The sequence below is a fragment of the Semicossyphus pulcher genome, unplaced genomic scaffold (genome assembly GCF_022749685.1).
Source record: "Semicossyphus pulcher isolate SPU_LCO1_2020_fin unplaced genomic scaffold, fSemPul1.0.p SCAF_21, whole genome shotgun sequence".
Taxonomy (NCBI): domain Eukaryota; kingdom Metazoa; phylum Chordata; class Actinopteri; order Labriformes; family Labridae; genus Semicossyphus; species Semicossyphus pulcher.
The window spans coordinates 6,730,528-7,307,243 of NW_027211695.1; the positions used below are offsets into that span (position 1 = coordinate 6,730,528).

Sequence of the window (576,716 nt, forward strand, 5' to 3'; positions counted from 1 at the left end):
AATTTGGAGGAGCTGCTGATAAGGAAAGCATGTGTTTAACAGTTTTTCTTACATGCAGGGTTACTAGCAAAAGCCAATTTAGCTGGAGGACAAGCAGATAAAAAAGGGTATAGCACATTAATGCAGATGTATTCAGCTTTAGGTTGAGCATTACAGGCAATATTACAGCTGTAAGTGAAATTATCTCCGGTTAGTGATTAAATTGAGAGTCCCACTGCCTTTCTAATACTATAGTACAAAAGCATTGTCTGTCATGGCACTATTTTCTTGGTGCTGTACTCAAGATAATTAGGCCTACTTTATGTAGTCATGTAATAGACACATCAGCTAGTGCACAGCAAAGATGCAAGTGAACCTGCAAGGATGACAATCATCCCTTTTAAGCGCAGTATCCGTGACAGGAGGAGAGCGGACACTCATTTAGCATTTCAAAGCCTTTCCACTGTTCACATCCGACTTTATACCTGTAATCGCCTCTCACAAATATATTTTTAGCCTCTTGGATTCTGCTGTCCCCACTGGCTGCTTCCCCAGGGAAATAACCATTCCCAGCGCTGACATCTGCGGTGTGTTCTCTATAGATCAAACAGGCCTGGTCCTGAATTGCCAAGGCCCTGAGGGTCCATGCTGCCAAACACATGAACCGTCTTTGTTAATGCCTGCTGGTCCACTATCAATACCTCCTGAAGGGGTTTTACTTATTCCCAAAGGACACGTACATCTGGAAGCATCACAAACTGGATGAAGTTACAAGATAAGAAGGAACTTGATCTCAAGGAAGAACGATGATTGGCTTTAAGATTCCCACTCCGCCTTTGTAGGAGATCAAATTTAGGTTCCTTCCTTCAGTTTTGAAGCTCTCCGTCTTCTTCCTTCCCACTCTCATCTTTTAAAAAACTCCAATTAGGAGGAAAGTATTTGTGTGTGGGCTTCTACTCAGTTCAAACAAAGACCTAATCAGAGAGCATCACTGGCATCGGGGAAAAAAAACAAAAAAACAGCACTTGGCAGCAGGGTAAAGCATTGGCCTGGATTCTGAGGGAAAGTTTGTTCCACTTTCTCTCCACTTTTCACTGGTCTCACAGAGCGGGTTGTGTTTGTTGCTCCAAAAAATCAGAGATCAGCACATTTGTTTAATGTGGAAATTAACTTTCATCCTGTCATGCTAAATTTAACATAGTACAAAGCAATCCTTTTTTGTTTGGGGAGGGCTGTGGGAGCTGCATGATGATGCTTCTCATTTTAGGCAACCTTCACAGAGAGAAAACAACAAAAAAAGAAGTCATATTAAATTCTCTTTTCCGGCAGCCATTTTTAGAAGTAATTTCTGCAGCAATGATCCATCAAGGAAGCTATCTGAAGACGCAGGAACGAGGAGAAGAGAAAGGTCTTTCATTCAGAAATAAGAGACCACTGAGTGGGTTTCCTATTATCAGCAGCTCTGTGGTAATTTCCATAAAAAGCCGCAAAATACTGAATATTTCATCTGTGCAGGAATGATTGTCATCAACACAGGCATGAACGGAACGATCTGATTATCGTGACTAATAATGCCACAATTTAGGGATTATAATGACACTAAACTTTCCCTTTATATACACATAAACGCAGATTATAAGAAGGCAGTTTAAGGCTTTATTGCCTGAGTGAAGAGACGCCAGTGTTTGCAGTGTGATCATTTCACACAGCTATGGCTTTATTCCCTTTAGCCATTCTGATCCCTCGGTAGACTCACAATCCTGTCCCATGGGTTTAATTATCCGTAAGTGTTGAGTGCGGTAGAAAGGGGGCAGGCTTTATGCTTTCTGACCGGTGTCAACGCAGTTTATAAACGGAGGAATTCATGTGTTAAAGTTTTCCCTTTCTTTCCCAGGCCTATAAATATAAATGATATTTGACTTATTTACTTATGAGGTTTCTTAAATGTCATATATAACACAACAAGGCAGAAAAAAAGTGTCTTTTCCCCTTCATCAATATTCACAGTCACAAATTTGTCAGCGTGCCCTTAATAAATGTGATAACATGCTTTCTTTACGGTCCCGTGTGAGATCCACATAAGATTACAATGAAAGATGAAACAGTGTTTGTATAACAACACCTTTATTATTCATATGTTTCATTTTGAAGTGGCCTCCTCATTAATCTGGGCTAATTATGGCAGCAACACTTTGGAGACTGGATAGCGGAAACATGCTTGGAGAGAGGAACGCTCTCTCAAAGACACTCAAAACAACTACTGAGGCTGTAATTTACTGCAAAGCTGGCCTAGATAACACTGAAGCTTGTTTGTGCTCATGCTGGGATCTTATATCGGACCGTTTACTTTGCACCTAGTTATGTCACTGCATTTAAAATGCAAAAAATGTATTTTTGAGAGTAAAAACAACTTTTTGGACTCTTCTTCAAGCCCCAGTAATTACATCCCTGACATGAGAGCACTAGAGACATGATTAAAACATCAAGCATCAAGAGGAAGTATTTGCTTCATTACGCTTTATGCACATCAGGGTGAATAATAACAATGAACTCAAGAGAAACGGTCTCCCATTAAGTTCTGAAGCAAGACAAAATTATGTTTAAATTACATTAAATATACTGTAGCATATGAGACATTAAAACAGCTGTTTTGTTTAGTATTAGCTGATGATCTACAGCAGTGGTTGGTACCCCAGGAGGTAGTCTACTTCTGCTGTTGCCAGGAGTAACATGAAAAGGTTGTAGATTAGCTCAAGTTATATAAACAATAGAACTAATTATGTTTTGTGAAGAAACATCAGCTGTAAGAAAGTTGTTAGCAAGCAAGCAGAGAGGTCTTAACAGTGAGCTAAAAGTAGGCTAACGGACTATGGTTGAATTAGCTAGCTAAAAGTAATTGATCAATGGTTGAACTAGTTAGCGAAAGTAGGTTCAAAAAGTTAGCTACAAGTAATAAATGGCAGAAATGGTTAGCTTAAAGTTACTGATAATGGTTGCAATAGCTACTAGCTTAATAGCTAAAAGCAACCGATAGCTTGTGAAATTGGAAAGCTTAATTAACAGGACAACTCCACAATAGCCTTTTAATTTAGCAATTTAGTCTTATTAACATACGAGTTAGCATATAAGAGTATTTGAAATGAGCTTCAATGAAACTTTCCTGATACTGGGTTTGAATGGGCAAAGTTAATGTAAGCTGAATCAGCTATAGCCTACAACCATGGCAGACATTTAGCTTTTAATACTTAGCATTAGCGTTGCCTTGGGTGATTATTGACAACTAAGGATGTTAAGTTCTATTATAATAAGGCGCTACCGCTACAGAGCTATCATTTAGCATTGCATTCATAGCTTTAAGAACAAATAGGTGCATCTTAGCTAACGTTGCATGTATATGCTAACTATGATATGAAAAGCAAAGCATTTTGTAACTCACTATTCAGTCACCAATCAAATTGAAGCATTTATAAATGGTTGGGCTTCTGCTTCTGACTGAAAACATTCTGTTTAGAGCTGCGCTTTGCGAACAGTCCCATGTGCAGTTGTCGTGCGCAAAGCAAGTGAGATGTCAATCAGAATGTGATCTTCCACGCCCACACAGTCCTTTGAATAAGTTATGAGCATATATTTTAACAGACTGTTTAATGAGCAGCTCAGCTTTGATTTCATACATGCATTTTGACTCATTCAAGCCAAATTTCCAGAGGCTTCAAGCTACAGCCAGCTGAAGTCCATAAAAATGAACACATTCGGAACATGATGGTTGGTATAGTAGATTATCCTTGAGGTCGCCTCACAGTGCTGTGGGTGTCAATGGACAATAAAGTTTCAGTCACTGCTCCAGCTGAGGGACCAGTTCTCTGTTTTTGTTGCGGTAGCTTTCACAAAGCTAAATTTAGCTTCAATGTATTTATGAATATGCAACTGCACTACTTGAACCATGAGGGTATAAGAGTACATTTTCTGACTTCTTTAGGTTAAACACATACTGAAGACTACACCGTCAATATCTGCGTTACTATAATTAGACTTGTTGGTAATTGTGCCAGCCTTGGAGTTCACCTCAGAGACAATATGTACTTCGCTAACTTCAGTAAAAACATTATATTCCCTGTGAGACCTGCTGGCAGACTGCTACTAGCTCTTTGAAAGTAAGTAAGAAAATTTAATCAGGTTGTTTGTGATCCAGTTTGCACGTTAACTATTGATATCCCGAGCCTTGCATGATTACATGGCATGGTAAGACTAATTACATTATATTATAATACTAATTACAGTCCTAAGGGTCGCATAAAATTGTTGGCTGTCATTTCCATACCAAACTAACATCCAGGGGGCAGGGTGTGCATAATTAGCCTTCAAAATACGATGTGTGCGTATTGGATTACACTGTACTTATCCCGTCTTTTTTTCTGCGCCTCTTTTATCATCTGCATTGATTGCAATAATGCGAGCTGACGCCTGTGTGTGTGCTCCTTAAATAAGCAGATCGCCCATCCGGAAAGATGTTTCGCTTGTTAATCTATAGAGCATAAACAGGGTACAGTTTGCTTTCACTGCCGGAGTGGAGGGGCCTTATTATTCTGGTTCTGCTGGATGACACTTCTGGGTTGTGTCCCAGTAGAGAACCTCGCTGAAACTGGGTCGAATGTTAAATCGGCTGTTGAATCAAGAACAGAGCAGGAAAGCCTCAAAAGGAGGCTTGATATTCTCAAAAAAGAATAAGAAAAAAAGGTGTGATGGCAGCAGCGTTTTCTTCTCTATAATGATAGTTTCATCATGTGGACTGATTTGACATTCAAAAGCAGATTTGTTAATGTGTAAATGAACATAAGTACGGCTTGTTCGTTAAGTATTAAATAATAAATTACAAATTTCGCCGTGTGATGCAATTAGTATGCCCTTTGAGCAGAACTCCCTGGAAAAGATCTTGTATCTCAGTTCTTCCCGGCTAAATAAAAGATGTTTAAAATCAATAAGGTAAAATGTTGTGAAGATATTTAATCATAATAGCACCATGGTGTCCTCTGGTGCTCTTTTGAAATGCTGGAACTACATATTAAATGCCAAAGACCTTTCTGCTTTTTTGTTCAGTTATTTGCATGTTCCCTGGATTTTCATGCTCTATGAGACCAGTACAGAATGAACTTGATAACATTCAAATATATGTGCGCATAATTTTAGAATGCTCCGTGCAAGTCACCTCCAGATGTAACACCTCTGAGGCTCCATCTTGACAGTGTCATGATGTAAATTGGTCCCCGATGCAGTGTCTCTCTTGCCTCCTGGTGCACGATATTCTCAGCTCTGATATGGGGCAAAAATGTGCGACTGAATATTTTTCACCCAAGAGTTACAAGGGATTTAAAGGTTTTGCATCCAAAGTGTTTCAGAGTTATTTTCGGTCTCTTATGAGGCAAAACATTGTAGTTTCTACTTGGACAATATGGAAGATTGACAAGTTTACTCATCAAAAGCAGCAGGGAACGCATTCATTAGAAAGCAGCTCTGGCAGGCTCCGGGATGTTCCAATGATGTAACAACAAGTTTCACTGAGTGTTATCCAGCTTACTTGAGCCCGTCGAACTTGTTTGTTAGAGTGTTATTACGGGGGCAGGTTGATTGGTCTGGTGACACATTCATTGGTGAATTGGAAAGTTTAGTTACGCAATACTTGCAAATTGGAATAAAGCACCGAGTACTCTTGCCTTGCCTTGCTCTATTGGAACAGAGAAAAAGTAGACCCCAAGGGTAGAACAATGTGGAAGAGTAGCTATTGTGCGCCTGAATGATTACAAAAGCATTTTGATTAAAGTTTGACCTTGGTTGAAGACTAAATGGTTTCTACTGAGGAAAGGTAGAACATTAGATGAAAGGTGCAAAAGTTGGAATGTTTAATCAAAAATTGAATACTCTTCAGTGAATCATGAAACTGGCATATTTCACAATATACTCATGTCTTATTCCTCTTGTAACAGGAGTGTATTTTCTATACTATTGACGTATCCAAAGTGGATGGTATTTTTCTTTAAAGCTGCATCTATCTATTTTTGGCCACTAGAGGGCGGAATCAAACCCATCTACTTGTTATACTACGTTAGTTGGTGTGGCAAACAGAGATTAGAGATTAAACATTTGCCTAATTACAGCAAACAGAATTAGAGTATGCATATGTTGGGTCCAATATTCACTCTACTTTTAGCTCTGCTTTGGTTTCAACCAATATTAACCTACTTTCTTCATGAGCTAGCTGCAAAGTGTGTCTGGGTGTTGTTTAGTCCTTGGCAAGTAGAAAACAGTTAGTTGATCAGACCTTGTTTGGCCTGATGGTGAAAGTAAGGTCGATAAGCGCGATGATTTGTACACTAAATATTTTGCAAAACCTCTTAGTAGATGAGGTTTGGTGTTTTATTTACAACATGATTTACCTTGCATCTTTTACCAACTAAAAAAATATTTTTACTCATTTGCATTTTTTGGGGATTTTTTTTTTGCTTTTTGCCTTCACTAGATAGGACAGCTGAAGATAGACAGGAAATATGGGGAGTAGACAGTGAGGGATGACATGCACCAAATGATTGGCAGGTCGGGTGTCAAACCTGCGATCAGTGTGTTGAGGACTGTGGCCTCTGTGCATGGGGTGCCTTGCTTACCAACTGAGCTCACCCAGCACCCCACAAAAATATTATTTTATTATCGTGCCATATTGTTCTAACTTCATTCAAGATTTTAAAATTAATCTTACAAACTTAGCCAAAGTTAAATATATACTTTTTTAAAGACCTAGCCAAATGTTCAAAGCATGATTGTAACAGTCATTCTGGACATTTTGAAAGAACTATGTTTTGTTGTTTACATGTTTGTGTATGTTGCTAAAAAGTTGCGCAAGGCTGCAGACTTGGATATTAAAGGTATAATAAGTAGGATTTTCCTGGAAAAATCAAATATAGACTTTTACAAATATAATATAATATAAATCATCACTTATGGGCCTCTATACATGTGTGTTGGTGAGTGTGTGTGCAGACCCTTGTGAGACCCTTCACTGCATCTATTCTGTTGTTTTGCTTTGCACGGGACGTTTTCAGTAGGGGCGCTGTTGTGGTTCCCTGAGCCAATCACAGCGTAGAGGTGAGTGTGGGAGTGGTTCAAATTAGCAGCTGGGCCCCATTCAGACCGGTGAACATGGCGAAAGAGCGATGCAGAGTTGGCCTTCTTTCTGTTAGACCGGTAGTTGCCTCAATCCGGGTAGGACAAGCTAACCAGAGGTTAGCATGCTTGTGTAAAGCTAACCGGTGGTTAGCATGCTAGCGCACTGGTAACCGCGGTAATTGATATTGGTAGATATTTCCTTTGAAATGGTGCAGCTTAGCGTCCCCCCAAAAATAAGTGAGTATCAACTATCTTGACATGGCAAGAAGACCCTTATGAGCCCAGTTATTGAATGGCCCATCTACCACTTGGCATCATGAGAGCAAACCTCGCTCTACATTAGGCTAAAGATAAGTGTGGGAAAGGTTGATAGTGTTCTACCACTGGTGATTAATTACAAAGAGAGCGATACTGAGCACCATCCAGGAGAGTACCCAGAACCACAGCCAGAGACAAACACAAGAGTCGGGTAATTCCAAGAAGTGACACAACAGACGTATTAACCAGTCCTTATCTTAGCAGGGAAAACTGGAAGCACAAATTGCTGCATGGTTACACTGAACTCAGGCACCAAACCAAACTGCAGAGACTGTATCTGATGAGGTTCTGAGGCAGAACAAGGAGGTTAGTCACACTGATCAGTCTCTCCGGGGACATTCATTTCAGAGGATAATGGTGTTGAAAATGTGACATGGCAAAAGCAGAAGTACATTTTCGAACGAGGGTTTTACTTGAATATTGGGACAAAAAAAATTCCCCCCTCTTGAGAGGAAGAAGAGCTTGTTATGAACATTGAATTCAGTGTCATCTCTTCAAAATGATAACTGAAGGAATATACTTATACACAGTTCTGCAAGTTTTGCTGGTGTTAATTATAAATCCTCCTGCATTCAAAGTTTATGAAACAAATATAGTCTTGACATCATTCTTCGTTTTGAGTGTTGAATAACACCAGTAGTTTCCAAAATAACAGTAATTAGGCCGTACACCTTGCGACGCAGAGTGCTGATATAATTTAATAATATGCAAATTCAGCTGAGAAATATATCAGCTTTCTTGCATTCATATATTTTGCACATCCACACGTCAAAGAAGAAAGTTGACTTCCAGAATCACACAGGCAAACTCTGAATTCTCACGCAGCAGTACGGGTGTTCGAAAATAAGAGCATGCACTTTTCATATTGTTACTTTTATCAATTCCACTTTGGAGACCGAGGTGGTTTGACACTTGCTTTCCATAAACAACAGTTGGGGGTAAAAAATAGCATTCTGCTCGTGTATCACAGAGGCTGATTCTCACATAAAGAAAACATGTCTTTAGTTGTCAAGCTGCTTTGTGAGAGGCTTCCGAAGGGGCTGCAGAGAAATATACTTCACAACGCGGAGAAAAAAACTACAGTGGGCTTTCACACAACCTTTATCTCTGCTTTTTTTCCCGCCCGAACAGTATGGACCTTTTTGTTCACTTCAGCTCAGATGCACCTTTATTATTTCTGCTCCTTCTCTTCCAATTGTGAGACTCAGAATTGTGGCCAGAATGAGAGGGGGCATGCGGCATGCAACAGTGTGCCATCTCCAAATCACCGACGGGCAAACAGACGGAAGGCATGCATCATTACTGTGAGTTAATGGAGCAGTAGTTAAGATTCTGCAAATACGCAGAATCATAGACTCTTTGTCCAAATTTTTTTCAGGCTTTGCATCCTGAATGGTAAGTGAGTGTATGCCTTTAAATATAAATAAAGGGTATTTGTATTAATAGAAATATGAAGGGAGGTGTATTTTTGGAGGAGTTGAGGAGATGTAGAGAATAGATAAGGGTAAAGCACAGGCTCTTACTACGAGCAAGAAGTCTAAAAACATCAAGGCTTGGATTATCTTGGAAAAGGCCACCAGCTGTTCCCGCTTGTCTTTAACAATGCATCAGCCTGATGGTAATTTCCACTCCATCATGGAGCTCAATTTCTAAAATGTGCTGCCAGACTATTTGATATTTATCGTGGAATTGGCAAGTACTGCTAGCTTCTGTTCTGAAACGAACCAGCAGCCAAGACCCTGCATTACTCATGCACCCGCAGTATGGTAAGCTTTGGCCTATTAATTTTGTTCCAGGATATGAGTAATGGCTCTGCCATTCTTTGTGTGGCCACAGGGGTATTTACCTTTGATTCCTTAATCATAAAGAAACTCAAAACTTCAAATAATTTAAGTCTGTGCTAACTATTCTGGTAGCATTAAATAAAAGTGAATATAAAATCTATGTTAATAAAGAATTTTAACTTAAGCAGTCAATTGGCTAGTGTCACCCTGCAGGCAATTTACTCATGACATGCTCAGAGTGGGGAGCTCATATCCTTGTTCAGCTACAATGTCTAATCCTTATCATTTCACTGCTTCTTGAAAATCCAGAGGAAAAATTTGGCTGCATTTCAATTTAAATAATAAGAGCCTATTAGCTATGGTCAGACAACGCCTACCATTAAAATTCAGCCACTAACAAGCTAACATTACAGTTAGCTCGGAAGTGGCCGAAAGATGATATTACCGTTTGGTAGTGTTACACGATACCAGAAATGCGATAATTCCTAGCATTATGCTAGGGATTAATTTTTTCTTCCTAGCTACCGTAATGCTAGCTTGGAATTTTCTTCCCAGCTAAGGCAATGCTAGCAAGGATTTAACTTCCTAGCTAATGTCTTTCTGGTTGAGAAATCTGGCCGCATTTCACGTTAAGTAATAAATATTTGAGAGTCCATTAGCTATGGGCAGACAAGACCTAGCATTAACATTCAGCCACTAACAAGCTAACATTACAGTTAGCTAAGAAGTGGCTGAAAGCTAATATTACTGTTTGGTATATTAGACAATACAATAAGTAATGTGTAAATTCAGCTAACATAATACCAGCAATTAATTTTCTTCCAAGCTACCGTAATGCTAGCAAAGATTTAACTTCCTAGCTAACATAATGTGTTTCCGCATGGTAGTCATACAAATGTTGGGTACAAATCATTACTAATTCACTGCTTCTTAATTGTACAGCATCTGAAAAGAAAATTAACAGTGAAAATCACAGGGAAATCTTACATCTGGCATTTTAAGTTAAATAATAAATATCTGAGATCCCATTACCTATGGGCAAACAACGGACATTAACATTCAGTCACTAAATAGCCAACATTACAGTTAGCTAGGATGTAACTGAAAGCTAATATTTCCATTTGGTTGTGTTACACAATACAATAAAACTGCAGAAAATTCCTAGCTAACATAATGCAACAATGAATTTTCTTCCACTCTTTCGTAATGCTGGCAAACAATTTCCTTCCTAGCTACCATAATGCTAGCTTATAATTTTCCTCCTAGCTAAGGCTATACCAGCAAGGATTTAACTTCCGAGCTAACGTAATGTGTTTCCGGTTGGTACTCATATGTAGAATATAAATTATTATTGTTAATACTCTTTTAAGAGCCCATAACCAAATGCAGACAATGGCGAACATTAACATTCTGCCACTAACTAGCAAACTTTACAGTCCGCTAGGAAGTATCTGAAAGCTTATATTACCGTTTGGTAGTGTTACATGATACAATAAGAAGAATAAGAAGTGTGAAATCCTAACATAATGCTTGCGATTAATTAGATTTCTAGCTAACATTTCTAGGAATTTATTTTCCGGTTAATGTAATGCTAGCAAAAAAATGACTTACAAGCTAATGTAATGCTAGCTAAAAATTTACTTTCTGGCTAAAGTAATGCTAGCTAGAAATTTACTTCCTAACGTAATGTTATCTAGGAAGTGGTCGAATGCTCACATTAGCTGTCGTCGAACCATAGATAATGTTTTCAAATATGTTGTCAGACACCATTCATTTATAAGACTTGTAACCTAAAATACACAGTATTTTTGTCGACTGAGGAACATGCCGCCGTTTGTATACGGTGAATTGACAAAACAGTGGTGTTTGGCTTCTCTCAAACCAAAAATTTAGCACATCTGTTATGGATGTATGTTATAAAGCGTTGTCCTCAGGTGGCTCTCCCTTAGTTCTGCTGTCCATCACTCTTTTTCCACCAAGCATTAGTCAAGCAAAGAAGGCTGCTCCCTCTCACTCTCTCTCTAGCTCTCTTGTCATTTAATCAATGCAAACCTACACCCACGGTCTTCCAGGGAGCAGACGACAAATGATTAGCGATCATTTTGTTTAGGCTGCTGCCGAGGGAAATCTAACTCTCAGGGTTAATGTTCTATATGACACGGGGTATGCTGAGGAGGAGGGATATCCTTGCTTATCTGCTCATCAGCATTTTGGGTTATCCCTCTATTGGTGATTTATATTAGGTAAGGTTCAGCCAAGGTGGGAGGTTCACTGTCATTGTAGGCAGATTATTTTGATAGTAAAGTTGCTCCCAGCTCTGATGCATATCAATGAGCCGACTGAGAGCTCCGCCTTATCAATCAGGGGAGAAAGTAAAATCGTTCCGGTTTGTCTTGTCAGGTTTCTGGCTACCTCAGAACATCATGAAAAGCAGGAAATAGTGCCCTGCTGGTGTCATGCAAGGCCAATTTCTGAATGAGTTTTTTGCTATTTAACCTTAGGTTATAAAACTAACAAAAGCTCACCAAAAGGCCCACTCAAAATCAAGAGAAAGTCGATAAAAAGAGACTTTCCAGATTCAAGGTTTTCACCCGATAGCCTTGATTTCTTTCCCACCACCTGCTGCGATTGGTGGTAAATTGGTCTTCACAATGAGTGAAGGGATAACAATCATCCTCTTGGGCAATCAAATAGGTCAGTTGAATCACTGGGCGTGTTTTGTGTTGAAGCAAACTGCTCTAAATATAGGTGACTCTTCCTATATTCTTAAAATGGCCTGGTTTTGGTTGTTTATGAAAGGAAACGCGGATATTTGTTGTCAAAAGGTCTTGGAAAACTTTATAGTTTAATTATAACTTACATTTCGTACCATACAAATAAACTCTATTGTTTTTGGGCTTCAGCTTCTGACACAAAAACCTCGCCAACCACAAAATTATTTATGCTTTGGTTTTCCAGATGCTGACCTGGCTTTAATTTAACGTAAAAAAAACAACACTGTATGAGACAAGTAAGGGAAAAAGTCAATAATTATAATGGAAAGCCCCTGAGAGTTTTTGGAGACCATTAATAATGGGTATAATTTCCCCACTGGCCACTCTATCGCGTGATGTGTGACGGATTATTTTCCCATGCCGAATGAAATGAAACAGCAGCGCGTACAGAATGGACACAACTGTTTTTACAGATGGGAAGAAGCAAAAGCTCACCATAAGGAAGTAACTGAGTTGTTTAAGAGTGACAAGTTTGGTTATTATCTTGTCGATTCTGTGTGACAGCTTCAAGGATCCTTGTGTCTTAAATTTGGAACTTTTTTCCAAAAACGTCTGGTTACAATCCAAGACAGATGAATGCAATTAAAGACAGTGTTGTTGTCAGGTTTCAGCAGACAGCAACAGGCCTTTCTAATGAACAACAACTTGAATAAGAAAAAGAAAAAGCTGTAGAACTTTTGAAAAGGTTAGCTTAAGATCTTTTTCCACACAGTCTTCTAGATAACAGAGGAAATAAAAAAAAAGCAGGTATGTCAGCAAGAAAAGGACCAACTCCGTAGAGTCCAGGTGGGAGCGACGGAGAGGAGGGGGCAGGTGCTAAGAAAAGAGATGGCGCTGGAAACTGTTAATGAATGGCTATTGGAAACTCTGTGCGGACGCTGCGTTGAAATGCTTACTCGCCCGTGATTAATGACTACTAGGCTGCCGTAATAGGTACCACTGGGACCTCAGACACCGGCACCTTTTTATAGAATAGCCCCAAAAGAAAAAAGATGAAGTCCCTATTACAGAGCTTCTTCAAGGAAAAAAAAAAAAGAAGCAAAGCCTCTCTGTGGCCTGTGGAGCTGTAGTTGTATCATAATGAAGCTTTTCCGCACACAGCAGAAGAGTTTTTGTCAAATCAACTGGAAGAATTAATCACGTGAAACACCTGAATTTTTCATTGCTCAGCAACGCGGAGCTGCAAAGTATGGACAGTAGCATTTTACCGACTGTTTGTGGGTGAAGAATGTAATGGTACGAGGTTTCATTTCCAAGGTTTCATACACTTTTATGGTTAAACAAATTGTTTTGTTTAAAGTCTATTTTTCTATAAAGTGGTGCCTTAACTGTGCTGCTCATGTAAGTGCTTGATGTTGCTTTAAAAACTGTCAGAGAGCATGTGTTATATAATAAACGTAAGTATAAGACAAGCAGCATGTGGGCGCAGGTTTAGCTCAGCGGCTTTATCGTGCGTCCCATTTACACAGGCTACAATCCTCAACGCAGCTGCCTAGGATTCGACTGCAACCCTCGGCCCTTTGCTGCATGCCATATCCACTTTCTCCTCCCTTATTTTTAAGTTTTATTTTAACTCCCTACATTTCAACAGAAATATCTTTACTTTCCGTGCTGACATTTTCAAATCAGGCTCATTACATCAGCTTAGATGCATTTGAGGGGAATTATCAAATTTTGCATCATTGCACACCACTTTCCCAACATCTTGACCAATTTCAACTTAAGTGGATCTGACAATAACACATATATAAGACCATTCCTAGGTGAATCCATCAATGCGGATCATGCACGAGACATCACGGAGAAACAAGCACGCTGCTACACCGGGGCTAGGGGGTGCTATAGACACATCGCAAAACTGCACAGCCCCAGTTAAGCCCCTCAGGTTGTTGATGACCTTTCAAAGACTCCTTTGTGAACATCTATAAACTTTTACGCATATCTGTCACACTGTCAGTAACCTCTGCGTCATGTGAGCGTAGTTTTTCCTGCATGAGGCTCGTAAAGACCTGAGAAACAGAATCGCAAACCCTTGACTCAGCAACTTTGCCTGCCTGTCCATTCATGCAGAAAGAACTAAGGCCCTGGATGTCGTGAAGATTATGGACCCATTTGCATTAAACAACAACAGACACATTGTCTATCTGTAAAAACAACACTTCATTGTTGTAACATTAATCTGTTAAATTTGACTACCAATGCACAGTATGATTCTGCAAGAATTGCACCTGTCATTTTGGATGTATTGTGCTGTTGTTGCTGGGAGCTGTCCGGTGCTGCCGGGTGCTGAAGTCTCTCACCTCTGAAACTTTTTCGTCCTTGCCTTTAGTCAGTAGTTTTAAGCTTTTAGCTATTTTGTTGAATAACCTTAGGCCAAATTCAACTCAGAATTAGATTTATATTGAATGGGCTTTCTACCAGAGCTGTTGTTATTGAAAAAAAAACTTGCTTATAAAGTAACTCTAATGTCATGAAAATCTATTATTTTCTTAGCACCCCTGCGTATTGGTCAAGCTCCCCCTGAGAGAAAAAATCCTGGCGCTGTGTTGCGAGACATGAATGAAAGTGAACCAGCCCAACACACAAGTGAATGTTGATCATTTTCAGTATATTGGCTTATTTTATTTGAAGTTAGGATGATTTAAGTTGAACAGTCTGCTGAATATGACACGAGGCTCAGTTAGGTGAGTGCATTTTAAAGCCTCTGTTTCTCACTTCAGTAGAGAAGTTTAATGAATACTTCTACATTTACATTTAGTCTTTTTATACAAGTGTTTGTACTTAAGTACTTGAGTAAAGAATGTGTGTCCTTTGCCACCTCTGCTGTTTTGCATGTTTCCAGTTTCACGCTGATTCGGAAACTAACACTTGCATGTGTATGACCGCAGCGCATGCTGTGGACAATAAATTATTCAGACCTCTTTTGTTCTACACATTACCAAATCCTCAGAGTGGACCAGAGTGCATCTCAGGTTCCTGTTACAATCCATTTGACTTTAAAACAACTTTGACTGTGTGTGTGTGTGTTTGTGCGTCTGTGTGTAGCACCAAACACCGATAGGGCCAGGGAGTAACATTAGATCTCGGCTGCTTCATCCAAATAAACATTCATCTTTTCACTCCAAAAGCCGTTTTGTGCAATTCATAAATTCGCTAAATTAATCTTGCTGTGTTCCACGCGGCAACTCAGAAATGAATTAATCACCCAAACACAATTGCCTTGTTTGCATTTTCCAAGGTTATTTCCAACTGATTACATGTAAGCAAGGTTGGTTAGGGAGAGAATGTTTGTTTTGAGTAACAAATAACCACAAGGGTTTGTTACTTTTATATTATTCAGGTGCCTGAACTGGAGCATTTTAAGGTGCATTTATTAGTTTGTAATACAGTCGGTAAAGATTCCAATTTAGTTTCAATTTGTCTCCTCTCCATGGCACTGCGGGTTACTGAAAAGGAATGCTCTGAATCTCTCTGCATGACGATGGATTTTCAAAGTAGCATTCGCTTTTAGCCAAACGCAAACGTATCAATATAATTATTTCGGGAGTTACGGCGCATGACAAGCAGATTCATTGTTAAAGTCAGAAAGAGTGGAGAGGGAGCATAAATTATAAAGGGCAAATGACATTTTGTGAACACAAGGCATGTGCATGCTTCTACAGTTATCCAATTTAAGTGTCAATTACCTGTATTACAACTATTTTGTCCTTGTGAACGTATAAAAAAATATGTTAATGTTGGTAATGTAGGATTGGCAGCTCTAAAATATGACACAATTTTTATAAAAGTGAGATGTGTTGGGAGATTTTCATCTGGTTTAACTTTTGTTGTTTGACATTTCAAAGGTTACTTGTTGAGATTTCTTGAAAGTGAGTTTTGTTTGCGTTCAGTGTTTGTAACTGTGCCCGTTTGTGCAATTTGGCTCTAAGACCAAAACACAAGCTCTTATATGAGCTCAGATAAACAAAACAGTTACCTAAGGTCATCCCAACCACTGTTTTTGGAGGTGAAACTGGGAACATTGAACAGGGAGCTGGTAAACAACTGCAGCAAGTATGGAGGGTTAAAGCTGAATCAGGAAGTGCTTCTGTCATTTGTGATGGATGTAAAAGATCGATCGCTCTGGTGGTAATTTTACTTTTTGCCCTTTTTTTATAAGCTCACCTTTTGAGCTCCCCAGATCTCAGCATTTAAAGGGACATTCTGGTACTTTTACCCATGTTAAAGAACATCCAATAAAAGTGCTTGTTTTTACAAATGAAAGGCCGGGTGTGACAACATTATAGAACGTTCCCCACAGCGAAATACTCTTCGTGCAAAAACGTACCTTTAACGAGATTTCAGAGTGAGACTCCTCCATTAGCGAGACTTCTGTTTCTGGTTAGAAGAAAGGGATCAAAGGAACAAAGACGCCTTCCTTTGTAGGGATCCTACAAAGACAACAACAGAAAAAGCACTTTCATTGGAGGTATGTCTGTGATGGCTCTCAGTCATCCAGGTTATGGTAATTCTAAGCTTAATCCAAAAGGCAACTGGACTGAAGTCCTTGAACACGTTGTTTCGCCTCTCATCCGAAAGGCTTATATTTCTAGCTCCGTCCACCAGTGAGGTTAGAACTGAAGAGGCCTTTCGGATTCAACCAAGAACTTCAACCAAGTCCTGTTGCCTTTTGGATTAAGCTGAGAATTGATTGGAGGTATGTCTTCCCCCAAGGATTTGGTTGCAGCCATTGCAGTCCATTTGGCGGGCAGTGGCTAAGGCCCTCTACTGTCCGAAAACCCCTAGAAAACACCCTTTTTAAATCAGGTAGGACAATATACTCGTAACAAATAGCTCCAATATAAGCAATAAAGTCGGCTTTATTGTATGCTTATTTATCTCCTGGACTTCGATGCCGCTATTTTTCACTTTATTAGTTTCCTGCCTGGCAGGTCCCTCTGTATCTTATTGTAAGGAATTGGATTGTTAGGGGGAAGAACAAATATTTGTCATAATGCAAATTAAGAGGGACCAGGCCTGCTCAGATTGTATAGAGAAACAAAAATGAATAGAATTTCCCGTTTTTTAAACTCTGCAGCCAAATAAATCAAAGTATATGCGCAACTAAATAATACTTTTGAACCATTTATTGAATTGACTCAGATTGACCTAAAGTGAAATGTAAAGAACATGCTGTGATTGCTGAGTCTATCAAGCGGCACATTTCGCCTCACACATGGCACCACATTATCAAGACATAATCGGAGTCACCCAGCTACATCTTCTCTTCCCCAGTTTACTCTATATGACATAATCCCTCTTTGTCCCCTTTCAACACGGGAAGCCAACCTGTTCACAAGCTTCTTTGAAAAAGTCTCTTTTCACAGGGTCCGTACAGGAGAGCATAAAAAGATTTGGCTCTGAGATTAATTGAAGAGGGACCTTTACAAGAAATGAGAGAGGGACAGTGTGATTGTCCCAAACCTTAGACAGATAATAGGGTCTTCGCTACAGGGATCCCTCCGGAGGTGTCTCTAAGCCTCATACAATGGAAGAAAAATAACCTTGCGGTGGCCCATGCTGACACCGGGCCCACCCAGCACAGATTGGTACCATTGTGCCACACGGGCAATCTTAATTAGTTTTGACATCACTGTCATGGCGATTGTATTGATCTAGGTCGGCGGTTTATCTCTTGAGATCACAATTTGTGAAGAGAACTTGCAGTTTGAGGTTTTCCGACCATGACCAATCAAGGTTTTCCGGGACTCCAACCTCTGCTGTAAATGCTTGAGCTGTGTGTAACACATCTGTGTCTCTGGTGGTCGAGGACAAAGCTAAATTGACGAATGAAATACCAGATCTCAGAAGAGTTCTTGAGAAATGCCCTAAAAAAGTCAAATTAAATGTTAATGAGTTCAAAGACAGCTGCAAACATTCAATATGCAAAACCAGCATTCAACTTGTGGGGGTGTTAAATGGAATCTGAACTTGCATGGCCTTCCTCCTTCAACTTTAATAACCACCACATCACCAAAATTTCGATCTATTTCGTGTTCATTCCAACAACTTCTCAAACATTGTCCGCACTCTGAGATTTCAAGGTGCTTGTGAAAGGAATCAAGGCCGTAAGTCAAGCTGCCATGCGCCGCCACACCTGCGTTATTCCATCTTCACCAGCCCCTACCGGCTCCACCGAAGCCATCCCTCACTGCTCTAAGGTCCTGTCATACATTCTTTATGATGGCCCGGTAACCAGGCCCAGGATTGGCCGAGGAATTCAGCTCGGAGGGGAAGAGAGGGGGGAGACAAATGCAATGCTGTCAATATATCATGGGAGACAGGGTACAGATTTGATGATCAAGGCCCGACTGAGACAGGTTTAAGAAGCAGCATCAGCAACCTGTTTGTGTCTGCCGTGATGCTGACGGATAAGCAATCTGCCTGCAACATCACCTCCACCCTGACAGAATGGGATGCAGCTTCAACGAGACAAGAAAAGATGTCTCTCTTGCAGCGGATTGGAAACGAGCAGAAATCAATTGAAAAGGCATGGTTAACTCTATCTATTGGAGCGTATCTCCAAAAGAAAATATCGTTTTGGTCAGCAATTTTGTACCTTATATCTTGTAATTCATACTCAAGTCTATTGTTAGGGTTTCATAAGAACAATATCAGTTATCAGGACAGGGAGAGGTTGCAGCAAAGGTCTCTGTGGACTGTAAGCGCCCTCCTTATGAACCCCCTGTCACGAGCTACTCCGACATACCATCTCTTCCTTTTAGCTAACGAAGGAAGGCGCCTGTAGCAGCTGCAGCCCCGCTAATGGCAGCTGTATGCTAATGTCCTCTTCTGAGTCAGCAAACCCAGCCAAGTTCATGGCCGACTGCCACAGCTTGCTATCTCCTGTGTCAGTGGTCCTCTCCAACAAGTCAAGGAAGAATCATCATGGAGGAGTGCTGAGGCGAAGAAGGATTTGTTTGAAGGAATTTTTGCACACGCTTGCAGGAGTGTTTGCTGCAAATTGACAGGAAGGATTGTCTGAACTGCAAGATATGGAAAGTTAAGAAGGAAATTCAATTGCTCCTCAGTTTCTAACTTTTAAAAGAAATACAAAATACGAGTATCACTGTATTTACAAGCAGCTTAGAGGTAATAACTGTGTTCTCTGTGACAAAGGTGTTTGTCACACCTTCTGGTAGCACCTTGACATGCAAATTCCAAGCAGTTTCTTCATGCTAGATCTATTATTGGATGTGTTAACAATTGATTAACACATCAAAGAAATGGGATCGAGAAATAAGAAAAAGTGCAGACTTGAGTATGTGGCTCATGATCCCTTCAAAAATCCTAGTACATAATGAAATAAAGCAAACTTTTAGCCACTTAACAAATTAAACAAGTTGGCCAGACAAGTTTAAATTAAATATCAATGCTACAACCCTACAGCTTGATTGGAGGGAAATCTAATGAGACTGAACAGCCTTCAGTTGGTTTCTTGCACTTAAAACAAGTCTAACCTATCACATAACTTTAAAAAACTGTGACCAAGATAAAGGTTATACTGATTCTTTTACAACAGATTTTCGCCTTGGGTGTATTATTTAAGACAACAGGCATGCCTCAGCTACATAATTAGGGTCACTTGAGACTTTGTACACCGCAGCTAGCCCAACTGCTAAACACACCTGCTCAAGTGCAAAAGGGCAGAGGATGCATAAAAACTGTTGTCCCAACTCAACCAGTCGAGAGAAAAACAGGAGTGCTGATGTTCTCTAAGTTGCACTCTTATAACATTGTGGGACCCATAGTGGGCAGTAAAAAATAATAAGTAAATTAATGGAGCCGAACCAGAGATTTTATTGTACGGATTCCTAAACCTGGCTTTACATTGATCACAATGTAACTCATTTTGTTTCTTGGGTGTGTTATGCTAATCACAGCTAATGTAGCTAAGAGCCTCTAGCCTCAAGCAGAGATATAGGAGTAAGATAGAGGTCTGGAAAGCTAACCTCTCTACAACTACCTCAAGTGACATCACTTGAAGCTATTTAAAGCAGCCCCCTCTGGAGCCACAAATGGCTTTTATATACAACTTTAATAGCTGTTTGACAAACAGTACAGCCCACTACACATTCACATGTACTCTACAAGACCTGTAAACAAACACTGTAAATCAGTGGACGCCTCTTCCGTGGATAAATTGGATTTACACCACTAATAAGCGGGTGTGAAGTTAATGATGGTAGCCCAAAGTTAGCATCTGAACTCCAGTAGCATTCATTGCTAGCTGTGACTGAGCAGCTGTTAGCTGGTAGTTTAGCGTAATACAGAGACTATAAGCTAGCTTCACTAAATAGCTGCAAGACAACAACTTTTACAATTTTTACAATGTTAACTTAATTCGCAGAAATCAACCACACTCACCAACTTGTAACTAGACAAGGGGACGAAGCTAGCTCTCAGCTCAGTCACAGAGGGTAAAGTTAGCATGACTTTTTTTCAGTGGACGGAGGGGCACTTGTTTATTATGCAGCTATTTTCTGTGTGTGTCAGAAGCAGCACCTTTCTGCCAGTTAACTGCGCCTGTCCCCTGTCCTCCTCTGTTCCGGTTAAGAACCAAGAATAACACTAAACATGTTTTTTTCTTTACATCAGCTCTCACACAAAATCACCAACTGAGGCATTTCTTATTCAAACAGTGACAGCTGTTGAGATAATAAATCAAACATTATTCATGGCCAAGACCTAATTGCTCACATTATGTGGTGAAATAGACTCTCACGTAGCAGAGGAAGAGATGAAGTGGCACTCATTCAAAGGATGAAATACGGTACCTGCATATACTATACTTCATGATCAAGGGTCTCATTTTCTATTATTCACTCACCCACTTATGTCTTTCCCTCACTCTGTCTGCCTCTGACAACCTCAGGCCTACACACACATCCTCCCCTTATACCTCATCATATAGTCTACACATTTGTGAAAACAAGGTGAAACTACTAAAGCATGGTAGGCTCATTAATCAACAGTTCACGAACATTATTTATCTGGTCCCTTGCACAGTCTGTGTGCTACATGCATCTACATGCGCACACATGCACACTGTGATATGTAAATGCGGACAGATGCTCTTGCATAACATTTGCAAGTCATTCCTTAAAATTAATAACTTTTGGAAAAGGGAGCACTCCTTTAAAGCAGGTGCACTGTTTGTTGATGCCTGGGATAGTTTTGTGGTAGCATGCTAAGGGAGGAAAAAGCATCTCTTAATGGTCTCGAGAAGTCACCAAAATAGTGAGTGAGGAACTGACAGATCTTTTTTTTTTTTTTTACCTGGTTTCTATTAAAAACACGAGTGCCTGCCGGCTCCCTGGCATTTCTCCGCAGGCGCCAAGCCGTCAGGGAATGCAACCCTTGAGCTTCATTCCTGTGCATGACAAGGAGATGACATCGTGTCAATCAAGAGATGCTGCAGAGATTTTTCTCTAAAGCGATCATGGCATAGTGGTGCAATCCACAAGGTGGCACAGCAATTCTTCACTATCTCAAGTCGCCTGAATGTGGTACTTTGTAGATCTGTTTGGTCTGTGAAGAGAGGCCTGCAAAAAGGAAATCATCTAACAGTATGAATCTTTGTCATTCTTTATACATTTGACAGTATTTCAGCCACTATCATAACATACAAGATTCAAGTATCCCTCATCCATATGGGCCCTTGCTTTTGTTAAACAATCCTCACACCCGACTGCAGCGAAGGGATGATGTGTCTTTAAACAAATGATTTACTCTGTCTTGTTTTGATGTGGGAATAAACCGATTAGTTCAGCAGAGATAATGTCATTGTTATTGATCTCCTTCGTGTTTATGCTAATAACAAATCCATAAATCTTTACAAACGGATTTAGCGAGTGATGGAATTAATTGTAAGCCATTCTGCTGCCTTTTTCCCTTCATTCCTCCTCAGGTCGGTTGATGTCTCATGGATTTAATGCTGTTAATGATGGATTCGGTTGGCAGAGTTCGCTGAAGTGATGCAGAGGAGAACTTTTTTGAGAAACTAAGTTGAATGTATCCATTTTTCATTATCGCTGACTCCCTGCAGTTGTTTTTTTTTGCATGTAAAAAAGGGTGCATTATTCAATCATGAAGCAGCTAAATATAAACAGATTAAATTTTGAATGTTTGTCAGAGCGGTTCACAGAGGGAACTGTCAGAGTAACCCAGTTTTAAATGTCTCTCTTGTGCAATCATTTCATCTCATTACACAATAGTGCTGTGATGAAAAGGGTCACAGACTATTCACTAAATCCTTTTATTTTGAGATTATCTCTACTTGACAGTGGAGTATTTAATATTGTGTGGCCTCTTTCACACATAATCAGCATACTAACAGGTCATGTAACCTACAGTACTATCAAACAATAGTAAAAAAAAAAAAAAGGACAATTCTTGTCAACAGGGTGAGGTAATGTGGCACATTTGAAGCTTGTTTGTTTGCAAATGGTAGGTTTATTTCACTTGTAAGCTTTTAATGCGCTAAATACACTGAGCATCAGGAGTAGTATCTAATCTCACCAGCTTCCTTTTCCTATTATAGGATATTACCTTATCTTAGATACATATGTATAATGTAATTACAATATAGAATGATGATCAATTCTTTTTCAATCTGTTTTAGACCATTCAACAGATGATAGAAATCCAATAATAGCAAACTGTTCTTTCCAGCAGATTGGTGTCTTTCCCCATTAAATGAAAAATGCTGCTATCAGATCTCATCTAAAATTAAAAAAAAAAGACAAGCCACGTCCCAAATGCACTCAGTAACTGTAGGCCAATTTCCAACCTCACCTTTTGAGTAAGATAATTAAGAAGGTTGTAAATCAGCAATTTATCTGCCATCTTGAAGATGAATTAACACGTCTAATAGCAATGAAAGTGCTCATTTAAAAGTTGTTGATGACTCAGGGGTCAACACAGCAATAAAAAAACACTCAGCCCTAATATTCTTAGACCTAAGCTCCACATTCGACACTATGAGTCAAGGGGATCTTGCTTGAAAGACAAAGAGACTGGGTGGGTCTGTGTGGCAAGGCTCTTCAGTGATGTGAATCCTAACCACACAATTTGAAACGTATCATCATGCTCGGGTATGACCATACAAACAGTGACAATTTAGTGTGTGGTGTTCCGCAGGGTTCTATTCTGGGTCCCCTTTTGTTCGACCTTTGTTTCCCCTTGGGTACATAATGAGCAAACATCACATCATCGACTTCATCCATGACACAAACTGACAACTTCCGCCAATAAATTTAATAGTCAACTTGGAGGAAGACATCAATGAGAGGTTTTGGGAACTAGAGCCATGGGACAAGTAGTCTGCAAGTCCCCAGAGTGCAGTTTTTAAACTCAAAAATAGCAACTAGGTAAAAAAAACAGGGACTAACAATGCAAAGTCCACTCAGCTTTAAAGATCAAATCAGTGGCATAAACAAGATTGCCCTTTTAAATAAATGAAAGGCTTTATATCTCAAAATGACTCAGAGAAACTCATTCATGCATTATCATGAGAAGGTTGTCTCGGTTTATGGGTCAACAATCCATTGATTGCAACTTTTACAGAACTAAGTTGCACGCAGCAAAAAAAAGATCACCGCTAATGTCCAGTCCTACATGACCGTCATTGGGTACCTGATGTTTTCAGTATACAATCAAAATCCTCCCTCTGGTTCCAAAGGATTTGCTCGTCTCGGTGCACTGCACATCTCAAACATGCATTCAGTTCATAACCTTAGCAGATCTCTCCGTTCAGGAGGTGGAAATATGGTTCATGTAACTAGAGCACTTTTAAAGTCTGATGAGATGACATTCAGTATTTATGCAGCTGAAGAATGGAACAGTCTCCCTGCTGATCATAGACTTGCTTCAACGCTGTGTTATTTTAAAACCAAACCAAATATCTTTCTTTTTACTCAAGCAATTCCTCAAATGAACCCACACTTATTGTACAGTATAATTGTCTTGATGTGTGTAAAGATATAATTATTTTATGGGTTAGTATGTATGGATGTCCATTTTTTAAATTAAATTTCCAATAACCAAATTGAAGGAATGCTTATTATGTGTTTATATGACAAGCCTTTATTATTGGCTTCGATCCAATCAGGTGCCGCTTTATGAAGCACTTGAAGCTAAAGCAGTTCAATACGATAGTCCTGCCATCAATTCTAACTTCATGAATTCTTTGTGAATGTTTTCAGAGGTTTTGATTGAACTGTTTGGTCATTTTGGATAATTCCCTTCGACTGACTGGTGGTTCTATTATAAGGGCCATCCCATTCAATGACGGTAAGGTTGAATGATCAGCACTTCAACATTAGAACTAAACGAGTCTATTCTATGTTCTCTCTATCAAGATGCATTGGTATGCCAGATGTATAAATTATACTTCATCTGTACCTTTGTAAGACTGTGTCTTCAAAGAATCCTATTCACTATCTAAAATGTCAGCAGTTGTGCATATTTATATGGACCATTAGTTCAAAGCCATTTCTACTTCATAACCCCCGAGAGGCTTATTTAAATGCAAAACAGGAAATCAAAAACTGAGACGACTGCATGTCCTCTTCTTAAAACAGAAGACCATTACGTTTGCCATGGTCAGCTCAGTGTCCCAAAGGGTGAACGCCTCACCAATGGGGAAGAAATAGCTGCTGTACATTTGAAAATGGAAAATATTACACCTTCCCCTCGCCTCAGTAATGGATTTTTCCTTGTAGCTCTGACAACTCTCCCGTGACCTTGACACTGAGCGGCTACTCCTGAGGGTCAATTTCTCCATCCTCCTCTCCGGGCCGTTGCTATATCAAGTAAATGTTAACGGTGAGGTTTGTTGTGACTGGTTTGTGGTGGGACTTGATATACGACAACCATGGATGCAGTGGTGAAAGAGGCTATATAATGGGCTGGCTAAATTATTCACTGTTGCTGACTCTATTTAATGTAGTGTCGACACAAAGCCTCAACTCAAGGATAAGCACAAAACAGCTGAGATTATTTCATCTTACATGAATAGGCTTTATTTTATGCAATATGACATTTTTGTTTCTTACTGGTTAATTTATGTAGACAGGTCATTGGCAGCCCTTGAAACTCAAGTATAATTACTTGTAATTACACCATAAAAAAAGCTGTATTTCAGAATAAAAGCTGCTGTCCTTGGCCCAAATATACCCCTGCTTCATATTTGTTACAGTAAGTCCAATGTATTTTTGAAGAGTGGTTACACAAGAGAGGGAGAATGGAAAAAAGGACAACTTACCCTGATCACAAAGTGGCTAAATTTGGCATCACAGCAACTGGGCGGTTTTAAGAAAGGTTTTCTGAAGTGGTAATAATATCTAATCTTCTACGTTTGAATGTTTGTTAGATAAGAGAAACCATAAAAAGACAAAAAAATCGATTTTTGTTCCAATAGATGCTAGTTGACAGCAACAACAACTCTAATCTCCATTTGCTCCTGTGCTAAATCCCCAGTTGGGATTGAATTCATCCAGCGCCACAGTGGGCTGTGGACTCATCTCGGCCTAACAATAGGGGGAGGACAAACAGCCTGATGACCTGACGTGTAAGAGAGCAGATTGTCAAAGACAAATGAGATCAGGATGGAGGGAGGATGATGGTGGCCCCCGCTCAGTCGACGAGGCCTTAGAAGGGTTAGAGGCGCAGCCATAAAGAGCAGACATAACGTAAGCTGTGAAGGCAACAGAGGGGAAAACACACATTATGACTCTTGGATGTATTCCACACAACCCATTAAAGGAAATGATAATTAAAAAGCAAATATGGTTGATTTTTTTTATACCGCTCTAAAGCCTCATTTTGGTTGGAACACCCGATAAAAAAGCAGCATGCACAGTCATAATCATGAGCCTGCAGTGTTCACCCTGGCTAAACAATTAGCCACGTCAAACATTACCCATGTATGTGTCTGTATTGCAATTCTGCTTTTGTGGCGCACTCCTTCATTGAATAAGCTCCGTTTCAGCATGCTTAATTCTGCCTTTCTGCAGCAGCGAACATGACAGTCTGACGGAATAATACCCAAAAGTCGTCCTAAACCCTGGCTAGAAGAGCATTCTGTGCCTGACGATACACAGACAGTAACAAGGACATGTCTGCCGGTTATGACAATGCAAGTTTTACAAGCCTCCACTAATGTGTCAATCATTAGCGGGGCAGCTGGGGGAAAAAATGACCAGGGCATCAGCAAAAATGCCAATACTCTCCTGAAATCTGTGACTGAGCAGGGAGTGTTATTCTCTCGCTCTTGTTAAAATGTGTCCCAGGATAGATTATAGTTAGATGTCTGTATTAGAGAGCAGTTTTATGGCCGTGTCGCTAAAAGCTACATGTACACATTTGATATTTTCTTTATCATATAATTATGTATATGCATACCATACTATTACAGAATATATTTTCAGATATGGAACACAGAATGAACATATGTGTATGTATTCTTCCACATATTGTAATAAACACCGATCAGCCATAACATTATGACCACCTGCCTAATATTGTGTAGTGCCCCCTGCCCTGACCCAACAAGGCATGGACTCCACTAGACCTCTGAAGGTGTGCTGAGGTATCTGGGACCAAGACTTTGGCAGCAGATCCTTTAAGTCCTATAGGTTGCGAGGTGGGGCTTCCATGGATCGGACTTGTTTGTCCAGCACATCCCAGAGATGCTCGATTGGATTGAGATCTGGGGAGTTTGGAGGCCAAGTCAACACCTCAAACTCGTCGTGTTCCTCAAACCATTCCTGAACCATGTTTGCAGTATGGCAGGGTGCCTCATCCTGCTGAAAGAGGCCACTGCCATTTGGGAATACCATGTCCATGATACTTGGTCTGCAACCATGTTTAGGTAGGTGGTACATGTCAAAGTAACATCCACATGAATGGCAGGACCCAAGGTTTCCCAGCAGAACATTGCCCAAAGCATCACACTGCCACCGCTGGCTTGCCTTTTTCCCATAGCGCATCTTGGTGCCATGTCTTCCCCAGGTAAGAGACACACGCAACCATCCACATGATGTAAAAGAAAACATGATTAATCAGACCAGGCCTCTTTCTTCCAGTGCTCTGTGGTCCAGTTCTGCTCTCGTGACCATTGTATGGGTCCCTTACTCTGACTCAAGCTGTTTTTACCTGTAAATTTTCCACAATGGGGGATCAGTAAAATTTATTTTATCTAAAAAAATATCTAACATTTTAACCCATTAGAAATAAGCTCATTTCTACACATCTATCTTACCTTATATATGTAAAACCGTAATATAGATAGTCGGTACAGAAACTCTCTCTTAAACCATTCGTCCTTGTCAACAGGCCTGATAAAAGTCACACACCACACAGAGATGTCCTGTGTGCTTCCAGATGGTATAGATAGACTATCAATATATTTACTGACCGCGTACAGCCGCTGCAAAACAGCACAAGTGCAATTTCAGCAGATTCTGCATCACATTTAATTAAGAGGACATTACGGTCAAAGCATGTTCGCTTACACATGTCGACGTATTGATTTGGTACCAAGGGGGCTAAAGCCTCACCATACACAAGTCACACCCCGCGTTGATACGGCAAGACATTTTCCATGCGGGACTTGGCTTTTTCCATTAGTGTCTCGTATGTAATGGTGGGGGAAGAAAAGCCCGGGTGCAAAATGGAAGAGCAATAAACTTTCCATTAGGTTGTTGCTCATAAAGCTGCTTGTTTTAGTGAGCAAAAAGGATATGTGTGGCATAATCAATGGTATGACAAAATTACTTCAGCTGCTATACATATGTGGCCTATTAGGTTCATTCTGCGTCATGATAAAATTGCTTGAATTAATCTTGCACCTTTATTAAGTCTGCAGGACAGGAACATAAAAATGCTGTCTCTTCTCTGTAATGTTTCTTTACTCGGATAACCTCACATCGAAGACTGAAACAGTCGCTTATGTATGAAATATTACGGCCTCTTTTCACCTCTCCGGCCACTGAGAAGTACAGCAAGCCACCTGTGACCAGTAATTCGTCTTAATCATCAGCCTTCTGTAACAGACAAACTGGAAGCATTGGTGTGGAGCCCGGCGCCAGGAAAGACCCAACAGCTAAGTATTATCATGCATTAAGATGGATCGTCAAATGACAGCAGGAACAAAAAGCAACATCTATCTCCTTATGAATAACCTTGCCTGCTTCAAATTGGTGGGAGCTCGGGGGACAGTTTGGAGGTATGTGTGTGTGTCAATGTACACACACAAATCCATCTGCAGTCAAAAGCATGTTCTTTTTTCTTCATAAGAGACGTTATCTTGACAAAGAGGTGGGAAGAACTGGATGACTTCAAATATCCATCCATCTGCAGGACAGTCTTTGTAAACCAACAGTCCCAAGCATAAGTGACTGAGATCAAGATTTGATTAAGATTATGTACTATCAGAGGCGGCAGAAGTACTTGTGTTACATTTGTGAGACTATTTAACTTAAATGATTCTAATCCAGTCACCCATTATCTATACCACTTGTCCTTCGAGGGTCGCGCAGGGCTTGAGCCGATTCCAGCTGTCATTGGGCGAGAGGGGGTTAGGGTACAGGTCACCGGGCAATTACAGGGCTGGAACACGGAAAGACTGTGGGAGGAAGCCGGAGTACCCGGAGGGAACCTACGCAAGCACGGGGTGAACATGCAAACTCCACAAAGAAAAGGCCTCTCAATGCTTCTTAAACACAGTGACAAAGCTTCCTTACTTTCCACCTTTGTGTACTTTGACTTTTTGTTAACCAAGGCCAGAGAATCCAGAGTTTGCAAAGCAGATAGAACTTGACAATCATCTTGCAAGTCCATGCAAACAAGATGGCAAGACCAAGACGCTGCACCATCGATATTTTCTTCTAACCTTCTGGCTGCTGGGGCTATCGGGGCGAATGCAGTGCACTGCTGTTATGGCAACTCATAGGCTTGTGAAATGCAAGGACATGACCTGTGACCCAGGACTGTCTGCCCCAACAAAGGTCTGCCACCTGCACAGTTGCTGAAACAAACAAGGAGTTAAACAGGCTGCGCATTGCAGAGAGCAAACCAAAAGAAAAGGCATAGCACTAAATTTGAATGGGCTTGTCAAGAAACTCTTCTGGTTTTCTCTGCAGCAGAACCACTGCTGGTAAATCAAATTAAGTGCCCTGCAGTCCACTCAGAAGTCAATTCTCAAGCATGCAGAGCATCAGAGTTGTGAGTTTAAACAGGGTGAAAGGTCACATCCATAAAGAAGATGATGTACCCATGCTTAAACATGGATAATCTACTTAGATGCTATTCTGTGCTTCATTTAATGAAAGAAAGTGGAGGCGAAGTTACAGTATGATCTCCATTTGTACTGCCAGTGATTGGTGGGGTTGGTAGGTCAACCTTGATTGGCGAAACCACTACAAGAAGACTTCAGCTCTTCTAAAAACAGCTTTCCAGCAACATTCACACTCTCGTTTTCTTGATTTCCACCCTCAATTTCCTTTCACCAAACCAAAATCATCCTGCCTCTGCGACCGAACAGCTCCACACATTCAGCTGATTCCACTGCCTTCCGCTGCGTCTCACCAGCCCCATTCATAACAGACTATCATAAATGTGATTACTGGAGAACAATATGAAGAAATTGATTGTCTGCTACGCGGCGCACAATGTTTCGGCTCCTTGTTTGCTAGCCTGGTGATGGAATCCTGGGTGTATTGAGTGGAGCCAATCCCCCTGTGTTGCCTGAGTGGATCAAGGGGTAAGCTCTTAATTACTCGGAGGGACAGTTCAGTGGCATTATGAGCTGTGTAAACACACACACGCACACACACACAAACACAGGAAATGGACTCACTGGGCTAAGAGGGTGACGATATATTCTGCACAGAATAAAGAGAATACATTTATTATTCATGGGAAAGATTTGGAGAAAATGCTTTGAAATGTCAAAGAATTAAAAAGTCAACATTAGTATGGAGATAAAAGGAGATAAAGAGGATAAAAAGTAAGACGGCATATCCTCCGTGTCTTTGTCTGCATCAACTAAAAGCGCTGAAAGTCAGATCAGTACATCCAGAAATTATTAAAACTAAAAGAACAAAGTATAAAAACACTGTGTTCTTCTTGTTTGACATCATTATTTATCTCTTTGTTGCACCTGAGTGTTCAACTCAACGGATGTTCAAGAAAAGAACATGTTGGCAAACCCAAAATTGGGCTGAATGAATAAAAACATGAACGGCAAGTACATTGAATTCTTTTTGTATTTTCAAGTGAACAGGTATCTTGTTATAACTAGTACTAAACTAACTCTTCTTTCAAACTAAACAATCACATAAAAATAGACACCAAGGCAGGCACAAACCCAACGGCCTCTCCAAGGTCACTAAATGTGAACTGAGCTCCTCGGGGGGGTTTCAAACTAGTGCTCTCCAGCTTCCTCTTTGGGTTCATTTCCCACCAACACAAAAGGCCGTGTCGATGGCCTTCACTCATCAGTGCCCTCAGAAATCTGCCACCGCCGTGCCGCATGGAACAGAGACAGTAAAATCAATAACATGTTTTTAAACCTCAGGAGAGGCGGGGGCTGGCGCTACATGTTTACTGCACTGCAATGACAACAAAATCCATCATTTGTTGGTTGAGCTGCCGTCTTGCTCTGTATTTGTCATTTTCTCTGTATTTAGGGGGGTTATTTCTTTGATAAAAAATTGCTTACAGGCGAGTTATAATATAGATATCCATAATTACATATAAATGCTAGTTAATATTCATATATAGACTTCCAAAATGTATATGATGTTGGTTATTTTGCTAATGTCAATGTACTTTCAGTCTGAAAATTAATAAATGAGTACACCATGTATAGGGATCACTTTGCTTCATTACACTGATGCATATGAATGAGGAACAACACAAAAGGTCATGTCGCAAGGGATTATATTGTGGTAGTGAATTCCATTGAGCTAATCCAGTAACTTAGCCACAATACCAAAATATAAATGGCAGTCTCTTTTTGCAGATATCTCTTTGTTGCATATGATGCCAGTCAACCCAATAGTCCCAATAGTCAGATGGTCCAAATCTCATTTTCCAAATTAGGCTTCAAGTAGAGGTCCTCATCGGAGCAGAAGTTTGAAAGGATCTTAAGCAAAGTCAACCAGAAAAGGCCCTGAAATAAAGAGAACAACACTGAAGCACCACCCATTAAGGAATGGCTGCAGTCAAACAGAGTAGCATACATGTCAAAGGTCTGTCAATCGTGGTTTAAAAAATAAGACAATATGCAGACGACGCAATAGTGTTAAGTCCTAAAAAGCAAATGGAAGGAATGATGGTGGCATCAAATGTTTCAAGAGGCCAGTGAAGTTCTTGCAGTTACTTGTTTGCTGTCTGTTCAGCAAGTTCACTAAACCAGTTGGATGAGATGAAAACATCTCAGGAAACTGCGCTCACGCCAAGCAAGGGCTAACAACCATACACATTGCTATTTAGTGAAATATTTACATGGAAATTTCTTTTTGCCAACTCCCTCCATGAGTTCTTCAAACTTGCTGAGAGTGTGCCAAAAGGAATTGAAAAGAGTTCCTAAAGAGGCATTCGCCTATTCCACAGTTGGACAGCCCTGAGCCCTTGTGGACTTATCTGAAACGAGCATCAAAGTGTGTGGGTCTGTGAGGGCGGACATTTGGATTAGACCCATCACTCACACTTATTCATACCTGCAGGCCATGTAAGGGATTCAATCCAACTTTTTTTATATACTTTCGGACTGCCAGGCTCACCAAGCACCTGGTATTTTAAGGAGGAAAAATCGATCTTTGAATTCTATCTTGACACTTACTCCATTCAGTTTTTCTGACTCGGAGTGCCAAATACTTCAGGAGTAAGAAGTACTGTTTTAATGCAATAACTGTGTGTACTGTACCGCACATACAAAATATATAAAGACATTGAGGTGTTTCCTAAAAGCAGGATGCCTTGTGTTGGACTGATCCACTATATGGTAATGATTCTCCAACCAGTTATCATTCCCAGTACGTCGAATTCCGATGCCCTGCAGTATGTTCTACTGAAAAGACACCCTTTAGTGTCTGTTTTCAGTCCTCTTCTGCCAGAAAGCTTCTGAATCCCGTGTTAACATTTAGGTAGAGTTGAATTTTAATCAGATTTAGGCAACAAAACGACTTGGTTAGGTTGAGGAAAAGATCACGGTTGGGGTTACAATGACACTGAGACAGGACGTTGTTGTCCTGGGTGAGAGTCCTGTGTTTGACCAATTCATCCATCCTGTCTACCTCCCATCCCAAACTGCCTTGCTCTTTTTATATTGCATTAGCCGATATCCAATGTGCTGGACAGCCAGAGCATCTGCAGCAACAATGGACGCTTGCCCTAGGCCGTCCACTATTGCTGCAGATGGGTTTACCTTTAAGTTAGCATGCATCTTTGACAGACACAAAGGGGTATCATGTGCGTCTGTATGAGTCGCTGACAGGAATGATGATGCGTTGGCTGTTGAAGGCTGAACAGTCAGGATACTCACGTTAACATGACATGTACCCCCATCCCGACTGTGTCCCATTTTAACCCTACACAAATGCAAAATGGTGATGTTCCCTTTTCTCAAAGTTTGTTAGTGAGCACTGTGGAGGAGTGAGTGTGGATGTGTCTGGGCAACACCCGACTCTCTTCTGAAACATATTTCCAGACGAAGATGCTCGAGATGTGGGGGAAGAAGAGAGGGGAGGTTGAAATATAAGGAGCTGACGCCGTGGCGCCACCGTGATCTGAGGGGTGCCATGGAGACGCCTGTCATAGGGGGGGTGAGTCCTGTGATGTTGACGTGTCTCTGTCTGCAAAGGCTGACAATCTGCTAAAGTCAAACTCTTCAGAAGAGTGTTTCCTGTGTGTGTGCGTGCAAACCTACGAATATGTGTGTACTCTATGTGTTTGTGTATGAGTTGTGCTCACCGCGTAGGTGTGCGTCGGCTCTTTGTAGGTGTATTTGAAAAGAAGGTTCCGCCTGCAGCACAGTGACAGGTTCAAAGACAAATCGACCTAATTAGGACCGGAAAATTGTATATTTCTCATCTGGAACCCACGAGAAGTAGATGCAGCTTCAGAATCCGAACACAAAAGCAAATTATTCTTGTAATGCTCGACTGACAGAAGACAAGAAGACTTGTATAATTCTACTTTATCGGCTTTGAATTAAAAAGTCGAACTCATTCGCCAAAGGATCCGAATCAATGATGCAGTCTGTCATTATAAATTGTTGGAGGATTTTCTGGACAATTTAAAAAGTACCCAAGGCACTTGTATATCTAAAGAGAGTAGTCAGAGCAAGGACTGCTTTGATCTCTTTGAAAAAGTGAATCAAACTTGTGATGAATTGGTTTTTCAATTCTTAAGAAGCCTGTGCAAACCGTGTCAGCCCATTATCCTTGACACCTCTATTTCATTCATGTTCTCACTCACATGGCCTCACTTGGAATGTAAAATTTTCCAGACTGTTTGCCTTGACCTTTTTAGTTAATTCAGCAGTTATTTTACCAATGCATCTGCAGGTTTGGTATGGATGAACTTGACTCATTGTGAAGAAGCGACAGTGTCTCATTATGCTTTGAAAAGACACGGCACTTGGACACCTGTTTAAATGCTAATTTTTAATGGAGTGTTAAAGCTTATTTGTCTGACCCTTCTCATATTTGTTCATGCCATCCGCAATATCTAGCTGGTTACAAAACCTTGTGTTTTCAGACATGATTCAATCTATTGCTACCTTTTCCTGAGTGTTCTCTGAACTCTTGATTTGTGGCGTGATGTACTGCGCGCTAACTCCCAGGCAATCTCGCCCATATTGCTTAATCAATACGTCCGCGGACGAATGTTCACCCTGACAGATTGTGGGTGACAAAATCAACTCAAACATTTGCAGAATGTCCATTTAACAATCCATTTGTATATGGAGGATGCGACGATTGGGGCCGGCCTTGGGGACGCTATCCCTATTTCAATTACAGGAGAACTCTGGTAAGGATGAGGTTGAGATACAGTTCACGTCGAGAGATACACAGCCTTCTCTTTCATGTAATTCGCTATTGGTTTGAAGGTTTGAATACATTACCAAACACTTTGGAATTTACAGACAGCATGATGATCACATGCAATTAAATATACTATGGATGCACGATATTATCGGTACGTTATCAGTATCTGCAGATACATTGCCTAAATGCTTGATGATTCCCTAAAAAAGCTTGACATAACGCTACGACATTAACTCGACGCGAGATTGCGCACGCACTGCCTGCGCAAAGTTATCAACGATATACAAATAGAATAAAAAGTCACAGAAACTCGAGCCAATGAATAGAAGTTAAAAATTTTCACAACTCTTAACTTGCTAACAGTTAGCTCACATTCTCATCATTTTACTTAACTTAACATCAAACACGGCGAAAATACACCTGAGACCAAAGCTGACGCCAACGCACATGACCAATGCACTTACATATTCATGGGCACACACATGATAAAAAGAGTCCGTCAGCGATCACTGATGTCTCCGTAGTACGTGCAGTAAACAAGCCCGGGCATGTCTTCCTCACTGCTGTGTTTCGGGGGGGATGCTGCATTCAGGTGCGCTCAGAAACGTGAGTGATCAGACACGTGACCTTATGTACAACGCAGTTTTTGGCCACTATAATAAAGGTAGGCATGATATCAATTCCACTGCAGGGGAGACTTGATGTTCTCTGCAGTTTGGTGGGAAAAAAAGTTGTCTAATATATCGCTATCGACATCGGCAATCGGCAAAAAGGGTTGGAAAATATCGGCATATCAGATGTCCAAAAAATCCAATCCTGCATCCCTAAAACATACTTAAAGTGGGTCAAAATTAGCTCCAAAATTACAGGCTACAACATTAAATTTTTGCTACCTGAAGTTCCTGTCAATGCTGAAGCCCTGTGTGCTTTGGTGCTGCGAGCTTTAGTTAAAAACTCTCAGTACTTTTTCCACCACTTCTTTTAGAAGTTAACTTATTCATGTGATGTAGAGGCGCTATGGGGACACACAAAAGAACAAACTGTGAGTGAGAATGTGTGAGAGTCAGCAGGGGGGAGGGCATTTTATTAGTGAGAAATTTTGTTATTTTTACATTTGTGACTCATCCCTATTTACCAGTACCTCTTTACCAGCATGAGAGTTGTCTTGTGTGACAAGAAGGAAAACATTTTAAGAAGTAGAAGTAGAGCTCCATACACACTTCCTTGGTCCCACACTGCAGTATATCAGGGCACAGTCTTAAATGTACCTAAAAATGGGGCAGCTACTAATGGCATATTTATGAATGTATGACTGCTTTGGTGATTGTAGCAGAAGATAGCTTTTGACAGTGCAGTTAAACACCAAGCATCTTGTTTGCGTCAGACATGTTGTCTCACTTCCTTTTGGCATGATAGCACAAGATAAAAAAGGGTACAAACTAAAAGCGTCTCTCTCTTGATGTCACTCATTGAGAGCAGAAATAGCTGTCTTACGCGACAATGGCATCATCCACGTCTTCAGGGAAACCGGCTAAATCTGTCTCTTTAGGTGGTCTCACAGCGTGCAGGGTAGCTCCTTAGCTGGCAAAAGGTATTAGACGCAAAAAGCAAGCAGACAAATCTGCCATGAGGACGTCTGGATGGCAAAGGCAGCCAAGTTCTCCAGTGGAGCATGAGCAATTCTCTAAATAAGCACATCTCTGTGTCTAGAGGGGGTCCAAACCAAAGTCCAATGTCCTCAAAAACTAAAGCAGCCGGCAGGCATGAACCCAGAAATTAGGCTGAAGAAGCAGATAGAAATGGAGAAAAATGGAGATGACTTAAGAAGTGGGCTGGGAAATAAATGCAGTCTGTATTTTTAGGTCCATACATCAAACATTTGTTTCTAGGCTGATAGGTGCAGACCTACTTCTGTTAGCACTTCCTGTTAAACTGCTGAGGCTATATTGTTTCCACAGAGATAATTATATTGAATAAGGACAACACAGTCTCATCAGATCCATTAGTTAGGCACACAGTCAGTGGCACTTTATTTAACAGTCCAGTGGTCACTTAATATTTACTTCTGATGGGAATTCTACATCGTTGAAGGCTGCTGAATCTTAAGGTTCTATCCGAGTCACTCTTTTCTCTCTTTTTTCTCTTCTCCTTGCTTTTCTGAGTTAAGCTCATCATTTTTAACACGTACTTTACGTCTTGTGCCTGGTTTTTACTGTCAATGTGAACTAAAGAGAGTCTATATTACCGCCACTAACTGGACTGACAGGAAACGTGGGGGGGGAGTGGATTGATGAGAGGCGGTGAATTTTGGCCAAAAAATTATTCACTTTATTGGTACCAAAGAAGTTTTGGATCATTTAACATGGCTAATCCTTAGAAAAATCTTGTGAAGATAGTTTAAGGAATTGAATTAGCTTGTGATTAGTCTGTATTGACTCAATACTGGGGATGTATGCATTATTAGCTCATACCATATTTGTTAAGGTTGACTACAATCGAAATGCCACACCATACTAGCAGTACGTAATGATTTGACCATAATGTAGTATGTAGTATGCAAACAAAAGCAAAATGTGCAGTAGCCTATGCCAAAAATACCCAGATGTCTCCAGGAAAAAATCTCCAGTATGCATCAGACCAGCCTACCTTGCCTACTGTATCCCACAATCCAAAGCACTTGAATGTCACAACAACCGTTAATATAGCGGACAGCAGCAGCATTCGAGCAGACGGGGGCGCTATAGCTAAAGAAGCAGATTTTGCTTTTGTCCGGCTATTGTTTACTTTCACTTTCCAAAACCGGAAACTGGCGCCTGGCGTAGCATACTGCAAAATACACTTGAACAGCTCCATACTACATACTACCACCGAACGCAGTATGCAGTATATGGTTATTATTTATTATTGTCTGTGAAGGTTGTCAGTCATCCAGGTCATGTTAATTCTAAGCTTAAACTGGACTTGGTTGAAACAACCATCTTAGGCTGCCGTGTTAGTATGCTACCCTTTGCTAATTAGCAAGAAAATAAAAAGTACAGCTGAGGGTGATGGGAGTGTCTAGATTCGTGGGGATCAACAGAGATAATACTTGGGCGACTGTGGCAAAGTGGTAGAGTCGGTCGTCTCTCAATTGGAAGGTTGGGGGTTCGATCCCTGACTGCTACAGTCGCATGTCGAAGTGTCCTTGGGCAAGACACTGAACCCCATAGTGCTCTGGGTGGCATAGCCATCAGTATGAATGGGCATAGATCTGATTAGAGATTGGCACTTAGGCCTTCACCATCAGTGTGTGAATGGGTGAATGTGACATGTAGTGTTAAAGCGCTTTGACTGGTCGGAAGAAAAGCGCTATACAATTACAGTCCATTTTACCGTATCCATTAACTACAATTCACCCGAAAGAGAACATCATGGTCCTAACTATGTATTCCATCCAAACTTTTATATATGAGTAAATAGAACATTGGTCCCAGAGTACAGGTCAGAAATCAGTAGAATAGATTGTTTGGGAACAATGACTGTATAAAGGTCTGTAATTCTTTTCCTATTAAACTATGAGATATTTTATTCTGACCTGTTGGTGATGCTTGCAACTCAAGGGAATTACTGCGGCGCCTTTCATGTGAGTCACAGTATAGTCTTTCTTTTTCACCTCTTTCTTTTAATCAACAAAGAAATTGGCTAAACCATTTAACAACTGACATCAGCAGACACCTTTATTATTAGTGTTTATGTTCAACCCTGCAATACTTAAGTATTACATCCACAAAACAAGACACACAGGTGCTTTCCAGCATCTCAATAAGCACTTGAACAATGATATCAATGCTAACTGCATGACAAACCTGCATGTTGGAGGGCAACCTGTAAGAGAGCAGTCCTGAACGACTCGCTGTCAGACACCCATCTGCATCTGTCACATTCTCTGTTTACAGGCCCCCCGGTCATGTCACAAAGACGTGTGAAAGTAGTTGTTGAGAGAAATTCGGAGTGGGAGAAGGAGGGAAAGGGGGCTGGGAGAGAGCGATGAAGCAATGATGAAATGAAAGGAAGTGGGATAAACAAGGGAGACAAATAAAGAGAGGAGGAAAGTGAAAGAAAGGTAGGAGGGGAGGAGGAAGCAAGTAAAGAAAACAACCAAATCATCTTGACAAGGGTTCGTGATAGCTGTGTTAGACAGCTGCCAATTTAGAGCAACTAAACTTTCCATCTTAAATGTTATTCAGACAGCTGTATAAAGGGTTTCTTGTATAACTCATGCTTAACTGTCCTGAAGCATATTTTTCTTCAATTAATTTCGAGCTTGTCAGGCCTTTTACATGCACAAGTGAGTTATGTTTAGGGTTTTCTTGGGCTAAGATTTGGTTTTGTAGCTGAAGCAAAGTCAGGCATTTTTATGAAATCACTGAAACTGCAGTTGTTCAGCCTCTTCTAAAAATAGCAACCTGGATCCTTCCATTTTTAAGAAATACAGACCTACCCCATTATATTCCATTCATTGGAAAAATCATTGAACAACACAGCTCTAATACAGCACTGATACTTAGGTTACTGATTCAGGCACAATGCCAGTGTTGGTGCTGCTTGATCTAAGGGCAGCCTTTGATTTGTGGGCCCATAAAGTAATTCTTTAAAGAGCGAGGAATTGGGATGTGGGGTCGGGGTGGGGTGGGCGGAATTATTAGACACAGTCATTAGTTGAGTTCAGATCATATTTCAAAGGAAGAGGATACGATGTTTCGACTGGTGACCATAAATATGAGCGGATCACCATGACGGGGTATCCCCCAGGGTTTGATTCTTGGGCCACTATAATTCAAGCTGTACATGCTCCCTCTAGGTCAAATCATACAAGACATTATTGCAGCTATATGGATGACACTTTGATTTACTTAGCTCTTTGACAGAGTGACTCTAGCCCCTTATAATCACTCAGTGTTTCCAATGTTGTTTGGATGCAATTCAATTCCCTTCAATTAAACCAAAACAAAAAAAGACATTTTTGGCAAAAAGGACAAAATGAAACTCTTTGCTGACTGTGATTCCAGAGCTATAAAGACAAAACCCAAGTTACAAATCTTGGTGTTTTGATCGACTCACATCTGAGTTTTAGCAGCCAAATCAAAGCAATAACTTAATCCGCATTTCATCATCTTAAAAAGATCAAGAATCAGATGATCCAAGTCCAAATAAGATTTAGACTCAGTCTTCAGTTGAGTTCAGATCATATTTCAAAGGCAGAGAACACAATGTTTCGACTGGCGAACATAAATATGAGCAGATCACCATGACATGTGGAGTCCCTCAAGGTTTGATTCTTGGGCCACTATAATTCAAGATGTACATGCAGCCTCAAGGTCAAATCATACAAGACATTAATGTTGCTTAACACAGCTACTCCTCATTCATGCCTTCATTTTCAGCAGGGAGGACTATTGTAATGGGCTCTATTCTGGGCTATCCAAATAGACCGCGAAACATCATTCAGATGGGTGCTGCCAGAGTTCTAAAATAAAAGAAAAGAGAACTGAGTCTTTTGTCTTTTGTTTTCAATCTTTACAACGGTTTCCCCTTACAGAATAGATTTTTAGGTGCGGCTACTGTTTAAAAATAAATCAATAATCTCATACCAAAGTACATATCTGATTTCTTTGTAGAAGACAAACCCAGTAGGGCCCATAGATCTTTAGGAGGCAACCAGCTGGAGGTTCCTCGAGTTAGAAGCAAACTCTGTGAAGTGTTTTTTTAGCTTGTTTACTGCAAACAGATGGAACCAACTTCCTGTTGATCTCAAATAAGTTTCAACCTTTGCAAATTTTAAAACTAAGATCAGAATTCTGTTGTTCTTAGAGTGCAGTAGTGAAAACGATCAATTTTCTTTGGTTCTTTAATCTGTAATGATTCATTTTATTATATCTTAATTGATATAATTGTGTCTTTTTATTGCTCATTGATTAATTAAGAAACTTTAAATTGCCTCTGGTTTTGAAATGTGTTAAATAAACTTCCCTTGCCTTATTTCTTGTCATACTGAAGTCAAGCAAAGTTGTAAAAGGGATTAGCTTTGAAATGACCTCAAAGAATGTATGTATTGATATTAACAACATATGTTTGCTGGTTATATAAAAAAAGGATGAGCGCATCCTCCGCCTGCAAGACCAAGAAGATAATTACAATTTGAAATATTTAAAACCTAAATCAGATGCAGTTAAGTGGTACCTGAAATCATAGAGCAGCCAAAGCTCTGACATCATATCGACACACCAATTAGAAGAGTCGTGTAACACCGCCGGTAATATCACCTAGACGTAATTGCAGAGCTAAAATAGAATGATAGCTGGATCAATACAAAAAACCTTAGAGGGAAAGAGTGTGTGTGAGAGTGTGAGTGTCTGTGTGTGTGTGTGTGTGAAAGCAAGGCCGTGCTTCATTGTGTAGAGGTCGATCCGAGGAAAGGAAAAAAAGGTGGGAGAGAGTGGTGGGAGGAGGGTTCCCAAAGGATACCACCATTTCATAGCACAGCGCCCGTTGGTACCTCCTGGGCTGGAACTAATTGGTGCGAGATTAACTTTCCAGTGGGATATAATGACCCCGAGCGCTCCCACACATCTTTGGATCAGTGACACTGGGAGAGGCCGGTTTCCAAGCCACACGCTCAAAGTGATTATTTGGTCCTGGACTGTCTGGCTGACCACTTCGGCCTGATGGGACTAAAATAGCAAAACACTTCCGGGGCAATGATATCTGTTTATGAGAGCGTGTGGAGCGTCTGAGAACTACTGTGTGGGTTTCACCTGCTGCAGGGTGGTTACATCCATATCAAACAGGACCACAACAAGGGAGGGAGATGCTCTGTTCAGAAGTTGCTGCTCCGTCGAACATTTTAATATAATGAGAGCCATGAATTACATCAGCGAGTTGTTTTTTTATGTCATCTGAAATAGCTATGGGAGAACGGTCAAAATAAATGGTTATGTTCTGGAGTTTGTGGAAAGTAGGCAAATGGCATCTCCCTGCAGAGCGAGAGTGAGGATAAATTGGGGTTCTTTCATAGCTGCGTACACACTTTCTTATTGTGCTTATGCTGCATTGTTTTAGGTTACGTTTGTCCCAGAACAGCTGCTTGCTTTTCTCAGCCCACACCAACTTTCATCACCTGATCTTGTCAACCTGAGGGCAGCATGGGTCAATTTCACTGTTGTACTATTGGTTGTTATCGGACGGGCGTTTTGTTGACATGCTGCGCTCCGCCACAAATCGATCCGGCCTCTGTTTGATTATTGGATGGCTGCTTGTTTTGGCAGGATTAGTACCCCAACGGACAACTTCACCCAGCTGTATCGTTGTTTGTTCTTTGCAAAGTTGGTGTTGATTCACATAACGTCACAGAGAAAATCAATGCCACTGTTGTTAGAGTTGTTTTTTTCTAATCCTGTCCAAAATGTTGCTTCAAGACTGCGACATATAAGGAGAAAAATGTTACCTTTCTAGGAAGCACCATGATCAATAACTTTACACTAATATACATCGATCAGCCATAACATTATGACATCCTGCCAAATATTTTCTAGGTCACCCTTTTGCCGCCAAAACAGCCCTGACCCATCAAGCCATGGACTCCACTAGACCTCTGAAGGTGTGCTGAGGTATCCGGCACCATGACGTTAGCAGCAGATCCTTCAAGTCCTGTAAGTTGCGAGGTGGGGCCTCCATGGATCGGACTTGTCTGTCCAGCACATCCCACAGACGCTCGATTGGATTGAGATCTGGGGAATTTCGAGGCCAAGTCAACACCTTGAACTCGTCGTGTTCCTTAAACCATTCCTGAAGCATTTTTGCAGTGTGGCAGGGCGCATGATCCTACTAAGCGAGGCCACTGCCATTAGGGAATACCGTTTCCATGAAGTGGTGAACTTGGTCTGCAACAATGTTTAGGTAGGTGGTACGTGTCACAGTAACACATGAATGGAAGGACCCAAGGTTTCCCAGCAGAACATTGCCCAAAGCATCACACTGCCAGCTTGCCTTCTTCCCATAGTGCATCCTGGGCCATGTCTTCCCCAGGGAAGCGACGCACACACACACCTGGCCATCAACATGATGTAAAAGAAACGTGATTCATCAGACCAGGCCACCTTCTTCCATTGCTCCGTGGTCCAGCTCTCATGCTCACGTGCCCATTGTAGGCCCTTTTAGCGGTGGACCGGGGTCAGCATGGGCACCCTGAATGGCAGCTACGCAGCTCCATACGCAAGAAACTTTGATGCAGTGTGTGTTCTGACACCCTTCTATCAGAACCAGCACCAACTTTTTCAGCAATTTGGGCTACAGTAGCTTTTCTGTTGGATCGGACCACACAGACCAGCCTTTGCTCCCCACACACATCAGTGAGCCTTGGTCGTCCAAGAACCTGTCGCCGCCACATTAGTTTTCCCTCCTTGGACCACTCTTGGTAGGTCCTGACCACTGCAGACTGGGAACACCCTACAAGAGCTGCAGTTTTGGAGATGATCTGATCCAATCATCTAGCCATCACAATTTGGCACTTTTCAAAGTTGCTCAGATCCTCACGCTTGCCCTTTTTTCCTGCTTCCAACGCAACAACTTTGAGAACAAAATGTTCACTTGCTGCCTCAGATATCCCACCCACTGACAGGTGCCGTTGTCACGAGATAATCAATGTTATTCACTTCAGCTGTCAGTGGTCATAATGTTATGGCTGATCGGTGTGTGTGTGTATTTATGCCTACTTCAACAGATCTTGGACCTTTCTTGCTCTTTCGAAGCACATTCGCAAATTTAAACCATGAAGATAATATTCCAGCTTTTGTTTTGAAGGAGCATTGCATTAAAATGGGATATACCTTCCTCTATCTGCCCTTTATGGCCGATCTTTTCATTTCTTTCCATTTCCAGCATGAACATGAAAGCAAACCCACACAAAAACATGCATAATTGCTGTCCCTCCTCTGCCATTCTCTTCTTTCACACCATCACTGCTCCTCTTCTGCATGTTCCCCGGAGACAAACAATTGTCAGTTTTACCCAAGATGCCTCATCGCATAATAGGCCTTTTGACGGAATGCATAGTGGGTGTAAAGAAAAAAAGTCATTCATCCGGGAAAGGAGCCGTCATCTGCTAACAGTTTGAATTTAAGTCAGATGTCCCAGTTATCACAGCACACTTGACAAGGTGCAGCTAGCACAAGTCATTTCACCTGTCAACAGCGGGGGTACTGACATGGAGGGGAGACGGCGTTTTCACGGGTGAGTGGCACACAGTGGTGGAAACCGTTTTGCAAGGTAACCAGAGTATTTGTGGGTCATATCCCCTTTCAGGATGTGTAGCGCGTTCTAACGCCTCGCCAGCTCCTGACTATCAGTGAAATTGTTGTGTTTGACTTCCAGCATGACATGCTATCTTTATTTCAGTGAAACCGCTATGTCGGGGCGGCATAGAAATCACTAAAACTGCAGTCAACTGTGAGAAATGAGCACATGGAAGGCGATGCTTTTCAGGACACGGAACAAGTTGGAAAGATTGGACTGTCTCTGATATCATTAAACTGCAATACCTTTTCAAGCACATGAAAAAACACCTTTATTTGCTTTGAAGGGTTTCCTGGGGTTCTAGTTTCTTAATATATTAATTCAGGTGATTAAAAACCAGACATGTTTGTTGTGCAAAGTAAAGTGGCTCCCCTCACACTGAAAAGATCACAACAGGATTTTACGATGAAATCAATGAATAACTAGAAGCATGGAGCTGCAGACCGGACTGTCGATTCTCAGTGGGATAAGCAGAGCGGGAAACTGTTTTATATAAAAGGGAAGCAGTTAATTCAGGGTTAACATTTTTTCATTATGTGTTTCCTGATATTTTTATGTAGGACATGGAGTAACTATGTTGTTTTTTATGCATTAATGAGTGTTACACACACCCGGCTATTTCCCTGGGAGAAACTAGTTATGTTGTAACAGCCACGCTGTGCCTAAGCCCCTAATTGTACCATTTGCACTGCATGGGGAAAAGGGTCTATGTTGGTGTATTCATTATAATTATGCACAAATAGAGCAATAATTCTAGAGTAAGTGAGAAAATACAGCACGGTAACAAACTCAGTTACTTGAAAAAGAAGGTGGCCATGCAGGTTAAGGAGCTTAAGAGACATGTGACTACTGAAAACAGATGCAACAACTGTGCTGTGATAATCACTGTAAGACAGTTTGTCTCAGGTTAATTCTCTCATCATCACTTGCAGAAGCTGCAGATGTTGTCACACTTTCATAAATACTGAAATAACTCAAGTACACCGCAGTTAGGTGTCGAAATGATTCCCCGTTTGCCCCAAATGCTCACCTCTTAAGCAGAGGAGGAAGTAAATTGGCGTCAAACGTCAATACAAAATCTGAATCCCATCCCTCACTGACAGATGTTTACTAACAGTATCTGATCTCAACTCAAGCCGAGCAGAAGACAGGTGACATACAGATATGAATGGGGCATAACACAACATGTCCAGCCTTTTTTAACAGCTGTCACACTCAGGTATACTAAATCTCTTCCAAGAACTGTTCAGGCGGTACCAGAAGCAACTTTATGGCCAGAAAACATGCAAAAGAAAAAAGCTGCAAATCTAGTTAACACAAGGGAAGTGCTCCAGGTCTATAGGGTGCGACAGCGAAGAGCAAGAGCTAATTGTTGCTTCTGTTAGGTACGGACCTAAGTTAGCCGTGCAGCTAGCGATACTATTAGCTGACACTGCCTGGTGTCAGGGCTCAGAGCACAGGGGTGTGTTACTGTTCACTCCTCAAACAAGCAAGGGAGCTTTTGACTGCCAGGCAGTGTCATCTAAAAGTACCACTAGCTGCACAGCTAACTGAGAGTCGTAGCTAACAGAAGCTACACTTAGCAGCGGTTACTTTAGCAAGGCTATCTGCTGTTCGGGAGCGATCTCTTAAAGGGATAGTTCAGATTTTCGGACTCCAAGTTGTATGAAATACTTGCTAGTAGTGTGGTGCATGCAAAGCTATTAGCTCACTCACTGAGTCCCGTGGTCGGAGTTCTGGCCGGTTTCGAACGTAGAATAAGTAGTTCTGGTGAGATGCCAGGGTCATGAAACCAAAATCACAAATCATCGTCCTAGGATTTCATATACTGCGCCGTCTTTTTTTTTTTGGCACTATTTTTTCTCGTGAACAATTAGGGTTAAACTTTTTGGTTTCATGACCCTGGCATCTCCCCGGAACTACTTATTCTACGGCCACAGGACTGAGTGAGCCAATAGCTTTATATCCTTCAGTATTTCAGTATTTCATACAACTTAGTGTCCAAAACTCCAAACTATCCCTTTCAAGTGTTTTTCTTTGGCATGTGGTTTCTGGGTTTGTGTGTTTTTAACTTTGTATTGTTCCATATTCGCGCCTTTGATGTAAATGCATTTATTTGGGCTTTTTGCTGCACGTTTTTTTCTTTTGCAGCTCATTTTTGTCGTTTTGGATTTTTCATTGTTTCTGAATTTGCTGCCTAAAACTTCCAATGGACATATTTAGCCTGTTGCAGCGCAGAACCCCTGGTGATTAAAGCCTCCTGGATCTTCATCAACACCCATTACAATCATTCGGTTCCTGTTTTAGTTAGGAACCACTTAAACTAAATGAGAATTTTGAATGAGGCTGCAGATACACACAGTTGTACCTGCAGAAATAAGCGGAGATCAAAACTGCGTGTGTGAGACAATGTTGACACACACAATGGGAGATCAAAATACATGCCCAGACTTGTAAATAATTCACAAGCTACCAGGCTGGGGATGTTAGGCCCTGCTTTGATTAGACCTCTCCAAACCAGAGAAGGAGGAGGAGCGGAAGGACGGACAATCCTGATTCAGCACAGCATGAGGCGGTTACTTTTTAAAGATATGTTGTCCACATTTCGGTTTGTATTAATGTCGTTTTTTACCACAAATTCCTGACACTCTTTCAATTGAATGAGCCAAGAATTGTACGTTTACCTCAGCTAGTCGTTCCCTGCTTGCCTCGAGAACACTGCTGCTAACTTAATGTCTTTGTCATTAGGTTGGGTCCCATTTATAAACTCATTAGTGATGTTATTTCAGGGGAAATGTAGTGAAAGCATATAGAGCATTTAAATGGCATCAGCTCAGTCCTGTGTTCACAGCAGCAAGCTCGCACAACAGCTGCTGACTGTTGACTGATTGAAGTTCGGAGAGCCACGTTATGTGCCTCTCTTGCATAACCACTGACTCACTGATCACTACTGCCTCGCCCCTCATACACATAAAGTACATCATATGCACTTCCCTTTACATTCTCTAGACTTTTCTAGAGCCATAATAACAGTATTAAGCTTGTTATTCCTCTTGTTCCTCCATTTGACTTCTATGACACAAAATCATTCAATAGTCACGCAAGATGCAGCCAACCCTACCCGTAACCCTAAACCCAGAAAACACAAGAAACGACTGTATTAGTTTTAGCTAAAGTAGTCAGTTCAGTGTATGCAAGTGGGGTTTTGCCTGAAATAAATCACTACATCCCATCCTTTATAATTTCCCTCACACCACTGTATGAGTCATACAATGGCGAGACAACAGATTTATGGCGGTGCAAATGTACAATGCTAACTCCTGGGCGCAAAAGGTCAAAAGGAGCCAGTAAAAGAGGTCACATCTCAACAATAAACCTAATCCAATTTCACATCCGAAGACAGCTAGACAGCTTGGATCCTGACCTAGGGATCAGCAAGGCCAAACAAGCTAGGATTTGATTACCACCATACAACATTCATCACATGCGCGTCAATACTTCCCATCTCCCTGACAGCTCTTTTAGTAAACCGATTAGTTTTACAGTGTTTCATTCCTCAATTATGTTGTTCCACATGATAAATGCTCGGAAAGAGCCAAAACCCCAAATATAATATCAACAATATATACATCTCTCCTGCATTTACCATATTGTTAAAAATCTTCTCCATACATCTGCTGCATGTATCATTTTTTTGTGCAGTAAGTATAGCCCAAAGCATTCAAAAACTTTGCAAAGCTACATAAGAAATGTGGCCTTAAAAGAATGCCTTGGTGGCCTTGTGGGAGAGACGCCAACAATGAACCAAAGAGGGACCTTTGTTGTATGTCTCATGTTGCAATTTTGACTGGTATCACTGTCAGACTTTTAAACTCTCAAATATCAATGTCAGTATTCGCTTCAAAAATCCCTGAACAGTCTGGCTGTGCTGACTATCCCAAAAACACATATCAAACTTTTCGCCATGTGGACAGAGTTTGGCTGAAAAACCAACAAGAAAAGCCAACAAACTGTGTCTGAGAAAGTAAAAAAAAAAATCGTCCATTGATAGCAGGGTTGGCAGTTTAATCCCCCACTCTGACTGCTCCCAGGTCAAAGAGTCTGAGCGAGAAGGCTGTTTTTGAATCTTGCTGTTTGCTGGGGATGCGAGCAGGTGGTCAAAAAAAAACACAGAAGCATTTTTTAGAGGAACAAAATTGTAAAATGTGTGTTTGACTCAATGCTTACATTGTCTTGATATATCATGAACAGATGGGAGAACCAGAACTTATGACTGAACCCAAGTGCATTCATTTGTGTTGCCAATGATACACTACAGTGTTATGTTTAAATGGAGGGTGTAATTAAGCTAGACTTTTATAGACATACACCAATCAGCCATAACATTATGACCACCTAAGACCTATGGCCTGCCTAATATTGTGTACGTCCCCCTTTTGCCACAAAAACAGCCCTGACCCGTCGAGGCATGGACTCCACTAGACCTCTGAAGGTGTGCTGAGGTATCTGGCACCAAGAGGTCAGCAGCAGATCCTTTAAGTCCTGCAAGTTGCGAGGTGGGGCCTCCATGTATCGGACTTGTTTGTCCAGCACATCCAACAGATGCTTGATTGGATTGAGATCTGAGGAATTTGGAGACCAAGTCAACGCCTTGAACTCGGGTCGTGTTCCTCAAACCATTCCTGAACGATTCCAGAGGCCACTGCCATTAGGGAATACTGTTTCCATGAAGGTGTGTACTGCAACAATGTTCAGGTAGGCGGTACGCGTCAAAGTAACATCCACATGAATGGCAGGAGCCAAGGTTTCCCAGCAGAACATTGCCCAAAGCATCACGCTGCCTCCGCCGGCTTGCCTTCCTCCCATAGTTCATCCTGGTGCCATGTCTTCCCCAGGTAAGCGACGCACAACCACCTGGCCATCCAGCTGATCCCGATGGCACCGTCGGAGGTGCAACAGGCAGCAATGCCCAGCAGGTAGCCTGTGCTTCCATATGAGAGTCGAGAGCAGCAGGTCGGAAGGAGTGGTCGAACCATCTATTCCAGGATTGGGCTTTAATTGTCAAAAATCCAGCAGGTGCAGGCCAGAGTGGGATAGAGCAACAGTCCCATGTCGGGCTCTAGTCTGAATCCCAAATTGCTCCGGTTGGTTTGGCCAGTGCTTTGCATGATAACCCACTCCCAATGCTGGTTGATGGATAAATAAGAGACAAATTGTGAAGCGCTTTGGGTGAAAGTGTTGAATAACGTCATCGGTTTTTCAAGTTCATCATGACAAATGTTCATCGCAAGCCATGTTATAGTTTCATTTTCAGCCAAATGTACCACTGATGTTTGGAATTTTAACATGATAACTAAATATGAATCTTTACAGTGCTAATTACGAGTGTAACTGATTCATTTTTGTTTCATAAAAAAGCAATTGATATACTATTAACCTGAGCACCAATGTGTTTGCATTTATATGTGCCTGCTAGGTACTCTAGAAGAGCAAATCTAAGGTAGAGGCAGTGTGCAGTTTCCATCTAACTTTATGCTGGCAGGGAGCTGCTGTTAAAAATAGCCACAAGCTGAACACACAAGTTTCCTCCTACTTACCTCACACCAAAACCACACCAGGGTGTACAACACAGAAATACATCCAGTACCTTTGTACAGACAAATCTCAACCTGCAGTGGTGGTGGTGCAGGATTGCTTCATGTGTTTGTCTTTGTGGTGTAGTACACCTGCTGTGTCTGGCTCCAATGTGAGGTTTGCTCTGCCTGGTTTTGGCACACATTTCAGAATAAATCCACAAACTGCAACAGGAAAGTATGCCAGTTTAGCCCAAGGCCATTCAGTGATTTTGACTCTTCATAAAATAGCCAGATCTTTCCCTTTACTTTGTTGCACCTCACGTCCGAAACTGTCAGAACAGAATGAAAGAAAAAAGGAAGAAAGAGAGTAAGGGAAATCCAAGGAACAGTCCATTTTTATCCAGAATGGCGTTACAGAAAGACTTTGGCAAGCATAAAACAGAAGACAAAGGGGGTGACATGAGGAGAGTAAGTAGTGAGGGCAGCAAAGGAAGGATGAAAACCAATTTGAGGTGCCAATCTACCAGAACAGAAGCAGAAATCACCACTGCTGTTAAAAGTTTGAGTCAAATTAGAGTCACAATGTGTCTGGGATTTATTTTACTTTTCTGCCAAGTGATAATGATGACGGCCGATCATGCAGGAAGTCGAGATAGCTCTGTCCTCAGGACACTTATAAGCCACTTCTGCAACTTCCCACATACTGTGCTTTGTGATGATAGAGTCTGACCTCAGTTTAGTGAGCACAAAATAGTGCCACATTAGATTCTCATAAAGCAGTGTTTACCACCAAAGGGTATCTTATACATATCTTAATGGGATCCCTCCATGCGTTACCAACCCTCGCTACAGCCCAAGACGATCCAGGGATTCAAAACACAGAACAAAGACTGTAACTTTGGACTTGATATTGCTAACTGAGGATGCTGACTCCTCATGCTAGCTTTTCCTACACTTAGAAATGTCTTTCTGAATCTTATTTTACATCTGTGTCTTGCTAGAAAGGGCTCTCTTAATGCCCAGTAATAAAGGGAGCAGGTATGATTACAGCAACTGATGATTTGCATACGATGGGCTTTTGAATATTATTCTGAGACACAGAAAAAATCTCTACGGATCCATTAACCAACCCACAAAAAAACATGAGGAAAATATAAAGTAGGGTTGCAGAAACAATTTCTGCGGATTGCATTAGGTCAAAACAGACAAAGGACCTATCCTAATCACCAAACAGGGTTCATATCAGAGTATTGCCATAAGGGACCCCAAATACACAATGGCCACAATACCTTAAACTACCATATAACAAGATGATAAGTCTACAGGCTTGCCGGTGGCTCTTTGAGGCTGTATTAAAGCGCAGAGGGGATTAAAGCTAAATGCTAACTTCTAAACCAAAGACGTTTCCCAATGGTGGAAGTAGGGGAAAAGTCGAAGGACAAACAAAGTTTACACCATTCATCCTCTGGGAACCACTGAGTCCTGCACCAATTTTTGGGCCAATCCATCTTGTAGATGCCAAGCTATCACTAAACAAGTGCCAGCTTCTACCTGCTATTGGCACAAGAGGCAAAGCCAGAAGATCTGAAAAGTCATTGCAATTTGTCCTCGTTTGGACCATAAAAATGTCACAGCAATCCATCACATTTTTATGTCACTCTGAGCCAAAAAAAAAAGTCAACCTCATGGTGGTGCAAGAACATAAGATTAAAGGATCATCAAAGTCAACAGGATTCATCATTTGGGGACCAGGCACATACGCAGAAATTTTAATAGCAATTCATCTCAAAGATGTGGAGTTTCTGGATTTATTCTGGACAGAAAGACAGCAACTGACCAAACGACAGTTAGCAACAGTTAGCTTAAAAATAGGAAGAGTACAAAGCTGCTCAAAAAGCTAGCATACAGGCTATGGTTGCTACATACAAATCTGCTGCATGCATTTTTCCATCTAATGTCTACTGTACTGTACAACAAACCATGCTATATCAGAAGCAGTAATATCATTTGCTTTAAACCCACTCTCAGCTATAGAATTCTAAAATATGTTTGCTTTTGCAGCTACGAATAAATTAGATTTAATTTTAGGGTGAAGAAGAAGAGCAGTACAACCAACCACTGCTTTTAAAATATAAAGTAGGAGAATAGAACATAAACAACAAGGTGAAAAAATGAATATAAAAAGCCGTATTAACAGAGAGAGATAGACAGGGGGAGGAGGGGTGTGAGGTGCACACAGGCAGATGGAACGCAAGACACAAAAAGTTGAGACACGGTGGAGAGCAAATACGCAGCAACACAACCCACACAGTCTAAACTGTCAGCACCTCGTCAGACGGCGATTAAGCAGATACCCATGTGATGCTCTCAGACACAGAAAATAACAACTGTTTACCTACGCTATCAGGAACTTCATCTCGATGGCACAGAAGAGGGCAACCTGATTCATCCTGATATGCAGCAACAGCGGATGCTCTACTTGAGAAAATTGCAGCTTTGTTTTTCACAAAAACAATGCGCTTGGTTTTCTGTCAGAGGTAATAAATACTGAGGTACACTAGGAAATACAAGTACTGGAAGAGTTGGCCTTTAAACATAACAAAATATGGTGCAACTGAAACATATGAGCAGATAAATATTGCAAATATACAAATGGGAAACTGAATCGGTCAGCTCTTACATTTAACAAAGTCAGATGGTGGATTGGCACGTCCAGATTTTAATCTGTATCCCTGAGAATTTATATTAAGGAATCGCAATCTGATGGAAACAATAAAGTTTTATGGAAAAAATTGGGCCCAGAGTTAACAAAACAAAACTTCCTACATATAGTAATGTTTTCTAAAACATGTGGTTTCCATTAGGGTCCAATTTAACCCATATGATGCAAGTTTTAAAAGTTCATAGTGCAAATAATCCATGATATCTTCTGGTGGAAACCATTACAATTTAGGGAGATAGAAGGTATCACAACTCTTCCAGATATGACTGGGGTAACCCCTAATCCTAGCTTTCAGGAACCAATTGTCTTTCAATATAATATTGAGAAACACTTTATCTTCCACCTCAGAATAAGGCGAGTGTGTACAGAATAAGAAGAAGATACTATTTTAAGTTGGTACTCCAAAAGAGTGTCAAACTGATCCCCTTAAAATAGATGCCTATATTGGTAACAAAGAATCTGTGATTGGGAGACATCTAAACTAGGACTTAGACTAGGATGCAGTATGGAAGAATGTTACTGGTGCTTTAAAAACCCAACTCATCAATATATACATCAGAAAATTTCTCATAGAGCATATATAAATCCTAGTATTAGACATCAAATATGGCTGCCAACTGGCCCATATTGTTCATTCTGCTCCCATTGGACCACTGGCTCTTTAAGGCATCTTGTATGGGAGTTTTTGAGGGTTTTTGGGAGATGGGTATTGGTACTGTTCCTAAAGTGACAGGAGTAGAATTACCAGTGGACTCAGCTGAAGATCAACTAAACGATTCACACCTTGTCATGGGAAATATGTGCAAACTTGGGTTGAAAGGCCTGTGTCAACAAAGTTTCAACCTGTCCAGCATTGGGAATCTCCCCAAGAGCTTCAGAGGTATCTCGGCCTTTCTTATTCAGAACTATCCCCAACAAGATTCGATGATGCGTGAGCAGCCACAATTCAAGTGTGTATAAATTTGGTATCTGACTTTTTGTATATAAATAAGGATTCTCTTAGCCTGTTGGTTGGTGGAGATCAGTGGATGGGATTAAGGGGTTTGTTGGTTCAATCAGTGGAAATGCATTCCGCGACACATTGTCTAATTTTTTGGTGTTGCATTTAAAAAGTGCTGAGAAGTACATGCTTTTGCTGTGCATGCAATAAAAGTTATTTCCATTTGCATATTTGTCTCGACATTCTAATTTGCATGCATACTGTACTGTATGCGCTCTGTTGTTCCTTCATGTCAGCAGTGAAAAGAGAGAGTCTCTTTTTCTTCTGCTTTACTTATGAATGCATGGTCCAGTCTTCAACTCTTCCCCCTGTACCTGACACTTAGGTCAAGTGGTGTTTTCAGTGAACATAGTAAGTGTGCTGCACTCGTGTACACAGCATTGAAGTGTTAGTTTAAATATGCTGTGTGTGTGTAACAGACAGAGAGAGAGAGAAAAAGAGACAGATGGGTGAGGAGATACCGCCACCTCCTCCCCCCTTCTTTCCTTTTAACCCACACACACCATACATCAAACCATGCATTTATGCCAAGCAATTGAATTCTTATTGGATATAAATCCAGGCAGTGACAAATGAGGCTTCGGTCTGCGTCTATGCCATATAAACTGACATACATCTCTCATGACTGATACCTTTAATTAGCACAGCAGTCTGAGAGGTCCATAGCTCTCCGTCCTTCACCTCCAGAGCCAACACTCACTTACAGAGTGGAGTCTCGGAGAAGAACCATTTTGTTGCCAAGTGAGCTGTAGCTTAAGGCTTTATCAGACCTTCATTTGAAGGCAATTTATGTAAAGTTTAAAGTCTGCATTACTTAAGAATAGGACACACAAAGTGAACATAAACCTGGATTCAAATTTGTATTTAATTTCCACTGATTCAAAAAGAAAACCCTTATAAATCAACACCAACTATTTTGGTCAAAACAGTTTGGATGTCTTTGTGGTGTTAGTTCTGTCTAGCTAGCAAGAACAACCTCACACTTGAGCAAACACTAGTTGAGTGAGTAACGTAAATGAATGGGCAATTAATTTTGTAGGCCATCAATAATTTTCTTCTTTTTTTTCAGAAACAAGTTTCTTTGAAATGTGGGAATTTGGTGCTTTTCTCTGTAATATGCTAACTGTAAACTGAGCATCTTTGGATGCTAGGGTATTGGTTGGATCAATTAAGCTATTTGAAGATGTCACCTTAAAGGGATAGTTCGGATTTTTGACACCAAGTTGAATGAAATACTTGCTTGGTGTGTAGTGGATGCAAAGCTATTAGCTTACACAGAGTTCTGTCCGGTTCTGAACGTAGAATAAGTAGTTCCGGTGAGATGCCAGGGTCATGAAAACAAAAAGTTTTACCCTACAAAAACAACACACAGGCAGTGGGGATCCATTTTCAACACAAAATCATCGTCCTAGGATTTCATTTCCGTTTTTAGGGCACTATTTTCTCACTTCAATCTAGTATCACTGGTTTCTCAGGTGACGCAATCCATCAGCTCCTTCTAAGAGAACACGCTGGAGTTGGTAACTTGGGAGACGACGTTTGTTGTCACAGAGGAAAATACATGTGCGAATATGTGATTTTCCTGGCTGTACTAATACAAATATTTCATTGTTTTCCTGACACGGATTGTGCCCTTAGAGAACTTTGGCTTGTTGCAGTCGGATTGAACATAGGTACCAAGGTGATGAGGGAAAGATTTTGTCCCTACACGTCCAGCACAGAAGAAAATGCATGTTTTGAAGCGCATGGCTGTGCCCGCACCCCAGGTAAGAGAGACTAGGTAATACTACTGTGTGTATGTGTGTGTGTGTCTTCTGCTTCCTGCTTCCTTTCTTTCTCTCTGCCCGTTCTATGTCCATCTGACGAAGTTCAGCATCAGTATATATTTAGGTTCATACAGATATCCCGTTGGATCCCTTCCCTTCTTCCTAATCACTTTCATAGCCTGACATGTTTACTTGAACTATGACACGAATCAGTCAGAATTAACATGAAACAGCTACTAGGTCCAACGGGACCTCTAAGGGCACGATCCGTGTCAGGAAAACGGTGGAATATTTTTATTACTACAGCAAGGAAAATCAAATTCTCACCATTTCGACATGTATTTTCCTCTGTGACAACAAACGTTGTCTCCCAAGTTACCAACTCCAGCGTGTTCTCTTAGAAGCAGCGGATGGATCACACCACCTGAGAAACCGGCCTGCCGCAGGCGTAGTGATACTGGATTGGTCAAGAGAGAAAATAGTGCCCAAAGAAAAGCGCAGTATATAAAATTGTAGGACGATGATTTTGTGTTGAAAATGGATCACCACTGCCTGTGTGTTGTTTTTGTAGGGTAAAACATTTTGGTTTCATGACCCTGGCATCTCACCGGAACTACTTATTCTACGTTCAGAACCGGCCAGAATTCCGACCTCGGGACTCGGTAAGTGAGCTAATAGCTTTGCATCCACTACACTACTAGGAAGTATTTCATACAACTTGGTGTCCAAAAATCAGAACTATCCCTTTAAGTTTTAAAATATTATGAGCATTTTTCAAGAGAATAAGAGAATAACCAGGAAATTATTCATAAAAATAATAATACAATAAAGTTACAGCTCTAAACGAAAAAGTCTGTTTTGAATGCGCAGGCTAACACTTTATCAAACAACAGTAGAATTAGTTTAGTGAAGTGAATCATTGGCAATTACTTTGGTGAGCCATTTATTCTTTCTCCCCCTTTGAATAATGCACACCGTTCTCTGGTTGCATCGACTTAAAATTATTGGATTTGTTGCTTGGGTGTTAGATTATTTGTGATGCACATTTTTCAATATTTTCTGGTGCAATAAAAATGGATACAATTTTGAGTTTCAGTCCTTTACAATAATGTGGGTTTTGATATGACACACTCGGATTAGCACATATGTAAAATTATGACATTTCTGATGGCTGAATTACATCTAGTTATAGATTCAGTGTACTGGTATTATGCAGTCAGGCTTACTTGCACACTGTCCTGGCTTCCTGGGAAACCTGAGTAGAACATAGCCATGCTGAGTGTTCTTGCACACCATTGCTTTTCAAGTTTGCAAGTTAAAATGTCTAAACTGTGAATACTAATTGGTGATCTGGGACTTCTAATGGTACTTTAGCGCAATTTGGAAAGACTACAGAAGAGGACCCTTGGGTGGACTAAGAGAAGTTTTAAGGGAACAATTTGGAGGCACATCAAACCGAAGCTTTTCAGAAACAGCTCGTTATTGGTGTCATTGATGGTAACAATAATTAAAAGGTGAAGGAAGTAGTAAACCCATCAGATATACCCACTAAACAGGCAGCAGAGTTGGAAGATTTGGGTTGGTTTCAGACATTCTCCATGGTTTAGTACACTGGGGAAGTCAGTAAGCTCCTCAAGGCCAAGGCATCACACCTGAAGGAGATTGTACCAGAGTTATTGAAGCCTTTGGATGCTTTTGAGCTGTGGAGTGATGCAGTCGGGATAAAAATTGGGGTTTACTTCCCAATCCAGATAAAAAGAGAGTCTTCCAGTGGGTACGTTTGGGTATCCTCAGATCTTTTCACAAGTGACGGTAAAAGGGATCGTAGGCTTGGCAGCCACTTAGGGGCATCCCAGACGCCACTGCAGTCATCGTATCTGACTGATGTGGAAAAGAGATAGCTGAGCTACAAGGGAAAGCTCTGGATCTGGCAGTCAGACTTTTTAACGATAGAAGATTGGGAAGTGACAGAAAGATTTAGATCACGGATACAAGCGATCAAGATGAGGTTATGCTTCTCCACTTAACATTGAGAAGAGGTAGTCAAGAGAGTTCGGGTCCCGAGCGAGGGTCCTCTTTATCTGCTTTGCAGTTTGGAGTGGATGTAGATGTCACATTATGGGAAGTGACCCTGAAGTAGACGCATGGAAGCCTAGAGAACCCTGTAAAGTGCAAAGGACAAATGGCTACAAAATACCGTTGCCTGCTCATGTTCGAAGATGCAGCTAAGTCAATATGTGATGTTATTGTTGTTGCAACAGGTTCAAATAGGACACAGAGGGATCCTCACAAAGTGCAGTTCATTGGTTTATAAGTTTTGAATTGGATTTTAGAGTTTTAGGCAGGATGTAGAGCTATATTTTAACCTGAAAAAGATGATTGCTCCCAACGAGGTTTAAGGCCATCAAATATGACAACCCCCATGTATCAAAAATATCGACAGAGAGCAAAGCAAGACCTTTCTGGCCAAATTGTGGACAAAGTGATCAGTCAGAGTACAATGAAACTACTTTGTTCCAAAATGTCAACCTCTAAGGAACAACAACAAAAGCTATTTGATTCGGGGTATTTTTGGGTGAGCCTAAAGACTGAAAAGAGTGGGACCAACACATATACAGTTTGTCTGAATGTAACAAGCTAAACAGAGAGGGAGTGAAACAGAAACAAAGATGGAGGGAGGTCTCATGAAACAGCTATATTCCTTGCTCAGTGAGTTTGTGTCACATCAACCTCGAGAATCCCATCCTCCTTCCCTTTTTTTATCTTATCCTCTCTCCCTAATCGTCCCCCCTCTTCCTCCCTGTCCCTACTCTCTTCCCACCTCCCGCTTTCTGCAACACGCAGGGATGTACACCAAGGCACTGCCGCTCCTTTCATTTACGCAGGCCTTCACAGGGCCAATCGCAGCCTGACATTTTGTCTCACAGTTCAGCGCATACTAATCCCAAAGGGATCTATTAAGTTATGGTACTCAGTGAGCCAGGGAAAAGGGAGCCATGGTGCAGAGTGGATTAGCTAATCAATAATATGGGGAAGCATTAAAATAAATGCATTTATAGGTTGATGAAGAACAGGGGCGGGAGTCTTCTAACTTTCACGGATCACAGAGGTATTGATCACAGCAAATCCACAGTGGGTGGATGCTTTTTCAAGTAATTGTTGAGCTTTGGTATTTGGCTATGCTACCTCAAATTCATTGCCACCTCTAATAGCAATACAAATAATGACGTGAAAGAGCCTGTTATTGTTGCATTACAGTTATTTCCGAGAGACTCTGAGGGCACAATGACCCCTGAGCGATTTTTCCTTTGTCCTATGCAAACGATACATTTCCTCAACTCTCAGGGGAGAAAAAAAGAGGAACTAGGCTCATTATCATGCAACTTTGCTGCATTACTGCACCACTGCACACCTTTTACCTCCGCTTACATCTAACTGAGCCTCTTCTGTTCACCTTGTTTCTGTACGAGATACTCCAGTCCCTAAAAATCCCCAAAGGGATGCTCGACAGCAGCTCGATTGAGACTTACAAAGAAAGCCAAGGATGATAAAATGATGTGTAACACAAGCAAGAAGCAACAGTAATCTCAAGCCTGGGGGCATTTTTCATTATGCAATTATATTTGATTGCCAAAGTGGACAAAAGGGCCTCGATCTGGGAGTTGTTGAAAACAGAGCATGGATAAAAAGGAGGAATAAAACATTACGACGTGGTAGGTGGTACCACGCTGGATACAGATTGAACTGTGTATAAATGCCAATTAAGCACGTAAGGATACTTTCAAATAGACTTCTGCAATCTGTCTTTAAGAGGTCTGGGATTTATGAGTTATATTCTTGAGAAAATATGTTGCATTATCAGAGTGACACACTTCTGAATGAGTTGAATAGTAATAGCCTTAACCTATGTGTGGTCAATGGAGTAGTACAGACAGTGTTTTTTACCTTGAATTCCCAATGGGTTATGTAATAATAACAAGGCTAAGCAGCAAAGTATGTGCCAATAAAAAGGACAGAAACACCTCCAGAATATTACAACATCAAAAGGGTCGCATTGGCTTCAGTGTTGTTCAAACTTTACAAGAACTAGCTCAAAGTGCAGTTCACAAAGATTAAAACTAGTTGTGTTAACAGCTCTTAATGTTAATTTCTTCCATTTATCTTAAATTAAAGATTGTTATTGTCAATCCCCAACACAATCACTTCTACTGCCTACTTCCCAAACCTTACGAGCACTTAGAGAAACGCAATTTAAGATGTTATTATCTTAGATGCAGAAACTTTGTGGTTGTTATCTCATGGTCACACCTACTGTAAAAGATATATATATCATTAGTGCGCAGATATTTCCCAGGACTAGTTCATTGCTTCTTCTCAATGTGTGGTCTCGCCAATGTGGTAGATGTTCGGAATGGTTCTGTCTAACCTGGTAGGGACAATTAGCATTAAAATGTGAGATATCTTTACACCCTTGGAATCACGTTTTGGCGTTGTATGCCTTTTTAAAGAGAGAAAGGACAGTGGATAGTGTGAGAAACAGGAGAAGAGAGAGTAGGGATGAGGGCGAGGGTGGGAGTCAAGCAGGGCCGCAACATCGAGGACTGTAGTCTCTGTATGGGACGCACGATTTAACGGCTGAGCTAAACCGGCGCCTCATTCCCTTGGTATCTGTACTGATTGGTTCATAAAAGTCTGACAAAAATCCATTTGAATTGGTTTTTGCAGTGCCTGTAACTTCACCTGTAATGCCAGTTTCACTAGCCATACCTGCAAAGGTACCATAAAGCAAACAACATAATTACTGTAAAATTTGGTGTATAAGACGCACTTTTAATACATTTCTTTCATGTAAAAAGTGGGTTGCGTCCTATATACCAGTGTGACCAATATACCAGTATATAATGCAGAGAGAGGTATGTTTTTGTGTTACGGTATTTTACCCAGATATTGGCGCTAAAATCTAGCTAAAGCTTCCTCACAGACGTGCGCCGTAACGGACATCGACGGCCAGTGCAGCCGCTTCCCTCACAACAATTAACGTTAACGTAGGCTGCCAGCTACCGCACCAGTTAGCAGGAGTGCAAACTCGACATTCCGAAAACGGATAGTAGGCTGTGATTTGAATGTGTGAATAAATTGAAATAATGTTGAAATAAGTTGTATACAGGTTTTTATTCATAAATAGCTACAGAAAACCTTTTGTCCCCTCTGGGATACCCCCCAAAACAGACTGCGTCTTGTATTCTGGTGCGACTTTTTTTCAGGTACATTAAATAATCTTGCTCTTTTATTATCCCTGATAGGCCTAACCCCTGCCAAATGGACAAAATGAGATGAGATTGTGTCAACTGCAGGGTAAGGGTTAGAGTTAGGGATACATAGTTGCGTATACATAGAGATGCAACTATGTATCTGTGTATGTTCTCCTTAATAACTATATAAGATGTTATTAATTAAATGTAGGAACATTTTTAAACTCCCTATTTCTTAAACAACTCAAAGACATGGAACACAAACACTCGCTAGGTAAGACTTCAAACTGCAGAGGACATACAACTTTCAAATGTGACTTCAGTTATTGATGAGCCATCGGTTACAAGATCATAGACGTACACAAGTGTCTTAAATCACTGAAGCAAAAGAAAAGAAGAAAAAAGACTCTAAACACCCAACAGGTTTCTAAAACGTTTTGAATCCTGAATTCCCTCAGTGCTTTTGTTCCTGCTCTGCCAGTTATTGATGCCAAAAAGCATTTTGAAAAAGGAAAACAAGCCCTTCTGTTTGAGTAAAAGTCCTTAAGAGGAGAGCAAAAGAAGAGCGGACATCAAAAGGAGACTTGAGGCTATTAGTCATTAAACTGTTAAAAATGAGAAAATCAAAACAGCAATTGAGTTTTTTTCCACCACAGCTGAATGCACACGGCATGGTATCACAACAAGATATTTCAAACACAACTAAAAATAGACCCTGATAGCACGAAGTGTTTCATCTATCAAAATCATCAACGGTAAACGTCAGGTTTTGGTGTCAGCCTTTTAGAATCAAAGAGAGGGAGCTTCTTCCAACACTCATCAGTTGGCATCACCATTCAGCAGCCGTACAGGGGAAAAAGGCTGAAATACTATTTCCTTCACTGAGAGTGGCTGCGGTGAAATGCAATGCCGTCACAGCTTGGGTTGTTTTGTAGAACATGAAACACAGAGCCCTCTGTGATGTGCTGTTTTGTACTTTGATCAAATGGGCACAGCACATCAGCCCATTCTCCATTCCCACTTTTCTACACTGGAAGTACGATTGGACTCTCCACCTGCATGAATACAGTGCAGAAAGATGCCTTTTTTTGGAGTTCGCAGGCGGCTGAAGACATGGATATCATTTCTGTTGTGTTACCGCCCCACATGTCGTGCCATAATCTCTCTCATCCCACCTGCTATCACACAATTCAATGGCCCGTTTTCAGATGTTATCACCACCATTAACATGCTTCAGACATCAGCAGGCCAAAAGATGAATGGTCGATTTGTTTTGCACAACTGGGTTGAACACTTGATTCTGATCAGTTAAAGCATTCTACGGTTATTTCTTTATAGCAGACCGCGTCTATGGAGAGCAGAATGTTGCTACTTATGCAGCCCTGACCACTGGTAGACTGGTACGTTTAACGTTAACACTTTACTGTGGCATAAAATGTAAGAAAGGAGAAAACATTTTGGTTAAAATACATTAAAGGCTGATTAATGGAAACGAAAATCTCTAGAGACTTCGACATTATCAGGTGCTGTTCCCGTTCACTTTGTCTCACTTCACCAATCGATGGAAATGTTTGGTTTAAAGTGAGTTATAACAGCTATGGAGGCAAATTTTGAAAAGGCCGTATAGTTTAATGTCGCTTTGGTTGCAGGTTGAACAGAAGAATTTTGGGGACTATTTTTTTCAGCGGAACAAACATAATCATTTCCCAATCAAATTGTTTTGTGTCAACTTGCTGGTTTCTTAAGTAAGTCATGTTCATGTGTTCTCTCAGCTATAACAGCCCTCTTTCTGTCGATTATTTCTAACAATGATTAACATGTTAAATTCTGATATTTTTGCACTTTGGTTAAGGAAACTAGAACATAAAGATTGGTTAAAATATGGTTCTTACGGGGTACTATCAAGGAGGAGGACCTAAAACTCGTGTCATAGGTTAAAAAAGTGTTTCTTTGACCCATGCACCCCAACTACCTTCTGATGTAGACTTTCTCTATGCTATATTCTCTCTATACTCCATACACAGTCACCTGACTTCTTCCTATGCTCCCATCATAGTTACTACAGCCAGTAAGTGTTGCATTCTTATTGTAAATATGTGTCATTCCATTTGACCAGTAGATGATAACGGCCTACTTAGTCCAAAATGAGTTACTTCGTATTCATGACGTCTGCTGATAATGACGTAATGTTTAAGGCATTGAAAAGATTAAAATGTTTGCTTTATCTACTTATTATCTACACGAAAGCACATTTACGCAAAGAGTCAAGTGTTCGCATGACATTTATATACGATATTCATGAAAGGTAATCTTGTACGAGAGAACTGCTAAAGGAAAAAGTTGTCCTTCTCTGAACTCATGCAGTATTTTATAAACTGTTCATCAGCTGCTAACCGCAGCTGGATTTTCTCTTTAAATTCCCCATTTGTCTGCAATGCTTTGTTTACTTTCTGTAAACAAGTGCTGATATTAATGTGTTTAAAATATGAAGATGCAGCACAATCACAATGTGAATGCAGATTGCTGCATTTTCAGGCTGATCAGACACCTGCATCTGTTCCTGGATGATTCTATATTTGTCATTTCTGTCACTTCTTCATCTCTTCCTTCTCTCTCTCTCTCCACCCTCTTTCTAAAGCCCCTTTGGAATCATCATTGTGCACTCTCAACCATATCATCTACAAATATTTGTATGCTAATGCTGTTTTGGAATGCTGCTCTAATTAAGGCTGCCGCTGTGACATAGGCTGGATAACAAGGCATAGAGTGTTCTCAGTGGGCCGGGGAAGGAGTAAAACAATCGGTAAACACTGCTGCTCAGTGTGGAAACGTTCTTGCCTTTTCCCAGTAGACTGCAAGCTGGTGTTAAACAAAGACCTTCCTGATTGGCTGCCATTGAATTGCCTTAAGCTGACCTCCCAGTGGGGATAGCAGGTAAGTTAATTAGAGCAGACACGGCCTCTGTTTGGACGGGAAACTTAGCAGCGTCGTCCCCTTGCACTGCGGTGGAAGTTTGTCGTACCTCAGCCTTTGGGAGCAGGCCGAAGCTGCGACCTCATGTTTGTACATTATAACCGAGCGAGGCTTGTATTATTTTTGCACTGAACCCAGAGGAAATGAGTGAAACTTTGTTACTGTCAAAACTCCCTTCATTTATCCTCTCAGAAAGTATGGCTTCTCCATCAGGCCCTTAGGCGATTGTATTTTTATTTACTTTTTCATTTGTGATAAAATATCCATGCTATTCACCAAAGGCCTACTGGCCTCAAGTTTAGATGAAATTAGAAATCTATAATTCAGTTCACACTTCAGAAAGTGTGCCCAGCAGAGTCAATGTTTGGTGAGAGAAAGGGAGAAACACATACAGAGGGAGAGAACAAGTAAAGCAGAGAGGGAATGAGGGGAAAAGGGAGATTTAATTTCCTTTGCCTCAGCCGATCACACTGCTTGTGGCGCAGTAAAGTCGCACACAACCTTGAATAATGAACCATACATGCATGACAATATATTCCTTTTTCATTTTGATATTCATATGAGAAAGGAAAGTGGGTTGCAGCAGGGAAAAAAATAAATAAAAGCACGGCTCTAAACAACAACAGGAATAAACTCTTAACATCAACAGTTGACAAGTCGTGGCACGGAGCCGAGAGAAGAGTTCAACGCTTGATCTTCTGACATGATACTTGACACATTTCTCTGATATAATTGCTCATAGAGGAAACTGTACGAGCCCTTCCGCATCAGTCAACTTTTTTTTTTTCCTCAAGCCTCCGCCGGTTGATATAGTCACTTCAAAGATCCGAACTTAGTGGGATGTTATTGAATTCTTGACGGGGGTGGAGGGCGCGCTGGAGAAGATATTGCTCAAGAGTTTTTTCGCCGACACTCAGACCAATATCATCAGATATTAAACACGGGGAGAAATCGCTCCCCTTTGAAGAGCGGTGTGAAGGGGGAGAATGAACAAAGGCAGGAAAACACAAGATCTATTACCTGGGTTGTTGACAGAAAAAAAAGTATACATCAAAAATGTCTCTGGGCGTTCGGCGTTTTAACCAGATTCAAACAAACACTTTACCTTTTTATCGCAGGCAGCGGGGGTGTTTTTTAGAGTTTGGTACACAAGCAGATGCGTCATTGCCTGACGCAAGTAAATAGAGGCTTGTTTTCATGTAAAATGTGAGATGAATAATAATAATGATTGTATTGTATAGCACTTTTTAAAACAGATTCAAAGTGCTTTACATAAAGGAGAAAATACAGGATAATTACAGTGGCTGATATGGGCAAATGGAGCTCAACAAAATATTCAGAGAAACAGCTGCAAATTCGGAAATGATGCAAATTCAGAGACTCGTACAAAAGTCCAAAACACCTGTAAAAAGCCGAAACTAATGCAAAAACACAGAAACCCATAACTACGCGACTATAAAAGAGCTCCAGGCCTGTAGAGGGCGCTAAGTTTTGACAGGAGAGAAAGAGACAAGCTGCTAAATAGATTATCAGACTATAATGTACGCCGCTGCAACTGGAACCATAGACTGTATAAAAAGATGGACGACATGACAGCTCCCTAAAAGTGAAGCCAAACCCTCTCTATTGCCCCCTGCTGACTGGCTGCAGTATAGGTCATAAAGCCTGCCTCCTCCATGTTAACAGATGGGACATGAGTCAAACTATAAAATCTAAATCCACGCCAAATCAATGTTTCTCAAACATGGTTCCTCTCATTATCGTTAGTTCTTATCATGCTGATTTACGTCCAAGTGTTCATCTTTCTGACAAGTTTAGTTTTAATTTTAGTTCAGTTATTTGCTGTAAAAAGGATGACTGACAGCTCTGTTGACAAATATGGCTCCTGCAGCCGATCTGTTGAGGAGGACCAGCGAGAAGAAATGTAACTAAAACAATCACTGCAGTCATTGGAGTTACGTCTGCTTCAGACCAACGCAAGAAGCTGTTCTGCTGTTAAATACTCTGACGTGTGTGACCTTTGTCATTTTGGTAAGGTAAGTGTGTGTTTTGGTCAGCGGAAGTGGCTACGGCGGCTCCAACGGGGGATCTCTACCGCACAACTCTGGCTCCAAATGACGTCACCATCGCAAGATGGCAGCAGCTGTCGCAGGGGTATTTTGGCTATAATGTTGTACAATGAGAGTAGATGGAGACGCGACGTCCATCTTTATATACAGTCATTGAAAAAACCTCATACAACTTAAGTCACCAAAATCAGAGACTATACACTTAGCGCCCTCTGCAGGCCTGGAGCAGTTCTGCTGTAATGACTGAATATTAAGCATTTTTTGTTGCTTTTGTTTTCTGGGTTTGTGAGCATGTTTGCTGCTGTTTTGTCTTCTTGTAATATGTTTTCTTTTAGTGCATGTATTTTAATTTGCATGATCTCTAAACACGCAGCTCATTTTTCCTTATGGAAATCAGTGGCTGCAGCATGTTTGCCCCTTTCGGCCACCGAGCATAACACAACTCTCGGATGGACCATTCTGAAATCTGGAGATACTCAGTGACGGCTCAATGGTGCGGCTAGCCTGTAAGGTAAGAAATCAATGTCAATATCAGTCATAGGGTGTTTCTGTGATGTTGGACAGCTGACCTTGAGCGAACGTTTGCAGGGCCTTGCTCTGAAAGAAAATAAGTGTAACCCAGTGTAGCAGAGTAATTGTGCGTCCACTGCAGCTCACTCTCTCATGCACCGAGGGCCGGGCGAGTGTTAACACACAAAGATGGCTATCGGGTTCACTCGAGTGACAGTGACATCACAAGGCCATATTTCACTCATAAACAAGGTTCGTATTCAATTTATTACATGTCTTTTTGCGGTCTGCCTACAGCTGCTGCTACGGTGCTATTTGAAACAACTTCTGGAATTTCACTGAGTAATAACCTTAATCCTTGTAATATCTGTCACGTATATTTTCAAATGCCTCCGGTTATTTTGACAGGGAGCATGAAAGGATCTTTTTCAGCAGCTTGTCATGTGTGAGACAGATGGATTTTTTCACCCGTCATGCTCTGATTCAAGACAAAGTAGGGAACACAGGGAGATGTGCCGGGGGTGGAGCGCTCTTTTGTATCGGCGGAGAAATTCATTCAAGACAGTTAACAAGTGTTAGAAAAACAGCAGAGGAATTAAGACACCAGAAATAAAATATGAACAGAATGATGAAATTTATCACTTGTATTCAGATTGATACATTCACTCAAGTAATGCTTGTATGTATGAGGTACTTGGACTGAACAGATGTTGTGCTTTTACTTTGAATCTGAATTTTTTTGATTAACTGAAGGAATTAGTTGTATTAGAATCCCACCCTGGGATTAGTTTAGAAATCCATTGTTACAAAGCTTAAACAGGACTGCTTTTCTGAGTTCAGGATAATTGACTTTTTTGGGATACATAGAGAAGAAGAGAATGGTCAGGATAGGATGCTTTGCTGTAGACGAACCCACCCAACTGAATATAAAGAAAGAATGAAAAATTACACCATTACAGTTATACCAAAAACATCATATACAATCATGGAACACTGACAGTGAACGCCTCTTCTTCCTTAGGAAACTCCGCAGACTTCAAGTCCACCAATCAGTCCTGACAGCGTTCTACAAATGTTTCATATCCTTCAATATAACAGCCTGGTTTGGGTCCCTATCTAACATCCATTGCAATCCACTGAACAAAGCCATAACAATGAGCAGTAAAATAATCGGACTTGAGCAGGAACCACCGAGGTAAAGAAATTCAAATAGCCTCGGACACCACACACGACACAGCCAACACAGTCACCTACCCTCCTGAGATACAGATCGCTCACCTCCCGGACTAAGAGAACCATGTCAAGATACAATCTCCAAGTTTTTCATTTAAATAAATGTTAAGTCACAATATGGACTGGGTGTCTGTGGCAACTTTTGCGGAAAAAAATCACAAGTGGCGCCCAGTTAGTGACGCGTTTTCCATCAGCCAGCAGTGGTTGGTCTGCCAGAGAGGGTAGGCGGAGCTAAGCGGCTGCTTTTCCGGTCAGTAATCTACTATGGCTGAACAAGGACAGCAACCGTCAGCGAGGAAAATCAAGAGTTACAACCGGAGCCAACCGAGGACATCACACATGCAACACTGTCTGGATATCTGGGAAGTGTGCTCCCGCAATTACCATTTATCGCCATAGATGCCGCCAAAGAGAACGAAACTGAGAGAGATTACAACTTTACGTTAGATTTATTATGTTTTAAAGCTTTGTTTACCACTGTTGATTGCTGTACATATGTTGTATTTGATATGTGTGTGTGGTATGTTGTTGGGTATGTGAACTGTATACACAGTGATACTTTTACACAAATGAAGGATAAACGGATAAATGAAGTTAGTTTTGAATGAAGTAGCATATTTACTGCTTTGACTTGAGTAAAGGATCTGAATACATCAAACACATGTGTATGATACTTAAATATATCATGAGTTACATTTTTAACTATCCAATTCGTGGTCCAGTCTTTCTTTTATCAGGCATTTCCATCTTTCAGTGTTCCAATTACTACATTTTTTTTATTCTACGCTCAAATAGACAAGGCAAAGCAATGTGTTTACTAAATGTAGTTTGAATAATGATGTATGGCTTTTCCCCTACATGTCAAAGTCTGTTATTCCCGAGCTCACGCATGCTATCCTCAACAATTGTCACCATGAGCTTCATCAAATCAATGCTGCAATTTGTTGGCTTGTTCCACAGCTCATGTCATTGTCCTTGGGTTCTGCCATTTCCTCATAATCACTCAATGAACTGTTTAGTTACAAGGACAATATGTTATCAGTCCATAATGGGATATGTTGTTGTGGATGGTTTCTTTGAATGAAAAATAACAAAGCAATAATTTCACTTAATTTCTAACGTTAAAACTTGTTGCACATTGTACATGTCATTGGGAGTTAACACATTCAGAACTATTAATCAATGCAACCTTGGGAAGCCCTGGCTTTTTTTTATCATGACTACTACAATTGAATGGCCCAATAGAGTAGACCATTTAGTCCACAATTTTCTTTGAAACAATGACATGAGTGTAATATTGATTCCACATCTGTTAAAGGTACCTTATAACATGCTTCCCAATGCTACATTGACAGAGGACTGCTTATTATCTATAAACAACAATTACTTGTTCCAGGAATCAAGGCTACATTTTCAACTGATCTGTGGAGGAGCTTTTGAATTATTCAGTCTTCAAAGTGTGCGCTATTATTGATATACAGATTCAATTATGTATTGTGTTTCACTGCCTTTCCTTTGAATTGATTTTTCCTCTAATACAGCCATCATCAGCACATTGTTCACGTTTTTCAAAAGGATTTGGTGATTATATATTTTGAAAATAAATGGGTCTTCCAAACTGGACATCTTGATCATTGTAATTTAGAGGTTTTGTGCTCCCAGGCGCACAACTGCAACGGCCAAACGCGATTATCTAACTGAAATGTGTCACCCAGCGAGGCAAGAAGCCGTTCTGTGAGCCTTGTAGGCCATCTGCCATGGCTCCACCAGAGAACCACATCTTTGACAGGTAATTAATAAGGGAGCCTCCAGCTGTGGTGGCCAACCTCTGTGGCATATGTTGCTCTGATGACACGGGTTTGTCTGGCATCTTCTTTATCAATTACTGGTGTTCAGCATTTTTGGTGCTGCATCCAAATGAATAAGTTTACTCAATAGATCCAAAATTATTTGGAAAGTGTTAAACACAGCCTCAGAAATATGATGTTGTTTGGCTATGGTTAATGTCATGCATTAGATTGCGACTGCAACACCTGATATCTAAAACTTTGGTTTTCTAGCTTGTACATGATAGTAGAATGTCTCATACGGTGGCCTACAAGGGCAAACGCTCTAGAACAGACCAAAAGCAAATGCAGAAACTTCAAAAACACTTAAAATGATCCAAAATAAATAAACAGAATCGTGCTGCAAAAAGCAGAAACAACAGCAAACGAGATGCCAATACATAAAGGATGCAAAGTCAAACCAGAACAGGAGTTTTGGACCACAGGTAGGTGGAAGTCAGCAGGGGATGTTGGCGGACTTTGACAACAGGGTGTAGCCGGGAGATTTATAATGTCCTTGACAAAGACTCTCTCACCAGGAAAGAAGTATCAGTGGATTGGACAACAAGTCAAAGGGATGTTGGGCAATGTTTTGTGCCTACCACTGGAGGCCTGAGCAGGGTTTTTGACTGGCTCAACTCCATCACTCCTAATTAAAATCTTTTGGGCCATTGAGCGCCTTATGCCCTGTCAGACACTGTTGGTTTAAGGTGGTCAAGTCAAGAATGAAGGTTCTCCATTGGCCTTAGTGCGGGACAACGGTTGGTGCATAGAGACCAGCTAAAGGGCTCACTTTGGCCTTCAGAATATCTTTTAACACTGACTAAGGTTGTGGTGACTCAGCTTGTTGTAACAGATGGTCCAGATGTTACACCAAGTCATAGCATTGGAGGGCCTAAGGGTCATATTCATTCATGATCTCCTTAGAGATTTTGCTCCTTGGTCGAGGTGGTATCAAGCTGCCATGTTGGCCCCGCAAATAGATGTTCAACAGTATTTATCTGGCTTTGGTTGTGTCCAAAAAGCATGACAGCAAAAAAAGCTAAGTATGATGTATATACAAGTTCACATTTTCTAGGAAACTGGTAAATGGATTGAGAGAACACGGCATTTATATTAGATTTATCCATGTGCCAGGTGTAAATGTCAGTGCTTGGTTATGGGCTGTAGGTGTTCTGAGAAATTCTCAAAGGTTCGGCAGGAAGAAGTCCATCAACTCGCAGGAGCACACTGGTCAGTAGCGAGAGAGTGATTATGCTGGAGAGATCCTGAGACAGGTCAGCTCTAAAGCTGGATGAATGCGCCCAACAGTTGGAGACACCAGCCATCAGTAATGGTGAGGTGTCGTGCTGAGCGGCTGCGAGAGTTTCGAAAAAGGTGAAGCTTGGCTGAGTTTATGTTGTGGTCTGACAGTGTCTAGGGGATACTTGCAACCCCGGCAGGACTGGGAATAATCTAGCTATCCACAGAGAGGTACCATCTTAGACAGTTTCCTTAACCTGTGCATAAAGATCCCCACTTCCCACTCTCTGTGCAAACAGAAGCATCATTCAAGGTTCTTCAAGGAGTTTGTGGGAGTAAGTGAGATAAAATACTCATAAGTACCAGTTTCCTGTACATAATAAAACCGCAGGCCAATTGAGTTGATGTGATGTTTTAAAAATGTTCCAAATATAAGAAGGCCATATCGCTAATATACTGTGTAAAACATTTCAATTCAATATGCCTCAAGGGTTGAAAGTGTACATTTAAGTGTAGTAGTAAGGCGAGGAAAGGTTTGCTAAGCAGCATCGACATGTCACAGTTAACTGATTGTTGGATCAAGGGTGAAGATTTTTGGAGCACTGAGAGTGAGAATTTATATGAGGCCGCCAGTCATCAGCAATGGGATGGAAGAGAGAGAAGGAAGACAGAGCATTCATTGATGGGAATTGGATTTAGCATGTGCTTGGTTAAGGGGAGTCGAGTTTACATGTAGGTGGAAAAGGATCATTACAATATAACTCATCCACAGAGCCAGCTCTGGTCGGACCCGTGCGTGAATAGGATTTGAAAATGAAATTTCCTTTGCTTGGACTTGACAGTCTGACATTTCTCCTCTACTCTTTCTGTTAGTTCACTCAGTGCTGGCTATCAGACGGCCCTGTTATAAGAGGTTAATGCTAGAGGAGCAGGGATGCAGTAAAGTTGCCAATCTGGCAGAAGGATCACATGAAACATTATATTCAGAATGATTTAGGCTTCAGCCAGCGCCTACTAGAATGTGACCTATGCTTTTACATTGGCCTTGTTCAACAAGAAGTTGCGCCAGAGTATAATCATCATCACTTCACACTCCTATTCATGCCAATACAATTCCAACAGATGATCAGCATTAAACTGGATTGTTCGCATAATATGGAAGCCATGTATTTGTATACCGAAGAGCAAAGCCAGGGTGTTAAATGGGCCCTTTCATGAAGTGATGGAGCATTTCTATTTCTGACCGTATTTATGGCAGAACAGACGCAATTTACAGAACATTTAAGAACCCTTTTTAGGCACATGAATGGGTATTTCTAAAGTTCACAGCCACCAGATTTTGCACATTGGTCTTTTTCCATGGTACTTGTAAAAATACATACAGTAACTGTGTTGAATTAAAACAGCAATACAGCTTTCTACCCGGACGTCATGAGAACATGGCGGCCATGTAAATGTGGGCCATTACAGTTAGATGAATGGGGCGGCTGTGGCTCAGTGGTAGAGTTGGACGTCTCTCAATCGGAAGGTTTGGGGTTTGATCCCAGACTGCTCCAGTCACACTTGGGCAAGACACTGAACCCCAAGGTGTATGAGTGTTTATAGATCCTGATTGGAGATGGCACATCAGTGTGTGAATGGATGAATGTAACATGCAGAGTAAAAGTGCTTTGAGTGGCAATGTAAGTACAGTCCCTTTACCATTTACAGATTTAGGGCTAAACTGCATTGATGAGCTTAATTGAAAAGTAATTATCTCGTTGTTATTTGTCTCCAAATGAGGTAACACAATGGTGAATGAGCCTGTGGCCCACTGATGAAAGCCTTTGCATTTGCAGTATTACAGACTGGGTGTTGGTGGCAACTTATGTGAAACAAAAATCATAAGCGTCGGCCAGTTAGCGACGCATTTTCTATCAGCCAGCAGTGGTTGGTCTGCCAGAGAGGGTAGGTGGAGCTAAGCGGCTGCTTTTCCGGTCTCTGCAAGTGTTGCGAGTAAAGAGTAATCTACTATGGCTGAACAAACAAAGAAAAGATCGGTGACTACAGATACAACTTCAAAAATCAGTGAAAATCCAAAGAAAAAGAAACAAATTCGACACCAAGATGAAGGCAAACAGTCTGAAAAGGAAAGTGACCGTCAGCGAGGAAAATCAAGAGTTACAACCGGAGCCAACCGTGGACGTCACACATGCAACACTGTCCGGATATCTGGGAAGTGTGCTCCCGCAATTACCATTTATTGCCTTAGGTGCCGCCAAAGAGAACAAAACCGAGATCTTAGAGATTAGCACTTTAAGCAGCTGTGGACAAAAGTAGCTTTTATATGAAATTGAGGCAAGACTGGCGAATAAAATTTGTATTTTTATATGTATGTATCAGTTGTTGGTTTGTCCTTGCAGCAGGTAAAGTTTGAGTCCAGGAACTTGAATGTTAGATATCTGTTTGCTATTTGTGCCCACTTGTGTCAATACCACGCACACGTAGTGGATCAATGCCTCCAAACATTATTGGCTATCTCGATACGCCCAATGTCCACGAACAACACGGCTGGTATTGATACAGTGAAGCACGAGCGCTACCAGTCTTAGCGCAGGGCCACACAGCTTGTCCACTGAATCCATAATGCCAGTGGAGCAGCAGTGTTCCTGCCCTGGGTGAAAATCGATGGTGAGCACACTGACAACATCTGGTGGGTGCAATGTGACTTTTTTTGTGAGGTGAATGGATAATTGCTTGAACAGTGCAGACAACACTTAACAACTGAACCTCAAAAACATAATTATGACTTAAGGTGCCAAAAAAGTTGTGCAGCCGGTGCCAAAATCGCTTGAAGAGGATGGCTCAGCCTGTCAGATGGAGCTATTATCGAAGCCCTAACACCATGCTATTATCAGTCCTGCAGCCATGTTATAAGCTTCCATCAAATTTTATGATGATGTGTTAAAGTGCTCTCTTTAATGTTGCAGGCGAGACAGCCAAACCATTTTCTACCCTTTTGGTTCATTTGTATTGTGAGTAATTTGTGCTTTAAATTGTCTGATGCATTTTTCAAGGCAAGGCCATATGTGAACTGAATGAGCATTTTCTTTGGTGATGTCTGCTTACAGTGATTATTAATTGTGGATCAGTAATCAAGATCTCCAATGAAATTGCTCTCCGTTGGGTGCCTAAGAAGACAAGCTTGAGCTATGGTATGCTAAATGGCATCACAGTTTTTACAGCTGCTAAATTGGCACTGGAAAAATAAAGCATGCCAAGCTCCTTCCATTTTTTTAAACCAGATTTCAACAGGTGAGCTGCCTGATAACTACCAGTTTCATGGAGGATAAAAAAGGTTTGAAGAGATTTAAAACGCAGATGTCCTTATCTCGCTCGAACACTTTAAGCACCAGGCTGAGCGGAGGAAAACAAAATCGCCTTCGCTCCTCAATAAAAGCAGGCACGAAGGGAGAGCTGGCTTTGAGCACATTGGGCCCACACTGCTGAGCTCGACCCCATTTGCATACCCGCAGATGACTGGCACGTGACGGTGAGCTTCTGGAGGTAAAGGAGGATTCCTAATGCAGCTCTCACTGCACAGGTGCTCATTTTGGATTCGCAGAACGCAGACTGAAAGCAGTTTTGACATCTCAGCATTTACTGTTAGTCATTATATTTTCAGACTGAGTGGACGGATAATGGATGGAGAACGACTTCCGTAAAATGTAGATGTTAAATAAGCTCAAGCTGCTGTTTAATTCTGTCTGAATCACTTGGGAGCAGACTGTGATACATGTTTTGAAATCTATGCCATTAACTATGAGTCACGAATCGTAGCTATCAGTGTGAATTTTTGGCTTTGCACTTACCTGAAATAGCAATTCTCAGAGCTCTATTAACATGACATCATCGCGTCTAGGAATATTGATTTGACTGATCCAAAGATTGTACCCTTTGAAGATTTTGACGTAGGCAACTGCCCTTGTAACTCCAATTGCGTCACTTGCTGCGTAAGGACAGTTGCCCTGACACAAGCCGTCTGAAGTCATGGTATCAAAGGATATAAAGTAAAGAATCCTCTTTTGCAGCGATAACAATGTTTATGCAATATAACCCACTATCTACACTCACAGAAAAAGCACAGTCGGGCCAAAAACAATGCCGTGTTGGTCTATTATTACAGGTACAAGCAAGAAGATAGAATACACTTCAGATTCAGTCGACTTTGAGTGACACATTAAAGAGTTTGAGGGATTATCAGATGCTTTGAGAAAGGATTCTGAACTCTAAAGTAGTGTTAACAGGTCAGCAATAGGCCCTTTCAAAGCCTAGGAATGTGCGATAGGATGCATTTGACTGGCCAATTCAAGCCCGTTGTGTGGCATTTAAAAGTTGCAAAAGTTAAGTAAGGCCAAACATTTTTTTTTGCTGGAGTACTTTGCGTTGGGAATCAAATCTGCTAACATGGTTTTTCTTACCTAAATAATTAAATAGGTGAGGTTATGCTCAGTAAACACTCATAGCTTTTTTGCGAAGGCTGTACACTGGATTCCAGAGCTACCAAACGCAGCAAGATGAATTTGTCCTTTATTTAAAATCATAATCATGCCAGAGTAAAGTAGAAGAAACACTGTTTAATTACTGCTTAATAATCAGATTGTAAAATGTTTTTTGTGCCTTGATGGGAGAGTGTGGAGTCATGCAGTTAGTCACACGGGTAGGCCCGCCATCTGGGTGTCACAAATGCTTGGTCAGCCTCTGCTGAATGAAGTCACGCTTTATCCATCAGTGGCCAGGGGATCCTTGTGAGTCAGCAATTTAGCCACAGCACCCCTTGGACCCTTATGGTTGAGCAGGATCAAGCTTTGGAGTCAGAGCAATCTGGCAACACTTTACGCAGAGGCATCCAATAAGTCAGAACACAGTTGACTGACGGTCCTTTGGGACACTGATATTGACTGCATCTTCTAACCAGCAGGGACCCACTGAAATATGAGTGCTTGTTGCCAGGAACCACTCTAACCTGGCATTTAAGGGCAGCTGTGCCTATTCGAATCTACCGGACATTGACAGTACCAAGACCACAGCAGGGCAACAGTTACACCTTTACACCACTAAAATGGTGCTGGTAATGGCGACAGGCAGCAGCAGCAGAGTACAAGAGTACACACCTTTGGAGATGGTATTATCTACCCCAGCAAGACATAAGAAGTCATTCTCTCTTGATACAGATGATCTATCAGGGGGTAGAACTGGGCTGCCAGGGGGTATACCTCATTTAGAGGCATGTCAAACCATCTCCTTGGCCGTGGGAGTGATTCTACACAAAGACCAGCTTGTATAACCAGATTTAAAGTGTACCGCCAAAGGACCATTCAGTGTAGAGAGTTGGGACTCCCCTGTAAGATTAAGGAGGAGCTTGGCATCTCCGAGGTTGAGAATGAGGCCATGGTGTTATATTTGGTGCTGAGAAAGATAGTCATCGCCCCATTCAGAGGAGTAAATGGCAGCAGTTTGCCTTGACAAGGACAAAGGTCTTTGAAGCAATGCCACGCAACTTTGTCTTCACAGTACGGTACCACCAGGGGAAAAATCTCTGGAAATAAAATCACTGCTACTGGCAGGGCAAGATAGTCAGCGTAGTCGAGAAGCCAACACTAGAGTGCCGGGTGCCAAAGCATATGATGCACTGCTGGTGCGGGTCCACAGAGGCATCCAAGGCAAGGCCAAAAAGAAAGACGATGGCAAGAGCTCTGCGATGAAGTCATCCGATGCTATGATGGTGGCTGGTGTCTCTGAAGAAAAGTAGAATGGTGAGGCTAACGCCTCTACGACTTGTTGTGGACATACATAAGAGGGTACACGATTTATAGAATCTGAAAACAAAGAATAACTCTGGTAATTAGTGGTTGAGAGGCTGAACCGTTTTGTCACTGGGTTTGGGAATTCCTTGCACAGTACAGCTTGGCTCAGATAACACAGCATGTAAACATTTTCTGGCAAGGCATTTGAGTGATCCGATCTCATTAAGCCACTGTTAACAAAGCTTGGTCAACTGTGATTTCTGAATGTGCAAATGAATGAGAAAATAACTGGGCTGGAAAACACTTTTCCTTTGTCAGCCCCCTCTCAAATGTGAGCTCGTATAGGAGGGGAACACGTGCTGTAAACGTGCATCAAGCAGTCCTTAATGAGTCAAGATGACAGATTGAAACTCTGCAGCGGGGAACAACCTGCAATATGTGACAGCAACCCAGACCCTGGTTATCTAATTGGTATAGATGTGTGCAGTCCTACAGTGGAACTTTGTTTCATTTGCAGTAAAACTGACAATGTCTTTAGGATGTCAATATCACTTGGTTCAACATAACTCGTACTGTGTTGGCTGAGAATATTTTTTACTGCAGAAGACTGTGCTGGAGAAGAACTTTCATCCATTAGGAATTTTGAGTTGACTGTTTCCTAAATACCAGTCCAATTAGAATCAATCACAGTCCTGACTCGCTCCTTTAGGATCCTATTGTGTAGGGCTCTCATTATTCCAAAGACCTCCGAGGCTTGACAAAGAAATGATGGCAATAAATGTAATTGATGAACCTCCATCGTCTCATATTTTCACCAATCCCAGTTGTGGATGCGTCTTTTCCAAAACAAAGAGAAGCTTTAACTTTAACAGACATTCCAACATTTGTCACAGTGCTCATAATAACAGAATTTCTAGACACAGAAGAATGCAGCTATGTTGATATTCTCAGAGAGCTTTTTAAAGGGGACCTGTTGTACTTGTTTCTAGCAATATATTTTAATTCTGGGACTCCTCTAGTGTAGCTTTGTATGATTTGCAGTTCAAAAATATCCAAACCTAACTCATAATGGCCTTTTTGAAGCCACTCAGTTCATGCTCTGCCTGAAACGAGTCGTTTTTTGCTACTGTCTCTTTAAGGTTACACTTTCTCAAAGCCCACTGTCTTCTGATTGGCCACTGCTTCTCTCGTCAGTGCTGTAAGCAAATTGAACACTTACTATGTAACACATTTCTCTTTCCCTTGATTGGAAATGGAACCTAATCAAATTCACGTGTGAGCCTGTATCATTACAAAATATGAGAATGGATAGAATGATCATTAAATGCTGACTTGAGTAGCAACTATTTCTGAGTACTGTCCCCAAATGACTGAATAGTATATATATCGTTATTTGCAATCATCTTGGATCTTTATATTTCATGTGATAGATTTTAAAAAGTTACCACACCAGCAGCAACATTGACGACACCAGCATGTACACGCCACGTCAACCCTAAGACAGCATTGCATGACTGAAAGTTATCAACTGCCAATCTAAGTCGTAAGGTTTCCCAGGGGCTGCGTAGTTCTTGTTCGGCCACCGTGAAGCTGATGTTAAAGCGGGGGGACTCAGGCCTTTGAATTATTTTGTCAATGTTCTCCATCACTTTCAGTGTGATCCTCAAGAGATATAATCTCAGAGGACAGGGGAACTTCAGCCCAATATAATAGTTTGTGACAGGCGAGTTCACATTGCTGCCTGCCCCTAAAACTAAGCTGTCAGTGTGAAATTTTTTGTTGGAATAAACATGTAGTTGGTGCAAAGACAACAACAGATGGATGTGTGTTATTGAAGCTTTAGCATGGCACGTAGCCAACTGATCTTTCAGTTTCTCTCTACAGTTTTACTTCAGGCTAGGCCAGAGTTAGCTTAGCTCTTTAATGTTAAGAGACCTTATGCAACATCAAAATCATCCCCAAACCTCCATCCTTTTTATTTTACATTGGCTCATCTACTTCATGTTTTCTTTCACACTGACAGATATTCAGTAAGTCAGAGCAGACAGCACATTGTTAGCGCTATATTGGACATGATCAAATGACTGTATGCAACAAGAAAAATATGCAAATGTGCTCCGTCCTATAATCTAGCAATGATCACAAGAGGTACTAAAGAGCCAGAGAGTCATGGAGCTGCGCCTGTTCGAACGGGTATGAGCAGGAGAGCGTTTCAAATAATTCCAGTCTCCCAGAATAATACAATGACTCATAAATATCACCTTACTTCTGTGTGAACCAAAGTGAATATCAGATACAAAGCACAGAGCATAGCTTCACCCACTCAACTTTTATTTATATTGCAAACTTGGCAGAATCCCAGCTATATATTTTTACCCAATCTAATACCGAGTCAAAATAAGGCATTAAAAGTAGAATCCAATTTAGGTTATTGTCAGTAGATTTCACGAGTATTGCAATTTCATGCCGAAGATGTTGTTTTGTCTGTCGTAATGCACATATTCAAATTGTATGGCCAGTAAATTACATGATGATTGAAATGGTGGAGATTTAACTTTAAACTCAAAATACCCTCTGCGCAAAATCCAAATAGAATTTTCAGATGTGTATAAAAAGGTGCACCAATGGCTTTCTATTTATCTAAAATAAAATATGTACTGATACTATTAGAAATGCAATATATAAGGAAACATTTATGTGGACATTGTAACAGCTAACATGCAAAGTGAGCTAACATGCAAAGTACTTAAAGAGGGGGTATGATACCGTTTTACATTTTAAGACACACACATATATATATATATGTTACAAAGTCGGATGTCCATACCAAACGTGGATGAAGTTTCAAATCTGGAGGTAAAAGAACGTTGGAGTAATCCAACTGTGGCTTCAGAGAGCTGGCCAATCAGAAGAAAGCGGGCTTATTTGGGGCGGGGTTTCTTAAAGGGACAGAGCTAACCGAGTCGTTTCAGGCAGATGCTGTATGCGGACCCTCACAGAGCACCAGTGTGAGAAAAATAATGAGTTTCTTAAACTGTAAATTATGCTTAGCTACTCCACAGATATCACAGAGTGACCCCTGGCAGTTCTAGTATACCTAAAACCGCCAACGGGTAAAATTTACCCGCTATTAAAGCGTATTGATTTTCAAGGTACGAGGTTTATTTATTTATCATTTTGCAACTCAGAGTATAATGAATGCTAGATGTGGTGTCTGACAAAATGACAACATGAAATATATATAACTTCATTTGCAAAGCACTTTGTGAACAAGGTGCTTGGCAGAAAACAAACCAAAGAACAGCATGTAGTCCAGAGACCATCAGACTCACCTTCACTCGAGGCACTGAGTCACTCTAATGCCTGATTTACATTCATGCATCTCTGCCTCTTAGCCGTGTTGAATTGGAGTTTATGACTTGCAGAGCAACTTGATGACACACAGTAGTAGAAAAAAAGGCGTTGCCATAGCAACATACAATGTATCAATGTAGACGCGCGAAATAAATAGCCCGAAAATGACAGCGTTCTATATATGGGTAAATTTGACCAGCTGGCGGTTGTAGGTATAAATGGCCATATTTAAAATCTGACTATACATTTTTGAACAATAGGGGGCGCTAACGAACACACTTTTAGGAATAGTCAAAGAGGTTTTCCTTGATACAGTATGATGTTTTAGAATATCTTATTCCCTTTCCTCCCCAATAATGGCCACCCACTTGAACAGGTCAAGACTAAAAATCACACAATCAATCAAGTGACCCAATGCCTCTTGGGAAGTTCAGGTAATGGAATGTTCACAAGTCACAACACATCCACAAAAGGTCACAACACTTTTTTTTTTATGCGGCTCTCCCACACAAAGAGCACAGCCGTGGACGTTGGAAACAAAGGTTACATCAACAGCCATAAGCCAACGGACGAGCTGACACTGCGGCAAGTGATAGATACAAGTCTCAGTGCAATATCCTACATTTGAACTTTGAGAAAATGTCCAAGAAATACCGTAACATATCCACTCCAGACAGAATGATTCTATTTCAGAGCTTTGTGGTGAGTACGATGAGGCAAGACAGAGCGATAATGATGTAATTCTAATGGTGTTTTCAAGATGAAAGTACTCCTTAACAGTGAGGCTTTTTTTTATTGTAGCCCCAAACCAACTCGCAGATATGCAAGCAGCCGTTACTTTATTCTCTGAAAGGAAAAACTACACGGTCAGTGGTTGTCTGACACAGGCCTTGCCTTGAACCGCTTTTAACCATCCTCTTTATCGTCTGTATTTCGCTCAGAGATTGCCTTCGAACGGCCAGACACCTTCAGTAAGTTTGACTCCAACATGCTGCTAAACTCAGATTAGTTTTCCTTTAGACACTCATTTAAAGGTTACTAACATCCTAACAGGGAGGACAGTGTGTAAGATTGGTCAGCACGGTGCTGTGAACTACCATCAATCAAAGGAGAGGCAATGTGGCAAGGTTTGTACTAAACCCTCGCACTGCAGCATCGACTCCATCACCAAACTGCTATCTCAAAGGCAGTACAGGTCACCTGCAACTAAGACTTCATGTCATTTCTGCGGCTTCTATCCTGAACCAGCCGATTCCACCTGCCTTAAAAAACACAACTACACCACTGGCAGGTATTTTCCTTTTACCAGGATTTCACAAAACTATTGTGTTGAATGTGAGTTGCATGACCTTGGGTGCTGGTCTTCAGATTGTCTTGTTACAACACTATTTTACATTTGATATCCAGAACCCAAAGAGTTTGTGCATATTCTATTCAGTGCTTCAGCTTTAGTACCCAATAATCTAAACTTTCACATCAACTTATATTAGTTAGTTTTGTAAGAAATAATGATTTTAGAACATCTCACATTTGCAGTCGCACCTGCACCCACAAATAAGACCAGGGGTCTCATTTATAAAAGAGTGTGTAGAATCCAGACTACACGTCTGTAGGGAGGAAACCCGGAAATAGCATGCGGCAAAAATAATTCAAGGCACATCCTATGCCTGTTTCACTTTATAAATTACACTCCACCTGGAACATGTGTGCACATGAATTAGCGTCTTATTCCGCCCTCTACACGCCCACATTACACCATAAATGGTCAATGCAAAACACCTTGTGAATGGAAAATGCATACAAATAAGCCGGGTGATCACAGGTGGTTGTTTATGGTGAATTACAGAAACAACAGAGAGGAAGACAAAGGTGATGAACTTTTTGACAGCTCAAGGTGCTTGTGACAGGGTCACACACAGTGAGTGACACCAAGGTGTTACTGCCTTCATGTAGTTAACCAGCAGCATTACGCAAGAGAGTCCCCACTGTATAAATATGTTTACATAAACCACATTAATGAGTTCACATTATGACTGAATGTTCTCCTCTGCGCCGGGATGTTATCTGACAGAAGTTTGATCACTGAAATGTGAGCTTTATAATTTGTGGTTTAGTTATGGTGAACTTTGCCTGCACTGTTTTTGGGGCCGATTAAAGGGATATGTAATGACTGTGAGAGTGACAATTTCCCCCGTCTCCAAAGTGTTCGCACGCATGGGTCAGAGATGGCGCAGAGGACCGTTGCGTTTATAAATGAGGCTCCTGCACTGTACAGCTTTCTGAAACAATACCTTGATCACTATTAGGATTAGGATGATTGAAGTGTCAATATAAAGCTCAATAAGGGCCTGTGTCCACTAACAGCATTTTTTGAGCAGGCAGCGCATTTTTTCTACACAAAACCAATGCAGTTCAGCGTTTTCAGCGCTCAGCGACCAAAGTGCAAAAATGCCCTCAGCTGCTGAGCTCACAGATTTCTCACTTGAAAGTAGTTCAACTTTTGGAACACCGCTGTGCTTGTCAATGTCACTTCTCCATCACCGACCTTTTTTTTATTGTAGCCCCAAACCAACTCGCAGATATGCAAGCAGCCGTTACTTTATTCTCTGAAAGGAAAAACTACACGGTCAGTGGTTGTCTGACACAGGCCTTGCCTTGAACCGCTTTTAACCATCCTCTTTATCGTCTGTATTTCGCTCAGAGATTGCCTCCGAACGGCCAGACACCTTCAGTAAGTTTGACTCCAACATGCTGCTAAACTCAGATTAGTTTTCCTTTAGACACTCATTTAAAGGTTACTAACATCCTAACAGGGAGGACAGTGTGTAAGATTGGTCAGCACAGTGCTGTGAACTACCATCAATCAAAGGAGAGGCAATGTGGCAAGGTTTGTACTAAACCCTCGCACTGCAGCATCGACTCCATCACCAAACTGCTATCTCAAAGGCAGTACAGGTCACCTGCAACTAAGACTTCATGTCATTTCTGCGGCTTCTATCCTGAACCAGCCGATTCCACCTGCCTTAATAAACACAACTACACCACTGGCAGGTATTTTCCTTTTACCAGGATTTCACAAAACTATTGTGTTGAATGTGAGTTGCATGACCTTGGGTGCTGGTCTTCAGATTGTCTTGTTACAACACTATTTTACATTTGTTTTGTAAGAAATAATGATTTTAGAACATCTCACATTTACAGTCGCACCTGCACCCACAAATAAGACCGGGGGTCTCATTTATAAAAGAGTGTGTAGAATCCAGACTACACGTCTGTAGGGAGGAAACCCGGAAATAACATGCGGCAAAAATAATTCAAGGCACATCCTATGCCTGTTTCACTTTATAAATCACACTCCACCTGGAACATGTGTGCACATGAATTAGCGTCTTATTCCGCCCTCTACACGCCCACATTACACCATAAATGGTCAATGCAAAACACCTTGTGAATGGAAAATGCATACAAATAAGCCGGGTGATCACAGGTGGTTGTTTATGGTGAATTACAGAAACAACAGAGAGGAAGACAAAGGTGATGAACTTTTTGACAGCTCAAGGTGCTTGTGACAGGGTCACACACAGTGAGTGACACCAAGGTGTTACTGCCTTCATGTAGTTAACCAGCAGCATTACGCAAGAGAGTCCCCACTGTATAAATATGTTTACATAAACCACATTAATGAGTTCACATTATGACTGAATGTTCTCCTCTGCGCCGGGATGTTATCTGATAGAAGTTTGATCACTGAAATGTGAGCTTTATAATTTGTGGTTTAGTTATGGTGAACTTTGCCTGCACTGTTTTTGGGGCCGATTAAAGGGATATGTAATGACTGTGAGAGTGACAATTTCCCCCGTCTCCAAAGTGTTCGCACGCATGGGTCAGAGATGGCGCAGAGGACCGTTGCGTTTATAAATGAGGCTCCTGCACTGTACAGCTTTCTGAAACAATACCTTGATCACTATTAGGATTAGGATGATTGAAGTGTCAATATAAAGCTCAATAAGGGCCTGTGTCCACTAACAGCATTTTTTGAGCAGGCAGCGCATTTTTTCTACACAAAACCAATGCAGTTCAGCGTTTTCAGCGCTCAGCGACCAAAGTGCAAAAATGCCCTCAGCTGCTGAGCTCACAGATTTCTCACTTGAAAGTAGTTCAACTTTTGGAACACCGCTGTGCTTGTCAATGTCACTTCTCCATCACCGACCTTTTTTTTATTGTAGCCCCAAACCAACTCGCAGATATGCAAGCAGCCGTTACTTTATTCTCTGAAAGGAAAAACTACACGGTCAGTGGTTGTCTGACACAGGCCTTGCCTTGAACCGCTTTTAACCATCCTCTTTATCGTCTGTATTTCGCTCAGAGATTGCCTCCGAACGGCCAGACACCTTCAGTAAGTTTGACTCCAACATGCTGCTAAACTCAGATTAGTTTTCCTTTAGACACTCATTTAAAGGTTACTAACATCCTAACAGGGAGGACAGTGTGTAAGATTGGTCAGCACGGTGCTGTGAACTACCATCAATCAAAGGAGAGGCAATGTGGCAAGGTTTGTACTAAACCCTCGCACTGCAGCATCGACTCCATCACCAAACTGCTATCTCAAAGGCAGTACAGGTCACCTGCAACTAAGACTTCATGTCATTTCTGCGGCTTCTATCCTGAACCAGCCGATTCCACCTGCCTTAATAAACACAACTACACCACTGGCAGGTATTTTCCTTTTACCAGGATTTCACAAAACTATTGTGTTGAATGTGAGTTGCATGACCTTGGGTGCTGGTCTTCAGATTGTCTTGTTACAACACTATTTTACATTTGTTTTGTAAGAAATAATGATTTTAGAACATCTCACATTTACAGTCGCACCTGCACCCACAAATAAGACCGGGGGTCTCATTTATAAAAGAGTGTGTAGAATCCAGACTACACGTCTGTAGGGAGGAAACCCGGAAATAACATGCGGCAAAAATAATTCAAGGCACATCCTATGCCTGTTTCACTTTATAAATCACACTCCACCTGGAACATGTGTGCACATGAATTAGCGTCTTATTCCGCCCTCTACACGCCCACATTACACCATAAATGGTCAATGCAAAACACCTTGTGAATGGAAAATGCATACAAATAAGCCGGGTGATCACAGGTGGTTGTTTATGGTGAATTACAGAAACAACAGAGAGGAAGACAAAGGTGATGAACTTTTTGACAGCTCAAGGTGCTTGTGACAGGGTCACACACAGTGAGTGACACCAAGGTGTTACTGCCTTCATGTAGTTAACCAGCAGCATTACGCAAGAGAGTCCCCACTGTATAAATATGTTTACATAAACCACATTAATGAGTTCACATTATGACTGAATGTTCTCCTCTGCGCCGGGATGTTATCTGATAGAAGTTTGATCACTGAAATGTGAGCTTTATAATTTGTGGTTTAGTTATGGTGAACTTTGCCTGCACTGTTTTTGGGGCCGATTAAAGGGATATGTAATGACTGTGAGAGTGACAATTTCCCCCGTCTCCAAAGTGTTCGCACGCATGGGTCAGAGATGGCGCAGAGGACCGTTGCGTTTATAAATGAGGCTCCTGCACTGTACAGCTTTCTGAAACAATACCTTGATCACTATTAGGATTAGGATGATTGAAGTGTCAATATAAAGCTCAATAAGGGCCTGTGTCCACTAACAGCATTTTTTGAGCAGGCAGCGCATTTTTTCTACACAAAACCAATGCAGTTCAGCGTTTTCAGCGCTCAGCGTCCAAAGTGCAAAAATGCCCTCAGCTGCTGAGCTCACAGATTTCTCACTTGAAAGTAGTTCAACTTTTGGAACACCGCTGTGCTTGTCAATGTCACTTCTCCATCACCGACCAATCAAAATCAAGAAGGCTCAGGACTTCTGACATCAACTTTGTCAACAACAAAGGCGGAGGAGAAGCTAATCCTTTCGTTTTTCTAGGGTACAATTTCCAGGCCTAGAGCTGCTGCTAATGCCAGGACACGATTTATTTCTGATTTCTTTGTGACTTTTCCTTGAATAAAAGAAAATATTAAGCATACAGAGCGATTTAAAACACACCTAATGGTCTAATGGGAAGCGGAAGTGTCGCCAGACAACTTTCGTAACCTAGCAACAGTAAGCGCCGGTGAGAAGCGCTCTGAAATTGAGGTCATGGGCACTGCCAGCGCAAAAAAAAACACAGGCCATAAAACTCCGCTACAGCTGCAGTCTTTCAATTGAATTAATTAATTGATTCGTTTAGCATCCAAATACATAAAAGGCATCCTTTTTTATTGACCGTCAAACAGTAAAACAATGGAAAGGAAGCTGAATACGTTCCGACCTACGATGGCTGCCGTCAGCAGGAACATCATTTCAGGGAGTTCAAACACCCTTCAGATGGTCAATAATGCCTTTTAATCATACCGGACTGTAGCTTTTCTGATTTTTATTGCAAGCTAGTGTTTTGCCGACATGAAATGGAAGAGTTTTGGAAGCGGGAGCGTTCCCTTTCCAAGCCTTACCAAAGTTATCTATCTTTACACACTGGTTCACAGGGGCAAGGCACAGATATTTCTGGTTTATTTCTGAAAGTGCCAAATCCCCTGACCCTTGGTCTCCAACAACAGGTGTACAGTCACAGAAAGTACCCACATAAACCAAAGCAAACTATAATAGTCCCTCTCTCCACATCAAAAACACAGTGAAGGCCACATTGGAAACTCCAATGGTGTCCACCAGAGCAAAGTCTGCTGAAAGGCCGATTTGAGACACCTTCAGGCATCTGTTCAGAACATGATGGATGGAGAATGTGTCAGGAAGTTCAGTCCAGCGACTTGGGAGTCATAGATTATCCCCAAGACCTTGTTTTATCTCAGAGATAAAACTTTGTGCCTCAAAGGGCAGCTGCTGCTGAGCTTAAGGGTTGCCCCGAACGACGCAATTATGGCTACAAATGGAGCTCTTTGGAACATTGATGGGGGCCCAAACTGGTTGCCCTGATCTACGGCGCTCACAGGAGTCAGCACCAACTCTTTCTCCAAACATACTGTTGTGACCTGGTCCAGACTTGAATCATGTATCCGGCAAAAAATGGTCAATTCGGATGAGGAAAGTTTTATCAGTCTACAATGTGACCCAGGCATAAGCCAGAGTAGAGGAAAGTCGGTGAAAATCCATGTGATCACTGCTGTAATGCTGTTTGGTAAAATAAGAAGACTTCCAAAGATCCTAATTAGGGCAGCAACTAACAAGAGTAACAGCCTTTCAACAAGTGGCTCTATGAGGCTACCTACCATCAACATTGCTGAATGGAAGAAAACTAAAGAGACTATTTCGCTATTCTTAGATACCCCCAGGAGTGCAAAATTGTAATTCTTGGTCTGGGGATGGTGCCAAAGTAAGCGCCATGTTATTACAAGAAAGTGATAGCTTGAAATTCTGGGAAATAAGCATATTTGCTTTCTTGAAAGATAGTGGAAGAGAAGATTGATGCTACTCTTGTATTCATCTGAATATGAAACTCCATTGAGGCGTTTGTTAGCTTAGCTTAGCATTAAATCTGTGTGTATGAAATGCACATGTGAGTTAATGGGTAGCATTTTAATTGCCTGTTCTGATAATCCCAACCTAACAGGTCTTCTACACAGCAGACATTCATTGTTGCAGGAGGAAAAAGCACAGGTGTAGTCTAGAAGGACATTACATATTTAAGTGCCTCAGTGTGATAGTAAACAAACATTCACAAGAGCAGGAATCCTGACACTGAAGCAGCAACATGGAATCCAGCCAATTTTTGAATTCACACCTGCACTTTCCTACTGTGTTGAAAAAACGTGCACCGTGAAAAAGGCAGATGCAGCATAAATTTACACCTCACGTGAACTCCCGAACCAAAGTCCTACTTTTTGTAATGTTTTTAAGCCAGTATCACAATGTAGGCCTGAAAGAATCCCACAGTATTAACAACAGCTCAAAAGTGACCAACACTTTTATGCAAAATACAACAAAAAAAGTAGTTAAACTAATGCAAACAACTAAGGTTGTAATGTTTTATTTCAGGGAAACAACATTTCTGTCTGACCTCCAGGATGTGCAATATACCACTTTCACTGCAGTCCTTTTAGCGTGTCACACACAGGTGTAATAAACAATATCAATGAGGGCTGCATGCCATTGGTTAGTGATTTGTAATACTATGACAAATGAATCAAAGCTTGTCAAGGTGTTGTCTATATCAGTGTTTTCCCGGCTCTTTTCCTTTCAGCATGGCTCGTCTGGTTAAGTTAATGTCAGCTAACATATTTTAGATGTCGTATGATTTCACTGTTGGAGGAAGTATTTTTAAACATGGGCCCTATTTTTACAAATTTGGGTGTCGAAATGACTCATGAACAAAAACTTTTGCAATCGGTCCAGTAGATGGCCTCCGCCGTAGCCGCGATACGGCTGCAATGGCTGCAACATAATCCCCTGGGGCAATTGCGCCCGATCAAAGTACGTCCACTAAAAGTGCTTGTTTTTACCACTGACAAGCTCAGATTGTTACTCCAGGTGTCCGACAACATTACATTATTAACATCCTTGTTGTGTAACCAGAAACAGAAGTCTCGCTCAAGGAGAAGTCTCGCTCTGAAATCTCGCTGGTGGTGAGATTGATTGCATGACATTTGAGTATATGGACAAAAGCTCAAAGAAATTGAAGAAAGAACAAGGAGACAGAGGGAGAGAGGGGCAACAGGCAGAGGAGGATAAAACAAATACACCAACACAACCACCTCTACCAAATCCTCTCTCCAACTCTAACTCACGTTTCCACCGACCTGTTCAGGTAACATCTCACCACCGGCGAGATTTCAGAGATTGACTTCTGTTTGTGGTTACAGAAAAAGGATGTTACTCTTAAAAAAAAAAGACGATGTTTGTAGGGATCATTGCTGTAATGTTGTCGGACACCTGGAGTAACAATCTGAACCTGTCAGAGACAAAAACAAGCACTTTTAGTGGACGTACTTTGACAGGGCGCAATTGCCCCAGGGGATTATGTTGCAGCCATTGTGGCCATATCGCGGCTGCCGGTGGAGGCCATCTACTGGACTGATTCTAAACGTTTTAGCTCCTATGAGTCAGTTTGACACTCAAATTTGTGCAAATAGGGTCCAGGTTTAAAAATACTGAACTTCTCCTTTAAGTTGTACTGCCGACCATTACGTGTAGTAAGGTCTGCAATTGATAACAAAACGTTTTTTTTGTTTTTTTTCAGAGACTTTTTATTTCCTTTTTGCCACTTTGAGCTGTATTTATAGGGGAAACGTGGCAGGAAATGTGTGGAAGACTGGCAGGGGATGACATGCAGCAAAGGGTGGTGATGGAATCAAACTGGCCTCCACTGGAGTTCCCCAACAAATGCAGTTAAATGCTCGTTAAAAGCACTTACCAATTATTCATAAAAAATGTCTCCATTAGTGTTTTACTATTAAATATCCTATTATTGAATTGATATTACTCATGCATTCATGTATTAGTGGCATTTCTCTTTTTTTGGGGGGTGAAATTTGAGATATTTAAATTTTATTTTTCATTGTTACTAATTGTATCTACCTTTGAGTCTTCCCCCTGATTAGCAGTGAAGAGGCATTAAGTAGCATCAAATAGAGTAACTAAAGTAAAGTTTCAGAACTGTAAATGCACACTTAAGTGTAGTTTAGTACTATACAAATATTAAGTTTCCTCCACCACTGTATGATTCAGGCTGTAGAGGCTTACACTGTAATTGACCCGCAATTCAGGGCTATTCATGTGCAGACAATAAATGATAACATGAGCAACTGTAGTGATATCAAATTGTATTTTTAAACATGAATATCCACATTGTTTAAAAAAAAACTTATAATGAGGTCACGGGCCTTTAGTACCTCATTAGAGGACAAATTGTCTGTTAATTCTGCAGGAGGGAAACATCCCATCATCAACTACTCCTCTCTGGCCACCAAGCGGCCGGACCCGGAAGTGCAGCTCAGAGCGCAGCATCCCTGCCGTCTCCGCTCTCTTCCTGTCCTCCCTCTCTCTCTCCAGCCGTCGCCGGGAGCAGCGTGAGAGTGTGTGCGCTGTGAGTGTGTGTGCTGGAATAATCTGACAGCACGCTGGGGCTGCGTTTCCTAAGAAAAGCTCAGCTCTCTCAGTTTTTCTGCCCGTCTTATTGCCGCTCTCATTGTCTTTGTCGACAGTGATAAAGAGAGCAGGTACCATCTGTCCATTCCGCCAATTTATAACGAGTTGCCTTTTTTTTTTAACAGATGTTATGTCAACACTTTTTGGGTGGTGGTGGAGGGGGGGGGGACTCCCGGTACTAATGGAATTTGTTGTGGCTCTTTTGGTCTCTTCTCTCTTTCAGTTGAACCGGGGGCCTGTTTTTGGAATAAGAAAAGCATTGCTGTTTTCTGACTTTGAGGGAAGAAAGAAGGGACTCCTCTGGAATTTCCTCAGGAATTTAATCGGACAGCCCCGGTAAGAGGACATGATCTCTAAAAGCGTATATATTAAGTATGCATGCAGCTGTTTACCATCCTGAGTTTATTATCATGAGAAATAAACTCGTATCCTTCATTATTTTTCTATTTAATTGCAGTTACCGGGGCTTTGCATTCTACCGCCTGGGTATATAGTAAGTAGATTAGACTTTTTCTGCATCTTCTAATCATGTGAATGGCAGTTGAAAGCAGCTCGTCATGTTTTAATGTGTGGAATTAAGTGTTGGCTCGCTGTCTACTCTAAGTTGCGTGTCGTGCCGCGCTGTGAGTAGGAGCCCAGGGCGCATATTTTTGCATATCTTGGAGCTGCGTTATGGATATTGTAAGGCGCAACGTGCACAGGTCTGCTGCTCGGCGTTGCGCTCCAAATCATGTCGGGGTGTTTATTATTTATCATCATTTATAAGCTGCACTGTGCTCAAATTACAAAGCGATCTTCTCGCCTCTAAATGACGCTTTCAAATGTGGAGGACGCACGGAGCACCCGGCCGCTGCACTCTGGAATATGTGGGATGATCTGTGTGGCAGTTGTCGGACGTGTTGAGAAAGTTTGGTTAAATGTTCGCTCCTGAAAGGTGGTTTTGTGTTTGAATGTGTGTGCGCGTGCTTGTGTGCCAGCGCGCGCAAAAGTGCTCCTGACTCAGGTGATGCAGACGGTGGGTGGGCTGTGACTCACCTAGTTTACCCTTTTTTTTGCTGCTGTTATCTGACAGGCTTTGATGTCAGATTTGACTGGTGATTGACAGCGGATCATGCGCAGTAGTGTGTCAGCAAAGGGCCGAGTCCCTCCCCCCCTTTCTCCATCCCCTGCCAGCTATATTTGGAAGTTACCACATTCCCTGCTTCATCCAACCTCTTCCTCTGTGTTAAAGAGTATTTGTCAGACTACTACAGATGAGTGATTCACATATAACCAATTACCCGTGATTTCCAGTCATACTTTAAAGCCTGAGGACGGAAAAAAAGAGTGGAAAGCCTCTAAAAGGCGAGATAATGAAGTGAAAAGTTTGTGCGCCTGTGTTTTTGTAGAAAGCAATCGCAAATGAGGAGCGAGGACGGCTCACGCAGGCGGAGAGATGTGTGTGCCCCGGCTAGTGTGGAGTGACAGAGGGCTAAGTGAGCATGACCATTGAGGAGAGGTAATAGCATTACGGTCTGCCAGTCATGAGGCGGTGCAAGAGATAGCATACTGTTGCATTTCAAAAAGGAAGTGCAGAGGAAGCACACAAAGGGCAGGAGACTGTGACATGAGTGCACTTTGAGTTTAACACCTAAGCACATGCTCACAGTTGTAGATAATACACTTGAGTGTGTTTTTTAATATTAAGTTGTTCTGTGCTTTGAAGTCAGCATTATTAGGATGTGGAAATCCTTTGTGCACTGTGATTAAGGCCGGATTTGGCGCACTAATGTCGCCCTGGGGTCAGAGATTTGCAGATTTGGCTCTGTTTTCTCTCCACCTATCTATCTTGCAGCCGACCTACCTATCTATTTATACTCTACAAACATTGTGGACATCATTTAAATCTGCCTGTGCATCTTTGATAAACAGTGAATATGACACTGCCAGCGCTAATGTGTAAATAAAGAAATCCAACAGGAGACAAACACACATCCCTCCTCCACAGCATGAAAATCTGTAGCATGACGAAACAGTGAAACACAGCAGTCCTTCAGGCTGGTTAACCCCCCCCCCCCCCGTGTGTAAAGGCAGTTCCAAACACAGAAGTGGATTTGAATCACTCGCTGTCAGTTGCGGTGATTTTCTGGCTTTCAAGGATTAGACCCAGGTAAGAATATCCCCCCGCCTTTGCCATCTTTTAGCCAGCAGCGCTCCCGTCTTCTTAACTGGCAACATCCTGCAATTTTCCCTCTGCCTTTTCTGTTGAGTGATGCTCCCAAAAACCGCTCGCCAGGCCCCGGCATCAATCACTGTTGGGATGGGATTTGAGGAGAAGTGAGCGAGGAGGACGGGTCTGCTCGCTCACAGTTGCGCATGCGACCCCGAGAGCGAGCTGCCAGTTAAGAGAGGCGCGTTTGTGCAAATCTCTTTCCTGCAATTAATTATGCTTTAACACAGGTTGCTGTAGTGCGACTGTGTTGACAACACACCCACTTTTCTTCTGCCGGCTGCACCTCCCAGGAGAGGAAGAGGAGTAAGCTGTAATTATGGTTCATAAACTTCATCCAGGTGACATAATCGGGGCACGGCTGCGATGGCGAGAGGTGGTGTGGACAGCTGCTAATAAATTAATACCTTGTTTAGTTTGTCGGTTTGAAGTTTACACATGATTTTTTCATACTTTTAACGACTGATGACGAATATAGGGATGTTCAGTATTAGGAGAGAGCAAATAATACACAATTCTCAGCAAAGAGGAAGGAACACCTTGACTGCGGTCCAAGTTTACTAGCCGCCTCCCAGGGGCCGCTTTATAATGAGGCTGTGCTGTCAGATAATTAGATACACCTGACGCAGGCGTTTTGAGGAAATTTTGATTCATCCCGAAATAAAATGTCTGTGCCTGCCAACATGAAGGCAAAAAACAAAAATACATCCCGCTGCCACCATGCCTCTCCTCCCCTCTCCTCTTATGGTGGCAATGTGTTATTTATTTATCCACATCCTAATGCTCTTGGACGAGGCCGGATTCATTTTGTGCGAGTGAGCTGCCAAAGTTCCGGATCTGGTTCCCGTCCAACGCAGCCGAGACTCGTTTGGCTGCAAGATGCCATCACTTTTCCCATTTGAAGACAGTGTTGTAAGCGGTCACGTGTCGCGGCGAGATGTGAGGAGCACAGGTGTGTAGAGGGGGATATTCATCTTACTGGAAGACTACGTGTGTGTTTCCTTTTTGTGCTTCCATAATAATGAAATGTTTGCAGATTTTGAATTTGATGGATGCTCATGCAACTCATCAGCCATCTTATGCACACACCGAACACAGCAAGTGATGAATGATTAATTGTTTCCACACACGTATGCAAGCAGACATATTCACACACAGGCCCATGCACACGACCTTAAATATATTCTTTATCTTTGGTGTTGATTAGAAAATGCTGCGTGAGATGAAACCTGCTCACCTGTGCTGTTTATTCATCAGGCTCCACTCATAAATCAGACACTCATTAAGTTGTAAAACAACAACTTCTGCCTTCTGCAGGAGACATTGATGCTATTAAGCCTGATGTATGTGAGACAATATGGTTGAAGTATTGCAGGCCGCTCATGTTATCTAATTAAGAGAGGTTGTATATCTCAATTCTTACTCATTCTTTATTTGTAAAGGCCACAGCTGAGACGAGGAGGTGACACATCGCGGAAATGTACTGCTGATATAGCCAAAGTTTGCCCACATCAGCTAACACAAGTTTCAAAAGTTATATAGTTTTTCTGCAAGTGAGTCAAGCGGTAACCTTAAAGGCTGAGAGATCAAGCCAACGCTAAAGTTCCAAAAACTGCAGTTCCTCAAGTGGCCACTGGAGGCTGCCTCCAAAAACGAGTCAATCCCCACTCGGCCATATATAAAAGTAATAATCGTAACACTTTTCATTTAAATAAATGTCTGTTAAGTCACTATCGCCTAATGAGGTAACACAATGGTGATTGAGCCTATGGCCCACTGATGAAAAGTCTTTGCATTTGCAGTATTACAGACTGGGAGTCTGTGGCGACTTTAGCGGAAAAAATCACAAGTTGCGGCCAGTTAGTGACGCGTTTTCCATCAGCCAGCAGTGGTTGGTCTGCCAGAGAGGGTAGGCGGAGCTAAGCGGCTGCTTTTCCGGTCTCTGCAAGTGTTGCGAGTAAACAGTAATCTACTATGGCTGAAGGAACAAAGAAAAGATCGATGACTACAGATACAACTTCAAAAATAAGTGAAAATCCAAAGAAAATTAAACAAATTTGACGCTCAAATGAAGGCAAATAGTCTAAAAAGGAAAGCGAGTTACAACCGGAGCCAACTGTGGACGTCACACATGCAACACTGTTTGGATATCAGGGTAATGTGCTCCCGCAATTACCATTTATTGCCATAGGAGCCGCCAAAGAGAACGAAACTGACATCTTCGAGATTACCACTTTAAAGTGTCCAACTTTACAGCAGAACTAAACATGATGAAAAGCCTCAACTCTAATTAACCCGTTTCTCATTTCATGACAGCTGTATGGTGCAATTAATTTTTATATACCTGACACTGACTTGTACCTCTCTGCTGCGTTTGTGTTGACCTTTCCTTTTTGGGTTAGGGTTATACATTTTATTGGTATATTAGCACTAATTACAGGTATCAATGTCTGCACTCACTGAAGCTCGTTTACTAATTTATTTGTTGCAACCAGTGCATAAGAGTCAGGATAGTTTTTGGCTTTTCCCTGCAGAGAGACCAGCTGGCCACAGTGATGAATACTGGTTCTTTTAAATTACCCCTAACGTGTCGCTGTGGTGAGTCTGCTTTGTTCAGAGAGCTTCCTGTCTGACAAACAAACAGCTGTGGTCAGCTGCCACCACAAAAAGAATCTGATTCTGTGGGAAATGCTACGGTTTACTAGCTCATTTGCCAGCTAATGAATTAGCTCCAGGCTAATTGGAAAAATGCTCAATTATGGCTTTGATAACTTGTTTCTGTCCAACCCCAGCCTCTTGTTTAAATACGGTCGCTTCTTGCTCCAGAAAACCAACATGGTGGCGCCCAAACCACAAAATCATTGCAATCTCACATTTAAAACATTTGTCTACTCTTCTTAAAGTAAGGCACGGTTAGACCTCAGTAGCCATGTTACAGCACATGTCTGCTAGGGAATCTGATGTCAGTTTGATCACATCATTCAATCTGGAGCATATTGTCTCCCCGTGAACACTCAACAAGGTTCCCTGGCTTTCCTGCATCACTGGTGAAGCGGTGATGGAAATTCAGCTCTGAGCAACTGTCACAACATTTCACGATTTGCCGATTGTTTGGCTTAAATTGCCATCGTTTTCTTACTCAAAGTAATACCGCAGGGCAAATGCAATAATATTTGACCTATACCATTCAATCCTGTAACATTTGAATATGCTGCAATGACATTTGAATGAATTATAGGATGCTGGTGTTCTGTGCAGTAGCCTGGTGTACTGAGTGTGCTGTACATTAGCATAGATGGAAGTTGAATCATGTTTTTCATTACCGCTTATATTTGGCCTTGGCCCTCTGTACATTGAGCCCAGGACGACCTGACCAACACAAATCCGTACTCTATAGTAGTGCATTATTTCCTACTGAGCTACTCTCTCACCGTAGCAGGAGTTCAAACCCAGGTTCAACCATGCATGATTTGAAATTCATCTCATCCGTGAAGACCGTGGCGGATGTTTCCCGTCTCTGCTCCACTTCCTGTATTCTTATCGCCTAAAGAAAGGCCGTGTGTCTGTACTGTGCGGTTGAACTTGGAAAGGAACAAAACAACAACAAAAAAAAAAAGGCAGCATTGCCTTCTGTCTGCTCGTACATGACAGGAACTCACAGAACTGATGGATACTGACAAAAGAGGAGGACGAGAGGAGGATTTTGCGGATGCGCTGCCCTGGGTCAGAATCATTGCCTGAAGTAATCAGTGTACACTCGGCTGGACAAAATAGCTGTTCTGTAACACCATCCACAAACAGACACATCAATAAAAGTTTAACACTTTATATAAAGTTGAAATATGGATATTAATAGGCTTACAGTCTAGCATGTTAGCGCAGATAAGCTCTTCTTTAGGTATGATCGGTGCTAGCTTAGCTAATGACTCTCCAAAGAGCTAATGCCAGCAGGATCTTACATCCTGACCTTTTTCCAACCACATATCTTCATACACGCTATCGCTGCAGCATTCCTCTACCATCTTGTGCCCAAACAGATTTGAGAGGGCACTGGTATGTTGAGTATTGGCATTATGGTCTTCTGGGACGTGGAGGCAAAGGAGAAAACAGAGAGGAATAATGCAGGCAAGCTGGAGCCAAGGTACTCTGCACAGCTCGATGCCGCTGCCTCTAACCGACAGGAACAAGAGAAATCAATTAGACCTACTCGGTTGCTATCCGAGGGACATCCACCATGGGAAAGGGTAGAGCGAATCAAAGTGTTGGCAACAAAAAAAAAAAGTAGCAGAAGAGGAGAGTGAACTCAAGTGGCAGTTTGTTGTGTTCTTTGTCAGACCAGGCGCCTCTGACCTCAAGATAACATTTCGTTCTCTCAGTTTTTATCCCAGACTTGGTGTATAATTCAACACACTTGGCTTTCTCTTTGCATAACAGAGATGCAAAGCGGTCTCTCTTACTGTCCTTCCAGGTCAGTAATGAGAAAAAAAAAAGAAAGGCTGGCGGAAACGTACCTTACAAGAATATCTTGATGAAGCCTCAGTTGCAATTTCTGTTTCCAGCAGCTTTAGATTCACTGTATTATGTTTAAATTCCTACCTTTAAGCCGTCCCTGAAGTCACTCGGAGGTCATTTTCTTTCCACTCCATTATTGGGCACCGCGTTTTTTTTTTTGCTGAGCGGAAAAGAGAAAACAAGTCAGACAGTGAGGGTATTATGCATTTTCAAAGTTGTATTCAAACACGGCTTAGGGTTTTAAAATCCCCTTATTTGGTTTAAAAAAAAAAAATCTCTAAGTCCCTCAAGATTAAAAAAAGATTCTTCACACTGAATATAAAATAGTCCAACTATTATGGTAGGATCAGAGAGGCTCGTATCCACAGCGTATCATTTATTAATAGTATTTTACAGCCAGCTAAAGCACAGTCTCGCTGTAATTTGGAAATATATGCTGCGCTACAGTTAATGTAGAAATCCTACTTGGAAAACAGACGTTTAAAATCAATACGTGGATTTCCCAAAGATCATGAGAAAATTATTGTGCTTCAGTGGCGGAGATGATCGAAAGAGATAAGCCAATTGATGCTTTATGCATATTTCATTGACCGCAGCCGAGCTCTGTTCTGTAAATACCGGGGTTGAGAGTGCGCAGCATGGATTTCACAGGACCCAGAGGCCTCATCGGCTTTGATCAGACGGAAAGAGGACACTTTTTGATCAAGCCCCACCTTGGACGTTTAAATCAAACCCCTGACAGGCTCGGCCGCTCTAAGGCCGGGAGATAGGATGTAATCTGTACACATAGGAGAAAGTGGACACCCCTGGAACGGTGCTAGAGTCTATTATATTGTACATTTTGAAATCCCCTCTCTCCCTCGCTTTCCCTTGATGAATATCTAGCAGTCCGTGTTAGGGGAGTGGAAATTCAATTTGACAAAGGAGACCTGTATCAGGGAGTCTTTTAAATGGGTATGATTGCATAAAGTCTGCAGTATAACCGGCTTGGATGGATTAATGAACAAGAATCCATAACTGTTATAATCTGGGCAGCTATTTGTGATAAATCTACAATGGAGGAAACTAATAACAGATATATGGGAAAGATTTCGGCCAGAAAAAAAAAGAAGAAAAATGCAACTTAAAGCTACCTTATGGATATTATGACAAGCAAAGTTTCTGTTCAGATTTAAACACTTAAACCTGGATTCCACAGGATCTGTGTCCGCCGCGTTCCGTGTGCCCCGCGGTTGTGGTCTGTTAGATGGCGTGCATCCTAGCGTTTCTGGTCCAGAGAGCTGGCCCAAGCAGCTGGATTCGCGAGATCACAAGAACTACGTTATCGCGTGGGAATTGCGAAATCACACGATAACATCAATGTTAAAACAGAGCAACACACAAACAACAGTTCAGTTTGCACCTCCGAGGTTGGTTGTCTGCTCATTTCATGAGTTTTGTGCTTCTACCATGGGTGAGTACACGGTGATAGGATACATGGTAACAGAATATAAAAATGGAGGTCTGTACATGGTGTGTTATTTTTAATTGACCGGATGCTCTATGTTGTTTTCGTGTATGACTTCCTGTTTGGAATGATCTGCTCTGTTCAGCTTGTCTTCTTCTTGACACATTGGCACCATCTTAGTTTGGTAGAAGACAGGGTACCTTTAATTTGATTCAGGACAGGGTGCCTTTAGTTTAATTCAGGACAGGGTACTTTTAATTTAATTCGAAATTTCCAAGCAAGTACCTTGTAAATTCAATTTGACAAAGACCTGTCTCTAAAATTGTCTTAATGGTTATGATTGCATTAAGTCTGCTGTGTAGCTGAACTGGAAGGATTCTATATCTTATATTTTGTCGGGCTTTTTACAATAAATCAGCCACCGAGGAAACTGACACGACAGAGTGGAATTTGATATGACAAAAAAAAGACGATCACGTGCCCATATAATAATAAAAATTCCAACAGCCGAAGCTTAGGAAGTTGTGTTCCATCTATAATCCTGTGTGTGCAGTTCGCTCAGTCCCCTGACAGAGCACACATGTAAACACAGCACCCCCACCTCCCACTCAGCCCTGCTGTAGGTTTGGCTGTGGGTGCTCAGCAGATCCCTCGGCATCATGAGAGAATAACAATGAGGGTTTTGGGAGGGATCAGTTCCCCAGCACAGAGCCATACTGGGTAGGGTTTATGTAAGACCCTGGCTTCCTGAGCTCTCTGCCAGTTTAAGATGACAAACAAATGGTACCGAGGAGTGTCGACTTGCCAAAGGAAGGGGGGGATTGCATCTCCGCTTCACACATAAACACCCTCCCTCTGTTCAAGCTTGGTTATGTGTCGCGGCTTGCGATATCAGGTCTCATGTGTACCCAAGCGAGTTGATGTGTGTTTTCACGCCATTTGTTGGCTCCGCAGCTCAGTTGCCCACTTTGAAGCCGCCCCCCTTCCCTTATATCCACCTCTTCCTTCCTTTGTTTTCTCCTTCAATATGTTCCAATGAAAGGAGGCTGAGATCTGTCAGAACTCATCCTTTCTTCTGTCTTGCTTGTCAACTTTTTTAAGGTGGGCTGCCACGGAAATTCACTCAGCCCTGACACCCCAGTGGTTCTTAAAATATCAGAACAGAAGCTGAAGCTTTTTTTTTTTTTCTCGATGATACAATTTTGGTGTAAACAACGGCCTTTTCTTCTTCTACATCGTGATGGAGTGTTTATAATGATCTGATTCACATCATAGCTATAGTGCAGCTTGTTGAAGGTCTCCATTATGTGTCATTAATTATTAATCATTATAAATAGAGCTAGTTCTTCTTAACCCATTTTGAATATCTGCATTTATTATCTTTTTCTGTAGTTATTACAGATTGCTGATTTTATTGTGTTTCAACCTGGGCCCTTTCATAAGTCCCAGTCCTACTCAGGTTTGGATTCCCTATTACATTAATACGATATGGTACGTTACAGTATGATATATGTATAATATGGTATGATAGGATACAATACGGTATCATATGGTAAGATATGATATGATCGGTACGATACAGTACAATACAATACGATACGGTACAATACAGTACGATACGATGCGGTACGGTACAATGCGATACAGTACAATACAGTACGATATAATGCGATACAGTACAATACAGTACGATACAATACTATACAGGACAATATAGTACGATACGGTACAATAAAGTACAATACAATACGATACGGTACAATACGATATAGCGGTATGGTACGATACAATACAGTGTGATACAATACTGTACGATACGATACGATACTGTACGATATGATACTCTTTATCGCTCCCATTGGGAAATTTACATTGGACTCCAATGCTGCACACAAAAACGGTCTCTAATGTAATTCTAACAAATAACTACTAAAAACAAAAAACAATGAAGAAGAACAAAAAGTCACACATACCAATCGCAATCACAAATTACACATGTTGCACACTACCCATATTGCACATGTTCCACATTAAATAAAACAAATACAAGAGATAAGAACACCATAAAGACATTGCACAATCCCTACTTCCAGAAGCATTACTTAAATTTTTGATTGAGGTAGGCACAAGTGAGTTTTTTTAACTTAAAGAATAGGCCTAGAATCCCTTGGCCAGCTGAATGCGTAGAAGTAAAGTAGTCTGACACATTGCGTGTGCTCTTTGTTTTTTTGTGACAAAAGGCGTCAAAGTTTGCCGTTTTAATCAAGTACTCGTGGAGCTAATTTGTTGCAAAATATTGTTTTCCACTGGTTCAGTAACCCAAAGATAATATTAGGAACATCCCAAGCGATTGAAAGACAAAAAAGCCAAGTACTGACAGCAAAAAAGGCACCTTCTCAATCATTTCCTCCCCCAGACATTACAATGAAGATGTATTACGTTCAGTATCTTCTGACATGCAGTAGTCCAGACCGAGGTCTCCCTGTATTCCTGCATAGCACAGAAATACACCATAGATAACATTAGGATCCACTGACTTGGGAGTAAGGGGGGAAAATCGATGTAGGGTGAAAATTAAATTTGGCCCAAAGAGCCTTTAGGCAAAGTGCAATTTGAAAACACATCTTTTATTTTCCCCTGGGCGTCTGATCGGGGCCGGCAGGAGATGGACGCTGGATCTAACCGTCATGGAAAAAAGGCAGAGGTATGCTGTGAGGGGAAAGGGAAACACCTCATCTCGCTACTAATGTGCCTCCCCTTTGATTGTCTAATTCGGTTAGGGCCGTGCGTCCGTTATCGGATCATATCAAAGGTCAGAGGCGTCCTGTAGACAAATCAATCTCCCCGTCTGAGGAGGCGCAGAGGAAGCATGGATTGAGGGAGAGCCGATCCATCTAGTGGGCCCGGAGTGAGGGTGGGTGAGGAGAATGAGAGGTGGGGGCAAGAAAAATAATGGCATCTGCTGCTAGGAGAGAAGTGGGCGAAGGAAGGTGAGATTGAACTGTTGACTTGGGGAATGCGATACGCTCGGAGAGAAAAAAAGAGTTTACATTATTGCTTGTGAGATAAGAGCAGATTTGTGAGAAGACCTGGCACATTATGGTTTACCAGATGGGCTGCACCAAACTGCTTTGGGGTTTTGGTCCAAAAACAATCGAAGTTTGAGTGTCAGACTCAAAATGGTGCCTTTTTCATTCTGTAATTCAAGTCTGTCTCATTAAAAAAACCCACAGCTCTCTGGTGGTCACTACTGCCTGACACTATTAGCTCTGTGTGCTAATAGGTGTGAAGATAATCCTGTGGCTGCACACCTCCTCATGCATGACTTCCCACATCTAATTTAATTTCATTCATACATTTACAGGAGGTTTACAGTGGATCAACGGCCTTGCTTCTTTTGCAATAAGGTGACTAAAACTATTAATTGATCAACTGAAACATCAATCAATAAATCCAGGGAAAATGTGTTGATATCATGGCTTCCTTCTAAAAGCTGTTTTCTTTTTACATTTTAAAGAGGGGGTATCATGCTGTTTCACATTTTAATAATGTTACACTGTAGGATGTCCAGACTAAACGTGGGTGAAGTTTCAAATCAGTAGGTAAAAGTATGTTGGAGTAATCCCCAAGCTTCTCAGCTCAGGCTGCTGTAAACGCCAGGTTTCACACAGTTTCAGTGGATAGATAGTTAGATAGATTGGCTTCGGAGAGCTGGCCAATCAGAAGAAAGTGAGCTGGTAGGGGCGGGGTTTCTTAAAGGGACAGAGCTGATCAAGCCGTTTCAGGCAGAGGCTGTGTGAGGGCCTGCACAGAGCACCAGTGTGAGAAAATTGATGAGTTTTTCTTTACTGTAAATTATGCTAAGCTACTCTACAAGTATCACATAGTAAAATATGAAGCTTGAAATTAGCATAATAACCCCGCCCCCCCTTTAAACTTGCATTGTTTACATCCATATTTCCTTGCTAGCAGTCGTCTTTGCGGCCATTGTTAGCATTTTGCTAAATTTCTTGTCACATTAGCGCCATCTGTCCATCTGTGGTGCTGTACAATTGTGTTAAACCACTTTCAGGAGTATGAATTGCATCACCTGTGTGATTGGATAGCTTTAATTTGACTGATATATTTAAGTATAATGATTGGTTTGACATGGGCGGTAGGCACCCTTTAACGACCAAGTATTAACATACAATATTAAATTGTACAAGCTGACATGAGTTGTGTAAGTGGCATTATAAAGTACTTTGCTGCTATTATAGTGTTGAGGTAAATGTCAGTTGTCCATTAATGTATATTTTATTAAAATTGTTGTCACGTCCTCGCTCTTTTTTTAAAGGTTTAAAACGAGCCTTTTGAAGTTGTAACTTTTGGCTCTGAAAAACTAGTGCCATATTTTTTATGATATCAAAGACTTAATGATTAATCAACTAAGATTGTCGGATTAATTAGTTATGAAAATGATCATTAATTGAGTCAAAGTCAAGTGCCATTAAAGGTTGTTCATACTGCGGTAGTGAAACCACTATTCATCATCCCTCGTCGCTCTGAATATATAAACCAATCCTCCAGATCTCTTCGAATTCCCATTAACAAATAGTCATAATTAAACCAACGGTGCAGAGACACAGTAGTAGTGGGCAGCAGTCCTGGGCAGAGTTTAAAGGTAAGTATAAATCATTCACAGTTTAATGCCAACGAGATGTTTAATTTGGTACCCCTGAGTGTGTAATTAGTTCAATTAGCCCAGAGAAACACATGCAGAATGGACCCAGGCCGCCCTGTGGTCCGCCTGCATTAAAAGCCAACAGTTTATTTCCTCCTGTAAGATTAAAACTCGCTGTGTAATAACTCACCGGAGCCTTCCCTCCAGACACCGTAGCGAAGGTTCAGTGTGAGATAATGTTTGCTCAAGCAACTCTCAATGAGATTCAGCGCTCCGGTGACACCATTACTCTAAGCTCATTGCCTAGTCAGGTTGGGTGGGTCTACCCTGCCTCAGAAAGTCGAAGCGTGCAGGCGCCAGAAGAGAGAAAGCACCTCTCGAGACAGATTACACGTCTGTGGACAAGCGAATGGGCTTGCACTTCACCTCTGCCTCAGACAAGCATGTTATTATCCTCTTTTTTTTTTTTGTACACGCTCTTGCCAGTCATGTAATGCATCCAGGACAAGATGCCGAGCAGGTGGACGACAAGGCAGCTTACACATTCTCGCTAATTGAGAGCAGTCAGCGAAACGTATCCGAAATGAAGATGATGGCACGAGCCGGCAGTGAAAGTCAAAGCAGCTGAGGCCCGAGCCAAAGTGTTTTAAATGGATTACACCAGTGTGTCATTGCGATTACACGCTCCTCGCAGGGACCGCGACAAGATGAATTGTATTTTATGGCTTTACGGCGGATCTTTTTTCTTTCTTTTCTCCTGCAACTTGAATGTATTTCTCCCTGTACTATGCAACGTGGCCTGAATGTGGGATGGCTTTTTTGCCTTTGAACTAACTCGCAAACAGGTCATCTGCTGCTTCTGCTCAAAGGGACATTTTCTGTTTATCTGAAAGAAGAGTTGCTGACTCGGAAAACACGTATACACATACATTTCCATGCTTTATAATTTATACTCTCAGACAAACACAAGAGATTGCCCTCAACTTGCACTGTGCATCAAAGCGTTTCACAACCTAGGCCTCAGAATATGATATAAACACACTCAGAAGTCTTTCTTCAAAACCCTGATATACTGCAGGTTCACTCACTTAAACCACGTTTAATACTAGCATCTTATCTTTCCCTTTCTTGTCAGTTCACATATCACAGCAGCCATGCCATTTACATGGCAGGGCATGTACACGCATTTATATGCGCTATGTACCATGTGTCATAAAGCTGACTGATAAAGCCTGATTTAATAACAGTGCATCAAGAGTGTCCTCCGATTCCAACGCCATCTCTACAGAACATCAGTAGATATGGTGGATGTTCGAGCGAGCAGGCAGAAATGGTTATGAAATATTATGTTAAAAAGAGAAGGAGGGAGGTTGTGTCATAAAGTAAGCTATTAAGTCGGGAAAGGTCAAGGGGTTTAACACTCAAGGGCTCTGCCACGACTCAGAGGAACATTCAAACACACGCAGGTCATAAGTCTGGAAGCATGTCACTAATCAACATCACGCTAACTTTTAATTGCATCCACTTTCTACTTCCTGTGATGCACACTCTCAGTGAGACTTGTTGAAACGCACTGTTTTCAGTCAGTGTGATGTGGGGGTGTATTACATCTGGTGCCGTGCTGGCGGAAGTAACCTCTCTGCGCAGGCACCAGGCAGAAACTGTGAGACTTGCGTGTGTGCATGTACTGCAGCTACTTGTAACAAAGGTGTGAAGTTGTACGCCGTCATACGGGGTGTTGGAAAGAGGGAGGAAAGTAGAGGTAAACAGGGATGCAATCTGCTTCAGAGTCATGTAAATATGTATCAGAATTGTATCTTGTTGCTACGGCTACATCCACAAGCATGTGAATTTGTATGCGTGTAGCTGTGTTGCTACTGTCAAGCTATTTCCTACTGCACCATTTCCACAGTGTATGTATGCGAAGGGTTTACACACAAATACCACGCAAAACATTCAAAAGAATACAAAAACAAGCCACATAACCTTACTCTGAACTATTTCATGCTAGAATTGACAGTTATGAGTTAGCTTGCTAACAGGGAACTGACCTTTCTCCATGAGTTGAATCCAAAAAGTCTTTATATTCCACAAAGCTCCCTTCTCGATTTTGTGTTAACAAAGAGCACACTGCTATAGTTTGGACAACAGCACATCCCATAGATCCGAGCGATGGCACATTATTATGACAACTAACCCCTACTGTACAAGGAATAGTTGGGTTTTACTCAGTGTTGAGAAAGTGTCAAAACCCCTCTGGTGTTCTGCTCTGTCTCTGCAGGTGCTCGTTAGGGTGCTCGTTAAGTTAACTGGCCACACCTGTGGGGGCCCAGGGAGTGACGAGAGTCCAGGCTGCATGTTAATAAATGCTTCTCATAGCTTCTCTCCCTTTTTACTGTGGCTACTTTAAGTGATAATCTTGAAGATTTTGTCTGTTAAGTCACTATCTATCACTGAATGAGGTAACACAATGGTGCTTGAGCCTATGGCTACGAAACTGAGATCTTCGAGATTACAACTTCAAGCCAAGTCATAACCGCAAGCGACTTGGAAAGTGTAGCTAGCTAAGCTACAGCAACATGACAAAAGTAACAAACTGCATCAAGCCTTTAACTTCTTTCATTCCAAGTCAATGCATTATTATTGAAGGCTATTTGTTTTATTAAGACCACCCTTTACTTGCGTTAGCATCCACTCCTATTGCTAATGTTAACAACAACAATTTTAAGCTTGTGAAAATTTGGTGTTTGCAGACAGTATTGAATTGTGATGGTTAGCTTGTTGGATTGTATTAGCTAGCTAGCCTGTATTGCCTTGCCACAGAGCCGTTGTAGGCATTAGCTAAAGAAGAGGTAGGCTCAGTGATGTCAGCGTCCTGTGTTTAGGTGGCATCACTTACTGATACTTAGCAGTTTTATTTGAGACCACAGCAGAAAGCTCCTCTGTTTGTGAGCTTTCAAAAAAATCAAGCATGTTCGAACGCTAACCAGCTACTTGATCACAAGAACGCTAAGCTACTGGAAAGCTATTTGATTAAAAAAACAACAACCATGCTACTAACTCGCTACTGAAAATTGCAGTTAAAATAGTAACATAGCTACTGTAAATATAGCTTTTACACTGGGAATGTTGGCACACCAGTTCATTCCTAACTGTTAGATGTAGATAAAGTTCTGATAAATGCTAAGCTAACCTTTGAGTTGCTATAAGAATATTGGGAGGCTCAATTTTACCCTTAAGCCCCATAAAGAAGTGGAACAACTTGGTGGTTGGTGTAAAAATACCTTCCAAAAATACAATTTTAAAAATCCATGCTTACATATCCACTGGTTAATCCTGTAATGGATTGCTATCAGGTAACGTACAATCTTCCACTTGGCTATCAGTCTAGTCCACCCTGTGCTTCTCAGAGATCTGCCTCTGCTGCCCTCGGCACTGAAACAATCCTTCACTCTCTCCTCCTCAAGTGCCTATCACACTTAATGCTCTTACTTGGGTTTTATATCAGAGAACACACTTACTCCTCAAGCTAATCACAGCTCTGCCGTCTACGAAATTTGATCTGTCTTAACAATGACCATTGTGCGCTGCTATTGAGCACCATACAAATTAGCCTCTGTACCGGTGGCCTGTGGGACAATGTATTCTGCTGGCTTTATCACATCTCGCACCGGCCTACTATTAATCTTGTGGACTGTATGGGATGAATTAATGCACCGGGGGATTTGTAAGGCTATGGATATGGATTACATTGTCTAACGGTATATTTGAATTGGTCTCTGGATGTAATTCTTGTGGACTGAGATTAAATTCAGGTGATAAGAGTCGGCTGTAACAAACCACATTATTATTGCCCTTGTCAGTCCGCTGTGCATGGTAAAATGAAGCAGTGCTCCCATAATCCTGTTCATCTACAAGAGGTCTGCATCTCTGATTGAATTTAAGGAGTACAGTTGGTGCGGTTTGGCTGGAAAGTGATTGCCATTTTCCTGTGCGGACTCACCTTCCAGCTCTTTTTTTACTCTCCTAACTGTACCTCCTTTTGGCTTGTGAGTGAACGACTCCCAACGTATGAACTATTCACCACTGTTTGTCCACGCTGAAAGGATAAAAGGCCATGAAGAATGTAACATCCTCCTCGCAAACAGACGACCCACAGGGATGCTCCCGTCCTCCCTCTCAGCTCTTCTACAGCATTACATCAGATTGCCGTATCATAGCACAATTTCTCTCAGAGCTCCCCGCACTGTACAACCATCACTACAGCCTGTTAATCCCAACCTTAAGTGATTTTTTTTAACTCCTCATAATTGAAAATTATGTTCCTAAATGGCTCGTTAAGCGTTGCACATTTTCTCCCACACACTAAAAGCACTTCTTTGTGTTTTTTTTTTGACAGTCACATTAAGAGAAGTTAATGTGTCGTGTGTACTCTAAGCATCTGCACACAGCGGCGTGCAATTTCACAAACAGTCGTAAGCCGGAGAATCCGCGCCCCCTGGCTACGCCCTGCAAACAACACTCACACCTACGCAATAATTGGGATACTTTATTTCTTTCCTTTCACCCATGGGTGGCACAGGGAGGCCAACTGCTCGTCGACTCTTGTGGGTTCTGGCAGGCTATTGTGCGCCGCCAGATAGGGTGCCAGGGAAGTGTTGAAAATAAATTAGCATTCAGCTCCAGGCTGTGCCACAATCATGGTGGAGCATCTCCAAAGAGAAGCCCAAGCATCCACATTTAAACTTGCATATTAATAAAATGTAGTAATGACTCATTAGCGACTCTTCCCTTCCCCCTTCCTTCTCGCACCACCTCTGCTCCCTCAACCCATTTAGTCAAACACATGACAAACGGGTGGTGTCATGGCTTGAGAGGGGAAAAAAGATCCAGCGTTTAAGCGTCCTGTACGCGCCAATGAGCCAATGAATTTTTTATAAACTGCCCCCAGAGATGCATAAACATTGAGAGAGGTAGCAAGAAAGACTGAGTGAGCAACAGCGACAGGTTTGGGGGGCAAATTGGGGTCCGAGCAAGCTGCTTTCTTACATCAAGCATTCACGGACACCTGCTGCGGCTGCACTTGCAGGGAGATAGCGGCACTCGCTTCATCGCAGCTGTAAACAAGACTGCATCACTGCGTGTTTTTGCAGCGCTTAGCGCTGACCCTGCCATCCATTTGGCCCTACTTTATGATTACCATAAATGCCTGGATTGCCTACATAAAAGTGTGGAGTGGAGACTACAGGGCCTCCGCTTCCATTAGTGGCCGCTTTTTACTGGAAGGGCCAAGTGTGTCTCTCGGGTAAGGCCAAAACTCTCAATGTCCTCTGCAGTCTGTCAAATAGACTCTGTAATCAAGGCCCGGGCTAAGTGGATGGCTGCACTGATGGCTATGTTGATAAAATGATTATTCACAGACAATACACTGAGTGTGTGTTACAGAGGTAATAGAGGGCAGGAGTGTCTCTGTATGAAGAGATCATCCTTGAAAAATTAAAGCTCAATCAGGGAAAAGCATTCGTGTTTGGCTGTATTCTTAAATAACCTCGAGCTTATGAGAGTTTCGAGCTCCAGCATGCTTGTATTAAATTGATTTTTAAAGAGATTAATGCTTTAATGATTGCCTTTAGGAAAGGAAAGGCAGGATAAAACATATTTAATACAATCGTCCAATGGGGTCAACCATTTAAAACATAATAGGGAAGATTATATTAAACAAATACCCTCCTGTTTCTTTAAATAATGGCAACTAATGGAAGCAATAACACGGAAGCAGGAAGCTGACAGCTATAGGTACACAGTGCGTCGTAATCCACGCCTCATATATTTTTCAGGTCATTTATTCATTTGGGAGTACGAGCCCGACTCAGTTTTAATATCAGCAACCGTGCAGAAATGTCCAGGCGCCGCATCGGGTTGTAAGGTCCTGCTGAGACAGTACATATAATAAAATTGCCTTGTCTTATTCGGGGATTTGAGTTTCAATTTGATCTCACGCTGTTTGTTTAGAGAGTGCAACTTTTTCCTGGAGATGTATCTCAGCTAGGAAGAAATATATGGAAATCCAACGTGTAATTTAAAAGGTTGTGCTGCATACTAACTAGAAGTACATTCACACAACACAGTACTGTAACTGTTTTGATTATCATCGCCTGTGCCTTTTCTTTAAGTGGAGAGATTAAAATGTGAAAGCAGCTCCCGTAGGACCTCACGGGAAAGCAGCAGAATAATATATGCAAGAGAGGCGAGGGGGGGGACTATTATGAGCGTGATGACAAGAGATCAATGTTGCCTCTTATTCCCAGTGACAGACTGAAACTAATATACTCATTAGCGCTAATGCCACCGTGATATAAATTGAACGGCCTTTATTTCTAATGGTGCTGCTTCTGTCTGTAGTTGGTAAAGAGTGGTATTCTCCCCGCCTGAATCTGTCATGTGTCCTTGGGCATCAGTGGCTAACAGTGGGGTTGAAATTGGATAGCGATTGTGAAAATTGTACAGGGAATTGTGCTGTATTGTGGACCTTAAAAATACCTTTATTTTGCACCGCTGTGTCCTTACTTTTGAAGTGCTGTAGGTGGACGGCAGAGAACAGGGAAGACAGTTTAACAAGCAAGATGAACAACGCATTTGGTGTGTGCAGACTTAGAAAGTTAAAGCTCGGTTATGTGTCAAATATGAAGATTAATTAAGTCTTACTTTTTAAGAATCACTCTTTGAGCGGTTTTTGGTAATGGTCAAAGTGTGCCTGTGGCTTTTTTGTCTGAGGTAACAAGTCTCTTAAAGGGCCAGTTCGCTGATTTTCAACCTCTGTCCTATCATGCTATTATGGGGAGCTAATGGTTATGGTAGACAAAAAATGCAATTTGACTCTGCCTTTGGAGGACACTATCCGCTTCTCCAATGGGCCCTGGAAAACCTCTGCCAGACTATGTGAAACGTGTCAGGCTAAACTACACTTCCACAATCTAGGACGCCCGCCTCCGTTGTCATGTCTCGTTCAAAATGGTGCTTTTGGGAGACTCCTGGTTTGCTCAGACAGAGGCACAGTTCGTGCTCAGGGAATTACCACGGATGCCACGAAATGTTGTCGCGGCCCTCTGCAGTTCAACAGCGGGCAGAGTGGTGAGCATCCTCAAGCTTCCCCCCGAAGTGGGACCATTAAGGTGCGTTGGGGGAGTGGCCCTCAACTTTTCCCCCATGCCACTGCAAGGCTCTGAAGACTTGCCTTTGTGGGGATGTATGTAGCAGGCCCTACAGGGCGTAATCCCCCAGACAATGTTTTATACAGACTGTTATGGGACTATGGGTGTTATGAGACTCACGCGATTCACAGTAAATTCTGACACGCTCCCTTTAAGGAGCCGTAGTGTAGCCATGGTAACGGCAGCGCCATCTTGTTTCAAAAGTAGATATTTTGACTGCGACAGTAAGAAGTGTAGTTTGGTGTGTGTGAATAAATGGCGACAGATGTGTGCAGCCAAAAAGAGAAGCTAACTGGTCTTGTTAATCCCAGTGACTCTCAGGTTTGAAAAGTAGACTGCAAACCCGAAGAGTTTTTAGACGATCCATCGGTATGTTCTCGTCGTATTTCAGATTCTGTACCGCTCTGAGCCATTGCCGGCGTCTCTCACTGGGCCGTTCCTTTTAGAGGTAGGGGCGCAATGCACGCTGGGTGTTGTAGGAATGTAGAATGGGCGAAACCACGAGCTGTTTGTACAACTTTCTCCACAGCTATGGCGCCAATTTCAAATATTATTGCTTCTATGGATTACAGAGAACACCAGCTTTGACAGGGGTGAATTGCTCCTCTAAACAAAGCTGTTGTCCCTTGAGAAAAAGCCCAATTACTGTATCTAACCTTCAAAAAACTTAAACCCCCTTTAGAAGAGCTTGTGGCATTAAGCTATACAGTATCATCTAGTTTGCCGTTACTTGCAGAATGCTAATGCGGCCAACCCTTTTGATGAAACATAACCAATTGTTCATTGTTACATTATCAATCATGTAAAACACAAGATGTTCTGGTCCAAGAGGAGTGTTGTGGGAGGACAGAAAATAAAAATGCTGGAAGGAAAAAGAGCTAAGCTGCCTCTGCTGGCTAACTGCAACAACAAAGCCAGGAGCTGGGATTAAAAACAAAGAAAAAAAACACGCCAGAAAGAAGTTTGAGGCACGTACTGGAGCTGACTTTTAATGAGTGAATGCAATTTCCTGCATTTTTGAGACATCTATAGCGGTCAGTAGATTGGATCATTAGTGAAAAGCTATCAGAACTGTGGCCAGTTCTGCACATCATTAGAAACTGATGTGATTTACTGTACAGTTCATTGGGAACATTTCTAATGAGTTTCCTGTCTCTCTACTCAGCAAGTTTAGTTTGAAATCGTGTGGCTTTCGGTTCATTTGATAGGCAACTAAAGCTACTTAAGCTTATAACTAGGAAAAAGAAACGCACAAGAAGGACGATTAATCATGGTTTTCAGTTAGAACACAAGTACAGAGGATTAAATATATAAAGCAAGGGCACAAGCATCACGTTTTTAGTCAGGATTTTTTGCTTGATTTGTGGGCATGACTATACAGCAATCTGACAAGACCATCCTTTCAGTGAACAATCACCAAACTGTCAAAGCCGCTTGTGATTATCAACAGCCATTGACGTCTATTGACAGCCACAGGTGTTGGGTGTTGACCGCAGTTGATGACGTTGGTGATCTATTTTCAGCGGCAGGTGCTGGCCGTCACCAGAGGTCCATAATGATATGGCGCTAGCTAACACTACAGAGCAATCATATAGTATTGCATTTATAGCTTTGAGCAAAAATAGGGGCATCTCAGATGTGTATACTAAATGCTATGGATAGCAAAGCAGTTTGTAACCCACCAATTGGTCTAGCCCAGCGAGTGTCAATCATAACGTGATTGGCCACGCCTACAGAGTCTTTCGAAATGGTCTGAACAGCAAAATGAGCTGATTTGACCGAGGTTTTCTTACATTTATAAACTATTATTACAATCACTTGGATTCCTCACTGGCTAATCTTTTACACCCAACATTAGCTTCATCTCCCAGTGGTAATACAGCCAAAGGTAATAATGTAGGGCCAAGGATGTTAAGTGTCAACTGTATTCATTTTGGGACTGTTTTGGGAGTTTAGTTTGGACGTTGGTGACCGTTTTTCGGAGTTGGGTGTTGGGCAACGCCAGGTGGAGTTTAGAATCATAGTAAGATGGCACTAGCTAACGCTACAGAGCAATCATTTAGCATTAGCGAACAAATAGGGGCATCTCAGCTAATGTTGCACGTGTATGCTAAATGCTAACTATGGCTAGCACAGCAGTAACTCACCATTTGTCGAGCCAAATGGTCTGAACAGATGTTTTTTAATAGTTTAAACAATAATTTCACTCATTATTTTACTCACTTTGATCCATCATTAGCGATTAGTCTTTTTTACAACTAACATGAGCTCCGTCCTCCAGTGGTCATACAGCCAAAGGTGATAATGTTGGGCTGTGGATGTTGAGTGTCAACTGTATTGACTATTGCCGTTTCAGGAGTTTAGCTTGGACGTTGGCGACTTATTTTCCGCACCGTGTGTTGGACGTTGCCAAAGGGAAGTTAGCTCTGTAGTAATAAGGCTCTCGCTAATGTTACAGAGCTATCACTTAGCTTTGCAATCATAGCTTTGAGAACAAATAGGGGTACGTAAGCAAGTTTTTATGCTAACTGCTAACTATGGCTAGCAGAGCTGTTTGTAACTCCTATTTAGTGACCAAGTGGAATTAATAACTTTCAGTAGGCAGGGCTTGTATAATGCTGACTGTAGCATGTGTCATTGAGCCAGGCAGCTGTCAATCAAATCGTGATTGGCCTCGCCCACACAGTCTGAAGAAATGGACTTAACCGCAAAATTAGCGCAAGGTTTTGTAACAGTAATGAACATATTTTTCCACTCAGATTTTGTGGATACTTAATGAGACTTTGACCTTTGACACAAATGCATTTTAACTCCTTTCAGAGGCTTAAAGCTTGACTCAAACAGACTACTCAAACGTCCCAAGAGTGCGAACGACCGCTCACGCCCGTAACCCTGGAGCTCTGTGTTGTGCCGAGCCAAAGACAAATAGTCTAGAGTCACACCTTCCGACAGAGAAAAAGCATGTCACTAGATTCCAGCGGCGGTTCGGTTACACAGGGCGGGCTTGCAGATCGATACGAGCCTGCCAATGACAATGTCTTTGTTAATGCCTCAGCCCAACGCTGCATTCTTCCTCACACAGCCGTCCTGCCAATCCCTCCCTCTAATTACATATGCACTCTTTGTTTTCCCGCTGTCCGTTCTCTGCAACGAGCGTATAAGACAAGCTAAAACGCATCCACAGCCAGTGGGTTGATTAAATATTCACTCGGTTATGCCAAGAATGCCAATGTCTGAGTTTGGAGTGCGAGCGCTAATACCGAAATGAAGGGTTGTGTAATTGTGTTCTTCCTGCCTGCATCATAATTGTGTGCTCGCGTCTGATTAATAGCGGTTGTGTCCAAGTCATCCACCATGCACCTGAGAGGGTGTTGGAGGGAGGTGGAGAAATCTTAGAACAAAAGAAAAGATGGAAGACGCACAAGGGGGGGGGGGGGGGAACGGGAACAAAGACGAGACAAGAAAGAGGAAGGAATATATTTCTGTGTGTATGAATTATTCAGACGTCTCCGAGAAGCAACCACATTATTGGTGCTGTTGTGCTCTAATATCTTCAATACTGACTTCTTTTTTTTTTCTCTTTCCCCTCCGATTTTGCACTCGGATTGCAAGATGAGTAAATCTTTTATGGACTGGTGATGTTTCATGACCTCAAAACAAGAAGTGAATGCGGAAAGTCTGTGAAGAAACTGAATAGGGGCAAGTTGTCGGGGTGGAAACTTCGACTTTTGATGAAGGGAGGGGATGGGAGTTGCCGTGAACTGTAGCAATAACTCAAAACTGATAATATAAATATAATAAGCTTTTTGATGCTTTTTAAAAATGCCTTTAATGTTAGTCTTGTCTGATGATTGACAGCTGAGGTCTTCACACTCTGCCCTTTGATCAGCGGCAGGTTGTCAACACACCTTGCTCATCCCGCTGTGATTTCTGAACCACTCTTTCAAAATAAACTTACATATTGTGTTCTTTCGTTACTATTCACACCTCTTTCTTTGGCATCGCTCTTACATTTTTATCAATAACCAAACCAGTAAGGAAGAAAGTAAAGAAAAATCTCTCCCACAAAGCCTTCAGCTCTCCTCTCTTGCATCTAGCAGGCTTTGTGTTCGCCACCTCAGCTGTGAGCCTGTGTTTGTCTAGCAGAGCTGTGCCAGCAGAGAGGAACTCTGCTTTAGAGGAGGCATTTTGTGCATGCCCATGTGTGTTTGAATATTCTCATTGAAATTCAGTTCACTTGGAGTTAAAGCCGGGGATATAAGGACGCTCAAATCGACCTTAAAGGCCCCTTTATTTATATCAGAGAAGCTAGCAGGACGCGAGAGTACGCACAGCGTGCATTTGGAAGTAATGAATGTTTTGTATGAGTATGAGGTACACACTCTCAGCAGGTGGAGTTTCAGTGAGCTTTAATATTGGCCAATCACTTCAGCTCCTGTCATCGGCATTAACAGCTGCAGACAGTTTGATAATGGGCCGAGAGGAGAGACCAGGGCGGCTTCTGCTGACATAAAAGTGACCTTGTCAGCGGGCAGACATGTACAAACTATAGATCATGGACTGAAGATTAATTGGCAACTATTTGGATGAACGATTAACCTTGAAAGACATTTATTTGAGAATTTAAAAAAGGCATATAAGGCGCTGTGGTTCCAGATTCTTCTCTGGCTGTATTATGAGGTAGTCTACTGAATATCTTTGGGGTTTGGACTGTTAGTTGGACTTGGTTTGTTTTGAAATGTTGGCCCAAATTTGACATGTTTAATACCAAACTATAAATCCACGGGAGTCAAACAACTCCATGTTTTGTTCAAGGTTTTGACTTGTCCTCCAAACTCCCCACATCTCAATCCAATCGAGCATCTGTGGGATGTGCTGGACAAACAAGTCTGATCCATGAGGCCCCACCTCACAACTTACAGGACTTAAAGGATCTACTGCCAACGTCTTGGTGCCAGATACCTCAGCACACCTTCAGAGGTCTAGTGGAATCCATGCCTCGACGGGTCAGGGCTGATCCACCGATGGAGCCAATGCAGGGGGCGCCACCTTCCTGCATGTTTTAGGTTTCTCCGAAATCTAAGACACCTGATTCAAATGATCGACACGTTATCAACCAACTGAAGCGTCTCAGGGGATTGATAATGAGCGTTCGAATCAGGTGTGTTAGAGTACGGAGAACACTCAGGAAGGTAGCTCTCCAGGAGCAGGGTTGGAGACCCCTGGAATAATGTTTAAGAAATTTAGCAAAATACCAACACAGGCCGCAAAGTTGACTGCTAGCAAGGAAACATGGATGTAAACAATGCAAGTTTAAAGGTGGGGTATTATGCTAATTTAAACCTTCATATATCACTCTGTGATACCTGTGGAGTAGCTTAGCATAATTTACAGTTAGAAGAAACTCACCATTTTTCTCACACTGCTGCTTTGTGCAGGCCCTCACTCAGCCTCTGCCTGAAATTACTCATTCGGCTCTGTTCCTTTAAGAAACCCCGCCCCTGCAACTCCGCTTTCTTCTGATTGGTCAACTTGACGAGCAGAGCGGTGTAGTGAAAGACATTTCTGAGCCAGACTGAGCTGCTGGGTGGACGTGTCCTTGAACTGTGCCAGGGGCAGAAAGTTCTGCTGTGTCTCGGGTAGATGCCCAAATACAGAGTTCCTCTATGTTGTGACATCACAAAGTGAAGCGTCTGGAGAAGTCTGTCTGAACCTGCCGTTCACAGCAGCAGAGACTTTTTTAGCAGGGGATTACTCCAACATACTTTCATTGACAGATTTGAAACTTCACCCACGTTTAGTTTTGACATCCAACATTGTGACATTATATATACGTCTTAAAATGTGGAGCAGCATAATATCCCCTCTTTAAAGGATCTGCTACAAGTGTCTTGGTGCCAGATACCCCAGCACACCTTCAGAGGTCTCGTGGAGTCCATGCCTTGACGGGTCAGGGCTGTTTAGGCGGCAGAAGGGGGTCCAATAGAATATTAGGCTATAAGTTACATAAGCTGTCACAATCATGTTCATTTTTTAAGCCTATATTTAGTTAAAAATATCCATTTCTGGTACATTTGCTTGAATTAATGCGATTTCTGCACACTCCAGTATCTCCTGCTTCTTGGCTTGCTCTTCATAAAAAATGGCGTTACACCTACATTTGTGCTTCTGCACCTGTGAGAGAAAATCCTTTCCTGCAAGCTTTCATCTCAGCCGAACCCAACCCTGCAAAATACGTTGATGGCTCCTGCCTGCTATATATCGCATAATGGCGTACAGGTGTGCTGCATGTTAATACTGTTTGGACTTCTGCGCAGGGGGGAGGAGGGGGGGTGAGCTCGTGTCTGGAGAGACGGGCAGAAGGAGCGGTGCTTAAAAAAGCAGCTGATTTCCCAGCTGAGAAAGTGGGCCAGCGGTTGTATAAAAAGAAGAAGGGGAGAGAGAGAGAGAGAGAGAGAGAGGGATCACAGACACACACACATAACGCTGCTTCAAAACAGCACTTTAATATTCACTATACAAAGCCGAGTTAATTTTACAGTCGGACTGTGCGTACCTGTGCTTCAGCATTAATGATGATGTTATGGCGGACTTTTTAGAGACTCCTAAAGATTAAAGACTTTCTTTGTAGCTCTGCAAAAACCTGTATACCACCTCCTGGCAATCTCTCCGCAAAGTTCATTTTTTGGGAGCTTCTCATTAAATTTATGAATGCTTGAAGGAAGCTGAATTTTCTATTCTCTCCATCTGTACTTTCTGTCCATATGGGACGGAGTGCTTAATAAGTTCTTTCCTCCCTCGTCTCTTCTTCTCCCTCATTTGTGTTGACGTCACTCCCCCGGCTCGGCTTTTTTTCTCCGCTTTGCTGAGAAAGCAACGCATGCACGCATCAGCTATCTAATCTATCTCTTCTGAATTTGTCAACACAGCGCGGCTCACTTGTGGGCATATTCTCACCTACTTTGCTCTATGTTCTTCACTTTCGGAGCAGATTTAGAGGGGGATAGAAGTCAGGGGAGGGTGCTGAAAAGGTCAACGCCACGCCATTAAAGATGCCAAGTGATAAATAAAGAAATAGATAAATAAAAATAGGGCCAGGGGTAGTTAGCGGCGTAATGAGACAGCTGCGCCCATCAGCAATCGATGAGCTCCTGAGACAGTAATCACTACAGCTTCCTTAACGCTGTTTTAATTGGATGTCAGTCATTTGCAATGCTGCTGCAACAACCCTCCTAAACTCGCTTGACGTGCCTGTGCTTGTGTGAGAGAGACGCTCTCAGGTGTTTTCATACGTATACGTATAATTATACAATGTGTCCTACGGTTTGTGTGTGGCAGCACTCACCGCTCATTAGCATTGATTTTTCCAGGAGGGGTCTCCGTCTCTCTCCCTCCCTCCTGTTGCTCTCTTGCGTGCAGATTGCTATAATTTCGCTCTCACGGTCTCGGTCCCTACGAGCCCCCCTCCCCGCCCCGCTCCCCGCCCTCCTACAGTGTGTGTAAAAGATGGCAGCCATCGATCGGGGCATCTGGACGCCTCCCCCCTCCCTTTTTCTGAAGAATCCCTCTGTCGATGGGAATCTCAGGTAAGTTACGAGCGAGCCTGCACCGCTTCCAATTAACTAACACACTCAATGCCAGCCACTAAATCCCAGCCTGCCAATGGATTTGGCAGCTGTTAGCATTAGCCACACTTAGCTTCTTCAGGCATTTTTAGAACCATCAGGAACAGACACACGACTTGTCGAGAGGCGTTTTCTTATGTATGTCACACGTTGACAGGATCTACTTTTCCATTCCCTCCAAAAAACACCTCTTTCACCTTGGACGGCGATTATCATTCACAACCACCACAACGGTATAATCATAAAAAATAATTGTCTGGCCTTTTTCTAAGGAAAAGCCGATCATAAATGCATTTTTTTTTTTTTGCTTCAGAGTTGATTGCTCGGGACACGTCACCTCGACGTGGGACTATTTCTTGCAAAGTCACAGGGTGGAAGGTTTAATAGTAAATGTGATTTTCCCCGCTGAGTACTAATCCCGGCGGCTGCTTCTGTAAAGTCATTATCCCGAGTCGGCGTTGATTAAATACTGAGAGACATGAGAGTATTGAAGAAGCTTCATTATGTTAGACGCCACCTCATGTGCAAGTGGAATCTTTTTCCGACATGCTCTGAACACACAAACGCCACCTCGGTCAACTAGCCAATCGCAACATTGGATTGGCTTATTAGCATGGCAAAGTTAATCTATCAGCATCCTCCTGGGGGGTTATTTGCATGTATGCATTTATATTTTGCATATTATAAAGAAAAAACGGCTTATAGAAAGAAAGGCACACTGCTAAGAAGACGTACACCCGAGCGAGCAAATGAGCAGAAAAATGAATAAAAAAGCGTCTCAGCTTTGTGCCACTGCAAACTGAAGCCCTGCCTGCTCCAGCTGCAATTAATATTCCAAGACCACGGCTCAACTGCCTCCGATTATTTCAAGTGCCATTGTTTTTTTCCCCACCACTGAAGGGGCTTAATCATCTTAATGTTTTAGCGAGAAGTAGTGAGAAGCCTGACATTTCGTTGTTTTTTATTTCACTCGCTGTAATAGGGCCGGAGATGTTTGCAAGCCCGAGCACATTAGGACCTGATTACTCCAATTTTCTTCCTTCTCCATATCCAATCCCACGTCTTCCCCTCCCTCCCTAAGTAAACCCAGAGAATCTGTCATTTTGCCAGGCAGCTGTTTTTTGGCAGGTTTTCTTCCTCTCCCTCCCTCCCTCTCTCTCACTCTCTCTCTCTCCGGCACTAAGCCCACTGGGCCCAGTGGGGAAGATCTAGCAATCCGAGTAATGTGAGCATAATAACACCAACAAAACATCTCATTCCACGTCTAATTCAGTGTAGCGGCCGGGCCTCCGTGTGTGGGATAGAAGACAATCCTTTTCTGCCTCTCTGCCTTTTCTCAATAGGTTTTCATCGCAAGAAATAGGATGAGGAGGAGTTCAAAACGCACCAAACCCCACTGTGTTTTTTGTAAATTTTAACAGCATCTGAACGGCGGTGTTTTAGTTTGTACGACTCTCCTCGCAGGAAACACGCCGTGAATATAAAATCTACCTGATTTCAGTGGCGTTTTGGGTTATTGCATTATGAGAAAAGCCAGTGGCGGTGTAATCAAAGGCTTTTTTTTTTTATGCCGTCTCTTTCTGAATTCCAGCCCATGGGGTCCAGATTTCACCAGCTATATTACAGCTCTCATTACCTCTGAAAAAAAGAAAAAAAACACACAGTGGCCCACATTTTAAGTCACTGCACTCTTTATGAGCTTCTTTGGCCCCGAGCGTTGATATCATCAGGGTTTTTTTCATTGCGTCTGTATCGTCCGTTTCCCCTTGTAGTCACATTATTTGAGTTGAGGCTTTTGTCTGACTGGAGCGTGCTTACTACAAAGCTCTGCGTGCATCGGGAGTGATGTCCTTTGTGTGCATAAATCAGTCATTTTTACCCTTGAATTATTCAATGCACTCTTAAATTACTCAATTTGATTCAAGAATTTAACAATTTCTGCTCATAAATCTTTCAAAATATCAATTAAGAAAAGCAAAAAGGTCATTTGGGAAGAGTGTGGTTGAAATGATGGGATTATTTCTTTAACTTTAAGTGTTAAAAACCCAGAGAGACGGGATTATTAATTGGAGGGAATCAAAAGTTAATGCACACAATATATTAACTTAAATGCTGTCAAAACTCTTATTCTTGCTGATGAGGCTCTGCAGATTTTACACAAGAGTGCTGAATACATCTAAAAATGTATGCAAGTGTACATATAAAAAATAGAACCCTCTGCTGTCACTGAAATTTTCTGAGGCTCTAATTAAATCTCAAACCCAAATCATCCCACAAAAGCATCTCCTTCCTTCACCTCCCGGAGGGCCACAGTCAATTCCCCCCGAAACCCAGACACCAACACAAACCAGCGAGACTCCACTTCCTGTCTCGTCCCCGTGTTGCCGTGTCTGAAAGGAGGCGTGTACCTGCTTTGCCCTCTGTGCAGCCGAGCGTAAACAAAGCCACTTAACATTATCAACACAGGTGACAATGACGTGTAAAGATCAGCCACTTAAGCGAGGCGCCCGAGGGTGGTTTATGTGTGCAGAGCTGTGCGACTGTCCAGCACATTTTGCTTCCTTACTACAGTATCCACCAAAGCTTTCTGTCTTTTTACAGAGATTTCTGGATGCTTCGAAAAAAAGTCAGCGTATGGTTGCTCAGAATTTTAACTCAAGGTCAGTTGGAAACATTGTGCTAGTCAAGCATGATATAATAAAACTGAATTTGAGAACGTTGCTCAATTTAAATTATTTATTTCCTACAAAAACCAACATTTTTGGAACCTACACTAACTACACAAGAAAAAGTGCGCTGTCCATGGTCCTGAAACTCTCTGAGCCCCCAGCACACAGCCAAGCTGAGTACATGCTGCTATATTTTGGTGGTGCATCTCATTTTTTCCTATTTTCTATCTGCTCCATCCTCACATGAAAATCGATTAGGTCCGTCATCATACGGGACATTTCAGTCTCTAATGAGGGCAGAGGGTAGAGAGGACTTCCTATAGGAGGCTTCAGTTATGATACGGTTTGAAAGCTTCTTGTACAAACATGATTGGACAAGGACAATAGTAGCACTCTCATATCTGTGTATGAGATATAAGGCTACATCCAACAGCTGGCTAGCTTAGCATTAAGCATTGGCTTGTGCCTTCAGGTTAGAAAACTGTCCTCCAATAAAAGTAAATGACAAATGGATAGAGCCAGGCAATGTTTCGCCTTGTTTTCAGCTAAGCTACGCTAACCACCTGCTTGTTATAGGCTTATATATTCAACGCAAAAATATGATTGTGGTTCATTTTCTCATCTAATTTGCCACAGGAAACCAATTGTGCCACTTTGTATTGCTCACAGTGAAATTCATGCATAGTTACCTAAGCCATAGTTTTATACTATTTAGATGCATATATGCATATAAGCCTCCCTGATTTTTTATTTTGAGCACAATTAACAGCTACACTACAATGCTGTGACACAGGCATCTGGAGGGAAGAGAGAGAAAAGCCTAAAGGGCTCCTTCAGATGCTGCATACTAATACAAATTCACTATTATCTCCTCTCAGTAGTCACTTTTTGTCCCTCTCACTGGACGCCATTTCCCCTCCTGATTCTATCCTCCTTTTAACATTTAAGGGTCTTTTTCTTCAGCGGTTCCCCACGGCCTTTCGGTATTATGATTTCCTTCTCCCTCCTAGTTTTCCCTCCTACAATAGGACTTGGATGTATGTTTTAAATAGGCCAATCACGCTTTCAAGTCTGTAAATAGCTTTTGACTAAAGCCAGTCGTACTTGCACATCAACGAGGCAATCAGAGACATTCAGAACAACTGCAAGCTGTCACAATTGGCAGTAACAATGACGTTAATATGACCGGCTATTTATGACTGGTACACAAATATGCACCAATTGTAGAGAGGCTCCAACGGAGCTTTGAAGCAAACTGGGTCAATAATGATTAGCATTACTCATATATTCTTTATACATTTCTCCTTGTAATATTCTTTCACATACAATTTGATGTATATATATGTAATATTGTTCATTATAATGTCTTTGAGTCTGAAAGTGCGCTGTCCAAGGTCCTGAAACTCCAGCTCCAGCTCACAGTTCAGCCGAATAAATGCTGTTTTGTTTTGCTCGCGCATCTTATTTATTCTATTCCACATCTGCTCCAACCTCACATGACCTTAAAATCGATTAGGTCTGTCATTATACAGGACATTCCGGTGTCTAATGAGGCGCGAGGGGCGACAAGGCTTCCTATAGGAGGCTTTAGTGAGGATAAAGCTTCCTGTACATTGCTGCTGCATTGCGTAAATCCGCTGATTTGCACAGGGAAAAACACTATTTTTGTCCTTCCATTGTGAAGTAGAAAAGTGGATTTAAGGCACATATCAGCCGTAAGGACGAAATAGACGATGACGAGACCTTTCCAGCGCTCCTACATGAAAAGGATTCCTCAATTCATGATCCTCTTCCTCTTAATTTGCTCTTTTCATGGAGGAAACACGCGCCAAAGTGAACTGAATTTTCCCCAAGCGCCGTTTTTATTACAGAGATTCACTGGTTTGTCTTTTGCAATGAAATAATTTCATTCTGCGCCGTTTGTATCGTTTATATTCAATGAAGAGATCCAGTCAATCACCGAACGTCGGAGGGAAACACCTGCTGTGTTCTGGGCTTTTTTCCCCTTTTTTCTTTTCATTCCTACAAAACAATGCTTAACAATTCCCGCAGATTATACACCCTCTTTCACGCACTCTGGATTAATAAATTAATAATTTGAAATAAATGAAAGCAGGTGCAAATTATGACAAAGGAAATGCTCTGCTGTTGCTACACATTGCTGGAGGCTACGTGGATTTATTCACCACTTAGTGTTTAAAGTATCACCTTAAAACACTCTTTTACAGTCATCTGAAACTGTAACATAGCCCTATAAACGTTTATGTGACAAGCTATTACTTTCTTTATTGTGTTCTTTTACATTATTCTCAGCTCATCCAGCTTTCTCTCACAGCACAGCAACTATCATGATATCACCAAGAACGGCGCGATAAAAGACGCCCATTAGAAGAGTCATTGATGCATACCAGGCGTGGGGTAAAACAACATAGTTTCCTTGTCTCAGCTGTCATAAGGAAAACACACATTTCTTGCTACAATTCATTCCAAAGGGCAACAAGCACGGGGCAATAATTTCCCCATCATTTGCGGGAGGACACCCTAAATAACCCCACGGTGGCTGCTTCACCTCATCCGCGCAAACATGAACTCCACGGCAACATGACGGCTAACGAGCAGTAACAAGCCCACTGACACGTACTCCGACTGCGCAGCCATCATCAGTAAGTGACGTCGCTTCAGATAGCGCTCGACTGGGAAGGACGTCTCATTTCACAGAGTACATGTTGTCTTTGCGTCTGTGTTCTCCTCGCGAGCCTTGTGTGTGTCTTCAGCGGAGGAAGATGTTAAGCGAGGGAGAGAATGAGCCGAGGGAAATGAAATGTGTTGAATTGCTTTCAATGTCCACTGTGCCAAGACTACGATTTCCCACTGAGTCGTACTGAGATAATACGCATTAGATAAACTACGACATGAAGCACTAGTAGCTGATTAAAGCACCCATCCGGGACTTTATTAGACTAAAGATACCACATGGGTCTTTATCTCTAAGAACACTGGAATTTGGGCTGCACATGACTCAAATCAGATTTTGCTGTCCAACACAAAGCCTCTACTATTCGTTCTTATTTCTTCAGGTCAGTGCTGCACCAAACTCCTAAACTACCCTTTACAAATCTAATCTTTCACCTTAAACACTTCTTTCACAGTGTTTCAAGTCACGTCACTGAACTGGATGAGCTAGATTAGGTCAACAAGGAAGCTTAATTTAGACCCCAAGCCCCCCTCAAAGCTTTGGAGGAAAATTTTTAGTCATCAGATGTGTTTCTGAGAACAGGAGATCTTTGCGGATAATACGGCGTCCGGGAAAAACCTTGTCGACGACATGTCGGTAAACATGTCGGGCGTTCCGGTTCAGTCAGCGTTTTCGGAGCGCGACTTCCTTTTCCGTGCGCTGCATTGTTTACAGTCCAGTTAGCAACTTGAGAAGCGAACGTGTGTTCAGATCAAAAGTGAAGCAAGTTTCACCCCTTCAGAAATGTCAGCAAAATAAACGTCGTCATTTCTTGGTTCATTAAATCCCACGGAGGAGCGCCCGTTCATTTGTTTGTCGTGAGTCTCAGTTTCACTGTAAATCGTACGAGGCTTCATGCTGGCTATAGCGATATGAACCTTTCATTAATGGGTCTTAAGTCTGCTGAAATAACATCATGATGCAGATTTTAAAGATAAAATGAAGCTTTATCAGGTTAGGGGGAAAAAACAACTTTTAAAATGCTTGTTCGTTAAACAGAGGCGGGATCGATCCTTTTTGTTGCATTTGAGGAAGTCGGGAAATCTGAACAGCTTTCCTACTGCTGATGGCAGCCGGGATGGTATTACGGCACATTACGTTTGCCCTCCACATGGACTGTTTTTTCCTGCATACACCAAAGCCTGCTCATTCGTGATTGGTCAATACAACTCGGAATACAAACGTACCACAAACGGAAACCAGAACACTTCCGAACTAAAATCTGGTCATGTGCCGACAGATTCTACATTTTTATGTAGGAAAGCAGTTTCCCTCATTGACCTTTTTACACAGCGACAGCTAAACACGTAAACTGACTCTTTGATTACTCAATGTCATCTTGCAAATGTCACACTACCAGGTGAAAGTAATTCCTCCTGCGTTCCAGAGTGCTCATGCTTTTACTATTACTCAGGGTCAGTACATGGCCCTACATATAATGCTGTCAGCTGTCGCCTGCCACTTGAGCTCTAAAAGTCCTGTGTGCTGGTTCAGATCAGCTTCCTCCACTGATATGGAAACCAAATGTGCAGCCACACGGCTCAAGGTCAAAGGTCGCCTCTCATTTTCAGAGCAGATTCATATCTCCGTGTTACCCCCCCCCTTGAGATCTCTCTGCTGTGTGGAACCTTTCTCAGAGGGACCCAGTCTCCACCGTTTGACCTCCTTTTCATTACGCACTGACTCCCAAATGTCTTCCTGTTAAGAGTGCAGACATCCAGGGGTGGAGCTCCACACCCCTGCCACGCGACCTCTTCACCCCATCACTCCCCCTTCATTAGCGGGGAGGATATACACAGCGAGACTGCTATCAGTGCAATAATACTGCGGACTTGCATGGAACCCATTGTTCAAAGACATCATTAATCGTGCACTGTTAGTTCTCCTGAGTTTCACTCGCGGCAATGTGCTGAATGGGCACTCAGCCTAACCCTATAATCCTCTTGCACTGCGGCGTGTACGGCTTCCTACAGTCCTCCATCCCCGCTCGAGTTTAATATCAAACAAGGCTTTATTTGTGTTACTGCAACACACTGCTACAATTCACATCAACCCGGCCTACTTATGTGAGGAGAAATATCCACCTTCATTATGCATAGGACTCTTGACAATCCCCTCCTAGGATTAGGTACGTGTGTGACAGTGAGGGTGCAAGCAGGCAGGAAGGCAGGCAGGGCTCAGCCGAAAATGGGAAACGGAGAAAAAAATATGCAAGGTGATACATTTTCCCCCCCTTTGGTCTGTCTTCATGCTCCCCCATCTAGCCCACATTGTGTTTTATACATTAAACTGTAAGTAATGACAGAGCTCAAGTATATTCCAGTCAGCGATAATAAGAAAGCCTCGGGGATTGTTTTAGAGATCTGCATGCACAAGCATATGAAAATGTAAACCCACAATGCAGCTCTTTCTTTCCTGTTTTATTCCTAGTAAAGAAGGTGTCATGGCATGGCATGTAGCGCTGTAATAAATATTCTGGGATGTTTTCGCCATCCAGGTACAAATGCAACACGGGTACAGCAGCTGCTCTTGGACATGATGCCTCATGGGAAAGGCCCAGTTATTTCCCCACAAAATAAATTTAGTTAGCATAATAAGTGCCAGTCACACACACGTTTTTATACTGAAGCATGGACTGAAGGCGAAAGGAAATATCACTATGCTAATGTGGATGCTTTATTCTTACTTTATTCCATTTTATATTAGAGTTAAGGCAGTTAGAAAGACTGATGATTCACCATATTCACATTATAGCCATTTTTCTCTGACCTAGCTTGGGGTGGGATGTTCAATGTTTGCATTCCAGGTTGTAAATCTTATAAAAGTGGTGAATCTGAAAAGTAATTGGAAAGACATGGCTAGTTAAAATCTGTAGCAACATCGGCCTTATTTCAAGGTGAAACAACATTTGATACCCTGTGAGCTAATGTCAGCTAAGTCACAACAGCTGACGTTAGAATTCAACAAATTCTTAGCAAACAGTAGCAAGATATGTTAGCTAGTTAACTTAACCTTTAGCCACCAAATGTTACCATTAGCTACAACATTGGCCATATTTCAAGGTGCAACAACATATTTGATAACATATTAGCTCACGTCAGCTAAGTTACAGCAGCTAACATTAGAATTCAACACATTTTTAGCAAACATTAGCAAGATATGTTAGCTAGTTAACTTAACCTTTAGCGCCCTAATGTTACCGTTAGCTAGAACGTCGGCATATGGCAACGTGCCATATTTCAAGGTCAAACAACATATTTGATAGTCAAAAGAGCTAACATTAAGATTAGACAAATTGTTAGCTAGTTCACTTAACCTTGAGCAACCTAACATTACCGTTAGCTACAACATCGGCATATGGCAACATCGGCCATATTTTAAGTTGAAAGAACATATTTGATAACCTATTAGCTAACGTTAGCTAAGTCATAACAGCTGACGTTAGAGTTCAACAAATTTCTAGCTAACATTAGTCAAAATTTGTTAGCTAGTTAACTCAACCTTTAGCGACCTAACATTACTGTTAGCTAGGAATTAAGGTCTTTCTTATCGTATCATGTAACACTAACAAACAGCAATGGTAGCTCGGAAGTGGTTGGATGCTAACGTTAGCTGCTGTCAAACTGTGGCTTGGAATTAATTATGTTGTTTTAAACTTAAAAAATTGCCATATACTTCTCCAAATTCTAACTATCCATTGTCTTTTTTGTTGCTGATTAACAATGAGCTAGTGAAATGAAAATGTATGTCATATTCTCTATGATTTTTACAACTCGCGAGCTGATATACAACATTATAAAAGCGTTTAAGCTTCCCACCCAGAGTGTGATGCCTGACGAAAATAGCCTCCGTGTGAAAATGGTGTAAGTACTTTTTTGACATGTATCAATCAGACTGGGGGAACCAGACTTGTAAAGGATTTACTTTGCACGAGCTGTGGGAACCTCACATGTTCTCTCTAAGTGAAAATGAAAATCTTCAACACCTTGTTAGGATTTTGCCTATAGATTAACATTTTCTCCCTCATTATCACCGCATAGATGTCGTCTCTCCTTCTGTCTTCACAGCTCCGAGCGTGAGAGATTTCATTAAAGTAGCTGCTTAATTATGTAGGTGTTGAAATTTAATTAATGAAAGGCTAGGGCGACTCCATTACTCTGACACATTTCTGACGCTTGCCGAGAAGAAAGAAAGAGAGTTCTCATTTTAGTAGAGCAATGTCCCTTGAAGATGTCTTTCTTTTTTTTTTCTCCCAAGCCCCTGTCTGGCCTATAGTACCTGTCTTTTTCGGTTGCTAAGCTTACACCTCGCCATCGATCATCCCAAGCAGTGTCAGAGGAGTTGACAGTAAGATTCTCCTATCCCCAAGCCTTACAGTCTTTTAAAGTGCAAAAAAAAAAATGGAGTAGAAGCAATTCTTTCTGCTGATGTACACTTTTAAAAAAAAATTCCATGGACTCTGCACTAAATTAAGGCTTTCTCACTGCTTTCTGTCTGCTCTCTGTACACATGTTGCCTTCATTAAACGAGATAAACAACCGCCACAACGTGTATTTGTGGTAAGAATCCAATTAGGAGTCCTTCCTGCCCAAAAACCCTCGACATGACACACGTTTGTCCTAATTCTAGGCAAATTCATTAAAGTGTTTGACCAACTTTCTGAATGTAGGATCTTCCTCACGCCTCGGTTAACATTTAGGAGAACTAAAGGGGTACACGAACCTGTTATGATTCATGTGGAGACATTCACACACATTCCGTGGGAGGACAAATGTTCAACGACGACAATGAGGTAAATAAAAGATAACATTTTGGCTACAAATGAATCATTTTTTATGACCGACTCTGTGTGGGATGCAAATGAGAGCACATGCTCTCCACTAAAACACATCCTCTAAACAAATGCAGCTGTGCAACGGTGATGAGTTGCGTCTAATACAACTGATCTTTCCGTCGTAATAAATCAAACTTTGATGCTTCTTGAAAACAGTGTTCTAATTTCTTCGAGATGTATGTAAAAGTGTGGTTTATTATTAAAGTTATGCTTTACACAGTGTGCGTACTGGACTGAGGGAATAACAAATCCTGGAGTTGTACTAAGATACTTTCTGTAATGTAATGCTTCCAACAGCCTCCTCTATCCCACATCTCATGTGCATACAGCCTTTCCCAGTAGCGCACACACACACACCAGAATCCGACCCCAGGTGCATTCTCATCTTCCCAGCAGGTGCCTGACTGGCCGGGTGCCCTGGCGCCTCCCTCAGAGAACCGCTGTGTCTCTCACAGTGCACTGAAGTGACCTCCCCTCCCTTAAGCCGGAAGCCTAGAACAATGTGAACCACATAGCTGCGGAACTTTGACATCTTTCGCACAGAAAGTACAACTTCTTTAAAGTTGGCCTTGAAAGAAATTCCAGTTCCTGCTGCAGCACACATATACTTTCTACCAAATAGGGTTAAACAGGTGATTTATCCCTCCGAAAGCTGGCGAATGGTGGACTCAGAAGCCCTGTTTTGTGTCGATTAGATAGAGCTTCAGGGCATCCATCCCTGCCCCTCAGCTTGCATGTCCAGCAAGTGGCTATTACACAATTTCTGGCACCCTGATCTATAAGAAACAGAAGCATGCTGTTGTGTCAGAGAGCGAGACAGTCAGATGGGAGATGACAAGACTAAAAACGAAAGAACAAAGTCGGTGGCTCTCCAGCTTCAACTCAGGATGTCAATACGGTATTAAACCATAGATGCCCCTAAGTGCAGCAGCTCCAGCCGACCGGCCAGCTCAGCTGAGGCCGTGCCACAGACTCCCTTTGATGTTTGGGGGGGGGAGGGAAGTAGATGGAGAGGGTGGTGAGGGTGGTAGACTGCAGCTGTTTTGGCCTCCCAACTGTCACAGCTGACACAGCGAGAGCCAACAATAATTCTTCTCTGTAGTTCAACCCTCGTCCACCCCCACGATCGCCACCTTCCCCAGCCTCCTTCCCGCCTCCTATTGGCACGGATGCCTGTCTGTCTATCTGCAAATTCAACGCATATAAAGTGAAGCAAAAAGAGACTAACTGAAGCATAAAAAGACTGGGTGTGTGATTGAATGTGATGCTATTCCGAGTCGTTCGGATACAAGTACATAAGCTGCCTGTGACAAAATGCAATCGCTGTAAAACAATGTAGGATAATGGCGTTGAAATTGAGGTTAGTTGAACTTTTGCATTCAACTCAATGCATGCTATTGAATGATGTGTAAGTGCTTATCACCCAGAAAGCACTTTGGCATTCAGCAGCAGCACTGAAGTGTCTTGTTAGCCTTATGTTGCATCACTTGTAGCTGGCATTAGACTTCACAGATTTCCAACCCCTTTTCACATGAAACAAACGTATGCTGAGCTGACGTCACTTGCTTCTAAGCATTGGTTGGTAAACTAATTTATACATCCTTGACTTATTTAGAATGGAATAGTTGTCTTAGCAAGAGTGCCATGAAAATCTAGCCGAAATGACTGTTTGACACTGCCTGTGAATGGTGATAAACCTCACAGCTTATTATTCATAATTAGGGCTAGCTTGCCTGTCAAGCCTAGGATTTTTCCAAATGTTAAAGGGGTTTCTATCGGGGCGTAAGTACACTCAGTAAAGAGCTGGAGCATGGTCTAGTAGTAATCCTTTAAGAACTAAAACCAGAAGAGAACTGTAACAGACTGATTTAAGCAAGTTTTCATCTGTTCTGACGTTAGCTAAACACGTTAGCTTGCCTTGGCCAAGGAGCACATTACTAACTAACATTACATGGGGTCACAGGTTATGTTGAAAAAGCCTAACACATACTTTGTTGTATTTCTACATAGTGTTGAAGCTTGTACTTGATGACGCTATGTATGAGTTAAGGCTAATATGAGCAGCTCTGTCCTGCCCAGATTTGAATTTGGTATCTAGCCGCTTAGCTACACACTCGTAAAAGTAAGTCAAACATGGTTATGGAATGGAAATATCTTTCTTGTATTTCCAGGTCTTCTACCAAGTAAAAATGGTGATGTTTCGGAATAAAGTAGCTTTATTCTCAATCTTTTAGCACAAGTCAGTCATCTAGCACATATTACTTTGTGTAAACAGATACCTGCAAATGAATGTAGGATCTGGTGGTGGGCAAAAGAGGCAGCATGCAGCTGCCATATTGCAATCCAGGAACCCATTGGGTATTGTCATCAGATAATACCCAATGGGCTCCTGAGATGCAGCGGCCATATTGCAATCCAAGTACCCATCGGGTATTGTCATCAGATAATACCCAATGGGCTCCTGAGATGCAGCGGCCATATTGCAATCCAAGTACCCATCGGGTATTGTCATCATATAATACCCAATGGTTTTCTGACAACTCTCTCTGCTTCTCAAGTCGAAGGAAGCGTTGGCCACCATATTTTAATCGCGTACCAAGATATCTGCTTGCTATACCAGAAGCCCAGATAAATTAGCCGTTGCCCACAGAGGCTATATCCTATGTGCATACTGAAGGTCCCTTTACAAAATAAGTTAGTTGGAATGATTCAGAATGTCAGGAGATAATGTTTTCAAATACATTATGGTGCTAGCATTACCTTAACTAGCCACATAAGCTAAGTTGATACAGCTGATAAAATCTGCAATGGACCCATTGATTAAAGACATATTTTGCGAACTGCCACACAGGGATTTGAGAAGGCTCAATTTGTAGGCATTAACATTCACAAGCAAAGGTTATTGGATTAAAACGTGAGTGAAGGTAAGGCTCCGTTGATTCGAGTAGCATTGGGGATAAGAGCTCATGTACTTTGGGAATTAATTGCAGGGTCTGTTTTGTAGCTTTAATTACACATTAGTAGAGTTGTGCTGTAGAAGGGTTTAGGACAAGCACCCCACTGATCTAATGTAAAACACCGCCAGAGATCGCTCTTGAAATATTTGTTCAGAGGTTAATTGTGGGCTTTTGTAATACATGCATGGAACTCTCAGTTACCTCTGTCAGCAGGAAAACTCTCTCCACTTCCAGTGACTCACATAAACCCTCTGATATCCAACCCCTACGCTTTCCTCCCTGCACTCAATTGGTGTCTGATTCATACTGTGCCGTGTGATTTTTTTTTTTAACCGTGTCTCTTTTTTTAGAAAAAAAAAGCCCACCTCTTTGAAGTTCATTTTTAGACGCCCCACGGATTACACTCTGTGCTCGGTGGAATAGGTTAAACATGTCCAGATGTGCTGTGAAGAGCTAAATGAACTGGAGACAATTTTCATTCTGATCCATAGATAATTCTCAACTTTTTAATGATGCCCCTTGGCTCCGCTGGAACACGATACACCTAGAGGCATTAGTACCGTTAGAACACAAAGGGAAAAGTCATCTTTGTAACAGTGAACGCGCATTTCCCACGGTGTTCAACGGTACCTTTACAAAAATAGCATGATGATTGGGATTTATGTCTTGCATGTCCCTGCCTTTGTCACAACGCAAAAACTTACAGAAGAATTAAGAGAATATCCATACAGCTCCTCAAGGGGTTTGGATCTTTGAATGGTGTTCTTTATTGTGAGCCCTTTATCAGCAATCATGCTTATGGGACCGCTGTGCTATATTTGAAGTACAATTCAGATGTTGCACACATTTTTGTGCTGTTGCCATTTAAAGATTATCTTCAATTGAGGACATTATTTAAATTAATAAACTCGAGCAAGCTTCCTAATTGGCTTAATAGTCTTGCAAATATTCAACATGACCTCGCTTGTCAAGCATGGCGGCTTGGTAAATGGCCCTAGGCTTCAAAATATGACAATGTGGGTTCCTTCTAGCGTCAGTTGTGAATTTGCAGGGCTCTGTGCTCAAGTTAGCAACAATATGCAATATCTGATTTGACTTTATAAATAAAGCTTGCTGAGAAACATTTTACATTTTATGACATGACTTTTTAGACGTGCAACTTCAATGAACATGTAGTCATGGTAACGGTAAACGGTAGTATTTTAGTAGGTTTACGAATAAAACCAACTTGGTTACGTTTTAAAAAGATCAGACACATTATCATGATGTCACATAACCAATGTGGCAAATTTATATAACCATATAAGTATGCGTGTTACATAACTAATGCATGTTAAGTAACCACAGACATTAAGTAACTGACATACGGTACACAACTAAAAAAACAAGCATCTTTCCAAAGACGAAAAATGGCAACTGGTTTCACACAGGAATCGAACCCTGGTCTCCTGGATGTTTCCCATCTCTTGTGTTTCTTTGACCCATCCGTCACCCCCCGAAAACGCCTTCCCCGGTAGACATTCAGCGTCCTGAAATCCTTCTAAAGGAGTACCCAAAGCGTCTTATCTCTACGAATTGGGCCTCCAATTTGCAGTATCTATGAAATACATGCAAACCGCCGTCTTATTCCCTGTTCTTTGTTCAGTTGATTGGACATGCCAGCGATTCAACCACAAAACGTGAGCAGAGCTCTTATATGATTACACGTTTGTTTATTGACTAAGCCTAACCAAAGAAAGCTGAAATGCTGTTTATTAATATTATGACATCATAATTTAGAACAAGATAGTAGTTTGTGTGTGTAATTTTGACTTATTGGCAACTTATCATTTAGTATGTTATTTCTGCCATTCGTGGCATTCATTGGGTTCCATACGTTGATGTATGATATCAAAATCCATTTGCAGAATAATGTGTTTTTGGAGTTGTGTAATCCATCATAATAAACATCAAGGCTCTATTTTTTCCTGGTTAAAGTTTCATTACTGTTATGAGGTCACATTAAGCAGACTTCTCAGATCAATCTGACATTTAACTGCATTGCAACAGGATTCTAATGTTGACAAGAATGAATGCAGACTTTATGTTAATTGTGATGTATTACACGACTCAAGCTACTTCAAAGGGTCGGCTTATTGATTTTTTTAATGTAGGAATGAATGGAAACCAATGGCTGCTTGGAATATTGGAAAAAAAGACATCAAAATGGCTAAATTTGCACACAAACAAAAATGTTGAGTTATTTGTTATGAGCATAAGCTTTGCGCAATGGTATGCCCCAATATACAGGCTAACAACAGTGGGATAAAGTTCACCATCCACTTGTTCTAGACCTGCCTGGTAGTGTCACCCATTTATCAAACACGACTTTAATGACTTACTTACGAATAATGGGGCAATTATTTTGTGTATTTTTTGGCTATCAAGCCAAATGTTTATGAGATCTAACTACTTTAAAGCCTGTCTGCCCGTCACAATAAAAGCAGTACCTGTCAGTGTAGTACCACCTTAAGATAGATTTAGTCTACACTTACTTCTTTATTCCCTCTAAGTGCTTCTCTGTACAGTGGGCGAGACCCTGCAATGCAACGTTGGTATTCCGGCCGAGTATCCCTTTGCTTTCCCAGGAGGAAGTTCATGCATAATGGATTAATTGTTGCACACATCCACATGTAAAGGGCCCACAGGTTAGTATTCCTGCAGTCTCACAGCGCTCAATAGGTCACCCAAATGGCCATGCCCAGCGATATCACTGCAAATCTATTGAAATAGTTCAATTAAGTCCACAAGTGCTCTACAGGCTCCAGTGAGAGACTGCTAAAGAGGCGTAATAGGCACCTTTCGAGTATTCCCCTTTGCTGATATGTTTAAAACTGACATATGCACTCTGGGCATTCGCACATAAACACGCAACCACATATGTGCAGGTCTGGGTCCCACCGGAGAAAGACTTTGTGAATGTCAATGCAATTCAGCGGTGACAGCAAGCCGTGTCAGCAGTGAAATGGGCCCGATGTCGAGCCGAATGTAATGACTCACAAGACAATTGGAGGCGAATATGGAATGCCTTCCACTTTGTTGTGACGTGCTGAGGACAGGTGACAGGAGGACTAGCGAGGGAGCGAGCGAGAGCCCTTCAAGGAGGGTATCCTCTCCTCGCCTCTTCTCTCTCCCCATGTGTGCGCGTTCCCTTGGAAATACATTTCCACTCCAGCCTTTTCTATTTATGCCAGCTCCCCTGTTGAATTCTCAGGGATATTGGTTCTGTCTGAAGCTGAGTGAAAGGTCCGGCTCTACTTTTCTCGTTGTACCTGCGCTCTTAGCATCTGGCATTTATCTGCAAAAAGACTCCGGCCCCGAGACAAAGCGGCACATTGGAGCATCTCGGAAGGATGATAGCGGCGTAAAAAGCCATGTTCAAACAACAGAGAGGATCTCTCACATCCAGACGGGCCTGAGGAATTGCTGGAAACTTGTGATAGAAAATTTTGTTTCTTCATAAAATCACTCACCTCTGGCAGCTCGGAAGCCTCTTTTTTTTTTTATGAAATACTGATTTGCAGCTTTGCAGAGAAGAATGGAAAATTTGAAATAAAGCATAACTGACAATCTCTCATATTTTATTACACTGCAAGAGATATATGTCGGCACCAAAGAAATCATTTGTTTCTGTCCTTGTTGACAAGCTAATCTGCAATAATATTACTTGAATCAAATCACCACATACAGTAAAGTATTCCGCTGTAGATGAGGAAATTGAGCTCTGCAAATATCATCTGCATAACAGGCGCAGCACAAATGATGTTGATGTTACCCTGTGCATAAATATTTTGCTCGGATACATCCTACTCGTGAATGAGTAACAACAAAATGAATGCCACTTCCAGCCTGTGCAAAGCTCTCTCTCTCTTTCTCTCGCTCTAAACAGCACAATTAGACGCTGGGAGATTTGAATTCCATACAGAAAGCCGATTCATTTCAAACGCCGCTTTGATCACCTGGCTGACAAGAGCAACAATTCAGCACTGGCATTCAAAGTAGTAAGCGAGATGCAGACTGTAATTTATGGGTGTAATGTGTCAGAGATAAAATGTGGAATCTGTGACAAAAAGGAGACAATAAAGAACAATATAAGTGGTACTGCTTGCATACGATATAATTGGAATTAAAGAGTTATTGCATTGTATTGAAGAGAAGCAGAAAGTACCACGACTAAAACAGTGTCAGGATTTAGCTGGCAGGGGGAAACACCACACATTTTGATCCCTAATGAACTTCTTAAAAACATCAGCAGGCAGTGGCTCGCCAGTAAGCCCGTGGAAAAAGGACGCGGTGTGAGAAAAGGGGTTAAGGCTAGTAGCCGTGGAGAAGAGAAGATGAATCACACAGCCAAAGGTTGGAGAAACACAAGGCGGCAGATTTAACAAGCCACTTCCAGTTGTTCCTCCAAGAGAGCAGCGTTGGAAGATCAAAGGTGGTCATTGTTCCTCTCAAGGACATCTTATCTGAGATATCTATTTTTTGGATCTTTTAATTGCGGAAAGTTTCACCAGAGCGCTGAAACAACAAAAGTTAAGGGGTACAATTAGGGCCGTGGCCATTATGTCATTTACTAACTTTGAAAACTTTGCATAGTTCATGTTCTTTTCCTGGTTTGTTGTCCACTTCTTACTTTGAGTAACGGGATTCTCAATTTTCAGCATTAGTTTTAACATTTTCTGGTCATTTAAAATGAGTGATAGTTGTGTTTCTGGTTTTAGCTTTTCCAGTTTAAAGTGGATGGAACTTAGCAAAAAGGTCATGTCGAGTATTACATGAATAAATTGACGTAGCCACCGTGCTGTCACCCAATGGTTTCTTGACGGCCATTTTTGTGGCCTGGAGTTCAATTAATTTTGGCCACTGCCATGTTGGTTTTCCAGGGATAACCATATTTGGATTAGAGGGTGGAGCTGGAGAGAAGTGAGTGGGGTTAACGGTGCCAATGGTGCCTCAATGCCTATGGCTATTTTATTCGCTAGCAAACTAGCTAGCTAGCTAGTTAGGCAGATGGCTGTTCAACATGAGCTTGGTTCTGCTCAAGGTTTCTGTTTGTTTGTTTCTTCCTTGCCACTGTTGCTAAGTACCGCTCATGGTGGATTCATACATAATATAAAAGAGTACGGTTTAGCCCTGCTCTTTTTCTAAAGTGTCGAGATAACTTTGGTTATGATTTGGCGCCATTACAAATACAATTTGATTGAATTTGATTGTTGATTAATTTTTTTACCAGGCCATAATCATAAACATGATTAATTCTGCTGTTAAGTCGTAATATGGGGCCAAATGGAGATTGGCTCACTTTTGGAGCCAGCCTCAAGTGGCCGTTTGAGGTACTGCATTTGTTTGCACTTTGTCATTGGCTTGCCTTGCCGTTATCATGCTCCATTTTGAGTTATACAATATTTGCATCACATTTAATCTTCAGTTGGGGGTTTAAAGAGATAACGTTTGGACAGATAATTATTAGGCACTTCTATGGTACAGAGAAATACTGAAGACTTGAATCCAACTTTTCAGGGGCTTTAGACGTTTAGTTCTTTGTCACTTTTTCTTGTTCGATAAGCAGAATAAGAAGATTTCCCGATATTTTTGTTTACTTATGGGACATTAGGAGATAAATATACATTTAGAACCTTATAAATTGATAATTAAGTCAGCTCTGTTTCCAAAGTTGGAGCCCCTGAATTTGAGGTTAATGAAGTGTACAAAGGCAGCCCAGCTGGCACACTGAAGCATTTAAAACATCAGCCATTAATTCGACACTTATCTCAGCTTATCATTCAACACACAGAAACACAAAGACATCCCACTGCTACTAATTCCCTCACCTCGATGAGTTCTGCGGATTGAAATGCCTTTTAAGTACTCAACCACAGATGATTACTGTTGACTTACAGTAAAAGACAAATCAATTCCTTCTCGTTGGCTGTGTGTTGTTGACTCCTGCTGAGGCAACACAATGTGTGGGGTTTTTTTTGTCGGGGCACAAAACAGTTTAAGCGCTCTACTTTTCTTCTTTTCAGCAAGGACAATTTGCTGCGGCAAGAGCAGTCTCAGAATATCAAGAGCGTGAGCGAAAACACCAGCTGCATACATCATAAGCTGGAAAACTCAAGGAGCCATCTGAAGCAGCCTCCCCAAAAAACGTGAAGCGTTTGAGTGACACCACCGATGGATTCCGCCTTTACGCCTGTCAGATGGCACCTCCGCTTAAGCATGCAACACATTGAAATATGTTATATTTTCTTGTCAGTGCCGGTATTAGGGAAAGGAAGTCATGATACTGAACTGATAGAAACAAGACATCTGCAAATTGTACACTGCTTGCTGCTGCTGACGGGTCGTGTGACGGCTCTCTGTGTGACACTTTCCATTTCAGTTGATCTCCATAACAATTTGTACTATGAAAGATACAACATCTTTATTTTGATCTAGTATGCACTAGAGTGCAACAACGAGATAACCTGTCTAAATCTCTTTGCAGAATAAATGTTGACGCTCCATTATAAGTTATTACACTGCTGTGTCGAATACTCAATTCTGATTGGTCAATTACGGCATTCTTAGGGCTGTTATTTGTGTATATCAAACTGCTGCTGTGAAGAACAGACCTTTGCAAGCTCTGATCACAGACTCTGGAGGTCTATTTCATATCATATCAACACGCAGATTTGGTCAATTTGAGGTCAAAAATGTCAAAATCATATTTTTAATAAAGTTATTGATTTTTTTAGTAAGTAGCCGTGTAATATGAGGTATAATGTACAGTGAGCAGGTCGTTATAGCAAAATGAAAACCCCTGCCGGGGTTCTATTACTCTATAACAACCTGCTCACTGTACATTATCTCTTAAATGAATCACCTTTACCAACAATAATCATTTCACTAGTCACAAGGCCGCAAGTTACTCCTATAAACACTCATTTTCAAACCTAGCATGAACAGTAGCATAGTCTGTTGTAGCACTGGCCTGTTTTTAGGGTCAGTTATTAGCTCAAAAGGTCGCTAGGTGCAGTCACACCCCGCGGCACGCAGCCGGAGCCACTGGGAGCAGCTTGTGTTGGTCGATGTCACAGGAGCACTTCCTTTGTCTCCCGGTTAGCTGAATATTTCATAAGCTCAGAATAGAGAAGGTGCTGCTCTACTCAGGGGCAACTGACCTGTCAGCTTTACGCTACAATGGAAGATATTTCTTCCCACTGACCTTCTCTTCCACCTCAATGCCTGGAACTGCACTGAATAACATGTACTTTAACATACCATGCGTATATGTGTTTGTGTGTTTCTTCATGTACAGATGAGTCAGTTGTTGCTGGAACGCGTCCGGCTGATCGAGTGAGATAAAATTAATGAAATTGAATCACTTTATTCTCGGCTATTGATTGCTGGTGTGGTGAGTGACTGTTCCTTTGAATGGTGTTGTCAGAAGCCGGATATTAAGGATTGAGTGATATAATGGAGATTAGTCGCATTACTTACAGAATTATTGGTACAATGGTAAAGTGCTGCTTTGATGGCTTTATCAAAGTAGAAAATGGAGGAATTAACCATAAAGGAGTAGTTCCACATTTTAGAAAATACACTCAAAGGCCCATTTTCGAGAGATGATGGGATTCATATTTGTTTGGTCTTGGTTTGAGCTAGCTGTGGGTTAGCCTAGCTTAGCTTAGACAGTCAGTTACAGCTAATCTGACTGTTCTTGGGTGACAAAATCCACCTATTAGCATCTTTATTGCTCACATATTAAAACTGCATATCTTGCTTCTTAAATCTGACAGTAATTTGTAACAAAAAAAAAAGAAGCTTTTTATGGGGGGCTATGTGTTGGGCTATTTCCCGAAAATAACAAGAATCTAAACCTATCTACTAATTGGTCAGCATTAATAACATTATTTTACATTTGAACAGTGCCAGGCTATCTCTTCAACCCCATGTTCAGTCTTTGTGCAAAGCTAAGCTAACCAGCTGCGGAGGACGCTATCCGCTTCTCCAGTGGGCCCTGGAAAACCTCCATAATGTGAAACGCTTTATCTGGCGGAGGCCAGGGAGTTCGCTAAACTACACACCTCCAATGTCATGACTCGTTCAAAATTGTCAGGTTTGAAATGTACTGCAGACCTGAAGATTTTTTAGACAATCCACCGGTATAGTCTCATCGTATTTCGGATTCTGTACCGCTCTGAGCCGTTGCCTGCAGTGATCAATGTCCACTCCAGCGTATCTCGCTGGGCCGTTCCTTTCAGAGGGAGGGGCACAATGCATGCTGGGTGTTGTAGTAATGCAGAATGGGCGAAACCACGAGCTGTTTGTGCAGCTTTCTCCACAGCTATGTCCCCAATTTCAAATATTATTGCTTCTATCGATTACAGAGAACACCAGCTTTGACTGACATTGGCTTTATCCAGGGGCGAATCGCTCCTTTAATACTTCACTTATGGAAAAAGTGGAATGATTTCTCTCATCTTTCTCTTCACAAATTGCTAAATTATTCCTTTAAAACATTTTGATGTATCTTGGCAATAATTTGTCCCAATAGGCTTCATTGATAGGCTTCATTTGATGTGACAGGTGCAGCATCGGCCTCCTGACAGATAAACAATACTGTTCTCTATTTGTACTACAACAACCTAAATGCTTGTAAATGGACACAAGCCATCACCATCTCTAATGTGGCTTACAAGAGCATTACAACAGCACCGAATTCTAATCACATTAGCAGGAACAGGGATGCTTCCAACTCCTACACAACACTTTCCTCACAGGCACTCCCTGCTCCTTGCTGCTTGGAGGCGGCTTCCACCGAACACACAGGAGAGAGAGGAGTGAAGCATCCATCCATACATAGAGCCGTTCATTCCTTTGATTTCTAGCATGTGATGCACCTCGGGTGTCCCCCGAGCCGAACACTCCAGTATCTCGAGCAAACATAACAAGGTTCGACACAGTATTTAAGGGGGTGAGCAGCACAATGTGTCAACACATGACTGCAGCTTGAACCTGTATTAGCACGGAACCATCCTCCTACATCATTTTAATTTAGCAGGGAAAATCAGGGTAGAGGCACGTCTAAATTCTCATTAAATTTTAACCTCTGGACTTCAACTGACAGTCCCCAGTAGTGTGTCTATTTCTGCAGTTCTGATGGTGGCTGTGGAAAGAGTGACGGAGGGAATGCAAGTGGGTATTGGAGAATCTGAACAGCCAGAATCTATGTTCGGATCTTTCCTTGACTTAAAATCGAGCAGGTGTGCTTCAGTGGCCTTGAGCAGTTGAACTGAATGGCTCTCTCAAACATGGTTTAGAAAAGTCATCGATTAGAGTTGAGAGACTCCAATGACCTGAGTTGATTTCCTGAAGGAAAGTTAGAGTTATCAGGACAAAAGGGCATGACCTGTCATAACATTCTCATGATAGTTTGTCCATCCATCATGAGTGAACAGAGACGGACTTATTGACAGGAGCAACTCTTGATATAACTTCCCTAAAGAGCCTAAACTCCCTTTTCTCTCAGAGACTTAGCCTAACATAGCCTTTTCCAAAACAATACATTCTTGTGCCTCTATTTTAAATGTTTTTGTAACTGAGCATTAGCTTAGAACACCTCAGTCAAAGAGTAATGAATAGTATTGCCTATTTTAGATTTAGGCTTACTTTAGACGTGGGACCAGATATTGGTGTGTTTTTGTTTGTAGTGCATTAGTAATCTGAGTAGTATTTACTGGCAGGTATCAACCAGGGCGGCAAGACGTCTAACATAGCAACCCATTGGATCGGCTTCTGGCTAGGCTGGCCATTAGCTTCCGAGGCTAGCAACTTGCACGCTGAAGCTAGCAATCCACTGGATCTGCTACTGGATAGGCTGGTCATTAGCTTCCGAGGCTAGCGACTAGCACGCTGAAGCTAGCAACCAACTGGATCTGCTACTGGATAGGCTGGTCATTAGCTTCCGAGGCTAGCGACTAGCACGCTAAAGCTAGCAACCCACTGGATCTGCTACTGGCTAGGTTGGTCATTAGCTTCCGAGGCTAGCGACTAGCACGCTGAAGCTAGCAACTCATTGGATCGGCTGCTGGCTAGGCTGGTCATTAGCTTCCGAGGCTAGCGACTAGCACGCTGAAGCTAGCAACCAACTGGATCGGCTACTGGCTAGTCTGGTCATTAGCGTCCGAGGCTAGCGACTAACATGCTAAAGCTAGCAACCCACTGGATCTGCTACTGGCTAGGTTGGTCATTAGCTTCCGAGGCTAGCGACTAGCACGCTGAAGCTAGCAACCCACTGGATTGGCTTCTGGCTAGGCTGGTCATTAGCTTCCGAGGCCAGCGACTAGCACGCTGAAGCTAGCAACCCATTGGATCGGCTACTGCCTAGGCTAGTCATTAGCTTCCAAGGCTTGCGACTAGCACGCCTTGAATGAATAGGCAGCTTCTCATTCACCACCGCCAGCCTCTCAGTTACCAGCGCTGGCTTATCATTGGCCAAATCAGTAGGCGGCTTCCGCAAGGATATAACCTCCTTCAGCCTTCCAATAGTCTTTTGTTTATTCTGGTCCTATTTGGGGTTAAATTAGACATAAGGGAGGGTATGCTTTGGGGCATGGCTACCTGTGATTGATAAGTAGCTACTTCGGCGTCAATAAGAATAACGAAGTAGCAATGGCTTTTCACCCTGCCTTACAAATATGGTAACGTCTGGCTCCAAAAAAAATCAACATGGCTATGACCAAAATGCTGAGTGAGGCGTCAAAACCAATGGTTCACACACCTATGGGTGAAGTCAGTGTGTTAATTCTACTTCAATTAATACAGTCCGTGGTTTCTAACCAACCAAACATGATGAGGCCACTGAAGATATTTTTAGTCCCCCAAAAATTATGCATATTTGATCGCATTCAGTCATGGCCCTTTTTTTTTTAACATAACGCCTTTAAGGAACTTACAAAATATAGGCCAATCAGTGTTTAGCCCTACTTCAAATACAACTGCGATTCACATCTGTTAACTGCTAACACAGCAAATGAGTTATAATTAATATAATTTCACACAAAGTAGTTTTATCAGGCACACCGTGTCACAGATAGCGCTGTGCCTCCAAGGTTTGATCACTCTGATAAAGGGGTGAAAATGGCTCTAATGTGCAGGGAGGAGCGGAGCTGCGGGGGGAGAAAAAAAAGCCCCCTGTAAAAAATTGCAACAGTGCAGCCCTTATTTTCCTCCCAATTGATACTAATTGGCAGCAGAATGCCTTCCTGACAAGCCTCTCGCCCTCAGCACCTCCCGCATGCGAGCGTGATGAACTGCCAACTCCGGAAATAATCCCAAGTTTAGCTGGGAAGGATCATCAAGGCCTTTAAAAATCTGCTGGGACCTGAAAGATTTTTCTCTCCCCTTTCCCTCCCTGGCATTTCCACAGATGTCTTCGGCTTGTTTTTTTTTTTTTTGTCTCTTCCCTCTGTCGACCCACAAAGTAAAATCCACTTATTAGTTATAAACTCAATTACAGGGTGATAAAAAAGGTTGGTTTCTATTCAAAAACCTGTTAGAAAATCTTTGTAATTACAATGTTGAAATCGAGTTTAATACAAAGGATTAAAAAGGAAACATCACTCACACACGCTGTCGCAGGCAACAACCTTCAGTATTTACTTATTACAGCTTGATCTCTCAGGCTTTTGTTAATGTTTGTGCAGCTTCATAGACGGTATATCAAACATCCCGGGATATAGATCTCCAGAAATATTGCAAATTAATTTACCGCACCTTGCCTTGACAATTCTCATTCCTCACATATTTAAAAATTGACTTCAGAGTAAAAAGATCATTCAGGTTTGAGCGGCTTCGGATGGATTTTTTTTTTTCTGCTGGTGCGTAATTTGACACTTGACAAAGTGCGGCGGGTTTCATGGATGAATGCGTGTATCTATCTATCAGGTCTGCTGGCAGAGGCTTTCATTTTACCGTACAGTCCAGCTTGCTTGGATGAACTTGAACGTCTTTTTTCCCACAGTTGTTATTTACCAGGTCAAAAAGATCTGAGAGCGATAAGTAATAAGTGTTTTTTTATATATATTTCATGTTTTCCAGAGGCATGCAGAGGGTAAAAAACCATTTTACGCCTTTGGATGCACTTGGGAAGGGTCATTAATCGGAGAAGTGTTTTTCCTATACTATTAAAAAAGAGGGCAAAAGATTGTGCTGCTGATAAATTGAGTTTATGCTGAACTGCTCCTCTGGCTGTGTATCTCTCTCTCTTTCTTGCTAACTTCTCTAATCACAGACAGTTCACATCAGGGCACCTTTGTGGCCCTGTTGACATTTGAAACAAATCAGTTTTGACAGATCAGGATCCCCTTAGAATCGTCGCCCCACAAAGAGGTCAATCACCGGATGAATGATTTATCTTCGGGGAGAATAAAGTGTTCCTTTCCAGCCGTAACAACTCATCCCTGAGAAAGCTCTCTGCTGGCGGAGAGTTAAAATATGCTCCGCACAGCCTGACTTTGGGCAACAATGTGTTGAGCATGCTTACCGAGCTGTTAATGTTCAAGAAGAGTGTATTGAAGGAGGCTGCGCGTGTGAAGGTCACCTTTCTTCCCCGCTTGACTGACTTTGGACATAAATCTCGTCCAATAAACGGAGCAGAGGTCTATCTAAGAACACACTCGAGCCCATGTTGTCTGGAGCATGTGATTCCCCCACAGGCGATACAGTGCGCCGTGCTGCCAAGCTCTCCTAAATGTGCCAAAATGCACTCTGCCTTAAGGTGTCCAAAGCCATGTAGCCTCATTCAGCCAATGATGTAAGTCCCCCTTAAGAGCAATGAGAGCAAACAGGATTTGTTCGACCTGCTCCAGCAGTCTGGGAAATCTCTCTATGTGGCATACCTGTTGTTGAAATGCCCGCGCATGAGCCTGGCATAGTGCGATAATTTGTTCTTTTTTTAGTCAATTAAGTTGTGTTTATTCCTCCATTGGATGGAGTATCCTCTCGAGTGCTCGATGATCTCTTTTGCAGTCAGAACACCCTCAGCTTTCAGCAGTTATTGAGGTCATGTCCTATTACCATCTGTCTTTAGCTGCATCAGGAGTAATCCTTGAGTCCGCTTCCTTAACCTTATTAAAGAGATCAAGTGCTCCAAGCAACCGCTGCATTTTACATCCGCATGGACCAGCTGCTAATTTTACCATAGTGGGTTGTGACACGGCAAAATCTTCCATTCCATCTGCCTTTGTTATACCGTCTTATGTATCTAAATTAAGTATTGATATGTTTGACTAAGTATAGGTTAAATTAAGGTGGTTGGATGGAAAGTGCGTTGGGAATTCGCACCGATGTGATTCCCGTGACGTCCACTTGTGAGGCCAAGGAGTCTCGACAAGACGCAGCAGTGCTAGCTAATAACTGTCAAAGGCTAGGACATCTGCCTGCTAGCTTAAAGGATGCATGTACTCAAAACAAATGTTTCCATCAGATTTCTCTTGCATTTTAAGTCACCTATATGTGAGTATCAAGCACAACAACAAAAAAAGTTGTTTTGTCGGTATTCTTAATGACACTTTAGAGTTAAGTTCCTGGAAAAATGTTGATGACTCATCCTTGACTCGTGGGTGTCTACAAATTTCGCATCCAATCCAAAGAAACACTTTCAAATTTCTAGTCCCTCCCCCATGACTATAAATGCTGGAAGCTACCAACCAGAGTACAGAACCTTTGAGCTAGCTAGCTAGCTAGCATGTTAGCATCCCATGCTTTGCTAACCCTTTTGATTTTAATTTATCATAATTTTTTTTTACCTCTGCATGATGAAAGGTTAAAAGCTTCCCATACCCAAGATATTTGGTAGGAATATTATCGCTGTCTTGTTGATGGTGTTTTGTAAATTCATACTTAAGTTGCATATCTGTCAGTTGTGTTTGGCCATTTCCTGCTTCATAGCTATTGGCTGCTGTAAACACCAATCAATATCAGCGACAAGTCTCTCCCTATGGTTCAGTTTTTACAGGATAAATGGAAATATTTGAAATCAAATAGCGCCATGCTAACCATGCCAGGAACTTTAAGATTCTATGCCTCATGCTAATACCAGCTGTTACAGTTGGGGGCAGTGGTTCAGTGGTTTAGCTGGACTAAATATTAGAACTATTTTATCAAATTTGGTGCCAGGTACAGCTACAAACGTGTAGCAAACAACCACATTGATCCTCTCACTTTAGCATTGGGATGCTATATATTTATAATAGCATTATATAATTAAAAAAGTAACCAAGGTTATTTTTTCCAGTGGACACCGACTGCTATTTAACTACTGATTTACAAGGTAAAATCATTATACATTTAAATTTAATTAAACTAGGAGAGCTGACCTAAAGAAAAGTCAAACTTCCTCCGTTGGATCCCTCTGCAATCCGTATCAGGGGTATCAATCTACCTGTCTGCAGCCTGATATCAAAGGTGATGGATGACGGCCGACCAATGCCAAAGTCAGCTATTTCTGAGGAGCTATCTGGTTCAGACTCAGTCGAGCACAAATCTGAATGTCACAGTCCCGCTCACATCAAAGGGCCCCTTTTGGATTCATTAATTCGCAGAGACGTTCCTCCCTATCAATTACAGCCGTGATTAAAATGTTTTCGAGTTGTCTTGCTCAGACTTGGAATATTTTCACTGAAGGCGAAACTTGTGCGTGTGGCTCCTTTCTTCAGAGAAATTGAATCCTTTAAATATTCTTTCTGTTCCTCGGTTGAGAAAATAAAATGCACTGCAACAATCATAGTGGGGCTGAAACCAATTTGTTAAGGTGGCATGGCTTTAGGTACTTTTCAAGGGAAACAGGAAGCAAGACAACTACCAATGCAACACTGCTTAAATGCAGTAGAAAGAGGAAAGAAAACTATACGAGGTCACATATTTAACTGTCAGTAAAAAGACTGATGCTTTAAGTAGAGCCTCTTTGCTGATCACTTTATAATAGCATGATATATAATATGGCATAAATCTGTGATAATGACTTTTGCCAAGGATAGAAGTGTGAAAACAATGTGACGAACCCATATCTATGTGTAAAATCAGTGGTGTGCCACTTAAAAAAACAGCAGTAACAACAACAGAGCATCAAATATAAGTCAAATCTAAATTTGAAGTGGATAAAGGTAAAATAAAAAGAAATAGTGCCTCGTAGAATAACAATAGAAAAGCTTTGGAATGGTTGCCATAAATTGTGTCCCAATCCAGGGGCTGCATCTCGAAGGGCGTATTTGAAGGCAGATTGCGTCGCAGTTGCACATCGAAGGCTGTCCCATTTCGAGAGCTCCTTTAGATGCATCCGACAAATGCGTCCGGCTTTTCCTGGGCATTTTGGCCGTCGCCATCTTGGTTTTTCAGAACCAGTAACCATAGCTGTGTCCCAATCCAGGAGCTGCATCTTTCAGAGGACGTTAAGGCATCACAGCTGAGTGTTGAAGGCCGTCGCATTTCAAGGGCTCCTTCAGATGCGGCCGACAAATGCGTCCTCGTTTCCCACTGCATTTGGGCCGTCACCATATTGTTTTTTCACAACCAGTAACCATAGCTGTGTCCCAATCCAGGGGCTGCATCCTTCAAAGGCCGTATTTGAAGGCTGACTGCGTCACATTGGCACGTCGAAGGCTGTCCGAATTCTTCCATCAGATGCGACCAAGAAATGCGTCCTCCTTTTCACAAAGGATCCATCAGGTGCATCCTTCACGACCTGACATATCCCGAAATTCCTTGCGCGGAAATTCAGACGTAAATGTTTTTGGTTTCAACTCAAACGAATAGCTAGTTTTACAAATATTAAAAAACGAAATGTAGTTATGATAGCTAGTTAGCCTGCTAGCTACCTGTTGCTAGGCGTCAGAAGCGTTAAGGGCGGGAACAGCTGGTGACACAATCAGGAAATCCTCCGTAGACCAGACCGTCTCATTTCAATTCGTCTTTAGCGGTCTAAACAGGCTACGAATGACTCGTCCTCTGTAGGCCGCGTCCTTCGAAGGATGCAGCCCCTGAATTAAGAAACAGCTATGTGTGTATGACAGCCATGTGTATGACAACAAGATATCCTTTAGCAATATTGAGTTTGCAGCCTGACAAGCCTATCAGAAAGATAAAGTAAATACTTGTAAATGTAAATAGAGTTTTATTGCCACTTGTTTAGAGCACCCCTCCCCCTTCCCTCCTGAGTCAGAGACGAATTTTCCTCATCCATCCGTTTGACTTGAAAGACCCTCTGAAGAATCTCTTTGGAGCCGGTTTGTGGCTGACGTTTGTGATGTTTATTTCTGCACCGCCTCGCAGTCCTCAGTGGGAGTGAAAATGAAATTGATTGATGACAACTTTGGGTGTATTTGATGAAGGGGGCAGAAATGGTGTTGATTAGTGTGGTTGTTTTTTCCTTTTATTTCTTCAACGTGGACCTAATTGCTATTAGCATGATTTCCAGCATCTATGCAGTAGAATAATGTGACGTTTCCTGTCTTTGTGTGCATCGTTTCAGCCTTGTCTCTTCAGAAACACAAAGACGCAGGTGTGAGTGTAAGCTGCTGTTTTGCTGAGTCCTTTATTTTATGTATTGTTAAGCACTCACACCAATCACTGCTAAACTAAATGTGATAGTGAACTCAGGACTGCAACACAGCATATTTCCATCTTTGCATAAGTCACTTTACCTCCACAGTAAGACTCTAGAATAAGCTGCATCAATAAAAAACAACATGCTAATGTGCAGCAGTGGACTGCCGCTGTGTTGCTCTCTTTCTTGTTTCATTCTCACAGTCCGGAATCTTCAAACACAAAATGCTTATCCGTGGGAATCAGCGATCTAAAACATGACATGGTTTGCCGAGCCAGTCGGCGCATAACTGCTTAGCGTTTCCCCGCATAGGTAGGCATCCCTCTGACCGTGACGCTTCAGACACACTGGGCCTGATTTCATCAGATTGTTGCATCCGAGGGCGAGACAAAACAAGTTCTGAAGTGCACAGCTTCATGTTCAGAGCCGCTGTGAAATAGCATGAGCGCTGACAGTAAGGATGCCATCTTTTATTCGGAACTACAGAGGAGGATTTCTTCTCCTCCTCCTGTGTGGGCAATGTCACACTGTACCCAAACTGTCAAACTACATAGATCGAAGTCTTTTGTTTTTTAGAACAAGAGACATGTCTTCCTCACTTTTGTAGTAGGCCGGGAGGCAGGTCCAACCCTCAGGATTGTTTTTGCTCCTATTAATTCTGTTGGTCTATGCCTTCGGCCATCACAAGTCGATAATAAGCAGGCTGTTTGGTTTCAGGGGCCCTTATTTCAGGCAATCAATTTATATTTACATAGGGCCAAATAACAGCAGACGTAATCCAATGGCACTTCACACAAAGAGCAGGGCTCTTTGTTATATTATATAGAGAGACCCAACAGCAATCCACCATGAGCAAGCCCTTGGCAACAGTGACACGGAAAAACGTCCTTTTAACGAGCAGACTCATTGGTGAACAGCCATCGACCTCGACCAACGTCAGTGCACTTATAAAGGTACTACACTGACACTAATAGTCATACAAGAATGAAATTTGGTTGGAAGTATCCTGAAACTTTAGGAAAGTAAGATATTGGGGCTTGCTTTCGTTGTATTTTAAAATATCATCCCCAACAAAATGCATCATGTTTGGGTAGCGTGTAGCCCCTTTTACACTGCCAGTTCAAGGCGGGATTATTACGCCTCTGTTACGTCTCATCTTCAATGTCAAAAGCACGTAGGCGTAATAGTGGGGCGAAGTTTTTCCACCTCTGAGCCGGCATCGGCGGTAGTAACAGAGGCGTAACTGCGCTGTGTGTGTGTATTTGAAGCACGCGCTAATCTATATGTATGACTTTTTGAACACAATGTGCACCTATGAACAATTTAACATTTAACAATAGACGAAGATAAACTATCAAAATACAGTTTAAAGCTCCTGTGAGTAGTTTTTTGGGTGGTTATGAAACAGACTGAAATGACTACTGATGCATCTATATGAGCACCAAAAGCAAGCAAGACCATCACTGACGAGGCTGATTATTTCTATATAGATATTTTTAATGCCTGAAACTGCTGCCGCTGGGTAGGTGTCAGACAAGGTGATTAACAGCACGTGGGTGAAACAGCTTTTGTTTACATTGTACACTGCAAAGAGTCTTGATGAGTAATGTGTTTAAATGTTAAAAGAAAGCAGGATAAGATTTTTCACCAGAAAACACAACCTACACGTGTACAGGACGAGATCAGGAAAGAGATAATAGCCTGCTGTCGTTGTCCACAGGGGGCGCCAAATTCAACAAAGAGTGAAAGTTCCGCACAGAAGCTTTAAGGCAGAAACGATAAGGGAAAAAGCCACTGGTGTCCAGCTATGAAAATATTTATAATAATAATTCACTATTATATTTTCTTCTCTTCTGTAAATACTTTTTCACTGACAAAGAAAAGCCTGACGGGCGCTGCTGTGTCACACATTAGTGCTCTTGTGGTTCGAGCCAGCCTCAGATCAAAATCCCCACAACTCCAATAACAGGAGATGAACCATTTCCTCCTCCACCCCCCTCCCCCTCTCCTCCTCCTCATGTCCTTACACCAGAAGTGTTCCTGAAGGCGAGCAATCAATAGAGCTCACGCTGAAAGGCTGTAAACCTGAAATAGTACCCATGACAAGCCCTTGCAGGTAATAGGTCAAGTGTATTGATTGATCTGTTCATAAACACACATTTTAGGAGGGCTGCCTGTGAAATGCTCTGTCCATGTATAAAGCAAACAGCTGAAAATGTATGTGATTTATCTGTGTCCGGGTAAAGATTTTAATGTCCCTCTGGCACTAATTTTTACAGGAAATGTTGCTTTGAAAGGTTTGTTGGCTGAGATGACCCGATACATAAATCATTTGTGGCATGTTCAATTTTTCTGAAATTATAAAGTGCCTTCTCAGCCAAACTGTGGTGCCAGGAATGTGATTCATACGTCAGACCGCATACCATTGTCTCACCTCTGCTGTCACAGTGGGAGATTTTTTTTTTAGCAAGAGGCATCATGAGAATGTCTGTGCAGTAATAAAATATTGAAACTAGCGTGCCAACTGACATTTACTGCTCACTTTGCCGTGTGATTTTTGCAGCAAGTATGGACGCTGGTTAAATGGCATTAAAAACCCCTTCTAAATTGGATTCAAACTACCTTTGAAACATATTCTTTCACTTTCTTTAGGGACTCTTAAAAATATGATGGGGAAGATTACGTTATATGATACGATACAGTGCAATACGATACGATATGGTACGGCAAGATATGGTATGGTACGATACAATACGATAACATACGGTACAGTTCGGTACGATACGATACAACGATGATACATTACAATATACTTTATTGTCCCCATTGGTAAATCTAAAGTCTTCGACATTAACGCGAGACACATTAAGCTGTCTCCACAGTAAAACTTACAAATAATAATAAAAAAACAACAGAAACGAACAAGCTAGGAGGTTAGTAATTCATATTTTGGACCCTACTTTCGACCTATAAAAAATACTGCCAGCCTCGCTCTTTGATCGGATCTTAGACAGTTGTAAATAAAATCCATACATTCTTCAGAAACACAGTTGAAAGGTCACCAAACTCCTGCCTTTTCCGCATAGCTAAAGCAAGCTTAGCATAAGCTACAACAAGTAGCAATAGCCAGTGAGTAATGTGGAAACTAACTTCTGTCAAAGCAACATTTGGGGGTCCACCAGCCCAGCCGTACTAATTTGCACATGAGCTAAACGAATGCCCAATGTATTATATGTCAATATTGACATATAGATATATACCCTTTTCTCTTAAAAACGACTGCCTACCCTCCCTTAAGCCTGAATAAAAATTCCAATTCCCTCCCCTTTTTGTGACCCCACTTCCTCGCATAACAATTTATCCTACAGTCCCTAAAGTTGTTGAAAACTTTCCTCTATAGAGCGGTAAAAGCTGAATATGCAGGTCAACCACACTGGATTTGCATTTCATCGGAAGGGAATATAAAGGCCTGTAGGAGAAGATAACCCTGCCCGGTGTCACTGTAGAATTGCCTTTGCAGACCATTTGAAGTCACGGCACATTTTCACTGTACACTTTTGAAGTCTTAACCATGCCGACGTGACACAGATTTCTACTCATCCTGAGGAGACACTGTGTCCTTCATCAAACTGAAATTGAGACGATGCAATCTCTCTTTCTCCCCATTCATTCCCCCCTTCTTTCTCTCCTTCTGTCTCCCATCACTAATAAGCAGTGCTCTCTTCTTCATGCATGAGGGACCCGCAATCGCTCCCCTCCCTCAGTCAGACAGACAGATAGCAGGGGGGGATGGATGTGTCAGTCAGTCAGCGGTGTCTCATCTCAGTCAGGTGCTGCATGTACTTCAGGTTATTTAGAGGCCTGCTGGCCGGTAAACCGCAATACGGCTCGTTTTTAAGCTCTCAAATTTGTCTGGGGAATCAAAACTGAACTCATTTTGCTTAGTTGTTTTCCGGCATTTTTTCCCTGGTACTTTCTTGACGTTGGCTTGCATGTCAATTTGCAATTCATCACTCAAAAAATAAATAAATCAGACTTAGATTTTTGCTTGGGGCATTGGATGGCAAGGCAGTTTTCTTTAGGTCCTCTTTTGCCAAGACATTGCCACCCCTGCCCGACACAAACTGGAACAGTCAGTTCAGTACATCCCTCCATCTGCCTCTCCGCAATGTCATGTCAATGAATAACAAGCGGCCCCGGCCACAATCTCCAATTATGCAAATGGATGGCAGGATCCAGATATAGGGTTGTTTGTGGCGGATCTAAATGCACATGCACTGATGGTTTAGAGTTCTATCACATTACAGTCATGAATAAAAGGACTGTCAGCTAAGACTCTCTGCTCAGGCCTGTCTGTAAGCTGCCAGTACCTTTTGTACACTACAGTGACGTTATTAAAGATGTACAAAGGTTTGAGAGACATAAATTTATTCATACCGACTCTATTTATTTCCAAATGATTATCCGTGAGATCCTGTATGCTGATGATGTGATACAAAACAATGGCAACAGTTGATGGCGAATGACATGTTTTGCAATGAGTTCCATACATAAATCAAGTATTTTTTAACACAATTAAATCACATAATTAGGGACAGTTAAAAAAAATATAAGGTGGGAGGTTACGACACCTTACGATATGGTATGGTACGATACGGTATGGTACGATATGATACAATAATATGATATGATACGATGCGATATACGATATTATACGATATGATAAGATACAATAATATGATATCATACAATCCTTTATGATACAATACGATATGATACTATAATATGATATGGTACGATACGACAATATGACATGGTACGATATAATAATATGATACACTAATACGATATTGTACGAGACGATAATACAATATGATACAATATCATATATGATAATATGATATGGTACAATACGATAATACAATACGGTACAATACTACGATACAATAAAACAATATGATACGATAAACGATATGGTTCGATAATATGAGATGATACTATTCAAAAATATGATATGGTATGATACTATAATACGATATGATACGATACAAGAAATGATATGGTACGATACGATAATACGATATGATACGATACGATAATATGATATGGTACGATACGATAATACAATATGATATGAAACAATAAATGATATGGTACGATACGATTTATGATATGATACGATACAATAATATGATATGGTACGATATGATAATACAACATGATAGGATACAATAATACATGGTACAATACGATAATACGATACAAGATTTACACAACTGATTCCCAGCCCTCTATATTTAAGCTATTCAAACAGATGTCCTTAGTTTTAAGTACTTATTGTGGTTTCATTTCACTTCCAGCTAATAATTGGTAAATGCTGGTCTCAAAAATTTGACCTGTTATTTGTATTAATTTCCCAGAGTGTGTGAAGTTCAAGCAGGTCAAACCAAATGCTGGGAAAAAGATGGCCAGGCCAAGGTTTCCCTCACAAAGAGGATGGCTCTTAACATTTTCTGCATATTAAATAGACTCTGTGGCAATCTCTGCTCACAAAGGCACGGACTGTACGCCGAGGAAGAGCAAAAGAAGCAGCCAGATGCTGTGAATTTATCACCTTTTGAGGGTCGACTTCTTTATGGCCGACCCTTTTTTAATTTCTAAAAACAATTTCTCTCCTCGACTAATTCATCCCTTCGAGTCTTGTGGGCATAATGGTTTTGTCATGGCTGGTGACCCTTCCCGCTACAGTCTTGATCTGATAACAAAATCTCCTTGAACATTTTTTCTTCTATTGAAACACGTCTACTGATGGGTACGTTTCATCCGACCTGATCTCTTTACCTACACTTAAAAGTTCTTGACGTCATGGCCAAAACATTCTTTCTTACAGCCACACAACAAAGGGCTCGTCAGCGCGCTCTATTCACAGCCGAGCTTTGCGGCAATCACAGCCAGAGTGATGATGACCTGATCCCACTTAATACGGCCTTGCTTGAAGTGCCCTGTGGATCTACACCGGAGCTGGGTGCTAGAGACGGTGTGAACTGTTGGCTAAATGCAGCAGTTCCTTCCTAAAGAGTGCCCCAGCTGATTTCCCCCCTCTCTACTATTTTCATCCTCCCATCCTATTTTCTTGGAGTGTGTGTGCTCACATCTGGGTCGCAGTCGTGGCAGCGTTCTACTTCCTTTGTAGTGGAGTTAATTGGCTAGTGTTGCATCTTGACGTGGGGTTTTCATTATCACTTACTATAGAGTTGGCTTCTGTTCAAAATTACAGCACCCAGAGGAGGCTCGGAACTTAAACACTTCAAATCAAGATCTTGCCAGTCACAGCAATTACAAATTGTTATGACTGCATTGTTAAGGGTTTAGCAATCAACCTTAATCCTCACAGCAGGGTTTTCAAGAATAAATGCAGTCAGACAATGCACAAAATTAGCTTTGTTCCAACCTCAATGGAAGGAAAGTAGATAAAATAGTGCTCCATATTGTAACTCTAATAACTCCTGTAAATATGACGATACATTTCATCATCTCTTGCTATTCTCCGGCCACGTTATAAGAGAACTCTTCCATCGTCTTCCCCACTGAGACATCTCATTTAAACACACAAACCACTGGGAGGCCGGCCACAAATGTCTAATTGAAACCCCTTTGAGTTTATGAATAAGAAAACACCATGTGCCCCGAGTGACAAGATGTCTTTAACGGCAGGGCATCATTTTACATGCAAGGCATGTCGAGCGGTCTGGACGGGCCTGTTACATAACACGCAAGAGCAGGTGCGACTCATAGAGAGCGGGTATGAATGGCAGGCTGCAGCTTGTAAGTGACCATCAGCTTGTGACTGGAGGCGTTGGGGAGTAGGGAGCATTGGTGGCATGCTAAGTTGGGAGTTTTGCACTTTGGGATGCACGCTAAAGCTAAACTCAGACTTGATAACAGCCGTCAAACTATTTCTGGTATTGCATAGGCAGGATTTGCGCATGAAATGTGTGAGAAAGACAATGTCAAAGTCTTGCAGTCTCAGGAGATGCGCCTTATCCAAACAAAGAATGAAAAAGGATAGAAGACATTCATGCTAGTTTATCAAAGCTATATCCTTTAAGATACCTGATGTGTCTGAATTTGGAAGGTGTTAGCATGAAATGGGTTTTGTGTTTTGTCTATGAATACTGCATGAGAGTCATAACGCTAAAATAACCTGCTCTGTGGAAGTAAAATGCCGCATCAAACACCAATCGAACAGACCTCAGAGCAGTTGGATTAGAAGCAGCAAAAGATGGATGTTGTGAGGGAGTGAGCTGCTACACATCCTCAGAGTTGCTAGCAGCTGTTCGGGGTAGGAACTTGGCAGGTACAGATCGCGAGGGAGCTCGCGAGCAACTCTCTCCTCCCCTCCTCCTCCCTCTGCTAGCGATGGCCTCATTTATCTGTCACCACCCCTCCTACTACTACTCCCCCCAGCCCCGCCACCACCCCCTTCCGCAGACATCTTTGTCTAACACACTTTTGCCGTCGCCGTTGAGCCGAAACAACTGCCGTCACTTTTGTTTTTATTCCATCAATTACTCTCCTGCCAAATGCCGTGATCGGCCACTCTGAAAGCTGTCTCAGTCATCTTCTGCCATTTCTTCGAGTGATGACAGGGAATCGGGCATTAGTTCTCCGTCTGACGGATGTCTCCCTGCAGAATTTCTCATTAGTCAAATGCATCTCCATTCCATCACAGGCAGCTCACATTGTTGACCGCGCAGCCTTTTGATGATGACCCACACCCCATGCATTTAAAGCCCAATTAATTACCATAGATAGTAGTCGCATAAATATTCCACCACGGCAGAGGCCAATATTTCATGCAGTGCATTGGAATTTACAGTCTACACGCCAGAAACAGCACAGATTCCTCTGTCTGCATGATAAACTTTGCACCAGTTCTCATTAATAAAATGGTTTTTCACAAAAAAATCCATGTGCAGCATGTATTTCAAACAGCATCAGGTATCCAACTGACTCACATTAAGTCTTCATCTTCTCCAAACCTTCTCCAACAGACATAAATTGCCCATCTCCCCCCTGCTCAATACTACTCACTGATGAAAGCCGAGTGCCTCACCATTTGGTCGGCCCACGCCGATAACAGAGCTTTCAGTCTGACAATCGGGCCAAGCAGGTGTTTGGCGTTGTGTTGGGGGAATAGAGCAGCTCAACAGCACATTGGAGGATCAGAGGAGGCTTCAGAAGCACCTGGTCACGTGCCAAGGCCTCCCTCCCCACACAATCTGGCCTGTTCTGTTCCCACTCAGTGGCAGACGCACCTCCGCTGGCAGCTCTGATGGACGCTAAGCTCCGTTCTGGTGACAAATGCAGAGATCATTCGCTCCGACCCACGCAAGCGTTTAATCATGATGCACTGCTACTGCTGCTCACACCTCAGATATTATATCGCGTGAAGTCCTGTTACTCTCACATTCTCAGAGCTAAAATGGTTTTGGATATGTGGAAGGAATTTGTGGCTATTTCATGCCACGTTTCGCCTTGTTAGATGGAGTCTTACCTTGAGTTCTCCACTGCAAGCATCGTGCACAAACATAGGGTTTATGCACAGTCACATTAAAGTGAAAGATATCTTTCAAAAACCCTTTTTAAAATGCACTGCACGTTTTGCACGTACAGTACATGTCCTCTATCGAGCACACAAGTAATCGGCATGGAAATCCCTGCTTAATATATGAATAATTCTGTGTCGTATATGCAGCTTTCAGCTGACAGTTTCCATCTGACTTTCACTAAATAAATGGACTGCAATACTTTGCAGTGGGGAATGTTTGTGCATAAAATTGAAGCTGAACAGTTTATCTTTACATGAAATCACATTTATTTATCTGGTGGTAAATGCGTTCCTTATGCCGGCTCTTCATTACATGCAACCGGCTGCACGCCTGACAGTGTTTAATAGCCACTTCCTGCTTTCATACTGTATGTGTAGATATACTTATGAAATCTCCCACTATACGCCCGTGGTTTGAATATATCTCTGAACCTGTGTGCAGGGTAGGTATCAACAATATCAAAGGTAGCCTTAGCGATGGGAATGAGAGCATCCCAGAGGGTCTGCGAGCTGAAATAAGACAGTTACAGCTGAGTGAGCCTTGATGGAAAAAAAAAAATAGAGAGAGAGAAACGGGTCAAAGAGATGGGGCCTGCACCCTGGGGATGCTTGAAGATGGGAGAGAACATCAGGCATTGTTCACCAAAGCCAGGCTTTCAAAGACTGAACAGTTACCCAGTGACAACATAGAGCAGGAAGAGACTTTTTAAGCAATTGGAAGTCAATGTAAACTAAAGGGAGGTCATCCCTATGTTCCTATGCTCACTACTATTGTGGGAAATTGGTGAGCAGTTCGAACTGTGAAAGAATGAAGGGAGATGGATGTTCCAAATGCAGTAAAGACATGTTCTGTTGGTGGGCAATTTCAACATTTTGACCCAGGGAAATAAACATTGAACAATTGACCTTGGGTATAAACATTCCTGTGAACAGTAAACCTTTAGAAAGGTCGCCTTAAAGTGTCATATTAAGAGGATATTGAGCTGGGGAACATAAGAACCTGGTAGCATAGGTACGGAAACATGGCTAAGCTCCCAATAAGGGTTGTGGTAAACTTGTACTACTATAAGTATTCAGTAAGAATTGGATACATTTGCTTTTTTTGTGTTCCTGCTAGCTTGGTCAGCCTGCCCTGAAGTAACAAAAATCCACTCCCTGTCTGACAGACGGAGAACATGGCAAGCCATTTAGTGAAATTAAGTCCCATTCTCAAGCCTTACACAATAGTTTGACATTTTGGGAGGGATTTGTCTTTTTAGCCAAGAGTGATTTTTTGAAAAATTACTCTTACATGTGGTTTCTGATTGCAAAATTACAGCAAGGAGCCGCTTAGCTTAGCTTGGGGAAACACTGAAAGCAGCGGGAAACAGTTAGCTTGTCTCTGGTGGTAACATGATATGAAAACTGGGCAACCAGTGAAGAATCAATTACATTCTAGGACAGTTTTTCCTACAAAAAGATTATAATAAGTGTGCATATTGTTCTAAGAGCTAGGCTGTTATCTTTTCTCGTTTTAATGCTCAGCTAGGCTAACCATCTCATGGATGGAGCTTGGGAATAACATCAATCTTCTCATTTTACTCTCGGTAAAAAATAAAATTCCAAACATCAAACCATTTCTGTAAAAAAATTACAATAAATGTCCAATCAAGTCTGAAAAGGCACTTCCAAACTTCCATTTATTAAGATTCAGTCCCAGTCCTCAAGAATAGTTTGACATTTTTGGGAGATATTTATCTTTTTTGTCAAGAGTGAGACGAAATGATTGAAATTACTCTTACTTCTTTATTAAGATTGCAAAACTACAGCCAGGAGGCGCTTAGCTTAGCTTGGGGAAACACTGAAAGCAGCGGGAAACAGCTAGCTTAACTCAAAACATAACAAAATATGAATACTGGGCAACCAGTGGAGAATCAGTTACTTCTAAGGCAGTTTTTGTATCCAGATTTGGAAAAGAAGTATAATAAGTGAGGAAATATTGTTCTGATAGACTAGGGCAGCTGTTATCTTTTCCTCGTTTTAATGCTAAGCTAGGCTAACCACCTTATGGATGGAGCTTAGGAGTAGCATCAATCTACTCATTTTACTCTCGGTCAAAAATAAACTTCCAAGCATCAAACCATTTCTTTAAGAAATGTAACAATATTGTTGAAAAATTTGGAAATACAGTTATATAGGTGAATAAGCTGCGTTCCAAGACTACAAAGTCCAATTAAGGCTGAAGAGCAACTTCCAAACTTCAAACACCATTGCTTAAAGAAATGGGTCCTGTCTTTATTCCCAAAATCACAGCTCCCATGTCTTCTACCTCTTAATTTGTACAAAAACCGTGTTATGAAAATAAGAGATTTGTCCCCATTTCACAATGCAATGAATCATAGAGGGATGTGCTTACGTGCTAGGATGATTTCAGAGATTTCTCAGTGATTCACATGCTAATTGCTGCCTTATGCTGTTGCAAATGAACTGAGCAATTTGCTTCTGCGACACAATGTTGGCGAATTTTCTCCTCTTACAAGCCCATCATTTATCATTATTATGTTATTCCATCCTGAATCTGATTACAGCCTACAATATGAGCTCCTTTCTTCTTTTAAAATAGTGCATTTGTTTTTGTTCTTTCCTCTCAACACTATTTCTGGCGTCACCTTTACTGTCTTACATGATGTCCGACTGCGTCCTTGTGGAGCTGATAAAGCTGTGGGACATCAAGGATCATCAAGGTGATGCCTAGTTTACTGGCCCTGGTGTTTCACACAGTGCAAAAACCCATTGCTTAAAACGGCACGGTGACAGAGTCGAAGTGACAGCTGAGAGCTGCAATTATTTCCAGGTTACTGAGAAATGTCACAGCCAAAAAACAGTGGGGATACACCGACGGGAGCACGGTTTAATCAGCCACATTCACTTTGTGTTCATATTTAGATCTTCTCTGAGGGATTTTTGCTGTTTTTGTGGCAGCTATTCAAGTTGTTTTGCCTCCAATTTTTCCTAAAGAGCTGTTGATGTGCCTACTCTAGTATTGTTTCTCGAGTGAAAAGTGGAATAAAAAGCAGCTTTTGTGAATGCCACCGTTCAGCATTTTTAAAGTGCTTATGCAAAGTGGAGAGGCAACTTGTTCGTGAAGTTTAATCAGAATGTAAACACGCTCAGATATGTGGGCAGTGTGTCCATAAGGTGTTGCATGACGCGACGAAGCAGACGGGCTGTTTCTTGCTGGAAGGCACGATTGCTCAGAGGCGCGGACAGCAGGAGTGCAGTTTCACTTTCACTTTTACAAATGTTAAATCTTAGTCTGAGATAGAAGTTGAAGGAGTAAGTAGTGTCACTGTTCAAAAGGACGCTCATCTGACTGTCCCTCTCTTTGCCAGAGCGATGACTCACTGCCATTCAATTGTTCTCAGGACACACGGACAAAAACTCAGCACGTTTGATTATCATTCTCGCAGTGATCTGAGCTGCGGCGCAATTACTCGACAGGAACAGTAATCACTCAGAGTCTAAGCATGCATTTAATTACAGGAGTATTAACAAAAAATAATCGCTCTTGAACAGCAGTCACACAGAATGAGATTTGGCGAGGGGACTCTGAGATGATTACTGCCTGTAAATCTAGCCATAAAATTGGGGGCTATTATGTCTCGCACTCAAATGGCTTGTTCAACAAAGCTGTAATCGCATGCATAATTCCACAGGGTTCATTATTGGAGTTCATTAAGAAACGAGAGGTGCTTTTTTAGAGTGAAGGCTGTTCTTATAGAATATGGTGTGGTGTAGAATACAGAGTGCATTTTACCAGCTATCAATGTGAAAACAGTATTAATTACACGTTAAGCTGCATGGTAAACAAAGCTGCTGTAATCGCAGTGCACTACAGCAACAAATAGTGGCAACACATTATATTTATTATTATATATAATTATTGTATGCATTCATTTGGCAAATATATATCAAATACATGTATATAATACATATATATTATTATATATTTTATAAATATATGTATACATAAGTAAATGTATGTACATAAACAACAACAACAATCACAATAATAATAATATATTATGTGCAATTACTTAGTTTTTTAAAGATGTGCAATTTTTTTAATATATATTATATTATTCATATATTATTAAATTAAATACATATGATATTATTATATTAATAAGTACACTTACATATATAATACATACAGTATGTACCAAATGTGTAAATATTTGCAATAATTATATACTATAAATATATGTATACAAAAGTAAATATATGTGAATAAATAATAAAATAAATATATTATGATGTACAATTATTTCTTTTTTTTGTACTGTGCCATTTTATTAATACATATATTATTAATACATATCATATTATTAATATATATTTTAAATTTTAATATGTTCACTTACATATATAATACATATGTACCAAATGTATAAATATTTGCAATAATTATATAATACACATTTGTATAAATATATTGATACATATGTTTATGATTTGCATAAATAATAACATTAAAAATAATATATATTACAAAAATATATTATGTGCAATTGCAAACTGTTTTTCATACTCTGCAATTTTATCAATATATATTATATTGTTTATATATACAATATTGGTAAATATATTGTTATTTTAATAATAGTAGTATGTACATGTACGTACACCAAATGTATTACATCTTTTTGAGCAACTTTATACGTATCCAACCTGAGTCATATCTAAATAAGTACAAAGTGTAAATAGTTTATACTGAAATTTTAATTTAATTAATATCATTGCTATCTTCTTATTGTAGTTTCTATTTCTATTTTTTTATTTTATTGTATCAGGTGAATTTCTCCCAATTGGGGATCAATAGAGTTTATTTTATTTTAATGCAGCTCCATGTCTTGCATCAGTAAGTTAAGTCACCTAATTGCCATATCTTTATGTTCCCCCAACAAAACAGTGTAAACATCAATTAAAACTGTTCAATAATTTATGCAAAACATAACCTCCTGCACACACTGCAGCCACTGCCACTTTGCTGCTGCTTTGTTTCCCCGTGTTAGCTTCCAACACCCTCTCTAAGCGATGATAACATGTGACAACACTCGTCTGACAGGGGGGGGCTGCGCAGCAGGTGGCCGCTGGGAACCTTGCTGTCTCTCAAGCGACCGGCCTCTGGCAAACGCTGACCTCGTAGCACGCACACACACCACACTCATACATACTAACCACCTAGTGTGTCAGCCGTTACAGTGTGTAGCGAGCCGGGGAGCTTGTCCGACATGCTGAGTCGACAACAAGGGGAGCTCAAGTGGCGGAAAGGACAGCAGCCTCGGGGGCTCGCCGGCGATGTACCTACGTCACCGCTTAAACCGCACGAGGGTTGACAGGCCAAGCAGATAAAACACGGAGGTCTGTGTGGAAACATCAGAAAGACTCATATGCAAGAGTGGCTGAGTATTACTGACTGGAAACCAAGGAGGGAGCCTGTTTGGGGAGTGTGACTGCCCTTTTTTTGGTGCATTTATTCACATATTTAATGTCTAGAAATCACTTTTGCACACTGGATATTTTATAAATGATCACATATATCTTGTATTGTCTTGTTATTGATCTTAAAATATGAATATGAAATAAGGGAAAAACAGTAAAGCGATGTATTTGAAGCATGCTGTTGGACTTACATGGCCTCACATTGACCTGGGAATACGCACCCATCAACATTTAATGCCATCCACATTAAAATACTTCACATCCAATCCCACACTCAGCGTTTGGACGGCACTAAAACGAAACTGCGAGCGCCCGCACTATAAATACCGGCCGCACAGACGGAAGGGGGGGAAAAAAACAAAAGCAAAGCCTCTTCTAGCTACACGAATCGACGACGATAAGTCCACCAGCAGTCGTTTGTCTTCTGTCTAAATTGGTGTTGAAGCCTCCTTCCCGTTCTTATCACACTTGGCAGTTTGTGTTATGTTTATATGCAGTTATACAGTGAGTGCCCTTCTCCCCTGACAGCCGGGTGGCTCCTGAGCAGGGAGCATATATTTCAAGTGAGGGTGCCCTTCTGCCAGCTCACAGGCTTAATGTCAAGGGGGTTGGATGTATTGTTGTTGTAGCATTCCCTGGAGATTACCTTTGGTTTAAGGAGACGCAAATGTGGCTGCTGATTGATACCGTGAATGAAACGTAAATCTAGCTGGAGTGGTGTTTTTCTTTTGCATTTTTCTTCCATTGAAACGCAAAATGTATGGGACGCATTCGGTCGCATTAGACAACACCCCTTTTTGTGCTTTTATTTTGGTAGAACACTGACGTTGTCAACTGATTTAGCACAAAGTGCTCACACCAGGCACTCACAGATTACTTCACAGAACTCTGAAATTTATGCAAAAACAAAAGTTGATTACAAAGATGCCGAAAATGGAAGGGGACACACAATTCCTGACTGTTCCGTGTTATAAATAAACCCTTTAACGCCGCCATTATCCCCCAGCACTTCACAGGACGTTTAAAATTACCAAATGGCAGCAATTCAGTTGCAATTTTTGTTATCTCAAACTTGGAATTATGCCTCAATCCAAATGGCTTTTTGTCACATCCTAGATTAAATGACTCACTGAAATTATTCAGCTTTTCAAGTGGTACAGTACACAGCATTGTGCACGCACAAAAACCAGTGTAACCTTCACGATTCTTCCCATACTTTAGGCATTGACTTTTACGATACCCAGCGACTAAAGACTTGCTATTACCTGCAATCAGTTTTCCGTTAGAGTAACTACAGCCCTCTTTGCGTGGCGATTACCGCCGTAAGAGCACACTCCACTCGACTCTCGAGCCATTTCCTGTTCTTAAAAAGCATTTGCTGCAAACTGCTGCACTGAATCAGGGGAAGGCTTGCAGATTGCGGCGCAGCCTCTCTCGCCGACCCTGCACACGTTAAATAACAGGTCGAATCAATACCGTCTCACATTTTGCTTTGTTAAACACCGCCTTACACAAGGTTAGCTTCATCTACAAACAATTAACAAACCGACAAAAGCAAGAGCGTTGAAGATGGAGGGGGGGGGGGAAGATGGGTGAAATTGTTGTGAAGGTTCCACAGGAGCGCTTTGCAGGTCAATGCAGGGTGAAGAACGGTATCCAAAGAGACGACTCAAACTGAAACTAAGTGGCCAAGGCCGGGGTAGCTCAATGAGTCACCCCAAAATTGTCAGTTTATCACATCGTGAGAGTTTTTCTTTAACAGATAATAATCATTATTTTGATGGGGAAACAAAGGATGTAATTGGTCAGAACAAAAGTGGTGATGTTTACTTTGCCTCTCTCTCTCTCTCTTTGCTAATCCTTCAGTCTTGGCTTAATCATTTTTGAAAGATTTTTCACACTTTCACACGTGTGTGTGTGTGCGTTTCTTTTTTTCCGTTCTTCTTTCTCTCTAAGCTGCCAATCTGCAGAGTACAGAGAGAGCCAGGCACCCGCTCTTGAGTGTGCTTTCAGGGACCTGCACGCCTGTTTTCATTCATCTTTTGTTTTGTTTTTGTGCTGTTAAATGATACAGTCTGCTCTTATGTTGAAAATCAGCAACATAATGAGGCATCATTAGCTGGTTTGTTTCCTCGGCGCATCAGGCCATGCACCATTTCGTTTCGTTCTATAGATAGGTAGGCCAAAATCATAAGCAACATCAATATATCTACGGTAGAAAAAGTGATTGTGAGATGCTAATGACAGGCATTTTACGCCACAGGAAACAAAAGATAATCAGAGAATAAATGTGGTAATGATGCTATTAAATCACAGCCTGTAATTTTAAAAAAAACAAGGAATTATGGTCTTATTTTTAACTTAATGACATATAATGTTGCATCTGCGGTCGTCGTGATAGCAGTCACCTTTTTAAAAACCACCTACAGTCTATGAGCGCCACATGCAGAGACGCGGTACAGTGGGCGAGAACGCTGATAATACCCGAGGTGTGATCATACCATGTTCCTGCCAAGTAGAAGTGACAGGAGGAGACACTAATCCCTGTTCGTCCTGCTGCAGTTTTTGACTGTAATCTCAGATTAATGTCCAGGAAATGTCCTCGTGAGGTGATTGCACACCGGGGCAGATGTTGCGGCGAGTTAAGTCGCGTGTTGGCGCCGGAGCGAGTAGATAGATGAATGAGCGCTCACGTTCTCGGGTGTTTCCGGATCTGTTCACTTGAGGGAACAATGTCAGGAAGCTGTCATGTCACAGATAGAAGGCTTTGTCTTCTTTTGCATACGCACTGACATATAAATTTGTTTTCTAATCTGCTCACAAGATTGCTTCATAGGAGAGACAACTAGGAATGTTCTATTTTTATTGTGGTCCATGTGGATCTACTGGAGTTTTTCTACAAACTGAACTTAAAGTAGAAGAAATGTCTTTTCACATTGGTTAAAGTAGTTTTTATTCTTGCTATAGCTGAAGGCTGCATTGTTTTTAATTTCATATTGTTTGGAGCTGAAGCTCAAATAATGTGAAGTACTGATAAAGAGGTGTATCAAATAGTGCTGATGTATGTCAGTTTAAAAACAATTAAGTTGTAAAAAAAGACATGAAGCTATACATTGCATTATAATATTGTATAGTGTGCCTGTATATCAAGTGTATCGTGAATAAACCATTGACCTTTGTCTTCAATATAAACTTTAATGGTTATGTGTTTCGATAATACTATTAAAACACTTGTTTAAAGAGGTTTAGAGTTGTTGTTTCGCTTTACATTACATTATTTTTAATAACTTTTATTGTATTTTATTTTTATTTATTTACATTACATTGATTTAGTTTTTTCATTTAATGTAATTTAATTTATATTTTATTTCCATTAAATTATTTTTATTTTTTATTTAATTTAGTTTTGTTTTTATTTACATTAAATCATTTTTAATATAATTTATTTAAATTTTATTTAAATTTGTTTTTTTTATTTAATATTCTATTTAATATTTATTGTATTTAATTATTATTACATTATTTTTACTTTTTTATTTAATTAGATTTAATTAATTTATTTTTTTATTTACATTAAATTATTATTAATTTATATTATATATTTACATCATTAACAAGGAGCTCTGGTACACTCTTACATGTAAGAAAACACTATTCTCAATATAATAGTAAATGTATTCAAAAGTATTTTGAAGCATGTGTCCCTTATAATAGGGAATGCTTGCTTTGGATATAGTAGTGTATACTCTCCTCTCCGAATAAAGCAGTGAAAGAGTTAAATCCTTACAGCTGTCCTGGACAGTGGCGAAGCCTTGAACAATGACTTAATGCACTCCACTGAGGCTGCTTCACATCCCTCTAATGGATCATTTTTCACCTGGCACCTCAGCTCTCTTAAGATCAACTGAGAGGGATCAGCTCTATCGATTCCTTTCCCCTACACCGATCCGGATCAATAAGGATTCCTGCATTATAAACCACCCGTCCCATCTCCAGCGCTGCTGCACCCTGTCATGATCTCACTCTTGTCATTTGAAAGGGGTAATGAATTATAATGACGAAGTTGAGAAAATGTGCTTATTAAAAGTACAATTATGTTAAAAGCCTTAAGATGTTCATGTTTACTACTTTTAATGACAATCGCTGTTGTTCTCACCAACGCTCAGATCTATTCCCAGGGTGCACATTCTGGCAGATGATTCACTGGCATGTTGAAAAAAGCCGTCGGAAGTCTGTGAGATTTTTAAAAGCTGCGGGGAGAAAAAAAAATGCATGCGCTCCATCAGTATGCAATACATCAAAGATGCCGAGATGGCTCAATGATGCGCTCACTGGCATGATCAAACCGGCACGACTAAAATGCTAAATCTCCCCGTGATGGCTGAGTTGGGAAAGGAGCACTAACACAAACAATGATCTTTTCTTTCTGACTAAAGAGCACCTTCAAAGTAAATATGTCATTGTGATAATGACCTTTGAGCTTGTAGTCAACCTTCATCCATCCACTTACCAGAAAGAAAAAGCTTTCCCCATATCATAACTGTGAGATAAAAAGGGAAGCAATTATTCATACTGCTTGTTGACACCGGCATCAGTTACTTGGTGAAGGTGCTTTGGTGTCAGATCTCACTGGGTAATGCGGTAGGTGGGGCGGAGAGGGGAGAATATATTCCCAGTTTTACCCCCGGCATTTCCAGTTTTTTATGATGCAAGGCTGCACGGGGTTAACGGCACGAGGAGGCCTCTACACCTGTGAGGATTATTGGCAATGCGCTCTCACAAAACAGCTACGGAAGGCAAATAATTGTCTTAAGGTGAATAACAATACCATGTTATCCCAGCAAGGGGGGGAAGGTTTAATACAAACCAAACAGAGCGTATTCTTGCAACCTATGTTTCATTTATGAGATGTACATATGAAGCCTTCGACTCTTGGTTTATATTCATGGCTTATGCACAGGAATGTGAGTGTGGGGAAAGGGATTTAGCAGGATGCAAGAGGAAATGAACAGGGGTTGCAGGGTCTTGCCAATATGCTTATAACACAGCGCTACAAGGACTCTCCCTGGAGTGAGTTTGGGATTTTGTGAATGAAACCCCTCCTTATCTATTCTGCTCGGGCTGCCGATCAGTAAATGCAGCCCGGGGCAGAGCCCTCTCTGCAGCATGCAGAGATTCAAACACATTTGCAAATGAGCCTGTTCCTCCAATCTAAATAAGCCGGGATTCGAGGAGCCAGAGGAAAAGTATATTAGGATGGCCTGACTCGGTCATTACTTGGTGGTAGCATGCAGTATCGCCTCGGGTTAGTAACTGAGCAAGGCAACCGTGACATTGAGACAAAGAGCTTGTGTTTCTCACCACACCAGGGCCATGCTGGGGTTGTTTGTGACTCATGTTAGGTCAAAGAGACGCCGTGTACCAAGGCGAAGAACTGTCTGGCAGGTTGACGGTCAAAAGAGCACTGGACTTGCCAAATCTCTGTGAGGGTATGTTAAAAGTACATGCCTTTTCTTTTTGCAAACTACAAGTACACGCAAATTACCATGATTGGTTTGGGTTGTTGTTGCGGTATCTTCTATGTAAAAACCCGATCATATAAAGACGTTATTGGTAATACTTTAGGTCAAAGGGACACCGTGTACCAAGGTGAAGAACTGTCTGGAAGGTTGACGGTCAAAGAGCAGGGGACTTGCCAAATCTCTGCGAGGGTACCAGTAAATGTTCGTGCCTTTTCTTTTGCAAACAACTACAAGTACATGCAAATTACCAAGCACGATAGGTTTGAATTGTTGTCGTAGTATCTTCTATGTAAAAACCTGATCATATAAAGAGGTTATTGGTAATCCTTTAGGCGAAGAACTCTCTAGCAGGTTGACAGTCAAAAGAGCGAGGGACTGGCCAAATCTCTGTCAATGTTCAAAGTACATGCCTTTTCTTTTGCGAACAACTAGAAGTTTATGCAAATTACAATGATTGGTTTGGGTTGTTGCAGTATGCCTGTAAAAACCTGATCATATAAAGACGTTATTGGTAATCCTTTAAGAACAGAAGACATTGCCAGTTTTGAGGTTTTGACGCAGCAACTTCCAGCATGTTTGAGTTAATCTCCTTGTCTTATCAGCCATGCCCCCACACTCTTGTGCATGTGCTATAATTAGCGCTTAATGGAGATGATATGATTAGTAATTGCACAAATTAGTGCAGCCCTGATTCTTGAAATAACCTCCTTTTAATGGCTCTAAACATGCTGTTGCTAATCAGGAAATGTTACAAAGATTACAGTATGTATCACACAGCTTCTAACACAGGCTTAGGGTAGACAGAATCAATAGTTCATCCAAGAGTCATCTGCATTATTTTAGCCTCTGTATTACCCCAAATGTTGTTTACAGGCTCCAGCAGAAAATCTGTACATTTCATATCGACTTCAGTGTTGTGGCATGTGGTTTTAAGAGAATAGATACTGACTCAATGAACTAAAACAAAGAGATTTATTCATTTCCTTTGTAAGTGATCACCTGGTGAGTAAATGCCTTATCCAGTTTACGCATTGGAAATCTCTGCTTCTTTTGCTGTTTGATCTAATTTTTGCCTGAAGCCACATGCTCTAGTTCTGACACCCATGTCTACCGAGCGTTTCCCTTCTGTGCGAGCAAAAAAAAGAAAGGGTCAATTGAAGAAAATGAAGAAAATTGCAATTTAAATATTCATAAGGCTCTTTGTCTTTTCCCTCCCATCTGTGTCAGAGAGAGATCATGCTATTCCGTCGTGGATTTTGGCAATTACCTCTCATTGTAACCTCCGCGTGTCCAAAGTCACCCCAGTGCTCTTGAGAGGCACGAGCGACCTTAACATAATTGTGAGGTTAGAAGAGGATGCCAATAGATTGGATATTCCTGAAGCTGACATCATTTCACTGTTGCTGAATAGGAGCACACCCCTGCATTGTCTACCGCAAATTAATCCTAATGCAATGGCTGTGCAGTCGGAAAAAGATTACATTGTGTAATTGCGTGCCTGGCTCTGGCAAAATGGACCATTGTGAATGCCGAACAGAAGGTCTAGAAGTAGAGGAAAATAATTTTGTTTTCTTATTACTCACCGGTTATTTTGTAGCAAGAACATGCTTTACCTTTTTAAATGGTGTGCTTGAAGCTCCTGGAAGCTCTCGGACCAATTTAATTTTTTTAAACTATATAATGTACCTAACTCAGTGTAGTGACAGCAGTGCCATCAGGGTCTACACAGCTCAGACAGGATCTTGGCAAAAGGTTTCAGCTAAAGGCCAACACTCTGCCAGCTCTGTCACACTATCATTCCAGCGTGGACCGTAGGGAGCCCGCTCCCCGGTGTTTCTCTTCTCTGAGTGCCAATTATGCCATCCAATTGAATTATGCCCCTGAGTGGTATTATTAGCAGTTGTTGAGGGATCCAAACATTTGTATTCATTAAAGCTTGTTCATAGGGATGATTGAATGACTGGCCCAGTCTAATTAACATGTGAATAAAGACAATGTGTATCGAATTTAAATGTTTATTAGCTGCCTGCACTGTAAAAAATGAACTCTTTGGTGCATTGCTTCCCTTTACAAATGTAATCTTTATGCCTTTGACTTCAGCATGAGTGCCACTCAGCGGATCGTACACCCTGAATTGTTGTCCAACATAGAAAAGAGGCTCCAAGTTAGAGATGTTCTGATGCCATTTTTTCCTTCCCGATACCACCTCCGATACCGATAGGCTACTAGAGTATCGGTTAATGCCGAGTGGTACTAGTGCTTAATATTGGCGGAAAAACACTGATTGTTGACCTTTTGCTAGCTAAAGCTACCATTACCATCTCTGCTAGCACCACACTGTCGTTTGCAGTTGCAACGTGAAACCATTTCACGGGGAGCTTATTGGTTATGGCATCGGATTGGTGCATTGGCTCGCGTACTCGCCAGATACTGGTTCTGGTATCGGTATCAGAACAACTCCACACAAATCCTGCATGCTACCGACCTAAAGAGGATTCATGCTTTCTGTCCAATAACATAACTATCAGACCATAAGTCATACTTGCTCCATTGTAATCTGTCTGTGGATATCAGGGGCAACAGATTGCAGTCATCGAGCACCCTTTATCAAAGCTGTCAACACCATGCTCGGTCAGGTTTTACTCATTAAAAAGTCTTGTTGACACCAGATGGGAAACAGAATTACTCCAGCGTTTGAAATGTTGTCCGTGTTAACTGACACTTGAAAACAAGTTTGAATTCATAAGCTGAAGCCAATCAGTACTGAAACAGTACTTCAGAAGTGTTATCACCCTTCCGACACTCTTCTTCTCTGCCTTAATTATTGCCTTCCTCTATCCTGACTCCAGCTCTCCCACTGTGGCACAGCTGATTGGGCCGTTAGATTTGGACACAAAGCCCTCTCAGTGGGAGCGAGGAGCCAGTTGGCAGAGTTCCTACATTCAGAGAAATGCTCTTAGTTTCTGAATGCTCTGGTAGTTCGCCACTTTCCCTGCATTCCTACCCTGATACAGTCACATACCGTGTACAAGGCTGTTGTTGGTGGGTCAGACCACTATGTGCATCAGGGTCATACAAGCAGCATGCACCTTCTTAAGAGTGAAGTCAAACCTGCCAGGAAGTGTTGCTCTTTTCCTCCCTATTTATTGTGTTCTCTTTGGCAATATCTGAGCAAAGGTGTAGGCCAGGGTAAGCTGCAAAAGCAACTCTCTCTACCCAAGGCAAGACTGTTTGGCATCTAAAACAGTTGGCTCATTAGGTGGAAGGGGCCTTATCTGTACAAGGATGACTGTAGCATGCAGTCCAATATGTTTTTAAGCCAATCTTGTCAAATAGACGATAAATGACGATCTAGGTACCCTTTGACGTAGTTTCACGTTCAAGTTCTGGCCCTGAGGTCATAAACTTTCTAAATAAAGTTTGCGAAAATAAATAAGCAACATCCTGGTAGATTGTCAAAATAAAGCTCGCTGAAAAAGATATCACATTGTATAACTTTTTGAAGTGCAAGAATCATTACCATATGGCTAACCTAGTTTTGTTTGGGCTTCAAAACTACTTGGTACTTTGAAGTTCAGAAACTACTGTACATTACGTAGTCTAAATAGAAATCACCTTCCTAAAAGATTTATAAGAGAATCATCTTCTACTGGATGAAATCCTTTGTTTGTGGCGCTGGTTTAGCTCAGTTGGTAGGGCAGGTGCCCCATGTACAGAGGCTACAATCCTCGATGCACTGATCGCAGGTTCGACTCCCAGTCTGCCGATCATTTGGTGCATGTCATCTCATACTCTCTACCCACAACATTTCCTGTCTCACTTCAGCTGTCCTATCAAATAAAGGCAGAAGCCAAAAAAAAAATCATCTTTAATCACCTATTGCCACCCCAAGGGGACTTTTGCACTCTTCATATCACTCCACATGAGCACACAACTAAATGAAAAGACAGCAAGGGCAGCATCCAGAAATGATGCAAGAGGGGTCATCGGAGTCAGAGTCATGTTTGGACGCATTGGGCCACTGACCAAGCTGCTGTGTTTGACGACTTAGGAGTCAGAACGTTCGCTTAGTCATGGCTACACCACAGTAATCTGCCCTTTCTCGCTCATTTATTCCTTGTAATTGAGAGCTGCAAAATCTACCCACTACCTGCCAAAGAAGGGTTGTTTTTGTCTTAAAAAAACAACAGTGAAAAAGGAATATAACTCACTGTCACTTCATGTCACTTTATATCCTTTGATTATAAATGAACATGGTTTCACGCAGTTTAATTTGCAGTCATTTATTTTGTAAGACACCAAAAATCAAAGGTAGAGGAGAAGATCAATTGAGAGCTCCTCTTTTTCCCCCTTTCAGATTCAACTTAACAGAGCTGCTACTTTATCCATGTTTAATCCCTAGCCTCATTCCTCCATAACAGTTCCCCTATGTGCACACACATAATAAGCTGGAGTGTCTTATGACTGAAAAATTGGTTTAGCCGGGCTATTCGGCTTAATAGCCGTATGGATTGAATACAAAGTCTACAAAGTATTTTGATTCAATTCATTCTATGCAACTTTACTTATCTTCTCTTTCTGAAAGAAGGTGGAAAAAAAAACTATCCAGTGGATTACAGTCGTGGATTGTCTACTTCAAAGGCTTCCGCAGAGCTAGAGCCAAAGTTTACTTCTCACTCATTCTTAGCTCCAAATACAATTTACACAATTAAATGTATTCCAGTGTAAGGGAGGCAGGTAGCACACGGATGTTTGATTAAAAATTTAACAATACCATGGCAGGAAAATCGAATTTAGAACATGGCTGCCTCAGTCAATCAAGTGCTGGCCTGTGGAAACTCATCAGTGTCTCACTGAGGGGAATGCGTGTGTGTTTTTGTGTGTGTGGACCTTGCATGTACGCGACCCTGCCATCTCAGTACACTAGATAATCCACATCCTGGACGAGTGCAAACTGCAGTCTTCCAGAACACTGCAGAAGGTAATTACAAATTAGGCCAGCCCTTGGATCATGAGGCAGGCGGCATTCTCCAGTGCATCCTATCACCCCGACTCTCCCCGGCCAAAACAGGCTTAGGCCAAGTGAACAATGACTCAGACCTCCATGCTGTGACAAAAACGCAAGCAGGCGTCCTGCGCTAAGCCCACTGGGGACTGTTGTCCTTGGTGCATGGCTTACTGGTGAATTAGCACCAGAGGTCAACAGTTTGGGTGCACATTTGGGAAAACTCTAGGGTGGTATGCATTCAAGAGAAGAGAGTATGTTTAAAACTTTAAGTCAATCAAATCCTTCCACTGGCAGGAAGAGAAGAATTTGATTTGAAGCTTTGGCATGTGGTACTTTTCTCGGGGAATAAACGTCTATCTTCATCCGAAGATACTTTCTACTCCGGCAGTGGCAGCTTAGTTTCCCCCAACACATAGGTAGACATCTCAGACTGTTCTGATGATCATCATCAAGCTTCAAACTTACGACTAGTCCCTTGACAGGATGAACACGCGCGTCTGAGCAAGAGAGAGCTTGTAGCAACTTCGACAGCAAGCCTGTGATCACTCTTTTGTGAGGCAGAAAGTGTGGGAGAATGTGTGTGAGCGAGCGAGGCAGGCACGTCATTATTATTTCGAGCGTTGCCGGCGCACATGCATATGCCGCCTGCCTTCACGGTCATCGGGGCTGATGATGTGTTCAAGGTGGCACGACAGCTCAGGGATGGCGCGCTGGGCGCATGCTAAGGGGAATACCAGCCATCGAGACGTTCCAGTTCATGAAGTGTGCAAATCAGGCGACAGGGGAGAGGGATGGGGGGGAGGGATGGAGATTAGAAGGGAATAGGATAGCCAGGGCCAGGGCCGGACCACCTCATCTGGGAAGAGAGGGAGGAGGGGATTATAGGGATGGAGAGGACGGTGAGGCAGTGAAGGGGAGCCAAGAGGAGGGAGTCGTAAATGTAGGGATACAAAGACAGAGAGAAACCCAGAGATAATAGATGAGTGAAAGGATGCTTGATACGTGGAAGACGGTGAGTCGAGTACTTGCCCGTACAGGCTGTATCTTCAATGGAGCAGACTCCTAGCAAACAGCTTAGCTTTGACTGCCTTTCCACCAAGAGGGTGTTTTTTTGGAGAGCTAGTTCCAGCGTGCTTTAACAAACGCAAAGAGCCATTTTACACTGAGGATGTGATAAACAAGTCTGTATACTAAGTTGTCATGCATGTCATTTTGGCCTTGGGGAATAAAAAAAAAACTCAGTCTTGCGTCTCAATGTAGCGACTTTTGGTTCCAAATGAGTCTTTGTATGTAGATTTTTTTCCCCCCTCCTTAGCCCACTCTCTGTTACCATAGCAACAGGAGTTTAGGATTTTGTAAAAAGGAAAAAAAAAAGCTTTTTAAGAGTTGCCAACATTCACAGACTACTTCTTGGATCCCTTTGCACCTTACTTTTTGTTTGTGTTTAAACTCTCCTCCATCTTTCCAGCTGTTTTCTGGTGACACTCGCATAGCTCGATTAGTTTGAAGAGCGGTATTGAACTAGCAAGGGCGGGAGCAGTGCCAACAAAAGCGCCAGGCAATTATACTTCTCTGAAACAACAAGACACATTTTAATCCGCTTGTAAGATTTAACTTAACACTTCGCAGAGAAAGCCGCGGGAAATACCCTATAATGCCGTTTTTTCTGCACTGAATTAAACCCAGTAGATTTGCTTGTAGCATATATCCTTTATAATGCTATGTTGATCAAAAACTCTTTTTTTTAAAGGTTACATGTGTTAAAATATAATGCAATCATCCTTTTTCAAAGAACTTGCATTGTATTATTAAATCAGCTCTGAGTATTTCAATCCGATCGAGAACATTTTTAAAGGTCATGCAATGATGTGGATTATTATTCTTTATCATGGCATGCTATCTATCCTCACAATGTGAAAGCCATGACTAATATTGTTCATATTTCTGAGTGATGATAATGAGCGACTCCTCCCTGTTTTGTTAATAAGAACGTAGAACTAAATGGGCAGATCGGCTGAGTGATTTCGTCAAGGCTAGGGAGTAGTGTGTGTGTATGTGTGTGTGTTTGGGGTGGGTTTTGTGTAATGGCGCTTCTCTCTATTAGATCCCATGATGTAATCCATCTTCTGGATAATTAGCAATGAGGGGATAGAAGGGAGGAGGTGGAAGAGCTGGCATACACCGTTATAGATGAAGGCTCCTCGCCTTTACCCTGATGGAGGGTGTGTTTAATCGGTGTGTGGCATGTTAGTCTCTCAAGACAAACACTGCTGCTTTCACATTATCTAAACGCTCTTCTATACTGTCTGAACAGTTGTGCGCTCCTACTTCAACCTTTGCAGTTGTGCCAAGGGCTTAAAAAGCAAGGAAGGATAAGGAGCCTAATGACGTTTGTTTGTATGTCGGCACAGAGCAAGTAGAACTTGGTTTGTGTTATGTAAAACAGGAAGAAATCCACTTCCTGGTTGAGGTTTGTTGCTGAGAATTCCTTACATTTTTCTTTATCTGTGTTTTGGTAAATGTAGTTTATGAATAGATTTAATCATTTGCTTTATTTGAATAATGAAAGATCGATGCTGGCATGCAGGATTGAAGCACCTTGTAGGATCACAACAATTAAGATACAAGCTCAGAGTAGATGGATCCAGGTAGCCTTGTCTCAGTCTCACACACAGCATGGCCATATAGCTTTACATGGACATCCATTATAAACACATTTGAATAAAGATACAATAGACTGAATGGTACAGTACACATTCTACAGTAAATGGATAGCATAATTCAAGGTAAGGTTGAGATCGGATAAAACGTTAAGGTTCCCAGGACGCTTCCCTGGGGCACACCACGTAGACTGGAAGTGGACTGAATGTCAATGTGACGCCTGCAGTGCAATTACAGCTTTCCCTACTCTATCCTGGGACCCTTAATTGTTTCAAAGAGAGCTCTCTGACTTTCTGAATGGCATATTGCCTTGTGTGCCCTGGCGCCCAAACTACAAGTAGAGAGCATCAGCGTGACGGAATCAGATTTATTACCGGAGCCTGAGATTAAATAACAGCACACAGGAACGGTGCTGACCAACGACAAATAAGGGCTGCATGAGGAATATGCTGCACGGTTCCTGTTTCACTTTCCCACTTATGTCTTCAAACAAGTGCACTTCAGGTCATCTATATTTAATTCCAGTGGCCATTGCAAGATGATGAATGCAAACCAGAGTGCGGATGTGTTTGCGCTGGCAGTGATAGCCAATAAAGTTGCCCCTTTTGATTCACATAGAGCAGCTGCCCTGCTCCTTCTTCTTCAGGAAACTGCTCATTAAACCAAGCCACAACAATGTGTACCAATGCACGTGCGCTAAACACACAAGCACGCAATTTTGTGTGTGTTTGCCTGCTTTCGAGAGTGCACACACTTTGTATTTGTGCTTGCGCCCGCTCCAGAGGTGCTTGTCAGGACTCGTGGGAGGGGTCAAAGGGAGAGGTCGTTAATCAAGACAGACAGGAGCAACACCCTGGTGTTCCCAGGATGACGGCGTAGCTGGGAGCTGCGGGTCCCTCAGCCCAGATCCCTCTCTGATCAGAGGGCCAATTAAGAACCGTGCTGCTCGACTCCTGAGCAGAGGCAGGGAAGACAACCTTTTGTTCCTTGGCCTTACATCACATCACACGCAACGAAAGCCTGCGAGCATTTATGTCCAGCTTAAAATGTGTACAGCAGGAAACAAAGTACATTTGGTACAGTCTTCTATATTCTAAAAAAGGGGCTCATCTTCTACGTTTGTAAACGTGTCATCATCATTTATGTCTTGACAAATCAAAGAAAGAGAGTCGAGTAGAAGTGATATACAAAGCAGGACTAATTGCAACTCAAACTGTAAAGCAAAGACAGTAATGTAGAAAAAAAAAGCACTAAAAAAGAGCAAGAAAAGGCGGTAATTAGACAGCACAAAAACTATAGCCATGTGTCATCAGTGACAAAAGAAAGCATCCCTCAAGGATCTTTCCACGCTTCGACACCACTCATCAAATTGCAGGTCCTCTCTTCTTCTTCTCTTTTTTTTCTACCTCCCCCAGACAGCACTAATGATCAATTCCAGCCCTCAGCATATTTATTCATGAGTGTATTACACCTGGTTCCTCTTTGTTGCCGATGCATTTCCTCAAGTATTATGTGACGCCTTTCCTCCCACGCTTCTGGCTCAGAAGGCATTTCTCTCTTCTCTTTCTCACTATTGGGCTTTGTTGCGCATCACATGCGCACGTTCTCATGTGCACACACGGGTGCACACGCTCACACATACCGCCTTTGCTGATTGGATGAATGCAGCTTTTTTATTTAGCTTCTTTTGCTTCCCACGATGAATCAGTCATTCTGTGTTTGTGATGGCGGCCATTCTGAGGAAGAGAGCGGGAAATGTGTGCACTTGTGCCAGTTTGCACAAACGTGCTTGTTTTTGTCTGGTTTATGCATCTTCCTCTTGCTGCTTTCATGTACATGCACATGAGGGGTTGGACAAATATCGATACGGCAATATATTGTCATCCTGACTCAAGCAATTAGGCTATATGACAAATATACAGCGCTCTAAACAGATTTCCGTGTGATTTTGGCTCACCGTGTCCCTACTTCATAACTCCTGCGGTGGTGCTTAATAAGGGTAACATGAACGGAAATTAATTGGCTGAAGAAGTCGTTAAAGGGGGGGTATTATACTAACTTCATATTTCACTCTGTGATACCTGTGGAGTAGCCTAATGTACTGTTAATAAAACTCCTCATTTTTCTCACACTGGTGCTCTGTGCAGGCCCTCATACAGCCTCTGCCTGAAACAACTCAGTCAGCTCTGTCCCTTTAAGAAACCCCGCCCCCTTTCTCCTAATTGGCCAGCTCTCCAAAACCCTGCTGAAGCCGCACTTTGTGAAATCACTAAGTGCAGCGTGTAGAAGTCTGAAACCTGGCGTTCGCAGCAGCCTGCAGACAGAGCTGAGAAGCCTGGTGATTACCGTAAAATCTGGAATATAAGTCGCAGTTTGTTTTTGGGGGTTTCCCAGAGGGAAAACAGTTATTTTAACACTGTTTCAGTCTATTTTCATTTAAAACGCATTCAAGACACACACAAATTACATCCTGCCATCTGTTTTCGCCATGTCGAGTTTCAATCCTGCTAGCGACTGATGCTAGCTAGCACCCTACGTTAACGTTGTTTGTTGTGAGGGTAGTGGCTGCACTGGCAGTCATGACATCGCACGTCCATGACGAAGCTGGTTAGCTAGCTTATTGCGCCATCGTCTGGGTATAATACCGGGGCACACTTAAATACCTCTCTCTGATGCAGCTAACTTTTTAGATGAAAAAAAAATTAGTCTCATACACCAAATTTTACGGAACTCCAACATACATTTACCTACAGATCTGAAACTTCACCCACATTTTGTATGGACATCAAACATTGTAACATTATGTCTTAAAATGAACCCCCTCTTTAATGAGATATCATGATGTATCATTATATGATTGCAATATATCAATTTATCGCTGTATCGCACTATTCATTAATATTATCTCTATAATAGATATTTTCTTGCAGTTTCCACAGCCAAGGCTACATCTTCGAAAGGCATTTTTGTGCAATGAAAAATCCGAAAAAAAGCTCCGATTTATGAAGTCTTGAGCAGGAAATGTTGCACCATTAACAACTCAAATGTTTAATCAGTCCCTTTTATGGCTGTAAGAGGAATGTTATGCATGAAACAATGAAAAACAGCTCAATACTTCAGAAACTTAAACACACATTCTCCTCACTCACTCTCACAGTTAGAGTAAAGGCCTCCAAGTGGCCAACAGAACGCACAGCACCACTCCAGAACACTGAGCTACAGTCATTCATCCACTGGCCTTATCTGTGCGATATAGCTGGTCGGTGTGGGCCCGCATCACATCTGTGACTCTGTGTGTCCTTGTTTGCTTCACTCCGAGCGTGTAAACACAGCCACTCTGTTTGTCTGCCTGTTTCATCTATTCACAAATGCTTCAGCTGGAGTTTCTCGCCTCTCCCTCTCCCCCTCTCTCTCTCTCTCTCTTCACTTCGCCTCCTCGCACGGCTGATGGGATGCACCATTTCAGGGCGAGCTCGGCGGTTAGAGTTTCCTCCCACTGATATGATTAGGTGTCATTAGCCGGTTCAGGCTGTCAGGCTAGCCCAGCAGGGAGAGGTCTTCGGTATTGATCGCTCCATTCTTCGGCCTTGTTTCGGCATCCCACGATAGTGACTCCAACCTGAAATACCGAAGAATGGCATGTATATAAATCTCCATGTATATATCCGTTTATCCATCTCCCCTCCCATCCGTCTCCCTGACTCTTTCCTCCTCATGTCCTGCAGCCATCTTCCTCCCTCGGCTGTGTCGGTCGCTGAAGAATATGAAGTTCTAGCAGCGGCGGCCTCGCTGGGGAAATATAAGTTGACTGTCTATTGCATTACTGTTTCTGAGCCTCACATCAGGAGGTGATCAGATTCCCTGAGGTAGAAGGAAGCGAGGAAATGGAGAAAGGGATGAAAGAATGCGTGTGTGCCGGTTTGTCTGTGAATGCGTGTGTTCGGCTATATGTGTTTATATCTTTGTGGGTGTACATTAGGGCTATTACTTTCCACTAAATCACATTTGAAGGGGCTCTTTTGTTAGCGTATGAATTAGGAAGGGGAGTCATTTTACGCTTTGAATACAGTGTGTACACTTAGATTTTGTGAAGTGCGAGCTTGCATATACGAAGAGGCAGCTCCTCAAAACAGGATGTGATTTTATTGTACTTTTTGAACAAGCATTCGACGTGTACTCCATTTTTTTTTTACGAGATTTAAGTGCTGATTTCTTGACAAAATAGTCCCAGTGTTGCAGTAGCAGCTGCTTTCAGGGGATTTTCAAACTGTCCACAGTTAGTTGAGGATGGTGTTTCAAACAGGCAAACATGCAGTCAGCAGTTTTTTGTCCCGGGGGCGGAAAAACAACTTGTCACCGAGAGGTGTCAGCGCAGAGTGGAAAGAATCATTTAAACCAACAGTAATGCCAAAAGTATGTAAATAAAAGCTCCGTGCGGTAACCCGAGTACACGCTGGTATAATGGCGCAAACAGTGTCTCTCCTTGACACACATTAGGCCCTTCAGAACAAATTGAGGATCATTGCAGAGCCGCAGTGTACCTAAGCATTGTTGCTGATAAGGTGGCATGCTTTCATGGTCACACACCAAAAGGATAATGCAGTGTATGACAAAGCACTCGTCATGTCAAGATGCTTTCAGGGACGTGGCGAAGACTTTAGCGAGAAACAGTAGTCCCAAAACCTCCACGCAATGAGGGTTGACAGCTTGTTTCTGGAACATCTCTGTGTATCGAATTAGCATCGTGAAATGGGCTGTTCTGGTCTGATATGCATCCCTATCTAAATGGTTCCTAAGGGTTTCTTCACACACGTGTATAACAAGTCATTAAATATAGGGAAACAGGTTGTCAGTATTATAGATATACAATTCTATTAAAGTGATGATAGTACAGAATGCCCATTGCGATCAAAATTCCAAATGCTTCCTGAGGTGGATTGTGCAATCACATCATGGTGTTCCTATATTCCTATATTTTTATTCCTATACTCTTATGGTTGTCTTTTATATGGATCTGTGCAATACGGGTTACATGTTCTTGGTCTTTTCACGGGCATGTACTCTTGTTTACGTTTCGATTGTGTTGGTTTCTATTGTTTTTAATTTGTTGGTCCGACTGTAAATGGAGTGAGGTGTGCGCAGCATCGGAGTCCAAGACAAATTTCCTCAAGGGGACAATAAAGTGTATCGCACCGCATCGCATCGCACCGCATTGCACCGCACCGCATTGCACCGCATTGCACCGCATTGCACCGTATCGTAATACTGATTAATCACAACATAGGTTGCATTTTACTGTTGAAGCTTGTCAAGAGGTGGGGCGCTCAGTTCGTAGAGCAGTCTCAACGCAGTCTGTGACCATTTGCTGCGTGTCACCCCCCACTCTCAACTCCCCACATTTCCTGTCTCTCTTCAGCTATACTTTAAAACTTGGCAAAAGTCCCACCCAAAAAGAAGCTTGTCAAGAGGCAGCTAGTTAGAACTACTTTTTATAATTTTAGGAGGTTTAATGCAGTGGATCCCCCCGACGCCTTTATTTGACCTTTTATTGTCGAATTTCAACAGTTGTTTAAGAAAGACGTGAGTATAGCATGGGAAAACTGAGAAGGGGGCGGGGCCTTTTGTACCTTTCTTTAGAGAGGGAGGACAGTGAACAGTGTCAGAAACAGGAGAACAGAGAGTGGGGAAGGCACTCAGCAAAGGGTCGAGGGTGGGAGTCGAACCTTGGGCCACCCCATTGAGGACTACAGCCTCTGTATATGGGACGTATATGGGACAACTCAACCACTGAGTCAAACCGGCTACACAAGACAATGGTTTAAGAGAGCCCACTTTTTATTTAAAACTTCACCAGTGGGGTGCTGGTTTAGCTCAGTGGGTAGAGCAGGTGCCCCATATACAGAGGCCAAAGTCCTCAAGGCAAGCGGCCCTGCCCTCGGACCTTTGCTGCATGTCACCCCCCACTTTCTTCTCCCTATGTTTCCTGTCTCTCTTCAGCTATCAGCCTATCAATAAGGGCAAAACCAGCCCAAAAAAGTAATCTAAAAAAATAAAAATTGATCTGTAAAGTAGCTAACACCTCAGATTAATGCCAGGGAGTGAAAAGCACCATATTTCGCTCTGAAATGACAGACTCCCTACCTGAGTTTTCTCCCCCTTCCTTGGCTTTGTTAATCCTCCCCCTTCTCTGATTGAATATATATCCCCACCAATCACAAATGAGGTCTTCAACTATTTAGTTTTCCCAAATCAGGGGTAAGCACTTTATCCAGTGGCCTATAAAGGCGAGGGCCGCAGATACAGAGAGTGCCCAGAGCAGCGTTTCGACGCAGAGCAGCAGCTTAACTGGCTTATAACGGAGCGGGGGAGCGAGTCAATCAGCTGCTATTGAGTGACTCTGTAATGGCCGGCCTGACCATCACACTCCCCGGAGAGCCCGTTTTGTTTTCCATTAAGGCTGTCATTACACGGGGAGGCCAAGTGAGTGTGTCTTGTGAGTGTATATGTGGAAGATAGGGGAAGGGGTAATGGAATCGGGACTATGTGGCAAAAATGATAATGTCCTTGCATTTAACATAAAAAGACGCCTTCAAACCAATCGCACCTTCGTTGCCATGTTTCCGACTACTTCAGATATCTCGATTTAAGCTTGTCTTTACATTTACAAAATAAAAATGGCGGTTCTGTCTTCATAGATTCTAAATATTCCCACCGCAACCAATGGGGAACTCGCTGCCGCCCCTGTCACCCGGCTCACCGGCCCAGGAGAGAGAGAGCCATTAGTTTTAATCAAGCGCCACTCTAATTGAGAGGCCTCCCATCTTCATAAAGATAATTACTAGAAATGTCAGGCCCTACGTGTGCCCCCCTCCCCCCTCTACAGCCGACCCATGAGTAGCGATAAACCACAAGGCTGGACATGTATCTTTATAAGAGGGCAGAGCCACCACCGTCAACTTGACTGGAGCGATTAGTCAACATTAGCAGTGGATGGCCTTATAACTGAATTAAATGGCGGTGAATTACTCTACATCATCCCTATTGAATCTTTATAGACAGATCATTTAAGTTATAGAGCAGTGGAAATGAGAAAAAGATGACTTACTTTGTTTTCGTAGTTTCCTAAAAAGGGCGACATTTAGATAAAATATTAAAATTATATTCAGTGTAATATATTCCCTGATGTTTTTACTTGATATCATTTGTATGCAGAGTGGATACATGGATCCCAGCCAGGCTTTTATGTGGTGAAACCCAGAGGATAGTCTGGGTGGTATGTCTGAATTAGAATATCATTAAAGTTGGTAATAGTAATAGCCGGGCAAGCCTTATATGGATCAACTAGTAACCAGGCACCTTCATTAAAGAGGGGATATTATGCTGTTTCACATTTTAAGACATATATATAATGTTAAAATGTTGGATGTCCAGACTAAACTTGGGTGAAGTTTCAAATCTGTAGGTAAAAGTATGTTGGAGTAATCCCCTGCTAAAAAGGTTGCTGTGAACGCCAGGTTTCACATAGTTTTTTCTACACGCTGCATTTTGTGACATCACAAGCCGGCCAGTCAGAAGAAAGTGGGCTTGTAGGGTAAATTTCTTAAAGGGATAGAGCTGACTGATGTATGAGGGCCTGCACAGAGCACCAGTGTGAGAAAAATAATGTTTTTTTAACTGTAATTTATGCTAAGCTACTCCACAGGTATCACAGAGTGAAATATGAAGCTTGAAATTAGCATAAGACCCCCCTTTAACTTCTTCTTTGTTCAATTAATTTCTGTACATGTTACCCTTATTCATTTCATAAACGGCACCATCAGAAGAAAGTGGGCTTGTATGGGCGGGGTTTCTTAAAGGGAAGGAGCAGACCATTTCCCACCGAAATTAGCGCGTTGACGCAGGTTTTTCAGACCCGGGAAGACTCGCGTATAGATGCCGATTGTCTCTGTTCCCATTGCCAGTGGAGTATCCTACTTTCGGTCTCTTTTCTGCTGCGTCATCATCTGACGTCACAAACGCCGGGTGTTAGCGGGTTTTTTGACCAGTGGGAAAGCAGCTTGAGTCGTGTCAGGCAGAGGCTGTATGAGGGCCTCACAGAGCACCAGTGTGAGAAAAATTAGGAGTTTTTTTAACTGTAAATTATGCTAAGCTACTCCACAGGTATCACAGTGAAATAAGAAGTTGGAATTAGCATAATACCCGCCCCTTTAAGGATGGGGACTTTGTTAATATAAGATTAAAGTCAATGTAATGCTGTGCTATGAGCGTTAATGTGGGTGGAACTACTTGTCAGTGAACAGTGATTAACCTGTGACAGCGTCCCCATGTGAACAGGGTCAAACACGGGTCAATTGTATTAAAGGGTTGGAAATTTTAACCCCGTCAGGGATATTGTGTTTGTTTGCAATTTAAATTATTATTATGTTTTTCAATTTAACAGCTTTTATCAGCAAAATTAAGTTAAATATTATAATTGGCCCAATGAAAGCTGGGATTAGCTCGAGCCCCCCCGCAACCCTGAACAGGATAAGTGGTATAATTATAAAGAAAGGATGGATGGATTACAATTGGTATGGCTATGACAGTTAAGTCAGGCAACTCACGTTTGTAATAGTTTAGTGCAGCAGCAGAACATAGCTTGTGTTTGGATGCTGGGGTGGTGGTGGGGCTGAAAGTTAGAGTGCAGCGGTGGCAATGACAGGGCAGAGAGAGTGTCCGGAAATCTTGCAGTTTAAATGGTAGACTGTATAAAAAAGATGGACGACATGACAGCTCCCCAAAAGTGAAGCCAAAACATCTCTTTCGCCCCCTGCTGACGGGCTGCACGATAGGTTATAAAGCCCGCCTCCTCCATGTTAACAGATGGGACATGAGTCAAACTATAAAATCAAAATATCAAACATTGTTTCTGACATTATAGTTAGTTCTTATCATGCTGATTTCCGTACAAGTGTTCATTTTTCTGTTTGGTTTTAATGAGTTTTTGATGCTGTGAAAAGGATGATTGACAGCTCTGTTGACAAATACGGCTCCTGCAGCCGATCTGTTAAAGATGAGCAGAGTGGAGGACGAACGGCGAGAGGAGACGTAACTAAAACGATCACTACAGTCATTGAAGTTTCCATATCTGTGAACGTCAACACAAAGAAGCTGTTAAATACGCCAACATGAGGGATCTTGGCTGTTAAGTCTGTAAATTAAACATGTTTTTAGGTTAGCGGAAGTGGCTACGGCGGCTCCACCAGCCGATCTCGACTGCGCAGCCTCTATCTCCAAAAAACCTCACCAGCGCAAGATGGCAGCGCCCGCCTCGGGGGTATTTTGGCTTCACTTTTGTGCAAAGAGAGTAGAAGGGGACACATCGTCTATCTTTATATACAGTCATTGGTTTAAGTAGACGGCAACTAGCTCGCAGGCGTCTTCATTTATGCATATCTAAGTGTCCCTTTAAGAGTACTTTAATATAATATTATAAGATGTTGTCACTGATGCATTAACAGTTACATTAAGCATATCTTTAAGTTTAAAGCAGATCAATGTCAAGCTTATGTTAATAACTATTTATGTTGCAATAAGTAGTTTATTCTAAATTGCAGCATCATATGTCATAAACTGATCATTATCTAGCTGTGAATGTAATAAGTGTGGAGTTAAAAGTTTCCCTCTGAAAGAGCTTCCTTCATAACAGTAATGCTCAAATATTAATGGTGGTCTGATTTCACTCTGCAATACCGAAACGTGTGCTGCATATCAACTAAACTGCCAATAATCCTGCACAGTTAGTGTTTTTCTATCTATATTTTAGCCATCGCCGCCTTTGTTAAACAACACGAATGTGCGATTTAGCTTTAAACACTGTCCCGAAATTCCAAAGTCCCCTACAGCTCCGTGATGCAGCGTCCCCGTCTCCTGAACTTTGACTGATCGCTCTCTCTGGGCCCCGGCGGAGTGTCAGGAGAATGGATGAGGTGGCAGAGAGTGACTGACAGCTAGCAGGCAGCAGCTGCTCCCCCCAGCAGCCAGTCTTCAGCCTTCAGCCTATCTTATAAGAGCAGGTTGTAATTGAATAATAAGTACATTTTAGGATGCAGGCGACGTTTGGTAAATGCCTCCATCACTTTGAAACATAAAGGCTCCCTGGTACGTCTTGCCAGGCTTTCCTTTTTGCCTCTGAAAGCAAAATAACAGGTTTATTTTGGCTAATTTTTGGAAGTTAGAAGTAGAATTTTAATGTGCACCGCTATATTATTAAGCCGTGTCAGAGCGCACTAGGGACAGCTGTCTTGAAGATGGCGTTTAATTAGTTTAAAGCTTGACATTCCTGTGTATACTAACAGAGTAGATCACACATACGGTAACAAACGCAAGTGAATAGTTATGGATCTATCATATTCCCCAGTACAAGCGTTAATTTGGTCCGACCCACGCACAGGATATCAAGAAATCAATATTGCTTTCCCGTGTCTGAGGCTGCGCTATGTGGGCCCTAATTGAAATGTATGAGGGAGCCTGCTAAATGATCTGTGCAGGCAAGGGAGCCGGAGCGATTGCAAACATATGGAACGGTTCCTTAGACAAGAGAAACATTTGCACAATGCCGAGAGAGAAACAGACAAGAGGAGCAAGAGAGCACGAGTGAGGGAAAGCAGGAGAAAGAAAGAAAAAGAGAGACGGAGAAGTGGAGCCGGCGGTTGCACTCTGCATGTGACGTTTCTAAATGTTCATGCAACTGGACTCAGGAGGGATATTTCATGAGAGTTTGACAGCTTGCCTGAGTTGGTAAGAAAAAGAGATGAAGGTAGAAGCAGCTCAGAAACGTGTGGGTGTTTGCACCAAATCAACCCATTAGAAATAGCACTGAGGATCCATTGTTGTCACATGGAAGCTACGGCGCTAAGACGCTAAGACTCGACCTGCGTGAAGTCTAGTTTCCATTCATGCTTCCTTATTTCCTCATCTTCCTCCTCCTCTCGCTCCATCCATCTCGCTTACCATGTCTCTCTCGCTCTCTAATAAGCTATTGACATTTTGCTTAGTAATGACTGCAAGAATAATGGGCCTTGCATCGTCCGGAATGGGCAATAAGTAGAAGTGGCATTTTCTAACCTCCACGGCAGGTAGACAACCCGGCTCACTCAATTCCAATTGGTCAGTTTAATTGGCCGATCTCTGCTGGGCAAAGGGTACAATTCCCTGGGCGAGGGGTTGGCACTACACCACACCAATGCTGCATGATGCAAATATTAGTAAGGGCCACTCTTCTTGAACAAGTGGGTCATGACTGAACTACACAACATGTGTGTACATAAACTGTAAGAAGTGGACGTAGCTTCTTGGTTTCAAAAGTGATGCCAATAAGGAAGTGCCTTTAAACTGCGTCTTTGTAATGGCTTCCATTTGCTGCAAAAGGAATCCCACTTGCATGAAACCAGATGGGTTCATGGTCTCAAAAGCTAGTTTCAAGTCTTCTACACCACACTTTCATTTCGTAACGTATTGTCCGACTGAAAGTAAAATTGACGATAAATTAGCGAGTGCTTCAGTTGCTACCACGGCGGCCTGTCAACCAGGATAAAGACGTTACACTGCATATCCATTCTGCTGCGTCTCAATGCAGGGGCTGCAGCCTTCAAAGGAGGTGGTCTTCAGAGGATGCGCCATCCATAGCCTGCGTAGACCACTAAAGCCCAACTGAAATGAGATGGTCTGGTCTACGGAGGGTTTCCTAGTTCCCGCCCTCACCCTTGCGCCACCAAACGCCTAGCAACAGGTAGCTAGCAGGCTAACTAGCTTGCATAACTAACAACACACAACTTCGGCCGCGAAAGAGTCCGGCATCTCGTTTGAATTGGCACGCAATGAATCTCGGAATACGTTGGGCCGCAAAGGATGCACCTGATGGATCCTTTGTGGCCCGGGAAATAGAGGACGCATTTGTCGGCCCAATCTGAAGGAGCCTTCGAATTGGGACAGCCTTCGTTGCGCCACTGTGCCCTACGCCCTTCGAAGGATGCAGCCCCTAAATTGGGATACTGCTTATGGCAGCCATTCCAAAGCTTTTTTAATGTTATTTTATGAGGTACTATTTCTTTGCATTTTACCCTTATCCACTTCGTATTTGATTTATATTTGATGGTCTGTTGTTGTTGCTGCTGTTTTTTTAAGTAGCACACCATTGATTTCACACACTGGATTGAGACGCAGCTATGTTAACTGGTTCTGTAAATACCAAGATGGCGACGGCCAAAATGCCCAACTTGAGGCTCCCAATGGGAGTTGACAAACAAGTGGTTGACCCCAGGACTACTACGTCCGCTTCTTTATCTGAAGTAGGCCACAGACAGAAGCGTTTGGCATGATCTAGAAATAATCGATTTTTAATGTGGGCCAAAGCTTACGTCATGAAACCAACAATATGTCTGATGTTATTTCAAAGTTCATTCAGCTCACATATTTTATTCAGTGTTTTTTTCTACTCAAGCTCAAACATCAGTAAAAGACCAGTTTGAAGTCAAGCAGTCAAACAGCAGCTCTCTCACTTCAACAAAGATAAAAAGTCAACATGAAGCGCTTGCCAAAAAAGCATCTTTTTCCAAGTGGCCCTTTAGCCCTTCGCTAATGCTAGGTTGCCCAGAGTTCACTCCATTTCCCGACTAGATACGAGGGGATTATTTTATGACAGCCGACTGGCAATAACGTGTCTTTACAAACATGCCTCGAGGCTACAAACAAAGGTTGAGACTCGTACTTACAGCCTAAGCGAGGCTCATGGGCGAATGTCAAGTGTGTTGATATAACTCTTAAGCTATCTGCACCTTGCACACTGCTAAAAAGTGGAATAAATCTGGATGTTTGGCCGCATAAGATCCATGCTAAAGAGTACAAGGTGAGCTTTTCATTCCTGCATCCCCGTTTGACAAGCAGAGAAGGTCAAACTATTAGTGTTTGGAGGATTTTGCCCCCGTCGTGACGTAATGAAAAAAACAGGTTATAATGACACAAAATATAACAATTTTGCCGTCTTTTTCGCCGAGACACATTGTCCGAATTCTGGAGGAGATGGCACAGCACAAGGATACCAGAAAAGAGCATCTATTATTCATTGAGTCAATGTATTGACATGGACAGCTCTGTTGAGAGGAGAGGTAAGGTCAGGACAAAAAGCTCCAAGAAATGGAAGCTGGGAACAACATAACGACGGAGAGAAAGGTTTCAAGATTAAAATTCGCCGTTTGTGAAGAAGTAGAAAGTGCGTCTAAAAAGGATCATGGGAATAAGATGCTTCACCTTGTATGCGTTTAACTTGACCTTCAGTTTTAATGCAAATGTATGGCATTTTAATGTACACCCTTTTAACAGCAGGAAATTATATATAGGATGACATATAGATGTAGATGTCAGAGCAATAGAGTTGAGTGACAGCCAGAATTGATTTAGTTGGCACAGGTCTGATCTCCTTTCTATGCACAAATGCAGTTATATTTCCCACAACCCCTTCCCGCCCATCTCCAGTCGAAGTCTTTATCAGTCACCAGACTGGTAAGTGTTTTGGAGCGAGCCTGATCCAGCTGAGTGTGTACAGATGTGGTAATCCATTTGTTTAAATACATCTGACATGTTCATTAAGCTGCTAAGCCACACACCCTCACATTTTCCCTTTTCTCTCTCTCAATCCTTCCACCAAAAGCGGCTTTTTCTTACCGCATTGAGACGGTAATTACCATGCAGTCAAATGAGAGGATGGCAAGCAGAAACACAGCGCTTGTCTGTGGCTGCCTGCCAGCCAAGCTACTTACACTGTGGTGCACACAGCGCCCAGACAGTACGGGCCAGAGTCAAGCTGTATACAAGTCTGCCTTCCTGAGCTAATAGAGATCATCTCTTGGTGAGGGGATTTTTGAGTGAACATCATGCAGCATGTCAACAATCTTTGACAGAAGTTAAGCTTGAAGGGGGCCGCAGTGAGGTCACGAAAAGGAAGGAAATCCAGCTGAAACAGAAAAATATTTCAACATAAGGCAGGAAGGAGGCATGGCATAGGATATTGCTTAAACCATGCGAGAAGATGACACTTATCATTTGATACACAGATCTCGGAGTGTGATGTAGCACCATTAATACCCAAACATCAAATGAACCAAACAGGGGTCATACCAGACTGAATTTTCAAAGGTTCTCCACCATCTTTTCACTCCAGGAGCGCTAGAGTCTCTCTGCATGTTTGCCCGCCTGCCTCTCAGGCACTTCCCTGCCAACTTGGCACATTACGCGGGCGCTACATTGGTGCCGGCAACAAGCCATCTCTGCCAGCTCCATGATTGCCATGATCTGGGTCGTCGAGAGTATTACATGGCCACCTGGAAAGAGGCGAACACCTGGACGCAGCTTAGCGCCGGGCTCAGCCATAATACAGGACTTGTCTCTGCCAGTAAACACAAACCTCCCTCCCGTTCTCTCTCTCACTCTCAGTCTCTCTCTCTCTCTCTCATAAGGTGCACACAAGTGATTGGGCATTGTGTAAGCCTACTGTTGGTCTACAGTAGGTAACATTTTGCACAATCAAACCATATTCACTGTGTCACCTGTTAACAGGCAAACTGAAAGTAATGGCAGCTTTCAAATGATGCATTGTTTGGTACACAGCAGGTGATACTCTGCAATTAACACAGACGTTCTGCATGAGTTAGCTTAAATTATCAAAAGTGCATTGTAGCTTGTAGCCAGGAGAGGGTTCTGTTGTGTAGCAGGGGCTGAGCCAGGTTACTGCCTCTTTAGTTAGATTGAAATGTGGTGCAATTTTCTCGATATCTTCTGATACCAATTATACTTCCTAATACCGACTCCTATATGTAAGCTTATGTACTGGTTGATACAAAGTACCTCTCTGATACTGGTGAGTTAATAAATATATATATATTATTGGTGAAAAAACTTTGATTGCTGACTTTTTGCTAGCTTTCATTAGTGTTACACTCTCAACTAGCACTGCACTGTTGTTGTTTGTTAAGGCCACATGATAATTTACCTGAAACAAGTTCTTCTTCGCTTATCTAAAGAAGTAGTTTCAAGTGCCATAATTTATATTAAGTATCAGATTGGTGCATTGACTGAAGTACTCGCCGAAACCGGACCCCACATTTTAGGCAGTATCCAAGGCTTTTCCAAAACTAGTCCATATCGGTATCAGTATTGATATCAGTATCGTATAGATATCAATATTGTATCGATATCAGTAACATATTGATATCAGTATCATATCATTATCAGTATCGTATTGATATCAGTATCGGTATTGATATCAGTATTGTATCGATATTAGTATCGTATTGATATCAGTAGCTTAACAATATCAGTATCAAATCAATGTCAGTATCATATTGATATCAGTATCATATCAATGTCAGCATCACATCAATGTCAGTATCGTACTGATATCAGTATTGTATCGATATCAGTATCTTATCGATATCCAGATCAGTATCGGTATCGATATAAGTATTGGAACAACTCAAGCAGTATGTATTGCCACTTGGATGTATGCAACGGAAACCTTAGATTAGGTTTTATAAGGCACTAACAGTATCTCACTGACATGTCCAGAAGTGCTTTATTGTTTTATCCAACATAGCCGAACCAAACAAATATACATTCTTATCTATTCAGAGAGAATCAGACACTTCTTTCTACTCTATTTTCTTGTACTATAAATCACCCAGTTTTTATTCTGCACTCACAGCTGTGTGAAAACCAGTTGTGTCCCCGCCATGAATTTTCATGACAGCGCTGTCATCCAGCATAGCGCCAAAACGGTCCTCTTGACCTCTGTCGCTAAATTTCATTGTCTGTGATCAAATTCAGAATTTATATTGCCTCTTTTTTTATTATTATTTCAGCAGAGGCTTAACCTGTGTTTCCTTATTGTTGGCGCTTAACTCAGACTGCGAGAATCCATTTGCTGCATCATTGCAATAAATCTGCCCTCCTGTTTACTGAGATAGCTGACTGGTTAAGTCCATCTTTAGCCTTGCTGGGTTATGACTAGAAAAACCTGTCAATTCGTATCCTTTTACTTTTCAATTTTCTCCATTCAATAGATAAAACCCAAATAAAACATCTTTTTTTTTAAAACAAAAGTAATAAAAATTCATGATGTTGGTATTATATGTGGTCCTGCTATCCATTTTTAAAAATAACTTGCATTGTAGGACAAAAACCCTCAGATATCTAGTGCCACAAGACAGGTGTTGTCCTTTATCAGAGCATTCTTTATTTATATCACATAATTCACTTCAAAAACCTATTCGCCTCCTTGGGTGAACCAGTATTCATTAAATGTGGTTCCCCTTCAGTAAGTTCAAGAGTCACAACTCACAAACAGCGGGATATAAAATCATGCCTCAGAGAGCCTGAAGAGGTAAGGTGTCTGACTTTTTGTGATCTTGACAATGGATCTCGCTGGGGGCCATCAAATCCAGACAGCTCTCACAAAGGTATTCTGCAAAGCCCAGTGTCCCATTTAGTCGTCCCAAATCATCAGAACTATTGTGCATGTTTGAAAAAAAATGAGACCCAGATTTCAATGCTGATTGAACACAGATGCTCAGGGATGATAGTGACGGTCACAGGAGAGTGACAGCCCATAAAGGACAACAACATGGAAAGGTCACACACACAAAGAGTGCTGATAAAAAAACAATACCTCTGCATAACAAATGAGGTGGGAGAAGCTGTGACTGTGAGTTAACCGCAGCTCAGAATTTGTGCTAATTACTGGTCCTGCGGGTGGTTGTTAGTGGGCATGTCCACTGCTTATGTGTGCTTATATAAGCAATCAATGTCTTTAATTAGACTATTAGGTGGGATTTGGTCCCAGCAGACTACCTCCAACCCTTAAGCAACCTGATTGTTTACCTTGCTAATTGCCTAAAGTGCAGCATTCGGAAGGTAGGAGTATTGTAACTATTGATGCTAATGTTTGGCTATTTGGTTTGACTTTAAACATAAGAAGCCATGTAAGCCAATGTTTGGTGATGGGATTCAACTAAACATACAGCGGGAGAGGCTAGGTCTGAGTATGTGTTGAATTAGTAACGATTTTTGTAAGCATGCTAACATTTAATGGTAAAAAATAAACCGACTAAACATTAGCATGATAGCACGTTTGGTGCCAATGTTCGGCTATCAGATTTAACTTTACATAAAACACCAGAAGCTATGTCTGACTTTGAGTTGAATTAGTAATGTTTTTGTTAGCATGCTACAACTTGATGATAAAACCTGCTAAACATTAGCATGTTAGCAAGTTTGATTCCAATTGTGGCTATTTACAGATAAGATGTCAGACTTTTATTAAGACTAGTAATGGTTATTGGTAGCAAGAAACATTTAAATGTACGCATTAAACCTGTTAAACATCAGTATGTTAGCAGTGTCACTGTGAGTGCTAGCATGTGGTTAGCTTTTATCTCAAAGCAATGCTATCCCCAACAACAGAGCCTATGTCAGACCACTTCGTTAGTAATAGTTAATGCAAGAATGCTAACATTTGATGTAAACATTACCTGCTAAACATCAGCATGTTAGGATTGTGGTGAAGATGTTAGCATTTTGTTTTCAAACCAATGCTATGTCAAATTACATCCTAACAGAGCTGCTCGCAACATTTTAACATGCCATCCAACAAAATAACAGGTATAATAATATCTGTAAAAAAAATACATAAGTTCATGTTTGCTATGAATGCTTACAATGTTGTATTAGCATTCTGTTTTCTAGCAGTACACCTCCAATGTCTATTCTCTTATTCTGCACAATCCTGTCTTTACATTCCCCATGAATTTTGCATAGCCCCCCCACCCAATTTCTTTTTGATGTGCAGTGCAAGCCAACAGTGGCCTTCTCTCTGAACCGATAGTAGACTTGCACAACCTATAACACCGCGTTTACTGAGCAAACACGCTGAAAAAATCACTATAGCGCCTCCCAACCTTTATATTCAATATTCTACATCAGGCAGATTCACTGACCCCTCACAACTGTGAAATTGGAAACCCTAATGCTGTATTATTTTCAGTAGCCTTTTATCTTGAAGAGTTGGATTTTAATAGAAGCGACCAGGGTACATGAACAGGGGTCCTCAGTGATAGCTCCTATCTAGGAGGGAGAAACGGAGGTGTAGAGAGAGACAGAGACTCCAGTGATGCAGGATGGGTAATGAAGGAGGAAAGAAGAGGGAGAGAAAAAAAGTCAGGCCGAAAGAAAGAAAGATGCAGTTGAGAGAGCAAATGAGGGAGGGACAGTCGGAGCCGGGAGGAGGAGGGGAGCACTGTTATAACTTCATGCATGTTTAAACAGGGAGATAACACGAGTTAAATGCCCCGAGGATGTGGGTACCAGCGCCCAGCCGGAGAGATGACACCAGGTGGAATGAATCTCATCATTCTAGGACTATTTAAGATGGAAGAAAATGCGTACATTTGGATAATTTGTTAGCCATTTCGCTAATTTATAAAGACAACAATGCGAAAAATTAGCTGACTATGACTTCCTGTTTCTGAGAATTTGCTCATTTTCTCATTTTTTTCACATTTCAGCCACACTAGCAGCTTGAGCCAAAGGTCATGTCTGCTGGTCCATTATTTAGGTCCAGACTGAAATATCTCAACAACTATTGGATGGATTGTCAGTTTTTTAGAGATATTCATCCTCCCAAGAGCTGAATTCCTTGATTTCTGCTAACATAACGCGGTTGAAGTTTGTGGTTACAAATGAAATGGCTCTACGATTTTATTTGACTAAATTACCACAAAGCTCATAAATTTCCTATCGGCCTCAGCTGTACTGTGTTCAGAGCTAACATGCAAACGTTAGCAAGCTAACCATTTAAACTAGCACTGTCACTGCGAGTGTGTTAGCATGCTGGTGTTAGCAAGTGTTTGTATGTTCTAACATGCAAACGTTAGCAAGCTAACCATTTAAACTAGCACTGTCACTGCGAGTGTGTGAGCATGCTGGTGTTAGCAGGTGTTTGTATGTTCTAACATGCAATTGTTAGCAAGCTAACCATTTAAACTAGCACTGTCACTGCGAGTGTGTGAGCATGCTGGTGTTAGCAGGTGTTTGTATGTTCTAACATGCAATTGTTAGCAAGCTAACCATTTAAACTAGCACTGTCACTGCGAGTGTGTTAGCATCCTGGTGTTTGCAAGTGTTTGTATGTTCTAACCTGCAAACGTTAGCAAGCTAACCATTTAAACTAGCACTGTCACTGCGAGTGTGTGAGCATGCTGGTGTTAGCATTAGTATGATCTAACAAGCAAACGTTAGCAAGCTTACCATTTAAACTAGCACTGTCACTGTGAGTGTGTTCGCATGCTGATGTTAGCAAGTGTTTCTATGTTTTAACATGCAAAGCTCAACAAGCTAACAATTTAAACTAGCACTGTCATTGTGCTAGCATGCTGGTGTTAGCAAGTGTTTGTATGTTCTAACATGCAAAAGTTAGCAAGCTAAGAATTTCCACTAGCACTGTCACTGTGAGTGTGTTAGCATGCTGGCGTTAGCAAGTGGTTGTATCTTCTGACAGAGCCATTAGCATTGCATTATATACTTAATTTTGTTAGCTTTTTAAGTTTTGGGCTGCTGGTTAAGTAAAAAAAGGAATTTGAGGTGGTCAATTTAAGCCTTGAGAAATATTCAGGCATTTTTTAACTACTTCCTGTCATTCCAAAGACTTAGCACGTAGGCTAATATCGCACCAGGATTCTAAAGTTCTGACATACATTAAGTTCAAGATAAAGGTATTGTGCTCTGTGCCCATACTGTCCTGTCCTTCACTAGCTCTCTTTGTCGCGCGCACACACACGCACACACACTCATCTCATCAGGGAAAAAAAATCCTCTGTCAGTGCAAAAAAAAATGGAGTGGAACAGATGGCATCAGAATGATTGAAACAACCTACAATGGTTTCCACACCTTCCATATCTCTCTACCCCACCCTCCCTCGTTTGCTGACGACTTCTCTATCGCTTCACCCCCCCTTGCTCCCTGCGTCCCTGCCCAACTCCACCCATCGTCTGGATCTGCATCATCCCGGCCTCTTCAATGCCACGCAGGCTCACAGGTCTTGCCAAAGAGGCTCGGGCTCACTGGAAGCCCCATGGCGCTACACAAAGTCAGCCAAGAGGAGGAAGTGAGAGGAGGGAGGAGTATGAGGAAGGGAAAGGTAGTGGAAAGAGCCAGGGAATTTTTCCTCACTACTTGAAATCCGACTTTCATTCTGGATTCGAACACATATGTAAAGATGTTCCTTTGCGTCTTAAGCAGGAATCTTCTTCTATCAAACTATGTTCCATTTCATACAATTTTCTTCTCACCCACATCATCGCCTCCTCACCGCCCCGCCTGACTTCACGTCACACCCACCCCAACACCAAGCCCGGTTGTCGAGCGGCAGTCTTGCAAATGAGATAGTTAGCAGATCAAAAGGCATGAAGCGGTATTTTTAATATCAGGAGAGGTGTTGATTAGTGTCAGAGAGGGAGAGACGAGGCAAAGTGCAGGCAGCCTCGATTACACCCCAAAGCTTTAGAGCATATTGATGTGTGTGTGTGTAGGTGTGACGGCAAAGACAAGGCAAGAGAATGTGTGTGTGAGTGCATTCTACTGTATACCTACAGACATTTGTCGATGCTAGCATGAGTGTATTTCATGGAAGTGTGTCCCTCCAGGAGATCATCATCAATGCATAATACATAGCTGCATATTTCTGACTATAGCAGCAATAATGTCGGCGTGCTGACTTTATAAAAAAGGAGATCAGGTGTGGGAGAAAGTGATTACGGCGCATAAACACTGCAACTGATATTGCTTTATTGTGCGAAGTAACTGGCATGAAGATGACAGAAGAATTCCAGCGCCTTCCTGCAGTGATTTGTGGGAGATTCAGAGGAGGCGCGCGGATAAAGAGTCGTGCTGGTGAATTAAGTTTAAGCTCAAATCAGGCTAAGTGTCGGACATGGCGGCATTAAGGCTCCAAATGTGTGTTAAGTCATTAAGCTTGGGTATGTGGTGATGATCTGGCTCTGCTGTGTTTGTTTCTATATGCAATTCACGTCAACAATGGAGATTTATTAGTATAATCAGGCGACACTCTTCTCTGGTAATCTACTGTATGCAATTGTGGAGTTAATTACATTTTTGCTCGACGCTAAGCAATGTGTGCAGCATTTTTAATTAGATCTCTTGGGGATCGTTTTTTTATCATTATTGTTCTATTTGGATTACGCAACACTTGGTGTTTAAAATTTCATCCACAGCGAGCAGTCATTATCTTTCAGTCGGAATTTCAATCCAACCTTTAGAGAAGGTTGAGCAATAAATAAATAGCAGGTTCAAAGCTGGCATATCAGTGGCTCTTCATTCTGTGTCCGGGGGCTTGCCCGCACGCTTTTTGCCCGTGTCAGAATTTTCATCTTCCCGTTCTCCCCAGCCGCTCTCCCTCACACGGCTCCCTGCCTCCCGCTCGCAGATGGCAGAGGGTCGAAGCACTTTAATGAATTTTCAAAGGAGCTGCATTGGCAATATTAAAAGGAGCTCCTAAACTTAAACACGTCTGACACTAGAGTCACATGCATGCGCATGATGACATTGATGCGCACGTAAAAAGGCGCACGCCTTTTGTTATAAACATGAAAACAAAAAAAACTGTGCGTACGCGCTATTACGTTCCTCACAAACACAGAGGAAGCACCACATCCAGCACACCAGTGGACACTGTTAATTAACTCCATTAAAATGACAAGCACCCACTGGAAGGTCAAAAGTCAATTTTAATGATGAGCCTACATATGGCAGCCGCCGTGTTGCCTTGCAAGGGAAAACGAGCGCCACTTCTGCTGATCCATCTGTCCCGTGGTAATGACTGCACCTGGCCTCGCATGGGCCGACGCACACACACAGGTACCGCAGCCCTCAGAACTCGCTCGGTGCGCACAGGGAAACACAATTAAAAAGCAATAAGCACACTAGCATCTTGCAGCCACATTGTTTACTCATTATGTCTAATTATCTATTTGAGTCGGAGATTTAAAAGACTCCTTTTTAGGCGGTCGGCGTGAGCGTTTACGCTCCAATAAGGCCGTAAACGACTGTGATCTTGGACCCGCTGAATTTCAATTGGAAATGCAGTCAATTGTCAGGAGTGTCCCGGTGACCTTTGTTAATGGTTTTCTTGTTGCAAGAGGCCAATGTTTAGGAACCTGATTTGTGTGTTGATCGGGAGGTGTCAAACATCATTACAGCCTCTCTGTTTTGGCTTCTCCCTCTCCCACCAGACCCTCGAGGAAACACTCCAATTCAAGCCTCTTTTCGCCCGGCCTTGATCACGCCGGCCGACATACGACTGCCTGTAGGGTTTCCCCCCCTCGATCTCATAAGTGGCTGATATGAAGGGCCAAGTCAGTGCTGTGCTGCTCGAGGCATCAAGGCTATTGCCTGTCCCTCTTTTCTTCCCTGCCTCTCTCTTCTAGTCTTCCGTCTTCTTCTCCCTAGGCAAGAGAGTCTTTATCCTACCTCTGTGTAGCTGAACTCAGGGTCAGAACTGAGCATAGAGCCCTCGGGTGTCTGATCTCCCCAACTTCTGATCACTCATCAAGGTCTGCCAGGCTGAATTTTTTTTTGAAAGCTGTATTTGAAAAAATACTCTCTCAAATCTCAGTGTGTTACTTTTTTAACACAACGGGGTGGGCAAGGCCCCTGGGATGATACATCAGACCATGGCAGCATTTGATTTAGCTCTTTTCTTTCATTAGTTTTGCTTCTATCCGAGCCCTTCAAGCTTAGCAGATGGAAGACATTACCTATTTAAACATCCTAAAGATCCTTTGAAGATGAACCTATATGGCAGAGTACATTGGCTTTTAAACGAAATCAGTTGTAAGCTTGTCTGTCATCGCCTGACCTGAAGGAAAGAAATGAAAGCAATCTGGTGATTGAGATGTACAGAGCGATTGCGCATCGCTTCTGTTTTCAAACAGCAGACAGCTGCAACAGGAACTGAACATCTGCTGCCGCGCTAACATAAGCGTACCTCGTTCCCGTACTGTCATGCCTGAGCGGCCTTTAAACCGGACAGCACCGAGCCTGACAGCCGCCTGATGAAGTTTGGAGTTTCTGTAAGTGAGCTCATCAGGCTGTCACTCACAAAGTACTTATTCACACCTCCACTTGAAGAGAGATTAAAAACAAGTGAGCAATATTTTTTCTTCCCTCAAAGAACAGCCTCAGTTTGGGAGCCAATCTGGCTTCTTGTATGACTTGTGTAAACTTCTAGATACTTCAGCAGTCTGTGTGAGCCCGGGCCATCTGCAGCCCCTGTCAGTGCTTCTCTGAGTCTTTGTTGCAACAGAAAAAAAGAAGTAATGTTTATATCAGCTCAGATGGAAGGGTGCAAGCTCTCTCGGCATCATTGATAACATGGCAGAACTGTTCGCTCTCCTGCAATGTCTGTTTAACACCTTCTCCCTCTTCCTCCCTGCATTGAGGCCCTTTTGCAGCTAGCTGGAGCCCGGCCAGCCAGAGCCATTTTGTCCCATTATGTGGTACTGTAAAAAAAAACAGCTGCTCCCATTCCACACTGGTGAATAGGTTAAATGGTGACACACGGAACAGGGCTTTTTTTTGTCACGGTCTAAATTGACCGACAACAGGCGCGGGAGGTTCCACTGTTTCTTCCCGGCTGCCTTCCAGCTCCATTGCTTTTGATTTCCAATTAGTGAGCACTCAGTCCTGCAGCCATTTTAGAGACACAGCTCTCTCTCTCTCTCTCTTTCTTCCCTTCTTTGTGCGTATGCACTCATTGATGATTCCATGTGGAACTAGAAAAGAAAGAAAATCCCCTAAATGGCCAACCATTGATTATCTTATCGATAAAAAGTCAGATAGAACTGTGTATCGTGTCATATTATATAATATTGGTTCATATCGTATCTCAAGGCATTGTATCATATTATCGTATTATACCATATATTATACGGTATTGTTTCCTATTGTATCGTATGGTATCGTGGTGTTGCGTATCACAAGGTATTGTCTCGTGACGTATAGCTTTATTGTTTCGTATCGCATCTCGAGGTGTTGTATCGTATTATATCGTACAGTATTGTTATCTAACGTATCGTATGGTATCGTGATGTTGCGTATCACAAGGTTTTGTATCGTGATCTATCGTATCATGAGGTGTTGTATCGTATTATATCGTACAGTATTGTTTCCTATGGTATCGTATGGTATCGTGATGTTGCGTATCACAAGGTATTGTATCGTGATCTATTGTATCATATTGTTTCGTATCGCATCTCGAGGTGTTGTATCGTCTTATATCGTACAGTATAGTTTCCTATTGTATCGTATGGTATCACGGTGTTGCGTATCACAAGGTATTGTATCGTGACGTATAGCTTCATACTGTTTCGTATCGCATCTGGAGGTGTTGTATCGTATTATATCGTACAGTATTGTTTCATATCGTATCGTATGGTATCGTGATATTGCGTATCACAAGGTATTGTATCGTATTATATTGTACAGTATTGTTTCCTATCGCATCATATTGATTCTTGACGTAGCATATCGTATTGCTTTGTATCGTATCATGAGGTATTGTATCGTATTATATCATACAATATTGTTTCCTATTGTATGACATATTGTTTTGTAACGTATCATAAGGTATTGTATTGTTTTCTATTGCATCGTTACGTATCGTATCTCAAGGTATTGTATCGTATTGTCGTATTCTATTGTTCAGTATTGTATCGATACTATCGTATCGTACGGTATTGTGATGCACCGTCTCATAAAGGTGTTGCATAGTTTTGTATCGCATCATCTTGATTTGTAGCGTATTGTCTAATACTGGTTTGTATCGTATCTTAAGGTATCCTATTGTTTCCTGTTGTATCGTGACGTATCGTATCACAAGGTATTGTATCTTATTAACGTGTTCTATTGTACGGTATTGTTTCCTATCATACTGTATGGTATCGTTATGTAGCGTATCACAAGGTATTATATACATAGTTTTATCATATTGATTCGTAGCTTATTGTAAACCAAGGTGTACGTTATTCTGCTGTATCATCATCGGAAATATTGAGTAACATGGGAAGTAATAGTATCATATTACTATATGGTATTGTATCATATGGTTTTGTATCAGACTAGAAGAAAGCCCATGCAGTGAGACTTTTCAGTGCTTGTTCAACTTGTACCACCTAGAGCTGATCTTTGTGTTGCTTGGTATACTTCAATTTAAACATTTACAGGGTATTAATTCCTACTATGCTTTACGTGGGCTGTAAGTGCACTTATAAATCTTGTGTTTAATAGCATATGGAAATGTGAATGCTTCGGATAACACACTGAACCATAAATTGTATATTTGATTGTTAATTTCCTGAGTGAAACAGAGAAGAAGTGCCTCGCAAAAGACACTTGTGCATAATAAGTGAATTAGATATGTAAAATGAAAGATAAGAGCTACTTCAGCTCTTATCAAAAGCAGAATAATACAGCCTTCTCTTTTCCCTCAACTGACCTCACTGTCAGTCCTCTATCTCTGAGGAGCTGAAAATTGGAGGGGCGGGGGAGGGTTGTCTAAAACTGACTATGGCGAGGAATGTTTTGACAGAGTTTGCATTGGCTTCGAAGAATTATCGCGCTACTAGTCATGATTAACAACCCTATCAAACCCTTAAAGATAAATTGCAGTCATTTGTGGTATCGGAGATAAAAGTCATAATGTGTATGGAAATTTCAGGCCGGATCAAGAGATGGTGAATTATTTCTCAGGGAATTATGAGAGTGACAATGCATCATTTGTGATCACTGCATAAAAAACCTGCAAATTATGAGCATAGACTTCATAATCAGACACAGACTGTGACATTGTACCAGTTTAGAATCAGTGAATGGGTTGTGTTCATTATCATATTGTTTGTAGCATTTGTGGAGATCACCATTTAGCAATCATGCATTTAAGTACCAAAGGAATACAGGCATTGCAAAATGGATGTATATATTGAATGTATTCGTATGGAACTGCGGTTGAATGTCAGTGACCAAACAAAGCAGCTCCTCTGACTCCCTTAAAATGCAGTGTTTTCCCCACCATGGTGCAGTGACTGTTGTGTGATGAATGAGAAAAGTCAAGACCCGCTGTGTCAAAAAGAATCTCCCTTGAGGAAACTGATGTCCTTGTCCAAGAGCCGCAGTCTCAGAGGACTGAATACACAGCGCGGCAAATATCCAACCAAGGGCAGATGATGTCTGTTTTGAAATTTGGATTAAACTTTTACAAAGTGGAATCTCTGTCACAAAGTTTTTGTTTTCCATATCAACATTTTTGTGGCAAAAAGACGTGTACATACTGTAAATATTGGTAGATGAGCTTGGCACATGTGCAGATGTCAATTTGTGGCTACTGGGTTAGCCATCAATGGGGTCTATGCTATTGTACTCACATATATTAAGTATAAACTACAGGAACTTTCCGGTGCACTGCTTCCCAAACAGATTCTGGCCCAAGAGATGTCATAGTGAGCTATGGCGATATCAAGGAAAAGTGCCTAATAAAATTGTCACCTCACATACAAAAAAGAAACCACTTTAATCTGGAAGCAGGGTTCATGGTGTGGCTGCCAGTTACTCATGGTGGCATAGCCATTTCAGTCTTATTGCAATGGCTAGTCAAAGGAAAACATTACAAAATTGAGCCCGTGCCTTCACTAAAGCCCGTGTCTGAGCAGTGCCATGCTCACTGTGTCGCATCACAGAGGCTTTTTGTAATTCCTCCCAGCGCTGACCACTCCAAACATCCCCAAATCCCTCTTGTCAATAAAGAAAAGACGACATGACGAACGGACTTCTCGGCTTTTCTTTGCCTTGTCAAAAGTTTCCATATCGTGTTGTGAGTTCTACACAGCATAACTAAGACCCTGCAAGCAGCTTATCTGCTTAAAACAGGAGGGCGAGAGAGGGTGAAAAAAACAGTCTCCGTCTTCCATCTTTTTGCTGGTTCACAGAGTGGGTTTATTGAAGCCACCAGAGCTTTGGATTCTCCCTCTAGATCCCCCCCTCCGCCATTCTTGCTAGCCTAATCCATTTAGACCTATGGTTTCTCCTGGTTTTGATTGGCTTGGCCTCCCAACTTCCACCATAGAGCACACTACCATTGGAAAAAGCACCATAGGAAGAATCAGTAATGCCAAATATCCCTTCGTTAAACACATAATATGCAATTAGATGAAGAAAAATTGGGAATGGTAAAGAGTAGAGTTGTTTGATACAGATACTGGTACCAGTATCGGCCTCCAATACTTCACGTCTTATAAATTCCCTTACTATAAATCTTTGGAGACATGAATTTCAGGAAGCAGTGACATACCGAGAATGTGGCTAAATGTTGCTTTTTTGTGGGATGATTCATTGTGTGTGCTAGGTCTACCCGGAGGTCTTTGTGAGTAGCTCGGCCCTGTCGTTGGCCGTTGCCTGTCCAATACTGCCTATAATGTGATATCGGGTATCTGGTATTGGGTATACCAGTCAATGCAGCGATCAGATCCCAAAACCAAATGGTCCCTCCAAAAAACAAATGGTTTCAGGTAAAATTGAGTGGGATAATAACATGACAGGACAACAACATTGTCATAAAGTAAACTACAGCAATCTGGCGTATTTTATCTCTATCACACTAGTATCAGAGGGGTACTAAGTATTGGCCAATAGTCAAGCCTTGGTACTAGAATCAATATCAGGAAGGCAAACATGCTATCAAGGAATCTCTCGGGAATTTGAGATCCTTTTTGATGGCGGGAATATTGGACTTAAGCTGGATAAGATTTCAGGGGTCCGTCTTGTCCAAGCAGAATTCTGAATAATCTTATTTTTTGGTCTGATTTTCCATTCTTCTAATTCTAAATCCCCCAAGATCCACTGGTATTTACACTTTACGCCAGAATGCATCACATTTTGAATCTCGCCACATCCCACTCGTCTTTCTTTCCATTTATATTGTTGTCTCTCAATGCCGTCCCTTCAAGTGTCTCGGTCTCTCACTCTCTCTCTCTCTACCAAACAACACCGATGCTAATGTCATTGAAACCCCAGGTGCTTCTAGTGCCTCTTGAAGTCTGACATCAGTCCCTGCCACCCCTTCCCCTGGGTCCAATTTCCCGGCATGAAGCTTCAAGGTCCTCAGCTGAGCTCTCTGTTTAGCAACAACAGTAGCAGCGAGTGTGAGTGTGTGTCAGACTGAATGGTAATGAGCGTCCCGGAGATTGAACCCCCAGTCTTCCCCCCTCTTTCGCTCTTTCCCTCTCCCTGAAAATAGATTTGTTCTCACGTGCAAAACAGATACTGTAATCGCATTCCTCCATCGTTGATCCCCTTGGGATTTGTTGCACGCGCACCAAAAATGTAAATGAATGCAGGAGGGGGTAGACATCATCAGCGATAAATCATATTACTGCCAAATTCTGCTTAGCAACACAACTAGACTGCACTGTAAGCAACGGCAACTGAGAATTAGTCCTGAGTCTAGTATTTCCCGCACACTACACCCAGTTAATGTCAGCCCACTCCATTTCCTTGTTTTATTGCACATTTACAAGAAAGCAAAAATGTACTTGAGAAGAGTACATTCGTATAGGGACCAGTTTAATTGTAAAAAGAAAGAAGTGCTGTAATGGAGCTCGAATATATCTTGGCTGCAAGAGAGTTGATACAGGAAAGTGGAGGAGAAGACATGTCTTATAAAGTCCTTTTCTATAAATCTTTGGGGTATGAATGTCAGGAAGCAGTGACATACCGCAAATGTGGCTAAATGTTGCTTTTTTGGTGGGACGGTTCATTGTTCGTGCCAGGGCCACCCTGAGGTCTTTGCGCGCAACTTAGGACTGTCGTTGGTCGTGGCCTGTCACACTAACAAGCTCGGGGAAATGTAGCAAAGGTCGGGTATGAGATATCTGAGGGCTACTAAATCACCTCAGAGACTTATGGAAAGAGGGGAACACCTTGGTGCGCATTTGTTTGTTTGGTGGTTATGCAAGGCTGGTGCATAAAAAAGACTAATAGATACGGCTTCTGCCTATATCCTCGCCGCCTCCACCCTCGAAATCTTGAAACACTGACAAATATTAATGCAAGTTGTGCAAACTTGGGATTCTCAGGGGAAACTATCTCAGATGTTTCATGTCCCTGGATTAATAAATGATGCCCCCCTCTTGACAGGGACTATTCTTAACCCCCAGCCTGCGCAATGCTGGGACACCATCATTTTTCAGGGGCGCTTTTGACAGCCTGCATTGAAGTTTAGCTTGCTGTACATTGTAATTTGCTGACATTTCTTTTCTCTCTCTCTTTCCCCCCCCCTGCTCCCTCTTTTCCCCAATGGCCCACTTACAGATGTGACCAACTATTCCACACTAGGTAAGACTAATTTCATTTCTCGCAGCACTGTTCTCAAGAGTGGGAGTCATGTTGGAGTTGTCATGTGTCTTTGGGAGTGATGTGAATGCATAAATATGGAGGAGAGTTCGATGGATGGGAGGAGTAGAAGCGGCACCAAGAAGCTGCTGTTTTCTCAGTAAGGTATGCAAGGCTCTGCAATCCTCACCCATCTCGCTCTCCCACATGTGTGCATGAGAATCCACAGTGGTAGTTTTTTTTTTTCTGGCAAGCGGATTGTGTGCTCTGTGCCTTCAATTTGAATTTTATTCAAATGAGAATCAAATGGCCCAGATTGTTCAAAGAATACGCCGGCAGTGTTGACTTAAACAAGCGTAGCACGGATGGTGTCTGTTTCCACACTATGGTGAGTGTGTGGACATATCTCATATGTAAAGCTGTGAACTCTTCCGCAGTTCCCAACTCCACCTGTCAACATAAACCCCTGGTGATGTGGACTCTGACTGTGTCCATATGGTGGCATAGCCTTGGATGCCCTGTCCGCAGGGGATAACTTCACAGGGACCTTTTAATCTTCCCACAATTTATACTCATTTTACGGTTAACCGCCATGTATTCAGCAGTAGCAGGGTATAGTGGATCTGACTCAACGTTGTTGTGTAAAATAAGATGGCTTTGCAGAAGTTTTAAGTCACTTAAAAGAGCAGTTCGTCCCTGGAAAAAGCCACTGTCAGTCAAAGCTGGTGTTCTCTGTAATCCATAGAAGCAATAATATTTATAATTGGCGCCATAGCTGTGGAGAAAGTTGCACAGCTTGTGGTTTCGCCTATTCTACATTCCTACAACACCCAGCGTGCATTGCGCCCCTCGCTCTGAAAGGAACTGTCCAGCGAGAGACGGAGTGAAGTACTACCGTTTTCCAGGCGAGGACATTGATCACTGCAGGCAATGGCTCAGAGCGGTACAGAATCTGAATTACAACAACAATATACCGGTGGATCGTTCTAAAAAAAATTCGGGTCTGCAGTCTACGTTTCAAACGATTTTGAACGAGACATGACATCAGAGGCGGGCGTCCTAGATTGAGGAAGTGTAGTTTAGGTTTTTCAGGGCCCATTGGAGAAGCGGATAGCGTCCTCCAAAGGCACAGAGTGAAATAGCATTTTTTTTCCCTACCATAATGCCATTAGCTCCCCATAATAGCATGACAGGACTGAGGTTGAAAATCCCTTTAACTGGCCCTTTAAATTTGTATTTACAGCAAAAGAACAATGAAGGTCCATGGGACAGCGAGAATGCATACCTCCTACGACATAGCCAAGAGTCAAAAGGAAGTAAAGCAAAGGGCAGTGTAGCAAATGCACTAATTATCTTGTACTCTAAGTTTCCGTATCTGTATGTGCCAGTAACTAGAAAGAGTACAGTTTAGCTGTTAGCAATAGCATGTGGAAGATAAAATACCACCCAACAGGTTAAGATATTCAAACCTCACTGGATCCACAAGTTCTGAAGGGTTGACCTATCCACTGGAGGCACATTGTTCTACATGTCAAAATGGTACAAATCATTTGCCAGGCAATGGAGGCAAAACAGCCGCCTTTTGTTGGGAAAGGTCTATACAACACGGCTGACAGCAGACCAGCGGGCTGACTGAAAGGAACTCTGGTTCGAAGCAAATGAACGCAGTGTGAAAATGACCCAAGCTGTTGAATGCCAAGATGAGTGTAGCATCCTATGTTTTGTCAGACTGTTTCTGGAGACGCTCAGCAGGCTGCAGGGGTGTGATAGAGGTCGAGCGCATGATTGAATCTACCATAGCGGGGCCTCGGACCAGGACAGCAGGACCTTTCAACGCTGCCCATGGCTCTGAGCATCTGTTCATAAGGGGAAAATCAATCATCTCATCTCCAAAGTGGAGTGTATTGGACAAATTAGAGAGCTGGCATACCTCGATGGTACTCTTTCCTGGCTGCTGATTTTTCTCAGATACAAAGTTGTTCCTTATGCACTTGACTTTCATACTCAGACAGTTTTGGGAGACCGCCACCTCATTGTGTAATTGAAAACCCAGCGCCATGCCACTACACTCGCACAGTTTGGCTACCCGACGGAGCATCTGCAAGCAGTTCTGGTCCGGCTCTCGACTCTTTGAGGCAGGCGCTGGCTGGCTGACTGCTCGGAAACAGAAAACCCCTGGCTAGCTGAGAATAATAAGTACCCATGGGAAGCTGCCAGATGGACATTTACTGTGGAGCCTAGCTGGAGAGGGAGAAATCTGTCAAACATCACACTAGGCATCTGTGGGGGAGCAGTGCAGGTTCACGTCCACCATGTCGGATAAGAGGAGTGCTCTTTGTCGAGACTAAAAGCTGTTAGATTTTTAACACATCGTATCTAGATGATGCATTTACCTTCTTTCAAGGTCAGCAATTCACATTACGTTAAACCCACCTGTTACAGTGAAAGCTCGATAATGGATGCTTTAAAGACGTTTATCATATGATTGTCGTGGCCCATACAGTCACTAAGTGCTGCGGAATCGCCTTCTTCATATTGCTGAAATTTGATTGCTATTTCTATGCATACAGCAGATATTAATTATCACTTTCACAGATGTTCTGCTGTGCTGCTGATGTGAGAGAAGATGATGTTCAAGACTAGTGTGGTGATTGTCAGATAGCCTGCAAAGTTTCTCTTATCTCCCCCTTAAAGTTTTGGTAGAGGCGGTTTTGTCCATCCCCGACACAGAAGAATGACTAAAAAGCATATTTCCTCCTTAGATAATCCTTGAAGCCCAGTCTTTTTAACTTACAGTAGAAATGTCCTTTTTTTCCCCCACACACTCTTCAATACAAAAGCTATAGGCGAGGAATTACAATTGGCTCATTATGCTCTTGGAAGCTCAAGGGCTCCAGAGATGGTACGAGAGAGAGAGAAGAGCACAAAGAGTTCATCCCGGTATCGTCAGCAGTGAAATAGGACCTTGGTTCTCTTAGACAAGCTGTGCACCAGTTATTATTGCATTATGTCTGGCAGCACTCCTCTCAGACAGGAACTGAGCCACACTTGATCAGTGATATGACACTGGCAGAGAGGAGAGTGATTGCTGGCTGCTTAGTTAAGCAAATACCATTATGCTGTTGAAGTCTAAAAGTAGATCTGCGCTTGGTGGGAATGATAAAAGGCCGGCCCGGACAGTATCCAAAGCCCTGGCAGCTTTGTAATACTCAGGAGTGGATTCTTCTGAAATGGTTTTTGGTTTATTCATCCCTCAGAGGACTAGAACAATGCTATTCACGGATAATACAACCCTTTCAAGTCTCCATCTGGGCTTCTCATGCGCTGGAATTTTTCATAGCGTTAAAAATTTGCTTGATTAGTTGAGTGTTTTTTTGATAACTGTACGCATAATCTATAGTTCTGTTTTGTGAATACAGTCAAAGGTATGTTTTATAGCAATGATCTCAACTTCACAGCCCTCATAGGAGTGCTTATACGGAGAGCAAGCGGGAGGAGTCATTACCCCAAACCATTAGAGAGCGACCGTAGCTTGTTCCTGCGGAGGGCCTTAATATTAGCGCTTTCTTTCTTTTAGCAGTGCCCTCTGGGTAACGGGCCATTTCGCTAATGGTGAGTTTCTCAAGCATGTGTCAAAAGCCTCCTGGCATATCAAAAGCTCTTGAGGGAGCTTAAAGTGATCGTTTCCCCCGCTTTTTTTTTTTTTTTTAACACAAGTAACTGCTGGGTGTGTTGTTAATAAGAAATATGACTGATAGCTTGTTAGCGTGACTTTGCATATATTCTACTGTAATTAGGCGTGAGTGGCAGATTCACTGAGTGTTCACTTTTACATCCGCCTGCGAGAAATCTGCTAACATTGTATTGTGTTCACAGAGCCTGTCAGTCCTCCCCCTTTCACTTTTGATAGGCAATGCTTGATATTTACATAATAATCACTTATTATGGCGTATGATCACGCATACTACGCACATGCTGATGCTTTTATGCTGTTGTGCAACAGCGATTTAGGCAGACGCACCAAGCATATTCATGCACATTTGTGCACCTCTATCCCGGGCTGCTGTTAGGAACAGATGGCTTATCTTTAACTTTATCAGCGGCGGCGGTGTCACCGGCAAACGCGGTAAGTTGCTCCAGCGCCTGGGGAGAGCGGCATCCGTCAGTAGCTAACAGCATATGGTGAAGGCACATTAAGGTGTCCTTTCTCTCTTTCCCCGCCTTCCTGTTCTACGCGTGCTCCTGCAGCCAAGCATCAGATGCTCACTTCACAGGACAAAGTGTGTGTGTGTGCGCGTGAGAGAGAGAGAGTGTGCTGATGGGGAAGTGGGCACCCAATTTGAGATCTTGTGCTTCCTGTTTGATCTGTAGTGTGTGTTTTCAAAGCTCCGCAGCTCCCTTAAGCCTTTCTATTTACCCATCTATCTACCTGCTCTTTTCTCATTTTGCATTTCTTTGTGCTTGTTTGTGTCTTTAAGGAGATTTTAAGAGTGAAACATTGGTGAATAAAAACAGTTTTTTATCCATTTGGAGGGAGGCAATATCAGCAGTGTGTCAAGAAGGTGTTGTTTTCCTCTCTCTCTCTCTCCCACTAATAACAGCCTCCACTGCCATCCCAACCTAGCCGCCCGAGCAAGTCGCTCTAGTCCAACATTGGAAGCAAAGCGTGTTTACCAGATCCTCCATGTGTTGCATTCCTACATTAAGCTGAATGTCAATCAAAGCCTTGTTTGCTTGAGGAAGTGGCTCAGTCTTCCATGCACCAACATGACAGCATGGTGTTGGACACAAATCAGACGGACGAGAAAAACTTTATCCACGTTGTGTAGATTGGGAAGTACACAGTTGCTGTAGAACTACTCGTGATGGAGATGATTTGCTGAGGCGTACACAAATTGTTACATAATGGTATGTTTCTGTCATTAACAAGTTCTGCTACATGGATTATGAACATCAATGCCATAAGCCTGATGGAACAGTGACACCTTGCCTCAAGGCCAGTGCTATATCAATCAAATAACAAAAGTCCATCCATTATCTCTAACGCTTATCCTGTTAAAGGTCGCGAGGGGGCTGGAACCTATCCAAGTTACTATCGGGTGAGAGACGGGGTACACCCTGAACTGATTGCCGGTCAATCATAGTCACCAATAAATGAGCATTTCTTTGGACTGTGGGAAGCAGCTGTAGTCCCTGGAGGGAACCCACGCATGGACGGGGAGAACCTTCTAGTTGTGTGGCAACCGTGCTAAACACTGAACCATCGTGCAGCCCACAAACAAAAGTCCATCCTTCCATTATCTATACCACTTATCCTGTTCAGAATCGCAGGGGGCTGAAACCAGCTTTCACTGGGCGAGAGGCGGGTTACACCCTGGACTGATCACCACTCAATCACAGGGATGACACATAGAGACACACTCGCGTTCACACCAACGGGCAATTCAGAGTCACCAGTGAACCTAACGAGCATGTCTTTGGACTGTGGGAGGAAGCCGGAGTACCCGTAGGGAACCCACACATGAACAGGAAGAACATGCAAACTCTAAACAGAAGGGTTCACATCAGCCTTGTTTAGTCCGATTGAACCAAACCCTGGAGCGTTTGTCCCCACAGTGCGGTTTGTTTAGGTCGGTGTGAACGCCAGAATCGAACTCTGGTGGAGGTCAAACAACCGGACCATAGTCTGCTAGAAAAGATGGATCTCGGTCTGTTTCCAAACGAACCACAGTCCATTTGATTCAGGTGTGAACGTAAAAAGACTTAAAGTAGGACCAAATACAGGAGGCAAACCAAAAACACTGTGCATTGTGGGTTGGTAACGGGTGCTCACACTGGCAGACAGACACAGCCAGGCAGCAAGATGAGTAGAGGACAGATGAGGGGGAGCGACGAGGAAATCGAAATATGGGCTGACCAAACAATTTCACAAATGATTGTGGAAACGCACAAGAACACGGAGGCATTCAAACTGTTCAGTGAAAAACTAAAGGAGAGGGTAACTGATCGAGCAAAACAAAACATTAATGTCCGCAATCATGTTGACTGTGACTGAGTGTGCTCTCTCTCTCCGTTTACTTCAGGGAGTTTCCCACATGGAAATTCTGATCAATCAGAGAGCAGTTTCTTCGTGCATAAAAACTTTTGGTCCGTTGGTAAAAGCTGCAGTGTGAACACAAACCAAACTCGAGGCAAAATGTCACATTGTTACAATTTGGTCTTTGGTTCGGACCAGACAAACGGACTTTAGGTGTGAATGCGCGATAAGAAAGACCCAATGCAAAGAACGTCCTTTCAACAGGCAGAAACCTCGAGCACAACACTGACTACTTTCACACTTTTTGAGAGTTGTTTTTACAGCAAGTTAATAATGTTTTCTAAGTACCCGAAGTGCTTTTGTATGTGCTGTTTCTTTCAGTTTTGACACCCCCCTTTATGCCAACTTCCAACTCATGTATGAATTCTCTGATATGTCACAGCATGCTTCCCACCAACATCCCCCTCGAGCCTTCCGTTTTCTTTTGTTATTCCTGTTTTGACGTCTCTCTAATAAGCAGCGGTAATTAGCCTGCTCTTCAAAAATATAATTCTGCATTGTGCATCAGGGTTTGGTCATTAAATGAACAAAGGCAGTCAAACAACTGACACAATAGGCTCAGCTGATTAAGGGTGTGCAGCCACAACAATGCATGAATTTACTTGATTTTACATCATCCTTTTATAAGTTAAGTAGACAATTTGTGCAGAGAATATGTTGTTTATGTTGCAGCAGAGTCTTTTATTTCCAGCCAGCTTGCAAAAACCCAAAGATAAAACTTCCATCTGTAAGATAAGGGTTCTCCTGGTATGTGCATATGCTATTTTCTGCATCTACAGATAAGATGCTGCTAATGTGCTGCTGTTTTTACAGCAGTAGCACGCCTAAAATTGTTTGTATTACTGATAAAATCAGTCGGAGTATCAGCTGAAGTCATATATTCTCCTTGGAGACAGCATCTGGCCCAAGTTGACTCAAGCCTCCTGCATCCAAATTGGCAGAACATTTTAGAGTGATGAAGACCACTGGACTGAATCCACGGCCTTGCCTCTCTGAAGGTTGAATGTCAGAGGTCGTTGGGTGGCCAACCCATCTGCCGGTCTGGCACAAAGTACAAACGGTAAAGGCTGGATGTTAGTAATCGAGTGGCATGTTTCGTGGGTGTCTAGGCAGAGACAGGCTGTGTTCAGACGTAGACTCTACATGGACATTCAGGAAGATTATGTCATTGTGACCCATTTGATTAACAATGTTTTGACAGCCGCAAAGTGGCAGAAATTAATTTGTTCTGTGTTGGCTGACAAGGTTTGTAGAGGTATTTAAAGCAAATATACAGTATATGCTTAATAGCCTTAAAAAATAGCAAGTCATGCAGTCAAAACCGATTCCTATTTGACAATAACATGTCTCTAAAATCAGTGGCGATGCTCATGGCAGGATGAACCTATTAGGCCACTCAAGGGCAAAAATTGGAGCCCACTGCCCTTTTACCGGCCTTAGTACATTTCATATACACTCTGCCGCTTCCAAGCCCTTATCAGGTACAGCACAAACAGCAGACTGCACATGGCAGAGACATTATATGCCCTAACAACTAAATAGCCACCAGTAATATAACACCATCCAAATTCCCTGTGCGTAACATGTTTGCCAATTTTATTACTTTGAGTTTGCAATGTGAGTACTATAAACAAATGATGCAGGAGTACCTTTGACTAAAATTGTCCCCAAACGGGGGTGAAGAAAACTGAAACGATTGACCAAAATCCCTTAACATAGTCTGTGTTGTAAAAGCAGCATGACAGCTGAACAACGCTTTCACTCTTTTGTCAGTGTACAGAGTACTGTTGTGCAAGTCACTCGCGCTTTGGCACCACTCAGAGTCCAATATATGCTGTCTGTAGTTACTTAAACTTATACTTCAAAACTGAAGAAAATAGGCCCCAAGCCAAATATTACACTCCAGGTTGTAGTTTAATCCATAAAGAACCAGTAAGACATGAACCAAAACACTAACCTGTGTAGATGCGACACAACTTAAGTGCCTAATTGCTTTGTTCGGAGCCAGTTTAAATCAAGGATTAAGATACACTACATAGTTATGTTCAGCCCTGGTGTAAGTCACCCTTTGCCACATATTACATAATTTGAACACAACATTTATCACCATACAAATGAGTATTATTCAGAATATAACAAGAAATAAGCTTGGGGCTTTATAAAGTGGCCTGTTGCAAATTAGTTCTTCTTGTTAATTACTTTCAACAGTGAGGCATCACTGCACTTCACTCAGAGGCTGCACCATATTTACCCTGCAGAGCTCTATGTACACAGAAAGCTGCTCCACCATGTCCCAGAACAATACTCCTTTCGCTTTCTTGACCGATCCCAAAATAGAAACCTGTGTTAATTAGTCCTTTGTGGCCGGCCGTACAGAGAATCCAGGTTTGTAAATACAAGAGAGGATGTGTCCTCAACTGTCCCCTGTTACAGATTAAGGCCTGAAGCCAGATGGGAAACTTGAGCCAAGCTGTGTTTTTGTTTTTTTTCTGCTCTGACATGTGTGCTGACATTCCTGCAGGTCAGAAAGGAAAATGAGTGTTTTGTGTTTGCCAAGGGCCTCTAGTGACCACAGGCCTTGCTAAAGGGTTACCATACAGAGTAATGGGCTTGAGACATACAGGAAGGTTAATGAACTACTAGTCAGGAAACAGGGTTGTGATCTCAACATATGACAAAGCCAAGTTACAAATTGCACAGACGGACCCTCTCAATAATGGTCCAACTCTGTGTGTGTCTCTTATTGTTCATTTCTTTATCTGTCTGCAGTGTGGAAATGTGTGCTAAGGCTGACTTCAAAAATGTCAAGGACACAGGTTATCATGCAGCTTCATGGAAACCTGCCTACAAATGCAAATCCGGGAATATCCATCCCAGAATCCTAGGAATTATGCTCATATTGGATAGAAATTGGTCATTAGTGAAAATGAAAGTAGTAGTTTGTCCTCTACAGTAAGCAAAGGAGATAAAAGGTGGAGGTGTATGGGACTGAAGTGAGTTTGGTGTACATCAAGAAGCCTGGATTTTGGGTCCTGTCACAGACTTGCAGTTACATTGCTTCCATGGCTCAGTGGTAGAGTTGGTCGTCTCTAGATTGGAACGTTGGCGCTTTGATCCCTGACTGCGACAGTCACATGTGTCCTTGGGCAGGACACTGAATGAAATTGCTACCAATGGCATGGCCTTTGGTGTATGAATGGACATAGATCCTGATTGGATATTGGCATTGTAGCCTTTGACATTTACCATCAGTTGTCCAACCGTAATGGGAGCTAAACATACCATAACCATAATCATCAACTTAAAAATGAAATAGTTGCCGTACTGTAATAAAGTTGCCAAAATGTATATTGAAGAATCTGTATTGGGCGTACCAAAAAACAAACGCAATCTGGGTTTTACCATTACCACATTGCCATTGTGAGTCATGCCATAGATTCACTGGCTCCTAAATATGTTTAAAACCACAACACAATGGTATCCCATGCATTGCATTGGGTTATGAATTTCTACTAAATTAAATAATGCCTGATGAGTTGGATTTTTGTCAACTTGCCCAAGTAGATAGCAAATATGGAGCCAAGCCTCCAAGCATGCTGTGGATTGTGTTCGCCAACGGGGTTACACGCCACTAAAGGAAAGAGATCCCATTTCAGCATGAATTTACATCAACAACTTTTACATGAAATTATTGAAAAGTGTTGTGATGTGCTATTTTTTAGCCATTACTTTTTCTGACCAGTGGATTCTGCCTTTAAAATGGGCCGAAACACACAATCTCTTAAAATGGCAATGGTTTCAATTTCTATGCTGATGATATGTCATTGTGACTAATTGAAAGGATACGTTCTTTCACGCAGTGCTGTTTAAATAACATAATGTGACAGTCAGATAGCTTTGCCAGGTTGTATAAATTTGGTGTTTTTTGAGAAGTGAAGAGGCTTTTACATGTGTCACTGCATCGCACCCCATCATTAATTCGCCATCTTGTTACCGTGCAACCACCTCTCGCTTCTTTTATTTTTCTGCTCTCAAACTTTTCCCCTTTGCCTCGGCATGATAATCACCTCGCTTGAAAGATGGCAAGCAAAGAAAAGGAATCAGGATACCGTATGCAAGAATAACAAGCTGACACTGCACAGTCAATGGCAGTGAATAATCTTTCCCACATTTTTATTCCTCCCCCTAGCTTTGCACTGTAAACATCGCCCGTTATCTATTTTTATCCTGCTTCCTTCTTCTTTTCTAACACCAAAATTGTGTTTACTCTTCAGTTTTCTATTGTTCCATACTTTAAAGTGGAGTCGCACATTGTGAGCTCACGGTAGGAAACATTTAGTTTAGGGGTGAAAAACCAATCAATCAAATGCAGAGAAGCAAACCATATGGACTTAGGGATATTAGTGCCAAAAAAATAAACCGCCAGACTCACTTTCATCAGTGCTATTGAAAATTATAAAATGGTTAGGATTATGGTTATATAAAGATTAAATTCTTTTCCAAAAAGATGATGAACTAAATCAGTGTCTCTCATGGCAAAATCATGTCATCCCTCTCTGAACTGTATTAATTAATGAGTTAAAACAGGTCATTTACAGGGCACACTCTCAGTTAGGCTATGTTAGGTTCAGTGCATTATGATTATATTAACATAATCCGGTCTTGCTAAATTGGATCAGCCATATTATTAAAGCTGGCATAGCTTTCACTCAGTGTGGTTAATTCCTCTCATGCTTAAATCCTAATGAGAAATAAGGAAGTACTTACAAGTGAGCGTATAGACTGAAAGGCAGGTAGAGATTATCTGCCTGCCTCACTCAGTCTCACTCGCACTCACTGCACGTGTCATGCACACAATTACAAATGACGAAACAAAGAAAATCTCTAACACTCAAAGCACACTCTTCTCTTGCAGTCTCGCCTACCTTTCTGAAACGACTTTGTAATATAAGCAGATGGATTTTCTAACATATCATTAGAAGGCTCTGAGGACACTGTATGGAATAAAGACCAGCTGATGCTCGGGATGTGGCACCAAATTGGAGTAAAAAAAAAAAAAGCATAGTGGTCAAAGGCAGTGCTAAATTCTCACATAAATTATATGTTGCCACATAGAGAAAGAATGATGAAGGGGCTACAAAATCACTGCTATCAAAGCAAAAGAGGGAAAATTGACTGTGGGTGTATATTATGGTAAAACCTCTAATAGTATTATATTATTATTATATTGTAACTGTGTTTTTTAGCTGTCCAAAATTAGAGCTGTTGCAATGCGTTTTCTTTCATCTGATACTGATTCCATTATCTAGAATTGAGTACCAGCTGGAACTGAGTATCCTAGTACCGCTTCTAGAATTGACTATCGGCTACAACTGAGTATCCAGACACCGATTGCGATATCTAGAATTGAGTAACAGCTAAAACTGAGTATCCCGATAACGATATCTTGAATTGACTTTCGGCTAAAACTGAGTATCCGGTTACCAATACATAGAACTGAGTATCGGCTAAAACTGAGTATCCCGATACTGATATCTAGAATTGAGTATCTGCCAAAAGTGAGTATCTCGATACCAATATATAGAACTGAGTATCACATAAAACTGAGTATCCCGTTACTGATATCTAGAACTGAGTATCGGCTAAAACTAAGTATCCCTATATCAATATCTAGAATTGAGTATCAGCTAAAACTGAGTATCCCATTACTGATATCTAGAACTGAGTATCACATAAAACTGAGTATCCCGATACTGATATCTAGAATTGAGTATCAGCTAAAACTGAGTATGCCGATACTGATATCTAGAACTGAGTATCGGCCAAAACTAAGCATCCCGATACAGATATCTAGAACTGAGCTAAAACTAAGCATAAAACATATAAACTAATTGGTGGAAAAACACTGATTGGTAACATTTTGCTAGCTTTGACTAACACTCAACTCTCCGCACTGTAGCTGTTTGTTATTGTCACATGCTAATTTACCTTAAGGTAGATGATTTTTTTTTTTTCCGGGGGGACAAATAAATGATGGTCTTGATTAAGTGCATTGATTAGTGTACTCGCAAATAACCGATAGTTTGGCAGTGTCAAAGGCCGATAGGGATACTTTAAATAAGTACACATCACTATTCATACAACTGTTTTAAATAAGGTAATGTAATCAATTCAGTACAAGTGCACAGTTATAAATATGATATATTCTCTGTAGTTGCTTTGTTTTGTCTAGTCTGTCCTCATGCCAATATGTTGTCACAACACATATGAGTTGGACTGATTCATGGCAATTGTTGGACCTGGTTGGAGAAAAGACCGTCAGCAGTTCTGGCATGTATGAATAAGCTAACATGCAGAATCACAGACAGCAGTCCAAAGGGAACAATTCACTGTCTTATGAGGCCCTCTGTCAACACACAATGCTAATTCAGGTATGAAGAGTTTCCTCATTTCCATTCAGTAATCTGTCCATGCTTTCAGAAATATTAAGAGTCTGCCCACCTCGCTGCTTCCCATTGGACACACGAGTAAAAAAACTTGATGTGCAGAATAAATTGCAAATGAAATGAGTTAAAAAGAATTAATCATGATGCTCACACATAATATGACAGTCAATACCCTATCGATCACAGTGGAATTTTAATTTACCCATAATGACAGAACATTAAGTGAACCTGATTGATAGTTTTTACACATGGGAGGACACAATTATCTTCCACACAGGCTACACACACTCACACACACACACACACACACACATTCCCACGCACAAGACCGACGAGAATCCACACACTCTCCCCGTTCCATAATGTTATTATCTCATTCTCCACGGTCTCATTTTTCACAAAGCCCCGGGGTGTGTGAGGGACAGTCAGGGTTGAGCTCACACAAGCCCAGGCTGCACACCCGACTGCCAGTGAAGGTCTGTGTTAGTACCGAGTGCTACACTGCCAGAAGAAACAGGAGCAGGGAAATGGAAAGGAACCCATGATTCTGCAACACAATGTAGAGCAGGGGCCCTTTCACACTGCCAGAGGGAGCAGCTGCTTGACTTTATTGGACATTACTGGTTACTTTCGAGGGAAGAACTGGAGACGTATTCTTAAAAGGACATGCTTTAATCGGGCAAATAAGTAGGTTAAGGTCTTTCCAGCCACGTAATACAAAGTGACCACTACATACTAGCAGAGAGGTGCTGATTAAGGCCTAATGGTTTCTGAACAGCTCCCTGTTTAACTTCCCAGCTTATTTGACTTTCAAGATGTTGAGGTCAAAAAGCTAAATTCTAGTGTGATTATAAAAAATGATCATATAGGATGTCTTCGTTGCAATTCCTGTTGATTTGCTGCTTGACATTTCTGTTATTCATCTATATTGAAACATTTTGGATTTCTTTTTGGCTGGGCACAGGTGGAGGTGAGCTTCTGTCACAACAGGGTTGGTTATCAAACTCAGGAATGTCCAATCAATAGTCGTCTTTGTGCAGAAACTCTTTTTAAGTTGTGATGGGGAGAGGGTTTTTTTATTCTCATCCAACATGTTTCCTTGATGTCTGAAATGAACTGCGGGATTCATTTCACAGTCAAGACACGCAACTGTCCATTTTTCCCCATCTGTTAGGACTGGCTCTGCACTGTAGACTGCAGCTCTGCTTGGACGTGGTATGCCATCAGTGCAATGAATTTTGGGTTTACCAAAAGTTACCGTCCAAGGCATTTGCAGTCAGCTTTTTAACTTCTGCAAACTCCTATATCCTGCCTGGATTCGTGACTTTTCTGTTTTCTCAATAATGTGTCGAGTTACATAAGAAGAATCATGGAGGTTTTAAGAGCTTATCAGAACTGCTGGGATCATAGGTCATAGGTTAAACCATACATTTTATTACATCTGCTAACAAGTTTATTTTTGCAGTTCAGGCTGTCAGTTGTTTTTGTATTTGTATCTCGAAATCAACAGAGTGGATTTTAATTCACTGTGTTGGAAAGTGAGGCCAAGGGCCAAGGAAGGATCTGATTAGTTTTCAGCGATGTGGTGATTTATCCAGCATGTTTTATGTTTTCACTAAGCTGAATTGTGAGCTGGAAAAAATTATTTTCTCAATTTCTTCCACATACACAGACCTGTTATTTTAATTTGCTTGCAGAGCTAATGAGTCTCAAAGCTAGTAAATGTTCTGTGCTTAATACTCAATATAAGCATGCTAACAAGGTAAACAAAGATGGTGAACATGGTTAACTGTAAAGCTACATGTTAGCACTGATGTTATGGGCATGTAGGCATGCTTATGTTAGCATTCAGCTTAAAGCATTGCTAAGTCTAAGCCTAACATAGCAGCTAGCATAGCTGTAAACTGTTAGCCTCGTTCTCTTTTAAGTGCTGGCTTTAGAGGGTTTTTGACAAGTGCTATAGCAGACTTACTGTATTACTTACTCCTCTTGAACATGGTAAACTGATGCATGTTAGCACTGATGTTATGGGCATGTAGGCATGCTTATGTTAGCTTTTAGCTTAAATCACTGCTAAGTCTAAGTACAGCCTAACATAGTAGCTAGCATGGCTGTAAACTGTTAGCCTTGTTCTCTTTTAAGTGCTGGCTTTAAAAGGTTTTGACATGTGTTTTTTGTGCAATAGCAGACTTATTGTATAACCTACTCCTCTTGTAAAATGTTTTACTGCATGTAAGCATCGATGTTATGGGCATGTAGGCATGCTTATGTTAGCATTTAGCTCAAAGCCCTGCTAAGTCTTAGTTCAGCCAAACAAAGCAGCTAGCTGTAAACTGTTAGCCGTATTCTCCTTTTAGTGGCTTCAGAAGGTTTTGACATGTATTCTTTATGCAATAGCACACTTATTGTATAATCTTACTCCTCCTGCACCACATTTACTGTGTTATGTAATAGAAAAGACCCCAGTCTTGAGCTTTGGAGCAATCAGTCAACACAGAAGTGACATGTTGCTAGAGGCTATACTGGATCTGATGACTGGACTGCCAGCAGATAGCCACACATATGATTAGTGTCACATCAGTGACATCATCGAATGTGATGCCTCAGACATGGGCCAGCTGTTACTGTAGGGAGCCAACTCTCCCACGAGCACTTCTTTGGTTTGGAGCCAATTTTTTTTTATTCATCGACACAGGCAGAGGACAGAAGTGATTGAAAACCAAATGTCCTACCAACGGTGGCGTACATCGCCTTGAGGTGATACGATTGATAACTAATTCACAGAGCTAGTGATTAGCAACGTCAGAGGAAGGAACCAAAGCCCAAACCAATAACTCTCAGCATTGAATTTAACATTTGCCTTTGAGGTGTTGTAAAATACATTTTTCAATTTCCACATTAATATCGTAAAAGAGGTTACAAGACTCGTGTGGCGTTGACATCTCACTTGGAGGCTTGTGCGATCTACTCATACCCTTCCACGGTGGTTATTTGTAGCAGTGTGATATATGCTGTTGTTTAAGATAGCAGAAGTGAGAGCAAAATCAGAAATAACAGCTGTCAACAAAAAAAAAACATGAGGTGTAAAGTTTGCCGTAGGGAAAACACAGACTAGTGGTGACAGTGATATCCTGAATAATGCATTACACACGGGAGACGAGAACATATAGAAACAACATCCTGACAGAACTTTTCTGCTCCCACTTTTGTTGTATGAAAAATACTTTTCTAACACGTCCACAAGAATAGCGATGGCAACATCTTTAAATTTAGAATGATGAATAACGCCCCCTGAACGTGTGAGGAACACTAATTAACAACTTTCAGCGTGAGAAAATGCTTGTCTCCTGCCTTTTTGCACATTGCATCCCCTTGTTGCTGCTGCAGTGGCGGGTGGAGTGGAGGACTGAGAAGGGACCTTTTTTTATTGCCTCTTTTAAGATGTTTATTTCTGCACTGCCTCTAAAAGTGTGTAAACTTTCTGTTTACCCTTACTCACATCTCCATGAGTCTCCAGATAAGCCATATGCTTCATCCTCAGTGTTTTTGCTTTTCCACGCACTTTCTTCAACAGATCAGAAGTGAAGTACCTCAGCAGAAAAATAGTTTACTGTCAGGTAGTTGTGTCATAAGGAAAACTAGCTTATCAAATTGAATTTTAATTGTGTAGTGTGTGACAATCAAGTGACTGTAGCTTGACAGTGTAACAGTTGTACATGACACTTTTTGATGCTCTAACTGATTCTATTCTCTGCAATTTGACGCAAACTGATATGACTTAATAACATGTGAAAAGACTCAACTTAATAAAGCTTATCAAAGTGGAAAAGGATGATAGCAAGAGGTAGAGGAGCAAGATGAGGGACAGCGTGACGCAGTGCTCAGATGCTCTCTGCTCTGCTGAAGATTGTCGGCAACGCCGCTTTTGAACCAGACGGCGGCAATTTTGCATTACCTTACAACCTACTCTGCTGCCATCCACTGTGATTGACTGTTCAGCTGACGGCTCTGTCAGCAGCACAGCAGGACAGACCCTCCGCAGGGTTTTCAGACTTTCATAACTTCTCTGACTGTGTGGAAATCTGATTCTAACAAATCACAGATGACGAAGAAAGGCATTAAACTATGCTCTTAGAGATTCATAGAGATTCATGCAGGCTTATAGGAGTTGAGATGACAATCAACTTTTTAAAAAAAAAGGCTACACAGATGATTACCTGTTGCTGTGAAGTCACAGATTTAAAGTATGTTGTATGTTTCATGAGGTTGCTGGCAATCCCCCTTTGCACAAACTACCTTTAACATATAGTGAATTTAGCTGCCATTTTCAATTGAGCTAGAATTTTTTGGCTCAGAAGGAAACCACCAGAGGCTAGCATTTTCGTCATCATTAGGGGACAGTTCCGTTTGAAGGAATTAATGTTATTGTTCTTAGGGATGCACGATATTATCGGCACGTTATCGGTATCTGCAGATAATGGCTTGAAAATTACATAAAGGCATCGGCAGATGTGTCATTTTTCTGCCTATATTTTCTGCAGATATTTTCGAACAATAAAATTCTGCAAAAATGCAGCAATCAGCAAAAAGGGTTGGAAAATATCGGCATATATCGGTATCGAAATCAGCAATTTGCAAATAGAGTTGGACAATATCGGCATATATCGGTATCAAAATCGGCAATTGGCAAAAAGGGTTGGAAAATATCGGCATATATCAGTACCGAAATCGGCAAAAAGGTTTGGAAAATATCGGCATATATCAGTACCGAAATCGGCAAAAAGGGTTGGAAAATATCAGCATATCGGATATTGGCTAAAAATCCAATGTCGTGCATCCCTAATTGTTCTGTACTGACCAGACAAAAAGTAATACCTATAAAGTACAAGTCATTGATGCCCATCTCTAGAGCACACTTTTACTTGACTCTGTGGATCTCTGATGCACTGACACGACAGATGGTGTGAGAATGTTTGCATTGAGTCACAAACGAGACTCTTTAGACTCTTACTGTGGTCTTGTTATTGATGGCACTCCTTATTCCTTATAAAATATTTAGACCAGTCTATACTCACAAAAATACAGTGGTAAAGGTTGTCTTTCCAAGCAGCGGGATGGCAAACCTTTAGTGCACATAGGAATGATGAGAGGGTTGAATGAAGTCAAGTGACGAACTATAAAGAACAAGACATGCAGCCAAGCAGGGAATCAGGAGCCATGGGTCACGCCAATGTGTAGCTAATGTGTCTCTTGTGTTACCATGTTTAACCCAAACTACAATCTTTAGCTTAATCAGGCCAAGTAGTTTTGCACCATAGCCAAACTGCAACTGATCACAACGCTAACCATGTGTTCTACGCTTTTGTCCGATACACTTGTTGTTGTTCTCTACGGTGGTCATATATATCACTTTTGAGAATGGTTAGATGTTGTTTTGGGAGTCGGTGACAACTGACCAGTTGTTTATTTTAAGGGACAAGGAGGTGATATGTTTGTTCTGGTCAAATGTGTTACTACCAAGACATCTTTGGTATGTTTTCAGGCTGCACAGTGGTGCCTCACAGCTAGAAGGTTCCTGGTCCAAATCCCGGTTCAGACATAGGGGGCCTTTCTGTGTGGAGTTTACGTGGGTTCTCTCTGGGTACTCCGGCTTGTTAATTGGTGACTCTAAATTGCCCGTATGGTGTGTTTGAGTGTGTAAAAGGTTGTCTCCATGTGTCAGCCCTGTGATTGACTGGCGATCAGTCCAGATTGTACTCCGCCACTTGCCCAATGACAGCTGGGATAGGCTCCAGCCCACCCCCTGGGCAGGATAAGCAGTACACATAATGGATGAATGGATGGATGGTGTATTTTCAATACAATACTCTCAGCCAGTTTCATCTCCATGTAAATGAGTTGTCAGTCATTTGATTGAATTTTAATAAAGTGTCAAAGTGTTTATTAGACTTCAAACAACAACCTCTGAAAATTTCTCACTCATTTGTCTAATTTTGCTTTGTTTGACTCAAAATAAAAACAGGGACCTATTCCAAATAAGCAGAATTATCAAGGTCTCTTTAACTAAATTGCTCTCCGTAGCTACTAGCATGACAGTCTTTCAGAGCAATGGTTAATGTTAAATTAGTTATCCATTATGCCCTTATTAACAATGATAACACAAAGGGCTAAAGCAAACCACTAGTCGACTTCCAAGCATTAATATTGCGCTTTTGCTTAACCACCGCTGGGTGTTGAGTCCCTGTACTGTATTTCTAAGGCTTGTGAAGATCTAAGTGGAGAGTCTCAGAGGTGTGTTATTCACAGAGAAATGGGACTTACTACCACAGCCTTCATCCAACAATCACTTTAAAAGGTGTGCAGTGTTCTCTCCTGTTCCCATTTGGTTACCCTCGTACTCTCTCTTCTCTCTTTGTGCTGTTATTCTCACACAAGTCTTCTCTGTACTAAAATGCCAACCAATCACGGCATTATTAATCCCTGATTAAATTCCTGCTCGGGAAAATACTCCAGTCACTCAAGCTCTATTAATAAGATTGAGTATCCATGTTTAACACAATCTAATGGATGTGTGAAATAAGCTCCGGCTATTAATGTTTAATGTATAATTGAATGTTCTACATGGCCAAACTTGTTTACTGGGATAATTGATGTTTCTGATTTCCCATTTGCCGGGACCTAGACAGTCGGGGGGGGGGGGGAAGAGACGGAGACAAAGAAGAGAGAGAATTTCTTGGCTCGGCCATTAATGGTTGTGAGGTCAAGCCACAGAGGTTAAAAGAAATAATGACACCTGATATGGGGATCATTTGATGAGCTCTGAAAGCTTGGAACTGGCCCAATATTTCAACCCAAAGCTCAGACTTCCTGGTGTGCTGATATGTTTCCTTCCCCACACCTGCAACGCCTCTAAGCCAAAGCATGAAAGCTGCTCGGTTAAGATTTTTGTTTGTTTGATGATGTGCGAGTGTCTGTGTGTGTGTGTTTTCTCATTTCTCCTGTTGGGTTTGGTTTCCGTGTTTACCCGCGAAGAACAGCAGTGGTGTGACTGAGGTGGGGAGTGAAGTCTCACGGTCCAGTGCACATGAGAAACAGAAAGCAGCGTCTCCCGAGAGAACCTTCATGCTTTCAATCGCTCTGTCTTTCTGTCTGATTTCGCTCAACGCCGGGCAGAATGATTCTGAGAAAACCCCTAATTGGGATTATTTAAAACATTATTGTCATTGAGATTTGAGGTATGATTTGATTGTAAATAATAAAACCGCTCTTTCGTTGTCTGACAAGGTTCAACACCTGCTGCATTGATGGCTTTGTACTGTAGCAACTTAAGCTAACATTAAAGCTAGCTTCAAAGACTGGCCGGACAAGCTGCTCTGAATCACAGACTGAATAAAAAGATGGACGTCATAACAGCTCACTAAAAGTGAAGCCAAAACATTTTGGGCGCCCCCTGCTGATTGGCTGCAGTATAGGTCATAAAGCCCGCCTCCTCCATGTTAACAGATGAGACATGAGTCAAAATCCAAAATCCAATACTGGTCAAATAATTTGTTCTCATACATGCAATTATAGCTAGTTTTCTAATGCTGCTTTATGTCCAAATGTTCAAGTTTAGTTTTGCTATAAAAAGGGGGTGTAATGCCTTGACTGACAGCTCTGTTGACAAATCCGGCTCCGTATTAGCAGAGTACAGGAGGAATGGCGAGAGGAGACGTACTGCTAACGCTAACACTACAGTCACTGAACTTTCCGTATCCATGAATATCTGCTTCAAACCAACACAAGAAGCTGTTCTGCTGTTGACTGAGTCAACCTAAGGGATCTGTGACGTTTTTTCAGTGAGTTAAATGTTTTGGTTTGCGGAAGGGGCGGGGTGGTAATACCGCGGCTCCACTAGCCGATCCCTACTGAGCAGACTCTGCTTCCAGGGGTACTTTGGCTTCACTTTTGTACAATGAGAGGTGGTGGAGAGGCGTTGTACGTCTTTATATGCAGTCATTGTGTTTAACTTTGAGATTAAAATAACTGTTTATACCAGCTGTCTTTACCCTCAACAGCTGGAAGGCTAGCTGTCTGCATGCTAACCAATGACTGTATATATAGATGGACAATGTGTCTCCATCTGCTCCCGTTGTACATAATTGATGCCAAAATAGCCCCTGCGACAGGCGCTGCCATCTTGCGATGGTGATGTCATACGAAGCCAGAGTCTGCGCAGTAGAGATCGGCGAGTGAAGCGGCAGTAGCCACTTCGGCTAACCCAAACACAGACTTAACTTACCAAAAAAACAGCAAGGGTCCCGCACGCCGGCGTGTTTAACAGCAGAATAGCTTCTCTGTGTTGGTCTGAGGTTAACGTTCACAGGTATGGAAACTTCAATGACTGTAGTGATTGTTTTAGTTACATTTCCACTCGCGGATCGTCCTCCGCTCTGCTCACCCGGAACTGATTGGCTGCAGGAGCCGAATTTGTCAACAGAGCTGTCAATCATCATTTTGACAGCATCAAATAACTAATTAAAAATAAACTTGTCAGAAAAATGAACACTTGGACGTAAATCAGCATGATAATAACTAGCTATAATGACAGAAACCATGTTTGAGAAAAATGTATCGGGCATGTATTTTGATTTTATAGTTTGACTCATGTCCCATCTGTTAACATGGAGGAGGCGGGCTTTATGACCTATACTGCAGCCAGTCAGCAGGGGGCGCCCAAAATGTTTTGGCTTCACTTTTAGGGAGCTGTCATGTCGTCCATCTTTTTATACAGTCTATGATGCTAACAAGGGCTGTAAGGCAGTGTACAAAAAGGCCGCAAGCTAGCAAATAGATGGTTATAAACACTGTGTGATTAAAACATTTATTAAATGGCCTTGCAAATGTTTTATGAGGACATTTTGAATGCTTGTTAAGACCTCAAGGATACACCTACTAAGCACCTTTATAAGCAGTTATTTATTTATTGCCAGCTCGTAGAATTAAGCTGAAGACAATAGCTGATAAATTGAACGGTTTCCTGTTTTTAACTTTGTGTTAGCTTGTAAACACATTGTTGAATAAGTAACTTACAATGAAAATTGGCCTTATTGCCATTTGAAAATTGCTCTGTCTGTATACAAGAATAGTTCTGCAAGTTTTGTCCTCTCCAGCCTTCTATTTGCTCCCCTCCCAAACTCCAGCCAACATCACTCCAAGCAATCAATAATCAATGTGCATGGCCTGCCAAACACAACTCACCTGTAATACTGTTTACAGAGACTGGACAATAGCCAAGCTTTGATCAACACACACAGAAGCGCTCACAGCTGCAACCCTCTCGCCCCTGCAGAGCTTCACACTCGATGGGACACTTTCCGCTCTCCTGCCGTTCCACACTCCTTCCACCCGTGCTGCTTAACCACGCTGCCTTGGAGTCATTTAGATTTCTCCCAGGTGGTTGAAAATTTAGTTTGAACTACAGGCGGGTTTAAGCTGATGAATAGCTTTTATTGAACATGAATACATTTAAGGATTGAGATTAGTCAGCTCCTTCTCTCTGATGATCTGAGTCCGCCAGAGGATGTGCTCAGCATTAAAACACTGCACAGAAGGAAACACAAATGTGTGCAGAATCCATTGAAATCAAAGGTTTAAAGATTCAAAAGCATATACACCTGCGAATGCATAATCAAGATTGCATAGACATCCTGCAAGATGTCTGAGGAAGGCTTATGTTCACTCTTAATCTCCTGTGCTAGCATCGTCGTTATCGCCGATGTCGATCTGCCCCATCCTTGTCCACAAACTATCCCTATTATTTAGCCCCTTCAAAATTAAAGCCCACGACACCAGATCTTGCCCGACATGAGTAATATCACAGCCTTGACCTTCCCATCCCTCAAGCAAGCACCGGCCTGCACGTTGATCGATACCGCTGATGGCCTTGGCGCTAATCTTCCAAGGGGCTCGACAGGAGGTGACGGTATTTCGCCGTTCAATCTGATGCAATTATCTTCCAAATAAACACATTTTGGATAGCGGCTGACCTTCTGATGCATGAGGGTGGGTGGGCCGGATGTTTGTGAGCCTTGACATGCACGTGTGACGGCAGTCATCATAAACAAAACATGAAGAATATTGGACAAAGTTTGGTCATAACCTCTAAAACCTTTTTTTTGTCTTTCTGGCTCCAAAACGCTTCTTGTCACTTTCAAAATAAACCATTTACATGATGCAACTAGACCCCCTCTGGCTATACTACTACAGTGGTTAAAATTAAAGGAATCTGATGAGATCCCACATGCTAAATTGAATAATATAATATGCTCTAATCACTCATTAGAGCAGACATGATTCTCTAGCTACATGCTAACTCTTGCTACATCCCTGTCCGACCTCGGCCTCGTCTTTGCCACTGGGGCGAAGAAGACGAGCCTGTAAATGCTAAGTCTTTGAAGACAGGATCAATCGAGCTCGGCCAGACACGAGCATCACTTCCCTTTTAAGTATTCCACAACAGGCTTCTTGCAAAGACAACCCTCTGAGCTACTCTCTTATACACATCCCTAAAAACAACAACCAAACAGCAGCGAGCAAAATCAATGATCATGATGAGTAGGAATGCATTTTTAGGGAGCAAGCAGAAGATCCAGAAGGCCAAAAAGTAAAGCAAGAGTAATGTGGGTAATTTGTCAGTTAGGATATTGAGGACATGTCAATAAGTAGATACCAAGCAGTCCCTGATCAGTGCTTCTGTTTCAAGTACCGTATTGGTCTGAATATAAGACTTTTTCCCTTGGGGTCGTTAAATTTTATTCAGGGTCTAAACTTTTAAAGGCCAATATATGTTCACAACAGACCAGCCATCACTCACAGCTACAGTACCAGGGGAATGAAAGATGGAGAGACACGTTGATCGTCCAGAACAAACGGCTCAAAAGTTAACCAACCAACCAACTGAGGTGGAGTAATGGTGTCGATTTTAAGAGAATTGTTATCACAGAGTGTAATGTTGGAATATGGTGAGTCCACAAAGATCAGCGGCCACCGTAGCGGCCGTAGGCTAGCTGCGGAGCTTCCCCAGGACCAGACCTGCCTTCCCTGGCCCGAAAAACGCTGCATCGGGCCCCTATACCGCCGCCACAGTCCTACCTAATAGATGGTAACAGAGAAAATAGTACCGTGGTCCTTAAAGCGTCCGCCTCCAAGAGATTGACAGGAGAGTGTGTGAGTGGGTTGCTGAAAAACAGAATTATTCTCGAAAAGGGGGGTCGTCTTACAATCAGGGTTGTCTTAAATTTGCACCAATATGGTATTAAAGAGGTAGCCCAGTAATGTAGTATTCAGCTTCCATATGGGTGATCGACTCACAGATTAAAAAGAAGGGTCAAAATCCGAGCAGTAGAAGCACAACATTGGCTTAAGCTCCACAAATGCTGGATTCCACATTTCCGATGATCCAACCAGATATGTGGAGGTGCACTTTAAAACCTCACACCTCCACTTTTAACAAGGACTTCCTGTCAAATATTTGAAGCTTCAAGCCCGAGCCAGGATGACAACAACAACAAGTCTTGGAAACTTTCGGATAGCTCCCTAAAGAACAGACGCTATAAAACTCTTTTCACAGGTGGAGCAGTTGCCCTAATTATAACCTGAGCTTCATGTGCATTATGAAGGAGTGGCTCATCATACAACCTGCTGGTTGGGGCAAATGGTTGGTCGCCAATGAGTCTGGTTCTGCCCGAGGTTTCTGCCTGTTAAATGGAAGTGTTTTCTTGCCACCGTTGCGCCAACTGCTTGCTCGTTGGTGGATGAATGTTGGGTATGGCCTGCTTTATTTGTTGCAACTTTTGTTGCTATTGATGTTCACGTAAGTAAATTCATTAATCATCCAAAGTACTAAGCGCATTGCCCAAGAACACTCCGGCAGGGACATGTGGGTTCAAATCCGGCTATACTTGCTGATGGACAGTCTCCCTAACGACCATTCCGCCCTGCCACTTCCATCAGATACATTTCCAAAGCATGACAGCCGAAGTTCAATTCAGCTGCAAACTTTAGACCCACTTTCATCAACCTTGCTCTCCAACTACACAATTGGAAAAGAACCCCATACGCAACCGATTGTGGCGAGATGGGCATCTGCCTGTCCAGAAGCACTATAGAGGCCTGTTGTTGGAAAGCTAAAGGGACAGCGACAAGCACTTAGCCGGTCCCTCTGCAACCAGTCCCATTTCCTCCCTCTTATCTAAAGTGACAAGAGGAGTTTTCTAGCCCTCCTATGCCTGAGGCTCATCCTGCATTATCTCCCAGTGTAGCAGCACCACAAGCTATCTCGTGTCCCTGATTCCCTCCTTCTAAAAATATGCTAAAAAGGATGCTAAAAATGCAGGAGTGTGAACCCGTTGTGCTTTCACAAACCGCCGATCATATCAAAGCGTGATGGAAGTGTGCAAACAGCTTTCTGGGATCAGGGCAGGTCCACGCCATGTGCTGCATTGCCCTTCCTCAAATGGCTGTAGTTACCGATCCGACAAAGTGTGTGTGGAGAATGCAAAGCGACAAAACATGGACTAAAGCAGACACCCTAATGAGATATTGATTGCCCGCACTGATGTTTACACTTTTGCCTGTCTAATACTCTCCAAGTCCACCATAAACAATCGACCATCTGTTCAAGCGCATTCGGAGCGCTGCTGTGCAATTTAGATACGTCTGATGTTTGGAGGAATTAACTGTAAGTTAGAACCGCCACACATAATTCATACATTTTTAACTTTCATATACTCCCACTGCACAAAGTGGACCAAAACAACCCAAAATAACTAAATGAATATGCATCAGTTTTAAGCTGTTTCACACTGACTCCACCAAAGCATTCCCACACAATTGAATTTGACACTCCTCGTACTTGCGCCCAAACAAAACACATGAAAATGCATGATTTTTAGCTGTTTTGACACTTTTAAAGACTCAAAGCAGAACTACAAGCAGCAAAAACAGTTTCTCCTTGAGAGACAAGGCGGAGAAAACCTCTGCAATTATATATTTGCTGTCTTTGTCGTCTTGCTGCTAAGCACCAAATGGACCTATTTTTTTTCCTGCGCTCAATTAAAATGTGTATTAATTGTGAAAAAGCGCCAGGGGACCCGAGTCGTTCGGATTGTATTCATTAGCCGTAGCTTATTTTTAATAGCAGGAGAATGCAAAACAGCAAATGATTGAAACAAATATTTTGTTCTGAACAACAAAAGACTGCTCACCCCGAGCGCCCCGTTGTTTGTGAAATAGCCCCCGCTGCTGCTTAAAGGAAAGGCTGAGAGCTCCTGTATAATGAACCTGGGAAGCTACTCCGCGTGCAAAATCAATAGTGACGAGCTCCTTTAAAACTCTCAACTTTGAGCCTTTGATGCCCGAAGAATACATTACCGACGCTAACTAGAGCCCGCGTCCGGGCAATGAGCATGCAGCTCACTCCTTGCAGGCTCCATTTGCCCCCCCACCCCCCTTAATCCGCACACAGACCCGCACCATTGCTGTTACAATTCCAGGAAACGCCACAGCTGTAGTTGCTTTATTTACCACCCTGATCATTCCCTCTCAGCAAATCAAATGCTACAGTTTTATTAAGGGTCATTGATAAATCTGTGGAGCGGGCACGACGAGAGCTTGCCGGGGAAGGTTTGATGTGTGGAATGCACTCCCTCGCTGCACAGCCTTCCATGAATGCCCCTATACGAAGCCTTCAATTTACATATTATTTTTCCACTTATTTCTCACAGTTAGTACAATTGTCTACAGATTTTTGAAGCTGTTTGCGTGTATTTTTGACCAGATAGACTGTGCATGTATGAGAGAAGAACTGAATGATGACCCCGCAGAAGCATCAAAGCAGCCATGAATTAAAAAACACACCCCGCCATAGGCTGCCTCTCGCTGCTGTGCTCACATTCACAGTCAAACTGTGTTGCTTTGGCTGTCAAGTGCAGGTGAATTTAATATCAGCTTGTGTGTACAACTCTTCTCCACTCCATGCTACTGTTATTGTCACATGCTGGGCCATTATCATGTGCGCCGGGCTTGTTAAGCGCTTTCCTGTTTTTCTTTTTTTGAATTGCAAATATTAAGTTTGAAGCAAATAGGTTGGATTCTCACCTCGCCGTCCGCCATTAGCTAATTGGCAGCATTTGGACCAGAAGAGAGAAGAGAAGAAAAGGAAACAGTCATCTTAAGAGCAAGAGCGGTACGAGTGAAGCAAACTCTGAGTGAGACAAGCCGACAGCGAGGAGAGACAATTCCCCATGCGTCTCCTCTCACATTTCCACTTTAATTTAGTGATGCGAAGCTTTAAATGTTGAACTGAATCACTTTTCAGAACAAAAGGATGGTAATTTTAGCAACAAAATGACGCCGACGTCTAAAACTGGCAGATGAATATTTGAAATAGCCCCTTTTAATTAACCATTTGGTGGCAATACACGGCGCTAACAATCGCGCTGCATGGATAATAGCTCAGACATCCGTGACTGTCTATTCATGCATTTGTGTAGGTTGTCCTTTATGTATTCAAACAAATGCATATAGCACGGCCTGTTGATTGCATAAAGGGATGCTCGTCCCCGGCAGTGATACGTGTGAGATTATGTCTGTGCTGCAGGGCTCTTTAAGTGTGTAAGAGCATTATGCATGTTGGATCCCATGTGGGAGGAAAGCTATTTATACAGATTATGACCGTGAAGAAGGTGTAGAGGGGGAGATACTGTGTGCAAGACAGAGTGATATGACACCATGAGAGAAAGATTGGCTTTTTTTAAGCTAAATAAAAGAAAACACCTGATTTTCTATCATTGACATATTTGAGTTTTGAACCAGTTGGCCCTGCTTAACCTCATACATTCTATATAATATGGTAGGAGACATACTTTGAATATTGGAGCATAATGTGAGAAAATAGGGAATTTGGTGCTGCAGAATGACATCATATAATCTACATGTCAATCTTCAATCGTGTAGAGAACTTTCGTGGTTTAAAAACACCCACAAGCTCGCTGTCAATCTCATCACAGATCTACTGTAGTGTGCGAGGACAACAAAGGCACGATGCGTGCTGAAGGCTTCTTTATTAAAGATGTGTGTGTGTGTGTGTGTGTGTGTGGGGAAAACGGTGCAATAATTCTTTTAAAGAGTCTTGTTGAGATAAAGCAGCAACCTCCGGTGTTGACAAATGCAAAAAACAAACCTGCAGTTCCTCGAGTGGCCACTTGAGGCTCCAGAAACCAGGAAATAACATTGAGGCAGATGGGAAAATGGCAATTTCTACAGCAGAAATAAACATGTTTACAGCCTGGAACAAAAAAGGCTTTTGTTATAAATAGCTAATTTTACTACTCAAGATAATTTACGGGGGGTGATTTTTTTCACAACACATTTTAATCATATTAAGCCTTAAATGCTGGCTGTCTGCTTGACATCCAAACAGTCACTTAGTTTACTTCTCAGCCGTGTTTGTGTTGGTGGAGCCTTTTGGGGATTTTTTAGAGCAGAAATTGGACAAATAATCTGTCTCTCTGTGTGATTTATGGAACTCTCTGGCCGTGCAAAGAGTTAAATTCTAGTATTATTGTATTGGTATATTGTTCGCACAAAGTAGCAGGTAGTGCACGTACCTGGCTTGTAAGCCTGTGCAGTGTTTATCATACATTTATGTATTCGTTGGCCAGTGAATAGGGGTCAGAAGTTGTTGGCTTCTCCCCAAAGAGATAAAGGCAAACCTTAGTGATGAGAAGACCGGTTATTTTCCCAGTACTTGTCGTTCACCTGCTTCTATCTCACTGGGCAAGCGTGCAGCAAGTCTGCTACTATTTTATTCTGATAAATAATCACCTGCAGTCATTGACCACCACTAAAAGAATCTCTTCTGTGGGAAACAGGAAGTTAAACTAGCTCATTCACAAGCTAATGGATCAGACACAGACTGTTTAGCTTTGATAACTTGGCATTTGCCAACCCCTCGCTCCTCTCATCCATATATTGGCTCCAGTTAACCATCATGGCTGCGGCCATATTATGGCTTAATTTACGCAATCGAGAAATCAGTGGGTGACGTCATGGTGGTTACGTCCATTATTGAAGTCTATGGTTGAGATCTTTAAGAAAGCTACTTGTGCATCCTGTATCAGATTAGAAGGGGAGCTTTGATTCTTGTAGCATAGCTCTTTCCTTAAAATGTTTCGATAGCTTTGGACACTTTGTTCCCGTCATAATTGCATTTGAAGCCCGTGCACACATTGCCATGGTAAGTATTATATTCCGTAAACAGGGTAATTTTTGCTTGATAGGAGGAATAAGGCCTCTCCTTTCCACATTTCCTCAAAACCAGTCTCTCTGCCAGAGTTGGTTACAGCCATACCTGTCATTTTGCTTATGGACAGTGACACTGCAAATTGGCAATTACAAAATGTCAGTAATCAGAGCAAAAATATGTCACCGGCTTGGAAATTACAGATGGTTTTAGAGAAACACAGGGTTTCCCTATGCATTCAAGTGTGGCCTTGAAAAAACACATTTAAGCAGCAATTTTGCACTGGACAGAACTCAGAGTACATTACTGGACCATTTCCCCATAAGGTTTCGGTGTACTTGGACTTATGAGCAGCTCATATACATGTAATGGGACATCACGATCTCCCTGTTTGTATGATTTCCATTCATAATCACTATCACATACTGTTCTCTCTCTTTCTGCTTCAGTAGTACTTTGCAGACCTGTCGACCAGAGGAAGTAAGACCCATGAAAATGTACAGTTAACCTCAGATTACAAATGAATGAATTCACGATCTATTATTTGGTGCTGTAGAGGTTATGATTCATCCAGAAAGACTGGGCCTGTTACATATTGATGTTTCCCAGCTGTTGTGGTATTTCAAATCCATTTTGGTCCATTTGCTCCATGTTTGCTGAATACTTGAGCACTTAAATCATCCAGGTCTATTTTTAGTGTACATTACTACAGAAGTTACTTTTTGGATTTAACTGGAAGATCGTGTACATTTTAAAGAAATAGTGTAATGTTTTTCGGGGAAATATGTGGTTGTTTTTCTTGATGAGAGTGATAAATTGTATTTCATTCCTTTTGCAGTAAATAGAGCTTTACTTCAGTTAGCTTAGCTTAGCATAAAGTCTGGAAGCTGGTGGTACACCTCGCTTGTCTTGCTCCTTCTCAAAGATGAGAAAAATACATATACCCGCACCTCTTAAGCTGACTAAGTAAGCTGTATAAGGTTGGTTTCTAGCCTGGTATTTCAAATGTAGATTCGGCCGTAATGAGCTTTAGTGTTTTGCTAGGTATATTTTAACCATACTTCTAGAACAGGCTAGACCTGGGCTTGCTGTTTCCCCCTGATTCCAGTTTATATGCTAAGCTAGGCTAATTTTGTGCTAGTTCTAGCTTTATATTTGGTCACCATTGTTCCTTTATTTTTGATTAATTAGCTGTAGTGTTTTGCTTGGCATATTTTAAACCTATTTCTAGGATAGCCTAGACATAGGCTAGCTTTTCCTCCTGCTTACAGTTTAAATGCTAAGCTAGGCTAACCTTGTGCTAGTTCTAGCTTCATCATTGGTTACCATAGTTCCAGTATTGAATGACTTGTTAAACCCTTACTGGGGTTTTTGAAATTATGAGCTTTAATGTTTTGCCTTTAAACCTATTTCTTGAACAGGCTAGACCTAGGCTAGCTTTTACCCCCTGCTTCCAGTTTTATAACGCTAAGATAGGCTAATCTCGGCTAATCTCGGCTAGTTATAGCTTCATAATTGGTCACCGTAGTTCCAGTATTTACTTCCTGTAAAACCAGTGCTCAGGTTTTTTGGATTAATGAGCTTTAGTATTTTGCTTGGCATGTTTTAACCCTATTTCTAGAACAGGCTAGACATGGCCTTGCTGTTTCCCCCTGCTTTCATTTTATATGCTAAGCTAGGCTAATTTTGTGCTAGTTTAAGCTTTATATTTGGTCACCATTGTTCCAGTATTTAATAGCCTGTAAAACCATAACTTACATTTTATGATTAACAAGGTATAGTGTTTTGATAGGCATTCTTAAAAAATATTTCTAGAACAGGCTAGACCTAGAATAGCTTTTTCCCCCTGATTCCAGTTTATATGCTAAGCTAGGCTAACCTCATGCTAGTTATAGTGTCTTATTTGGTCATCATAATTCCAGAATTTTTGATTAATGAGCTGTAGTTTTTTGCTTGGCATATTTTAAACCTATTTGTAGGATAGGCTAGACATAGGCTAGCTTTTCCTCCTGCTTACAGTTTAAATGCTAAGCTAGGCTAACCTTGTGCTCGTTCCAGCAACCATAGTTCCAGTATTGAATGACTTGTAAAACTATTACTCAGGTTTTTGAAATAATGAGCTTTAGTGTTTTGCTTTTAAACCTATTTCTTGAACAGGCTAGACCTAGGCTAGCTTTTACCCCCTGCTTCCAGTTTTATAATGCTAAGCTAGGCTAATCTCGGCTAGTTATAGCTTCATAATTGGTCACCGTAGTTCCAGTATTTATTACCTGTAAAACCAGTGCTCAGGCTTTTGGATTAGTGAGCTTTAGTATTTTGCTTGGCATATTTTAACCCTATTTCTAGAACAGGCTAGACCTAGGCTAGCTGTTCCCTCCTATTTTCATTTTATATGCTAAGCTAGGCTAATCTTGTGAGAGTTATAGCTTCAAATGTGAAGCAAAGACATGAGATATGTTCTATCTAACTCTTAGAAATAGAGCCTATGTGTATTTATCAAGATGTGGGTCTATTTCTTTGAGTATCTGGTACATCTACAGCCTTGACTCAGAGTCCCTGATGACTTTTGTGCTAACACTCCAGCTATCTCAGGACACGCTGCTCCTTTTTTGACAGCAAACGCCTCTTATCCCAACAATAAAGGAAGTAGCAACATCCTCGTTTTCTATGGCACGCTCCGTGTTTTTCAAAATGTATTTATGCCGTGGCAACGATCTGGTGCAAACATCGCAGTAAAATGTTCTAGTTAAAAACTCCCCCCTTGCATCCCATGCTGAATCGCCTCTTAACAGCACCTGGACACACGCGTCAACACATGCTTCTTGACTGAAAAAAAAAGAGCAGCACAATCAGCAAAGCCATTTTTAATGAGCCTCTTCCCCTCTCCATCTATCAGAATGGAATTAGGACAGCACTCAGCAGCTGAGGGGAGTGAAGCTGGGAGAACGGGGCCACGTGGCAGGAGGAAGAAGTCTTCATTAAGGACGGAGAAAGAAGTGGAGGTAGGACGGGAAAGAGATCTCTCCCCTCCTCTCCTGTTCTCCCGCCTAATCAGGGAGACAAAGTTATGCCGGTCGGAGCGTTTATTATTCCAGCTAATCCCTCATCACGCTATTTCATCAGGTTTGGCATTTGGCTATCTGCATTAATTAGATGTTGGAATGGACACGGCGTTAATAACTGACACGCGGCAAGATAATGAGAAATCGTCTGCAGGCAGGGCCGTATCCTCACTCGCCATCGCCCTCCCTTTGTCAGTACCGATACCTCTGCCGCTTGAGACAATGTGTCGTGTTTACCTGCGCCGGATTTCATTTATTGATGATTCGGGTTGTTTTTAGCACCACTCGCGATAATGTACTGTCTGCACTTTGGGAGATAAGTGTGGTAGTTTGGACTTGTTTCGGATTGTCTCTTCTATTTCTATTTTTATCTCGGCTCTCCCTTCCGAAATTTTTCTTTTCTTTTATCCCGCAAGTCCCCTCGCTGTTCACTCTTTCTCTATCTCACCTGTCTTTCTCAGAGCATCCCAGTGGAGAGTCAGAACCCCCCTATCTCTCTTTTGCACACCCTCCCTACCGCCTTCATCCATATTGCCACCAGGTGAATAGCCCTCCTCCTCAAATTCATTCACACCGTTTTCTTTCTCCGACTTTTTCTTTGGCTGTGTCTCGATTTGAGTTTACACTCCGCCATTTGTCCTCTCACATCGCTTCGGCTCTCCTCCCCTTTCCTTCCACTTCCTCTTTAGTATTCCGTCAAGTCATTGCCGAGTGCATGGCGATGCGCCTCACTCCGTCACAGCTCCCGCTTCAGCATGTCTTTGACCTTACCGTCTTGTATCTAGAGTGAAAAAAACAATCTCTCGCGAGTCGTCGCTTTCTCTACATCCTCGTCCTTTCAGGGACCCTCTCTTTTCGCTCTGCGCCGCGCTCTTTGAAGCCAAATCCTTAACCAGACGAGGCATGTTGACTAAGAGCACATTCGTATTTACAGAAACAGCCTTGGGGAGTAGCTGCAGACAGAAAAAGGGTCATACTCATTTACACCTCCTCTCCTGGGAGCTGCCCAGCGCCGTGCTTTTTCTCATTGGCGCGCCTAGCTAAGGGGCACTCGAGTAAACTTGAAAGACTTCTCAGGTCATCTGGAGATTCTGTCCATTTTTCTTGCTCCTACTTTAATCTCTCACCTCTTTTTTTTTCTTCTTCAAACCATCCCTCTGCCGCTTCTATTCCTCCATCCCTTCCACATTTCCTTCTCCCTCAGCGTTTCCCCATCTGTGCCCTCGCTGTCACACATCAGGAGTGTGTCAGCGAGGATTCAGAATATGTCAAGAGTGCCGTCTGGTCACTCTTTTTCAAAAACCTGCTTCATCTTGCGAGCTCTTCCTCCTCGTCTTCCATCTTTCCCCCTGCCATTGTAAACAACCAATTACGCCTTTGAGTTATTCTATCAGGGTTTTTTATTTCCCGCTGTAATGATTCTCGTCATGGCGCGGAGATGAGAATTGAAGCCCTCGCAGATCCCCCCCCACAAGTGTAACCGAGCCTTTATCTTTTTTAACTTTCAAATCCCAGAAGCTCCTTAAGCCCTCTCTTTGGAGAGGCGGCGCCAAAAGCCAAATCTCTCAGTCAATTTACCAGGCGGCTGTCATTATTTTGTGCATACCGCCGTGATCATACCATCATTAAAACTCGTCCCTTACGCAACCATCAAGGACGAGATATCTCTCGCTGGGAAGACAGATCTCCTCGGCTTGTTATTTTGATGTTCTCACACACTTATTTACTTCCTTGGCTCTATTTTAGACGCCTCAAAAGAAGGAATGCTCGATAAGCACAAGCTAGGAGTGAAATATTCAAGTGGTGCCCTATTTACAAAGGCTGGAAAGTCTCTCTCCCACCGCTGCCGCCGCCGTCATGTTTGTTATGTGGTATGAAGAAAAAAAAAGAGAGGCAGCGGCAACTCCAGAGACCTCGGCGCCAAGTGGATTCTTTTTATAGCAAGTGTAAACACATTAGCTTTAAAATCCACTTGGTATTTAGTGAAGATTGCACAAAGGAGGCTTCTGCGTACAGTAGAAGCGTGTACTCCCTCCTGCTCCACATGGCGTGTGCAAAGGAACGCATCTGCCTGCGTCCGAGCTGCTAGACGCCTTGCTATCTCCGTGAGTCAGACGGGGCAGGGGGAAACTGGCGAGGCACTGCTGATCGTTTGAAGCGCTATTCTCACCCCGCGAAAAAAACGTTCGATCCGCCCCGAGGAGAATGTGTCATGTCGTTCCACCTTTCTGACTCGCGTACGTTGGGCGTGAAGGGAAGGGTATTTGTTCCTATTTGCTGTCAGTACACACACGCTCGCGCTGTGTGTAAGGTAACTTAGTAATATGTTCGGCCTCTGATTTCTCTCCCTTGTTTGGGACAGAAGTGGGCCAAGCAGGTGTTCTAGGCCACTTCTTGACAGGGAATACATCATCATGTATCCCCTAACACCTTACTTACACCAAATGTCTAATCTAATCATTCATTCTTGCTTCTTCTGAAACCTTATATCTCTCTTTGCACCCACCTTTTCTATCTCCTCATTCCCTCATCTACATTCTCCCCCTCTCCATCTAGCGCCATCTTCCCATCGCGATCGTGTCATTCCATCTGAATTGAATACCTTTTCTTGCGCCGGTTAATTAAAGCAGCGCTCGCTCTCACATTATTAACACAACTCCTCTGAGATCCATCAAATCCCCGGGCCTGGAAGTAAAAATGAAGCCGAAAGTCGAGTGAGAGAGAGACATAGGTGGCAATAGAGAGAAGGAGAGAGAGAGCATATTGTGTAGAGAGCCTCAAGAGTGATTCAGCCATTGTTACTCATCCCCTCCTTTTTGCAAGAGGGCTCATGTCATGAGTATTTTAAGTGCTCTCCATTCCGTTGTTCTCCTTTAATCCTGTTAGATAACTCTCTTCCTCCCTCCTCCTTCTGCGCCTTTTTCTTTCTATTTCTCTCTTTTTTTCCCTCCTCCGCTCCCCGCTGCCCACTCAGCAAACGGCGAGTCTTGTGCTCTCTGCCACAAAAAAAAATAATAAAAGAACGACTCGAGTGTGCCTAAACAAGGTGGAAAAGAGAAAAAAAAAAGAGAGAGGAAGTGAGAGGGAAGATGACAAAGATGTGGCGGTACTTTCTTGGGTAGGTGTTGGAGAAATCTGCTGGCCGGCGCGGGCTCATTTGTTATGAGGAGGGATGAGTGTGGACGAGAGCCAGGAAGGTGGCGAGTGAGTTGTGAGGTGGAGCCTGCGCACAGATTGGAGTTAAGACGCGGGCGGAAAAGAGGAAGCAGTTTGGGTTGATTTGAAATGGTAAAACTGGAGTTTTGATGTCCGGAAAAAGCGGCGTTTTAGTCACTATTCTGTCAGTTGTCCAAACACAGACTCGCGCATGCATACGGCTCACTGGAGGAAGGTTTTCTCTCACTCTTTTCAAACCACAGATGGGCCTATTTTCTTCCATTCCCTGCATTTTATAGTGTCAAATGATAAGAGGTCGAATCACGCGCCAAACAACTTGTGATGCAACCTTTCAAACCTGCCTTGTAACCGCAAAACTCTGCTCCACAAGAAATACATTTCCCACAAGCACCCCCTCCTCTCTCACACACATCCGCCGGCCCCCATCATTTTACATGAGGACAATTACAAATGAGAGCGTTGTAGAGCAGGAGCACGGCAGTGTAGCTCATTTGCCAAGATGTGGGGGCAAGCCACTTAGCGCAGGTGAGGCGGGGCGGCTACATTCCTGCAGCTCCTTACTTGGACAAAAAAAAATGGGTCAAAAAGAGAAGAAGAAGAATCTGCAAGAGTAATAGCACAGACTAGTGGCGAAGAGGTGAAACTACCATGTGATAAGTGGAAGATGTGTGCTGCTTGAGAGTCAGTCAAACTTGACAACCGGTATTTTAGCCATCTTGGAAAGTGGCTAATTCCCTTTGATTCATGCTCAGTGCATTTAAAGGGCGCCATCATGACCGCTCACTCTAACAAGCGTAACCTTCCGATTCGTGCTCCGACCACATGCCTCTTCCTCTCGCTGCCAGAGAAATTAATTCGACACAAAGAGGAGGAAGGTGGGGCAAGGCGCTCGCGCCGAGGAGAATCTGCATGACCCAAAAATGCCCTGCCTCTACTCCGGCTCCATAAATCAAAGGGAGAGAGAGAATCCCCCCGACGCTTCTATTCTTTGTCCTCAAAGGTGATAAATTGATCCCCGGTCGGCTAATAAGCAGAGGCACAGGGGGCGGCCCGAACTTCCCAAAGATTTATGCGGCGACAAGTGGATTTATAGAGGAGCGATGTGGAGAACAAAATCTATTTACTTCATTCGTTTCTCCCCGTACTCATGAGATTTGAGATTTGAGGAACTCCTCAGGGAAACCCGGGGAGGAAGAAATGCATCAGGACAATAGAAATAGAGTATCTGTCATAGATGTGATGGAATTACCTGCGTTTGATTGATGTACATGTGTTTCCAATTACACAAGATCGCAATCCATGTGAATATGCCCACTGCCTTCAGGTTAGGTCACAATCCAATACAACTCCGGAGTCAATTTCGTTCCCCCGACTTTGCCCCCCTTTCATTAAATCTGATCTAATAACAGAGCCGGTTGCGAGGAAATCAATATGGCGGACACTTTCTGAGGTCTGTCAGCAGTCTAGGGCGAAGAATGTGGAAGATAATATTTGCCAGGCATAAGAGAAACCTTTTAAGGCAACTGTAGCAGTCATCTTAATGACGCGAGGTGATACGGCGACAGGAAAAGCGGCCTCTTAAGAAAATGATCAATGATATCATCTTCGCCAAAGCTGACTGGAAAGAGGCGAAACATACGTCGGAGTAGAGTTGTCTTTCTCTTCCACTTTAGCCCTAATGTGTTTCCCCTATCCCCGTCCTTCATCGCCACTTCTTCCCGTTTCATCATCTCATCTGATCCCTCACCTTTTACCCTTTTCGCCTTGCTTCTTTTAAACCGTACCACCTCTCGCTTTCAGTCTCTGACAGCATCCTTATCCTGCTGTGTTGATGAGCTATTTGAGCGATTAACACCACGCATGCTGAGCAGATTATGATAGCCTTCGGGGAGGAGCAGTTTGGGCATGATGGAAAGTTTTCAGCGGTGATGGAGAACTCCGAGCTTTGATTGCCGACAAGGGAAAGGTAGCATACGAAAATCTGTACTCACCAATTCTTCATCGACGTGACATCGGCCTTCCGATGTCTTCAATCTATGGAAAAGATGGAGAAGGAAATTCAGTTTGCTTCTGATTTGTCTTTAATTTATGACTGCAGAGGACACATCTTGACAAAGGATAAAAAATATGTCTGCTTTTAAAGGATTAGCAATTAGCAACTGCCAGTTTTATAAATAAACCTCTAACACATGTCCATTTTTCATGCCAACTCTCCACATAACTCATCAGTAGAAATCGCTGCTTTATAGAAAGATGTTAAAGACTTGTATCTTTGAGGTTAAATAAGAACATCTCACTCAAGACAGCTCACATGGATGATTTGATGTCCTGTCAACATCAGCTTGACTTTCGCAAACGTATGCAAATGTGTCTAAAACATCAAACCCACCCCGAGCGTTTTTCTTTTTTTGGTTTTGCGTGACGTCAATTGTCAATAAAAAATATGATGTACTATATAACTAATTCCATCTACGTCTGACAGTGACGCTACCCTGCGCCACTGAGGCAGCTGTTGGTACAGAGAGAGAGGGAAAGAGAGAGGGGGGAAGCGAATGGCAGATCACTTCCCAAATGCTCATTTTTAGCTGGCTTGTTTGGGCACAGCGCACCAGAGCTGACGAGCTGAGCACAGAGTTTTTGACACAATGGTGTCAAACTGGAGACTGTGATGTTCGGCTCGCACAAGTGAAAAGCATCGCACCTGCTGGCAACATGCAGACAGAGACACAAACAGACTGTTATCAAATCTGTGTGGCAATTAGCGTGTTTGGTGGTGCTGCGACTAATGACACATTTGCTTTACGTTGTTTCATTAAAAAGGCTGTCTGGGAGTTGGCATATGGAATCCATTAGCAATGCTACTTAAAAATTGATCAGCAGTTCCATTGACTTTACAATGAGCATTTTGTTTAATTCTTATATTATTGCAGTACCTTGTAATCACAGCTAAGTTGTAGCACTTGAAACGAGAGGGAAGGTGAGGCCACTCTAGCATCAGATCTAAACTTAGCGACTGCGTAATGTTAGTGGCTGTCTTGAGGGTTATATTTCTCCTCTTAGCTCCTGTTCTTTGAAATTATTTAACAGATGGGAGCGTCACTGTTTCCAATGCCACGCTGTGTCAGTGTTAAGATGAAGCCTGCTTTTTATAACTGTTTCACTGAGAAGTGCAGGAAGCTAACAGGGATACAAACTTTGATCAAGTTATGTAAGGACTGGTTTTAAGCTACCTTTGTCTTTGCAGCTTCCCTCAGCTCTTTGACACAATTTAGCATCTTTTAGCTAACCGTTTTGGTTTTAAGGCCAACATGTTAGCTGTTTTTAGTTAGCTGTCAAGGCTATAATCAACATTATTCAAGCTTGTACCGACTGTATGCTACCTGCCCAATATTGTTAATAATGGTACTGTGTGTACTTTGAAAGCGAATGCTTGTAGTGATAAACCACCTGTCTTTGCAGCTTCCCTTACTTCTATGTAGCATGTTAGCATCTTTTAGCTAACCGTTTTGGTTTTAAGGCCTGCAATCTTAGCTGTTTTCGGGTTAGCTATCAAGTCTATCATCAACATCATGAACAAACTCGGCTAAACCCACTGTATGCTACCTGCACAATAATGGTAATAATGGTAGCCTACTGTGTGTACTATTAAAGCTAATGCTTGTAGCGAAAACCTACAGCAAGCAAGCACCAAACTTTGCACTTTCCCTTAGCCCTATGAAGCGCTTTTGTATCTTTTAGCTAACTGTTTTGGTTTTAAGACCTACAATCTTAGCTGCTTGGTTAGCTGTCAAGGCTATCATCAACATCATGAACAAGCTTGGCTAAACCCACTGTATGCTACCTGCCCAATAATGGCAATAATGGTACTGTGTGTACTTTGAAAGCTAATGCTTGTTGTGATGAACCAGCAATTTAGCACCTGTCTTTGCAGTTTCCCTTACCTCTATGTTAGCATCTTTTCGCTAGCTGTTTTAAGGTCTACAATCTTAGCTGTTTTAGATTAGCTGTCAAGGCTATCATCAACATTATGCACAAGCTTGGCTAAACTCACTGTATGCTACCTGCCTAAAGCTAGATACTAGCAGCTGAACAAAAAGGGGAGCATATTGGAGGGCCAGAAACATGACTGCTAATCAATGCTAATTTCCCTTGTGTCTGCTAGCATATTAAATAGTGCACTGTTTGATACTCAGTTAGCCCTTAAAACTTTATGAACTGCACTTGGAAAGCTTTATAAGGTAATCATGTTTACATCTGTTTCCTGCTGCCCCTGAAAAGCCAACAAAGAATTGATGCAATTTCAGCTTCCAAAGACTTTAATGTTTTGTAATAAAGACTATTATAGGATCAGTATGATGTGTGTAATGGGGCTGAAATGACCTGAATGAAACTCAAGTTAAGTACTCCTGTGTGCCTTATGTGCAACAGGCCACTAAAGTAGTACCCAAACTAGTACCTAGTGTCCAGTATTTGATTCCATTTAGATTTATTAAGTATGGTAAAGTATCATACAGTAAAGAAAAAAAAGCCTCAAGCATGCAGCAGTGGTCTTGCAATAATCAATAAACTAACCCTCCACATTAAAAGTCCACTTCCTGTGCTGTTTATACCCACTGCACCTAAATTACTATGCTCTGTCAGCAGCAGAGTGTGTTGTAAATTAACAGTAATATACGACTGGGTGTGATCCTCCCAGCATCAATCGTGGCCCGTAAAAAATAAACATATAAGGATGAGATATTTTTCTTAACTGCTCCCACTTGACTGGCGTTTTAGAAGTCGTGTATGGATAAGTAATATCTTCACCTCCACCTCAACATTCTGGAGGTTTTATGAGTCGAGGCCGGTGTCTCCGTTGGTTACTGTTCAGGGGAAGGTCATAAACGGGCGATTTATGTGCCAAGTGCAGCCAGGAATGCTGATGCTACTGTCAGAGCGCGGAGATACTGTCTGCTTTGACTCGCATTTAATGGAAACTGTAAAGTTCACGACTGCATGTCCTCACTCATGAACTTCATAGTGTGTGCTCACACAGAGAGGGAGTTAAAATAACTGGCACGTTGAAGATATATTGGATTGCATAATAGGAAAGATGCAAGATAAATTAGGTCCTTGTGACAGTAAAAGCAGGTTTCACACTTTCAGCATCTTACATCACATTTCAAGACTAATTTGACGTCCGAGTGCGCAAAGTGTGCAGCTAGCTCGAAAATAAATGGTCATAGTGAGAAATAAAAACACTTCATTAGCGCTCAGTCTGCACTTCTGGAAGTATTATTCAATGCATACACATGACTTGCACGACAATCTCACAAAGTGGTAAACAGTGCTCATTACTGCAACACCAGCCAGTGTGCTGCTCCATCGATTACCGCACCACCTTCTTTCCTTCACAGCAGTTATTTCGACGTTAAAGCCACTATTGTTAAGTTATGGGCATTTTAATTGCAATGGACAGGGCTCCATTAGCATAGCTTCTTGGGTGGCCATGGCCATGTTTCTCTAAATCATTAAGCTAATTATACAAGCTAATTAATCAGTATGCTCGGAATGGGCTGCGTGAGCAGACACTGCTCTTTGTTGGCTTGCATAATGCAAGGAGTCCAATTTTAGATGGAGGAGGAGGAGGAGGAGGAGGAGGGGGAAGAAAACTTTGATCTGGGAAGTAAACATATGATTTTTGCATATCAAGTGCTTCCGCACAGAAAAAAAAAGGATGCTAAAAGTCAAGATAGATTTACATTTCTGGAGCTTTGAAGATGCAGAAGTGGCAAAAGATAGCAAAGGTAGTGTTTGCCACGGTGTCCGGCATCCAATTATCAGCGGCATTGAAGACAAACACAGGAAGAGATGCGTCAATCACTGAGGCCTCTGTGACGTTTGAAGCCGTCCAACAAATTCTAGAAGTCGTCTATTATTGGGACGAGCTTGGTCTTTTGAAATTTATAAGGCAGACATATAAGAACGAGACGCTCTGACATCATCATTCCGGTCCCTTGCCACCCTATTGTTTTCGAATCATCACTCTGACTCCAGCGGTTGACGAAATCAAGTAACGTTCCACGTATGTGCGCTGTATGCTTCTCACCGGGCGTGTATGCGCATTAGCATGTGTGCGTGTACATCAGGAGCATATTCATGCTTTCTTGCACACAACTAAGGGCGCATGAGAGTGAGTCACTGTCAGAAATTATTACTTACAAGCACCACACAACCAAACATCCTGTCTTCAGTGGTGTGGTGGAGACGCTGTCAGCGTTCAAGCGGGGTTCTATTTTTAGCCGCGCTCATTATGCACAACTGAAAATCACCTCCTCAAAGTACATGAAGCATGTTTACTAAACCTAATGGGACAGCGCTGATAAGGCAGCAAAGGCATAGTGGCTGGAGTGTATATTGTTTATGTGTGTGTGCGCAAACTACCGTTAAGTTGTGAACAGTGTGACACATTTTGACCTCTCCCTCTCTCTTTCTTTGTCCCTTCAGGGAGATTCTGAGGAGTTCTCTTCTTTCATCACTCTGGTCCGAGGCAGCAATCGCAATCAATTATTCCAAACTGGTAAGATCCATATTGTGTCATCTGAGTAAAAGCCTTCCTTGAAATTGCATCATTCAATGAAGCACTCCATCTTTGCAATCACCTGTGACCGAATCTTGTTTCCAATGCTCAAATGTCAACATTTAATAATGTCAATCCATCGAAATCAAATCAAGGGTCAAACGACTAAATGTTGTTAGTATAGATGAATGAATGGAAGGAATACATGTCTGCACATGATCTATTGTTCAGGCGCAGTAAGTGTAAGCAAGAATGATGCTCACTCCCTTAAATTGTATCTGGTATTGCTCTGTTAAAACATAACGTCAAACATAAAGCATGCTAATGGTGCCCTCTGGAGTACAGAAATCTCTACTGCTGCTGCTGCTGCTGCTGTGCTGTTTGTAGATCTGTTTTCACATCAACACTGTGGAGATGCGGCATCCATTCGCACGTCTCTCAGCATTTAGATAGAAGGACTGACAGGTGCTTTTAGCACATTTCGGAGGCTTACATGCAAACACACAGGGAGTACAACCAGAGGCTTCCTGAGAAGAAAACAAGAGCTGGTGGCAGTAGGTGACCCAAATAAAAACCGAATCTGCGGAATCATCTGTCAAAATAATCCTGCCACAAGACTGTTTTAATACCATTTGACTACTACTTTTGACGGACAAACTAGTCCCTCACTTTCCGCTCACATGTATGACTACTAATGGTTAAATAGGACTGATAATAATCAGAAAACATCTCATATATTTCAGCGTACAACAGTGCTGTTTCTTCAGATCAATGAGCAGTGCTCCGGTTTCCCCAAAGGACCCGCGGGTGCAGCCGTAATTGGAGCGTTTGTGCTCCTGCAAGTAACTGTTCCCAGGGCAGAGGCCAGCACACACCAGAACATTCCCCTACACGTCCACAGTATTTCCAATGGACTTATCCAATGCACCTGCAAGGGAAGTTTTGCAAGTTGCCGTGTGCTATTTTTATAACCAACTGCATGGCTATATGACAACCCAGAGCCTCGTTATTGGGACACAGGCCTCTCTTTTTACTCCTCATCCTCACCTCCAGGTTCCAATCTATTCCCAAGTGTGTTAAATAGGTGAGTGAAAGCGCTACAAGGCAATGAGGCAGAGCGTTTCACACATATGATGCCCTCCGTCCCTCATGGCAATTACGGAGAAAAACTGTGAAAATTTGTGCGAGGCTCAGGTGGCAATGTGATTCAAATTAAAGTCGACAGCAGCAAATGCAGCTTCAATGGGAAGGCAGGACAAGAAGAGTTAAATACAGACAAGTGAGTTAGACTAACTTTGCGCCTGAAGTATTGTAAATGACAGCGGCAGAATTGTCACCACGGCATAACTGGTTGGCGCCCATGTTCAGGAGCCATTAAGGCATTAAATTTGAATTGAATGTGCGGTTTTTTCGCTCAAACAAGATGTAAAAACACTTGTTAAATGATGGTGTAGTGCATTAAACTGACGACATTTGGTACGTAGGTGCTCCACGCCTGTCAGATGGAGTTTTGTTATGTAAAGCAGAATTTGCTGCAGCAGCAGGCGACCTGAATTAGAGAAGCAATGAGTCCAGCAGCTAAAAAAAAACGTTCCCCAAGAAGTATGCTGCTTAAAACTGCTTACAAGACATTTAAAGTGACCTGTTCAGGGTGACAAATGCTTTCTTTGTACAGCAAAAACATTTTTAACTCGGAGTGCATTACTACTTCCTTAAGTGATGGCTCTTTCTGGCTGTCATAATATTGTACTGCTATAATCCACAGGTAAAGCCCATCTAAGTTTATCTGACAATCATGTTAATTTCACCAATTCCCAATTAATAAGCAACAGATTTTTTGTATTTATCTCTATGAACAGATGTCTGCATGTAAAGCAGCTAACATCCATTCTTAAGTCGGAAATATACTTTCTTTTAACTACGTGTTCCTGTGAGCATGATGGCTGACACGCATTACCTGCATCTATTTGGAGCATCGGCTGTCCACGTCCTCAAAAATTAACACGACGCATACGCGAGATGCACTCTGCACATGAACAGTAGAGGCAGTGTAGAGGCATAGCAGCCGGGACAACAATGGCAGAAAGTTTCGGAAGACGAGCTGATAAACCAAGTCTGCAATTATCCACATCTGTTTGATGTGTCATTACCACCGCACAGCGACAAATGTGCCTGTCAAAATAGCTGGCAACAGATGAATTCAAATTTAGAAGTTGTCGTGGACACCAGCAAAACTAAGTCTGGGACCGTGCACGAAGTGGGGACGGTGCCGACGGTGTGCTCTGTCGACCGAACACACAAAAGCTGTCGCTTTTTCTGCCGTGATCTCAGAATTAACACAATAGTAACCTCCTCGAGCGTCGCCATGTCTGTTGTTTACATCCCGCACATACGGTAGTTGCATAAGGCCTGAGCTTTTTGTTGTGCCCTCTAGAGGTATCCTCCAGTAACACGAGTAGTGCATAACCATGTATGTGAACAACTGCGTTCATGATGTAGCTGGTAGCTAGATAAAAGCAAACTTATCTCCGGCCTTAGACCTCGTATCTCAACTCCAACTCTGTTCTCATTCATGATGTTGCTAGTTCAACTGTAAACATTGCAGCACACTCCTTTTTAGCCCAAAAAAGTTGGCTGTTGCTATGTCATAGAAGCTAAATGGCTTTCAACCACTTCCTAGATAACAACATTATGTTTGATAGGAAGTACATTTCTAGCTAGCATTATGTTAACTAAGAATTTACACATTTACTAGTGTATTGTGTAACACTACCAATTTGTTAAAAGTAGCTTAAAGCTACTTCCTTGCTAACTGGATCATTAGCTAGTAAGTGGCTCAATGCTAACGTTAGCTGTTGTCTGACCTTAGCTATCAAAAGTGTTGTTTTAACTTGAAACATGGTCAGATTTCTGCCCAGAATTTAACAGTTTGTTGTTTTTTGATGTGCCGACAACGTAGAGGTGGTGAAATGATTATGATTTGCCATATACCCTAAATTTCCACGACTCCTAACCTGGAACACAGCAGTTTAACATCATGAAAGCCTTTTAGCTGTCAATCCTGAGCATGAAATCAGAGGGGAATTACTGCCGTGCGAATTACTTAAATTAAGTTGAACTTCAAGCTGAAGTTAGTTTTTAATTCAGCCCAATGGGACAAATATCAATTTAATCTCTATTTTGCTTCAGGTTAAGGCATGTTGCCAGATAAGAGCTGTCTAGTAGTAAGTTAGGTGTTTAATGTTATGTTCAAGGACACTTCAATGAGTATGGGCATCCATTGGGTTAAGAAAAGGCCTTTCATTAGGATGTGTGGCTGCTTGCCCATCCTGCTACTTCCAAGGGTCAGGCTGCCTGACATGATTGTGTTTTCATGCTTCTTAAATTAGATTTATTATGTTATGGCTAGCATAAAGTGCATGTACGTGTGTGTCTGTGTGTGCATCTAAGCATGTGTTGCGGGCCAGCCCCGGCCCGCGATGATTTATTATACCGCTTAAAGGGACTTGTACTTTCATGAGGTCACATGAGTAACATGGCAGTCAGGCATAGCACAGTTCTCTTTGGCCCTGCCGGCGACAGGGAGGCATGCCAACACAGCTCAAACAGATTCCAGTTTGCTCATATTCAGGTACACAGCTAAGCATATATTCATTGTACACACTCTCAGACAGACGCACACAAACAAAATCAAATACTGTAATCCAGGCTTAATGCTGCTTTATCACCTGCGCAGGAGGCAAACGTTATGCAAATGCTCATTTAAGCTATTCCAAAGGCACGTCAGATTTAGGCCCGTCTTTAATGTGTCTTTTGAGAGGTTAAGTCTATGCAAATGAAGCTTCATGAGTTTAAAAGTGCTAAGGATATTTTTTCTAATAACGCTAAGGGGAAACCACCAAGATACAAAGTGGAGACGTTAAGATTGACCTTGGATGGTTATTTTTGGCTCGGACTTCACCTAAGGGTAGCTACAAATATTTAATTGTAGTACAAAAAAGTAGTTCCTTTAATATTCAGACTAGGGTATATTCTGTCTTAGCTTTCCTACTGTATATTCAGGCACATTTGAGCCTCAATGAGTTCTAAGCTTTGATCTTTCTACATTAACTCCCAGGTGTCTCTAGTTATATTGTGTGCCATATCAAAAGAGTGGGTAAAAAAAAGTCTAAGCTGGTTGCTTCAGAGACAGAATGAACATCAAATCTGACATATTGCTTTGTGCTTTCTCCCATTAGGAATCCTTTTGCCTGCTTTCTACATGAGGGAATATATGAGTGTATTGTTGGAAACATGCTAATATTGTTGGTTGTTTTTGGTGCTGTAATGGACAGAATATTAGGAACTATTTTCCAGCTCTACTCTTAAAGTAAATGTGTTTTTAAACAAGCTTTGTGTCATCTTTTCTGTTAAATAATTTGAGATGAAAACCTTATCTAACTGATGTTTCTCCTCTCCTAGGTAGGGTCAAAGGGGGCGATTAGTTTCAGTGGTGTGTCGGCGAGGTCAAACGGCAGCATCGGGCAGCATGGTGGCACCTGCATGAGCCCAACAGTGAAGGCTCACTTCTTGGTGAGTCGGACAAGCATTCTTATAAATTCAACAAGAACACACACAGAGCAGCTGTTTTCCTCAGACAAGATTTGCCACATTTAAATTATTATTTGCTGCTAATTTAGTTATGACTTATCTTTAGCTTTTAATGTGAGAAAAGCAGCTTTCAGAATAAATTGGAAGAGCATTTTCATTGAATAAACAGAAACATGAAGGAGAGGCGAGAATGAAACCTTTTTGTTTTTAATGAGATTTAGCTTTTGGTTTTGTGTATGGTAAAAGAAGGACTACAAAAATAGAGTTTGCTTTTAACGAATAAGCAGTGTTGGGTAACGTTACATTTAAATGTAATTCATTACATTACTGCATTACCTACTTACAAAAGTAACCAACAATTAGCACCCCCTTTTCGACTCGTTACACATGGCGGTTATATTGTCAGGACGGCATATAGCCTCCTGTACGTCTACATTTGAATGCATTGACTCTAACGTCATTGCATAGCTTCGTTTATGGCCCATAATCTGTAACTCTGCAGTCTAATAACAGGAATGACAAATGCAATATAACCTTTACAGCTCTTTATTATGCTAACAACGTGTCAGCGAACTGGGCAGAGGCATACAGTATTAGGCACGGGCTCTTTGTCCCCACCAGTGTTGCCTAGCTGTGTTTAGCTAGCAGATGCTTCTTCAGATTTGAAGTGGAGCTCTTCCCAGCTGACAAGCACTTATCCTCCACGCACAACTTACATTTCACCATCATGTTTTTCTTGTCCCTGTCGCTCAAAAATGTAAAATAATGGGAATACTTCCACAAAGTAAATGCTGTCTTCTCTGCTAATTCGCTAGTTAAATTAGCCAGCTACGCATGCGCACTGACACAACTGTGTTTACTAGGGCTGGGACAAAATATTAATCCAGCAATATATAGTCATCCTGACCTATGCATTAATACTATCCATACGCTGGCGCCAAATATCAATATTTTAATTTACAAACATATAGCTTTCCCATGCTACTTTGACTCACAGCGTCACTACTTCCTGACTCTTCGTGGTGGTGCTTATGACATGAATGAGGGTAACATGAATGGAAATCTTTATTAACGCAGAATCGCTGTATCGTGATATTATCGTTAACATGTGCCAAGTATCGCATATCGTAACACGAAACTTGATTAACACCCCTAGTGTTTACCCTCCGTTGGTACGCAGCTACCTGCAAAGAAGTAGGAGAGAAACAGAAACAGTGTTTTGGGGATAAGGAAAAGGGGCAAATTTTCCATTACTGGAAATTAAAAAAAAAAAGGAAAGCGTTACGTCACTTGTTACAACAAAAACGTAATCTGAGTACTCTAACGTATTTCTTTGTGACACTGCTAATGAGATGTACGACAAATTGGACCCAACTTAATGAAATACGTCACTATTAGAAATGCACCTTTAAGCTGGTTTACCAACCACCATTAAAACTCAAAGAAGAAGAAGAAGGTTGTTAGCATGGAGGAGATTCAACTTAAGCTGTTTTTCATCATGCTTTATTGCATTGCAAATGGATTCATTGGGCACGAAAGCTCACATCTCCTACTTCCTGTTGGCACACACAACCTCACGCCGTGTGTGCGGCGGCAGTAACCGTTAAAGTAAACTCTCCCCGGCACGTCCGCTCCCTGAACCATTCGTTTATGTTTCCTGTAACAGCGGCATCTCGTCCCGGTGCTGGTTAATGCTGTGGCTACATAAACGGACAGTTCATGGAGCAGACATTAATCTGGTATAATTTCCTGTATTTTTTAATTTTGCATAAAATATCGCAGAACAAACAATATCGCTATATATGTTTTTTTTCCAATATCATGCAGCCCTGGTGGGTGAAATAAAATGCTGTGAGTACTCGACCAATCAGAAACGATCAGCACTGCAGGCCCTGCCCTGAAAGTTCCTGGACCTTTGGAAAGTACTACCCCCTGAGCAGTGACTTTTCAGGAATAAGTCAATTACCCTGGAACTACATTTAGACCCTGGTTCCTCAAAAGGTTCCTAGTTCCTGGGGAAAGTTCCTGCAGTTGAAACGCTCCTTTAGTGAGCTTTAAGGAGCACAGACACAGGCCAAAAAGACAAACCCGGTTTACTGCCACGTTTAATTTTAAAGGGACTTTTTGCTAAACGTCGTGGGTCTGATCATTGTAGTCGATAGCAATTCTCCTGCACACAGGGCGATGTCAGTAGTGCCTTCATATACGAGAGTTAATCTTAACAAATTTAATTAATAGGTTAAATCCTTCAACTTAAGTTCCTGGCATTAATGAGGGATGACATTTTATAACTGGTTTGGATTTACAGTCAAATATGTGAAATATTCTTGAAGAAAAACATCATCACATATGAAAAACTTATGATCAAAGTTATAAAATAATCAAGGTTTAAGTGCTCTGTGATTACCTTCCTTAATTGGTTCATATCATTGCAGCGTTTTTACAATAGCACTTCACTGAATGGCTTGCATCTTTAAAAGAGCACATTCATTAGCATGAGTGTGTAGAAGAAGAAGAGAAGTTTTTCTGACCGCACATTGAACCTTTTAAATTTCATGTGAAGCTTCTCTGAGGAGCGAGGAAATAAATTTGTAATGAAACAACACAAACAAAGACGAGCGAAAGAGAGAGAAGCAGTGGAGAACAAACGAGACGAACAGCAGACACGTACCCTGTAGTGAGAGTTTAAACTGGGGCGGCAGATCGAGTATATCTGAAGAATATCTGAAGTAGTAGCAGAATTACTGTTGTCATCACATTCACTTATGATACAAGGAGAAAGTTAAACATATAGATAAGGGATTAGATGAAGGTATAAAAGCCTGATGAAGACATTGGCGCTGGCAGACAGAGCATGATCATGGGACAAATTTAAAAGATGTTCCCCAGATTTAACGTCTGAAAAACTAAAAACCTGCTCTCAGAGGAGAAAAAAAAACTCTGCCCTGGGCCTGTGCGTCGCTGTAGCTGAGAAAATACATTCAGCAGGGCATAAATATTGCACGGTGAGTACATGGAGGGCTTTTTGGCCGATGAATTATTGCAAAGTCCGGTGGCTTTACGCCAGCCACGGAGTATATCTCGCTCAGCTTCGCCCCTGCCGTAAGCTGCGGCTGGGGAATTGTGGTTATGGGCACTCCACAAATAACTAGCAACGATACCAAGAATCCATCACACTCATCCCACATGTTGTGTGCTTACACTTGAGTGCACTCGAGAGCAGGCGGAAAAGACACGGTGCGTGCGTCAGCGTCGCCTGTGAGGCCTGAGTCGGGGTAAAAATGCCCAGAACTGTGCGTACAACAGTTTAAAAAAACATTTTAAAGTGTTATTTTATTTACATTTCTTGCGCATGCAGGACTGTATTTTTTGGAATTTAACGACTAATAGGGAAAATATTTACCGGAATATTCACCTCCAGGATACATCGAGGACGGTTAACTCCTGCTCACTCTAAGAAGTGCAAATCATGATGAGTCTATTCGCCTAACATCAGTCGAACAAGGTTGTGAAATTAGACCAACTTCTTCCTTTTTTTTCAGCTAAATCACTTTCCATTTGCACAGGATAATAATGTAACTCAGCGGAGCATGAAGTTAATGGTTAATACATCTGATAAAAGCAACACAAAGAGAAGAAAAGAAGATCAAAATAAGCATCTAAATGGAAAAAGGACTTCTGCTCGGCGCACCACATTGTCGAAGCAAAGACATGTCGGGCAGGTTGTGTCTTTTGGTGATTAGCAAAAAAGAAAAAAAAAACATAATCCCCCAGACTGCTGACATATTTCTTTTCAAAAGCAGCCCTGTCTGAAAAAGGCAGATACGCTCCGGAAAATGGATCAAATCTGCTTCATGTCAGATAGCGGCGAAGGGTTTCCCAGGGTGAATATCTACAAAACCACAAACAGGCAGGATTAGAGATTGAAGTTGTGGCCAAAGTAGATCAGGAAAACACAGGAAAAAGGCGGAATTATTATATGATAACCTCCTAATTACTTACTGAAACACTGTACTTACTCACACACCGTGTGCGGCGCACACCGGAGCATCTGCAGGGTCACTCAGAGGCTACAAATTCAAACCATCCCCTAATTTGTCCTAATGAAAGCACTAATTCTTCTTCTATTGTGACGATGAGGAAACAAGCAGAGAAAATTAATTTCACTTCCCTCCGCGAAGGAGGAATAATTCTGCCCGCAGAGCCGAGACGCCGTGTGTGTGTGTGTGTGTGTTTAATGAAATGCACGAATTTATCTGAAGGCAGTATGGATGGAGGTGTTTAAGTCTGGTGCATATTTTATGAGTGTTAACTGCACGCCGGCTGCTCGTTAGTCATGTGACAGGTAATAAGAAGATTTCACTCTCATGCAGAAAAAGGACACACTAATGGAGCAAAAAGAGCATTGCTTACTGCGCATATGTGTGATTAATTGCATCATTTGTCATTCGATATCATAGTGCTGAAATCTCTGCATACTGAAATTTTAACACACATCTCCTTTAGTATGCAGGTTTTACTTTGTTTTCATGATATGTTAATATATATATGGGAATATACAGTCAAATAGTGGAGTTAAGCCAACCTTTACCCAGTGTGATGCGACCACAAGATGGTGCTGTGCATCACCGTTTGGCCTCCAAGGCTCTGCAACGAGACTCCATGTAAGGCCGTTGCATATACCTCAATACATTAAAGTGATTGGCTTCCATTTTTTACAGCTTTCTATGGATGCATTGATTGACATGCAAGGCTTTTGTCAATGGCTTCTGGTTTATTTTCAAGCTAAATTAAGTTAATTTTTTCTGTCATCTCCTAAAAAAAACTGTGTTAGCTGCAGCAATTGAGCTACTTAAGGTTGTCTTAGAATTCATGCATATCAATGTGTTTGCTAAGTATACAAATTCAACTCGATTAATGTTCATTAAGATGTTAATGCTCATTTAATTATTCTATTTTTAGGCGAATTTGGTCAACATGCATCCTTAAAAGGTCCCATTCAAATCACCAAACCTGCAAAAAAGATTCACTAAGAAAGAGAAAATGTCAAACAAATGTTCAAAGTAAAACAGAGAAACACTTCCTGTCTCTGAAGCTTTATATATGTGACCAAAGCTGGCATTAATGCAGTAAATCACCCATCATTAAAGGGGTATACATGCATGCATGTACTGTATGCATTCGGGGTCATAATAAGGAAAAGAGTTTGCATTGAAATTATAGTAAAATCCAGTAGATGGCAGTCTGTCAATACACAATCTTTGTACCCACATCCTCCTCACACACACTTTTCTCCTAGTAGGTGTGTCTCTCGTCATCAGGAGAGGTCTCTTACTTGTAACGTCGACCCTTCGCGGTATGAGCGCAAAGTGACGCCGCACATGAACTTCCATTGCTGCGGTAACGAAGCGGACAACATATTTAGATGTGGATTACAAAATAAGAGCGCGTGCATTCCTGTGTTTATCAGAGTCAACGCTAACGCACCTCTGCAGTGTTTCTCCCTCCTTCATTCTCTCCCCCTTCCATCTCTCACACTTGTACAAAGCCGAATGGCGTCACCACCCACCACTCGCAGACACACACACCCTTGCATCACACACACACACCTCCTCGCCATCTGTCTGTGCAGCGGCCCGTGTCTCTGGCACTGGGAGCAGTTGGGAGCAAAGAGAGTGAAAGAGAAAGTGTCTCTTGGCTCTGCAGTCCTGAATCCCACTTCCTCTCTTCTTCTTCCTGCTGCGTTGTTGTCTATCAAACGCTCTCACGACATCACGCCGCCCGCCGACGGGCCCTCCCCGCTATCGTAACACCTATCCTTGATGCCATTTGGAGACAAATCAAATCCTCTCTCGGAGGTTATGTGCTCTGTGTTTTCTGTGATTTCACTCCACAGTTATGGGAGCTCATTTCAGCTTCGTTCATTAACTCCAGGGTACACATTTCCCCTTTAATGTTCGAGCCTACAACTCAACACCAGGAAAAATAAACATGCTTGATTAGCTTATGTATTAGGCGTTTCAAATTAAAAGCGCAGATGGTAGAATTGTGCTCACTATTTTTCAGAGAGGCAGAAACATAACGCAAAAGGTGCTTGGAGCGACAGGGTCTTTTTATGTTCCTTGTGACGGATGATGCTTCACAAAAGTCAGCCTTAACTGTGCCTTCAAAATAAAAGACATTAGAACCAAGGGAATCACAGAATCTACACACAACGTAATAAGAAGAATCCCCAGTAGTGTGTAGGTGATTCACTGTACATGATCTCCTTCTCTTTTCAGTGAATTTTCATAACCATGCAGCTTCACAAAACGCTTTGTAGGCAGCTTAAGTCATTTGAACAAAAAATGCATTCCCTCTCTCTCACTCTCCTCCGTTTAAGCGGCAAGCAAAAGTGCCTTCATACCGCCGCTATATTCAGCCGGAGTGATAAGAAATGGCAGCTATCAGCAGGCAGTTTGGAAGCCGCATATAACTGTTATTGTGTGTGTATGTATAAAAATTGATTTATGTGTCCTATCACTTAGCAGGCGCAATATGCCCATGAATATGGGCTAATATAATATTATGGAGTAAGTGAGAGGGTTATGGAAAGGGCCAGGTGCTGCCTCAAGGTGAGGAAGCTGTGATCAAAGTCCAGAGACAGAGAATCAGACACATCATGGCTGCATGAATAAGAGTGTATTTCAACATCTAAAGCTAACAGCAAGAGGAATATAATATAGTGTCATTATGTCACATGGATGTTGCGTTATAGTGTTAATTTTAAAGTAAATATAAGGGGTTTTAATTTGGAAAATAAAGTCAAAAACCTGTTAAAATAAGGGAAGAATAAGGGACCGTATGAAATTATTGGTCTAGGGAGGGGGGACGATTCTCAATGGCACAACACTGTTCGTATTTCCTCTATGGTACAAAAAAAATTGAATTGGATGGTGACTTAAAAATGTGTAAATATAATACAAGAATAAGGGACCGTATAAAAATGATTGGTCTAGGGAGGGGGTGGGGGGGGTGGGGGGGCAAACTCAATAGAACAACACTTTTCATATTTCCTCTATACATCCTCTATTACCCACAAATGGAGTTGTGTGGGGATTTCTATTTTTAAAATAAAAAGTACAGCCATGAATGAGTGAACTGGGAGCAACACTACATCCGGAAGTTGAATTAAATTTAGGAATATGACATTTAAAAGTTCACCTATATATTATATTATTATTATTATTATCATTATTATTATTATTATTATTATTATTATTATTTAGTTTTAGGGAGTATAAAATGTAAAATAATTTTCATACGGTCCCTAATCAAAAAATGTTGGTAGCTAATAAATGCATGGACCTATGTACTCCATGAATAGGAGTGTATTTTAACATCTTGAGCAATAGGAAAAAGTGTAGTTAATGCACATGCTAATGGAACACAATATAGTGTCAATATGTTACATGGCTGTTGCATTATATTGTTAATTTGTAACTCAATATAAGGGGATTTTATATTTGAAAATAAAGTCAAAAAAGTGTAAATATACTACAAGAATAAGGGACTGTGTAAAAATTACTGGTGTGGGGAAGGGGGACGAAACTCAATGGAACAACACTTTTCACTTTTCCTTTATTGCACATTAAAAATCGAGTTGTACGGGGATTTAAGTTGCTCTATTGTTAAAATAAAGCACATATTAAGTAGTGCCATGAATGAGTGACCTGGGTGCAACATTACATAGGGAACGTGAATTAAATTAAGGGTTAATTTATAATACGACATTTAAAAGTTCACATTTTTACATACATAAAAATCATGTGTTTGTAAAACTTGATACCTTGTCCCTAAATTTAAGAGTTTTTTAAATTTTCGTAACATTTAGTTTGAGAAAGTGTAAAATGTAAATCATTTTCATACAGTCCCTAATCAAAAAATGTCGGGAGCTAATAAATGCATGTACTTATGTACAGCCTAAATGACATGCTGTTTTTGCACATATTTAACTGCATAAATCAAGCTTATATTGAGACTTTTAAACTAAATCTGAACCCTTTCTAAGGTTTGTATTTGCAGTCATGTAAACAAATCACACATCTGAAAAGCTCCTTTTCTGTTTTGAATATCAGCCTCCCCTCCTATTAGATGCAGTCGGGAGAAATAGGCTTGGCGGTAGCAAACAGCCTCATGTTTACCCGCAGAGCCGCTGCCATGTCCAGACTTGTAAATCAGGCCCATTGAGGTAGCATAATGCTGATGATTATGACAGCCAGTCACATGGGAGTGATAGAGGCAGCGTTGAGTTACGGGCTCGGGGAGGATGCCCAGAACTGAAGAGTCTCGCAAATGGAGGAGCACTTTCACCAAAACACAAGTCCCCAGATGGGGACTAATGCTGCAGTTGGCGGCTGTGCCACCCAAATGAGCGCACATTAGCTGCTCCGAACACACAGAGCAGTGAAGTATGTTTGTTTTTTTCTTTTTATTTCACTGCTTCACTCTATTACTGCGAGACCAAAAAAAAACAGCATAAAGAAAGGAAGACTGCAAAGTATTTTGTGTCTCACTGACATGCAATGCATCACTTAACTAGATGACTCCAGGATGGGGAATGCATTTCCATTCACTCTATGACTAAATAATGTACTGTTTGCATTCTGCCGTATTCCTTCTACTCCCTTGTGCCGCTGAACGATCATTCATTGGCATTGATCGTCAGCCATGATAATATAATCAGGCGTAAAGCCCGACAAGGCTGGCCGCTCCGATAGATCAGAGCTGCTGACAGCGGAGCTATGCACAGGTCATAAACCCTCACCTTCCCTGTTTGACCCCACATCAATTTGGCTCTTTCCAATATGAATGCAAATAACAATGCATTTTTGGTGACATGTTTATGGTTATCTCTGTATCCGCGCTCGCTCCGCCGGCTGCCCCTAAATGTGCTGATGTTACCGAGCTAATGGGATTGAAAAAGGTAACCTATTGCTCACTAGTGGTCAGCTCCACCTCCCCTCCTCTTCCCTCCGACGCCTCCCCAAAAACATAAACACAAGCGTCCGCGCATGCCCTTCCTCTCTCTCTTGCGCACACACACACACACCTACATGTCCTCCACCCCAGTCACTTGTGTATGCATTGAGCTGATAAGTACTGCGGTTCATTTTCCCCATGGCAAAGCACAGTAAAAAACTGGGGAGTAATAATTGCTTTGGGGGGGTGTGAGACGAGGATGGCTAAATATGCTTGATTGCCTCCTAAGCTTCGGTGCTGTGTAATGAAATATGGCTGCTGCAGACAGGGGCTCCCGCGCGATAGCTTTCTTGTCACTTTCTCACTCTTTTTTTTTTTTTTCAACCCTTCGCTCTGCTGTTCCGGCGGTTTCCCGCCTTTGCTCACCCGTCGCCTTTGTCACAGAAAGGAGTCCATCAAAGCATTTGTTGCCATTGAACACTTATCTTAGCTATAATGTAATAATTACGGGGGCCAAATCCGGCCTAATTGAGTATTCCTCGCCACATCAAAAAACGGCAGGCGCTCCCTAATATTCCTCTGTTCTACAATTTAATTTGTGGATTCATTAGAATGAACAGGGCGTATAGGGAGAACGCAGATAATAGGGAACTTATGATGAAGTCAGGTTGCATGGACATGTTAGGGCCCTGAAACTCCACTAATGTCCATGAAGGCTCAAAATCAAGTCGGCTTGTTTGCTTCCATTCCTGCTTTTTTTCCCACACAGAAAATTGCCTCTGAATTAACACGAACGAGAAGTATCGGGCAGAGAGACTACTGTAATCACGACATTCATAATCATCATTGCTAATCATCTCATTCGGCTGCCATAAAGCGCCACAATAACGTTTTTTAAAAGATAATGAGTCAAATTAAAGCTTGCCTCGGTGTTGCGCACACACACACACACACACACACGCGCACACAAAAAAATGTTTATCCCACCAACTCATTTTTGTTGTAACCACCCAAAGCACATTTCTTCCCTGTTGGTTAAATAAGTAGCTAATCATTTACAAGAATATTAGTCCACAGGCTTGTATGGGCGCAGCAGCATCTGCTAATGCATTTAGCAAGAAAATAGCCTGAGAAAATCTTCCAAGCACATTAAACGCAGGAGTTCTTTTTTTTTGTTCTCTTCTTCCCCCCCGTCTTTTGCTTCCAGAATAACTCACAAGCCTAATTTGTTGTGCTACTTAAAGGCAAATGTAATTACACTTGTTTTCATTATAATTCACAAAGCCAATCGATAACTGCGGTTAAGTCATTCTGTGCTGCGCTTGCAATTTTATGTGCCTTTGACTGAAATTCGGTTGCAAAACAAGTATTGAGTATATTAAACTAAATATTTTGTGCATAACGCTGCTGAGTAAATTGACCAATTAAACCTCAGAGCCTCTATTGTAGACTTTATTCATGCTGTTTTTTAAGTAAGCGTTCCTTGTTTTTTGTGATAGATACACTGAAAGTTTTGCTTCACATAAGCAGCCTGATTCAGCTATTCATCCCTCTCTTCCCCTCTGTCCTTCTCGTTTATGCAGTTCTCTTTCCTGAGACGTCAACCACAGGATGAGGCCTGCGGCAGGTAAGACGGCTGAAAGGAATCGCTGATGAGCTGAGAATGATCCGACCTCTGTTTGGCATAGTTTCAGATGAAACTCCACGTGACGCATGTTCGAGATTATAATGTGTCCAAATATCCGTCTTTGTTTGAAAGAAGAGCCGCCAATTTTCGAAGGCAGAGAATATGTCAAACCATCTCGAATCAAGAGCTAATCCGAATCTCAATCCGTCCTCGTCTCCTGACCTGCAGCGCGGCCGAGGCGGCGCGGGGAAACAGACTATATCTGGCAACCTAAACCTTTTTAAAGAGACCGAGCAAGTGGGGGAGACTGACTGGCACTGATGGGACCAGACTAGAAGTGCGCGATGCGGTGCTATAGCGCGCCCGGGCCTCACAAGCCTGATTGATAGAGTGTGATGAGACTGTCACCGAGCAAGGAGAGCGGCGGAGAGATAGGCGAGATGCAGGGAGGGGGAAGTGGGCTGACCAGCGGGGAGAGATAGAGAGAAATAAATTTGAGAACATGTGAAGGATGAAGTGGGGGAATGGAGTGGCTGGATGGAATGTGTTGCGGACACATGAGGGATGGGGAGGTGGGCGGCCAGAGAGGTGAGGCAGACACTGGAAGGCTGAACACGCCACTTATACGCACGTTACATTTGGCAGAAGCAGATTTAGTTAGCATGATATATTGAGGAAATAGAATTCAATATTCAAATCATAATGACTGTCATTAATTAAAAACATAATTCTAAATCAATCAGGGCACAAATTCAGGATTTACTTTACTTGGTTTATCCAAATAAGAACAAGAAAGAAGAGGATTGTTTCACTTCCTGCTGGTATTAAGTCATGGAGAGAGAGGGAGTTTCATCTGCTTTTGGGAGCAATATGTTATACCAGAACATAAAATATTTGACGATAAAATATCTCATTTGCATTCCATACAATGTTTGTTTTCCCAACGCAAGATCTACTTTTACGTTTACTTACCCAAAACACTTGGTTGTGGTAGGAAATATTGACGTCTTGGTTAAATATCCAAAAAGTTAAACTTTACAACAATTACCAAAATTAAAAGTGCTCATGTTGTAAGTAAGTAAGGCTCAACTAACGACTATTTCAATAGTCGACTAGTTGCCAATTATTGAAACGATGAGCCGACCAATCACATAGTGAATTGCACAATTACTTAATGGCTCTTATTTAGCTACCAGCTTTTAAATTTAGCTGGAGGCTCATTTAAAAATGTGCTAACTAACAATAAAGACAATAAAAATGACTTCTTCATTCAAAAATATGCTTTTAAATAAACTTGATTTGTGTGTGTTTAAGGTGAGGGACTGTATATCACACAGCATTAATGTTAAAAGCCAATACAACTCCGTCTATAGATAGCTAACGTTAACTAGCTGAGAGGCTAATTATCTTATCTGGACGAGTCTGCATCATCCACAAGTCTAACATGCCTTCTCTTCAAATGAATCTGAATGAAACTTGCAGGTATTTTTTTTTTACCTGTCGCTTCCCAGTCGCTGTTCAGCACGCGCAACTCTCAGCAGAGATAGTAAGGGTGAGAGATGGCTCACCCCTGGAAAACAATGTAATGTCCGCGCACAGAAAAACACATGCAGTGACATAACCGACAATTAAATACTTGGGCAACTAATTTTGTCATTGCTTTTTGTTGCCAACGTCAACGAATCGTTGCACTCCGAAGACAAGCTTACCCATACAATGTTAATATGTCACTGGTATACCTACAATATCTAGTCTTGCAATACACTCTAGTCTAGCAGCAGCATCTTCAGCGCAATTAAGATTTTATATGCACTCACTAAAAATAACTTTAAGTAAGGTTGGAGAGTTGTCTTAGTTAAATATTGAAAATGTCAAACCTCACTTTCACAATCACCTATAAAAAGTGTTCTTGTACACTAACCACAAACACAGGACTTAGGATCTGAATTCTACCCTCCATGCATCCCTATGTATGCTGTATAAATCAGGCAGCCACTGAGTTTCCTTCAGAACAAATTCCCCATTGGTAGTAAATAAACATAATTGCAAGGGGGAAAAAAACGGTGGGTTAAAAATATCCATGTTGGGAAAAGAGCAAAAATTGTCAATGTCGCATATCTTCTGAAATATTTGACATTTATTTGGCTGTCTGAGTGATTCTTCTAAACATAGATGGATGACATTTAGCTTCAACATTTTCTCAATACAAAACAACATATTTCTTATACTATATGTTGCCCATGTGAATCTCATAAATAGTTTACAGGCTTGTTTTCAGCCCCGGCTTCAGACACAATATTAGATCTTGTGGACACATGGCATCCTGGCACTGAATGGAATCCAGGCTGAACTAAAGCCCTGTTCTGGGAATTCCACAGTTAGTGATTTCAGACTCAATAAAGGCACCATGTTTTACTTTTATCCTTGCCTGAGGAAAGAAGGCTGACTCACCAGAACGGCAAAGTTATTATTAGTGTCTCACATGTGTGGAGAAAAGCTATGTGTATGTGCGTCTGAGTGTGTGAAAGACAGTGAGAGAGAGAGAGTGGGAAGTGCGTGCAAGAGCAGCATGAGGAGCTCTTATCTGCCGCCTGCCAAGCCCTGACCAGGGCCCTGACTCCTCCGCCACCCCCCCCTCTCCCTCCATCTCTAGCGGGGCTTCCCACTAGTCTGCTATAGGCAAGGCGGCCAGGTGAAATGAGCAATTCCCATTCAGGGACAGCAGCGGCGCGCAGACTGGCCCTGTGAAATGGCTGCTCACTTTGGCAGATCAATGCACTCTCTTTTCCTCGTGCGCTGCCACTGAGCGATAGCCAGGAAGAAAAGAAGGGGGAAAATGAGGATGGCCGGAGAGAAGGATGAGGTTGTTTTTTTTTTTCAACGTGTGTTTGTTTGTGTATATGTGGGTGAGTGTGTAGAGGGGGGTGCAGGGTGTAAGCAGGGCATTTAATGATATTTGCCATGGCTGCTCTGAGTGAGTGCTGTCGGAGGAAAATGGAAAACGCTTTGCATAAACTCAAAAGACATGCAATATTGCGGTTGGCTCTTTGGGAAGTAAAAGTGGTGTTCCCACTCCCACCGGATATGAAAATTTTCAGCCACTGAACTGGAAATTTCGCCAATATGAAAGATATTAGTGACATCATATTAGAATGCTTAGCTGTGCCAGAATGAATTTCATATCTCGACAGTGATGAAACTTAGACATTCATAGCATTTGCACAGGTTAAATATCTAGTTTCAAGGGCAAATCTGTGGAAAGAAATATGCTTTAGCTCGGCTAATATTCTACCAGATAATAAAGACTCAATAACCAAGAAGATTTTTTCATTTCTATACTGTGAATGTACTGTTACCATGTCTTTACTGGATAATTCAGGCATACTGTGAATCTTGCTTATGATCCCTAGTATTAATAGTGTGAATTTGTAATATGTTCCATATTGCAGAAGACCAATAATTAGCCTTTAAACACCTCCTTCTAGTTGTTTGATTTGAATTATACAGTGGTGCAAGCTGAACCACGGAAACACTCTCTCACCACATTCTGCAATAGTAGGGATCCTGAATCACGATTGGCTACAAATGACTTCATCAATGCACTTCCTTGATTGGCTATTGGTTACATCATTGGTTATTGCTAGGATGAGTGCTAACTGATTTATGGTCAAATCTATTATTTCAATCTCAAAGCTCACCCATAAATTTGGTATTTGCATGATTAACACACAATATTTCGGTCATGTGAACAAAGACATCAGAACTGTATGCGCTGTAGAATAAGCAACTTACAGTAGCTCTTAATTGGTAGTGATTATTATATTGTATATTTTCTTTAACCTAAAGTAGTCTTGGTTAAAATATCCATCCAGTCCCATAATAATATTGAGTACATCTTATAAACTATGGTTAATAATCTGTACCACCAAAAATTGCATTGTCCAGTTGCAAAATGTCTTTTCTTTAGTGGGAAACAAAAAGCTGTTTTAATATTCCCAAGATGAAAACCATTAAATACTGAAAAATAAAGTCAAAGCAATCTCTATTTGGCCACTCTAAATTAATACAACTACATCTCGTAAAAAGACGGCGAAAAACTAAGATTCTATGGACTAAACAAATGCTCTTCACAACAATCCAATAAATGTTTTTCATTTATGCCAGAGTGGCTGAATTAGTTGATAAACTGAGATGGAAATTGGCAGCAAATGTTTGGAGAATTTAAACCTTGTTATTTTTCTATATAATTGGTTAAAACTGACTAAGAACCAACTGTCCCTCTCTATTTATTGGGACACCACAGGGCTCTATACCGGGTCCTCCAGTTTTCTTTCTTTACTTCAAGTATTGTAATGACATAGTACTTTTTTGACTTAAATATTGATGATTTCTTTCTCTTATCTTAAATTAGACTTGAAGTACATCTGAGAAATTTTCCACATCAATACTAGCTCTTAATTTCAGGATTAGAAAAATCTTGATTCAGTCGTAATATCTGAATTTCGTCATGTATCAGCGAAAACCAATCTTACGTAAATCTTCCCATTATATGCTTGGGGATCAGTTGGTCACGTTTTGTGTTTCCTGTAGGCACAGCAAACAGCTGTGCACCTCAGTGGAGAGCCAGATTAAATTTTTATAACAAAATGAAATCACCTAACTCCCTCTTGTAACTTGTGAAGGAGTGATAGCCTGTAAGTATTCCAGACCACTTCAGATTCATTAAGGTGCTTGGCAAATCTGTGCCGACTCAAAACGACATACTGATCAAACTGAAAAAAGCACAGCCTTAATGAACGAGCGATGAATTAGGGATTCGGTTTGAACAAGGGAGTACAGAAGAACTTGACCTAAAGCACAGTTTTATGCCGTGTATAATAAAAGAAAGAGCCTTTTACAGGCATTTTATAATTGCTGCTGGGGTCTTAATCATTTGGGAGTGCATAAATTCCAATGTGGATGTATGAAGTTAATTTTTTACAGTCTTACGACTCAATTTTACCAGCTCATGAAACATTCCCCGATGAATTCAAATAGAAAGCTTACTGAGTCATAGAGAAAGCTAAAAAAAAAAACATGAATGAGTCATCATTAAAATGGATTCTTTCCTTATATTGAAGGAGATATATTCCAGTGATGAATGTGGCAGACAAATTGATTTCACCTTTACTGCTACTGTCATGAGCTACAATATTATAAAGCTATGGTTACAAGTAAAATGTGCATAAACTACTTATTAAGCCATTTTCTTTATTCAAGAAAAGGTAGTCTATCATCTTTTCCCTTCCTTTTCCGGACCCCTAATGCTTTCTTTCGACAGTGTCAAGTCTCTCAACACCAATGAAGCCCGAGTTAAAAATATAGTCAGACCTATGCAGACATGACAGCGATAAAGTGCACTTGATTACATGGTTGAAAGTAAGGACAAGGAGAGAGAAGAGCGTAGGATAAGAAAATAGAAAAGAACACGGCCTCTCAGCTTTGATCGCGCGGAACATCTTGAAGTAAGAAGTCACCGCTTGTGTGCAGTCTTGACAGAGGCAGGTGCGGGGAGGTTGAATATTGTTCATCAGCTGTCAAGGCAGTAATGAACAGTGTTTACAAGTAATACCATGCGCTGCCACATCTCAGGGTGTGAAATGTCAAAGTGTCCATTTTCCCCCCAAGCTAGTCAGAAGCAACACTGTCAAGGCTTTGGCTGTAAACAATAGGGAAAGAGAGGCAAGACGGCAACGAGGAGCTTTCTCCATTTCACCCATTACAGTCAGAGTGAGTGGGGAAGAGCGGCAGAATGTCAAGCCTAGAAAAATAGAGACGCTTGCAAAGTGTAGAAAAAGTGGAATCCAAGTGGATTCCATTTGGCAGACCCATAATGATAGCTGTTAAACCGAACTGAGGGAAGGAAAGCAGGAGAGGCGAAGAGGAAGACGGGCAGAGGATACGACACAGACAGGAAGGCAGAGAGACACCTGCTGTTGCATCACCTGCTGTAATAATAGTGTTGACATTCAAATAGAAAGCTCTGACAATAGAAGCAGGCTGAGGCAGCACCCAGTATGCAAATAAAAAGAACACATCAGGAAATATTAGCTAGCGTCAGGACTTTTCATTGCACACATTGAAAACCACTTGACCCTTTGGCATCCCACAAGTGCTTATGTATTATATGCGTGTGTGCGCAAGCGAGTGCGGTTGACACATTAAATGAGCTGATTTACCACTTGAGTCTTTTCATTTCATAGTAACTGTGCATCTAAGGCTCTGAATAGAACTAGGATTGCATTGTATGGTAAACTCAGAGTGTACTGAAGTTAATTATTTCTCTGCCTTCCAATGCAATTAGTTAAACCTGTGCCGGAGTGAATAGGGTTTGTTTATCTTGATTGGCATTCCAATTCCACTCACACTTCCACTCCTACATTCTCGCTGTCATGGTATCTCGAATGCCCAGGTTAAACATAATTCAAAAACGGAAAGGATCATTAGTCGGCAAATTCATTCTTGACTCCTTCTTTCATGCGCCCCACATGGCCCCAAAGGGCCTATCAATCAAAATCCGATTCAGCTGATATCACATTCACCATACCACATATTTTATTCCCTTTTAAGTGCTCAGCAGTCTTTTGTATCAATGAAAACCTATGGTGATAGGAGGAGAAACTTTTCATGTTTGAACTCAGTGGGGTTTGAAGGACTGCAGACCTCAGCAGAACCTGGCTGATGCACAGGTCAATACCTATTATAGTAAAAGCAGTAGTCAATGTGGTGCTCTCACATTACCAGCTCAAGATGTGGCTGCTTTCAAAAGCTGTGACCCTTTCTTCGGCACTTTGATGACATATCTGATGGTTTAACCACGCTGGGATTGTTTGTCTTGTCAGACTCTTTTTCTGTATTATGTGAGGGGAAAAATAAAAAAGATAGGGCATAGAGAGAAGAGCTGCACGTCTTCGCTACACATAGAATAAACTCAATTATGGCGGACTATTGTGAAGCCCAGATTGATTGGGTGTTTGCCATCAATGCTCTTTGAAAAGGACAGCGCTTGGAGTATAACTTGCCAAGTGTCTAAAACTGCTTTAAATCACTTCCAAAAACTCACCTTTATTAACTTGCCAGTACATAATTATCTCCAACTTACTGTTCTTGACTGCTTTCTTAATGCATTAGCACGATCATCAACCAACACATACAGCACAGTCAAACCCCTGTCTCTGCCACTATTGACCTGCAGCTTATCACACTCAATTTCCTGTTCAATAACTGCTCTTCTTTATTGATCAGTATAAAAGCTGCATTAGTTGTTCAACACAACACGTACAATCATGCCATATTCAAATTAAATTACATGACATTTTCCTACTCTCCTCTGCTTGTACCTAAGAAGTTACCAGTTACCATTCTTAACTTGTATCGGTTTGATTTGTCTTTTTTAATTAAATGCTATTTCTCATGGATAGCTCAGGTAATAGCACTTTAGCAAGAGTAGGTCTCATAGTCCTTAAGTTGAATCATGGTTTAGTATTGCCATCACCTTAAAAATGAAAATTTTTTCAGGCCAGCATAAACAAAATTCGAAATTATAGAGGCCCTAATTTGGAGCCTTGTGGCACTCCATATACAGAATCTACAACTGCTTTAAATCTCTTCCAAAAAAACAGCCAGTACATAATTATCTCTAACTAGCTGTTCTTGACTTCTTTCTTAATGCGGTACCCTCAATTCAGTAGCATGATCATCAACCAACACATTCAGCACAGTCAAACCCCAGTCCTCTGCCACTATTGACCAGCAGTTTGTCACACTCAATTTATTGTTCAATAACGGTTCTTCTTTATTGATCAGTATAAAAGCTGCATTAGTTCTCATGTTCCACACAAAACAACAATCATGCCACATTCAAATTAGATTACATGACATTTTTCCACTCCCCTCTACTTACGTTACACATTTTGGCCTTAGAAAGCAGTCAGCAGTTACAATTCTTAATTTGTACAGGTTTGATTTTTCTTTTTGAATTAAAGACTGCTATTTCTCATGATTTGGTTTTATAGTCCCTCAACTGATGATGGTATAGTGTTGCAAGCACTTGAACACGACCCAAATTTTCACCCTAGCGTAAACAAAATTTTAAATTTTAGAGGGCCTAATATGGAGCCCTGTGGCACTCCATATACAGAATCTTTAACATTCTCTCAACTAGCGTGTTAACTTTATCATATTGAAATGCTGCCTCTTACAAATAGAACAGTGTAGACCTGCTCCTTATGTTAAGTGTCATGAGATAACTTATGTTATTATGTGGCTTTCTATGATTAAAAATTGATCTTGATTGACGGATTAATTACACAACCCATTTAATTTGGAAAAAAGTCACATTTCCACATTAGATGACACCTGTATCACTAAAAGCAGTTCATGCTCAGTAGGTATGTTACAGCTGAGTCTCCCTAGTAATCTTTGCAAGCCATAAATTCAGAGTAATACACATTGAATGCCATTTTTTAGAGTAAATTGAGGAAGTATTTTGATATAGAGAGGCAAGAAGCATGGTTAAATTTTTTGTCTTGATCAACAATTAATAGTGGCTCTCCATGATGACAATCTTCTGTTTAAGTTGCCTGTAACCACACTTATCATGGGTATAATTAACTACGAAAACGGCAGTGCACGAGGGGAAAAACAGCTGGCTGAATTTTCCAATAACATTGGTCTGTCTGGCGATACGGCTAGCACGTTAATTTTGTCATAACAAAGGAATTGCAATTATTGCCTTGTGCTTGTCACTTGTTAAATCTTAGTCACACATGGAGGGAAATTATTAAAAAGAACAAGACTGTGGAATTTGAATATCTGAATGTATTCAGAAGAGGGAAAAGAAAGAGAAAGACATGCTCTGATTTATACAAGGGGGCAGAGGAGTGCAGACAAGCTTGAGCGACTTTAAAGTTTTCTATGGGAAATTAGATTTGGAATATGACAGAGCTTCTAATATCCTTGCGCACAGCTTCCCAGCATGTATGCTAATGCCCTGTCCTGACTACTAATACACAACCAGAAAAGTGGGCTAAGTAAAATGAAGGAGGAAGCTGTGAAATACAATTCTGAATGGCTATAACGACTACAGTATCGGGCGTCTTGGATCTGTACTTCTTCATTCGGATGTTCTCATTTGTATCCACACCTGTGTCATTCACAGCCTTACGTCTTAACCTAATTTCATGGTCTACGAGTTTGGATGGATGGCTCTGCTGCAACTTGTACACTGAGGGGAGGAGAGAGAGTACCATGACTGTGTGAGCGTGCGCTCACACAATAACACAATTGTGGAAGAGCGGATGAGAGAGAGGGGGAAAGAGAGAGCGGGGATGCGCCGCTACAATAGCATAGAGAATTGTAGTCACTGCCAGATATTAACCTTTTAACCTTGTACTTTTCTGTTAACAAAAATACATTAAGCTCCTCTGGATAGCTGACAGTGAATTGGGGTTTTACAGACTCTCACTGAGCCTGACTGAATGATCAGAGGTGAACCCATTTTGCGGTAATGCGCTTCAATTACAGTAAAAGTCTGCTAAAAACACAAGTTAAAGCCAGATGACATATTGCAGAATTTGGGATAAGTAAATGTTATTGCTATTCATGATCCTAATCACATGACCCGCACTTAACTGGAAAAAAAAACACTATGTAATGCACAAAACAATCTTCAAATCACAGACAATTCTTGATTAAATGTCTGACATTTGTGGGAGTAATTTCGATTAATTCCACTACAAATCGTTCTAAGAGCTTCGTACAGCAAAATGCCTAAAAACCTCTCCTGTCAATGTAATTGCTCAGTGTTGTCTTAAGCGAAGTGTCAGCCATGCCCTTTTAGTTTGCCAGAGTATCTTCTGGTGCAACGGCTTATTTAGCCAAACCAGGCATGACACCAATTATACTGGAGGGAAATCGATTCCAGCAGAGCGCTCTGCCGGGACCAACAATAAAATGATCAAAGTGACTGGATGTTTTGTTTGCAACAAGCAGCAAAATTAGTTTGTACTTTAAACTTAGTTTTTAACCCAGGCAAAATCTGCAATTCTTAAAGCTTTAAAGAGTATTCTCCAGAGTGTGATAAAAACAAGGAGACAAAGACAGACAGAAACGTCAAAGAAGAAAAAGATAAAGGTCTATTGGCTTTCACAATTTTGTTGCAACAACATAAGACGATTAAAACCTTTAGCACTCCTTCGTCATTCAAATTTGCTTCACACTAAAGTTTACAGAGTTCGACCAAAGAGAGAATGACAGATAATTGCTTATCCACAAATTCATTGATAAAGTTGGTGACATTTTATTTCAAGAAACGGCGTCTCAAAATGCCAATTTATGTCCAGAGTCTAAGCATCAAGTGTTTATTTTTCACCCATCTTTAAAAGAACTGTTTTTGCACAGAGAAATGTCAAATTCTGTCAGTATAGCAGAGAATGAATGTGTGGCTAATTTGCAACCTAACATTACAAGGAACGTTTTAGTTCTCTAGTTAAAGTGGTAATCTTGAAGATCTCAGTTTCGTTGTCTTTGGCGGCACCTATGGCGATAAGCAGTAATTGAATTTGTTTCTTTTTCTTTGGATTTTCACTTATTTTCGGCTGACTGCCAGGCTCAGCCCTACACATGGGTCTGTATGTGACTGACTGACTGACTGACAGTACTTTCACAGCCGTAGAGAGAGAGAGTTGTGACATAGCAATGGCGGATCATGGAGCATATTGAACCTCCACTGACGCGACGCTCTGTCTATACGGCTCTGGATACTTTGTTCGGGGAGTAGGCGGGGCTGCTCCTCCGCTGCTCGTCTGCAGTCGCCAGCTGCTTTCAAACACGCTGTCATCGGCCTCACAAGGACAGTCCTTGTAACACATTGCCCACAAAAGCGCACATTGACCTGATGCGGTCAGACACATAATAGGTTTTAACCTAGTCTTATTGGAGTTGTATCTGTAATCATCGATCTTGTCTTTGTTTGTTCAGCCATAGTAGATTACTGTCTACTCACAACACTTGCAGAGACCGGAAAAGCAGCCGCTTAGCTCCGCCTACCCTCTCTGGCAGACCAACCACTGCTGGGTGATGGAAAACGAGTCACATCGCACCAGACACCCAGTCCATAATACTGCGAATGCAAAGGCTTTCATCAGTGGGCCATAGGCTCAATCACCATTGTGTTACCTCATTCGGGGATATTTATTTAAATAAAAATATTCAAGATTATTACTTAAAAAATAAATAATAGTTTAAGCATCTAAAAGGACTTGAATGAAAGGAAAATAAGCCCTTATTGGAGGGTGATCATTTGTACTTAGGTACAGGGCAGCACTATCCAAACAGAAAATACACAACTTTATAATAATTAATTTGTAACCTTTTTTTGGCATGCTGTCATTAAAAACCACCGCTGCTGTGTTTTATTATCTCTTACCTTGCTCTAAGGCATTTCATTTTCTTTGCTCTCATTAAACATGTGATTTTCGAAGCTTTAAAGAAAGAAAGGTCAGAGTTTGCGCTAAGCTTATTTAAATTACTGTAGTACCTTATTGTGTTCTGATGGTACAGTCGTCAATTAAGTGTACAGTAGTGTGGAAGATATTAAAATCGTAATGCTAATATGCTAATTATCCCCTTTTGTATTCATAATCCTACAATGGTTTTAATTCTCAGGACATAGCACTGTTTTATGTTAGCTTAATATGCACATGTGATTATTGATATTATAATAATGTGGGTGTCATAATACAGTCGTCCATTCTGCTACACATCTACAGTATTACTGCTATCAGTAAACCCTAAATTTAACTCTTAAACAACTACATATGTAGTGTAAGAGTTCAGTTCATTTTTCAGCTCTCTGCTACTCGACGTCAATCTTCATCCCTGTTCCCAAGCGCCTGTCTCTTTAAGATATATCGCTCATATGTCAGAACCACACAGACCATTTCCTGGAGTCTGTGCTCCGGCTGTCAGGCTCCACGGACCATGAAACCCGTATATTTGATGCCCCGAAATTACCTCATCGTCGAGTGCAACAGACTCCAACATTGGCGAGGTCACAGATATTCCGTCAAGAGACACTAAGGGAGCTCACGGACAGTTTTTTTTTTTTTGGCAACATATGAAGGAACAGTTCCGTATTCTGAGGCAGAGACATAGAATAAATCCGTCTTACAGTATGTGGGTAGAAATTGGTTATCTGGTTAAGATTCAGTATCATAGATTTTGCGCTCATGGATGATATGTTTGGGTGATTTTAACAAAACACTGTAAATTTGGTTTATAATGTCAGCACTCCGTCTCTCCTCCTAACAAGAGGTGTCTGAGAGTGGGGCAAGAAACCCAACTCTCCCCGGTACAATTACAGAAGTGCACCGCAGTCACTTAGCCCGCTAATACACGGTGTGATATTAATTACTGTTTGTAAACAATGCACTTTGCAGAGATTATTGCATGCACCCGGCGTCCTCCATTTGTGTTCGGTAATTCTCACAAGTGATTAAGTGGTGAAGCTGGGACAGCTGTTCAAGATGAGTTCATTGGCATGTTTAATTAATTGCACTTGAGATAATTATTCAATCATTACTTTGATTAATTTCCGGCGTCCCTGATAATGCATCAAACGTCTGCTTGATGTCAATAGTTTGGAGAGCGTATGTAGAACGAGGTTTTCGGGAGCTTGATTTAGGACGCAATTCCGCTTTGTGGGGGAAATGATGCTAATTACAGCAAGCCATGATGGGAATTTATCACTAGGGCTGCATGGTTGATTCAAGCAACGCTAACGCTAAGGTTGTCCTAACACCTGTAAGAAGTGCATTTTTCCATTGCGTTTCCACAACAACAACACTGCTCACTTCAGTCCGTATTATGTTTGAAACACGCTTATTCTTCACCCCCTCAGATACACAGGGTAGTGGCAACATCCGACTGAAGGAAAGCCAGGCAAATCGTTTGTGAGAGATCTTGTCAAACAGATTAATTCCCACCCTGGGCCTCGGGGTTCTGGACCGTTTTTCTGTCATGCTGCTTTGCCAGGCTCCCTCTTGATAATACCCCAAAGATAAAATTAATTGTGCAGGGAGATGTGGGATGGGGAGTATCTAAAAAGGACCTTGAGCAACACATGAAGCTCTCTCTGTCTCTCTCTGCTCCTCTGCATGTGAAAACACAGAAACAATCAAACCGTCAGAAGCATGACACATTGTGCCAATGATTGCTAACTTTGTTAGGAAGTTGCTGGAAGTGGGGAGTTCAGAGGGAGATGTGAAGGGACAGAATCAACCCTCATGAAACGTCCTTGTCTAAGGATGTCTGTGGTCAAAGAGGCATCAAAAGGGAACCCATCACTTCATCAGCGGTTACAAAGGGGATTGGCACACCAATATGTGTCTACTTGTGTCTTGTTATAAATCTGCAAGCTCTTCTTGACATGATGTTACTGATACAAAATATAGATAAAAGGAGTTAGAACAAGAGATGAGAAGGAGAGAAAACGAAGTGTTTAAGGTGAGGGACTGAAAATGTAAATAGACAGATAGCTAACGTTAATGATCTTATCTGGGTGTGTCTGCATCATCCTCAAATATTCACGAATTACCAACGTGCTCCGGTGATAAGCAAGGTCCTCTTTACAAAACTTGTAGGTAATCCTTTTCTTTGTAGCATTGAGGGTGAAATTCTCCCAGAATTTGGAAGTTTTAGGCCACGGTAGTGTCGCATCGTCCATCGCAATTTTGCTACGTTTTGTTTACATGTGGTTTCCCGGTCGCCTAGCGGAGATAGTAAGGATGCGAGATGGCTCACCCCTCAGCAAATCAGCTCCAGAAACCGATGTTATGTCTGCAGACAGCATGAAAAACACTAATGATGATGTAACTATTTTGGACAAATTGGTTGCTAACTTTGCTAACGAAACAAGCCACGATTATGATTTAACGCTGAAAGCCAACTTATCCAGACTGTGTAGCTTTGAACGAGCGAAAGCTGCTGCTTCATGACAGAGCGAAGTAATACGAGGTAAGAAAGAGAGACAGGTGGAAGGTTTTGCATTGTATTCGGCAGCTTTGACTAGCGCCAGATCATTCATTAGCCTTCATTTGAACAAGCAGTCAAAGATTACCGTTAGCTAATGTTGGCTTTAACTTGTGTCAGATCTGCAGCATAAAATTAAGACACTGCTTTCTGCTAAGATGCTGAAGCACTTTTTGGTAGGCTACTGAAGTTATTCCTCCATGCAATGAAATGGCATTATTGAAGTTCCTAGAGGAATGGTTACAGCCCTAAACCAAAGTATTGGACATTTTATAATTTGTCGATGGTGGTGATACGTGAAAATTCAGGGAATCACCAATCAAGTGTTTAGAATTCCTCCTACAAGTGCAGATTTCATGGCCCTCCATCCATTAGCAGTTGGGATAGTTCATCCATACCACTAGCCCGGTCAAAGGCCATGCCCTAGAAATTCTGCCCAGTGAGCGTCACAGTGCAGAGCAGCAGTCAAACACAGTCACACTCTAACTGAAGCAGGCCTTTCCCACAACCTCCTGTCACCACAAACAGCTTAGAACATTAGCTAATCCCTGCTGTGACAGTGTGCTAGTACACAATGTCTCAGTCTTTCATCGCTGCTTGTTCTCCAAAAGCCAACCAAAGATCAATTTAACCAAGAAAAATTCCATGCGAGGCAAAGCAGACGAGCAGGTAGATGTTGGCAGCTGTAGGGTTTTTTCAATAGCCTCTTGGCACCTGAGTTGCCCCTGTCACCTCTATAGCAGATGGTGCAAATGAGCCTTTATACGCTGCTGTTAGACAGTGTGACACTGAAACTAAAGTGTTGCTTTCAGTACTGTCATAGCCAAAACACATCAGCGACTGCTTCAGAGGTGGTTTGTACTACTACCAGAGCTTAAATCAGGGATTTGTCGCCTACTGTCTGCTTCTGCTTTGACAAATGCCGACTACAGCGACTTGGCTGTTGTCGTTATTTTTACATTCTTTTTGTGGCACATACTGAGACGCCGGTGCTGTCAACATTCATAGCGCCGTATGAATAAGAGATGAGATCATTGGGATTGTTTGTTGGTGCAGAATGCACAGTCGGTTCTTTGTGCGAGGATTCTCAATGTAGTCTCAAGTGTAGTCCAAGAATGTGTGTGATTATAGCAAAAGAGGAGTTTATGTTGGCAGATTCTCTGGGTTTGCATTGGGATCTCATTTTTGTGAGTGTATCCCACACATACACATATCAAGACTCAGTCCTTGGGCAGTCGGAATCCAACAGCTTTGAGCTCAAGTAGTCGCCGCTGTCACAGTGTGACATCATCAACCGGGCTGGCAGTGTCCCAGTGGTGTTCTCCTTTGGAGCCAGAGATATCCTTCAACAGCGCTCATCCTGTGACGCTGCCGTGTCACTCAGGGGCCCAGACAGGCAGTGCAACAAGGATGACAGCCCGGGAATGAGAGCTCAAGAGCAGGTAGAAACTATTGACAAGACCCCGGGGAGCAATTATGAGTGAAGCCCCAGGGCTTGCTCAAAAGGAACCTACGGCTTGTTTAAGTCTATCAAAAACACAGCTAGGGATAACACGGCTTCCTGGTTAGTCAGAAAAGTGCGTTTGAAGCTCAACTGGTGACAGATTAATCATATGAACTCCGCAGGGTTGTCAAACTTAAGAGTTTAGCTTGAAAGTAAATTAAACTATTTGGCTTTTGCGTCAGTAAAATCTTGTCAGTGCTCATCTGTGAATCTGTGATACAGCAACTGTAGTGATGTGATTAACAAGCTGACCTTTTTTGCGAGCTTTTTCCCCTCCTCAGCATTTGTATTCTAAAGCCTGTAAAAATCCAACAGGGATAAATTCAGTAGCTGCCGTTGACACTCAGGACATCACTCTCCATAAAATACCTGCAAATGATCAAGGCAGACCGATAATGGCTTGGGAGAGGACTCGGCTTGCTGCCCTGTGACAGACATTTCCAATTAAAAAGGGTAAATAACTTGAGAATCATCTATTTCATCCTGTCCCGAGATTTATCAGTGCATCGTGCTTTAAATCTGCTCACCCCTGAAATGGTAATATCACAGATTTGGATTTTCTAGGCAAAGAAAAATGTCATATAGTTCCAAAATCCTAACACTCCTATTAAAATCTCCCTGTCCTGTCTGTATTAGAGCTTTCATGTGGCAACCCAAGCGTGGGAGGAAGTTTGTGATATCAGTACAGCAACATGATAGGAGCAGTAGCTGGGACTGAGTTTGTTGGACTGTTTGGATTTGACTTTGTACTTAAAGGGACAGCTTGGATTTTTGAAGCAAGGTTGTATGAGCTTGTTTATATAGTTAGTATTTTACCAACAGTAAATGGTGGACAGCACAGCCCCTGTTTGTAGAAGCTGGTCGAAGTACCAACACGGATACTACGCTATGTAGGGCTCTGGTCAACTGTAATTGGGCATATTGTCAGTTCCGGGTGAGCATTGAAATGAAGCTTGTATAGCTTGTACAGTGAGTGGTGATGGGAATCGCAGGGTAACTCACAATACGTTTTGCGATATATGTGGCCCACGATAACGATAATATTACGATAGAGCGACTCTGCGACAATACATCACAATATCTAATTATCGTCTTCTTCGAACAAGTAATTTTTATTAACGTTACCCTAATTCATGTCATAAGAGCCACCATGAGGAGTCATGAAGTAGTGACACAGTGAGTCAAAATTGGAGGGAAATCTGTTTTTGAACGCCATAAATATCGTATATTTGGTACCAACCTATTGATAATTGCATTGCACGAATCAGGACGTCGATATATTGCCGTATCGATATTTTGTCCAATTCCACAAAAGTTAGTGCCATGATTTCAACTTGACACTATTTTTTGTGTCCAAATTCATCCACACATTCACCGTTTCCAACTCACGATTTGGGGAGTTTTGTGTCGAGGACTATATTGTGAGCTCAAATTCAAAATGAACACCTTTTGGAAAGGTGTTTTTTCTCTGCAGTGTTAATTATATCATTGCTGTTGTGTTTCTCTCAGGGCAATGAGTGACTGTATTTAGTGCTGGGTTGGTGGCCATTTGTTGTACACCTCTTCTTTATAATAGTATTTTCAGCTTTTTCACAATAAACATTTGAATAGAACTGCAACATGTAGAAGTCCTAGGGACTAATTTCCGATAACCTATGAATCTGCAAATTTACACTACACAGCTGTGAACTCTGGATTTCATTGGAGCTGAAAAAGCATAGCATTTAGCAAAAGTTTATTTTGGTGTCCTTATATTATAAATTCCTTAAATGGGGGGTATTTTGCTAATTTAAAGCTTCATATTTCACTCTGTGATACTTGTGGAGTACCTCAGCATAATTTATAGTTGAAAAAACTCTTCATTTTTCTCACACTGGTGCTCTATGCCGACCCTCATACAGCCTCTGCCTGAAACAACTTAGCTCTGTCCCTTTAAGAAACCCCACCCCTACAAGCCTGCTTTCTTGTGATTGGCTAAATGGTAGAGTAAAAAAAAAATGTCCAAGGCAGACTGAGCTGCGGGGTTGGCGTGTCCTTGAACTGTGATAGGAGCAGGAAGTTCTGCTGTGTCTCAGGCAGATGCCCAAATATAGAGTTCCTCCACTTTGTGACATCACAAATTGAAATGTCTGGAGAAGTCTGTGTGAAACCTGGCGTTCACAGCAGCCTGCAGAATGAGCTGAAAAGCCTGGGGATTACTCCAACATAATTTTACTAACAGATTTGACACTAATCCCACGTTTAGTGGACATCCAACATTGTAACATTATATATGTCTTAAAATGTGAAACAGCATAAAACCCCCTCTCTTTTGTGTCTCTACTTAAAACATCACTGTCACCACAATAAAAAAAGCATGTAGCAGATGTTTTGTACATAAAGCGAACACCCAAAGACTTTCAACTTTACAAAGTAAGACAAAACTGGCTGCCTCAAACGCGACCAAAATCTGGCACAGCTGGTTGCACAAACTAGTGTCGCAGGTGTGATTAATGGGCCGCCTTTGGCCCAAAGCTGGACCAAGTACTAATAACATGAGCTGGTACCAAGCCAGAATTGCCCCATGTCTGCATCCAAAAATCCAGCCAAATTTGGACCTCTGGTTTCACAATAAAACCAAACTACATTCAGACGACCTGATGTACTGTAGATTAATTCTTACATTGCTTTTTGTGATTAACTTCAGACAACATTAACAGAATGCGCCATCATGACAGTGGGGACCATCCATTGGAAAAAAGTCTCTTTTTTTGTAAATAAAGTGACATGACTCATTAATGTGATGAATGACCATGCAATTCCCCAGGATCTCAGCATCGAGCCCCCCCCCCTTCAACCCCTTCAGGCCTCTTGTGGGCCATTCCGGGTGAAAGCCGAACATTTAAACGTGCGCCTGTAAGTGCTGAGGCAAGCAGGTCCGGCGGCCAAATGGTCGCTTTTTTCAGCTGTTGAAGCACCCAAGGACCCATCTCACTGTTAACATCAAATCATTAAATTCACCCCGTACTCAGTCACTTAGAGTGATTTAGAGATGGATAGAAAGACGGAAAGAGAGGGTACAAAAACGGTCATGTTCAGTTGTAGAGACTAAAAATAGGCCTTATTGCTATGTTGGAAAAATTGAATCAAAACTGACATTTCTCTCTGAGTCTAAGTTCCAGAAATGCTAATTTCTAAGTGCACTTTTAGTTCATAAGGAAGGGGATCAATAAAATATGATTTGGCTAATGTGTCACTGTCAAAGCGCAGGACTTGAGATTATTCTGCTGTATTAAAAATGTAATTGCATCTTTAGTCGTGTCTGAAAATCTCTGATAGCATCGTACCTCAAACTTGAATGAATACACACTCAGTTGAAGTTGGAAATTAAATCTTTCTGGCAGATTTTTGAGTCCTTCCAATAAGTTTTGTAATTCTAGACAAGCTTTTGTGGTACAATGTTACTTTAAAAAAATATATATTATAAAGGCAAACTATCCACAGCAGATGGTGTACTCCTTTTTAGATGTTCTGCCTCTCTGGGTAAAGGTAACATTGATGTACACAAATGTGTTTAGAGCTCAGCCATTGTGTTATTTCATGCCACCTCAAGCAATTACAGTCTTCAGCTGTTTCCTCAGTACACTGAGTACATTTTGTGTTCGAGGAGAGCTCGAGCATCTGATGCATGCCACCTCAGGGTACAAAACGACTAACTGCCACAATTATCTAACTGCTTTTGCAAGAAAATGTTTCATTGTTTCGAATACATAGAATTCAAATTGCTCACCATTGTGACATGTTTAAAGTTACACAATGGAAATATGCGCTTTCAGCACTTAAAGGCATGGCTGGGCTTCAGTCTATACTTTCCTATGGTGCTTAATGTTCACTGGTCCAGACAAACCACTTTGGCACCCCCATTGTATCACTGGGCGCACTACATAATATATTGCCTAATTACATATTACTTGCAATGATGTCCTAATACATTGCTCATACAGTTGAATCTATTTTAGCCCGACCACTTTAGAGACACTTACAGAGTTGTACCCTTGCTACCATTGGTCGACTGGACTCGGTTTCTATGGGAACCGAAGTGCAACACAAGACGGTAAATGAGGATACAGCTGCTGCGCTCACAGTAAAAAGCAGTATGCAAGAAAATGAATGGAAATCTACCGAAAAAAGCCAGAAACTTGAAAAGAAGGATTGGAAAATAAGCACTACATGGCGCCATGCACTCCAGGGATGTTTGACTTTCATTACTTTGAGCTCTGTAATCTTGATGTTCAAGGCAAGTTGAGAGATAGCAGGTGGAGGCCATCATGTTTGAAGTAGTCTTTTTCTGGGGTCCCTGTGATACAGTTTTCCGTGCAACTGGAAAAATGAAGGAAATGGCTTCATATCAGTTCGCCTCCTCTGCATTCAGGGCTCGCATCGGCTGGCAATCGATTTCTATATCAATCCCCAAAACACACAAAGAGCAGTTTATTCCTTCAACAGATTATTTGTCTCTGTGTGTGCCTTTGTATTGGGTTGAGAGCTTGAGTAGTACGACCTACAAATACTGATTGACTAAAAGATTATGTGAAATACACCTTCAATTTATATGCAGTGTGTTCTGCTTATTAATTAGCAGTGAAACATGGTGCCAAATTCCAAATTGCTACACCATTCAGTTTCCACCTGCTGTGAGTCATGCATGCAAACCAATTCATGTCAAGACATCTCTGCCATTCTTTAGCAACAAAATACAATGTTGTTTATGGAATCTGTGTATGCCAATGTCTTCATGCGGACAAAAATCAAGTGTAGGCACTTCTGGAAAAGGCAGAAAAAGTTGAAGCACCAGTCAGATGCTTGCCTCGAAGGGCCGGCTGTTTTTGGCAAACACCCTCCTAACCCGCGTACATGGCCTGAATAGCACAGAAAGCAAATGTGTCCCTCCTTATGGTAGGTCACACTACAAGGCAGCTCAGATTCTTTTTTTTTCCAGGGAGTTTATTAAAGGGCGGAATCAAAAACTGAATTTCAACACAGTGGCATCTGAAGCTTTTGCCTCAAGGGCCCGATTTCCCTGGTTCTCTCGTGTTTTAACAATGAGGCCGTACTTGACAGCCCGACTGAGGCAGTCGTGTTTAAGTGGCTTTTGAGTTCAGCTTGTTTTGTACAACGGAGTTAAAAGCACCACAGAGGATTGGGTCCGAACTCATGCGTGTGAGGCTAATGAAATCCAGGAGGGCCGATCGTAGCAGAAGAATCAACTCATGACGAGCTAGACTGCACACTAAAGTCATGCCTTGATTGTGTAGTGGTGAAGCTAAGACATGCTAAGACAGGCGCCACATCTTTGTCTCCAACTAACAGTGCCTCTTGTCTAAACCCAGTGGCATACCACTCAACAGGATATCATCTCCAGAGTATCTCAAAGCTTAATCCAAAAGGTAACTGGACTTGGTTACAGTTCTTGAAGAGGTTTCACCTCTCATCTGAAAGACTTCTTCGGATGACTAGATCTAGTCATATATTAGCATACTAATGACCTACAGAGGTTTATATTTCTAGCTCCGTCCACCAGTCAGCTTAGAACTGAAGAAGCCTTTCGGATGAGAGGTGAAACGTCTTCAAGAACTTCAACCAAGTCCAGTAGCCATTTGGATTAGGTTTAGAATTACCATGACCTGGACCTGACCGAGAACCTTCACAGACTTAACTATGTGCGCAATAAAGTTTAACATTTCAATTTCAACCAAGAGAACAGTAAATATTTGGTAAAACATCGATGGGATGGCATCCGACCCGCCATTTTTGTTTGTAGAATAGCTATTGTGTGTTTTTAGCATCCATAGATCGTAGTCTCTTCTTAGTTGCCTTTGCTAGATTTCTTGGTGGAACGACCAACAGATATCGATTACTGAACCAATGGGAAACCATCAACAAGATTGATATTGCAAAACAGGGACCCACTCTCAAAACTAGTGCTCTATAGCACTCCTAGTGGTCAAGAACTCCAAAGGATCCCTTTTTTTTTTTGGACACAGGACTACAATTTGTAATTTTGCCAGGCAATCACCATCAGAAGCGTTAGGAATACTTGGATATTATAGGAAAATAGGGCCAAGACGGACAAAATCATCCTTTACTTTAGATCGTCTTAGTATTATGGTAATTTTCTGTTCCAACTGCGTGAAATGAGATATGCACCTGTATTTCTGCGAGTACCGATCTGCCGCCACAGACGGGATGATCCTCTTAGTGCCTCAGCAGTCTGGGACACTATTCCCACTACTTACTTTTCCCAATTTGCTCCTGGGAGCCCCCTGAGTCCTTGTCTTCATTAAGGGAGTTCCTCATTGATCAATCACTGTCAGAGGAGCTTCTCTGTAATTGCACTGTGGCCTAATCATGACTGACGTCTCACGCTCCTCCCCCCCTCCCCCCTTCTCTTTGTCACAGGTCTCAGGAGAGAGGATGTTCCATGACTTTCACACCTTCGACCTCAAGGTAGGCCTCTCTAAGGATTCTACTGTAGAGCTCTATGGTTTTATAATGGATGTTATAACTCATATGTGAATATTGATGTAGAAAATGAGGACAGGTAAGTTAAGAGACGTGTGAGATGGTTTTTTTGCCATTTGACCAGAAAAAAAAAAAAAAAGGTTGGCAAAACACTTAAACTGGAATACAATCGGGTTCCAGTTGCAGGGCTGCAGTTCCTGCCGTGAGTTCTTAATATTCATCAATCACGCCACATTTTCATGGCGAGCTGATTGATGTTTGCACTCTGTTTGTCACATTTAGTGAATGGGCCTTTGCATTTGTCAAATGTACTGCAGTGAATGTAAGACAAAACACAAGGCATAACCGCAACAAATTAACAGCCGTTGACATTTTTGCGGAAGCTTGCACGCTAGATCACTACCAAACAACTGATCCTAGCTTAAGCTAATGGCTGATTCTCTGCTGTCTTATATAGCAACATTACACATTAGGACTACTAATACTGAGCTTATTATGCGTGTTCTCTCATATAAAAGCATGCACACAAACAAATCTCCTCTTGATGCAGACACAAAAAACGCACATGCAAAATATGGCCGTGGCTCAGAGTCTTTCAATCGGAAGGTTGGGGGTAAGATCCCTGACTGCTACAGGCTACATGTTGAAGTGTCCTTGGGCGAGACACTGAACCCCAAATTGCTCCCGGTGTATGAATGGGCATAGAATCCTGATTGGACATTGGCACTTAGGCCTTTGCCATCAATGTGTAAATGTGAGTGTGAAAGGGTGACTGTGATATAGTGTCGTTGGAAGACTAGAAAAGCGCTATATGAGTACAGTCCATTCACCATCTTTGTTGCTCTCGCCTCAAAAGGTCTTTTCAAAAACACATGCTATATTAAAGTGTTTCATGCTCTGAATTGTTGACTGTAGGTAACAGTTTTGAAAGGTGTCCAAAATGGAAATACAATATTCTGTAAGGTATAAGGAAGCCACAGAATGTAAAGGAGAAAGATATCAAAATACTCCTGCTCACAGTTAACTTTTGACGACTGCAGCACACAGTCGGTGCGATGACAGCTGACTTTGCCATCAGCTCCATAATCTGCGGTGTCACACCAACACACAGATCTCCGAAGAACAAATTGGAAAAGATGCAAAATGATGTAAAAAGAGATGAGGGTGATTTTACGCACTGAAATTGATATCTCTGCCATGATATTAGACCCACTGGGATGCAAAAGTTTGGAAAACTCGATGTGATTTTGTAAAATGATTTGCGGGTCTCTCATTTGTGCGACTCAAAGAGGTTTGTACGTCGATCTGATGGCACAGATTAGTCTCAGTCCTCTTGTGATGTTACATTAGGACAAGGTTATTCAAGCTTACAAACAGTGATTGGACTGAATGCAGGCTAGACCTCTTTAATGCTGTGTATATGTAAACATGGTAAAATTCTCCCCACAACGCATTAATATTTCCTTATTTTTTTTAAATCATTCAGATTTTTAAATTGCAGTCGGTAACTCATGTAGGATTTCATGCATGTATGTACATGACACGATCTGTCATCTCCGAGAGAGGGCATGGACACAATTGCAAATCCCCCCCTTTCCTGATATGCTAATGCGTCATCCCGTGCCGTATTTCATGCAAATGCCTTTCATCGCATATTTTCAAATGTCATTTAGAAGACAGCTGTAGCACAAGCATCCATAATGTTTTGACTAGAGGGGGAATTGCAACATGGATCTCAGTCATTGTGAATTCTGTCCACAATGAGGGAAAGTCAGGAATGCTGAACTCTGTCTCCAACAGAACATAGCTGTTGTATTCAACTTGTTTGTGATTAATGCAGCAAAAAAGGATTATAGGAAACTTTTATTTGCAGATATTGAAGATTAAACCAAGCACTTAAAACACACAAATAATGATCCTGACTATATATCTTTTGGTTTTTCCATTTGTAAATTCCAAATGCAGTTAAAGTGAAACTGTGGTGTATCCCAGCTTATGAAACTGCAGGCACCTTGGCATTTACTATTCCTGCTATGTCATTGTCTATAATACTGTTCACGACCATGAACTAGGAGGAAAGTTTTAAATTTAAAATGTAATCAGCACAATCACCACAAGCAATCAGTTCCTCTTCATTCCACCTGATCGAGCCCCCCGCTAAAAACGAGCCTGTTAAATAGAGCATCTTATCAGGCCTGGATTAAGTTTTGACTTTGATTAACATCTGTAGTCGGAGTTTAGAATGTCAAAGTTCAAGTTTGGGGAAAATTTAGTTTTCCATGTGTCATTATCAAGGTAGACTATTGGGATCAAATTAATTCCACTAACTTTTGCTCAGGCTCTGCATTTCAGCCATAGAATAACTGTAGTCATACATCAAAAACATCTGAAAAAGTTGATTTTTCCACTTATTGGTTTCACTAACATGTTGTGAAAGACACAAACATTTACATTTTCTTCCCACCAATTAGACGAGAAGATTGATACCACACTCACTTATGTTCAGTAAATATGGAGTTGGAGTCAGTTAGCTTAGCTTAGCATAGCTTAGCACAAACACCAGAGATGGAGAGAAATCTAGCATTGCTTTTTCTGGAAGTAACTCAGGTCCCCTCTTAAGATCACCTTTTTACGACATATTTCTATTTCTTTTGTTTAACCTGTACACTACACAACATTTGTATTGAAAAATGTTTTTTCAGCATGATAGCAAACCTGCCATGACATGAATCTTTCATTTATCAGGCCTGGATTCAGTTTGATTTTGATTAACGTCTGTAGTCAGAGCTTAGAATGTCAAAGTTCAAGTTTGGGAAAAATGTATTTTTCCAGGTGTTATTATGAAAGTAGACTATTGGGATCAAATTAATTCCACTATCTGTGGCACAGGCTCTGCATTTCAGCCATAGAATAACTGTTGTCAAACATTGAAAAACATCTAAAAAGGAGATTTGTCACATATTTGTTTCACTTTAACATTTTGCGAAAGACACAAACACTTACATTTTCTTCCCAGCAATTAGACGAGAAGATTGATACCACACTCACTTATGTTCGGTAAATATGGAGTTGGAGTCAGTTAGCTTAGCTTAGCATTGCTTAGCACAAACGCCAGAGATGGAGAGAAAGCTAGCATTGCTTTGTCTGGAAGTAACTCAAGTCCCCTCTTAAGATCACCTTTAAAGACATATCTCTATTTATATTCATTCACACAGCATTCAAATTAAATAATGTTTTTGCAGCATGATAGCAAACCTGCCATGTAATCAATCCTCCATTTAGTGGCTTATGTATGTAAGCAATTTGTAATGTAACACCTTAAACTCGTTTATATTTTTTGTCCTTACAGACATGGATTTAATTGGTCTATTTTTGTATCTACCGCAGGACTTTTGCCATTTCTTGATAGCATTGTTTAATGAATGAATCGCAAAGTGCTAAACATTGTTTTCGTATTTTTCTGGGTAATTGTTTTTAGATAAACATGCTGATACAGCGTGGCAGGGCAATCAGCTTTAAGAAAAGGCTTTATGAATTGAATGATTTGCAGAAATTAAAACACATCAAAATACTGTAGTTGCAGTTTCATTATGAAATCCACAACAAGCGGTGCTGATTGACCAGCTATGAACACTTTATGAATTTCAATGTCACTACAGCTGAGTTCATTTGGGGAAAAGGCAAGCCAAGCACACTGAGGCCACATCCAGACATAATAAACTGTCGCTGTGTTCAGGGAGGCGTAGAAAGGTGAGAACACCTCCCCAGTACATCCTCAGACACATCTGTGCCCAGGCACCTCAAATGATGTTTCTTTTGCAGAGGAAATAGGTCAGCCGTGAATACCTGGCTGCTTCCATCTCAAAAAATCCTTTAACACACTTAATCAAGAGTGTAAATATGTGGATTTACTGAGTGTGAATTCAAAAATGTTGACTTTTTCAGAGGACCTTTACAATGAGAAAGCATCTCATTATCAGAAATTTATTTTTGCCATGATTCGAAAATTTCAAAAGGAGCTTCATTTGGATGTGTAAAGGCGCCATAATGCCAACTTGGCCCTCATTTAGACACCGAATCAATCAGATTGCACTGCTGTGATTGCTTAATTAAATGCTCGGCTGTGTAATGACTTTGCTTGAAAGGGAATTAAACGTCTAAATGCTGCAGAATCCGCGTCAAGCTGAACAGAAATCAATGGGACATAGTGCTGGAACCCAAGGTGTTTTCCGACTTGTTTAGGGTGAGCGTTTTGTATTGATGCCATCCCTCAGTCAGTGAGTCAAAAGCTCATTCCTCTTGGTCCAAAGCATCGATTGGTGGCATACAAATGGTGTGCTTACTTTGTGCTTTCTGTGGAGGTCCAGGGAGGTAGTTTACAATGCCTTACAAGTCAGCAGTGTATGTAAAGCAGCTTTTTAAGGAGTCAAATTACTAACAACACCTTGGATTTTAAAGGACTGTGATAGTAATAAAACATTCCTGCCATCTCTATTTTCAACTATCCAATTTAAGCAATTATTCTTTCTTTGGATCGCAGTGTCTTTGTTCAATATTTTAATCTTGACTGAAAATCTGCCAAGTGAATGGGCACTACATTTATATTTCTAAGATGATGAATCTTGTTAGTGGCTTTAGGGATTTTTTTGCTGCAAAAAGGTTCATATTTCTAGTTTTTTCAGAGAAATGTTTTTGACAATATCATGCCCAATATGAAAACATAAAAAAGCACACCCACCTGATTTCAATAGTGATTCGTCTGTATGTGCTACTAAGAGTAACAGCTAAGAATGCTATGGCGCTTCAGCTTTCTCTGACAGAAGCTGTCGGTCTGCCGTTAGGCAAATACCGACCCTGCTACTGCTAGCTGTCATGCTGGAGAAACAAGTTGGTTCTCCCAAACAGCTCAAGGAGGGTGAATGCTTACTTTGTAAAGTATCTAGCATCAAAAGTTGGGATTAGCAAATATTGTCTCTCTAATTTCCCAATCCCCCCCAAAAAATAAAGCTAAAGCTAATTACATTGCTGAAAGACTTAGCTATACTTCGTGTTTTAGCTAGTCATTGTTTGCATTTTAACATGCTAAATTAAGATAGTGAATATGCTAATAGTAAACCTGATCAACATCTATATGTTGGCATTTCAACCTAAAAGAGTTGCTAGCATAGCTGTAGATGGTATAGATAGTATAAATCCGGAAATTAGATTTCCGTACTGGTTTGAGTTTACAATGTGTTTTATTCCTTGTTGATCCTTACATTGCAGCAAAGCATAGCGTGTGTTTATAGCTAGTTCGTAATTGTTAGCATATTAACATGCTAATCTAAGATAGGGAATATGCTAAAAGTAAAACTGCTAAACATCAATATGTTAGTATTTTCAATGTGACCATATTAGCAAGCTAGCGTTGGCATTAAGTTCAAAGAAGTTCGATAGTCACAACCTTAAAAGAGCTGCTAGCATAGATCCAGTTGCTGTTAGATTTCCGGACTGGTTTGAGTTTACAATGTGTATTATTCCTTGTTGATCCTTGAATGGCAGCAAAGCATAGCAACATTTTTCTCAAAATAACTTTCGGAGTCCAAAATTATCAGTCCCCGAGCAGTTTCGGAGTGTTTCACCATGAAAGCCTGAAGGAAAACATTAAAATCCAACGCACACGGAAATAGTTCTTGAAAGGAGTGCAGCCAACTAATCTCACAAACATTTGATTGAACCAAAGACCTTTAGAAAAACGCCAAAGCTGGGAAGGGCGTACAACTCCTAAAATGACAACCGATTATCAAAACGCCTCTGGCTCGAGACACTGTAATCCCCCAGATGTTTGCAGTCTGTGAAATATGAGAGTCTGAATTAGATCTCTCAAACAATGTCGGCTTGTCTGCATCCCGTAAACCCCCAGCATTTAAGTCACAAAATTAAGTTGACCCCGTCAGAGAGCTTAAGGACATGTAACAAAGCCCCCGGCCGCCTTATTGCTTCATCTGCTTTCGTCTCATCTCCTCTGTGTAATAAGTTCCCACTCCAGCAAGACCACTGGGGCTAATAAGGGTTTTATCTGCTTTTGATATTAGATATTAACACCTCATCAAAGTTAAGCCAGCGGTGGGCTCTCGTCCTCCCTCCAAATTTACATTAGCCTAACAATGTCTCCAAAAGAAATCTTATCAAATTCAAATTAAGGGCGAGTTGAATAGCCAGAAGGACACTGCTACCCATCACTCAAGGAACATGTAATTTGGTTCCGCCGCAACGAACACAAGCCCGCTTTGTAAATCACTGAGATCACACTTTTCATGCATTAATACTTTGAATATGTGGCACCTCATAATCCAGAGTCAAAACAGAGCACGCTTGTGGCATGTGAATGATGACTGTTTAGCCGGCGGGTATGAAAAAGAGGTCTGAGTGACACAATCAGGATTTGGAAATTCTATAAATAGCGGCTTTTGTCTGCCAGTCTTTGTGATTTTTACCTGAGGGAACGCACATTTGTAGAATTTGTTGTTTTCGTCGGATGCAAAACGCAGGTTGTAACCCTGTTGTTTGTTGTATCGTCTGCGAACTTGATAAAAACGCACATCAAAACTCATCTTCATCATAATTATTTGAGAATTAATCATTAGAAGAAGACAATTTATAGCTTGTATAGCTCAAAAAAAGGACATGCAGGTGTTGTTTTAAGTGTCTTGCTTACTTTATAAGTCAGAGAAAATTCTCAAGGTAAATCCTGTATCTGCAGCGCGAGTGCAAAGGTTTCAGACTTCTTATCATCCCTCGTGGCATCCTTTGTCAGGTTGTATGAAAAAAAATGAAATATTAACTGGAAAATATAGCTCGGAGAGATAGAAAATAAATTACTTCAGTGTGGCAGGGAAAAGAAGATTGTGAGATTTATCAAGTCAAGATGGAAATGCCTGCTAAGTCTGTGCCCCTACCTTGAAAAATTAAAGAGAAATCAAACGCCTCAGAGTACAGCGCGATTGTGATGTAAAGGTGTGTGTGTGTGTGCGTGCGCCTGCATACTTGTTTCCCAGTAATTTATTGTTGAAATGTTATTTCTTAATATCAGCTTTTTCATCTCTGCTGTGATACGTGCCAGAAAATACAAGTCTCTATATGTATTCAAGCTTCTGCAGAGACCTAGGTACACTTTGTACAGTAAGGTTCTCCTATAGAATTACATTTAAACACAGTCCGCAATTAGCCCCACTCTACTCTCCTTCTCTTTGAACACTCAAGGGATTTTCTGCGAAACAGCTTGACTGGCAAAATCTATAATTGTACAGATAAGTGAACATGTTAGCTAGATAAAGGTTAAACTATCAGGGATATGTTCTCCATCCATCTAAAGCCAATTTTACACATTCAGCTCAAGCCATAGTGGGTGGGGAAGGGGGAGAGAGAGAGAGAAGAAAAAACTGGCGAGTCAATATTGATTGATCTGGAGCCTTAGCAATTACCTCCATGTGCAGAAGACCATGTTAAGGTCAGTATTATCTTAGCTCATTTTATGGGTCAGCGCTCTGGCTTTAGCAGAAATAAATTAATGGGGTAAACACTTTAAGCTCACCTTGATGAAATTTACAGCAAGTGTTAAAGCTTTGCATAGGTGGAAGGTACAGTGCAGGAGAGTGACCCTTGATATTTTTTGCTGAACCTTCATCAACTGAGGTGGTAAAATGCAGTCTATAAATCACACTGAATCACCTGCAATGAAACAGCGAGAGCCAAGTTATACACTGTAAACGTAACGGCCAATTAAACGAATGCCTTCATGATTTAAAAATAGCCACACTTGCAACGTAATTATTTGGTGGAATAATAAGAAAGAAGAAAATACACTTTAAAAGTTCTATGTTTCTGCTTCTAGCACATGCCAAATGCAATAACCCTTTACACAAATGCTATTATACAGCAAAGCCTACTGGGTGTTCCAGCAACTCTTAATAGATTTTGTATGTAACTGTGCACGTCCATGAAGGACTGTGCCTTAGGCTGCTATCATCACTTGAAACTAGGCTAACAGCATTAAAGCCACTGGAAAACCAAATCATCAAACGCCTTCTAACTATTTAATGTAGGGTCTTATGTGCATTATAGAAAGCATCTATAAAGAAAAAATGGGCATGATAATGTTTGCAAATGTATTAAATAACTCATTAAACTGCAGGTGTCTATTTTTGGCTCCAGGAGATTAGCATCGCTACAGGGATATTACCTCCGTAGAGATATAGCACTAGCTAACACTAAAGCGGCGTCATTTAGCATTACATTTATAGCTTTAAGAACAAAAACAGCCGTCTAAGCTAACGGTGCAGGTGTATACTAACTGCTAACTATGGCTATTGATAGCAAAGCATTATATCCAGATTGTAGTGCTTCTGCTTCCTCCTGTAATTCCGACTCAGGCGACTCAAGCATACTGTTTCAGTTCACACTATGCTAACTGTAGCATGCACACACATTTTTTATGTGTAGATAAGACAGGCAAAGGCAATAACCTCTTAAACAAATGCTATAATACAGCAAAGCCTACTGGGGGTTTCAACAACTATTGACAGATTTTCTATGTAACTGCACTTCCATGAAGCACTGCGCCTAAGGCTGTCATCATACTTGAAACTAGGCTAACAGCATTAAAGCTACTGGAAAACCAAATCAACAATTGCCTTCTATGTAATATAGGGTAAGAAAAATTTGGCATGATTATGTTTGCAAATGCAAATTTATTACGTAATGTCTATTATTTACTGCAGGAGATTAGCATCACTACAGGGATATTAGGTACAAAAGAGATATAGCACTAGCTATATATCGTAGTGCTTCTGCTAATCTGATATCATCTTATAGAATAAGGAGCCATTTTTTGAACTCAAATGACTGATAGTCATGAACATTTATTTTGACTCAGATTTAAGTGGATGTCTAATGACATTCTCGACTTTGATATGCATTTTTTTCAGAGGCTTTAACAGCATACTTTAAGAACAACTGAAGCACACTATCAAATAATAACAGCAGAGTCCTCAACTTTGCATGCTCTTGACACCTGTATGCGTTGCACTACAGAGAACGGAGGAACGTTATTAGTCAACCGAAAAATTCCATCAGCTCTCAGTGTATTGGCATTCTTCAGTGGCCTTCGGGGCTGACTCGCAAACAGCTCTGTTATGTTCTTAAGCCCAAAATAAATTCAATTTCCAATGCGGTGATCTCCTTAATGAAAAGTCAATGTCCCTCACTCATTGGCAAGCTCCCACGGGGACAGTCGGGAAGATGAATTTATCAGCGGGCCGGACACTGTGCCCTGGGGGACACCACCCCTTATGATCAAACAGAATGCTACAGAGTGTGTCCAACCAGTCCTCCATTATTACCCAGCTTGTGCTCTTAATGTGAGCCGGCGGAGGAGGGATGACAGTATTGATCTAATGAAAGTGCTATTTATATTCTCACAAATCCTTTCACCAGTGATTACAAAAGCACTCCACTACTGCGGCCAGCTCGTTCCCAATTTGTTAAGTGTACAGGGTGAGAGTTTGTTCGACTCAACTGCATGCAGTGTTATCTTGCTTATTTCTGTCTGGCTGCATGTAACTGTGTCAAAACATGGCCTTACACTTAGTCTCTTTTTAAAGTGATATCTTTACACAGACACAGTTTGACTGTATATTAGAAACATTCTGCATGTAGCGCAGGTTTTTTTAGAGGAAGTTCTGCATTGTTGGGCTGCATCCCCATGAACAGTTCAGAGGTTTTCGATTATTAATAATGTCTTGTCAGCAGCTAACCCTGTGATAAGGAGGACATGAGGTTGTTGTCACGGCACATGGTTAACTCTGGTATAGATAAGCTTTAATCCCCACGAGGCTTGATGTAATGCATAGCATAAGTGCAGGGGGCACAGAACATACATCGCCGATGCTATGAAATAGCAGTGTGCTGAAATTACACACAGCAGAGGACAAGAACATGCCACATAGGTTGCTTATAACGCAGATGTAATTCATGCTCATCGCATTCGTTATTCCGTAAGTGCAGCCCTTGCGTTGCTTTTTTCTCACATGACCCACAACAGGAAATCATGTGTGATTTAACATGCATGAACATTCATTCTACCCGTGGCTATGCACTCATGAATAAAACACTGTAATATGGATAATTATTGACCTCATGTGTTTAACCGTGCACCTCCACCTAGCAGAAAATCTGTGCATGTGAACATCACCAATGGCTTCACACAGGTTTTGAGAATGGATGACATTAAAAGTGTTTTTCTTCTTAAGCTGCCAGTACGCCATGCCAGCAGCTGCATATACTTTTAATTAGAGCAATATTTTTGTACATAGCTAATTAGCTGAGTTTAAAGCTAAATGTTATTTACATTATCCAATTATATTCAGAGAGCATCAATTTACATTAATTCATGCGTTAATGTGTTTGCAGTAAATTAGCGTGCATTGACATGATATACAAAACATCAATACCTCAAGCTTTCCTCAGAAGCTACAGATGCACACGTGCAGCTCGGTTATGGCATCTGTTACTTGATAGGGAATGAAGCAACATTTTTTATTTCATCCTCGTCAAAAACTTTGAAAGGGTGAACCTTTAGGCCTTTTAGCATTCTTTCTTCTGCAATTTGATGAAGAATTTATATAAAAATTGTTCAATTAAATGTGTGATTTTAGTTATTTAAGTACACAAAATGAAAAATAAATTTTGGGGATGTTTGAGAAATATTGAGAAATTCTTTTCACTCCCATGCAGGATGGGAATTTGGAACATTTTGCATGAAACACAAATAGAACTGGTTACTAGTCCATTTTTTGCTGTGAAAGTGGACATATTTTAGCTATGCAATCAATTTTCTATTAATCAAATGTGTTTTTGAATCATGTTTGTAAAGTTTGCTTCATTTTAACAATTGTATATTTGAATTTAATTATTTTTCTGAGCCTCTCCTTCCTCCTGAAACGAACAAGCAGTTTTGCCATTCAAAGGTTAGACCATAGCCACGATTGGCTGACAGTATTTGGAGTGACCGCGTAGCCCCTTCCCCATGTAGGAGAGCGGCCGTACTACACTGTCACTCCAAAGTTGTTGAAAACATGGCTGCTCTAGGATCAGTTATTCAGCCTTGTATGTAAGACCCAGAATCACCAGGAGGTATCTGAATGGTACGTTGAAATCTTTACTTGACTACAAGCTACTGCAAGAAGGCAGCCTGAGGTGAATGACGGTGAATGACAATTGGTCGATTTCAGCGAAAGCAAGGTTCTACATAGAAACCTGCAGCTGTTCTGAGCGGCCCATTTCAGAGGCGACCTTTTTTGTAATTCTGGAAAAACACGGAATTATGCAGTTTTCACTTTTTCACTGTGAACAATAAACACCCCAAAATGTGAAACCCACGCAAAATGTGAGGATATCCACTTTAAGGATATGGCCCCTTTAAGACGCTAAACATCTGTTGACATGCATTGTGTCAGTTCTTACAGATATTCATAGGTATGTTGAATCCATCAATGTAAACAGAACTATAATTTGCGTATCTAGATGAGGTAAAACATAAAGTCTGAAAATATATAGGTTGAAAAAGGAGTAATAGGCAGCGTTAAGCTGCATCTGTGATTAATCGACTATCCACAGAGGGTACATGTTGGTGACATAAAACCTTTGCAGACTGCTGATGCAAGTCTGCTAACCCCCAAAATCATAAACAACATACCATATTTAACTTGCATATTATTATGTAGAAAGATTATCTTTGCATCCCTTGAGAAAAATCCATACGATCCGCCGAGAAATGCATCTAATTTATTGGATCCTTCATAGATAGAGGATCTGTGTGCATCCCAGTCCCCACAGTGTGACTCTCTCTCTAATGTGGCTGTACTGCCCATAAACAGACATTGAGTGATTAGCGCTGCTCTGCCATTGACATCATTTGCATTTTAATAGACCATAATTACAACTCGGGGAAAATAAATTGCAGTTTGAAGAATGTTTGAATTACTCCAACTCTCCGGCTCCTCTCCTTGCGAGATAGCGGCGAGCGTATGCAGGAGCTGCCTGGATGGTTAATACCGGGGTTCAGAAATGTACGGAGCGGCACGATTGCAAACAGAAACGAGCGGATGAAGACAATATGTGCTGCGGTAATGGCGTTCTTAGCATTAATCAAAGTGTTTGTTATTGAAAATGTTGTATAATTTAGATGAAACATAAAAATAGGAGTTCTTTGTCTTGCTTGAGGGGAGTTCAGAGCACAAATAGCTGTTTCTTTCTGACTTTTTCAGCTACAGATTGTCTCTCTAATCAAGAGGCCACCCTGCCGCCCCCCTGTAGGTTTTGACTTTCTCATTAAAGCCTTTGATAATTGCAGTTTGTCCGTTTAATATCCCCCTAGTCAGTCTTATCGGCGCACCTCACCTGCTGAGATGTGACACCTTCCCAGGATTTGCAGAGGGACGTCTAACCCCGGCAGCTAAAGCCCATGTGACCCTGTAAGCAAGAGTGACAACACAATAATACTCCCCGCGCCTAATCTTTCATTGGTGGATTATCAGATTAGAGGCCCCAGTTGTTTATGGGCTCGGTGACTATCGAAAAAGTTGATCTGTCAAGTTTATCTTACACTTGTCGTATCAAGGCAGCGTCGGACCATACAGTTGGCTGCGGATGGAAGATAAGGCTGACATAGCTGAATGAAACCCCCGGAAAATGAGAAACAAGGCTTTTCTTTTTACGCCGACGATACACTTTATCTAGTTTAAGAAATGGAACCCACAAAAAGCATTACCAGTCTTTTGGATTCACTTGATTTCTTTGACCTCTTCGCCGTGACCGAGCTGCCCTTTTTTTCTATTTTGTAAGGAGATATCAGAAATCATCCACCAGTTTGAGACTCAGGTTAGTGGTGTGGAATCGCAAGTTTCAAAGAGGATATAATCCATCCTATTTCGAGCTGCCCCTTTGTGGCAGTTCAAAGACTTGAACCTACCAATCTGCTGTTTTCACAAAGTAACACGATAAAGGGGAGTGCGTTGTTGAACTTCCGGGTGTGGTTCACTAATTCCAGCTAACTGGTTTCTTTCCATTACAAAGCAGTGACACTGAAGGTCGTGGCCTCTTCAAACGTGACTGTCAGAATATATCAGTGAATTACAGTCGGTGATGAGATCACTATCTTGATAAATCTGCTCTTATCAGATTTGCAAGCCAAGGTGTAAATGTTTTGACATCGCCCCTGGTAGGATGGGAAGTTGAGTTTCCAATTACTGGAGACGCACACTTTATATGAGCAGACTTATAAAGCATAAAAGCCTTAATGATAGATTGTTATCAAGACTGTTTCAAGCAGACCAATATATAGCTCTAAGTCAGGGGTCTCCAACCCTGCTCCTGGAGAGCTACCTTCCTGCATGTTTTAGGTTTCTCCGTACTATAGCACAACTGATTCGAATGTTTTGCTCATTATCAATCCCCTGAAACGCTTCAGGTGGTTGATAACGAGCAGATCATTCAAATCAGGTGTGTTAGAGGACGGAGAAACCTAAAACATGCAGGAAGGTAGCTCTCTAGGAGCAGGGTTGGAGACCCCTGCTCTAAGTCTACAGATTGGCCTAATGCCAAAAGGTCTGTAGGTTAAATCTCAACAGGAAGTATTTTTACAATTTTAAACTGGGGGAAATCACATTTCTAAATCTGGAAATGTTTAACATTTTACCGCCACAGGCTGAAGCTTACCAGCCTAGTTGTATTGTTAAAACTATTTTTCCTGTGTTCGGCATATTAGCAGCATGTTTCTCTGGATGGCAATGTCAATCTGCCAACAGTTTGGTTGGGCGTTCCACTATTTTGGCCGAACTGAAATAAGAAAACAAATATTGAAAGTAATTCCATGAAATTTGCTTCAAAGATGCGTGGATTTAAGTTGTAATAACTTTTCCTTTTGGCTATTATCAGGTTATCAACTGACGACATGATATTGTGCGAATTAGCAAGTGTTAGCACGCTGTGAGGAGTTTTCCATTGGTTATGAAACAGACTGAAATGAATTCTGATGACTCTATATGACCTACAAAAGCAAAGAGACCATGATTGTTCAAGAAAGCAGGAAGAGATTTTTTCATTTAAAAAAACCCACTAAAGCACGTACAGGACGAAAGAAGAGGTATGGCTTTATCCGAAGGGGGCGCCACAATTGACACACACCTAAAGTTCCTCACAGGAGCTTTAAGTAAAATGGTAACTTAAACATCACACCTATTAACGTTTAAATATTGTAATTGTGTGCATGTCCCCATACCGACTACAGGTGGGAACCGCATGATACGATACAATAACCGATATCTGGCCCAGGATAACGATAATATCATGATACAGCGATTCTGCGATAATTGATATCCTGCAAGACAATCATATAATGATGCATCACGATATGTGAGTAAATGAATTATTCACTGCAATTTGGTGTTTCACACAATTTGACACAAGCTGAGATTAAACAATGCGGTTAGTCAAATTGGCAGGAAAATCTGTTGCAGCCTATTGATAATTATATCACACAAGTCAGGACGACGAGATACAGCTGGATCGACATTTTGTCCCACCCTTAACACTGGCACTCAAAATACTGCTATGCCTCGTACAGCCTCACAGAGCCATTGGTATAGCTGTAGACGCTTGTTATTTGCCTGCAGGTCTGAATTCCATTGATAATGTTGGCAGAAGCAGCAGTGACACATGTTTTCTAGCTTTCAGAAAGAAAACAGTTGAATTTACAGGGTGTTTTGTGGCTTACAAGCTGAATCCTGTCACCTAACCTCTGCCAACTATATTCCGCATTCACTGCATTTAGTGGAGCACATTCATCAAACAGTGGCTTAACTGTTTGGGGATGCATGTCATCACAGTTGTGATTCATCTAAAGCTCTTTGGAGTGTTGGGGCACCGGGTAGTGCCAAACAGTCTCAGTTTGAATTTATATGTATAAGCACGAGCCTTATATTTTGGAATAGTAACAGCAGAACACCATCCTAAAGGGATAATGATAATTTCCCTCTGCCCCATTCCCATCTTATTTATGGCACAGTGCACTGGATTGTCACTTCCAGCCTGTGTGATTATTCACCTGGCGAGCGTATTATTCTAGCAAATACCACAGCTATAAAAATTGTTCATATTTCATTCCAGGGGGTTTGATGAGAACGCACTGAATCCCATTTTCCAAAATATTAGGTATTCCGCGCGACAAGAATATGGCTTTCCTGATTACATTATGCCTCTGAGCTGTGTTTAGCCAAATGTGCATGACTTGCAAGTGTAATGTACAATAGGCTGCTGCCAGTGTGTCACATTAAGAGAAAAAGATGGAAAGAAGGGAGAATAGAGAGGTGCTGTTTCATCACACTATTTACATGTAGATGAAATCCTACGAGTAGGATGTGTCTGTCAGTGGAACTTTATGGATCGTGCCCTTCTGGTTACAACAGTAACTGCAGGTCTATGAAAACCTTAAATATCTTAGATTATATTATGTGAACTCAAGGCCTGGTTAAACTAAAATATTATTTTTCGTCTCACCAACTTAAGCAGAGAATAGTCCCTATTCCAGAGCAAAATCATCCCTTGTTACTAACACAAAGCGACCTGCGCCACAACTACAGGCAGTCTGTAGCACAGATGTCCACCACATGGACTGGACGCAACTCATTTGTTGCACTTTGCGGTTATTTATTTCATTCCCAGATCTGATACAGGGAAACATCTGTCACCTTTGCCTAAGTGGCTGCGTGCATGATCCATGGACTATGTTTTCGGAATAAAACGCCCCCATATTGTTTGGCTCCGCAGTTCCCCGAGCTCAGGTGCAGAATCCTGTTAGGCATTTGGAATGCCCTGCTGTTGCATTAGAGGCAGGCAGGGCTCAAACACCTGGAGACCTCATGTGTGCCACCAGAATTAGCAGTCGATGCCAAGCTATCACATGGTTGGCTTCGTTACACAGTGACATCATAGCTTCCTTTGTTTTTTTGTGTGTGCAGATATTTGGTTTAATTTCCCAAGGTTCTACTATTCTACTGATGTCTTATATTTAGTTATACATTTAACCTTTCCCTAAAATGTGTATTTAAAGTCTTTGAACAACACATCTGTTAGACTGAAAGTAGTACCAACTGATAAACAAGAGCTGTTTAAAGGGGGGGTATTACGCTAACTTCAAGCTTCATATTTCACCCTGTTATACCTGTGGAGTAGCTTAGCATAGTTTTTTCTCCCACCAGTGCTCTGTGCAGGCCCTCATACAGCCTAAAATGACTCAATCAGCTCTGTCCCTTTAAGAAACCCCACCCCTACAAGCCCGCTTTTTTCTGATTGGCCAGCTCTCCAAAGCTTGCTGAGGCTGCACTTTGTGACATCACAAAGTGCTGAGAAGCCTGGGGGATTACTCCAACATACTTTTACCTACAGATTTGAAACTATGCCCACTTTTATCTGGACATCCAACATTGCATGTCTTAAAATGTGAAACAGCATAATACCCTCTCTTTAATATATGTATACACTTAAATATTTGTTATTCTTGAGAACAATAAAGTTGCCTTAAATCCTCGTTCTTTTGTCAGATTTTTACAACACATAAATTGCCTTCAATATTTGGTCGCTGCAGTGGTCAGCGCCATATACAGCCTCAATTGCTCCTTCCCATAGTCTTTTTTCCTAATGGCACTCTGCCCACCCCCAAAAGCAAATTAATTAAATGGGCATCGTGCCACAACTTGTGGAACAAAATCTGAAGCTCGTGTCTGAAGTATTTGAAGTGTCACCCAAGATAAAGGATGTCGAAGGGGTTTTAATTCTCAGAGCCCGGCCCCAAATAGCACCAGTAGCCATCTGTATTCTCGTTTCTGCAGCACTCACTAAATCAACACACTCGACACAAGCCTGAGGATGCCTCGGCACAATCATGCATGACAACATCAAAGCTTTTCTTTATTGCCTCTCCTCTTCATTTTCCCCCTCCTCAGCTTCTCTTAGCTGCTATCTGGAGCTAAAAGCAGTGGTACCACTGCAAATATTATCTTTAGGGTGGGTGCAAACACTGAAAATCCTGGTTGTGTCTCGTCTGTGGTTTGGCCGTGTTCATGGATGGGTTTAGCCTTGCACAGGTGCGAATGTAGTCTGATGGGTGAATATTCAGCCTTAGAAAAGACAACAAATCCTTTGTTCGCCATATTTCAGTAGATTCTCTTAATTTCCTGTGTTTGTTCGAACCTCAACATATTGACAACCATTAATCTTTAAAACGTCGAATGAGCCGAATCCCCATATTTCCATGAGCGGAATGTTTCCATGATAAGCTGGATCTGTCATTGGGGAGCCACTCAGCACCCACAAACAGATTGAGCAGGCACCCAAGATGGATCTGTCGACACTTCATTCTGCATATCTCTATTTAATGATATTATATTTCATTTCCCGAGCAAAGAAAACACCATTACCCAAAGCAGTGAGTCGGAACGAGCCATTCTGCGACAGATTCCAGGCCTCCTTGGTGGTACAGTAATTGAATTACAATCGGCATATGACACAAAGTTTGGAAACGATTGTATTTGTTTCCATTTGTTCTTTCTATGTTACATACTAAGCTGAACTTACTCGGCAGCACACAGGAAAACATGGGTGGCCAATGAGCAGAGAGAGGTCAAGCGAAATAGTCCTACGATAGCATTTAGTTTGATTTGACGATCGCAATGCCCAGACTCATATTGATAACTTCAGCAAAATTCATTTCTCTGGTAACTGTGGTTAAGTGCTCTGAAAGCCAATGGGGGTTTTGAAAAGCGTGCCCCGTTGTTTTGACCACAGATTGAAAAGCAGTTATCATTTCAATGGGAGTGATCTCCTCATAGGGAAAAGGACAAAGAGGTCAGCAGAAGTGGAGTAAGTGCTCCCTCCGGCGCAAACACAAGGCCATTCAAAAGGCCCCACAGAGAGACCAGAGGAAATTGATTTCAGCTTTATTCCTGGTCAAATGCATGACTATGCTGGCGGGTGACCCAATGGTGGACCTGTCCACTCAAATTAGGAAACCATTTGGAAGATATGGCCACATGTGAATGGCCAATCACACTCTATGAATATTGTGCCATAATAACATTATTTCACACATCAAAACATCTAGAGGTCGTTCGGTGCTCCTATTTGGTGAGGGATGATCTTTTTGTCGGGGGCAGGCGCCCCGTCTACTTTGCGATAAGTGCACTGTATGGTCTCCACTGGAAAGACTGGAGAGTAGCACTGTAAAATGTTTTTGGGGCACAGTCATTGGCACAAATTACATAAAGACATAAAAGCTTTTGCTACCGGCTGCATGCATTTCGACAAAAGAGGGATTGGCACATATTCTTTCCCATTGATAATGGAACGAGAGTGCTTTCAGCTACACCGAGAGAAACTGAAAATCCCCCCAACGTCGAGCGCCAATCGTCATCCCCTGGAAAAGACAAGTGGGGTGAACATTGGGAGGTTGACCGTATACTATGTCAACTGTCTAATTGTTTGGCTACGTTGATTTTTTTTCAAAGATATTTATACACCATGTCAACTTTTTAGTTATTGACAAGAAAAGGTGTAGGTCCGTGGGTCCTACTGGTAGTGGTTTGGTCTCAGTTTGGATTTTCATCAAGTGCACCATTAGTGATTGGAATTATATGTAAATCAGACACTATATTAACATGGCAAACATAAAATTCTTCTTTCCTAGGACTAGCACCAAAAAACAGCTGTGCATGTCTTTTCAGAAAATGCCCACTGCATATTAAGAACCATTGCTTCAGTGTTTATCAGTAACAAATAAGGCTTGGCGTTTCCAAATTGGCAAAAACATATTTTCACAGTCTTCAATTCAGCTTTCATTTTGAAGTAAGTAATTCCAATAAAAACAGTTCACAGTGTTGCTGAAGGGTTAGAATTTTGTAAATCTCCATTTGGAATATGTTGGGCACAACAGTTTCTCTGCCATCATGTTGTTAGGGTACAGAAGTCCTACAGACGTGCCTCACAAGCCTCAGCGTGCTCATACAAAGTGTGCCATAATCTCATCTTCTTAAAGGCCATTTGTAAAACATTCATGCACCGTGGGAGCTCTGAGCTCATAGCCGCGCTCTGTGTACATACATGATTTATGTATGGTTTGTTTGCTTTGGCGCCTGGCGCAAATCTGCTTCAGTAAGGAGCTAATTTTAAGGCAAAAAAAAAAAAAAAACGCCTTTTTTCACCCACAACCACCATGTTTATTCACAACACTACAGTATATGAGGCAGGACAGGAGGCATTGGTACGGAAAAGAGGGCTGTACCAACCATGGCCATGTTGCTCCAACACCACGGACCTCTGGGCTTCGCTTGCTGCCAAGCTGCAGTCACCCACAGAGCCGTGTGCTTATTTTCTCTGCCCTCTTCTTGACCATATGGAGCATGAGGGTCATAGGGACACGGTGTATCACAGATTTGTCTCTGTGTGTGAGAGTGTGCGTTTACGTGTGTGTGTGTGTGTATATGTATTGCCTGTTTGCGAAATGAGCCAAATCTGCTCGCTAGTGACTGTGGATTTGGCAGCAGGGTGCATTGATTTTGTCAGCATTTGCATTTTCCTGCCAGCCAAGAGTACTTTTATTAGCTCTACCAATATAGATGCAGAACACATCATAGTCATTTCACATTCTGCTGTGTTGGACCTAATACAATGGTTGGGTTGTTTTCTCCATTTATGTAGGGATTCCTTTTTTCCCATGAAATTCAAAACCATGTCCTGTGAACGATTGGCCAATCCAGGGTACAAGTATGAGAAAAACCTCAGGTGATGAATGTAAATGCCAAAGGTCAAACACTCTTTATAGGTGCGAGATGATGAAGTGTCTTTTACTCCATTGCCAGCTGATCCGAGGTCAGCGTGTCAGAGCTGACACGCTGACATAGTAGCAACCTCTCATTTAATCACCATATTAATTCAGCCATCACAAAGCCCTAATGACACAGCCGCTGGCCGATTAATCTCCGAATTTGATTTAGCCGGTGTCCATTCATCATAACTGACTGTTTCAGTATGCAATCAATATGGCCCCTTTTAGCACCTCGGACACCTAGACCTCAAGAGGTACACAGTCGTGGTGTGAAGAGCGTTGTGATAAAGTAAATGCTTGCCCAGGCCAAAGGGGAGAAGCATCAATCACGTAGCAGTGCATACATCAGCAGCACCTTTTTCCTCAGGTTCTCTGGAGCCGCAAAGGCTACAGTACAGTACTTGAGTACACTGAGTATGTGCACAATGCCTTCCCTGATCACAATGAAATCTTGGGTACATACAAGAGTTGATCCATTACCAGAAATGCTTCTAAACTGCCAAAAAATGCAGGATTGGGTCCCAGCTAGTACGCCAGTCCTAGTCCAATAGCGTAATATATAATCCCAGAATAAAATCAACTAGATCCACCGGACAGAATTTCTTTTTTGCCTCTCCCTCCTCTCACGGGGGCTATTTTGGCTTAAACTCTGTACAATGAGAGCAGATGGAGACGCGTCGTCCAGCTATAGTCATTGGCGTCGCCAAAGAAGTAGCCTACATAGCAAGCTGTGCTGTACTGCCACCATGGAGGTATTATGGCTGCCATCGGTGTCTACCATTAAATAGCAGCAAAGAAGCACTTATTTCCGGTCATTTATTACATTAAGCAGCGCAACGCTAGCAGAGAATGCTACTTTAATCAGAGCTACACTTAATAAAGCAGTGTCAAGTTAAAAATCAGCGTTTTTCTGACACAAGGGTGGACAGAGTAGATCAGAACGGGCTGCAAGCCAAGCTGGCGCTAACGCTAGCTTAGCTAGTGTGGTTACTTTGGTACTTGTTTTTAGCTTTGTTAGCATTCCTCTGTGGCTCTGGGAGCTGAATTAAATGCAGAGGTCTCCTTAGCTCTAACACAAACTGACCTAGGGATTAAGACCAGTAAAAGCCAGTAAAAAAAAAAAGTAGTTTCACATTATAAATCAGTTTCTTTCATGATTGTTCTGACGATTATCCAGCGGGACAGTTGAGAGCCAAGCTACTAGGGGGCGCAGCCACGGACTCATGTATGCTACCATTTATTAGAGAGAGAGTGACGGTAGCTGGACACAGTTATCAGTGATACAGTTATAAGTATATAATGAAAGAAATGTGTCAAACAAACTTCTCCATACTGAATCGTTATTTATTACTCGATTTACTAGTTGTAAAACAACCTCATGCTCCCAATTTACTTGTGTACATTTGTTAATACTCCTGTATCTTGGATTAAGCCGCGTTGCTTGTGCACCTTGTCAGTATCCCTGCATGCTCGCGCTTGGACACACTACCCCCCTCGTACATACACACGCCATCAAGCCGCAGGGCGAAGGCAGCTCTGCTCACTCAAGGGGAAAGTGAACAGCTGTGCCTGTGACAGCTGGAGCAGTCATGACATCCCTTCACCAAATATCAGGGATGGCTTAGGACGCAATGGCGTATCAGCCCGAGAGGGGTCCATTTACAACCTGGACGAGACGCGCCGAGGCTTTAGCCTTCGACCAGTTTTTTTCCTCCTCGCGTTTGCAGCGATAATGTGAGAAGTAATGAGTTTCTCCTTGGTCCTCGGCGCATATAATAGTCCCCCATTTGCCTCAAAACAAGCCCAATGAAGCAAATTAGAAAATGTTATGCCTATGAAAAATGAGCTGAATGCTAATGTTTATATCAAGAGGTCCAGTTTCAGTGATCAGATTATCACCAGAATTGTGTTTCATATCCGACATTTTCTAACTCATACAGAACAACCTGGCAGTAATTCAGTCAAGAATGAAGTAAAACATCTGCCAGCTGCCGTTAAAATAAAAAAGAAAAGTTATACATTTGGAATTCAGTCTGTTAAAGTAACAGCGGTGGCACGTCAATCATTCCTCCTTACCCTGGAGACACATCAAGAATGCAAATTGTTATCGCACATAAACACTTTTTCTAATCATCCCGGAGTTTGGGGTTTTTGTTTGAAATATAAAAAAATGATGGATGTCTAAAAATGTGTTAGAACCGGTCGTAATTGTGAAGGCAGCATAAAAAAAAAAGAAATCAGTGTACTATGCAAATGAGCATAATCACCTTCAGCCCCTTTAGCACCAGACCGATTTTAATTACACCTTAATTTCATGTATAAATACCCCCTATTCAGACGAGCTGCTGCGCTAAGCCCCTGCAGAATAGACTGAGTGGGAGGACTGTATAGGTACAGATAATTACAACTCACTGTTATGGACTCCTGATTATATGAGGTGGTGGCCAACATACTGGCTCCAAATAATACTGAATGAACTTCACCGGGGTGATAGATTAAAGTATATCACAGCTATGACAGTGGGGTCCTGTAAAACAGAGTTCATACATGGCCGGGAAAGTGTCTTTTTTATCTTTAAGGCGCAGCTTGGACGGACCAGTACTGCGATTTTAATGCAAGATAACTAAGACAGCAGGCTTGACACGCCATAAAGCCAAGAGGACATGACCCCAGGTTAGGTTGGGTTGAATTTTACAGTGAGGGCAGAACATGGGACAGTAAGAAGGAGCATCCCTCATAAGATGTCTTAAAGGGGACATATCTTTTGTTTGTTTATCGTTTATCGTTCACAGTGAAAAAGTGAAAACTGCATAATTCCGTGTTTTCCCAGAATGACACGTTTAAAAAGGTCGCCTCTGAAATGGGCCACTCAAAACAGCTGCAGGTTTCTACGTAGAACCTTGCTTTCGCTGAAATCGACCATTCATCATTCACCGTCGTTCACCTCAGGCTGCCTTCTCGCACAAGCTTGTAGCCGAGTCGTCGTCAAGATTTCAGCTCACCAGTCCGATACCTCCTTGTGATTCTGGCTCGTACATATAAGGCCGAATAACCGATCCGAGAGCAGCCATGGTTTTTGGGGGAGGGGCTACGCGGTCACTCCAAATACTGACCTTTGACAGGCAACACGGCTTGTTCATTTCAGGAGGAAGGAGAGGCTACGAAAAAATAATTAAATTAAAATATGTATACAATTTTTAAAATGAAACAAACTTCACCAACTTGATTCAGGAATAATAGAAAATTGATTGCACAGCTAAAATATGTCCCCTTTAAAAACTGATTGTGAAGGGGAAACTACTTTATGAGTAAAACAGACCGATGAAGTATTATTTCTTACCCGTATGAGGTCATATAAAACCCAAAGACTTGCAGTCGTGTTTGTGGGTACGATTCATCTACAACACAGACTCAACCAGGTGTCTGATTTTGTTCCATTTGATGTAATACCTGGAAATGACTAAAACAAAGATTAATGAACAGTAAAGTTAATGTTCCATCCTCCAGAATTTAAAAATATACACACACTTCTACCTGGGATATAAACCAAGACTAAACACAGCGAAGCCACAGTCCATCTTGAAGAACTATTAAAGTTAAGCGTCTATAAATAGCCTTTTTTTTTCTCCTGCAGGGACTGAAGATTGAGCATTGTTGAAAACACCGGAGGAGCATATGCTTAGGCACAGCTTGCCGCGGCCTCAGATGTTTCTTAACAGTTGATTTCCTCAAGTTGCATTTCCTTTTTTTTTTTCTCCACCGTGTTATTGTGCTAATTATTTTTCGGCACGTTCCACATGGGTGGCTCACGTCTTCGGACCGCAACAACCCACTTTTTTTTTTTTCCTTCTTAGCCCCAGAAGCACCCAACACAAGGACTGCTGAATGTGAGCCCAGCTGTGTGGCACATTGGTGCTATTGACTGCTTTGAAATGCTTATGAGAGCTGATGGAGCGTTTTCTTGCTCTCCGCCTCTGCAGCCAAATAAGATTTGCTGCGAGCAAATTTCCTGCGGAGTCGCTCACACGGTGTTGATATTCAGGTAAATTCATATATATAAGAAAAATCAAATCATTGTTTATATTGCCTGTTTAGGGTGATTTGTATTCGGCTGCGTGTGCTCCACCTCCTGCCAGGCTGGAAGGCTGCGAATATATGAAGCAAGTGCTTCCATTATTCAGAAAGTGCACTGTGATTCCACCCGTAGACGACAGCATGCACTGACACGGAGGAGTCAAAAAGAAGCGTGTCATCGTTTTGCTTGTCACACAGAATTTTCCGGCTATACATTTTTCCACAAACCCACAAGCCTCTTTTCTCTGCCATGATGTGAAACTGGTCTGTACTTTGTGTGCACACCTGTAAAGCAATGTTACAGCGGAAATCAGAGCTGTTTTCAAACTACTGCGGTTTGACCCTGGCTGTAAAATTCTCCTGACTTCAGCGTGCCAGATATGATCTGAAACGGCAGCACAGAAAGTCAGACTAGATCTGTCACTCGCTGTCATGTTTCTGATCATTTTTTTCAAGCGAGATGATAAAAAAAAAAAAAATCAGCCCCTGTGGGTGTTTTTTTCCATCCTGTAAAGAAAAAAATAAACGAGCTAATGCATATTTCACGTTCTTTTCGGGAGAAAAGGAAAAGCGCTGGCTGTTCTATAATTTCAGACTTGCCTACTGAGGTCAGGGGTTCCATGCTTGAACGCCCGCATTTGCATCTTTTGACTCGCTCGGGCCCAGTGAGGAAGAATGAGCTGTTGCATCTCCTGTGATGTGCAAAAAAAAAAAAATGAAAAAAAGGAAAGTGAGAATGTACAACAGCATTCAGTGAACTACGTGCGCTTCACTGATCTCAGCGTGAAACTGTTTCACCACAGCAGGGTCTGCGTTCTCACACAAAAAGTATACAAATGAAAATGGGGGCATGCTTTCATGGGAGCGCACGGATAACTGCATCGAGGCACGATAAAGCGACATAGTCATGCAAAAATGTGCTGCCTAATTCTATTTACATTTAGTTTGACTTGGGTGGTCGTAATTGCATGCCTATTTTTGCTGTGCACTCACCGGCCACTTTATTAGGTACACCTTGCTAGTACCAGGTTGGACCTTTTGCCGTCAGAACTGCCTGAATTCTTCGTGGCATAGAGCAAGTAGCACGAAACATTCCTCAGAGATGTTGGGCCACATTGACATGATAGCATCACGCAGCTGCTGCAGATTTGTCGGCGGCACATCCACGATGCAAATCTCCCGTTCCACCACATCCCCAAGGCGCTCAATTGGACTGGGATCTGGTGACTGTGGAGGCCATTTGAGTACTCATTGTCACGCTCAAGAACCAGTTTGAGATGATTTGAGCTTCACAACATGGTTTTCCTAGCCATCAGAAGGTGGGGACACTGTGGTCATAAAGGGACGGACATGGTCAGCAACAATACTCAGGCAGGCTGTGGCGTTTAAACAATGCTCAATTGGTACTAAAGGGGCCTAAAGTGCGCCAAGAAAATATCCCCTACACTGATGCTAGGTTTGAACTTCAGCAGATCGTCTTGACCATGTCTACATGCCTAAATGCATTGAGTTGCTGCCATGTGATTGGCTGATAACATATTTGCGTTAACGAGCAGTTGAACAGGCGTACCTAATAAAGTGGCCGGAGAGTGTATATTTGCATGGCGGGTTTCTGCACTGGTCTCCTTATCGCCACTGCTTTTATCATAACAACACTAGTAACCAAAGGCATTTGCACCAACCCTTATTTGTCATTCCCAAGCTCCACTCTCAGTCCATGCAGGCAAGGTGAAATCTGCATCCATTCCTCATATTATTTACATATGAACTAATGATTCCCCTGTGGGCTCACTGTGGCCTTCCAAATACTCGACATGGCGCAACCGTGGGTGATGTATAGTACTAGTGGGCAACTGAAGCTGGTGACTAACCCAGTATGATACATGGTTTCACAGCCTAATTGCAGCTCCCAGCAGAATAGGCCATAAGCCAACAGAGACCTACTGACCTTGGCGGAAAAAAAAAAAAAGGCCCCATGCCTCAACATGACCCATTTTGTCGCTGAAAAATCTTTGTTAGACATTAAACAACTCTGAAAGGCTATTGTGAGTTTGCCAAGTTACAACATGGGCAGGGATGTCAGGAAAGCTGCTTGTGTAGTGCATTGAGAAGGAAGTTAACATCTGTCACATGCCCCGGGGAGAGGACTGTGAAGTTTTACAGTAAGTAGTGCTTTACTCATGTTTGTATATGGCAGTGTTTCTAAGGAAAGGGGAACTGAGCAGCATCGCACAGCACAGGCCTCTGCACCAACTGTTCACTTCCAGGATGCAACATTAAACAAACCGCACGTCTGTTTGCATAACTTAACCAATACCGGTACATTATGTCGTGTCCAACTATATTAGACACACCTGGAGGGAATCTGCTCCGGTGGTGGTATGCCACACAAAGATATTGATGAAAAATAACACGCCATCTTTCAAAGAGGCAGATGCTGCCCTCTTTGTTCTCCATCACCCGTCTTCCTACCCCGTCGAAGCTAACAGCTGTTCTTTTGCGGCGCACTCAAACAGCCAAGTAAAGGCAGGAAACGGATAATTGAAAATGTCGATCTCATTAATTATCGCGGTGGAAGTTGAAGAAGCAGCTTTCATTGGGAAATAAATGGCTCATTCTGATCGTTTCCGACCTGAGCGCTTGCAAAGCGAAATCCTTTTTCATGGAAAAACCATTTTGCCAAAACTCACATGGATCTCAAAGCTTAAAGCTGCTTTCAATATGTATACAATGTGTAATATGAAGGGGTTGCTCATATTTGTTCTACAAAGCTTTATAGCCTCTTTTAGAAAAGTATTTTGTCTGATGAATCCATAGTATGCTACCTGCACAGCACCAACTGGCAAGTGTTAAGCATTTAACAGCTAGCATTTGGTGGAAAGTTAGTCGCAGTTGGTGGAAACCAAAACAGAGATAAAAGGGGAGCGAACATTTGAACTTATATTTGTAAGTTGGACAGAGAAGACCACAAGCGAATGCTAATGTAGCTCTGTATCTGTAGGATGTCTAAATAGGCAACTGTTTTGCCATTCAACCTCATTGAAACTTGCAATACTGGTAAACTTTAAGTTAAAGGGGGGGGTATTTGTGCTAATTTCAAGCTTTATATTTCACTCTGTGATACCTGTGGAGTAGCTTAGCATGATTTACAGTTAAAACAATCCAAATTTTTCTCACACTGGTGCTCTGTGCAGGCCCTCATACAGCCTCTGCCTGAAACGACCCTTTAAGAAAACCAGCCCCAACAAGCCCGCTTTCATCTAATTGGCCAGCACTTTGTGACATCACACAAGTTAGTATGGACAGTCTTAAAATGTGACACAGCATAATACCCGTATGAATGGGGTTGCTTAAAAGCTTTTTAGCATCTTTCAGCTAATTCTTTTGATTTTACAGCCCGTAGCTATTCTGTTTTGCTCTTCTCTCAATACTGTTTTTCGACCACAGCAAGAATTATTTTTCAGGAAAAGGATCTTCTAAATCTATTTTATGTTATCTGCTCAGCACTGAAGGGAAGTCAGACAAAGTTAGCAACTAGCTAGAGAGCTAGAACCCAAAACAGAGCTAATCTAACAGTCGTTAGGTGGCCGGAAATGGATTGAATTCCAGTGTTCCTCTATGTGTGTTGGATCGGACAGTAGGCAGATGATTCACAATACCAACTAAAACTTGATAGAACTTCAAAATGCAGGAGTTTTCACACTGGAGTTTAGGGCTCACGTCCACAGTCTGATCTGTGATTAAGTTAAGTTTACAAAAGCACTTTAGTTAAGGCCGGGAAAAGCTCACATTGCCGTAGAGCAAAATTATTTAACATACTGATAAGATTAAAAGCATTTTTGGGACTTGCCAGGTAAGTTTTATTACTATCTTAACAGAAGACGTAGGTCAGTCGGCATCATGCTGCCCTGCAAATTAATTGCTGATGCATGTAATTTCAAGATAACGGGGCTGTTATTTGCGAGAACTGCAGGTTTTCCATATTCAAGGAAATAGTTGGTGGTGTCTTACACCTACCACGCTGTAAATTTATTCCACTGCATTTCTAATTTCTTGCACACTGCGGCTTTGGTTTAGCTAATATATGAGAGCTTCTGTCTTTAAGCTCAGGAACTTGCAACGTTGCAGACAGAAGGTGTTTAAGTACAGTAGTTGTCAAAACTTTCGTCAAAAGTTTTTGAGCAACACATACAGTAAGAAGCCACTCAACAGATAGAAAGCTTTTATACATTTCTGCAGCAGATTAAATACTCCCACATGGAAGCTTTAAACTGGTCCATTCCGCGAGGTGCCAGCCGGCGTTGTACCTGTAACACATACTACAACTCCTAATTGATTTTACAAGGCAGCTTAGGCTCTAATTGCTGATTTGCCTGGGGAGATTCTTGATCCCAATGGCTTAGCAACCTCTTTTTTGTGGCATGCCGTTAGAGGAGATTTTCATTCATGGGAGAGCAGATAGGACGGGGATTGAATGAATGCATCGAGAAACAAGTTGTGTACTGCATTTAGAGGAAAGGCAGATATGAGGACTAGGACACGAGTCAACAGATGCATTCCATGAAGCTTGAATTCACTGCATATCCCGTAGCAAATATTGTTCACATTTAGAGTACGTTGATGATGATAACCAATTACATAGCAAGAGTAGGAGAGCAAGAAATCATTGCAGCGTGGTGAAGAAATGCTAAATTGATTTCAAAGTGTTTAAGGATCAGATTTTTGCACACTGTTCAAGGCAGATCTAGTGGGGAGTGAAATAATTGGATGTTTGATACAGTATAATACAGTATTTTAACATGTTTGACACCAAATCCCAAGCAGATGAATAATTGGATAACAATATCAAAAAGATCTCATTGATAGAATCAAGTGCACTTTGAATTTTAATGCAATTCATTTGTATTTGTTCATTTAATAAGTAGTGCTGTGCAAGGAAATAAAACGTTATCCCCCGTGTCTCCAAAATCTTGTCATCAGTATTTCATTTGATTTTGATGGAACGTCAATCCAAAACACATCAATAAAGTGCCCTCACTAAAAGTGAATGCATCAATCAGCAGTAATCAGAGTAGCAGGAAATCTCATTCAAAATCACATTATTGAATGATCATTAAGCTACTGCAGTTCATATGAATATCACTGTGGTCGAGGACAGTTTAGTCATCTGGCTGCTAACACTGTAGCTGCTCCAGAGACAATGAATACAATCCTGAGTTTGTCAACCGATGCATTTGCCATTTTCCCATCTATGCTCCAGTGGGCGTTGTATAAAGGTCCAGAATTGTCAGCATTACTGGAATGTTAAACTTATTTCAGTTTAAAATTAAACAATATGATGGTGCTCAAGTCAACGTCTCGTTTGTCTTTACAGTGACGTGACATCACATTTCCAGGTAGAAATATGGAATCAAATATTTGAAGAGGTTTTTTATATTATAATACAACATTAATTGTATTTATCTGGTGTATGAGCAGGTGCAAAAGGAAATCTTGAGGTATGGAAAAAGAGTGGTTATTATTTAACACGGCACCTAATCAATACATAAGGTATAATGTATAGTGAGCGGGTCGTTATTCTGCTATAACAACCCGCTCACTATACATTATCCCTGCGTATTACATGGCTATTTACTTACTTATGATTTTATTAATTTAAAAGTGATTATATTTCCATTTTCTAGTGTTACCTTTTTTTTTTTACCTACAATTTTTTTACTGTGTTCTGTTTCATGTTACTTCATGTGCCATCTCTCTGTCGTAGCCCACAGTTTTTGCATCGTTTAACCTTTAGTGCTTTCTCTCCGCTGTTTCATCACTTTTCTTTTGTTCCCTCCGTAAAAAGTCAGTTTTACCGGACTTCTTTATGTGGATTGATATAATTACAATTAGTTCTCCGGATAGTGTCATTAGAGCCACATCCCTAGCAACGGTCTGTTCTTCTTAGCAACGGTCTGCTATTGAGAAACAACAGACCTTGGATTGCCATAATTAACCGATCAGAATCAAGCATAAAACTCAGCCGTGTGATAATGATATAACAAACAATCAAATGACTAAATGGAATGCAAACGGGCTCAATTTAGCTCAGTTAGTTCGGATATGTTGCCGAGGCACCATTGTCTTCCTGTGCCTTTTATCAGCGACTTTCTCTCATGCAGCCATTTTTATGCGCAACACCAGCTCAGAGTCAAAATGAATAGAGACATCAAGGTAATTTTCAGGCAAATTAAATCATCACTGTCATCATTTTTTTTTTTGCTGTTGTTAGTTAGAGTCCATCAACTTTTGGGGAAATTCTTTCTCTTTTATAAGTGACAGTGACAGAAAATATTGAAATGTTTCTAAGATCATGTAGACGGTGAAGCACAACCTATTGGCAAATATTGGTGTAAAATATCACAATAATATGACACAGTTGCAATATTGTGCCACTGAGACTTTCAACATATTTCCATATATGTTTACATAACAGCATCAAACCATGAATTGAACTTTTAAGAACAAAGTTCTCTGGTGATATCTCCAAGGTGCAGCCCATCTGTGATAAGCTCCCACTTTCTGTTTTGTTTCAGTTCCAATTCAAAATCTGCTCCTCAAACACCCCAGAAATAAACAGTATGGGAACATGGTAAGAGTAATCTGACAGAATATATGCAGTTTCATAAGACTAGCCAGGCAGAAAATCGATTGGGGGGGGTTTGTGATTTGGGGGAGTTAAGATGGGAGAAATAACGTGTCACTCACAGTGCAGAGCTTCTTACTTCTGCAACCAAGTCTGAGGCATGACCCACAGCCTCTTTCACATGATAAACCCTGAATAGTTGTACCTTTCACCTGCTTTTAATGTCCTACAAGAAAAGGAGACTATATGGTAAAAGAGATCCATTTAGACACATTTCTCTCATCATTCATTTTGTCTATAGAGCCTTGATGTAAGCTCAGTCTTTCTGTACAGGCCTTGACAGAAGTGCAAGGTAATTATTGAAACATATGGATGGCTGGGCCCTCTCTAACCCTCTCACTAATGATGCTTGGCTATTACAGAAGGGCATAAGAAGGACACTGCTACTATTAACTGATATATCCCACCAGAGATCCATGACTTATCCTACACTTGTTGGCTAAAGAGAAACTGTAAGAGCTTTAGAGAGGCGTAGGGAAAATATCTGACACATACAGAAATGTAAAACATGGAAGTGTTAGCTTCAAATTTGTGAGCATCTCTTGCATCTATGCTAGCCAAACAAGCTTATTTTGTCTTTAAAAAGGTTTGGCCTGTTTTCACACCATACTGATGTCCTTGTATAATGAGATACGTACAGCCAAACATGGTTTAAATGTTTAAAACCCAACACATTTCTCTAACACGCTGACGACTACCTATTGTATTTCACTGCAAGTTGTTACCAACAAAGTTAAGCAACCTCTGATGGACGAACACATTTTTAAAAAAGGTTGCTCTCAGAGGCTGATGGTACCCTGGGCTCGCACATAAAATTACAACAATTGCTTAATCTTTGCTACATCAAAGCCCTTCCATTGGCAGCAGATTCAATTTAACTCCAGACGACCCACTTCAACTCCATTAACTTTCTTTGCTGAATAGGATCAGGGGAAGATGCCTCCCCATAATGCCAGCCCGCTTAGGGCAATTTTTCAGCTTGGAAGCTGCAGTCCTCTCTGATGTTAATGGACCCAACAGTTACCCTTCCCCAGTCCATGCAAAACATGCGTACATCCCCTAGGTACATCGCAGTGTGACCCAGCCAACTGGAGCTTTTGTTCATGTGGTCTTGTGGCTATGGGCAAAATTGATGCTGCTACACAATGGACTAAAAGCTTTTGGCGGACAGCAAGAGTCCCCAACACAATAGCTGTAGCCGGTCCAGAAGCAGCAGTTGAAAATAGCTTCACTGCTTCAGACATATGCAGCACTTACACAATTTAGCTGAAATGGCCTTCTGCTAAATTGGAAGACTGTGACTAAGACCTGCTAAATATTTGCATCAGACAAATATGACTAACACATATAGTGTTTTGAAAGCTCAACTTTTAATACAATTCTAACAAAGTTTATTATTAGACCACATTTTGCCTTATGGCGTTATGGAGTGCCTTAACACAACCTTACTGCATACTCTGAGGCAGTGTAGATAGTGTACCAGAAGTCCAGTTTAGGAAAATGAAGGCCAGAAAACACATCTGTTCAGTCATTATTGGTGAAAAATTTCAATCCTCTCTCGCCCAGGGTCGGACTTGGAACAAACTGCTGCTCTTCCTTCTGCCAACAACACCATTTCTGCCTTGATTCCATTTAATTATTTCCCACTTTTCGTTTTCCGCTTGACCTTTGCACTGACATTACATGGACGGTTCCAATTCAGCGGTTGTTGGGGAGTGTACGATGGGCTGTACCACTGCACTGTCCTTACAGAATACGTAGCCTATAACCCTTAATAAGATGGACTGTTACACCATTGGGGGCGGCTGTGGCTCAGTGGTTGAGTAGGTCGTCTCTTGATTGGAAGTTTGGGTGTTCAATCCCTGATTGCTACAGACACATGTAGAAGTGTCCTTGGGCAAGACACTGAACCCCTAATTGCTCCTAAAGGTGCATGAGTGTCCAAAGACTGATTGGAGATTGGCACTTGGGCCTTTGCTATCAGTGTCTGAATATTGAATGTTGAATGTGACATGTAGTGTAAAATCGCTTTGAATGTTCAGAAGACTAGTAAAGCGCTATGTAAGTACAGTGCATTTATAATCAAGCTAGCCATTGCTAGGAGGTAAATTATTTTCTCTTCCCACATTGCTTGTGGTGGTCTAGCAGCCCACTAGGTGGCTCAGCCCATGTGGCATTTGCCAAAATTACCAGATTGCCAGTGCGTGCCTTCTTTGGACCATTTTCCAACTGGCACCTAGCAAACATCTTTGATTGGTCCATAACACCAGAGCAGTTCTAACATCCATCTCTCCCAGTTGCTAATTGAGACAGGAGAAAGGCTTCAGCCATTCCATTCTCTCCCTAAACGACTATTGGACGCTGGAGACCAGATGGTCTGTCAGCGGATGTCACTGGTGGCCAGTTGTTACATTTGACAATGTGGGCTGATCTGGCAAGTATCAGTACAATTTTTCTGCCTTCAAGAAGGAGCAACTGGGAAAACAGCACTTGGATTGATTTCATCCCTCATTCGGCGCACAGCAAATATTTTTGACAAAGACATATGGCGGAGAGAAGTGTACAGCAGCAGGCTGGTCAGCCTCAAGCCTGAGCTGTTTTCACTTGATTGTTTCAGGCAACGTGCACATTTAGACAAGCAATGTATGCAATGTTTGCATGCAGGCAGGCAGGCATACACACTTCTTTTGCTGAGACACAGAGGCAAGTGTTAAATCTCTGCAGAACCACAAGTATGCCTCCCTCACAGTATTCCTTTTCCCCAAAGCATCACAGTGTTTACCATTATAATTCAACACATTGCAACATGCGGGTGTTATTGAATCATGTTCATCAGCAGACATGAAGTCAAGCTATTTTTCTCCAAACCACAACACTGCATGCCAGATGTTGGCTGTAACATGTCAGGAAGGAAGCAGCAATGCTGCCTCGAAACTCCACCTCAGTCACCCTGTCTTCAGCTGAGCCAATCTCTGAGAAATAGAGTCTTTCACCTTCAGTCTATTTGGAATTGGGGGAACCAACCTGACGTTCAAAGTTGCTTGCTGAAGCAGAGTCCCTGTCTGTGCTTTGGCAGCTGGACTGATAGCCAGCCCTGTGGAATGGCAGCTGTTGAAGGGCTTTTTAAATTGCACCCAGGTTGATGGGTGGCTGTCAGGAGGGCAATGGACGGAGAATTTTTCGAAAGGGGAGAAAAAATCTAAGGGAAGTGAGGTGGAGGGGGTGGGGGGGTAGTGGAGCAGGGAGGACAGTGACCCTGATGCCAAGGTGGACGGGAAAAGAAATGTCTCTTCTCTTGAAAAAAATGTAAGTATATAAAGTGAAGGCAAGTGGGAAAACAGTGAACGGGAAGTAGGGATTGGGGGAAGGGGCGTTTGTAGTGACATTAGTGGTGGAATAAATGGAGCGCTAAGGCCTGTCATCGCCAGGGTTATTCAGGTAGGCAGCACATCAACACTGTTCATCAGGTTTGATATCTCCAGCCTCTGTTTACATACAGTAGGATAATATCACTTTCCCTGCCGGCTTGATCGCCTGTCACAGATACAAATGGAAAATGGCGACAGCGCTTCCATTCTCCTTTTTCTCCTTTGTGCCAGTCCAATCCCACCATTCTCCTAATCACAATAGCAAAGACGTGTTTCCATTGCCTTTTGAGCAAAATCATTGTGAATGCGCAAATGTATTTCAAATTAAACAAAGTGGAGATACTGTGATTTGCAATTTGCAGTGCGGTTGAACACTGTGGGTGTCGAATAATGGGACTATTCCAGCCTTATAGGCTAATCTCGCCTTGCTGTGGTTGTGCTGTGCAACAGATGGTGTTTTAAGAAGGTCATCATGTCTATTTCCCAGTTGTTACACGTCCTAGTTTCATTATTTGGGGATATTTAAGGCATAATCTCAAACCTGTCAAACCGCAGCTGAACGGACCCAGTGCTTGTTATATCTATTAGACTCTGTGGAGTTCTCTGTGGAGTGCTGAAGATTGAAACATACCGAGTGTACACTGAGCGGCAAATTATGTTAATAAACTATCCAATTAGTACTGTTAAGTGTTCTATCTTACAGTGTACTGTACTGTCTGCCATCTTTACATTTTAATACCATGAAGGGAATTCAGGCCAGGAGACCATTAAATGTGACTGCCTAGTTTAGGGAAGGACTGTTAATGTCTGGGGCGATTCAGTCTGCATCTCCACGTACTCTCACACGTGTCTGATAATCTATCAATCAAATCAGTCGATCGTATCATTCCCTTCTGTTGGTATGTCCAACCAGCTGGTCCTGCGAGGTTCTGAAAGTACTCGACTACCTACATTCATAGCCAATTATTAGCCATAAATCTATGTAAGGCAGTAGGACCTCTGACAGGTGGCTCTCTTCCTGCCTGCTGATTGCCAGAGTGCACCTTTTAATCATTTCCTGTATTCCCCACCGGTCAAGAAACCTTTAAGTGGAAGAATGGATCGGACACAATGGGGCGACCAATTTTCTCTTTCCTTACTCTTTGTTTGTGCCTTTCATTTGCTCCCTCCCAATTATGTTGCCGTTAGATTTCAGTGACGCAACGTGTAGCCGATCTTGAGCATCATCTTGAAGATTAGTAGTGTGTGGAAAATTTATATTTCTTAAGCTCCAGTATATCAGATTTGCAACATTTCACTGGAACAAGCCAACATGTAGACTTTTATTAAGATCCTAGTAGTTACACCAATGGTTTAAAGACTATATTATGTTTTAGAATGTAAAGGATTTGTCATTTCCGAGCACCATTCCATTCATACCAACCATAAGCCCAAGCCTAGAACCACCACTTAAATGACTGTACATCAAACTGTAGCCATTTAGTCTCAGTAACTCCATAATATAGCTTGCATATAAACTAGGAATAAAGTCCCCTTCAGCATTTTGACAGCAGCTATTCAAATACTTAGCCCTCATACTCTGCAGTCATATTCCTCTGCCAGAATCAATTGCGCTGGCAACCACAGCCAAGCACTGAATTTTATCTCCCAGCTGGAGAAAAAAAAAATAAGGGAAGGGAACACAGCATGGAGATATGCTGTTTATCAGTCACACGACTAATTCTCTCTCCCATCTCTCTTGGTTTCCCTTTGAAAGTGAACTTGGTATTAATCAACAAGACCTTGAGCGCCTTATGCGCACAATCAGCGGTGACGTGCCCCTTCTTTCCCTTTTTTTATGGTCAATCCCTGACCTTTTGAGTGCCGCCCACATTTTAATTAGTACTACACTAAAAAGCTGCTCAGTGCCCCCCCACCGACTCGCGTTTCCCCTTTGTTCTCGTGACTCCTTTTTTGTTCCCCAATGAAATCCGTGGGCGATATACCACATTCAAGCTGGGATAGAATATCAGTGGTGAAGACGTAGTTTTTTTTGCAACTGGTTGGAAAATTACAAGGGCTTAAGTGTCAGACACATATGCCTGCCAAATGTAATCAGCGGGTAATAAATGTTTGCCCTTTACACTAAAAGAAGCAACAGCAGAACTGAATGTGCGCTCAGCTCATGGCAGCAGATCGCTCTGTACTTTGGTTAAGATTATTTCCCAATAACTAAATCTATTGCTATCTCCAGGCATGCCTCTTGAACTCTTCCCCAAAAATGACATCACCTTTTAATCATTACAGCTTTTATGACAGTGAATAAATTGTAATCTAACGTGTTCTTTTTCTTGTCGTCCTGCAGCTCTTGAACTGTTGGGAAGGTTGCTTGAGTGCTCAAAGGTAAGCTTTTGCAATCAAATCCTGTTTAAAAAAGAATTTGTCACGGCCATTTTTAAGCTGGGTTTCTATGTGTGCTCAGTCTCCGGGCTTGTGTTAATGCTGGTTGCAGCAGAACAGAGCCTCAGAGGACAGAGAGTGAAGGCCTCTTGCTCTTTTCTCCCCACTGTTTAATTAGCATGGGCTCAGAGAATGGGGTGCCGCTTTGGCAATCACGAAGCCTGCGCAGCCAATAAGAACTTGTGTTCAACCACGTCTGACAGAGATAAATGGCATGCCGCAACATCTCAGCCTCGCCCATCATCTCTGTTACCCGTGCAATAGTGCATTGTGGGAAAACTAGAGGAGTCCCACGAATCCAAGTGGGCATGTGGGTCATTTGATAACGACATAAATCCATGTGGGTGTTTTCAGAGCGTTTGTGTGTGCAGCTAGGTTGCTAAATGAAGCAGAAATGCTTGCGGTTGTGTCGTATGCATGGATTTCATTGGGCTTAGCACACCGCAGAAGGCAGCTGCATAGAGTTTCCTAACCGAGATGCTGTTTGCCGTTTCTAGGATTGGGTTTGGCCAGTTGTTGGGAAATTAATGCTGATTTTACAAATAATGGCATTTTGGACCTGAAGGTTTAAATGGATTTGGAGAAAGTATCTTAAAATTGGTGTACTTTTGAGATAAGGGAATTGTCATTTGGTAGCATTTAAAGCTAGGTGCTACATCTACGGCCAAGTATTGGCTAATGGATCCAAAACCATTGTGTTATGTGGGCAAAGAAATAGAAATCCATCCGTGATATGAGCCTGAATCACGCAGTAAGATTACAAGAACATCGCCTACACTCCAAAAATAAATGAAACTTATTTTTAGACGTTCAGCTCTGTTAATAGCCACTGGAAAACTTCCCAGTTAAACACAACACGACGATGAATCACCTGCAAAATCAGCGCATGGTCCAGAAAGAATGAAGTCATGGGACTGAACTTAAACTCCAGATTGATTCCCATCATGGAAAATAATACTTATTATTATCAGGCCCATTTATAACCTATTAAAAAGTGCAGTGCCGTCATTATTGAAGAATTTTCCCCATATCTGACACCTTTTTATGACTAACATGCTCTTCACTTATGGGGTGGTTTCAGCAGTAATTGCTGCGGCCTTTTCCCCTGTCTCCTATTTCAGCGGATCACAGCAGAGGAACAGTTTGTAGCAGTGGGGGCATAATTAGTGATAGGCCTTGGACATGTCATACTCTGTTAGCCAGCCTCGCTTTAATTCCTTTGTCTCCTCTCTGCTTGTAGCATTTACTCAGGCTGTGTGTATGAAAGTGTGCAGCATTAGTGTGTGCGTACTTAATATGCCCAGTGTAATTTCATCGGACAATATGAAACAGTGTATTATGGAGAAACCGGAGGGTGTTTCATCACGTGTGTTTGTCGATGCTGTAAGATACCTGTGCGAGTGCCCCTTTGATTTCCTGCGCTACAAAAGAAAACAAATCATCAATTTTGGCTTCATCTCAACTAGAAAGGCTTCAATATCCAGCCGGCTCGCGAGGCTCATTTTGGCTACAATTAGAGGAAACCCTTTCAGGCTTTCTGTGGCTCCTTTTTAAGCAGCTCCCCGCAGCAAGCAAACGCATTAAAAAAAAAAAGGTTTTGTGTGACGCCAAAAAGGTAGACTGGTGATTACTGTCAAAGGAGGGTTTTTTTGTTTTTTTTTGGCTTGATGAATGTGTGTCTTGTGTGTGAGTTTGCAGAGGGGTTTCTCAACCCGGGCTCGCTGATGTGCGGGCGGATGAAAGCCGCTTTGAGGCTACAGTATACAGCCAGGAGGAAAAAGCTCTTCCTCCGCCGCCACCTTCCTTTTCTTCCCTCCAATTTCCTTCATCTGCCTCTCTCGCATTCTCCCGCCACCATCTCCTCTTCGCTGCCTCTCCCCCTCTTTCTCCTCTGTTGTTTCCCTATCCAATTTTCCCTATACATCCAGCCCACTCATTCTCCGGAGCCCTTTTCCCCCCGCCGGAGCTGTCTTCATGCCTGCGCTCATCTGTGTCAGCGTCTCTCCGTCCGCCCTGTTTTACTTTTATCCGTTCACTCCTGACCCCTCTCTCTTTTTTCCCCCCACGCGAGGCTGGCTGTAGTGAAGGACGCAGCCGGCAGCATGATGATTAGACGGAGTAACATTCCCAGAATTCCGACAATACAGGCTTAAATAAAGTTTTCTAGCCGAAGTTGGTGCAGCATTGTGGCTTTAAATCTGCATTTTATTTCAAGATGTTCATTTGTAAATGTGGAGCGTGGGGTTCAGGTGTGTGCCCAGAGGAATTTTAAGGGAATGTTCCCTCAGCCATGGCACATGGCACCTCTGCAGATAGCAACCCATGTGCTTCTGTTCTTTTATCACGCCATATTAACTTCGCAAAGAAGAAAAGAAAAGAAGAAAATCTGCATTTTGTTCAGAAGTGAACCTTGAGATTCGAGTTAAGTAAGATAAAAGCTGGATTTTTAAGCTCTCCTCGCTTTGATGATTCCCTTAGATAACCTCCTGACCCTACATTGCACACCTATTCTATCCCAAAAGAAGCAGTGGAAGCAGCACAGCAAATAAAACACAATTTTACAAGCTAGATTTCAGATTTTTAATTGGTTCTTTTGAGGCCTTTTACTCTTGAACGTGCGTACATTTAATCAGCGTTCATACAACTTACATTTTGTTCATGTTTATTGTCATTGTTAAGCATAAATGCCAAGCTATAAAGATAGCATCAAGGTTGCTTTTTAATCACCATTGACCTTTATTCTTTCCATTACCCTCATTAGAACACACTTTGCTTTTTCTTCAGATGCACATCAAAGTCCACTAGCTGCACCCAGCTTTACTGCTCTCCTAAGTCGGACTAATTCTCTATGAATTCTGGGTAATTTAGGACGGCTTTTAAACTAAATATGGCCGACTGAGATAAAGCTCAATGCTAGCAGAACAAAAAACATATCTCCGGAGGAAGAATTTAGAAGTTACAAGGACATTTTAAATGTAATGTTTGGGTGGGAACCGGCAGAGAAAATGTGCCTTTTCTTAAGGGTTACCATGGTGTCTGAAAACCATCTCTCTTTTCAGTCCTGTGTGAACAAATCAAAGGTCATGTTTTCCTCTTTGGTTAACATTTAGAACACAGCACAAAGCACTTCCTTCTGACATCGTGTAAACTAACTTTTAAACTCGAAAGGACGTGTTGCTCCGTACAACCGGTGATTTGTCTTCCGCTTTTGAAGGCCTCGCTCTGCCTTCGAAATCAATCAATAATCAACCAATGATTCTCCACAAGACAAAATACCTTTAAAGTGCTGCATCTTATCCTGCATTCACAATGAAGCTTGCATCAATCCCATGTGCCCATACCTCTAAGATTATGAGCCTGATTGTAATTCTCCGTCTGCTGTTTTGAAGAGCCGGGGCCGCTTGTTTAGCTATTGATTTTATTCACAAGGCTTCTATATTTTACTCGGTGCAAATCAGAGCAATTGTTTCCAAGTGCATGCATGAATCAATGCTTTCCCCTGGAGCCCGCGCCGGCGACCGCATGCAGGTCAATACCTCCAATTTATGTTTTAATTACGATGATCTACTAAGTGTCGGAGGCTCGGGTCCTTGCTCTCGCGTCCGACGGCGTGCTCCGTATCGTACCTTGGATTGGTCTCGATAGGCTTGCACGCGCAAGGATGTTGCAGCTTCTGCTGGATATTGAAAAAGACATGGATGCAATGGGGAAATTGGAAGAAATAACTGCAAAGCATTGCCTTGTGTTGACTTTCAAAAAGCACGTGCCCCGCTTCATGATCTGCTATCAATTGCAGCTCAGACAGCGTATAAAAACAACAACTGCTCCGCTCTGACAGCCTTGTTTGGCAATGTGGCTCCAGACTGGATTTTATGCCCCCTCCATGTTTGTTCTGCGCTGTTTTTGTTTGGCAGGGCCGTATATCATTTGATCGCTCGCCATTAGAGGTGATTGCTTAACTCAGTACGCCATATAAGTGGCTTCTGGCAGGCCTGAAAGCCATAAATTTTATTGACTCCTGTAATTAGGACAGATCAATAAAAGGCAGTTTCTTTCACTGCTTCCCAGGACTGTATTGGTCGGGGCACTTTTCTAGGCTTTGCTTCCATCGCTATCACTCAATATTGGGACATAAAAGCAGCATAGAAAGCGAGAAAGTGTGTTTTTATGGAGTATTTTACAAACAGCAACACGGCAACTTTTGCAGTCGCAATCCAAAGATGTGAAGAAAAAGACAAAAAAAAAGACACCACCAGGGTTCCATTCTGCTCTCTGAGATTTTCCCTCTGCGATGATTTGTTGCTGTTGTTTTGTGCTACACCATTCGCAGATGCTCCAGCAGTAATACCTATTATAATACAGTAGAAAAACGGCCCCATAGTGCGTTGCTGTCAAGCCTCTTAAGTTGATAGCTGTGTCTTTGCACACTGCGGGAAGAATCCCTTTCTGTCAAACAACAGCTGCTGAAGACAAGATGATGCGGAGGGGCCACGGACGAGTGAGCCATCAAACCTCCGTCTCTGACAGGGTTTTGGCAAGCCCGCGTTTCAGAAGAGTCTGTCTCGCTCATGCCCTGCTTTTATGATGCATGAATCAATGATAATTGCGCCGTGTTGTAGCTTGTATGGCAGAAGTATCCCCCATGCAGCAACAGTGGAAAAGGAGGGAGGGATGGATCAAGGAATACCCAGAAATTAGCATGAATGGAATGAATCACAGTTCCCGCGGGATTATGATTCATTAGCTGGAAAATGTTCAGTGCAGAAGGCATTGGAAGCACCGTGCCAATGCAACTCATAAATTGTGAGGACCGATGAAAAGCAAGGTTACCCTATGGATGACGCATGCCTGTTGTTGGGTTCAAAGACGAGTTGTAAGGCTAACCTAGAAGCTGCTCTATGATCCCGTAGGTTCAACAGGGCAAATGAAACGTTCCCGGAAGTATTTTTTTGTTGCTATACAAGTATGCTGCGAGATTTGATCAAACATGCGCCTCAAAAGCTCTCAAGCAAACTGTGCGACCAAATCAAAGCCTTATCCGAGCTCCATCGGGGCCTAATTCCAAACCAAACCAAGCTCCCATTCTCCTTCCTCTTATCCCCTCTGAAAAGCTCAGTGATTAGAAGTAGACTTAAAGTCGACCACAGCACCCCCTCCCCATCCCACCTCACCAACCCCCCCTTTTTCCCCAATGGGACCTTCTTGAATCCCCCAAAGCCTCGGCCAGTTTATCAGCATCGGGGGATCAGGCAAGTCTCTCCCCGCCTCTCCACGTCAAACAGCGAGCCCAATGCGCTCCGAGGCCTTTCGGTGTAATCTCTTTGGCTGTCGACAGATCTAGTGAGGGGTCAGCTGTGATAACAGGATCACTCAGGTGGAGACAGGGGAAGGGGGGGTGCTAAAGAAAGGGACAGAAGCTAAAATAGAGAGAAATGTGGGCAAGTGGAAGGTGAGTTTTGCTGCTGAAGCTTTAGATTAGAAGGAAAGCTACAGTTGTGTGCATGCCCACACAGGAACTCGTCTGCATGCCAAAGCAAACTCTCCTACTTCTCTGGAGACAGTAGCTAGTAGCTTAAACAAATCAAAAACAAGTTTAATTGATTTATTGTGTAAGTCAGCCATATCCAATCTTAAGTATCTGAGGCCAAACCAAACCTCTCATTACACAACTATGATTTATAAGTGAGACTGAGATGAAGTATTTCCCAACCAGAACAATTCATGACCTACGGCAATGCAGTGCAAAACACTAATCCATCCATGTACTCGTAACAGTTTGACGTGAGCGGGTCACCTGCAGTACCTGAACGACCCACTAAGGGGATGTGGCCCAAACTCTGGGAATCACTGGTGTCAGTCATTACCATAGACTGTATAAAAAGATGGCCGACGTGACAGCTCCCTAAAACTGAAGCCAAATCACCTCTATCGCCCCCTGCTGACGGGCTGCAGTATAGGTCATAAAGCCCGCCTCCTCCATGTTAACAGATGGGACATGAGTCAAACTATAAAATCAAAATACACGACAAATAAATGTTTCTCAAACATGGTTTCTGTCATTATAGTTAGTTCTTATCATGCTGATTTACATCCAAGTGTTCATTTTTAGAAACGTTTATGTTTAATTATTTGATGCTGTAAAAAGGATGATTGACAGCTGTTACAGTCGTAGAAGTTTACATATCTGTGAACGTCTGTACGTATAATATAATTTCAGGTTTGTATACACTCAAAAAAAAAAAAAGTAGTACCAGTATTTTAGACATCATTGTACAGAACCTACAGAACACTCTTGTGTTCTAAGAGGTATATTTCCTATTTTCAGCCATTAGCTAGTTGTTAGCCGTTAGCTAACTTGATACTCAATTGCCAAAGTGTGTAATTTTCAAAGAGGAGCTAGCTAATGCCTGAATGAGACCATGTACACTCCGGCGTCATATTGAGACCAAGCAGTCTGTGGAGACTGAGAGCCAGCATCTCCCCATAAAGGCTATAAAAGTGCTCATCCCCTTCACCTCCACTTTCCTGTCTGCGTTCGCATTTTCTGACTGTGATCAAAAGCAAGTACAGGTCAAGGCTGCAGATTGATGATGGTCTGTGTTTATTCATTTCTAAAGTGCATCCCCGCATCAACCACTTATGCACAACAAAGACACAGATTAAAGTAGATGTGAGCATAATAAGAAAGCAGTATTGGCAATTAGCTTATTGCTAAAAGCATACATGAAAAGGGTTTATGCGTGATGTTGAGACAGTGATATGAAAAGCAGTGGATTTTGTTTGGTGCCCGACTAACTATGATGTTTTTAAAAATTATTTGACTTCAGCAAAATTGCCTAAATCGTCTTACAATGTATGATTTTAGTTTGGCAATTTTTGAGTCTTTTTTCAGTTTAGTTAATGGATTGTGGAGGTTTAATTATTAACTAGTTTTAGTTTAGAATAGCCTACAATTTAAAGAGGGGGTATTATGCTGTTTCACAAGACATATACAATGTTACAATGTTGGATGTTCAAACGAAACGTGGCTGAAGTTTTATATTTGTAGGTAAAAGTATGTTGGAGTTGCTTTCAGACAGACTTCTCCAGAGGCTTCACTTTGTGATGTCACAAAGTTGAGGAACTCTGTATTTGGGCATTCATTTCAAATCGAAAAAGCAACGTTTACTCTTTGGTGATAACTCTGTAACACAGCCACAGGGTAGGAGGCGTGTCTCAAACACTGAGATCTGCCCCTCGGCAGGCTTAAGAGAGCTGGCCAATGGGAAGAAAGCGGGCTTGTAGGGGCAGGGTTTCTTAAAGAGACAGAGCTGACTGAGTCGTTCTAGGCAAAGGCTGGTTGCAAGAAAAATTTGTTTTTTTTTAACTGTAAACTATGCTAAGCAACTCCACGGGTATCACATAGTGAAATATGAAACTTGAAATTAGCATAATACCCCCCCTTTAAGTGTGAATGTGTGAGAACGTTGGGCAGCTGTTTTTATGTTCTTTCAGGGGAGACTTTCAAAACCCCTGGCACAGACCAAACGAATGAATAATCAAAAAATAGTCCTCAGATTGTTGTTGAACAGCAACCTTTGCACCCAGATGTACCAAAAAAGCTTCAGCTGAAAGATAAATAATCATGCCCAAACAATTACAGTGTCAATAATGGAAAATCCAATATTGGGTTACAAACTGAGTCCTATTTGACATGGCTGGATGCCTGACAGAGCAGCGAGGCGCCCTGACAATGCTACTTTGGCCTGTCTCGCCCAGTCTGCTTCTGCTGCATCCACTGGCACTGTGACCTGGCATCTTATTAAAACTGCCATCAGCCATAGAGACGCAAAAAAAAAAAGAGGAGCAGCAGTGGACATAAATAGTGGAAATAAATGGGAGAAGTGAAAGGTCATAGAAAAGTGACGAGCTACAGTATCAATTTTCCGCTTGGGCATCCAGTTGACACACATAAGCCATTACTTACAGCCTTTCAAACATGCTAGAATATATACGCAAAGTTTTACAGACATACTTTGTATGCAAACAGACACGCCAACATTCATAGACTCCCTCTATCTCTCTGCTTCTGATTCTCTCTCTCTCTCTGACACACACACGCTGAGAGGCAGCATGGTAGGCAGTGACACAAAGCTAATGCCTTGTCACACAGGCTGTCAGCAGATTAGCCAGTGGATTACACCCCAGCCATTAGATGTGCACAGAGCGAAAGGCCACAAACATGGCAGAGAGAGAGGAGAGGAGAGAGAGAGAGAGAGAGAGAGGCTGGCAGTGATTGGGCATATTCTGCATAGGAGCAACTAAAGGAGGAAAAAAGTTAAAGGAGATGAAAGGGAAGAGAAGATGGCTGGTTAAGTAGCGCAAAGGAAGAAGTCAAAGTGACACGGAGGAGGGAGAAGATGGAAGGATAAGAAAAGGGGGATTGGGTCAAGGAAATTTGCAGTGAGAGCAGAGGTAACAAGATAATCAGACAGACAAGACAGAAAAGGTAATAACAATGGTGAAGGGAGGGACGGGGAGAAAAATAGAAAATGCAAGAGGAAGGATGGGAGAGTGTCCAGGAGAAGTTGTGGAGTGTGCAGGTGGGGGGAAAAAAGGACAAAACAAAATGGATGGGTGGAGTGGAGGTGACACATGATGGGGAGAGGAGGGGGAACAAGGATGCTAGAAAAACTGAAAAAAAAGAAGGGGGGGAGGGATGAGTGGAAAGAGATGGAAGGGAAAAAACAAGTGTAGAGATTAGAAGCGAGAGATGGGATGTGAAGCATCAGAGAAGAGGATGGAGGATACTCTGCAGTGTATAACACACACACACACACACACACACACACACACACACACACACACACAGCACACAAGGGAACAAAATGAATGGGAAGAAGTGGAAGATGTGGAGCTTGGCAGAGAAAACACACAGATGGATTATGGGAAGGATGATGGGATATACCAACAAGCTCTCACTCCCAGCTCGTCAAATACAGCGGCTTGGTCTGTGGCCCTAAGCTTTAAAATATGACAATGAAGCATCAGTTGGCAAGCGGAGAGGTCCGTCGGTAAGGTAGCAACACGCAACGTCTGGTTCGACTTTCAAAATAAAGTAGTATAGTAAAGGATAACGAATAAATGTTCAAAATAAAGCGTGTTGAGCAGTGGCGTACTCAGGCTGTTTGAGGGGCAGGGGCAAAAAAAAGGGGCACCCGCTGTATGCCATGGGGAACTAGCGCGTAGAAAGTTGGGATGCGAAACAGCAACATGGGCATTTTTAGCGATGGAGGCTTACCGTGAGGGCACATTGTCTCACACGTAGGAGTGTGCGGAGGTCATCATTATGAAATGATGGCACCAATGGGGGCCACTGACTCCCTTGAGTACACAATCAATAACTTCTTTCTACATTGGGAAAAAGCCGCAGTTCATTTAAAGTTAATAACCAAACTACTTGGTTAGGTCTCGGGAAAAAGATCATGGTTTGGGCTTACATAGGTTCTAAGAAAGGTACACTAGTAACATAACTAACTGTATGACAGACCTGTACTTTACATATGTTATTTAACAAAAACAGGACTTTTACTTTCACACATGGGAATCTAACCCTCATCTCTTGGATCAAAGTCCCGTCTTTGTTCGACCCATCCATCTCACCTACTGACAACTGAATCGGTTGTTCACACTCGTCATACTACTTCACCTGTCTCCAATGGCACATGTAATTCAGCCACAAACTCCTCATCGTCTCTTGATCTTGATGTGCCTTCTTCAAAACCGACATTTTGTCACAAGAAAGGCATTAGCCTAAATACAACAATTGGCTAAATTCAATTTAGATTATTCAGTTTCCAGGTGCTGATACTAGCCATGCTGGCTCACCGCTACACAGCCATGGCTTACTTGGACTCTTGAATGGAATGGTGCTTTCACAAATGCTATTCGTAGCAGAGGCTCTGAAAGTTGTAAACGTTAGCTAAAAAGTTGGCTATTTAGAATCCAGCAGATGTCGTGATGTTATGTGATTGTCTTGCAATATATCAATTATCACAGAATCGCTGTATCATGATATTATCATTGGCCACATATCGCGTATCGTATCATGACTTACCCTGCGATTCCCACCCTGACTCAATCCAGTGAGTGTAACCCAATTTTTAAGCTAAACAAAAGATTGATAATAGTGGAGTTTGCAAGCCGCAGAGCTAAACACTTTTGGTAGCCACTTGGTGGCCGTTGTAAAGCGTTTGGTCGTACAATATTCAAGAGTTGTCAAAGAATATTAGATGTTCAAAGGTCCTTATTATATGTCGAAATGTTGATTGTCACCTTAATTTGATTCCCTTACCCTAGCATACTCGTTAGCCTCATTTGCTAATCCATTGTTACTAATGCTACAGAAGACAAGGGAAACTGCAGATGGCCCGACTATTGGCAGCAGTGTCGGAAACTTTCAAGCACTTGTCAGTTTAAGTTTTACCACAACACTCTCGTGTCACCATCTGTTGCGTAGCGTGAAAGCTTCACTGCATTGTGAGACAATAATATCGCTCAGGCCCTTTTTTCTCTCTTGCCTTTTTCTTTTTTCTCAATCAGTCGCCGGTTCCTCGAGGAGAGGTGTCAGGCCTTCTCAGTTGGTGTTTCATTTTATGATAATCTCCTTCAATGCCACTACCTTCGCCACCTACAGCCCCCGCCACAAAACCACTTTGCAGATGTAATGACACGTAATTGTCTGCTGGATTTGCCTGTAAGGAGCTTCATTCAAGCTGGTATTTGTACGGAAAATGGAAGGGGGAAGATGTCAAGTTAACATGGGCTAATGGGAAATTCTGATATCTTTTCAGACTGGCAATTGTGTTGAGGAAAGCCATGAGAAGCTTGTCATACTGTGTTCACACAGAATGCATGTTTAGCGTGTAAATTACATGCATTGTATACCTCTGAGTACACAGCAGAATGTACACTGATTATTCTTGAGGTGGGAAAGGCTTCATATGTGTGTCTGCATATACTGTATGCCAACATTTGTGTGCATGCATGCATACATGAGCGTGTACATGTGCGTGTGTTTGACAGGAAGCCTGATGTCATTCAGGACGCTTTAGCTGGTTGAGTGATTTGACTGTGTAGCTGCAGAATGAGCTGAGTCTCAGAAGTGCCGGAGGGAGATTGAGGGGAGAGGAGGGGGGGGAGTCGGCTAAATGTGTGAATCCCCACGGGAGATTCAGACTGTTTATTATGATAAGCCTCTGCGTGTGCGCACATCCCGCCATAAACATGCATAAGTACACACATAAAGTCGTGTGCGCACATGTAAAGAAAGAATAAAGGAAAAAAGGGGGGGAAAGATGAAGACGTTTCAAGAGAGAAGAACGCGATAGGCTCGTAGTTCACAACCTATAAAAGCTAATTCCACGCTAGCCTATCCATAGCCATCTCATGTGGGAGCCATTCCACCTTTTAAACCGCCTCTCACTTAAAGCGGGCCCAGATGTAAGTCAAGGGGCTGCTTTGGATTAGCCAGAGAGGAAAACTCATTTCCTTTGCCTTTTTTTTACGAGCATTTAATTTGAAACAATTAAGATATTACGGTGCTGCGGATTCACTACACGGAGTGACAGCTGGGAGCAATCCCATAAACCCCTGAGCCAGTGAACGAGGCACCTTGCTGCCTCGACTCTCTCGCCTCCTCCCTCCTCTTCCGTCCTCCTCTCTGTGATGCCGTTTTCGAGCATCCCGCTTAAGGCTCTGCTGAGGTGAACGCGGCACCTTCGCCTCAGCTGAGATCTCGCTGCAATCGCCAATTACTTTAGCAGCTCATAAACGCACCAGTTGGCTGATGATAGAATGGCCTAATTTCCCAAGACTAAGAGGGAGGAAGTGAGCGAAGAGAATGTTTACCTTCTGGATGGCTTTTATTGTGTTATTGGATTTATAGCACAAGTTGCATGAGTCATCTTTGGAGGGGTGAATGAGGAGGATGCAAACTAGGGGGCAGCAGATGGTAAGCTAGGATGTAAACACTTCCTCTATGGATGCTTTCATTGAAACTTCTGAGCCCCTTTTTTGACGTCAAAAGTCGTTTATTTAGCGGGCTATGATTCCAAAAATATTGATGACCTTTCTGTCCTACGCTCAAAAAGCTTTGTCACTCTCTGACTCTCCGAATTCAAGCTAGCTTTGTCAGCACTCGCCCATCAATTCACCGCCCTCCTCCTACTTTCCTAGGAGGGCACTGGAGGTGTGAAATTGATGAAGGTGCGCTTGTGAAAATGTCAGCGGGACATCACTGGCCGGAAAAAGAGAGAGAGAGGGAGCGAGAGAGTGTATTTTGGGGTGGAGGGAGGGAGGTGTCAAAAGCTCCTTTTCATGAACACTGAACTGTAAAATGGAGCGAGCTGGACAAACAATGGCCGTGATCAATCGGCTATGGTGAGCGGCTTCTCGTAAACGCCTGACGCCAGACTGGAAAAAAAAAAAAGAGAGGGAGTAACAGAGAGATACGTGGACGGAGATGAGGTGTGTGTCAGTATCGGTTTGGGGAAGGAGAATCAGGGAGGTAGAGTGCAGGAGGAGTGGATGTAGAGAGAGGGGGAGACAATGGGAAAATGAGAGAGCAAAGCAGGATAAGATGACGGCAGGAGAAGGTAAAAGGCTTTTAGAGGAGGGGAGATTTAAATAAATGAGAGGGGAGGAAAGCAGGAGTGCATGATTTTTGAATTCGGGTATCAGGACTCGCAACAACATGCAACCTGGTTTGCTTCATGCCGTCTACAACGCCCTGTCCTGTGGTGGAGAATTGCACCATATGACGTGCAACAGGAACATTTAATCAGTAAACGTGACAAAGGGCTTCAATATAAAGCAATCGAGCACATGGTCATTCCTTTTGCTTTTGCATTAGCGTGGAAACAGCACGCCATACAGCTCAAAAGCAGGGCGGCTAATGCATCAATCAGTATCCATGGTCACGAATGTTTCCCTCATATGGAGGAGAGTGCGTCTTACAGTTTATCTGCTCGCCCTTTCCTTATAATAGGGACGACTTCCTAAGCTTTGATGTCATGCAGATTGACAATCAAGTGGTCGGGATCGGTTTTGCTCAGGGGCCTTTGCAGCTTTAATAAACTGTATTTGTAAACTCGCACTACGCACACATCCAGGTGTGAATTTGCACACCTTCACAGGACAGATGTCCAGCGTGAGGCTCCACAGAGGGACCCCGTCAGACAGGAGTTGACTCAATCTGTCTGAACCCGTTTTCCTCCCCACCTCTATCTCTCTCTCAGTCTCCGAGGACTCGCAGGCCGCTGCACACCGTGGCTGCTCACACCATCCCAGCTGATCTCTTAATGGACCTAATTGCTTTGCAGCTCATTGCACCCCAAAGCCAACACCAAACTAAATCAAACCGAGGTCCCGTCTGTAAGCCTCGGCGGGATCTGAATGCGCTTGACATCATAATAAGGTGATATTGACTACTCATGACTCAGCAGATCCAGAAGAGATGAGTAAGCGCGCACGTCAAAGGTTTTTTTTCCCCGTGACAGGCAGAGCTGCCGGGGTCGCGTAAGAGTTCAAGTCGGCCTCTTTAGGAGTGCAGTCCGTTGTGTTATCTTGTGACACTCGCAGTGGCAGACAAGATAGTATGCAATGTTGCACACTGAGCGATGGACTACTATAAGGAAAAATGATAATTCAAGACTACGTGCAGTCTGCAGTGAAGACATTGTGACATCAGGCAGCAGTCAGCTGCACCAATATAGTTAATGTCTAACTGCTGGCAGCAGCACCAGTAAAAGCTAATATATAACTACAGGAGTCACTATAGGTTAAGCTGGTCTGCCAGAACACTGTTAAGTGAATTTATTTCCCTAAAAAGCTGTTTCCAAAATCATCAATTTAATCTGGGTTGTCAGGCCCAACAATATTTTCTGCCAAAGTTGTAGGAGCATAAAATAAAATGAAAGAAGTCTAACACAATATTTTCACATCGTTATGAAAGGAAAAACTCCAGATTCCAGTTACAACACTAGACTATTTATTTTGTTACAACATCAAACATTTCATGTGATCACGAGATAAGTTGGTCTCAGGTGGAGGTGGACTTCCAATATGTTCTTCCAGCTAAGAACAGGCACCTCGGTGCTCTGCTATAAACTGAGATATCCATGCTGCCTTCTGTCTCTACCTGATAAGAACCATAGATATTATATGTACATAAATATTTCTGCTATGCACGTGGAACTCTCAACAGAGATTAGATGGAGGCGAGATGTCTCACTCATAGGTACTTCAATCACCATTAGAGTAAGGTCATCAAGTGTGGTATATATCTTAGCAGGGGTGTGACAAAATAGCAGTAAGGCAGTATATTGTCTTGTGCAACACAATTATCGAAAGGTTGGCGCCAAATATTGATACTTTAACTGACACATATATGGCGCTTTAAACAGATATCCCTGCGATTTTGTCTCCCTGCATCACTACTACATGACTCCTTGCGGCGGTGCTTATGACATGAAAGAGGGTAGTGTGAACGGATATTGTGGTGGATCATTATATGATCGTCTTGCAATGTATCAATTATCACAGAATCATTGTATCATGACATTATCGTGGGCATCGTATCATATCGCATATCGTATCGCGTATCGTATCGCGTATCGTATCACGTATCGTATCGCTTATCGTATCACATATCATATCGTATCGTGTATCCCATATCATATCGTATCGCATCGTATTGTGTATCGTATTGTGTATCGTATCGTGTATCGTATCGTATCGTATCGTATCGTATCGTGTATCGCATATCATATCGTATCGCGTATCGTATCGCATATCATATCGTATCGTGTATCGCATCGTATCGTGTATTGTATCGTGTGTCGTGTATCATATCGTGTATCGTATCGTGTATTGTATCTTGTTTCGTATCTTGTATTGTATCGTTTATCGTATCGTATATCGTATCATATATCGTATCGTGTATCGCATCGTATATCGTATCTTATCGTGTATCGTGTATTGTGTATTATATCGTGTATCGTATCGTGTATCGTATTGCGTATCGTTACCTTGCCATTCCCACCCCTTTATCTTGGTGTCAATAATAATAATGCTGAGAAATGCTGAGAAAGTATCAGGGTTCAAAAACGCATGAAAAGAAAAATTAAGGAATATAGTTTAAATGTACAAAATATTGCCTTCCTGATCAGGCAGTAGATCAATTAGACTCAGCTCTAACTCCAGAGGGTTATTCTGCCTTCTGTAGAGCCCAATGCATTTTAATATCCAACTCAGTGCACGCATACCTAACACAATATCATCTCCCGTGTTCAATCAAAGCAGAATCTTGTCATGCCTCTACCCAAGCTTGTCGTAGAACTTAATCAAATCTTGTAATTGAGACATACTACTCTAATTTATTTGTTCGCCACCCACTATTTCCTCATGACAATGTGAATATCAAGATATAAGAATAAGTTAATTATTAGGTTGTCACGTGAAAGGTTTCAGGTTACAGAAAGAGTAAAGTGATTTAGCAGAAAAGTGTCTCTTAATAACGTTAAAAGTAGATACTTCAATAAACCTTCCCGGGTTTAACATGACACTCATCCATTATTCTTATTCGGATGTGGCAGCAAGACGCCTCAGCAGCATACTGTAAATCACATCATCTGAATCTGACAAAGGTGACAGGCAGTAAAAATAACTACACAGATATTGTCAATCTTCGAGCTGATGTTCTGATTTGCTTTTGAAGGTCATATAAAGGCATCAGTATTAAATTGAGAGTTTCATAACTAGCTGAAAAGCCCTCACAGAAACATTTTTTATCAATCTGACTGAACGACACCAACGTACCCAAGATGACGCAGATTGCCGTCATCCGGTTTGGAGTGTTAAACTTTCAATAAATGATAGCTAAAGCTGTTTTCCCAGGATTTGGACTTTGCTCATTTAGTCATTAATATTTGATGTTACAGAGAATCCAGCTTCAAACTCTTAATGGAGTCATACCTATTTTTATCTGAATGTGTGATATGAAACACCCAGTTCTCCGTTGTCGTCATTGCACAAGCATTCAGCGTCCAGGTAAGTCTCCAGGGGGGATCATTTGGAAACATAAACAGGGTTAATTTAATAATCTGACTTCGGGAGGCGTTGGAGAGTGTTCTGCCCTGGGGGAGCATGTCATACGGCTGTCATTGTTTCCAACTTATGTAGGTCACTAAGTGAATTATAGATGTTATCGCTGATTGTGTAAGGCTCTGTATACAGCTGTTTGGCACTGAACCAATAATTTAACCACTTCAAGCCTATCGGGTACATAATTACAGCAACAAATGTGGCTTACAATAATACATCAATTTCCCCTACATCGTAAGATCTTGTGTTTATTCTGTGATGAACTTTGTAACTCTTAAATCCTCGGATTACGACTTAATGTTAATTGCTCATGAAAGCATGACTGTGTGCTGAGCCATCCATCATGTGTGACAGATTCTCAGAAGGAGAGAGGTATTAGATGTCTCAGCCAAGGACTACAGTTTGGTGTTGGTTTACATTTTTCGTGCCTCGGAGATGTGTGTAATATCACCTTGGCATTTGTTGCTCTCACCCCCCGCCTCAAACACCACCACCCACCGTCGTTCTCTCCCTCTCTTGACTGCTTGGGCAGCGGCCATAAACAAGTCAATCTCAACACGTTGGATTAGATTTATCCGCTTAAGATAGATTGTTATCCCAAAGAGCGCGAGTCTCGCTTGATGGGGAAATTAATTTTACGATGACTGGTTTACTTGATCAGGGTTGCAGGGGGGGAATGTATCAACTCTGGGGCGTGAGAGCAGGAAAACAACAATCCTTGTTTTTGATTCAGATAAGTTGTCTCTCTTCTCCGCCGTATTATACATGGTGTTGTCTTTGGGTCGCAGAAACTAGAGTAATGACTTGACTCAGTCATTTGTAAAGCCCCGGCAACTTGTCAAGGGTGAAAAGGCCTGCCGCTCCAGCTAACGGAAGATTGACAGCGAGAGATATTGTATTTTCACGTCTGTTTGTCCGACATTAAATGTGTAATTGACAGGTTTGTATGCAGAATTATAAATAGGCTATATGATCAGAAGTACGGCGCAACTTACCTCGAATTGAAAAGCAGTCCATAGAGGTGAAAATCTTTTCAATATAGCCATCAGCCCTCGGAATCTTAAGTGTTAAACTGATACTGTTATTGGACTGAGTAACAATGGAACTGACCTCAGCCTATTGTGCAAACAAAACCCAGCCTGAGCCCTACTCCTTAGTGTAAATTCATCCGACAAGCATCACTTAAATACCTCTCCAGCGGACTGAAAGCGAACCTCTTTTGTTGCATCTTAAAGCACAAGCTGATTGATTTTCCACCTGTTTCTTGCCAGGCGATTTAAAGCAGATACACAACACAAAAGTATGACTCGAAGGAGTGGTTTTATCCCCACTGAGATCAACACCGCACCCTGTAAAATGAAATCCTACCAATTCTTTAAATGGGTTTTCTTTATACAGTAACTTGTATAGTTCACAAGGCTGCCGCTGAAGAAAGTGCTAAGAAGTACAAGGGAGACACCAACCAGGGAACTATCCATCTATCAACTATGCAGCACAAAGGGGCTGTCAAGGACTCGGCTTGTGATAAAAAGCATTTTACAGCATTCTTGGAAAAGACTAAGATTCTACAGCCGTCCTATTGCTCAGTGAAGCTGTACTGAAACATAGCAGTGTGTTTTGTTAAATGTTAGTGTGAGAATGCTTTAATACTCACAATGAGAATGCTGATATGTTGATGTTTCGCAGGTATACTGTTCACTGTGTTCAGCATGCTACTATAGGCTACTAAACCAAACACCAAGTATAGCTCAAGGCTAATGGGATTAATGGCATCACGAAAGTTGTTCATCTTCACCAGATTTCATGGCAAACGATACAATAGTTGTTGAGACACTCACTAAAACCAAAAATGTTTACTTCCTGATGTCAAGAGTTGGTAAAGTCACAAAAGCCTGAGGGGTTCATCCTCTGGGAACCATCCAATCCAATTCATCCACTATATGTTTAGATATTAAACCGGATTAGTGAAAACTTTGTCCTGCTGGTGGCGCTAGAAGATAAGTCTGAGGATTATCAAAGTTATTGTAGTTCATCCTCTGGGAACCATGAATGGGTGTACCAATTTTCACGCCAATCCATCCAACAGTTCCAAAGATACTTCATTGGAGAACTGGAACTTTTATGGTTATTAAGAGTATAAAATGGAAATATCCATGGTGACAATAATATTTAGCTGCTAATAAAAGCTAAACAGAACTAAAATAATCATTTAATATGGCATTCAAATTAGTCTTTGGCAACCCCAAGAGGCATTGGAAAATACATTTCAAAAATAGCATAGCATTAGATATAGCATATCTAATGCTAATTGGTTTGTAAAATCAGAACAGTCCCTATAGATTTACTGTGTAGGCAGGTACACAAAGAAGCACATACATCAAAAGATTTGCTTACATTACTCATCCAAAGCAAATGCCTATAACCTTTAGCATCCTTAGCTGCATTTGCATCACATTTACATAGTAAATGTCAATCAGCGCTACACTTCGCATGACCCCACACACGTATGGATGTAAACATGCCCGAGGCAGTATATCAACTGTTGGATCGTATAACAGCAGTGTGTTGTCATTGTCCTACAACAAAGACAACATTTACCAAACCTCCCACTGTCAGGAATATTAATAAAGAAACTGTGTCTCAGCCTGGCACTCAGGTTTCCTCTGTCTTGGATCCTTCTTCTTGAAGGCCAGTTGGTTTATAGACTACGGCGTCCCATTAGGCGACAAAGTTCAGTCACGATAGGGCAGCATGGCAGGCTCTTGATAAATCCTGCCCTTTCATCCATTCATCAACAAGTGTACTATATCTGGTGCCAAAAATATGAAAGCACAAGGTTAGATGCAGAGCAGAAGTATAAATCTAACTAGTGTCGTTCAATTATGTGTAAAGATCACGAATCAGGCGAGGGATTTGAAAGAAATGAGACGCTGCCTACAGTCAGGCACTGAAGGTGAATGGGCCTCAGCTGACATCATTTTTTTGGACAAAAATTTAGGTTTATTCATGAAAATATCAAATGTTTGAATATGCCAGCAATGACATATCTTCTTCTAAGCCAAAACAGCTATTCAGCCTATGCTGATCAATGAAAAAATAGTTCCCAAATAATCAGAAAAAGTCAGATAATCAAACATTTGTGATTTACTGTACATTCTGCCTCTAGATATAACTTGCTATCACTCCCACAATGCTTTCTCTTCGCCAGCAGTCAAGGGCAACAGTTCACATAACAGTAATTTCATCAAGTTCCTCTATTGTTCATTGTCACAAAACCCACACTTTCCTTTTGGCCTATAAATCTACAAGCGGAGGCTGTATCAAATTCTGCCCAGAGAAAATGGAGCTAGGAGTAATTTGCGGGTATAAATCAGCATCAGTGTTACTCAATCAGATACGTGACATGTCTGAGTGCAGGTAAGAAAACGGATCTGCTGACTGCAGAAGTCTGTCGCTCCCCCGTCTCTCAGATGTACTATTGTTGGATGCTAGATGTTTGTGACTGCAGGGCCAGGTTGTTCATCAGAAAGAAGGTTTGGGTTGCTGCCACAAAAGCAACTTTTCTCAAAACACAATTGGTCATAGTCATCTGTCTCCGCGGGCCATTGCTGTTATTTTTCTGTAGCTCTACATCAGAGGACTGTGCACTTGACGGTGTTATCACAAGCGATATTATGCCTTTAAGCATTGTTGTGCACCTTTATGCCTATTCAGTGACAGGGATGTGACTGTCTTGGAATGATTACGAGAAATGTGGGATCATTACACAAGGGTGAATAGAGGTTATTGCTCAACTTGTTCCAACAGGCTGACCTTGGAGTATGTGAACCCAGCTTTCCTTCATCCAGAAATAATTCCTGTTAGAAAATTAACAAAACGGCAGGTGATACGCCGCCTAAATAGACACGCATATGCAAACATTTCAACAGTGTCTGACACCAAAATCAATAGAATATCCCTACAGAGGGTGATAGGGTGTCTGTAGCTCTTAGTGATGAGTTTGTAGTGACCTTATTGTACAGAGGTTTGCACTGATATTACCCTAAGAACGCAGGTCAAGGCCAGACTTCACGTTTCAACACTTAGTAACTAGGTACATTTACTGTGCTGTACTTAAAGCTCCTGTGGGGAGTTTTTTGATGGTTATGAAACAGACTGAAATTAATTGCGATTACTCTATATGAGCTACAAAAGCAAACAAGACCATCAGCGACAAGATTTTTTTCTGTAAAGTTATTTTTAATGCCTGAAACCGCTGGCGGGGGGGTAGGTGTCAGACGAATGGATTAACTCAAGGGCAAAAATTTAAAGTGAGTGATACATAAATGTTAAAGAAAGCATGATAAGATTTCTTTGTTTAAAACCACCACTGAAGCATGTAAAGCAGGACAAAAGGTACGGCTTTTCCCACAGGGGGCGCCAAAATCAACATAAGCAGACATTTCTTGACAGTAGCTTTAAGTGCCTTCTCCAGGTAGTTGTTATTGGGAGACATTGCACTTTTGATTGTTATATATCTATTTGACAGTTGTTGATAATTACAAGACATTTTTCAGATTAAGTTTTCAAAAACTACAACACAGACTATAATTAGCATATTAAATATTGTGCAATTTCATACAGTAAAAATTCACCAAATAGTATATAAACTGTATAAACGAACAGTTGGGTGGTGCTAAGATGTCAATAACCATGCAGTTATACAGTGTTTAGCCTGATAATGTTAAAGGCAAATTTCTGCATGGTTGATACTTTAAGTTCATGTATACATAAAGTCAGTTTTGCCGAAAATACTTAATGTCTTTTATCTAAGTATAATTTAGAGAGTAGGTTTTGCTGTCATGTGTATTTACTCGTTTATAATGGAACATTTTGGTAATTCTACTTTTATTAAAGTAGGGTATCTGAGTAGTTTTTTACAACACTGATGGTGACACAATGAAAAAACCTGCAGAATAAATCATTTTGATGTATTTATCACAATTGTATTAGTCACACAGTCCCTTATGCATTTGAATTAATTGGTCTAATGAATTGTTCTGTTATATAATATTATTTATATACGGTGTGGATTTACTATCCTGATAATAAGCACAGCTGCAGTCATAGAATAACTGACAGCTTCACACATGCCTTCATATTCTCAGGGTAGCTGAAAATAATTACAAAGTCAGACCCAAACACACACCCACACAGAGACACATTTACACACACCCACGCCTCTCCTAAACACAAATATTCCCCTAAAATAGCCACATCCAAGTGCACATTCCTGCAGTGGACTTGGGGGGAGAAAGTTGATCCAGGAGAGTTGGGAAAGTGGGACCTCGCTGAGTGACGTCACCCCTCCTACACACACCTCTCCCTCTCTCTGTTCCTCTCTCTCTCTCTTTCTCTCAGTCTGGCGTTTTTCTCAGCCTGAGGTTTCAGTCCGTGCTCGGGTCTCGACAAAGAGAGAGAAAGAGACAGACAGACGGACGGACGGACGGACTGACACAGACAGAGTGAGAGAAGGAGAGCGCGAGAGAGGAAGAGGGAGAGAGAGAGAGAGAGAGAGCGAGAGCGCGCGAGAGGGGCTGTGTGTCCCAGCCACACCGCACTCTTCAAACACAACCACAGTCTCGCCACGTTCAATTCAATGAAGATCTAACGAGCACAACACAGACTGCACAAAACCAGTGAATATACCACACGCGCAGCACGTGCGTGTTTGTCGTCCTATCAACCCCGAAGATCGATTATGCGTTGGTGACGGACAACTCGAGGGAAGAACACGAAGGGGGAAAACCTGGATTTCTTTCGTCCACGTTATTTTATTTCCCCAGGACGCGGCTGTCATAACTGGATGTAAATAAAACTCTCAAAGACAGACATAAAAGGAGAGACTGAGTTTCAAACTGGCCGCAAAAATGGTGATAAGGTAAGAAGAGTGTTTGCCGAGCGCGTGAGTTTGGAGGTTGTGACAGTGGGGACTGAAGTCGCTGCCGCAGTGATTTCAGGTGTGCGTAGAGGCTCGTGAAGTTGGTTCAAACATATTAGCTGTTACCATTAACACCAATTTGGACTGGGTTAATGGTGCTAATGTATGGAGGCTGTATGCTAGCTGGCGTATTTAGGGATATGACGGTTTTTATTCATGTGTTATAATTGTGTTGCGCATAGTTATTAATATGAGCGCGTGCAGTATGGAATAAATACGGTAGCGTTTCAAACGCCGTTTTTTTAACAGCTTTAATCTCTATTTTATATATGTAACGGCGCCTAAAATGTGCAGGTGGAATATTTTTGGCACGCCGAACAGTTTGTAAGGAGGTATAATGTTATAATCTGCTTAATTTGCTGTAACCACAATTCGTGTTAAATATGTTCCATTCCTTGTTGCGTTCTGAGCAAGCTACAGTTGCTTTGTCTCGTTTAATTATGTCAAAAATCACCAAAGCAGCATGTTCAGACGTGTTATTTTCAGCTCCCCTTTTATCTGTGGCTCTGTCATGTAAATACAGTTCATTTGGAGAGTTGTGGAAGTCTTTTCCCAGCGACTTTTATTGTGAAGAATTTTCAAAGTGCATTCCTTCAACTCTCCAGAGATCCCTCGTCTCTCATATCTGTATTATTTTTAGCACGCATTTTATTTTGACGGGGCCGTTTTAAAGAGCTCTAAAAAAGCAGCAGAATAAAAAAAATATCAGTGAGGACAGGCGGAGAGTCAGACAGTCACGCAAGCGTTCTGTCAATCAGGTGAAAGTGAACCTTTATTTCCAGTAGAGCTGTGCACACACACACCACCTGTGCTCAGTGTGCCAGTTAGGCCACTAGGGGACTCATGCTCTCCAGTCAGTTAGAAGAATGCAGCAGAGAGGGGCTACAAGTCATGGAGAAGGGATTTGAGGTATCTCCACCTGCAGCATCACTGAAAAAACTTGCCTAAAAGTGTAAAACAATGTCGGCTTTTAACTTTATGAGGTCACAAAAACTGCGCATGTGTCCATCAGCTTGTAGGAAAATTAAGAAATAGTCATCTGCAATTCATATTACAGTGCATTTAGCATATTTAGCCTTTAAAGAAGCCATCTCTGACAATATCCACTGTAATATATTCATGTGGAAAATAAAAGGCAGTGATTGAAGGCGGAATAAGCTAGTGAGGTGTTCCAAGGGCCAATATGTGCGTGTGTGTTTAAGCATGCAAATTGGTGCGCATGTGTGTTTGCTCAAGCAATTCCCAGTTTATCGCCAGTAAGCACTCCGGGAAAGAGCACACACCCCAGCACCTCCAACTGTCTTACATGTTTTACAGTTCCCGGCTCAAACAATTAGCACTCGCCCAATTTTGACACGGCGCAATTAACGCTGTCACCACACGTTCGATTTCCAATTTTGCTGTTGCGACGGCAGCGCTCAAAAGAGGAGGCAAAATGGATATGCACTAAAAAGGTGGTGCTCGCTTAAAGTGCTGCCATCCAAAGTCGCTGAAGGGAGGAAAGTGTCTCGCTCATGGAAAAGCGGCACTGACGCGGCCATTTTCTTCCAAACCCTCATCTTTCACTCCTACAAAAAATCCTTCGACATACTGTAAGCGTTTATTGTGAAAAATCTTGATGTAAATTTGGAGAAAGGTATTTCAGCTGAAAGGAGAAATGAGTCCTGTGTCATTCACCAGCTTGTGTGTGTGTGTGTGTGTGAAGGATACAAACAGTCCATGGCATGCGAGCCATTAAACTGAAAAATGATATAAGCGGTTGGAAAGAGCCTATGAGGGAGTTGGGCCATTTTTGCGTGCCTGCCGTTGTACCTTTTTCTCCAGCTTTGTGTGCCCGAAGCACATTCTGAAATCACATCCCACATTTTTGACAGTGTCTGGGAGGGACAACAGAGTATTTTTTTTAAGAGTGAATGTTTGGGAGAAGTCAGCAATGTCTTTGAAATGCCCTCTGTGTTGGTTTTAATTCTCCAGCGTGCACTGGCTAAGTGTTTCTACAAGCTCTGCTACATATGCGGGTTAAATGTTAAGCTCATATATATAAGCTCATTGGCAGCAGTTTATTTAACAAAGGACTACGGGAGCTTTTAACATTTCCAAGTCCTTTTTTTTTTTTGTTTGGCACAAAGTCGCTCTTTTCTTACAAACAAGTGTGCCCGCACCTCACAGGCTCATTGTCTTTGCACAGCCAAGCAGCTCTAGCTCAATGTGTTATTTTCAAGAGCGGACAAAAAGAGAGAGCGAGAGAGAAGGAAAAGTTTGTTTTCTATCGGTGTGTATGTGTTGCCTATGCCTTGTGTGCGAGCTCCACTTCAGGAATTCCAAGGCCAGGGCCTCTATTACGAGTGTGGAATGAGAAATCAACACTTACATTACAAAAATGGATACGTAAACACGGAGGCCACAATTATCAGGCGCCGCCGAGTTGGAACTGGAGGAGATGGAGTGCCAATAGGTCTGTTAGCAATCACCCCCCCTCACTGCCTGCCCTCTGTAATCCAGTGGGTGTATTCTAGCTTATTTTGTGCCAGCAACGGCCCTTAACAAGTACCCACTGACTGGCAGGCAGGCAGGCAGGGACGGTTGGCGAGCTGGCAGGGTGGGTGTTTGGCGGTTGCAGGGGAAGTTTGACTTGTAGAGGTCATATTAGGGGGATAAAAAAAAGCCAGGAAGATAGCGATACGAGTGTGCACACTGTATGTTGATATGTGCGTTCACGTCTTGCAGTGTAGTTTCCTCAACCGGAGCGTGCGCCTGTGCGTCAGGGGCCTCCAGCCGACTGCAAACCCGCTTCACACAGGCCGGCTTGATGCATTGTGACAAATGAGAAAGCAGTTTGATTTCGCACAACACTGAGCCGCACTCCAGCATAATGAAGTGATCATGACTTTACCCTTGGTTCACTTTGGCCCCGGTCCCGCTGTGTTTTTCCCCTCTATTCAATCGCTTCACTCACTTATTTACTTGGCAAGCATTTCCTCCCGTAACCTCTAGTACTGCATAACTAGCGTCAAGGGTGGGTTGCTTGATAAAAACCACCGCTACGGGGCATTGGTTTTACACATAGGGGAACGCGAGCAGTTTTTATTGATATTCAAGTTGCCACTGGGTTGGAATAATAAGGAGCCTATTTTCACGCCCAGGCAAAATCACCTCTACTGTCCATCACCCTGTCAGGGCAGAAAGCTGAGGCGTAAATATTATTTGGCAGTGGAGGGAGCGCAGGGCTGTAGCTGAGCTTGTTCTTTCCTGTTCTCTCTTAGTCGCTCATTTTGTTATTCTGGTTTTTCCTCCGTCTTGAAAAAAACAAAAAACTTCCCTGCCTTCCTCATCCTTTTATCCTGAGTGTATCGCCCTCATTTAAACGGAATTGTATGTATTGAAACGCACGAAACAATGCGTCACTTCAAACATGCTCCAACTAAATGATGGATTCAACACCGAACATTTGCCCCGAGGCTTTGCCTTCAGGCTTTGCGTACAGGGGGAGTACCGATGTGTCAAAAAAAAAAAAGAAAGAACGAAGGTTTTTTTTTTCCCCGCTGCAGCTGTCCTTTGCTTGCAGATTGGGTTTCAGGAGATATGATGGATGCCAAACGCCTGTAGCCAGTTGTGAAGACATAGAGGAGGGGGTGGGAGGGAGTACGTTGGTATGGATTTGGATCGGGGTCAGTGGCACTGGCAGAGGATTTGAATTCCTGCCCTTGACCTCCATATTGGATCATTCCCCATCAAGCAACTAACAGCCTGTCACTTTGAAAGAGTCAGGACGAGTATTCCTGCTTTCAGATACTGCACGAATGAAAGAAACGGGGTGTAAAAAAGGTAGCTGCCGATATTTTTTAAAGACTTCATTCGCACTTTGTTGCAACCCGAAACATTATTTCTTTTTATGCCCTTCCTTTTGTCTCATTTTCTCTTATCTTAATTTTTTTGGAAAGGCTGAGAGCAGAATCCACTGAGGTTCATTTGAATAACTGGCGGAATGAGGAAATAAAAGCTGGGGGAAGGAACAGAAGTGGGGGTCGGCTCTGTGCATTCATGTCACACAGCTTTATCAAATTATTCCACAATGGCAGCCACATAAGTGATGGAATTTCAATTAAAGTATGGCAGTTTTTAGAATTTGTTTCTGCTTGGGGAAGGGACTGTGGGGGTTGCGTAACATGAGGGAGTGGACGGAGGGTAGGGTCTCTACAGAAGTCCATACTCTCGATCCACCTCCCTGCGCAGCCCCCCCATCCTCCATCTAAAAGGGAATGACTTCGCTGAAACCACTTTTGTTCAGAGGCACTCTGCGGTTACAGCCTGGAGCCGGGCAAAAAAAAAAAGAGGTGTTATGATAAAGGTCTTTGCGAAAGAGAAGTCAAAAATGGAGCCCTTCGTTTGATAGGCCCTTTCCAAGAACAATTACGCTACCTGCTGTGCCAAATAGAAGGTTACAAGAGATAAGTGCGAGGGAGGGGTGCTCTGCTCAGACTGGTGGCGAGCTCGTAAACTGGAAAAGAGCAACGTATATATGACCCTCAGGGACTGTAAAAGGTTTCGGGGCTGAATTTGTAACACGCAAGCTCGCAAACACTTGGCAAATGCCATGAGCAGACACACGGGGATGTGCAAAGGGTGTATAAAATGATAGAAATTCTCCCTAAGATACACAAAACAGAGTGTTTATTGTTGGATCAGATCTGCATTGAAGCATATCCATAAAAGAAACCTAGAGTAAGACCTACCTTTGATTGAGGTGATTGAGATTTGTATTTGTTGCCCATTTGCATTTCCCAGACTCCCACAAGAATAGGCAAAGAGAAGAAAATTCCATTACAAAGTGCAGTGACATTGCCACATAGCAATTTCACGAATGAGGAATGCATTTAATAGTGGATGGATTTTTCATAATTTGGAAGTGTTTCCCCAATTCGTGCAGTAATTCCTCAAGTGACACGTGTTGTAATGGGATCCAGTGCGTCCAATCTGCTCACAGGGTCTGGCCCCCACATGTCCTTTGGGAGACGTTTAAACATGTAAGGTTATCTCTCAATCAAAGTGAGAACTATATGAAAACATTGTGTACATATCTGTTCTTTGTTATCCTCCCCTTTTTTTCCGAATCCAATACTAAATCCCGGCATCACTGCAAGGTTAGGAGTCAATGTTTAAATTCTGTGTAACCCCGGCATTCTCCCTCTACTCAATCTGCAATTATAGCTAGCTGCTTTGAAGAAGCCAGGCGGAACTAAAATGACTTTTCATGTCCGGTATAATGACTGCCATTTGGAAGCGGGCATGGAGAGAGAGGGGGGAGAGAGATACAGCAAAAGAGGAGAGAGAAAAAAGATGTAGGGAGGGGTAGAACGAGGTAGAAGGGGGGACAATCAGTGGATGAAAATGGCTTAGGTCACCTCTGGTTCTGACCAGACGGCCCAAACCAACCGACTTCCCCACAGATGAATCTAACACATTCGGCTCTTTTTTCTTCTCTCTCTGTGCTGCTGACTGAAACTTTCACCCTCTGTTCCCTCTGTCTCCATCTTTCCTGCCATTGCTGTCCATTCATTTGCCATGAACGGAAGCTTAGCAGCTTTAAGGCGGATTACAAGATGAATTGCACGGAGCGAGACGCCGTATATTCTCTTTAGGGTGGGCCAGTGCTGCCAAAGGCCAGAGCTGAGTGCCGTCACCTGGGCTAGCAGCTGGCTATCTTTTACACTTCACTCGCTAATGAGGCCAGACAGTTGGGGCTGAAGTTATAGCGCAGGCTGGAAGCTGTGTTGGTAATCTATTATTTAGACTCTCGTGGGGAGGCCGGTCTCAAGAATTTCATGCATGCATTTTGCAAAGCAAATGGTAGCCCTGGGGGAATACAGAGCTCTGTGTGGGAAAAAAATGAGCAAGTATGAGACATTAATGTGAGTTGCAGCGTTCTCTTGTCCTGCTTGTCCTTCTTTCAAACCTGCCAAGACCTAAAAGGAAACTTTGGGTATTTTGTCATTTTTTTCATCACACCAGAAAAGGAATCTGCTAATACAGATGTGCTTCAACAACGCCTGCAAATGCTGACAACTCCATCCGATGCACGAGTCGTCTTTGTCTTTTCTCATTCACTGTTTCTTCCCCTCTTCCTTCCTTCCTTTATTTCGTTCCTCATTGTGATATTTTATGGATGGCAGATGAAGGTTGCGCTTGCGTCTTCAAACAGTCGACACAGAAGAACGGGTTTATCTTTCCGTTCCCTTTTCATGTATATTTTAGGACCTATTTCAGAGGGGTTTCGGAGAGTTGCATCACTCTGTTACAGATAACACTGCACAGACAGGACTTGTTTATATTTAGTCGAGCTTGAAAACTACGGCGGCATGACCCCACCAAGGTATTTATAGAATAACACCAGTGTTAAAATTTGCTTCGATACTCGGGGTTGTAATGGCAGTTATTTAAAACATGAATTTCCCAACAGTCTTCACATTGGGCATCCAAACATTAGACAAGCGCTATGGCCCATTACAAATCACAAATTCAGCAAAGAAGTTCATGAGGCATCAATTTCCACCAACCTATACCCATTGACCCATTTGGCGATTAACTATATTTGGACCTGGGTATAGGCAAATCTTCTGGGAGATGAGATGGCGCAGTTAAACATAGAAAGGCAGTTATAGCCGGAGCTGTTAAGCAGACTTGGGTTACTCTTAAATGAAGTTCCTGCAGAAAGGCTCAGGATACCACATATAGCCCAGTTATAGATGGCATAAATAAGCTACACATACCAAACCCAATGAAGTCATTGAGTTATTTACTCAACCACATCATGTGAGAGCCGCATCATGGAAATTGAATGTTGATATTTGCAAAAGGGTGAAATTGGACATGTGATGAAGAAAGAGGACTACCAAGTCATGAGCGCTGACGGAATTAGCCATGTCGTCCCGCCACACTCCAAGAACCATCGGTAAGAACGACTCTGAACTGCCTCACAGGTGGTGCAAACTTTGGAGAATGCCATACCCCTTCCATGAAATCCTCGAAAGCCTACAGGGTAAAGTAGAATAGACTTTCCGTGACCTCAAAGATTTTCCGCTGCATTTCTCATGCTCCTTAAGGGAAGTCCATGTCAGGTGTATATTGGCGTAACCCAAGCTGCCGCACTTAATCCTCCACCTACCCCTACCTTGTCCTTGCATGTGTTCTCCCGTCATTCTACCCTGAAGAAACATTCCAGGAGAGTTTTAGCATTTCTGTAACTGGACACCATTAACGTTTTGTTGGATTTTGACAGTGAGAAAGGGAGCGTTGGAACGTGGGAATTGGAATGCTTGGGTTTCGGCCTTCTTCTTTGTTCCAATCAGGGAAGGTTGAACATGCTACTTGGGTTGCATGATGTAAGACAACAAATAAGCCAGGTAGGAGATCACTTAGTAGCAAAGGCTTGTAGAGGGTTTGGTTTGAGATGGGACGACAGCATCTCGGGTAAGAGCGATTGTGTACACTTTAGAGGGCAAACTGAGAGGAGGGAATTGGATGAGGGTATTTGACAGAAGTGAATGCTTAGCAGGACCAGGAGTATGAATATATGAAAGGTTCTGAAGGGTAAAAAATTCAGGCAAAACCAATTAGTGAAAGGTAGATAGACAAAAGACACATTCTTCTATGGACTCAAAACTCATTAAAAGAAGATATCTTAAAGTAATTTAGATACTCGAATGATTTAAAGGCCACTCAAGAGACATTACCTCATGACTATAGTTGAAACTAATATTTAGACTTCCTGTATAATGGCTTACTAACTTTAATTGTCATATTTGATAGCTTGCCTCAGGACTAGAGAAGGAAATAAGGTGTCAATTTCAGCAATTAAAGTATTAACTAGGGGAAAAAAAGCTAATATGCATTAAGAAATGGATGTGGATTGTTGGCAATTTAGCTGTTGACGCTGGCGGTTACACCTCAAGCTTTGCATATCTCTAGAAGGGTCCATTTGGTAGCCATGAAAACACATTACAATGCAAGCCCTTTCCTCCCCCCTCCTTCTGCTCCCTCTCTCCTGTCTTCCCACCCTCTGCCGTTACTTGGAACCCTTCCCGACCGTCTATTGTGATAAGCTAAACACAAAGCTGCGAGGAGGACGTCCTGCGCTAGCTTCTAGCCATATTGTTGTCTTGCTTCTCTGCTCGGACTGCCAGCCCGCATAACACTGCACCAGGGAATTAACCTCTGCTGCTGTTTCTTTCATATTGAATACATTTTTGCGACGGCCACTCCAGCGGAGCCGCGGGGGGAAAAGCACTGTAGATGTTGCCAAATTACTGACAGCTTCTCTCGAGCCCCAACTGCATAAATACACAGCGAATGTGATAAACAGCTCAGTCTCCCTTTGCCTGTGGCTGCCTCTAGTGCAACCTTTCCCCACAATAAAAGGGCATGACATTTTTTTTTTTTTAAAGACAAGTTAGTTGACGTGAAAGAGGGATGTTAAATAACAGAGAGTGTAGTTCACTGAATGGGACATTACTACATTGTCACAGTTTGTGACCTTTTCCATTTGTTCAGACAAGCAAGGGTTTCTCTTTGTCAAAATGGCCCACGCCGTTTGTAAGCGATTCCTCGCTTCCTGTTCCTTTCTTTTTTTTTTTTTTTTTCATATCTGCCATCTGCGGTGACTGCGTGACGCCACAGCTTCTGTGTCATCAGTGACAACGTTCTCACACACACACAGGGACGAGACAAGAGAGATCGGAGAGGAAGAAAGGGGGAGACAGTGAGAAAGAGAGCTCACTTCATCCTTTAATTGTGTCTCTGAATGTCCCAGTGGACTTCATTACCCAGGCATCCTAAGAAATCTCACTTGTTTGCTCTTGGAAACATGTAAAAAGCGTTTGTAGTTCTTTTTATCTCTACAGCAGCATGAGGAGCTTTAGTTGGGCCAGTCTAAATTTCTCTGTAGCACAGATTGAGGCATATTTTCAAGCAGTCAGTCAAAGCCAAGGATTTCTTTGCAGTAAGAAAGTAGAGAGTGGAGAAAGCAGTTTTGATGATTATGTGCTGAGCTAATGTGTCTGATGGATGCCCTTAGCAGACCTGTAATGCCGATATAATATACTGCAGCAGATTTGAAGGAAATAGTCATGTACATTTTGGCTTGTCTTGAGACTTGACTGAAATAAAAATGTAGCCAGATTTTGTCGTTTTTCATCCATAAAAACCGAAATAAAGCTCCAGATTTTAAACATTTTCATTTCCTGGATAGCCAAATGAGTCATTTCATAAACTGCCATGTTTGGGAAAATAACACCCTTTCTTTTACGACTTAAAGAAAATATTAGTGACACATTCAGCTTCTTTAGACCTTACCGGAGGATTGGAGGTAATTTTTGACTTCATTAAATCCGAGGCTAAAAATCTACAGCATCTCTGCATAAAAACGCAGCAGGCGAGGTGATTATCTTTGGAAATTAGCTCACTCATTTAGAGCTGTGTGGATGCAGATGCCTCCGTTCAATGGAAGCCTATTATTCCAAACGACTCTCATTAAGCCGTAGTGAAATAAGGCAAGCTGTGGAAGCAGTGAAATAAAATCTTTAGACTGGCTGTGCAGAACTCGGCGGCGGCGAGCTACGCTGTCTTCATTAAGGGGCTCTGACGTCAGGAGTGAAATGCAGAAAATGACTCGTGTAAAAGGAAAATTGTATGCAGCTGATTTTTACCTCTTATGCCCTATAGGAGGTTATTTGGTGTTTGTACTCGGAGCGGAGGGAACCGACAATACAGTCTGAGTTTAATGAGAGAGTTTATCTAACGCTGAGGAGCATGAGTCACAGCTGATCTTTAATTTCTGGGTTTCAATGAGGTTCAATTTAATAACATTCATAGAAAGCCACTTTCCTGCTTAGTCAAGCTGTGTCTATACGACAAAAAAATACTGATCACATATTCTTGACACTGGTTCCCACAGTCCAATGTGAAAATCTCCATCATCATTTTGCCATTTGCCGTCTCCTTTCAGCAAACACTTGCTCAAGTCTCTTTCAGGTGGGCATTGTCACTAAAAGCAAAAGGCTCTTTAGCGTCTTGGTTAAGTGCTTCTTGCAGCCGGCTAACAGCGTAGATCACAACAGAAGGAGTCATCGACCTGCTCTCCTTCCTAATAACCACATTTGATTAGTCAGTCAGTAACCATACCAGTGCACAAATGGATTAAAGGTGCTTTTTTGTAACATTGTAATTGTCTTTGCTTTACTGAGTAGCATTACAATAAGATAGAAGCAAAGAAGAGTTTAATTCCTGCAAGAATTCGACTTTTCTTCGCAGCACAAACTACTACTTTCTGTTAAAGGGCCGAAGCTGCTGCCTGGGTCACATAGCTACAGTATGTCAGGTGGCATTTTGACCCTTATGGATTGACATTGGGCGAGATGCGGGGAACACCCTGGACTGGTCGCCAGTCAGGATGTATCCCACCTCTTGCCCCATGACAGCTGGGATAGGCTCTAGCCCCCCGCAACAACTGGATGGACGGATGAATTGACATCCAATACTGGTTGCCTGCTCATCTAAAAAGGGAATCAGTGATGCTCACTTGCTAGGTCACAGTTTGGCCGGCTTACAAAAATTTGCATAAGCTTTGCAACTGCAGTAGATCAAATATTTGCATGTGCTTAACCTATAGAAACTGTTTGCAGATCACTGTTGAGAGAATGATGTCAGTCGGATCTTCTCTGGACAAAACGGGGACACTTGCTGTAGCCAAAATGACGGTAAAAACCAATGCTACATAACTATTAATGGCACCATGGGGCGGAACAGCATCTGGACTTATTTTTCCCAGCATCCATTTCAAGTGTTTTACACCGGGGGATCTCAGTGAGAGGAACGAGGTAGGAGGGGAGATTAGATGGACTCTTGTCAAACGCCTGATGGGTCTCATGGTTCCCTGTGGTCTCAACAACACAGCAGGCTGCCTTCATTTGCATGTCCCTTAAGCTTACTACCTCCCTCTCCCTCTACGGTTTATTTATTACAATGGCCGCAGGTGGAAATCAGATGACTGTCAAATAACCCTAATGTTGAACAAGGTTCTACGACATGTGCCGGCGCAAACACAAACACAGAAGACAGTCTGTTTTTAGAGCGCTACCCAGTTTATTACTGCTCTATGATAACCTCAGTCCATAGATTCATGTAACGCCCAGCCGAGGCCCTAAACATCAGTACGCTGTATGAAGTGATGGAATGTACACATTAAAATTCGATCTCCTGCATCAGTACATCCAGTGCTGGTCAAGACGGCAACTATAAATTGCTGGCCATTATTTTCGATTAACCACACTGACACCATGGCCCATGACATTTCTTCCAATTTTTAGCCCCTGTCACAGTGGTGCCATATTTTCCAGCGCGGTTTCATTTAGATTGTCCTGAAGCATGATAACGCAGACAGGGAAACCTCGGGACACAAGCCACCAGGCGATCTTATTAATGGCAGAGCTGCGATAACAGTAGCCGTCTACGTCCTCGGTTGGTATCTTGATCTTCAGGCGCATTCTTTACTGGGCCTGAAGAGCAGAGGCGTCATAGTGGAGGCAAAAGGGGCAACGGCGTGACAGTTTACCGTCGATACGCTGGGAAAGTTTAATTCCCTGCATTCCAAGTGCAGCAAACATGATTCCCCAGGTCAGGAATGCAATTTGAACTTCTTTGTAAAAGATGTTAACCATCATTTAAGAGAAACAATTGTGAGGGGAGTTGGCGTCATTTGAAAGCGTTTCATGAGAAGAAGAATTTGGAAAGTAAATTAGAAAAGAGACCGCAGATAGGTTGGAAACAGATATGGTCTGCTTCCAGCTAACATCAGGGAAAACAGATGCACAACTCAAGAGGAGCAGAACTTCTATCAATTGCTCATTCTTTAAAAGAATGGATAGTGTCCCAAAGCAAGAAACCACTGCCAACATTCCACTGCTATCAGTATTATAATCATTGTGAAGCCATTACATTAGTCATGTTCCCCCAAATGTCTAACTTGTGCTTTTAATATAATAACGGATAGCTTATATTAGAATTGTCTCCACGACATTGGGCCATCGCTCATTCGGAAAACAATGAGTTCAAAAGGACAGAAGAGTAACCTGAATCGGTGAAAGCAATCGGACTGCTAAGCTTCGCTTTGACAGAAACAAATTGTTGTCCGCGCAGGAAAGTCCTTCTCTTAGTTCTTAATGAGTTTATTGGTAATCAATACACCTTTCTCGTCCACTGGCATGTGACACTGAGGCCGTGACCCAAGAGGGACCCCTTAGACGGTGGAGTTGAGTGGGTCAGAGAGGATTGGTAGATGCTTGATCATGCTTAAGCGGACAGGAATGCCCCAGTTTCAGATAGGTGAGAGGAAATTGAAGAAGCTTAATCTCTGCTCTTACCCGGTAACTTTAGCTTGTTCTGTAATGAATGGGAGGCATAATGTTTCGGTTGATTAAAATAAGGCAACTGGCTTTCTTATTTTGTTCCCTCACTGAGAACGCTAACTGATTTGGCTTGCGACCAATTCTCTTTGAAAGTAGACCCCCTCCAAAGAGCTGGGTTTGCGTCCCTGTCAAATCCTGCACAAAATGCTAGTTTGCCTGTCAGTCACAACTTCTAAGTGGAACCTCTATTCCAGTGATTCTGTTAGCGTCCTGCTGATTCAGGCACTTTTTCCGGAGTGTTTTTTTCAGGAAGATGGGGCCTTGCCTCCCGGTGGGGGTCATAGCGCTTGACCTTACCCTGGCGAGCGCTCAGTCTGCCTGCGATGATTTTATTCAGGCCCACTCAGTAGAACAGCGGGGTGTGACCCGGGTCGATGTGGCACTGCCAACAGTGAATCCATTGAGGAACTTTGGGCTTTTTGAGAGGCGTTGATCAAGCCGGATGTTTTTGGTTCACACTGCTGAGCCTCTGTATATTCAAAAGTCAAATCAGCCATACGAAATTGGGTTTGTTTGTCTTTGCTGGAAACATGTGATTCAATAGAGCTGTCAGGGTGTCACAGGGCTTTGCAACCCTAAAAAGAGATCTTTCTACGATGATTCATGCCAAACACACTGTACATTATGCACGTTATTCAAGGTCTGCACCCTTTTGTTTACAATGCAGAGCAAAGGTGTAAGAGTGGAGGAAATGAAAAACAATTGGGCCAGGTGCCAGACTCAAGTCAAGCATGTGAGCTCAATAAAGCACACAGTATCGATTTGCTAGTTATTCATTATTTGTTTTGGATGTTGGAGAAAGTCTCTGGAAAATGATTTTGGTGTGCAGTTCAGAGTGTGAAATAAATGGTTTGACAGATTATCAATGACCACAGAATATGATAGTAAATGGCCTGGTATTGATTTATTTCCCAATGCCCCCCTTCTCCTCTCCCGTGCTGTTGTCCTTAAAGCAAGACCAAGCACTCTCCTGAGTATTGGATTTTTTTTCCACCCTGCTTTCAAATGTGAAAATGAGGATTTATTCTGTCCCGCTGCTTGACTGATGCTTATAAGAGAGCATGGATTGGACGAGATAAATGGAGATGGAGAAAGGATATACATCACGCCGCGCTTAATATCTCTCATGACAACAAACAGCCTTGCTGGTGGTAATACGCAAGCATTCCAGACCCTCAAAATGCAAAAACGGCAGCTTTGTTTACTGCATTCAAAATAAATGGCCGAGGCCCCGCTGTCACTCACAGATGGCACTTCCTTTGAGGAAAAAAAAAAAAAAAAAAAAAAAGCTGAGCCAGTGACTCGTAATAATGCGTTGGCATGGCGGCAGCCATTTTGCACAACCTCCGGAGGCACTGATCGTCACAGAGAGGCGTTGGCATTGTCTTGGCAGCGGCCCGACCGCAGGCTCCGTGTAGTAACTGATAGCCAAGCCGGAGCTTGTCAGGCCTGACTCTTATCACTTTTGACATCTGTCCACGCCATGTCTCTTCCCTCGTCTGTAGCCGGCCCCAGAACACCGACCTTGGGTTTTTTTTTCTGTGTAACTCCGCGGCCTCAAACCTCCCTCTCCCTCCTTCTATGTCCTCATTTGGCACTGCTTCTGTGAGTGTTGTTTCGAGGCTATCATTTAGCCTTTTAGACCTTGCTTTGTGGTCAGACATGACTTGCAAACCGATGTTCTCGCACTGACAAGCCCCCTGCCTCATTTGGATTCCTGCGACTATGCCATACTGAGTAGATCTAGTCCATGTTTAAAGTGCAATCCTATCTTGTCTGGTTAGTTAGGACACTACAGAATTTCTAATAGGGAATGATTTTTGTAAGAAATATATTTTAAAATGCATCTTTGAAAAGGAGGTTGTGATTTTTACAGATAATCATGGAAGCCATGGCTTAACAAGAAACTGATTTCTTCCTGCAGATGGTACGAGGTGTTTTATATCGATGTTTTATGTCTTTGCGCCAACAAGACAAAAGCAAAACGGAGGGAAAAAAAGGACAATCTGCCACCCACAGCCCAGCGCTGACAGGCTGGCAGGAAATGTCTGACACGATGTGTTGTGAGGGAGCACTGCTGCTGCTGCTGCTGCTGCTGCCGGGGTGCTGTGTGGCTGCTCGGCAGCTTAGAGAAAGGGTCAGTGTGGCAAACACATCCAGACACATTCAGTGTATCCATATGGCTGTCCATTACGGCTGACAAGAAAAATGTGTTTTTACATGCAGTGAGGGCCTACCACTTTGAAAGCATGTTTTAGCGAGCCGAGGGAGGTCCTGGGAGTTTTAGTGTTTGCACTAAGCAGCTGAAATATTAAGAGTTAGACTCCCACACTGCTGCAATCACAAATTGGTGAATATTTGCTGCTACTGAGTCACCACTTTAATCAAAATCCGCAAATCGGTTGTACTTACAGGCGAGCATTTTACTTCCCCGTGTTGCATTGCGCATCTTTTTACATTATGCCACTGTGACTCATCAGCAGCCCTCACCCCTGGCCTCCCTTATGAGGTAATTAAGCCCCTGGTTGTTTGTTTAGCTGTCTGCATGTGTGTCCTGTATAAAACACTGGGGGGGCATATGTTCTTCCTACCATAAACCCATTGAAACAGCGGGACGTGAGCGGTGAGGAGGGGTCGACCGGGCCTGCGCGTTTGTGTGTGCGCGCTCTAATTAGGCAGGCAGAAGTGTATTAGCCTCACTGGGCAACAGCCAGCCGGGAGCATCTGGAGTCGTCTTTCATACTCACCAGCTTCCCCACTACACACACAAAATTAGAAAAGATATCTATGGAACAGCAGTGTGATAAGAGAGCGTAGGTCAGGCATGACGGGTCATATGCGCAGCTATTTAAGTCTGCTTCCCTCACATCACAGTCCCCCGCCTGGAGTCCTTGTTGTAGAGGAACGGTGCCCCTCTCACGTCTCTCTCGAGGCTGGAATACCAACAGGAGAGAGGGGAGGACCTCCACCATTCCTAACAGCTTCTACGCTTCAAAGCTGGACCAGAAGAATTTGGTTTCAAAGCGGGGTCAATATCTAAAATAACCCGAACAGCGGATTGCAATCACCCTGATCTCTGTGTTTGTTTTAATAAGTCGGAGATGAGATGGATATTTTGGCTGCCATTTTTATGGTCGGCATTTGATTATTTGAGTCGTTTAAAAACCTCTTCTTCTACTTGCCAAAGTCTTACAACACTGCAGTCCCAGCTATATAAACAGCAGCGCTTTCTCTTGTTGATATCAATGACATACTTCAGCTGCTCCCACTCTCTCTAACGTCCAGCTCAAGTTCCTGCGTAGGTGCACACTAGCAACGGCGCAAGATACATCACTTCCTGTGTATCAGCTAAATATATTATACTGCTGTCACACAATGTAGCGGCAAAAACAAACAAACACCAGAACGTCTGAGTTGGCACTCACAGTTTTTCTCCTGTAAAGAGAGCTCAGTGAGCCAGCTGAAAAACTGTTTCTCTGTGCTATCGATTAGCTGGTTAGGCCATGAAAAGCCAGGGACAAGACAGCAACTGAGCTCCCTTCCTCTGGCTTACCACTGCATGCTCCTAAATCTATTCTCTCACTTTTCTCTCTGTTACGCTCTCCCTTTTATGCGCTTTTTCCCAATTTAGCCAAATCCTCTCCGTGTACTCTATTTGTCGCCCTTCTTTTTTCTTGCGCTATTCTTGTGTGTCTTACTATCCCGCTCGCAGAGAAAAAGCCCCAGCAAGCCGCTTGCAGAGTTAGATCACAGGAACCCAGCTGTTCACAGTCAAGAGCCGCTTCTTTTATTAGCCGTCAGTAGGCCGACCTGTAAGAGCAGCGAGAAGAGAGAGAGGGAGAGGGTGGGTGGCTGGGATGGAGGAGGAGCGCGAGGGCAGCAGGGGGCACAGATTTCCCAGCTGTTAGTCCACACGCTCTGCCCCCCCCCCCCTGTCAGAGATTAGGTAGATCAGCGGGAATGTAGGAGCATACACAGAGGCGAGACAAGACAGCTGACAGAAAATGGATTGAGATGGAGGAAAGATCGTTGTTGCAGGCGGACGACCAAACTCTTACGGTTTCCTGTGGCTGAGGACCGTAAAGTTTTGCACACTGCCCCACAGGAATGTACAGTGGGATAAGGCACAAGCCATGCCTTAATACTCCAACAAATCCCCTTCTCTTGCCTTTTATTTTTCCCTACCACCTCACAAACCCATGCCGCCTTCCAGTCTGTGGAGGACTGTTTTACTACGGAGCCCCTTGTCTGAGGCACACAAAGGACCTGAGTGTAAAATTATATTTCTAGCTATATAACCAGACCTCCATTGTGCCATTTTTACGATATTATTTTCATTAAGATTGCAGGGATGGGCTTTTCTGTCTTTGTTGTGCCCCCCCTCTATCTGCCTCAATTCTAACCACAGTGGAAACAAAACCACTCAAAAGAAGTGGCAGTGATGAGAGCAGCACAGAGTGCTCCCATTTTGTATGATTAAATTTACTGTGACAAGCAAGCATGCTGTGCTTGGGCAAAACATGTTGCTGTGGGAACCCGGAAACTTCTGGAGAAAAATGTGGCCCACATGAGGTGATCAGAAGACTTGACGTGGGATTTGAGGAAGGGTCTCTTCGCCTAAAGTCCCTTTTTGCTCTCAACGTTCTCAAGATGTTGTATTTGCATATTTATGAGAAATGGGTGTCACAGTGATTAAGTTAACTGGGAGCCAGTTCTGCAGAGTGTGGATAATGAAATCATATAAAATGTGAAAGTCAAAGGACATTTTTTTTTTACAAAATCTGTCTCAACCTTGTGGCAGAGTTTGGTTGAATATGGCTCGATGGACGGATGGTTTGGAAGCTGCTATGATTGTGCCCATGATATAGCAAACCTTCGTATATAAGAGGTGGTGGACAAGGAAAGGTCGAAAAAACTGAAGCAAAGGAAAAACCAGAGCATGAGCTTAGAGAAAAGGTATTTTTACCATCCACGTTGTCTTTAATAAACATGGAACCAATATGGACTTCATTACAAAGTGCTCGAGACCAATGTAGCTCAGTGGCCCCAGACAGGTAATTAGAGTTCACACTGAGACCTGCCTCTAAAATACAGTCATTATCCCAGGCAAAAATACAACCTTTCCAGGTCACATCACTTTGTTTGCAGCAGTAAAACAAGTTTATTTCTGCATTGAGCCACCGTTATAGTAGCCCCAATCCGCATGCCAGCGTTTTATGGAGCACTGAGCGATTGGGGGCGACCGTGAGATTCAATAAAAAAAGCGGCAACACAATTGGCTCGACACAAAGTATCCGTGTGAGCGTGGCAGTTTCTGTGTGGAATTTGTGCGTCATTAAAGTATAATTTTATATACCGGTGTATGCTATGCATGCGCAGGGTAGATTTCATCACCCTAATTTAACAAGGACCTCCTGAATGAAGCCCCAAACGAAGGCACCAAATACTTTACAGCCCCCTTAAGAGCTAATCAGCCATCTTGCAATGAAACACTAGAGTTATATTGGCCCTTCTCACACACCAGTCCCAGAGTACGCTGGTTGTTGGCCTCAGAGGTCTTGGCAGGAATGAAACTCATCCTGTTGCTTTCTTAGTGATTACTTAAAGCAGACAGGAGGGGGGGGGAAGGGGAAAGGCCATAATCTCAGAGGAGAAAAATTAGGTCCAAAGTATTTTTGGCAACTGCGGGCTGGACTGTGGACAGAAGTTCCTCATAACAATGGGAAAAAAGTGCCCTTGGATTGTGAGATCAGCCGTGAATTTTCAATCAACTCGACTTTCCTCCTGCGAGACTTCTGAATCAGCAAAACATCTTGTAAATATGATGCCTAACCACTTTTCAGGGACACAGTTTGCAGAGCTCTAGTGCGTTGCATCTGTTTTCTGTAGAAAATGTATGATTAAGATAAATATACTTGTTAGTGCCAGTGTATCGTTAAGCCTAAATTAAGCAGTTGTAATGTGGAGTAGTTCTGTTTTGGGACTGTGTCCTGATTCATATGATAAACATAATGAATCAAATGTCTTATAAACAAAATTAACAGTGCACACGGAACATTTTCCATAAACAGACAAAGGACATTATGTTTCTTTAGCATTTTGTGACTCAATGTTGACTCATTTTAAGCCGTTAGATTTTCAAGCTTTTTGGACCTTTTAGACCAAATCCAATGGAGTGCTACCCCCTCGTTTTTCCCAAGAGCCACCACTTGAATCAGAATACGTAGGAGGATCCCGCTCAAACTCTGACTTTCAGCATGCTGAGACCCGGGCTGCACTTTCAAAGGCTATACACTTCATCAAACACACCAGTGAGGGAGAAGGGAAAGGGGAGGATGACCCCACTCGCGTACACAGAACACTACTGCCACCATCGCCCAATTTATCACACGTAATTTCCTCAGCTCTTGACCTCTGACCCCTCTCTTGGGCTATGTTTGTATTGAGGGCAACGTGCCGCTGTCTGAACTGTCAGTCTTAAAGCCTCCCTAGAGGGACACAGCGGTGTTTGCAGGAGAAATATGCTGCTTAAGCCACTGATGGTTGTATCCACCCTTGTGCCCAGCATGTGTCTCTGTCTCTGTGTATATGTCGATCATTGTCTTCTCAGCCCTCTAGTGTTTTATGCATGCTGCTCATTAGCCAGACAATGGCCACTTAGGATGACATGCCATTCAGGGCCATATGTCAGCTATCCCTTGGGATGAAAGAAGGGAGGGTGGGAGCAGAAAGCACTGTGCCTAAAAAGAGGGAGCAAAAGGAAAGAGGGGTAGATGTAAAGAGAGTGGCAGCGAGAGTCTATGCACGGCTTAAGAACAAGAGAGACAATGTGTACAACAATAAGGAGAGCATTTGTGTATCTCACAGCAGCAATCCTTGAATAAAACACCAGCAAGACCTCAATTCAACCAAACAACCTGCCTTATCCAACAGTGCCATTACAAGCGCACCCGATGAGTCAGAATGTCCTGACCTCTTGTGCTTGCGAGACCTTGTACAACAAGGCAGTTGCCACGGCTTCATGCATGCGCCAGCCGCACCGCTGCAGCCCCTCATTGAAGCAAGAGCTCCATCCAGTGTATGCTGCCTCCCCTCCCCTTACATCACCGCGTCTGGAGGCGGAAGGTGGGGAGGGGTACAAGATTAATGATGGTGCTAACCGCGTATTTATCATCCGGCTGGAGAGTAATGCGACACCTTTCTAATCTGAATATATTTCATTGGGCTGTTATGGCACTCAGCCCTGGGCCCCATGCATTTGTGTGTGTGTGGGTGTGTGTGTGTGTGCTGTGCGTCACTGGAAGTGTATTTGAATGTTAATCATATCTGCATAAGTTTGTACGTGAGCTTGTAAAGGCATGAGGATACTGTGATACCAATAGGCTGCCATAACTGCTTGCACTATCTTCCCTGGCAAAAAATGGCCCTGTGGTAATTAGATAAAGAAGTTCCTCTTTCCAGCTCGTTGGGGCCACGCTCCCAGAGATCCTCTACTCTGATTCTCTGCCGCCTTATCAAGTGAAAACCCTTCTTCCATCCTCCTCTCCATCTCTTAGTCTCATTCTCCAGCTACTTCTTTTTGGCACTCAGCAGAAATCAAGATGGATGGCTCCCCAACAGAGATGGGGAGATAGAGAATGCACAAGGCCAAGATAGGGCCGGATAGGGTCCGCAGTGGACCGCCCAGTAGATTGGCTCCACTGTCACCAGATCTGCTGGAATGGTTGAGAAACTTTGGAATAGAAACTATCTTATTTGGACGGAATTGCACCGTGGGTGTTTTCAGATGGACACTAAAAAGCTGATTTAGTAGTTTGTCCATGCTTGGGCAAGCACAAGACCACACAAGTGTTAATAGGGATAATACTATCATTTTGCTTTCTTGGATTGTTAAGGTGTTTGGTCTTAAGTAGAAGGTCAAAACACGGTCATCTGCATTTCTTCTCGGATTAGATGAAGATAATTTGTGGCATTGGTCCTACGACAAATGGATTTGCAAACCCTTAGAGAAATCCTGACCCCACAATTACATATCTAAGTTCCAGACCTAATTACACTCAGTCACAAGGTACATCCTAATTCTCATGACAGTCTTTGCATTCACATGAATCTCCTCCCGAGTATCAAGCAGATAAGCTTATATTCTAGTCAACAATCACAGCAGTGGCAAGGCCTTCGAAAATTTTATGCTGGAATGGAGCAACACATGTGCACGCTTTCTCGCACAAAGAGGTTTTCCCTCGGAGATTATGTGTCTTGCTTTCTTGTGTACCCTTTGCCAATCTGCCATTTATGCAAGTGAATATATTTCAGACTCGGAAGCTTATTGCACGCTTCATTGTTGGAGTTCATTGTGAGGGGACAAAGGGAGAGAGGGAGTTGAACGATGATTTTTCAAACGGGAGATTTGGATAAGGTATCCTCCCTACTAACTAACCTAATCACCAACCCATGCTTACACTACAGAGATTACGACAGCAACAGATACTTGCACACCTGATGTAAACACAACAAGATTAGTCGGAATCAAGGTGAAGGTTCCAGGGGGCGCTGGTTTAGCTCAGTTGGTAGAGCAGTCGCCCCATGTACAGAGGCTACAGTCCTCAATGCACTGATCGCAGGTTCGACTCCCGGTCTGCCGATCATTTGGCGCATGTCATTCATCACGCTCTACTCCCAACATTTCCTGTCTCTCTTCAGCTGTCCTATATAATAAAGGCAAAAGCCAAAAAGGTGAACATACCAGATCAATCAAGTGCCTAGATAATTATTCAATCCTCAAATGTGTTATAACTTCCTGAATGCCTTTCAACATAGAAGACCATAAAGACATTTGATTCACTTTTGAGTTTGTTATCATTGTCGGCTCAGGGACAGATTTCTCACCTGTCATGTACAAGATCCAGATTCATTTCCTTGCTCATGCACGGACTTTTCAACCTCCATCATGCCAAAGAAGAATAATAGGTCTGGTACAGCAGCAGCACTGACTGACTCATGATGTGTCAGTGTCATTATAGCCCTGAGCATCCCTGGCCAGACTTCAGCACCACTTCCCCCCACCGTAGTGCTCATATGAATCCCTAGAGGGAGGGACAGTTTATCTGTAGCAGTTAGCAGCTGGTGTCTGCCCCAAAGTCTCCAACTGCCCCAAGCTAGCGTTTGCCACTTCAGATGCTAGTCATTTAGCAAACAAGTCAATCATGCGCAAGGCAACTGCCAGCGACTTGCCAACGTCCCCAGTGATACCAGATTTAGAGATGAGGGGGCAAAGAAGAGTCACAGCCTGCTGGGTCATGGAAATCAGGTCAAATCGGTCATAAGCAAACTATTTAGGTCTAGCATTGTGCTCGAATGATTGGTGATGTAGGAATTGTGATAATGACAAAAGATTGGGGGCCGTTGGTGTCGTCCAACGTCCATTTCTGTTCATTAATTTTAGCCCTGCATAACCCAGTGTAGTGGATTTCATAACTAAATTTAGAACAATGATTTGACCTGAGAATCTTTCTTTACTGCCCCAGCGCTAAATGTGTGACTAAACAAGCCAAGAGCCAGTTATACAATCATGTCGCGGATTTGCAAAGCAGTCTTTGGCAAACCAGAAATGTAAAATGTTTGGAAGGCAATTCAATGGCGTTCTGTCTTCTCTGTGTCGGTGGTACATTTCGTCCCAAGAGCTTTGAAGATCTTAAAGACTGCACAAAAGAAAGCTCTTTTTGAAGTAAATTAAAATTTCCTTTTTCAAACTATCTAGGCTTCACATCAGAAATTCAATTTCAGTGGTAAACATCACAATGAATAACTGTTATCCTAACTTCTGTAAGGCAGATAAAAAGATATATATCCTTTTGTATCTCATGTCTTGTCTGAATAACTGCTTTAGATGTGGCACTGGTGACCTAGGGGCTGACACTGCGTGGCGAGTTTGATTGCTGACAATGTTCGCAGCTGTCTTTTGTCATTGGGCTGGTGGAAACTTAACAGTAACGTGTGCATGCAAATTTCCCAACTATTGGATTCAATTAGTTTCACAGAGACGGGTAACGCTTCAGCTTTGTAGTGTTTTCTTTCATCGCGTGAAGCAGAGCCGAGGACTCTCGAATGTTCTCCTTTAGTTTGTAGATTTACTTCCCTGGCAAGGACAGCTGGAGCACACTTTGCATCACATTACATATTAACTCTACATGTCTCCAACAACAGTTTTTGACAGGTCATTAAAGCAGAATGACAAGCTTGTATCATAAATGAAATACCAGCGCTATTAGCAAAAATATAATCTGAAGCAGCTAGAGTTGCATGTATTTCAGGAAAGTCAAGGGCATCTGGCATGACTATTTACCAAAAAAGTCTTGGAAAGGACCATCTTTAGATAAATATTCAACTAAATTTAGATTATTCAAAGGATCACAACGTGTAAGAGCACATTTCTTTCATGGCTACTTGTGTTCTTCCTTCAATTTCTAGTAGATTCGCTTGCAAGATCATGTGCCAACTAGTCAAAGTGCAATGTAAACAAAAGAGACGAACAAGAGACATCCATGCTAACAAGGTAACCCTTGAATTCAAGGTTACACATGCATACACGCATGCATGCACAGGCAACTATGTCTGTCTCCCTTTAGTGCCCTCCTTGGCAAAATCTCAGTGCCAGTCTCTTAATGAAATGCTCAATTAGGATCTTTAAATAGGTAATTATGCAGTGCCTAATCCCTTAGCTCCTGGGCCCTATCTCATTTAGATGACACTTGGGCAGGCGGAATGGGAGGGGCAGGCACCGGGGCCTTAGTTTCTGTCATCAAAGCCCCTCCGTGGCGGCGCAGGCGGCCCTGTTAATGATAAGGTACATCCAGGCAGTCAGTCAACAGCGACTCCCAGTGAGGGCCACTGACAGCATGGGAGATGGCAATGTCAGGCTTGACAGTGTCTTAATCATGTTTGTGAGTGTTCGGGGGTGGGTTGTGTTGGTTAGGGGGAGCTTGTAGAAAGGTTTCTAAGACGGGTGTTAGATGTGGAGCGAGAGCAGCAAAGACTGCACGTCTGATGTGGGTTTGTGTGCATTTTTTCAGACGATTTCCAAGTTAATTTTATAAGAAACAAAGACGGAGAGGGAGAGAAAATCACTTCCAAATGTCAAACTGTGTATTTTGCTTGATGCCAGGCGTAGACAGAGCGGTTTTGATTTCCTGTACTGACATTTGTTTGAAGGTGGCATTTGATTTGAATTTCAATCTCCAAACTGTGGCTGGAGAAAGGGACCTTTTCATTCATTTTCAGCAGCATAATAAAATGTCTTGTTCGAGTGCGACAATATACCATCACTGACGGGGGAACTGCTCTTGTTTGGTTGCTAACGCGGCAATGGCAGGCATTTGTCTTAGTGAAACGACAAAGGGGGGAATTGTTGCTTTTGCCTCTGGGTGAACCATTGCTTTCCCTCGACAGAGTTGCGCAAGCAGCCTGCACTGCCTCTCCATGAGAACAATGGCTTAGCTTGGCTAAAACACCTTTCAAGGGCGTCCAAGAACTAAAAAAAGTTGGGCTTTTCAAATCTATTAATCAGCAGTGCCCACATCAAAGTGCTCAGCAGACTTTAGTAAGAACACTTGAACCACTGAAATATTGAAACAGCTTTGTAAAACGCTGTTCATAGCCACCCTGTATGTCCTTTGTCTTATCAGGATACAGATAGAGAAGCAGAAACAACACAATTTCACCTCTATGCGTGTATTCAGCAAAAACATCTCATATCTCTGATAATATTTTTTGTCCCCTCGGCCTCCCTGTTGGCACTGATGGATTTTCATGCAAAGAGCTTTGATAAGCAGCTGGTTGTGACGCCGCCTGTCTGTTCTTGCTGTTGTTGATTTCTTATCAAGTACGAGTCAAGGCGAAAAAACACAAATTCCCATAATACACTGAAGAAAGGAAATGATGTCAGTTTGATCAACTCTGCAAATACTTGTGTGCACTGTGGGGTAAGAACCACTCAATAACACACACATGGGTTGACGCTACTTATTAAAACATCCGCCACATCACCTCAGGTGAAAGACAGTTTGCTAAGCTAATTGAAGGGAAATTTACCCGCCGTCGCCTTAGCTCACTACCATAATGTGGCGTTACATTTTAGCTCCGGCTATATCGAGGCAAATTAGCATTTAGATAATGGGAGACACTTGGCATTTTAATTATTTCGCTGCCCTATGAGTGTAGCGTGTATGCCCCCAGCGCCTCCTTACATCCTTCATGTACGTCTAAGTAGTGCATTTACATACCAAGCGGCTTGGCTTGTGTACAAAAGGCGCCAAAATGTCAGTGGCGCGCAACGCACCTTCAATTGTTTCCAAAAGATAAGGAGGCATATTGTTGTTGACTTATGGCATATGTATTAGAGGGCGGGGGGGGGGGGGCAACACAATTCCCAGGCCTGTGTTCGTCAGTGTATTTTCAATAGAGCTCTGTTCTGATGTCTGATGCGAGTGGCAGCGGAATGCTGTTTTTGTCTGGTTCGAGGGCTCTGTGCTTTCCATAAAACGACACGAGCTCGGGCTGGGAACAACCCCTCTCACCCTCCTTCCTCTCTCTCATTTTCTCTGCCTCTCGGAAGTGAGATTATTCATCCTCCCACAGATCGCTGCCGCGTTGGGGGTAGATGTCAAAGTGCCAGGAGCATGCGGTGCAAAGGCTATGCGTGCCTTTTGGCTTTGCTTGTATGTGTCTATATGTGTGCATGAATGCCTGAGTAGGTGTTTTTACGCTGCATCTGTGCGATTGGATGTGGACCTAAGGCCTCACAACTATCATCCCCGTAATTTTCCTCCTTCAATCCCTCATTCCTCTCCTCAATCTCCCTGGCGCTGCCTCTGTTAGGCGTGCAAGCACAGACGGAGCGTGAGAAAAGCTGGCATTGAGGCACATTCCCTTCTCCACCCTACAGTGCTCTCTTCCTCCCTTCTTCCTCGCCTCCTCTGCTTCCTTTCTCTCACCACCTCTCTGCCTCGTTGCTCCCCTTATCCATTATATTTCCCACCCTCTCTGCGCCGCCCTACTCCCCCCTTCTTTTTTTCCCCCTCCTGGTTCATAATATGTAACATGATTTCGCCCTCCCTTGTTCATGCGGCATAAATTTAATCCCAGCCATTCCAGGTTGGCTGCTGCTGCGTCTACCATTTTTCTCATTTTCACCCCCATCCTGCCACACTCTCTGCCCCCCGAAACAATGAACTCCTCAAGATCCCGCCTGTTTGCATGATAAAAAGTTCTTTCCCTGTGCAAAACGCTGATGCGCAAGGTCAAGCACGACACAAGTGGCACACGCTTGTAATATAGGAGCCGTCCATGCTGTCACAAGCTAACCTAGCACAAAGGAAGGCCTCGCGTTCATTTGAATAGCTTACACAGCTCATATGCTAACCCTTAGGAGTTCAAAAGTGTGTTTACAAGTGTCATCAAGGTCAAAGGAGGTGACCCCAGCGTGCACACAAAGATGAAATATGTTATAAACTCCTCCGTGTCCCTAAAGCTTACCCACTAGCTCCCTAACCTTGTGTGTGTGTTTGCGCTACCTGTGTGTGTGCGAGTTGCTATGCTTTCAGAGAGCAGCACAACAAGGCGCAGGGATAATCAGTCACTAGACTGCAGGTCAGGGTCTTGCACTGTGGGGACCATCCATCTGAACCTAGCAGCTGCTGGGAAAAACGTGGCAGGAGGAATGAGACGGGAGAAAAGGATAGGTGAGGAGAGCGAGAGAGAGAGGGAGCAGGTAGAGAGAAAAAGTCAAGGAGAGGCTGTTGAAAACAAAAAAAAGAGCACACACAGAACGAGTGGGAGGAGGAGGAGTGTTTGTGAGCCGATGCTACGTGGTCATTTGAGTTACTAAAGTGTGTGCTCAAGGTCGCTTTGGGTGGGCTGAATTCTCATGAGGACACAACCTTGCTCTTTGCACCCAAACAAGGTAACGGTTTACAAATTGCAACATGCGTCTCCATCCTCTCCTTGACCCGTGTCTTTCCCGATACAAGTGTTTTTTTGACTCCATGAAGATGTCTACTTTTTGCCGGGACGGGAAAAGGCCCCAAATATAATTTGATTTAATAACAGTGTTCAAAAGCGAGGTGAATAAATGTTATTTTACGCTGTTTCTGCTGTGACATTTGAGGAAAAAAAGGGGGCTTGCTTTGAAATCGCCTGGTTCTAATTTCAATGGACACACAGCTGAGATGGCTCTGTGATAGCTCCGTTGTCCTACAGGCGCAGCAGGTGCTTTTAAAGCAATTATTAGACAGACAAATGTCATCAGAGCCAATTAGCTCCCCGCTGTGCCTTTCATGTTGCGTGATCCATTCATAAGAAAACAAGACGTATCCATCAGCACGAGCATCGGCAGCATTTGCTTGTCAAGAATGAGTCTCGCAGACGGGGCTGTAAAAAAAAACCCGATTTTTTTTCTCAGACGGAAAGTCGGCGGTACCACCCGGAGGAGAGTTTATGACCGTGGGAGGCTTGTTGGAAGGGAGGTCAGAGGAGGCAAAGAGGGAGGGGGGGGGGAGAAAGAAAATAAATAAGTATTGCAAATAAACTCCTCTGATGTGCGGTTGTCAGGGCCTTTCATGTGGAGGCTGCACTCGGGGGCATAGCTTAGCTTAGCTTGAGGGATGTTATTACACATGCCGGCTGATCGGGAGCGATGTGTGAGAAACGGCCTTGTCACTCGGCCTTAAATCACAACATCGCGGGCAGAGGGAAGTAGTAGTAGTACAGCCTTTAAAGAAAAGAGGAGGCATGTTTAAGAGAAGAAAGAAGCGCACATACAAGAGAGAGTGACAGACAGAGAAAAAGGTAAAAGATGGCTGCAGCAAACACACTGTGACTTCACCCAAACTTAACCCCTCTCATGAGGAAGTGGGGATTGGCAGAGGAAATGGGTGCGTGTAGCTTTGCCTTTGATGAGCTTAGTTTATAAATCTGGTCATATGATGTTTAAAACACCCCCGAGGCGCAGCGAGCGGGCGCCTGTTACAGGCAGCCATGTTTGAACTTTACCAAATCTGTTGAACAAAGGAGAAGTTCGAGTGCACGGCAGACCGTGACCTTTGACCTTAAGGACTTAATTTAAACAACACTGACTCTTTAGTTGTCTCACAACAACAGATTGATGGCACAAAGAAAAGGAATGCACCTATTGTACAGAGAAGTTTTAAAGGTCTGTCCCTCTTTTCTCTATTAGTTTACGTACCGTAAAATTCAGTGTATAAGACGCACTTTAAATACATTTTTTTCATCTAAAAAGTGGGCTGCGTCCTATATACCGATGCAACCATTATACCAGAGAGGTATGTTATTGTGTTAGAGTATTTTACCCTGACGATGGCGCTATCCGGTTAAGTGGTGACGTCACATCGCCGCATTAAACTGTTTCCAGGCAAAGCATCGTCACGGACATACGCTATCATGATCGCCATTGCAGCCGCCACCCTCACAACAATCAACGTTACCGTAGGCTGCCAGCTACAGCTAGCTACAGCATTGCTAGCTAGCAGGATTGCAAACTCCACATAGTGAAAAAAGATGGCAGGCTGTAATTTGAGGGGTCTTTCAATGTGTTTTAAATGAAAATAAATGTAAATAGTGTTAAAATAACTATACATGTTTTTTATTATTAAATAGCTATAGAAAATCTTTTTCCAGTGTTGCCAACTTGGCGACTTTCTCGCTAGATTTAGCAACTTTTCAGACCCTCGCGCCGACTTATTCTTAAAAAAGCAACTTGACAAATTAGCGACTTTTTCAGACCAGTGAAATGCATTATATTGTAATTCATTCCCATGTATGCTGCTCAGAGTAATCGAAGTTCACGGCTCCTCTGCCAACAGCTTCGAGTTCAAGCAGCACTACGCAGGCAGTCAGGGGCGAGCGGGGCTGGCCTGGGGCAGCGGGCAGCATTGATGATGACATCACCAATATGCACATTAGCTTATGACATCATGTGGTGACTTTTGGAGCTAGTGCTCGCTACTTTCATTAGAAAACATTTGGCAACACTGCCTTTTTCCCTCTGGGACACCCCGAAAACAGACTGTGACTTATATTCTGGATTTTACGGTAATTTTCCTTTCGATTTATTCCAAAATGAACACACCATTTTCATAATTGCATTCCATTTTTAAAGTATAGCATTCATAAACATCAGTCAGTCTTTTTAATGACCAATTATGCACTACATTTTATGTAAAATAGGCCAAATAACACAACATATGTACCACAATGTATCCCTGATGGTATTCTCTTAATAGCTTGTGTGATATTTAATGAATCACATGTGGTGTTTTTTCCTTGTAGATATCAAAACACTAATTAAAAATGGTAAATGTTTTAATGTAGAAGGTTATTATGATATAAATATGTAGATATAATATACATAGATATATTAAAACAGCAATATGCAACATAAACAAACATAAAACACTATTAATCATTTGTAAAAAGGTATCAATTATAATTGAGGCAAGAATGCCGACAATAGAGAACTGTAACTCTGCTCTGATGCAATACTGCATTACTAAATTGGCAATTATGTACACAAAAAGATGCAAACCAAAGTAGTTTAAATATGATGTGTAGAATGTGTATCTGCTGCAGCCCTGATGCCGTGTTGTTTGAAGCAGTGGCCGTCTGTCTCGGCCTCAGTTCAAACACAGCGATTACAATAGCCTCCCCTCTCCAGCCCTGCATATCACTGTAGTCTCAAAGTGTGCGTGTGCGGGGTAATTACTGCGTTCTTTAACTCTGCCAGTCTGCAGGGAAATAGAAAGTCCGGCCTCATAAAACGAAACAAAGTCTTGTTTGCCGTGCCTGGCTGGGCATGATACTAGAGCTAACTTTTCTGCAGCACGGATCACGTCCCCGCTAAGTGTTGCGCTGCTTCGTCCTTGCATGTGTCGGGCTAATTACAGAGCGTTTGGCCTTAATAGATTTGGTGGCATTTTTGTGGCCGCTTTGGTCTGTTAGGATAACAATCCGTGAATGCAACGATTTCCTTGAAGTTTGTGCATGAGCCTGAAATTAAAAACACCCCGCTGGAGCAGAAATGAAGGGAAATTAGTCGACTTTGCACGCGGGATGGGCGCAATGTGGTGCGGCTGCTCTGCGCAAGACATGTTGGATTCGTTAAAGTTGCACCATCAGCATATTTATGTGTCACTTTTTTGATTCCAGCTGGTTTGTGCAACAACATTTTAGAGCTATTGGCGTGAAGCTGATGTTGTCAACCTGCCGCTGCTGCTTTGGGGAGCTCATAACTTCCCCGCCTGCATTCTCTCTCATAACACGTTTATTGCAGCGTGGCTGGAATATAAGATAAATACAGCTGATTCTTTTTTTTTTTTTTTTTTCCTGCTTTAATAATATTGCTCGTCTAACCAGAATAGCACGCACGCAGGCAGAAATGAGAAAAGAGACCAGCCATTATGGAGAATATAAACATCCCACCCTCCTTCTCTCTCACATTTCTGATAAGGATCACGGGGAAGGAGAGAGAGTAGACAGCTCAACAGCCCCTTTCTTTTTTTCCTCGCCACACACTCCCCCCCTCTTTTTCTAATTAACATTGTGCATGTTGTCAGGCTTTGTTTAATAATGCATGATTGCTATCAGCAGCAAAATCCTTTGAATGAAGCACCACTGAATGGAAACACAATAATACCACCAGGGGCTCAGGAAGAAAGACCAGATTGTTTTTTTTTCCACGTTCTATTGTAATAGATGTTCAATGGGAGGCATCGGTGGCGCCAAATGTATGAAAGTGAAGGTGCGGAGTGCAACGAAAAGAGGCCATGTTGGGGATAAAATGGGCACAGGTGGTGTCGGATTATTTAAAGTCATGCACATGCTCGTACTTGTAATTAGAAAGCTACGAATGCTAGCTTTAATACACAAAGGCTGCAGCTTTTCAGAAGCAAATCCATTGTCAGGCGAACTGCTGCCCTCTGCGAGGTCTGGCAGGTGGCAGCGAGTTTCCTTGTAACACGCTTGCTTTCATTTTTGGTGTAAACCAGGGTTTCTGTGGGTGTGTTTCTGCTTCTTCTTCTTGTGTTTACTCACATAGCGCAGCCTCACCGGCGGGTTACACAACCTACAGATGGTTTTGTTTGCCTCTATCAGCGTGTGTGTGTTTGTGTGTGTGTGTGTAAACGGGTGCGAGGCGTGAATCGAGAAGGGGAGGGCTGCTGAGTATCACTTCTCCCGCGCCACCTAATGTCATGTCATTATGGAGATTCACGCATTAATTTCTCAACGGGTAGATTTGCAGGGGCAGACGTGTAAAAGAACAATAACCTGAGGAGACAGACAGCTGCGTATGGATCACACTGCAGCTTTATCCCATCATGCCCTGCTCCTGGCTTTTCAGTCCAGTTGATTCTAATCAAATCCACAGTCGCTACAAACACTACTCATGTGAAAATTCTGTCTAGTGTGCTCAAATGTATGTATATGTATAGTGTTTGTGTGTCAGCCGCGCCGGTGTGAGCGGGGGATGAGATTGCCTCAAATTGATTCCCTTCGCCACACGTCCCCCGCTCCACGCGCTCGCTGCTAGCCCCGCGGCGCTCCGAGACAGGTAGTCGTGTCTATCTCCCCCCAACACAAATCGAGTGTGACAGGTGCGCTATCTTCCCGTCTTTTCTGCCATTTACAGCCCACAGAAATGAAAGAGGGAGAAGCTGGGAGCGAGAAAGAGGATGATTGGTAACAGGGAAATGAGGTACTTTGTCATCATCGCGGCCTACTGATTGGGCTTAGGGGGGCTTGTTTTCCTTTTTTTCCCTCTTCGTGGGTGGCGGTCAAATGTGCAGATAAAGCAATAAAATATTATTTCTAGAGTTTCTGCCTCCGAATCCCAAAAACTACAAGACATCTGACATGTATTTGTTTGATCTTTTGCTACATAAAGTGCCCGAAATGTCACGCTACACAGCCGGCGCACCAGCTGAAACAACAGCATCCCCCCGCAGAACAATCCGGGGCCCACTAGCCTAGCATGCTAGCCGGCAAGTGCAGCATGTCATCAAAGCTCACACACACTTGGATTAGCTGGGAGCTGCGTCGCGAGCTGAAGACTACCGCAGAGCATCCATCACCGAGGATCAAGCTCCAGCTTAAGCAAATGGATGACAAGGGGATAGAGCGGGTCTGCGGCTAATACTGGCTCACTGTATCACATTGATTTTCACAGGCGTGTAGCGAGCGGACCTTCGATAAAAAGGGGGCTGAAACATGAATGGCAACACTCGGCCACTCTGTCTTATGGATTTTTCACTTGTTGTTTGAGCTAAGCTAAGCTACTCCATCACTTTGTGGAGGCACTTATGGCTATTACAGCATCTAATATGGATTAAATGTGGTGGAAGAAGCATGATTATGAGCTTCAGATGAATCGGTTTATTGAACGCATTTATCATAATACAAGGAAAAGACAGCAGTGGAATTTACTTTAACGAAATGAAGAAGCATTCATGAATATTTCCTGTATTCTGGTCTTACATGCAACACAGGCACTTTTATGTGAAACAGATATCAACACTGATCTAAGCAGGACTTAAAATGTACTCTTATTATGCGGCGGATTTAATTGGCGCTCGCCACCAAAGCTGTGAAGACAAAATCTTATTAGTCCGCCCTTTCATCTGTGTGGTTTCTCCCTCCCTCTCTCTCTCTCTCCCTCTCTATCGCGTGCACGTGCACCCGCATTGTGTGAAGTGACTATTCCATTTAGAGAACTGTCAGAACATACCCTGTGAGCACATCAGCCTCTTCCTATCCTCTGTCAGCTCCAGCCGAGGCTGTGTGGGGGTATGTCAGAAATGTGCAGGGATAGATAAAACCCGTGGAGCCAAACAGCTTTGTTTCATTCACTCTCTCTCTCTCCTTTTTCCTTCCCTCCTCGCTCCCTCTCCCCTCTCTCCCCTATCCCTCCTTGCCTCGCATAGGCTGTGAATACCCTGCATCTGAGAAATCAGACCAGACTGACTCACAGGGCTCTGTGAGCCAGCGCCACCGAGGCTGCCAAAGCATGCTGGTGCCAAGCTGTCCCACCATGCACAGAGCCAGACCCACGCTGCTGCTGCCGCTGCTGCTCGTCCTGGGTCTGTTCCTCCACCTCGCCGACGCTCAAAGTAAGTGGACCGCTGGCTTCTCACGTGGGCCTCCAGTGTGGCGGCCTGCTGGGTTGGGGGCGGGGTGGCAAGGGATATGTTTTTGTTTGTGCTTTTTTTTTCAGATACATAAGTTGTTCATGAACACACATGAAAGTTAAATAAATACTTTATGAAACGTGTCAATAAGACAGACATGCTGGTCTGTACTTTGATGAGGTTGCAGATATAATGGGAAGATGTTATCACTGCCAGCCTGAGATGTTAGGCTCATTATTTATTGATATAAAATGTAGTTTAGCAGTAAATTAGCAGCATTTCAAAGCATAAAATATGAGAGGAAACACTGGTTTAATATCAGTTATGGTATAAAAAAATATCACATTAAAGTCCCCCTCCACTGAAAACTCTATTTCACTCATTGTAACTTTATTTTGAAGGTTGACCTTCACTGTGCAGAATGATTTATGTGCACACCTTGACACCAGAGAGACTTTTACGTTCATCAGCAGGAGGAGAAAAGTTTCTCTGTGCCCACCTTAAAGGGCCAGGTCCCCGATTTTTCAACCTCAGTCCTGTCATGCTATTATGGGGAGCTAATGCCACTGTGGTAGGGAAAAAAATGGACAATGCTATCCGCTTCTCCAATGGGCCCTGGAAAACCTCCGCCAGACGACTTAAAATGCGTCATCTGGCGGAGGCCAGGGAGTTGCTAAACTACACTTCCTCAATCTAGGACGCTCGCCTCTGATGTCATGTCTTGTTCAAAATCATCAGGTTTGAAATGTAGACTGCAGACCTGAAGATTTTTAAGACGATCCACCGGTATATTCTCGTTGTATTTCAGATTCTGTACCGCTCTGAGTCGTTGCCTGCAGTGAAACGTTAGTATTTCACTCCAGCGTCTATCGCTGGGCCTTCCTTTCAGAGGGAGAGGCGCAATGCACGCTGGGTGTTGTAGGAATGTAGAATGAGCGAGCTGTTTGTACAACTTTCTCCACCCCATGGCGCCAATTTCAAATATTATTGCTTCTATCGATTACAGAGAACACCAGCTTTTACTGACAGGGGCTTTTTCCAGTGGCGAGCTGCTCCTTTAAATCTGTGTTTAAGACACGCACACACACACACCTGTATCTCCTAATGATCCATCCCCTCTCAGTCAAATGCATTCAAGTCCTTATTTTCCAACTCCTGCTGCAAAAACTATGATGTGAACCAGAAAACTGCTCCGGCCTCAGCCTGAGAATCTCATGATGAGAAGTCATTGGAATTGAGTTACTTGACATCAGACACCTGCTCGCTGATGTGTGACAACAGTTTTCAAACCTCATTGAGCTCTAGTCCTGCACCACAGCACCCCCTCTCCCCCCCCTCCTCTCCCACAGTCCGTCTCTTTTTCTTTTTTTTTTTACACTAAGATCCATGAATCATTAGCTTCTGGAGTCACAGAGGGATGAATAAAAGTTTTATTGCACCCTTTCGCACCGACTGAAGTCCCCCCTCCTCCGTTCGGCTGAATATCTCTGAATGAATGAAGGGATCGCTCACCCAAGGTCGAACACGACGGGGCCACGCAAAGTGAAATTGATGGCTGAGATTTTCAACTTTGTGCTCGAGAAATGTTCCCAGCGATCTGTTCGAATGTGTTTTATTTTTGTCTCTGCCTCCTGCCACATGTGTCTCGCAGCAGGGGGGGGGGGACGTATTCCCCGTTTTATGCGCAGCTTCTGGATTTATTGACACGATTTAATTACGGAGACGTTCCCAAAACGGCATTAACAGTCGATAAACGTTAGCATCGAGGGGGCTTTTAGTAGTTATCTTTTCAGAAACTCCCATCTTCCTCGGTCTCGTGTGAGCGTACATAACAGCATTTCATTAAAGGAAAAACACGACTCCTAAAACCTTCCTCTCTCGCGTGTCCAGACATTCCACAGTCACATTCGAGCACAAATGTAGCAGTCAGCAGCCCCCGAATCTTGACGCCTCTGTGTTCCCCACCCCCCCACTCTAAAAGCCCCCGTTAATTTCCTTCCTTTCGCCGCCCCGGCTGTGAGCAGCTGCTGCGACCTCATACCCTGCTCAGACAGCTGTGCTGGGTCATCATTCCAAAGCCAAAACAAACTTATCATGAGGTAGCCACAGTGGCTGTCTGTTAATGACCGAGGGGGTGCGTGGGAGTCGGGGAGGTCAGTGGAGTGAGGTGCGAGCTCTGCCTGTGTGTTCCAGTGCCTCGTATTAGCCGTGGGATTTATATTAGCACCATTCTGCTCCTGCATGGACGTGTTTGTTCCTCCCCTTCGCTCGATTGCCAATTTTCTCCCCCTTTTCTTTGCTTTTTTTCTGCCTCCATCTTCTCCCTTTGCTGTTGGACGCAGCGCACTCGCTCCTTCCAGCTTCCTAGAAATTTCCTTAACTATGCCCTTCACAAGAATAACCAGCCCAGACACTATATCCCCATCTGTGCTTCACACTCAGGACCTAAAAGGACCTCCGACTCAATTAAGCCCGCTCCACACTTAACCCTCAGGAGCACAAAATCCTGCTGCACTTCCGAAAAGGAAAAGCTGCCCTCTGTTGGTGCTCTGGATCCGTTTGGGTGTGTGCTAGCCTCCGGCTGTGGATATGGGTGGAGGATATGAGACACGCGAGAGCAGAAAATGGCTGAGTCGGCCTGCTCAACAGATGGCGCGATCCTCGGAGCCAGTCCTTCTCGCCACCGCACACAGTGGACACTAGAGCCCTCTCTCAAGAAAAATGCCCCCTAATAAACACACATTTTAGTGATTGTGTCCTTTCTGCAACTGCTCATGGTGATCTTAGAGGATTGTGTAGCCACGTCTCTCTATTTGCTGTTGTTGTTTTGTCTCTCGTCTTCCCTTCTCTCATTTTCTCCTTCACCCCCGTCCCTCCCTCGCTCTTCAAATGCGGCCCCAATTAATTTGTGTGGCAAATTGGGCTTGGCGATGGCTTGAAAAGAAGGGCATAATTGTCCCCGGTGAGCCAAGGGGACAGAGTGCGATAGAGGGGAAGAGCGGGGAGGCAACAAACAATTCCTCGTGTGTTTGTAATGCAAAAATGAGGATGAGAGGAGAGCCGCGAGCGTTTAACATCTCCACCTGGGCAGCGATGGAAACTTCAGCGTGGGCATCTGCACGAAATGACTTGGCTGTTCATTAACTTGATGGATAGTTTCATGAGTCACTGATATGAAGCAAAAAGAAAGCCGGTGTTAGAAGTGAGATTGTTTCTCAACGTGGGTACCTTTTTCCAGTCGTCATGTATTGACTGAATGACATTCATAGACTAGGGATGGTAAATGCAGCGTAAGTCACGATAAGCGGCCCAAGATAACGATATCACGATACGATACACGATATGATACACGATATGTGGCCCACAATACCAAGAATATCACGATATGATAGGCGATGTGTGGCCCACAATACCAAGAATATCACAATACGATAGGCGATCTGTGGCCCACAATACCAAGAATATCACGATACACTAGGCGATATGTGGCCCACAATACCAATAATATCACGATACGATGCGCGATATGTGGCCCACGATACGATAGGCAATCTGTGGCCCACAAAACCAACAATATGCGATATGTGGCCCACAATAACGATAATATCACAATACAATATGCGGTCTGCGATAACAATAGTATCACGATATGATCAAGATATGTGGCCAAAGATCAGGGTAATATCACGATACGATACACGAAAGGTGTAATATGATAAAGTGTTCAAGGTGAGGGAATGATGTATGTTATGTAAAAGAGAAATATCACACAGCGTGGCTGTAACTTTGGACTGTTCAGTTGAATGTCACTGTTGATGTTTAAAGCTCCTGTGAGGAGTTTTTATCAGGTTATGAAACAAACTGAAATGAATTCTGATGACTCTATATGAGCTACAAAAGCAAACCAGACCATCAGCAACAAGACTGATTATTTCTATATTGTTATTTTTAATGCCTGAAACCGCTGGCGGGGGGGTAGGTGTCAGCCGAAGCGATATACTGCACGCTGACTTTGTTTATATTTTTCCCATATGACTTAAAGAAAGCAGGCTGAGATTCTTTTATGAACAGGACAAAATCAGAAAAGAGATAAAAGGTACGGCTTTGTCCACAGGGGGCGCCAAAATCAACACAAACCAAAAGTTCCTCACAGGAGCTTTAAAAGAGAGATGTATCAGGTTCTTTCTTAAGCACTACAGTGTTATATAAAAGTAAAAAGCCAACACAACTGTCTATAGATAGCTAATGTTAACTAGCTAAGAAGCTAACTACCTTATCTGGGCGAGTCTGCATCAACAAGTCCAACGTGCCTTCTCTTGTTTTATGACTTGATGGTGTTGCATCAGCCACCGCAATTTAGCTTTGTTTTGTTTACGTGTCGCTTCCCGGTTGCTGTTAAGCATGCGCAACTCTCAGCAGAGACAGTAAGGAATGCGAGATGGCTCACTCCTCATCAAACTCAGCTCCGGAAAACGATGTTATGTCCGCGCAGTATAAAAACACGCCATGACGTAACTAACCATCATCGACAACTGTTTTACAGTACTGTCCAACATTATTCCGCTCTCGTCTTCTTCTTCTATCCTGCTGTCAACTTCTTTGGCCAATAAATTTCCGTTCACATTACCCTCATTTATGTCATCAGTGCCGCCGCGAGGAGTCATGACTGTATATATAAAGTGGACCCATGTGAAACCATGCTAATGTAAATATGCTGAGCTATGTCTGTATGGATATTGTCATCCAAGTAGCCATGCACTTTCCACTCAGCACTACCCCATGCTGTGTAGGACTGTGTCAAACCGTGGGCCTAATAGTGTTTTAATTGATTCCCCCCATTGATGCTGGATGGCTTGGTCCCAGCGAGCCTACATGCCTCTCTTTCACACGTCAGATGACTATCGACCATCTCCTCCATCCCTCTCTAAACATTAAGATGTTAACACCCAAACCTCATCTTTCTCCCTTAAGCGTATTTACACTGAAGCACGCACACACATGCGCTCATACATCTACAGAGGCATCAAATGCATGTGCAATCCTGTTTGAGCCAGCAATCAAAAAGGTGAACCACACGGGACAGAGAGAGCAAATCGTCTATTGATGCGGCACTTCTTTTGAGGGATTGCAGAGGGAAAACAAGATGGGGTATGATGACAGCGAAATGACTCGCATTTAAGGCAACAGCAACATAAAAAAAGCTCATGTTTTAGTGTTTGTTGGATAATCAGAGGAGAGTTTTTCTCTTCTTTTATACGGGGCTAAAATTGGACTCAGGTGCCAGTTTTTTTGTGCGAGGAACCCGTTTCCCATATGCTCGCTATAAGATACGTCGAAGCAAGTTGCACATTTATGATCCGGGAGCGTCTACGGCTCCACGAGGAGTCATTTGTTTAGCAATACTGCGGGAAGAATCCAAAGAGCATCTGCCAGGGTTATGCAGTCTGTCTGCTGTTTTGTGTGCGGAATGCAGATGATCATAAGTGTGATTTGTTGTGGAGTTTGTTCATCTGTTTGCACGTAGAAAAAACGAGGGAGATGCGCACAAACGGACAACCTGCCGCTCTTATAAAGAGGAGCATGCTGTTGTGAAATGCGCTGCAGACTAAATAATCCACACACAGATGAATGAAGTCTCTAATATATGCATGTGTGCACATACGCTTGCACACACGCCCCCCAGACAGGATCACCTTGTAGCAAGTCCGAAAGCTAATGATTCTCTATTCCCCAGATGACATGCGGCTGTAATATGTGTGTTTTATGCATGCCCGGCCTAATATGAATTATTGTAAAATAGTGTTGTATTTGCATATGAGCTTCCGGGCTGTACTGAAATTAGCATTTTTACAACAGCTCAAATTAAATCCCTCTGCTTAATTTGCCTGCATGCTAATTTGATTTAAATTGAGTCTATTCCGTCCCCTTTTACCCACACGGCGCTAACATACGAGGCACGCACGCACTCTATTTCAAGCACATACAAATGCACAATATGTAATCTTAAGAGCTGCAGCCGAAATGCACACATTAAATAAGACACACACAAAGTACATGAGTGTGTATCTGTATAAAACGACATTAAAAGCAAGAATAGAGCAGAATAAGAAGCAGGTTGGACTCAGTGAAACTCGACAAGTCCGGCACATCGTTCATCATCCTGCCGGACAGCGCTCAAGTGGAAATCTCATTGTTGGCTCCACTCGTTCACTTCCAAACGTTTCCCACTACAGTACATCTTTTAAAAAACACCACCAACATCTACAAGGAGGAGAGGAGGGCGCATCATGTTCACACTTCAAATAGATGTGTTGAAAACACCTTCCCTGAGAGTGCCAACACTTAATTACCATCTCGCTGTTTGGATGAAGACCTCGTGATGAGACTGGGAATCTGAGATAAAACAATGTTATCAGTGCCACGCAAGATGCTTCTCGCTCGCAGGTTGAACCGAACGAGTAAGAAGTCATTATCGTTTGCTTCGCCTGAGAATGCCTGTACCAACTCCATGTCAACAATGTGCTTCGCAATTATGTTTAAAGGTTGTATCAGGCCCCATTATTAACTCCATGAATGCCGATTTCTCTGGCAACTACTCCCGAGTGTATTATTTAAGGCCATTAGCCTCATCTATGGATTGCAGTCATTTCGCCTCACACTTAGACTTCAGAATCGCACAAAAGCCGAGCAATTTTCGCCACTCCTGACCCTCCCACTCGCAAGAAAAAGCAGATAATCGCACACAATATGGAGATGTTGTACAGGCCCAGATGCAGGTAATTAAAGGCTAGCCCCCAGGCACTAATGCTATATCTAAGTGCACTTATGTCTCCAAGACGCATTGACTTGAAAATGGTGGTGCAATTTAACCGCGCTGTACTATTCATGTCTCAGAGTGGGAATATTGACAGAACAAAAGCACCATAATCAGAATCGTAAAGATTCATTGGAGTGGCAATCAACAAACTCCCAGAAAGCCTTTCTGGAAATCCAAATATTTGAAAACCTCTGCAGGAAATGACAGGGTCTATCAGGCTGTGGAATTGTATGGTTTTCAGTCGGCACGGCACCTCCTTATCTGTCCTTAGAGCATTTAAGGTGCCAGAAGAAACAATAGAGGCTCATGTTAACGCAGTGCGCCAGACTTAGACAGTCTCAAACACACACACACACACACACACACACTCACACAAAGGGTACCTTGTAGCATGCCTTTGAAGCCGGGATCAGCCGGTGAGCCGAGCACAATGCCAGCTGTTTTGCATCTGCTCGGCTTACACTTGGCATGATTCTGGCCTCGCCGGCGTACGCACTAAATCTGATCACCCTTCATACGCCGTGCCGGTGAACTGTATAACAATGCAGGTGTTTCATGACATTGCCCCAGTGACAGTGCAATTAATAGATTGATGCTCTCGCCGCAGTAATGGGATTACTGGACCAGTCAAGTCTGAAATACATCAGCGTTTCCCGCGCGAGGGGAGATGTTTTACCGCAGTGTGAAGTCGGAACAATGGAGAGCTGGAGTACATTTCGTCGACACGTGCAGGAATCTAAGACAGGGAGTGAAACGTTGAATGGAAGCCCAAAGATGATGGCAGATTTGAGACGTCTTTATGCTGATGACACCGGGTTTATCGTTCAAGTCCGTGATGTGTTAGATCAAATTCTGCACATTGTATCCCAGACTAAAGTCAGGTTTGGCCAAATCATGGTGTCGCCTATTATACCTACACAGCTAATGAATTTGTTTGGCACAAGTAACGCTGTGTTTGGAGGTAGGGATAGCATTTTTGTCCATTTTTATACGGCATAACAGTTCGATTATAAAAGCTCTCTTGAATTATCTGCCTCTGAAGTCATGCATCTGTGTGTCTGTCTGTGTGTGTGTGTGTGTGTGTGTGTGTGTGTGTGTGTGTGGTCGTGCATGTTAGCTCGTGTGGCTAACACCTGGCCCTAGGCTGCAGCTTTGGTCTCACTCCAGGGGTCCTGAGATTGCGACACATTGCACTGATCTCGGCGCAGCACATTTGTGTGCCTGTGGGGTATGTTGGGGATTCTGCGGTGGGGTTAATGGTCTAAACCATTCATCTCCGCGGAGCGCCTCGGGGCAGTCTCTCAGTCCCAGCCAGAGAGCTTACAACCCCACCTTCTTACCTACAGCGCTCTCCAACGCTTGACGCCGATTGGGAATCTTTACGCCCTAAGCTCCTCTTGTCAAAGTTGATTTACATTCAGCCGAGTGATGGAGTGAGCGCTCAAAGTCCGTCTTTGGAGAGCCTAATACTCTCACACACACACTAGATCTGTCACTGTTTACTCCGCCCTCTCGCTTGTTTGTTTGCCTGCACACTCATTAACTCACTCTCTTCCGCACTTCTTCACTCACCCGCCGACTTTAGCGTCTCTGCACCACCAAGTGAGTCATGCCGTTGGAGAAGCGGAGATTTATAGCGACACACAGCTTTAGTGTGGTTTATTAGTTATGGCAAATGAGAGTGAAAGCCTCCATTGAGAGGCGAAAAACGCTCTCACGCCACAGCCAGACCCCATCGGCTTTTCCAGTTGAAACCAAGCCAAGCCCTTGTTTCTAATGGCGCATAATTCTAAGAGCCCATCCCATGGAATATGTATTCTCACACACACAATTACCAAAGAGTCCCTGGACGTTTATGAGGTGTTTATATAGCATCCATCATGACATCCATGTACAGCCTGTTTCCCCTTAGCTTTAATACTCCCTTGGTGCCGTTTTCATGTCATTCATCATTCTCTCATCAACTAATTAATCCCCTCCATCACTTGAGTCAGGATGACGGATATCTCCAGTTAAGTGTAGATAATTCATGTACAACAGGAAGTTAAAGGTGACGGTAGATTCCCTCGAAACCTCATCTGTTTTCCCGTCTTCCCTCTGAAAATTTAAGCCAAACGCAGTCCAACACATTTCATCGCAAACTTTTCGTCCTCAAGTTCAATCTCCCTCGATCCCAACGCAGCCATCCTTTAATCCACTCATCTCCCTACTTTTATCTCTCCCTCAGACTGATAGTTAGCACAAGAGAGGAGAGGATGCGGGGGAAGCATAGGAGAGGGAAGTTGAGCAGACTCGATGATGTCAGGATTTATGCCGACATGGATTTCTTTAAGTACACCTTCCAAATAAGATTTTCCCACCCTCCTCCTTCTCCTCCTCCTCGTGCCCCACGGAGAGAGGGGAAAAAATAACACATGATCAGAGAGTCTGGAAGAGATTCCCCTTCGCTTTCCCAAATCTCTTTCCTGCCACAGCTTGGGTAAGACAGACATTTCACACCGCATGATCTGTTGCCTTTCATTACACGGCGCAATTTAATTGGCTGGGCCTTTCCCCCCTGTTGCGATCGCTCAAGGAGAGATGTCCACGGAAAGGAGAAGGTATAGTTTTGCCATTAAGTCCAACAGGGAACGCTTTGTTTGTGTCTTTAGCTGAATTATGCAAACTCGAGAGGGAGGACAGTGGGAACGCTGAGAAAAGATTAGCCAGTTAGCAGGCAGCAAAGTGCTGCAGGAAAGCCTGGTTATACCCGAGGTACATGGATTGCATTTAGCATTTACAGTGTGTGGTAGCGTGCACAACCCTGCATCCATATGCATCTTTATGTCCACACTCCCACACTTACAGTTACTGATATGTGTGCATTCCGTATGTATTCATACGCTAAAGAAAAAAAGCTCTGCACCACCGCAGACATAATCAAATCTGAGCTCTTTATATGTACAAAAATAGTATTGTGTTCTCATCTCTCATAGTGGACACCTAATGGAACCAAGAGATGGAATATATGGCGCATCAGTAATAATATGCTTTCATTCTCCATTACTGCCAAAGAGCACAGCTGATCAGATGGTCGGGAAAATCTACTTGGACCCATGGTAAAAATAACCATACGCTTTGATGTCTCAGTAATTGGGTGCATGTATACAGTAAATAACAATTTTGTTTATGGGGAAGATGTAACAGTTGTTGGTAAGGCGCCTTGTAAATAAAATGGGCACTGAGAGATAGGGAGGGGTAGCATTACATTGACACCATTACCGATACTACTCTCCATTATTCGGTGCAAGAAATAAAGACATGTCAATGTAAGGGTGTCTCTGGAAGGGGGGTGTAACTGGGGTTAAGGGCTGTGGTCATCTTCCTACACTAACAACAGTTAACATTAACAGTAAATGTAGCAACAGTAACAATCATAAGCTAAAATAGTTTCTTAATATTCACACTTAAGAGAGCTATTAGTTACTAGCGTACCTAAACCAACTGGACTCCACTGTAGTGCAGTAAATCTTTACTATAACCATGGCGACAGCTCTGTGACATTCTGAGTCCTTTTCCCTTGTTTAGCGATGGAGAACTAGCGTGTCTGACTTCTGCTAATGTTAGTCACTTCAAATGAAGCTGGGGCTCCTGCTTGACTGACGCTAGTCTTTGGATTCAATTGGAACATGACTTAGAAGTGCTAATAACCGAAGCTAGCTAACATTTTTAGTTTGGCTAATCCCATCTGCAGCATTGCTATCGGAGCCACCGGGACTCGGAGGCTGCACGGAGGACGTACTAGCAGCGACGCTAGCAACCGCGTTAGCATTAGCCACTTTGCTAAAGCAATCAAAGAGTATGCTGCAATGCTTCAGATTAAAAGAACTTGTATGTGTTTCATGAGGTTTCTGGTGTTACCCCCTTCAGACACAACTACCCTTTTACGGAAATTGCACGAAGATGAGTTAAATGTGGTAAACGCTTTGCTCTGTCTGCCATACAGACCTACTAGGCTTTCTCCAGCAGGAGACCACGAGTACATACAACCAGCGGCTTCGTCATTACTAGTGGACGGATGCCAGCTACGATTGAATGAAAACGATGGTAATGTTAAATACCGCTAGGAGCGCTGTTTGTCCATGAGCTTACCGGCACCAAAAACTACCGGGGCTCGATACCTATCCCGACTGAAAGATTAGGAGGAGGTAGATGGGAAATAAAGTAAAATATGGGCGAGAATGAGCCTAGAGATTTAGTAAAATAACGGATTGCTAGATTTTTAAAGGCTTTAGAACCTGATGAGGTTATAAAATAGAAATAAAGGGGAAGGTTTTATAAGTAACAGGTTTTGGGATGTCTTTTATGCTTAGTGACATCTCTTATTTCTGCAAAGTTGCAAGATAATTTCATCATATGAAATTATCTCAACCGTTTTTCTTTTAAGATTCAAGATAATGCATTTTGATCTTATTTCAAGTCTCCTGAAACACTGAAAAAGTCAACTTTTGTAGAAAGTATTAGTCATTAAACACAACTTTGATCAAAGCCGGGAGTCAACACTTAAAGTTTTTATTCATGTACACAAAGGGAAGCGCTTCGGTTTGTGCTATTATTATGATAGAAAATGGAAACTGAGGCATTTTGGGAGGAAAATAAAAGAATAATGCAAGTTTATAAAGCATGGCGGGTAAGAAAAAGCATCTGAAAATGCAATCTTATGTTAAAATCGTAATCCATCGCAACAGACAGTGAGGCAATAAGCGGTGAAAATAACCCTGGTCCAGGCAACTTAGCAGTAATCAATTGGTTGCGTAGTGACTAAAGCGATTCATGGAGGCAGACGGGAGTCACAATAACAGCAAACAAAAAGCAAAACAGAAGCATGAGAGGCTGTGCTTATCTCGAGATGACTGCTATCTGGTGGAAGACAGCCACTTTTGTTTTGCCTTGCCTCTTTGTGTGGCGTCTTTGAAATCCACGAGGGCCTGTTACACAGCATTCATTTTGTTTCATCACTCGCACAAAGGCTTGACTGACATTATTTGAGATAGTTTGTTTCAGGTACAATGAGAGTAATTATTTAGGCTGCGTCGAGGACAGAGAGAGTACCATCAGAAAGTAAGCAATATTATTGGAAATGAGAGTATATTGCGGCAAATTGTTAACAAAAGCGACACAAAAAGAGGCCTATTTTATCAGGCATCTGCTGCATCACGGAGCGGCTTTCTGAACTAGTGGATGACAGAATCTGAGGAGCATCAGGCTGGAATGAACACACGTCTGGTTGAGGTTGGTTGCGGTCACAGCATTAAAAGAAGATGAGAAAATATGGGTTTGAGTCGGCTAATAAGCAAAAGTCTATATCAGAATGGCAACAAAGTGGTATTTAAACTTGGAGAGCAACCAATGCACTGCTGTGTCCTCAGAGAATCTTTCAACTGCAGGAGAAAGGAAGGGTTTTTTCAACTTAACCCTCAAATGACTCTGCAGTAGAGCTGGGTAATTATCGCCTCGGCTCTGATCGGAAATGATGGGAATACAAAACCCGGGTCGACACGCTAATCTCCACCCCCTTTCCGGCGCGGTGCAATCTTTTTACGACTTCTTGTCATCTCACCTACACATTCCGCCTGTCTCCGTCCGAGCAGCGCTCGTACATCATCACAATTTTGTCGGCATTGACTTTGATAAATAGACTGAATGAGTAATAGGTACAATAAAGACCTAACCACGGTAACACCTTCACTGTTTACCAACCCTGTTTCCGGAACGTTCTATGACGCAGCAGACGTGACGCAATAGAAAAGAAACTGAAAGGAGTATGCTCCATTGGCAATGGGAAAAGAGACAATCGGGATTTATTAGCGGGTCTTCCCGGGTCTGAAAAACCTGCGTCTACACGCCAACTTTGGTGGGAAAGATTCATTAAGTCTAGTGTTATTTATTCCTTCCCTAATATATTCAGTTACAGTAGAGCCGGTACATCACTGAAAGAACCTGTTGAATTCTCTTGGTCATTCAGGCTGAGCAGCAACTTCCTGTTTACTGCCGCCCTGCTCCCTTGTATTCCTACACATGGTTTCCAGAAGGCCGAATCCATGCGCCGGTCACTGCTCTACATCTGTACAAGATCTGGAAATATTGACTGGCTGATAATTAAATTGTCCATCCCAGCTTGATATGGATTAATAATTGCCCACTAATGCCCTCCTGACATTTTGCAGTATCGACTCGATACTGTTTGCAGCAGCGCGCCGATAATTATGACGCTTGGCATTCTTCATTTTGTCCCTAATGAGACCAATCAGAGTTGGCTCGACTTTTGCCTAAGAATTAGAAAGGAGTGAGAAGGCGGGATGGATTTTCTCTTAGGAGCCATTATTCAAAGCTTTAGGCCCTTATCACAGAGATATTTCCTTGTCGTACAGGAAGATTACTTTTCTATATTCCTCGTTTTTTTTGGAGAATAAGGATGCACTGCCATAGTATGTTGGTCCAGATCAAGTAAAGAGGGCATCTACGAACAAACAACAGCACCACTACTATAAATACTGAGATGAGAAGGTGGTATGGGCACGGTGCCACATCACTGCTTCGACTTCCTCACTGCCATCTGTGAGTGTTCCTCCTCTGGCATTCTCACAAAGGCCTTTTGTGCATCTTCCCCCCTTTGTCCCTGTTTGCTGGGTTTAATTAGGTTATTTACTTGAGCCTCACCTCCCAGTGTTTCATTATAGTGGGCATTGCAGATAGGGGGGCTTCACACAGGGCAGGGGCAGATAAAAAGTTAGGACAAAAGATGATAAATGTCGCGAGCGGGGACCGGAATGCAATCTGGCCGCCGCGATGCAGAGATGCTCTAATGGCTTCCCAGTGAGGAAGGGAAGGAGGGGGGAAGGCTGAGTCGAGATGGCAACGTGATAAATGGTGCCGGGATTGGCTGTAAGGACTGTAGGCACGACAAAGGAAAAGAAAAGAGTCATGGATGGAGGGGAAAACGAAGATGACCACGAAATGGAATCTAATTAATCTGAACTTGGTTCCCCCTTGTGACAAATTCAGCGCAGAAGAAGAAGAAGAAGAAGAAGGGAAATTGTTTTTTAGGGATGTGTTTAGCCCCCCCTTTGCCTCCCTACCAGACTTTCCTCCCAGCTTGAAAAGGCAAAGGGACGTATGGGTTCTGACAATGGCCCTGCACCTGTGGAATGATTAATGACGGGGGACTCGCCTTACATGCCGCAGAGTGAGAATATCTGCCCCAAAAACACACCAAGGAGAACTCTGCTGGAAACATAATCCATCTGCTATTTGGTGGTACATTAGACAATCTGCCTCTCCATCAGTTCCACCATCTTCAACTTGACTCATCCCCCGCTGTGGGTTTCCTTTACGTCCTGGAATATTCATGAACTTAACAATCATACCGAGTCAATTTGCCGACTGACTCTTTAACCTTTAATCTATACGAGGAAAGGGATGAAGTCATTACTTGCAGAGTTCCTTGTGGCGTTTTGTGACAATGTCATTGGCGCTTTTACTCCCTCTTCTTTGGAGTTTTACGACTCCACATTAAAAGCCAATAGCCCCAGCCATTACTCACAGTTGTTGCTTTTGGAATAACTCAGGTAGTGGTGGAAAAGCATCGTAGACAGGCAGGTGGGAAATTTCCTGTCGCCCAATTAGCGGATTTATGACCAAAAACCCACAATTAAACATACGTCTATTCACAATCTTATGTACATACTCTTAATGCACTAAAAAAACCACACACATTCACTCAGTCGGTGGACTAGAGCCCATTACTGCTGGCAAACATTTGCACTGGAGGCCAGCGCCTTTGTGTACCCTCTCGCTCTGTAAACTGAGGCTCGGTTTGGCAAAGGGTGAAAAGGACTAACAAGAGAAGGGCAACTAACGCCTTCAGACCAAAGGCCTCATCTCCGGTCCCCAGCAGTCTTGCACCCTGAGGAGTCGCCCCGTCTTTAGAAATCTACCCCTGTGAGGAAACGCAAGACAATATTCCATTAAATCTAACCCCAAAACACAGCTGGAAAAACGTCCGATTCATGGAGGCATTTTCTTAAACGAGCAAGAGGTTCTTTGGCAGATTCGGTTCTCAAAATTGGTGTGTTGCAACGCCCCAAATATTCAAGGGTTTGAGCATCTTTATTTGCCCAATTACCACACAAAAGCAGGAACGTTGTCTTAGAACAATGGCGCTATCGTTGCGTTGATGAATATAATAAGTATGAAAACACCTTTAAAAGTGGCTCAAAAGAGAGAGCGTCTACCAACACCTACGCACTGTAAACACACAGACAACATGCACACGCAGAGTCGTCCTCTTTACACTTCTAATCATCTCCCGATGAATCATCCCCAACATCCACGCACATCAAGAAGGAGCCCTTCAAAAGCGATCCGAAGCCCTTCATTTCACTGGATTATTTTAATTATGTCCCCCGAGGCTTGTTGTTTTTTGCTCCTGGGGTGACATTGCACTGTTTGCATGCGAGTGAAAAAAAAAAAACACCCTCCCATCCGCCGGTCTGACCCTGATACCACCCGGCCTCATTTGTTTCCCATCTGTAGCTCTTCAAAGACGCAGACGCACACAAACACACGAGCTGAACTGTTTTCTTCGGGGGTTCACAATTAGGAATTCAAAGGCCTTAACTCCGGCAGTGTGAGACAAACGTACACTATAAGTATATGCCATGCAGGTAAAATTAAGCTGTTATATGTATCCTCGCTTAATGTTCTTACAGCTAATCACTTCCACCAGTGTCATTGTTTTTATGCTGCCATATTCTGACAGATAACACTCATTGTTGGCTTCAAAGAGGAAAAGGAGATTTCTCCCCCAAAGATGTTTCAATTACGACCCTTTTTCTTCCTTTTTTATATGCAATACTCTCCCTTCACTGCTGCGTAAAATTAGTGGCCTGTGAAAGGTCACTTTGCTCCTTGAGTGACTGTTTGTGGTACCTCCTCGGCATGTTCTTTGCCCCAGAGACGGCTAAGACTACAGCTAGTTGCAGAGGAACATTGTGCAAAGGGGGTTTCGTTTAATCCAAAAGGTTCGTAAAATTTTCCCAGAACCTGTAAGAAAATTCAAGGCGTATTTCTTTTCTTGGTTTAGGAGTAACCTGGTTTTCTGAACTCTGGAGCATTCGCAGGATATCTGAGCCCCTGAGAGGAAGCCAGTTTGTCTGCTAGCAGCATTGCTGGAGCATGAGCTAGTTGGCCTGTAAGCGCCTGAGAAAACACAGTGCAGGGAATGTGTCACCTCTTATGGCCCGGCAACTGGCATCCATCGGAAATGGCTTGGCACTACTTATCCATAAAATTACAGTCTGTTTAAAACACACAACGTCGAATCCCTGCAATGATTTGCTACATAATCCATCTCTGCTCCTACGGAGACAACTATGAGGCAAGCTTTTCCGCTCCGTGGTCGAGGGCAAAGACAATTATGTGAAGTTTATGCTGGAGAGAAACAGGACAAGCTCAAGCATAGTGTAATTCTCTCTTGAATGGAGCCAGTCAAACATGTTGCTTGTTTGATTTTCCATCCCGCTCTTCCCATCCATATATTTTTTGATTTCTGCTACATGTAGAAAGGCAGCAGCTTTGCCGATTGTCATCTGCGCATGCTGTCATGGAGATATTCTCTTATCATTTGCACATGAAGTGCACATCACACGAGTGGTGGAAGCATCAAAATCACATGCAATCATGTTCCCGTATTATCTGCACATGTCATTATGTTGGCAGTAAGCTGACATGGCCAAAGCACGTTTATCACTTCTGCCATTTTTAACATCTTTTCAAGTCTGTGCAGCCCCAGCCTGATAACTGTTGGTCCATTTTGCTGCAGCACTGCCATTTAATGAATCGTTCCATTGCCTGCTGGATAACAGAATGAACGAATGGCTTTCTGTGTTAGTGGCTGCCACTGCCTATCCTATCAGATAATTAACTTTTTGCAAATAGACTGCGCTGACTACCAAACAGAGTAAGCCTGCACAATTAGAATTACTTATCTGTGTTCTCTGGTTTTTTCCAGACGTCGGAGGGGAAAAAACAAACAAGACAAACAAAAACCAAATTTCATACTTCTTGCTTGACTGTTTTTTTCACACATGACTCGGCTGGAGATTCGTGTATTCACACATAAATGAACAAGTAATGAATGAGGGGGAGATGAAAATGAAGTCTTATTGAAATTTAAGCCTCTATTATTTCGCCTTTGCGTTTGACAACCTCAACCCAGATGTTCAGAAATTCCAACAGGAGGGTCTAGTGTTTTCCACTTCGCTCCCCGCCTCTCTAGCGGATGGTCTCTCGCCGACAGTGTCGCAATTCAATATTTATGCGTTTCCTTCTGTTTGGTTTCCACCGCAAAGGGAGGTGGGCTTTTTCATGTGTCTGATTTGCCACAGCAGCGATTCGGTTCCAGCTTTTAAAGCGTCGGGGGCCGTTTGAACAAAGCCATCTGTTTGAGTGGGCCGTTTTATTAAGTGACAAACTGGATCCCTCTACATCGCTAATGTGTCCCGTGGGAGATAGCGGTAGCTCGTATGCGTGTGTGTGACTGTGTGTGTGAGACAAACACAGGAGGAGGAGAGAGAGAGAGGGTACAAGATTCCCTCTGCAAACATTGTAATACACCACCAGGAGAGGCGACATCAGCGATGTAGCTGTCACTGCAGAAAGGTTTCACCTTTATGAATGTACAATGATAATTGAATAAGGGGAGCCTTTCAGTTGCCATTTTATCCCATGAAACACAGACTAAGAAGCTCAGCAGTGTTCCAGAAATAACCCTTTATATTTATTTAATGGAACCTTCCAGAATTTGCTATTGTCCCGCGCACACCGCCCCTAAATTTATTAATGTCCTTCGCCCCTTTCTGCAAGGATATTCTAACACCCGTAGGAGCGCGTGCCTGTGCATGGGTGCACATCTTGTCGGGGAATCTGTCATTGCATTGAATGTGGGACAACAGCATTATGCATTCCTTTTGAAGCTGTTGTCAGTGCAATAAGTGCTCCCCCCCAACTCCTGCAGCCCCACAGCCAGAAGCTCAGCCAGTGAGCGTGAGTAACACACACTTACCGGGGTTAAGAAGGTCTCGTTGGAATATGAGTTTTGCAACCTTAGTCACCAGGCTGAACATGCTGTTAAGTTGTGTATTAAAGCGCATGTTTTCAGCCTTTGAAGCTGCGTAAATAAAAGACCCTGACCCAATCCCAAAATGGACCTGCAGCCCTCAATATTAATGTGTCATTAAGCTGCATTCTTGTATATTCCATTGAATTAGTTTTACATAATGACTGTTGTGAATTTTCGCTTAGAGTGCATATTTAAGGAGCCGGGAAGGGGCGGGAGCTCGCGGAGGGGAAGGCTTGTATTATGAACTTCATTATGTGTGACAAGCAGCACAATATTGATGGAAGAGCGGGTCCCCATCATTGCGCTGCATTAAAACCTCTGCAGTGAATTAATGTACTAGTCCTGATCCAGTAATTAACAATCATTCGGAGGCCATATCCCTTTTCAAGTAATCACTAATTGCAATAAGAATTTCAGTTTCCATTTAAGGCCAGATTACCGATGAGCATGCAATGCAAATCAGGCAACAGTTCTAATTAAGCTCCGATTCCTTTTTCTTCCTCGCTGCCTGGTCCCTTTGTGAGCGCGTACAATGTGGAGTTTGTTTTCTCAGCATTACAAAAGACAAATTTTTTATCATAATGCTGCAGATAGAGAGCTGTGTAGTGCCCCAAAGAAAACGGTTTGTGCTTGTGTTTGTTCCATTGATTAGTATGTGCAGTTTATCTTCCCCCTGTCTCTCTCTCTTTTTCCCCCCACATATTTTCTTTTGTTTATCCCTGCGTTTGTGTGTCTGCATTTGTGCATTCTGTTTCCTTTTTGGCATGGGGGGGCAGATGCTTTCTGAACACTGTATAGTCAGTTAATTAATCCATAGAGAGGGTGTTGCTTTGTAAACAAAACATATGCAACTGTTTTCACCAACAAAACCCATCCTTTTGCACACTTTCTCAGGATAACAGAAAGTCAAATGTCATCAGCATATACACTAAACGCTTCATATTCGCCCTCTCCAAACATTGGCGCCACTTCCTGCCGCTATGACAATTCATCAATATCACAGAACTCGAGCGCTGCGGCTTAAAGATGTCGAATGAGGTTAATGGCATCTTTAAACGCTCCTTTCTTCCACCCGTATGTCCAAATGGAGCGGGGTATTTGCAGACTGCCACCCAATGTGTTAGGATTAATTATCGCCCTCCACAACCCCACCTCACCCTGCAAGTTAAAGATTCAGAGAGGAAATGGCCCCTTTCATGCAAATGAAATTGAATATGTCAGTCAGTATAATTGTGAAAACCCAGCCGTCTTGGACTGGTGTCTGTGCCGAATAGAGGCTCCGGCTGAAAGTGGGTTTATTAATGTTCTTCTCTGCACTCTTTGATTCATGCTATTTAATGGTGTGGCGGATCAAACTTTGGTCTATGGCGGAATCCTGATGACTTGAAATGTTTTGGCCTTCATGAATGAAACCATTTGAGAAGAGTCTTTAAATGCAATGTTTGGCTGAGTTAAGCCAATATCAAACAAACTTGTAATGAATGCAGATGCGTAAGATGCTCTGAACCCTGCTAGCTGATCAGACGATGGAAAACTATCATTAGTGGCAGTATTCAGATACATACTCAACTTATAGTGTGGCCTCCAACAGGTACTTCAGCCTACACTCGATATAGTAGCAGCTTTTAACTCTCTACTGATTCAACTCAAACTGTGTAAGACATCTAATGTATCAATGAATTTGTCCGCTTAATGACTATGACATAAGGTGTGGTACTACAGCTCTGGAGGCATTGGTACAGTTGGCGTTCTGAACAACTTTAATATGTGTATATTTTGGATTTTAAAAAGGATTTTATCAGCCTATCTGTTGTTCAAACTCCAGCACCAATGGCATTATTTGTCCAATGCTCTAACCACAGCACCATTTGTAAGCGTGGCAGGGAATAGCTTCTGAGCCAGATGCTATTTGCCTACTTCTGCTGCAGATCTGATATCACTGGCTTTTCAAAATCTTAATCCAAAAGACAACTGAACTCGGTTGGTGTTCTTGAAGACGTTTCACCTCTCATCCGAAAGGCTTCTTCAGTTCTAAACTGATGGTGGACAGGTGGACGGAGCTAGAAATATAACCCTCTGTAGGTCATTAGTATGCTAATAGATGTGTAATCAATGGAGGACTGTGAACCTGGGCTGTTGACCTAATAGCACCGAGAGTCATTCAGTGGTGTCTTAGGCCACCACCTCTGTTAAGGGATGTCTTTTCCAGCTTGACATACGTAGATGGTTTCCTTCAAACCAGCGGTCTTCTCTGGCCAGAATTTCAACCTTGATGTGTTCAAAGGAGCGTTGTTCGTCTAAGACACCACCTATCATCCACATACAATGCCCCAACAGTTGAAATTACACTCAGGATCATGTAAGCCCAATGTCCCACCAACACCAGAGGGTACTAACAACTCTCAGCGATGCTAGGTCAACAGCCCAGGTTAACGACTCTCCCTATTCGCATACTAATGACCTACAGAGGCTTATATTTCTAGCTTTGTCCACCAGTCAGTGTAAAACTGAAGAAGCCTTTCGGATGAGAGGTGAAACGCCTTCAAGAACTTCAACCAAGTCCAACTGCCTTTTGGATTAAGCTTCGAATTACCATGACCTGGATGACTGAGAACCTTCACAGATATCATTGGCGTTGTTTCTTTAGCATTTCTGTCTTTGACAAAAGGTAATAGAGGTGTTCTTGGAAATTCATTGGGTTTCAGATCAGATAAGGTTTGCAAACACAACTACCATTCCTTTAAATGATACCAAACACTAATTTGGTCTTTGGCGCTGATCCTGAATGTGGACTTTTTTCAGTTCAAGCTGGCTGTTGCATGTGCAAGAAGCTGATTTTAGATTCCTGTGGGATTCACAAGAACAAATATCAGCTCTTTTCAAGTGAACGATGACTACCTCTGTGTGGTGATGACATTTTAGGATTACATGGACTAATAAAGGGCTAAATTAATAAGGACTGTAAAAAGTAGCAGCAACATCTTATGTTCTAGGACTGTACCACCCACATTGTTGAAGGCTTCCATTTCCCCTTTATGTCATTCCATTTAAATATATATATTTCCAGTCATGAAACGGTCTGCCCCCTCAGCCCTGTGGACATGGGTGTTCTAAGAACAGTAAAGGCTTTCAGTGAGCCACCAAATTATTAACATGTTGATCCATGAAAAATAGAGCAAGGCGATGCTATGCTATGCCATGAACAGCATCTTCCCTTCCAGTGGCAGGGAATTTGAACAAGGTTAGATAATGACCTCCGGGGGCGGGGGGGATTGGGGGGCAGCGACCCATGTCTTGAACCTTTTAGCTAGAGGCAGGCTTTACACTTCTCATTTGTTTGCCGGCGAACAGCTTAGCAGTGGATTAACAGGTGCCTAGCCAAGGTATTAATTCATGGAGATCAGGGTTAACTCTTTAAGGAGTCACCAGTATTTAGCAGGGGTAACAGGGGCTTTAATCGGATGGCAGTTCTTTCAAATGAGAATCCGTTTTTAAGCGAAAAGGCAAAAAACGTTCTCATAGCTTTAGTGTTCCCAACAAGATCACTGAAGACTCAGAGCGCTGTTAGAAAAGGTTTCTTACAGGTCGCACAATGTTTGTTTAAAGACCCTATCATTTTGGTTGCTGTCAAGTTGCTCGTCATGGCTTTGTTCGGAGAAAACAGAGGTTTCAATCAGCCGCTGTCGATCTGAAACCGTACAAGGAGTCGACCAAAATGGATGTTTGTCAGCGGCAGAGCTAAAATGGGGGTATGATGGTGATATCAGCGGCCATGTCTGTGAAAACACCATTACCTTCATGTCACGCCTCAATCACTCCCCATTGTGCGATGACTTTCCCCACCGCCCTCCTTCCCCCTCACCTCCAGCGCTGATCTCCCGTACATGTCCCCGCAGTCTATCACAGCCGGCGTGGGGAGACGCACCGAGCCGTAATGGATGGCCCCGGAGCGAAAACAGCCCCAATAGCATATCAATTACCCATCAGCACCCTCTTGGCTGGATGCCAGCGCGCACCACGCCCCAGCCAAGCCAATGAGATAAGGTGCAAATGCAGATATAATGGTGCTTTTTGCCGCGTACAAATTGCGTACAAAATACCTGTCGGATCTGTCAGCCGGAGAATGAGAGAAAGACTCAGAGTGTTTGTTAATGCGTGTGTGCACACAGGAACGTGTGCATGACACAAGGCAATCAGGTGATTTCCCAGGTTCATTTGCCCAGTGGAAGCCCAGCTGCCTGCCTGTTTATCTGTTGGCGCTTTTGATTGCTGACCACACATCTTATGTCACCTCTCGGCGAATCCCGCAGGGTAATTCGTCCCTCATTCGCAGCGCCGTCGCCGCCCTCCACCGCCGCCCTCCGCCGCCGCTGGGCACGGAAAATCATTCCGCACACAGGCACGCGAACAGGCCCCGATCACACATTCTCACACACACAGATGAGGTGATTCAGATGGTTGGCATTACCGCAGCTGTGTGGCCCCTAATGGCCCGCTGAAGTGATTGATAAAAGGCAAACAGTTGCTCTGCAGGGGGACAGATGGAGCTGCACCTCCCACTGAAGCTGGCACTCAGGCTTCAGAGGAAAACACTAAGGGGGCCTGGCTTAGCACTATGACATTATTGCTATTGAAATTAGCCTTGATCATCATGATAAAGCTGGAATGGAAATCTCACAATCAAAATCTCATCAGGGAGAGACGGCGTCCTTTGATAGTGTTTCACTTTCATGTGTTTTCGGTGGTTGAAAACGTGAGCTGGTGAGCAGGAACGGACTATCCTGGAGGGGAAAAAACACTTAATTATTGGATTAAAAAGTAAATAAAGTAGTATTGTTGTAATAGCTCAATTATATTCAGGAATCAAAAAACCTAACTGCAGGCGCACTGCTGTGGAAATCAGAGGCTGAACAAATGCTGTTGTACACTGTTGTCAAACCACCAAAGTAGCTGGGAACGTCCATGCCATGTCCACACAAAGCAATCCCTGTTCCACTCTGCGGTTCTCTCACCTCCACTCCCCTGCATTTTTAGCATTTTTATCCTCAGCGCCTTTACACTCGACTTGCCGCGCTGAATTGAGGGACCAATTAGGAGCAGCAGAATGTTCACAACGCCAATCAGAGCATTGCGAGGACGTTATCAGGTGCGTGTCTCATTTGCGTGGGGGCGCGAGCACCGTTCCGATTGGTGGTTTTTGGGGGAGATTAGCGTCGTCTGCTGGAGCGCTGATAGACGAGCCTCTGTTTCTCTGCAACAGTTGGAAAGTGTTGGCTTTTGCTGTTTGGAACTGAATGGCTAAGTGATTTATGTCCGGTGGAACAGCACGGAGACAGAGTGATGGGTGACAGCCTGCCGAGATAGATGACTTTATGTTGGGTGACGCATAACAGACACGATCACGCTGAGGGGTTTCTCCTTTTAAGAACTTTTCCAAACAATAGAGGCCTTAAAAATTAGTGCAACTTTATGTAGAGCCACTTCCCAGGTTAAGATAAATGCTCGCACTCAGCTCCCAAAACATCTGAACTGATCCCAATGACTGATCATCTGGTTCTACATCCACGATAAAGTTGTTAGAGTCTCTTGTCTTGACCTCCGAAGACAATCCTCTTACCAGCCACATGCTGAAATCTGCAACTGTGTTACTTTCTAGTTTGATAAGAGAGATTAATAGCTCTGACTGTGCTTAGCATGCTAACTATTTTTGTTCTCTTTTTTTCCTGTCTCTCTGCAGCACCACCAAAGTTTTTAAGAACCCCCAATGACCAAACAGGCGTGCAAGGAGGGGTGGCATCCTTCATCTGCCAAGCTACCGGAGATCCACGGCCGAAGATCGTGTGGAACAAGAAGGGGAAGAAAGTCAGCAACCAGAGATTTGAGGTATTAGGTCTATTGTTCTGATGTAAAATGCTCGACAAAATTGGAATGCTTCAAGCACTGCTTCTGGCTCCGCTCGCACATAATCCATCGCGCCAAAGCCCCGCTCGCCTGCTTTTACGCCCTGACTTGCCACCACGCATTAGCAGGCTCTAATAACCACGCTGGCCAGGCTTTTGAACATGCTTGAGTTTTAATGAGCGAGTATACAAAAGATCTGGGGACAGATTTGTAATTCAATAAAAGACAAGAAAAGAGCAATTGGATAGAAGAGAAAACAACTTGTGGTGTGACCCAGATACCTACATTAGCATCATGCCACATTTGCCAGCTTATGCAAAGTGAAAGGGGAAGCGGCGCCTTCACTTCGAAATATCCTTTTGCTTTGTGGCATCTTTATCTAAATGCATGTCCTCCCCTCCTTATTTTGGCTGCAGCTTTGATTTCTGGTCAGCTTTAATCTGCACTCGGGCTCAATACCCATGAGAAATAACACATCATTGCAGAACACTGATAAGATTTCTATTAATTTCTGTGTCAGTCCTCGGGACGATCATGGTGCCACTTTTTTCTCCTCCCCACCCCACCCTCTGCTCTAGATGCCATATTTGCTTGCTTCTGCACAGCAGCGATGGCTTAACAGAGCATGGAGACCTCTCGACGCCTCTTCTTCGCGTCTCATAACGACAGAAATCTAATCTTATCAGAGTTCATCGCGTTTGCATCGCACGTCGTGCTGAATGCTAACACGCTCGTTTCCATTCCCTCATCGCCTCACAGGGCTTGCTCATCCCACACCCGCTCAATCATGTGCTGCCGCCTCATCTTCTAACAAACATTTCCTTTTAGTCATCTTCCTTTCTAATTCACATTTGACTAAGAAAGGAGGCTGTGTTTTTTTTAACCATCACCTGCTCTCAGCTTGAATGCTAACACCGCTGCACCGCTTGGGCCAATGAAATGTTGAAGTGAATTGTTAACTAACACGTGCATAGAGATATTGTGAAGTTTTACAATGTTCGTAGGCCGCTGTGCGCGCGTGTGCGTGTGTGTGTGTGTGCGCGTGTGGAGCGTGCGAGCGTGTGAAATTGAGGCCTATCTTTATTGCAATCTACCTCAATTCTTAAAAGAGATTGAGTTATGACACAGGGCTTTCTAAAATCAGTGAGTATACGACATGTAGCATGCAAAAAAATAGCTGAATAAGCTCCAACAAACACCTGTTTGTGCGCATTTTTATGTGTCGTTCGTCCAAAACAGTCGGTCCTGTCTATTTGTACCACTACCTCACCTCATGGTACAACTGTCCGTAATCGTTTATCAAGCCACTTTTAACTGTTTGTGCTTGTTTCTGTCCCATTGACACAATCCAGTGTGATGCATTATTGTAAGGATAGAAAGTTAACTTTAAGAGTGGGACACATTCGGATTTTAAATTCACTTTACAGCCCTATATGTCACCAAAAAAGCCATATTGCATTCCCCATTCTTAAAGTTAGTCAGCTGCTTTGATTCTTTTTATAAATTAATGCACAAAGTTTAAATATATACCAACACGTCTGAACACAATAGATCTAACACACCCCTGCCACAAAAAAACAGCTAAAAACATACTTATAAATGCCTTTATATTATTACCTGTAAATGTATAAGCACAACTGAACACAACGTCACTAGGCTTCAATGTAAGGTAGGCACTAGCTTTGGTTTCTGTCATAGGAAGCACATTGTGTCACCATCAGTGTCGTTAGCCTCAACAGTCCTGTTGTTGTTTTGTCTGCCGAAGGTCCCTCCCCCATTGTGAACCAAAAAATCTCCTTTAACATATCCTGTCTCTCGCACCTGCAGGTGATAGAGTTCGACGACGGCTCTGGTTCAGTGCTAAGAATTCAGCCATTGCGCACGCCCCGAGACGAAGCCATATACGAATGCGTCGCCTCCAACAGTGTTGGAGAGATGAGCGCTACCACCAGACTCACTGTTTTACGTGGTAGGTCCTTCTCTGCAAAAAAACACTAACATTGCACCTTTCTCTCCCAGCTAACTCAGGTAAGCATGCATTTACTTGTTTCCTGTCTGTCCTGTCCTCTTGTCTTTGTTTTCTCACTCTCACACCCAATTAGAGACCCTGGTTACACTCACGTTGTGCATTCTAACTTGATAAGATTTAGTCCATTAGCCGTTTAGCCCAGTAAGTTTCCGTTTCTAAGTGACTTAAGTCATTTGCATACAGATTCCTGACACAATAATTAAGATGCCAGTTAAATTATGCAAATAGCATCCACTCCTAGCCCGCGGCGGTTTAATGGAAAAGCTCAGCAATAATTTTCAAATCAGTCATTTTTCATCTCTGCACTTCAGCTTTGATATCCGTTTGACCGGGTGGAAAATAAAGCAGTGTATTCCCATGTGATAAGCCGGCTTGTATTGTTTGTTGTCGTGTTCCCTATGCCAGTATCTTTCAGTGACCGGTGGTTGTTAATAGCCGGCGCTCCTCTACACAAACACAAGTGAAGCAAACGAGGCGGGAAAGGTCAGCCGCTTTGTTTACTTCCACTAAAGCTTTGAGAATAAAAGTCAGCCGACAAATATCAAGTTGGTTGACAGCGCCTCTTTTATAATAAGCACTGAGCAAAAATTTTATCTTGATTACACAAAACATCCCATTCAAAGGGAAATACGTGGTGTCCCTGAGCTCAAAAGGCTGCGTAATATCTCTCTAAAACACGAGTTGTTTGGCGGTGAATGGAGAAAATGGCTTTAGAAAAGAGCCTTGGGCAAGCCTGAATGAGGTGTGCTCCATTATGTGCCACAATTACACAACATGGCAAATGAGTTCCTATTGAGAGGGGTGCTTCCATCCTATAGAAAAAAAAAAGAAAAAGCTGGCTCTGCGAGTCTCTGAAGCCCCCGCCTCCCCTGCTTCTTATCTCACCAATGAGCCAACAAAAGGTCCTTTGCAGTGTCTCCAGGGGCCGATTGAAAGAGAAAGGTGGCACGTTCACATGCAGCTCTCTGCTGTTTACTCTGGAGCACAAAGTGTGTGCGCTGCGCGCGCGTGTGTGTGTGCTCTCATATACAATATTGTGCATATTTCCTGTTCACTCCTGCTCTGTCTCTATCTCTGTTTTCTCCCCTTCACACACACACACACAAATAGATAGCCGAGGGACGGGTATAGAAGCAGCTCTTCCCGGCTCCGCGGCCTAGCATTAGCATGTTTATTACCATTTCCATTTTGCTCTTCCGCCCGCTCTCCTTTCCCATCAATGTATTGAAGGTGAGTAGAGGCCTATCGCGGATCAACAAAACGGGAAAGAGCTTTTTCTTTCTCGGCTTTGGTGCAAATAAAAAGGTGCGCCCCCCTGTCCTCGAAGTCCCTGGAGACATAGGAAGCAAAAATATTGGCACTGTAAAGGATTAAGGTAATAATCTGCATGTTTTGTTTTTTTTTATATCAGGAGATGTTTACTTGCTAAAACATAAGAAAGCAAATCAAAGAACTGAGGAGTCATTTTGAGCAGCCATTGCCCGGCCGACAGAGGAAAGAAAGCACGATCAGAATCAAGCAGAAACAAAAGGAAGCTGGCCACAGACAAAGAAATGAAGGATTATTACAATAAGATTCTGCCTTTTCAAGTTGTACACATCTAAAATACAGCCATACCTATTTATTCTCTGAATAAAAGACCAAACATATGGCCCACTTTGCCTCTCAGGGAGCTGGGAGTCAGCTGACGCACTGCATTGTGAGGGGAGAGTACTATACGAGCACGAGGTAAAACAAGGTTAGCTCAAGGGTGCTTTATGTATTATTTAGGAGACCAAAAAGCTTCCTCCTACCACAACTACATCACACAGTACAATAAATACAGCGCTAGTAGTTTTCATCATTCCACATGACATAAACTGCCGCTTGAAAAATGCAGCCGCACATTTTTTTTACGTCCGCTCTGACTCCAAAAATGATTTCTCTCCTCCTTTGGGTCTTTGCAGTGGAGGAGAACTTGCGTGTGAAGCAGGATTGCAGGAGTAAATAAATAAGCAAACAAAGATAAGTGATACTACACAAGGCCTAATACATATAAAGTGACTGTTCGTTTAGTTCATTTGGGCTCCAATGGTCTGTGGAAGTGATTGCAAAGCATCTGTTGTGGGGAGCTCGCCACAGGGGGCGATGCCTAATTCCATGAAGGAAAAGCGCATTGTTGTAATTGCTGTGCTATAAGGACAGGGGGATGCGAGGTGACAAATTCAAAGTACTAGGGGGGTATTAGTATTCGGATGGGCCGCCAACTTGATGGGAAGCGCCATTAGTAATGAACTTCCAGGCTTAGAGAAGCCATTTGCATGAAAGGCGAACCCTGAGACGTAATGATGTCCCGAGTCCAATCTGCTCGGCCATGGCGCGAGGTGCGGGTTTCTCCTTCCTTTTCTGCGCCCTCCGTTTCGATTAAATATGAGATGACCCGACTCATATGCGACTCGTGTCTTTGAATTAAGGTCGTCTTGATTTGCTTTGTAATTGAGAATGACAGGAGGGGATTGAGAAAGGGAGAAACAGCAGATTTTGGGTGTCAAAGCGGGAATATGAGTGAAATTTAATCGAATATTCTTCAGCGAGACGTTGGCGTGGAAACGCGCACTCGTGGGGAGACTCGTTTTAAGCAAACAAAAGATATACAGCAGCCAAAGCGCCTCACAGGGTCCAGTCTCTGTGCTCGCAGCAGTTCCAGCAGAATGATGTGTGGATTTGAGTGCCGCAGTTCATGATTCAGGCATGATTAAGGATTTATATTGCATCCTCATACTCCCATTATGCTGTCAACAGCCATTTCCTGTACCCCCACACACAAGCGTGCAAACTTATGCAGCTGTGCACAACTTGACAGCGGGAGCGGAAAATGGGAAGCCGCTCTCCTGTGACGGAAAAACAGAATGCATCATTTCCATTTGTATGGAATGGTGCAACGGCGGAGTCAAAGGCGTGTAGCCGAGACGGATCTTTCCACATACAATGAAAGGGGCTGCAACATGATCAGTGATTATTCATAGACAATGCAGGCACTCGGCTCTGGCATTGTTGGGAGAAAAATCGTCTCGACACTAAATAAAACGCACCAAAAGCGGCTCTGATTCATATTCTAAGTTAACTGATGCTGGTCAACATTAAATGTGTTGACCTGCTAAAATTCTGAGTGACTGACAAGAATGAGTTCCTTTACGCTCATTCCGAACAACCATTTGTCCTCTGCGCACCAGTTTTTCAATGCATAATGCCTCTATTCTAACAAAGTACAGAGAGAGACGAACAAAAGCTGGTCTGCATGCTCAAATTGCTTAGCAAGACAAATGCTGCGTCAGCGGTCTCGGACTGCCGGAGCAAGGGATGCAGTGGGGATGAAGCAAGTGACCGTTGTAAAATTACTGTGCTTGTGATCAGTGGCTTGAGAAGAGAGAGGGGAGAGTAGGAGGGGGGGGGGGGGGAGTGAGTAGCAGCTACCGTACAATTCTCTGGTTTGCTGGCGGGAGCTCTATAGATGGCGAGACCCGGGCCGCCGCATGGAACAGTCAATTTTGTTGGAAAAATATGGTCTTCCTCCAAAGAAATTGGGCAGGGGAAACATGCTGACTCACTGTCGGAGTTTAAGTCTGTCACTTAATATGAAAGAAAGTATTTGGAACTATTTTCCCTCTCACTAGGTTCTTCTATTTTAAAAGATACAAGTGTTTAATCAGGTTTTCCGTGTAAAAAAGTTTTTACCCCCATCTGACCTGAAGACGCTGGGAGAGTGTGCAGGCTACGTCGCAATTAGCTTCATGTCCATTAGACGTTTCATAAAATATCCATCGGCAGCTACGGCTTGGGATTTGGCCAAGACTGATTTTAATGCCACAAAAATGGAGCACAAGGGAGTTATTCATGATTGTAATTAAAAAGATGGACTGTCCTTACAGATATTGATCTAGTCTCTAGAAGAAATAAAAAAACAACGCCCACACCCCTTTATATCTTACTGTATGGCTTATCGTGGGACCCTGTATAGTATGCAGGATGATTTAAGACAAAACCACTGCCAAAAAGATGGATGTTAGACTTTATGGTCTGCATAGTGTGTGAGGAAACATCTGCTAGAGCCACAAAGGTGCACTGAACATGATTGATAACACTGCACATGTATTTGTTTAAATAAAAGTAAACACAGCCGCCTGAATTAATACTTATTGATTGGGACAAATGAGGAATGTTGCTTTGTTTCTCCTCCAGTTGCTTCCCCCCTTTGTACATGCTTAGGTTGTTGCAAGTACATCCTTTAAAAGTATGATCAGAAATGTTGTTCAGTTTGCTTTGCTTCATGAAATTATGCCTAAATGTGTGCACATTTTTACGGAGGAATACTCCGTTGGCTCGACTCGGCAGGACTCAAGGTCAGAAAACGAGCAAGCGTGTAAGTGTGAGCCAGGTAGTCGAGGGGTGCTAATGTTAGTAGCTTTGATCCTAGCTGCATTCAAGAGTCATTTTCTACCAGATTAATTGGCCACTGCAGGGTCATCCTTAATGCGTCTAATGATCTTGAGAAAGTTTTCAAGCTGCGCAAGGCTTGCGCGGTAATTACAACCAAACAACTTTGGAGTGATGTGGTGAGAATTGATTTTGGGTGTAATTAGTCGTATATATTTTTACAGTCAGTGCAGCAAAGACAAGTGCAGTGAGTAATTAGATAATGCCACCCACTTCCTGCTGTCACACCCATCGTCTTCCACATGGGGAGAATGCCTGTTTGAGTTTGAGCAGCCTGATATAACCCTCGTTTTCCATTAGGGGTCCGCTCTGCAGGACGTTAGCAAGCATGACTAATCTCCCAGACTCCCTTCTCCTGTAGCAAGCTTTTAGCTGTATCAATAATTGAAACAGCTGGTGCTACGTTTTCCCTTTCTCAGGAGGAAGTGAACTTGTATGAAGTCGTTTTCCTCAGACGGTTATACCGCAAGTCTACTCGAGCACTCGTCTGGGTCCGATGATACTATGTTCTAATGGAAGAGTCCTGACCCAGAAAGTGACCCATGAAGGGATCCGGTACGATCATGCAGAAAACAGCAACAGTGATTAAAGTTCAGAGGACATTGTGGGAGCATTCGGACACCTGAGAGTATATACATCTCCACATACGCAGATGACACACCACTTGACAATCGAGCCAAGGAATTCGTAACGCCTGTTGGATCAAACCGACCCGCCCGCTTGGGAATGTATAGTACATGAAGGTTAATGAAGCAACTCCGTGTCTCACAGTTTTGCCGTCTGTCTTTTCACCCGCCTGGTAGGAAGACTCACCTGGTCGCTGATTCTCTCTGGAGTCCCTGCTGGCTCCAGCTTCTGGTCTTTATCGGCCTTCCCTGAAAAGACAAAACAAGCAACATAAATAGTTCAGTTTGGTTTTATGATTAATGTTGACTGACAGACATATTCTCTATTAAACTCTGAAACATCAAGCAGCATACAGCCATCCCAAGTGGGCGGTAAGAGGGTAAATATACAATGAATAAGCCTGAAACATAAAAAGAGAACAGATGTCTGGCAGTATATGCTTCAAAGTGACAGGAGTGTCGGTGAGAATGGAGGCGTCTCTGAGGAGAAGGTACTGTGCGGTTGTTTATATATTCCCTGCCACTTCCTCTTTATTTATGAATGCTTAATGCACTCAAGAGGATCAAATGAGGGTTGATGGACTGTTAAGAAAAAAGCTAAAAAAAGAAGAGAGGCTTCCTAAGGTGCATATCATGGAGCTGATAGAGAATGAGTGTCATCTATTTTAGCTTTGTGTTTGGCAAATAGCTCAAAGCTTTGTCAAATAGTCTGCCTTCTTTTGAATATTACTTATAATAACGGGAAAAATGCTGATGGCAGATAAGATGACAAGAGCAGAAGTTCTTTTTTTCCTTTCCCAAACTCTAAATAAATGGGGCACTGTTTTCTGAAGTAAATGGAATCATTGCTCAAGGTAACAACCAGCAAATGGAATATGCAAAGTGAAATCCTGAAGAGGGCGGGAAGGGGACAGAAGGCGAGGAAGGCGGGAGACAGACAAAGACAGATCGAGCTACTTTTAAAGTCTCGGGCGAGCAGCGACTGCATCGAGGCAGAAGAAGTCAGTGAGTAAGGCAAACGCAAAAGACAATGGAAGTGTGGAAGGAAAAAAAGATGTGATTGTAGGTAGAGGAGGTCTTGAAATCTTTCTGTCTGCTTCTCCACCTTCCCCCTAGGTGATCTTTACTCAGAACAGTACATCTGGCTCAGCTGACGTGTAGTCTGTAAAGCAAGAAGGGGGGTGGGCATCTGAGCGTAAATGGAGCTTTGTGCCTGGCTTCCTGCCTGCCTCGCTGCTTGCCCAGCCAGGCCTGTAGAGAAAGGCCCCCTCTCCGCCCTTCCTGCTTCATCTCTCCTTTTCATCTCCCTCTTTACCCATCCATTTTAGCACTACCCCTAAGGGGCATCCGACACTAACGCTCACTCTCTGCTGCTTTCATTCTCTTTCCTCCCACTCCCCTCGCTTATGTTGTAAATGGAGGAATATCACAGCTAATCCGTCATGTTTATGAATGACACGGGGCCTAGGGAGAATTGGGGCGCCTAGCCAGAAGTGGCGTACATCTCTGTTGCGTGCCCTCTGCTTGGCTGATCCAATCTGCCCCAGCAGCAATGGCCATAAAAAGGGTCTGTGGGGGATTGCAGGCTTGGGGGAACATTAGGCGGGGTCATTTAAAACCATAACTTTGGCCATTTCTGGTGGATCTTGATGCCCCGCCAATTTCTATCAAAATCTACCCAAATTCCAACCAAAGCCAACAACTGCTTCTCGATGGAGCTCCCCAAACTCCCAATACAGACTTGGGAAGATTGGCTCAGCAATGGCCTTTAAAAATGTGTTAAGGGGGATGACAGGCTTGGACGAACATTAGGTGTTGTTATTTAAGGCAAAATACTAGTCATTTCTGGCATGGATCCTGATTTGCTACCAAGTTCTTTCAAATTCTACCCAAAGCCAACAACTGCTTCTCTATGGAATTCCGAATACAAACTGGGGCAGCTTGGCACAGCAATGGCCATTCAAAATTATTTTGGGGATTGGCAGGATTGGGGAAACATTAGGTGGGGTCAATTAAAAGCATAACTCCAACCATATCTGGCATGGATCCTGATTCCCTACCGATTTCTTTCAAATTCTACCAAATTCTACCCAAAGCCAACAACTGCTTCCCTATGGAATTCCCTGAACTCCCAATACAAACTGGGGCAGCTTGGCACAGCAATGGCCATTCAAAATTATTTTGGGGATGGCAGGATTGGGGAAACATTAGGTGGGGTCAATTAAAAGCATAACTCCAACCTTTTCTGGCATGGATGCTGATGCCCCAACAATTTCTACCAAATAATATCCAAATACCAACCAACTGTCAAGCTTCAGACACTTTCAATATAATCCTAAAGGGAATTGTGGACACTCTAAAACTCCAATAGCACCAAATGGTTGACAAGAATATTGCTACTGCCTTTGCAACACATGTAAATTGGAAATGTGCATTATGTCTTAAATAGTGTTTGAAAGGAAACATGTCATGAAAAGATATACCATGGCACCAGTATGTCGGCTTAGAGTTTTAAAACTACTTCTCCAATGTCATTCAGAATGAGTTACGGCTTGAATTGTTCATCTGTGAAGGTTTTTCTCGGGGAAAAAAGGCTTGATGATTAATAGATTGACTCCACAATGGTTTCCTCATAATCTCAGGCATTAGGCGAGGGGGTTTTAATGACAAATAAGCAGCATTCAATTAATTATACAATCTCAAAGGGGATTTATGGAAGAAACAATCAGTGCAGGGCAAAGGGGGAGAGGATGCTATTTTTCACCGAGACAGAGTGCCATGAACCTCAGGTTAAGGGAGCTTTCTGCGCCTTCACCTTCTTCCTCCTATATTTTGTTCCAACGTTCATCATCACAGGAGATTTAAGCCACACACTGGGTAGTATTTCACAATCCATTCCTATTTGGCTCCAAGGGTAAAATAAAATTTTAGTGGACACTCAATGGTCTCTCATTGTCTGCCCTCGGGTTTTAGCAATTTTCTTAAAGAGACTGTATTTGTTCAGCAAATTACTGAACTACCTTTTAGCGGTACCGGGCTTGTGAGACTTAATGCCACTTTATGTTGGAGAGGGACTGCTCCTCTTATAACTCTATTACAGAAAATTGGAATTAGCCGTTTGAGCCAACTGCGGCACCTTCTAAGTAATATTCATTAGCGTGTTCTGTACCTGTAGAATCAACTAATGAACTCAACCAATGTTCTAGTTTTCTGAAAGCCTGTGTGTGGGAAGTTGTCATTTGAATTTAACAGGTAAATTACTGAACATGACAACCATTCTTCTTATTTTTCACCTAAAATCACCCACCCTCGTACGTATGAAAAGGTTTAGAAATTCCTGACTTTTCTTGTGAAATAGGGCCGTGACACACACAAGAAGAGAGAGACCACCGACAGAATCCTCTTACCAAGTTACCCACTCCATTATTATGAAGAAAGAAGCACATATTTCTATTCGAAGTGGAGATAAATGGGTCACGGACTTTCATAGAAAACATGAACTCTTCAGCACTCTGCTTTATACAACAGGATTAGTTCTGACCTGCAAGTCCCGCACAGACGCATTTGTAAACCTAAACTGAAAAGCAGTCATGCCTTGCCACTTAACATTTTCTCATCAGCTCGTCTAGGGCTGTGGAACATAAAGCTGTGGCCCCGGGGCATTAAATTGGGACGTGCTCTCACATTTGAGCTTCGATGGAGTCTTTTCCAGTCCGGGCAATCATTAAAAAAAACCATCAATCCTGATGCATGCCATGTTTTAAAACAATTTAAAGGTTTACTCGGAGTTCAGTAGTCTGTGAACCCTTAAAAAAACAACCCAGGAAGGTGAATTTCCGAACTGTCTCGCACACACACCTATGTGCGCCTTATTAGAGGGAAGTGCTGAGCATTTTCTTTTCCATTATTGGATTAGTTAAGCAATACCTACCTTGTGCAGGTGCCAGGAGGCTTATTTGGGAAATCTGGCTCAAAGGAAGCTCTAGGGAAAAAGCTAATCTTATTTAGACTGGACAACATATGTGCCAAACAGCAGTGGGATGTATCAATGAGATAAATACAGGCTTTGGATTCTCTGAGGGCACTCAGACATCTCAATCCACCATTCCTGCCGTTTTAGCTCGGCGATGGTGCACATGGGCTTTTATACCCTGCATACTTGTCTGACTTGTTGCTTTCTAAGTTAATGGCTATACCTGCCATTACTACTGTTTTCCAGTGAAGGACATTGACTGCTGCAGGCAGTGGCTCAGAGCGGTACAGAATCCGAAATACGCCGAGAATATACCGGTGGTCTACCGGGTCTGCAGTCTACATTTCAAACCTGACGATTTTAAACGAGACATGACATCGGAGGCGGGCGTCCTAGATTGAGGAAGTGTAGTTTAGCAAGCACCCTGGTCTCCGCCAGATGATGCGTTTTATGTCGTCTGACGGAGGTTTTCCATGGCCATAGGCGGTGATCCCGTGGGTGTTTTGGGGCCCGAGCATCCCCGGAGATTGCCGAGCACTCACCAGCGCCAAACTCTACCAAGGTTTCCCACACATACTTGGACCCCAAAGCACCCACGGGATCGGCGCCTATGGTCGTAGTACAGGCTATTTGGTGAGCCATTTCCGGCCTCCGCGATCGATTAACTTGTGGCACTAGGCAGTCTCCCCTCGCTCTAGCCCCTCCCCACATGTTCGTTCTGATATTCCCGGGAGGTGGGGGCACCCACTGGCAGAAACGTAAATAAGCGCCTATGTCCAAGGCCGATTGGCGAAGCGGATAGCATCCTCCAAAGGCACAGAGCATATTGCATTTTTTTCCTACCATATTGGCATTAGCTCCCCATGATAGCATGATAGGACTGAGGTTGAAAATTGGCGAACTGGCCATTTTATGTGAAGGGCCATGGCTATTACTATTTCAATGTTCAATGTATGTGATATTAATTACTGAAGTGTCTTGTGTGAGATTTCCAAGGAAATAGGGAAACAAGAGATACAAGCTACAGAAAAAGTAGTCCGAAATATCAATGTGGTTAGGTTAAACCACTGCAATGGTTTATTGGCAGAATGATGGATGTAGTGTTGAGAAAAGCAACTTTGTCAGAGTCCAAGTTTCAGGTGGTTTAACCAAGCTGCAGGTCGCTGATAAAGCAAAGGGTGGGCTCAGATTTAGAACCTGACAATCATTCAGTGCTAGACTGTAAAAGTGCACCTTTTTTTTTACAGTGTACCTTGTAAGTGGAGCGAGGAAATCAACAACGATGTGGGTGAAAGTGGTGAAACATTGCAGAGAGGCAGAAAAGGAAAAATAGAACAGATGCCGTCATAGAATTGGCACAAAATGGAATTGCTGTCTGCCTTTGTTAATCAAGAGCTCTTACGTTTGGTTGAGTAATTTTGTTTGTGTGAAAACAAAAGCATAATTAACAGTTCCCTCTGCCATGCCAAAGGGAAAAAAAAATAATTGAATACGTCAGCTGAACGGGAGCCGAACGGAACATTTTGTTGAAGAGGATTCAGGTCGTCTCTGAACGGAGGCTCGCAACATTTTTTTTTTTTTTTACAGATCTGTAAGCAAATTATAATGGACAATGTTTCCCTGTTAATGCGTTCTAAATGAACAACCAACAAAGACCCAATATCTGCTTTGAGAGACCTCCGGTTGTATATCCTTTTTATCTTCTCTATGCTGTTATTGCTACTGCAATCTTTCAACCTTTACCTTGAATACGGGTACATTGGAATCTTTACTGCTTAATTCCATTTCACTAGTTTATAAAATACCAACTTCTAATTTAATCTAGGTCAGCTAATGCGCTCGTAAGCCATGAAACAAGCCAATTCCAAATGACGTCCTTGTGAGCAGCAAGAGTGCTGTATGATTAACATGATTAGCACCCTAACCCTGCTAAATTCTGCTATCTTCCCTCTTTCTTCTTTTGGATTTTTGAGCGTGGAAAGAGCTTTAATCAGTGTCCCTCAACTTTAAATTATATGCTTTAGTGTAGCGCGGGGAAAAAAATGGCTTTGGCTCAGGCTGCTGAGAAAAATAAGCAGTGCTGTCACACTCCATGGGTAATGTTTTGTGGCTCATCTTTTTGTGTTGGCTGAAAATCTTATCTGGGGAGGGGTAGTGAGGATCAGATTGATTCCTAAAAACTGGGCAAGAATAATCTTAAGACCAGAGGGAAAAGGAGTGTAAAATGTAAGAGTGTCATACTTGAAGAAATCTGCCCCGAATTCCCACAGTTCCATAATCCTGCATCTTTTTCCGAGGCAGGATTCCCAAACAACAATGCGTCTTGACACGCGCTATTCTCCACCACGCTGCCACGGCAAGTGACCTGTGACAGCCTCTTTGAGGAGATTGTATCCACTCAAATACGTTCAACAAATATATCTTATTATGGCCGGCAGGGATTTTCCCTGAAGAATAACCTCAATGGCGGGGTGAAAAGTCTTGTTCCGCTTGAGGAGAAAAGGGTCGGACCGAATCCAATCCTTGTGCGGCAACCAAGGAACAAAAGCCAGAATGTGACCGGAAAGGTTTATGTTTTCGATGAATCACTCGGAGAGTTGTTTTGCTACAAAGGATTATTTTCTTCTCAAATTCCTTGGTTAATTTAGGAGCCAAAAATGATTTCACTGACATAAAACAGCAACCACCTTTACTTAATGAGACTTCAGATCAGATTTACACCCAATTTCTGGAACATTTCGCTGCTTTTGTGTCACTACTCCATAAAGAATGCCATTAAATTGGTCGTATTTGACATTATAGCCTGCTATGTAAATGTCAATTACTGCTACAGATAAAATGTCAAACCTACTTCAATTAAATCTGTAAACCTACAAGCTAAAGAGCATACATTATAAGCAGACAACACCATCTCATTGTGTAATTGCTTTGTTTAACGCCTCTGCTCTACATGTAGTCTATCATTCCCCTCATAAAAAGACCCCTGTATGCAAAGGTAGGTATAATGTAGGTACACAGGAAAGAGAAACATGCTTTTAATTTGGTTCTGGAGCCTCACAGCTGTCGACATTTGGCCTTAGTTTAGCTGTCTGGTTCTAATGAATTCCAATCCATCGATGTAACCGCATTAGTCCTGGGTTAACCCTGTAAACCTCCTCAGACTGCATCCACACGAGCACCTTGGTGACGGAATAACCGAGCAAACATGTAAACAGCGCCACATCATGTTTGAACGGTACCTTTATCTGCTTAGAAGACTCTATTAGGCTAATTAAATTAGAGCCTAAACAAGGCGGATATTACTAAGTTTGTCACTCAAGCCATTACGCCACAGCAGGTGAGAAGTTGACTGTAAACAGAGGGGGGGGAGTGTGTGTGTACTGGTAGCAGTCTGAAGACAAATTGTGTTGAATTTATGCTGCACTCAAGCTACATTTTGGAAAGTGAAATGGCCGATGTTGTCATACAAGGCAAATGTGATTCCACTCGCTCGTATTTTGTACGAGTGATCAATAGATATAATCTGCTAATGGGTCGAGTTTATGTCCAGTGGCCTTATGTCTTCAGCAAAAATCTGCTCACTGAGGTACTTTTGGAGCCAATGTCCTTTTTATACTCCTCCCATACTTGGCAGCGCGCGCTCACACGGCCTGATAGCCTGGCAGTGGCTAATGTGTGCAAATTGTCATTGGGAGTCTTTTTATATCAAGCACCAGTGCTCAGCACTTCTCCAGAAGGTGACTTCAGCATTTCTCTGCCTTCCATCTCATTTAGTGTGTAGATCCATTGTTGAATATACAGTATGGGGTCTGTAAAGCAGAAACTGCCCTTGTCTTAGGCCGTCCTTGAGATTGCAGTTCTCAGCGAGGTAGATTAAGGAAGCAGGGGGAATCTGTAAAACCCCCTTTTTCACTTAATTTCACCTTCTTTTGGCTTTGACTTTCATTTTTTGTACAGGTTAGCTTGGCACTATATGTCTTATATACACCTTTCCCACCTAAATCTAGCGTGTTGACGCAGGTTTTTCAGACCCGGGAAGACCCACTTATAGATGTCGATTGTCTCTTTTCCCGTTGTTAGTGGAGTATACTCCCGTCTGTCTCTTTTCTGCTGCATCACCGCCTGACGTCACAAACGCGCCCGAAACATGGTGAAGATGTTACGGTGGTTAGGTCTTTATTGTATCTATGACTCATTCAGTCTGTGTATCAAACTCGGCGCAGACAAATTCGGAACGATGTTGGAGCGCTGCTGGGACAGAGACGGGCAGAATATGTAGCGGAGATGACAAGGAGTCGCAGAAGTTACTGACGGAGCATAGCATCGTGCTGGAAAGGGGGGCGGAGGTTAGCGTGTCAACACATGTTTTGTGTTCTCATCAATGCCAATCGGAGCCGGGGCGATAATAACCTGGGTCTGAACGCCGATTGTAGCCTTTCCCATTAAGCTAAAAAGCCGGGTGTTAGCAGGTGTTAGCGGGTTTTTTGACCAATGAGAAAGCGGCTACAGTCTGCTAAGCCCACCACACACATTAAAAAAACAAATGCACCAAACTTTCTCCAATTCCCACTCCATCAGGATGCAGCTCAGAGCTCCTGAAGTGGTAATGAATTAGCCTCTAGCTAATAATTTATGTAGCCACAAGTCGAAAAACAACCTCTCGACTGTTAGAGGAAGTGCACATGGGGGAAACCGCTAACTTATTGTCCCCTTGTTGATTAATTATTTCATTCCTTACTTTTAACACCTTGTCAATAACCCAACTCTTGCAAAGACATACAACAAACTTGACGTGGCGCAAATTAAATAAGGATTAATCTGATTTCCTGTTGCTCTCTTGGCTTTGGAAGGCAAATGCTGCAGCAGCTTTGTTGACACGAGTTGTTAATCACAGCGCAAGCTAGCAAGTGTGTTCAATTTCTCCTCCTTCATTTGTTATCACAATTGCAATTCTTCTAGTGTTGCAAGGAACTTGAGAACATCAAGGTACATCTGTTTGGTAATCTCGTGTCTGAATCTCAAGTTCAATGCGGGAAAACTTTTTTTCTAGATGCCTCACAGTTGATGTCATGACTTTGTGGCTCTTTCACTTGAGCACGAGTGCACAAAGCAGCTGTAAAATACATTTCTGGGCTAAGCAAGAATGCATTCAACAGGCCAGAAACCTTTGTAACAGATCATTAATTTTAAATGCACTGCCTGGAGTCGTATCAGATGCCTGCAATAGAGTTACGGGCGAGCATCATGTAACACTTGCATTCTATAAGAGACGGACGATGGGGTTGGGAAAGTGCCCTTTTTACTCAGCTTCCATTTTTAATGATGATTGCGGGATCCTTACTTTGAAAAGCGACCATGCTGGCTATTTATAATTTAAAATAAACATCCTATTCTTTTCTCCTTAAAGCTAAATAACTATGATCATGCATACTGCAGCTTAAGAACGCTTCTGTCTTCTTACAGAACAGCTAAATTATGATCTCTTGAGCACTTTGTTTTAGAATACATCGCAATTTCACAGGAGTCGCCTTTTTAGTTCGCATGGATTGTCGCATCCAATTACAATATTCAACACGCACCCATGCTCCGAGGCTCGCTTCCGGCTATTGTGTTTGATCAGGTATACTTTTGACTCACTGTAGAATCGACTAATTGTGTGTTCGACCTTGAAAGGGCTGAAGGGAGCTCGGACAGGAGCTACCATGTACAATTAATTCCTTTCCCCCTCCTCCCCGTCTCTCTCCATTTGAATGAGCACCTTTGAAAGTCAAGTTGCGCACGTTAGACTTTACTTAATTCCTGATGGTTGTTAGCATGATGCTTTTGTTAGGACCAAACGCTTTTGCTGTTTTTAGTGCGTGGCCTTCATTTAAGTCATTATTTTGGAATATCTGAACACTTTTGAAATGAGTTGATTATAAATGCAAAAAAAGAGACACATAATACTTGAATGATCACACGATTAAACCTTTGATCACCTGCCCTTTTTATTTTTACTGTGCTAATATGGCAAATCAGAAACATCTACATAAAGATCTTCATTGTACACAATACACCAACCATAACCATGCAACCGCAATGTCTGTCCTCCAGTTTAACTTTCCCAACTTTAACTATGATGTTAACTACTGTTAAGTGTCCCTGTGTGACTGCAGTGAATTTTCCAACTGGTTATTGGTTTAATGAGCTGCACAATTTTGTGCAAACAACAAGCAAACACAGTGCCAGACACCCACAAACTTTTAACAAGGGTAAGGCTGGAGCATCTCTCATTACCTTAATGGATACTGAAAGGCATAAAGATAACATATATATGGCACACACTGTCAAGGGCTGCAGTGATAAACCATATAAGGATGCATAGGCCAAGATTTCATACATAACTAATGGTGCACAACTGCCAAGAATATGACCAGTGTTGGAAGTATGCATTATATAGGATTTGAATTCATTAACGCCATTTAAAAAGGGAATACTGCAGGGTGATTTAAAAAAAAACCCGCAACAAATAATACCTCTCCATCACTGTCAAAACACATGTCAGTTCAGGCAGGGACACAGAGTTGCAACTGGAAAGTTTTGCAGTTCAGTCTGAAGTCACTCATTTGTAATACAGCCTCTTTCTGAGAAGATTTATCCATCGAGGTGGCTTCTCATGCCAGATACCCAAAAGCATTGTTGGAAGGCGGCCATGATTGTCGTTTGGCTGTGCGCAGGCTATGGCATCTCAAAGCTGTTTCCAGACTGATGTCTCCTCATGAAAATTTAATGAAGAAAGTGTTTCCAAAAAGGTGCCGTTTACGAGAGCAGCGGAAGACACTAATTAGCCATATCACAGCGGGGAAAGGAAAAACTTAAGGTGCACATAAACCTCATTGGCATTCAGAATAAGCAGGTCTTGTTTTGCAGATTAACACTTCGCTAACATCGCGGAGAGGCAGACGTTTTGCATATGCGGATCTCGTGGTGTTTGGAATATTTTGCTCTCACACTGCTTCGAGCCAAAAATACTTCCTGTTCAGAGCGGCGAGCTTCAGAAAAGCTGCTCTAGGCTTTGATTTTCTTTAATTTGTTAAAAGAAAGTGTTTGGGGCAAAGGGGAAAGTGAGTTATCTTCTATAACATCTCAAATAGCAGCAATATGTAGCCCGCAGTTCAGTCGGTAAGTTGAGACAAGGCAGGAACAAGACACAGCAAAGGCACCTGTCATCATCCAAGAACTTCAAAGACCCAACTCACATAGATACATGTGTAGCTATCATTATTTCCTTTCACTTGCTAGAGGATAGCGATATTTATGTGCTGTTTAAATAGCAAAATGGGGATTGAACACATCCTTAATGCACTTTAGACCATGTGCTATTGATTGTTTGAAAAGGGCCCATAATGTGTTTGAGTTTTAGAGGTGCTGTAAGGTGGATTTTACTACATTTGGACTGAGCCAGGCAAGCCGTTGTATGTATGTCTTTGATACCTAATGCTAAGCTAAGCTAATAAACTCGCTTCACTTTTATCTAACATATCCGTATGACGTATCTATCTTCTCGTCTAACTCTCAGCAAGAAAGAGAATGCGTTTATATTCCAAAATACCAAACTGCTTCTTTAATTACTTGAAGAGGCTTAACTTTGCTGTTGTCCATTTTCACGTTTTGTTCATGTTGTGTCCTTGTCAGTATCAAAAATGGGCAGGGAAACTGTATTTACACGTCATGGCTCTAGAAGTATATTGTCACTTTTCTGACTGAGTAGAATATTGGAGTGAAAACATTTATTTTGCTCTTTTTACGTGTCTTTGAAACTACACTCTCCTTGACATGTGACTAAAATCTCTCAACCGTTTCCTTGATCTGTCACTCATTCTGTTGCTCTGTAGTTTCATGACTATAATTTCTCCCTACTTCCTCTGCCCAGGCTTTGAGAAGGAACAGAGACCTTCTGAAACTGACCCCTTCTACAATGTCTCATGTATTTCTAGAGGACCAGCTGCCCCCTGGTTTCCCCACCATAGACATGGGCCCACAGTTGAAAGTGGTGGAGCGAACGCGCACTGCCACCATGCTCTGTGCCGCCAGTGGCAACCCCGACCCTGACATCTCCTGGTTCAAAGACTTCCTCCCCGTCAACACCACCAACAACAATGGCCGCATTAAACAGCTCAGATCAGGTAGGTTTCCTCTGCTGAAAACTTAATTACAAAACAGGGAGTCTTCTTTTCTTGTTACCCTCTATCTGATCTGCTCCCCTGTTCTGTTCTTTCATCCTCTTCTTCCTCCCATAATTTAACTTCTCATTTGGCTTTTCATTTTGTAGGTAATGGCATTGTCTCTACTATTTCCTGTCCTCTACTCTCTGTATGCCCCGGTGTGTGTTGTATGTGTGCCCCCTCCCCTCCTTTTTGTCTTCCAGTGTTGTCTTGGGCTGTTGGGATTGTTTCCCTTCTGTGTTTGCTGGCTTCTGCCCTAACTTCTGCCCTCATTGCTCACTGCTGTGACTTTTTACGATGAATTCTTTTGCTGTTTTGCGTTGATTTCCTTTCCACTGCATTGGTGCAGTATTTTTTTTGTTTTCTTATTTAATCCATTCTCTTCATTTCTTGTGTCTTTTTTTTAACAATTAATATTCAACATTCGGCTTCATTCAGAAACTGCTAAGGAGTGCACATAATTTTAAAATAGGAAAATATGCTAATTAACAATCATTAATTGAAATTCGACTTTCAAAAGAGGGATCTTTAAACGTCCTCTGAATAAATATTTGCCTTTTTATATCAAGAATTTTGCTCAAGTTAAAGAAATACATCTAATTCTCTACAATGAGCCACAGTAGTGCGTAAAGCTCCATAAGGCTTCTCCCCTTACCCCTAATTCTTTGAATTTACAGCCCCTGCTTTTAATGTGTAAATGCTAGCTTTGTTTTTATTTGCCTGTGACACACCCTAATATAACCATTCGCCTGGATATCCCAAGTTTGATTTCAATATCAGTCGAGATTATTATATATCTAAAAATGTTCCAAAAGTCATAGCTTGCCGCTTTATTTGCTAGCTGACGGCAACACATTAGCACAACTACCTGTAAAGTCTTGTATGTTTGACCACCTGTCTTCACAGATTTCACAGCTGTCCTTTGTTAACTCGTCTTGTTAACCTTACTTGTTTTCAACAGAACTGTGTAGAATTAACCCGTATTTCTAATGTGCGACTTTGATTCACGTAGAGTTATTAAAGCATTAACGAAACCTTGTTAACTAAACTTCCATAAAGAATATAATCGTATTCTTATGCTGTCTTTCTTCTTCTCTATATTTTTAAATCTACAGAATCCTTTGGTAAGTGCTTAGCTCTAAAGCACACATCACCCCCCACTAATTTTTCATGTTTCCAACAACTATTAAAATGCATGGCATGCATTTTACTAACAGATAGCTTAGTGTCAGGGATACTAGAGGCACACACACTCCCTCACCGTAAGGTGTAACAGTGTCCTACCACTGCCAGCTTTAGCATCACCTTTACTTTAAGATTACAATCACCAAACGTTAGCTTGTCATATACTGACCTGGATCTCCTCACATGTTACTCACTCACTGACCCACCACTTACTCACTTATTGTAACACCAGCACATTAGGAATTTTCAAGGAGTTTTAGGGAGGTGGCCAGCTCATGTCAGGCGAAGGGATCTCAGGTTTTTTTTTTAAATATGTCTGCTCTTAATCTCATACACAAAGTCCTTCAAGTCTTTCCCTTCAGTAGATGCTCTTCAGCAGCCATCCAAAAATGGCACCTCCCCGTGGTACACCAATGTACAAGTTCTTCTCTCTGACTCCATGATTTTTCTATGATGAATCCTGTCTTTCTCTGCCAATAGAGTACAGAAAAGTTCTCTCTATCTCTCTCTATCTCTCCTTTCTCTTTCCTCTAGTACCTTTATTTACGTACCCTGTTAAATCTAATTTGATTCTTCTTCCAAAGCCCCCAGCCTCTATCTACTCGTACTAATGCTTCTTCTTTCTAATCTTATTTGCATTCATATTATCCACCCAGGTGGTACACCAATAAGAGGTAAGAGTGCTGAACTGACGTTCACAGAATGAAAATAATACAAATTCATTCTTGCTGTCAACCCATCCATTCACTTGAATCACCTCCATTTTTGTCCTGTTTACCAAGACCAAATCCCATTACGTTCATACGGACCTTCCTTCTTATTTGTCCTGTTTCGTTGACTAAATTTGTATTCCATCTTTTTGTCTATGCTTTATTTCCTCCTTTGTATTCTGGTTTCAAGAGCCTGTTTAGCTCAGTTGTGATATGCTTGCCCTGGCTCAAATAAGCATATCCAATGACAATTATTTTTTTAAACTATATTTTTTCCGTTCACTTTTGTTTTCTTTTTTGACCATAGCGAATCATGTGTCCCTCTTTTTGTCCAACTAAAACAACCAAGCATTTTTCCCCCTTAGCTGTTCTTGTTCAGCACTAAAAATATGCACAGATGCTGTGGAATCACGCAGGCATGCTGAAGACAACATCCTCTGCTTTTTTCTCCCAAAGAATTCTTTCTATCTTTGCAAACTATTTTTTTCCATTTCTTCTATTTGCTTTCCTCTCCTGTACCTCTACAAAAAAGCCCAAACAACCACTTTTTTGATAAAGTTTCTCCGGTGCTTTTTTTCTCTTTCACCTATTTTTCTTACTTTTCTTGGGTTTGGAGACTATTTTACTTTTTGACTTTTTTTCTTCAGGGTTTGGGGAAGGCAAACAGTAGAGTCTGGCGAGGACCTGATTGGCTCATTTTTGCACCGTGTGACGTGAAGCTGGAGAGTTGTTGATGCATAAAAAAAGCCATTTTTCCCTTGGTCATGTGACACCACACTGCTGATCCCATTGGTGGATTTTTATGGGTGTCTTTTGTAGCTTTCACAAGCTAAAGCAGTGGTTGGTTACTTTCTTGTCGGCTAAAGCCGATATTTTGAATTTTGTCTTCTAATACAAATGCATTTTATTTTTCAGCTAAGGGTTGTCAGAAGGTTGTAAGTTGTGCCGACATACATTTCTTGCCAAGATTTGCATGTCAAACACTTTTGTTACAGAGGGTTATATGTTGCTTTTACCTTACTTAGGACTCTAATTAACATTTTTCCGCATATATGAGCAGCATTTTTCAATTTTTTCTATGGGCTGCATTTTTTGATAGCGACTTCGCCCTAAAAGAAGTCCCAAATTACTCTGCTAGGTGATTGTTACACTTGATCTGTGATTGAATATGCTAAAATTCATACCGAAATTTCTTTCTTTCAATTGTCCTCCCTTGTTATGCTGCTTTCTTATACTGTAAACCTCTTTTGTTTGATCCATGTTTCCCTGAAGCAGTATCACTCATCCCCATATTGACCAGTCCAGTGACATGTTGTATATTGAAGGGCTTGCCCCTATTCTTAAAGTGAACTCTTTTTTTTTTACATTGGCGCTATGATGAGTGTCTTTTTAGACCCTATAGAGTAAAGTAATCATGATTTTTCTCTAACAAAGCCGCCAACAAGGTAAAGTTATAATAGGAAGAAGATTTAGTTGTTTTTCTTTTAGTTTTATTTGGTTGACAAAATGTTACTTTCTGTTCCCTTGTTGCTACGTTAGGCCTGTTAAGAGGAACAATATATTTCTATTGCAATGCCTTTCATGATTACAAACAAGGATAACACAGTCTCCACTTTAATGATGGGTGACCAACCTTAAATAAGCATTAAGAATGATAGATACAAGAATAATGCAGCTTTACTCAAACTGTCCAACTACTGAGGCCTCTAAATGGACAAAGACAAACTAGAACCGAAGCCGGTTGACGTCCACTGAGGTCAAAATGTTGAGGTTTGATTGTGAACTTGAGAACAACCTCATTTTAACCAAGCACACTCCGCTACCCCGTTTTCTTCTACCCAACCAGGAGCCCTCCAGATAGAGCAGAGCGAAGAGTCCGACCAGGGGAAGTATGAATGTGTGGCGACCAACAACGATGGAACCCGCTACTCCGCCCCCGCTAACCTATACGTCAGAGGTAGGAAACACGTGCTAACAACGGCAGCATGCTTTAATCAAACATTATAATAACTTTCTCTTTAAAATTCATGAGGGATCTTTAAATCAGCCAGTACAGTCTGGGGCCTAGACCTGTTAGGCCATTGTAAGTATGGTTTGTTTTTTGCACTTTACTTACCTGCACTGATTTGAACCTGCAGTAGTAGTCGCTCTGTCATATGTCTCTAGTCCTTCCTGTTGATTATCCTGAGCCTAACACCAACAAATGGTCTGCTTGCTGTTTTTATCTACTAATGACCTTTCAACCCTGACTGTTGGAGGTAGTAAAGGGTGGACGACCCTCGTCCGTCAGTCCCGACTCTTTCCCCAGCACAGAACAGATCCTTTTTGACCTTTTTTTCTCCCATTTAATAGACATTGGAAGGACGGCTTTGATCTCAACACTTCTGTAAAGACAGATCTTAGATAATAAAAATACTATTATTGGCTTTTTTAGATACCAAAAACATACCCTACACACAATCAACATATTATCACCCAATTTAGTCAACGTTTCCGTGTCTCCAGCAGGGAATTCGCTGACAAAGTAGTCCGAAAATGGCTGCCAGACCTTATAGAAGCCTTGAACGGATCCCCTTGTTGAATATTTCAGCTTCTCAAGCTTTAAACGGCCCATCACATCCCCAACCCAGCGCCTGTGTGTCAGAGGAGTAGCTAATTTCCAATTAAAGACGCAAGGGCTATGGCTTCTGACTGGTGCCGCGACCCCGCCAGGGACCACACCAAAGATGGCAGTTACATTGTTAGGGCTGATTTCCTTCAGAAAATGGTACCAACTTTGGGCATGACCAGAACATCTGACGGAGGGTGGTTGGAGCCCAGAGCAGGTTGGATCTACCTCAGGATATATCCTGGCAAGCTTGCTCCTCGAGAGATGGCGCCTATGAAACACTTTCAATTGAAGCAAGCCATGTCTGACACATGTATTCTCTTAATTGCCAATTGCCAGGACCCATGCGGAATCTAATAGCCAGAATCCTCCCTCCAAGGCGCCCTAATATGATCGAGCGACGGGGAGTCGATCAATTGAATAGCACCATACACACTGCTCACAACTCCCCTTTGATTTGGATCCCCAACCAACCAACTATTGGCGTGTTTAACCAGCTTGTTAAAACAGTCACAAGATATCTAAAATCCATGACCCAATGATTTGAACAAATACTTAAAAGGTCAGGTGCTTTAGTCATTCTTTTTACGCCAGAGAATGTGCTTTAAAACAAACGTTACCGCTTCTGCTTCTACTCGCAAACTGCAGGCAAAGCTTTGCTATATTTTATGTACGTAACTCACTGTTACTTTTAAAGTATTGTCAATTGTTATTCCTAATGTTTGAGCTCAGACTTTGGTTGTCACGGAGATACAAGGGGCTCCCCGCACCTCAGAGACGGACGGTCCTTCGAATTGTTTAAGTAGCATTTTGACCTCAAACACGGCCTTTTTACTCTCTGTGTTTCCCTTGTTTTTTCTCCTTTCCTTATTTTTTTTATTTGGTTCTGCATCAATTTCCCCTTCGTCCCTCAGAGCTCCGAGAAGGTTGGTGTGTTTTAACTTTTCGAACACGACACAAAACAGAAGTTCATTTGTTGTCCACAAAGAGTTTTTTGTTTTTACTTCAACTGATTTCATTTTTTACTTGCATGTTTGCATCTTTGAGGTGGGGCGGGTTGGGGAGATATTTGCATCTGACTCAGGGTTTATTTGCATGGTCATCTTCCGTCGCCTTCCCCCCCTGCCCTCGCCCCAGCCGAACCATGTCAGTGTTACTGCCAGTAATGTGACCACACTACTAAGAAGCAAAATTTCTATGGTCCCCGGACTAATAGCTGCTGTCTACATAGCTGCTGTGCTTCTCCATATGAGGCCTGAATCTCTCTCTCCACACAGCCATTTAAGCATCACTACACTCAAATTTTCCCAGTGGTGCTCCCCCTCCAATTGAAGTTTCTCAGAGATAAAAATACGTTATACCAAAAATCCATCCTTTGTTGTAATTGGCACTAAAGTCGAGCGCCAAAGCTGTAAAAACAACCTCGCCCTCGGAGATTACACACTTCCTCTGACGCGGATGTTTCGGCGCAGGAAGTCATGAAAGAATGATGTATTTAGAGCATTATCCACAAGACTTGACAAATGTAATGATATTCAAATGAGCAGGATAATATTATGTCTGTGGGGAGCGTGATCCAATTGGATATTAATTAAATATTGAGCGAGAGAAACGCTGTATTTAATAATGCAAGCGGTTCCCCGAGTTTGGCTCTCTGGAGGGCTGCAGTCTGCTAACAGAATGGGCTTTGTGAATCAGGAGGAGGCAGCAGGAAGCACGTGCCTGTGATGCAGTCAAATATAGCAAATACCTGCACAAATAATGCAGGAATACCACAGAGCTATTGTAGAATTAATAGGCAATAAATACAAGTGTAAGGACATTTAAATATCCCCTGCAAACAATGAAGAATCCAACCCAAGCTAACGCTAATCGAATGTGAAACCATGAGCAGTAACACAGACTTCTGTCTGTTTCTCTTACACTGATGCCCCTTTGTTATCCATATATTTGTACTGTAATAATACCCTCCCGTGTAAAACCTAAGCATGTTGCCATTCATTTGTCCTTTGTGTAACTTAATCCCCCAAAAAGTGTTTCTTACGTCTCCCATTCACAGCTATGTAACAGTGTTTAATTAACCCTCCCCTCAGCTTCCCTCTAGCCCTTTTTACACTGCCAGTTCAAGGCGAGAGTATTACGCTATTACGTATTACGTAAAAACACACTGGGGCGGCTTTACGCCGGCATTTCTTAGTCCACTGTAAAATGGCAAAGGCTTCGTTACAGCGCTGAGGTGGAACCGCAGTGTAAAAAGAGCTTCTGAATCTGTAACTACTTATTCCCCCACCTTGCTCCCTTACATGATTGCCTCACAAAGTTTTTTGTTGTACGCATGACGGACTCAAAGGGTCTCAACGTCACCTATGTGATAACGGATGTTATACATTTTAAGTTCACTTAAAAGTGTAACCTTGACTTTGAAATTTTGTTATATTTTTATTTGTAATGTGCTTTCACTAGAGCTGTCCAATGATATGAATGTTGCCATCCAGATTAATATCAACATAACACAATTCATCAGGATTTTTCAAAATAAGAGCACACTTAACTCACATAAAAAACACTCGCAGGTTATTTGTTCTTATGATTAATCGTGTAGCATCCAGCTAATTTCTCCAGTAGCTGTTTTCTGCTTCTTTTTTTAATGTGCTGCAAAATCACTCGATATGAACAGTACATAAATGACAATCTAAATTTGACAGGTTAAAACATTTTCGTACTTGATTGTGACTATTTAAGGGTGTTCATAGAAATCTAAATCTGCTCTTAATTTTAAAACCGTATGTAGAGGCTTCTAGTTCTGTTGAAATTATTCTAATAAGCGTCAGTAAATGTCTCGATTTAGATTAATTCGCAGGCATGGACTGCTTTGTACAGTGATAGACATGTTAGTGCTTTAGGTGCCACATTAATGGGCCCTCTTGTGATAAGCTAAAGACCACTTATTTGTCATGACAGGTATAACTTTACATCTCTCCTCTCAGCTGTCTGCCGTAGTTCTAAAACAAAAGAAATAGCTTCTTTTCTTGCGCGGCTGTAAATAAGAACTGCAGGAGTGAGCTTAGCCCTGCGAGTGTTTCTCTGTGGTCAGACGGCAGGACAAGGAAACGTGTGGATGCAGAACATTTGACAGCTCTAGTTTTGTACTTTGGACTGAGCCCTGAAAAGCCACTTCACGGGACAGTTGTTATGTTCATGTGATCATCAGCTGGAAGTACGCAGCCTGAAAGTTGTGTCTTTGGAAACAACTGTGGCGTGCTGTCGACTCTCCAGCACTTTGTGCAGTTCTGTGTATCTGTGCTGAAGTATTTTGCGCATGTCCCTCATCATCCGCCATTTAAGTCTTGAATAAAAAATGTTTAAATGTGTTCTTAACCATCATGAAACAGATTTTTATGCTTCAATTCAACCTTCAGAATTCTGTTAATTTCCTTATAATTGAACGTCTTCTTTTGGCAACATGTATGGACAATTTTCTATAAAAGAAATTCACTTAATCCATGTTCTTCTTCCAGTACGCCGGGTGCCACCGCGATTCTCCATCCCACCTACGGACAATGAGATCATGCCGGGCGGCAGTGTCAATATCACGTGCGTGGCAGTGGGCTCGCCCATGCCATATGTCAAGTGGATGCTGGGCGCTGAAGACCTCACGCCAGAGGACGACATGCCCATTGGGCGGAACGTCTTGGAGCTCACGGACGTGCGGCAGTCGGCCAACTACACCTGTGTGGCCATGTCGACCCTGGGGGTAATCGAGGCTGTGGCGCAGATAACGGTGAAAGGTAAAACGGCTTGTTTTTGCTTTTATTTTTAAAAGCTGACATTTAAGGCCAAATTAAACTTCAAAAAATGTCTTATATCTTAAAAATTTTACATAAAAAACATTTAATTTTGCATCTAGTGTGTAAAAACTGTGTAAAAAAAGAGACAACAGGCAGCGCTTTAAAAAAAGTTATTCACCTGATAAGTCATCTGTGCAGGATTCCTTAAAGCGTTAGACAAGCCCTGGCACCAGCCTCAGTGCATTAGATGCCAGATTGAGAATATAGTGAAGCGCTTATCTCTCAGCTGGAGAGCTACAAAGCCACAAGCTCGCCATTTCTGTTAGCAAGAGGTAGGGAGGAGGAGGAGAGGAGGGTGTGAAGCGTAGTGAGTATTGTTTGGTGTCCTCTGTAGGCATGGTACTTATCTGAGTGTAATCATATCTACACTGCAGCGTACCAGAGAGATATCCCAGATTGGTGTCGCCGTGTTCACGTGCACACAGGGGACCGGCTCACGTACGCACACACTCGGCTTTGTTTTTCCTAGACATAACAGAGATATTAGTCACAATATAGCAGTCTGGCAGCAAGCTCCCCCAGAAGCATACTTCAGATGGTGTATAAAGACAATATATTGCACTGAAATCTTTTGCCATGTGCTACGGTGCGGGGAATTAAAGCAATAAATTTACCTGTTAAATTATTAAAGTGATAAACACTGGGAGATCGGAGATTAACGACAACAGCACTCTCAGCTGCCGGACGGGGGGGGGCTGTGCGAGCTTTTAATCTCGCACATTAATTCATACAGAACTTTCTTGTTTTTACGATTGTGAACGAGGAAAGTGGAATAACATAATATCCGCCCACCTTGCAGAAAGCACCCGTGTGTCTTCAGATTTACTGTATATCATCAGCATCAAGTGCAATGAGCTGGTAAATTAATGTAATCAATATAATTCAAGCATCGTACAAATTAAAATTAAGTCTCAAAGGCCTGAAATATTCAATAAATGGCTCCACAGAGGTTAAACTTCTCAATATTTGCTGTATTTTGCATAAATATATTCATGTAATAATTGTTGTTGCAGCGTTGCCCAAAGCTCCCGGCGTTCCTGTGGTGACAGAGCGAACAGCCACCAGCATAACGCTGACTTGGGACTCCGGCAACCCTGAGCCAGTGTCCTACTACATCATCCAGCACAAGTCCAAGTACTCGGAGGACTCGTTCAAGGAGATAGACGGCGTAGCGACCACTCGCTACAGCGTGGGAGGCCTCAGCCCGTACTCCGACTACGAGTTTCGGGTCGTGGCGGTGAACAACATCGGCCGAGGGCCGCCCAGCGAGAGCATCGAGGCCAAAACAGCAGAGCAGGCCCCCAGCACGGCGCCGAGGCAGGTCAGAGGTCACATGCTGAGCACCACCACAGCTGTCATCCACTGGGATGAACCGGAGGAGGCTAACGGGCAGATCATGGGATACAGAGTGTACTACACAATGGATTCTACACAGCACGTCAACCTGTGGGATAAGCAGATTGTCCGGGGGTCCAACTTTGTCACCATCCAAGGCCTCATCCCCAATAAGACCTACTACATCAAGGTTCTGGCCTACACATCAGTAGGCGATGGGCCGCTTTCTCCAGACCTTCAAATCATCGCTAAGACGGGAGGTGAGCACGGTTTGTTTTCCTTGTTAGAGGTATTGAAGTTAGACTTGGAGTGTCACAAATATTTTTGAAGCCTCATTAGTGGCTACACTTGTGTAAACACACAAAATCAGGCTGTCAAAAGAAAAATCAGTTTGCTTTCTAATGTAGGAAAGTTTTGTGTGAGAAAAATGAACAAACAAAAGGAATTAAAATGCCAATTCTTTCAGCATGACTGTCTGTGCTAATTTGGCTCAAAAGACAGCACCTCCTGCAACACAGTGCGGCTTTTGTTCATGATTCTTACCCCAAAATGGCATCTGTACAAGTATAACTGTATTCTCTTCATCCAATTGTAGTTCCCTCCCAACCAACTGACTTCAAAGGAGAAGCCAAATCAGAAACCAGTATTCTCCTCTCATGGATCGCCCCGGCACAGACTGGACAGGAAAATCAAATCACGGGATATGAACTGATGTACAGGAAGAGGGACGACAAAGAGGAGGTAATTGCATTTTATACAACCTATTAGATTAAGTAAATACCAACAGATTGAGAAGTAGTTTTTTGATAATGTGGAGTTTGTGTATCAGCATAGTCCATAATAGGGCTGCACGATGTATCGTTTAACAACTGCAATTGTGATGTGTGCATGTGCAATAGTCACATCGCAGGATGTGCGATTGTGAAGTAGCTTGTGAAGTAATTTTTTTTCATCTAAAAAGTGGGCTGCATCCTATATACCGGTGCGACTGATATACCAGTATAAAATGCAGAGAGAGGTATGTCATTGTGTAACGGTATTTTACCCAGATGATGGCGCTATCCGGTTGTTAAGTGGTGACGCTTTGCATTAAACTGGTTCCGGGTCCAAGCCGCTACAACGTCTCCTATTTGCCACAGTGCTGTGAGCTAACTTGATTGTAGCTAACACTTCATCATGGACATGCACCGTCATGATCGCCATTGCAGCGGCCAACCTCACAACAATCAACGTTACCGTAGGCTGCCAGCTACCGCTAGCTATAGCACCAGTCGCTAGCAGGATTGCAAACTCGGTGTTTTGAATGTGTTTTAAATGAAAATAAATAGAAATAGAGTTGAAATAAAAGCTATAGAAACTTTCTAGTTGCTTTCTAGTAGCTGCTACTTTATTGTTGCTTGGTGCAATCATCACTAATCTACAGGAAATGTCCGTCTGATATCACATTAGTTAAGCCCTTTAACAGAGCACAGAGTGAACTGACCGCTGTGCTGCAGAGTCTGTTTTCATGTACACTGTAAATAAGGCTGCGACGCTGCTGCAGTCACAGACCATGTCGGTGGGATGATCGAGGCAGACGTTCAGTTATGCGAGGCAGCTCATAAGTGAGTGTCCTTCTGTTATCAGCGGTGCTCGTTAACACCACATAAATGGACCGTTCACGGAGCGTGAGGGCGTCTGTGCCGACAGGAAATAGGAGACGGTGAGCTTTTCGTTCCAAAAGTTACTGAGCTGATCACGCTGATTAAACTTGCATTTGAACACAGTAAAAAATGGCAGATGACAGCCCACAAGATAAATTGTATTCATTTTTATAACAAAACATGTCGCTCCACCTGAGCTCTCTCTACTTTTTCATGCGGGTGTCAGAGTCTCTGAACCATGTGTGGTAAAAGTAGGAGAGGGGTTTTGTTTTGTTCGAAGAAAATAGACCCAAATAATAAAAAGTATGATTGGTAATTGTTCATATGTACATGAAAACACGCTGCATCCCTGATATCCTTCTAATATCGTGCAGCCCTAGTCCATAAGACTAAAAAATAAAGCCTTACAACGAGTGTTGCTTGTAGAATCAAGAGTAGTTTGTACAGTATGACACGCCCGTAATGGAAATAGTTGAAGCCTTTTTTGTTTGTCTACCTTTGAGACTTTGGTCTGACAGATACTGCAAACAAACAGCCTTAAATAAATGGGGTTTGCAATGCAATTTGTCAATCACTTTAAAGTGTACTAAATTGAGTGTCACTTATTTATATAGACTAACAACTTGTTTCAGTACTGACAGTAAACTATGATACCTTTAAATGTATTCTCATGTCAGAAAGGGGCAGCATGCTCGCAGAACTACCCCGCTGACTGCTTGAAACTTTCTCCACAGAGACGCATCAGCTTCGAGCCGACAATGACGTACCTGCTGAAGGAGCTGAAGCCCTTCACTACTTATACTTTCCGCCTGGCTGCCCGTAGTAAACACGGCGTCGGAGCTTACACCAACGAGATCTCTGCAGAAACTCCTCAGACACGTAGGTCTCCTTCCTTATCTGACAGAGTTTAAACCATTTGGAAAAGGAACACATTTTCAAATGCATTCCGAATGTTGCGCGTGTGCTGCCAAAAAAACACCCCCAAAAAAAGTGACAGAAATGTCAAGAAGGTCCCGAGCACAGATAAAGAGAATATGAGTTTTCTCATGCATTTGAAAAGATGTAAACATTTGAAAGAGGAAAATAAGTGTTATGAAGTCTACCTGTCCATGCAGTATTCACTTTGAAAAGGTTGCATGGACAGCGTACGCAGGCTTTCCTGTGAAGTCAGGAGACAAGGTTACAAAAGCTACCTCTCTCCGCCTTTGTTGTGCAAAAACAGTCCCAACTCAAATGAATGATAAAGTCTGGAATTATTCATATCAATGCCCGCATCTTTTTTTTTTATATAAGGCAAAGGGCATTTGAGGAAGCCTTGTCTCTTGACGTTGCATGTCAGCCAAAAAAAATAAGAGAATAGAGGATGTTTGAGCTTTCTATGTAGAGACACTGAAAAAAAACTCAAAGGGATTTTTCCCGTTCCCATATTGAACTTTAATTAAAATCAAGTTATGAAGTAATCATATCATAGAAAGCTCAAAGCAAAGTATTGTCTCTGTAGTTAGGGACATTTCCACCAAGAAGACCTCAGATTTATCAAATAGGTCAAATTAGAAAAATTGGATTACACAATTAAAAGTCCTTTGAGAATTCCCCTGAAGCCACAAATGAAAACACTGTTGTGTTTGTGCATCTACAATAAATCTGAGGTCTTCATAAGACAAGGGCAGAGATCAGGTGGGTATCAAGCTCAGAAGTTCAAACTCTGCCCAGATGTATGCTCTGAGGTAACTGATGATACAAACTGCATGCCAATGTTACCAGACTCTAATAAATCAGTCATGTCTCCTTGGGAAGTTCTCTGTTGTACAATCAGGCTTTTACCACAAACCAACAGGCTTCGGAAAGGTTGGTGACAAATACAACATTTTTCTACTTTAAACTAGTTGAAGCATCAACCTTTATGTTTTTGGATTGATGGTAACTGCTTGCCAAATTTATCAGAGTGTATTTATGTTTAGGTTTATCTTGAAGGATTTAGGTATTTGATGTAGAATTTAAAGACACACTATGTTAGGATATATGATTTGTGTTTCCCTTTTATTTGTTCATGACAAAGGTAGGTTACATATCAAGCTGTCCTTTTCCCCAGTCAACACCTTCCATTCACCATTGGTGTGCGTATTTGTGTTGGTCTTTGCCTTTTGAGTTCTTTATTTGTGATGTTTCATTGATTCATGATTTGTTTCTACATACGTGCTTTTTCCTCATTTTGTGTCATTTTATTTCCCTTTTTTTCCTTTCACTTCTTCCATCATCACCCCGATGAAAACAAAAACTGAAACACCGTTAAAACAAAACTCCCTGAACAACCCGACCAAACAAAAAAAAAAAAAAACCCTGCTGCAAATCCGATCCAACCAACCAGAACCCTCGGGCCCACCTCAGGAAGTCAAGTGCTATAGCCCCAGCTCCACCAACATCCTGGTAAGTTGGCGGCCACCTCCACTGGAATTACAAAACGGGATCATAACCCAATACACCATCAAATACGTCGCGACAGAAGGGGAGGATACGACGGCTCACCAAATCACCGACATTCCTCCCGAAAGCTCCCAGTACCTTTTGGAAAACTTGGATAAATGGACAGAGTACAGTGTGACGGTCATTGCTCACACAGATGTCGGAGCAGGACCGGAAAGCTCGCCAGAGCTCGTCCGCACAGAGGAGGATGGTATGTGTTCCGCTCAAACAAAGCCCCAGCTGCAATCTGCCTTTCTTAATCTACCCCGTCAAATACTAACCAAGCTCCAGCTTATTTCTACAACTCCTTCTTCTTCTCTTCCCCTTCTGCCTGCTTCTAATACAACTGTGGCCACTTGATACGTTTAGCCCCATTTTGGACTGTGCACTTTTTTTCGCCCAAACAAACTGACTTTGAAAAGCACCTTTTTTTTGGTTTTTACTCCTACGCTGCTCAATTTCAACACATGGTATGGCATTTTTCATTTGCGGGCCTCCAACTTCCAGTCCCAACTGTCATTTTTTTGAAATATCTGCAGTGTTTTTCAACGGCAGCATTTTTTTAGAACTCATTTTTTGAGGAACTTGGCAAAAGGACAAGTTCTGGACAGTGGGAATACCAAAAGATGGAAGATTTTTGTTTTTCTGAAGGCCGTTTTTTAAACTTTTTCTCCCCTCATGTGATAGAATCATTTTTTACTCATTTTTCCTGACTCCATAGCCAAAATTCTTGTCGTGCTTCAAGCAATTTGAAACACTTGAAGCCCCCTCTTTGGCTCCACTTTTCTATTTTTACAAATCACATTTTTTATTCCATGTTTTAAAAAAAAAAATCCACTCTACCCATTTTTAATGTTTCAAGATTAGGTCAGTTGTCAGACCTGTTTTTTGCTGTTGTTTTTTCCCCCCTTACCATTGTTGAAATATTGATGTCATGCAGTGGTTGTTGCAGTTTGCTGCACTTTTGTGATATTTTTTTTGTCACTGCAGCATTTTGCGCTACGGCTTTTGGGCAAGATTGAAAAAAAAAAAAAAAAGCGGGTGAAGGGGTGCTCTATAATTTGACCTTTTTTCTTCTATCCCATGGTGTTCCTCCAGTTCCTAGCGGGCCACCTCGTAAAGTTGAGGTGGAGGCTGTCAACTCGTCATCAATTAAAGTGATCTGGCGTTCACCGATGCCAACCAAGCAGCACGGTCAGATCCGAGGGTACCAGGTGCACTATGTCAGGATGGTTAATGGGGAGCCCACAGGACAGCCAGTCATCAAGGACATACTGATTGATGATGCCCAGGTACAACACCACAGCCAGACACCTCAGTATAGCTTTCTCTGTCTAACTTTTACATGTGTTACAGCAAAGTCCTTTTTTTGGAATGGCAAAAAAAAAGCTAATTTTGCTAAAGCTAAAGGTTGGATCAAAAATACAACTTGATGCGGAAGTTGGGCTAAGAATTCTGCTACATTAACGATAATTATTTATATCAACAAACATATATTTGGTGCTTGCAGACAACCTGTGTGTGTATTTTCTCACCAGTGATTAGTGTCTGTACTTGCCCTTATTTGTTGTTTCTTTTCTCTCCATATTCTTATATCATAATCAGTGGGAATATGATGATTCAACCGAACATGTGAGTAGTTAAACTTGCCTAAATGCCAATCTTATCTCCCCCTGCTGTAATCCTCTGCATGAATGGCATGTCGCTTTTGTGCATTAGGAGTTCAAGACCTGGTTTTAAAATAAGCTTGAGTGCTGCGTCATCTTGTTAAGATATGTACCATAAAAACTGGAGACTAACATATGGTGGAGAAGAAAGTGAGATTAAACTTTACTGACCTTTATTTGACCTTTTGTCTGAATGATAAAAATGTGAACTGAGGAGTCTATTTTGTGAGACACCGACGAAAACAAGTTTTTTATTTGCCAAGGCTTTTTTTCGACACATTCCTATTTTACTGAAGCATGCCTCGTCTTCAAGTATTTGCTGAGAGAATGTGTCTGTTGTGCCCTTCATGATGATTAAGCTGACATCCCATCCCACTTTTATCTTTTTACTTGCTTATATCTGCAAAACAGCCCGCGAGTGTGCTTCAACTAAAGTCCTGCATCTTTACAGGAAATGATCATCACAGAGCTGCAGGCTGAGACCACATATTCAGTTACTGTGGCAGCCTACACGACAAAGGGCGATGGTGCACGCAGCAAGCCCAAACTGATCACCACCACTGGCGCAGGTAACGTAACCATCACTGATGACAAATACAGATGTTCTGATGCATTCTCTCCTATCCCGATACAGATAGCGACAGATATAAATGTTCTCTTATTATTGCACGATACTTTACCTGAAACCAGTTGTTTTTTTATGCCGATTGGTTATGGTATCGGATCGATTAATTGTCTGGCATACTAGCCAATACATGATATGGCATTTTAGGCACTTTTGGAGGCAGATACCGATACTGGTTACTGATATCAACATTGATATCCGATGCTGATACAGATACTGGTATCTGATATTGATATCCGATGCTGATTTGATACCGGCATCTGATCTCAATGTTGATATCCGATGGCAATTCGATACTGGTATCTGATATTGATATTGATATTGATACCTGATGCTGATACTGGTGTCTGATATCAATATTGATATGTGATGCTGATACTGGTATATGATATCGATACTGATATCCGATGCCAATACTGATACTGGTATCTGATATCAATACTGAATCGGATGCCGATACCGGTATCTGATACGATGTTGATATCCAATGGCGATTCGATACTGATATCTGATATTAATATTAATATGTGATGCGGATACTGGTATCTGATATCGATACTGATATCCGATGCCAATACTGATACTGGTATACGATATCGATACCGATATCTGATGCCAATACTGACACTGGTATCTGATATCGACACTGAATCCAATGCCGATACCAGTATCTGATATCAATATTGATATTCGAGGCCAATACTGATATTGGTATCTGATATCGATGCTGAATCCAATGCAGATACCGGTATCTGATATTGATATCAATACTGATATCCGATGCCATTACTGGAATCTGTATTGGAACAACTCTAATGATAAACCTCCTGTGTTTCCTGTTGATACCTTAGATTTTAATATAAAACTGCATGTCACCCCATCAGAGCTTTAAAACTGGAGCCAACAAGGAAAAAAGCACCGGGCAAACATTCATGTCAGTGAGCATTTCAAGTGTGAATGCAGCTAATTGCTGTCTCATTCAGTGTAATGACTCTCACCCACTGGTGTGACACAGCAATGCTGAAGGCACTTTGAAAGTAACGGAAAATGAAGAGAGTGTGAAAGTAAGGGATAGTTGAGTTCAGCTCATTTTCGCACCTCTTTTGACAGCGTTATGAGTAAAAGACAGGCAGCGGATCTACTACTAATATGTCAAGATGAAAACATGGTTCTCTTTATTTATAACAAGGTGTCCCTTTCTTTCATTGATGCTGTCATAGTTCCTGATAAACCTCGTCTAATGGTCAGTACAACCAACATGGGCACAGCTCTCCTCCAGTGGCATCCCCCAGCACTTACCCATGGTTCCCTGCAAGGCTATCGCCTCCGTTTTGGCCGTAAAGATGTGGATCCATTGACTGTCATTGAGTTCCCCGAGCGAGAGAACCACTACACTACCAAAGAGATCCATAAGGGAGCCTCGTACACGTTCCGCCTTTCGGCGCGCAACAAGGTGGGCTTTGGTGAAGAGACGGTCAAAGAAGTCACCACAAACGAGGATGTCCCAAGCGGCTACCCTCAGATCATCACAGCGGAGGGTGCCACCACCTCGACCATTCAAGTTAGCTGGCAGCCTGTTTTGCTGGCAGAGCGGAATGGCCAAATAGTGAAATATGCTCTGCAGTATAAGGACATCAACAGCCCACGCAGTCCCTCAGAACTCTTCATAACCGCACCAGAATCAACAGTCATCCTGGACGGCCTTAAAGCAGATACCACTTATGATATTAAAATGTGTGCCTTCACCAGCAAGGGCTCTGGTCCCTATAGCCCCAGTGTCCAATTCAGGACACAGCCTTTGGATCAAGGTAGGACCAGTCCCTGAACCTTTTTAGCCCTTTCCCTTTTAAAATCAGCCTTTCCCTGCGCAGCCCTTTCCAACAACTTCTTTCTCTGAAAGTTGGCAGAAGTTGACAAATTATGGAATCACCCAGAGGACTTTGGTATTAACGTGAACATGTCTGCGTTTAGTTTCCCTTAACTTAGAATGATTTAAGAAACTCGCATGGTGTAAGTATGTTTGTTTCTTTGTGTCTTGTCAGTCAAGCAAAGGTCAGTCATTAATTTAAGAGTTGGTGTTGGTAAGAAGGTAAGAGGACAGTGTTGAGTTCAGTGTAGTACTGATTACAGCCTGGTTTTGAAGGAGAAGTTCTCAGGTAAGCACTGGTTTGGGACCATAGGTGGAGTTAGACAAAAGTTTGTTTTGTGTCTAAATCATCTGCTCCCCCTTTCTTTTAGCAGTGTTTGCAAAAAATTTTCACGTGAGAGCTGCTATGAAGACATCAGTGTTGCTGACCTGGGAAATCCCAGACACCTACAACCCAGCTCAACCTTTTACTGTGAGCATTGGTTAGATAAAGTTTCACTTTACATCCACAATCGGGACTTCAATGTCTACATGAAACATCAACTCTTGCATGCAGATCCTCTACGATAACGGGCAGAGCGTGGAGGTGGATGGGAAGCTAACACAGAAGCTAATCACTGGTCTCCAGCCTGAGACTCAGTACTCGTTCCTCCTGACCAATCGGGGCAATAGCGCTGGAGGTCTGCAACATCGTGTGTCCACCATGACGGCCCCGGACATCCTGCGCACCAAACCCTACCTGATTGGGAAGACCAACTCAGACGGTATGGTGACTGTGGAGCTACCGGCGGTGCAGACATCAGAGAGAGTAAGGTGAGTGGACGTGATCGAGCAAAGGGTGATTTATGATCGCTTGCAATATTCAATCATCAACAGGGAAGTCCCCAAGTTGTCCAACTTTATTTCAATCAAATGTGTGCTCGTTCCTGCTCGCAATTGCCCAAAATGTAGGGCAGGATAAGAGTATGACCGTCTGTACACAAAAGACTGTTTCAAAATAGGTCTTGAGTGCCGTCACTGAGTTGACTGATTTTCCAGATTCAAACACTACCCTTCTTATACTTGCCAACTTGCATCAGCCATAATATGATTTGACTTAAATGGCTGTATTGTTAGATGTGTGACTTGTAAAGGCATCAGTATACTGCAGTGGAACTTTCTCTGTCCTTTGCTAATGTCTATATTACTGACTATTATCTCTTACTGATGCTTTGTGAATGGAAATAAACAAGCTAGCTCGATAGCTGACCTTGTCAGGGGTAATTCTTCCAAAATAGAGTCATTCATATTCATCACGACTTTTCAGTGTAATATCCACTTCACCTCAGTCATTACATACTGAAGCAGCTCGACTCATTTAAGCGCACTCCTCTAAGCCCTGTAAAATCTCTTACAGCTTTTCAACAAAGCCCAGTGTTGTCAGAAGGCCAAGGAGCACATCCGATTGTAGACTCAAGCTTCAAACCCATCTTGGCTTTTTTTTTTTGATCTTGCTGGATGCACTTGGCCCTCTGTCTCCCATGCCAGAGCTTAAGCTAATTAGGTTCCCATTAGCCTGCCACACTGCCTTCCTGGCTAACGCTAGCTAGTGAAGTGCCCGACCAGGAAGCCCAGAACGCTCTGGCAGAGGCCGTTATCTCTCCTGCCACCCTGATATAGGGATGAAAATCCCTTTAATTCTGTATCTTTTCTGCGTGCACAGAGGTCTCCAAATTACCCCCACCGGGGGCTTCAGTGAGGTGTAACTGCATTGCCTTAGTTCTCTGAACAATGCTCGACTGAAATGGAAAACAGGGAGGAAAATGGTCTGAATAAAGTGATTCAGAATTGCACATCTTGGTAATGGCATGATCATGCATCCTTTATCATTTGTCTCTGGAAAGCAGATGACCCTCTTTAAAGAGGAGGTATTATGCGGTTTCATATTTTACAACATATATAATGTTACAATGTTGGACATTCATACTAAACGTGGGTGAAGTTTCAAATCTGTCGGTAAAAGGATGTTGGAGTAATCCCCAAAGTAATCCCCCAAACTTTGTGACGTCACAAAGTGCAGCCTCAGCAGGCTTCAGAGAGCTGGCCAATCAGAGGAAAGTGGGCTTGTAAGGGCGGGGTTTCGTAAAGGGACAGAGCTGACTGAATCTTTTCAGGCAGAGGCTGTATGAGGGCCTACACAGAGCACCGGTGTGAGTTTTTTTAAACTGTAAATTATGCTACACTACTCCACAGGTATCACAGTGAAATATGAAGCTTGAAATTAGCATAATACCCCCCCTTTAATACAAGACGACATGTTGTGGACTCTCTTTGTTCCTGTTTCCATATAGGGTTTGGTTTGTCCCGAAAACATTGACCATGTACTTGCAAATGCAACTGGTGAAAAGTGATTATGAACTTTGACCCTGTCTAGAGAGATAATTTATTGTACTTCCTATTTTATTTCCAGGGGATATTACATCGTGGTTGTACCACTGAAGAAGCAGCGCACTGGCAAGTTCTTCAAGCCCTGGGACAATCCCGATGAGATGAATCTGGAGGAGGTAGGTTTGACGAAAAATAAAATTACGACATGTAAAATTAGTTATTTTTTCTATTACCCAGGTACTGTACTTAGCTTACAAACATACCAAAGCTATGTGTGCACATACCCCACTTTCCTTTTCTCCAAAGTGGTAAAAATAAGTCAAGCCAGTTAAGAGGGCAGGAAGAACAGGAGATGAGTCTCGCTGATTGACGCAAATAGCTGCAGAGAGCACTGTTCATATGGAAATGAGGACATGAAGTAGCCATCAAGTACACTGCAAACTCAACCCCCATCCCCACCTCCTCCTCCTCCTCCTCTTTGTGTCTGCGGTAATTACCTGAAGAGCTGCATCAGGCCTTGATGTCTCTTCTCGTTCCGGGCGAAGCTAGGTTCCTACGTATGCGCTAAACACTTGACAACTTTTATATTTAGCCGGTTAAGGTAATTCTGGAGTTTCGGTGCGTTGCGGGCGTGATTAAATGTGTCAGCAAATGAAAGTTTTACCAGGAAGTGCTGTGAGCTGCAGGTATTTCTTTAGATGCAGCGTCAAGCTCATGGTTCTACATATTTAATGCAACATATACAATCGTCTCAGTCCGAAAAATGTGGAGAAATAGAAGCTTCTAAAAAGTTATTCCCCTTCAGGATACAACAATTTGAAATTCTGGCAAGATTTCTACTTTTTGCAAGTCAAATCCGTCTGCAAAAGCCAGAATTTTCACATTTTTTCTTGTTTCTCTTGTATAAACATCCCGATCCATCACGTGTCCAGGAGGCAAAGAGAAAAACACACCATGTCTCATCTGGCGTTGGCTTTACAGCTCGTGCCTACAGGCCCATGTCTGCAGCCTTGACCGATTGCCCAAATGTCGCCCCTCTGTCAGAATTTATTTGTTTGTCAATACTGGCACTCACCTTTTCACAACTTTTCCCAAGGGCAGCTAGATTTAGCCGTGTTGACAGCAGAGATGATTGAAGACATTATCGGGCCGCACCAACAGCCCCGCAGCCAAAACAGAGCACACACGAGAACGCACACACTCTAATGTGAATGACAGGCGCACGGCACACACGCACACACTCATCAGCGCACACTAGATATGATATCAGACGGGCCAAAGTAGGAGCCAGGCTTCATTAGCATAATTATGATCTGAGCTTTGGAATGGGATTTTAAAGTCAGATGGTGCGGACTTGTATGAAGGGCACACATGTTTCCTTTAGCTGCTGGTTTAGGGGAGAAGGAAATCCGCTCGTCTCCATCAGGCAATCTCAAGTAAGGACAGAAATATTCCAACTTGTTCTGTGCTGTTTTATATGCTGGAAATCTACACAATCTTTTAATTTCACAATCTTTTGAAGGGGAGAAAAAAAAGTGATGAAACAAGTCAACGATCTTTTCTGTAACGTTCTGCCTCTCGCAATCAGCATCCCCAGCTCCGCAATCAAAAAAGGGGATTGCAGATAGACAGATTTGGTTTGTGTAAATGTGTTTTCATGTGCGCCCCGTGCGTTATCAACCGTCTTGCTTCTCTCTCTCCTCGCTGTAGCTGCTTAAGGAGATAAACCGAACGAGCAGAGGCCTTCGCTTCCTGAGGCAGGCGGAACCCAAAGCCTATATCGCTGCTTACTTCAAAGACCTGCCCAAAGAGTTCACCCTGGGAGACGGCAAGATCTACGGGGACTTTGAAAACAAGCAGCTGCAGAACGGCCAGGAGTACATTTTCTTTGTGCTTGCAGTTCTGGAGATGTCTGAAAATGTAAGTCTGCTCTCTCAAACATGCATTATCTAAGCTTTATCTTTATATTGTAGTCAAGTTCAGCTTCAGACATGAGCATTTCTCGCCTCTGGGTTATCCTGCGCTAGTGATCTCATGTTCCCTGTGCTGAAAAGTGTACGGAGAGGGTTAAATCGACCGCCTGGCAGAGGAGGGTCGGAGTTTGCCTCTGGTTAGATGTGTTACTAGGAGCCTTTTGAGGCTTTCACTTGAAAACTTAAAGCAGCAGCTGCCCTCAGAAGCTGACCCTTGCTGCTTTGGGGAGAGAAACCCCTTAAGACCTTCGCTGATCGCGAGAAAACCTCGATAAGGGGGCTCCTCTTTAATTGCGTCCTACGTGCGGGCCCGCCTTATCTCCACCGCCGCAGCTAGTGTGTATGTGTGCATACGTCTGTCTGGACGGCAGACCAGGACGCTGCATGATTAGGCAGCTGCAGGCGCGATGATGGATTTGATGAGCTGCAGGGTCTATAGTGGTGCCTCGCGCTCTCTCCGCTAACCCCGAGTTCAGGTAGAGCTAAAAAAAAACGATAATGACGGACGGAGGGAAATCTCTAATTTGCCCACTGAAGCATATATTTTCCTCCCACAAGACCTGCTTTTTTTTAATCTCCTCTTAGAATGTGGAATAGTTCAATCAAAGCTCAGGTATAGGAGAGATATTGAAGATCGTTTTGATTGGGCGAGCTGCAGCCTGTTTGGATTGGCTTTTAATTTGTATTGTTGGTCTTTGTTAGAGGCTTGTTAGATATGCTCTGTAGTGGGGGTGAATTAATTGATGTCGCAGGAGTGCTGCTGCATCCTTTAGCATTCAGATTTGGATGTTGAGGTAAATTGAGGTAAATATCTCTTCAGTATCGCAGGTCAAATACAAAGACGTAGCAGCATCTTGTTTTAGGTCGTACAGTCTGGTTTTTAAATACTGTATCCGTCTACCGACGCAGCCTTGAGCCGGACGCTCATTTGTCCTCCTTTTGAGATCATCCCTATTTTGTACAATCTAATGGTATATAATAAATAAACAAGAAATAGGCTATGTCTAGGCTAGGAGTCTTGTGGTGTAACAAATTATGTGTCAAATAAATATCTGGTATTTAATTGGTTAAATAAATGTAACCAAATAAGCCACGTGGCTTCTTGACGTCATGTCACGTAGGCACATACCTGCAGCCGTAGGTTAAACCGCAGAATCCTGTTTAATCTTGAACGGTCGAAAGAGCATGAATTCATCACAAAAAGCAGAGAGGACAACCCCCATGCTTTTTGCACGTTGTGTCGTTGCGGTGTGGACGTAAGCAGCAAAGGGAAAAGCACCGTTGAGATAATGTGCGAGCACGGACAAGCAGAAAAGCAACAATCAAAGCAGCTCTTCACTTTTAGTTTGTCCGTGAAGCTCAATCCCCTCAAGGTGACAACATCTTCGCTGCAGAACTTTAGTTTATCATACGCTTGTGAATCTGAGGAAGGTCAGTGCATACATATTCTCCATCCCATGTAGCAATGCACGAACAAAACGTGTGTCTTTTCAATGACTGTTTTTTATCCTGGCTTCACTGACTCCTGCAAAGTGTCCTCGTTTTTGGTGTTATGGAAATGGCCACTCGACAGTAGCATAAGGTGATTGAAAATAAATACTGATCAATCATTTGCTTCCTCTTGCCTCAGATCTTGTACGCCACAAGCCCCTACTCGGACCCCGTTGTTTCAGCCGACATCGACCCGCAACCGATAATCGATGAAGAGGAAGGCCTCATCTGGGTGGTGGGCCCTGTGCTAGCTGTCGTCTTCATCATATGCATCGTCATTGCCATTCTCCTCTACAAAAGGTGAGGCTAGTAAATGAATACCTGCTTATAAAATCATACAAATTAGAAGAAGTACCTTAACTCCCATAATTCCTTATGTATGTGCAAGAAAAAATTCATGCACAGCAACTCAGCACATATACAGCCATTCAATATTTAACATTCATGTCGCCATCACACTACAGCGCACAAATCTCCAATTAGCACATTCAAATGCAGACACTAAATGTAAGATTTTAACTTAAAGCCCGAGGCGCATCGATCCTCACACTCTCAGCAGTACAAACACACACACACACTCTAAATCTCACATGAGTAAATCCAAGCAAACAGCAAGCGAAAACTGCCATCAAATGCAGACGCCCACAATCCTTCACAGAGACACGTGCGCTGACTGAGATAATCAGACACATCCACACACAGCCCCCCCCCTGCACACACACACACACACACACACACATACACACACAAACTCATGTAAAGCTAGAGAACATTTGCGGTAAGGTAATGCGCGCTCGCACCAAATCAAAGCAGTCTTTTTTTTCTCTGAAAGCCCGTAGTGGGAGCGAGACCTCGAGCTGTCACCGCTCATCAGTCAAGCGTAGGAGGGGGGCAGCTTTGACTATCTGCTGCATGTCACTGCATGTATGTGCAGCTTTGGAAAGGCCCTGGGGCCTGGGCGAGCATCCCAGCCAACCAAACCCCTCCCTTTTTACTACTGCTAAATCCACAAGAGATCGTCGCTCTAACCCGACTCTGACCTCATGTTGCCCTTTTGCTTAGCCACGTCACATACATGCACATTTCTTACATGCATGCGTCCAGGAAGTGACTTCTCTGTCCTCCGATATCTCGTCTCCTCTCACATTTTACATAAGGCAAATTCCCTGCAGAGTTTATTCAATCAAATGTCCAGAATTTCACTGTAAGATTAGTAGGCAAAGAGTCAGTAGTGTAATATAAGAGCTGTATGCCTACAGCTTTATTTCAACACCTTATTGTCCTTGGATTTAATTCGTGCCAAGTTCATGTTTGGGTAACACAAAGGTGAATTGAAAGAGAACAAAGATCGTGCGTGCGGCGGGCGTCACAGTTTCCATTTGTGGCAGGCAGATTTACGCATCGATTACCCGGGCGCTGTCACCGCCACGTTAAGGAACATTCAGTGCATAACCAGGAGATATTTCTCTTGTCAAGATCAATTTTTATATGACAGAGTGCTCCTCTTGTGCAAAACAAAGGGCAACAAGCATAGTGTGTCGAGCTCTGGGAAAAGGACATGGGGACAACAATGTGCGGCTTCATCAGAGAGAACATAAATCAGAGTCAGTTGTAGCAGTAGATTCAGGAAAAAAGCAACACAAAGGTAGCTGCACATGCATAATTAATGCATTCATTCACATTAGATCCCACATGTTTGCATTTTTAATACCCAGTGCATAAATCTTGAATATGCATAATTCTTGACTTTAATAAATGCAACAATGCTAGGCTAATTTGCAGGAAAAGACAGACACAGCAATTAGAAGTCAAGTGATGACTTTTATGCTTCAACAAGAAGCAATCAGCTGAAACAGCTTGAAAAAGCACAGATACAATGTACAAATCTTGGATGCACCTGGGAAACTGTAGCGTTTGAAACAAAAGAGCCCCCAAGGCTGCATAATTGAGCATAATCTCCGGAGTGAAGCATCGCTAATCTTGCACGTAGAGCAAAAGTGAGATATGATTGGTATCGTTTGTCTCTCATGCAGTCAGTTATTCACTATAGGAGGTTTCTGGAATTTTCCATTATATAAAGCCAAAGGTCTTACCGCCTAATGTTGTGTCGATATTTCTTTTCTTGCTGACCAATGGAGCAGCAAACCAGACAGGTAAGAGTGAGAGAGAAGTAGAGGAAAACTAATCCCCTTTAAATCCTTTTGCTCCCTGGACTGTTTACGTCCAAACAGAAAGAAATGTGTGGCCCACTGGAGCTTGTATTAATTGTGAAATCCTGCTAGTTGCTTAATCAAAATGAACATACACTTACCGGCCACTTTATTAGGTACACCTTGCCTTCAGAACTGCCTTAATTCTTCGTGGCATAGATTCAACAGGTGATGGATACATTCCTCAGAGATGTTGGTCCATATTGACGTGATAGCATCACGCAGTCCCGTTCCCAATCTCCCGTTCCACCACATCCCAAAGGTGGTCGACTAGATTGAGATCTGGGGACTGTGGAGGCTGTTTGAGTACTCATTGTCCTGTTCAAGAAACCAGTGTGAGATGATGTAAGCTTTGTGACATGGCGCGTTATCCTGCTGGAAGTATAAAGGGATGGACATGGTCAGCAACAATACTCAGGTAGGCTGTGGTGTTTGTTGGTACTAAGAGGCCCAAAGTGTGCCAAGAAAATATCCCCCACACCATTACACCACCACCAGCCTGAACTGTTGCTACAAGGCAGGATGGATCCATGCTTTTATGTTGTTTACGCCAATTTCTGACCCCACCATCCGAATGTCGCAGCAGAAATCGAGACTCATCAGACCCAGACTCATCTATTGTCCAATTTTGGTGAGCCGGTGCGAATTGCAGTCTCATCTGTGGCCTTCTGCTGCTGGAGCCCGTCTGCATCAAGGTTCGACGTTCGGCTCTTTGGCATACCTTTGTTGTCACAACTGGTTATTTGTGTTGCTGTTGCTCTGGCCATTCTCCTCTGACCTCTGCCATCAACAAGGCATTTTCTGCCAGAGAACTGCCGCTCAGTGGATATTTTCTCTTTTCCAGACTGATCTCTGTAAACCCTAGAGATGGTTGTGAGTGAAAATCCCAGTAGAGCAGCAGTTTCTGAAATACCAAGTCACTTAAATCTTCCCCATTCTGATGCTCGCTTTGAACTTCAGCAGATCGTCTCGACCATGTCTATATGCCTCAAGGCACTGAGTTGCCGCCATGTGATTGGCTGATTAGACATTTGCGTTAACGAGCAGTTGAGCAGGTGTACCTAATAAAGAATCCGGTGAGTGTATACTAAATACTTATTGCATACTATAAGAAAAGCAAGAATGTTTGTACATTTTCTACTACTAATACACCAAACTACACTTCCATTACATATATGTTTTAATTATGTATGACTTATAAAACATGTGATACAAGTCTATGGCCAGTTTTGTATTAAATACTCGGGTCATTGGTGTAAATGTTGTCCACTTAAAATATGTTAAAAAGGGATAAAACATCACAGACTTCACAATAACTTATTTTTTAACTTGCATTCCAAATATTGGAATTAAACCGTAAATAGTGGGACGATTAACACGTAACGTAATTCATGCCTTTTGTGTTCACATTGTGCTTTAAATGCAGACACAGCCAGTATATTTCATCTTAATCCAACCCCCAACTATGGCTTCTAAAACCACTATGGAGTTGAGCTGACACTCTCATTAAAAGGCAACATTATGGTTAACTTCAAGGAGAAAGGTCTATTGTACTGGAATGTACTGTGAAGTGATGATGTTGTTTAGTCCACCCCCCTGTCCCCTTATGTACTGTAAGAATGCCGTCCTGTTACTTCCTTAATTACACATCTGCCTGTGGTATTTATTACACCACCACAAGGCAAGAGAGTTTTGACTGTTAACATAATAATGTCCTTGTTCTGCAGAAAAAGAGCAGAATCTGAAGCTAGGAAAGGCAGTCTCCCCAACAGCAAAGAAATGCCCCTGCATCATCCGACCGACCCGGTGGAGCTGCGACGTCTCAACTTCCAAACGCCTGGTACGTATTCCCAATGAATCCCACAACATCCATGTCCTCTACTGGGAATCTACAACTGATTGTGTACTCTGAAAAGGAAGCAATGCTAATTTATATGTGCAATTACTATATCATCCATTGTTCATTTGCTTCCATTGCTAACACCATAGCGCCCTAAAAATGGCACGTCATCTTTGCACTGAGATTAGCATAAAACAAGCTAGCACTTTGCAGGTAGACAGTGGACAGGTGCTTAGAGAAGGCACTGAGGGTCAAAACTGACAGCTTCCTCCCCGGAGACGCGTCTCAGCTGAAAATGAAGAGGCAGAAATGCAAGCTTGACAGTTTCATGGCAGCTGTCGTCTTCCTCTGCACCTGCGTTATCGAGGTCATCAAGACCTGTCATGCTTCGTCAGAATAGTTCTGGTCCTGCTTGGATGGTATCCCGCTGCTAGGACTCACAGGATGCCGCATTGTGGAAGGTGAGGGGGAGGTGGAAAATGTGTCACGGCTCACAAGTGGGTCTGTATGCGAACAAATGGAAGGCGACGCACAAGTGGTGGCAGGCTGTAAACAAAAAGGGTACTCGCTTTGAGCTTTGGTGCAGAGGTGAGCAGTGGTCGTGCCCCGGCGCTAGTGTCGTCGCTTCTCGTCTTGGAGGCTGGGAACGATGGGATTCGCCACCTGGAAAGGAGAGACGCATCTTTGTCCAGGCGGAGAGACACCTTTAACTGCCGTTTGAGATCCTCTGGCACCAACTGCTTTGGGACAGGTGTTCACACACTGCCAATAATGTTGTAATATCAAAGCCATATTTTCAGGTCAGCTCGTACGAAAGGAGGATGAATTATCCCTGCAGGCTGTTTTTTTTTTTGAAAAAGATTATGCATATTTATGAAAGCTCTTCAATGATGTTAGGACCATTACTGGCTGTTTCATCCTGGCAGAGGGGTATTTTTCCTTTTGGCTCAGAGTGATCTCAACCATCCTCCCACTATTTCACTCGCCTCTCAAGCCATCATTTCTGCCCCCCCCCTCCCAACAGCCTTTTTGAGAGCTGGTATCTTGCCTCTCTCTCGCTGCTCGAATAGGACCAAACATTTTTTTTTTTTTCACCTGCCACGTGACCACTCTCTCTCAAGTCCCTGAAGCGCTTCCACATTAGACCCCCTTCTCTCTCAACCCTTTTCTCTCACCTCTTTACCCCTCAATGGACATTTTCATCTTAAGGATGCTCGATGTTTGAGCGACGGCGTGTTGGAAATGGTACTTTCATTGTCCCCGAGTGATGGAAATGGATTTTGAGTAGCGGGCTGCAATAGAAACACCCTTTACCGTCTTTCAGAGAGACGGGAGAGTGGGTGGGAAAAACGAGGCACAGCTTCCATTAGCTAATGCCCACTTGTGCCAGCAAGCAAAAGGAAATATCACCTCAGCGGTGGAGGGAGAGAGACTGTCACCCAACTGGTGTCTTAAAATGGTACCTGGATTCCTAGGTGCAGATCTTTGGGCTGGCAGGTTTTATAGTGAACATAAACTGTGTCCAAACTTCAAACTATATGTTTATATTTCCTTACATCTAAGGTTTTAAAGTGATAATCGCAAAGATTTTCAAGCCTTTGCATTTGCAGTATTATGAACTGGGTGTCGGGGCGACATTCTCGGAAAAAATCACAAGCAGCGCCCAGTTAGTGACGCGTTTTCCATCACACAGCAGTGGTTGGTCTACCAGAGAGGGTAGGTGGAGCTAAGCGGCTGCTTTTCCGGTCTCTGCAAGAGTTGCGAAAATAAACAGTAATCTACTATGGCTGAACAAACAAAGAAAAGATCGATGACTACAGACACAACTTCAGTCTAAAAAGGAAAGCGACCGCCAGCAAGGAAAATCAAGAGTTACAACCGGACCCAACCGTGGACGTCACACATGCAGCACTGTCTGGATATCTGGGAAGTGTGCTCCCGCTATTACCGTTTATCGCCATAGGTGCCGCCAAAGAGAACGAAACTGAGATCTAAATATTCTGAAAACACCAATAACATCCAACAATGTCAAGCAAACTCTACAGCAAGCTGAAACTTTGTACTGTGGACTATGAAGGTAGTAAATCCCCATGTCAGCATCCTCCAGTTAAAATGAATGTCATTTAATATCCACTGGTTGCTCGACTTTGGTTTGTGCTGCCAGGATGATTACTCCCTGCACGCCTTCTTATTTCTATGAAATAAGCATGCTTGCAAAGCCAAGCTTCTAGCATGACGTGTTACTAATGAATGTCCCATTTAGAATACACATAATCATCAACTACTTCCTGTCACATATCAATTTCTACCTTCTGTTTGTGAAGAAAATAGTCATCACATTGCTATAACATCTGCGATGTACTTAATTACACCGCCGTTTCCTCCACAGGTTCAGGTGCGCCCAGTCACCCCAGTAACCTCCATTTGTCAAGTTAGTTGGTCTCGATTATGCATTTGACATGATTTGTTTTGGGGTTGTTTAGCTTTAATTCCCTTCTTTTCCTTTTTTTTCCTGCTCAGTCTTGTATTTCCATCTTTCATCTAATCCATCGGGTGTTAATGCTACGTCATCACAGGAGGCGGAGTTTGAAATGACAGCCTGAACACATGTCATCACTCAAAGCAGACATCAACATCTGGCCTAACATTTTGAATGTTTTTTGGTTGTTTTGTGGGATGTTTGTTTGTTTCCTGTGCGTTACCGTCACGCTTACTATCCACGGCAGCTTTTCTGTGCGAATAACGTTCTTCTCTCTCGATAGGGAGAGACCCAGTGTGCTCGATGACTTCTCATTGGCTTCTGTGTCCATATTCTCCTCTATGAGCATGGCTGCTGCTTTGAGTGAACAAACTCAGCCTAACAAGATCCACTCTTCCATTCCCCCCCTGTTAAACACACATGCTGCTTCTCTAATGATTCACTGTTGGCTTGTGCTTGGGTGATGCCCTCTGGCAAGACAGGTGACTGACCTTCAGTCCGTCTGATTGACAGGTATGGCTAGCCACCCTCCGATTCCAATTATGGACCTGGCGGATCATCTGGAGCGCCTGAAAGCCAACGACAACCTCAAGTTTTCACAGGAGTATGAGGTAATCATCTGCAAAGTTATTGATTTAGCTACTGTGATGTATGTCAAGGGTGGTGGCTAAATATAACATTACAACGTTGTGTCTATAGGAGCCTGTGTAAGGTAATCACTTGTGTAGTGTGGTGAGCAAACCTGCAGTGTTGTATTTAATAATATTTTCCTTGAAGCTTTAATCCTATCATTACAAACCCATGCCAAGCACACATCAGCTAAAGCATGCCAACATTGTGTCAACTGGCTGTGGTGGATGATTGCCCAATAAAGGGGTTAGAAACTACTACCATGCAGGGTATTTCACTCCACTAACTCGCATCTAAAATCAGTCAGTATGCCTCTTTCACAACAGGCACTTTGACATGTCATGGCTGAAAACACACAGGTTTAATTGATAATATTAAAAAATGGCTGCGTTCCATTGCCGGTTCCAGGACCCTGCTATTGTGCCTGCAGACTTTTGAATGGAAAAGAGGCCATCATTAGTGTTTTTAGTACCCCCTGTGCTTTTCCTGCCATGACAGGTGGAGAATGCCTGCTGTGAAAAAGACCTATGTGACTAAACTGGGAGAACAATGATGGAAGCTGCAGAGAGAAAGCAAAGCTGAATGACAACATTTAGACTGTTCACAGGGCAAAAATAGTGTTTACCAGTTCATATTCATACGAAAGTAGGGCTGCAACTAACTACTATTTTAATAGTCGACTAGTCATCAATTAATGAAACGATTAGTCGACGTTATGGCTCATATTTAGCGATCAGAAAATCACACAGCGTGGCCATAACTTTGGACTATTAAGTTGGTATTTAAAAGAGAGATCCGTCAGGTTCTTTCTACAGCACTACAGTGTTATATTCATGTTCAAAACCAATACAACTCTGTCTGTAGATAGCTAATGTTAGCTCGCTGAGAAGACTGGGCTCATCTGTGCCTTCTCTTCAAATGCTCACTTAGCTTGCTTAGCGACGTGCTCCAAGGTCCGCTACACAAATCCTGCAGGCGATCCTTTGCAGTGCTGAGGCTGAAATGTTTCCACATTTTAGAAGCTTTCGGATGCGATGGTGTTGCATCGGCCTCTGCCATTTTGTTATGTTTTGTTTACCTGTCGCCTTTCGACAATTACATTTGTCGGCAACTAATTTTGTCATTAATTGATGACATTTCTACAAAATGAAACACTCTTCAAGTAATTTCACGTAAAGTCTGGGGTGCCACTTTTAGCGCCTTGAGGCATTCCTACGCCCTGCAATATATACTGAACTAACAGTTCACAATATATAAATGGATATTCAATGCTGCTTAGAGAATCCTATTGCTGTAGAGGCGAGGTGATGGGAATGACTAAATACACTAATAGACTTCATTACTATCAGACTATCAGAATAAAATGCATCATGGAACTAAGGTTACAGCTATGTAACCCTTGATTAGACCTGTGTGAGCTGTAGTCAGACTATTTGAACGTTCATATTGGCTTAGATGAACCCATGTTTGCAGAACACTCATTGAGCCAGAAAAACTCTGTGAGCGAGAGGTCCCTTCAGGGGCGCCGTGTGAGATAGGAGCGGCCACTCTTTCTCTGCCCATTTCTCTCTGCCGGTCCTGCAACCGCTCCAAAATCTATGAGGTCACCGTATGGGCGGCTGCCAAGCTGCCCAATCATTATTGCAGCTTAAGTACATTGAATTCCAATTTCATAGTGCTTATTCCAGAGCAGTGGAAAGCAATTTTGCCAGCACAATGAAATAAAGATTTTTATTATAAGCAATGTTGCAGCCCACAGTTTCAACATATTTTGATACAATATCAGGCTTAGGCAGGGGTTTGTCTGCGGCATATTGTGGCCGAAGGTGAGTGCTGAGATTATTACTGTATTCACATTGATGATCTTAAATACCTCTTAATGTATTTCCTTCCATGGCTGTATAATCTTTATAATGGTTGACATCATCACTTGGTCTAAAAAGGAGTCGTAAAGCTAATTTTTATTGGCCATATTGCTCCTATAAATTACCCTAAAGAAGTCATAAAAGTATGATCATATTCAGAGAGAGTATAAGCAAGGTCAGTGTGGCTGTGTGTTGTCCTATTGCGCTTGAGTTTTTGCTACTTTCAGTGCAGATTAGGTCATAAAAGGAGTCCGTACTCATTAAGAACACAAGCACAATATTTTCCCTGAAATGTGAAATGCAATCTTTCACGTCTTCGTATTCTCCCTTTGTGATATTATATTTTATAGCTCATTTATCGCTGATGAGGGACCATTATCAATCTCTGCTCTACAAAGCAGAAAGAGGGCTTGGATAGCAAATTCTGTCTCAAGTAGTCTCGAGTGTGGCGTTCTAGTGTGTGTCGTAAAGTCCGAAAAATTAAATGAGGAAAGCTGATGGAACACAAGCTTCTCCTTTGTGAGCAATTCAAAATGTGTCTGCTTCTAAATCTAATTATTTATATGTGGAGGATGTTCCGTGGCAGAGAAGAAACACACGTAGGTCAGACAGTTCTTGAAAGGGAAGTGTTACACTTTAAAGTCAAATTTGCATCCACAAAATAAACCACATAATAATAAAGACTATCGTATCACAAGGTAACTCACGATACGATATGCGATACCAATAACGATAATATCACGATACGGTGATTCTGCGATAATTGATATATTGCACTGATAGGGTTATAATAGTTTTCCACTTAGTTAAGTTAAATCTCTATCAGGGGTGGGAATGGCAGGGTAAGTCAAGATACAATACGATACATGGCCAACGATAACGATAATATCACAATACGGCGATTCTGCGATAATTGATATATCGCACTTAAGGGAAGTTTTCCACTTCAAAGTCAAATTTGCATCCACAAAAAAATCACTGTTACAACTTAAGTCCCTTTCAGGGGTGGGAATCGCAGGGTAACTCATCATACGATACGCGATACAGGGTCCAGGATAACGATAATATCACGATACAGTGATTCTGCGATAATTGATATATTGTATTGAAAGGGAAGTTTTCCACTTCAAAGTCAAATTTGCATCCACAAAAAAAATCACTGTTACAACTTAAGTCTCTTTCAGGGGTGGGAATCGCAGGGTAACTCATGATACGATACGATATGCGATACACGGCCCACAGTAACGATAATATCACGATACAGCGATAATTGATATATTGCTTTGAAAGAAAAGTTTGCTGCTTTAAAGTTTATATCCATAAAACAATCACTCTTATGACTTAATTTAAGTCCCTATTAGGGGTATCATATCACACGGTAACTCGCGATACAATACGCGACGCGTGGTCCTTTAACGATAATATCATGATACAGCAATTCTGCGATAATTGATATATTGAAAGACAATCATATGATGATACATCACAATATCTGATTAACATAAGAGTACATGCCCCTAAGAGATGACACAATATGTTTTCAGTCAGTATTAAGTCAGGATGACGATATATTGCCGTATCGATATTTTGTCCCTTAAGACGTGTATAATGCGTGGAACCAATTGCTATCCCAGCATATATGTACATTGTGTACCATTCAATGTATTTATTTCCTCATTTGAAATAAGAATGAAAAAGCATGTTCCCATATTAATTATTCTAATTACATAAATTGATTTTGTAGTCTGTCCAAGAGAGGGGTGCGTTTAACTTGGAATGTGTATGTGTGCTATTTTGTTGCAAGTACCACGTCTTTAACGTTATTTGACCTTGACAGGAAACTGCAAGGGCTGGAGATACAGCAACATTTTTCCTATACTTCACGGCCGTCCTCATCCCTGCTGTGCACACACGAGGAGGTCCAACTGCAGCACGAATCAATATTATGCAAGAGATATGCACGAGATGTATGTTTTCAGTCAAGTGTACCCTTAGTATAGAGACAAAATTACACGTTGACGTAGTCAGAACTGCCTTTCTCATCGCCTTAAAAAAGGGTCTTCTGAAGACGTAAAGGCCTAGGGACGTCCTTTTAAGCACACATTCATGGAGATGTCAAATAAAAACACCAGCAAACTACAAAAGATCAGACTCTCCTGTGCCATTTTTCTGTGATGGAAGGCGTGTTTCTCTAAGCTGTCTCATATCGATCTCGTCTGATCACCTCATGGGCGATTGCCAAAGAATTGAGCTCAATCCCAGCACAGAACTATTATAAAAAAAATGGTGCAAAACACTCCTTTTTAACAACAACTTTTCTTCTACTTCACAGTCCATCGACCCCGGTCAGCAGTTCACATGGGAGCACTCTAACCTGGAGGTCAACAAACCAAAGAACAGATATGCCAACGTGATTGCCTACGACCATTCCAGAGTCCTGCTCTCCGCTATTGACGGTATGCCGCCCACCAACATCTTTCCCTCCCAGCTGCTGTATCGATTCTACAGACAGCCGGTGCAGCTGTATCTTTCAGACCTCGGGAGCTCAGCCACACTCTACTTTTACAATATCTTCCAAGCATGTCAGACTACTTATTTCCTTGCATGCCTGAGGTTCTTGCAAAGATAGAGGGTTTAGAAAAAGTGAACATGAGTAAAAACCTATACTGAAAGACGCAAGTGTGTTTTCCACCATCTTTTCCTCTGACTTTTAAAATGCTAAGATTATATTAGCCAGAGCAACAGAATCGCCAATGCGTCACTAATGGCATGACTCGCTTAAGATGCGGTTGCCATGCTCTCAACATGAGGGCCCTTGCAGATAGATAGTGGTAAATTTGTTCAGTCCAGTCAGACTCTTTAAAGTGGCGTTCACTGTTCACAGTACAATACAGCTTCTAAGGAATAAAAGGCCATTCTGAACTGGCTAGTTAAGTGCTGGCGCCTTCACCAGTTTATTGGATTAAACACAATTGCACATACACAACAGCTATTAATTAACCATTTCCATTGAGCTGCTCCCATGGAGGCTGGAGGAAAATAAACAAAGTAGTAAATGGCTAATGTGACAAAAGCAGATAGATAAAGACTCAGAGAGCCCTTTTTGCAGCCTCTCAGAAAACAGCACACAGCTTGAGAGTTGATGGGACTCCATTAGCCAGACGTACAAACACATCTGCAGAACCACATTGGAGCCTTTGTGCTATAGCAAGCGAGTAGTTCTCAGCCAGCCAGGGGGACATGAGGGACTTCCTCTTTTCCATCTAAAGCTTCAACAAAGCCTTTTTGGCAAGCGACGCGTCTATTGTTTACTTTGATTGAGTTATTTGAATAAAAAGGGATTTGGGATTTGACAGCTACAGTACTTCAGGATGTATTGATGTGAGGATGGATCAGCAGAATCTGTGGAATACAGGCGCTCTGATGCTCGAGTGCATTTATGGACTTTAAATGTGGTGACGTCACTGAATTTGCTGACGGCTCACGAGACTGACCAGACTACACTGGCTTTCTTTAACAGGACTTTCACTAAACTTAATTCTGCAAAGTTTTTCAGTTTCTATTTTAAATTAGCATGTTTTAGTTAGCATGATCGCTAAATATTCCATAGTCCCTTCAAATTCCAATCAATTCTACTGTGTGTCCTTTTTGGAGCACAAAAGTCAATCAAGGCTTTTGTCATGTTTATATACAAATATAAAAAGCAACCTATTGAATCTACTCAATAAAACTGAAGTAACAATTTGCGCTTCATTTGACTGAGTAAATTCTTTTGAGTGACAAGTACCTACATTTAAAGGTATAATAAGTAGGCCCCTCCTCCTGAGCTCTTCGTCACCAGAAGCTCACTCTCACGCTGTCGTGCGAGAACACACCCACCCCGCTGAGCTAACACCGACAGCATCACGGTTACCATTGCGCTACCATGCTAACCACCGGTTACCTTTGGACTAGCATGTTAATTGCCGGTTACTTTTGCGCTAACATGTTAATTGCCGGTTACCTTTGTGTTAGCATGCTAACCGCCGGTTAGCTTGTCCTACCCGGTTTGAGGCACCTACCTGTCCAACATAAAGAAGGCCAATTCTGCATCGCTCTTTCGCCGTGTTCGCCGGTCTGAATGGGGCCCAGCTGCTAATTCAAACCACTCTCACACTCACCTCTACGCTGTGATTGGATCAGGGAACCACAACAGCGCCCCTCCTGAAAACGTCCCGTGCAAAGCAAAACAACAAAATAGATGCAGAGGGAAGGGTCTCACAAGGGTCTGCCCACATACTCACCAACACACACGTGTATAGAGGCCCATAAGTGATGATAACATTAGATATTTGTAAAAGTCTATATTCTTTTTACTAAAAACCTCAAAAACACTTTTTTACAGTGTACTTCCTCATTTAGAGTGGCGGCAAGACTGTTCTAATTCAATAGAAGGAGCTTTCCTAAAGTCATTGCCATTCCTGTTCTACAAAGTGGTTATGTATTAAACTCAATAATAAACTCAAAATCTACAACTTTACACATGTGCTCCTCTGAACGAACAAGTAGGCATCTGAGAGAGAGTGATGTCATCTGCTCAGAGATGTAAACAAGTATAACAATCATAATCTTTATCATTACAGTGCTGCACCCACAAATGTCTCTGCAATTCCCTTGAGATTTCTTTCCTTTCCTGTGACAAATACCGAGTGCTGAACAACACTGCAGCAGTGTTTATTCCTCAATAAGCATATTGACAGAGAAAATGGGCGAATTTATACAAATCCTGACTGACAGAAAGCATAAATGCAAAATCCATTTGCCAGTGTGCATTAAACAACTTGCTTCATTCTCATTAAAGCACAGTAATGTCTCTTTTTTTGCCTTTGCTTTTCAATTTGAACGCGCGCTCGGGCTTAATTGTATTTATCCCTTGTCCATCACGGAAAAATACAGCCGCTCGGCTGTGTGGACAACTTCAACAGCTAAAGAGAGTGCGGGGGACTTTAAAATAATAATGTGGGTGGGTTTTTGTATGTGTTCTTTTTTTTTTCTCTGTTGAATAAGTTACCTGGGAGTAAAAGGGAGTGTGGGGGAGAGAGAGGGAGGGGGAGGAGAGGAAGCAGTTGGAGTGAGGGGATTCTCTGATACGTGGCGTCCATGCAGATGAGACTTATCTTGGTCGACCATGTGTGCACGAAGCCCCTAAACTGCCAGTCCTAGAGCATTGACTAGCTGTCAGCTCTGTCTCTTTCGCCGGGATTGGAAAAGGCTGCTGTGCCTTTCATTTAATATAAGCAAAGGGAAGGAGAGAGTGGGGAGGGAGGAGGAGGGGAGGGGGGGGATTGTTTTGCTAGTTTTGTGCGGATTTGTTTTTCTCTATGTGAGGTGATAGACTTTTACAGACCAAGCTTTATCTGTAAGTCAGTTGCAGATATGGAAGAGGGGCACAAAAACTGGATTTAAATGTGTTGTTGATAGAAAATACAAATCCTGATGGACTGTAACGCTGCCTCCAAATGTGACAGTTTTTATGCTATTTCTCCATTTAATACTCGCAGAAGACACAGGAGATAGTCTGGGGGGAAATCTGACGTTATCACAAACAACTGGAGCAAAAAAAAACTAGACTTAGACCAACGTAAAAGCAACAAATGCAGCTATTTTGTGGCATTTGTTCACACTGTGTTAGACAAATAACGGTAAATCTTACTTGAGTCTAGCTGTCCAACGTCTTACAAAGCAGTCTTGTCATAGAAGTTAAAACTCGTCTCTTTTGTAGGTATCCCTGGAAGCGACTACATCAACGCAAACTACATCGACGGCTACAGGAAGCAGAACGCCTACATCGCCACCCAAGGATCCCTGCCGGAAACATTCGGGGAATTCTGGCGGATGATCTGGGAGCAGAGGAGCGCCATCATCGTCATGATGACCAAACTGGAGGAGAGGTCCAGGGTAAGAAAACCAACTACGTCATTTTTGCAGCAAAAAAAAAAAAAGTGCAGCACAGACTCTCTCAACTTTTCACACTCTATCAGTGACACGATCAGTTTGATGTCCTTGTCCTCTTTATCTCTCTCTTTTTTTCCACCACCCTGTTTAATTTGAACACCGTGCTGTACTCCGGGCCCTCCCTCAAATAAATGTCTGCGTGTTTATTCTCCGGGAGATGCGAGGTTGCTTTCTGTTACCTCCTGATATCCTCAATCCTGTCTTTAAAACACTTTCTGTTGTTGTTTAGCCCTGACTGATTAGAGGCGTCGCTCCCTTCATTAGCCCCGGCGCTGCTGAAGGTACTGGATTACAATCAGTGATCAAAGACTAGAGAGACAAGAGCTGTGTGCGCTTACTACTCTTTTAAGGTTGACACGGACAAAAGGCACTCTCTCTCTCTCTCTCTCTCTCCTTGCACATCTTGCAGTGTTTGACGGAGCACATGAAAGCTTCAGAGACTCCAGAAGCTTATGACCTTCACACTAGTGTGCCTTTTCTAAGAGCCTGGCGTAGTGTTAACAGGGGGTGCTGACTCAATCCAGAGAGCAGTTTGCACTCGGTATCTGTGCAATCTGCAAAGCAAATAAATTCCTCTGGCTGCTTTTTTAAACATTGTACGCACTGAAAAATGCATGATTCATCAATTAAATTTAGTACACGCTGTCTTTTTCATATTATAGATGCTTTTTGATAGAAGATTCTTGGCTTCCTTTGAGGCATCCCCCTTCCTGATCCTGCCATACTATTAAGCTGTTTGACATTTGTAGTACATAATGTGCTTTTGTAGCTGCCAACAGCTCCTGTCCTTCATATTCCTCAGAGGTATCTTTCGCTGGGAAGCTTTCAAGCTTTCTTTTTTTTTTACATTTTGCATTTTGTGTAGAAGCTTGAGCATTTGCAAGTATATGCTGCTATGAATCATCTTAAACTCCCGGTGTCACGATGCCTGTATGCTCGTAGCAACGACGCTACAACTGCTGCTAAGGAAAGGAAATGAGTGCATAGCAGAGATGTGGACTCGAGTCATGGTGACTTGGATTTGAGTCCGAATGGAGTCACTGTTTTGATGACTTGTGACTTGACTTGTGCCATGATGACTCGGAAGACTTGGACGACTCAAAAAGCTCCCCGGTATGCGATTGTTATGATTGGATGACTGGCTGTCTGTCAAACTCCTCGCTATGGCAACACGCAACATCAAAGCCCCCAAAGAGAAGCCTCATCAGTCGTATTCGTTACTACTCAATACGGTCTCAGACCAGACCATCATCATGCGTCTGTGCCAAGATAATACAGATACAATTCATGGTCATACTTTTTGAAGAGGTTATATAAATTGGCCAATCATATAATTATTAGATGAGCTACTAACACCTTGTCTTTTCTCTTTAAAAAGACCGGATACTACAGGTAAGAGTAGGGATGCACGTTATCGGTATCTGCAGATAATGGCTTGAAAATTACATATCAGCATCGGCAGATATGTCATTTTTCTGTCAGTATTTTCCGTCCATAAAACAACGCTTTAATTCTGCCTAAATGCTCGATGATGTCCTAAAGAAGCTTGATGTAATGCTATGACATTAACTCGGCACCAAAGTTATCAACAGCATACAAATAAAGACTACAAAGTCACAGAAACTCGAGCCAATGAATAGAAGGTAAATAACTTTCACAACTAGCAAACAGATTGCTCACGTTCTCGTCATTTTAACGGACTTAACATCAAACAGGCCGAAAATACACTCGGGCTAAAGCGACGCTAACAGAATGTGACATAAACATCAGCGCAAAACTAACTTATATATTCATGGATGCACACACGACAAAAAGAGTCCGTCAGCGATCAGTCCAGGCATGTCTCCCTCACTGGCGTGTTTCGGGGGGGATGCTGCATTCAGGTGCGCTCAGAAACATGCGTGATCCGACATGTGACCTTTTGTACAGCGCCTCTTCCGCGAAGCGTGAAGAAGGGTGCAAAATGTCCGCGGTGTGGCAGTTTCTGGCCACTACAATAAGAGTAGGCATGATGTCAATTCCACGACAGAGGAGACTTGATGTTCTCTGCAATAAGGTGGGAAAAAAATGGTAAGGTAAGAGTACTTAATCTTGGGTGGAGAAAAAATGACTCGACTTGGGACTTGACTTGTCTTTACTAATGACTTGGCTTAACTTGACATTACCTACCTGAGACTTGAGCAAAGATGACTTGGTCACAACACTGGTGCACAGCAAAGCAAAGTAACTTTGAGTATCTTAGAGCATAAAGCAGCACAATTTGTCCAACATGATGACATTTCGATTTCCCGTTGAACTGCATCAACTCTAATGGCTGGTATGAAGAAAAACAATTGAATTGGAACACGCTTATTTCCTCCCCAACACCAATAATGCCCCCCCCCTTTTCAGCTAAGCAGTAATGCTATCATGGAGCAGTGTTTTATTGGCCTTTAACTGCGAAACAAAGCTGTACGCTCCAATAGCAATAAAGCTGAGGCGGTAATATGATTGGAAACTGTGGTTACCTTTGTAATTATAGAGTATGGCAGGACAATTAATAGCACCGTCGGCTCTGTGCAAATATCTCAGGCCTTTTTATTGATTGTGAAATCAAGCCTAGTCAGCAGGAATGAGGGGAATGTGGACATTTACTTAACCGTTATTTGTTTTTCGGTACATTTGTTGCAAGTAAATAAACCTTCAATTGATATTAGTTCTAGTCTTTTCTGTGTGTTTCATGTGATTTTTCTCTCCCCTGCAGGTTAAATGTGACCAATACTGGCCGACAAGAGGGACAGAAACGTACGGCCTCATCCAAGTGACACTGCTCGACACAGTAGAGCTGGCCACTTACTGTGTCAGGACATATTCACTTTTTAAAGTAAGGAGCCGCTTAGACGCAGTATTCTAAGCGAGTTGTGTCCGTCACTAACCTCTCTCCTCCTCCATATTCAGAACGGCTCCAGCGAGAAGAGAGAGGTGCGGCAGTTCCAGTTCACGGCCTGGCCAGACCACGGGGTACCGGAGCACCCCACTCCGTTCCTGGCCTTCCTGAGGCGGGTGAAAGCGTGCAATCCTCCAGACGCGGGGCCCATGGTGGTACACTGCAGGTAAGAAACGACATGGTTTCAGGAAAACATCCTCAAGCATGAAATTGATTTTGTTCTCTCCATTTGCTGTAATGAATATATGAATACATATGGCAAGACTCAATACGTTCATGGTTATTTAGACGGTTATATCTGAGTCATTTGTGTGCTGATAGCGGAGGGTGTTTTTAAGAGATCAGACATGAAGCAGGAGGAAAAAGGAGAGAATTTGGCCCACTGTAAACCCAAACAAATCAGCCTGCTAGCTCTCACAGAAGGCACTTAAAATGTGAAGGTGTTTTCAACATGATAGCACAAAGAGTACTAGTGTCATTGCCCTCAGCGAACTTAAACATCACCTCCCACACACTGACACACAGGCCTGTCGTGTTCCTCGCCGCACAGCTAACATGTCGCACATCAGCGGCCCACAAGTCCCCGGCTTATCCCTTTGGGTTATTGCATCTGAAACAAATAACTTTCACTTTCCACGCCAACTTCACTTCCCAGAGCTAACATAAGCGGCCAGGCTCCCTACAGAGAGGCGCGAGGATATAACACAGACTTCTGGCTCCTCTCAACTCAGGAAGTCATCAGAGGCTCGGCACGGAGAGAGCGAGTGACTGAAGGGAGGAGAGAGGGAGAAGGAGTAGGGATGGAGCAGCAGCGATAGGGAGTGTAATAGATACAAAGTTGTGTCAGAAAGTGACAAAAAAGGGACGGGGGATTACTGAAGAATTAGAATTACCACATGCTGAAGTTAATTAGAGCTAGTTGCCGAATCGCTTCAAATTGAAAATCCGGACTTTTTACAATGAAGCAGAATGCAGGAATTAATGTCACTGTGCAGATGGGAGGTTTTAATTCCTCTGGCTCCCTATCAGATACAGCCGTTTTCCAAGCTCCAAATCCTTTGAGAAGCATCCCTTTTCCCTTCATGTTGGACCCACAATTTTAAATAGAGACATCTTTTTGTATTTGCGTGCTTGCATGTTATGGTTAAAGGAAATATACTGTAGATAAAGACATTCTGTGCTGTGGAATTTTGGATTTGCCGAGGCGTTTTATGCACACGAGAGAAGCCCTGAATAAAAGCTTTAAAGGGGAAAAAAAACAACTTCTGTTGCTCATAATTAACACGATGGTTCAGTCTCCTGAGCGGTTGATTAATTAGTTGGAGCTTACCATGTATGCGAGCGCCGAGGGGCCTTCTTGAAAGACCACAACGGAATAAAAAAAGGGCTGCGAGTTTGTTTGTTAAAGTTTAAAATTTGGACTGTTTAGTACAAACTGTTCCCATGAACTGTACATCACGAATTAGAAACATGTTTGAAACTGTCATTATCATGGGACAGAGATCATTCAATACAACCAGGCAATCGTATTATCTGTATTGCACCATACAGACACTGTAAAGCTTTGCCTTAAAGGGCCACTTCACCAATTTTCAACCTCAGTCCTATCATGATATTATGGGGAGCTAATGCCTTTATGTTAGAAATAAAAGCAATTACGCTCGGTGCCTTTGGAGGATGCTATCTGCTTCTCCAATGGGCCCTGGAAAACCTCCGCCAGATGGATGGAACTACACTTCCTCAATCGAGGACGCCTGCATCCGATGTCATGTCTCGTTCAAAATCGTCAGGTTTGAAATGTAGACTGCAGACCTGAAGACAATCCAGCGGTACATTCTTGCTGTGTTTCCAATTCTGTGTTTCACTCCAGCGTCTCTCGCTGGGCCGTTCTTTTCAGAGGGAGGGGCGCAATGCATGCTGGGTGTTGTAGAATGTGTAGAATGGGCAAAACCACGAGCTGTTTGTACAACTTTCTCCACAGCTATGGCGCCAATTTAAAATATTATTGCTTCTATCGATTACAGAGAACACCAGCTTTGACTGACGGTGGCGTTTTCCAGGGGTGAACTGCTCCTTTAATTTGCCTTCGTCTTCCAAAACGATCTATCGCAGATCTCCCCTGTACTTCTTGTCTCAAGCAACATTTGAGTTCCATACCAATAAATTTGATAAATGCCAGACTGCATTTTATCTCACAGATGTTAGTAAAATTAGTGGTTAACCACTACTTTCTTAAACATTAGCTGCTCATCTCATGTTACCTCATATCCAATTTCTCCAATCATCATCATGTCAAATAAATTTTACACAGCCAGGAAGCTACAAGAAGGGTCTTTGTTATAGTTATAGTTGAGCGTTTTAAATAACCTCAAATTATGCTGCATGAACCACAATTCAATTCATTATTAATTATTTTCCTCGGTCTCGTAAGCCAGACAATCTTTCCCACAGCGCCAGAAGATTTCCTAGAAGAAGGATTTTGTTTTGCACATGCTTAACTCGCGCATGATTCCACCACAGGCGTATTAACCCTCATATTCAGAATTCATTTCCGACTGCAGACGAGGTGAAATCACAGCACGCCTCACGACGAAATCTGCTTCCAACGAACATTGTAACACTCTCCCTGCTTTCCTGGTTCCTGCTGTTTTCACTAACCCATAGGTCAGGGACTGTTTTGCTCTTCTAGCTAAAAGACTACCCAGGCGTTGTGAGGTGACGGAACAGGTCAAAAGTACATGATTGAATGTCATGGAGATCGCTGGCCTCTCCCACTGACTCGGAAGGGAAAGTTTTGAAAGAACAGCCCGTAGTTGGAAAGATTTGACCGACAACCCAACCTCTCCTCCCCTTCTGTTCTCTTTTACTGAGTGTTTTTGAGGTAGCCAGCACATAATAGGGAATATAGTCTGCTTAGTTGCAAATGATGCAATCACCTAAAGTGCTAGCAAAAGCAGAAGCTGTGTATTTACCAAATTCAATGTTTCACTCATATTTGGAATTTTATCAAGGGATTACACAATGGCTGCAAGTTTCATTGTTGAAAGCAGTTGTCATTGGCATCAATTTAAAATGCTCTGAGTTAAAGAGTAACAATAAACGTTGCTTTTAGGGCTGCAACTTACGATTACCATAAAATTTGGTGTATAAGACGCACTTTTAATACATTTTTTTCTATCTAAAAAGTGGGCTGCGTACAACCAATATACTGTATAAAATGCAGAGAGAGGTATTTTTTTTGTGTTACGGTATTTTACCCAGACAATGGCTCTGTAAGCTAGTCACGGACATGTGACGTCATGATGCAGCCCTCACAACAATCAACGTTAACGTAGGCTGCTAGCAAACTGGACATGGCGAAAACAGATGGTAGGCTATAATTTGTGTGTGTGTTGAATGTGTTTTAAATGAAAATTAATTCAAATAGTGTTGAAATAACTTTAATAAATACCTTTAGAAAACCTTTTTCCATCTGAGTTATCCCAAAAACAGACTGCGTCTTATATTCCAGTGAGACTTATATTCCAGATTTTTACGGTACTTTCATTATCTATTAATCTGCTGATTATGTTCATGATGAATCTTAAGTCCATAAAGTCAGAAAAAAATGGACAAAAAGCTTATCAAAACTTCCAGGAACCCAAAGTTACCTCTCCAAATTGCTTCTTTTGTCCAATCAACTGTCAAAGACGCTTCATTTACTTTAATAAATGACAAAGAAAATCAACAAATCCTCACATTTAAGAAGCTGGCACCTGAAAATGTTTGATATATTTTCATGAAAAATGACTCGAAATGATATATCAATTAATGGATTAACCCAATAATAGATGAGCTGCTTAACAGCTTTGTTTAGTTGCCTTGCCAACTACTGGTGACTACATGCCTTATTGCACACTATGTGCAACCGTATTGGCACTGCCCATTGCACTAGAAAACGTAACACCGAGCTGTGTTCCTGGTTGTGGTCAGAGTTTCAGCAGAACTTTCAACCCATGGTTAAAAATCACATCCACAAATTAAACATGGCCGCCTCATTTCCATCAAGCCACACAGTTACAAAGTTACCTTGCTTTTCCGAAGGGACAAACAGCAGCTGTGATTCTCATACAGGAAAAGCATGACTCAAGAGCGCTGCCCGCAAACTCCACCCTCCCTGTCATCATGGCGGAGTTGCATGTGAGGGGAACAGTCAAACTGTTGTTGGCGTGTTACAATGGGCACGAATCAGCAGCCGAGGCCGTGCTGTGGTTTGGGAAGAAAAGCGGCCAAACCAACAAAGTCCAGTTAGAGGGCAAAGTTGGTTTCAAGAACTAAATTCAATACCTCAAAGTTTGAAGTTAAGTAATTCAAGCATCATACAATGGACTTAAATCATTATTGATGCCATTAACACCAACGCAGTGATCCTGGTGAGTTTGAGCCCATGTACGTGCCTTGACTAGTCAGTGTGAGGAAATGGTGACAGGTTAGCTGACAGCAAGAGATTTGGTAACAATACATATGTAATTGCTTTCACCGCTGCTCATGCTTTATCTTCTCGGGACTCCTTGCAGCTGTATTTTACACAGCACTCACTCTCTCTCTCTCTCTCCCATCCCCTATTCCCCAAACTCCTGGAAAGCATATTAGTCTGACACTTAATGTGTGTCGAAGTCCAAAGCAGCTGGTCTTGACTGGCTGAAAAGGCAGTGTCAGGTCATTAGTGCAGTCAGTCTGCCAACTCCCCTTCAACTGCCAAATGTAGCGTCGGCTTTCTGCACCACCTCACACAACACACACACGTTATTTGTCTGGAGGAATATTGCAATGTACTTAGCATTTCCTGGTCTTTGGGGAAAATTGTGGTTATATATATTCCTGCAGATTAGTCTTTTAGAAAACTTACTTAGGAAGTAGACAACTTCAAAACACCTGGCTGCATCTCTCCCTGCGTAACACAACACCGAGCCTTGTCTCCTCACCTCCCTCCCCCCATTCCTCATCTTCCTCTGTCTCCGTCTCTCTAGCTCAACGCTGTCACTCTGTCACTTGCTCTCTCGCAGGTCATCACTCTCCCGCATTCGGGTCCGCACTGTAAAATGTTTTCAGATTGGAAACAGCTGGGGTAAAGGAGAAATCTCCGCTAGTTCCTGCATCCCTTGCCCAAGGGCTGAGGTGTTCTGGAAGTGATTCATTCTTCAAATATCCCTGAGACACTCTCGCATTTCTTTGCTTGCCTTTGACTCCCGTTGTGCATTTTGTGATCGCCCTGGAGCTGTGAGAGTTTCGTAAAAAGAGAAAACATAGTTCAGTCTCATTCAGCCACTGTCAGCCATTTTGGAAGTGATCATGGGATAATTTGTTAAAGCCAATGACTCCCATATGTGTCTTTATTCCATTTGCAGCACAGTTCCCGAGCAGCATGGCACATTAACCAAACTTGGCCCCCGGGGACTAACTTTACTCCCTCTTGAGTTTTCCCTTCTCAACCCTTTTCCCTTGTTCCTCGGAGCAAATGAAAAACAAATGCTCCATCAGAAGTAGGAGGCACGGGAGCATGGCTCACACCTCATAGGCATGTCAGCTTAATGGATTGAATAACCTATTTACTCAGGAGTGCCAAGTGCAAGGACTTGTCTTGTCAATGCCATGCTTAGCGGGGAAGGTGGGATGAGTTAACGAAGAAGATTTAACAACACCCTGTCGCCAGACGGTAAATAAACTGTCATCAGAAAGCATCATCTGTGCTGAGGCATGCGTTATTAAAACATTTTATGTGCAGGGGTTAGCATTTTTGGAATGCCAGCAAGTTTGCAACATTTGTGCCGCATGATTCAAGCTGGCGTTCAAGCAGAGGTAGAAGAGAATCATGTTCCCGCTTTATAAGAGTGTTTATATTATTCCAACTAATGTACAAATGTGAATCTTAATGAAGAGACCTGCCTTTCAGTGCCTCTTCCAAAGCTCTTACGCCATTTCAGTGCACCGTGCTAATCTAATGGCATTAATTGAAGTCAGCTGCACTTCCCAGAAGTTGCCCAGCACATTAACAAACCCCTCAAAAAAAGTCACACTCTCTGAATTGCGTCTGGGTATCCGCAATTGCGTGCGCATTGTTGTAGTGGCACTTTTCCGTACCAAGAGATAGAGGTTAAATGTTGCTGTTGCGTAAGTGATTAGTCCTGATGGGTTGGAGAGCGCAGGTGGGGTCTGGAGGGGGAGAGACTAGATTGCAAAGCCAGCAGTGAGCCCCGCTGAAGGCTGTGACTGCCTAGCCCTCTCCTCCACACAGTGCCACTTCAGATTTAATTACACTCCAAGCCAAATAGTCCGTCCTACAGTGGCAGACTTGGCACGGAAAGTTTATCTCATCGCTAGGAGAGAGGGAGTTCTTAAAGCTCCTGCAAATGTTCTCAGAAGACACCTCTCCTTCCTCTGATCATTTCTATCACTACAATTTGTTTTATCATACATTTTTCTTACAGTTACAACTGGAAATACCAACCAATAACATCCATCCTTCCTTTATCTTGTGTTTGACTACAGTGCTGGAGTGGGACGCACAGGTTGCTTCATCGTGATTGATGCCATGCTGGAACGTATCAAGCACGAGAAGACTGTGGACATCTACGGGCACGTAACGCTAATGCGTGCCCAGCGCAACTACATGGTGCAGACAGAGGACCAGTATGTCTTCATACATGACGCGCTCCAGGAGGCCGTCAACTGCGGCACCACCGAAGTGCCCGCCAGAAACCTATACGCCTACATCCAGAAACTGACGCAGATAGAGGGCGGAGAGAATGTCACCGGCATGGAACTAGAGTTCAAGGTACAGAAGGTTTATTGGCGCACAAAGCATTGGGAAAAACAGTTGGGGTTGGGAACAATTGCACCAAATTCCCATTGGTACCTCATGTTCCGAGTCACATCCAGGCCTTGGTGTCACTGATTTGCCGTTCTCTGTAGAACTCTTTCCCAGTTCCCATTAGTCCTGCCAGACAGCAAGGGGCCTGTGGTTTCCTCTCTATTCCAGTTCGTTGACTCTCTTGTGAAACTCCACATAGGATAAATTCTCCCACTCTGGTTCCCCCCCTTCCTTGGGTAACGGAGGTCTTGGTTTACATGAAAACGCCAAACTCAGGTTTTCCCCGCCACTGAACATTTGCCAGAGGGACTTGTAGTCTGCATTCGCAATGAGAGGCTCGACGAACCTTACTCAACCCCTTTTGCAGTCTGTGGTGTTGCCGTTTGCACGGTATTGCCTTGCTTGTCACGCACCTTCTTTCTTGCACTAGATGCTGATTCCACTAAGAGATGATAAACAGGGTTAGATTACAGTGCACTTCTGTCCACTCCGAGCTCGCTTGGGTATCCATTTCCCTGTCTTTTCATCATAACATGCCATTTGTTCCCTGCAATGGCAAGCCGTGATAGTAATCACTTTGATGCCATTTCCATAAGTGAAATAGTATATAACCACAGTACACCATGGGCCATTAAAGTGTAGATTTCACCACAGGCTTATTATTCTGGATTCTTTTTACTGGCTTGAGAGTAGTAAAGCCACCAAAGGCATGCAATTGTTCATAGAACTAAGATCTTTAGTGTCAAAAACAGTCCGTAACCATGCCGATAAAAAACACCATAATGTCACTGCTTCCTTACCTGCCTCCAGTACGCTCAAAGATCTCTCTTTTTCTCTGCCCCATGCAGCGTTTAGCAAACACTAAAGCCCATACATCACGATTCATCAGTGCCAATCTCCCTTGCAACAAGTTCAAGAACCGCCTTGTCAACATAATGCCATACGAGTCCACACGAGTGTGTCTTCAGCCCATTCGAGGAGTTGAGGGCTCCGACTACATCAATGCCAGCTTCATTGATGGGTACAGGTGAGTGCCAACACACAAGGACATCCTTTGCGGATCAGATGGCCATTGTCAAAAAGTTGTAATGTATTTCAATGCTGCTCATATCACAGATAATCCATCATGTGATTAATGCATTCCCACAGGCAACAGAAAGCCTACATTGCCACACAGGGACCACTGGCAGAGACCACGGAGGACTTCTGGAGAATGCTCTGGGAGCACAACTCTACCATTGTTGTTATGCTAACCAAGCTTAGAGAAATGGGCAGGGTATGCATCCTCTTATTTTCCCCAATGTTTTTGGCACCTCCTTGGTCTGGCTAAGGAACACAAAAGGAAATGTAACACAACAGTTTGTATGAAATACCATACATAGAATCGACCATGAGAATATACGCTTTCAGAAAGTCGATACAGTATGAATTGAATTAAAAAATCCTGGGAATGAATACAATGAACTCTAGTGTTTGAAGAGAATGTTGTGGTTCATTGTGGTATCCTATTTTTTCACTCACTCCAGGAAAAATGCCACCAGTACTGGCCAGCGGAGAGATCGGCCAGATACCAGTACTTTGTGGTGGACCCAATGGCCGAGTATAACATGCCCCAGTATATCCTGAGAGAGTTCAAAGTGACTGATGCCAGGGTAAGCAGACATTGTTTCATAGAAACAAGGTTTTAAGATCAGAGTTTGACAGTGTGGGAATGGCCCTCTAAATTCAGCACCATTGTTCTAAAGTTTAGTCTGGTGGATCGGTTTTCAAAGTCTGGATGGTGGCCTAACCATGGGTCATTGGGACTTTGAAGGGATCAACAAGAGTTCACCAATGAAATCAGAACTTTCTACTTGTTTTTACCACTTAATTTGCATCTGCTTTATTTTATACACCAAGAAAGCAGATTTGACTGACTGTGTTGCACATGCTGGATGCTGAACATTGACTGGATTTAACATTGCAGAAGTCATTAGCTCAAAATGTTGGCAGCGTATCAAGTACTTGTTTATACCAAACTATGGCCTTAAGTGTAGCATAATCATAAGTATATTTGTAGGAATTATGACACATGTCAATGTGTAAAAAACAAATGTGGCGCCGGCAGCAGTGAGCTGCCAGAGTTTTAATTCCATCAAAGGCTTACGCAGATAAATGGCGCAGGCTCCCTCCTTTGTAGTGCGTGTTACACTGTCTCGTCAATGGGATTGCTCTTCTTATCAAGGGGATACAATATCACTTAAGTAATGCACACCCTCAAAGGCGATTCTCCAAGCACCCTGTCGAGGGTATAACATCAAAGGAGTTGGTATCTTTAGTGTTCATGTTTAATACTTTCAGGTAAAATGGCATGGCATCTTGGATGACAAAACGTGTTCTCTGATGCTTCAAACTTTAAATGTTTTGCACTGTGGGCCGCACAAAGACGTGGATCGATATGATTGAGATGGTCTGTGGTTCTGTGAAATACGTTCTGTGAAACACCTCAGATCGGACTCCTAGTCATTAGCTTTTCGATGCCATTATTCCACGTGTTTTAATTCTTTCTCTATACTCTGTTCCCAGGATGGACAGTCGCGGACAGTAAGGCAGTTTCAGTTCACAGACTGGCCTGAACAAGGAGTGCCAAAATCAGGAGAGGGCTTTATCGATTTCATCGGCCAAGTACATAAAACAAAAGAGCAGTTCGGCCAAGATGGACCTATCTCGGTCCACTGTAGGTAAGTAACCAACCAGCACAACCGACCAAGGCAAAAGAAAAATATATACTGCAAAAGCTGTGGATCCACACATTTAATTGGCACATTGTTTCCGATGGAGAACAAACTTTTTCTCTGGCTTCATGTTGACCTTTTTGCTCTCTCCTGCACAGCGCGGGTGTTGGTAGAACTGGAGTTTTCATCACCCTCAGCATCGTCTTGGAACGGATGAGATATGAGGGCGTAGTAGACATCTTTCAGACAGTGAAAATGTTGAGAACACAGAGACCAGCTATGGTGCAGACAGAGGTGAGGTACTTTTCCACTGTACTTACAAAGAAAACAAGTGAAAAAGTGAATGTTATTATTGAAGCGTTCGGTTTTCAGACAAGACAACACATGCAAGTTACTGTGCCACCATTTGACAGTATACTTGAATTGTGTAATTCAGAGGTTGGTGAGTATCATCTTGAGCGAAACAGACTTATTAAAATAAGCATCTGTCAGAGTCCGGGCTTCTCCTTGTTGCAAATTGTTTAAAAGATATATTGCTGTGTATCTTTGGAAAGCAAAATAAAGGGTTCAATGAATGTATTGATAGAAGTATAATGTACCCAAACTGGTACAGAAGATTTGGAATAAAGAGGTATTGTGAGCTCATGTTTTCTCTTCTTTGTCTCCAGGATCAATACCAGTTCTGCTACAGAGCTGGTTTGGAGTACCTGGGAAGCTTTGATCACTATGCAACGTAAAAGACCCAGTATTGAAAGAAAAAAGCAGAGGGCCCTTTGGAAAGAAAAACCCAGTGAGCCTCTCTTCTGAGCCATAAATTCCTGCTTGAGAAAGTACTCCTTAACTCCTTGCTAACAACTCATTAAGTGTTGGATGTGCGACATGACTCTGTCAAAAAATGAAAAAGATGATTCCCGGAGGACCAAGTATTTCCCAAACCCTGATAAAAACCTCGCTTTGAAACAAAGCGAGGGAATCCTGACTGTTGGAGCATCGTACGGAATTACCTTCTCTTTTGCTTCAAGGATTCATTTTGGGGCTCATAAAACTGAATGAAACCAACACAACAAAAAAGTAAATGAACAATAATGACATCGTCAGAAATGCATCAGTGATTATGAACCATTACGAGAGGCATTGGAGGCAACACAGAACCGCGGGGGGTGAGAAAAAACTTGATGCACATTGTAAAGAAAAAAAAATCTATTTCACAATCAAGTACACACTGACAACCCATCGAAAAAGAAGACAACGCTTGGTCCACAAGAGCAGGACAGACTTAAAGTAATAATGAATAAATACCCCCTTTTCCTGTCACAATGTTCATCATCTAAATTTGGGGAGGGAAAACTTCAAATGATCTATGAAATAAAGAAAATTATTGATTTAGTTTTTTAGTACTTTATTATACAGCTGATGTGCTTTTTTTGAACTGTGTGAATTTCCTTTTTTTACACAAATTTATCGCTTGGAAGGAAGCGATAAAAACGTATTCAATGTTCATTTTTTTTTTAAAGCTGTAGAACTGTTCTGACGTATGTGCTATTTTGCAGAGAATCTCTTATTTCCCCCCCCTTTCATTTTGTTGCACTTAGTGCGCACACAATGGAATTCACACTACCAAAATGAGTTTGTTCAAGAGATTTTATTTTATTTTAATTTTTTTTTTATGTTTGTTTTCGTCCACGATCACACACACGGTAACTTAATTACTCCCATAAGACAAACTGGGGCTTTGTGGAATCAACAGGGATGAGCAAAGTATGAAGTTGCTGCTACCGATTATCTTAGTTCTTCCATGTTAGAAGGGTGATAAGAGAGGACCTGATGAATTGGATTAGATATATAAATATACAAATATATGGTACAGATATATGTCAAAGATATATAAAGGTATAAATAAAACATTCTAAATATATTGATGAAGATAATTTATAAGAAAAAACTATATGAAATGTGGATTGTCTATGAAAGCTTCCAAATTGAGAGTTATGTGCTATAAGGGGAAATGAAAAGAGATTTTTTCACTGGAATGCACATCAGTAGGACAAAAAAATTGTATCCTGATTCAGTGCATCTTTTCTTGTGCAATAAATACGTGTATTTTTTAGATAGGGGTTTTACGTGGATGTGTCATTCGCTCGTGACATTGTCCGGCGAGTGAGGTGCGGAAGTGGGGAATGTCAGATGCCAGTTGAAGCATCGCCGGTGCATTTTTTTTTTTTTTTCCTCTCGCGCAGGTCTGTAATTAACGAACAGAGGGGGGGGTCACGCGGCCGCGGTCACAGCTCCACACAATAGGGCAAGGTACAAAGACGTCACCTTCTCGTGGTTCTAGCATTCAACGGTATTCTTTTTTCATTTTGCATTTAGAGTGCCTTATATTTATGCCTGTTTTTATAATGTTTCATTTAACATATTAATGTATCCTTTGAGTAATCTCGGCATTTAGTGTAAATGTAAATGTGTAGTTTATTTACCTGTAGTGTTCATTTGTCACACGATGAGATTATATATGCAAATAAGAACATTTCAAAGCTCATACTTTTCATTTTCAGTGGCCTTATTGCGGCTCTACGGACTCTACAGTCGAGAAAACATTCAAGTTTATTATTAGGAATATTCAGACACAGAGCCAGGGACGAGATTGCAGAGCAGGTGTCGCAGAAATAAAAGTCACAACATGAAATGTAAAAGCTTTTACAGGATTTTAAACTATAAATAGATTGGGTCGCCTAATGCACAGGTCATCAGCGAAAGGGTTTCTTCTTCATGCCTTAGGTTTGAGACGTCATGTGTGTCACTACAGAGAAACACCACTTCTGTTATCCTGACAATCCTTTTATTCTGAAATTACAGTTTCAAACTGGGGGTTTAGTTTGGTTATGTTTCAGTCTTTACGTTGAACATCTTCTAACTCCTCCATCCCCTCTTTGATGGCTTTGTGGATGTGCATTCCAGGTGCTTTCTTTCCCTTGTTAACTCAAGCAGCTATGTCTTTTATTTTCTGCTTACTTTGTCATCATTTTTGAGATATAAAAGTGCTATTATTTAACCTCATGGTGGCTAATGTTACATTATGTTGTCTCGGGACGTCTTTTTTGTTTTTAATTGATTTTTCATATGCATGGTGAAACGTTGCAGAGCGGCCAGAGCTGGCCTGGTAGGAAGATTTGCACTTTCTCTATCTTTGTACTATGCACTGCCCTATTGATTCTAAACCCAATAATATATTACTTGAACCCATCTATAAAAAAGATCTCCTTAAACGTTCACTTTGTGTGTATGTAAATAACACAAAAAAGGTATCAACTCTTGAAAAAGACAAAAAAAAAATAAAAGTTTGTGGCGAAAAAGAGCATCCATTCTGATGCCATGGTTACTCCAGCAGATGACTTCAGAAAAATCTGTCCCCCGACCATCTGTTCTTGTGGCTTTGCCATTCAAGCTTGGAGTGTCATTAACAGAAATAAACGTTGTGTTCTCTGCTCTCTCTATCTATCTCTCGTCTGGATGCATAGACTGAAAATTAAATAATGAAATTGTAAAAAAAATGGCTTGTTAAAAAGATCATACAATTACCTCTGATTAGTTGTAAGCGTAAACTGTTTCTTTTTCTGAATGAAAGGAGTGCTTTTTATTTTCTTACTTAGGTTACATTGGTGGCGAAAGAAGTCTGTATGAAAATCAGTTCTTTGCTGACACAAGTTCCATTTGTTATAAATGAATTCTATTAAAAAATGTCAGTGTTATGCATCGGCGTTTCACTTGTTTCCCTCCACCTCGCTTTGACTCCGAGAAGACTGATGGAGCTATTTTACCCCCTGCTGGTCTGGGTCCAACATATTATCCACAGTTCTCTCATGAAAGGGGAAATTGAGCCTCACCGCATTTGAATAGATTTCCATCGCTCTGGTTTTCCTGTCACTGATGTCAGCTACAATGAATCATCAAGGGGGAACCTTTGACGGATGAAGTGCGATGTTTTAGAGGCTGTTCTGTTTTTAACACAGACTTATTTCACCCTGTTTCGCAAAATTAAAACCACACATGGATTACACTCGATGCCCCTGAGCTACTTTTACACTGCCATTTCTTTATTTGATTCTCATTTATTATGTGTTTATTGCTTCAATGGCACCAGTTAAACCACTAACCTCAAGTTAAGCCACAATTAATAATCATTATAAAGTCATATTAAGTGAAATGACAAACATTTTTAACTTTTTACGTAGCAGAAAATTGCAGTCATCCAGATCTTTATATTCTTAAAGCATGCTTCCAGTTTAGAAAGCTGATTGGTTTCATCTGGCTTCATTGATGAGTATAATTGAGTGTCATCTGCATAACAATGAACATTAATGTAATGTTTCCACATGATATTACCCAGAGGAAGCTTATAAGGTAAAAAGAATCGGTCCGAGCACAGAACCTTGTGGAACTCCATGACTAACTTTGGTGTGCACAGAGCACACATCATTAACATTAATAAACTGAGATCGATCTGATAAACCTACTTAATAAGAATTAAACCAACTTAATGTGATGCCAATTTACTGTTCTAGTCTCTGTAACAGGATGTGACTGTCTATCGTATCTAATGCAGCGCTACGATCTAACAGGACGAGTACAGAGAGAAGTCCTCTGTCTGAAGCAACAAGTAGATCATTAGAAACTCTCACAGGTGCTTTCTCAGTGCTGTGGTGGACTCTAAATCCTGATGGAAATCCTCAAACAGACTGTTGTGTTAAAGAAAGCCACCAGCAGGGAGCGATACAACCTGCATGAGGTACCTGAGGAGAGAGGTCTGAGCCATTGTATTTGGACGCTCTTGAAAGGAGTGTTTTCCGTCACATGAGTGCAGCGCTTTATGAGAGCACAGAGTGAACTGACCACTGTGCTGCAGACTCACCTGCCTTGAAACCGTAAATAAGCACGCGACGCTGCTGCCGTCACAGATCACAGGTCAGCAGGATGATCGAAGCAGGCTTTTAGTTACGCGTGGCGGCTTTTCTGTGTGTATTGCTCATTTACGCTGTGGTTACATACGGAGCGGAGGTGCCGCGGAGTGTTTACTTTTAGCGGCTACGCCTGCAGCGCCGCACATGGCGTGAGGTTGTGTGGGCCGACAGGAAGTAGGAGACGGTGAGCTTTCGTTCCTAAAAGTTACCGTTTCGAAACTATGCTAAGCTAGCTAAGTATTGACTTGTATCATCATGTGCACAAAACACACTGCATTTATCTGGTATAATTTCCTGTATTTTTTTTTTTATCATGCAGCCCTAATACTACGTGACAAATACATTTCATTCCAGACATATTGCAAAGATTCCAGCCAGCACAACCAACATCATCCTCGGGGTATTTATCTTGTCTTTTACTTTGCTCTCCAAAATGTACAAAATAAAAGCCCAGGCAGTGAGTGCAGCCAGGATAAACACAGACAGGGCACATTGAAATATTAATTCTACGCTGTCTAAGATGATATCTTCTTTTCATGAGGTCACCGCAGACACAATCTGTTCACAATCTAGCTACACGTTACCAAAACTAACAACAACAGTGCATCCTGTTTTTTGTCAAACCTACAGAAGTGCCAATAACCTGAAGTAAGAAAATAACTTCTTGACACCCGGGGAACACTTTGGAAGTCGTTAACAGCTCAAAGTTTTTCAGGATTCAGAGACCTGACCGTGCACCCAATCAGAGAGTTATCAAACATCACACCTCGCGTGATAACGAATGACGAGATGCTGCCAGGTGTGACGGAGCTCGGGGAACTACAGAACTACAGAGATGATGCGCAGCCTTTTGAGGGGACGCTGCTTTTCCAGGCAATGTTTGTGACTACTTTAAACTGTGTTCGCTGTCAAGTACGCCATTCATATGTCCCCTCCCTAACATATCCACCATGATTCAGCCTCAGAATGAAAGCTGCTCGAGTATCACATTACCACGCGTACAGAATTGCATATGACATGAAGGAAAGCGCTCACAGATTGCTGGCTGGCGAGAGCAATTATTGCTTCATCCTGTTTCTGACAATCTGATGGAAATTGGCCAAAATGAATTTGTAAATTTCTTGCGCAATCATTGCGATGCAGATGTCTGCTTCAGTACGACCCAACTAAGGAACTCCTACTGTCATCAGCTTTGTTCTTCTTCACCGGCTACCGCGCTTCATGTGTGTCGAGCAGATGTTCTGTCGTCTCTCGGCAGCTTTCTTTTTGCGGAGTTATGAAACCACGCAGGCAGTCACAAAGCTGCACACTTGTCGTTTCTCATTTATCCCCCTTTTTTTTCACCCCTTTAAAAAAACGACAGCTTGCCTCGCTCCCCAGGCGCTTTATTTTCTACATCCGAAATTTGATGAAACATGTCCAAGTGGCGGCTGGGGAGGAGCGCGGCGGCGGCGGCGACAGAAGTGAGTGGGATTCAAGACGCTTCTTTTTTTATTCTCGCAATTTTTGAAAGAACCGTCTGTACCCGGCAAAAAATAATTACATAACTATGTTTTCAAAGAATTTAATTATATCGGCACTTTGCTTTGATCAAGTAGTCTGACACTCGCAGCATCACCACCCACTGGGTTCCCGGTGCTGCATTCTTGTGTTGATAAACAATCACCTGTTAGCTCTTCCAAACTCAGGTATCACATTGTGACTCATTTTCGTTCTCACTAATAAGACACTGTTGGTACTTATGTTCTGCATGCATCCATCTCCATATTAACGCTGCTGTAAATACTTTAATTATGTATAATTCTGCAGGTGCACATTAGGGAGAAAACAACAGTAGAAATGATTCAGAAACTGTTCCTGCAAAATAAGATGGTGTACAGGAGTAAGTGTGGTATGCTAAGTTAATCTGCTGTGATACTTGTGCGAAGGAACACAGTTTTACCCAACAATTACCAACAAAAGTCTTCGAAAATGACACACAAATGCCCCCGAACGCTCGTCTTCTGAACTTACTCTCCTGTGCACATGCTGTGTACTTGCACTGTGCCCTGCAGCAGTTCAGTTCTGCGGTTTTTTGTTCTGTCGACACATCAGCATACATGAAAAAAAGGAGAGTTTTGGAAATTAATTGATCTGTAAAAAAAAGTAGTTCCCAACCTTTGTAGCCTGAGGCAGCCCGGCAGCCCTGTCAGGTGAATTCATGTACCCCTTCATTCATTCCCTCCTATCATGTTCTGGATGTGTAACACCACTGATTGTATAAAGGTGGATACTTCAGGTTAGCTATACTTGTTTTGACTTCTGTGTTTCTTTTAAACTCACTTTACATGTGGATTTACAGTCTTACAATCATTAGTTGTACTTAGGGCAGACCCATTTAGACCTGCGCATTTAAATCTAAAGGGACGCAGTAAATTGGTTTAAAAATCTGAGTAATCAACAAAAGAACCCTGGCTGTCACAGCACTGCTGTTATAACCAATGGCTGTACAGTTGGACGACATGTCTCCATCTGCTCTCATTGTACGCAATTGATTCCAAAATATCCCCTTTGACAGGCGCTGCCATCTTGCGACGGTGACATCATTTGGAGCCAGAGTCTGCGCAGTAGAGCTCGACGCATGGGGCCGCCGTAGCCACTTCCGCTAACCAAAACACACACTTAACTTACTGACAAAAACAGCAAGGATCCCGCACGTCGGTATGTTTAAGAGCAGAACAGCTTCTTTGTGTTGGTCTGAAGCAGACGTTCACAGATATGGAAACTTCAATTACTTACGTTTCCTCGCACCGTTCCTCCTCTACTCTGCTAATCCGGAGCAGATCGGCTGCAGGAGCCGGATTTGTCAACAGAGCTGTCAATCATCCTTTTTACAGAATCAAATAACTAATTAGAAATAAACTTGTCAAAAAAATGAACACTTTGATTTTATAGTTTGACTCATGTCCCATCTGTTAACATGGAGGAGGCGGGCTTTATGACCTATACTGCAGCCAGTCAGCAGGGGGCCCTTTAAATGTTTTGCTTCACTTTTAGGGAGCTGCCATGTCGGCCATCTTTTTATTCAGTCCATGGTTTCAACTCTCGCTGTACGAGCCCGTGTGCAGTCTTGCGACATGCTAGTTTAGCCGCTACAACAACAACCAGCCCGTCACCACGGATTTCATTTCAACAAATAAGGATACAAACTTAGTAGTGGTTAATAAACTTGCGTGTCCATCACAAAACATACTCCGCCAAACTTTTTGTTTCACCACGGTTACAAAAATTCAGTACTGCCACAGCCCTAGTTGAACTACTCGACGATCTCTCTGCACAACCCAGGAAACCTCACAAGTGTCAGGACAAGCGCCCCTGCTCCGAGTCACTGCCCCAGAAGGTGACGATCCTGATGTGATATTTCTTCTCTGTATTTCCTGGACTGTTCCGATGTCCTACCTCATTCATAACCTCCACATAGCGTCAAACATACTTGCACTTCCAACAAATTCTGTAAAATGTGATCCTATTTAGATTCCTTTGATGTAACATCTTGTTGTTAGACAAGAGGAGAGGGCCTCGTTTCATCTTTAAGCCCTTTTCTGCTGCATTCCTAAAATAGCTTCTTCCAAGGCCCAAAAATAACCAAACAGAATGATGAAAATGGATATAAAGCAACACAGGCGTGACCTGAAATTTGGATTGGAATTCAAAGACTTGCCTCAAAGTCATATTTTCAGGTGCAGAGGAATGTTTTTAGCATTCCTCAAGAACTGAAGGTGGTTTAGTTTCATCACCTAACTGGGATTTCAGAGGCTTGTTAAGGGCAGAGCTCACAGCCTTGTCACCTATTCACTGTCATAGCCGGCCGCAGGAAAAGCTAATATTCAACTCAAGGCCGAAGCAGCTGAGTAAACAGACATTGCACTTCCTGGATTTTCAGCCTGACCGGACTAAAGCCACAATGCAGAACAAGTGGAGCGACTGTGTGCTGCAAATTAAACGGACAGCTATGGGTCTGCGAGCAGCGAAACCCAGGGGCCTCTTGCAGCCAAACGGTGAAGGCTGCTGTGCAGCACAGAGACAGGCACCGTGCCCTGCAGCAGCCTGATGATGATGATCCATATGGGGATCCTCAATCGAGCGCGCTCCCAGTTCAACGATGACGAACTCCGATAAGAGCTGACACTGCTGCCAACGCTACATTGACTTTGTCTGCACATCACATTAGAGCGACTTCGGAGGCGAAAGGAGGGTTTGACCTTTAAACACGGCTGCAAACGCACCAGGAAGGAAACAAAGAGGAGCACAAAAGGCTGCTAAATAATGCAGTTATCAGTGTGATTATGCATTTTAGTCTTTGAAGTGTCCTTTATTACTAGCTAACTAGGGGATAATGGCTTACGAGAGAGGGTTTCTTTAAGTGGGTGGCAGAGGAAAACAAGAGGGGAGATAATAATTGAAAAGAAAAAGGGAGACAACTTCAGTAAAAACAGGTTGACTGGTGACAGCAGAGAGATAGCGACACAGAGAGAGAGAGAGGAATCCAGTGTGAGCCAACAGTTGCCGCAGTGTACAAAACCTCTGAAGGTTAATTTCTCCGGCTCAGCATCTTGCCAATATCCGTGCGATCAGAACCTCTGTAGGCCGGCCATCTGCTTCCCCTTCCCTCTCTGCCGCTGCGCTCCGCATTCCTCGCTGGCTTCATCTGGGAGTGGACACGCATCAGGGCACTTTTAGGGGACTAATCCCTGAATGTGGACGTGAGAGGGAGGGGGTGGTTTGCACTGCATCTGAAAAATGTAGTTTCTGGTAAGATAATGTAGGGATTTTTTTTGACTTGCGTTTGCGGATCATTCCTTCATCAATAAATGAATGCATTAAAGCTTCTTTAACAGGCATGATATTGATAATTTATACAAAATATTTCTCTGCTTTAAGAAGGTTATACCCTATTTCCCTATTAGAACTGTGCTTTAATCTCCACTATATTGCACTGTGTGTTCCCTAACTACTTTAATCTGCTCTCCTCTCTCCTCTTAAGTTCTTTCTCCCCACACACCTGCTGTAACTGCACACAGCTCGGCTCGTCCCACCCCGCCTCTTCCTGCGTCTCTCTCTCCCTACATGTGTCTGATCTGTTGACATTCATCATGAGCTAAGCGGCTCTTTTTCCGGTCTCTGCAAGCGTTGCGAGTAAACAGTAATCTACTATGGCTGTACGAACAAAGAAAAGATCGATGACGACAGATACAACTTCAAGAATAAGTGAAAATCCAAAGAAAAAGAAACAAATTCGACGCTCAGATGAAGGCAAGCAGTCTGAAAAGGAAAGCGGCTGTCACCTTTGTCACCGAAGAGAACAAAAAACTGAGATCTTCGGGATTATCACTTTAATCAATGCATTTACAAGAGGACGGACAAGCGGACTGTGTGTGTGTTTCTGACAAGCTTGTGTGGAGATGCTGCTCGCGACAGGTGCGGAGGCAGAGGGGAGAACAGTTCAGTAACTAATCAAACATGGAGGGCGATCGCAGACATATAAAAGAAGACACATGGCAGAATTAGTCGCCAAAGATACTTAGTTGGATGTTTGCATGCGGATGTGAATACACTGTCTTTTGCAATGTGTTCATCACGCATGCTCCCATCGTTCAGCCCTTACTTTAACAAAAGAACCATAAATATTAGGGATATCGGCCGGGCCAATTATCGGCATCGGCCTTTTTTTTTTTGTTAATCCGACGGGCGATAAGAGATCAATTTAAAACTGGGTTATTTTGGCTCTGATGCAGCCGCGCCTCTCTGTCTGCAGTCACTACTCTGTCTCCAGCATTGTCCCACCCACAGCACTGATTGGTTACACGCAGAGCCATGGCACGGGTAACAGCCAATCAGCAGTGAAAGCTGTGCATGCAGAGTGCTCACACACACGGCGGAGAGGAGAAAAAGTTCATTTCTTTGCAAATTTTATTTAACTTTGTTTAATTTACTTTATAAAACGTTATTTATTTATTTATTTAAATTTTCAGTTAACTTTATAAGAGATGCTGCTGACCCTGGGAACTCCCTGCGCTTTTTGTTTGTTTGTTTACTAAACATATGCTTAAAGGCATTTAAACAAAGTTAAGTGTTGGAGTTTGTATTATTCAAAATTTTGACTCCAATATTTTCACTTTTGCCGCAAATGAATATCGGCTCCAAATATCGGTTATCGGCCTCATTGACTACTAATAATCGGTATCGGTATTGGCCCTGAAAAAACCTTATCGGTCTATCTCTAATAAATATTTAGATTTGAGAAACTGGAACTCATTTGCTTAAAATCTACTTTAAATGAATCAGGTTGATCGACAAACTGCAACAGCTTTAGTTATGTCACATTAAAATGTGTTTCACTTAAACATCTCAGAGTGAATTAGGTGTTCAAAAACAAAGAAAATGGCTCCTTGCTTTTCTTTTCTCTTCTCAAAAAATGTATGTACATTTCTCCAGTGTTGAGCAAAGAGGGAAGTTATTTCCTAACATGACCTGAGATCAAACCACCCGGATCCCCAGTGACAAACAAAAGAAATATATACAATGCACAGGCTAGTTGAAGTCAATTGGAAGTTCACAGCACACATCAATTATCCTGTCAGGCCTGGAAAAAAGAACAGGAAATATAATTTATTAGGTCCCCGACAGGTTTTGTTGCAACCTAAAGCAATAATACACCTTCAGTTGGGTGCTCAGGTGCAATCTTTTCATACGCTGCCACTTCACCAATGGGATAAGTACTGAGGGTATATTTTTTGTGACCTCCGAGGAACGCCGTGTCAATTATTCTGGATATGGCTCTGTGGAGGACTTCATTCCCTAATCAAAATAAATGGCCAGGGCAGCAAAAAGTGAATGGAGCTAAGCCGCCAATATTCCTACGAGACAGGCGGAGAGGGGACGTGGGGGGGGAGGTTTGGGCCACAAACAAATCCATTACCACAAGGTAAATAGGACGCATCAGCACTCTTGGCCCATTTGAATGGTTCTAGCCCCGTGACCACCCCTGCACAGGACTCTTCCATTTTCGACGCAGGAGGATAGCGAGAGTTTCTTTTTTTTTCTCACCCCCCCCCTTCTTCCTTGCACACCAACCCTGCAGTCAATCTTACATAATACATTCTGATGATAAAACTCTCCGGCGTATGGCAGCCGCGCTAACCGAAAGTGGCTGTGACTAACTCACTGTAATGGGAAAAATTCAGCTTCCTGCGTATAATGGGTGAAAACGTGGAGGAAGTGTAAGTTCAAACTTGAATGCAACGCCGTAGCTTAATGTGATCTTAAGCAATTCACAGAGGGGGTTGGAGGTTGGGTTGGGGATGTAATTAAAATGAGCTGTCATGAAATTAAATGTTTTTTTCCCCCCTCGTCTTATTTTTGCTTCAGCAGCTGGTAGTCATTTCACTGTCAGGGTGTGTATAATTTTCAGCAGATAGTGGAGACAGCTCTGCTTTCAGGCACTATTTTTTTTTTTGGGAGGAAGAGTGCTTTTAGGGGGCTCCTCGTACGCAAGCGAGGCTTTCATATTGTCCGTCTTCTTTCTGATGTCTCGCTTACAATAGTTCTTGACATTAGATAAAGCATCAGGGGCAATGCGAAGCTGTCGTGTTGCCGTGCAGAGGTTTGGAGAGTCAGGGAGGGATACGTTCGACCGCAGAAGCAGCACTGTGAAAGGGAAGGTTGCAGAAGCCTTTGTAGCGAGGAATGATCCGGATATGTCAGACGCAGCTTTCACTTTGATTGTACCAAAAACATAAATTCACTAATATTTCTCACACACAAGAACCACTGAGTCATCCGCGGGCACTGCTATCACAGCTGTAATAGTTCTTTCGCCCTGCACCGGGGAGGTTGTTAAAGCATATCCACTGTTGAAGGCCGAGGCTAAGAGTCGCCCGGCCTTCAGCGCAGTCGGTGGCAGATTCCATTTTCTCTGCCAGGCGGGAATTCTCACCTGAAGCCACTGAAGCACGGAAATTGTTGTCATTTGAAAAACATTTAGCGGCGCTGCTATCTTGTAGCCTATGGCTCAGGTGGGGGGTGATCAATGTATTGTGACTTCGGAAGTGGGAACTTGTTAAGTGCATGCTAATGAGTGCGAGGGAGCAAGCTGGATTTGGCGGATGGGAAAAGTAGATCCAAAAATGTGCCCTTTGATAGGAACTTAACCAGGATTTTCAAACAAAAGGCTGAAAAATACACGCAATCAAACAATCAATTCAGTGCAGAAATACTAAACAGGATTAAAAACTGCCACCTTGAAATAAGCTTTTCTTTTCCTCTTGTAATGCATTAAAAAAAGGTTTCCCCAGAGAGCGAGTAAAGCAGAAAAGCAGGGATGGTTGACTGCGAGTGCTCAGGGCCATACAAGAGCATTTAACTAGCAGAGATTAACTACAGTATTCCCACTGGTGGCTTAGATGTCCTAGTGTAGCGCCTCAGGGAGGAGAGATAGCAGAGAGGGAGTAGGAGAAAGAGAAAGAGGGGGAGGTGGGGGTTCAGTGTCCGTGGAGCGCTGACAGCTTTGGTCACTTGAGAGTTTGGAGTGACAGGTGATGGAAAACACAAACAGCCCGCCCGCCTTTGTTGGCATGGAATTTTGCTCGATTTGACTTTAACTCTATTTTTAAGACAAACATTAAAATAAGATCGCACAGCAGCTGTGTTCACCAGTCAATTTATTCCCTCCTCAAACCTGTCTCTCATTTCCACCTCTGTGTACCACACCTAGACCTGGCAGCAGTCACTCTAACTCTGCACCGGATCCATCTGTGACACTCTCCCAGGCCTTTGCTTGTTAGCACTCATAAAATCACAGACATACCCACTGGCATTCATGTTATACATACTGAATGTTATAGGACTCAAATCAGTCACGGGAAATTCAAATGCCAATGTTTCTTTTGGGTTACAGTGTCGTATGGTCAGCGGCTGTCCACTCGAATGATGAACAACCCCCCTCACCGTCTTTGGCTGAAGTTATTCTGGAATATGTGAGCTGTGTCTCGGTCCAGGGGCTGCAGCCTTCGAAGGCCGATTGCGTCACAGCGGTGCGTCCAAAGCTGCCCCAATTGGAAGGCTCCTTCGGATGCGGCCGACAAAGACATCCTCCTTTTCCAGGGCAACGAAGGATCCTTCAAGTGCATCCTTCGCAGCCCAACATATCCCGAGATTCATCACGCGCCAATTCAAACGATAAGATGAGATAATCCTTTATTCGTCCCACAACGAGGACATTGACAGTGACTGCGGACTCTTCGGCGGCCGAGAAATACACTTTAAAATGTGCTAGCGAGCTAGTTAGCTCGCTAGCTACCAGCGGAGTTTTGTGACGCAAGGTTAATGGCGGGAACAGCTGGTGAAGCAAACAGGAAATCCTCCGCAGACCAGACCATCTCATTTCAGTTCGGCTTTAACAGTCTACGCAGGCCATGAATGGCACATCCTCTGTAGACCGCCTCCTTTGAACGCGGCAACCCCTGGACTGGAACACAGCTATAGGCTTGCAAGCAATAATGTCGCCTCACAGCTAGAAGGTTCCTGGTTTGAATCCTGGTTTGTACGTAGTGGGCCTTTCTGTGTGGAGTTCGCATGTTCTACTGGGGCATGCGTGGGTTCCCTCAGAGTACTCTGGCTTCCTCCAACAGTCCAAAGACATGCTCGTTAGGTAGGTGTGAATGTGAGTGTTAAAGGTGATTGACTGGCGGGGATTGACTGGCCTCTCGCCCAATGACAGCCGGGATAGGCTCCAGCCCCCGAGCAACACTGAACAGGATAAGTGGTCCTCGTACTAAATGATCTACTGTATGTCATAATTAACTGAGTTTAACAAAAGTTTGCCAGGCTTGGGAATATGGGCAATGTTGTTCCAACAGTCCTTTTCTGAGTGGCTAAACACGTCTGAAATGATAAAGACCCCCGACCAGGACAGTGGGCGCCTCTGTAGGAACACTACCGATTTGTTTATTATATCAACAGCTTGCACTGTAGGCTTCCCACATGGCTTTTATGTGTCTGTGGATCAGAAGAAAGCAGGGAAACACACAGCAGGGCTCCTGTCTCTCTCTCTTTCTCTCTTCTGTCCACCATTTTCCCTTCCCTCCCCCCTTTCTTTCTTTCCCTCTTTCTGCTTCCCTGCGTCCCCCCCCCCTCCCCTGTCTCTCTGCCTGGAAGTGGAACCGATCGTTCTGGATTCTCTCCTCCGTCGCTGAAAATAAAGCTCCCTCTACTTGTGATGCAGAGCAGAGCGGAGAAGAAGAAGAAGAAGAAGAAGAAGAAGAAGCGCAGGAATATGGCATGTCTCCAGCAACGTCGCTTTCTGAGAGGAGGAGTGCGGCATTTTGTATGCAGGCGGGATTAGCCTAATTGAAGTGTCAGCCTGAGAAAATTGTGGATGCGTGCGGGTTAATGTCTGGGTATAGCAGAGGCTTCACTCATCTCGGTGATGATGAGGAATTTGGCTATCAATGCAGGCCTCATTTGATTGTGTATGCATGTGTGTCTCCGTGTGTGTGTGTGTGTGTGTGTGACCCCACCCTATGGTGATGCTAATTGTAAAGCCTACCATCTAGTGTATTTATGATGCTGAGGCAGCAAGGTGGAAGCTGTTGGCTACATAATTACTCCCCACCACCAGGCCATTACATTAAGAATTCACAATTAAAAACAGCAGTAGTCTTGATTAATTAAATTTATGTGGAAACTTGCGAACAAACTGATGAACACACACGTTAGCCTGAGAGTTGGACTGTGAGAGTACGGCGGCCATATTTCTCCCTCTCTTTCTATTAATGTAATTATGGATGTAATTGAAATGTGTCACTGTGGCAGCGGTAACCGTGAATTAACGCCAAACCTAAGACAGGGAAATACAGTGATACAATACGATGAAGCCGCACAGTTTCCACATTATACACAAAAGAGCTATCGCTGCCTTGCCAAGGCCTGGGACATAAATGACGACCTTAAACAGGCCTCACTTTCAGAGGAAAGAAACAGTTAGTTCTATCCTCACCAGCACGACAGCACTTCCTGTGTTTCTAAAACAAATACCGATACTAATTTCACACTACACTTAGCTTTCTGTTTCCCTGTTAAACAACTAAATTCAGCCTAAACTCAACAAGTGGCTCCTTTTGTTTGTGGATAGCCCTTTTCTGCTTTCTCATCAGTGTCTTCCAACAAAAGGAGCTTCGTCTCTATTAATTCACCGGCAACAGAAGGTATTTTCACTTCACAACATAAAGCTGGGTTCTGTTAAAAAAAAAAAAGAAGCGCTCCAACTGCTGTGTCATGCAATTCTATGGCAATCCTTGAAATTTCGAGCAGCAACAGAGCATTTTAATTAGCTCCCGGCTGTCGTCTGAAAGCGTTTAACAAGGTGAAAGTTTCAGCTGGTGACGGCGGGTATCACGGCCTGTGGCATATTTCATCTTCTGTAATTACCGGCTTTCAGTCGGCCAATTTTGTTGTTGTCTGTTTTTTGTGCTTTCTGCAGCTTGAGTCTGTAGTATTAAGTTGAAAGAGAAATACCAGTCTAGACTGCAAATGTGCTGCTTAAAAAGAGCAGCACATTAACTCTCCACCCGGGTTGAATAATCAGTTTTTGCTGGTTCTGGGAGTTAGCATCTTGCTAATTGAATATGGTTGCAATATGACAATAATCCATACCTCCAAGTTATAACAGTGGATGTTTAAAGCTCCTGTGAGGAGTTTTTCACTGGTTATGAAACAGACTGTAATTTATTCTGATTACTCTACATGACCTACAAATGCAAGCCAGACCATCAGCGACGAGGTTGATTCTTACTATATAGTTATTTTTAATGCCTGAAACTGCTGGCGGGGGGTAGGTGTCAGACGAAGCGACTAGCTGCATGCTGCCTTTGTTTACATTTTTCAGGGCAGATATTTAAAATGAATGATACGCATGATAAGAAAGCAGGATGAGAGTTTTTTTGTTTAAACCACCACCAAAATCAGCAAAGAGATGAAAGGTGCGGCTTCGTCCACAGGGGGCGCCAAAATCAACCCAAACCGAAAGTTCCTCACAGGAGCTTTAAACTTAAAATGCATTGTAAGATAAGATAAGATGAGATTATTGCTGCCCAGTGGGGAAATTCAGGTGCTGCAGCAGCACAAAAAAGCAAGTAAGTAAATATAATATAACAAGACTAGATCAAAACCTAGTATGTGGCTGACCGCATCAGGTGAGTGTGCGCTTTTGTGGGCAATGTGTTACAAGGACTGTCCTTATGAGGCCGATGACAACGTGTTTGAAAGCAGGTGTGCGCTGCGGGTGGTGGGTGAGGACAAAGGAGGAGCGGCGGAGGAGCAGCCCCACCTCGTCCCCGAACAAAGTATCCAGAGCCGTACAGACAGAGAGTTGCGTCAGTGGAGGTGCAATATGCTCCATGATCCCTCATTGCGATGTCGCAACTCTCTCTCTCTACGGCTCTGAAAGTACCATCAGTCAGTCAGTCAGTCAGTCAGTCACATACAGAACCGTGTGTAGGGCTGACCCCGGCGGTCAGCCAAAAATAAGAATAGATAAAACAAATTAAGAGGTATTAACAATTAGCATAACAAGTAGGAGTAAGTGACAAGTTAAAGTGACAAGTCATGGGATAAAGTGACATAGTATGGGTAATGGCAGCAACATTATGGCAGTAAGAGATTATATAGTATGATATGAAGTATAAGGTATACGCTATAGTACAATATAGGGTGCAATATAAAGTGGTAATTAAATACAGAATGGTATATAATAGTGAGTACAGTACATGAATATAATGTAGTATGATATGGAATATTAAGTGTATCGAAAAAACAATTAAACTATTATTAAACTATTAAATACAATTAAAATTGCAATAACATAGTATAATAGTAGGATACACTGTAATATAGTATAATATATTATACAGTATGTGGTATCAATAATAATATATCTCTAATAATAATGTAATAATGGAGAGAGAATATTGGATGTATTATGGTGTGTATGTATGTATGTATTGTGTAATATGAATGCATATAGAATACTATAATATACTATATAATATGACATTAGTAATAATAAAATATTATGTTTTTATGTAATCACTTGTAACTCATTAATTACGACACAGCAATTGGCCGTTAAAAAGAATCTTCCAGACTTCATAAGAACCATAATGCAATATATGTATGATGTCATCCAATATAAAATGGGTTTTCTCTTCCATAGAGGCAATTAACTTAATGCGTATGAGATGGGATTGTTGGCTTTGCTCATGTCCGCTATGGGGTTACCCTCCTGAAAGACCACCTTGCACTTTATTATTGCTGAGTCGTTTGATCCTGACGATGAGGTCAGCGTTAAATGCTGCGCTAGTGATGTGGCACCGAGCGTGATTTCACTGAAAGGTGCAGCTGTCAAGGTAAAGACCTCTGAGAGTCCTTCTGCCCCTCGTGAAAGCCCACTCGACATTTTGCCAAGGAAAATCCGACATAAAAGCATATGTATGCTGTTGAAGTTCTGGGTCTCAAGCAAATGAAAATCTCCAATCATGCCACACACAAAATCAAGCACATCTCCAAGTCCTATCTGAGAGTGTCAAGCCCACTTTGCAGGAGGTAAACACCTAAATTACAGTTAATTTACACTGATGAGAAAGAGTGGGCGAGCAACTGGTAAATACTCAGCAGAAGAGTAGCCAGTGTCTTAGGAAGAGAGCCCGGCTCAGAGCTGGCAGAGGCACATGTGGGAAGGATTAGTGTCTTCATGTTTATTTCGCTTTAATAGGATTTGATTTTATAGATTGTGTTGGCAATTCCACCTCCTCCGAACGCACCATGTGAGGGCCGAAAAAGATGCATAATGTGGATTAAGAGATGCCTTCTTTGGGGAAAATGTGTCCGTTGCTTTGCTTTCACCCTAACTGTTAAAAGAGGGGGTATTTTTGGGCCAGGAAAAGATCAAGTCTAATGATTTATACAAAGATGTATGCCATGGTCTTGTAAGGAGGGAATTTTCCAACAATGAGAGCTTGAAAGTGATGTCATGTCTTCTTCAGCGCAACATTGCCAAGATTACAGAAGCAGTTACAACCAGATATTGGATTATGTTTCCTCCGGGAACAAAAAGGGCCAGTTAAGATTTTCCAGAAGTGTCTAAGGAAGTATCAAAGTAGCAGCTGGAAGAGTTTGTAAAGCTGTTTCACTGAACACCCAATGGCATCCAATCTTTGTGGGCTTGCTATTTTCAGACATTACACTGTTAAATAACTATTGTCTTAAAAATGGACATCATTATAATAAATGTCTGTTGAGTCACTTTCAATCGCCGGATGAGGTAACACATTGGTGATTGAGCCTGTGGCCCACTGATGAAAGCCTTTGCATTTGCATTTGCTGACTTTCCCGTTTTCCATCAGCCGGCAGTGGTTGGTCTGCCAGAGAGGGTAGGCGGAGCTAATCGGCTGCTTTTCAGGTCTCTGCAAGTGTTGTGAGTAAACAGTAATCTACTATGGCTGAACAAACAAAGAAAAGATCGATGACTACAGATAAGACTTCAAAAATAAGTGACGATCCAAAGAAATATCTGGGAAGTCTTCTCCCGTAATTACCGTTTATCGCCACAGGTGCCGCCAAAGAGATCGAAACTGAGATCTCCGAGATTACCACTTTAAAATTGGCATTATAACTCCGCCTCAGTTGAGCCGTTTGAGCCATTTGTTCCAGATGATGACAGTGTCTCTTCATCTTTCATCCCCCATCTGTAGTTGTGAGTGACAGCTGGCCTGTCATGGGGTACACTCGCTTTACAGATAAGTTGCGCCATCTACTGTTTTGAACGTAGATTGGCCTTTAAAAGTTTAGACCCCGAATATAACAGAACCCCACTTTTTCAGATTGATATTAAGAAACAAAAAACTTTTCCTATAGTTGGAGCGATACGGTATTTCATATTTAAAGTACATCCTGTAGCTTCCATTATAAGTACTGCTTGGAGCATGCCAAGCTGTATGTTAATGGATGACTAGCTTTAAAGAAGTAGTCTACATACAGGGCCCAAGTAAATTCAATTCAAATGGAGTGAATAACATACGTTTACAGGAGGTGATACGGTGCATTCATGCCCTCTTGTGTACATACAAAAAGCTTTAGGTTACAGACACAACAGTGTTATTTATCTAGAACAAGCAGGCAACCTAGCAGGGAGGTTTGGATTATGTGCTTAACAAAACACACCACAAACGCCCCTCAGGAGACGTGTTGACAGTCTGCTCTCTCCGCTGCGAGCTACATGTTCAAATATTCCGCTAATTATTCGAGTGCACGATCAGGCGCTACTTGGACTCCCCCCGCTGTAAAGTGAATGTAAATATTTCAAGACCCTCAGAAGTTCAATATAAAAGCTCGGAGCCGCATTGTAATTCCAGCCCTCGTGTTATACCTGGGTAATAATTTTTGGGGAATGAGACATTGGCTTTGCTATCTGAAGTAGAAAGGTTTCGCCTCTTAACTTGACAGTCATTTTATTGCAGCTATTAAAGCCTGAAGAGCCTCGAGTTGTTAACATGATGGGAACAAAGTCGGACGCATAGTGGGCTCACTTTTGTTATGAGAAAAGCAGGGAAACAGGCAATGTGTCATGACAAAAACTGGTGCTATAATATGTAAAAGCCTTAAAAAGCTTGGAGTGTCGATTGAGTTTGGACAGAGCTGTGATATAATTGGCTTTGGGTGTCGTCCAAATGCAACCCATTAGAGATATATTCCCCCCCTTTGGCCTTACTCTTTAATATAACGAGGCAGTGAGAGAGCTTCCTTTCGACTACAGACTTTTAAATTGTGTGTCATATTTCTTACCTTATCTGTATTAATTCCACTGACAGCCTGCAGATAAATTCAGAGCTGTCTAGGAGCTACAATGACAGCTCCGGGAAATCCTCTGTGGCAAAGATACTTGTCTCTTTCCCTCCCTCACTGCAGGGTAGAGAGCTGAAAAAAGACCTAATTCAACTCAACCTGCTTTTTGTACGCAGATTCCAATGCGTTTTTATATAATCCAAACAATTAAATGTTGCCTAAAACCTCTACTTACAAGCGTCTGTGTGTGATTTTCTTAGCGGATGGAGGTTAGTGGGGTAGAAACGAGCGAGCCGGATTTGGAGGGAAAATAAATGGAGGCTTCTCAGTTGGTTTGCTGCAGTGTCTCCCAGCTGCAGAGAAGGAAACCCATCCACGATGTTACATGTCAAATCCGTGCTCAGGAGTCATCACAATCCCTGTCACATCCCTCCCCACCAGTCTGACTTTCACAAACTTTGGAAATATCTCAAACCAGGTTCTACTTTTTCTCAGCTGCGGTGCTTTTATTCTATCATTTAAAACACATTTAAAAATGACACAAGCCAGTTTTATTTTGAAAATCCACTCATGAAGTATGTTGACGGATAAAGGGGCTGCCTTATTTCTAGTGTCACAGTCGTACAGACGCTAACACACACTTGACGGCCCTTCCGATGCACCAGTGGCCCTAATGGGCAGCCTTGTCACTCCTTCTGCTACTCAAATCTTTCTCCGCCATCCCTCCCTTCCTCTCTCCACCCCCCCCTCTTTTCCCCACTGCATTGTCTTCTCTCTTCAACAGTCTTGGCAGCAATTTGTTTTGCTTAAATCCCCTGAAAAAAAAAAAAACAGCAATGGAAGACATAACAGCAGCTCTCAAGTCAGTTGGGTGGCCAGCCGTTGATGGAAACAGTTTTGCTAGCCATGTCGACATATTGCTCTGGATGTAGTTGAAATATTTGCACTGAACCATCCATCTACAAGATTATAAAAACACTGAAAGAGTCCAATATGAGAAATTAAGCATGTGATATTGTATTTATAGTGATCATTTAAAGAGACATTCACCATGCTAATAGATTTATATTTAGAATTAGCATTTTGGAAACAAATACAGCAAGCTTACCTCAAAGTATAAATTGATATTATGAACGTTTTAAGTTTCATCAAGCTGAGTAAAAAGAAAAAAAGGGATTCTGGGAACTTTAATACAAAGAACAATTATAATAGAAAAGTTATAATGAAATATAGCAAAGCAGATTGTACGGCTGTGTTAAATACTTGATTCTGACTGGCTAATTACAGCATCCCGAGGGCTGCTGTTTCTCAATAACAGACCGTTGCTATGAAGAGCAGACCGTTGCTAGGGATTCGGGTCTGATCGCACAGCAAAAGAAGTCTGGGTTATTTGATGTCAGTTTGTTTACAAGGTTAAAAGATGCAAAAGCTGTAATCTACGTCACGGAGATCTACAAAACTGAAGGCAGAGGATGAAGTAAACATTAAAGGGATACGGTGTTTAAAGACGGTGAATGGTAAAGAAAATGTCAACAAACTCTTGACAGTAACGAGACAGAAAACCAGGTGCTGCGCTGATTCCTGCAGTCCGGTTCAAAGTGTCGCACTTCACCATCAGTGGACACGTTTCCATTTAATGTGAGTCAAAGCAGCTCAGTTAGCTCATTTTAAGAAGGCTAGAGTTAATCGTTGCTATGGCTGCAGCTCTCACTGTGAGTGTCACGGACTATTTTTAAACAGAAATATGATTTTTTTTAAATTAATAAGATAATTTCCGAATCAATATATTGTGTCAAATAATTGATTTCGTAAGTAAGTAGCCGTGTAATAAGTGAGTGGAACCCCTTACCTGCTCACTATACATCATCTCGTATTTTAATGTTATTTTGGATTCCATTTAAAGCTTGTAGTGTTGTTAATGCTCTGTTTTTAACTGTGTATAGGAGTTTGAATTGCTCTATGTATGAATGGAGCTTTATGAAATAAACTTGCCTTACCGACGTATAACTTTAGAGATATGATAGTATGCAACATTGTCTCTTTTAGTCAACCATTGTTTATCTTTAATTCTATAAATCTTCCTATATTATGTTTTATATATAAATAAACTTTATAATAATATATGTGAGAGGAATGCATGCATTGCTGTTGTTCTTAATTATGTATTTGCTTGATTTATGTCTTGTTTGGTGAAACCTGCAACTCAATTAATATGAGAGTAAATGAGACAGTGTCATATCACTTACTGAGCATTAATAATAAAATCCCTAATTAACAACAAAATATCAGCATTTAACCCTGAGCCTTCTCTCCTTTTGATAAATATTAATTCACTCGCTAATGAGTTGAGACTGATTTCTGTGTGTTTGACTGTAACTGGTGTTTATTCAGGCTCACTGTAGATTTACTGCAGAGGATTACATGATATACTGGGGTGCACTTTTAGCACCTGCTCTTTCTCACCACTTTAGAGCTTGATTGATGAAGTATCTCAAGAAAATAAATCCAAATCCTGTGACTTTTACAGCCGCGGTCGGACGAGCATATGGTCAACATCAGTCTGCAAAGAAAACACAGGAAATCCTGGGTTTTATTCAAGAAGCGGAGTGAGAACAGCTGCTGTCTAAGCAGTGGGAACTGGAGGAAGGTAAGCCTGGAAGGGAGGACAATCTCAGCGCGGAAAGCAGGCGTTTTGCCCTATGATGTCATGGCCTTGTCCAAATATAAGGGGAGCAGGCGAGGAGGAAAGCCAAGGGTCTGTCATCCCTCAGCATTATTTGGGATGACACGTGCTTAAGAACGCAGCATGACCCCACTGTCGAGGAATGGAGACTTGGGGGAGAATAGAGGGGAGCAAAATTGGGGGCAAGTACAGTCCAGAAAGGCCAAACAAACTCTTGGCAGCCCAACAGAGACCACTGCACAGGGCTTCATGTTACACAAACCGTCCTAACAGCAGTTACTTTTCAGTGTGGGAGCGAGATATCTTTCCATGTCTGTGCAGACAGAAATCTTGCATGTACATCTTCAGACAAACAATGCAGAGAGTAGGACAAGGCCGTGGATGTGCACCACACTGACCAATGAGTCATCACCTGACAAAGCTAGAGACGCTATTAAACAACAGACAAGTGCTCTCTACCACGCCATCTAAGCTCTGTATTATATATGATATGTGTGGCATGTTGTCATTATGTGTTCTACCCTGCACTTTCTACTAGTCATGTAACACCCAATGAATGAGCAGTGTTACAGCATGCTGCACTTACATTTATACATTCTATATATGCACTGTTGAAAAAGTGAAAAATACAAAGCAATTGTAACTGTGTGGGGCCTTCTTTATGCCTGCTTGACAAAGAGGACACATCTTAAGCATTCAGTATTTTTTTATGTTTACAACAAGGAGGATTTGTGTACTCTTTCCAACCTAATCCCACTATTTTCAACCTCATTAGGTTCTATATATGTGAGGGATTTTGTCTGATCGATAAAGCTGAGAGATGTTTATCCAAAAGGCTGAACTGTGTGTTATGGTTAATACGAGCAGGCATCTCTACTTTAGCTGCACTCCAGAGAATATTTCCTGCAGCTGTGGTGCAGGTTCTTGAAAACAAAACAACTTGTTTTCAAGCTATATTATTCTCTATTATTTGTCTGGTGTTTTGTGTTGGTGACAGAAATAAGAATTAGCATTGATTCTCCTAAAAACTAAGAGACACTTTTAATCAGTTTGACATAAAAATTAACCCTTTTTTCCTCTTATTCTAAATATTAAAGGGGGGGTATTATGCTCATTTTTAAACTTACTCTGTGATACCTGTGGAGTAGCTTAGCATAATTTACAGTTCAAAGAACTCCTCACTTTTCTCACACTGGTGCTCTGTGCAGACCCTCATACAGCCTCTGCTTGAAACGACTCATTCAGCTCTGTCCCTTTAAGAAACCCCGCCCCTACAAGCCCGCTTTCTTCTGATTGGCCAACTTGATGAGCAGAGCCGTTGAGCAAAGCGGTGTAGTGAAAAAAATGTCCGAAGCAGACTGAGCTGCGGGGTGGGCGTGTCCATGAACTGTGCCAGGGGCAGTAAGTTCTGCTGTGTCTCAGGCAGGTGCCCAAATATAGAGTTCCTCCACTTTGTGACATCACAAAGTGACGCGTCTGGAGAAGAAACTTGCACACAGCAGCATGCAGACTGAGCTGAGAGACGTGGGGATTACTCCAACATACTTTTGCCTACAGATTTGAAACTTATCCCACGTTTAGTCTGGACATCCAACATTGTAAAAGTATATATACATGTCTTAATATGTGAAACAGCATAATATCCCCACTTTAAGTTATAATAAAGATAGAATGATGTGTAAATGTTGTGGCTTAATTAATTTGATTAAAGCAATGACATAAGTAGTTCATGAAGTTTATATTGGCAAGTGTTAGCGTCATGCTAGAAGTGACTTAGAAGGCAGTAATGAAGTGCACAATAAAGAGACTAAAGGCCAAGATGTATCACCATGTTAACACCTCGACCGCTGGCCTTGAATGCATTAATTGCACTGGATATTAAAGATGCAGATTAATAATCACTCACATGTCTGGGTGGTCTGGGCGCCATGCAGGAATCACCTGTTTCTTTATTAGCATCGCGCTAGCATTAAAAGGTAAGTAGAAGAGCTCTGGGGGAAGCCAAAACGTCAACATGTGTTCTTTTAGCATACCATCAGACTGCAAACATTAACCACTGTATGTACATAAGAGTGAGCTGGATTGTCTTGCAGGGATTGGAGGAAAAAAATCACATTAAAAATCTCATTAAAATCGGGTAATCATGCTTTGCCTCAGGACTGGGGAGGGGGGGGGGGGCGGGGGGGTTAGGGAGAGGAAATGCTCACAAGTTGAATCAGCCTGGGGAAGAATACATCTGCTTTTACTGCATGCCTTAATGCTCCCGAGTATTATTAATGTTGAGAGGAAATAGATCCCATGTGGTACGGTGAAGAAGGAAAAAAAAAAAAAGGATGTTGCCTCTTCTCATCCTGCATTAGGTCATCAAGTGATTTACTACTGTGGTTGCTGCGCGGTACAGTAGAGAGTGCGATCCAGCATTGTATTCCCACGCTGGATAAGGCAGGTGGCTTGGGGAAATAACGCGAGTGTGGGAGAGCGGTCACTGAAAGTATCAGCATGACGTGTGTTCCAAATATCCTTGTGGTGTTCCTCAGAGAGTAGTCATTGTACTGAGTAAGAATAGAAATATAATCCATACATCAAACCGTAAAAGTAGACACTTTAAAAAGGAGGTAAGGCTCTATTTTTACAGCTCTGCACCTGGATACATTTAAACGCCACCGAGGCTTCTATAGCTAAATCCAAACCTAAGTCTTGTTATTTAACGTGGATTTCCTTTATGTGGTCTTATCCTGTCTGGCCTGAAATATCTAAATATTATTGCCGACACATTTAACACCCTCCAGATTTTGGTTGGAAAGTGCACATCCATAATATTTTTAAATTTCAAGCTCTAAATCTCTGAACATTTCATCCCAGTATTCTCAACGTCGTTTCCCATGTCACATGCCAAAGGTCAAAGTTAACTAAGAAAATAAAAGAGCACTCACAGCGTGTTCCACATTAAACACATTTCCTGCTGCCGTCCCTACTTATTCCTGGCATCGCACATTTTGAAAGCCTTCCTATTTGCTTTGGCCTCCTGCAGGTCATGGCTGTGAATACAAATAACAGGCACCATATGTGTTCTTTAGCTTTGTATGTTCTCTATATAAGTAATTTAACCATGCATCATCGGTAGGACATATGTCGGGAAAAAAGACTCATTTTGTTCCGTCACAAATGTTAAGCAGCTTTTTTGTTTCAATATAACCCAGTTTGCTGATTTTTTGGAGGCTTTTCTGCCTTTAATGATAGAGAGAGAAGACAGTGGATAGTGTCAGAAACGGGAGGAGAGTAGGGCTGTCGACGAGTATATCACCAAATTCTAATAAAACTAATGGATATTCTAAGATTTGATGTTAAAAAAAATCTGTCTTGCGAATGCACACAGCTTTAGTCTGGCTGAAACGAGCTACTACAACAACCATGTTGCGTGTGGTAATGAGTGCAAATCATTTAAATCCCAGCCCATATTGCGCAAAAACGGATATTCAAGTAGTTTGAACCTATGCGATTTTTTAGACAGCACTAGAGGAGAGCGTGAGGATGACACGCGGCAATGGGCTGAGGGTGGGAGTCAAACACGGGACCGCCACATCGAGGTCTGTAGCCTTTGTGGATGGGACGCTGAGCTAAACTGGTGCCCTCAAAACAGCACTTTTAACAGTAAGTATTAAGCAAATCTTAGTCCTAATCCTCAAACACTAGCTTAGTTGTTTGGTTTTGATAGTGTGTTGACCTCCTTGAATACAATACAGAGGAGAGCAAAGCCACTCAACTCTTGGTATAATTTAGTATCAGTCGGGTAAGGCCTCCATACAGTCCTGATTGAGGCTTTTTGTGATGTCACCCACAGTCAAAAGACATGCTCATTAGGTTGATTGGTGACTCTAAATTGCCCGTAGGTGTGAATGTGAAAGTGCATTATTGTCTGTCTCGATGAGTCAGCCATGTGATTGACTGGCGATCTGTCCAGGGAGCAACCCCGCCTCTCGCTGACTGACAGCTGGGATCAGCTCAGGCCCTCCGCGACCCTGAACAAGATAAGCGGTATCTGAGTAACAAGACTATGTTATTTTGTAACTGCTTTAGGTGGTTAGCTTGTTAGCTGGATATGCTAACGCTAACATATTACAGCAGGAGCTTGCATAATGCTTTAGCATGTAGAGAAATACAGAGCTAGACATATGTGTTGCGGTTCTAAAGCTGTCAATCACTGTTAAGGGGAGGGTTTAAGAGCATTTTTAAATTGGATTAAAGCGAGGGTATTGTGTTGCTTTTACCGAACGCACAACAATGTATACAGACAAGAAGAAAAGACAGGGAGCAGTGTTGGCTTATAAGGTTGCGTGTTTATCTGTAACTGATGGTGAGAGTGATTTCCAATGACCACCGGCATCATCTGTGTGTGCACAAAGGTCAGGTGATATCAATCAGATGCCCCCTGCTTCCAGAGGTCTTCTTGCTCACACCACAGGGAAACATTATCCTCTGCCTGCCTTTTAACGCTTGACAACTGACATTAATTACGGTACTTTGCTTCCTTTTAATTACGCCCAATTATGCGGCATATGTAATGACGGTCCGCGCACGCCGGACGCCAAATGTTGAGATGATAGGTAGATTGATAGTTGGATGGATCGGGGGAACATCCTTTTGTGCCCGGCCCAAAATTAACACAGCAATTACTGCATTCGTTTTTTATAGCTCACGGATAGAACTTGGAAATCTCTACCGTTCCCTCCCGATGAGGAAAGGAAAAGTGACCGTAAATCAAGCACGGCCATCTACGGTGGAGTATCACACACAAGGCCGCAGTAAACTCTGGAGACATTAAGAAGGACGTGGGGACCTAAAAGCGTGCAATTTATGAGTGTGAATTTATATTCTCATTGCTGCAGCGGGCCTACTTTGAAGGGATGATTGATTCCTCCTCCTCATTACAGAGCTATTCAAACTCTACTATAGATTTTTCTCCCTCATAATGATGCAAATGGGGAAAGATAAACAAAACAAAAACTGATCTGATAGAGCTGGAAATGCTTTGTTGCTCACATGAAATTGCAGGCGTATTCATGTAAAGACGGGATGGTGTTTTTCTAAGGCCGAATTCGGGACCCTTAACCGCCATCCATGTGTGTTTTCTTTAACTATTTATTCTGTTTGATCAACGGTCTTATCGTAGGCTCTCATGGCTTTGAGAAGACAGCTTCGGTGGTTTCTTTCAAGGCTGTTTCGTGGGCACGAACACAAAGGCCGCTTGGAAGAAAGGCATTACACAAAATCAACAAGTGGCCGCTTGGAAAGTAAACACTTTCTGCTACATCAAGTTCAGGAGCTCAACACGATGGAACTTCAAAGTGAGTCATTCTTTTCAGTGATTTTTCCATGAATCACCCTTTCTGGAATAACCCCAGCAGAGTGGAATAGCACTTATAGGCGACTGTAAATTCTCAAAAAACACCCGCAGTGATTTCTTAATGGTACATAAGCATCAAAAATTCATTGTGGAACTATTAAGTATAGGTTCTTTCACCCGAAAGGGAAGTTACGAACTAACTGGAGAAATTATGTCGCTTTGAGACTGTAATTGCCCGTAACATCTCTGAAAATGTACTTGAGATTCGGTCTCTTTTCATAAGAAAGGAGTCACTCAATAACAGAGACAGCTGTGGGAATGATAAACTCAAAGTGGGGTTCAGCGGTGGATGTGAACCGCTTTACTTTTCCAAAAAGACGCCAGAAAAGGTCCTCAAACTCTCATAAATCCAACATAGATATTGTGTGAAATCAATACATGCATCATATAAATAGTGTATATTTCATTAGAAAGGCATATTAAGAATATAAACTTATATTTTGAGATGTTTAATAGACAAAACAGTCAAGATAAAGAAAATGTATGAAAGCAGCATTTGCACTTTGAGTATTTTTCAATGTCAGTAATTCGCTACATTTGTACATCCATCTGTTACTGAGTAAAATGTATCTATATTGCGAGCTAGAAAGAAAAACTGACTTGGACCAGACACCAATCGAATGCATCGCATCAAAAACAGGCCAATCAGATCAAAGTGTCACGCATCGCGACAAAACAGCGGTGCCGATTGATTTTCTGAAGCAAAGAAGGAGAGCTGCAACTACTCGCCCGACACATAACATGAGTGAACCATGAATGGGACCGAAGAGAGTCCGGATGAAACACCAGAAACAGCCGTTAGATCGCTCTCTTCAAAGCCACCAGACTCCATTAACAAAAACTGTAATTTTACCTCGCAGTACACAGGACTTGCTGATTGTCTACCGCCGCCTCGTTACACGTCGTAACACACGTCAGTTCGGAACAGAACAAACCCTTTAAAACACCACACAATAACACAAACAAACTAACCGATCGAGGCTGCGGTGGACCGTCAGCAACTCCCGTGTTCTGCGAGGTAAAATTACTGTTTTTGTTAATGGAGTCTGGTGGCTTTAGAGAGATATAACTGCTGTTTCTGGTTAAACAAAGGTTCTTACTCTCTGACGAAAGGTCCATCCGTCGTCATTTTGACACCAAAACATGTAAACACAGGGCCCAGGTTTGAAAATGTTGTTTTTGTCATTTGAATAGGATGCATGTGTAAGGCAACCACGGCTTTTACTTTAAGTACTTTTTAAGTGAGTTACTTTTTACTTACAATTTCAGTCAAGTAACACAAGGCCTACATCTACTTGAGTAGAATATTTCAGTCGTCTTTACACCTCTGCTCATTTTAGATCTATGCACATGATTTTCAACTGCTTATAGCCACATTATCTTCACTAGCTTTCTTTCTCCCTTTCTCTCTCCCCACCGCCGCCTCTCGTCCCACAGCCCTCAGTGTTTTGCTTTCCTCTCATTCATTTTTAATGAATTGTTTCAGGTGCAGGCACGAGAAGAGCAAATCAAGAGGACATTTAGCACTGGGAGAAAGGAGGTGACTATTGAGCCGATAAACCAAAGTAATGAAAACAGGAGCTCCAATCTCAATGCTCTCCGCAGGACGTTTGTCTTTTTCTCATAAGCGCCGCGCCAACTCAGTGGCTCTGTCTCTCGTGAGCCATAAGAGTGTCAGACCGGAGAATGTAAAGGGTGAAGCCCGGGCCGTGGGCCTGTTGTGTGAATGAATTCACACATTTCTTTGTGTTCAGTTCTGCTGTGGCGTTGCAGCAGGTCGGGTGAACATTTTTGGTCTTGTGGGTGCCTGTGTGTACACTTTGTGGGTGGTCTAAAATTAGCCGATTTGTGAGAGATGGAACCCGTAGGAAATTCACCATGAGGTCATTAGTGATGATCGGTTGAGGGTGTCTGTGTGGGAAACGAGTGAATGTGCAGCAGTAGGACACATTTGGCAGTATAAAGGATGTAGCATGCCATCATTCATTTTCTCACATCGAGAGGCCCATAAATAGGGAAGGACTGACCTAACAGAACCAGCTCTCCAAATTGTGGTTACTGTAAAAACAATGTGATTATGTTGACATCATAGCACTTTGGATATATGACGGGCTATTATCCCCTGACCACACCGTCATTGGTCTTGGCTGGTGAAGCCAACACACTTACGTAATGGGAGAAGCTGTGTGGGATCAAACTTGGATCCTGTGCTGCTTTGGCAGCAGGAAAAGATGAATGGTTGAGTGCCAGGGTGGCACTCTGAAAAAAAGACCCCGCTCCACAGAGAGAGGGGAGTTTGGATATTGTAAAATGCCTTTAAAAATTGTGACATATGACCGGTACAAAATATTCCTTCCTTATAGTACCACTCTCATGTCTGTCAATTTGAGACAATGTTTCAGACAAAATACCATGAGCTTAACTTATTATAATGGCCAGAAACAGGGGTAAAAGTTAGCCAATTGCCAATTAATATGGAACGAAAGGGTAGAAAAGGCGTTGACCAATATACACATATTCCCTTTACTGCTGAGAGTAAGATGAGCGGATTGATACCACACACTGTCTGTGTTCTTAATATGATGTTGGGGCCACCAGCCTGTTAGCTTAGCATAGCTAAAAAGTCTGTCTGAAGTGAAAAAGTAACACTTTAAAGCCTCTGGAACTTTGGCTTGACTGGCAGACTGGTCGGGGTTTCAACTTGCTGATAAAAGAAGATTAGTGTTTCTAAAACCAGAGTGACAGACGGTGCTTTTATCACCTCTTCTATCCACGGAAGCCTGCTCCATCAGCCTTTAAAGCTTCTGAAAATTTGGCTTTAAAGAGTAAAAATCCAGATACAATATCAGAGTTGAAAATCTCTTTAAGCAGCCACAAAAATATGAGTGAAAATAAACTTTTATAACCATTATTAAACCTAGATCAACAAGACGAGGTCAAGACCTCGTATGTGGCTGACCGCATCAGGTCAATGTGCGCTTTTGTGTGCAATGTGTTACAAGGACTGACCTTATGAGGCTGATGGCAAGGTGTTTGAAAGCAGGTGGGCGCTGCGGACGTAGGTGAGGACAGCGGAAGAGCAGCCTCGCCTACTCCCCAAACAAAGTATCCAGAGCCATTTTGACAGAGAGTCGCGTCATGGGAGGTCCAATATGTTGAAAGTATTCATTTCAAATGGTCACTGAGTAGTGTTTAACAAATTGCTTTGCTATCCATATCATAGTTTGCAGTGAGAATGCACATGCAACGTAAGATAAGATGCTTTTGTCAAAACTATTAACGCCATAATAAATGATAACTTGCCAATGCTATATTATTATGTAGCTAAACTAGATTAGCAACGGCCCGTGCTAAACTTTGGCAGACAAAAATAGACAACCACAGTTGACACAACACCCGGTGCAATCAATTTTTGGCTAACGTTGGGAGTAAACAGTCCAACAGTTGCTGTGTGACTATTCTTATGATTGACCACTCCCAATTATAAATTACATAATTAGAAGGCTATTGTTAAGACTTTGGGATGTCACTGCTCAATAAATATTCTGGCACATAACACTTTCATATAGAAGTGTTCCTTTGATACTGCCTAAAAAGTGCAATCGAGTATTGGGTATCAGAGAGTATACCCATCTATGCACCAATACCATAATGAATTATTATATATATATATATATATATATATATATATATGTTATATTATTATGGAGCTAAACTAGATCAGTAACTGCCCTCTCTAAACTATGTCAGCCAAAAAAACCACAGTTGACTCAACACCCACTGCAATCAATTTTTGGCGCAAGGACAATGCTAACGTCCAATTCAAACCCAATATCAGGAAAGTTGACAGAATTTTAAATGCTAATATTAGCATAGGTTCCAGGATGTGACTGCTAGATAAATATTCTGGCACATAACACTTTCACAAAGAACTGTTCCTTTGATACTGCCTAGAATGCATAATCAGGTATCGGGTCTCGGGTATTGGTGAGTATACCCATCTATGCACCAATACCATAACCAATTAGTCTCCCAAAGAATCAACTGGTTTAAGGTTAATTATGTTCGTCAGAGCTAGCAAAATGTCAATCAGTGTTTTTCCACCAATTTTATGGATATGGATACTTTTTTATCATACTAGAATCATAAGGGGTACTCTGTATCGGCAAATACTCCCAGTCTAGGTATAAGAATGATATCGGAACGTCTCTCTAACATTGCACTGAGGAATCCTGTTCAGTTCAAAAGTAATTTGATGGGGCAAACCATTTAATAACATCAGCATTTTATTTCTTACAATCGTATTATGTGGTAATGTTGTTTGAGAGCACACTATGTTAAGTCTCTGTGGCTATACCTTTAAGGAGAGTGTGGTAGCCATCTTGGTTTCAAAGTTATTCTTTAGTAAGAATACACATACAGTATGCCCACAAAATAATGCATGAAACCCCTCACTGATTATAATTATCATAATTTCACCTAATTGTCTACCTGTATGCATGAATTATGTTATTTTTGAAGCTTGTGTGGGCTGTATACCTACAGTCTGTCAAAGTGACGAGCGCCAACACACTTCTGCAGAACTGCTTTTGTTGCTCTGCTTTGTCTTCTCGGATAAACTTCTTTACTCAAAGCAGACATCAGCGCATGAGAAATCCCTCTTTGCCTAAGTCGCAGCAGAGGCGACATTACCCTTTAAACGCTGATGACAATGTGAATCATAAAAAAGATTGCTAAAACCCTTTTGGGGCGACAGTATCCGACTCTGTGGAAATGGGAAATCTCACCGCCTAAGAACAAACATGAATCACAAAATTGAGGTGTAATGATGTCAATTCCAAGAGTTTGTGGCAAATGGCAGTCCACCTGCTGTGAAAAGACAATCTGATCAGCGGGGGGCCACGATCCACAATGCACTCTGTTATGAGCTCGCTTAATAAAACACATTTTTATGATGGAAGTTTGATATAAAAATGGTAATGTCTAATCAACACATCATGAGACTGATGGCATTTGCCAATCAACTGCAGATGGGCTGAATCTATTAGTAGTAAGTATTTTCTCACCTCATTGTTAAGCACAAGATTTAATCTATTTAATGTCAAGTCGAAAAATATTACGTGTAGAATCAGTAATTACCGGTCGTGCTCCTTTGCCTTTTCATGGTTCATGGGTTTGAAAAGAGATCAATTTGATAAAGTGCATCTGAAGAAAAACAAATGTCTTACTGAGTATTTAAATATTTGTTTTGCATGCAGTATTTCTCTGATCAAATCCATTTTCTGGTCTATGTTTTTCTTTGTACACACACTTAATTTAACATAAGACTGGAATTTGTGTAGACTTTAAACATTGCAAACTGATCGTAAACATGAGATTTTGTCCCGTTTGACACACAGATTCTAATGTATTTCTAAAATTCTGAAACATTGCAATCTATTTACTTGTATTGTTTTATTTGCTGTTCTATTTGTTTTAAGTAACATTTAAAGTATTTACATTTTGTATCATGCTCAAAATTAGGGCCTGTGCCCACTAACATCATTTTTTTATACTGGCAGCGCCTATTTTCAGTGTCCTCAGCGCAAAAACACCCATGGCGTCAGTTGTATTTTTGTCACTGTGCTCACAGCACTCTCAGTTGAAAAAAGTTCAACTTTTGGAACTTCCCCGCTTGTCAGTGTCACTCTTCCCTCGCCGAAGAATCAAAATCAAGAAGGGGTGGGACTTCAGACATCAACTTTGGCAATAACAATCGCAGAGGTGAAGCTCGTTTTATCAAGGGTACAATTTCTAGGTGTAGAGCTGCTGCTCATGCCAGGACTCCTTTCCAATGTTTTTATGTTTTCTTTTCCGTGAATATAAGTAAATATTAAGCATACAGCGCAATTTAAAACAGACTTAACGGTCACTACCGAGGGAAGTGGAAGTGCAGTGAGACAGCTTTCTTAACCTAGCAACAGTAAGCGCATGTGAGAAGCGCTCTGAAATTGAGGTTGTTGGCACTGCCAGCGCCAAAAACGGCGTCAGTGGACACAGGCCCTTAGTGACCTGATGTAGGTGCAGATGTACTAGAAATACAGCATTAGCAAGGAAGCATGTTCATAATAAAGTATTGATCTTTCAAAATGGTTGAAATCTGTAGACAATTTTGTACATATGCAGTCAGACCAAGTGTTATGTTTGGATTCACATCTACTCAGAGAAAATGAAATGATTTTAAAAATAGAATTTAAGCAGCAACACTGACTAGTTTTGTCTATATTTGACAGGCACCAAGGACTAATATTCGGGCTGCGTCATTATCATCTGCAGAGAGAATGTGACATCCATGTTGTCAAAATGTACTTGCTGAGAAAGCACTTAAATCAATTATTTGACAGCAATATTTGTCGAGCAGAAGAGCAAACAAACAGCTGCACCGCTACAGAGTGACACCCACAGAGAGTGAAACAGCAAACCATTAATTTGAACGGCTCATATCTGTGTCAGACGCTGTTTGCTTCAGACACTGAACTGGGTGATTTTGTCATCTGTCACATCAAGTCATGTCGGTTCTTTAGTGCATCAATGCAGCCATGTTTTAAAAGATATTAAACGCCTAACCGGACTGTATTAGGTTTTCTTTCGTCACTGTTGGCATGGTGCTTAAGGCAACAAAAAATGCAGTCCTGCAAACTAAAATGAGTTTTTCAGAGGTTGATTTGCTCTCAATCAAGACAGGCTGTAGCCTCTGCACACCAAAGGCGGCTTAATCACTGTTTTTGTATATAAAGTGTGTATCTCTACTGCTAATTTGCATCTCTGCCATCTCCATGAGGTTTGGAGAATGTGCCTAAAGGGTGTGTTAATTATGTCTAATTTTACACTCCGTCTTTTTGAGAGGGACCCAATTTGGTGTCTGGCCCCCTTAGCTTCCTTAACCTGCCATTTACCACTCATCAGTACAAAGTAAACAGCCTGAACAATAGATAATCAGAGAGGGGAATGATGAGCGGAGTGTGGCAGATGCGGCTCTGCAATGCAGATATGCGCTGCCTCTGCTTTCGAATCAATCGGCAATTAGCGCCATTTCACCGCAGCTGTTATGGAGCGATTTATTTCACTGGAGTGATCCCCTTTTCTGATCAGCCCCCAAACGTAATTGCAGAACCCTCCAAGGCCTTCACTGAAAGGAAGACGGAGACAGCAAGGGTGAGACGGAGAGAGATGGATGAGGAGAGGAGTAGCGCATGAGAGGGAAAGGATGAGACTGATGGAGAGAGAGAGGAGAACGCATTGACTGAATTATCTGGGTTCAACAGCACAGGAGACGGCTGCTCTGAATTGTAGTTGACGTTTCAACAGCTGAGCGCCTTTTCAGAGCTCAGCCTTGAAAGTGTGCTTTGAAAGCGTGAAAAAACCTGCAAATTCCATACTTTTTCATCCGCTTTCAGACAGTGTAAGATAAACTGGGGAAGACAGGCTTCTCTGCTCAATGGAATATTGTTCTACTGAAACACCAGGTTAGTTAGTCTTATGAATGTCTCTAGTCGTGCACCAAAATTGCTTTAATATTCTCTATGATAATCCAGAAGCCCACATGCTGACTTTCAGAAGTAGGGAGAAGTTAGAAGTTTTTTTTTTTTTTGACCGCTTGAGGGCGGTGCAGCGGTCGGTAAACCCACACTGACGAATTATCACCATTGAAGAACAACATGGCAGAAGTGTGCAGAAGTGTACACAAATGTTGCACACCACACAGCAGGCACAGACTTATACAAGACTTAATTTGGAGTTTGATTTTGGCAAAAGTAGGTCTAATAATATCCATCATAAATTAGACGACAGCAGAAACGTACACAACAAGAACGCATCAAAGGCCCTTTTGAATTTTTAGATACGGTACGACACGATACAATACGATGCGATATAACACGCGATACGTGGCTCACGGTGACGATAATATCACAAAACAGTGATGCTGCAATAATTGACATATTGCAATACAATCATACGATGATACATCACGATATCTGATTAACTTCTTTGACTAATAAATTTCCGTTCTGTTCAAGCGCTACAGCGAAGAGTCATGAAGTAGTGACATGGTGAGTCAGTATGTCAAGCGAAATCGGTTTAAAGCGGCATATATTTGTAAATTAAAATATCGATATTTGGTGATGATTTATTGCCATACAGGTATGTTGTCCCCCTAGTAATGCGGTTGATCAATAACCAATAATGCACTTAATAGCTCTGGTCAGTTTAACAGCAACTCCATAAGTAAATATCTGTCTCTTCAGCACCTAAAGGCACCATTAGCTTAACTAGCTAGCTCAGTACAAACACACACTATTGGGCAACAATAAATGGACACCCCCTGCTTTTCTGCCAGGCCTTATCAGCTAACATTATTTCCTTATTAAAGCTTCTGCTCTTGTGACTGAAAGGTAGAAACTCCATGCAGCCAGGTTCCAAAATCAGGTTGAAAACTCCTTTAAGAAGAGTGGACGCATATTCATATGACCCAGGTTTGGGATGGAGAAGTTGAAGGATCACATATAGCTGTAATATTCAAGCTCTCCTGGTTTAACCTCTACAAGATGTATAGGAACATCTAACAGTATACGTGCTTTATCCTGTTGTATGTGTGAATCGGTGCTGAAACACAATTCATCCATAAAACATGTCACATCTTTTTCCTACCATTAAAACAGCCCAGTCCTTACATCAGTCACACAGAGGTAGAATTTCATTTGAAAAATCACACACAGTGCCAGAGCAGTTAGCGACCACAACCTGCAATTATGGCTCGCCTTAAAGTCATACTGTCCCAGAGGTCTTTGTGGAAGGAATTTGGTTTCTATGGAAATGCTTTCATATACAGTAATGGGAGATATTCTCACATTGTGAGGTTGGAAACGGCGCTGAATATGAGATGTAATAGCTGGAATGTTGATTTTGCACCACATCTATTAGTTCCAATCTATGTCTACAATCAAATGCAATTTAAGTGATGACAAGAAAATTGAACATAAATGCCACTTTTTTTAGTAACTAATGACGAACAAATAATACGCACTCCAAGCATGTAGTAAATGCTTTGGCAAACTTTCTTGAGACTTTTTTTTGTGATGTATTGTGACAGATATTCCACGAAGATTGACACGCCATCACATGCAAATGATGAGCCCAAAGTTGGGAACTTGACATGGACACTGCGTTATCATCTCGATTATGTTTCTCTGTGTGATAACCAGGAGGCCTTAAAGCAATGAATGACATACATGTGTAGCTATGACAGCAAGTGATGTGAGTTCTTCTGCTGCACTTGGAATCCTTTGTGTATGTGTGTTCGGGCTGAACGATAAATTGTATAACCATCGCAATGATGTGCGCATGTGCAATAGTCACATTGCAGGATGTGCGTTTGTGAGGCAAATTAACTGAAACAAGTAGGGCTGCTACTTTAGTGTTACAGCTACAAAAGGTGAGTGTATTCCCATTATCTTGAGCATTAGCCCTGGTGCTGGATAATGCTAACCACATAAACGGACCGTTGCCGTGGATCATTTACTTTTCTTGGTTACACCAGCAGCGCACACAGGAAGTCGGAGACGGTGAGCTTTGGTTCAAAAAGTTACTGTCACAGTGCTGATTACGCTGATTAAACATAAATTTGATTAAACATAAATTGGACCGTATAAGTAACGCAACTGCAGCCCACAAGTCTATTTGTATTTATCTTATAAAGAAACATGTTGCTCCATCTGTAGGCTACTCCATGTTTTTATGCTGGAGTTGCTGAACTAAGTCTGATAAAAGTAGGGGGGTACTTTGCTTTGTTAGAAGAAAATAGACATAAAGAAATAATCTTAAAGATTTTCATTTAAATAAATGTCTGTTTAATCACTATCGTTGAATGAGGTAACACAATGGTGATTGAATGGTGACTGATGAACACGTGACGCGTTTTCCATCACCCAGCAGTGGTTGGTCTGCCAGAGAGGGTAGGCGGAGCTAAGCGGCTGCTTTTCCGCTCTCTGCAAGTGTTGCGAGTAAACAGTAATCTACTATGGCCGAACAAACAAAGAAAAGATGGATGACTACAGATACAACTTCAAAAATAAGTGAAAATCCAAAGAAAAAGAAACAAATTCGACGCTCAGATGAAGCAAACAGTCTAAAAAGGAAAGCGACCGTCAGCGAGGAAAATCAAGAGTTACAACCAGAGCCAACCGTGGACGTCACACATGCAGCACTGTCTTGATATCTGTGAAGTGTGCTCCCGCAATTACCATTTATCGCCACAGGTTAGGCCAAAAAGAACGAAACTGAGATCTTCAAGATTACCACTTTCATTTTATATATGCACATTATTATACACTCATTTATCTGGGAACATTTCCTGTATTTTTATGATATCGATATATATATTGCAGAACAAAAAGTCATTCCAGTGTTAGTTTTTTTCAAAATTGTGCAGCTTTAATGTGTGTGAAGTTGAAGGGGATTGGTCACAGATCATATAAAAAACACATCTTTTTCTCTTCATTAAGACATCTTTGAAACTCAAACTCTTATCAGCGATTCCATGAAAAAGTATGAAATGAAGTTCTCACAAGAACAGTTGATAAGACATCAGCTGACTGGCAACAAGCTGCTGATTTTATCTGCCAGAGGAAATTAGTAATTACATACATCTTAACTTTCCCCACTGCTTTTACTATTTTATACAACAAATCTATTCTGTTTCTGTTCTCGGAAGTACATCATATTTTTTACAAATGCAAATGATCACTGACTGTAAGAGGGCTGTTCTAAGTCAGATCCTTACAACTGGCTCTATTTTTTCCGCTTGGAAGTCCACTTAAGATGACAAAAGTGGCCGTCTGCCAAGATGTATGGCCTCGAATTATGTCCAGAGTTGTTCCTTTTGCTTTTGCTGATGGCACTTTGGGAGGAAAAGTGATAGCGAGTTGTGAGAAAGCAAAGTGGCCGGCGCTTTGTGACCTATTGCCGTGTCTGCCATCTGCGGGGATCAATTAGTCTTCCTCGTGTAATAGCTGAGAGCAGAAAAAGCTCGCAAATATATACTTTCTGTGGAGTAATAACAGGGTTTCAACAAGTCAGACTTGTGCCTCATAATAGTGTCCACCGTTTGGTACACAAATATGAGACAAACAAATGTGTCCCCTACCCATGTTGGAATAATAAGAAGCTAATTGTAAAGCTTTCCAATTTTACTCAGCTATAATTTATCTCTCCTCCAGCTCTCCGGCACAGAAATGCATGTCCCCCGCTGTTGTGTCTGTGCTGCTGTGATTGACTTCAGGAGAAATGGAGCGGAGGCTCTGGAGCTGACACCATCAAAGCACCATATTTAATGGATCACACCCAAGAGGTAAACATGTATCTTTCTCGTCAGATAGTCTTTTCCCATGCTATATGTTCACTCGGAACATCACAAAGTCCATCTTGTGAGCTAAATAATCAATGGCTTCCCTTCTGGCAGCCTCGAGGCGATCTGGCAGAGGGAAACATTGCATGTTTGCTCGAAAAAAAACAAAAAACGTAGTATTTTTTTGATCCTTGAGGCCATGTTAGGACAGAACCATTTTCTTCCTTTACCAACTTTTTCTCCCTCGGGTGACAAGTTGTCGGTGGCGTCAGGAGGACAAATGTTAATTGAGAGTGACACCCTGAGATGTTCTTTTGAGAAGGGTCATTGCGCCGGGAAATAACTGCACTTTATCAATCTTCACGTGTTTTTGGCAGTTGAAAGAAAGCACTATAAAAATGTAATCCAGCTGGTAACCCATAGAAAACTACACATAACAGTTTTTCAAAGGTTTGTATTATATTATATGTTATTCTTATTATACCCGAATAGCTTTAATAGCCCCAAAAGCTGCTCTATTTTTTGTACCCCGATTCCCCCTTTACCCTCATTGACTTCAATTTCCAGGATAAATCCAAGCATATGACCCCAGGACATTGTAAGACTTCACTTCCTGTTTCCCAGACTTCCCATGAAATGTCTCACCAGTGGGCGCCCTTAAACAAGCACCAGTTGATATAACATGTTCTTATGTTCGTCATTAAATAGAGGCACAATAATGAGAAAACAAAAGCTCACATACCTACAGTAAAGCCACTCAAAAGCCCCCCAGGATTAAATGAATATGTTTCTCTCTAAGGCTGTCTTAAAGGGACCTTAAAACTATAGAGGGGAAACAAGCAGCCAGGTCTGTGCAGGGTAATGAATATGAATACTACCAACAACTATCCAAGGCAGACTAAATCTAGCCTCCTTTTTGTTACAGTGCTTCCTTTATCCGCGCCACAGTTTTGCTTTTGTTCTTTTTGCTCATTATATAATCATATTAATAGCCTCCTCCTTTGCCACCTGCTGACCACTGGAGCTAATTGCTTTGGCCTTGACGTCCACCTCTGTGGCTTACCTCAACTAATTCTATCATTGAAATGAGATGACCCTCCTCATTTGCTATCAATTACTCTTTCATACTGTGAAATACAATTCTTCAACAAATGGAGTCCGTGTGGAGCCACTTGCGGAAAGCTCTTTAGTGTATGAAAGAGAGTTAATTTGTTATGAAAGGAAATATCATGAGGGGTCAAAGGGGAATTGTAGAGATAGATGTTAATGAAAGCGCCATCGCCTTTGTCTGGCCTCTGAGAAACTGCTGCTACACCTGTAAGAACTGGTCAAGTAATATATCCTGGACATGAGATCATGAGTTGCATTACATTTTGTAATCACATTAGGCTCAGTTAGTACATTAAGAATAAATGCTATGGCTAAATAATTGTATCTTTTAGACTAGACATTTTGCTTTGTTAAAGGGCTTTGTAAACTGTTGTTTTTAAAGGTATATAAATACATTTGTTGTTATTGTTGTTTTTGTTGCCATTATTGTTGTTGTTTTTGTTATTATTGTTGTTGTTGTTATTGATGTTTGTGTTATTATCGTTTTTGTTTTCATTATTGATTTTGTTGTTATTGTTTTTGTTGTCATTATTGTTGTTGTTTTTGTTATTGTTTTTGTTATTATTGTTGTAATCGTTATAATTATTACAACTGTGTTGAATACTGGATTCTGATTGGTCAACTACAGCATTCCAAAGAGTGCTACACCTGTATATCAGAACACTGCTGTGAAGAACAGACCGCTCTGGTCACAGACATTGGAGGACTGACAACAATCATATCAATATGCAGATGGAAGTCTGGTAAATTTAACGTCAGTCCATTTATTTTTATATTTTAAAGATGAAAAAAAACCAAATTCTTTCGAAATAATGTTTATACTAAATTATTACATGGCTAAGTTGAATACTCGATTTTGATTGGCCTATAATGGCATTCTAGTCTGATATTTCTGTATGTTGGAACACTGCTATGAAGAACTGACACAGCTCTGGTCACAGACACTGGAGGACTAACAACAGTGATCCATCTGCAGAAAGACGTTTAACATCATTTAACATCAGTCCATTTAATGTGGCAATAAAGAAAAGAGAAGAAAAAAAACAACAGTAATTGACGAAAATTAATAAGAAACATTAAGTTACTACTAAATGAAACAACATGGTGGGATATGACGGTCACTAAAGACTGCTGAATGGAAAAGAAAATGTCTACAGACTTTTAAACTTACAAATACTTTCACATCAGGGTCCAGGGTGGTTTATTCCACTATAACAACCCGCCCACTGTACATTATACCTTACATAACAAATGACAATGCAACTGCTGTTTATTATCTCAGACAAAGCTTTACTCATGCAAACAAATGGGAAGTCATCAACTGAATGCCATTATTCTGACAACAGCTATTTGTGCAGTAATCAGCAAACGACACACTTTGAGTGTGTAAATGACTTTTGGATGTTCAGATTGATATTGAAACTAAAAACTCCATAAATAACCTTTTTTGTCTGCCAACTTAGAAAACAGCTTTGAGAAATAAACGCTACATTTACCACATTTATGTAAAGACATAGCAAATATGAAATACTGGAGTCTATGTAATATTGAACCATTACCTACATGCTTTGATTTATACTTAACTCCGTTCTTCCTTTAAACACAGAATTAAGTTGTTGGTGTAATATCACCCTGCACTGACAGTACAACTAACTTCACAGACACAAATTCACATTATTTTCCAATTAATTTTAGGATGAGATAGCACATGCTGTCAAAAGTATGGCCAGGCAATAAAAAGCAAATGGTTCAAGTGTCCTTTTCCAAATGGTGTGCCCAATGAGGCCTTCCTAACCTCAGGCGAATGTTATTTGCCCACTATTATTCCCATCTTATTTATTTGGAATGGAACATCCATTTTTATTTCACATTTGCTCAGAAATCCAGACAAGGCAATCGCATCTCTACCGCTGGGCCCCCATATTGTTAGAAATTACACTTTCAATTTACCACCGCACAGCAGCACTGTAGCCTGCTTCTTTTGTGATGATCAGCAGGGACAATTGAAAATACAATGGATTTTAGAGGGCGGGCTGTGAATGTAGCGATTGGCATCATAGACTGAATTTTCACTACAGAGGTTTATGTGTGGAGAATGGGGCAGTAATGCAACTTACAATTCTTTGTTCTAATCAAAATATTATGCAGCTTTATGGGGAAGTGTAGATTAACAGTCAATAAATGTGCATCCATACAAAAAGTGTTCTTCCTGATCAAGGCATTACATCGTTAAATCAAGCATTAGTACAACTCGTCCGTTAATGTAGATGGATCAAATTTTAAAAAGTAAATGCTGTTGGAAGTCTTCCTCCCGGTTTTCATTCATTTCTTACTTTGAATTTGGAGCTGATAACTACTGGTTTTAAAAGTTTGAAACTTTGTAGAAGCATTTGACAGTGTGCTATGCATCGCTTAGGTCTCTTCCATTGTCTTTGCATTAGGGGTGGGAATCGCAGAGCAACTCAGGATACAATACGATACGTGGCGAACCATCACGACAACATCACGATACAGCGATTTTGCAACAGGCTAATTAACATATTGCAATACAATCATATAATGATACATGACAATCTGTTTAACTGAATAATACAAAATGCTCCTAAAAGTGCAGAATTAATGGATTCATTTACTGCAATTTGGTGTCAGTTTGACAGAATTCAACACAATTTGAGATGATACTATAGCCGCTTTCCCACTGGTCAAAAAACCTGCTAACACCCATTATTTTTGCTTCGTGGGAAAGGTTACAATAGGCATTCAGACCTGGGTAATTATCACCTCGGCTCCGATCTGCAATGATGGGAACACAAAACCCGGGTCGCAAGCTAATCAGCTCTCTTTCCAGTGCGATGCAATGACGCACACGCTTACAAATTCCGCCCGTCTCCGTCCGAGCAGCGCTCAAACATCGTTCCAAATTTGTTGTCGCAGAGTTTGACACATAGACTGAATGAGTAATAGATACAATAAAGACCTAACCACCTTAGCAACTGTTTAATAACCCTTTTTCTGACGTGTTTGTGACTTCAGATGGTGATGCAGCAGAAAAGAGACCGAAAGGACTAAACTCCCCTGGCAAAGGGAACAGAGACAATCAGCATTTATTAGCGGGTCTACCCGGGTCTGAAAAACCTGCGTCAACGCGATAATTTTGATGGGAAAGGGGTTTCTAGGGATTTTTAAAAATTAAAATATCGATATATGGCACTAGTCTTTCGATAATTGGATTGCAGGAGTCGGGACAACGATATATTACCGTAACGATTTAGTAACACCTCTACTTTAGGTAGCGTAAAAAAAGGCAATAAGGAAGAAGAGTGCTAGCTAGCTTGCGGGTAATGAATAATTAAGCTGATTAGTTCATTTAACAGCTTAAAAATGTAACACTTTACTCCAGAGGACACCTTTTATCTTGTATTATTGATCATTATTCACATTCACGCTGCATGTTATAAGTGTTAATGTTAAAGGGGCGCTCATAGTGGAACCATTGCTTTAAGGGCTTAATGCAACAACCTTATCAAATAAACTTAAAGCTCCTGTGAGGAGTTTTCACTGGTTATGAAATTAATTCTGATGACTCTAAATGACCCACAAAAGCAAACCAGACCATCAGCGACAAGATTGATTATTTCTATATAGTTATTTTTAATACCTGCTGGTGGGGGTAGGTGTCAGATGAAGCGTTTACCTGCAAAATTTTAAAGTGAGTGATACATATAACGCATGATGAGATTTTTCGTCAAAAACACCACTTGTACAGGACAAAATCAGCCAAGAGATAAGAGGTACGGCTTTGTCCACAGGGGGCGCCAAAATCAACACAAACCGAAAGTTCCTCACAGGAGCTTTAAAGAAAATACACAAAATTAAAATGCAATCCAGCATCGGGAGTTTGTTTGTGCATCAAAATTACATTTCTGAAATTGTGAAATCTTTTTTTAGAAGATTATGCAACATAAAGCTGAAGTGGTCATACTCATTCATTCTTATTTAGAGTTAAACGATGTATGTTTAAAATAAATCTATGGATAGCTCCAGTTGCACAGGCTTATTTTGTTTCTACTCTGTTCCTTCTGTTCCATGTTGCATCCTGAGCTTTGTATGGACACAATATCACAGTTTATATTTTTCAGATATTTTCAGTCTGGCTCCACATTTTGCTGCAAAAAAAGGCAGCACAGACTCATTTCAGGAAGTGTAGTGTGTGTTGTGTATCTGAAGGAGAAATCCGGCAAGTCAACTTGCTGAGATTACAGAGAGCTCATGTATTTATTTTGCTGCCACAAGTAACAAAAAGGGGAACTGACAGTTCTTGCTTTAGTGTTTGTGTGGACTCATGTTTTTCAGTGGATTCAAAGGATGTGTTTTTGTGAGTGTCTGGAGAAAATAGTGCAGGAAAAATATGACACTGAGACAGGCGGCACTTTGAAACAGTGGATGGATCTAAAGCCTTTTTCAGAGGGGATTTATTTGTCTTTGGAGGTTGGATGATTTTAATATTGCACGCAGTGATCACAAATTTTAATGACGTCCGAAACACACGTTTTTCTTTCCCTATCCAAGAATTAATAAAAAAAAAAGACCTCCTGCTTTTCAGCTCCTTAGTTCTCCCATAATCTCAGTCATTCCGGGAAGACACCTTGCACTTTACAGTCTGTCGGATATTTCTGCTTGCTGCTAGGTTTTATCAGCTCAACATGCAGCTTGACTTTTCTGACAGTATAAGTAGAAACCGCACGCAGTGAATGCAAACTCATCAACAACAACAAACAGTCCAATTTGGGACGCCATGAGATGAAAAAAAAAAAAGGCAAAGTCGAGCAATCTCTTGAGCTGCAGAGTAAGCACTTATGAATGCTGCTGTTGGAGGAATGTATACATACTGAAAACAAACAAGCTTTCGCATTAAAGCCACGCTGCAAAATGCCCATCTCTTGTTGGTATTCAAACAGCGTTGGGTTGTAATATATTAGATTTGAACTTGGGTCCCCGGTGGTTAAACACCGACCAATCAGGCAAAGGCAAATCTACGTGAGGGAGGTGCATTATAAGTGAGAGCAAAGCATTTATACACTATCTGTCGGCCTGCTGAGTTAATTCCATATGCTTGTTTGTTTGATTAAAAGCTAAGTGCTGACTTTACCAATTTGGAAATTCTAATGTTGGACATATATTTCAGCAGGTATTAAAAAGATTAAAGACCATGACATTAGCTGTGAATAACCAGTATCGCTGCCACATGGGTCCCCCCCCTGCCAAAGAGGATTCAGCTGAGCAGCTCCCCCCCCCCCTCCCCCATGTAAAGAGCTCTCTTGTTATGTGTTGTGCCCCAGAATGCAGAGCTTCACAGCCGACTGGCTTCCATCATCATTCCAGCTACCTAATGAGTGATTGTTTGTGGGCTGATAAAATTAAATTGCAAGCCTGGCTGATTTCTGCAACAGGTGTTTTTTCTCTGTCTCATAATAACACGAGAGACGGGGGTTTTCACCACCTACTCGGAATGATAATGTATTCTGGTTTGCCGATTCTCTTGGTTTACCATTCTCCTCCCACATGCAATGAAAAGGGGGGGAAAGATTTAACCAATTATGCTTTGAGGAGGTTCATTATGAGGGCTGCTTTTCTTCTCATGAACAGTGTGTGCAGGCAGGATTAAGGAGGAAAAACGGACGCTCGTCTACCAACTAAACATCCTTCTATCCCTTTAATGTCCTAAAGTTATAATCTACAGTTTGCATGAAATAAAAACAAGCTAAAAAGAAGAGTCAACCATTCTCTCTTGCCTTCGCATGCAGAGTTTCCCAAGAATTGAGGATTGCATGTAATTCAGCGCAACTGTATCTGACTGATGACAGCCCGACTGTTTACTGTTTGCTCTCTTTACACCATGTCAGAGCTGTATTCAGTTATTTCTAATGCAAACAGAATGTTCTCCGGCTGCTGCTGTTTCAAATTAAAAGCACTTTACCCGCCAAACGCAGGGTGGGCTGCATTGTGAGGAAGCCACAGGAAAAGCAATGCATTTGTCACGGCACTGCCAACTGTAATCGTTCATCAAAAATATGTCCAAAACACTGCTGCTGCTTCTTTTGTATCAGCTGAGAAGCTTTAAATACTGCAGGGTATAGAAGGGTAAATAGAAGGACCAGCTATTAGCTGTGTTGCCAATACCAATTTGGGATTAGCCTACAACTTGAACACTGAACTTATTAGGAGCTATCATGACCAACTTGACCTTATTCTCGTGCATGCAGAAGTTCTCCCAAATAAAAATGCAAAGACACAAACAAAATGTTAATATGGAACAGACCGAGTTTGATTCGTTTCTTATGTAGGGGCCAATTTATTCAAAATAGTATAAAAGTTCAGCAGCTGGTTTTACTTCGTGACTCCACTGGGATGTCATTTTTTGGCAGGTTGTTAGTAGTAGAAGTCATATTTGTTTTCCCACTCAAACCCGCAGAATGATTTTTCTGGTGGAGTGAAGTATCAGTTTGTATTGACATGGTTTTCTACCATAAAGTTTAGACCACCAGGGTTTTACCCATTTGACATTTCTCAAATTTGCCAAGGCACGGTCTTCGTTGTTGCTATTTTGTAGTCATATTTCTGAAAAATGGATATCTGCTTTATAATTTAACCCAGTATGCAGTGTAGGGGTGGGAATCACAGGACGACCTATGACACGCTACGATACGATACAATATGATACAGTGAGATACGATACATTACAATCCAATACGATATGATACGATACAATTCGATACGGTACTGTACAATGTGGTGCGATAGGACACAATATGATACAATACGATATGATACGGTGCGGTAGGATGCGATACGGCACAATACAATACGGCAAGATACGATATATGATACAATACGATACAGTACCATACTGTACCATACGGTACCATACGGTATGATACGGTACGATACGGCACGATACGATACAATACCGTAAGATACAATATGATATGATACAATACGATACGGTACCAAGCGATACGGTACAATATGGTACGATACGATATGATATGATACAATATGATACGGTACCGTACCATACAATACTATACGGTGCGATACGATGTGTGGCCCACGATATTCAATAATATAACAATTGATAAATTGCAAGACAGTATAATGATGCATCACGATATCTGATTAACTTATTTTTCGGCCAATTAATTTTCATTAACATTATCCTCAATCATGTCATAAGTGCCGCCGAGAGGAGTCATGAAGTAGTGACGTGGTGAAAATATTAAATATTGATATTTGGCGACAGCCTATTAATAACTTTATTGCATGAGTCAGGAAGACAATATATTGCTGTATCTATATTTTATCCCACCCCAATACATATTTGGGTCTAACTAGTGTTATTGGCAGCACGGCATTAGTAAGAAATGTTAAACTACATGAGAAACTTCTCTCAGAGTGCATTTATTGTACTATTTCCACCTGGGTTAATGGAGTGGCATCAAACCTGCATTTCAGCTACTTTATTCATCAGAATTTAGATTGTTCTTTCATCCAAGACACTTCTTAATGGAATCATATCTGCAAGTACTTAATATGATAATCTCAATTATGATCAATTGTTGGGGTGTGAATATGCCATGACTTCTGTAAACAAAAGTAGTTCTGCTCAGCGGCAGGATTCACTTCCAAGCCTTCGGAGAAATAAAATGTTTTAATAGCCTCTTTTCCTCTTAATGATATTCCGTTCGTTCTTAACACACCATTGCACAGATATTGAAACCATTCATTTCTGTAATAGGGAAAAGGGGCCCACAGAGAACTCAATCTGAATCCTGTATTCTTGACAGTTAGTTTGCTGTGATAACACTTTGAACATCCTGTGCCATCTATTCAGTCGATTTACTGATTTTATAGATTTTCTCGCAGCTTGATGCTTCGGTTTGGTCAATTCCACATTTGAAAAGAGCCAAGAAACCCAACTCATTTAAAAGAAACATTGAATATGTAATATGCAGCTATGCAGGTCAGTGAAATAGCCGTCTTGTCCATACACACAGCACAGTGAACGGCTTTTGTTGTGCATTACAGTATGAGTAATACCCAATAAAGAGGAAAGCCTTGTGCTCTTGCCATGACCTCGAGCAACCTAGCAAGAAAAAATTATCCAAATACATTTCTGAAAGCTTCACACAAGAATGGCTGCAAACCACGTCGCTATCCCGGCATCCTGCCTCGAATAAAACCTTCTGTAAAGCCGCTTTTGCTATTGCAAGCACAATTTGTCCTCTTATCCCTGACGATTGTAAATGCCAAGGTCATTGTCACTGGAATTAAGTCAGGGTGACGAGCAGGGACACACTTTATGAAAGATTACAACTTCATGGTTGCTGTCTTTCATTAGCATTTGTATTAAATTATAATCTGAGCTCATGGTCATGAATCTATAAAGGCATTACACATTCTCAAACCTTGTGTAACACATAGGAAAACAGAGGACTGCATTTGCGACTGGATTCCCCACATGCTGGATCCAAAAAGACGGTTAAATCTGAAACGATCCTGCAGTGCAAACGGCACCGACGGGGCCCCACCGAACACAGTGTCAGCCGAGTTAAGTAAAAGGCTTTATTCAGATCGATCAACAACACATTAACCTTTAGCTCTCCAACACAACGGGATCAATACGCTCACACAGTTAACTCACTCCGCAAGACTGCGGCGATGTAGTTTAGATGTGAACAATCTGGTTGCCTTAGTGTGTCATTTAACTAGGGCTGAATAAATGATGGAGGTCACGCAGGAATGGTGGATTTAGAGCGCCAGTGTTGCCTGGTGGTGAGATTTATCCCATTGATTATGTAATGATGAGTGTCAAGGAATAACCATTGGGAACAAATGGCACACAGGCTGCAGATGGATACAATAGCTGCACATTGTAGTCTAAACAAAAGGCCTGATCTTTTTATGTAAACTGCAACTACAGGCCTCAGAGATGAAGACAGGAACAGAAGAGGGAGAAGCAGTATCAGGCCATGTCTACACGTACATGGGGTATTTTTCCCTCTACTTCCCAAAGAACCCCGTCCACACAAGCACGATTATAAAAAAAATCCCCGTCCAAATGAAAACGCAAAAACACAACTGAAATGCTGCTGAGAATGCCACACCAACAGGTGGCGCTATAACCCAGTCATACAAAGAAAAGAACATCGTGGCCAATCAAAAGTCTGAAAAAATCTATTGCCAGAAGATTTCCTGGCGGGCTGCCGTGGCGCATTGAGGAATATGCATCCCGACGCCTTTGTTCCTCAATATAGTGGACGAGTAACTGTACATGTAAAGTCCTGTTAGCAAGGTCATCACCGTTTTTGTCACGTCCGTCATCTTGCAAGGAATGTCGCCTCATTTATGACGCCTAACAAAGGGGGAAAAAACGCATTTGACCATGACTACACGTCTCCATGGAAACTGAGTTTCTAAAAGTCTTCAGCTTTCAGTGACCTAAAGCAGCGTTTGCGTGTGGACGAGAAAAAGTTACGTTTTGAAGAATACCCGTGTACGTGTAGACGTGGCCTCAGTTGTGACGTTCGGGTCAGGGTCACCAAAGAGGGCCTTGACCCCCGAACGACAGGGTAAAGCTCGATAGTGACAGCATTCTGCATCAAATTAAGCTTTATAATCAAGATTCCAACAAGGTTTGAAGCAGTCTTAGAACATTAATCTGCCCTTGAAATCTCCAGGGAATGTCCCTGCACTCTCCCCGTACACATCTCCCATTTGACGCACTTATCTTTTTTTGTATACAAATTGGTTTGAAACACGAAAGAGCAGATTGTACTTATCCGCGGGTGCCTTGCCTGTGTATGTATTTGAGTGGCGGGCGCACGCTGCCAGCAGATTTTGCCTATGAAGTGATTTGTCATAGGAAAACAATTGTGGACATGTTAGGTTTTGTTATGTTTAATGCAGCTCTCTGGAGGTTGTACGTAGGTTTGCAAAGTGTTGGAATGGATTTATAATATAGTCAGCCAAATATCGCCAAAATAAAGAGCCAAAAGGTGGCCTCAGTGGGGTAAACAATGGAATGTGTGTGCAAAAACACTGACTCCAACTCCCTGGACAACAATAGAATAAAGGGAACCAACTGGCATTTGTCATTATTTGTATAAAAGACAAATGAGATAGGGGCAACCAGGCCGCTCTGAGAGGCCAACACCAACACCTGAATTGTTTTTAGTGTCTCACGCCATTTATTGATGCCACCACACACTATAGAGTCTCCACAATGGTGCAGACCATTCTCCTCACTCCTCGTGTAAAAGGGGACAATCTTGACATGTCATCGCATCAGTTAATTTCACACTCCGCTTGATACTTTGTGATGTAATGAGGAGCCATATTGCCAGGGTCCTGCGCAGTCAGCCCAATCATATTCACGGAGAATATGAAGAGGGAGAGTATGTAAAAGAGTTTGCTGGAATTACTGCAGGATTTCATTGTGTTATAATTTTTTGGGACTGCGGCAGGAAGAGGGGGCGAGGCAGATAAGGTGAGGGCACTCTGTGTGGAAATGTGTGTGTGGGTGTCTTTGAAGACAGTGGTGGGGGTGATCTGGAGAGAGGCCCAAACACCCAGAGAAATAGGGCTTTCCTTATCATACGGTCACATGATTTTATGACTGAAAGGCCGGCTCATGCGCTGACTTTGAAGCAGGTCACGGGTATGCTGTGTTTTTTCAGCTCCATTCCACACCTGTATTACCTTATATACATTTATGTATAGGCAATTTTCACCCTGGAAGAACAGACTGAATATTAACCCTTGTGTCCGGACATGATGTTTCTCATATAAAGCCGCCATTCTGCTGGTATTTAAAAAGCAACTTAGCAGATTCATTGCTGCAAACAGTTGAGAAAGTCGAGTCTTTCTCCCCCAGTTTCAATTTTGGAGAGAATTTCTGTTTATTTGTAGTTGTATGACTCAAATTATACAGAGGCACAAACAAAGGGAAGATGGTCTGGAGGAGGTTTAGGAGAAAGTTTGCCCGCGCCGTCACACACAGGGCCGCTGCTTGTTGTCACAGCAAACATCAGCGGTGGCACTCGTCCAGTGGCTGTTTGTGGCCAAAAGACACAGGCTGAAAAACCACTTGAGTGATCAAAGGGAGCCAAAAGTTCACTTTGCTTTGTATTTAAATGCAGCTTTCTCATTATCTCAGACTGAGGGAAAACACAGACTTTTAAAAAGTCCCCACATAGCGCTCTGCTGCCTATTTGCATTGTTCACATTGCAAGTTTGAAGGAGTTGCAATCAACTTCTAAGCTCTCTGTGGTCAGTTTTTCTTTAAATGTTTTATCACTAAATATCATGCCTCAATGTTTTTAACCTTATTACTATGGGAGAGTAAATACATGGGGTTTCATGAGTGCACACTCATTTGCTGCTGTTATAAAACTTAAAACCAATCATCTGCAATATATCAGCAAATTTAATTCTATATAACAACTATGTTGAATGTTTTACGTCAACCCGGTCTCCGACAAATTATGTTTGCATGTAGCTAACCTGCTAATTATGTTATAGTAACAACATAACTGCTGCCTGGATTCTGCTCACAGACAATGTTTTTTTGGATGAATGAAATACTGGATTTATGGAGGAGGCACAAGGAATGTCACACCAATGGCCGGAAATGTGTAACCCCACTCTGGTCAGTGTTTAAGATTTAGCAACAAAAGAACTTTATTCTAGTTTAGGGATGGATCCTGTTTAGGGAATAAAGGCCCTTTGGTTAAGGTAAGGGAAAGATTGAGTTTTCACTCAGATTTTAATAATTACGGAGGCCCTTAGCTGACATGCACCAATACATTATATTATTATATTACCTCATTAGGGTGGGAAAAGGCAGCATGGCATGTCCTTGTCTGTAATATCTCAGTGACCAGCCTGTTGTCTTGTTTTCTAGATCACTGGAAAATGTATTAATTTATTGCAAGATTGCCTTTTTGCAACTTGCCATGTGAGTTATTTAACAAAATTCCATCATTATTTTCATTGAAAGCATAGTTGAAACTTTGAATATTTAAGTTGTGTGTTATTTCTATAGCTCTACAGTGCTATATTATTGTGTGAAAAGCCAATACAACTCTGCTGATACATAGCTAACGTTAACTAGCTGAGAAGCTAATTATCTTATCTGTGTGAGTCCGCATCATCAAACGTGCCTTTTCTTCAAATGCTTGTGCATTCCCGACGTGCTCCCATGATAAGCAAGGGCCGCTCTACAAATCCTTTTCCTTGCAGCTTTGAGGGTGAAATGCTCCCAGAGCTGAGACATTTTAGGACGCGACGGTGTTGCATCGGCCGCCCGACATATTGCTATTGCTATTTCGTTTCCAGGTCGCTGTTTTGGATGCGTAGTAAGGATGCGAGATGGATCACCCCTCAGCAAATCAGCCCTTGAAAACGATGTTATGTCCGTGCACAGCATGAAAAACAAGCATGATGAGGTAACCAACTAATTTTATCGTCATTTTTTGTCGACAACATCGACTTATCGTTGCACTCCTTGTTGCTTTAAAGCAAAGACAAGCAAAGTAAACGTCGGCACAAGTACATAGTGTATGATAATTAAATGTCCGTAACCAATGCGCACACAATTTCAAAATAAAAGCTTCCACATGTCCACTTTGCCATTAACATCTCAGCAGAACAGAAGCTAGTACAAATATGTGCGCATGCAAAAAAGCTCCAATGTGGGAAAGAACATTAGAAATGACTTCCACACTTATGGACCATAAACATGAGAGCAAACTCAGATCAATGAGATTCCATTACCATCCTATCTCATTTCCCACAGCTGAATTGGAAATGGGTTGGAGATGGATCGTGTCATTACCAATTCCAGCGGATCCACGGGAGCCATAGATGAGTGTGAGTGCGTGTGTGTGTCAGTGTGTGTGTGGGTGCTATCTGCACCCGCTGCCAATGAATGGGTTTTTAGTGACAAGCAGGAAGGTGAGCAGGAGTTCATGTGCTATCACTACAATCATGGTTGTTAATACGCTTGCCATGAGATGCGGAGCTGCTGGAGGTTCTAAGTTCACAATTTCGGGTAACTTCCTGTTTTGTGTGTGGCCTTTTTATGGTCACTTTTTGTCGTCATTCTTCCCATGTAAAGCTTCTGTTTATCTGTTATAATTTTTAATATACTGTGCCTGCAATTCCGTTCCATACAGCTGTCAACCAAAACCTAATTTGACCTCCACAAAAACTAACAATGCACATAAGCCTGGAAAGAGTCTAAGCATTTAAAAGCTGTCGACTTTCTCTTTCTCTAATGTCTTTATCTTCCGTACTCAAGCTCGCTGTACCTCCATAATCCTCCTTTGCCAGAAATTTTACTTGACCGCCCACGGATGTTCCACTAAGTAGACATGTCATAAATAAAGGAGTCTTTTTAACAGAGTTATAAGCCCGTAAAATAGATTATGCCATCTCTCCCTAGGCCGCTGGCATTACTGAACATTATTGATTTAAAAAAAAAAAATCAGGTTTCAGATCGTCCAATTCTCGGCTGCTTTATCAGTATCATTTCAACCTTTATTCTTCCACCTCACTCATTCTTTCTTATAAGCAGGTGGGTCAGTGTAGTAAAAGGCCGGAAACAGGTTACTCAGAGACCCTTAGCGATAGTGGGGATGTTAACTCACCAGAGCAGAGTCAACAGCAGAGGGATCATCGTCTGTTTCCTTGCACAGAGGCTCTGGAAGAAAAGAAAAAAGGAGGGATGATGCAAAATAGATGATAATTAAAATTACGGTTGTATGCCTCTGCCAACTAGTGAAGTTGAAGTTACATTTCTGTCTGTGGAGACTCAAGGCGTTGGATTTATGTAATGAATGTATGTATGACTTCATCTTGGGTATGAGATGTCATCCCTTCATCATTTTAAACCCATTAGAAATGTGTGTGAAATTGTGTCATAATTAGCGTATGACTTCTTGAGTTATGGCCACAAACGTGTTTGACCTTTGACCACCAAAATCTCCTCAGTTCCATCCTTGACTCCAAGTAGACATTTGTGCCAAATTTTAAGAAATTCCTTCAAGGCGTTCCTGAGATATCGTGTTCACAAGAATGGGATGGACGTTAGATCACAGTGACCCTTGACCTTTGACCACCAAAATCTAATCACATCATTCTTGAGTCCAAGAGGACGTTTGTGCCAACTTTTATCATTATTAGGGTAGGAAATGTGTTTTATTAGGTCACTGAGAACTTGACCTTTGACCTTTGAACACCAAAAACTAATCAGTTCATCCTTGACTCCATGTTAACAGTTGCGCAAAACCTTAAGAAATTCCCTCCAGGCGTTCCTAAGATATCACGTTCACAATAATAGAATGGACATGAGGTCATAGTGACCTTGACCTTTGACCGTTGACCACCAAAATCTAAGCAGTTCATCCTTGAGTGTAAGTGGACAACTGTGCCAAATTTGAAGTAATTACCTCCAGGCGTTTCTGAGGTATCGTGTTCACAAGAATGGGACGGATGGACAACCCGGAAACATAATGCCTCCGGTCACATCTATCGCCAGCGCGGAGGCATAAAAATGAGCATGTGACTGTAACAGCTGAATACTATATAGTATGCAATGACTGCTTTCCAAACTGTGCTTGATTCTGAATTCAAAAGCTTTGACTGTGATCTGCCTTATGTCGCTGAGGATGATCAAAGTTGGATCTGTAGTTTCATTTTGACAGAGAAACGACAGGAGAATCACTTGGAACAAATTGTGCAGAAGTACATTTCCTGTTTCGTGCCAGAAAGAAGCATAACAGTTGATGAACAGTTTTGCCAAATGGCAAGTCGACGCCAATCCCTCCAGTACAAGTCGAGACAAAAACAATTTGGAAGCCAAACACACGCCGAACACATTTGCTTAACATGGAAAACACTCCGTTGTGATGCATCTCATACATCTTGTTTCACAGGCAAAGAGAATAGTGTCATCATGGACTACTTCCTTACATCACTCTCCAATTGCCATTAAGCGAAATCTGCTCCCAACCATAAGTGAAATGAGACAGAAGCCAACATGCTGAGAGAAATCTACTTGACAATAGTAATGACAGCTGGCAAAACAACAATTACAAGGTGCATATACAAGCAGACAAAGGCTGTCTGTGTTCTTGGCACTGTTCATCCAAATGTTAGCATTAGCACGGTCTCACTGACACATTTTAACACCCTGACATGTAGACCTACAGTATGCTATCCATCCTTGCTGCCTGACCTGGCTGCCAGCAGTGAGAAATGCTTTACAAGGACAAATCACAGCACCTCAGATCTTCTTTGCGGTCTAAAAGACGGCGCGGTGCAGGATGGGAAAGTGCTTAAGTGCCACTCTGTGTACCAGAGTTGTTTAGACTAACAGATAATCATTAGTCTTTCACAGCTAGACTGATTTCTACACCCGTGCCAGCGCTGGGGAAAGGTCTGGCTAAACGTATAGTAATACCCCTCAGAGGGGAAAAAAAGCTCTTGGTTGATTATATTTCTTTAAACCAATCACACTTGTCTTGGCGGGCTAAGCCCAGGATGCAGAGATGGTGCTCTTGTTACAAAACAGGGACCCTATGGACGTCACTGCAGATAATAAGCATTGACAAAGGTACCTGTTGGACAACAAATGTTCAAGCACACGTTTCATACATCTTCAGAAGCACTTAATGTAAGAACAAAGCAGGCCATCCCTAGTCAAAACTTGCCATATATAGCATGCAGGTTGCTAGCTTTGAAATTGTTGTCTTTCCACTCAGTATTTTGCAACGGTGATGTGTCCATTGTAGAGGTTGTATGCTGTGAGTCAGCCTAGTTAATCAGAAAGTGTCCTGATAGAGCATGAATGGATAATGACTAAAATGGACCTAGTAGTAAGAGACGGAAGGATGGAACAGTGGCGTGTATGTGTATTTGACGCACATGCTGTTTATTTACATCTTGCACACGTTTTGCTGCTGCAACGCTGGAACGCAGTGTTAAAACAAACACTGGGGCGGCTTTAAGCTGGCATTGCATGGTCCAATGTAAAATGGCAACGGCTGCATGACGGCGGAGCTTTGTTACGACGATGAGGCAGGACCGCAGTGTAAATAGGAATTCATTAATTGACACATGGCACAAAGGTATGCATCAAAACTATAAAATCCCACCAACACATATGCAAGAATCTTACATAATGTTCATTATTAAGAACCAATAATGCATGCAAATTCAATTATCCACATACTGTACACATCAGGTACATTCAAATATACATAGATATGTAGCTTAAACCCAAATACAATACACTTAGAGTCATCATTGTCACATGCATGCAGTATAAAATGTGGAGGAATAATAATAATTGATGTCACATGCTTTTTATATGCGCGATTTATCATAAAATCAAACAGCAAAAAGCAAAACCCAATTGGAGCCCAATTAATCACAACAATCATCAACATAATTAATTAAAAAGCCTTATAAAACGTTATAACAAACAATAGCTTCATATTTCACTCTGTAATACCTGTGGAGTAGCTAAGCATAACGTACAGTTAAAAATCTCACACAGGTGCTCTGTGCAGGCCCTCATACAGCCTCTGCCTGAAACAACTCGGTCCCTTTAAGAAACCCCGCCCCTGCAAGCCCACTTTCTTCTGATTGGCCAGCTCTCTAATGCCTGTGGGTCTGCACTTTGTGACATCACAGTCTGAAACCTAGCGTCCACAGCAGCCTGCAGAATGAGCTGAGAAGCATGGGGATTACTCCAACATACGTTTACCTACAGATTTGAAACTTCCCCCACATTTAGTATGGACATCCAACATTGTAAAAAATATATGTACATCTTAAAATGTGAAACAGCATAATACTGCCTCTTTAACCCTGAATTTTGTATATTTGAATTTACTGGCGGAGCATCAAACGAAAATATATTTATACATAATTGTTGCATTGGTAAAACACACAAAAAAAAACACATACCATACCGATTACTGTATGTAAGTAACACAATAGAGTACACTGCATGTGTCTGCAGCTGCAGCATAATGCAGATATTTCAATATAACCGATGATTAACTTTGATGCCCGTGCCCTCCAGGGCGAGAAAAAGCAGCCATAAAGGTAAGAAAGGAAAGAAGTGATTTGACATAAAGTACTGTAGTCATTTTAACGGCTTAACTGAGCAATAATGTCTTCTGGCTCGGTCAATATTCAGTAGAGAATGTCAATTTGAGCTCAGATGTCTCGGTATAAATGATGAAGAGGGAGCGTTGACTCCTGTTAACGACATTTAGGTGAGGTCGCAGACGCCATCAGTCGTTCATTCGTGTAATCAGGGACAACCAGTTCAGAATTTTGTAAGGTGAGAAAGGTGTTACATTTAAACCCACGACAACAAAAGAAATGGTCTTAACGTAACAGAGCTATGGTGGCTTTAAGAAGCAGTCAAATAAGGCGAGCAAGGATGACAGCTGGTACCCGTACTGTTCCTGTTATTGTCATTACTCTGTTATCAGTTACAGTATGCAAAAGCGGCGGAAAGTTCAGAGAAAGTTGAGCAGCTTTTTGTTCTTCCTGCTCCCACTCTGCCTTTTGCCATTTCTCCCAGACAAGCTTTGACATAATTTAAAGATATGCGAGTACAAAACCAGCCTAATCTGACCTCTAACATGACAAGACAGCCTGGAGAAAACTTTAAGCCGCAGAAATATTGTGTGTTGTTTCCATCGTCCATGAGGTACAAAGCCAAGGGTTTAAATAAGCCACACAAATATAAACAGGTTTGAGATTAAAGCAGTTAAAACACACATGTAGAGATACTGGGGAAAGGAGAAGAAAAGTGACTGATAGAGGGTGGGAGAAGGGTAGAAATAAAATCATGTTGGTTCAACATAGGAAGAGGGGTGAGTTCGGGAAGACCAGATTAGACAAACTACAGACAGTGGTACTTTGATGAGCAGAGCTGCTCCTATTTATGATTAAAAATCGTCCGCTTCTCTCTGCCAATAAGCCCTTATCTCTACTGCATGCATATAAGTCTGATAGGGCCTCTAGCCATGGTGAAAGATACAAAAATAATTAGCTAACATTCAGCTTTGAGCACGCAGAAATTTTATACTGAAGGGGGAAAAAAATCATTGGAGAAGGAAGATAGGGAGGAGGAAGCAGCAGTTTTACTTACAGCTTATTCTTACATTAAATGTGTCTGTTTATTTCTGTATGCTTGTTAAATGGACATTATTTCCCCTTCGGCAAGAGCAGGCAATCACTTTGAGATAAGACACGCACCTTGCCGCTCAACTGTCTTCAGTGATTTAAAAATGGATGGAGCCATTTTAGCCTTTAGTTGATATTTTAACTTGTAGTATGCAGATTAATTTAAACTTGAGTGATGGATTAGACTAATGTCAGCATCTTTTATTTACTATGTCATCTCAAGACGGACAGAAAACAAGAAAATATCATAAATTATGTAAAACTATCTTCAAAAAGGAGCTGTTGTGTAATGTACTGGAAAACTACCATGTTTGTGTGAACAAATATGGTGGTTACTATCAAGAGTTCAAAAGAAATAATGGATAAAATGTTGGTAGACAACACAAAAAAATGCTATAAAGTCACATATATCAATATTTCCAATGACAGAAGCCTCCAGAGTCAACGCAGGAATGTGTTGTCGCTTAAAGACCCTGTCAAGTGTTACCCAAATACAAAATTGGCATTGGTTAAAAGTATCAAAAGAAAGACTAAGACAGTGCCAGAAGCTAATTAGCCACTTTTTTGATCCTGACAACAATCTGTCAGTAAGATGATTAAAGTAGTGTACATGTAAGCACAATCCTTCATTAAGACCGACATCAAACAATGTGTTTTCTGAGTGATGTAGTATGTGGTCTCACAGAAAGGGAACAACGCTACACTCACCATAAAGCCATAGCATCAGAGTACGCCATCACTGGCTGATTCCACTGAGAACTTTGGATAAAGATCACTTGGGGCTAAAAATAGAAATTCAGCAGGATTCTGGGATAAAATGCAAAAGAAGTGTATTTCACCATCTGGCTTAAAAGGAAATTTAAAGCTACGTACAATTCAGTCCACTTCTGTGAATTATGGGAAAAGAGGTCCGACAAGATTGCTCCAACTTTGTACTATTTGGTGTAAAATTCTGTCATAGAATTACAATTTTTGTAAGTAAATCTAGTACATAATACATAAAGAAAAATTCCTGTACTTGATTGAAATAGTTCTCTCTCTGCACTAATGCCTCAAAGTGAAATATGATCCGATCCTGATTTACTTTATTCCCTTGAGACCAATTCCTGTCCGAGAGATGAGTTAAACATCGATGCTCCTTCACAAAGCACCGACAGGGAAAATAGAATACAAGCAGAAGGAGAGATTGGGATAGACATAGTGTCCTACAAAGAAACATTTCTCTTTCTAGCAGCACATAAAGGGTAGCATATGGGATCCCAACAGGCCTTATTAATATACGACACAATATAACCATCTTAGATTGACTGCGCCAAGAATGGAGGAAGGGCAGGACAACCGTTTTTTTCTTGCACTATTTTGGGAGAGTGACAAACACATCCTAACATTCCACTGAACGCAAATTGCCCAGATATTGAATCTTACATATGAAAACTTTCGCTTTGCACTTTCGAGTGTCTGTTGGAGCGTGCAACCCCCTCTCACATACATACCCTTAAGCGATCCAAGATAATCCCACACAAAAGGTGAAATGTCGGGCCTTGTTGTGAACTATGCAGCCTGAAATCTTCATGGTGTAGTCTGTAAAACATGCAATTTTATAATGGTACTATGTGCTGCTTACATAAGCCCAATGTGCATTGGGTTAGTTATTGGAAAATACTGAATTCAGAAGGATGACAGTGAATCAGGAACTGAGACAAACAGCAGCGTTTTAGTTTCGTTCTCTACCAAATTGGGGTACAATCAAACAAAATGATTCCTCCTAGTGTTTGGTCATTTAAATTAGAAACTCGGTACCAACATTGATTGAAAAAATGCAGCTCCCGTAAGAATAAAACAACAATGGCTGATTTCAGACGAGATTCTTTGAACATAATTGGATTAGAAGGCTGGTTTTTGCAGACAGAGAAGATGAGATGGAGTTTTTTTTCCATTTCTTTTGTGTGGTTGGAGGTGATTATGACTCGTCCATGTCTGCCTGTGAAAATGAAGCCATTCCCATTCTGTATGGATTCTGTTAAAACCCAATGTAACTCCCTATCACTATTTACTTATCAGGTGTCTTTTCAAGGGTTCTTAAAAGGTAAGAGTTCTTGCACATTAACTATGTTGCTAAATTTCCAAAATACCTCCTCACAGAATCTAGAACAAGTTTCTTATAATGCAAAATGTAGATCCAGTGCATACTATTCCTATTATTTACATAACTAGCAGAGTTACACCACCCTCACTGTGAAAATGATTCTCCATCTCTTCCTCTGGAGAGCCAGTGAACCTAATAACCCGTCCATGATAGCACCTGAGGAGCTTCCCTTATTTTCTCTCTGTTGCATGAAAATGGCCGCCACTTCATCAGCTCTCAGCCAGCCCTACTTGAGAGAGAGAGGGAGGTTGGGGTGAGGGTGAGGTTAGGATCCTTGATTTGAGTGGACAATATGAGATGATGCAAATGAGATGAGTGCGGGCTTTAGACCTACACAAAGAATACTTTGCAGTGATGGGAATCGGAATAACTTTTTGTCGTTGTTTTATCCAATTCTATACTTTTAGCTTGGGGTGCAACGGTAGCTTAGGCTACATTTTACAAGTATGCTGACTGTTCATCGTGGATACTTGTGTTACACATACGCACCACGTAAGTGCCGTTCTCAAGCTAGGTTTAGCATTCGGATATAGTAAGTTTAAGGTTGGAAAGCTGTATTTTATGTCATGATGTTAAACTTTGCATTGGTTCGCGGATCACATGACCCATGAGTGATCAAGTGTACTGATCAACTGTGATCCATTGCACCACTACTTTTAGCGAAGAAAAATTACATTGGATCTTTCCTCTGACTATTTTAAGAAGAAGAAGAAGAAGAAGAAGAAGAAGAAGAAGAAGAAGAAGAAGAAGAAGAAGAAGAAGACAGACTTCTTATTATTAATTCCTGAGGGGAAATTCAATTTGGACATGCGCCCAGAGCAGTTCGGGCATTTGGACACCTCGATAGTGTCCAGGAAAGGAACTGGCACCTCTCAAGCCGCCAGCCCCAATTCCTTGTTTGGTCTGTACTGGGACTTGAACCAGCCACCCTCCAGTTCCCAAGACAAGTCCCTACAGACTGAGCGACCGTCTACCTCCATGGTTGGTCCATTCCAGGACTTGAATCGACCACGTTCCTCTTTCCCAAGACAAGTCCCTACAGACTGAGCAACCGTCTACCCCCATGGTTGGGCCATTCCGGGACTTGAATTGGCCAACCTCCGGTTCCCAAGCCAAGTCTCTACAGACTGAGCGACCGTCTACCCCCATGGTTGGTCCATACCACGACTTAAAGGGTCTACCCCCCGATTCCCAAGCCACGCCCCCATAGACTGAGCTACCATCGACCCCCATGGTTGGTCCATACCAGGACTTGAAGGGTCCACCCTCCAGTTCCCAAGCCACGTCCCTACAGACTGAGCGAGCGTCTACCCCCATTTTTGGGCCATACCACGACTTAAAGGGTCCACCCCTCGGTTCCCAAGCCAAGCCCCGACAGACTGAGCTACCATCGACCCCATAGGAGAAAAGGTTGTAATAGTAGCTTTGTTCTGAGATATTTTATCGTTTTAAGCATCAGTCAGTGAATAAGAACTAAGAATTTAGTTTGTCACCAAGAGCCATAATCTATATAATTTGGTGTAACTACTTTCCTGCAGGACTCTACTTCAACTTGACTTGGTGACATTTTTACTTGAAGGACAGCTGACCAGAGACGGGAAATATGGGGAGAAGAGAGTGGTGGATGACATGCAGCAAGGGGCCGAGGGCGAGCGGAATCTGCGGCCTCTGCGTTAAGGACTTTAGCCTCTGTATGGGGTAGTTGCTCTACCCACGGAGCGAAACCAGCACCCTAAAATTGGGAAACTGAGACCAAATTACTGTGATACACACATCTGAGTCAGAGATAAAGTTGTTTTACTTTGTGGCTCAGCGGTCTCAGATGGGTACAATTCGGCAACACCATCCAGAAATGTCAAATGCACAACAAAAACAAAAAAAGTGTCAAGTCTATATGCAACTGTACAGCTTTAGTGGTTTCTTTTGTTTTTAACAGTTCAACAAGTAAACAGCATTACATCAGGCGGGGGTTCTTGTAAGTGAAGTCTAAAAAATAAAGGCTGAGATGCTTTCAACAAAAAAACAACTCAAATCCTTCATTTTCACTCAACAGAAATGTGCTGTATTTTCTACATGTTGAGATTTTGGTGCACTGGCATACAGTACAGTTTCCCGACATTACTTCACAATGTATTCGCTGCTGATGTTCAAACGCTGTGAGCTTTTGCATCATTAAAACCTCTCATTAATCATTGCAGTTTGTGAAACACTGCACCAAACAGACATTTACCCGCGAGCTAGGACTGCAGAAACTCAGACAAATATCAAGCTAAATAACTCGCCTTTGTTTTGACTACTCTGCTCTCCTTTAGTTTGCCACAGTCTGCTAAAGTCCTGAGTGCTCATTTCACGTCCCTGTCTGCTGTGACAGGGTGAGTCATTACTCAAATCCAATTTGCCTGCGAGCCTTTATGTTGGCTGCTTTGCTCATGTGTCTTTCTGTTGACACATAAAAAGCTATCTCTTTCTATCCCTGGCATGTGACCGGCATGTTTCTCCTTATTTTCCCAACATCAGTTGGCGAGAGGGGGCAATAAGTGGACGAGATGCCACTTTAACCGAGGGCAAAAGAAAATGAAGCCATTCATCTCCCACTAGGTCGTGAAAAGAGATGGGGAACTCGGAGGGGAAACACTGCTCTGTTTTCTGTTATATTTCTGTAGATGGGGAGGCTGAGTGGATGTCTCCCATTAGAGCAGTCTGCCTGCTTCCAGCCCCCATCCCTGTGGCAGTGGCTACAGCCTGTGCTGGCTGCTGCCACTGTGCCCAGCTGTGAACAGATGGGTGGCACGGAGCAGGCCAATATGTCAGGCCTGATGGTGTATTGCAAGAAATATGAAGATTTGCTGCGTGGCACTCTCTGCTCAGATTAAGTGAATGCAGTAAAGAGATCAGACGTGCGCTCGACAAGATGCAAAGTGAGTAACCAGACACTGTGGCCCACTTAAACCCCTTTGATAATGTAATTTGCATCACAATCTTGTGATGTCAGTCTTTCTATTTTTGGTAACTTTTTAGTGCATTTGCTCTCCTGCTTAATAAACTATATATCTGTTCATGTCATGTGCGATCTAACATTTTCAGAAGGAGCAACTACGCATTAACTCTGTTGACATTGTGATACTTCATGCGTTGCAAATATGTCTAGACGCAGTGTACCACATGGCTTACTCCAAGGAGGAACAGGAACCTATTCTGAGTCCAGAGAGAGTAATGAATAAGTAATGTTAACAACTGGTGCTTGAGAGTATGCTAAAGAAAGTTATATGCAATCACGGTAGAGTGAAAGTTCATGTTCAAGTTTAAGCAAGACTTTCTTGTAAAATTAGAACTTTTTTGCATGGGCTTTGGTTTGCTTCATTAAATAATCACTTCATTAACCTTTAGTTCAAGCCTTTTACACGAGCCTTGTTTCAAAACTAGTCACCGGGACTGCCGATTGCCGATTACCTGTCTAGCTACAATAAAGTTGACTAGCTATTCAGTCAGTTAAATCAACAGTTAAAATTAGAAAAGCCCCCGAAACACTGTTTATATTAATTTGTTGCTTAAGACATCTCTCACTTTAACCTTGTTCACTGGTCCCATCCCATTCCTGGTTCTAAAATATGTCAAGTATTTTTTGGGATGTATTCAGTCGACGCAGCATATGCAACAGACCCCTAATGTTTTGTCATTTCAACACACGCCATGACGCCCACTCTCCCATGCGCTCTGGTGTCGAAGCAGCCAGCGCTGCACAGCTTGTCCTTTCCCCCCCCTTTCCAAAAAACAAGATGGACTCGACTGATAAATGATTAGCTTGATGAGGAATCATGATCTAGATCAAGAGCAGGCTAATGTCAGCAATCTGTGTTGTCCATCTGTCTCATTAACCAACCAACCACCTAACTCACTGCACACCTACTGGAAAAAGCAGATCTGGTTTCCTGCAGACATGCAGCTGTGAATGGATTTCTACTGCTTTTTTTGTTGCTTCTACTCTAACAGGCCAGGAAGATACTAATGCATTATGTATTGTCTGAGTGGTTTGGTGCCCTAACTTCTGAAATACTGACCTGAAGCTTGTATTTTGCTTGTGGCTCAACTTTTACTACGGGTTGCTGCCCTAAAAATGTTCTTACATTGACAGGTTTTCCTGCTTCGTAGGTAACCATTAAATGTTGGTGCATGTATAAAATTGTATAATATGAACGTTGGCTCAATGTAGCTAGTGTAGCCTGCAGCCTATTGTCCTTTGTCGGGCACCGTAGCTCCAGGCCCACGTCAGCACCCCTACTTCCGCCCGATTTGTGGCCTTTGAGGCGGTTCGACATTGCTGCAGATAAGACTTAGCTCTCGCTTCAGAAGCGTGCCTTGTGAGCATGTGAGATTGCGCGATCGCAACACAGGCAGGGTAGAGATTGTCTTTTGTGTCACGCCAACTGTATCTTACTGTTCTTAATGTTATGCCTCGGGTCCTGCTTCACGTGGTGCGGTGCTGGCCTGCTTGCTGTGAGAAGCTGTTGAGAGTTAGCATCTGTAACGCATCCTTTTGTCGACGGCTTGCCACTGCTTGCTTTGTTTCGTTTGTGTATTTTAGGTTAGGTTATCATTGTGTTTGGTAGTTTCTCTTGTGTTTGTCCTTGTTATAGGTCAGGTTGTTTAAATCTTTCTTCCCTCAAGGAAATACACCTGTTTCATGACTGTTTGCTTACTCTGCTTTTGGCCCATCACAGTGTGTGAGTGGTTATTTTGCACCTTCTGTTTTAACTTGCTGTGAAATAAATTATTGACATTTGATAAATTGTTTTATGTAGTGTAAAATAAAAATTGTTATCCTTGACGGAAGACCTTGTTTTCTAACTACCAGTTTTACACATTTATTGAACATTAATTCGGCCTCGCTTGGGGCACGGTTGCTCTGGGAAGGCGATCAGTTCAAAATAACTACATGACAACTAGGGCTGTGCCGTATCATATTGTTCAGATGATACCGGTATGATTTTTTTTACGTGATAAGAAAGTGTCATATCGCAATATCAAAGATGTCAATTTGCAAAACAATTGCTATAGCTAGCAAGTTGCGTATTGCATTTCCTGTTCATTTTAGAAGCACTCGCCTGCATTAAATCAATACGAGCTTGAGAGATGCCCGTCTGTCCATGTCAGCATTGCCCCTGCATGCGCAGAGTGCGTGAGTGTGGAGAGGCGGAGAGCGGACTTCAGTGTTTGATAGATATTCGCATAAGGATTGAAGACAAGGAGAACAACTGCATTTCTGCACAGAGTGTGGTCATCATCACGTGCTGCTTCAGAAAAACCGGTGGCAGGGACTTGACGCCTGCACAGTAAGCACTAAATAGTTTTCCCAATACAGCACGCAGATGTTTTTTACAGGGACGGTTGATGCAGCGGCAGATCAAAAATAAGTAAAATCAAGCCATAAAGACTGTAAATGCATGAATATCATTATATATCGTGATATAATTTTTAGGCCATATCGCCCACCTTTAAGGACAACCGAACTAAAGTTTAGAGAAAGTGAGCTCTACTTGTGGCATTTGCTTCACAAACAAGATTTGCAGTCATAATAATGTGGATGAATAGAAAGGACCAACTTCAAATTTTTACAGGCAGAAAAAATACATTTGATGATGTCTTCATAGACACGGCCTGGTTATTATTATAGTAACAAGGCTTCTATTACGGTAAATGTAATTGTGTTTGTAGGTAGAGTCGAAAATACAGCCTGTCACCAAATTGAAACGAAAATGTTCTTTGTATCGTCATCACGAGCGTCTCGCCTCTAATACCTGTATTTATGTCACAGCGAGACATCTGAAAGGTGCTTGTCACATGACTACACATGCGGGGCGATGTAGAGAATAATGGTGAGTGATGTGGTGAAATGGCTCACAAAATGAAGTCCTGCTCACTTGAGCTTCGCCACGTAGCGCGCCATCCATTTGAATTATCCGCGGTCTGGTAAACACACCTTGTGCGGCGTACATGTGAAGGCTCTCGGGAAAACGCAGCGCTTTATGCGAGCCGGCGAGTGTGAGATGCACACGCAGTGTCATTTTTCACCTGTTACACGACAAGAGGTTTGAAACTGTTGCATGTAGGGGTGGAAAATAAAAGGATTGCATTTGATAGATTGCGCAGATTGTGAATGTAAAGACACGTGAAGCTGGAAGACCGAGTAGGAGTTTGCACACATACAGGGTAAAGATTAATCACAAACAGGTGGGATGGGAAGAAATTTTCTCCTGCTTTTAAGCAATTACAGCCTCCGACTTATGAAGCCAAGCCACACTTGACGCCGACGTGACGTGCCTTACTTTATTATGTTGCATCACATTAGACAGCCTCTCCTAAATGCAAATTTAAACACCAGAAGAAGTCACATTGGTCACACATCACTCGTTCCACGGGTACCTGGCATCTCCGTGCAGAGTGCCAATCCTGCCAGCCTCTATCCTGGCAAGCGAGCTGACCCAGACTGCTGCAGAAGGCATTATCACCAGCCTCCCCGCCTTCCCTGGCATGTCACGTCTGGCTAATCTCGCAGTCACTTTGTGTCTTGGCTCGGACGAGGCCCGTCGTGAGGTCTTTTAGCCCGGCGCGGGGACGACTTCTACGCCATCAGAGGGAGAGTAAAGGGAGTCTGATGCTGCTGTCAGGTTTATTCATTACAACAAAAATGCCACAGCTTGAGTATCAGCACTTTAAGACCCTTTCACAACACCGAAATAAACTAAGCTCTCTACTCAAACTCTTCTAAAGTGCTGGAGACAACAACCTTCTACAGCCTTCTACATACATAGTGAAACTTTTCAAAGATACCCGTGAATATAAGTGTAATTTATACGGTCAAAAAAGTACTGATTGGGTCTTTATCAGCCATGTGGCCCAGCGGGATAGCGTAAAAGTGGAGACCCGTCACACTGACGGACCGACCATAGCTGCCAAAATGAAGAGTTATTACCTGTGGGGAAGGATTGTGAACCTAAAACCCGGAGGCCATATATTATCCCGATAAGTCATGTCGACCCGAGCCGGCGCGCCCATTGTTAAACCCACCGCCAACTAATGACGGGGAAACTGATAAGCGGCCATACCGTGTCACCAGCGATGTAAAACAAAAATAGATTCAATTAATCATATGAATTGCCATTAAAGAAAAAAAGGGAGATGATGGGGCCCAAGTCCAGCCAGGTATGAGAGCGTAATGAAGAATAATCCGTCAGTGAATCGTTGGGATTTGAGTGGAAGATGATGAGATTTGACAGCCGGGATCAAGAACGGATAATGTCAGACTTTCTTAAAGCTATTATTTTATGTTTTTTAAAAAGGGAACACTTAACATCTCGTACTGACTAATATACAGTTTCATACAATAGCCACGAGGCATTGTGAGGCTTATCGCCAAACCCCACTAAGCCTTCCAAATGTTTGTCAAGGGAGTTAAAAGTAAGAACGCATGAGCGGAGAAGTTTATCAATGTGGCTTTACACAAAAAAAAAATCTAATTTAAAGCACTAAAGAACATCAGATGCTGCAGTGTCTTGCTATCTCAAAGCTTGTTAAAGTGCACTGCCTTGCTCGGAGACATTGTCGATGCCCTGTGAAATGTGAAATTAATATCTGTATCTTTGGGCAAGTAAGAGGAGACAAGTCTAATAGCCTGCGCGCTAAGTCATTTATTTATAGATCACATTTATGTCCAAAAGACTTTTTTTTTCGCTTCCATGCTGATGAACTTATAATAGTATATCCCAGTACACTGTTAACACTGTGTTTCGCAGGGGCTGAGAATAGGCTTATTGGAGGGCCCGCTGAAAGGCGCTTTCTGAAGGGCTTGGGGATGGTACATGCACACATTTTACATTGTGGTTTACTTATATTACCATCTGCAACAGCAATAATCAACCGTCTCAGAAATATCTTTCCTTTCGAGTGGAGAACAGTTGGAAAAGAGACATTCTGCTCAAGTGAATGCAAACAAACTAGCTTTAAAAATATAGAAGCTAATACAGGTATCAATGTGTTTGTAGCAGAATATAAAAGCCAAACAGTGTAGGAGAAGTAGAACAACATATAACATAAATGACATTTTCCTAGCTCATTCAAAACAATGAAATAAAGTTAAATAATTGGGGGGTGATATTAAGCTGTGATGGGGTTTGGTTTGTTTCAGTACCGTTCACAAATCAGCGAATACTTTTAATCATGGCTGCATAATTAATCTAATATTAATCGTGCACGTTTTTGGCTTCCCACGATTAGATAATTGATTGACGACGATATTGACCTTTAAAATGTGTGCAAATCAAGCGCCCCCTAAACTAACAGCCACTCCACCAGGGGGCGATCAAGAGGGTTTCGGCTTCACTTCTGGGGGAGTTGGCGTGTCGTGTCATGAGCGCCTTTCTTGCAGCTGCAGTTCAGAGTGGAAGAGTAAACAACAGAGGCCGTTGTTTCAGTTCAACGAGTGTCGGTGTTAACTGGAGACTTTCAGCCGAATGCGTCTGCGGTTGTCGTAGTTACAGCAGCTGCTGAAAACAAGACGGGAATACGAAGCTGTCCTCGTGAATGACTCTTTGTTGTTTTTCATTACAGGTCAAAATATACCCAATCTGTTCCATCTTTGAAGTGTTTGTGCAAAGTGTATGGGGGCGGCTGCGGTTCAGTGGTAGAGTCGGTCGTCTTTCAATTGGAAGGTTGGTGGTTCGATCCCTCAGTCTACATGTTGAAGTGTCCTTAGGCAAGACAGTGAACCCCAAATTGCTCCCGGTGGATAGCCTTTGACTGACTGACAGTTGGGCACTTTACGTCGCAGCCTCGGCCATCAGTGTGTGAATGTGACATGTCGTGTAAAAGCAGCTTTGAGTGGTCGCAAGACTAGAAAAGTGCTATATAAGTACAGTCCATTTACCATGGTTCAAGTAGGCTGCTAACGCTCAGTCACGTTTTGAACGCTGCTGGTTGTTACAGTTAAACAGGATGAGAGCAAGTCACTCGTTAAACCGTAACACCGGTCCCCCGGAACAGCTCGACACTGGTTGTTTGGAGGTATTTCGGGTTTAGGGCAAGTGATGTTAAGCAAGAAAAAAATAATATGCAAAGAGTTGCATGTGTTCAACCAGCTTGAAAGAAACTCAAAAAGCGCAGTATGATCCAGCGTCAAGCCAGACCTCCATAACGCGACGCCCATATCCGACATTGTATCTGTGTTGATACTTAAGACCAAGTCTCCCTCAAAGACACTTTTGCATGTATATTGCATTTGTTGAAATAATTAAATAGTGGTAGAGTAAAGAAATCGTACTCTACACTGCTTTTGTGTAGCTCCCATCAGCCTGCGAGACCTGCCTGCGAGACCTGACAGCTCAAATGGAAGTTCCATGTCTTCAGGCAGTCGCAGAGCTCTAATGGCAGTCTTCCGCATTATAAATGTATAGGTTTCCAGCATTGACAGTATGATGGCGTCTCGCACATGTCACATCCGAAGATCCTAATCAAAAGAGTGGGATTTTTTCCCCCATCACTCACTTTAACGCCACTTTAGGACAAACTTTTAATACTTTAAATTCATCTGTTCTGACACTGAGACGGAAAAATGCTCACTGTTTACCTTTAAGATGACTTTATAAGCTTTTTCGCCTCATCGGAGCATTTCATTTTAATAACACAGTATGTACTGGCTATAATGTAATAATTGTACTTTAATTTAACTACTGCATTTGCAGCTTACTGCAGAGTTGAACAAGAGCCTCTGAGTAGTAATGGCTCCTATAGATTTAAAAGCAGCTGATAATTTGAGCTATTGGTCCTTGGTTTTATCATTCCTCTCTCCCCCCGCCTTGTTAACTTGACTTTGTTCTCCTGACTGATCCCTCTTTTATTCCTCGGCTACAGTTCATATGTTGCTCCTCAACCTCATTAAATTCACTCTTTTCCCTCTGTCTTACCCTTTCCCTCCTGTCCCCTTTTTTTTTTTACTCCGCACTTTCACTATCTCGCTTCCACAGAGGGCACATAAGCACAATGTTCTGGGTGCTTGCAAAGCATCTGGCTCCCGAGCCCCGTACACCCAGCCGGCCAATATATTTGCTCCTACAATGTGTGTACACAAAGTACACTTGTGACTGCTTGCTCGACTTGTCAAACACAAATTGCTGGCCAGCGGGAGTCTGAGCTTCACTGCAGTTCTAAAGACCTCATTTCCGTGGCTTTATTTTGTTTACAAGAAAAAGTAGGAGAGGGGGAGAATGTAACCTGTTCAATAGTTAAAGCTGACAAAACAGAAAGTGTTTTTTAATAGAAATTGAAGGATACGGCAATGTTGCCTTAAACTGTTAGTACACCCTAGATGTCAGCTTTAACGCTCCAGTTGGCAAAGTTCCCTTTATTTCAGTGTTTTTTATGGATGCCCTTCTAGCCAGTATCAGTGTCCAACACTAGCTAAAAACTGAGGACATATTATGCTGCATGAATAGTATGAGAATGAGCATTGCGATCGCCTGAGGAGTAAGTATGCATTGGAATACAAGCAAAGTGTCTTCATATACATCAATGTCATCAATCTTGTATAAAACACTGTTTTTGCTCCATCTCAAGTTTTAAAGGGATAGTTCCGGGTTATTTTGTGGGGTTGTATGGGGTACTTACAATTCGTGAGTGTACTACATACTGTATATAAGAGTCAGTGTGATCCCTGTTTTGTGGAGCTGGCAGTACAAACACGGAGGCTAAGCTACCGCTGTAGACGCAGTCACGAAAAACGTTCACGTGAACACCATACAACGGCTAGATATTACAAAGCATGTCGTGCAATGTATTATGCCACATGTCAGCTTTTTGTGTCAGAAAGTGCTGTGGCCTGCGCAGACTGAAATCACAGTTGGTGCATGCTTGTGTTTTTCTGGAAGGGTTTAAAGTGGTAATCTCGAAGATTTCAGTTTCGTTCTCTTTGGCGGCACCTGTGGCGATAAACGGTAATTGCGGGAGCACACTTCCCAGATATCCAGACAGTGTTGCTTGTGTGATGTCCACGGTTGGCTCCTGTTGTAACTCTTGATTTTCCTCGCTGACGGTCGCTTTCCTTTTCAGACTGCTTCTGCTATCTGTAGTCATCGATCTTTTCTTTGTTTGTTCAGCCATAGTAGAATACTATTAACTCGCAACACTCGCAGAGACCAGAAAAGCAGCCGCTTAGCTCCGCCTACCATCTCTGGAAGACCAACCACTGCTGGGTGATGGAAAACACGTCACTAACTGGGCGCCGCTTGTGATTTTTTCCGCAAAACTCGCCACAGACAGCCAGTCTGCAATTCTGCAAATGTAAAGGCTTTCATCAGTGGACTATAGGGATAATGACTCAAGAGAAATGTATTTAAATGAAAATTAAATCTTCAAGATTTTTACTTTAAACAAAGAGCGTCATGCTCACTAAATACTGTAGATACCGAGTTCTGGTGAGTGATAATAGCCTCGACCAGCTGCACTGAACGTAAACACCAACATTCAACTCCAAGACAGCTCCACGTCTGCAGTGATCCTTTTTTTTGAAGAGGATTCTGTAATACCAGTGCCAAATAATCCAGCTGGACTCTTGCTAAAGATCACTGCTGTATCCAAACCACCAGGAAAGGTAGCGCTAAGTAAACAAATGAATGAAACAACTCACTAAACAAGCACAGAAGCGTTCCCCTTTCTTTCCTTTGGTCCCTCTGACTAATGAAAGTATCCTCTTGCTATCACCGCAAGTCTTACAACCCCACTTCAAAAAACCCAAACTATCCCTTTAAGGCAGTCTGTAAACTGGCAGTGCTGAGAGTAAAAAACTTTAATATTGTGTTCATGTGTTGTATATATTGGGCATTTGCCTGAACAAAGTGTGCCCTTGAGAGGAAACTGGATGAAAGAAATGGGCCTTCTCACGGTCAACTACCCTTCGATGAACCGGCTTCCTGAGTCATTCCGAGTTGAAGTACATCCTTGATCATTTGAGCAGTCTCACATTAAAAAGTATAGAAAGTACAGAAAGAAGGCTTTTTCCTGTGGCTGCACATCTGTGTAGACTGTACACTTGCCAGGAGCAACTGTGTATGTGTGTGGGATGTGTGACATAATGACAGGAGAAACGTCTGGCCCCGGGGACGGCTGGTGTGTGTCCTTCTGACGAGCCCGCAGTTGGATTCGCACAACACAGATCCGCTGATGTCCACAAAGTTTCCACTCCATTTCATTGATTAAGCTCACCATGAGGACGACACAGCACCCTGCCGTATATTATGAGTCCATCTGCAAGACGATTAGTGTGTTTATGGATGCATGGACATCATTGTCAGAGCTCACTATTGGTTTGGTCAGGCAGTTATCATCAAGATAAATAAACATGTGATTAGCTTGTTAATAATGGTTTATGCTGGGTCTGTTAGGCCAACTGCAAGAGCCGTGTTTGCTTGGTAAGATTACAAGTGCTTCCATCAATCCATTAATACAACCTCCCAAAGAATCAATGCATATAAAGGGTTATAAATATAATATTTATGAGGGATATACACACACAACTATGGTGGCTGATGATCTGTAAAATATCATATACTGTGTAGCGATGCTTTAATTTTGTTGCACCAAACTTTTAAACTAGCTTGAAATTGAGATTCAATTTAAACCTCTCTTTAACCCTCAGTTTAGTTTTTACTCTAAACCTAGATTAAATGTAATTCTGTTGCACCAAACCTTGAAGTAATTTAAAATGTGATCAATTAGAAACTTTAACCTCACACTTTTAGGAGGTTTAACTTTTAAAACGGTGCTTTTTTGAGGTGAATTGAGGAAAATAATGAAGTTCCTCGAAGGAAATAGAGCTACAGACTCAACCCAATTGAGTTTTACGATGCTGCTGAATTCCAATCAAGATGCCGGTTCACAAAGCTGAACAGGAAGATTGGACCAACTGTCAAACATGGTTGTGAAAGAAATGCAGCAGGATCACCAATGCTCCAACACCTGGTGGTCCTGTGATTTTTATGCCACCGGATGTTTTCAGAAGTTTGTTTGTTTGGTCAACGTTAGCTAGCAAAGAATGTAGCGCTAAGTTGTTATAATGTTAAGGAATACAGAACAGTTGTTAACGGTTTCCCCCCTACTACTTACCTACCTACTACTTTTAATTTGGGTGAGGAAGCATCTCCATATAGATTAAACTGAACTCTGATTCAAACTAATCTTAGATTCAATTCATCCTTGTTGGTGCAACCCTGCCAAATACATCTAGGAATATATACATGTGTTTGACACATCTCTCTTACTTGCGTCTACAGATGAGCGTTTGAAAGACTTGCTTTTTCAGTGTTTTTACGAGTTCTAATTACCCAGTCATTTTGTTTTGGAGAGGAGGATTGGTTGGCGTTTAATTTGGCTAGCGTTAAAAACCTCAGAAGCTGCGAACAAAACAGGAATGCTAACCAAAAATCAAGGAGAGCGGCTACAAACAAACTGAGCTAATGTTAGCAGCAGCTTTGCTAGCAGCGTCAGACCTGCTGTGTCCACTGAAGCATTGGGTAAATACTGTGTTTTAACTTGACAACGCTCTATTCAGTGTAGCTCTTTGTCACATTCTAGCGCTGTTTGCTAACATAACATTAAATGACAGGAAATCAGTACTTACACGTCTACAATGGAAGCACAGTGCAGCTAGCTTACTTTAGATATCGGATTAGTGTATGGATTTGCGTATCAGTATTGGCACTCTATTGCTGCACCATGATTGTCATTTTAAAAGCTAACCCCAACCCAAAAGCCACAACAAAAGTTCAAAAACTGTGAGCAATAACTCAACTTCCAGGCCCGTGTCCTCTGCGTCTTATTGAGCAGCTATTGGCAGCTGTTCACAGGAGTTAGGCCCTTCAGGTACACACACTCCAATAGTGTTCCATTCCTCTGCATTAATTCATCATCAATATGGATCCATCTTTTGTTGATGGTGGCACACTTGCACCTTTTCCTTGCCCTGTTGCTCCGGCCCCGGACGGCCCTGCCTGAATAAAAATGAAGCCAATTTCTCCCATCGCGGCAGTCATTGTGCCATTTGTTGAGTAAAACACGCGGGTCCATTATTGGAGTGTCATGACGCTGTGCGCTTGGAACGCGACAAATCACTGCAGCCTGTCACCCGGGCAGTTTTGTGGCATTACTCTCAGCAGAGGGGAACGCTGTTAATGCTGACAAACACTGGAGAACGACGGTCATTTACAAGACATCCATTAAAGCAGGTGCCAATACTCCAGCAGCAGCAGAGGCATCTCTCACTCTCACAGGGTCACGTTTGATCATCAAATCTTACTCTTGGATTTTGTTGAATATTCACACTCAGAAATTGCAATAATTTGAACACTTTCATCCTCGATACTGATCAAACCAAAAGGCCGCAAACATTGTTTGGTGTTCGTCAAAACGCCCAAAGACGCCTCTCAGGGTCGCCCGACGCTGTGTTTTCTATGGAAGATGCATGAAAAGATGACAGGCTTCAAATCCCTTTCAAAGCTCTTGCTCAAGGCTCCAGTTAAAGCTCATTAAAAAGTCTAATCAAAACATAGCAACGGCATAACATGTAAAGTTAATTTTCCAAATTTTTTTTTTCCTGATGAGCAAGAGACCGTAACAATATGAACCCTCTTGGCCCCAATGAAATATTAAAGATACGATCGACGACGACTTCCGAGTCACAGCTCACCTCATTTGAATTCTGGGGAAGATCTAATTTATGACTCAACTTGGAAGTCAATTTTTCTGTCTAATTGTTGATGTTGCCTTCAGGCGCTTGTCTTTGTTGTATTTCCAATTTACGTAAATGACTGAAAATGATTTCCCCACCCCTCGGAAGTCAGGTGTAGGGGCTCTTATTTCCTCAGACGATTCTCGCCACACAACGTGTTTGACACACCTTCAGCCGATCCACTAAGAATATCTAAAATAAACTCGCTCTCTGACACGTTGTTAGAGCCAGGCGTGATGGATGGGCGAGACATTTCAATTCTGACATGAAATATGAATCACTGGAATTGACATTTGCTGACCTGTTCCCATGTGAAGAGTATAAAAGGTCCCCTCTCTTTGAATAGACAGCTTGAGTCTCATAAATATGACATAGACGCACCTATGACCAATTTTAGAGGCTGGCACCGAGCGCCGGAATAAAACTAACACTGCTAATCTGCACATTTCATGCATCATTAAAACATCAGTTCAGAGGAGTGGAGAGAAGGTCATTTCAAAGTAGCATGCTGTTACAAAATGGTGTTTAATCAACCAATGGATGATCTGTTTTGAGACTAGAGGATTCAAACTTTGCTGCACAGACTCCAGATTTCAATTAGGAGCATTGGTTTGTGTGTTACTGTACATACTACGACTCTCACAGCCATGTCACCAGTGACTCATTTTCAAAATATCACCTTTGGTCGCAGGATTGTTATGATTCATAGAAAATCCGCCATGAATCAACTCTTATAGACTGTTGTGGTCATCGTGGTAGCACTGATGCACCACGATAGCATGCTGCAAACGGTCCGTGACAGCCACTTAGGCTACATATATAAACACTAAAGTTCAAACATCTTCTCCATAGAAACGGTAATTATAGGATGCAGATAAAGATCGCTGGCTTCTGCGACGGCGATGAATGAAAACTGGGTGTTTATGGCAGAGGGTGGGAATGGTTTTCAGGCTGTGTGAGAGCATAAAAGGAAACGGAGCACCAGTGGTAGTATCATGTGAGTTTGTGTTTAAACTGGTTGTGGTGATTACTAATTTGTTACACATTTGCAATAAGATTGGAGTCAAACTGAGCACAAATGTGTGGTTAAAAACAAACAGTAGGTTAAGAGTTCATCCAATGCCACCCTATAAAAGATAAACTATATGAAAGGTATGTTAATTGCAAGTATATACACTCACTGACCACTTTATTAGGTACACCTTGCTCGTACCAGGTTGGATCTTTTGCCGTCAGAACTGCCTTAACTCTTCGTGGCATAGATTCAACAAGGAGCTGGAAACATTCCTCAGAGATGTTGCTCCATATTGACATGATAGTATCACGCAGCTGCTGCAGATTTGTCGGCTGCACATCCATGATGCGAATCTCCCGTTCCACCACATCCCAAAGGCGCTCTACTTGATTGAGTTCCGGTGACGGTGGAGGCCGTTTGAGAACTCATTGTCACGCTTAAGAACCCAGTGTGAGATGATGTAAGCTTTGTGACATGGTGCGTTATCCTGCTGGAAGTAGCCATCAGAGGATGGGGACACTGTGGTCATAAAGGGGCAGACATGGTCAGCAACAACACTCAGGTAGGCTGTGGCGTTTAAGCGATGCCCAATTGGGACTAAAGGGGCCCAAAGTGCGCCAAGAAAATCTCCACCACTCTATCACACCACCACCAGCAGCCTGAACCATTGATACAAGGCAGAATGGATCCATGCTTTCATGTTGTTAATGCCAAATTCTGACCCTACAAACCGAATGTCGCAGCAAAAATCGTGACTCTTCAAACCGGACGACGTTTTTCCAAACTCCTATTGTCCAATTTTAGGGAGACCACGCGAATTGCAGTCTCAGATGTGACACCCAGTGTGGTCTTCTGCTGCTGTAGCCCGTCTGCTTCAAGGTTCGACGTGTTGCGCGTTCAGAGATGCTCTTCGGCATACCTCGGTTGTAACGAGTGGTTGTTTGAGTTACTGTTGCCTTTCTATCAGCTAGAACCGGTCTAGCCATTCTCCTCTGACCTCTTCCATTAACAAGGCTTTTTAGCCCACTGAACTGCCGCTCAGTTCTCTGTGAACCCTGGACATGGTTGTGAGTGAAAATCCCAGTTTCTGAAACATACCTTAATGCATTTGTTTGAGTTGCTGCCATGTGATTGGCTGATTAGATATTTGCGTTAACGAGCGGTTGAACAGGTGTACCTAATAAAGTGGTCGGCAAGTGTAAGTAGATTCACATGTGTTAAAATTAGAGCTAACTGTACCTTCATAATATAGACTGAATGTCAAATGGTTTTGAAAGGTTTTTGTATTTAAAAAATGCATTGGTTTTTGTGCAGAAGAGAGAGCCGGTGTGTGGGAAGAGGATTTGTGCAGGTTTTTGACAGCTTCCCCTCAACCTCAGCATGAATAAAATACTGAAATTCAAATGCAGTTTTAAACCAAAAAAAAAAGCTGAATTTTACAGTAGAGGCACGGTGAGCCTGCAAAATGTAGCTGAAATCAATCTGCTGGCTGCTGTATTTCTTTCACTAATTTTTTAAGGGTTACACACCATTTATTCATCCAGTTACAAGTTGCATTATTTCTTAGCTGTGTATTGGTACTAAGAAGGTAGGCGTTCAATGGAAAGCTTCCGCTGAGACAATGACAGTCGGGAGGTTGAATAGAGGAAACAAGGGCAACAGCGATGGAGCACTGCATCATTTTTTAGACTGGTGATTAGCAGGAGAAAGATGGCAGGATTTCACAGACATGAACTGTGGGGCACTGGTACAACTCAGGTCAGGGGAGTGGTCATTTGTCACAGCTTTCTATTATAGGAGTGTAAAAATGCTGTATCCTTAAGGGCATCTGTATCAGAGGTAAAATGGGTCTGCTTCGCCACTATTTATTTAAAATTCTCATTGATTTGGTGCACAAGGCTTTTATTAATAGATACTGTCACTGTATGTGGGCGTCCTGTAAAAGCATCATCCAGCCTGGACACCGAGCCATCATGCAAACATTGTGAGCTATTACTATCATTATTACACAGCTGTGTTAAATACTTACTGATGTGTTACTGTCATCAACTGTCACCTGTCTTTTAATCATCTATTTTTAATCATTAATCTAATCTTACATGTGGCCTGAGAAAATCCTGACTATAATTGTTTGAAGGTCAAATGATGAAAGGAATTGACAGCTTCTGTCATGCAGCGTTATCAATTGCAATGTATTAAATCCCATGGTATAGTGCTGGAAGTCTACAAGCTCAAATGATATATTAACCTTCAATGCCGAGCGTTTACTACACACACGGTTAACGGTCACCGACTGAAGCCCTTGAGAGGACTGTTCTGTCTCCATAGACTATATGCTGCTGAATATAATCATTGATTTTTACAGCATTATTTTGATTCCTGCTCACCCTGTCGGGGTGTCGCTCACAATTCATTCTCCCTTAAATATAAGGAAAAGCAGCTTTTACAATAACTGACTTACTGGGGAGCTGCAGAATAAAAGAATAATTGGCTTGTGGAAGACTGAAGATACAGGAGGGACAAAAGACCAAAGAAGACGCATATAATGGCATAAATGCCAAAAAAGGGAAGCACAGACAAACCAAAAACTTTGAAGTATGCAGAAACACAAACTGAGATGAGCCCACAGTCCAAAAGTTCAACGTCTGCACAAGTTTTAATTTTTACACAAGTAGACGAGATGTTTATTGTATTGAATTCGGAGCTTTTTATAGTAAAGTGGGGGAGGAACATCAGGTGGGCTCTCGCAAACGCTACAATTAAAACCAGAGAGGAAAATTTGCATGGCATAAGCATATCATTAACTCTCTGGGATATAGAAACAATGAAGGCTCCTGGGTGACATCCAAAGATAGGCCTCAAATCCACCCTATGTAGGTGGTTTCCACCGCAGGCTCCTCGAGCTGATAATCCACACACTGTATTTACAACATTCTGAAAACACAGTAGGTACACAACTCCACTATAGTTGGAATTTTAATCCCTTTCAAAATAATGGATCTCTTTCAGAATAAAAGATAATTCACGCCTTTGTTTCTGCTTCTTTTTTTTTTTTGTTAATAAAATAATTTTTTGATTGTTTGACTCAATATTTTTGGAAAGAAAAGCTTCTCTTTGCAGAACTGGAGGTTTTTTATTGAGAACATTTCAGACTGAGGTTATTTTAACTGTTGTAACTTGAAAGGATCACAAGTCCTTAGCTACACCCACGGCCTACAAATTCATCATCCTTTTATTACTGCTTCATTGAAGCCTGAGTGTATCTCCTGATGAATGATATTCCTCTACTTCTTCCAAACCAAAAAGCCAGCAACAAATATGCTTAAGGATCATATGCAGATTTAGCGTAAACCCGCAGTCGAAAGGGTGCAATGAACGGGTTTAAAAGAAACCAATGAAATGCAGCTTAAATAATCCAATGTAAACAAAACCTATTCATTATGGCAAATACAGACGTAAGGAACTCCCCATCCTGTGGCTGCTGTGTTCACATAATACCATTTGAGGCGAGAGTTGGAGGAAAAAAGGAGAAAGTGAGGAATGCTCGCATTATTTATGGTCTACTCCCAAAGGTCACAAATTGTCAGTTTGTCAGAGAAAGTCGCTGCAAACCCTCTCTCAGCTCGCTCACTGGGAGCTGGGCGACCACGAGACTGAGAGTGGAGTCCTGGGAAAGACGTCTGAGAGTGTGGTATTGGCTATCAATCCTCCGCAAGAACTAGGCTATACTGAAATGAGGAGTAGTTCCTTGGAGAGAAGGAATATCACTGCAACTGTGGGATGTCACACAGTTTTTGTATGTATGATTGTGTGTGTGTGTTTGACGTCTAAACTAATCACAGCCATTGACTTTGGTTGAGAGGTTTGACAGAATGGCTGCTGTTGATGAATTGTTTGAAATTTGAATGACAATGGCGCTGTGTCATTACACCCCATATTAAATATCTACTGGTGCAATATTCACAAACCCAACTATGACACTCACATTCACTCCTTTGAGCCTCAACCTAATCACCACAACATGATTACCACAACCATTGTATTGACCAATAATAAAGCTTTTACATGGAATCTAAAAAAGGTGAAGCTTAAGGGGATGTTAGCGGACGGTTTCAGCAGTGTTCAGGCCTAAAGTGAAACGAATATTCAGCAATCATTGCTACACAAGTGTGACAGAAGGATCCTTGAATATTTGGGTTAGTTAAACACAGCCTGCAAATATTCACACTTCAGGATATGCCGGAAAACCAAACACCGTGTTGTCTAGGGTCAAAACACCACTTGGGAATGCTGCAAGTTTGGTGAATTTCTCTGCCCTCTTCGGGAACTGTGAACTGGAAGGCGAACGAAACGCCATTGGCTTTTTCTGCAATCATGTCCCAAGGCATGGGTATCGGGAACTGGTATTTTTTGGTTCCAGTAGGTGATTGGTCAGTACCACCAAACGGTGCTCCTATCAGTATTTAAAGTTACCATTCCGTCTTATTTAATGACGTTTTCATTTAATCATTTCATTCTAGCATAGCCGGCATCCGTCCCCTAGTGATGACGAAGGCGCCAGCATCAGGCAATGTCGTGGTCTCATGCTGGAGAAAGTCTGTTAGGTCTGTTGGGCTCACTTTACAAAGTTTAACTCTGGTGCATCGGCAATTTATATGAAAAGGTAGCGTCTTATGTGGGTAAAAACAGCAACGAGTGCATGACCCGACCAAGTCATGTGACCTTCTCGTCTTCACCTCTCCTGAACCGTGTGGGAGGAAGAATGAGTGACTCATACCGGCGACTAACTCTGGTGCATCTTCATGCAATTTATGTGAAGAGGTAGCGTCTTACGTGGGTAAAAACACAGCCAAGAAAACTAGTTTTGCATTGCTAATGATTGTTACTGTTACTACATTTACTGTTAATGTTAACTTTTGTTACTGTAGGAAGATGACCACAGCCCTTAACCCTAGTTACAATGCCCCTTCAAGAGGCACATAATGGTAAATGGACTGTACTTATATAGCGCTTTTCTAGTCTGGCGACCACTCAAAACTCCTTTTACACTATCACATTCACCCATTCACACACAGATGGCAGAGGCTGCTATCTGAAGTGCCCAACTGTCAAGCAGTATTCACATTCAGACACCGCTGGGAGCAATTTGGGGTTCAGTGCCCAAGGACATGTAGACTGAGGGAGCTGGGGATCGAACCTCCGACCTTCTAAATCAAAGACGACTGACTCTACCACTGAGCCACAGCCGCCCCCAGATCACGAAAACCACATGTTAATGCCAGGTGCGATCAGGGTCTAAGAAGCTAATGTGCTAACACCGAGTTAACTAATTAAAGAAATCATAGTGAGCAGACTTTTCTTCAGCAGTGGTATACAGATGTGATTTGCAGTGAAGGGTTACATTATGCAACTGCTGATGCCACGTCAAGGGCCAAAGTTGGACTTCTGGAGTTGCTTGTGACTATCAGATTGGATAAAGCAGCCTACATGTGCCATAGATTCTCTCATTTAGCTAAAGCAATGGGGAGACAGGACTATCATCACAGCATTTTGCTATATAACTGTATGGAGTCCTGTTTTGAAGGGTTCAGTCATTCAGTGTGATTTGTCGCAGTCATGAGTAATGCAAGTTCCTGTGCAGCTCCTGTCATGTGTTTGTTTATGTGCACATTTAAACAGCTCTGACAGTTGAATACACAGAGGGGAATAGAGAATGATCTTATTTTGCATTTTAGGGTTTTCTGTGCGAGTGCATGACCCGACCAAGCCATGTGACCTTCTCCTCTTCACCTCTCCTGAACCGTGTGGGAGGAAGAATGAGTGACTCATACCGGCGTTATAGTTTTGACTGGTGGTTGGCCTCACTGGGTGGTTTTGCCTTTTCCTCATAATGGTTAAACATGATCCCAACAAAGCGGAGAAAAACACTTTTCTTGTCTTGTTTATGGAAGAGACATTAGCTTCAATCTGCCTATCCTGTCACGGGCTTTGCTTTGGTAAAAACTGAAATGGAGACACTCGAGCCAAGCCATGAACACACTAACAAAGGATATAAATATGGACGCATTACTTTGCAATCACACGCGATCCAGCTCTCAGTCTCTGGATTGATTCTGTTAGGCCATACCGAAATGGTAATGTCATAGTGGGGATTGATATTTAAAATGGTCACCATACTATTCCCATTTACATCGCTCTTAAAGTTTCAGGTGAGGAACGTTCTAATTTGCCCGCTTAGGTGGTGGAGCTTGCGTCTTGTCTTGAGGAATTATTATGCTATTGTCATTATCACAGTCAAAGATCTTGAATGATCACAAATTTTAATATCAAGAGAAACCCTTTATATCACAGTACGCCAACATTTGCACATATTGTGTTCCAATTTTATCTGCGGTCTAATCTGGTGGGTTATATTTGTCGAACTATAACATCCAAATACATATTGACACTAGGGATGCACGATATTATCGGCACGTTATCAGTATCGGCCGATATTGGCTTAAAAATGAATCGGATATCGGCCAACACGCCGACATCCGCCGAAATAATTAACCGATAAAATAATGGGCTGCTGCATACTTGATTAAATGCCCGACCTCGGCGCAATGTCCCCGGCGCGAAGAAGACCTGCGCGGCGCAGCGTGATGACGTCACGTGTGTCTACCTGCAGCATGAGAGAGTTAGAAGCCAAGATGTCAGTGGTGTGGAAGTTTTTCAAAGTGTCCGAAATAGATAGCAAAACTGCTATTTGCAGTGACGCGAGGAGGAGCCAAGGCAAAGTCTTTCAACACTACAAACTTGATTAATCATCTCAAGACCCGTCACCCAGACCGTTGTAACAAATGTGATAAGAGTATCACCATTATACCATACGCTAATTCCAATGAAGAAGAGAGTTGATGATCTCTGCAATTAGGTGTGCAGGAAAAAAATATCGGTATCAGTAATCAGCTAAATGAGTTGCAAAACATCGGCATATCGGATATCGGCAAATTCAATATCGTGCATCCCTAATTGACACAATGCATTTAGTGTTTAGTAAGTGTGCTACGTGCTGTCAATATTGTTTTAAAAGGTTGTGTTGCAGGTAATGTTGAACCCTAATGCAAATATAATGATTAAACTGGTCCAAACGTGGTGCAAAAAGGGTTATATTTACATTCATTGGCGTGATACCCATTAAATCAAACTAGCATGTTAATAAAATACTGTTTGTACACCTTGTAGTGTATTGGCTTCGAGATGCTTGTTAAAAATAAAGACCAAGTCAAGGCCCAAAACAAAATACTGCACTGCTTCACAAAATCGATATGTATCATAACTGACAACCTTTTTCAGGAGCTGTATCAGGATTAAAACCTACAGCAGAGGTTAAAGTTAACAGAAAATATGAACTGCAGAGTCGAGGAAGACATTTGACAAGAGGAAAGTTTTAAGAACTGGGGCTTGGTTTGTTGTTTATGTGGGTGGCTGTGGTGGTGTAGTTACAAAAAGCGAGGAGGTAAAATAGGGAACAACACAGACCAGCCTGTTTGACATAGATAAATTCTGCTTATTCAGAGTAACCGGAGGGTGCAGAGCAAAAATAATAGGGCCATTTGCAGGATGGAAGGTTGCCAGATCTCACTCTTTTGTTGAAGGAGATGCAAAGCCAAAAAATGCATTTGGGAAAGCTGACTAACATATGCCAATATGGCATTTAGTCCATTTTTTAGTCCTCTCTTTTTTTAACTCAGGCTGCAATGTTGACACAAAGCATCTAACCAGGTTCTTTTAGTGTGCATTCAAAGAACAGTGCTGTCGCAAAGCAATCAATAAATCCATACATTCCTCTGTTCAGCCACCATTTATGATTGATTTCCCTGGTGATGTTATTGATTCATGAACACCTCTATCCTCGCGCCTTCTGCTACTTGCACGTGAAGCAAATCACGCGTAGATCATTGTAAAGTCATGCTGGACCTTCATAGGTCACTGACAGAGAAAAACATGAAATGATATCCTCGCAAAGGACCCTCATAAAAATCCATCATACCCGGGGGACAAAGAGGACTCCCTCGTCACATCAGGTTTGAAACATCCATCTAAGCATGTTGGAAAGCATTTTTAAAGATGTGCTTGTGAATCGTTGAAGTGGAAGTGCTGATTGGAGGGGCATAATCTGGTTTGGGCTTTTGGTTGACAGAGCCAAGATCCGTTGTGACGGCTTACCCCGGCAGGTCTAAATGGATGATGCCTTGGTGTCACTGGCTCAGTTACGGCTTGTAATCCAACAAAGCAGAGCTAAACATTTATCTCTTTTAAGTTGTTTGTGTTTAAGACACTCACGGCTGACTGAACTAAGCAAGTGTATTGGACACCACAAGTACAAAGAAGGTTAGAACGTTGGACCAACCTTTGATAATCATTGATAACACAATTGCTTCACGAATAAAATAAGTCAAAGTGTTTGATCGTCTTTGGTTGTTTGAATGTCAGACAACCCGAGCTGTATTTATACATCACAGATGGTTGGGGGAATATGAAATAAGCCATGTCTCGCAATGCCTTCTATGCAATATGGTCACACAGCTGTGGATCCTGGTTCCATTGTTGGGTAAATCCAAATTTAGCTGTCCAGTTGGCTGCAAACAGCTAGCCTGCAGCATAATTCTTTCACTGGGAAGCCAAAACGCAGAAGAATGTTCTTCATAGATTATGCTTCGAGGCCTGTTGAATTTTTTTAACAATGAATTCAGTGTAATGTTGAGAATGGAACAATGAGACGCAACCCTTTGGTTTCTCCGGCTGCTGGTGACGTCGACGCCTGCCGGTTGACTGAACTCTACACTGTAATCGGGACACAAAAGGAACTCGTATTTTTGTCTTCACTGTCTTTCGTCTCGTCATACAAATGATGTCCCTTTTAATGCAGTCTTGTAATAGTGCATCTCTTAAACGAGGCTCATGCAGGATAATACGCCATAAAGGTTGTCACGTCTATTGTCTCAATTCGTCTATGTGCTTGATGCGAAAACAGCAAGGCGAATACAGAGATAGCGAGAGTGATAGACAGAGAGAAATCAAGACATACGGGACTCTCCCAAATCTGAAATGAGGCACAGACTGCGGAGGGAGAGAGGAAGATCTTTCTCCAAGGCTCATTACTCCCCTCGTAGCATGCCAAGTGCTGACCCAGCAACATCCCAGCCCCCTATCCTCCTCTTGCCCTTCAACCCCCCCCTCCCCCGGCAGGTGAGGGAGTCGCATGCCGTCAGGCACACCCGCCGTCAGGCCATTTGGTCTGTGACACCCATAAAGCAGCGCAGGGTGGTAGTGCTCCAAGAGCTTTCGAAGCAGCCAATGGCTACTTTAATGGATGGATACACTATTTAGCTTAATTCATGCTCTGTTAAAGCCTTACAGGGAGGATTTGACCTCTCTTAGGTTAAATAATGGTCCCAGCGTAGATGGGTTGGTCGGGGGGGCAAGAAGGAGATAAATGCAGTGTGACATTCAGCTCACTCCAGCGTCCCCCGATGTGTGATTTGAGAGCAGTCTATTAGGCGCTCGCTTTGCTTAAACATGGGGAGAGTTATTAGACGGGGCAGCAATGACTGGGGGCTGCGCATAAGGCGGCATCTGAGGAGAGGAACGGGTGTGGGAAGAGCGAGGCGGCCATTCGTCAAAGCAAAAACTGGAGTGAGAGTCAACTCTGTGAGACAATGTGAGTGTTGGACTGTTGGACAAAACAGGCAATATTAAGACATTACACTGTCACTATTTCAAGCATATTAAAAGCTAAACAATTTAAAAATAAAAGGGTTGTTGAAATGAGTGAATTTAAAAATTAATATAATTAGTATTTCCATCCCTTAAAGCTCCTTTTTCGGCGGTTATGAAACGGACTGAAATTAATTCTGATGACTTTATATGACCTAGAAAAGCAAACCAGACCATCAGCGACAAGACTAATAGTTATTTTTAATGCCTGAAACCGCTGGCGGGGGGGTAGGTGTCAGACGAAGCTACTACCTGCACGCTGCCTTTGTTTACATTTTGCAGGGCAAACATTTAAAGTGAGTGATTGTTTTGATAAAAACTCCACTTAAGCATGCACATGACAAAATCCACGAAGAGATAAGAGGTACAGCTTTATCCACAGGGGGTCAACAACCCAAATGTAGAAGCTCAATCTCACGCCCACCCTCCCGAGCTAACACCGACAGCATCTCGGTTACCTTTACGCTAGCATGCTAACCACCAGTCACCGTTGCGCTAGCATGCTAACCATCCTATTCGTTTTGAAGCACCTACTTTTTCCAACAGAATGAAGGCCAATGGGGCACTGGTTTAGCTCAGTTGGTAAGCAGGTGCCTCATGTACAGAGGCCACAGTCCTCAATGCACTGATCGCAGGTTCAACTCCAGGTCTGCCGATCATTTGGTGCATGTCACCCCCCACTCTCTACTCCCCACATTTCCTGTCTCTCTTCAGTTATCCTATATAATAAAGGCAAAAAGCCAAAAAAATTATCTTTGAAAAAAGGAAAGAAGGCCAACTCTGCCTCGCACTTTCGCCGTGTTTGCCGGTCTGAATGGGGCCCAGCTGCTAATTGGAACCACTCCCACACTCACCTATACGCTGTGATTGGCTCAGGGAACCACAACATTGCCCCTCCTGAAAATGTCCCGTGCAAAGCAAAACAACAGAATAGATGCAGAGGGAGGGGTCTGCACACACACTCACCAACACACATGTATAGAGGCCCATAAGTGATGATAATATTATATTATATTTCTAAAAGTCTATATTTTATTTTTCTAGGAAAATCCTTCTTGTCATACCTTTGACTAAATACCTTTCTAATATTTAAGGACACACATTAATTGCTAAAATATGCCTGAGAAATAACAAAGGATAATTGTTTTTACGGAAAGAAGTGGTTTCAAGGACATATCAAACTTTATTTCTAATAGGACCTGCTGGTCTGTCAGTCACTTGCTGAAAGAAACTGTCATGTTTTACCTCAAACTGCCAAAATGTGTATCTTTACCAGAAACAAAAGGCTTCGAAAAAAGGGAGAGGAAAAGTTCCGTGATTACTTTTTCCAACTTCAAGGGCTTAAAGAATGCTTGAGAGCTAAATGATGCTATTTGAAAACACACAAGACTATTTGTAGTTCAAAAGTAATGGTAAGTAATAGGAGAAAGAAAAGCCACGCTGCATTTAAATCAGGCCAACAAGGTTTTTCCAACTTATAATGAAGAAAAACGTGTTTGATTAAATGTTAATGATGACACTATTATTCAAAGTGCCATCACTGCTTTGTGGGATAGAATATGCCCTTGATTTAAAATGGTTTTGATTACAGCTAGCTTGCTGCCAATTTAAGGTGCGATAAAGTGAGATTATTGTGAGGTCATTATCAGGAAATAATTGCTGACATTTTAAGTGGAAAAACTGAAGAATGAAGCGCTGAAATGCTTGAGAGGGGAGCAAAGTAAACTTCGCTCTGCCCTCGTATCTACTTTGTGTTCACCCTGAGGGTTCAGAGGACTCTTGTTACTTGGGATGCAGGTTAGAGAGGAGATGTGTGTAAGGGTCAGGCCGAGTTTGGCCACGCTGTCTCTCTCCATCTTTCTCTCGGCGCGCATCCTCGCATCCGCCCCCATCTGCATATTCCCCGAGTGACAAAACTAGTTAGCTGAGTAATAAATCAAACCTCGGCTGCCCAATTTGGTTTCCTAATGCAATTAATAAGTGCTAAAAGCGTTTAACTGGTCATAATTTGCGGATGCCACTTTGAAGTGACTATTTAAGGCAAACTTTGTGTGCGCGTGGAGGAAAATATTATGTTGGCGCTGATATCTTTGGGAGAAGTTGTATGCAACAGCATGCAACGCACGGCATGATCTAAATACTTATCTGTTTAATTAGGAGCGCACAGTTAAAGCTGGAAAAATGTACTACATCAAGATCTATCAACGTTTTCTAATCAAAGTTGGGAAATTAAAGATTTATCCGATACAGTTTGTCATCCGATATAGTTCCCAGGCAAGAAGACAGAGGAATGGTTGCACATGATTTTCCATTGATTGCATTGGACAAGATTTACTGATACACACACAGATACAGTAAATAGATTGATATATATCTAGTGGTTTCTTCTTTTCCGTCGCAGATGAGACTTTGAACGTGACTTTCCACATCCTGACGTTTTCATTAATTGCCTTACTCTTAAGTCGCCTTGCTTAAATCATTATCGACACATCCTCACGCCGCACTACAGCCTATCAAAAAGATTGACTGTCTAAGAAAGGATCTATCAATTAAATCTCTATCACTCCGGACCCAATCCTTGCAGTCGCTTCCAGACTTGCTTAATCCTCTTCTCCGCAGCAAACCGCTGAGAGGATAGCGCAGACAGGGAAGGCGAGAGGGAGGAAGTAGAGAGGGGTGATTGCCGAAGAGCAGAGCTTGTCATGAGTGGATTTATGGCTGGGGAGACAGCGGCGGGAGGCGGGCGAATTGATGGGTGACACATAATCAGCCTCCTTATCGCAGCCCCGCAAAACTGGATTGCATCCAGAGGCTTGTGATCCGTCCGGATTTGGCTAATGTCTCCCACTCCTCTCCTGAGCCCCGACAGCTCTCCGTTATCAGGGCCTGGCCCGGGCTTCCTTTCCTTTCCTCAGACTGTTCCCCCCCTCCACCCTACGCCTCCTCCATGCTGTCTGCATCTTGACAGTGTGTCAGGTGAAGAGGCAACTAAGGGTTTGTTGACCAGTTCTGTCCGTCCACCTCACTTCCTGCCTCGTTCTCGCTCCCCAGTTCTATTTTAGCTTCTCTGCGTCTTCCCCTGCCTCCTTCAGCAGCGCTTCCTAAAAATGCCACACGAAAGTTTCCACAAGATAAATCTCGCAATTTCTTTTTTCAAATCAGTTACAAATGTTTACAGTACGCTTGGCAGAAATAGAAGCAAACTTCTAATGTGTCTCTGCTGTTGAAAACAACTAAATGAGTCTTTAAACTGCCCGTGTTTGCAGTTTGGAAACCCGACATGCCAGTTTTTGTCAGGGATGTTTATTGTTTCGTGACTGGAGTTACAAAAGCATCAGCTCGGGGAAGGAAGGAGTGAATCACAGCTTCCAGAGCGGTTGGGTTCAAAGTTTCACAAAGTGGTTTTGGGGTGAAATGGAGCTATGCTATGACATAATGATCTGGTTCGCTCACACGAGCTCTGAACTGCTCTCAGAAATCTGTCACGAGATGCATGTTGGAATACTTAGTTTGTTGTAATATGTTATTGGATGGATTGCCACGGTGGCAGGAACGCCAATGCAGTGCTATAGATGTGAATGCATAAATATCGCCACTCTTTTTTCCTTTGTAAGTCATGCAATCTGGGCAACTGTCCCACAGAATCCTCCTCTTGAATTCACCAGCTTAACTACTAATTGTTGCTTACAAAGGTCGTAAAAACTCCTGGGCCTGAACCTTCATCTGCTGTTTCATCTCTGACACAACTCAGTCAAATCTGATCACACAGACATGGAACAAATTTAAAGATTCAATTTGCCCTACACTTTCCAAGGATATGATTACATCTGATGTCATTGTAATCCATAAATCAGCTTAAATACTACAGAAAATAGGCCAATAAGCCATTCATCTGTTACGAATTACAGCATGTCATACTTATGAAACTGTCTGCTTTATCTGTTTATCCAAAATGAAGTTCAATTTTATTTGTCCCCATTACTTGTCAAATCAAAGTGGCTTTCGCACCTGAAACACAGGTCATGACTACAGGTCAAACAGCATTGTAACGCAGCTACCTTTAAACAATTGATCACAATGAAATAGCGACCATCTTCCATGGATGTCACGTTAAGGTTGGCAAGCTTTAAAGAGCAGCTCCAGTCATGTTTTAAGATATATAAAATGCTCTGCTTGAAATAATAAATTGTGTCTGATATGTTTTTTCTGCTTTAATTACCTTGTTAAAATACTCCAAATCTGCATAGGCCCCGCCCACGATGCAAATTTCCAACCGCCCCCTCAATTGCGAAAACAACACGTCTCTGCCATCGTTTAGCGGCAACTTGTTGAAACTTAGCTAGCTTGAAATGTAGTAATCAGTTGTACTAACTTTAACGTTACTAGTCGGTAGTGAGTTCGCAAAAATTACGATGACTGTTACAGTTGGCCCGCGCATCGCCCGAGTGGTTGCACATAATGATACGCATAGCGTCACCCCGTCCATTAAGGGGATTGGCTCCTTAGGTTTGTGACATCTCAAACCTGCCGATCTGAAAACGTGTTGTTCAGCCTGTCCTTGGTACACTGCAGTTTAAAAGCAGACAGGCCCAGCCGTGGAGATGACTGCTTATGTTGTCCCTGATATGTCTTGTAGCACATGAGAAACACCACATGGAGATGTTTACAACGTTAAACACTTCCCACTGCTTCCCGATGGAAAAGCAACTGAAAAGACAAAAGGATAGTGAAAGTTGGAACATTATGTCACGTAGAGTATAAACTAACTGCATTAAACAAATGCTTGCTAAAATTACTGTTTACTACAATAATGTTGGCGAAGAATTTGAAGCTTTTGTATAATGTAACGCCAGCAAACAGCAATATTAGCTTGGAAATGGGTAAATGCTAATGTTACTGGTAGCTAATGAGTTATCAAATATGTTATTAAACTTGAAATATGACCATCCAGATTTCACTATCCACGGTTATTTCAGAAGCTGATCAATAGGTGTTGGAATAGCGAGATGGCAGACTCCCTCCATTAGTACGATTTGCATGGCAGTCTAAAATTATGACAGCATTTGAGATTCCCACACTTAGCAAGACAATAGAAGGAAACGGCCACCGTGTGATTATGGTGAATTGGGGACTCTGACAAGACCCCTGTGCCGAGATATGGAATTATTTCCTCTATTTCTGGGTAATTTGCATACAAAAAAGCAGACACTGAGTGTAGTCGGAGAGAGAACTAGAGTGAATTTGAAAATAACAAAACACAAAGCAGACACAAGCCAATAGTTATATCTAATATATGCTGTAAAACTGAACTCTCTCTACCTTTCAGAAGCTTTGTAAATATAGCAAAGACTTGAAATGGTCAGCGTGTGAGTGCATTCTGCTGACACTGCCAATCTCCATTTTAACTTTCGTACAAAGTGAGAAAATGAGCACATAAAATGACACAGCTCTGTGGCACTTTCTGTGCTTTCTGTGTTGGCAAGCGGAATGCAGAGACAGTAATGAGCTTAATTGCTTTGCTTCAGAGCTAACATGAAGCTGCGTTGCCAGGCTGCGGGATTAAAAAACATTTACGGCTTTGCCTGACTGAACCTCCTCTCATAAAAGACAACATACCAAGATCAGGCGAGTTAATACACCCAAAATGCTTCTTTAAATACCAGAGGATGCAGTACCTGCAGTAATGCACTGTATCACGGGGCTAATACTGAGATTAAATAGGACAATAACACTGGATGAGACCACACGCAAACCTGTATGCACCTGCCTGTTAAGTCATGATAAAGCAATCTACTATTCAGAACAATAAATGATGTATAAACACAACTCTTATCCAGAACACATTCATCACACACTTATTGCTTGACACAATTAAGTGCTGACACAAGGCTTCAGCACGTCATGGACCATTTAGGCACTGTGCAATAATATAATTCTCCACTCTCTCTCTCTATGGCTCATGCCCAACCTCTCAGGGAGATCTTTTGGAGTAACTGGGAAGGGAGAAGTGTCCAAACCCCACGGCTTATCCACAGGGGTGCCTCAAGGGTCAGTGCTCGGTCCCCTTCTCTTTTCAATATATACCACTTGACTTGGCGCAATCATTCACTCCCATGGTTTTTCATACCACTGCTATGCGGACGATACCCAACTCTTCCTGTCATTCCAACCAGACGACACAACAGCCTCGGCACGGATCTCGTCGAGTACGTCCAATATCTATAAATGGATAAAAAGAACGCCACCTTCAGCTCAACCTATCCAAGACTGAGCTTCTTGTCATCCCAGCCAGTCCCTCTATGCAACCACAGATCAATATCCAGCTTGGACTAACTGAACTGAAGTACCCATGTATTTTACACGTATTATGTTGAGGCTAGTCAAAAGACACCACCCCTCATGCTAACATGTCTCCTTTTGTGTGACATTGCATAGTCCATCACACGAGCCGTGACAATGTGCACAATGCAAATCTGTGTTCATCCTAAAGCAAATAAATACCACGTAATGATGCTGATTGCGCTCCCAGTTCTGAATGCCACGAAACAAAAGCAGCCAATGCTGACATAATACAATAAGCTCATTACACTGGGAATATTGCATTTACATATAAATTGAGTTAAGTCACAACTCACTGTGCTGGTTCTTAAGATTATTCAGTCTTATCAGTAGGGAAGTTGGCTGATTTTGAAAAAAAAAAAGCATTGTTGACATTGCATTACAAAAGGGACAAAAGTGCTATTCAACAGCCGTGCTAACCAAGTCAGTGAGGTGCATGTCCTCTACCTGAAGTTATTGTGCTGCATAATGCTTTCTGAGTTTAAATTAATTTAAATGCTGACACATGGTTTTATTTAAGCTGCATGAACAGAAACAATCTAACAATGAGAAATGCAGCTTCTGTCTGCGATGTCAATTATTGATGCCAAACCAAAATAAGACATCATTAAACACTAGGTTGACTAAATCAACTTAACACGAAGAGTAGGAGTCTACAGTCATATGACTTGCTCTGTGTGGCTGTGAGGGAAAACTGTATGTAATATCAGTATACTCACAATGAAAGTGGTAACATCACCATCATATTTTAGCGTTAGCAGCTGAGACTTATGGGAATGTCATTGGTGTTGGTATTTTTGGTCAGAAACTAAAGTACTGGCTGAAGATCACCAGAGATAATATCTACGGCAGATATAAATACACCAAATTATTGGAAATCTATCCAAAATTTGTTGAGACATTTTAGTAAAAAAAAACTGAGTTAAAGAGATAGTTTTTTTAAGTGGGGTTGTATGAGGCACTAATCTGTAGTAAGCTTTCTGCGTACAGTAGATAACAGTCAACACGCTCCCTGTGAAGAGAAGCAAGTTCCTACACGGAAGCTAAGCTAAGCACCGCTGCAGATGGGGTCAAACGTACCATGTACTCTAGCCACTTAAAGAGTCCACTTTACAGCATGCATAGGAAAACAATATCCTCTAGTCCCCACCATGAACGGCACTTCGTCCTTTCCCTAATATCGTATTTTCTTTTATTTGTTGTCTCTTCTACAAACCACTGAGCAGCTGACCCAATATCGTGCGCTGCATGTGTAGGTATACAGGGGCGTTGTGCAGAGTAAGACATGGTGCCGAGGAGAAAGGGCTGTCTCAGTGCCAATCTCCAATCAGACCCGACGGAAATGCCACCAGAAGCTATTTGGGGTTCAGTGTCTTGCCCAAGGACACTTCAACATGTGGACTGTGGTAGTCAGGGATTGAACCCCCAACCTTCCAATTGGGAGACAACTGACTGTACTCTACCACTAAGCCACAGCCGCCCCTTCGTACACTTACATGAGTACCTCATACAGCCCCACTACCAACAATCCGAACTATCGCCTTAAAGTCAGGGGATTCACCAAAGTCAGAAAGATCCATCCTCCGAGAACCATGACGGTTGCACCAAAGGGGAATCCATCCAGTGGTAACAGAGACATTTCAGTGTGGAAGTACTGACCCACAAACAACCCAACAAACATTGCTATGCTAATGTGGATAAAGATATGCTAACGTGCAACATATTGTTCTTGGTTCTCAATAAGGTAACAGTCATGTCAATAACTACAATGGCAACAGAATATTTTGCTCTCTACTCCCTGCACTCAAAAGTGGAACCTGTCTGAACCAGCAGTACCCAAGGTCGAGTAGGCACAGCTGGTGTTACAGACTTCTATTTGTGGTTTCTATTCATGTTAATCCTTCTTTTGGGCCAACACACATGTCCAGTAAATGCAGAATAATGATGAGGATGATTATATTCTGGGTTAGGTACACCTCACCCCTCCAGATACATCAATAACATTAAGAGATTCCAGAGAGGAAGACAGATGTGTGAGAAGACGTCTGCTGCCGTTATGAGTCCTGGACTATTGGATTCTCTTTAACGACGCTGAAAAGGTGGCTGTGTTCGCTATCTCTCAGTCAGTCATTCTCCACGTCGTCGTCCTCCTCCTCCTCCTCCTGTAAGGCTGCAATTTACCCAGGATGCAACAGCCGGATGACAAATGGTTGCTTAAAAAGCAGTTTAAGAGGATTACTGTCTCTACTGTGTGTGCTTGCGTGTGTGTGTGTGAATATATGAGAGCATGAGTGAGAGAAAAGAGAGGCCAAGGAATGGAACATGAGCCCACCCGGGCTGATTTATTGTTTGTAGCACTACATGAGGAAAACATTTACTTTGGCGAGGTAGCTTAAGGAGCTAATAGTCGGCTATAAGTAATGAAGACTTCTCTAGGCTTGCTATGAAATTTTCAATGTCCCTTTTTGGAAGTTTTGGAAGCTCTTCGAAGATTCAGGAAGACTGTGTTTTGACAGTCTAAGATACATTTTGAAAAGAGCATCATGCTTGCCGAGGAAAAAGTCTGTGTATGACCTTTTATGTGCGACTTGAAAGGAGCATTTAGATTGCGAGCTCATCTTTTGGAACTTTGTTGTAATTCCTTTTGATGTTATTTTCTTTAAACCAGTGTGGGTGTTTGCCCGGGGCAGAAAAATGATTGAATTCTGTTGTTTTGGACTTGGAAGATGGGCTTTCATTTTCTTGAACGAGTGCCCCGTGACAGCCATTACTTATCACACAGCACCATCCCATATTGATCACTCGCAGTGGTCGGGCTATCTGATACCACCTTGTCTCAGCCATCAGCTATGGAGAGATTCACCATCTCCTCCAGATCAACAGGAGGAGAAAAAAAAAAACCCTGGCAAAAGAGCACACATCATGTGTAAAGGCATTTCGTGTAAAAACACAGCGCTCAGTATTGACTACAATGATGGACACATTTGACCACATGACAAAGAAAAGCAACTGAATTCAGGAATCCGACTCTTCCAATGTACCCCACACAATGTTAATGTAATTATGCACGTTTGATGTGGATCGTGGGAACTGCCTGCGTGTATGATAAATAACAGGTCCGTCCAGTCTTCGGAGGGAAGCAGCGTTGTTCGTGTGGGCTGCTTGGCAAGTATGGCCTGAGGTTTGGAAGCTAGCATGCTGCATGTGGTCAGCAGGTCAGATATATCTGGCAGCTCATTGTTCAACTGTTCCACTGCCCGCAGACTCAAGAGTGTGTTCTTTAAACAAGAACAACACTTTTTACAAGGCAGCCTTGAAATGTTGGGAAAGTTACCATTGGACTGAATCTTAACCGAGATGTTTTTGTGTAGAACTAATCGCACGATGGGAAAACTTTTCTAACCTGCTAAGAGTCATAGCGAAATTATACTTTTTTGGTCAAATATCTATGAATAACATGAATCAACAGTTTTAGTCACATTTGAGTCATTTTGACCCTTTATAGTTTTAGTCTAGTTTTAGACTCAAAACATTTAAGTCCAGTTTTAGTAAATAAAAGGCATTATATTTTAGTCATTACGTTTGCTTCAGGTAAAATTAGCCCTTTAAATTTCAGCAGATCATCCATACGATGAGGACACAGCATCTTTTCATCATTGCTTCTCATTTTTACAGTCCCACTGAAGCAGACAGACAATGTTGTCAGACACCTGGAGTAACAATCTGAGCCTGTCAGGGGCAAGAACAAGCACTTTTAGTGGACGTGCTTTGATCGGGCGCAATTGCCCCAGGGGATTATGTTGCAGCCATTGCAGCCGTATCACAGCAATGGAGGAGGCTATCTACTGGACCAATTCCAAAAGTTTGGTTAAAAATACCCAACTTCTCTCCAAGACATGTTTTTAGCTCGTCTCTTCTTTGTCATGGAAAAAAACATTTTCTGTCATAATTATTGTCAAGCATAACCAAAAAGAAAAATAGATGGCTTTGGGTGCGTTACCAGTTTTAAAATGATTGTGGCCAATTTGATTTGTCACAAAAAAAAAGAAGAAAAAAGAAAAAAGGCTGTCATTGGGGCCACCAACTTACAGAAATAGCCATATGGAAAAAAGACAGCTAATAATGCCCTGAAGGGACATTAAGATGTTCCAGCTGGTATGTTAGTTCATATTTGTAATCATGCACTAACTTCATATATTATAAGAAATCTTCCTCCATAATTAAATTTTACCTAGAGAAAACAAGAGTGCAACAATGTTGAGTAGAATGAACATACGTTCATGCACGTAAAAAAGGAAAAGCTGTTTGTTTGGGTGAAAAAACACAATATGCAGCTTCACAGCGTGCTTAAAAACCTACACTTCCACATTTCAGGACACTTGCTGATAGAAAGTCCTGTCCAACAATAATAAATTGAGGTTAGAAGAGGAGGGAGCATGGAAAACGTCCTTTGTGACACCGCCGCTCACTCTGGTGAACACGCATTGAAGAGCTCCCTCCCTCTCTGATCTATGGACTGTCAGGATGGATATTTGCTGAAATTCTTTATCCCATTTCTGCCGCACCAATATGAACTGCCTCTGACACTAGCTTAAGGGAAAGGGGGGAGTTTAGAGAAGCCACACAACACCTCTTTTCTACTGTGTATAAATTAAAGCTTTGGTGAGTGCCCAGAAGAGTATGTGAAAGATAGCAGTCGGGTGGAGATGTGAGGCGGTGGTCTGACTTCAAGTACATGTTTTGTTGTTTCTCAGGTCTTGTACTGGGAAGGATGATTCACACAGTAGATACACCCAACAGCACTGTGGTTGAAACCTTGACATTTTGACTCCAATTTAGGCCTGGGATTATTCACCGGCAGGATCCGGCGAAGGCAGCGTGCCCTCCGGAAAGGACACATGTGGGTAACCTCAGAGCACAACAAGTCTCTCACTTTGTTTGTTGCACTCAGCAGAAATACAGAGATAATTCTCGCTTCAGCAGGGACCTCAACTTTCTTTAAATCACATCACAGCGCCGCCTCTCGTGGGTCTCTTGGCTTTCAGGATAAAGAAAATAAAATAAGGCAAATGCCCAGAAAAAGACACACTGACGCAGCCCCGGTGAATCCCAGTGAAAACAACTGTCAGTTCTGGCTTTGTGCTGATTTGTGGTTTTTGGCAGCCCGACACGGTCATTAAACAGAGGCCACTGTTTACCACACTACCCACCCATGGTGGCCAAAGTTAATACTTCCGGATGTTATGTGTTTATTTACAGCAAGGGATAAATATTGAGGAACCCAACACTGTTTGTACAACTGCCTGGGACTCTTTTAATAACGCTCATCACACCATTAGCAAAAGTAAATGATGACTGCAGTCCTTTATGTCCATTATGTGTCCATGCAAGCTGGTTTTAGAGCTGAGAAGACGCATCTGCACTCATCAAACAATCTCCTGAGTAAATATAGCCGTGATCTTGAATCTGCATAAGAGAAATGAATCATATACCTGTATATTAGGGCTGCGCAATTAATTGAATTAATCGTAGAAAACTATGCTGCATATTAAATCAAGCGCCTCCAAACTAACAGCCGCTCCACCAGGGGGCGATCGAGAGGTTTTGGCTTCACTTTTGGGGGAGCTGGCACGTCATGTCATGTCATAAGAGCCTACATTGCGGCGGAAGAGTTAACAACAGAGACCGGTGTCTCGTTCCAATGGGCTTGGACTTTCAGCCGAATCCGTCTGTGGTTGTCGTAGTTACAGCAGTTGTTGAAACAGGAAGAGGATATGCTGCTGTCCTTGTTTGCCTCTTTGTTTTTCATTTCAATCTCAAAATGTACTTATCTGTTAGGTCTTTGAAGTGTCATGGAGGCGACTAACGCTCAGGCGCGTTTTGCACATACGCCTCCGATGTCGTGTCTCGTTCAAAATCGTCAGGTTTGAATTGTAGACTGCAGACCAGAAGATTTTTTGCCCGAGTGCGCTGCAAAGCAAACAACTAACTTGTTCAACCACCTATAAAAACACAACAAAGTGCAGTATGATGAGTGTATTAAGGCTAAGGCGAACAACGATGCTACTCCCCGTCCTTGCCCAGCAGACTGAACTTACCAATGATGCACCAATGCAAAGGTGCACCAAGTTCAGGTAAAGGACCTAATTTTAAGTCGTAGTTTGATGCAAAATGTGTACATGAGCCAGAAAGTAGCACAAAATGGAACTGAAAGCGTTGCACCAGTTATTTCAATGTGAAAATCCAGTAAACAAATGTAGTCACTAATTGTCTTTCAAAAGTCAAGCTTCAAACTTAACGAATACCGTCTGGTGATGGTTTTCTACCTCGAAAGTAATTCAGCCTCCCTGCGATGGACTTTTGTGGGGTACGTAAGTAAATAGAAGAGGTCTTTGAGAATCTACGACAGCTTCACAAACATTAACATTTTCATTCTCCTCTCATCGCTAACAGCCCCAGGGAGACCCAGCCATGCGTATTCTATTAACAAAAGGCACGCCCAGTGCTCCCAAGTCTCAGTCTCGATTCATACACATCCACAAATCCCTTGGCAAAAGCTGTTTGTGTTCACCAGAGCCTACAAGAGGGACAGAAAGGAAAAAAGACGCCGAGACAAAGACGGAGAAAGATGTAAGAAAGGCTGGAAAACAAACCTAAAGAAAAATGTCACTTGGCAAGAGTGCGCAGCTCATGGCTGAGCTTCTTTACGTTCATCAGGGTACAACCACTGTTTAACTTTAGAGGCTAAACCGTGGCTCCTTCAAGAGCCTGTAGATCCATGAATATGCCACGCAAGTCTAAAAACTAGGCAACTTTGTGTTGTCTTGAATGCCAGCTCTTCTGGCTAGCTGTCTACCCGGGAAGTCAAAACCAACAGGGGGTACAATATTAGGCATAACGGGACACTCACTTGCAGACCTCAACTACACATCTGTAACAGAATCCAAAAGGAGGGGAAAGGACTTTCAAATCACAAAGTTAGGAAGCATAATTAGTTGGAAATTATAATATATTATTATATATTATTATATATATATTATTATTATAATATTTGCTGCCTGTTGTTATTATTGTCTTTTGAGGGTTGCCTCGCTGTTTTTTGATTCTCTCTCAGCTGTAATATTTGCATTAAATGGCGGAACAATGGTGGCCGACAGGGACGAACTTACGGCAAAAGCCCAAAAGATTTCCACGAGGAGAAACGGGCTGCAAATTGAGGAACAACGCAAATTCAACAAACACGTATGAGTCCGCCAGGAGGTGGATGTTTTCATGCAGGGCAGGGGGTACTCAGACGCAGGGATGCAAACATGTAAGGGGTAAAAAAGGTGAGAACATTGCGTAGATAGAGAAAAAGGGGACAAGATTTAGTGTTGCATACTAGCCACGGCGAACAGCAAACAGACCGATTGGTTAACATGGGCGCCAAAAGCACTTTGGGGCACTCCGGGGCACGTCTGCCTCCTGTGTGTCCCCGGCGTCAGGCATGTGACGCCCTTCAAGATGTGTTCCAAACCACAGAGTTAGAATTCTGTGGATCACCTCATGGTCCTGGCAATTCTGCGCTCCTGACCAATACTGCATCTAACCCAATCAACCCAGCCGGACCACCACCACCAAAAAAAATGTCTCCTCTGATGGTCCCTGCACGTGACAGGAAGTATCATTAACCTTTAAACGCAAGGAGGTTTACAGCAGCTTCAACCAGGATTCTGATACTGCAGATGATGAAGACACGGAGGGGACGGGAGAGGAGTGAGAAGGATTTCAAGCATGGGTTAGTGCCGATCTCCTGAGACCTGATCCGTGGTTTGGTGGGGGCAACCTGGGTTGCAAGAGCCAAACCAGGCAAGAGAACCTCTTCGATACTGTATTCCCTGTTATTAAACTGACCTCTGACGGTCTCAGGGGCCTCACACACACTTGCATCATCCTTGTGTAACATACCTGCAGACCGGTGACATCATCAAAAGGGTTGGAAGGCTTTGAGCGATAATGACTGCAAGAGTCATATGGCTTCAGGGTAGGACGATACCACTCAGTGCTACCAGGTGAGTGCTGCATTGAATATACATTTACATTCAGGATTTGATAATGTGTGCGTTAACAGTCGCCCTCTCTCAAGTAGCTGACTGATGCATTGTGTTCATTAACCAGTGAGTGAATATTCCACTTCACAGAGAGTCGTTTGGAACACTCTGCTGCCGTGCACACCTTTGTAGGTTTTTCTGCACTCAAAACAAGCGGACAGCAGGGATCATTTTCTTGTCTGATAGAAATTGAATGCATAGTTAATTTCACAGTGGGTACGAGTGAAGCCAAGTCGAATTGCTGATGGTGGAAGTTGTTTGCGCAGCAGGTGAGCAACACATCACTGACATTTGCCTCTATTCATTTGCGCGAGGTCTCGAGCCTGCTGTGAGCTCGACCGGTCTGAATAGTAAAATGGTCTCTTAGGTGGGTGCAGTTGAAGAACCAATCACACTTTAAGAGCTGCCCTCTCTGAGGCTGGAATGAAATGTGCATGGTCATGTAGAGAGGGTATTTGGGAAGGGATGCACAGTATTATCAGCGCGTTATCGGTACCTGCACATTATGGCTTGAAAACGACATATCGGGATCGGCAGGTCATTTTTCTGCCGATAAAACGATGCTTCAATTTTTACTAAATGCTTGATGAATCCCTAAAAAAGCTTGACGCAATGCTACGACATTAACTCTGCCTGCGCCTCTTCCAAGGCGTGTGCGAAGAAGGGTGCAAGATGTCGGTATGGCAGTTTTTCAAAGTTTCTGAAACGGACAGGAAGGTTGATTTCATTTTATGTATTTGTCCTGTGCAACAGGTAAAATTTGCCTCAGAGAGAGCATCATCCAAGTCTGTCTAAGTTGTATGAATGTACATTTTATTTGAAAGAAAATGTTACACGCAAATAAATATGGCATTTTGTACACAAGCTAAGTTGAAGTACTTTTCTTATATTGCCCAGTGAATGTGCACATTTTAAAAAGCACTGTATTATGTTATTTCTGCATCTGCCAGTGGGCCACTACAATAAGGGTAGGCATGACATCAGTTCCCCGACAGGGGAGACTCGATGTTCTCTGCAAGGGTTGGAAAATATCGGCATTTCAGATATCGGACAAATAATCCAATATCGGATACTTGAGCCTTTCTAAAGAAAACTTTTAAATCTAAAAAAAAGTGTATACTATCGTTTTGTATATTTTCACCGCTTCACCATGGCATCAGACAGCCATACAATGGCTCTGTATTCCTCACATGCAGCGCACAGTATCAGATCAGCTGTTGGGGTCAGTGGTTTATAGAAGGGACGTTTAATTCTTCCTAAATGCTCGATGATTCCCTAAAAAAGCTTGACGTAATGCTACGACATTAACTCTTGACTCTTCCGTCAAGCGTGAAGAAGGGTGCAAGATGTCCGGACGAAACTGATAGCAAGGTTGCTATTTGCAATGGTTGCTCAGCATCAGGGCCAAACCTCATCACCAAGCGTAAGTCGTTAGAATATTAGTTTTATTTGAAAGAAAATGTTTGGGGCATATTTTGGGCCAATAACTGAGGGGCCTTTGGATGTTGACCCTCAAATGTAGTGTATTTCACTCATTAGATTTCTCCCTGCTTGCAAGAACAAATTTCTAAACCATGGGCCAGACAGGGTCGGAGTAAGATGTGTTAAAAGCACAGAATGTCAAAGACAGTAAATTGTCTAAGATTTGTGGCTCAAAAATGTTTAAAGTGTAAATACAAGTCGGAGAATCAGTCCTACAAGTTTACTGTTCCCTTTTCTGAAACCAACTTTCCTGGACTCCGTGTACTGCGCTGGGCTCTGATAGTGAAAGGTGTTTATCATGTATTGGTATCCACAGTGGAGCCACTGCAGGGTGCAGATAGCAAGCTGCTGTTTTCAGATCAGTTCTGTTCCAGCAGTCATAATGGTTGTTGCTATGATTAAAGATGAAGAGACAGTTCTTGGACCTTCTTTGCTTTCCTCCAGGGCAAGTCAGGACAGAGGCTGTTCATCGCTCAAATGACACACGCACAAACGCAATTGTGTTTTTAGACTTTATAGAAAGTCTTTTTTAATTATGTCCCTTTCTTATCCACCAACCAGCAAGTTTGTGTTTTCCTTTGGAGGTTTAGACATAAGTTCTGCAAAGTTTTTCATGTGTGTCGCATATTTAAGGGCATCCTAAAACAAAGCCAACACATACCCCTTAAATAATCCCTGTCTTTTCTCTTATCTAAGAGTTTCACGCACTATTCCTCGACTCCTTTCTGTTTTCACCTCAGCGGGGTGACGTGCTTTTCTTTCTGAGGCTGAGGGAAAACTTTCCCAAACAGTAAGAGAAACAAGAATGGCACAAGGGGGGGGGATAAAATCCAGCCACATCCTTGAGTCACTGCAACAGGAGTTGTGACTTGAGACAAGGAAAGACAACACTGCCCCCTATGTGCAGAATGTGTTATAATATCCAGAGGTGCTGAGAGGTGGTAGGAGGGAGGAGATGCAATCCAGCTTGCAGGCAAGTATAGTCTCATACCTGGAAAGCTTATAATAAGCTACTTGTGTTGCATTGCTTGTGCAAAGTGTTTAATTAATGTTGATTGATGTTCATTACCAGCTTGATCAAATGAGCAAACAGGTTTTATAAGCCAGTTTAGTTATAACAACGGTGTTCTTATATAATCAGAACCTCCTTTAAGTCGGGATCACCTTACATTAATTTAGTCAAGATCAAAAGAAAACCATCTGCGCTCCAAATTAGAGCGAGACAACCATCTCCGTCCAAACAAGCAGCGCGCCCATCAACAAGCTCTCTTCGTTTCACTCACTCTCTTCTATGCAGCTCAACTCGTTGCGCCTGGCTGTAGCTAATCTGGCTCTAAGCAGCGTGGGCGGCAGCGGGCAAGGGCACAAAGGGGCTGCTGGGTAAAAAAAAAAAAAACTGTGGGGAGACAGCGGTGATTGACGGCTATAATTAGCCCGCTGAAGTTGTGCCGACGGAACGAGGCCGAGGGGAGGAGCTGGGGTGTTGTGAGAGCATCTAGTACACATGGATACACACGAGCTCGCACGGTTTTATGCAAACAAGTGTGACAATGTATGGACAAAGAAATACGCATTTCAGGATACAACACCTGGAAGGAATCATTACAAGGCCCACACACTTTTTAGGGTAGGTGTGCAGGACTTTCTTTACTTTTCCTTCTTGGAAAGAAAATTAATGTAAAAATCAGGAGTTGTTTTAGTTTAGTTGTTAATGAACTGAATAAAATCATTAGAGCTGAGGCTATAGCCTAAACAGTTTCAACACCACAAGCTTTTAAACAGACAAAATGCACCGTGCACTTTCACACTAAAATCCCAGTAACACCATTAGCAACATTCAAACTCAGTCAAAACCGACGAGGCAATAATGGGCAACCCTGACAAGGCCTTGAAGCAACACAACTTCTGATCACGTTAATGGAAGTTTTGCACCCCCGTCTCGCTGCTCTTGGCTCCTTTTATGTGGAATATCATGTCACTGTCAGCGTGGCCATTAAGGCAGAACGGGGGGAAAAAGAGGGGTGCAACGCTCCGCTGCCAAATGGTCCAGAGAAATGAAGATTCCATCAGGCTGACAGACCCCTCGCCGGCTTTCTGAAAAGGTGTCATTTGCTTTAATTTGATTGTTTTTGGTGGCCAATAATATGGCTTTTATTTAGCCCACCTGCGGATCCTCCTCAGCCTGTCCTTCGGCAAATAGGCTTATGCGTACCTGCATGCAGATCGTTTTAGACCATTTACTATTCACAGATATTTTAGAGCGCTGTGTTTATATGCATTTTCGGAGCTATAACAATCATCTACAGCATTAGCCTCTATACTGAATCTGAATCTGCAATTTGAGCACAGATGCTGTTTTTATTAAGTTGTTTTTTATTCTGTATAGTTACAGGGTCGGTTTTTCAAAATGGGCGGGGATTCGCAGCATAAATGCTTCACATAGGGGGGGATTTTTACACTTGGGGGGCTTAACTACAGGTTTTTGGAAGCTGTCCTCCCAATATAGGATCAGATATTCTCTAAACTACAATGTTATGTTACTGTCATTACTGTCATCGTTAATATTAGCCTAATACTTGTCATTAGACTGCTTAACTCAGTAATATTACTCATGTTAGCTGTGTGATTGACAGTCGTTTCATTATTATTGTATAATATTATATTATAATGTATAATAATATTATTATTAGTATTGGTAATATTTAGGGATGCACCAATACCGATACCGGTATCGGGCGTTATCGGAGCTCAAGTACTCGTACTCAGTACTCGTAAAACTACGACGAGTACCGCAGCCGAATACCGCTTTACAGCTTGATGTTAGCCTCCCGTTAGTTAATCAGGTAGGTGGAGAAGGAGCACTTTTCAGATAAAGGTTAGTCCTCACAGACAACACTAACATGTCCACTCATGGCCAAACTGAAGCTAACAGAGTGTAACATAAACATGGATGCACACACGATAAGAAGAGTCCGTCAGCGATCACTGATGTCTCCGTAGTAAGTGCAGTAAACAAGTCCGGGCATGTCTCCCTCACTGCCGTGTTTCAGGGGCATGCGCTGTGTAGTGCTGCATTCAGGTGCGGTGTTCATCACGTGACCTTTTTTTATACTATATGTGGTATGTTGTGTTATACTGAAACCCACGTGTTATAGGTTACACAAAAGTAAAATGTGTGGCAGTGTCATGTTTGTTTGTTAAGTAAAACAAAGTTGAGTGTTAAAATGTCAGCAACAGTTGCATCATTCTGTTGATTTACTTTAAAAGTGAGGAACATCTGATGAAAATGAAACTTTGAAGCTTTTAAAATCATTATGAGAACTGTAATGATATTATTAAGTACTCATATTGGTACTCGGTATCGGCAAGTACCCAAATGTAAGTACTTGTATTTGGTCTGAAAAAAAAAGTGGTATCGGTGCATCCCTAGTAATATTAGTAGTAGTGTTAGTAGTGGCTTGAATAGTCAATGCACTAATTTGGCATGCCTGGGAACAATAACTCAAACCTCACCTTTCAAAGCACTTGTAAACACGCTTGTTAAACACACACTGCATTTACAAAGTGGTTAACAACCTTGATACCTATGGAGGTCACATCTCTTGTTCAGCTGCTGTCTATGTTGTTGGAACAAAGCTCAACAGGATGTTTTTAGCAAGAAGCCTGACAAAAACCCACAGTGAGAGACAAGAAACTACTATGAAAGTAACTTTACCAAATGTTAGCATTCGCTAGAGCCCGATTAATCACTAATTAATTAAAAAGCCATATAAGAAGTTATAATAAACAATGAGAGGTTGGTCCATTCCATCTATATATCATTTTCACTCTGTAATACCTGTGGAGTAGCTTAGCATAATTTACAGTTTAAAAAAAAACTAATGTTTCTCACACTGGTGCTCTTTGCAGGCCCTCATTCAGCCTCGGCCTGAAACAACTCGGTCAGATGTCTCTTTAAGAAACCCCGCCCGTACAAGCCCGCTTTCTTCTGATTGGCGAGCACTTTGTGACATCACAAAGTTAGTATGGACAGTCTTAAAATGTGACAGCTCTCTGAAGCAATCCGAAACAACTGTCTGAAACCTGGCGTTCACAGCAGCCTGCGGGATTACAGCAACATACTTTTACCTACAGATATGAAACTTCACCCACGTTTAGTCTGGACATCCAACATTGTACCATTATATATATATATGTTAAAATGTGAAACAGCATAATACCCCCTATTTAAAGAAATATATTGCTGTTCAGTTACGCATTTATACATGTCTTTTCTGCTAGACTTTAGGTATGTTTTCTTCCTGAAAAAACACATGAAGGTTGTGTGCTCTCTAAAGCTGTGGTCTGTCATTCAAAGGGTTGCTGTGTGACACACTGGAGCATGACGAAAGTTACATTGTGCTGGAATCTTCCAAAATTGTAAGTGATAGAATTGCAGAAATCAACTGAAACCACTAATAGAGCAAGTTTGAATAACGTGTAGGTGGTATGTTTTAATCAGTTCAATCAGACAACTTTACAGTGCAAGTTAGTTTCTTTAAATAAACTTCAAAAGGCTGACAACTTCTCACTCCTAAAGGGGGATGTTACGGTGTAAATCATCTGGAATAGCTGGAGGAACTGAAGTAATATGTCTTCAGAAAGGATACAACCCAAAGGAAATTTTTGTCATAGGTTGAACTATCAAGTACGACTCCATATCTGCCGTGCATGGCAGCGCTTTATAGCATTACTGCCGGACTCAGTGAATCACTATTTTCCACCCTCTGTGATTGACAAGTACTCACTCTCGGGAGACCTTGTTGGTACACTCAGGAAATTAGAAAATGAAAGCAGATTAGAAAAATGCCACAGGACTGCTTCCATCCACGGCAGATAAAATGGCCTTGCTGTGCGCCACTACAGTCACATGTCAAGCATATCGACTTCACGCACCTTTCTAAAACCTCCGTCGCAATCTCCAAAAAAACACAAACTTTGCTTTCCTGCTGCTCTCCAGCTATGATGGTTGAGCTCGCTCCGTCTAGCCCGAGGCTCAGAACGGCGTGTTATTTGTCTTCTTCTGAAAATGTTCACATGCTGGTAAAGTTATTTTGCTGTCAAGGAGGCAGGAGGCATGTCGTATAGTAAAGATTGGTGGAGCACCTTCAGTGGATGCACAGTTTTTTGGAGACAGCATTGATACCTTTAGGGGCTTTCACACTGACAGTTTAGGGCAGCACATGAAAATTTGATAGGAAGTGTTTGCAAACTGATGAACTGTGCCTGACCTCGCCTGCATGAGGTGGCCTGTGTACGATTGTAAGCATGCAGTCCATATGGATGAGAGAATAGCTGCTGCATAGGCATCTTCAAAATGATAAGTTACATAATTTTGCAGCATTACAGATCCCCCCTTTACATCCATATTAAACACATGTATTTAATCTTCTACAGTGATAATCAGTGCCTTTTAAAACTTGCCTTAACTGCTGTATTCAGGAGCAATTTCCATTCTGTCAAACTGTCTACTCCCTCATGCGTACAGTCTCCTATCTCCCCCTTCTCTGCCCTAAAAAACACACAATAAGACTAATATTGTGCAGCTCTAAAGCCACTGTTTACTAGCAGGTTTAATGCAGCAAGCCCTTAATTGCATTCA

At 42.2% G+C, this 576,716-nt stretch overlaps 1 protein-coding gene across 5 annotated transcripts; it reads left to right on the top strand.

The window, feature by feature from the left end:
* Positions 1 to 88,852: 88,852 nt before the first annotated feature.
* Positions 88,853 to 471,540, top strand: LOC138600380 (receptor-type tyrosine-protein phosphatase delta-like). 5 transcript variants are annotated; one of them, XM_069671768.1, is made up of 45 exons: positions 88,853 to 88,992; positions 89,145 to 89,257; positions 89,379 to 89,414; positions 203,160 to 203,183; positions 244,734 to 244,806; positions 249,268 to 249,378; positions 259,941 to 259,984; positions 281,997 to 282,044; positions 318,446 to 318,483; positions 373,110 to 373,295; positions 397,029 to 397,174; positions 399,020 to 399,161; positions 416,270 to 416,458; positions 418,339 to 418,356; positions 420,239 to 420,349; positions 421,915 to 421,926; positions 424,519 to 424,788; positions 425,862 to 426,443; positions 426,779 to 426,924; positions 428,561 to 428,705; positions 430,195 to 430,500; positions 431,388 to 431,581; positions 431,895 to 431,921; positions 432,408 to 432,525; positions 433,802 to 434,389; positions 434,820 to 434,920; positions 435,005 to 435,261; positions 436,898 to 436,991; positions 438,526 to 438,735; positions 440,419 to 440,579; positions 442,421 to 442,432; positions 444,217 to 444,329; positions 446,719 to 446,760; positions 447,322 to 447,419; positions 451,636 to 451,759; positions 455,065 to 455,240; positions 458,041 to 458,160; positions 458,235 to 458,389; positions 464,752 to 465,037; positions 465,922 to 466,100; positions 466,223 to 466,349; positions 466,600 to 466,725; positions 467,639 to 467,793; positions 467,946 to 468,081; positions 468,456 to 471,540. In XM_069671768.1, the coding sequence occupies exons 10-45, from the start codon at positions 373,193 to 373,195 to the stop codon at positions 468,522 to 468,524; spliced, it is 5,838 nt and encodes a 1,945-aa protein (XP_069527869.1). In that variant the 5' UTR covers positions 88,853 to 88,992; positions 89,145 to 89,257; positions 89,379 to 89,414; positions 203,160 to 203,183; positions 244,734 to 244,806; positions 249,268 to 249,378; positions 259,941 to 259,984; positions 281,997 to 282,044; positions 318,446 to 318,483; positions 373,110 to 373,192; the 3' UTR covers positions 468,525 to 471,540. The 5 variants fall into 5 exon arrangements, with proteins under 5 accessions (XP_069527869.1, XP_069527874.1, XP_069527870.1 ...); XM_069671773.1 differs by lacking the exons at positions 430,195 to 430,500; positions 446,719 to 446,760; XM_069671769.1 differs by lacking the exons at positions 430,195 to 430,500; positions 431,388 to 431,581; positions 431,895 to 431,921; ... (1 more) ...; positions 433,802 to 434,389; positions 446,719 to 446,760 and having other exon boundaries at positions 88,857 to 88,992; positions 434,823 to 434,920.
* Positions 471,541 to 576,716: the final 105,176 nt, after the last annotated feature.

Excerpts from the sequence above, each read along its gene's own strand:
- LOC138600380 (XM_069671768.1), top strand. The coding sequence starts at position 373,193 with ATGCTGGTGCCAAGCTGTCCCACCATGCACAGAGCCAGACCCACGCTG. Across the intron at positions 438,736-440,418 it reads TTCTGGAGATGTCTGAAAAT|ATCTTGTACGCCACAAGCCC; the intron begins GTAAGTCTGCTC and ends CTCTTGCCTCAG. Across the intron at positions 458,161-458,234 it reads GGACATATTCACTTTTTAAA|AACGGCTCCAGCGAGAAGAG; the intron begins GTAAGGAGCCGC and ends CTCCATATTCAG.